The sequence below is a fragment of the Macaca fascicularis genome, chromosome 4 (assembly GCF_037993035.2).
Source record: "Macaca fascicularis isolate 582-1 chromosome 4, T2T-MFA8v1.1".
NCBI classification, from domain to species: Eukaryota; Metazoa; Chordata; class Mammalia; order Primates; family Cercopithecidae; genus Macaca; species Macaca fascicularis.
The window spans coordinates 139440578-139873669 of NC_088378.1; the positions used below are offsets into that span (position 1 = coordinate 139440578).

The window sequence follows — 433092 nt, forward strand, 5'->3', positions numbered from 1 at the left end:
ATCCCAGCACTTTGGGAGGCCGAAACGGGCAGATCACCTGAGGGGGGAGTTCGAGACTAGCCTGACCAACATGGAGAAATCCTGTCTCTACTAAAAATACAACATTAGCCGGGCATAGTGGCGCATGCCTGTAATCCCAGCTACTCAGGAGGCTGAGGCAGGAGAACGGCTTGAACCCAGGAGGCAGAGGTTGTGGTGAGCAGAGATCGCGCCATTGCACTCCAGCCTGGGCAACAAGAGCAAAACTCCATCTTAAAAAAAAAAAAAAAGAAAGAAGGAGTTAGGGCTGAGATCTTTCCCTTATTCTTGGTCTGCACATCAATGAACCTAACTTCCCCCCAATACCATTCTTGAATTAAAACAAGAATCAGTCGTTATGCACATGTACCCTAGAACTTAAAGTATAATAATAATAATAATAATAAAGAAAACAAAGAATCCATAAAAAAAAAAAAAAAGAATCAGTAAACTTTTTCTATAAAGGGCCAAATATTTACTTTGACTTTGTAGGTCCCTATGGGCTCCATCACAACTACTCAGCTCTGCCTTTATAGCACAAAAGCAGTCAGAGACAACACATAAAGGAATGAAGAACATGGCTATGTCCCAATAAAGCTTGATTTATGGACACTTAAATTTGAATTTCATATAATTTTCACATGTCACAAAATATTATGTGACGTTTTACATGAAATGTAAAAATCATTCTTAGATCATGAGCCATAGAAAAAAAAAAAGTGGCAGACTGGATTTGGCTCATTGGGTGGTAGTTTGCCCATCCCTGGCTTAAAGAAAAAAACAATTAATAAACCAGGAATAAGGCTGGGCGTGGTGGCTCACACCTGCAATCCCAGCACTTGGAGAGGCTGGGGTGGGCAGATCACCTGAGGTCAGGAGTTCCAGATTAGCCTGACATGGTGAAACCCCATCTCTACTAAAAATACAAAATTAGCTGGGTGTGGTGATGCCCACCTGTAATCCCAGCTATTTGCGACGCCAGGTTCTCTTGAACCTGGGAGGCGGAGGTTGCAGTGAGCCGAGATCGTGCCATTGCACTCCAGCCTGGGCAAAAACTCCATCTCAAAAAATAAATAAATAAATAAACAAACAAACAAACCAGGAATAGAATGGAACTTCTTTAACCTGATAAAGGGTAGCTACTTTTTTTTATTCGAAAACACATCTTCCAAAAAGAGAAAGTTGGGATGCATTCTCATTAAAATTATGAAGACAAGGAGACTACTGTCATCACTTTTGTTCAACATTGTATTTTGGTCATTACCAGCATAATGAGATAAGAAGAAGAAACCAAAAGATTGGAAAGGAAGACATAAAACTGTCAACATTTACAGAGGACATGATTACACCATAGAATCTAAAGACAAATGAATCTAAAGACAAATTACTATAAATAATACGACAGTTTAATGAAGTAACTGATATAAACTCAGTCCTCTATTTTCACATCTTTTCTTTTCCTATTGCCTATGTTTTTATCTTTTTGTTATACTTGCTGGGATGTTTCTTCTCCTTTACCTTCCCAAACCTTTATTAAGTATTTATTCTGAGTTCTCATATTTTAAGTTTTCAGGAGCTGTTTACTTATTTTTTAATCCTTCCCTTATTTAAGTATCTTGTTCTTTCATAGATGTGATACCTGCTTTTATTTCTTTGAAGACATTGATTATAGTTGTGTTTTAAAGTCTTTTCTGAATTGTCTCTGTTCTTCCAAGTTCTTCCTTGTTTTGAACTCTGCCTTTGTTATTGGATACTTTCTTTGCATTTTAATCAGACTCAGAGGTCCCTTCTGAAACCTTACACACCAGCATCTCACTCTCCAACCAAAACCCAACATCTTTGCAGCTGTAGTGCTCTAGAGTTCCCACTGCCTTTCTTCTTTGACCTCCCTAGTACCTTCGGGCACTTCACCCTTTTGTTTCCAGTCAGTCAGCTTCCTTCCCTTACTGACTGCATTACCTGAAACTTTCTGGCCTAAACCATGATCAGTCAATTCAGTTGTACCCACAAGTCAAACATCCCCTTACTGGATCAAATTAACTCTGCCCTCTCAGTTGTCAGAAGATTAAAATGTCTTCATGTTGGACTCCCAATTCTTCGTCTCCATGTTCCTCTGAGCCTCTAACATGCTTACTTAAGCATGTCCTTCTTCTGTTGACCAAGGCAGCTTTTGCAGACCTTCAGCAGAGGATCATGCCTTACATCCTTATCTCATATCTCAGTGTAAGTGGCAGTCCTGCTTCCATACAAATTTTCCATACAAATTTTCTCTCTTCACCTGTGCTGTAGCCAAGCGATTCTAAACTTGAGCATGCATCAAAATCACCCGGTACATTCCTAAAGCCCCACTCTCACAGATACTGATTCACTGTCTCTGGGATAAAGTCTAACAATTTTGTAGTATGACTCAAGTGCTAAACCCAGCAAACAAGGTGCTTATTTTTCTTGATGCTGTTGGCCTTAATTCTTTCCCTAGTTCTAGAAGACACTACATGTCTTATGACCTGCTGAAATTAGGGCCATCCCCCCACCTCTTGAAAAGACATTATTATTTTGAATATTTCTCACACACACACAGAAAATTAAACTAATCAACTCACAACTCTATTAGTTGCCCCAGAGATCTATCCTCACATCCTTCTCTCGTATCTCAGTGGAAGTGGCATTCCTGCTTCCATACAAAGTTTCTCCCTTCACCTGTGCTCTGGCCAAGTTTTTTTCAAACTTGAGCATGCATGCAAATCACCTGGTGATTGCTAAAGCCCCACTCCCACAGATTTTACTTCACTGTATCTGGGATGAAGTCTAACAATTTTGTATTACTGACAAGCTTTCAGGTAATGACAGTGCCATCCATTTGTGGACCATCCTTTGAGTATCCTGCTCTAGATTCCATCATCTCCTGTCTCCCAGAAGCCCTTGCTTCATCTTCAACCTCTTTCCTATTTCCCATGCCCATACCTTACTCCTCAAACACATATGAACGCAGTCAAGACTCTCCAATCTTAAAAAAAGAAAAAGAAAAAAAAAACCCTTCCAGAATATATTATTCCCACCTTTTTTTTGTTTGAGACAGTCTCACTCTGTCACCCAGGCTAGAGTGCAGTGGCATGATCTCAGCTTAGCTCACTGCAACCTCCACCTCTTGGATTCAAGCAATTCTCCTGCCTCAGCCTACTGAGTAGCTGGGATTATAGGCACACGCTACCACGCCTGGCTAATTTTTTGTATTTTTAGTAGATACAGGATTTCGCCATGTTGGTCAGGCTGGTCTCAAAATCCTGACCTCATTAATCCACCCGCCTCGGCCTCCCAAAGTGCTGGGATTACAGACGTGAGCCACCACACCCAGCCTGTACCTTTTCTTTATAACCAAGCTTTTCAGAGGAATCATGTCCATACTCTTTACTTCCTCACCATCCATTGCATTTTGCAATTTGATTTCTATTCCAACTAAAACATCAAAATGACTTGGGTACTAAACCCAGTAAACAAGGTGCTTATTTTTCTTGATTCTGGTTGGCCTTAATTATTTCCCTGGTTCTAGAAGAGGCTACATGTCTTATGGCCTGCCGAAATTAGGACTATCCCCCTACTTCTTGAAAAGACATTTTTATTTTAATCTTTCTAACCACAGCACAGATGATACAGGACTAACAAGATACAATTTTGTATCTTTTCCATTAAATGGAAAATAAAGGAAAATAAAGATTCCTTTATTTTCCATTAAATGCAGTGCAAAGTAAATCTAAATATTAACTACACTGCTCTTGCCTTTTCCCAGAGGTAAGAAGCCTTTTATGATTCAAACTATTATATGTCTTGAAGCCTCCTGCCTCTCTGTGTAGTGGTCCTCATTGTCCCTGGGAACCTCCTCTTCCTTAAGCGATGACGTCCCCAAGGTTCTGACCCATCGTCCTTCCACTCTCACCCTCTACCTGGGCCATATATTTCACCCCATGGCTTAGGCCCAATAATATAACTGCATCCTTGATGTCTAGCCTTGCAAAACCTTTGACTAATTTAGACCAAATGCATACATTTTGAAGATGTTATGTGATTTTATTAATAATCTTTAAAACCATCTTTATTTACCAAAGATCACTGAAGTCACATGAACTAAAAGGCCTTAAAATTTTAATTTATCAGCCTGGCACAGTGCCTTACACCTATAATCCCAGCACTTTGGGAGGCCGAGGTAGGCGGATCACAAGGTCAAGAGATCAAGACCATCCTGGCCAACGTGGTGAAACCCCAGCTCTACTAAAAATACAAAAATTAGCTGGGCATGGTGGCGTGCCTCTGTAGTCTCAGCTACTTGGGAGGCTGAGGCAGGAGAATCGTTTGAACCCAGGAGGTGGAGGTTGCGGTGAGTTGAGATCACGCCACTGCACTCCAGCCTGATGACAGAGCGAGACTCCATATTTAAAAAGAAACAACAAAACTATTTCTCTGATAAAATGTTTAAGTGCTTGTTTTTCTAAAAGTCATTAATTACAGCTTTTTCATATATTTTGGAAGTAAAATATCACAAACACATGACACCTAGTATAAACACACAGACATACACATACACAGAAGCAGATATTCTAGATTTGTAAGAGTCTTCATGTGCCAGTTTTTAAAGTTTCTCTTCCTCATTTTGGACATTCTCTTGACTACCTGTTCCCTGCCCTAAATAACTGTCAGCTATGCCATTCCAAATCTGTATTTCTAAAGGAACAATTTTTAGGTGAAATGAAATAGAAAGTTCATACTTTACTTAAACCAAGGAAAAATGTTATGAGTAAAAGTTCAGTTAAGATGGCCAGGAAGCTGTGCATGGTGGCTCATGCCTGTAATCCCAGCACTTAGAGAGGTCAAGGCAGGAGGATTACTTGAGCCCAAGAGCTCAAGACCAGCCTGGGCAACATGGCAAGACCCTATCTCTACAAAAACATACAAAAATTAGCTGGACATAGTGGCATAGCCTGTGGTCTCAGCTGCTTGGGAGGCTGAGATGGGAGGATAGCTTGAGCCCAGGAGGTCAAGGCTGCAGTAAGCTATGTTCTTGCCACTGCATTCCAGCCTGGGTGACAGAGCAAGACCCTATCTCAAAAAAAGAAAAAGAAAAAAGATGGTTAGGAAAACAGACACACTTGCCCACTGAAATTTTTTAAAGATGTTAGTTTCTTAATTGAATTACTAGCTTTAGGGTGGAGCCCTTTAAGGAACAGGGCCAGGAAAGTATGCAGTTTCTAGGGCCTAATAAGCAGGCACAGCTGGAAGGCAAAACAGATCTCCGAAGTTAAGGATCCAACTTTTACACTGAATCCTGGGTCCTGAAAAGAGGAGAACACCACAGAAAAAGACAGTGCAATGCTTTTACAGTGCACTTCACTGTAAGGACATTCCCCTGAGGCTGGTGGGCAACCCAATAGCAATCAACCTATTCTGTAATCACCTAATGCTCCATGGGAGTCTTAGGCCTCATTCCACACCTTCTAGGTGCCCCAAAGCATGCTTTTCTTATCTAAATGTGCAAAAAAAAAAGCAGTACCACCCTGTAGTAATAACTACTCACTGTAAACAACTGCCAATAGCCATCTCTAAAAATATATTTCTTTCCTAGCTTTTACATACCAAGGTTAAAATTTAAGCAGACAGAATTCAGTTGATTAAGAAGTTTTTACAGAGAGAGAGCAGAGGCTTTAAAACAATGTATGTACACATACATCCTAAATCAATTTTAATTAAGTTGACTTTTAACTATAGAGCTCTTGAAGAAAATTCTTTCAGATCTCTTATTACCAGTTTTTAGCTGGGAGAAACAGCCAATATTTCTGGCTTTTGAACTCTACCAAGCATAACCTCCCACCTGAAACCAATGAGCCTTCACTAGGGTTATGACTTAACCACAGATGCACAAGGTATCTCCAAAGAGGTGCCAAGCAGTTTTTACAAGATCTAGAATCACCCCAAAGTATCTCAGAGAAAGGAAAATTCAAGACAGGAAACCAGAAGCTGTCCATCAATTAATGGCAAAAAAAAGTCCCACAAATACAGAACCAGAAAGGACTCATTTCCTAAGCTGGGAAGTGATCCCAGGCCACCACGGTAAAAGGGCAGAGACTTAGCTACTGAGCTACAGCATAGGGTGGTTGCCAGTGCTCTTCCCAGAAAGAATCTAGAGCAGTCATTTCCAAGCTTGCAAATAATTTTAACTGCTCAAGAGAATTTTTAAGGCTACCCATGACACTATTATTTAACCTTTCTTCAATTGTTTTAGATAAGAGACCTCTAAAATCCTTTTTCTTTCAATGGTGTACTTAGTTCCAGTAGAGACTCAAACACCTTTGTTAAATTGCAGATGGTAATTTTCCAGGTTTTTGCCGTATAAGCAAGAGGTATTCCTAGAGGAGGCATTCCCCAAGTATTCCTTCTCAGCAATGGGTTTAAGATAGCAAAATACAACAAAAGTCCTGTAGAGATAGGACTATTTTTTTGTCCTAATAAATCCAACCAGCAGAGATGGGACCTTTTAAGACAAAACTCACCTAAGGGCTGGACACATTCAGGACGAAGAGTGTACTAATGTGTCTGAGACTCCCAGGCCTCTCAGACCAGCCACCTGACTTGAACCCAAGAATTCCCACCCTCTAGATGGCAGAGATCAAGAGAGAGAAGTACCCCTACATGGTTACAAAGTCAAGCTCTCAACCACATAAAACATGAGGGAAATCTCATCCAGTTGTTTCAAGGACCTGCAGCAAAGTTTGTAACCGACCAGTCTGCAGGGCTGGCTTGAACAGCAGGCTTACAGGGATCCTAGACCTGTGTTCTATCCTATGGATCCTTCTCCATGACAGAACGACACAAAAAGGCAAAGACAAAGGAAGATGGCAAAAAAAGGTGATTTCTGAGAAGGGGCCAACAATACGAATATTTATAGTTCAAAGTACCAAAAGTACACAAGACTCACTACAACCTAAGACTAGTCACACAAATCTTCTTCCCTATTAATCAAAACTTTGCAGAGGAGACAAACCGTGAGTTTTATTATTTACTCAACTTATTTGCACAGAGAGAGAAAGGCCAGAGGCTAACTGGTAAGAAATTAGATTTTTACCAGCTTGTCAGGTTTCTGGCTTCCCTTTCTCAGCTGCTTCCAGAAGAGCAGAGCGGCTTTTGATGACCCTGCTTGCTGCACCATAGCTGTGGGGGCCAAGCCACATTACAAAAGAAAAATCATTCCTTTTCTTTTCATGGAACCACAGGCAAAAGGCTCCCAGTTTTGCAAGAGGCAGCCCAACAGGTTGTATGGGGGAGCTAAATTAACATTCCCCATTCCAACCGGAGTTATACACACATGTCAAAACACAGACACTAGTCACTGCTCAGTGCCCAAGTATCAACCTGGCAAGGCTCAAACTTGCCCCCATTGGCCCCTATCTGAGTCTCCTCTCGAATATAAGATTCATGGTGGTAGGGCATATTAAGAAAGCCTGGCAGGCCATGTGCAGTGGCTCACGCCTGTAATCCTAGCACTTCGGGAGGCTGAGGTGGGCAGATCACCTGAGGTCAGGAGTTCAAAACCAGCCTGGCCAAATTGGTGAAACTCTGTCTCTACTAAAAATACAAAATTAGCCAGATGTGGTGGCATGCACCTGTAATCCCAGCTACTCAGGGGGCTGAGGCAGGAGAATCGTTTGAACCTGGGAGGCAGAGGTTGCAGTGAGCCGAGATCGCGCCACTACACTCCAGCCTGGGTGATAGAGTGAGACTCCATTCCCCCGCAAAAAAAGTGCCAGAACTAGAATGAAGCTGTTTTCTCTGCTATGTCTTACCGTGTTCCTTCCAGTGTAATTTACTGTCAAAGTCTAACATTGTGCCCAATGGCAAAGAAGAAATGTTTATAGGATCCAGCTCCAGAACCACAAGGCAGGAGAAAGATGGAGTGCATTTGGAACAAAGATGCAATACAATAATATTGGGTACCATTCACACCTTTGGCTGCACAGTTTTCATATTACACATATTTGAAAATTTTTTTTTTTTTTCAGACAGAGTCTTGCCCTGTCACTCAGGTCAGAGTGGCGGGATCTCGGCTCACTGCAACCTCTGCCTCCCAGGTTCAAGCGATTCTCCTGCCTCAGCCTCCCAAGTAGCTGGGATTACAGGCGCCCACCATCACCCCAGCTAATTTTTTGTATTTTTAGTAGAAATGGGGTTTTGCCATGTTGGCCAGGCTGGTCTGGAACTCCTGACCTCAGGTGATCTGCCCGCCTCGGCCTCCCAAGGTTCTGGGATTACAGGCATAAGCCACCATGCCCAGCCTGAACTTTTATACAACAATGAAATAATTCTCTATTTTCACCAATCAAGACAAAGCTACCTTATAAGTGAAGAAGTTCTCACTCTGTCCCCAAAATAATGACAGAGCCCTAGTCATTATATAGTTCAATATAGAACTATATTATTTACTCTTCAAATTCAGTCACAGTATCCTTGACTATATATACTCTTACCAAAAGGACTATATTACAACATAACTTCCAACAATTTGTATATAAAATCGTAAGTGTAAGGAGAAGAGAAAGAAAATTGTTAATACATACAAATAAACACATACACACGAGAAGCAAAGAGAAAATATGGAAAGCTATTACATCCTTTTTTCTGCAGTTGGTCACAAGACTAGAATTGATATTTATGCCTTCCTTCTTGCAGTTCCCATTCCATCCCTTCTCACCTTCAGTTCAGCCAGAACCACAGCTGGTCAGAGTTCCTTACCTGTTAGAGTGAACACTCCTTCATTTCTGAAGGGTCCAGGTCCTCAATAGTCCTGCCTCTTTTCATTTGCTGTGGTTTCCATTAACCCTTACCATTGGACTTGGAAGTACTAGTACATTGATTAACAGAAAGCATGCTTGTGGTCAAAGCTTTCTGCAATTCACCTGTTTATGAAAAGTCTCTACTTCATTTATGTCTTACTCTGGTAGCAGTTCTCTTCTTTTCACGGTTGTAGTGATGACATAAAAAGGGAACTCAGTCCCTTATCCTTAATTCCCTGAGTTAACGCACCTCAGCTTTATCACAGGTAGCAGAAACTTACTGAGGCTTGGAAAGAAGATGTGTTTACTTCGTCCCAGAAGAAGAAACGTATAAAGTACAATATTAGGCTGGGCACGGTGGCTCACACCCGTAATCCCAGGACTGTGGGAAGCCAAGATGGGAGGATCACATGAGCCCAGGGGTTCAAGACCAGCCAGGGCAACATAGTGATACCTTCTCTCTACTAAAAATTTTTTTTTAAAATAGCCAGGCATGGTGACATGTGCCTGTAGTCCCAGCTAGTTGGGAAGTTGAGGCAGGAGGATTGTTTGAGCCCTGCATTCCACCACTGCACTCTGGCCTAAGTGACAAAGTGAGACCTTGTCTCCAAAACAAAGAAAAAGCAAAAAAAAATGTGCAATATTAGATTTAGATTCCTCTCATCTTACAAGTCCATAAGCTACCATTTCCCCAGATATTTTTGGATGACCAACTTTTCTGGTCAGATAGTCCAGACCCCACAGAATAGAGCTGGAGACCATCCTTAATCTCTGGATCCCCCTGAGCAAACTCAAATTGGATAAAGCAAACTCCTTTTTGTTCTGAAGAATAATTCAGCCCTCAGGCCCTTTTCCTATCCAAACACTATAAAAATCTCATGAAATTGTTTTTGAGACAGTGTCTCTGTCGCCAAGGGTGGTGTGCAGTGAGGCAATCTCGGCAGAATGTGCAGCACCATATCTGGCTAATTTTTTTTTCTTTTAATTTTAGTAGAGATGGGGTTTCACCATGTTGGCCAGGCTGGTCTCAAACTCCTGGCCTCAAGTGATCCACCCACCTTGGCCTCCCAAAGTGCTGGGATTATAGGCACGAGCCACCACACCCAGCCCCATTAAATATTTTTTAATACCAAAAGAAAAATGAGTTTCGTGGTTAACTTCAGCCTACCCCAGATCAATTCGAACAACATTCAACTTTTGTCTTCTGCTTTCTGAACACAAGGCATGAGCTGACTATTCTCATAACCACACATCCCGGGAGTCTGTATCCTGAACAGGGGGACAAGCCTCCTACGGCCAGCTAAGACTTACCTCAGAGGCTTTCGCCACAAGAAGTCTGTAGCTCCTAGAAGAGCCACAGTGAAGAGTCGGGGCAGTGATAAGGCCCTGTGGGGGCACAGCCTCAGGTTTCCAGAGGAGTAATGGACATTTGACCCCTGGGGGAGCACCATCAACACCTGAGCTTGAGCTGATCCCCTCCCCTGGGGAGCTCTCTGGCTCCTCCAAAGAAGAATTGTTAGGGGGCACAGGGAGCCCCTCAGGCCCACTTACCACAGAGCAGATGATCAGGGATACATTTCCTGACCTTAACATGAAGTACGGAAAGAGGGTTCCAGAGAAGGAAGTCAGAGGGGAGGAGAAAATGTGGGGCCCATCAATCATGTTATGGAAGGAGACATCCCCTTCACTGGAGTCCAGGAAAACTCCCACCTTATAGGAAATCTGCCTACAGTATAGCAAAGTATCAGGTTCAGTCCTGGCACAATATCCATTGTCATATCACCCCACAACCCAGAACCCTTTATCTGGGGACTCTTTGTACCAATCTGTCCTTTTCATATCTTCCCTACAGATCCCCAGAGTCCACTCACTGCTGTCTCCATGCTTGACCTCCACCTCCTAGTAACATTGTCCTGATGTGATGCCTTCAAGGCCCCACATGCTGTAGGTGCCATCTGAGCCCCTATGGGTGTCCTTCCAAGTCACACTCTTCTTTTCATGAGAGGTGGCAAGGCTGGGATGGGCAGAGCCTGGATCCAGAGTGACAGACCCTGTAGAGAGTTACCAATCACACGAGGCCCTCCCCTGCCCCATAACAAGGGTGCGCAACACCTCCCCCCTTGCCCCCCCCACCCCACTGCCAAGCCACTTAGCTGCCTGGGGGAGGTATAGCCCCCTGAGATAAGAGCTTTGTGACTCAAGCCCATGCTTTCCACACAGAAGAAGAAACCAAAAGGCTGATTTGGGGATTAGATATGTCACAGGCTCCTTGAAGACCAGCCCCAGTTTTATGATTGTCACCTCCACCACCCACCCCATCATTACTGATAGTGCCAGCATCTGTGTCATCACAGAGAACTGAAGGAGGAGCCGGAAGCCAAGGGGGCAGCAGGAGGAGCACCCAGAAAGAACACAAAGTCACTCACAGGCCTGGAACTGTTCTTTCCGCCAGTCTACAAGAGAACCACGCATTTCATATCAGGGATTTGCAGAGACCGTACACACTACAGTCAACACCTAATCTTTTGAAACAGTGATGCAGGAGTTATAGGGGAAAATGTGTTTGAAAATATTCTAGTGACGTATTTTTTTCTTTCTCTCACACACTTGCACACACACACACACACACACACACACACACACACACACATCGATTGTGCTGCAGCCTTCCCATGATGGCTAAGCCATAAAGCTTAACACTCAGTGATTAAGAGTCTGGATACCGACCTGGACAGAAAATTCACAGTCCAGAGTCAACTGTAAAATTATGCTTTTCAAATCCCTAGCCATGCAATCATCCTGAAAGCTAAGTTGTTTGGGTTTTTTGGGTTTGTTTGTTTTTTGTTTTTTTTTTTTTTTGAAAGAACTGGGGAGATTGAAATTTCTAAGACCTTCATTTACTTATGAAGAAGTGACTGAGGTGAACTTGTAGGTGGCCTCTAAGCCATGGCAGAGAGAGAATTACATCTGGCTGAGCTGAACTTGGAGCATGACTGTAAACCATGAATGGAGAGAACACAGGATACAGAATAAGAGAAATCTTGCCCGATTAGAAAGCAATGGAGAGGTTTCTATGATGGGAGAGAGAGAAGTTCAAAGCAGAGAACTCATCCAGTGAGAGGTCATATGGTAGTGATATTTCTCCCCCTTTTCACAGACTGGTGGGAGCAAAATCATTCCTGCAGATACAGGAGAACTCAAAAACATTAGATATAGCCACCTCCCCCTCCAAGAATTGCTCAAAGAGGTAGAAAGCTTCCAGAAGAAATCCCACTGCGATAGGCCTCCAAAAATGTCCAGATCCCAGCCCCAGAATGTGTGAATATGTTACATACATGGCAATGGGGACTTTATAAATGTGATAAAGGTTAAGAACCCTGAGATGGAGAGATTATCCTGGATTATCCAGGTGGGTCCAGCCTAATCACATGAACCCTAGAAAGCAAAGACTTTTCTAGGCTGTGGTCGGAGAAATAGATGTATTCACAGAAGCAGGGCTGCAGACATGCTATGTTGCCGGTTTTGAAAGAGACCTACAAATCAAAGAAAGCAGATGGCCTCTGGAAGCTGGGAAAGACCAGAGGCTCCCGAAAGGAACTCAGCCTTGTCTACATCTTATCGGACTTCTGACCTACAGAGCTGTAAGATAATAAATCTGATGGTTTAAGCCACTAAGTTTGTGGTAACTTGTTATGGCAGCAAACAGAAAACAAATAAACCCACATAGGGCAGGTGCCATCTCCAACAAGGAACAAGGCACCGACAGAGGAAGGTGTCAGGAGAGAGGAGGAACTTCCCCATCATCTGCACATGGAAAGCTGAGGACCCAGAAAATCTCACATGTTCTGCTGGAAAGTGGAGAGGCAGAGGGGTGCCCTGAGAGCCGGTGGACCAGGGAAGGCCTGGGGTCGGTGGAAGAAGCCATATCAATTCTGCATCCAAGGAAAAGTTGCTCAGACCAGGAACTTTGGGTCAAGGGAGGAAGAACTAACAATATCCCCAAACAGCCAGATGGGACCTGCCCATTCTCAGCAGACACCAAGCCAAGGACCTTAAGGATCAGATCATGCCAGCCTCCCCAGGGTGAAGATCTACAATGACTAAGAGTGAAGCACAGGGTCCCTTCTCCCCAACTGTCCTAAGTACATATAATCTCCTCCAACCTCTATACTCCCTTTTGGGAAGAAGAAAGGAAGATCACTGACCAAAGCAAAGCCTATGTATGTCACAAGACCCCAAAATGTCTTTAGTTGCAGAGCTTTTGCCTCCAGTAGGGTGAAGCCTCAGGAACAAGATTAGAACAATTAAAGAAATAAGTAAACAACATTTACCTTGCACATTTGGGTGTATTTTTGTGACTACCATTGCCACTTACACAGGTTCAGTCAGATCAATCGGCATTTATACCTTTGCTTATTTGCTTGATGGAAACAGAATCACATAAAATGGTTGCATGACCCAGGTGACCCTTTGAGAAAAGTGAACTTTAATTTTCTTGTTTCTCACCAAGACATAAGTTGGTACTGAACTGTAAATTTATATAGCATAACTTTAGAGATTACCAAAGAAGAAGAAGAAGGAAGAGGAGAAGGAGGTAGAAGACAAAAAAGAGAAGGAGGAGAAGAGAAAAGAGAACTGGGATTTAATTTTGAGACTCCAGTGTATAAAGTGCTATGCTGCACACTCTAATGCATTCTTCACTTAATTTCCACAGCACATCTTTAGGCTACAAATTATTTTTCTAATTTAATGAATAAGGTGAGATCAGACATTTATCTGCCTCACACTGTGAATCTGTCAGTATGAAAATGTTGACTCCAGTGTAATGGTAAACATAGTAAAATTAAAACATATGCATGCACTCCAGCCTGGGCGACAGGGCAAGACTCGGTCTCAAAAAAAAAAAAATATATATATATATATACACACACACACACACATGCGTATATACATATATAGATGCAATCTAGATGGCGATGCAATCTACAGGCTATGGCTCACGCCTGTATCCAAGCACTTTGAGAGGCAGAGGCGGGTGGATTGCCTGCGCTCAGGAGTTTGAGATCAGGCTCGCCAACATGGCGAAACCCCATTTCTATTAAAAACATAAAAAACTAGCCAGGTGTAGTGGTGGGCACCTGTAATTCCAGCTACTCGGGAGGCTGAGGCAGGAGAATTGTTTGAACCCAGGAGGTGCAGGTTGCAGTGAGCTGAGACCGCACTACTGCACTCCAGCCTGGGTGACAGAGTGAGACTCTGTCTCAAAAAAATAAGATATAATAATAAACATATGCAATATATACATTAAAACACATAGACTTTTATTCAGCATGAAGGGGAGATGGTAAAAGGAAACTATCTGATCCTCATTTTCTTATGAGAGAACCAGTCCAACTCCTTAGGTGTGTTCCTCGTGCATCTGGTCCCCAGCCTCCTTCATCCCATGGTTCACCCCTCTCTGTCTCTCAGTCTCTGTCCCTGACCATAGGCAGAATCATCCAGGGCATGTCATCCAGGGAAGGTCATGTCACACAAGCTCCCAGGCACAGATCCTAAACTCACCCTGTGTTAAAGAGTCCTCCAGGTAACCCTTCATTGCATTAGGACCCCCTCCTCCAATACCCCTGCTCTGACCACTGCTGGAAGGGTGAGATGGTCTCACTATCAAGACAAACTCAATTAAATGTTTACTTCAAAATTACTTAAAAATAGGTATGTCTTTACTGAAATCTCTTAAAGAGGTATCATGGAGGTGGTTACATTTCATGCACCCAGATAACCTGCAAATTCTCTTCACACTTCCTAGTTCAAAGCACCTTGGCTATGATTTTCAGCCACTCTTCCCCCACCCCAGGCCATCCAGAATCTCTACAAGTGTCCTGCATGTCTCCTCTCTCTTCCCCACCTAATCTTCTCCTCCCTGATTTGCCCCCCCACCCTTTCTCAGGTAAACAGTTTTTAACCACTCTAGGTTTCTCTTTTACAGTCTTCACACATTACTCCTAAAAATCCCAACCAAGCACCAAGCCCACAGGGCAAAACAGAATTCTCTTATAAGCAGAGACAATGGTTGTGAATAAATTTTTTTTTTTTTTTTTTTTTTTTTGAGATGGAGTCTCACTCTGTCACCCAGGCTGGAGTGCTATGGCTCCATCTCAGCTCACCACAAAGTCCACCTCCTGGGTTCAAGTGATTCTCCTGCCTCAGCCTCCCAAGTAGCTGGGATTACAGGTGCGTGCCACCATGCCCAGCTAATCTTTGTATTTTTGGTAGAGACAGGATTTCGCCATGTTGACCAGGCTGGTCTTGAACTTCTGACCTCAAGTGATCTGCCTGCCTCAGCCTCCCACAGTGCTGGGATTACAGGCATGAGCACTGCGCCCAAACGGTTGTTAATAATTATAAGTTGCATTTTTATTTCTATAATACAGACATATACACAGAATTCACATGTAATGTCAGGTGGTTCACAGACCCCACCCCAGGACCGTAAACATCCTGGAGGTTCTAGACCCCAGATTCAGAACATTTGTTCTAAAGCAACTAATTTGTCAGCAACCAAGGAAGTTTAGAGGAAGAAACCCAGCTTGGAGCGTGAGTTAGAGCATGAGGAAGCAGAGAGAAAACCAGTATCCTAGAGGCAGAAGACGTGAGAAAACAGGAAAACAAAACTGGACCAGAAAGTGCTGGAACTCTGGGGTAAGAGAGGTACAGAACCAAGGACTCCCAAAGGAAAATCTGATCCCTGAAAGTGCAAGCATAATTTCTAAAATCTTGAGACCATTAATTCCTGATCTACACAGTCATTACACTGCTCCTGATTTCCTCACAGCTGAACTCTCCATTGTCACTACACCAGCGAGAAGCATCAGCGGAACAGGTGTTCTCAGAGGGTTTCGGTAACCGTAACAGTGACCTGCAGTAGAGGAAGGGCCAAAAATTGTGGCTGACCTGTGTTCCCAAGGAGGAGTCCCTGCAGTCTTCCAACAGAGGCCACAAGAGTGACAAAGAGAGCAGGGACACCAACCCCATTCTAGGGTGGGGATCACTGACAGAGAAGAGGACAGGACAGAGGCTGGAGGTAAGACCAAAGGAAACATCAATCACTTACCCACGTACAGCTGGGCCTTCCTCCAGGCTGAAAGGGAACACGGCCTGGTGAGACCTCAGCCAGAGCGAGCCTACTGAGCGTGGTTCTACCGGCCCTTGCCTCCTCTCTGTTTGAATGGTGAGACTGTCCGTAGGAGGAGAGGGGCTGGGTAGCAGGCCGCTGTGGGAAATTCCCTGACACAGGGCAGGAAGCCTGCATTAGGGGCTGAGTTCCACCACTGTCCGGCTACTGAATGACCTTTGACTGTCGAATAGCTGTCTGTGCCTCAGAAACCTCAAAACTTCATAATCTATCTTCATTCAGTTTTGCTTCTAAGAATTAAACTTATACTATATGTGAAAATACTTTAGGGAATAAAATTTTAATTATTCCATGATTGTAAGAAAGCATTATTATGGCTTTTTCTAGCAAAGATATATTTGGGAAATTACTGGAAAGGGAGAGTGATTTAAGGACATGGATGCGAGGTGAGTTCTGGGGTGAAAGTGGCCCCAGCCTTTAGCAAATAAAACATTTCTTTTTTTTTTTTTTTTTTTTTTGAGATGGAGTCTCACTCTGCCGCCCAGGCTGGAGTGCGGTGGCACCATATCGGCTCACTGCAACCTCCGTCTCCTGGGTTCAAGCAATTCTCCCGCCTCAGCCTCCCGAGTAGCTGGGATTACAGGCGCCCACCACCACGCCCGGCTAATTTTTTTATATTTTTAGTAGAGACAGGGTTTCACCATGTTGGCCAGGCTGGTCTTGAACTCCTGACTTCAGGTGAGCTGCCCATCTGGGCCTCCCAAAGTCCTGGGATTACAGGCGTGGGCCACTGCACCCGGCCCAGATGAAACCTTTCTAAAGATAAGCACCACTATCCTGGGGAGCATCAGCTCATCCCACCGCATTCCCACGTGAGGTCAGCAGTCCAGTCCTTTCCCCATCACTTTTTGTTCAGCACCTTCAGGAGGGGGAGAAAAAAGACTCCCTGGATAGCGTTGTGGGGTCGGGAGGGAAGGTCACACTCCAGAACTTATGTGTTTATATAACTCATTTATTTATATATAGCTCAATTTATTTTTTTATATAGCTCATTTAATAAAACATCAGAGCATCTGACTTATAGCTACCAGAAGCAGACCAAGAATCAGATGCATTGAAAGCTAAAAAATGAACAACATGGTGGGCAGGCCAGGGTTGGACCAAGACCCATGATGCATAACAGGCTGCAGGGGTCACCGTCACACCCAGGTCCCAGGCACTGGGTGGGAAACAGCTGCCCAGATGTGGGAAAGCCCATGGAGCGGGGTCTACCTCCCACCAGCTTCCATTTCTGTCCCCAGAGAAGGGGGTCCACATATCTGAACCTAGACAGACATCTGGGCATAGATGGGACAAGAGACCAAGGGACATCTGGAGAGTTACTCACTAGCCACGTGAGCTGCCTTCCTCCAGTCTGAAAGGCAACACACAGGAAACAGGTGAGCTAAGAACCAGAACATCTCCTACAAAGGCGACACGGAGAGCCCAACAGGGAAAGCAGAACTTACAAGATCTGCCTTGAGTTCATCTGAAAGAGAGTGAAAAAGGCATGAACTCCCATCCCTAAGAAAAGGAAAGACTGTGCCTAGAAAACCCACAAAAAAGTACTTTTCTATATCTAAGAGGAATTTCTAATCCCAGACCCAGCAGAGCCTCCACGGCTCCAGCAGTCCTCTCCGGATCCCCTCAGTCACCTGCTCTGGGTCCCGGGCCCTGGGTCTCCCCAGCCAGCTGGCCCCAGAGACTCTCAGTCCCAGCTGCTGTACTTGCCAGGCTTGGCCCTGCCTTGCCGCCAGCCTTCAAAGCCCCCTCCGTTGTCCATCGCTCCTCCTCCTTAGTCCGGTGCAGAGTCTCCTGTTCCTACTACTCCTTTGTGGAACGTTCTCTCATGATAAAATAGCCAGCCCCAAAGAGGAGGAGCCCCAGTATGATCAGACTCGCAGTGAAAGCTGGCTTCCAGGGAGAGGCCTGAGGGCAGCATAGCTCTGTGGCCCAGGCAGACACCCAGTCAGCAGGGAGGGGAACACCCCAGGACAGCCAGCCCAGCACACCCAGGGATACCAGCCCCTCCCTCCGGCCCTGCTGGGAGGGAGGAGCAGTGCTGACCTAGGACGAAAATGGCCATTTCCTTCTCCTGGCTCAGGATAGGGTTGAGGATGGAGCAGGTGACTTTCCTCACAGAGCTGTCTCTCACCAACAGAGCGGCCGCCACACTGAACAGCCCTTCAGCATCTTGGGCACGGGCCTCAGAGAATGCCAGGAACTTCCCTCCGCTGCTGTGTCTCCACTGACATTACTCTACCGCGCCTGGGGCTCCGGGAACCACCTCAAGGCCGTACACACCACATGGATCCCATTCTCTTCTGGCCCTTCAATGCACACTTGAGACACAGAGCCCATCTCTGCAGGAGGGAAGCTGTGGAGCCCAGGAAGGCCCCCTCGGGCCCTGGGACCCCAGCAGTGCCTGCGTGTTGCGCAACTCCCAGGGGAGCCATTCACATGAATTCTGGGGGTCCTATGGGAACACCGGCCCCTGGAGGGGGCAAGGTAGTAGCTCTGCCACGGGCACAGAAGAAAGAAGCACAGGGACCCATAGAGGGGCACAGAGGTCAGGGCTCTTCTCCCCAACCACTAACACGGAAATCTGAGGCCCAGAAGAAACAGGAGGAATTTTGTCCCAGCCTTCCACCTAGCACCTCCACCCTTCTTGCCTCACACACCCTCCTGGGCATCTTTTCTCATGCCCTCTGCCTGTCTTAGTAAACCACTTCCAAAATTATATTGATTGACAACCCTGTCTCCCAAACTTCCCTTCCTTACAACCACGTCTCTGTGGGCTATCTCTCCACCACGATTTCTCACATACACTTCCAACCCAAAATAGACCTGAATTCGTAATTTTGCTCCAGCTGTGGTAAACTGATTATAATAATATCCCCAGTTCTTCACTATTCTTTATGTCTAGCTCACCCTTTGCTGCATATGTTTTTGTGACTTCACACTCTGCCTCCAGGCTCAGTCATGTGACTTGATTTGGCAGATGAAAGTGAATGTGACTGAGCAGAGGTTTGAAAGGCACGTGCAGCATCGCTTTTGCCCTCTGTCGAGTCCACGGGAAGCCTGTTCCTGGGCGAGCCACTGGAGCGTGAGGCCCAAGAAGCGTCACTGGTCACCCCAGCCTTTCCAGCTGAAGTTGTCCTAGGTCAGCCAACAGCCAGTTGATCACCAGAAGTGTGAATATACCCAGCCAAAGTCCACGTGGGACCTTTTCAGCTGACCGAAGATGTATAAGTGAACCCAGTTGAAATTAGCCAAGTCGGCTGGGCGTGGTGGCTCATACCTGTAATCCCAGCACTTTGGGAGGCCAAGGCAGGTAGATCACCTGAGGTCAGGAGTTTGAGATCAGCCTGGCCAACATGGTGAAACCCTGCCTCTACTAAAAATACAAAAATTAGGCAAATGTGGTGGTACACACCTGTAATCCCAGTTACTCGGGAGGCTGAGGCACGAGAATGGCTTGAACCTGGGAGGCGGAGGTTGCAGTGAGCCAAGATTGCCCCACTGCACTCCAGCCTGAGCGACAGAGCAAGACTCCGTCTCAAAAAAAAAAAAAAAGAAAGAAAGAAATTAGCCAAATCTACTCCAGATTAGTTGAACTCCCTTAAATGCCCAAATTAAATACATATTTATCGACATATGCCACTGAGATTTTATAACTGTTCATTACACAGCATCATTACAGCAACAGGTAATAGATGCACAATTAGCAATCCTCCTACACTAAACAAGAAGCCAAAGCAAACCCCTAGGAGTCTCTGCAATCCCCTCTTGCTCCTCCAAGCTCTCTGTATCCCTAGATTTATTTACTAGGTTAAGTCTAGTTTGTAACCTCTCTGATATCTGACCCTCCTCTCCCAGCCCACTGCCCCTGGCCGCTGCCTGAGGTCAGGCAGTCATCCTCTCCACCTCAGAACTGCACCCCATGCCTCCAGTCTCATTGGCCTTACATTCGTCTTTCTCATAGCTGCCAAGAGAGCGTTCCCAGCACTGCTCTCTTTGCAAGTTCCTCAGCCCTGCATCCAAACTCCATTCCACAGTACACAAAGCCTCCACTGATCCAGAGACCGCCCTCCTCTCCAACCCATCTCTCTCTACCTGCCCCACCCCACCAACTCCACCATCTGTGCCCTTCGGGGCCCACAGTCTCCACCCCAAGGACTATCTGGGTAACTGCTAACAGCCCCAATCACCAGGCTGTGTGCTCTCCCTGCCCTTTCGTGTTCTAGTCCATCCAGCTAAAGGACTCTCAGAACCTCATCTGGTGAGCTCATGTGCCGGCTCAGGTGTCCAGTCAGATGGCCTCCGCAGCCTGATGAGTTGAGCAGTAACAACTCTGAATCTGGGTGAGATCTTCTGACCACATGATGTGACCCAGAAATGATGTCAAAGAGACTCCCTCACTGGCCTGTGTTCCTGGCCCCAGGCCCTTCTATGAAAGACTCTCCACCTCTGTGATTCTCAGTCTCCAGCATGCGCCTGAGACACCAGGAGGGCTTGTAAAACAAATTGCTGGGCCCCACTCCAGAGCTTCTGGCTTAGCAACTTCTAAGGAGTTCCCAAGGATGCTGATGCTGTTGGCCCAGGGACCACACATTGAGAACCGCAGCTCTAACCTGGCCTGTCTGGGGACAAGCCTGAAAACTGACCAAAGAGAAAACCAACATGTGGCCTGAATCAGAACTCTAATCATTCAACCACTTCCAGGAAATCTCCCACTCCCACTCCTAAGTTTATTACTTTTTATACCATATTTTTCTCCTCCACTGAATTACATGTGCACTTAAAACCTAGAGCCAAATGCTTCTTCATTTAAAAAACCTGCCCTCATCACTCACAGGAGCCCCCAGTCACGGCAGGGTTGTTGGTTTTTTGTTTGTTTGTTTTCAGTCTCCACAGATACCAGCAAAAATTGTCAATGCAACTATATTTCAAGTCTTGATGGTGGGGTATTGGGAAAAATTTTCAATTAGCAATAATTGTACCTCAGATCAACCTCGTTGGCTATGACACTGCCACTGCACAAAGCTGGTCCAATCACCGCACATTAAAGAGGAAAGTTCGGCCAGGCGTGGTGGCTCACACCTGCAATCCCAGCACTTTGGGAGGCCAAGGCGGGTGGATCATGAGGTCAGGAGATTGAGACCATCCTGGCCAACATGGTGAAACCCCGTCTCTACTAAAATACAAAAAATTAGCCGGGCGTGGTGGCGTCCGCCTGTAGTCCCAGCTACTCGGGAGGCTGAGGCCAGGGGAATCGCTTGAACCTGGGAGGTGGAGGTTGCAGTGAGCCGAGATCACGCCACTGTGCTACAGCCTGACAACAGAGCAAGACTCCATCTCAAAAAAAAGGAGGAAAGTTCACCTCACCCTCTACCCACTCCACGCCCTGGCCCTCTGAGGTGAGGCCTGGCAGATGGACCACAACGTGACTCTCCTGCAGGATGGGGGCAGCAGTGGGCCTCCAAAGAGCAAATTCTCACCTCTTGTGCTGCTCAACCCTGGCCCAAGCCACCATCGTCTCTACCTTTGAGGACATGGGGGGCTAGCCTCTCCTGTCTGCCCTCTCCCCACGCCCATGTCTTGATCCTGTTACCTTGTGAGCTAAACCATATCCCCACTCTGCTCAAAGCCCTTCCATGGCTCCCCTTAGTTCCCAGTGATCCACAAGCCTGACAGGGTTGACCCCACCAGTAACTCTCTGACCCCAACTCCCGCTTCTCTCCCCCTGGCTTGCTCTGCTCCAGCCGATGCTTGCCTCCGCTGTTCCCGAACACCCAGACACAGAGCCAGCTTTGCACCGTCTGCGCCCTCTAAACCATCTTTCCCGAGATCCTCACAGCTCAGCCCCACTCCTCCAAGTCTTTGTTGCCATCTTACCGTCTAAACTGACCACCTCACTGCGCACTCTGCCTGCCCTCACCCCACCTCCCGCACCCCTGACTGCTGTGCCCCACCCGACTTCACTGTCCCATCACACTCATCACCTATGACAGACATGGCCTTACTAGTTTATCACATTTGTTGCTCACTGTCTCCTGCTAGAACGTAAGCTCTGTGAAGACAGGGAGTCTCTGTCTGTTTTGTTATTAGAACAGCACCTGACGTGTAGTTGACACCCCATAATTGTTGAGGGAATAAAATGAGTGAATGAATGATTGCTTAGAGTACCAGTAAAGCAAAAAAACTAAAACTGAAAGGAAAGGGTATTTTCAAAGTTTTGATATTTGGCTTTAAAACATCAAAAAAAGTCAGCCAGGCATGGTGGCTTGTGTATGTAATCTCAGCACTTTGGGAGGCCAAAGCGGGCAGATCACCAGAGGTCAGAAGTTTGGGACCAGCCTGGCCAAATGGCAAAACCTGTCTCTACTAAAAATACAAAAATTAGCCGGGCGTGGTGGTGGGTGCCTATAATCCCAGTTACTCAGGAGGTTGAAGCAGAAGAATCACTTGAACCCAGGAGGTGGAGGTTGCAGTGAGCCAAGATTGCACCACCACACTCCAGCCTGGGTGACAGAGTAAGACTCCACCTCAAAAAAAAAAAAAAAAATCAAAAAAGTCATCATTGTGGAATTGTCAAGATTCCTTATTTTCCCTCTCTATCTGAGCTTTCAAGAAAAAGAAATTAAAATTTTTTAAAATGTATTTTATGGTTTAGTGATGCTTCTTGAATTTTAAATTACAATTAGTGGTCAGGGGACCACCATAATCTTTCTAGAGTTGGGGCCTCCAAAAATCCCCATCCAGTCCAGACAGAGAATGAACAGAGCGCATGGTGAGTCCTGTGCACGCGGTGGGAACACAGGATGGGGAGTGAGGGTGGGACACGCTCACCTGCAGACACCCAGGTGTGCAGCTGGACAAGGAGAAGCAGGGAGGTGAGACGGCAGAGCCAAGGGTGGTCAAAGCAAGTATCCATTTCTTCACAGCCAGGGAGAGGGAGGGAGACAGGGAGACCTGTTCTTTCCAGGACCAGAGACAGGGAGACAGGGAGACAGACCAACAGGGAGCCCTGCAGCCTCATGGGGGAGAAAGTGGCTCAGAGCTGGTGTCCTGAGAGCAAAGCATCTCCTCCTGCTTTATCATGCCAAGGGCGTGGTGGGTCCCACACATCTCTGATACCAACAAACAGCTGACCCCGGCTCCTCCCAGCCTTTCTTGGGAGACTCTGAGGTGTCAGGGAACCAGTAGGTCTGCCTAAGAAGAACCACTTCTTCCCTTCCCGCCCCAGCTGCAACCACGGCAAAGCCTGCTCTTAGAAAACCAGGCCCTTCTCTCTCAGCACCTGGGGCTCCATGGTGGAAACCATTCCTTCATCTCTTTATCATTCACACACCCGGTGGTCACTCCCCCCAGACCCTCCCCAACAGGGCCCAGACTCAGGGCCCCGAGCCATGAAGGATGTGCCAGCTCCTGCTTGTGGTTCTGCTGCCCCCTCCTCGTGACCAGGGCATCACCCAAGAGGAATCAGAGATAGGCTCCATCCTCAAGGCCACAGTGCCCATCCCAGGGGTCCAACATCCTGTCCTGCTTTTTTTGCTTATTTATTTCATCTAAATTTGAATCCTACCCCAGCCCCCTCCTGCTGTGGGCCCAGGACACGGGTTTGCATTCAACAGGTGCCCAGACAACTCCACACTGACAGTTTAATCTTCGCCTTCTCTATCTTCAAGGAAGATTCTACCCAAGAGGTAAAGGATCAGTGAGAGACAGAGCAGCAGAGACTAAGTGAGCCCCGGTCAGACTGAAGATGCCAGAACCACCTCCTGTTTGGGAGAAGGGGCAGGAGGCAGCCTGTGGTCCTGGAAAGGACAGACCCCCAGGGCTGCCTGCCGGGGTCCCCTCCAGGCGTGGCCACTCTGTGGCCACCATGGGCAAGTTTCTTGACCTTCTCTGCCTCAGTTTCATCACCTACAAAATGGGGATAGGAATGGCATCTCCCTCCCAAGGTTGTAATGAATAGAGTTAGAACAGGACTTAGCCCTAGTAAATCCTATAGAAATATCATTAAAATCAATGAATAAAGGTGTAGCCATCACTAAGGTTGTCTGAGTCTTCTTAGAACAAGACTGCCATCCAGCTGCTGCCTTCCCCTCACTCCAAACCCCACCTTCTCAGCCTCCTCATGTAGCCAGCTGCTCCCTGGCCTTCTCTTCTTGGCCCACAGGTGTCTTCAAAGGCAACTTACTTGCTTCACTTTTTCCCAGGTTGAACGGCTGTGACTTCCTGAAGTGTCTCTAAACTCAGCACTTGAGAAAGTTCAAAGCCACAAGGCTTCAGCAGACCCCGAATCTTCCCTCAGAGTCTGCACAGGCTCCTAGCAGCTCTCAGAGCCCCAAGCCTTGCTTCTGGGTCCAATGCTGGGAACCCAGGATTCCTGATCTCTGAGGGGCAGAGCGTTCCCAGGAAAGCAGAGAAGTAGAGTCTGGCACAGGTTACAGAGACCCGGCCCTGGGGCCCCCACTAAGCACTCCCAGCCCAGAAGAATCAATGGCTCCTTCCACCGTCTGAAAGTGAAAGATTGCACAAAGCAGCCTGGCAGGGTCTGCCCTGCCCTCTGGACCCCTATTATAAGAAAGGAAACAAAAAGAGCAGCCAAAAGAGGGTATCCCCAGTCACTCCAAAACACCCTGCGGAGAAACCCCACTGACAGCTGAGCGACCCACACCACCCCACTGCCACCGCCAACCTCTGCCCCACGGGGAGCCTTCCCAAGGCCTAGAGTCATTCAGGAAATGTTATGAAAGGGCAGAAAGAAGAAAATAAAATATTATTGAACATGTATTAAGTGTAAGGAACTGGACTACGCAAATTATATTTGTGCCACTTCGTTGTCACGACTGCAAACAGACAGAGCTGTGAGTCCTGCTGTTTAGTAATACTAATCCGGTAACCTCCTAGGTGAGGGAGCAGCTACAGCTGCCTGGAGACTGTGCCCTCAACACACACACATGCCCCCAGCCCTCAAACCGGCCTGGCGCCCAGCTCCAGAAGACTCAAAGTGAGAAAGGAGCGAGAAGGGACCTTGGACTCTCAGATGCTCCGACGATGACATGGCCAGGACGATTCTCCCACCCTGAATCCCAGCCCCCTATCGGGAGGTCGGATTTTCTTCAAGAACAGGGGCAGAGCACTTGGTGAGCACGGCAGAAGGAGCTCAAAGAGCAGACCTCACTCCCTCCCCAGCTCCTCAAGATCACATTCCAGCTGCTTTAACCATAAACACCATTCACTAGGCTAAGAATGATCTTTCATGCTCAAAATATAAATTATCCTGTGCTAAAGTTAATACTTTCCTTTTTAACAGACATGTAATAACTCTTATCTTTTAGTTTTTTCAAGTGCTTTCAAAATAGTTTCAGATAAATGCCACAGTCATAAAAGAGCAGTGAATGTAAACTACATTAAATATATTGTGAATTGAAAATATGACAGTAAAAAGGATTCAACCCCTTTTCTTCTGGGTACAATCTGGTAAACTTCATTTGCCTTCACACTTTTAAGATGAGCAGTTTACTGGGTTATCTTCTATTGCAGAAAAAAGTTTAAAGAAGAATATTCTGACTTCTCTGGAAAAGAAAAAGAAACACACACACACACACACACAGAGAGAGTGGTGTTTTTGTTTCAACTTTAAAATCTTTCCCTCCAATCACTAATCACCATAACGTGACTGGTGGGCTGAACTCTTAGCTGATTGCCTGTTGAGCAGAGCTCCGGTGGCCTGGCTGTGCCATCCCCTTCCCCTGGGCCTGCCCATCTGCCCCTCTGGCAGGGAAAGCCCATTCCAGGAGAGGATGTCTCTCCATAATAGAAATATCCACCCAAAGATGGCTCCGAGATGTCCTTCTGCCGCCCGCCCTCTCTGAAGAGTCAGGGTCTGCCCCAGCCTTCCCAGCCTACAGCACCATTCCTACCACCCTCTGAATGGGCAACCCACCCTGCTTCCAAACCCCAGATTCCCGGGGAGGGGAGGGAGCATCCCTGCCACCCATCCCCTGAGATATACGAAGATAAAGGAGTGAGGCCAGAGGGAAAAAAAGACGTTATGATAAAAATTTTAATAAATTTTATTAGACTAATATATAAGCAAAAATAAATTAAAAGGAACAAAAGCATAGGAGAGAAAGATGTCATAAGAAAGGAAAGAGCAAAAAAGAAGGAAAGAGAGAGACAGAGAGACAGGGAGGAAGGAAGGGAGGAGGAGTATAGGGGAGGGAAAGTATAGAGAAAGAAAAAAATAACTGATCAGGTCCCCCTGATCTATCTGGGGGTGGGCCGCCGGAGTGGACATGTCTCCCAGGGTGTCTCAAGCACATTCCCCAGCACTGCAGTGTCAGTGGCTGAGTTGCCGAGAGCAGCACATGTACTGCCCAGGTAGGTGACCTGGTCAGTGGCGGGGACGAATTTACTGACCCTCTCAATCCCATGCAGGTCAGGTCCATCCATGGTTAAGGCTGAAACACGCAAGTCCTAGTGGGAGGAATTTGGGAACCAAGTTATGGAAAAAGGCCTAGAGGTCTCCAACCTTGGCCTCCGTCCCTGACAGAATCAGAGGAGAGAGGCCTGGGGTGCTGGAGGCAGAAGAGGCCCTGCCCTGTCCAACCCCGAGAGGCAGATTCTCAGTCCCCAGGATGCCGGACACTTTCTTCTCTCTTGTCACTGAGTCTCCTCTCCACAGGCAGAGCTGTGGGCTTAACCCTGAGGCCGGCGCCTCTGCTCTCTAATGACCACCGCCAAATACTCAGGCCCACTGTTCAGTAGGCGGCATCTTACTCCGAACATTACATGTTTATTTCCGTGAATGTTTTAGCGTAATACCGTGAGATGGTCCTTACTGTCCTCACTTCACAGCTGAGAGACAGAGGCTCGACGATCGAGGAAACCTGCCCAGGGTCACAGGTCGTGTGGCCAAACCCTGACTGGGACTAGGTCTACATCAAAGATCAGTCGAGCTCTAAACAGGCGGCCACCAGATTACGGGCACCCGCCCTAAGGGCCCTCCAGGGATGTGGGGAGATAGGAAAGAAGGTAGAGAACATATTAAAACTATTATAAAATCTTTAATCTCATCCCCTTTTAATGTGATTTGCGTTTGTTCTTTCAACCTGCATAATGTTTGCACACGTTTGTTAGCTGCATGTTCAAAATATATTACTGAATGGAGTGTGTGATCAAAAGAGTTTGGAGATCCTTGCTCCAAATCTCTGCTCCAGAAATCTTCTCTAAAGCAGCGGGTGTCAGAGAAAGAAGCAGGACCAAGAAGCAGCAGCTGCATGGGAGGCGCCCAGACAGAGGGTGCTCCGTGGGCAGGGGGAGTAACTCGTGGGCCCGGGAAAAGACCCCCAAGCTGATCTCACCAGATTTTCCTCAGCCTCTGCTGCCCCCTTGTGGCCACGAGGTGGCAGACAGAAAGAGCAGTTCCCAGCAGGAAGATGCCGAGGGAGGGGTACGGAGGATGCAGAAAACAATCTTAGAACGGTGGAAGGGAGCGAAGGAAACCAGACACAGAAGACCTCACGCTGTAGCATTCCAAACATGCGAAGTTGAAGAATAGCAAAACGAGGACTGGCGCGGTGCCTCACGCCTGTGATCCTAGCACTTTGGGGGGCTGAAGCGGGTGGATCACTTGAGATCAAGAGTTCGAGACCAGCCTGGCCAACATGATGAAACCCCGTCTCTACTAAAAATACAAAAATTAGCTGGAAATCGCTTGAACCTAGGAGGCGGAGGTTGCAGTGAGCCGAGATCATGCCACTGCACTCCAGCCTGGGCAACAGAGCAAGACTCTGTCTAAAAAAAAAAGAAGAAGAAAAGAAAAAAGAAAAGAAATTTCTTTTCTCACAGTTCTAGAGGCCAAGAAACCTGAGATCAAGGCACTGCTGTCTGGTGAGGGCTGTTCTCTGCTTCCAAGATGGCATCTGTTGCTTCATCCTCTGGAGGGGAGGAACACGGTGTCCTCACGTAGCAGGGGGTGGAAGGGCAAAAGGGATGAACTCTTTCCATCAAGTCCTTTTATGACATTAATCCATTCATGCAGGCTCTGCCAAAAGGCCCCACCTCCCAACAGTTGCATGGGAATTAAATTTCCAACACATGAATTTTGGCAGACACATTCACACCATAGTCCAGCCTAAGCAATGCACTGTGCCAGGATTGCGGGGAGGGAGGGAGTAGCTGCAGAAGCAGGGAATAAAGAATTTGGACTGAGACACGTTTCAGTTGACATCCTGGTGGGGAGTGGAGGAGGTGGCTGATGTGAAGAAAACAGTGATTCCACTGAAAACACATCAGACAGTCCTCTGTCCTTACCAGGTGCTCCATATAGTTTGGCGTGAGAGGCAGAAAGGTCTGAGTTTCAAGAGAGGTCAAGGCTGGAGACATCCATTGTGTGGCCACAGCTTCTTCCCAGAGCTTCCAGGAGACATGTTCACACCACTTCCCACCACTCTCACGGTGCTGTTTGTTCTGTATGTCCCTCCCACCTAGACTGGGAGCCTTGGAGGGCAGGGCACTGGGGGCCAGAGAGCCTTGCGGGCAGACAGACTCTTCTAATGCCAGGCTCAGAAGCCCCGTGAGGAAGGTAGGTGAGGAACAGGCAGCTCCTGACCCATGACTGTGCCAGGTTGGGGACCTGGGACCCAGGGAAGCCTTCTCCCGCCTCACCATCAGCACAGGCCAGGGATTGGAGATTTTACCTCCTTTGGTGTTTACCAGACACACAGGGAAGACCAGTTGTGAGTAGACCAGGGCAGCCCAGCCGGGTGATCAGCAAGTCTCACCACCTCAGGCTACCCTCGTCACACACCGCAGCCTGTCCCCTGCCCACCCTGCACGTCTTGAGTGCTCTGACCCCTTCACTACCCCTTCATCCACCCCCCTGGACAGCAGCCCCTAGACAGGTCCTGAAGCCCCAGCCAAGCACCTGCTGCCCGCCCACAGTGCCACACCCAGCCTTACTAGCTCCAACCCACCCTCCCTTCCTAAACCTCAGCCCTCCCACCCCCATGCCCACCTGAGCCCCCGCTTTCAGCTGCCCAAGAACGTCCCCCTGATGTGAAGAAAACAGCGATTCCACTGAAAACACATCCGACAGTCCTCTGTCCTTAGACGGGGCTCCATATAGTTTGGCAAGAGAGGCAGAGAAACAACAACAACAAAAAATAGACACACACACACACACACACACACACACACACACACACACACAGACACACACACATCCACAGATTCACAAACACTTTGGATCCCTGGGGCTTGGAGATATTTTCTAAAGGGCAAGCAGTTGTTTTGCTTATTTAATTTTATTGACAATCATCTTGTCATTCACTCTTGTAATTATAAATTTTTGGATTTACCTTTTTAAATATATTTTAATAGATTCCTTCCTCATACTAGACCCCAGCACACAACTGCTTTCCTTGTCAGGAAAAAAATAAAATAAAAAACTCATTTGTTGTATCTTTAACTTTCGCCTGTAGTTTCTAAATTTAAAATGGAAGATTGTCAATCCATGATTATATGTGTCCAGTAAAAATTTTAAAGACTGCTTCCAGGGTTAATTGTCAATCTCCCCAGGAAAGGGATAACCGGTAATGCCGCCCCAGCCCAGAGTCTCCTAGGACAGCGGCTGACACTGGCCAAGTCCGCCAGGTGCCTCCTGTCCATCTCCTTCCCTCTTCATCCAGCACCCACTCACTCACCCACGCCGGCCCCAACCTCTTTCTCTACAGATGAAGGAACTGAGTGAGGCTCAGAGAGGTCAGCTAGCCTGACCAACATCACACTGTGTCAAACTTCTAAGCTAAGTGTTTTTTCCACTATTATATACTCTTCTTCTCTGCCCACCAAAAAATTTCTTATCATGCCTTTGTTGAGAAAGAAGGAAAGAAAGAAAGAAAGAAAGAGAGAGAGAGAGAGAGAGAAAGAAAGAGAGAAAGAAAGAAAACCTTTTGTCCCCAAAGTTAGAACAAGTGAAAAAGGCCCCACGCTGTCAGCGAGAGCTCCAGACCCGAGGCAGCGCGGCCCTGCCCTTTCCTCCCACCTCACCCCTGCTCTGCTTTCCTCAGCCGCTCCTGACCAACAGGCACGACACTGGGCATGGGCCCCAGACCCGTGTCACCTTAGGCAGGTGGCTTCTCCCCTCTGGGCCTCGTAAAAGAAGAAATGGGACCGAGTGAATGGTTCCAGGCTGTGTTCCCCAGCATCCTACATCCCATGGCAACCTTGCAGGGGCACTCTGGGTAGGGGTGGGGTCTCAGGAGGGGAAAGACTCAGTCAGAGCACTGATCCTATACCTCTTCTCTCTTTTGGGATTCTAGGTGTGAGTTTGATGGACAAAATTCCTCTACATTTGATGTGATGAAAAGAAAAAGTTTGAAAGCTAGAGGCAAGACCATCCCGAAGATTCCTTTCAACTCCAAGGTCCTTCCACTTCCACAGGTGATCTGACATCACCACCTCTCTCACCACGCTGACAGCACTTTCATGTTGACCTCTTGTGATGAGGTCACTGGTATCCACTCAGGATGGGGATTTTTCGTGGAAAATGAAGGATTTCCATATCTGCTAATTTATTACACAAGAGTTTTAATCTGGCTGGGCGCAGTGGCTCATGCCTGTAATCCCAGCACTTTGGGAGGCCGAGGCGGGTGGATCACTTGAGGTCAGGAGTTCGAGACTAGCCTGACTGTCATAGCAAAACCCTGTCTCTACTAAAAATACAAAAATTAGTCAGATGTGGTGGTGTGCACCTATAGTCCCAGCTACTTGGGAGGCTAGGGCAGGAGAATCGCTTGAACCTGGGAGGTAGAGGTTGCAGTGAGCCAAGATCGCACCACTGCACTCCAGCCCGGGCAACACAGCAAGACTCTGTCTCAAAAAATGGGAAAAAAAAAAAAAAAAAAAGAGTTTTAATCCCAGAGGTTTTATTCATTAAAATTCACTGCTAAACAAACAAACAAACAAAAAGTCAGTTAACTAGAAGGATTGATGGGTATCTGATTAACTGGAAGTGTCCTGAAGATGTCCTGACTTCATAAGGACGATTTTCTAATGAATACATGTCCATTCTGTGAGGGGAGGGAGGGTTTTGCTAAGCACAGGGTAGACAGTCAAGTTTGGTTGACTCACTGCTTGAATAAATGAATGAATACATGAACTTTTTCTCTGGTGGTCGAGAGTAATACAGGGCCTTAGCTGGCATGCAGTACATGTGGCCTCCGACGTCACCCTCAGCTGCTCCTGCTGCCAGCATTTAACAGCCTTCCAGTCACTCTTCACTCTTCACAATTCATTACCATTTTCAGTCCCCGGGTCACTGTCTTTCTCTTCATCCCACTCCTGCTACCACTCTTTGTGGCTTCTCTATCAACCCAGCCACTCCACCCAACACCCTGGCCTCTCACCTTTAGCTTTTGACCTTCTCACCTCCAGTGATCTTGTCCTCCCCCTACTGCAGCCACTCACTCCACAGTGATACCTAGACCTTGTCATTACCTGTACCTGTACATGCAACCTCTGCATAATCTCAGGTTTAAGTATCCCCCTTACTGTCCTTGCAGATCACTCCCTCTAGTGTCCAGCTCCAGAGATCAATGTTTTTACTCTCCAGACCTCCAACCCCTTTGAGCCTGACATTATGAGATCCTGTGCCCTTCCAACCTTATCCCACTTAGGTTTCATGACCCATTGTTGTAAGAGCTATCTTGCATCTCAACTCCTATTTCCCTCATTCCCTCCATCATACCTACCTGTTAAAAGTCTAGCTCTGGCTACATCCAACTTCCCACCTACTCCATGCTTGCATCCAAGCAACTGAAGCGCTTTGATAAAAATACTCAACCATGGCCGGGTGTGGTGGCTCACACCTGTAATCCCAGAACTTTGGGAGGCCAAGGCGGGCGGATCACGAGGTCGGGAGATCGAGACCATCCTGGCTACCGTGAAACCCGGTCTCTACTAAAAATACAAAAAATTAGCCAGGCGTGGTGGCGGGCGCCTGTAGTCCCAGCTACTCGGGAGGCTGAGGCAGGAGAATGGCGTGAACCCGGGAGGCGGAGCTTGCAGTGAGCCGAGATCGCGCCACTGCACTCCAGCCTGGGCGACAGAGCGAGACTCCGTCTCAAAAAAAAAAAAAAAAAAAAAAGAAGTACCCAGCAGTTAACCTGTCATGGAATTAAAGAAAAGAAAAATAAGTATACAGCATTTTCCTGGCCACTCACAGAATTTCAAAGCAACTATTTCACACTTTCTTGTATTTCATTACACAGCCTCCATCCTCCTCACTTTTTTTTTTTTTTTTTTTGAGACAGTCTCACTCTATGGCCCAGGGTGGAGCGCAGTGGCGCAATCTCGGCTCACGGCAACCTCTGCCTCCTGGGTTCAAGTGAGTCTCCTGCTTCAGCCTCCCAATTAGCTGGGATTACAGGCATGCATGCACCACCATGCCTGTCTAATTTTGTATTTTTAGTAGAGACGGGGTTTCACCATGTTGCCCAGGCTGGTCTTGAACTCCTGACCTCAGGTGATCCACCCTCCTCAGCCTCCCAAAACGTTGGAATTACAGGCGTGAGCCAATGTGCTCAGCCCATCTTCCTCGCTTTGAACTAACAACCAACTCCTCCACTTGGGCACTAGACCCCACTGCCTCTCACCTACTCAGGGACACTCCTCCAGCAATACCCCCTCTCCTGCACACCCCCTTTCCCTCTGCAGTGGATCACTCCTATCAGCAAGCAAACATGTTATTCCTCCTATCTAAGAAAATAAAAAATGAATAAATACAAACCTTCCTCAGCACCCAAACTGAGGTCTCCTAGTACCATTTCCTCTAAAAAGAAACATATAGCAGCCTATGTACAAGATGAGCATGAACATCTTATCACCAGAAAACAAGAAAGGCATCAAAGATATTAGTATTGTATCAACTTGAGGCTCACACTGCCTAAATATGGCATAAATGGAGCCTCAGTAAAAATAATAATGGCAAGGGATTAAAACACATGGAAATCAATTGACTCATAGTGATACTAAATAAAGAGTCATTGGTTACCTTTGGCAGATGCTAGAGAACAAACTCATTCTGAAAGCTGCTAAATAAAGGGGAAAGAATGGCATCAATCTGCCTTTCCTAAATAAATCGTGTCAAAACAGTAGATGGGACATAATCTGTATAAATGAAATCAGTTTAGACAGAATAATAGAATTAGAATATTTGCATTTTACAATCCCTAAGAAAACAATGGATCTAGCAATGCTCATCATGGTTGCCAACTAGAATTCTATGCCTCCTGATAGAAACACAGCACGATACCACCTATGACGTAGCCTTGCCAGAAAATAGATCATGAATCATATCAAGTCTTTAAATCTAACTACCAGTTTAAGAAAAAAATGGGGGAGGCAGAGCAATATGGTAAATGGTACAGTGATTCAATTAGCAAAATTCAGAATGTGGAAAGTTCTATAGGAAACAAGCCATTTCTTCAACAAATAAATGTCAAGGGGTAAAAAAAGATTTAAAGAGACTTAAGCTCCAAGTCTAACCATGAGAAAATCACCAAACAAATTCCAAAAGAGGGGCAGCCTGCATAACACCTGACTAGTACACCTCAAAACTATCAAGGTCACCAAAAACAAGGAACACTGGCAAAACTGTCACAACCAAGAGGAGCACAAAGAGACGTGACAAATACATGAAATATGGTATCCTGGAAGGCCAGGCGAGGTGGTTCATGCTTGTAATCCCAGCACTTTGGGAGGCCGAGGCCGGTGGATCACTTGAGGCCAGGAGTTCGAGACCAGCCTGGCCAACATGGGGAAACTCCGTCTCTACTCAAAATATTAAAAAACCAGCTGGGCATGGTGGCGGGCACCTGTAATCCCAGGTACTCAGGAGGCTGAAGCAGAAAAATCGCATGAAACCAGGAGGCGGAGTTTGCAGTGAGCCGAGATCACACCATTGCAATCCAGCCTGGGCAACAAGAGTGAAATTTTGTCTCCAAAAAAAAAAGAAAGAAAAGAAATATGGAATCTTGTAACAGACAAAAAGACATCAGGTGAAAACTAAGACAATCTGAATGAATAAAGTATGGTCTTTAATAATAATTTATCTTTTTTTTTTTTTTTTTTTTGAGATGAAGTCTCGCTCTGTTGCCCAGGCTGGAATGCAGTGGCATGATCTCGGCTTTCTGCAGCCTCCACTTCTCGGGTTCAAGTGAGTCTCCTGCCTCAGCCTTCCAAGTAGCTGGGATTACACCACGCTCCACCACACCCGGCTAATTTTTATATTTTTAGTAGAGACAGGGCTTCGCCATGTTGGCCAGGCTGGTCTCAAACTCCTGGCCTCAGGTGATCCGCCCACCTCAGCTTCCCGAAGAGCTGGGATTACAGGCGTGAGCTACCATGCCCAACCAATTTATCAATATTGATTCATTAAGTATGACACATATACCACACTCATGTAAGATGTTATTAATAAGGACACTGAATCCAGGGAGGGCACATGGCAATACTCTGTACTATCCTGTCAGTTTCTCTATAAATCTAAAACTGTTCTAAAATGTGAATTCCACTTCAAAGAAGAGAAAGAGACTTAAGACACATATCAGCTGAATGCAATGCACGGATATTGTTTTGATATTGATTCAAACTGTATATATATTTAACGGAAATTTGGGGAAACTAAACATTGCATATTTGATAATATTGAGAAATTGTGTAAACTTTTCAGAAACAATACTGACATAATGGTTATGTTATTTAAGAGTCCTTATGTTTTAGGATACTGAAATATTTACGATAGAAGGGTTTGTTCTAAAATAATCTGGTGTGGAGGTTGGGAGTAGAGATGGAACTAGAGTGGTCCTGAATTTTTTTTTTTCTTGAGACAGTGTCTCGCTCTGTTGCCCAGACCAGAGTGCAATGATGCCATTTTGACTCACTGCACCCTCCGCCTTTTGGGTTCAAGCAATTCTCCTGCCTCGGCCACCCTAGTAGCTGGAATTACAGGCATGCACCACCATGTCCGGCTAATTTTTGTATTTTTTAGTAGAGACGGGGTTTCACCATGTTGGACAGGCTGATCTTAAACTCCTGACCTCAGGTGATTCACCTGCCTCAGCTTCCCAAAGTGCTGGGATTACAGGCATCAGTGGTCCTGAATTAATGATGATTGCATCTGGGTCACAGGTATATGGGAGTTCTTTTTCATTATCTCTGTTTATGTGTATGAATTTTCTGGAATAATGAGTTTTTAAAAATTTCTCATGACCTCATATGCTGTCTTGTTAGACATATTTTCTCTGCAACTCTTAACAGCAAAATTCCTTAAGAAATTCTACAACAGAAAATGTCTCTACCTCCTCTCCTCTCGCAGATTTATTGAGGCATAATTTACATACCATAAAATTCACTCACTTTGGCAGGACGCAGTGGCTCACAGCTGTAATCCCAGGACTTTGGGAGGCCGAGGTGGACGGATCACTTGAGGTCAGGAGTTCAAGACCAGCCCGGCCAACATGGTGAAACCCCATCTCAACTACAACTACAAAAATTAGCCAGGTGTGGTGGTGGCCCCCTGTAATCCCAGCTACTCGAGAGGCTGAGGCAAGAGAATTGCTTGAACCTGGGAGATGGAGATTACAGTGAGCCAAGATGGCATTACTACACTCTAGCCTGGGCAACAGATCAAGACTCCATCTCAAAAAAAAAAAAATTCACCCATTTTAAGCGCACAATTCAGTGATTTTAGCGTATTTATAGAGTTGTAAAACTATCACCACAATCTAATTTTAGAATGTTTCCATCACACCGAAAAGAAACTTCATTTTTCTTTGCACTTAGCCCCCATTCCAAACCTGAGCCCTAGGCAATCACTAATCTTTCCGTCTCTAGATTTGTCTATTACGGACATTTCATGTGAATGGATTCCTACAGCCTTTTGAGTCTAGCTTCTTTCACTTAGCATAATGTTTTTGAGGTTCATTCATTTTGCAGCATGTATCCATATTTCATTCCTTTTTATTGCTGAATAGTATTCCATTATATGGACACATCTTTTTTTTTTTTTTTGAGATAAATTCTCACTCTGTCGCCCAGACTGGAGTGCAGTGATGTTATCTTGGCTCACTGCAACCTCTGCCTCCCGGGTTCCAGCAATTGTCCTGCCTCAGCCTCCTAAGTAGCTGGGATTACAGGCGTGTGTCACCATGCCCGGCTAATTTTTTTGTATTTTTAGTAGAGACGGAGTTTCACCATGTTGGCCAGCCTGGTTTCAAACTCCTGACCTCCAGTGATCCACCCGCCTCAGCCTCCCAAAGGGACACACCATATTTTGTTCATCAATTCACTGATCAGTGGATATTTGGTTGTTTTTACTTCATAGCTATTGTGAATAACACTGCTATGAATTCTTATACAAGTATTTGTGTGGACACACACTTTCATTTTTCTTTTTTTTTTTTTTTTTTTTGAGATGGAGTTTTGCTCTTGTCACCCAGGCTGGAGTGCAATGGCGCCATCTCTGCTCACTGAAACCTGAGCCTCCTGGGTTCAAATGATTCTCCTGCCTCAGCCTCCCAAGTAGCTGGGATTACAGGCATGCGCCACCACGCCCAGCTAATTTTTGTATTTTTAGTAGAGACAGGGTTTCTCCGTGTTGGTCAGGCTGGTCTTGAACTCCTGACCTCAGGTGATCCACCCACCTCAGCCTCCCAAAGTCCTGGGATTACAGGCGTGAGCCATCACACTCGGCCTGCTTTCATTTTTCTTAGGTAGATACCTAGGAACGGAATTGCTGAGTCATATGGAAAATCTATGTTGAATGTTTTAAGGACTTATCCAGCTGCCTTCAAGCTCCAAGACAAGATGACGTAGATGCACTTCTGATTCCTCCTGCTAAATACAGCTACAATCCTGGATGGTATATATAAAACAAACATAAGAAGATCCTGAAAGATGGAGAGAAGGCAGACTGGCTAGGAATCTCAAGACCCAAAAAAACAATATAGTGGTGAGTTCCCTGGGTTTGGCTTTCGCCTCATTTATATAAGACTGGGTGCTGGAAAAGCCAGCAACCAGGAAACTCCAACAGGAAGATGAAAAAAATCCCGGAAAGTCTCTGGCCAACGGACCAAGAAAGGAACATCCTGGAAAGACAAAACTTCTAGACAATGACTACTCTATTTCAGGAAAAAAAAATAAAAAATAAAAAACACTCTCACCCCCGTATCTGCCAACAAAGGCTGTGTGGGGAGTTTAGCCATCAACTCGCACCCAGCTGAGGTACCCCTCCCCAGCAAGTAGGAAGCTGGGACTTTCGGCGGCGCCTGGTGGTATGAAATCCCCTCCATCACAACCAATATCCCTGGAGACCACATGGGGAACAGGAATGAGGTGCTTCTTACTCTCTCAGCCAGTGTGTGTCAGCAGAGACCTAGTGGGAAGCCTGAAACCCCATCCGCACCTAGTAATCACAAGGAGCACGGCTCCCTCAAGTGTTCAGAGGCCAAGTGAGGAACCTGGGCCTCTCCCGCAACCTGACAGCAGAGAGGCAGCACCTTCTTTGCTCAACTAGTGCGGTGTCAAAGGACGATCACTAAAACAGACTTAAATAAGGTCCAGAGCCTCATAACATACTATCCAAAATGTGCAGGATGCAAGTGAAAATCACTTGTCATACCAAGAATCAGGAAAATCTTGAATAAGAAAAGACAATTAACAGACATCAACACCCAAGATGACTTAAATGTTAAAACACCTGATGCATATTTAAAGCAAGCAAGTATTTTAAAACAAGTATTAAAAATGCTTTACAGGCCGGGCGCGTTGGCTCACATCTGTAATCCCAGCACTTTGGGAGGCCAAGGCGGGTGGATCACTCAAGGTCAGGAGTTCGAGACCAGCCTGACCAACATGGCGAAACCCTGTCTCTACTAAACATACAAAACTTAGCTGGGAGTGGTGGCATGCCTGTAATCCCAGCTACTCAGGACGCTGAGGCAGAAGAATCACTTGAACCTGGAGGCAGAGGTTGCAGTGAGCCAAGAATGCAATACTGCACTCACTCCAGCCTGGGCAACCGAAAAAAAAAAAAAAAAAAAAAAAAAAAAACTTGCTTTACAGCCAAGTGCAGTGGCTCATGCCTGTAATCTCAGCATTTCAGCAGCCAAGGTGGGAGGATCACTTGAGCCCAGGAGTACATGACCAGCAACATAGGGAAATGCTGTCTCTATTAAAAACAACAACAACAATGACAAAATAATAATAATAATAATAATAATAATAATTACCCAGGCATGGTATGTGTACTTGTGGTCCCAGCTCCTTGGAAAAAAAAAAATGTTTTTGATTAGCCAGACATGGTGGTGTGTACTTGTGGTCCCAGCTACTTGAAGGCTGAGGTAGGAGGATCACTTGAGCCTGGGAAGTCGAGGCTGCAGTGAGCCATGATTGCCCCACTACACTTCAGCCTGGGCAACAGAGCGAGACCTTGTCTCAAAAAGAAAAGGAAAAAAAAAAGGTTTAACAAGCAATTACAAACTCTCTTGAAACAAATGAAAACCAGATATTTTGGCAAAGAAATGGAAGATATAAAGAAGAATCAGGCTGGGCGCGGTGGCTCACACCTGTAATCCCAGCACTTTGGGAGGCCGAGGCGGGTGGATCACAAGGTCATGAGATCAAGACCATCCTGGCCAACATGGTGAAACCCTGTCTCTACTAAAAATACAAAAAAATTTGCCAAGCATGGTGGCAGGTGCCTGTAATCCCAGGTACTTGGGAGGCTGAGGCAGGAGAATCACTTGAACCCTGGAGGCAGAGGTTGCAGTGAGCTGAGATCGTACGATTGCACTCCAGCTTGGGCAAAAAGAGAGAAACTCCATCTCCAAAAAAAAAAAAAAAAAGAAGAATCAAATAGAAATTTTAGAACTTAGAAATACAATCATGAAAATTGAAAACTCAATAGATTGGTTTAGCAGATTGGAGAGGACAGATGAAAGATTCAGCAAACTTAAAGGTAGAAGAGAAATTACTCAATCTGGACAATGGAGAAAAATAGACTGAAAAAAATGAACAGAAGTTCATTTATGGGACTGTAACAAAAGAGCTAACTACCATTCATGTCATCAGTGTTTAAGAGGAAGAGAGAGAGAATGGAGCAGGAAAATGTACTCAAAGAAATAATGCCTGAAAAACTCCCAAATTTGGCAAAAGATATTAACTTGTTGATGCAAGAAGTTAAGTGAATCCCAAACAGTATGTTTTCATGTATTTGATGGCCATTTATATATCTTCTTTGGTGAAATGTCTATTCAAATCTCCTGCCCATTTTTTATTATTATTATTGAGTTATAAGAGTTCTTTTTATATTCTAGATACAAGTCCCTTATCTGATAAATGATTTGCAAATATTTGATCTCGTCCTATGGCTTTTGTTTATCTTTTCACTTTCTTATGGTTGCTGTTGTTTTTATGTTTATTTTTTCCTTAATGAAGGCAATTTCCAGATCTTTTCACTTTTTTTTTTTTTTTTTTTTTAAGACAGAGTCTTGCTCTATCACCCAGGCGGGAATGCAGTGGCAAAATCTCGGCTCACCACAACCTCCAACTCCCAGGTTTAAGAAATTCTCCTGCCTCAGCCTCCCAAGTAGCTGGGACTACATGCATGCACCACCATGCCCAGCTAACTTTTGTATTTTTTAGAGACGGGGTTTCACCATGTTGGCCAGGCTGGTCTCAAACTCTTGGCCCCAAATGATCCACCTGCCTTGGCCTCTCGAAGTGCTAGGATTACAGGTGTGAGCCACCACACCCAACCTTCACTTTCTAATGGTGCCTTTTGGAGTATTAAAAGTTTTCAATTTTGATGAAATCCAATTAACAATATTTTATCTGAAGCACGGGCAATTTAGTGAGACCCTGTCTCCACACCAAAAAATAAAAATAAAAAAATTAACAATGAACCAAGTGTGGTTGTGTGCACCTGTAGTCCCAGCTATCCAGGAGGCTGAGGCAGGAGGATCACTTGAGCCCGGGAGTTGAGGCTGCAGTGAGCTATGATTGTACCATGATTGCACTCCAGACTAGGTAACATACCAGGACCCTGTCTCCAAAAAGAAAATACTATTTTATTGCTTGTGTATATGTAAGAAAGTGTCATATATAAGAAATCATTGACTAACCCAACATCATGAATATCTACTTTTAGGCCTTTTTCTAATAGTTTTATAGTTTTGCACTTCCATTTAGGTCTATGATCAATTTTGAGTTGGTTTTTTGTGTATGTGTGAGGTAATATAGAAATTACAAGCTACAAATCCCCTCTAAGCATAGCTTTAGCTACATGTCAAAAATTCTGTTATGTTCTGTTTCAATTTTCATTCAGCTTGAAATATTTTCTAATTTTCCTAGTGATTTCTTCTTCCACCCACTGGCTGTTCAGAAGCATGCTGTTTAATTTTCACACACTTGTAATTTCCTCAAATTTCCTGTTGTTGTTGATTTCTAATTTAATTCTATTGTGATCAGAGAACATCTTTGTATGATTTCAGTCCTTTTAAAATTATTGAGACGTGTTTTATGGCCTAGCATATGGCCTGTCCTGGAGAATGTTCCATGTACACTTGAGAAAAATGGTATATCCTGCTACTGTTTAGCAGAGTGTTTTATAGATGTCCGTTAGATTTAGTTAGTTGACAGTGTTACCCAAGTCTTCTGCTCAAGGACAGCCCTCACCTGTCAGCCCTCTTTGTAGACTGAAGATAACTGCTTCCCCAAGGTCACACTCTTTCTAGGGGCAACCCACCTTCCATGACTGATTAATGTGGGGGGCAAAAACCCAGCCCCCTTGCCCCAGTTAGGGATGGCTCTGAAGGGCCATCCCAGCTCCACGTTAAATCTCAAAGTCTGCTTCCTGGAGACCCAACCTGTGTACCTCTTATTCAATCAAACTATAGCCACTCTAGTTTTAAAATATATTCCAAATCAGACTCACCATGCCCCAATCATCTCTCACTGGTCACCACATCGAGAATGGCCTGGGCCAGGAGTTGGGGGCAAGTTGGAAGCAAGGGAGCCAGGTAGGATGCTATTGCAATATTCCTAATTAGAGATGGTGGGGGTTTGTGATGAGCAGTTTAATTTGGTACTTATTTTGAAACTACAGTTGCCATCTCTTATTGACCTCTCAGTCTTTTTTGTTTGTTTGTTTTTTGTTTTGTTTTTTTTTGTTTGTTTGTTTGTTTTTTGAGACAGAGTCTCACTCTGTCGCCCAGGTTGGAGTACAGTGGCATGATCTCGGCTCACTGCAACCTCCACTTCCCGGGTTCCAGCGATTCTCCTGTCTCAATCTCCCGAGTAGCTGGGACTACAGGTGTGTGCCACTATGCCCAGCTAATTTTTGTATTTTTAGTAGAGACGGGGTTTCACCATATTGGTCAGGCTGGTCTCAAACTCCTGACCTCAGGTGATCCACCCACCTCGGTCTTCCAAAGTGCTGGGATTACAAGTGTGAGCCACCACACCTGGCCTGAGGTGGAGTCTTGCTCTGTCACCCAGGCTGGAGTGCAATGGTACAATCTCAGCTCACTGCAACCTCTACCTCCCAGGTTCAAGTGATTCTCCTGCCTCAGCCTCCGGAGTAGCTGGGACTGCAGGCGTTTGCCACTATGCCTGGCTGATTTTTGCATTTTTGGTAGAGACAGAGTTTCACTATATCGGCTAGGCTAGTCTCGAACTCCTGACCTCAGATGATCCCGCCTCCACCTCCCAAAGTGCTGGGATTACAGGCGTGAGCCACCGCACCCTGCCAACCTCCTAATCTAAAATAGCTCCCAAGTTCTCCTCTCTCTCCTCACCCTGCCTTATATCATCTCATACTCCTTATCACTATCTGATATTATATTTCATATTTACTTGGTATCTATTTTGTTCAAGACCATAAATTCAGGGCCTAAAACATTGCGGGGTATAAACACTGTGTTCAATAAATACTGTGTAAATGAATTGATAAGTAAATAAGCAAATGACATGTATCAGTACTTACTGAATGCTGCACTGAATGTCAGCAAAGGCATAAGAGAATGTCTGGATCTGTAGTTTCTGATGTAATTGAAGCAGAAACTTGTTGCCCAGCTATGCCCACATTATTTTTTAAAATGACAAAAAATAAACCCTACTAAGACAGATGGAGCCTCAGGGTAGAAAGAACATGGGTTTGGATGTGAATAACTCACATCTGAAACACACTTAGTAGCTGTATGACCTTGCACGAGTGACTCAACTTCTCTGAGCTCCACATCTCACTGTGGGTGGAGGTAATGGTATCCTCCTCCTGGGGGTATTTTAAATGAGACAGTGCATGCTGAGTTGAGGTCCTGCTCCACAAACTGAGGCATGATCAAGTCCAAAAACAAGTAAATGAAAAAGACAAAAATCCTTGCCTTTGTGGAATTGGCAGTCGGTAAATAAGAAATATGAATGAAATATGTGTGTGTTAGATGTTGAGAAATAATGAGGAGAAAAGCCAATGGGGATGGGGAACATGGGAGAAGGCTTCCAATTTTGAAATGGGGTAGCCAAGGAAGGCCTTGATTAGGTGCCTTTTGAGATGAGGGACAGAGCCACAAAGATAGCTGGGGAAGGAAGCAGTTCAGGCAGGGAGAAGGGCAAGTACAAGGCCCTAAGGTGTGAATGTGCCTGTTTCAAGAACAGCAGGAAGCCAATGGGGCTGGATGGTGAGAAGAAGTAATCAAAGATGAGGTTAGACAGGGAAGGGCCTTGGCCAGGGGCAGTGGCTCACACCTATAATCCCAGCGCTTTGGGAGGCCGAGGCAGGCAGGTCAGGAGATTGAGACCATCCTGGCTAACATAGTGAAACCCCGTGTCTACTAAAAATACAAAAAATTAGCCTGGCGTGGTGGCACGCACCTGTAGTCCCAGCTACTCAGGAGGCTGAGGCAGGAGAATCGCTTGAACCCGGGAGGTGAAGGTTACAGTGAGCCGAGATTGCACCACTGCACTCCAGCCTGGGCCACAGAGCAAGACTCCATCTCAACAACAAAAAAAAAAAAGAGAGAGAGAGAGAGAGAGAGAGGGAAGGGCCTTGTGTAGAGCCTTGCAGGCCCTGTAAGGAAGTTCGCTTTACTCTGAGTGAGTGGAGAAGTGATTGGAGAGTTTTGAGCAGAGGAATGAGGTGGTCTAACTTGTATATCAACTTACTCACTTTGGCTGCTGTGTAGAGATATGGACAAGGAGAGCAAGGACAGCAGCAGGAAGACAAGTTAGGAGATGCAAGAGATGACACTGGCTTGGACTAGGGTATTGGCAGTGGAGATGAGAAGAGATGAGAAGTGCTCAGATTCCAGATATACATATTTTGAAGGTAGAGTCCATAGGATTTAAGACAGTTTGGATGTGGAGTATGAGAAAAAAAGAGGAGTCAGCAATATCTTCAAGGATTTGGGCCTAAACAATGGAAATAATAGAACTGCAAAACTCAATTGTATCAGGAAGGAAGAGAAGGTTCAGGGAGAAGATCAGGTCAGCTCTGGACATATTAAGTTCGTGGTACTTGTATTGGAAGTACAAGTCTGGAGTTCCAGGAAGTGTATGATCTTGAGAGTCATCAGCACAAAGGTGGTCTTCATAGATGGTATCTGAATCTGGTAGGGAGCCAGGAGACTGGATGAGATCACCTAGGGAGACAGAAAAATAGAAGAGGCCCAGGGAATAACCATGGACACTACAATGGTAAGAGGTTGGGGAGATGAAGAGTAACTAACAGGGAGGCAGAGAGGGAGGGGCCTGGGGCAACGAGGGGCTCCACATCTCCTGAACCATATATTTACAAATAATCTCCAAGAGTGGATTACTCTTGCCGATTTCTCTCTTTTTTTTTTTTTTTTTTTTTTTTTCCTCTCACTCTGGTCTCACCCTGTCACTCTGGCTGGAGTGCAGTGGCATGATTATGGCTCGTTGCAGCCTCAACCTCCTGGGCTCAAGTGATCCTCCCACGTCAGCCTCCTGAGTAGCTGGGGCAACAGGTGTGCATCACCACAGCCTGCTAATTTTTGTATTTTTTTCACAGGGATGGGGTTTCCCTATGTTTCCCAGGCTGGTCTTGAACTCCTGAGATCAAGTAATTCTCCTACCTTGGTCTCCCAAAGTGCTGGGAGTACAGGCATGAGCCACCGCTGCACCCGACACTCTTGCTTATCTCTATGGCTACAGCGACCTGTTGCCTTCTTTGTGTTTGGACACATTATCAGGGCCAACCTCGGATTTAACCTTTTAAGGTCACAAGTCCCTACGACTGAAGTGTGAATGACTGACAGGTTTATCCTTCTCAGGGGGTATACAATGAAAGAAAATCCCTTTAACAAAAAGAATCTCTACTTGATGAAATACTGTAGGAAAAAGGGTCATTTCCCAGAGGGAACTATCTGTGTCCCTGGCATGCTGCAGTTCACCCTGGTCAGTATCAACCCTTGGGAAGCCATTGGGAAGGAGAAACAAGCTCTTGGGGGAGCATCAATACTGCTTTGGGCTATGAGGTTTTAGGGGCCAGGAAAGGTATCTGGGACCCAAGCATAGCTCATAATGCCTGAGCAGGTGCACACTGCCTTACTTAAGCAGGATAAAGCAAGAAGTGGGAAGGCAGCTTCCTGACACTGTCTTTAAACTCAGCTTCTGCCCCACCACACTTCTGGTTCCCCTTCCACCAACCACTTCTTATCTGTCTCCGTTGCAATTTCTTCTTTTTCTCAAGCTCCAGCCTAGTGCCCCAGCCTCCTTTTCCACAAATGGGGTTAGATTGTCAACATTGCAGAAATGGTGAGTTCAGTTCTTTCCACCAAGGTCTTCATGGTTCCACGAGAAACCTGTTGTCTCTTCCTATTTTCCTTTTACTACTCACCAACACCAAATCCCCAGTCAGCAAACCAGAGAGTACAAAAGCAGGGACTTTTACGCTAGGATTACTCTTCCCCACACCCACAGTTGCCTCCTCAACTAAGGAAGGTGATGGGAAAATGACAATGACACCAATAGCACAATGGGACAAAAGCATGGACAGGAAACTCACAAAAGCGTGGACAGGAAACACGAATAGCCATTAAACAGTTAAAAAGAATGTTGACACTTAACAACTAATGTGCAATTTAAAGCAGCAGTAAGAGACCATTTCATCTATCAAAGTGGTGAGGATTCTAATGCGGAGGGTTGGCGAGCGTAAGGACACAGGCAGACACTACTAACTGGAGGAGAAAGGCCTGCACTGCTTTCTGGAGAATGGCTTGGCAACACTTAGAGACCAAGAGCTTTGAAACAAGTCTATGCCTTCACTCTTTCACTCAGTGGTTTCACTTCTAGAATTTAGCCTAAGGAAATAATTAGACAGCCATGCAAATATGTTAAGTTCAAGGATATTTACCAAAGGTCCAGGTGCAGTGGCTCACACCTGTCATCCCAGCACTTTGGGAGGCCGAAAGAGGCGGGCAGATTACCTGAGGTCAGGAGTTCAAGACCAGCCTGGATAACATGGTGAAACCCCGTCTCTACTAAAAATACAAAAATCAGCCAGGCACATGCCTGTAATCCCAGTTACTCAGGAGGCTGAGGCAGGAGTAGCTTGAACCCGGGAGGCAGAGGTTGCCGTGAACTGAGATCACACCACTGCATTCCATCCTGGGCAACAGAGGGAGATTCCATCTAAAAAAAAAAAAAAAAAAAAAAGAATATTTACTGCAGCTCAGTTTATTATATGTTTAAAAGTTGAAGGCTGGGTGTGGTGGTGCACACCTGTAATCTCAGAGCTTTGGGAGGCCGAGGCAGCAGGATACTGTGAGCCCAGGAGTTCAAGGTTATAGTGAGCTACGTGCGTGCCACTGCACTCCAGGCTGAGTGACAGAGCAAGACCCTGTCTCTAAAAAAACAAAAAGCAAATTGAGACCTGCCTAAACATGCTATAATAGGAAATTGGTTTAAATGAACTAGTAGAATACTGGGCGACCATTATAAATGATGCTGGCTCATGAGCTTCCATGAGTGAGGCACTGGTAGAGTACTCGTGCCCAAAAATGCATAAACACCAGACATACTCAAATTTAGGAACAGTCTACAAAACAACTGACCCGTATGCTTAAAAATGCCAATATTGGCCAGGTGCGGTGGCTCACGCCTATAATCCAGCACTTTGGGAGGCCAAGATGGGTGGATTGCCTGAGCTCAGGAGTTTGAGACCAGCCTGGGTACCATGATGAAACCACGTCTCCACTAAAATACAAAAAGTCAGCCGGGTGTGGTGGTGGGCACCTGTAATCCCAGCTACTCCAGAGGTTGAGGCATGAGAATTGCTTGAACCGGGGAAGTGGAGGTTGCAGTGAGCTGAGATCATGCCACTGCAGTCCAGCCTGGAGGACAAAGCAAAACTCTGTCTCAAAAAAAAAAGTCAATGTAATGAAAGGCAAAGTATATTTAAGTTACTGTACTCATATTAAAGGAAACTGAAAGGACTTGACAACTAAATGCAATGCAGGATGCCAAATGAGATCCTGGACCAAGGGAAAAAATTGTCATGAAGGACATTATGGGGCAATGGGCAAGACCTGAATTTGGACCGTCAATTAGTATCACATCAGTCTAAGTTTCCTGATTTGGATAATTGTACTGTATTATGTAAAAGAATGTTTTGTTCTTAGAAAATTCGCACTGATGGATTTAAGGGTAAAGGGGTATCTTGTATGCAACTTACTCTCAAATGGTTCAGAAAAAAATACAAATGTGTATTTATAGAGAAATAATGATAAAGTAAATGTGGTCAAATGATGTTAGTGGATGAATCTGAGTGAAGGGTATCCTGGAATTCTTTTTAGTATTCTTGCCCGTTTCCCATGAGATTTAAAGTATTTCAAAATAAAAAACTAAAAAAAAGGAAGAAAGCGGTGTGAAGTATGTTCCCTGGTAGGGGAAAGTTCTCAGGTACACCAGCGGCAACCATGAGTGCCTCAACACCAGGGAGAGCACAGCTGCCAGTGACACCTTCTGCCACCCTGGACTCTCAGTTCCCTGTGCTACTAGAGGAACTCGGTGTGTGGTTGACCCCAAAGTTGTCCTGGGTTGACTCAAGAAAATAGGATGAGCATTTGGAGGCAAAGAATTCGCTTTTGTGATTTTATTTACTCCAGTTTTGCATTCTGACTGGCATTCCCTACATCCCAAGGACGTCTGCAGTGGAGGGAGGCAGAGATGGAGGAAGTGAAAACTACCCAAATTCAGTGATAAGTTACAGATAATCCAGACTGCAAAATTTAGGGTACACTATGTTCATTTATCACTGATAACGACAGTCTTAACATTCCCCTATACAGGAAGACCAAGATTTCCCCAAACCAGCCAGCATCTTGCCCGTTCCCCAGAAGGAGAAAAATAAGTCCTGGCAAGAGCCAAGATAAGGCCCAGAAGCCCCCTGGGTTCCTTTTGCCAAGGTGAGTGGTTTCAAACTATGACAAGTTGCGGGTTCTCTGATAAGCATCTGTAATAACCTAGCAAATTAAGCATCCTCTCCTGGGAAGGGGAATACAGAACTCTCTAACCACCCAATACCTGTTTCCAGATCCTGCCCCTCCTGGGGCACAGGGGCAGCCACCTTGCAATTCTCATCCCTAGAAAGGAGAGACCAGATCAACAAACAGCAGGGCTGGGACTGCCCCGGGGGTTCCGAGAGTCCTTCTCCCCTCCTATCACCTGCCCTCCAGGCACACTGTCCTACTTCCCCCTACTTCCCCAGGGGTTGTCAGGGACAGAAGGCCCCTCCTTCATCCCCCCTAGTGTTCCTCCACTCTTCCCCCGCCCCCCATTACTAGGGTGTCCAGGACATTGTGTGACTCAGGAAACAGCTCAGACGTGAGGCTTGCAGCAGGCCGAGGAGGAGGAAGAGGGGCAGTGGGAGCAGAGGAGGTGGCTCCTACCTCAGTGAGGGCTCTGAGGGTCCCCGCCTGAAGAGGGACAGGGACCTGGGCTTGGAGAAGGGGCTCTGGAATGCAGCCCCCTTCACTGCTGCTGCTGCTGCTGCTGTTATGTGTCTCAGTGGTCATAACCAGAGGTGAGGCATGGCGTGGGTGAGGTGGGGGACCCATTTCCCATAGGAGGATGTCCAGTGGGGTGGGGGAAGAGGGCCAAGCCCCAGGTTGTGTGAGGGACGCTGGGTGGAAGAGATTCTCACTGCCCAAGTAGAGACGGCCTGCAGGGAAAAACGGCTGTGCCCGTGGACCTGCTTTGGGCCTGGTGCCAGGGGTAGTGACTGCCGGGGGATGGGTGAGAGGGTGCCCACCTCCAGGAAGAACCTCATCAGCATTAGCACTGGAGGACTCTTGCAGCCATAGGGAAGAGGGGAAGAGGGAACACACTGACCACCTGCTTGGGGAAGAGATGAGAGGGAAGCAGGAGATAAGGACATGAAAGGTCAGGCCTACTAAGTCCCTTTCTGAGTCCAGCTGTCCCCACCCCCCGGATGGCTTAATGCTGGGCCTTTCCGGGAGGAAATCTCTTCGAAGTCTCAGCCATTCACCTCCCGGGAGCCACCTCCGCCCCCCCTTCTGACCCCTGTTGTCTTGCTTCCGAGAGATGGAGTCCGAGGCCGGACTCAGGAGGCCAGAGAATAAACAGGAAAGGGGGGTGGGGATTAGTAACTGGGATGGAGGGCACTGGGGCTGGGGCTGGGTACCATGTGGAGAGTGGGGACAGGTGTGAAGAAGAGGTGGTTTAGAGCACCTGTGGGAGCTGCTGCGGGCAGGTCTCTCAGGAGCACCCGGAAGAGGAAAGGTGGAGGCACAGCACCTAGGGCTTCCATCGCGCTTGCCTCTCCACCCTCAGGGCTGCTGTGTGGGACTTTCCCAGAACCCTGTGCCAATGGAGGCACCTGCCTGAGCCTGTCTCTGGGACAAGGGACCTGCCAGTGAGTGTGCCTTGCAGGAGTGGGAGACTGGAGAGAAAGGGGGAGGGAGAGGGCGGGGGGAGAGGTGAGGAAGTGAGACCAAAGAAGAAAGGGAGGAAGTGAAGGAGATGAAGGGAAACGAATGAAGGCAGAGGAGGGAGGTGGGCGAGAATGGGAAGAGGGACCAGTGATGTGAGTTTTCCTCTCCTCCCCTGCCCAGGTGTGCCCCTGGCTTCCTGGGTGAGACGTGCCAGTTTCCTGACCCCTGCCAGAATGCCCAGCTCTGCCAGAATGGAGGCAGCTGCCAAGCCCTGCTTCCCGCTCCCCTAGGGCCCCCCAGCTCTCCCTCTCCACTGGCACCCAGCTTCTCGTGCACTTGCCTCCCTGGCTTCACTGGCGAGAGATGCCAAGCCCAGCTTGAAGATCCTTGTCCTCCCTCCTTCTGTTCCAAAAGGGGCCACTGCCACATCCAGGCCTCAGGCCGCCCACAGTGCTCCTGCATGCCTGGATGGACAGGTAAGCGCTGCTGGGGGCAGCCAGGAGGGGACAGGCAGGAGCAATGGGCTAGGCTGTGGGTGGGGAAAATGGAACTGGAGCCTGAGAAACTGCAAGCCCTTTGAAGACAAGCCATGAGAATCAACATGCCAATTCTCCACGACCCACATTCACCAGCAGGGTTGTACTGATAGCTAAAATGTTAAAATATTTCCAAATTAAGGGTGCCATGAGCCCCCTTTGTGCACCATCCTGATGCCTATCCTAGCCCCCTTAATCTCCCTGCTGCCTAGCAGCTAGAGGGTCATTGCTCGGCATACCAGGGGTCTTCCAGGCTTTTGCATTCTGAGCATCTGAATGGCTCCCATTCTGAGTGGAGGGAGCCATAATATCACCTGGGAAGACTGCAGTGGTGGGAGAGGCACCGGGAAGGGAGGGATGTGACCCAGAGAGAGGAGTGGGGCCACCCCAGGAGGAGGAGTGTAACCCTGGGGCAAGTTTAGTGCTTCAGACTAGGGGCTCTGCGACAGCCCCTGGATCCAAATGCCAGCTCTGCCACTGACCAGCTACATGACCTCGTATAAGATATTTTAGCTTTCTGGTGTTCAGTTGTCAGCTGACAAACAGGGAGAGTAATGGTCACACTTCATAAGGTTGCTGAGAGGACACAAGGGGCCGATGCTCAGGAAGTGCTTGCTCAGCTCAGCACCTGGCACCTCCACGGCGGCCGCCATTACCACTGGTGCGCATGGACTGTGAAGTGAGTCTCCAGGTGCCTAAACCCACTTAAAGATGAGGAAACCAGGATCAGAAAGGCAAAGTGGCTCACCCAAGGGTATACAACCAGTTGTGGCACAGCAAGGTGCCACCTGAGTCTCCTGTCTGCAGACGTGGGGTGCTTTTCACCTCCCCCCAGATCACCCATGTGCCAGATTTTCTCAGGCAAGGACAATTTCCAATACTCTCATCATCACTTTAGAAGATATGGTCGCTCCAGATAAACCCTCCCAAACCATGGCAACACTGAGATCAGGGGTGATGGAACAGAGCAAAGAGAGTATGGTAATAAAGCGAAGGAAATATGAAAATGAGACCCAGAGATAATCCAGAGTGAGCACTGGGTAACCTCAGATGGGCTAGAATTCACACAGTGCTAGAAACGGCTCCCTCTGTCCTCTGCCTCAGGTGAGCAGTGCCAGCTTCGGGACTTCTGCTCAGCCAACCCATGTGTTAATGGAGGGGTGTGTCTGGCCACGTACCCCCAGATCCAGTGCCGCTGCCCACCGGGCTTCGAGGGCCATGCCTGTGAACGTGATGTCAACGAGTGCTTCCAGGACCCAGGACCCTGCCCCAAAGGCACCTCCTGCCATAACACCCTGGGCTCCTTCCAGTGCCTCTGCCCTGTGGGGCGGGAGGGCCCACGTTGTGAGCTCCGGGCAGGACCCTGCCCTCCTAGGGGCTGTTCGAATGGGGGCACCTGCCAGCTGATGCCAGGGAAAGACTCCACCTTTCACCTCTGCCTCTGTCCCCCAGGTGTGTCCTCACAGGGGCTCTCCTGCAGCCCCTCTCTCTGGGCAGGGCAGGATGTCTCCCTTGGAGCCTCCTCCCCCAGTTGATCCCACGACCCTGTCAGGTTTCATAGGCCCAGACTGTGAGGTGAATCCAGACAACTGTGTCAACCACCAATGTCAGAATGGGGGCACTTGCCAGGATGGGCTGGACACCTACACCTGCCTCTGCCCAGAAACCTGGACAGGTGAGTTGTTTAAGCCACATTCATGGCACGCGTAGCCCAGAGAGTTGGCCCCTGGCCTCCCCTACTCATAGGGCTCCCAGCTTCAGCCCCTGTCCCCTCCCCAACCCCCTGCAGGCTGGGACTGCTCCGAAGATGTGGATGAGTGTGAGGCCCAGGGTCCCCCTCGCTGCAGAAACGGTGGCACCTGCCAGAACTCTGCGGGCAGCTTTCACTGCGTGTGTGTGAGTGGCTGGGGGGGCACAAGCTGTGAGGAGAACCTGGATGACTGTATTGCTGCCACCTGTGCCCCAGGATCCACCTGCATTGACCGGGTGGGCTCTTTCTCCTGCCTCTGCCCACCTGGACGCACAGGTATGGGGGTAGAGGGTATCAGGAGGTGGGAGGTAGAGAAGGAGGGCGAGAGAAGCACCAGGATGGCTGCTAGGAGCCTCAAGTGGCCTCTGAGAGCCTCACCTGCTCTTATCCCTCTAGGGCTCCTGTGCCACTTGGAAGACATGTGTCTGAGCCAGCCGTGCCATGGGGATGCCCAGTGCAGCACCAACCCCCTCACAGGCTCCACACTCTGCCTGTGTCAGCCCGGCTATTCAGGGCCCACCTGCCACCAGGACCTGGATGAGTGTCTAATGGGTGAGGCCACTCCCACTTCAGAGCCTCTCTGAGCCTCAGACAGGCCTCTGCACTGAAGACAGAAAAGGGCAGATTGCTTTTCCAATTAAAAAACCAAATATCAGCTGGGCATGGTGGCTCACGCCTGTAATCCCAGCACTTTGGGAGGCCGAGGCGGGCGGATCACAAGGTCAGGAGATCGAGACCACATTGAAACCCCGTCTCTATTAAAAAAATACAAAAAATTAGCTGGGCGCTGTGGTGGGTGCCTGTAGTCCCAGCTACTCAGGAGGCTGAGGCAGGAGAATGGCATGAACCCGGGAGACGGAGATTGCAGTGAGCCGAGATTGCGCCAATGTACTCCAGCCTGGGCGACAGAGCGGACTCCGTCTCAAAAAAAAAAAAAAAAAAAACCAAACATCTTTTTCCTTGAATTTGCCCAGATTTGGCATCTCTTGCCTGCATGACCCTCTCTCCAATGCTCAGCCCCTCAGTTCCCATAAATTTGGTCCCTTATTTCCTCTCCATCTTAAAGACACAAGCCCCTTCACCAATTTGGTCTCTTCTGCCACATGCAGGCCCCCACACCTTCCCTGAGAGTCTGACCTCCTTGCCCTTCCCGCCCTGACCCCTGTGGACTCCCAGCTTTTCTCTCCTCCCAGCCCAGCAAGGCCCAAGTCCCTGTGAACATGGCGGTTCCTGCCTCAACACTCCTGGCTCCTTCAACTGCCTCTGTCCACCTGGCTACACGGGCTCCCGTTGTGAGGCTGATCACAATGAGTGCCTCTCCCAGCCCTGCCACCCAGGGAGCACCTGTCTGGACCTACTTGCCACCTTCCACTGCCTCTGCCCACCAGGTACCAGCTGGATGGGACCTTGGGTGGGGAAAACAGGGAAATAGTCCTGAACCCACTAGGAATGTCCCCTCCAAAGTAAGGACAGCCTCAGGCCAGTTGGGTAAGTTACCACAGATGCTTCTCTCTCTACCCCCAGATAAAAACTCACGGACACCCATGACCCCTAGGATAAAGGTTACCACAGATGGTAGCGAGGTTATGCATTCCTCAACTCTGGAGGGAGCTACCATTCATTTCATAGTCATCATAGAGGCTGCAAAACCTGGTCCACTGTACAGAGCAGCCCAGCAAGAGAGGGTAGAAAAGCAGTTCATAAACTTCCCGTGCTGCAGCCTTTACTCAGGTCACCCCAGAATGCTCCCTCTAATCATAGAAACTCTCCCATGTAGAGATGAAAGGTAATCCCTTAAAATCCCAAAAGCCCTGTGATACAACAGGAAAATGTGGTACAACAAGAAAAAAATTGCTGCAAGACTGCACCCACCTCCAGGTTAGTTTTAATGGGGAAAAGTCACCCCCGGGAGAGAGCAACATCAAGGAGTTGAATGAAATCAGAAAAATAACAGCCGACTTTATGCCAGGTACTGTCTGAGCATCTTACAGGCATTGTCTCGTCTACTTATTACAATAACCCTGTGAGGTCAGCACTGCTACAATGCCCATTTTATAACTGAAGAAACTGAGGCACAGAGAGGTTAAGTGACTTGTCCAAGGTCACCCAGCTAGCAACTGGCAGAGCTGAGATTCAAACCAAGGGCTTCAACAATTATAACCACTACCCCATATCGCCTTTCTAAACTGAGCGGCACCCAAAGATACTGGCTCAGGTCATCCCACAGACAATCATAGAAAAATAAGAGAAAACGGGTCGGTAACCCAAGGGACAACGTTGTAGATATCAAGGAGCTTCAGAAGCAGACTCCTCAGGCCAGAAAAGACAGGAAGACAAGGTCCGGAGGTTGATCCTGCCTCAATTCAGGATGAGACAGTGGAGACTAGGATGCACTCAAAGCAACGGGACAAATATGGGAGCAACAAGCTTCCCAGATGCACTTCAAATTCCTCCACTTTGGGATCTCCGTTCTCCCTGGCATGGAGGCCCGCCCAGGCAGAAAAAGAGGCGGGACTCGTTCTCCAAGCCAATTTGTCCTATTTGTACCTCGAGGTCCTCCAGGCTGATCAGCCTGCCCTGGTGAGCCCCGCCCTCTGTATACACAGGAATGACCACAAAAAAGCCTTGCAGTCCTCCCCCAGGTCCCCAGCAAGCACCCTGTTTCTTAGCCTTTCACACCTCAAGGAGCAGGGCCACACACTGAGGAGCAGCAGGGCCTCAGGGTTCATCTTGTTCAACCCCATGCAGACAGCACCTCAGGGGAGGACCGCCTGAGCGCGTCGGGAGCAGGGCTGATTCTAGAGTACAGGTCTCCCAGGCAGACCTGGCTGAGCCACAGCCCTCATGATCCCCATGTCCCCAGGCTTAGAGGGGCAGCTCTGTGAGGTGGAAACCAATGAGTGTGCCTCAGATCCCTGCCTGAACCATGCGGATTGCCATGACCTGCTCAATGGCTTCCAGTGCATCTGCCTGCCTGGTGAGTACAGATGCCACTCTGGCCACCCTCAGACCCCAGGCCTCTGAACCTGCAGAGTTCAGGCCCAGCAATCACCCAAGGCCCCTTGAAGCTCTCTCTAGACTAGCCAAAGAGTCCTCCAAATCTGTCTTTGCTCCCCAAAATCTCTACTGTTACATCCCCAAATCTTCCCTTGCTTACTTGCCCATTCTCATCTCTGCCCTGCCAAATCACCCAACGATCCCTCCTTTCCAGCCGTCCTGCACAGGCTCTGTGTATGCATGTTGAGGTCCCAGGCTGGTCTTGGCACTCTCATCATAACCCCAGGGAAAGCTGCCCCAAGCCTTTCTTCTCCAGCCTCACCTGACGCCCTTCTGTCCCCTGCTACTATAATAACTACATTCATTCACCACTTACTCCAGACTAGCCATTTGGCTGTGTACTTTTCAGGCGTTATGTCATTTAATCTTTTTAACAATACCGTGACGTAGGTTCCATTATTATTCCCCTTTTACACAGAACAGGAAACTGGGGCCGAGAGGGTGGACCAGCTTTCCCAAAGTCACACAGCTGGCAGGAGGCTGAGCTTCACCTTTTCCGCATCACTCTCCTGTTACCCCACACCCACCTGCCCCAGGTGTCTTCTCTGGGAAGCTCTGCAAGTTCACCTTTCCATGCTGTGCCTCCCTCGATGACCTTGGCCTCCTCTCCCCACCCAATTCCACCCCACTAGGATTCGCCGGCACCCGATGTGAGGAGGATATTGATGAGTGCAGCAGCTCTCCCTGTGCCAATGGTGGGCAGTGCCAGGACCAGCCTGGAGCCTTCCACTGCAAGTGTCTCCCAGGTAAACTGGGGCACACACTGTGGGGGACAGCGGGGCAGGAGGCAGATGTCCGTGCAGGTCCCTGACCTTCCTGCTGTGCCACAGGCTTTGAAGGGCCACGCTGTCAAACAGAGGTGGATGAGTGCCTGAGTGACCCATGTCCCGTTGGAGCCAGCTGCCTTGATCTTCCAGGAGCCTTCTTTTGCCTCTGCCCCTCTGGTTTCACAGGTTAGCAGGGGAGGCATTGGAAAGAACTGGCAGAGTATCTTATTCCATTTGGGTTGGGGCAGAGTTCATTGGCGGGTGTTTGATGGTTGGGATGTGAGAATAGAATGAGAATGGTATCCTTTAAAAGTATTTAGTGTAAAACCTGCACAATTGTACAACCATACAACCATGGGGACAAGGGCAGGGGTTACCGTAGGGCCCACATGGGCCCAATGTAAATGGTGTGATTGGGGCTCAGGAGAAGAGGACTGGGCTCAAAGAAAAGGCATTCACTTGCTTATTTAGTAAGCACTTACTAAGTGCCTACTATGCCAGACACGAGGCAAATCTGAGTAAGACAGTTGCCATCCTCACATGACTTTAAGTCTAATACAGAGAGACCAACAAGTCTCCTGTTGATTATAGCCCACAGAGGTGCTCTAAGAGAAAAATGTGCAGGATGCTACAGGAGCACAGAGGACCAGCCAACCCAGACTAAAAATGGAGGAGGTGATGGCTGAGATGAGTCTTGAAAGATAAGCAGAGACTAGGTGTGGTGGCTCACGCCTGTAGTCTCAGCACTTTCAGAGGCCAAGGCAGGTGGATCACCTGAGATCAGGAGTTCAAGACCAGCCTGGCCAACATAGTGAAACCTCACCTCTATTAAAAATACAAAAATTAGCCAGGCGTGGTGGCAGGCGCCTGTAATCCCAGCTACTGGGGAGGCTGAGGCAGGAGAATCACTTGAACCCAGGAGGCAGGGGTTGCAGTGAGCTGAGATCGAACCACTACACTCTAGCCTGGGCGACAGAGGAAGATTCTGTCTCAAAAAAAAAAAGAAACGAAGGAAGGAAGGAAGGAAGGAAGAACGGAAGGCAGGCAGGGAGGGAGGGGAGGAGGGGAGGGGATGGAAGGGGAGGGAAAGAAAGGGAGAAAGAGAAAGAAGGAAGGAAGGAAGGAAGGAAGGAAGGAAGGAAGGAAGGAAGGAAGGAAGGAAGGAAGGAAGGAAGGAAGGAAGGAAGGAAGGGAAGGAAGGAAGGGGAAGGGAAGGGAAGGGAGGGAGGGAGGGAGGCAAAGAAAGAAAGAAAGAAAGAAAGAAAGAAAGAAAGAAAGAAAGAAAGAAAGAAAGAAAGAAAGAAAGAAAGAAAGAAAGAAAGAAAGGAAGGAAGGAAGGAAGGAAGGAAGGAAGGAAGGAAGGAAGGAAGGAAGGAAGGAAGGAAGGAAGGAAGGAAAAGAAAAGAAAAGAAAGGAAGGAAAGAAAGAAAGGAGTTTGTCTAAATAGAGTGCCAGATAGCGTGTTTTAGCTGGAGATAACTGCATGTGCAAAGACACAGATGGAAGAAAAGCACACCCCATTTAAGGAACTGTAAGAAAGCCAGAGTTAAGGGTGCAGCAAGGCAAAGATGAGAAATGCAGCTGTTGCACAAATGTCATGTCCTGCAGGACTCTGTGTATCATTCTGAGAAAGTTAATATCTTAAAGGCAATAGGGAGCCATTGAAGGACAGGTTCATGGGTTCATGGGGATTAAGGCACGCATAAGAAGTAGCCTTTGGCCCAATGAAGGATGTGGAGGAGCTGTTTTCTTTTTGACCCATCTTCCCACCCCAGGCCAGCTCTGTGAGGTTCCCCTGTGTGCTCCCAACCTGTGCCAGCCCAAGCAGATATGTAAGGACCAGAAAGACAAGGCCAACTGTCTGTGTCCTGATGGAAGCCCTGGCTGTGCCCCACCTGAGGACAACTGCACCTGCCACCATGGGCACTGCCAGAGGTAACATCTTCCAGGCCCTACCCATCTGCCCCCTCCTTTGGGCTCCCTTCACTAGGATGGGAGAAGACAGCCAGTGAGGTGTAGGTCTGTGAGAAATGACCAATGGGGAAAAGGAAGGAGATGGCAAAGTTCTTAGGGTGAGGCAGTGGGAGGGCTCAACTGGTAAGTGTCATCCAAGGAGAAGACAGTCCCCAAAAACTGGTGGAAACAGAGGACCAGGGGATCAGAGCAGAAAGAAGAGCATTAAATCCCAGGGCAAATTAATCATTCATTAGAAAAATATCTGGCACAGTGCTGATTACGGTCTCACGCCAGTAATCCTAGCACTTTGGGAGGCCGAGGTGGGCGGATCAACTGAGATCAGCAGTTCAACACCAGCCTGGCCAACATGGTGAAACCCCGTAGCTACTAAAAATACAAAAATTAGCTGGGCATGGTGGCGCACCTGTAATCCCAGCCACTTGGGAGGCTGAAGCGGAAGGATTGCTTGAACCCAAGAGGCAGAGGTTGCAGTGAGCCAAGATCATGCCACTGCACTCCAGCCTGGGCGACAGCGCAAGACTCTGTCTTAAAAAAAAAAAAAAATCTGCTGAGCACCTACTTTGTGTGGCTACTGTTCCAGGCCTTGGGGGAACAGCACAAAGCAAAAGAGACAAAGCCACTGCTCTCGTGCAGCTTTCATTCTAATGAAGACAGACAGAAAATAAGCAAGTTACAGAAAGAATATATATATATACATACACATATGTATAAACGTATATATGCACATATCTAGTTGGAGAAAATGAGCAGGTGTTGGGGAGGACGGGGGCGGTGCTGAGAGCAAAGTCACTGAAGAAAGAGGCCAGAATCTCAGGGCCAAAAGAAGAGGAAGTCATAGGGGTCCAGGCAGCAGGGAGGGGAGCAGATGCAGTAGGAGAAGAGAAAAACCCTCCCCTTTCTCTTTACAACCAGATCCTCATGTGTGTGTGACGTGGGTTGGACGGGACCAGAGTGTGAGGCAGAGCTAGGGGGCTGCGTCTCTGCACCCTGTGCCCATGGGGGGACCTGCTACCCCCAGCCCTCTGGCTACAACTGCACCTGCCCTATAGGCTACACAGGTGAGACCCTCCCTAAACCATATACACCCTGTGCTGGTCACCTCCTAAGTCAAGGGTAAGGCAGGTGACCATGGGCCCTGTGTCTCAGTCACCACTAAGGAGAACTGGGCTGCAGGGGACACAGGTGATGTGTGGGAGGTGGTGAGAAAGGAGGTTGATGGGAGAGAATAATAGGGTTTGGGATGAGGAAGGGAAGGAAAAGGAAAGAGGAGGAGAGTGGAGGGAGGGAAGGAGGACACCTTTTCTCAGCCCCCACCTGTTTCCTTCAGGGCCTACCTGTAGTGAGGAGATGACAGCTTGTCACTCAGGGCCATGTCTCAATGGTGGCTCCTGCAACCCTAGCCCTGGAGGCTACTACTGCACTTGCCCTCCAAGCCACACAGGTCCCCAGTGCCAAACCATCACTGACTACTGTGTGTCTGGTAAGTGCCCACTGTGTCATGGGGCTGGGGGCCACAGGAGAATGGAGGAACTGGGGAGGGTATGCTTGTGTCATATTTTTTAAAATTTAATTGGACAGACCAACCTGAGAAACATAATGAAACTCCATCTCTAAATTAGCTGGGCACGCAGTGGCTGAGGCCTGTAGTCCCAGATACTCGGGAAGCTGAGGTGGGAGAATGACTTGAGCCCAAGAGGTTGAGGCTACAGTGAGCTGTGATGGCACCACTGCCTGGGTAACAGAGCAAGACCCTATCTAAAAAAAAATAAAGTATTATATAAATAAATAAAAATTAATTGGATGGCCGGGCGCAGTGGCTCACGTCTGTAATCCCAGCACTTTGGGAGGCTGAGGCGGGTGGATCACAAGGTCAGGAGATCGAGACCATCCTGGCTAAAACGGTGAAACCCCGTCTCTACTAAAAATACAAAAAATTAGCCGGGCGCGGAGGCGGGCGCCTGTGGTCCCAGCTACTCGGGAGGCTGAGGCAGGAGAATGGCGTCGGCCCGGGAGGCGGAGCTTGCAGTGAGCCGAGATCGCGCCACTGCATTCCAGCCTGGGCGACAGATCGAGACTCCGTCTCAAAAAAAAAAAAAAAAAAAAAATTTAATTGGATGGCAGTGAGCTGTCATTTTGGGGGGGGTGTGTGTCCTATGTACAGTGTGACTGAGGTCACAGGTCAGGTTACAGGCAAGGAACCCAAACCCTCACAGCCTCCTCTCTCCAGCCCCGTGCTTCAATGGGGGTACCTGCGTGAACAGACCCAGCACCTTCTCCTGCCTCTGTGCCATGGGCTTCCAGGGCCGGCGCTGTGAGGGAAAGATCGGCCCCAGTTGTGCAGACAGGTGAGCAAGGCACAAAGACCCCTAGAAGGGAGAAAGCCCCTCATCCTTCCCACCCCTCCTCTCATCTCCCCTTGGGCTCCAGGCTGCCTCCCACCCCACACCCCTCGTTCCGCCTTCCCTCCTGGCTTGCCACCTCCCAGTGGTTGCCTCCCAACAACATCACACACTACGTTCCCCTTGTTTCCCGAACTTCTTCCTATCATGCCCTGTCTCTGTGTTGTTCAGCCCCTGTAGGAATAGGGCAACCTGCCAGGACAGCCCTCAGGGTCCCCGCTGCCTCTGCCCCACTGGCTACACCGGAGGTAGCTGCCAGGTGAGGGCCATTGAAGCCAGGTGTGCTGAGGAGGGAAGTGGCTGGGAGGGAAACCAGGGAGGGTCACCTGGTCCCAGGCCATTCAGGAGAGAGTTTTTGAAGGAAGGGATTTCGAGGAGCTGGCGTGAGCAGAGGCCCATCTCTGGGCTGGGAATCTAATGCTGTGTCCTGCCTCACACTCCCTCCCACCCCTCAGACTCTGATGGACTTATGTGCCCAGAAGCCCTGTCCACGCAATTCCCACTGCCTCCAGACTGGGCCCTCCTTCCACTGCTTGTGCCTCCAGGGATGGACCGGGCCTCTCTGCAACCTTCCACTGTCCTCCTGCCAGAAGGCTGCACTGAACCAAGGTAACCAACCAACCAACCCCAGCACTGACTGGAGAGCAGATGAAGAAAACATGGGTGTTCTCACCTGCCCCATTCCTGCGGGCATCCACACAGCCTTTGGCCAAAACAACCACCTGAGAATCAAAACCACACACACAAATCAGTTCTTGATTGCACAGGTGTTGAACTGTGCAATCAGAGAAGCCTAACGCAATTCCTGTTACCTCATTTAACACAATTCAAGCAACACCAACGAGCCCATTCCACAGGATTCCAGTTTAACCCAACCATGAGGGACATAACTCAGCGTAGAACAACTCAACTCTGTCCTGATCATCATAACCCAGGCAGAGTGGACCACACTTAATCCAGCTACACTCAACGCATTTCACCCCACCCCATTCACTTCAATGTCACGCCAACCTCTTTGACAAAGAACACTAAAATAAGAAGAGGAGGAAGTCATGGGGTCCAGGCAGCAGGGAGGGGAGCAGATGCAGTAGGAGAAGAGAAAAACCCTCCCCTTTCTCTTTACAACCAGATCCTCATGTGTGTGTGACATGGGTTGGACAGGGCCAGAGTGTGAGGCAGAGCTAGGGGGCTGCGTCTCTGCACCCTGTGCCCATGGGGGGACCTGCTACCCCCAGCCCTCTGGCTACAACTGCACCTGCCCTATAGGCAACTATAATACTGAGAATAAGGTTTGATATGAGAAGACCTCGGGAAAGAGACTATGATGGAGTTAAGGGAGAGCTGATGGGAATCACAGGGAGAGAACATCAAAGGAATGCAGAACTCAGGGGACAGACTTAAGCCACATGTCCTCACCTGAGGCATCCCTTGAATTCTTTCTTGCTCAAGCCTTATTTTAAGCCAAGAACACAGTTACTTTAACACTACGATCAGCTTTAGAGGTATGTCTCCAACATTCTGGCAGAAAGGGTGAGGAGAGAGGTAAAACTCGATGTTCTAATTTCTTCAGTGCCAGGAGTTATTAACTCCTTGGGCCCAGAGTGGCCTCCACCCAGGAATGTTAGATGGTCCCCAAGGTAAAGGCCTCTACACCCAGAGTTTGGGCCCTGAATATACCCTTCATCCTCCCAATTTATCTTTTTCTTTTTGAAATGGAGTCCCACTCTGCCACCCAGGCTGGAGTGCAGTGGCACGTTCTCGGCTCACTGCAACCTCCGCCTCCTAGGTTCAAGTGATTCTCCTGCCTCAGCTTCCCAAGTAGCCGGGATTCATGTGCCACCATGCCCAGCTAATTTTTTTATTTTTATTTTTTTGTATTTTTAAAAGAGACGGGGTTTCATCATATTGGCCAGACTGGTCTCAAACTCCTGACCTCAGTGATACACCTGTCTCAGCCTCCCAAAGTGCTGAGATTACAGGTGTGAGCCACAGCACCTGGCCACATCCCCACTTACCTTTTTTTTTTTTTTTTTTTTTTGAGATGGAGTCTTGCTCTATAGCCCAGGCTGGAGTGCAATGGCACCATTTCGGCTTATTACAAACTCCATCTCCCAGGTTCAAGTGATTCTCTTGCCTCAGCCTCCCAAGTAGCTGGGATTACAGGCGCCCGCCACAATGCCCGACTAATTTTTTGTATTTTTAGTAGAGATGGGGTTTCACCATGTTTGCCAGGCTGGTCTGAAACTCCTGACCTCGTGATCCACCCGCCTCAGCCTCCCAAAGTGCTGGGATTACAGGCGTGAGCCACCGCGCCCGGCCCCCCACTGGTCTTTATATATCCCTGTTTGTCTCTCTCCCTAGGCATAGACGTCTCTTCCCTTTGCCAGAATGGAGGCCTCTGTGTCGACAGTGGCCCCTCCTATTTCTGCCACTGCCCCCCTGGATTCCAAGGCAGCCTGTGCCAAGATCATGTGAACCCATGTGAGTCCAGGCCTTGCCAGCACGGGGCCACCTGCATGGCCCAGCCCAGTGGGTATCTCTGCCAGGTGAGAGGGTCTGCAGGAGAAGGGGGAGGAAAGACAAGGGTGGTCTGGATGGGAGAGACAGTAGTGACTGAGGGAAGACCCAGTGTATCCATTTCTCCTCCCTTTTTTTTAAACCCCACACACCCAACTAACCACAAAGTCATGCCACTTTATCTCCTGAAGTTTTCTCAAGTCTGTGCTTTCACTTTCGCCCTTTGTCCCACTGCCTGAGTCCTGACCTTTGTTGCATTCCAGGTAGATACTTGCATCAGTCTCCTAACTATGGTCCCTGCCTCCACACTTGTCCTTCTACAGGTTCAGCTTTTACCCCATGACCAGGGTACTCTACTGAAAATGTCCAGCTGACCTGTCTGTCCCCTGCTGAACCTTCAGTGGCTGCCCGCCTCATTCAGAATAAAGTCCAAGGCCTGCATGACCCAGCCCTGCCTGCCTCTCAGGCCTCAGCTCTCCCCATCTCACCCTCCTACTCTCTGCTCCAGCAACACAAAACTGCTGCTGACTTTCCCACATACCCCATACTGATTCTTGCCTCTCAGCCTTTATCCCTGCTATTGACACTACCTGGAATGGCCTTCCCAACCCCTCTTCCACGGGCTGGTGTTCAGGGGCACCTTCCTCAGGAAGATGTCCCTAACTTCTCCCCCAGGCTGATTAGAGTCTCTTCTTCGTGGTCCAGGTCACTCAGCTGGGAGAGGCAAAACTGGCATTCAAGTCTAAGCAGCCTGATTCATATGCTTAGAACCACAATCTTTTTTGTGTGTGTGGTTGCCATTTTATTTTCTTTTGTTATTGACACACAATAGTTGTACATATCTATGGGGTACATGTGAGGTTTTTTTGTTTTGTTTTGTCTTTTTGTTTTTGGAGACAGAGTCGCTCTATCCCCCAGGCTGAAGTGCAGTGACACGATCTTGGCTCACTGCAACCCCCGCCTTCCAGGTTCAAGCAATTCTCATGTCTCAACCTCCCGAGTAGCTGGGATTACAGGCGCGCACCACCACGCCAGGCTAATTTTTGTATTTTTAGTAGAGATGGGGTTTTCATCATGTTGGGCAGGCTGGTCTCAGAACTCCTGACCTCAGGCAATCCACCCGCTCAGCCTGCCAAAGTGATAGGATTACAGGCATGAGCCACCACACCTGGCCACATGTGATATTTTGATACATGCATACAATGTGTCATGATCAGATCAGGGTAATTGGGATATCTATCATCTCAAACATTTATCATTTCTTTGTATCGAGAACATTCCAAATCCTCTCTTCTAGTTATTTTGAAATACAAATTGTTAACCATCATCATCCTTCTCTGCTATCTAACATTAGAACTTATTCCTTCTATATGACCATAATTTTGTATCCGTTAACCAACCTCTCTTCATCTCCCCCTCCCTGCCACCCTTTCTAACCTCTGGTAGCCATAATTCTACTCTACTTCCATGAGACTAACTTTTTTAGCTCCCACATGTGAGCGAGGAGCAATATTAGACATGCAATAGGAGGCTGATGCAAGTTTCTATCTGGAATGCAAGAAAGGTCAGGACTAACTAAGGCAGTGGCACAAAGGTGAAAGTGAGAGACGTGCAATATTTGTCTTTCCATGCTTGGCTTATTTCACTTAACATAATGTCCTTCAGTCTCATCCATGTGGCTGAAAATGATAGGATTTCATTCTTTTTCTGGTTGAATAATATTCCATTGTGTATATATGCCACAGTTTCTTTTTTCCATTCATTTGTTGATGGCACTTAGGTTAATTCCATATGTTAGCTATTGGGAACAGTGCTGCAATAAACATGGGGGTGCAGATATCTCTTTAAGATACCGATTTCCTTTGGATATGTAATCAACAGTAGATTGATCATATGGTAGATCTTTTTTTAATTTTTGGGAAACTTCCATGCTTTTCTCCATACTGGCTATGTTAGTTTACATTCCCACCAACAGCATATGAGAGTTGCCCTTTCTCTGCATCCTTGCCAGCATCTGCTATTTTTTGGGTTTTTTTTTTTTTTCCTGTTTTTCGACAGAGTCTTGCTCTGTTGCCCAGGCTGGAGCACAGTGACTTGATCTCAGCTCACTGCAACCTCTGCCTCCCAGATTCAAGCAATTCTTGTGCCTCAGCCTCCCGAGTAGCTGGGATCACAGGTGTGGACCACCACGCTTGGCTAATTTTTTATATTTTTAGTAGAGATGGGATTTCACCATGTTGGCCAGGATGGTCTCGAACTCCTGACCTCAAGTGATCCTCCCGCCTCAACCTCTGAAAGTGCTGGGATTACAGGCGTGAGCCACCACACTTGGCCCTTGTCTTTTCAATAATAGCCACTTTAACTGGTGTGAGATGATATCTCATTGTGGTTTTGATTTACATTTCCCTGATTTCCATCCATATACCTGTTGGCCATTTGTATCTCTTCTTTTGAGAAATGTCTGTTCAGATCAATTGCCCATTTTTTAAACCATATTATTTGTCAGTGGTGGTAGTGGTGGTGTTTGCTGTTGAGTTCCTTATATATTCTGATTATTAATCCCTTGTCAGATAGATAGTTTGCAAATATTTTCTTCTATTCTGTAGGTTCCCCTTCACTCTGTTGATTGTTTCCTCTGCTGCACAGACACTTTTTAGCTTGATGTAATCACATTTGTCTATTTTTGCTTTTGTTGTCTGTGCTGTTGAGGGTTGAGGTCTTACCCAAAAACCTTTTGCCCAGACCAATGTCTTGAAGCATTTTCCAAATGACTTTTTTTTTTTTTGAGACCAAGTCTCGCACCTTTGCCTGGGCTGGAGTGCAGTGGCACGAACTGGGCTCACTGCAACCTCTGCCTCCTGGATTCCAGCGATTCTCCTGCCTCAGCCTCCCAAGTAGTTGAAATTACAGGCGCCCACCACCACGCCCAGCTTTTTTTTTTTTTTTTTTTTGTATTTTTAGTAGAGACAGGGTTTCACCATGTTGGCCAGGCTGGTCTCAAACTCCTGACCTTGTAATCTGCCCGCTTCAGCCTCCCAAAGTACTGGGATTACAGGTGTGACCCACCATGCCCGGCCGAATTTTCTTTTTTTAGTGGCTTCATAGTTTCCAGTTGTACATGTACGGCTTTAATCTATTTTGTATATGATGACAGATAGAGGTTTCGTTTTTTGTGATTTTTTTCTTTTTTTTTTTTTGAGATGGAGTCTCACTCTGTTGCCCAGTCTGGAGTGCAGTGGTATGATCTCAGCTCACTGCAACCTCCGCCTCCCAGGTTCAAGCGATTCTCCTGCCTCAGCCTGCTGAGTAGCTGGGACTACAGGCGCATGCTACTACGCCCAGCTAATTTTTGTAATTTTAGTAGAGATGGGGTTTCACCATATTGGTCAGGCTGGTCTCAAACTCCTGACCTCAGGTGACCCACCCACCTCTGCCTCCCAAAGTGCTGGGATTACAGGCATGAGCCACCACACCCGGCCTAGGTTTAGTTTCTTCTGCATATGGATATCCAGTTTTCCCAGCACCATTTATTGAAGAGAGTGTCCTTTCCCCAATGTGTGTACTTGGTGCCTTTGTTGAAAGTAAGTTGGCTGGCCAGGAGTGGTGGCTTATGCCTATAATCCCAGCACTTTGGGAAGGTGAGACAGGCAGATCATAAGGTCATGAGTTCAAGACCAGCCTGACCAACATGGTGAAACCCTCGTCTCTACTAAAAATACAAAAATTAGCTGGGCGTGGTGGCGTGCACCTGTAATCCCAGCTTCTCAGGAGGCTGAGGCAGGAGAATCGCTTGAACCAAGGAGGTGGAGGTTGCTGTGAGCTGAGATCATGCCATTGCACTCCAGCCTGGGCAACAGAGCGAGACTCCCATCTCAAAAAAAAAAAAGAAAGAAAAAAGAAAGTAAGTTGGCTGTAAATGTTTGGACTTGTTTTTCTGGGCTCTCTATTCCATTCCATTGATCTATGTGTCTGTTTTTTATGCCAGCACCATGCTGTTTTGGTTACTATCGCTTTATAGTATATTTTGAAGACAGGAAGTGTGGTGCCTCTAGCTTTGTTCTTTTTGCTCAAGACTGCTTTGGCTATTTGGGTCTTTTACAGCTCAGATAAATTTTAGGGTTGTTTTTTCTATTTCTGTAAAGAATATCATTGGTATTTTCATAGGGGTTGCATGACTCTGTAGATCACTTTGGTAAGCACAGACATTTTAACAGTATTCATTCTTCCAATCCATGAACACAGGATATCTTTCCATTTTTTTGTGTCCCCTTCAATTTATTTCATCAGTGTTTTATAGCTGTCATTGCAGTACTCTTTCACTTCTTTGGTTAAATGTATTTGTTTGTTTTTATTTTTTGTAACTATTATAAATGGGATTGCTTTCTTGATTTCTTTTTCAGATTGTTTGCTGTTAGTGTATAGAAATGCTACTACTTTTTCTACATTGATTTTGTATCTTACAGCTTTACTGAATTTGTTTCTAAACTGTTTTCTTTAGGTTTTTCTAAATATAGGATTATGTCACCTGTGAACATGGATAATTTGATTTCTTCCTTTGCAATTTTGATGCCCTTTCTTTCTTTCTCCTGCCTAATTGCTCTGGCTGGGACTTCCAGTATTACCTTGAATAAAAATAGTGAAAGTGAGCATCCTTGTCTTGTTCCAGATCTTAGAGGAAAGGCTTTCAACTTTTCCCCATTCAATATGATGTTACCTGTGGGTTTGTCATATATGGCCTTTATTATTTTGAGATATAGAACCACAACTTTTTTTTTTTTTTTTTTTGAGACAGAGTCTTGTTCTGTCGCTCAGGCTGGAGTGTAATGGTACAATCTCGGGTCACTGCAACCTCTACCTCCCTGGTTCAAGCAATTCTCCTGCCTCAGCTTCCCCAGTAGCTGGGATTACAGGTATCTGCCACCATACCTAGCTAATTTTTTTTCTTTGTATTTTTAGTAGAGATGGCATTTCACCATGTTGGTCTCAAACTCCTGACCTCAAGTGATCCACTCGCCTTGACCTCCCAAACTGCTGGGATTACAGGTGTGAGCCACCATGCCCGGCCAGAACCATAACTTTTGAGAGAAGGCTCAAGACAGATCCCCTAACCTACCCTCTTTTCTCACTTTTTTATTTTATTTTTTAACCTTTTATTATGAACATTTTCAAACATAAACAAAAGCAGTATACTGATCAGTAGTAAACCTCTGGGCACCCATTACTCAGTTTTACTTCTTTTATGAAGTTCCCTCCTCCAAAACACCCCCATCACCTGTTCCTTCCAGCTCTCTGACCACTCCTTGGATTCTTTGTGAATTCGCTTCTCCCTCTTTGAAGCCTGCCTTCCTGGTACTCTACTCTTGCACACTCTCCTTCCTCTTGCAAGGAAGCCAGCATGTGGTGCAGATCTTGCCAATGACCCTTCTTTCACTAGCTGAGTGGCATGAAGAAGCAGAAAATGGTTGAGAGCATTGGTTATGGAGTCACAGACCTTCATTGATTCCCAGCTCTGCCACCTATAGCTTTTTGACTTGCACGTCACTTAACCTTTCAGAGACTCAGCTTCCTTACTTGCAAAGTAAAAATCGAATGAGATAAGCCAAATAAAATGTCATTCGGGGGATTTTTAGGTTACGTATATAAATCATGCAATAAATGCTAGCCATTTCTTTCCTCTGGTTGACTGAGAGCTCCCAGGAAATAGGAATGAGTTCTAACTTTCTTCGTATTCCTAGTGCCTAAAACGGTGCCTGACACAAAGTAGGCATTCAGTAGATGCTTATGAATTAATAAAGTATGAGAGAGCCTGGTGGGTATTTAGTAGGAGAGGAAGGTTTTACCAAAAATGGTGCTGTGTTTGGTGGCAGTGTGTCATAGAGATTGTTTGGGACTGGGGAAGGTTGAGTTGTGTGTCACCGTACAACTGTGTCTCATGGGCAGTTGAGGTAGAAGGGTTGTGACGCATGGCCATGATGGATGGTGAGTTGAGTGATGCTGTTGAGCTGGAAGGTGGGGGACTGGACAAACTGTCTTGAGCTGGGTCCCTTGTAGTATTAGGTTGGGCTCATCCACTGGTTCCCTGTCTAACCCTCTTTGTCTGCAGTGCGCCCCAGGCTACAATGGACAGAACTGCTCAAAGGAACTTGATGCTTGTCAGTCCCAACCCTGTCACAACCATGGAACCTGTACCCCCAAACCTGGAGGCTTCCACTGTGCCTGCCCTCCAGGCTTTGTGGGGCTACGCTGTGAGGGAGACGTGGACGAGTGTCTGGACCAGCCCTGCCACCCCACAGGCACTGCAGCCTGCCACTCTCTGGCCAATGCCTTCTACTGCCAGTGTCTTCCTGGACACACAGGTGAGGCCCCAGGACAAGGGGCACAAGCATGTCTGGAGCACAGCCGAGCAGACCATGGAGAGCCAGATAGTCTCCACCCATGTGGCAGCCATCACCTGGTCCATCCCCTGCCACCACGCCCACCCCCACCCAGAAAAGATGCCCCAGGAGCCCTTCACCTGCACATCTAGCACTGGGCCAACATCCAGGAATGGGCTAAGACGGAGGCAGTGACTGATGCAGTGTGTGACGTCTAATCTCCCCCACAATTACAGGCCAATGGTGTGAGGTGGAGATAGACCCCTGCCACAGCCAACCCTGCTTTCATGGAGGGACCTGTGAGGCCACAGCAGGATCACCCCTGGGTTTCATCTGCCACTGCCCCAAGGCAAGTGACCACAAATCTGCCTTCTCTGTTGCCCCCTATACTGACAAAAGGCAAGAATACCTCAGTTGGAATCCCAGAAGGGACTGTCGGGGAGCACAGATGTGGAAATTATTGGAAAAAGCCATGCCAAGTTCACAGTGGCAAGTGTCTCTCAGAAGCAAAGGAAAAGCAGGCAGCTGATAGCATGAATGGAATTTTCAGAAATCACAGGCGTTGCCTAAGGGAAGGTCAGGAGTTCCCCAAGTTCAAGCTGCGTGGTGGGTGGCCTCAGACAGGTTATTTTAACTGTGTGTGTATGTGTATGTATTTATGGGTCTCAGATGCATGGAATTAGACTAATCTTAAGCTTTGGTTCCTGATATACTGACATTGGTTTATGCCTGGTCTTCTTTTATTTTATTATTCTAACAATGTAACACCCATAAACCTAACCCAATAATTTCAATATTAATAATAACTTACATCTACTTATGTCCTCCTCCTGTATCCTGTTCCCTCTCTAGAGGAAGAGGAAGACATATGATCCTATTTCTAAGGAGTAAGATAATAATATAATAACCGGCCGGGCATGGTGGCTCACACCTGTAATCCCAGTACTTTGGGAGGCCGAGGCAGGCGGATCACCTGAGGTCAGGAGTTCAAGACCAGCCTGACAAACATGGTGAAACCCTGTCTCTACAAAAACATAAAATTAGCTGGGCGTGGTGGTGCATGCCTGTAATCCCAGCTATTGGGGAGGCTGAGGCAGGAGAATCGCTTGAACCTGGGAGGCAGAGGTTGTAGTGAGCCGAGATCGCACTATTTTGCACTCCAGCCTGGACAACAAGAGTGAAACTCTGTCTCAAAAAAAAAAAATAATAATAATAATAATAGCATTCTATTAACTGTTTAGTCTTCTAGAACTTGCACTATAATGCCACAGTCCATCAGGTTGTTGCACTCAACTGTGCTTCATCCATTTTCAAAATAATGTAATATGTCATTGTGTGAAATTACCATGGGACATGGTTTCAACATCCACAAAATGATTAACTTGATGCTCTCTGAGGCACCTTTTAGATATGAGACTCTAGGACCCTCTGCACCATCTTAACCCAACAGTTTGCTTGATGGGGAGTGGGAAGAATAATGCAAGTTCCATCTCCAATATCTCCCCTCCCCTCCACAGGGTTTTGAAGGCCCCACCTGCAGCCACAGGGCCCCTTCCTGCGGCCTCCATCACTGCCACCACGGAGGCTTGTGTCTGCCCTCCCCTAAGCCAGGCTTCCCACCACGCTGTGCCTGCCTCAATGGCTATGGGGGTCCTGACTGCCTGACCCCACCAGCTCCTAAAGGCTGTGGCCCTCCCTCCCCATGCCTATACAATGGCAGCTGCTCAGAGACCACGGGCTTGGGGGGCCCAGGCTTTCGATGCTCCTGCCCTCACAGCTCTCCAGGGCCCCGGTGTCAGAAGCCCGGAGCCAAGGGGTGTGAGGGCAGAAGTGGAGATGGGGCGTGCGATGCTGGCTGCAGTGGCCCAGGAGGAAATTGGGATGGAGGGGACTGCTCTCTGGGAGTCCCAGACCCCTGGAAGGGCTGCCCCTCCCACTCTCGGTGCTGGCTTCTCTTCCGGGACGGGCAGTGCCACCCACAGTGTGACTCTGAAGAGTGTCTGTTTGATGGCTACGACTGTGAGACCCCTCCAGCCTGCACGTGAGCCTGAAACCCCCTGGAACCAGGGAAGGAGAGGGGTGGGTGAGAGGAGGAGGAAGGATGTAGATGGCTCTGAGTTACAGCGTGGCCACAGCCGCGGGCTCCAGGGAGTTTCCACCCTAATAACTATCACTAAATAAGGGTCGAAGACTCTGGACTCCAACCTAGGGTAATGGGGTGGCATCAATACTTAATGTGGGGCGTGGCCTTTGGGCTCCTCTCTGAGAGTTGTGGGAACTCAGGCCTCAAGCCTCCCTCCCTAAGCCTTGCTGCCATGGAGTATCTCCCCTAGCAGTCAGCACCTCACAGAGGGAAAAGGGCCTTGGACTCTCCTTCAGAAACAGAGGACAGCTTGGGAGGGTACAGAGAGGGGACAGTCTAGGGAGACAGGGGTGTTAGCAAACATTGGGGTGTCTGGACTACCATCCAGGACTTGACTAAGCTCATTGCTCCACAGCTGCCCTCACTTAGCAACCAAAGCCCTGGAGGGCACAAAATATGGGGAATTCTCTCTAGGGTGAAGAGAAGAGTCAGGTTTTAGGGAGGTCCTGAGTCCCCCTCTCCTCACCCCACAGTCCAGCCTATGACCAGTACTGCCATGATCACTTCCACAACGGGCACTGTGAGAAAGGCTGCAACACTGCAGAGTGTGGCTGGGATGGAGGTGACTGCAGGCCTGAAGATGGGGACCCAGAGTGGGGGCCCTCCCTGGCCCTGCTGGTGGTACTGAGCCCCCCAGCCCTAGACCAGCAGCTGTTTGCCCTGGCCCGGGTGTTGTCCCTGACTCTGAGGGTGGGACTCTGGGTAAGGAAGGATCGTGACGGCAGGGACATGGTGTACCCCTATCCTGGGGCCCGGGCTGAAGAAAAGCTAGGAGGAACTCGGGACCCCTCCTATCAGGAGAGATCAGCCCCTCAAACGCAGCCCCTGGGCAAGGAGACCGACTCCCTCAGTGCTGGGTAAGAAGTTAGGTGGAGGGAAGGGCCAGACACCAGTTTTTTTAAGAGGGCAGAGGGAGGGAAGGGAGCCAAGGACCAACACAGAGGTCTCTGAGGTGCCTCCCCTACAGGTTTGTGGTGGTAATGGGTGTGGATTTGTCCCGCTGTGGCCCTGACCACCCGGCATCCCGCTGTCCCTGGGACCCTGGGCTTCTACTCCGCTTCCTTGCTGCGATGGCTGCAGTGGGAGCCCTGGAGCCCCTGCTGCCTGGACCACTGCTGGCTGTCCACCCTCATGCAGGCACTGGTAGGTGACCCCTTGCCACTTTCTCTGACCTTTGTTCCCAGGCCAGCTCTCATGCTAGCAACAGGCAATGGAGGCTGCATCAAACAGGACAACCGAGACTGAAAATGTTCTTTGTGGCCGGGCGCGGTGGCTCACGCCTGTAATCCCAGCACTTTGGGAGGCCGAGGCGGGCGGATCACAAGGTCAGGAGATTGAGACCACGGTGAAACCCCGTCTCTACTAAAAATACAAAAAATTAGCCGGGCGCGGTTGTGGGCGCCTGTAGTCCCAGCTACTCGGGAGGCTGAGGCAGGAGAATGGCGTGAACCCGGGAGGCGGAGCTTGCAGTGAGCCGAGACTGCGCCACTGCACTCCAGCCTGGGCGACAGAGCGAGACTCCGTCTCAAAAACAAAACAAAACAAAACAAAAAAATAAAATAAAATGAAAATGTTCTTTGTGGGGACTTACTTTCCCTAACCCCGCTTTCTCTAATTGAATCTCCCACTGGCCCATTTGTTCTACAGTCTCCTTCCTTATTTCCCTAAGCACATTATCCTAACCTCTGTCATAGCCCTCCAACAAAGGGATGGTTTATCTTCTCTACCAGACTGAGAATATCTAATTGTCTTCGTATCAGACAACTCAGTACATGAAAGAATAATAGGCCGGGCGCAGTGGCTCACGCCTGTAATCCAAGCACTTTGGGAGACCAAGGCAGGCGGATCACGAGGTCAGGAGATCGAGATCATCCTGGCTAACGCGGTGAAACCCCGTCTCTACTAAAACTAAAAAAAATTAGCTGGGTGTGGTGGCGGGCGCCTGTAGTCCCAGCTAGTCGGGAGGCTGAGGCAGGAGAATGGCGTGAACCCGGGAGATGGAGCTTGCAGTGAGCCGAGATCGTGCCACTGCACTCCATCCAGCCTGGGCGACAGAGTGAGAGTCCATCTCAAAAAAAAAAAAAAAAAAAAAAGAACTGCTATATCATACTCACTCTGTGCCTTACTCCAAGCATTTTACATTGTTACCTCATTTAATCCTCCCCCACAACCCCATGAGGCACATACTGCTGGTTGAGTATCCCTCATCTGAAATGCTTGGGAACAAAAGTGTTTCAGATTTCGGATTTTTTTATTTTGGAATATTTGCATTATACCGGTTCAGCATTCCTAATACAATGTCCAAATGCTACAATGAGCATTTCCTTTAAGCGTCATGTTGGTACTCTGAAAGTTTCAGACTTTGGAACATTTCAGATTTGGGATTGGGATCATGGATACTCGACCTGTTTTTTTATGCGTTTGTTTTCTGAGACAGAATCTCACTCTGTCACCCAGACTGGAGTACAGTGACACCATCTTGGCTCACTGCAACCTCTGCCTCTCGGGTTTAAGCAATTCTCTTGCCTCAGACTCCCGAGTAGCTGGAATTACAATGGCATGCCACCACGCCCTGCTAATTTTTTTTGGTTTTTGGGTTTTGTGTTTTGTTTTGTTTTGAGACAGAGTCTCGCCTTGTCACCCAGGCTGGTGTGCAGTGGCGCGATCTCAGCTAACTGCAAGCTCCACCTCCCAGGTTCACACCATTCTCCTGCCTCAGCCTCCCAAGTAGCTGGGACTATAGGCACCCGCCACCACACCCAGCTAATTTTTTGTATTTTTAGTAGAGACGGGGTTTCACCACGTTAAACAGGATGGTCTCGATCTCCTGACCTCGCGATCCGCCCGCCTCAGCCTCCCAAAGTGCTGAGATTACAGGCGTGAGCCACTGCACTTGGCCGCTAATTTTTGTATTTTCAGTAGAGAGGGGATTTTGCCATGTTGGCCAGGCTGGTCTCAAACTCCTGGCCTCATATGATCCACCTGCCTCAGCCTCCCAAAGTGCTGGGATTACAGGCATGAGCCACTGTGCCCAACCTCAACCTATATTATCATCCCCATTTCGCAGATAAAGAAACCAAGGCAAAGACAGGCTATTAAACTTGTCCAAAGGTCTCCCAATAGTAATCAGTCTCACCAGGAGTGGCCTCTCTTTGTGACTCTGTCTCTCCCACCAGCACCCCCTGCCAACCAGCTTCCCTGGCCTGTGCTGTGCTCCCCAGTGGCTGGGGTGATTCTCCTGGCCCTAGGGGCTCTTCTCGTCCTCCAGCTCATCCGGCGTCGACGCCGAGAGCATGGAGCTCTCTGGCTGCCCCCTGGTTTCACTCGACGGCCTAGGACTCAGTCAGCTCCCCACCGACGCCGGCCCCCACTGGGCGAGGACAGCATTGGCCTCAAGTGAGAATGAGGAGAAACCCAGGCTCAGGAAGGGAAGTCTCTCCTATGGTGATATTTACAATTAGAAAAGATAAGAAATACTATTGCAGAAGTCAAAGATAGGGGAAGGGGGGGGGGAACCCTACTGGAAATCTTGGAGACCCTGATGGTCATAATTCCGTGTAACCTCTACCCACCCATTTCCTTCCAGGGCACTGAAGCCAGAGGCAGAAGTTGATGAGGATGGAGTTGTGATGTGCTCAGGCCCTGAGGAGGGAGAGGAGGTGGGCCAGGTGAACGGGCTGGGGCAAGTATGATCTGGAAGTGACGGAAGGGTTGAAAGAGCAAATCAACCTTCACTGATCCTTGCTTTTACCCAAAGGCTGAAGAAACAGGCCCACCCTCCAAGTGCCAGTTCTGGTCTCTGAGTGGTGGCTGTGGGGAGCTCCCTCAGGCTGCCATGCTAACTCCTCCCCAGGAATCCGAGATGGAAGCCCCTGACCTGGACACCCGTGGGCCTGGTATGTGAGTCAACCCAGACCAAGAAAAAAAAAAAAAAAGTCTTTAGACCCTATTAGAATCAGAGAGTCCTTTAATATCAGAACTAGAGGAACTAATTTTAGACTAGTGCCTTAGAAAAATGATTCTCAAAGTGTGGTCCTCAGACAGCAGAATCAGCATCACCTGGGAATTTGTTAGAAATGCAAATTATTGGGCTCCACTACAGAGCTACTGACTCAGGAATTGAAGATGTTAGGCAATCTGTTTTAATAAGCCCTTCAGGTGAATCTGATCCAGACTCGTTTGAGAAAACCACTGCCCTGGAATGTCAGAGAATTAAGCTGCAGGTTCCTTTTACAGAGGAAGAAACTGAAGTCAGAGAAAAGTAGAAAAGTCACTTGACTAAAGCCACACAGAACCGGAACTTAGCTTCCCAACACCTTATGTTTTGATTCTCTCTGAGCTTACATGTTGTCCCTTCCCCCTTGTTGTGTCATTTAGATTGACCCATTACTCATGTCTTACCAACAGATGGGGTGACACCCCTGATGTCCGCGGTTTGCTGTGGGGAAGCAGAGTCCAGGACCTTCCAAGGGGCATGGTTGGGATGTCCTGGGCCCTGGGAACCTCTGCTGGATGGAGGGGCCTGTCCCCAGGCTCACACCGTGGGCACTGGGGAGACCCCCCTGCACCTGGCTGCCCGATTCTCCCGGCCAACCGCTGCCCGCCGCCTCCTTGAGGCTGGAGCCAACCCCAACCAGCCAGACCGCGCAGGGCGCACACCCCTTCATGCTGCTGTGGCTGCTGATGCTCGCGAGGTCTGCCAGGTTGGCACACACTGAGGTCCCTACAGGGAATGGGGCGAGCTTACAAGTAAAGCTGGACAGAAGCATCCCCTAGAGTTTGACAAAGAGGAAACTGGTGTGATTGGGAACCTGACAGGGAAACTGCGGAGGATGGCTGAATATGGATTGCGAGTGCGGTTAAAACTGTAAGGAACTTGAGTTGGCAGTCCAGGGTACCCCAGGGGTCACTGGCCCTCTGTCTCCCCAGCTTCTGCTCCGTAGCAGACAAACTGCAGTGGACGCTCGCACAGAGGACGGGACCACACCCTTGATGCTGGCTGCCAGACTGGCAGTGGAAGACCTGGTTGAAGAACTGATTGCAGCCCAAGCAGACGTGGGGGCCAGAGATAAATGGGGTATGTAGAGGAAGGAGTGATGTGTGCTGTAGAGAAGTTGAGCAGATGGGGTGGGAGATGGAGTGCAAAATATAGGTGCAGTGGAGGGGCATTCCCTCTCATCCTGCTGTTAAGGCTGTCAATCTGCGATGTGGTGGAAATACGGGCCGTGTGAGTTCCCCCCCGCCCCCCAACTTCTACCGTCAACACCACACTGGCCCTCTGCTCCAGCTTACTGGGGAACTGGCATGGAAGAGAGTGTCTGTGGAAAGTGGGCGGGATCTCGTCGGGGGAGACAGTTTCCCAGTCTCACCGACCCCAGAACAATGCCCCATTGTCCCTCCCGCGCACTGGTGACGTCACCAGGGCAACACTTCCTGCAGGCCGGTAGTCTCCTGGGCAACGCTTCCCGCCTTTGAGGGACCAACCGGCCCAAATAGCCCTTCCCCCAAGGACAGAACCCGTGGGAAACCGGAACCCAGGCGTCTGGCCCCCAACAGCGGTAACAACCTCCCACGTCGTCCCCTAGGGAAAACTGCGCTGCACTGGGCTGCTGCGGTGAACAACGCCCGAGCCGCCCGCTCGCTTCTCCAGGCCGGAGCCGATAAAGACGCCCAGGACAGCAGGGTTAGATGGGACAGAGGGCTTCCCACAAAACAGTCGGGCGCAGGAGAGATGGAAAGTGCGGTAACTCGCAAAGCCTGAAGGGAGAGGGGCCAGTGGTCACGTAAGCGAAGGTAGAAAGGCCCAGTCCTGTGGGCGTGGCCTGCCCTGATATCGCCCCTGGCTCTTTCCTCCTGTGCAGGAGCAGACGCCGCTGTTCCTGGCGGCACGGGAAGGAGCGGTGGAAGTAGCCCAGCTGCTGCTGGGGCTGGGGGCAGCCCGAGAGCTGCGGGACCAAGCTGGGCTAGCGCCCGCGGACGTCGCTCGCCAACGAAACCACTGGGATCTGCTGACGCTGCTGGAAGGGGCGGGGCCACTAGAAGCCCGTCACAAAGCCACGCCGGGCCGCGAGTCCGGGCCCTTCCCGCGCGCACGCACGACGTCTGTAAGCGTGCCCCCGCATGGGGGCGGGGCTCTGCCGCGCTGCCGGACGCTGTCAGCCGGAGCAGGCCCTCGTGGGGGCGGAGCTTGTCGGCAGGCTCGGACTTGGTCCGTAGACTTGGCTGTGCGGGGGGGCAGGGCCTATTCTCATTGCCGGAGCTTCTCGGGAGGAGGAGCAGGAGGAGGCCCGCCCCCTCGCGGCCGTAGGTTTTCTGCAGGCATGCGCGGGCCTCGGCCCAACCCTGCGATAATGCGAGGAAGCTACGGAGTGGCTGCCGGGCGCGGAGGCAGGGGCCCAACGGATGACTGGCCCTGTGATTGGGTGGCCCTGGGAGCTTGCGGTCCTGCCTCTAACATTCCAAACCCGCCTTCTTGTCTTACTCCGTCCCCGGAGCGGGGATCCCCTCAACTTGACTGGGGTCCCCCAGCCCACCAAGAAATGCCCATAAACCAAGGAGGAGAGGGCAAAAAATAGGAGAATACATGGTAGGGAGGAATTCCAAAATGATTACCCATTAAAAGGCAGGCTGGAAGGCCTTCCTGGTTTTAAGATGGAGCCCCAAAAGTGAAGGGCTGTGAGTTTAGTTTCTCTCCTAAAATGAATGTATGCCCACCAGAGCAGGCATCTTCCACATGGAGAAGCTGCAGCTCTGGAAAGAGGGTTTACGATGTTAGGATGAGGCAGGCCCAGTCCTCCTCCAGAAAATAAGACAGGCCACAGGAGGGCAGAGTGGAGTGGAAATACCCCTAAATTGGAACCAAGAACTACAGGCATATGGGATGTAAGATGTTCTTTCCTATATATGGTTTCCAAAGGGAGCTCCCTTCATCCATTGTCCCCACTGCCCACAAATGGCTAACAAATATTTATTGGACACCAACTATGTGCCAGGCACTGTGTAGATGCTGAAAAGTGGCCAAGGGCCGCCCCAGCTGATGACTCCTTGCATTCCCTCCCCTCACAACAAAGAAACTCCACTGCGGGGATGAAGCGCTTCTTCTAGCCATTGCTATCACTATTTAAGAACCCTAAATCTGTCACCCATAATAAAGCTGATTTGAAGTGTTACCTTTTTTTGGAGGAGTTGGGGAGACGAATGGGAAAAAAGATGGGAGTGACTGCATAGTGTCAGCATTTTGTGCTTTCAGCTCAGCATTTGCATTGAATGGAGGATGTAAGTATAGTTTAAAAGCAAGAATAAGTATATTTAGGGGCCCTATGATAATTTAGGGTATTATCTGAAAGCAAGAGTCTAGTAGCCAAGGGAGAACCCACACACACACTAGGTCAGGGGTCCCCAACCCCTGGGCCGCAGACTGGTACTGGTCCATGGCCTCTTAGGAGCTGGGCCACACAGCAGGAGGTGAGCAAGCATTACTGCCCAAGCTCCACCTCCTGTCAGATAAGCATAAGCATTAGATTCTCATAGGAGCTCGAACCCTATTGTGAACTGCGCATGCAAGGGATCTAAGTTTCTTGCTTCTTATGAGAATCTAATGCCTAATGATCTGGGGTGGAACAGTTTCATACTGAAACCAGCCCCCCATCCCCACTGACCATGGAATAATTGTCTTCCATGAAACTCTTCCCTGGTGCCAAAAAGATAGGAGACCACTGCACTAGATGATGCACACACTTTGTCCCTCATCCTAGGGCTTTTAGTTATGGCCACTTAAGAGATTCCTAAGGCCACAAGTCAAGTAGATGGAGAGAGTGTCTTAAAGAAACTGTCCACCTTGCAGCAACAAGTTGCTAGGTTTGAAACATGGAGTCATGAGGCATTTTGAAAGCCAATAATATCTACAGTTTGTTGAGTATCCACTATGCATCAAGTGCTTTATTACATTTAATACATCAACTCTATGAAGTAGGTGCTATTAAAACCCTATTTCACTCTTTCAGAAATTGAGGCACAGAGATCTGCCCAAGATTGCAAAGGAATAAGTGGCAGGACCAGATCTCTTCTTCATCACATTTCACATTCCAAATCACTCAGCTATAAACTCCCTAACATGACAGGCTGCCATTTAGAGGTACCAAATGGTTGTCTGCCCTGCTCCTTCCTTGATGCCAACCAACCTGATTAGCATTGATCAAAGACCAAGCCAGAGAGGTAGTCCTCTCCCTTTTCGATTTCATTTCATTTCTTTCTTTTTCTGAAACAGGGTCTTGCTCTGTTGCCCAGGCTGGAGTGCAGTGGCACAAATGGCTCACTGCAGCCACAACCTCCTGGGCTCAAGCAGTCTTCCCACCTCAGCCTCTCATTTTTCCATATCTACATCTCTTATACCCAAAATAGGTTTTCCCTTGCCCCTTATCTGCACTAAACTATAAGTTTCCAAAATGAAGCCTTCCTGTACTCTCACATTTGGTACACATCTTGTCTCCTGAATAGAGTGTATATTTTATTTTATTTTATTTTATTTTATTTTATTTTATTTTATTTTTGGAGACGGAGTCTCGCTCTGTCACCCAGGCTGGAGTGCAGTGGCACAATCTTGGCTTACTGCAACCTCTGCCTCCCGGGTTCAAGCAATTCTCCTGCCTCAACCTCCTGAGTAGCTGGGACTACAGGCGCATGTGGCCACGCCCGGCTAATTTTTTGTATTTTAGTAGAGACGGGGTTTCACCATGTTGCCCAGCTGGTCTCGAACTTCTGAGCTCAGGCAATCCACCCTCCTCGGCCTCCCAAAGTGCTAGGATTACAGGTGTGAGCCACAGCTGCCAGCCATCTCCTGAATAGACTATAAATACCTGAAGGTCAGGGATTATTCAATACATATATATTGAATACTTAATACGTGTTGGACCCATTGCTAGGGTTTTGTTTTTGTTTTTTTTTTGAGACGGAGTCTTGCTCTGTCACCCAGGCTGGAGTGCAGTGGCCGGATCTCAGCTCACTGCAAGCTCCGCCTCCCGGGTTTACGCCGTTCTCCTGCCTCAGCCTCCCGAGTAGCTGGGACTACAGGCGCCCGCCACCTCGCCCGGCTAGTTTTTTTGTATTTTTTAGTAGAGACGGGGTTTCACCGTGCTAGGGTTTTATGTATATATTTGAGAGCTCCACATCCCTAGGTCTGAATCCTCTACTTCCCACTGGAACCATGCCCCCTCCCAGACCCAGTAAGTAAGAGGGAAGATGGGGAGGGCCAAATCCTACAGCAGGGTCTATCTCAGGGAGGGAAGGGACCTGGTTGGGGGGAGGGGGATTCTGAGGAGTGAAACCACTTCCTGTGTAGCTAGTTCCTGTGTTGACAGAAAGAGCAGAAGAGGAGGTGGGGTGGAGGGAGCAGAGTCAGGGATTAGGGGGCTACTGAGGCTCTGGAGATGAGACTGCCAGGAGTCCTTCCCCACCATCAGCCCCCTCCACTCCTGCAGCTGGAGGAGTTTTTCCCAGTCTCTGTGCTCCCCTGGGGTGACAGAGACTGAACAAGATGTTTGGGTGGGAAAAGAGAATGGAGGAAGTTGACAGGGATGGGCGGGGCCCGTGGGGGGGCTGACCAGGAACTCAGCTTCCTGCTCAGTACCCAGGCATCCAGCCCCCAGCTCACCCCCACCCCTTCCAGCCCCCACTCCCCTCAGGAACCCAAGGTTCCGGCCCTCCTCCCAAATCCCAGCCACCCCTCCCCCACCAGTTTCTCCCCTCCAGGGGATGGAGGCTGAGAGACCCCAGGAAGAAGAGGATGGTGAGCAGGTGAGCTGGGCACGGGGTTGGGGAGGCTGACACTGGGAAAGAAGGGAGGTGAGAGGATCTGGGGCAGAAATGTAGGGACACAGGGGCCTTGAAAGGCTTGGGCAAACTGAGGCAGGAACAGAGACACACAGAGAGGAAACGGGCCACTGACCTAGCCCCTGTCCACTCCACCCACTTCAACCACCACTGCTTGACTGGAATGGACATATTTTGGCATCAGGGCCCCCCTCAGGATGAGCAAGGCTGGCCCCCTCCAAACTCCACCACTCGGCCTTGGCGATCTGCTCCTCCGTCCCCTCCTCCTCCAGGGACCCGCCACACAGGTACCCCTACCCACCCAGGGAGAGCCCTGACCCTGGTGCCCACATCCTGATCCCATTACCAAGGCCCAGTCCATTGTGGGCCCTCTCCCCACCTCCTCCAGACTCCCCTTGGGATTACCCATTGCGCCGCCTCTCCTCTGACCCAAAGTCCCTAATCACATCACCCTATCCACACTCCCCCACGGCTCCTGTCTGCCAACCTCTCTGGGTCTCTGAGCCCTCCACACCCCTCTCCCCAGCACTAGGACCCCGCTCGGCCTCCCTGCTCTCCCTGCAGACTGAGCTCCTTCTGGACCTGGTGGCTGAAGCCCAGTCCCGCCGCCTAGAGGAGCAGAGGGCCACCTTCTTCACCCCACAAAACCCCCCAAGCCAAGCCCCTGCCCCACTCCGTCCTCTTGAGGACAGAGAACAGCTTTACAGCACCATCCTCAGTCACCAGGTAAGACATCCCCCCAGGAGGCAAACCCAGGCCTCCTGGTCTCTTGGCCCTGTTCTCTTTTGGGTTCTACTCCTGCTTCTCCCTAGGCACCCCATCACCTTCACAGGTTTCCTATATGCCTCCCCATACCAACCCTTGATCCTCTCAAGAACCTCCTCCCCTCCGACCCTCACCAAAGCTCTTCCTCTGCCTCCACTCCTCCAGTGCCAGCGGATGGAAGCCCAGCGGTCAGAGCCTCCCCTCCCTCCAGGGGGGCAGGAGCTCCTGGAGTTGCTGCTGAGAGTTCAGGGTGGGGGTCGAATGGAGGAGCAAAGGTCCCGGCCCCCCACACACACCTGCTGAGACTTGAGCCCCCAGCCAGCCCTTCCTCGCCCCTGGTCTGAAAGCTGGGCAGCCTATTGCATGCCCTCAACTCTTGCTTGGCGGGGGTAACACAGACTGAAAGACGCAGCGCAAATCTCAATATTCATCGCCCACATCACCTTCCTTGGGAACTGGACGGGGTGAAAGGCCTCAAACTCTGGGAACAGGCGAGGTGGAACGTGGATTTAACTCCCCCCTGCACAGGTCCATGGGAGCTTGAGGCAGTAAGGGGGATCCCAGGCACCCATCTCAATGAGTGGCTGGGAGTCTTTTCCCTAACTTGTGGGGACACCACCAATTGTCGAGCTACTAGGCACTAGGGTCTGAGGGCTCAGGCCTCCTCCTGAGAGGTTATAACCTGAGAGACAGCTCTACCCTTCCTCCCAGTAAGAAGGGAAGGTGGGTGGGCACCTGAGAGATTAAGACTATTCTCCCAGTCCCACTACCAGCACCCCCCATCCCTGAGACTGAGGGGTTTAGAGGCTGTGAATGGACCTTCAGCCCTGCCCACCCTCCCTCCCCACTGCTGCTGAGTCTGTCCAATGTTTTGGTTGTGTGAATAAATGTAATACCCCTCTGGACTGAAGACTGGTGTCTGGGGGACCAGGGCGGGGTGAAGGGTAGGAAGGTGAGGCCAGAGGCCGCCTCTCTCCCCAGTCTGGCCAGAGGCCAGCTCCCCTCCCTGGCTGGTTAATTACTGGCTCATTAAGCAGCGGCTGGAGACCTCCCTAATTATCTCCCCCAGCCCCCCTCTCCTGGTTTTAATTAAGTAGAACAGGGAGGGGAGTCATTAGAACAAGAAATATGAACTGAGCTGTCGGTGAACCCAGGCATTCCAGCGGCGTGAGTCCACATCGCCTAGATCCCTGATTCAGGACCCAGGTGGCAGACCCCCGCAGCCGCCAACACGCCCCCACTCCCAGGCCGCGGAAGTCCAGCCAGGGGGCTTTCCCATATTTTTCAGATGGCCCGTCTCCTCCCCTCAGCCCCTCTTCCCTCTCCCCTCCTCCACTCGGTCTCAGTTCCTCTGTTTCTGTGTCTCTCTCTCCGCCCCCAGCTCCTCCCTGTTCCTCCTCTCTTCTCCCCTCCTCTTCCTCCCCGGCTCCCCTCCCCCAGCCTCCCTCCCTCGCTCCCCCCCTTCTCCCTCCTCCCTCCTCCCTCTCTCTCACACACACCCCCGCTTGGGCCTCCTCTCTCTCTCCGGCTCCATTTTCTCCGCCGCCGGGGGCCGGGGTCTCCTGTGGGGGGCCCAGCCGGTACCCCAGGTCTCCCTTCAGTGCCAGGGTGAACCCCCGGGGGAGCCGGGAGCCGGGGGCAGACGGGCGGGGGTTGGGGCGGAGGGAGCAGCGGCCCCAGCGAGTTTGGGGGGAGAAGTAACCAGGCGGGGGGGAGGGGCGGAGCAGGGAGGGGGCCTCAGGGCCCCCCCCCAGCTATGGACGAGCGGCTACTGGGGCCGCCCCCTCCAGGCGGGGGCCGGGGGGGCCTGGGATTGGTGGGTGGGGAGCCTGGGGGCCCTGGCGAGCCTCCCGGTGGCGGAGACCCCGGTGGGGGTAGCGGGGGGGTCCCGGGAGGCCGAGGGAAGCAAGACATCGGGGACATTCTGCAGCAGATAATGACCATCACCGACCAGAGCCTGGACGAGGCCCAGGCCAAGTGAGTGCCCCCACCCCGGGACCCCACACAGACCCAGCAAACCCCGTTCACATGCTTTGAATCTACTGGGAGCCCCCCAACTCCAGGGCCCTCTTCCAGGATCCAACAGCTCTCTTCTCTCATTCCTGGGAGCCCCTAGAAAAGTGATCCCTCTCAAACCTCCCTTCACCCCCAGGCCTTGAAACCTTCACAGAGGGAACCCCAGGTGGCCCCGCTCCCCACTCCTAACCTTTTGCTGACCCCCACACTCCCCTGGAACAGCCCCATCTCCGGGAGCCCCCTCTGGCTCCCAGACTCAGAAACTGTTCTTGGGCTATGTTATCTTCTTCCCTAACTCTCCACCCAGCCCCTTCATTCTGTCCAGATGTGGAGACCTCCACACCCTCTCCAGAGCCCCTAAAGCTCCTCTCCACGGCTCAGCCAGACACTAGGTGCATCAAAGCCTCCCACCTGCTCAGCCCCAGGACCCCTTCACACACACAACACTGATGTCCCCAGTTAGCTCGGCACCCCCAGTCCCGCTCTGCCACCTCAAACTCCGACTCTTCTCAACCCCAGCCTCAGTCTCTCTACCTCTGAAACCTACCAAGTCACTTTCCTTTCTCCATCCACTCCCAAATTCCTCCTCATACTTTTCTAGACCATCTCCCAAAGCCCCCGGCCTTTAGCCTGCTGCCTGCATCTTCCCTGTGTCACCCTGAAGCCGAGCAGCTTCCCCATGCTCTGGGAGCTGATCTTTTCCCAAGAACTCCCCTCCCCAACTCCATTCCACCCCCAATCCGCTTCCTCCCTCTGCAGATTGACCCTCCTCCCTCCTTGTTCTCAGGCCCCCTGCTCTGTTTCTCTAGCTCCTCAACTTTTCTCTTTCCCCACTCCCACTCCTCCCAAGGAAACACGCCCTAAACTGCCACCGAATGAAGCCTGCTCTCTTTAGCGTCCTGTGTGAAATCAAGGAGAAAACCGGTATGTGGGCCCTCCTCTGGTTGCTCAACTCTGGGGACACAAATCTGTTCATTATAGGGCTAGAGTGTGACAGCTTGGGGGCCTGAGGAAAGTGAGGAGTCAGGGGCACTGGGGAAGGAACCAAAGCCTGGGAACTTGGCTCTCCAGGAAGCACCAGGAGGACTGAGCACTGGGTATGGGGTCCCTGGGTCCTTAAGTCCACTCGCCTGCATGCTAGGCCTCAGCATTCGGAGCTCCCAGGAGGAGGAGCCGGTGGACCCACAGCTGATGCGCTTGGACAACATGCTTCTGGCAGAGGGTGTGGCTGGGCCCGAGAAAGGGGGCGGCTCAGCAGCAGCAGCTGCAGCCGCTGCAGCCTCTGGGGGCGGCGTGTCCCCTGACAACTCCATCGAACACTCGGACTATCGCAGCAAACTTGCCCAGATCCGTCACATATACCACTCGGAGCTGGAGAAGTATGAGCAGGTAAGGAGAGGAGGGTGGAGGGAAGGGCTCTTGCAGGGGAATCCCATGGCCAAAGGGCTCCTTCTCAGCAGCCCACTGGCCCCCACTACAGGCATGTAATGAGTTCACAACCCATGTCATGAACCTGCTGAGGGAGCAGAGCCGCACCAGGCCCGTGGCCCCCAAAGAGATGGAACGCATGGTGAGCATCATCCATCGAAAGTTCAGCGCCATCCAGATGCAGCTCAAGCAGAGCACCTGTGAGGCTGTCATGATCCTGCGTTCCCGTTTCCTGGACGCCAGGTGGGCCCAGGGACCCGAGCTGGCCCCCAGCACTGGGCTCCTTCCCATTCCTCTCCAAGACCCTTAGCTGCCATGCTGCACAACGTGGTACTCCATGACAATGGTGACTCTGGGGTCATGCCATGTAACAGCCCTGCCAGGACACCAACACCCTCCTCACCGCTCTTCTCCCTTCTCTGTAGACGAAAGCGCCGTAACTTCAGCAAACAGGCCACTGAGGTCCTCAATGAGTATTTCTACTCCCACCTGAGTAACCCATATCCCAGTGAGGAGGCCAAGGAGGAGCTTGCCAAGAAGTGTGGCATCACCGTGTCTCAGGTATTATGGAGGTTTCGGGAGGAGTTGTCAGGCAAAATGCACGCATCTCAGCTAGGTGCAGTGGTGTGTTCCTGTAATCCCAGCTACTAGGGAAGCTGAAGTGGGAGGATCACTTGAGTTGGAGACCAGCCTGGGCAACAGCATAGTGAGACCAGAAGAAAAAAAAATGCTGTCACTCACATCTTATTCAGTGAAGGGCTTCGGAGGCAAATGTTTCTACCCGACCCTCCTTTCTGCCCCACAGGTCTCCAACTGGTTTGGCAACAAGAGGATTCGCTATAAGAAAAACATCGGAAAGTTCCAAGAGGAGGCAAACATCTATGCTGTCAAGACCGCCGTGTCAGTCACCCAGGGGGGCCACAGCCGCACCAGCTCCCCGACACCCCCTTCCTCTGCAGGTGGATCCTACTGTCACCCCGGCTGACTGTTTTGCACACTTCCTGCTTTTGTTCCCACTTCCTACCTAGGCAAGATCATAGCAGAGAGGGGGCCTTTTGGGGTGACAGGGACCAAGCTGAGATAGGCTGGAGATGTCAAGGGACAGAGGCCACTCCAGTGAACTTAGTTCTGCCTTTCTTCCCACGGGTGGCCATGGGAGGCTAAGGAACAGCCTGCTCTTTCTGCGTGTTGCAGTGTTGTTTTGTGGATAATTGGAGTATAGTAGCACGTCCCCACAAGAGCTGAGAGTTGTGGTTCATCCCCTTTCTACCATCACGGGCTCTATTACACTCTTCCCTCTCTGCCCCCCACAAGGCTCTGGCGGCTCTTTCAATCTCTCAGGATCTGGAGACATGTTTCTGGGGATGCCTGGGCTCAACGGAGATTCCTATTCTGCTTCCCAGGTCAGATGCCCATCTCCTCTCCAGTAGGGCTTTCCCCAACTCCATTTCCCCTACTTGAGGATCCAAGACCTCTTTCCTCTGAGTTCTCTTCACTGTCACACCTTCCTCCGCTGCCTGCAGGTGGAGTCACTCCGACACTCGATGGGGCCAGGGGGCTATGGGGAGAACCTCGGGGGAGGCCAGATGTACAGCCCACGGGAAATGAGGGTGAGTGGATCCTGAAGCCCCTCTCCGTCCAGTTCTCGCAGGACAGAGGGGCATTCTCCCTAGTAATGTTGTGCCCACACAGGACTCCCGGGGCCTTGTCTGTTTTCTATACTCTGTCTTTCTCTTCTTCCAGGCAAATGGCAGCTGGCAGGAGGCTGTGACCCCCTCTTCAGTGACATCCCCAACGGAGGGACCAGGGAGCGTTCACTCTGACACCTCCAACTGATCTTGCCCCTCAGGGTCACAGGGGTGGGGGCTCTCACAAGGCGACTCTTGAAGAGGACACAGGCTTCCAGAGGACAAACCCCAAATACAGGAGAAGCACAAGACAGAGAAGGGCCAATGGGGTCATCCCCTCCCTAACTAGACTCTCTGTGCTGGGGGTGCTAATTACATGGCAGGAAGAATGGGGCCTCTAAGGGGAATGTGGGGTCTGTCTCCCCCTTTTTTCCATCTTTTTCCTCTCTCGCTTTCTTTCTTACACAGAAACATACATATACCCAGAAACCTATCTCTCAGACCCCTTTTTCTCCTGTCTTCCCCTCTCTCCCTCTCCCACACCTCACACACATACTCCCACTTGCAACTATTCTGTTTCTGTCTCTGGGCTCCCCCACTTTCCCTTCCCCACCCCACTTATATGTTCTGGAATCTGTGGAGACGCCAGCCCTGCCCAACCAGAGATGCCAAAAATGGGGACATGACTTCTGGACAGAGGACATGGGCCACGCCCCCATGCATCCCCACCCCCGCCCCTCCAGACGGCTTACTTACCTCATACGCAGCTCATCTTAAACCAATAGAATCGCTCGGTGGACGAGAGTGTCTGACTCAGATATCTACCTCGGAGGGAGTTTCTGCTACTTTAGGGAATTATTGACTGGGCTTTGGGGTTGAACTTTTTTTTTTTTTTTTTTAAAGAAAGAAAAAGAAACCCTGGAATCCATCTGTTTTTTTTGTTGTTGTTGTTTTTGGTGGTGGTGGTGGTTCTTAATTTTTAATTTAGTTTGGGGAAGTAGCTTTTTTTTTATAAATATGTTGATTTCTTGTCTTTTTTTTTTTTTAATTTCTTACTTTCCCATATTAGGGGTGATAGCCAAAGGGGTCCTGGTAAGAGAAAGGGGGGACAAACAGAACTGGTGAAGAGGCCCCCCTGGTCCAGGCCTGTCCATCAGGAAGTAAATTTTACAGGGCACCAAGCTTTGCCCCCTAAAATCACTTACGTGTTCTTTGCTCATGCAGGCAGTTTCTGCCGCATTTGGTGTGGAGGCAGTGAAGGGCTTGCCCTGCTGGCCTCTCATCCCCCTTCTTCCCACAAACCTTGGGCAGGGCTGGACTCAGTAATTTTGAGGAAATCGAAGATGCCATCTTCCCCTGTGAGTGACATGTCTTTAATTTTTTTAAAAAAAACTACTATTTGAAAATTGGAGGGGGAAGAATGGGAAGGGAGTTATTGCCAAATATGTTAAATATGGGTTGGGGTGCTTGTATATGTATCTTCCTCAATTTCCCCAGAAATGAGGTATCTTTTTGTCACACCAAAATCAAGTGGTAGGGAGAGGGAGGAGGTTGCAAAAAGCCAGGTGTGGGGGAAAAGTAAAATCAACACTGTCCCATCCTCAGCCCTAAACCCTACCATCTGATCCCCTCAGACATTCTCAGGATTTTGCAAGACTGTCAGAGTGGGGAACCCCTCCCATTAAAGATCTGGGCAGGACTGGGGACAGGTTGGAAGTGTGATGGGTGGGGGGGTGGGAGGCATGGGCTGGGGGCAGTTCTCTCCTCACTTGTAAACTTGTGTAGTTTCACAGAAAAAAAACAAAATGCAGTTTTAAATAAAGAAGTTTCTTTTTTTCCTGGGTTTAGTTGAGAATTTTTTTCAAAAAACATGAGAAACCCCAGAAAAAAAAAATATGTTTTCTTTCACGAAGCTCCAAACAGGTTTCTCTCCTGTCCCCCAGCCTTGCCTTCACGATGCAGTCCCAATTGCACCCTTGCAAACAACAGTCTGGCCTGAACCCTATTGATGCAACCTTGCCCAGTCAACATGGGGCTCCAGTGGGTCACCAGGCAGCCCTGATGGACTGATGGAATAAATAGGATAGGGGGCTCTGAGGGAATGAGACCCTAGAGGGTACACTCCCCATCCCCCAGGGAAATGACTGTGCCCAGAGGCTGGTAGTGCCCAGGGGTGGGGTGATAATTATTTCTCTAGTACCTGAAGGACTCTTGTCCCAAAAGCATGAATTCCTAGCATTCCCTGTGACAAGATGACTGAAAGATGGGGGCTGGAGAGAGGGTACAGGCCCCACCTAGGGCGGAGGCCACAGCGCGGAGAGGGGCAGACAGAGCTATGAGCCTGGAAGGAAGCAGGATGGCAGCCGGAGCAGCAGTTGGAGCCTGGGTGCTGGTCCTCAGTCTGTGGGGTGAGCCACTCCCCCCACCCCACTGACCCTTCCTGCAGAAAGCACTTGAACCCCATACCCCAATTGCCCTAGAACTTTTCCCAGAACCCAGGGAACTGCTTTTCAAGGTCCCTCACGCACCCTGTTCAAATTTTGTTAGCCCTCATTACCTTCCTGCCCCTCTACCACGGTGCTGTCTCCCAGGGGCAGTAGTAGGTGCTCAAAACATCACAGCCCGGATCGGTGAGCCACTGGTGCTGAAGTGTAAGGGGGCCCCCAAGAAACCACCCCAGCAGCTGGAATGGAAACTGGTAAGTGGGGATCCTGTTGCAGCTTCCCAACTTCCAGGGAGACCAGCAATGATTCGGATCCCTGTCACTCTGCCTCACAGTACTTTCCCAAAGGCCTTGCACTGTTTAGGCCCTGCTTCTCTGCTTCTAGAATACAGGCCGGACAGAAGCTTGGAAGGTCCTATCTCCCCAGGGAGGCCCCTGGGATAGTGTGGCTCGTGTCCTTCCCAACGGCTCCCTCTTCCTTCCGGCTGTCGGGATCCAGGATGAGGGGATTTTCCGGTGCCAGGCAATGAACAGGAATGGAAAGGAGACCAAGTCCAACTACCGAGTCCGTGTCTACCGTAAGAATTCCAGGGCCTTCTCCAAGGCCCCCTCTCTTATCTCAGAAAAAGCCTTCAACCCTAGCCTTGGCCCATGAGGGCCTCTGACTTCTACTGGCCCCATTTCCACACACACAGTTTGAGAACCTTCACAATTACAGCCTCTGATTGGATTTTTCCTCCTTCAGAGATTCCTGGGAAGCCGAAAATTATAGATTCTGCCTCTGAACTCACGGCTGGTGTTCCCAATAAGGTAGTGAAAGAAAGGAGAAGTAGAAAATGGTCCTGTGAACAGGAGGCGAGTGTGTGTGGGTGTGTGGCATCTCTCATTTTCAAAGGATTCTGAGGTCACCACTCTTTCCCCAGGTGGGGACATGTGTGTCAGAGGGAAGCTACCCTGCAGGGACTCTTAGCTGGCACTTGGATGGGAAGCCCCTGGTGCCTAATGAGAAGGGTGAGTCCAAAGGTGCCCCCCAAGCTGCCTTCTCCCTGATCTCACTCCCACACCCACCCTGGGATAATTTGTCTTATCCTCCTACCATAGGAGTATCTATGAAGGAAGAGACCAGGAGACACCCTGAGACGGGGCTCTTCACACTGCAGTCGGAGCTAATGGTGACCCCAGCCCGGGGAGGAAATCCCCATCCCACCTTCTCCTGTAGCTTCAGCCCAGGCCTTCCCCGACGCCGGGCCTTGCACACAGCCCCTATCCAGCCCCGTGTCTGGGGTGAGCAGAGGTGGGGAGGGCTCCAAGCTCATGTGAGTGCATTCTGAAAGTCGGACCCTTAGGGAAAGAGGGAGTCAAGCCCATGGCCACTGGGATCACTCACAAGTGTAACTCTCCACCTCATAACCCTTCCAACTCCCAGAGCCTGTGCCTCTGGAGGAGGTCCAATTGGTGGTAGAGCCAGAAGGTGGAGCAGTAGCTCCTGGTGGAACCGTAACCCTGACCTGTGAAGTCCCTGCCCAGCCCTCTCCTCAAATCCACTGGATGAAGGATGTGAGTGACCTGGAGAGAGGGGCTGGGAGGTAGTGTGAACCATAACTAGCAACAGGGAGGGCAGAGGGCTAACGAGGGAAAGGCAGGCTAGGAGCTGAGGAGGAAGAGAGGGTATTTGAAGATGTGGAGACAAAAAGACAAGAGTTTTGAAATAGTCTCCTCTCCCCTTCCCCCACCAGGGTGTGCCCTTACCCCTTTCCCCCAGCCCTGTGCTGATCCTCCCTGAGATAGGGCTTCAGGACCAGGGAACCTACAGGTGTGTGGCCACCCATCCCAGCCACGGGCCCCAGGAAAGCCGTGCTGTCAGCATCAGCATCATCGGTGAGACCTCTCTCCAAGCCCTACAGACCCTGGGGCTAGGGTGCAGGATAGCACAGGCTCTAATTTCCTGCCCCATTCTGGCCTTACCCCCAAGAACCAGCCCACCTCTCCCTCCGTGCACCCACACCCAAACCTCCCCTGCCCCACCCAAATTCTGCCAAGAGAGCAGCCAAGCCTCTCCCTTCTTCCCTCTGAACTAAAAAAAGGGAAAGACGGCTGGGCACAGTGGCTCACGCCTGTAATCCCAACACTTTGGGAGGCTGAGGCCGGTGGATCACCTGAGGTTGGGAGTTCGAGACCAGTCTGACCAACATGGAGAAACCCCATTTCTACTAAAAATACAAAATTAGCCAGTTGTGGTGGCACGCGCCTGTAATCCCAGCTACTCGGGAGGCTGAGACAGGAAAATCACTTGAACCCGGGAGGCGTTAAGTTGCGGTGAGCCAAGATCCTGCCATTGCATGCCAGCCTGGGCAACAAGAGCGAAACTCCATCTCAAAAAAAAAAAAAAGAAAGGGAAAGACTCCACTGGAGCTCCCACTAAATAACCCTCTCTCAACCCGAAGTCTTCCTTTCTGACTGGATCCAACTTTGTCTTCCAGAACCAGGCGAGGAGGGGCCAACTGCAGGTGAGGGGTTCGATAAAGTCAGGGAAGCAGAAGATAGCCCCCAACACATGTGACTGCGGGGATGGTCAACAAGAAAGGAATGGTGGCCGGGCGTGGTGGCTCAAGCCTGTAATCCCAGCACTTTGGGAGGCCGAGATGGGTGGATCACGAGGTCAGGAGATCGAGACCATCCTGGCTAACACAGTGAAACCCCATCTCTACCAAAAAAAAATACAAAAAACTAGCTGGGCGACGTGGCGGGCGCCTGTAGTCCCAGCTACTCGGGAGGCTGAGGCAGGAGAATGGTGTAAACCCGGGAGGCGGAGCTTGCAGTGAGCTGAGATCCGGCCACTGCACTCCAGCCTGGGCAACAGAGCCAGACTCCATCTCAAAAAAAAAAAAAAAAAAAAGAAAGGAATGGTGAGTGGTGGGGGCTGTGCTCTCAATTTTCCCTGTCTCCCTACAGGCTCTGTGGGAGGATCAGGGCCAGGAACTCTAGCCCTGGCCCTGGGGATCCTGGGAGGCCTGGGGACAGCCACTCTGCTCATTGGGGTCATCTTGTGGCAAAGGCGGCGACGCCAAGGAGAGGAGAGGTGAGTGGAGAAAGCCAGACTCCTCAGACCTAGGGCTTCCAGGCAGCAAGTGAAGAGGGGTGGGGGGTGGAACGACAACGTGCAGCATTCTCCACAATCTTCCTCCTCAGGAAGGCCTCAGAAAACCAGGAGGAAGAGGAGGAGCGTGCAGAGCTGAATCAGTCGGAGGAACCTGAGGCAGGCGAGAGTGGTACTGGAGGGCCTTGAGGGGCCCACAGAGAGATCCCATCCACCAGCTCCCTTTTCTTTTTCCCTTAAACTGTTCTGGCCCCAGACCAACTCTCTCCTGTATAACCCCACCTTGCCAAACTTTCTTCTACAACCAGAGCCCCCCACAATGATGAGTAAACACCTGACACATCTTGCTCTCGTGTGTCTGTGTATATGTGTGTGAGACACAACCTCACCCCTACACCCTTGAGGGCCCTGAAGGAAAGGGACTCACCCCCACACTTCCCCCACACTGCACCAAACATCTACTCAAGTTGGGGAGAAGATGCTTCTGTCAAGAGAGGGAGGGAGGAAGGTGGGGGGCAAACTTGGGAAGAGATCCCATCAACACATTTCACCTTTTTTATTGAATTTGTATTAAAGGAGGTAGTAAGGGGGAGGAAGCACTTAAGAATCAGAACCCATATTAGACTCTGGGGAGTGAAAAATTAAATTAAATCAATAAGATGGGAGTGGGGGAAGAGTCAGAGGGAGCTTTGCCCCCCTTTCAAGATCAAATCAAGAAATCAGGGAAAGCAAAGACTTAGAAGAGAAGAAAGACATTCTCTCAATCCATCCTCCTTCCCCAGGGCAGAGAATTATAATGTTACTGAGTGAGCTTCTGAGCAGAAGGCTCTCCCATCTATGCACAGACTTCACTCCTCCTCCCCAAGCTTTCCTGGAGAATGTCCAGGGCTGGCCTTAGCCAACAGAAATAGAGAGGTCAAGGGGATCCATGAGTAAGGAAGGGTCAGCAGGGACCCCCAATACTGATTCTCCTCTGGCTGGAGGTGGGCAGGAAGGAGACATAGCTCAAATACTGAGCAGCCAAAAAAAGAAGAAGATGGCGAGAAACAGGAAGAGGGAATCCTGCCAGCTGGAGGCCGGGTGACCCTGTCCCAGATCCACACCTGTGGGAGAGAGGAAAGCTGTGGAAGCGTATGCTTCTAGGCTGGGAGGGGGCCTGAGGGGATTCACAGGGCTCCCTGATGGGAGCTGAATGTGACTCTTACCTGTACCCCGGCGGAAAGGCTCATGGGCATTGAAGACGGTGGTGAAAAAGCCAAAGGGAAAAGCACCAACACCAAATGAGAAGTGGAAGCCCCCAGTATCACCAAATGGCTGGAATGCCTAGGGAGGTAGAAAAAGTCAGATGGGAAGTCGGAAAACCTGTCAAGGAAGGGACACAACTGGACAGGAAGACTCACCCCTCTGCTCTCTGGAGCTGGTCTCTGGCCCTGGGGGCGGGGTGGAGTTTTTAATCTGAGGAAGAGGAGAGAGAAAGTTAACAGAGAATTTTCTCCTGTCATCTTCCACACCGTTTTCCAAGGGCAGAAGCCTTCAATCTTCCCTGAGCAACACCTCCAGTCTCTCACCTGGGATCCTGGGGCTTTTGGCTCCCTCGCCCATAAAGCGGGACAACCTTCTCTCTGCTGATCCCAGCTTTACATACTGGACACTCTTGCCGCTCTGGCCTTGTCTCCAGCCACTGGGGAGAAAAAAAGTGGTTTCCAGTATACAAGAGGGTCTTCCAGCTCCTCAGACCTCCCCATTTCCCTCTTCATCTCCCGAGTACGCACCTGATGAAGACATGGCCAACTGGATGGGGGAGGAAAAAAAAAAGTCAAACTAGCTACAGAAAAGAGAGACACAGACCCCCAGACTTCACAGAATCCCATCTCACTCCTCTTTCCAGGCAACCTGCTGTTGCTTTTCAGATTTTCTGCAACCTCTACCATGCCAGCCAACTTGGCCTTCCTGCTTGTCTGATCTTCCAACATCTAAAGCTCTGTCCATCCTCAACACACTCAACCCTCTCCTTTCTCCTCTCCCCAACAAACACGTACAAATTTTCGTGCCCTCTCTTTTCTGCCTTTCAAGTTAATTTCTAATTCCCTTTAGCCACCTCTTTCCGGGTTTCCGCTTTTCAACCCCAACCCCATCACTCCAAACCAAACCCCTTTACTAGCACATTCTCCCATTACTCCTTTTCCTCACTTTCAAGCTCAATAATGTCCCTGTCTTTACGACCCTTTAACCTTTCAAGTCTGCCTCTCCACAGTGCCTTCGTACCAGCCCCCTCCCAGATCTCATCTGAATGTGATCCATATTTCCTGGTTCTCCCCGACTCAACTGATGCGTGCCTCCCCTTAACCTCTGTGTCTCATCTGTTTCCACCTGCACAGCTAAGACCCGTCGCTTCTCTGGGGTAAGGTGGCTCGGGTCTCACATTGTCCCGCCACTCCCCGCCCCACCTCCTCTTCTCAGCACATCACATGCCCCCGCTCCTGGTTCCTAAGACCTTTCTTTCCACAGATCTCGACCGTAGAGACATTATACTCCCACCCACACATACCAGCAAAGTCGTATGTCTCCTGTCGGGCCTCACCTATGGGAACGTGCCCTCCGATTATCTGTATGACTGTATGATTATTCGCTCCTAGCCTCCCCAGTATATAAGCGAGACCCACCGCCTTCCGCCCCTCTCCTCGATTCTCACCAGTACAGGTGGCCACACACACTGACCACAGCTTCCCGAGCAGTCTCCAAACATATATTACATTCGAAGGTCGCGCCCGCCCCGCCCCGCTCGCGATTTGGCCCTTCGGGGCCCCCGTCCTCCTCCTCCGCTGCTGCCATGGCCGGTTTTGTTTCGCCCCACGTACCCTTCAGTCCCCCCAAATACACATACACACGCCCCAACAAACCAGAAACCACCTCCTGCCCAGGATCGTTGGGCAGGCGTGAAGGTTTCCTAATCACTATTGGTCTGAATGCCTGCCAATCACAAAGAATTCAAAAGAAAGGATTGGCCCAAAGAGTAGGGGCGGGAAAAGGTTCGTGTGGTCCTGCCTTCGCACAATGGCTATTGGCTGATACGGCCTAAGTCAATGTGCAATGCCAAGGGATTGGTAATAACTCGCTACACCCTGTCGCCTGGCCGCGGAGGGCTTTATTCGTCTGAGTAGTTGTCAGTCATAACCAAAGCCAGAAGCAATTTGCTCGGGACTACCTATAGACCTCGCCCACTATAAGCCCCTTTCTTTCCTTCGCTTCCTCTTTCTGAGAATGTCCGGATTGCTATTGGACTTTGGAGCGTATGGTTCCAAAGCAACTCATTGGCTAGAACTTGACGGAAAATGGTGGTTAGGTAAAACGCGCCTGCGCAGCACGCGGCGGGACGAGGGTGGGCCAATCGCGTGAGGGTTGAACCTTATCTTGTTCCACCTCTTCACCCCTATCTTGTCGCTATGGTGACTGCTCTACAATTGGCGAGGCTTGCAGTTCAAAGTCCTCGGCTCGCTTCATCCGGGTCCTTCAGCTGTGGACTTTCTGCTGATTGGGCCTTTTCCTTTTCCCCTGATTGGCCGACATCGGGAAAGACGGCGAAGAGCTAGGGAAAGAGGGAAAACACTAGGGTCGCAGGGTTCAAAATGGCTCCAACCTCCTGTGGTGACGTAGAGAGCAGAACTTGGGTCTGCCCCTCGCTTTTAGTTAAGGGAGCAGAACTGGGATTAGCCCGACGTTTGGATAGTACGAACATCGATCTGCGGAGCTGGTGTTAACTCATTCGGCTGGACGACTCAGCCCTCCCCACTTTAGGTGATTTACAGAGCAAAACTGAACTAAAGGCCCACTCCTTTCTTAATGTTGTACACAGAGTAGAACAGGATTGACTTAAACTCCGTTTTAAACCTTCAGAGCAGAAAAGCTCTGGGCTCACCCTCTTTGTGACTGGTGCAGAAGGGGCACGGCCCGCCCCTTTTAAGGAGACCCACGGGGGGTCTCCTTAAGACCCGCCCTTTCCTCCTTATAATTTGCCCATCAGAAATAGGGTCTTCCTCCAGGGTTGGACCCCGGAGAGTTTGGGCCTTTCCTACAATCATTGACCCTCACTGTGTCCAAAGGAGCAGAACTAGGTAACAGTCTTCCCACTACCAATCCTCTTCCCGAGGGCATGTAAACTCATGCAGGGTAAAGGTGTGGCTAGAGGCGGGACCTTGATAAAAGATCCCATGTGACTCAAAAGTAAGGAAAGATGAGAAGTTAGCAGTTGCGTAAAGAAGGACTGGGGCAGATGAGGATTCAGGAAACTGGAGGTTTAAGATATTGAGAGGGAAAGGTGGAAATGAAGGAGAGTGAAGTGATGGAATGATCCTAGTAAAGTGATAATGGGAGTGGAGGAAGAGAAGAGGGGGTGGAAAACTAGATACATGGCTACCAAATTAAGGAGGCATCCTCATCCAGAGGAATCGGCATTCTTCCTCACTTTGTCTTTTTCTAGAAAGCACTCCTGACGCCCAATTTCCATTGGAAGAAAAGATGTACCCATATTGTATGTTGTGAGAAGGGGTTGTCTCAGCTTGGGGAAGTAAGGAGACTGATAGGAAGGAAGTAGGAAAGAAAAAGTACAGAAGGAAAAGAGCATGGAAAAGGAAAGGTTCAGGGATGAGGCCAAAGAGATCTCTTTAAAGGTCAGAGAAGGCAGGTGGAGGGGGGAGCTGGACAGCTGGGAGATAGTGAGGGACAAAGGGCAAAGGAAACCAGACCAGAGGACTGGAGAGTGAGATGGGGTGAGATGGAGTCCTGGAGAGAAAAATAAGAGAGGTGAACTTAATGCTTGTCATATGGTAGGTAGGTGTTTGATAAATGCTTAGAATTGAAAGGGGAACGGGAAGAGGGGTCCTTAAGAATAGTTGCGGGGAATAAGCAGCAGATAACCGGAGTTGAGAAAAAAAGAGACCAAGTAAAAGTGGCAGTTAAAAGAGAGCTGATGGAGAATAAAGGAAGGAATGTGCCGAAGGAGAAATATAGCACCAGGGGATCCAGAACTCAAAGGGAGTTAGAGAATAAAAAGATGCAGCTGGAGCCAGAGATGGGAGCAAAGGCAGAGGGAGGGCCCGCCTGAGCCCTCCTGGGGCGGGGCTCCCAAGAGTACACTGGTAGACGTGGGGAGGAGATGCCTGAGTTTCTGGGAGACGATTGGCAAAACAGGCTGCCCATCACCGCCCTCCACTTCCTGGCCGGCCCCGGAAACCAGCAGGCGTTGGGGAGGGGTAGGGGGGGAATAGCGGCAGCAGAAGCCCCAGCCCTCAGAAAGACAGCAGAAAGGGAGGGAGGGAGGGAGGGTGCTGGGGGGACAACCCCCCACCATTCCTACCGCTATGGGCCCAACCTCCCACTCCCACCTCCCCTCCATCGGCCGGGGCTAGGACACCCCCAAATCCCGTCGCCCCCTTGGCACCGACACCCCGACAGAGGCAGAGACACAGCCATCCGCCACCACCGCTGCCGCAGCCTGGCTGGGGAGGGGGCCAGCCCCCCAGGCCCCCCACCCCACTGAGGTGTGGGCGGGAAAGGGATGGGAGGAGGAGGGAAGAGGGTGCTGAAAGCGACTAGGATGAGGGGAAGGGGAGAGATTGGGTCTGGGAGGGCCGACTGGGGGAGATGGTTGCTGGGGAAAGGAGAGGGGCTGACTGGGAAGAGGGTTGCTGGGGATAGGAGAGGGGACCTGAGAGGGAGGAAGGATGGAAGAGACACGGGAGGGGGAGAAATGGAAACCCTTGTGAATTTGGGACTGGGAGTGTGCACAGGGAATCCTGGAGAGGGAATTCCCTACACCTTCCCCAATTCCTTTTCTTGCCCTTTGACCCCACATGACTCTTGCGGGGGTCATGAGGGGAGGCGGCCAGCAGAATTTGCCTCTTAGGAATATACCCTTAGGCCCCTCTGTTTCCATCTAGGCACAGGACCTCTTGTTTCTCAGTGGCCTTCCACACTGCTGGACCCTTACACACAAATGCCTTATGGGAGCCATGTTTTCTACATTGAGTCTGTGTGCCTTTGACATGTTTAATGGCTTGTGTGCAACTAGGTTGTCCCAATGCTCTCCATAGGCTGTGTAGAAATGGTGTGTTATTTTCCATCAGAATTGCCCATTCTCCGTTCTTGTGTCCACGTCTCACATCCAGTTTTGACATGTTCAAGTACCGCATGTGTGTGAGTTTTCTTATATTGCACCTGTTTTATAGTTTCCTGTTACTCGCACGTTTTATGTTTTGGCATGTTTATTTCAGCATGTGAAGGTTATATACCTTATTTTACTTTGGCTGACATGTCTGTGGTCCTACCATTTGCAGTAGTCTTCATGTGTGGGATCCCATGGCTTGGCTGAATAGCCTACACACTCATGTCTGACTCAGTTGGCCCGTTTGCTGTGTTTTCCCAGTCACAGTTCACAGAACACATGTGTATGCCCCTTTGCACAATACACTGATGTAACAGGACCATAGAATGTGTGTTATAAATTTATCATCAGTGTATTTTATGAACCGTACGCTCATTAAATTTGGCCCTCCATTGCATTTCTAAATCCTTGGACTTTTGTTCTCTGAAGAGGGTCACTTAATATCAAGTGTTAGAGAAGAAGGTAACTGGGTCTCCAGGTCTGCAAAGAACCATCCCTGCATGCCTTACCTTGGTGACCTCCCTGGCCCATACCTCTCTACACAAACATTATCTTTCCAGTGACTGTGTACAGTCTGTGTCCATGAGATCAATGCATGTCACAGGGTCAATCCTGCTGTGAACCCCATCGTTGGTATTTATGGACATTATCTTCCATTCTTTTCACTGTTGGCACACATTTGATGAGAGCAGCATCTTTCCCTGTGGCATGTTAATCCCATTCTGTGCATTTCTCTTGTGACATGACCTCTTCTTGATTATTGTTACTCTGCCTTCATTATGGCCATGTATTGCATGTATCTATTCAGAGTCGGTTACCATTAGGCTTCATGTGTTCGTTACTTTCTCAGTGACTTTTCTTTTAGTAGTCAGTACTACTCAAGAGGGTAACTATCTAATTTGTGATCAGAACTGCCATCTCTGTCATTAGTTGTGGCTCTGTGGGTGTGTATATAGCCTTAGAATCTGTTCAGCAAGTGTTTGTTGAGCACCTACTCCATCTCCTATTGTCCTGGTATTGGAGATAAGACAGAGTCCCTGTCCTTAAGCTGCTTACAGCCTAAGGAGGGAAACAAAAATGCCAGTCAACACATAGTGTGTTGTCAAGATCAGTGGTTCTTAAATTCAAGCGCACATCAGACTCACCAGAGGGCTTGTTAAAATACAGATTGCTAACCAGCCATGATGGCTCACACCTGTAATCCCAACAGTTTGGAAGGCTGAGGCAGGAGGATCACCTGAGCCCAGAAGTTCAAAACCAGTCTGAGTGAGAAAAAGAAAAATAGATTGCTGGACCTAATGCCCAGAATTTCTGATTCAGTAGATCTGGGGTGAAGTCTAATAATTTGCATTTCTACACTTCAAGACCCACTGGTCAAGATAAAAGTGTAATGAAAGCACAGGCCTGGAGGGGTTCAGGCAGCCCTCCGAAAGGTGACACTGAGCTGTGTGAGGCAGGAAAAGATCCGGGCATTCCAGTCAAAGGGAACAGCATGTTCAAGGTGCAGAAGCGTGAAAGATCATGGTGTCTGAGGAACTGAAGTGAATCAGTTTGACTGGAACAAAAAGAGTTTTGTGAGGATGTGGTCGAAGATGTAAGCAGAAGTCAACTTGTCAAGAAGAACCTTTAGGCAAGACAGGGAAATGCTCTGCGTTTCAGAAAAATTTGTATTAACAGAAAAATCTCTGTGGTTGCTACGTGGAAGATGGATTGGAGGGGGTTAGGAGCCTACTCCACATAGTTCAGGGGAGAAATGATGCTGTTCTGAACTTGTAGGGGCAGTGGGATGGAGCAGCTCAGAAAGCCTACAGTATTCCAACTGACAGGGTCTCCTGTTTCCTCTATTGCCTGTTACCTTCTTGCTTGGCAATAGGCTTACCTTTGAGCATAGCCCTTCCCGTCATGGGAAGACAGTGCCTGTGGCCTCAGTAGGAATGACAGGTATTTGCCTGTACACCCTTTTTGTGAATTGTTACCCTGCCCCCAACAGTGGGGCAGAGTGGAGGAAGGAGGAAGAACCTAGAACACAGGTTCTGTGTCCTGCCCCTCTTCCTCTTGAGCCCTTTCCTCTCCCAGGGCAAGTGCTGTTATGTCCCCTTTACTCCCTGCCCTCCATTTTTCACTTGGTGAGGCCTTACACACTGTACCTGCCCACGCAGTGTCACTAGAAGGAAGGGAAAGGGTGGTTGGATTCATTTGCCTGTGTGGAGGTAGGATTGGTCTTTGTAACTATTCCAGGTATGTCCATAAGTCTACCTAGGAATGGGGGAGCTGCCTGGGTGGAGAGGGATTTTTCTAGTTACTAGTTACGCATTCACATTATTTTATCTGTCACTGGGTGTAATTATAAATTTGTGTCTGTGTGTGAACATGTTAGTCTTTGTATGACTGTGTGTTGGCATTAGTGACATGAACTTTTAATCTTGCCATTTGGCCCCTGGGTATATGGCTGTGGGTGTTCTGTCACAGTCACCATATATGCTGTGTGCTGTGTTCGTATATGTATATGCAGTACATACCAGTGTCAGCATAACCGAGTGGTTAGGAACACAGGCGGCTTAGATTTAACTCAGGAGCTGTATGATCTCAGGTAAGTTATTTAGCCTTTCTGGGCCTATTTCCTATAAAATGTAAATAATAATAGTACTTTCTAGACTATTGTATGGGTCATTTTAAGAGTTTAACTTAATATATAGACCAGTGCTGTTCTACAGAAATATAATGCAAGCCACATACGTAATTTTTTTATGGTAGCCACATTTTTACAAGGCAAAAAGTGAAATTAATTTTAGTAATATATTTTCTTGAATCTGATACATCTAAAAGATTATAATTTCTTTTCTCTCTCTCTCTTTTTTTTTTTTTTTTTTTTTAGGACAGAGTCTTACTCTGTTGTCCAGGCTGGAGTGCAGTGGTGTGATCTGGGCTCACTGCAACCTCCACCTCCTGGGTTCAAGCAATTCTCCTGCCTCAGCCTCCCAAGTAGCTGGGATTACAGGCATGTGCCAACAGGCCCGGCTAATTTTTGTATTTTTAGTAGAGACGGGGTTTCACCATGTTGTTCAGGCTGGTCCTGAACTCCTGACCTTGTGATCCACCCGCCTCGGCCTCCCAAAGTGCTGGGATTACAGGCGTGAGCCACTGCGCCTGGCCCAAGATTATAATTTCAAAATGTAGTCAGTATAAAAGATTAATAATGGGATATGTTACATTTTGTTTTTTATTCAGTCTTTGAAATATGATGTGTATTTTACATTTCCAGCACACCTCAGTTCAGACTAGCTGCATTTCAAGTGCTCAGTAGCCACATGTAGGTGGTGGCTACTTTCTTGGACGGCACAAGTATAGACCATTATAAGACCCTTACCAGCTACAAGTGTTACTATCATTCTTATTGTCATTTATTGTCAGGTATCTGTGAGGTGTAGATGTCCATGTCTTGTGTCTCTTGTCTGAATATATCTGGAGCCTTCAGGAAGAGGAATGGGAGAGCAGTCTTGAGCTCTATCTCCACCACCCTCATCCTAGAGAGGCTTCCTGGGAAGGTTTCAATGGGAACCCTGCCCCAGCTTGTTTCTCTGGCCCTTGTCCTCATAGCACCAGTCCCCAACCCTGCCTTCTGTGCCTTGCCTACCCCACTGGCCTCCAGAAACCAGGCTGATTGTCTCTTGCCCCATCCCCTGCAGGTGGCCAGAATGGAGTTGTGGCCAGGGGCATGGATGCTGCTGCTGCTGCTCTTCCTGCTGCTGCTCTTCCTGCTGCCCACCCTGTGGTTCTGCAGCCCCAGTGCCAAGTACTTCTTCAAGATGGCCTTCTACAATGGCTGGATCCTCTTCCTGGCTGTGCTCGCCATCCCTGTGTGTGCCGTGCGAGGACGCAACGTTGAGAACATGAAGTGAGGGGCAAGGGGTCTTGGGCAATGAGGGAACCTAAGGGTACAAAGCGAGTAGTGGATTGGGGGAAGGGGGCATGGTGTGTGTAGAAAAGACTGAGAGAGACCAGAGACAGGGAATGGGGAGAGGACTGCAAAGGTGGTCAGAAAGACAATAGGGTTGGGGGGAGCTGAGGCATGCAGATGGACATCAATGGATCCCACTGGGACCCCTTGCCGTGACCCCACAGGATCTTGCGTCTAATGCTGCTCCACATCAAATACCTGTACGGGATCCGAGTGGAGGTGCGAGGGGCTCACCACTTCCCTCCCTCACAGCCCTATGTTGTTGTCTCCAACCACCAGAGCTCCCTCGATCTGCTTGGTGAGACCCCACCACAGGGCACACCTCCCCCAGTCATGCCTCCCCTCCTGGAACCTTCCCTAGAATATCTTCTCCTTGAGATCCTTAATTCTCCTTCCTCTGGGACATTGCCCCCTTGTCTCCCGCTCAGGCCTTCATTCCCTGGGTAGAACTGCCCTCATAAGCTGGGTACATACACCTTTGGTCACCCTTTCCTTCACTTGGGGCTCCCCCTGCCTAGTCTCCTCCTTCACCTCCAGTCCCTACCAGAGTGGGTGATGATCTGGGTGAGGTGGGTTGCTTTCTGTGACACTGCCTCCACCCCAATCCTCACCCACCCCCACCCTGCCCAAGGGATGATGGAAGTGCTGCCAGGCCGCTGTGTGCCCATTGCCAAGCGTGAGCTACTGTGGGCTGGCTCTGCCGGGCTGGCCTGCTGGCTGGCAGGAGTCATCTTCATCGACCGGAAGCGCACGGGGGATGCCATCAGTGTCATGTCTGAGGTCGCCCAGACCCTGCTCACCCAGGACGTGAGTCATCCTGGGGAAATGGGGGATTGGAGGGATAGAAAGTAGAATAGTTGTAAATAAACTGATATGCAGGGCCAATGGGCCTCAGAGGTCCCATTATAACATCACGCCTACTCTGACTCCTCCATATGTGTTTGTCTTCCTTGACTTTCTTTCTCCCCCAGGTGAGGGTCTGGGTGTTTCCTGAGGGAACGAGAAACCACAACGGCTCCATGCTGCCCTTCAAACGTGGCGCCTTCCATCTTGCAGTGCAGGCCCAGGTGACTACTGCTCCCTGTTCTGCTACTCAGCTGCCCACCCCCACCATTCCCTCATCTCTGGGCAGGGGCTTATTGTAGGAGTCTCAGAAGAGAGCTGTGGACTGACCTGCTTTACCCCTTCCCCAGGTTCCCATTGTCCCCATAGTCATGTCCTCCTACCAAGACTTCTACTGCAAGAAGGAGCGCCGCTTCACCTCGGGTGAGGGCTTTGAGCAGTTCTGGGGTCGGGTGTGTCCAGAGAGGCTGGGAGGACATCCCTGTGAGGCAGGGGGATCATTCAGTGTCAGAGCCATGAGATGTCCACACGGTCATCTAGTTTAACCCACAGCAGCCAATAAGTCTTTACCAAGCACCACCATACCCTGCCAGGTGGGTAGCACTTGGTCCCACCAAGAGAGGCTGTTACTAATCTAGCAGGAAAGATAAGGCCTGTGTGCACAAAGCTGTAATGAATAACACTCATTCAGCAGTAAATGCCAAACCCAGAGGAGGGGGGCTGGAGGAGTGCTGAGGAGATGTCTGGACTGGGAATTGGAGAAGGCTTTGTTTAGAAGGGCCTCAGAAGTGGCAGCTGGCAAGCCCAGGGATGGTTGTCCAGGGTTGGGGGAAGAGAACTGAAAGGTTGAGGAAGAGTATCCCTCAGAAGCTGGGCCCCACCTGTGGGCAAAGACCTGGGTGGACAGGCCATGATGGTGCTCCCCTTGCCCCAGGACAATGTCAGGTGCGGGTGCTGCCCCCAGTGCCCACAGAAGGGCTGACACCAGATGACGTCCCAGCTCTGGCTGACAGAGTCCGGCACTCCATGCTCACTGTTTTCCGGGAAATCTCCACCGATGGCCGGGGTGGTGGTGACTATCTGAAGAAGCCTGGCGGGGGTGGGTGAACCCTGGCTCTGAGCTCTCCTCCCATCTGTCCCCATCTTCTTCCCCACACCTACCCACCCAGTGGGCCCTGAAGCAGGGCCAAACCTTCTTCCTTGTCTCCCCTCTCCCCACTTATTCTCCTCTTTGGAATCTTCAACTTCTGAAGTGAATGTGGATACAGCGCCACTCCTGCCCCCTCTTGGCCCCATCCATGGACTCCTGCCTCCGTGCAGTCTCCACTCTTGACTCCCACCTCCTACTGTTTTGTCTGTGGGACAGTTGCCTCCCCCTCATCTCCAGTGACTCAGCCTACACAAGGGTGGGGAACATTCCATCCCCAGTGGAGTCTCTTCCTGTGTGGTCTTCTCTCCCCCTCTACTCCACATTGGCCAGTGGACTCATCCATTCTGTGGAACAATTCTCCCCCACCCCAAAGTCCATGGATTCAATGGACTCATCCATGTGAGGAGGACTTCTCGCCCTGTGGCTGGAAGCTGATACCTGGAGCAGTCCTCCCAGGCTCATCCTGGGAGCTTTCCTCAGCACCTTCACCTTCCCTCCCAGTGTAGCCTCCCGTCAGTGGGGGCTGGACCCTTCTAATTCAGAGGTCTCATGCCTGCCCTTGCCCAGATGCCCAGGGTTGTGTACTCTCTGGGATACCAGTTCAGTCTCCACATTTCTGGTTTTCTTTGTCCCCATGGTACAGTTCTTCAGTGGACCTGACCCCACTCAGCCCCCTGCAGCCCTGCTGCACCATTTCACCAGACACAAGGGGAAGAAGCAGACATCGGGTGCTGCGCTTACTTCTGCCCCCTGGGGAGTTGGGGAAAGGAACAAACCCTGGCTGGAGGGGATAGGAGGGCTTTTAATTTATTTCTTTTTCTGTTGAGGCTTCCCCCTCTCTGAGCCAGTTTTCATTTCTTCCCGGTGGCATTAGCCATTCCCTGCCTCTCGCTCCAGACCTGTTCCCACAACTGGGGAGGTAGGCTGGGAGCAAAAGGAGAGGGTGGGACCCAGTTTTGCGTGGTTGGTTTTTATTAATTATCTGGATAACAGCAAAAAACTGAAAATAAAGAGAGAGAGAGAAAGATCTGGGTGCTTGGTGGTTGCATTTGTTAAGGAATCGAAGAAGCAGTTCTTGCCCAGGCAACCTGCCCCCAGCCAGAAGACTCAGGGGTGGGCCCAGAACACAGGCCTCCCCCTTTCTTCAGCTCTCTGAAGTTTCCATTGTTCATTGCTCTTTGGTGGTTGATAGCCTTATCTGCAGCTCACAGTCGGCCAATCCCAGAGGATTAGTGGGTCTGGCTTCTGTATAAATTAGGGGTGCTGTAGAGGCTTCTTATCGATGACTGAGGCCAGGGCCCAGGCTGTTGTCCTCACAGGAGCCTGGTTAATGACATGGCAGACACAGTGGCTGTGGTCAGCCTGGAGTGGACTACACTGCCACTCTCACCAAACAGTAAGTGAAACTATTGGGCTGGGGACAGGATTTCAGAAGAGAACGATGGTGAAGTGGAGAAGCATGAGGACAGTGAATGTTGGAGAGGGGGCTTGGAGAAAAGAGGGCGTGCTTGAATGGGGAGGGGTCTTGGGGAAGGTTGGGGAATAGAAGTCAAGGTGGGAGGAGCGTGAGGACTCACAGGCACCTAGCCTCTCCTCCAGCAGCAGCACCTGGTCGCTGAGAGATTCGATCCGGTCACCCCGGCCCCACAGCTCAGCCACCTGTTCTGGCTGCAGCTCTTCAGGCGGCATGGGCAGCACCGCTCGGACCCAGGCCCCAGCCTGACTGGCCCACTACAAAGGAAGAGATGCCTCAGGGTATGGATAGTGACGTCTGGCCTCGCCCCACCCAGCAGGCTTAGCTTACCTGCTCCAGCCGCTCCAGGCGCCCTCGCAGCTCACGAATCTCCCGCTTCAGAGCGCGCTCGTCTTTTTCCGCCTCCCGAACTAGGGACAAAGAAGACCAAGAACATAACCACTGCCAAGCCTGGACGCCTGTCCCGGGTTCCCCCGGTGGCCTGTATTCCTGCCCGCTCACCGGCCACGCTGAGTATGCTGGCACTGGTTGGGGGTTCTGGGGACCCCTCCGTGCAGGTGCGCCCGTCCAGGCCTAGCACTAGGTCGTGCGGGCAGCCGCAGGTGAAGCTGCCTGCGGTGTTAAGACAACGGTGCGAGCAGAGGGTGATGCCGGTCCTACATTCATCCACGTCTAGTTACCGAAAAGAGGAAGGGGCTGAGAGAGGGGGCGGGGGAAAGCGCCAGGGTAGGTGGGGAGGACAAGCTGACTCACCCACATGACAGTGCTTCCCTCCCCAGCCGGGGGCGCACTCGCACTGGTCAGGCCTAACGCAGACGCCTCCATTCTGGCACGGCTTGGCGCAGATGGCTGCAGACAGAGAAGTGGGGTTCAGTCTCTAACCGATGACCCAGCTCCCCAGCTCCGTGGGGCGCGCCTCCCCGCAAGGCCTGGAAGACTCAGCCTCACCTTCACAGGTGAGTGCCCCCGGGTGCCGCTTCTTCCAGCCCTGGCAGCACACTGCATGGGTCTGCTGCACCTCCCGCCTCACCTCCCGCCACGTAACGCGGTACGTGGTCCTGGAACACAGCGCCTGGCTCAGGACCCTGAGTACGGGTCCTGGTCGGGGTTCTTGGGGTCCCATCTCCCCATCCCTCACCTGTAAGTGCTGCAGATGCGCCTCCCAGCGCACAAGGTCAGGTAGGGCTTGTACACTGGTTGGCTGTAGGACTCGTTATAGCGGAGCGGGACCACCAGTGTCTGCTTGGAGCAGACTCCCTGACTGCGTCCATGCCAGAGGATGAGGTGGGAGAGATTGAGTAGGCCAGGCCCTGGGGAGCCAGGAGTCCCACTTCCCTCAAGAGGCTACTGAGGCCCCGCTCCCCCTCCAGATGACAGCCTCTCACCCCCATTCTAAACTTTCAGTTAAGTTTTGCCTCCTGTCAAGCCCCATCCCCAACAGAAGGCTCCCGAGAAGAGCTCACCCGGGTCCCACCCCCTCTGTTGTCACCTCTCTCTGAGGAATCCACCCTTGGCCCCCTCGCCTGATATCAGTAGCAGGAGGAAGGAGAATCCGCCTAAGAGAGTCCACAGCTCAGCCCTGGACCCCATGATTCTCTTTGACGCTGGACCCTACAGGCTGCAGGCAAGAAAAGGTTAATGGATGTCCGTCCTCTCTCCTATTAATTTCTCCAGCACTAGTCCCTCCAAGGGCACTCTGCAGGTGCCCTCTAAGGGAGTCAGGACATTCACTGTTACATATTAGCCACCAGAATTGCTTACACCTGTGTGTACAACCCAGTGCTATCCTATCCTTAGCATATCATGATCCATTCAGCATCATAAAAGCTCACATCCCAGCACACTCCCTCCACCTCCCCTCTAACCTACTTCTCATCCCCTCTGCACAACCTGGAGGGACACACAGTCAACCCTCCCCTTATGACCCTCCTTTTTTTTTTTTTTTTTTTAAGGAGTTTCACTCTTAGTGCCCAGGCTGGAGTGCAATGGCACGATCTCAGCTCACCGCAACCTCTGCCTCCCAGGTTCAAGTGATTCACCTGCCTCAGCCTCCCAAGTATCTGGGTTTACAGGCATGCACCACCACGCCTGGCTAATTTTTTGTTTTGTTTTGTTTTGTTTTGTTTTTTGAGACAGGTCTTGCTCTGTCGCCCAGGCTGGAGGGCAGTGGCATGATCTAGGCTCACTGCAAGCTCCACCTCCTGCGTTTATGCCACTCTCCTGCCTCAGCCTCCCGAGTAGCTGGGACTACAGGTGCCTGCCACCGCGCCCGGCTTTTTTTATTATTATTATTTTTAGTAGAGACAGGGTTTCACCATGTTAGCCAGGATGGTTTCAATCTCCTGACCTTGTGATCCGCCCACTTCAGCCTCCCAAAGTGCTGGGATTACAGGCGTGAGCCACCATGCCCGGCCTGTTTTATTTTGTTTTTTTTGTTGTTGTTGTTGTTTTCTTTAGTAGAGACAGGGTTTCTCCATGTTGGTCATGCTGGTCTTGAACTCCCGACCTCAGGTGATCTGCCCGCCTCAGCCTCCCAAAGTGCTGGGATTACAGGTGTGAGCCACCATGCACAGCCGACCCTTCTGTCTTTAACATGCCCTCTTATAACTTCATACCTTCAAAACCCTCGCTGACCGGGCATGGTGGCTCATGCCTGTAATCCCAGCACTTTGGGAGGCAGAGACGGGTGGATCACAAGGTCAGGAGTTCGAGATCAGCCTGGCCAAAATGGTGAAACCCCATCTCTACTAAAAATACAAAAAATTAGCTGGGCGTGGTGTTGGGTGCCTGTAATCCCAGCTACTTGGGAGGCTGAGGCAGGAGAATCACTTGAACCGGGGAGGCAGAGGTTGCAGTGAACCAAGATCGTGCCACTGCACTCTAGCCTGGGTGACAGAGCAAAACTCTGTCTCAAAAAAAAAAAACAAAAAAACAAAAAACCCTACCTATATACCCTCACACCATACACATAAACCAAGCACCTGGAAACTCCACACCTTTCACACACTGCTACTCCCCTCACACACCCACACCATCACGTATGCCCTAAATGCACATCCCTTGCTCCAACAAAACACCCCTCAACTCACGCCCACCCTAAGTCTCTGAGTAAACCCCACTCTCCCCATTGAAATTCTCTCCCCACCTGCCTTCCTCGCTCTCTCCATTCCCACCTGGCTTCTCCTTTCTCCTGGGAGGCTTCAGGCAGACCAGCCTCAGCAGAAGCAGCTCAGACTGGTGGGTGGGCCTGGCAGGCTAAGAAGGAGAGGAGGGGCTGGGCCAGAGAGTCCTCCCATTCCTGCCCCCTCCCACAAGCCTCCTCCTTAGCTCCAGCAGGGTCAGCTCAGTAGGGTCAAGTCCCACCACCCTCATCCCCGCCCCAGCAAAGGGCTCCCTAGAAGTATCTTTCCAACCCTCTGAGGCCCCTATTTCTGGACTCCCCAGATCAGAAGCTACGAGCTCTGTAACACCACCAGTACCCCCTTCAACCCGACACAGACTAGGGGAGAGTTAGGGGGCAGAGAAACAGCTGCAGGGAACAAAGCAGGTCAGGTTATGGGAGAAAAAGCAAGATCAGCTGAGGAAAGCTAGAAGGGCAAGTCGTCACAAAGGGGCAGGGGGGCAGCCCAGGGCACCAAGGGGAAAACTGCCCCCCTCTCTTGAGGACATTTGTTAGGGCTTAGGGGGAGCAGAATTGAGTCAGCCACCACCTCCCATGCCAGAGCAGACAGGGCCCTATTGTCTCAGCCAAAATTCCTTCTTTCAAGGAAGAGGAGGCTCATTGTCCAGCCCTACACCCAGCTCTGGCCCACAAAGCTCAAAAGGGGCACAAAAAATGCCCACACTGACCCTCTGCCCCCTCGTCTAGCCTGGGGGTGGCAGGCGCATTCCACCCATGAGGCTGAGGCCCAAACCACTGGAGCCCTGAGCTTAACCCCCCAGTCTTGGGGACTGGGAGAGGAAAATAATTGTCTTCAGCAGGAAAGAACCCACAGAGAATCAGGAACCCACAAAGAATGGGCATTGAGAGAGAGCGGAAACACCAAGGGGGTCCCCACCCTAGACCAGGCATCTGGGCACCCAGGCCTCAGGCTCCGTCCCCACCCTCCTTGCGGAGCCAGGTCCCCTCCACCTGGAAATGAGCCACATCACACTGAGGAAATGGAACTTTATTTCCATAAATACAGGGGTTACACCCATTCAAGGGTAGTTAAAAGAGGGCCTGGGGCCTCAAAGAAACTGGGCTCTCCCAGGGGGGTACTCCAACACTGATCATAGGGACTGGGGGATCCCCAAACCTGAGATGGGCCTCATAGGCCACAGATATTCCCCAACACTGACACTTCAAAAATGGAACTGTCCCCATAGGGGAGCCTCAGAACCCCACTCTCATGGGTCATCTCTCTTAGGGGTCAGGAGGGCTGATGACAGGGGACTTCAGAGAAAAAAGGGAACATGGGGAGAAGAGAAGCTAAAAATGTCCTGAGTGGCCTGGAAGGAGACCCCTGTGGTGGGCAGGCGTGGGTTCTCCTCCCATACAGCCAGATACGGAGGAGCAGCAGCAGCAAAAGCAGCCACAAGTTAAAAACATGGTTTCTCAATTCCCAACTTCGGCCTTGAGAGAAAGGGAGAGCACGGAGCAATCCCCCAAATGAGAAGACATGAGGTAGGGGAGGCCTGGACTTGTCATTCACGGAGGAGCAGAGGAAGGGGGTTCTGGGAGGCCAGGTTGGTGGGGGATAATATGGGAGCAATGAGGTGGTCACAGGCACACCAAAGCCTGACATCTGCTTTCCAAGGCCACCACTTGGTCTCTGGACTGAGGAGTTCCTGGGGACCCCTGAATATATCCTCAGGAGAGCCAAGGTTCAATGCAGGTCTCATAAAGGGTACGGTTGGAGTGCCAGGCTGTGTGGGAGATCCCGGCCATCGGACACCTCACTATGGCCCCCCGGGCCAATAGAGTCTTCAACCCAAAAGAATCCCGCAGATAAACCTTCAAAGTGGTCGAAGGGGCATGGAAGCATGGAAGAGAGACATAAGGAGAGACAAAGTGAGTTACTGCTGGGATCCTGGACCTCCTCCCCACAGGGTGAACCCTTCAGCTTGGGAGTCACACAGAGGGCTCTGGAATAAGGTGGGACAGTGGATGGAAGGGAAGTAATCCCAGGGGGCTCACCAGTTGCTCCTCCATCTCCAGGACCGTCTCATTTGCATCATAGAAACCAAAGAAGCTACAAAGAGATTTGTGGGGAAGTTATCAGAAGAGCTGGAGAAAATCTGGCTAGGCGCAGTGGCACATGCCTGTAATTGCAGTACTTTGGGAGGCCAAGGCAGGCAAATCACCTGAGGCCAGGAGTTCGAGACCAGCCTGTCCAACATGGTGAAACCCCATCTCTACTAAAAATACAAAAATTAGCTGGGCATGGTGGCAGGTGCCTGTAGTCCCAGCTACCCAAGAGGCTGAGGCAGGATAATTACTTGAACCCAGGAGGTGGAGATCTCAGTAAGTTGAGATCAAGCCACTGCACTCCAGCCTGGGTGACAGAGTGGGACCCCCGTCTCAAAAAGGAAAGGAAAGGAAAAAGGAAAAGAAAAAGGAAAGGAAAAAGGAAAAAAAAAAGGAAGAAATCAAGGTGGGCCAAGGTCCCAAAGGAACCCAAGGCCTACTGGGGAGACAGGCAGCAAGGGAGGACACTCAAAAATATCTCACTGGATATAGGTACCTCATGAGGTGATACACTGAAGATATGACCTCACTTCTGTAGAAACCCCATCAAAAATGCATTACTGGCCAGGCGAGATGGCTCACACCTGTAATCCTAGCACTTTGGGAGGTCAAGGCCGGCGGATCACCTGAGGTCGGGAGTTCAAGACCAGCCTGGCCAACATGGCGAAACCCCATCTCTACTAAAAATACAAAATTAGTTGGGTGTGGTGGTTCAAGCCTGTAATCCCATCACTTAGGGAGGCCGAGGAGGGTGGATCACCTGAGGTCAGGAATTCGAGACCAGCCTGGCCAACGTGGAGAAACCCTGTCTCTACTAAAAATACAGAATTAGCTGAGCCTGGTGGCGGGCGCCTGTAATCCCAGTCACTCGGGAGGCAGAGGCAGGAGAATTGCTTGATTCTGGGAGGCAGAGGTTGCAGTGAGCCGGGATCGCGCCACTGCACTCCTGCCTGGATGACAGAGTGAGACTCCATCTCAAAAAAAAAAAAAAAAAGATTACCTAAGCATGAGGAAATATCCAACCCACACTGAGGGAAATTCTACACAACAGCTGATCAGTATGCTTCAAAAATATCAATGTCATATTAATGTCATGGACAAAGACTAAAAACCATTCCAGATTAAAAGATACTAAAGAGGCCTGGTACAGTGGCTCATGCCTATAATCCCAGCACTTTGGGAGACCGAGGTGGGCAGATCACCTGAGGTCAGCAGTTCGAGACCAGCCTGGCCAACATGGTAAAACCCCATCTCTACTAAAAATACAAAAATTAGCTGGGTGTGGTGGCGTATGCCTGTGATCCCAGCTACTCGGGAGGCTGAGGCACACTTGAACTTGGGAGACAGAGGTTGCAGTGAGCTGAGATCGCGCCACTGCACTCCAGCCTGGGAGACAGAGTGAGACTTTGTCTCAAGACAAAAAAAAAAAAGGCCGGGTGTGGTGGCTCATGCCTGTAATCCCAGCACTTTGGGAGGCCGAGGAGGGTGGATCACCTGAGGTCAGGAGTTTGAGACCAGCCTGGCCAACATGGAGAAATCCTGTCTCTACTAAAAATATAAAATTAGTTGGGCATGGTGGCGGGCACCTGTAATCCCAGCTACTCGGGAGGCTCAGGCAGGAGAATCACTTGAACCTGGGAGGTGGAGGTTGCAGTGGCCCGAGATTGTGCCATTGCACTCCAGCCTGGGCAACAAGAGCAAAACTCAGACTCAATAAAAAAAAAAAAAGATACTAAAGAGACATGACAGGATCATGCAACTCAAGATCCTGATTAGGATCTTCCACTGGATATTTTTTTTTTCTATAAGGACAGTTGGAAAATTTTGAATAATCTGTGAGCGCATATTCAGGCAATTTGAATCTATGTTTATTTTTAAACACAACATTTAAATATATAAATGTATATATATTGAGAAAAAAAGATACTAATGTAAACATGACAAAATGTTAACATTTGAGAAATGTAGGTGAGGAGTATACATGTCTGCTTTTTGCTATTTTGGTAACTTTTTTTTTTTTTTTGAGACAGGGTCTTATTCTTGTCACCCAGGCTGGAGTGCAATGGCAAGATCTCGGCTCACTGCAGCCTTGACCTCCCAGGCTCAAGCGATTCTCGCACCTCAGGCTCCTGAGTAGCTGGGACTACAAAGGCACACCACCACGCCCAGCTAATTTTTGTATTTTAGGTAAAGACAGGGTTTTGCCATGTTGCCCAGGCTGGTCTCAAACCCCTGGGCTCACACCTTGGCCTCCCAAAGTGCTAGGATTACAGGTGCAAACTTCTCAAGTATGAAATTATTTCAAAACAAAAAGGTCTTAAAATCTCTCTTTTTTTTTTTTTTGAGATGGAGTCTTGCTTTGTCCCCCAGGCTGGAGTGCAGTGGCACCCTTTCGGCTCATTGTAACCTTCACCTCCCAGTTTCAAGCAATTCTCCTGCCTCAGCCTCCTGAGTAGCTGGAACTACGGGCATGCGCCACCATGCCCAGCTACTTTTTGTATTTTTAGTAGAGACGGGGCTTCTCCACATTGCCCAGCTGTTCTCAAACTCCTGACCTCAGGTGATCCACCCGCCTCGGCTTCCCAAAGTGCTGGGATTACAGGCGTGAGCCACCGCGCCCAGCCAGATGGAGTTAAAATCTTTTAATTAAAAAATATTGGCCGGGCGCGGTGGCTCACGCCTGTAATCCTAGCACTTTGGGAGGCCGAGGCGGGCGGATCACAAGGTCAGGAGATCGAGACCACGGTGAAACACCGTCTCTACTAAAAATACAAAAAATTAGCCGGGCGCGGTAGTGGGCGCCTGTAGTCCCAGCTACTCAGGAGGCTGAGGCAGGAGAATGGCGTGAATCCGGGAGGCGGAGCTTGCAGTGAGCCGAGATGGTGCCACTGCACTCCAGCCTGGGGGACACAGCGAGACTCCGTCTCAAAAAAAAAAAAAAAAAAAATATTGGCCGGGCAAGGCCGGGCATGGGGGCCATACTTTCTCCCTGGGGGGTTCTTCCACCCAGAGCACAACTCTCTCCTTCACTTCCTTCAGTCTCTAATTGAATGGCAACTCTTCCAGGAGGACTTCGACCACTATTGAAACTAGGCCCCAGTCATCCTCTAATCCTTTCCCCTGCCTTATTACCTGACATATATATTTGTATATATGTATCAGCTGTCTTACAAACTAGAATATAAGCTAGGTAACATTAGGGACTTCTCTTTTATTTACCACTGCATCCCCAGGGCCCAGAACAAGCCTGAGCCCATAATGTTGAATAAATATTTCTTGAGTGATTCAAGTAGCTCAGGTGACATTACAGATCACTCATGGTGACCTATAACACAGGAAAGCACAAAGTACCATGGAGTCATGGGTTTTTTTCTAAGGAATAGGATGGAGGGGACAAAGCTGGAGGCTGTTATAATAATAGTCCAGGTAAATAAAGAGGTGGTAGGAAATGTGATAAAATGGCATAGAACTATACACACACATTGAACCAATGTGAATTTCCTGGTTTTGATATTGTGCTATAATTACATAGGATGCAACCACTGGGGGAAGCTGGGTGAAGGGCCTCTCTATACTATCTTTGCAATTTCCTATGAATCTATAAGAATTTCAAAATTAAAAGCTTTTATAAAATGAGGAAGGGGGTGATAGGGATGGAGAGGAGAAGTGTCAGCAGGACTTAGTGACTGGTTTGATACAAGGGGTTGGGATATGACTCCCAGGTTTTGGTCTTGGGTGACATGATGAAATGGGGGGAGGCGCACTAACTGAACGGTGGAAGGAGCAGGCCAGTTTTAGGCATGAGATAAAGACTGACTGGGGTTGGGGGATGTCTTTAGCCAATCTTCAGGCCACACAATCCCTTATTACCTGGACTGCCAGGGAGTAATAACACCATCATCAGGGCCCCCAATCAGCACCAGGTGGCCCACACGAAGAAAGTTCTTCCGCCATACTGTAGGATGGGAAGAAGAGAGGCTGAATCAGCCACAGGGGTCAGGATAGGTTGGAGAGGGAGACATAGGGAGTCAAAGAAGCAGAAAAAGCAACACAGGTAGGAGCCCGAATTCTCACCTGTGGCATTGGGATGGTCTCTTTCCCCATTGATCAGGGCCAGGAAGCTGCTGGCATTGAGGTACAAGTCATCGTGGTGGGGATCTGGGTACAAAGGGCAGTTAGAAAAAGAAGTACAAAAAGGAAGCAAGACTGGTGGTGAAAAGCCCAATAAGGAAGCTGCAGCAATAGTCAAGGTGGATAGTAATAAAATAGTAGTGATAATATGGGCCAGGTGCAGTGGCTCACGCCTATAATCCCAGCACTTTGGGAGGTCGAGGCAGGTGGATCACTTCTTGAAGTCAGGAGTTCGAGACCAGCCTGCCCAACATGGCAAAACCCTGTCTCTACTAAAAATACAAAAGTTAGCCAGGCATGGTGGTCCATGCCTGTAATCCAAGCTACTCAGGAGGCTGAGGCACAAGAATCACTTGAACCCAGGAGGTGGAGGTTACAATGAGCTGAGATTGCACCACTGCACTCCATCCTGGGCAACACAGTGAGACTCCGTCTCAAAATAATAATAACAGTAGTGATAATAACTCTAAACATAGTAACAAGTACTTTTTTTTTTTTTTTTTTTGAGACAGAGTCTTGCTCTGTCGCCCAGGCTGGAGTGTAGTGGCACGGTCTCAGCTCACTACAAGCTCTGCCTCCTGGGTTCATGCCATTCTCCTGCCTCAGCCACCCAGGTAGCTGGGACTACAGGCGCCCACCACCACGCCCAGCTAATTTTTTGTATTTTGTTAGCCAGGATGGTCTCGATCTCCTGACCTCGTGATCTGCCCGCCTTGGCCTCCCGAAGTGCTGGGATTACAGGCGTGAGCCACCGCGCCCGGTCTCACTTTTCTTTTTTTGAGACGAAATCTCTGTCACCCAGGCTGAAGTGCAGTGGCACAATCTCCGCTCACTGCAACCTCTGCCTTCCAGGTTCAAGCAATTCTCCTAACTCAGCATCCCAAGTAGCTGGGATTACAAGCGTGTGCCCTCACCCAGCTAATTTTTTTGTATTTTTAGTAGAGATGGGGTTTCACCGTGTTGGCCAGGCTAGTCTTGAGCTCCTGACCTCAGGTGATCTGCCCACCTCCGCCTCCCAAGGTGCTGGGATTACAGGTGTGAGCCACCACACCTGGCAATAGCAAGTACTTTTATCTAGCATCTACTATATGAGCCAGGTGCTATTCAAAGTACATTGCATTCATTTATTGATTTAATCCTTACAACCACCTGGTGAAGTACATGCTATAATATTTTACAGATAAGGAAAATTGAGTAAGTAACAGAATGGTTAAGTAACTTGCCCAAAGTCACCCAATAGGGTCAAGATTCAAACCCAAGTATTCTGGTCCCATGGTCTGGTCTAGAGGTTGGCAAACTGTGACCAATGGGCCAAATCCAGCCCGCTACTTGTTTTTGTAAATGAAGTTTTATTGGAACACAGGAACATTCATTCACATATGGTACATGGCTGCTTTCACACTACAACAGCAGAATTGAGGAGTTGTGAAACAGACTCTATGTCCTACAAAGTCAAAAATATTTACTCTCTGGCCCTTTATAGACAAGGTTTGCTGACTCCCACAACAGACTAAACCTTCTAAGGCAATAAGGTGACACACTTAAAACATTCTGGGCCGGGTGCGATGGTTCACACCTGTAATCCCAGCACTCTGGGAGGCCGAGGCGAGTGGATCACCTGAGGTCAGGAGTTTGAGACCAGCCTGGCCAATATGGCAAAACCCCATCTCTACTTAAAATACAAAACTTAGCCGGGCGTGGTGGCGCCTGCCTGTAATCCCAGCAATAGCAAGTTGCTACTAGGGGAACTGAGGCAGGAGGATCGCTTGAACCTGGGAGGCGGAGGTTGCAGTGCGCCAAGATCGGCACTGCACTTCAGCCTGGGCAACACAGCAAGACTCCTTCTCAAAAAAAAAAAAAGAAAAAAGAAATTCTGAACAGATCCTGTTCAAATAGCTCAATAAATGTTATCTTTATTGTTATCACTGCTATTGGTTGTAGCAGAGGTGGAAGCAACTGACCTGATCCATGGAAGCCCCAGTTCAGCATCCCCACTCACCATGCCAGTAGTTGCAGATGGAGAATTCCTGGCCCCAGGGGCTATAGCAGATCCGATAGAGGTTAGACCGCATGGAGGTGGGGAACAGCCACTTCAAGTAGTCCGTGTCTGGCAAGAGAATGGCAGTTAAGTGACCATAAACCTCTGTTCCCCCAAAACTCAGGGCATTCTGTGGGGTCTAGTGCCCACTCACCTCCATACTGTCCCATCTGTGGAGAGGAGAGGGAGATGAAAGAATCCACATTGTGATCATCCATGACAGAAAGCAGAGCCCGGCACACAAGGCCCCCTGTAGGCAGAACACCACATTGGGCAGACACTTAAGGACAGCAAAGCCAGCAGCACCCCCCACCCCCACTGCCACACACACACACACACACATACTGTACATAAAGGAGACTGAGGCTTACGGAAGGCAGGCACACCCTGTGCCAAAATGTCACACATCATATAAGTGACTGAGCCCGAATTAGATGCTGGGCCTCCTGCCTCTCATTCTAAGATGTTTTTACCTGCCCCATTTGCCCTTATGTCCAAGAACCATGGGTAATAGGAAACAAAGGGGTAGCAGTGTAGGGAGCCTCCCTCCCATTCAAGACAGAGATGAGACCCAGGTGCTGAGGGAAGTCAGAAAGGAAGGGCTCAGGTACCAGGGTTGTGCCTGGAGCAATGTGGTTCAGAAAAAGGGACACTAGGAAGTGTCCCTCAGATAAGGATCAAGCCTCAGATAGGGCTTAGGAGTTAGGGGCAGGGGAGTCGCCTACCCTGCGAGTAGCAGATGAGATGCACCCCTTGAGGGGCCTTTGCCATGATGGGGACCACAGCCTCTCGGAACCCTTGCACCTGTTCCCACAGGGGTCGCAAGCTCTCTCTCCCATCGAAGAGATCGAGCACTGTCACCACAGTCCCGGGGTGTGTCTGTGGGAAGGGGGCAATGCAGCCACCGGGGATAGGCTAAGAAGCTCCCACACGCCACCCCTGGCCCGCATCCACAGGTCTATTGTACCCTGCTAGAACCAGGGATCCCGTCCCCCAACTCTCCCCCACGCCAGCACCAGCTCCCTGAGGAACTGGGCAGGCCCAGAGGGGTGGCTTTCAGTTCCCCGCTCTCCCTCCCCTGCCACAGTAGACGCCTCTAACGCCCTGCACCCAGGTGTCCCCTGCCAGACCTCATTGATGTATTCCAGCAGGTGGCGGAAGCTGTACGAGCTGTCGAAGAGCCCATGCACCACGATGACCGGCTTGTAGGACGCGCGGTGGGGCGCGGGGACTGCAAGCAGCAGCAGCGGCGGCAGGAAAGGTAACAGGAGTAGGACCCACGCCGCGGGGAGCCGCTGCCCCCAGAGCCCCAGCATGCTCCCGCCTGAGAAAAGGGTGATAAAGGCCTGTGAGGGAGATGGCAACACCCTCCTCCCTCGGAACAGACGCCTGGCAATCAAGCCACCTCCTCTCGGTCCCACACCAGGTCCCTCACCAGGTCCCTGTCACAAAATAGCCTACTTTTAACTTACTCCAGCCCTCTCCCTACAAACACACCCCCCTACCACGTTGACGCACCAACGCGCACCCGAAGTCCCGCCCCCAACTCAGCGTTCGGGGGACTTGTTCCCTAGGTTCAGGGATGAAAGCATCTTCCCAGCCATGAACAACGCGGAGTTCTGTAATACCCGAGCAGCAGCCCAGGCCCCTTGAAGCGTGCAAACTCCCACCTGGCCTGGGTCCGTAGGCCTCGCTCCACCCGCTGTTTACTTCTCCCAGGACTGGAACCCACGGGGGAGGGGGAAGGGTGAGGAAAGACAGCGCAGGGGAATGACGGATGGGAGGGGGAAGGACGGGCTGCTTGGGGTCGCGCAAATCCGTCACGTCCGGGGCTTTCTCTGGCAACCGCGCGAGCGTTCCCGGCTACACAGACCCAGTACCGGAGGGGCAATGGAATATTCCATTGCGCTCTTGGTGCTGGGGAGGAACTAGGCGGAGCGATCCATTTAGGCTGGTGGGGAGAGGAAAAAGCAGCAAACATATTCTGGGAATGGAAAGAAGGCCTCTCCAGGCTTCGTTGCCCCCAGCGACCCAAAGGTCCGATTTCCCCCGCCTTGATTCTCCCCACTTCCCAATACAGGCGTCTGGCTCGCAGCGGAACACGAAGTTTTCATTCCCCAAGGGGCGGCCGGGGGGTGGACCAGGGAAAGGTAGTCCTCTGCATTTTGCCGTGTGCTGGGTGAGTGGCAGGGTGGCCTGGAGGGCTGATGCCAGCCCGGGCTTGCCCCTCAATACCCACCCCCACCCCACCCTCCAGTCCGCCCCAGGTCAGCGACTTACAACTCTTCATTCTGAAGTGCGTGTAGTGCCCTTGTCTCCAGAGACGCGGAGAGTCCTCGAGGCCCCTTGAGCTAAGTGCAGCCTGGCCCAATTTCTCCTGCCCTACTCTACTCCCCTCCCTATAAGCGACCCACCCCCAAGGGGCGGAGGGCGCATAGGGATGCGCTGACTCATGCCCTTGTAATTTCGACCAGTCTTTCAACCTGAGCGACCCCCACAATGTGGTTCTCTGAGTTATCTCTGGGTGGCTCCCTACCGAGACCCTCAGGCGTCCCACCTCTCCGCCTATAATCCCTACCCGACACCCTAGTGCCTCAGGGCTTTTACTTGTTAGGGTTTTTACTTAGCATTTAAAGACGTTTCTCTAGAGAGAAGGATTTCTCAGCATGTCTGAACCCCTCTCTCTGTTGACAAGGTCATTGCTTGGTCTAAATTTGTCTCAGTCAAACCATTTTGCTCTCGGAGTGGTGTAGAGTGACGATGGGGTGGCGGTAAGGGGTTGAGGGCTCACGCGAACGCCTAGTGACCAGAACGACTGGTGTGAAGCCGTGATCTGACTCTCTGGAGCCTGAGACTGGTTTCAGCGAGAGCCTCTGTACTGCTCTGTAGTCTCCGCTAGGACACGGACGAAAAGGGACGCAGCTGGGAGAGCGACTGCCCCAGGTGGGGGCTGAGGGGGTGTAAAGGAAGAATAATGATTATCTGGCTGTGTTTTTGTTTAAAAAAAAAAAGAAAAAAAAAAACTGGTGTAAATCTCCATAGACTTCCTATCCTTGCTCCCTTCACCCACCCACGCGTTCCCAAGATGCAATAAGCAAATAAAAAGACTAATAACGCTGTACCGCAGGTCGACTCAGGAGGTGGAGATGCGTCTTGGTGGGAGGTGGTTGGTGGGAGTAGGGGGGTTTAGGGAATGGATCTGAACATTGACCGGCCCAGAGACTCTAAGCAGCCTCTTTAAAAGCAAAGGGAAAGTGGGGAAACCAGCACACATTACCAACAGAGCTGCCAGAAATGAGCAGTTAAGTCATACTCCCTACCCCCTCCAAAAGAGCTTCAGCTCCTTAGTCCTGGATGAAGAAGGTATGTATGCACACCGCCCAAACTCTCTCTCCCTTTTCCCCCCAAGGCCCAGCTCCCCCCGAATTACAGACCTGGGCCTCCCTCTTTACTGCTAGGTTGGCAAGTTCACCATATCCTGGGAACTTTTCAGACCATCGCAGTTCTGAACTCTGCACAATTCTCTCTCACACACAAGTATTTATCTCTTCTAAATAGGGGGAAACTGGGGCCAAGGATTTGAGAGAAGACCCTGGCACCTTGCAGGGAGCTAAGACGGGGAGACAACGTGCCCCTGGAGGCACCTGGGTCATTAACTCCACTGAGAACCTGTTCACTTCCTCCCACAAAATAATCACTAAGTGAGTCTTGGAGGGGGAGACTCCAGAGAGTTCTCTCTCCCTCCTTCCTTTCCTTAGTCCCACCCGCCTCGCCTGGTCTAGCCTCCGTGTTTCCATGACAACTCCAAAGGAGCCCAAACTGGGGGCTTGAATGCCAGGGTGAGAGGAGAAGAGAGGTGGTCCGAGAGCAGAGAGACCAAGTGGGAAACGTCTGAAGCGCTCCCCCTCCCTCGCCTCGGTCCCTTTAAGCTCCCCCCCTCCCCGCTCTCCCTCCGCCCGCCCCCCCCCCCGCCCCCCCGCCGCTGCCTTCATCTCTCCATCTCTGCGCTGCTGCCGGCTGCGCCATCCAGCACCCAGACTCCAGCACCGGCCAGGGACCCCCACTCCGGCTGCAGGGACCCTGTCCCAGCGAGACCGCAGGCATGTCATCCGAAAAGTCAGGTAAAAACAATAACAAAACCTCCCACCCCCTCCACTGTCTCCAGACTCTCCTTCCCCCTTGCCCCAACCCCCTCCCTTACCCTCCTTAGCTGTAGTTCTATTTCATTTCCCTTCTCTCCAGCTCTCAACACTCCCCCAGTCCCCCTCCTCTTTCTGTCTCCCCCTTTCTCTTCCTTTCCTCTTTCCAGTCGCAGCCTCTGACCCTTGCCAACAACATGGGCAGGGGGGTAGGTTGAGAGGGTGAAGAAGGTACAGCCAGGTTCTGCAGGGATGGCATCGTTGGGAGTGACAGATGGACAGTCACTGGCTGGCATGGAGACATCCTGTGAAGAAATATGGAGACATGACCAGATGGGGGTTGTCAAGGGAGCAAAATCCAGAGGGCTTTTCTTAATCCTTCCTAAAAGAGGTCCTGAGATTCTCATAGAGGTTGGGGCACTCCTCCCCCCACTGAAGGAATAGCAGAGGGGAACACATGTCATCCCACATGTGTTTATACAACTGTTGAATTGAGCACATATTAACACAGGGTTGCATGTCTACACATACGCACACACAGAACTAGCTCGGATAGGCCAGCCCAAAGGCAGCTATAGCAAAGGAGAGGGGATTGGGTCTCGCAGGTGAGAGCTGGGTGCATGGTGATGAAAAAGACACAAAAGAAGCAGACGAGAGTTGTGACCTCAAAACTAGATTGGAAGGAAGAAGGAGCGGGGGCAGATGGCCTAGATACAGCCCCTCTCTTGCCCCTCAAATTAGAGATGGTTTCTCACCTGTCTCTCTCTATGTGTATCTCCCATTATCTTTCTCCATCCCTGACCGGCTGTGTTTCCCCTTACCCCTTCTCAACTCATCACTGTGTCATCTTTCCCCTTATCCTCTCCTCCACTCACCTCCCCCAGGACTCCCAGACTCAGTCCCTCACACTTCTCCACCGCCCTACAATGCCCCTCAGCCTCCAGCCGAACCCCCAGCCCCACCGCCACAGGCAGCCCCTTCCTCGCACCATCACCACCACCACCACTACCATCAGTCTGGCACCGCCACCCTCCCGCGCTTAGGGGCAGGGGGCCTGGCATCTTCCGCGGCCACCGCTCAGCGCGGTCCCTCCTCCTCCGCCACGCTGCCGAGACCCCCCCACCACGCCCCTCCCGGCCCTGCTGCCGGGGCACCCCCACCCGGCTGCGCTACCTTGCCCCGCATGCCACCCGACCCTTACCTGCAGGAGACTCGCTTCGAGGGCCCACTTCCCCCGCCGCCGCCCGCTGCCGCCGCCCCGCCCCCGCCGGCGCCAGCCCAGACTGCCCAGGCCCCTGGCTTCGTGGTGCCCACGCACGCGGGAACTGTGGGCACGCTGCCGCTGGGGGGCTACGTAGCACCCGGATACCCCCTGCAGCTGCAGCCCTGCACTGCTTACGTGCCGGTCTACCCGGTGGGCACGGTGAGTGCCGGGCAGACAGGGACATGGGAAAGAGGGGGGCGCGCAGGACTTGAAATTGGGGGTACGCAGGGGGCTGGTAGGATAGAGGAACAAGGGCAGGAAATAGGTAATGTTCCCGGCACAAGCCCTAAAAAGAAGGGAGCCTGAGACAGGAGGGACTAGGGAGACATCCGGGAGTAGGAGTCTACTGGGGCCCAAAGTCAGGGCCTGGGAGGGGGATCGGAGCCTAGAGGTTCAGAGGAGGTCTGAAAGTAGGAAACCGCCTGGCGGGGGTAAAATGGAAGCTGGGAACCAAGAGGGATGTGGGAGAAGCGTGGGACTAAGTGGGTAGGGGACGCCTGGTAGGTGTCTGGAGGGAAGAAACAAGGTCTGATGTGAGGCCAGGACAGCCCCAGTGGGACCATACCTTGCGGGAGAGAATGTAGAAAGCCCAAGAATATGGTGATTAATGAAGCAAGGAAGGGAGGAGAGGGGCTTAGGTGGAATTTATGGGTGTTCTGGAAGGGTAGTGGGTGCTTTGAGAAGCCATAGGAAAAATTGTGCTTTTAAAGCCACTTTGCCAGCCGCCCAACGCTGGTAGGCTGGGAGAGGGTCGGAGTGATGCCCCTTACCCCCAACTTTCCTTCCACAGCCATATGCAGGCGGGACCCCAGGGGGGACAGGCGTGACCTCCACTCTCCCCCCGCCGCCCCAGGGCCCAGGGCTGGCCCTGCTGGAGCCGAGGCGCCCGCCACACGACTACATGCCCATCGCGGTGCTGACCACCATCTGTTGCTTCTGGCCTACTGGCATCATTGCCATCTTCAAGGCAGTGCAGGTAAGGGGCAGGGGTATACTCGGTTTGGGGACGGGGGCAGGGAGTTCTGGGCGTTCTGGGGCCATCTCAGAGAAAGGCTGAGACGTTCGAACGAGGCTGCAGCTCTTTGACCTCCTTCCCCCACCCCTCCCCCGTAGGTGCGCACGGCCTTGGCCCGCGGAGACATGGTGTCGGCCGAGATCGCTTCACGCGAGGCCCGGAACTTCTCCTTCATCTCCCTGGCCGTGGGCATCGCGGCTATGGTGCTCTGTACCATCCTCACCGTAGTCATCATCATCGCCGCGCAGCACCACGAGAACTACTGGGATCCCTAAAAACGCCCCCGGTCCGGCCCCACTCTGCGCCCCTCGACCTCCCAGGCTCTTTCTGCAGTCATACCGCGGACCCAATGGGCGCCCTGCACACCTGCTTCTGGGGCCGTCAGACTTGGATACATCGTAAACTCCGCCTCCACGGAACGTCTCGCCTTGCGAGCAAGCTCCGAATCCAGTTCCTCAGGAACCCCTCCAAAACCCACAGTCCCAGGGACGCCGCTTTCCGGGATTCCGGCCAAACGCCGGACCCTCAGTCGCTCCAGGTCCCCTCACCCTCAAAGTGTAGCGCCCCCAGCCGAGCAACCTCGGTTTTGTCCCTAAAACCCAGCCTCCTCTATAAGCTCCGCCCCAACTCAGACAAAACCCCGCCTCCAGGTCGGCAGGCTCCGCCTTCTTTTCTTCTCCGCGGGGTGATTCAGTCCAGTGATTGGGTTTGTGGCTCCAGGCCTCGCTCACAGACGGACAGACTCCTCCCTTTCTTACTGCAAAAGGACCGAGCCCTGGGGTAGTAGCGCCCCCACACTGCGGTTTTTTCCAAGTACATTTTCGTCCCTCCACCCAGGTCTCTGCCTATTTTCTTGCTAATCCCAGAACCTTTCCTTTTGTTTTTTTTTTAAGGACATTTGGGAAGTTCCTGGTGTAGGATCCTTCTCCCTGGGATAAGAAACCTGCCTGTAAACGCTCTGTAAATACTCTCTTCCACCCATCCCAGCCCCTGGGCAGCCGGGCAGAAGGGAATCCAGGCTATGGGACCTCCCAAGTCCCCGCTCCCTGCTCCCCTCGGCGGCCCCCGCCTTGTTCTGATCTGTGTGTGAGTGTGTGTGAACTTCTGAAAGACAATATTAAAGAGACTTAGTTGATTTATTGCCCGCAATTCCAAAGACTGCGGCCCCGCAAAGACCCTCCCCGCTTTTGGTTCCCCCTTTCACTTCCCTTCCTCTCCTCTTCCAGGGGAAAAAAAAAGAAAACCCGACAGAGACTAACGTGAGGGAGACAGATTCCCAGATCGCCAGAGAGACATATGAATATGGGGGATGGAGGGGAGCTCCCTGGGAACCCACCAGGGAAGACCTTAGGGTCCATTCTCAGTAAGGCTTTATTTTCTCAGTGAGGCTTTATTTCCCCAGTACCCCTTTTCCATTCCCTGCTATCCCCAGAACTCCAGGAAGGCAAGATGACAGAGAGGGCAGACCATGGTGAAGAAGATGGTCAAGGATAGAGTGATGGGGGCCAGGAAAAGATGCCAGCTGCCCATAGCTGTTCCTGACTGTGGGCTGGAGGGTGGCAGACAACTTGGATTAGAGCCCCACATGCTGGACTGTAGGGGGTATAGGAAAGGCAAAGAGAGCAGATTGCTGTGGGAGCACAGGGAGGAGGTCAATGGCCTCTCAAGTCTCCCTGGGACTAGTTGCCTTCTCCTACCCTGAGATCAACCAAGAGGCCTCTTTTGTGAGGGGAGTGGTGATTAAGGTATGGCGCCAGCAGTGGGCTTGGGTCTTTGGTTGTACACCCACAGGACAGGGTCCTATCCTGAATTTATGCATGTATGCAACATGCAGACTCCATGCTGGATGCTGATTGAGATGTCCATCCAGACAGCAGGTGTGACCCCTGACCTCATGGAGCTTACAATCTAGAAGGTTAGCTATGCACTGAGATAGGAGACGTGATAGGAGATGTGGGAGGAGGGTAGGGTGAGGCATGAATATCATGGGTTCTCCCTTGGATGTTTTGGATTTAATGTGTGTACCTTACCAAACTTCTTGAAAAACAGAATTCGTGGCTGGGTGCGGTGGCTAACACCTGTAATCCCAGCACTTTGGGAGGCCGAGGCAGGTGGATCACTTGAGGTCAGGAGTTCGAGACCAGCCTGGCCAACATGGTGAAACCCTGTCTCTACTAAAAATAAAAAATTAGCCGGGCGTGGTGACGGGCACCTGCAGTCCCAGCTACTTGGAAGGCTGAGGCAGGAGAATCGTTTGAATTCGGGAGGCAGAGGTTGCAGTGAGCCGAGATTACGCCATTGCACTCCAGTCTGGGCAACAAGAGTGAAATTCCATCCCAAAAAGCTGGGGGCGGGGGGGGCCAGGAATATTGCTATCAGAGATATGTCTGTATATGTCTCTTTTTCATATCCACTATTTCTTGACTTACTGAAATATGCATCCACACCCTATTCTCTTGAAATCTCTCTCTCAAATGGCAACCAATTACCCAGATCCCAAATCAATGGCATTTTCACAGTACTCTGCCTCTCTAAACCCTCCCGTTTGTCCCTTTACCCTGAATTCCCCACACACCCAGGTTCAGAAACATATGACCTCCCTTCACCCCACCTCCACACAGACCTCTAACCATTCCGCCTCTACCTTCCCTCCCTGCTTTTTCTCCTCCCTTCAGCTAAGTGTCCATCTCTGATTTTTTTCCCTTCTCTGAGACTTTCCTTTGAAAAGCTCATTCACTCGACTCAGCTGATCAAATGCTTTTCCAACCTGTATTTTACATGCAGACGTTCTTTCCAGTGCCTGCAGATCATAGCTACATGGACGATGCTTGTTGGTCCTCTAAAATCAACACATTCCAAAACGAACTGATGAAATGCCACAGAAAACCTGCTTCCCTGTCTCTCTTAGTAGACCGTTTTCCCAATCACTCTTCCTTATCTGGAAATTTGCTGCCTCCTCCCTCTCCCTCCTGCCTTATTTTTGGTGTGCTCTCAAGCCCAGTCAGTTATGCCACCACAATGTCTTTTGAATCTGTAATTTTTCCCCAGCCCTTGCTGGAAAAATTACCTCGTTAGGATTATTGCATCAGCTTTCCCAACAGGTCTCTCTACTTCCTACCTCTCCCTACCTCAAGTCTCCCTCCACACTATTGTCAGATCAGCCTCCCTAAACACACTTATGTAACTCCACTGCTCAAAAGCCCTTCAGGGTTCCCTATTGCCTACTCAATTATTTACAAAATTTTAATCTGGCCTTTAACAGCTTCCATAATTTAAAATTGTCCAGCTTCTCTGCTCATTCTAATTTCTAACCATACTGAATTACTCATCATTCCCACCTCCAGGTATTTGCCCAGCTGTTCCCAAATCTTAGACCTCCTTCCCAAAACTCTGCCTATTATAAACCAAATTGTTTGCAGCTTGTCACAAGTTTCAGAGGCTTTAGACCACATCTAGGCTCTTGCTCATGATGTTCTCCACCTCCTCACATCTGCCTGTCTACTTGGTCAAATTTTATCTATAATATATTTCAAGGCCCGGATCAATTCATCCCTCACTGTAGCAAAAAGGCGTCTCTCTTTCCTCTTGGCTAGATTAAAGTAGTGGGTTTCCAAACAGAGCTTCATGCATTCCTTGGAGCAATGGTTCTTACCCCAGGTTACACATTAGAATCCACTGGGCAGCACTGAAATATCTGAAAGCCCATGTCGCATCCTAAAACAATTAAATCAGAATCTCTGGGCCCAGTGCAAGTGGCTCACACCTGTAATCTCAGCACTCTGGGAAGTCGAGGCAGGAGGATCGTTTGAGCCCAGGAGTTCGAGACTAGCCTGGACAATATGGTGAGACCCCATCTCTACAAAAAAGTTTAAAAATTAGCCTAGGCCGGGCGCGGTGGCTCACACGTATAATCTCAGCACTTTGGGAGGCTGAGGTGAGTGGATCAACTGAGGTCAGGCGTTCAAGACCAGCCTGGCCAACATGGTGAAACCCCGTCTCCACTAAAACTACAAAAATCAGCCAGGTGTGGTGGCATGTGCCTGTAATCCCAGCTATTCAGGAGGCTGAGGCAGGAGAATCACTTGAACCTATGAGGCAGAGGTTGCAGTGAGCCCAGATCGCACCACTGCACTCCAGCCTGCGTGACAGAGAGGCACTCGATCTCAAAAAAAAAAAAAAAAAAATTATCCAAGTCCCATGGCTCGCCTGTAGTCTTAGCTACTTGGGAGGGTGAGGCAGGAGGATTGCTTGGGCCTGCGGGGCAGAGGCTGCAGTGATCACACCACTGTGTCTAGCCCGGGCAACAGAGTGAGATCCTATCTCAAAAACAAACAAAAAAGAATCTCTGGGGGTGGAACTCAGGCATCAGTATTTAAGACATGACCAGGTGATTCCAAAGGGCAGCCAAGGTTGGGAATCACAGGTTTACAGGCACTTTAAGGACCACCCAGGGAGAGTGGAAAGGCCAAAAAATGACTTCAATCCAAGCAATTTTCTTTAGGAGAAAAGTATCTAGATCTAAGATTCATGTTATCTGCATATTTTCTCATCTCTTCCCACCTGATATCTGGACCTATACAGTTTACCTTGTGAGCTACTTGAAGGCAGGAGTCAAATCTGGCTTATCTCTGTTTTTCCCATCCTCATCAGATAAAACCTCTTCTACCAATCTTTGAACTCAATTGAATTGAAAGGAATTAGGCAGAGAGAGAGATGAATAAAAAATGACTTAGCTTTCTTTTGCTTTTCCTTAGGAATGTTTGTTTCTTAATCTCAGATCTCTCAACCTCACCCAACTCTTCCCTCAAGAGGAAATAAAATGTTACAGTGTGATCCTCTTCCTACTGACTCACCTCCCTCTGCAGGTGATACCCTTGGCTCTGGCAGCTCTATTGACAGAGACTCCATCCTCTAGGAGAGGCTCTGCCTTCCTATAACATCTGTATGGGTGCTCTCATTCCCCCATGATTAGATTCTGGGTCATCATTCCCCTCAACAATGGAAGATTCAGCACCTGATCACTCTACTTCCACCTCATTTCATTTTCTTATTTTTATTATTTATTTATTTATTTATTTTTGAGACAGAATTTTTGTTCTTGTTGCCCAGGCTGGAGTGCAGTGGCGCAATCTCGGCTCACTGCAAGCTCCGCCTCCTGGGTTCAATTGATTCTCCTGCCTCAGCCTTAGTAGCTAGGATTACAGGCGCCCGCCACCACACCCAGCTCATTTTTGTATTTTGAGGAGAGACATGGTTTCACCACGTTGGCCAGGCGGGTTATGAACTCCTGATCTTTGGCCTCCCAAAGTGCTGGGATTACACGCGTGAGCCATCGAGCCCAGCCTCTTTTTCTTTTTTCTTCTGAGGCAGGGTCTTGCTCTGTCACCCAGGCTGGAGTGCAGCGGCAAGATCATAGCTCACTGAGCTTCGATCTCCCAGGCTCAAGTGATCCTCCCGGCTAATTTTTTTGATTTTTATTTTGTATTTTTTTGAGACGGTGTTTCTCTCTGTCACCCAGACTGGAGTGCAGTGGCACAATCTCAGCTCACTGCAACCTCTGCCTCCTGGATTCAAGCAATTCTCTGCCTCAGCCTCCAAGCAGCTGGGATTACAGGTGCCTGCCACCATGCCCAGATAAATTTTTTTTTTTTGAGACAGAGCGTTGCTCTGTCGCCTAGGCTGGAGTGCAGTGGTGCGATCTCGGCTGACTGCAAGCTCTGCCTCCTGGGTTCATGCCATTCTCCCACCTCCAGCCTCAGCCTCCCAAGTAGCTAGGACTACAAGCTCCCGCCACCACGCCCAGCTAATTTTGTTTTTGTATTTTTAGTAGAGACGGGGTTTCACCGTGTTAGCCAGGATGGTCTCAATATCCTGACCTGGTGATCCGCCTGCCTCAGCCTCCCAAAGTGCTGGGATTATAGGTGTGAGCCACCGCCCTGGCCTGTTTTTTTTGTTTATTTGTTTTTGTTTTTTTTTTGAGACGGAATTTTGCTCTTGTTGCCCAAGCTGGAGTGCAATGGTGCCATCTCAGCTCACTGCAACCTAGGTTCAACCTTGAACCTCCCAGGTTCAAGCAATTCTCCTGCCTCAGCCTCCTTAGTAGCTGGGATTACAGGCGTGTGCCACCATGCCCGGCTAATTTTTTGTATTTTTAGTAGAAATTGGGTTTCACCACGTTGGCCAGGCTGGTCTCGAACTCCTGACCTCATGATCCACCTGCCTCGGCCTCCCAAAGTGCTGGAATTACAGGCATGAGCCACTGGGCCTGGCCTCTGGCCTTTGATTTTTAATAGAGACGAGGTCCCACTATGTTGCCCAGGCCGGTCTCAAACTCCTGAATTCACACAATCGACCTGCTTCAGCCTCGTAAAGTGCTGGGATTATAGGCGTGAGCTACAGTGCCTGGCCCCATTTTATTATTTTTATGTTTTCAATGTTCATGCAGATTCTCTAGTACCCTGCCCTTCTCTTGCAGTGATTTATTTCTCCCTGCTTCCCTCTCTCCCCATGCCATACCTTCAACTTGGTTGCCACCAATACCTGCTGCCCTTCTAAAATCTCATCCCCAGTCTTTTCATGTTGCTCCCCCGTACCCCTATCCCAAAAATTCTTCAACCCGCTCTGGGCCTCCCATCCACTGACTCTATTACTTTTTATTGTTGTTTGATCTCAATTTTTCACTTCCTCATTACCCAGTTTAGATTCCAAGGTTCAACACGGTAATCGCCTCTCAGCCCTCACCCTGCACTCTTGGCCTCCCTTCCTCTGACACATTTTATCCCTGGTCAAATCCCACTCTGCCTGCTCCACACCTGCATTCAGCAGCTGGGGAGAAACACACTGTTATACTGACTGGTCTTGCTTCCTGCGGGCCCTCAGTGTGGCATATCAGCTCGCCTTTCCCTACTCGGTTCACATTCCCCAAATCTGAGACCACAACTTCACAAGATGATGACCTTTCTTCCTATTTCAGTGAGAAAACAGAAACTTTCAGAAAGGAACTTCCTCACGGTCCCATCCCAAATTCACCAGTCTACATGCAACTCTACTGCAGAGAAGCTGGGCTCCCACCTGCCACCTCATCTGTACCCCAGGATCCTGTTCCCTCTCACCTGCTCAGAGATGTTACTCTGAAATTATCCCCTATCTCTCTCTCTCGCTTAATCAGTTTACCCCTCTTTACTGCAACACTCCCATCATTATACAAACATGCTATAATATACTTCATCTCTGAAAAGAAAGAAAAAAACTCTTTCGCTACTCACCTATGTAGTAAAAGCACAATATTCAGAGAATAGTGCTTACCCTTTGGCAGAAAAGAAATCTGGAAAGGGAAATTCAGGGAGCCTCAACTATACTGGGGAAGATTTTACTTCTTGTTTTTTGCTTTTTTTTTTTTTTTTTTTTTGAGATAGAGTCTCGCTTTGTCGCCCAGGCTGGAGTGTAGTGGCACAGTCTCAGCTCACTGCAACCTCCAAGTTCAAGCGATTCTCCTGCCTCAGCCTCCCAAGTAGCTGGGATTATAGGCATGCACCACCACACCTGGCTAATGTTTTAGTAGAGACAGGATTTCGCCATGTTAGACAGGCTGGTCTCCAACTCCTGACCTTAGGTGATCCACCCAACTGGGCCTCCCAAAGTGCTGGGATTACAGGTGTGAGCCACCTCGCCCTGCTGGGAAGATTTTACTTCTTAAGCTGCCTGCTGTTCACATAATTATGCTTTGTAATACATATATATTTGTGCATATAAATTATAATTTTACATGTATAAAATAATGCATTCATTTTTAAATTTAAAAACTCTCCCCTGACCCAGCTCACTCCCTCAGTGTTCCGCTTCTCTCTCCACTTAACAAAACTTCTCACTGCCTCCACTTTCTCACATCTCATTCACTCTTGAATTTCCCTCAATCAGGCTCTCATCCCCACCACTCTACTTAAACCACATGTCAGAGTCACAAATGACCTCCAAGTTTCTAAACCCAATGGTTGAGGGTCAGTTTGTGGCAGGCACAATTCTCCCTGACAGTCACACAGACAGGCCTGCATAGCACCCCAGTTACACAGATAAATTTCCACAGCATTGCCTTAACATTGAGCAAATAGTTAAACCTAGGGAAATCAGTGCCCAAACATCAAAGCTAGAAATGAAACACATGGTCAGTAGGAGGCTTGCTATGGGCTTTTCCCTTGTTAGAGCAAGTCAAAATAGTAGAGACAGTCTTACATTCCTAGTGCCAGGACCTGTCTCGGGTCGATGATATCTGAGACAAGTCAAGGTAACAGAGGCAGCTGTTTGAATAGATTCATTGGAGAATCTAAGGCAGCTCTCCGCACCAAGCTGTAAAGGAGATAAGATAGAAATAATCACTCCAGTACCACAGTAGACAGGCCTTGAAGGTATTGGGACCCTCACACGTTAATCAGACTTAGCAAGAACTTTTTTGCCTCTGATCTTCTAGTTGAAACACAATTAGTTACCATTAGACTTAGGTGAATGCCATACTGCATGTAGGCACATAACCTAAACCTATATAAGCACTAAGAAAATAGTAACACTGGCCGGGTGCAGTGGCTCACACCTGTAATTCCAGTACTTTGGGAGTCCGAGGCGGGTGGATCACAAAGTCAAGAGATCGAGACCATCCTGGCCAACATGGTGAAACCCTGTCTCTAATAAAAATACAAAAATTAGCTGGGTATGGTGGCGGGTGCCTGTAGTCCCAGCTACTCGGGAGCCTGAGGCAGGAGAATCATTTAAACCTGGGAGGCGGAGGTTGTGGTGAGCTGAGATCGTGCCACTACCCTCTAGCCTGGCGACAGAGCAAGACTCCATCTCAAAAAAAAAAAAAAAAAAAAGAAGAAAAAAAGAAAATTCTAACACTTTTAATTGGTCTGGTGGAATTATCTCCGACCTTCTCTGTATCTTCTCCCAGCAATAAATTCCCTTCTCTTCTAGTTTGTCTGCTTCTCATTATTGGGCCACGAGAAAATGCAGCCGAACCTGGCTTGGTTCCAGGAACAAGTTCTCAACTAGAGTCTAAACTAGGGTTTCTCAGTTTCGGGGATTATTGACATTTTGGGTCAGATAGTTCTCTGTCATGGGGGTCTGACCTGTGCATTGTCTTGCCAAGTATCTCCCGTGGGACATCTTGACCAGTGGTTTTCAAGAGTGGGTGATCCTCCCATCCCACTCCCAGGAACATCTGGCAATGTCTAGAGTTGTTTTGGTCAACAAGACTGAGGAGGTGCTCCTAGTGTCTAGTGAGTAGCGGTCAGACGTGCTGTTAAACTCCTTGCAATTGGAGGACACAAGAAAGAATTATTTCACAGTCATAGAAAAGAATGAAATTGGCCAGTCGCGGTAGCTCACGCCTGTTATCCCACCACTTTGGGAGGCCGAGGTGGGCAGATCACCTGAGGTTAGGAGTTTGAGACCAGTCTGGCCAATGTGGTGAAAACCCATCTCTACTAAAAACACAAAAATTAGCCAGGCGTGGTGGCACATGCCTGTAATCCCAACTACTCGGGAGGTTGAGGCAGGAGAATCACTTGAACCCAGGAGGCGGAGGTTGCAGTGAGCCAAGATCGTGCCATTGCACTCCAGCCTGAGCCACAAGAGCAAAACTTCATCTCAAAAAAAAAAAAAAAAAAAGAAATCATGTCCCTTGCACCAACGTGGATGAAGCTGGAGGTCATTATCCTAAGTAAACTAACTCAAACACAGAAAACCAAATACTTGGCTGGGTGTGATGGCTCATGCCATCCCAGCATTTTGGGAGGCCGAGGCAGGCGGATCACTAGAGCTCAGCAGTTCGAGACAAGCCTGGTCTCTACCAAAGATACAAAAAATTAGCTGGGCATGGTGTTATGTACCTGTGGTTCCAGCTACTTGAGAATCTGAAGTGGAAGGATCACTTGAACCAGGGAGGCAGAGGTTGCAGTGAGCTGGGGTCACACCACTGCACTCCAGCCCGGGTTACAGAGTGAGACCCCGTCATGGAAAAAAAAAAAAAAAAAAAAAAAAGGCCTGGCACAGTGACTCATGCCTGTAATCCCAGCACTTTGGGAGGCAGAGGCGGGCAGATCACCTGAGGTCAGGAGTTCGAGACCAGCCTGGCCAACATGGCAAAACCCCCGTCTCTACTAAAAACACGAAAATTAGCCTGACATGGTGGCGTGCACCTGTAGTTGCAGCTACTCAGGAGGCTGAGGCAGGAGAATCACTTTAACCTGGGGTGAGGAGGAGGTTGTGGTGAGCAGAGATAGAGCCACTGCACTCCAGCCTGGGCAATAGAGCAAGGCTCCGTCTCAAAAAATAATAATAATAAATTACCTATTGGGTACCATGTTCACTATTTAGGTAATAGGTACACCACTAGAAGCCCAATCCCCACCAGTATGCAATGTAATCATGTAACAACCAACCAGGTGTACTGCTTGGATTTAAAATTGTCGGGAAAAAAAAAGAAAAGAGAAGAAAAAAAATTATCCTGCCAGGTGCAGTGGTTCACATCTGTAATCCCAGCACTTTGGGAGGCTGAGGCAGAAGGATCACTTGAGTCCAAGAGTTTGAGATCAGCCTGGGCAACATAAGGAGTCCCCGTCTCTACAAAAAATTGAAAAATTATCTGGGCATAATGGCACTCACCTGTGGTCCCAGCTATTTGGGAGGATGAGGTAGGAGGATCACTTGAACCTGGAAAGTCGAGGCTGCAGTGAGCCGTGATAACCCCGCTGCACTCCAGCCTAGGCAACAGAGGGAGACCCTGTCTCAAAAACAAAAAAGAAAAGAAAGAAAGCATTCCCTAGTTCCTTAATTGCTGCTCCTTCTCAGTCTTCACTGACAGCTCCTATTCCTTTTCCAGACCCTTAAATATTAGAGAGCCTCTGGACTCTATTCTTGGCCCTCTCCTCTACCCTAATCCAAGCTCCCACGATTCCATTGTCCCTTCGTTTGTCCCTTAATTGAATTTTCTGCTTCTATTTTTTACTGATGTGGTCTGCCCTCTATGCAGAAACCAGAGTGATCTTTAAAATTACCAGATGATATCATTTACCTGCTCAAAACCCTCTGATGGCTCCTGATCACATGTGGAACAAAATACAAAGACCTTCCCACGGCCTATGAAGCCTACCTGGCCTTGTTTCTCCCCGCCTCTCTGTCTTCATCCCTTACCACTCCTTCCCTTGCTCACTCTGCTCCACCCACTCTGACCTCCTTTCTGAATTTGATATAAAAACCCAATTCCTTTCTACCTCAGGGCCTTTGCACTCTCTTTTCTTTTCCTGGACACTCTCCCTCCCGATATTTGTATGACTGCTCCTTTACATCATTTATATCTGCACAAACATCACCGCCACAAGGAGGCTTTTCCTCATCACTGGATTAAATATAGTACCACAGCCAGGCACAGTGGCTCTTGCCTATAATCCCAGCACTTTGGGAGGCAGAGGCAGGAGGATTGCTTGAGGCCTGGAGATTGAGACCAGCCCAGATAACACAGTGAAACCTCGTCTCTACAAAAAAAAAAAAAATTAGCCAGACATGGTGGCATGAACCTGCAGTCCCAGCTACTCATGAGGCTGCGGTGGGAGGATCACTTAAGCCCAGGAGGTCAAGGCTGCAGTGAGCCATGATCACACTACTGCACTCCAGCCTGGGCAACAGAGCAAGACTCTATAAATAATAATAATAATAATAAATTAATACAGCATCATGCACCCCTGGGAGCACTTTCTATCCCATTCCCTTACCCCTTACCCTGCTTCATGGTGTTCACAGCACTTATTAGTGCCTGACATTGTATTATATTTTATTGATTTTTTTGTCTGTCATCTTCAATTCAATGTAAGTTACCACAGATCCAAGACTTTTTCCACTGCCTTATTCCCAGCATGTAGCTCCGTGCTTGGTACAAAGGAGGTCCTCAGTAAAGATTCCTTGGCTGGGCGCAGTGGTTTACGCCTGTAATCCCAGCACTTTGGGAGGCCGAGGTGGGCGGATAACGAGGTCACAAATTCGAGACCAGCCTGACCAACATGGTGAAACCCTGTCTCTACTAAAAAAAAAAAAAATACAAAAGTTAGCCAGGCATGGTGGTGCGCACCTGTAGTCCCAGATACTCAGGAGACTGAGGCAGGAGAATCGCTTGAACCCGGGAGGTGGAGGTTGCAGTGAGCCGAGATCGCGCTACTGTACTCCAGTGAAGGGGTGGCCTGCCCCTCCACACCTGTGGGTGTTTCTCGTTAGGTGGAACGAGAGACTTGAGAAAAGAAATAAGACACAGAGACAAAGTATAGAGAAAGAAAAGCGGGGGCCCAGGGGACCGGCGCTCAGCTTACAGAGGACCCACGCCGGCACCGGCCTCTGAGTTCCCTTAGTATTTATAGATAATTATCTTTACCATCTTAAAGATAAGGGAGTGGCAGGACAATAGGATCATTTTTAGGGAGGAAATTAGCAGTAAGACATAAGAACAAGGATCTGTGACATGAATAAGTTTAAAGGAAAATCCTGTGCCTTGAGATAAACCTTTTAGCAACATTGTTTCATCCTATCACATGGGGATAAACCTTGGACAATACCTAGCTTTTCTAGGAACAAAGTCACACCCTGCACGCCCAAAATCCATTAAACCTTGAGTTACCACAGCACATGTCTCTTGCAAGGACAAGGTTGGGGGTAGGGTCACAGATTAACAGCATCTCAAATACAGAACAAAATGGAGTCTCTTACGTCTACTTCTTTCTATATAGACACAGTAACAGGCTGATCTCTTTCTTTTCCCCACATTTCCCCCTTTTCTTTTCAACAAAACCACCATTGTCATCATGACACCGAGATTACATACTTCACAAAGTAATAGAATATCACAAAGCAAGTGGAGGCAGGATGAGATCACAGGATGGTGTTAAAATTAAAATTTTTGGGCATGCATAGTCATGGATAACATCTTGTCAGAAAACAGGGTTTGAGAGCAGACAACCTGTCTGACCAAAATTTATTAGGTGGGAATTTCCTCGTCCTAATAAGCCTGGGAGCACTACAGGAGGCCGGGGCTTATTTCATCCCTTCGGCTTCAACCGTAAAAGGCGGCACGCCTCCAAGGGGGTCGTTTATAGGCCTACCCTCAGAGCGCATTCTCTTTCTCAGGGGTGTTCCTTGCTGAGAAAAAGAATTCAGCGATATTTCTCCTATTTGCATAATGAAAAGAGAAGAAATATGGCTCTGTTCCGTCCGGCTCACCGGCGGCCAGTTCAAGGTTGCCTCCCTTGTTCCCTGAACATTGCTGTTATCCTGTTCTTTCTCCAAGATGCCCTGATTTCATATTGTTCAAACACACATGCTCCACAAACAATTTGTGCAGTTAAGGCAATCATCACAGGGTCCTGAGGTGACATATATCCTCCTCAGTTTACAAAGAAGATGATAGAATTAAAAGATTAAAGTAAAGACAGACATAAGAAATTACAAAAGTATTAATTTTGGAGAACTAATAAATGTCCATGAAATCTTCACATTTTATGTTTTTCTGCCGTGGCTTCAGCCAGTCCCTGCGTTCAAGGTCCCTGACTTCCCGCAACGTTCTCCCTCCCTTTTCCTCTATATAAATGTGCCATGGTGATGAAGGCTTGTTCGTTAGTCAATGGTGCTCGATTGCAGTGTTTCCGTCTCCGTGGAGGCGCTTTTCTTTGCATCTCCGATGGGTTCATTGTAGAACTTCAAATGTCTAGTGGGTATCCAAACAGGAAGCTGATTTTCTCCTGGTGAAACACAAGCAAAACCTCTTCCCCAGGTTATCACCTTCCCTATTTCCCATGTCTTATTTTTGTTGTCTTTCCACCAAATCAGTTTTCCTTCCTGTGGACTGTTCTTTTTACCAGTAAGATGTTGTTCTGCAGAAGTAGTAGTCTGATTTCTATAAATGTTTAAAAAATTTAAAGTATAGAGTGCTAGATTAAGCTGCATCTGAGGAGTGGTACACTCCTTACTGTCTCCCCCTTTTTTTTGTTTAACTAACTGAGTTTCGAGTGTTCTATTAGTTCTTTCAACTATGGCCTGTCCTTGGGAATTATAAGGAATTCCTGTTGTATGTGTAATATTCCACTGATTTAAGAATTTTTGGAAAGCTTTACTACAATAACCTGGTCCATTGTCAGTTTTAATTTTTTCTGGAACTCCCATTACAGCAAAACAAGATAATAAATGTTTTTTAACATGGGAAGTACTTTCTTGATTATCTGGTCCTAAACAATGTAAAATCATTGTACTTTCGTACACTTCTGAAGCTGTGCCTGCGCCGACAAGTCTTGTAACAGCCTTTTGTTTAGGCCAATTTTTTGGCCACTGATTTAAAGCAATGACAGAGACATCTGCTCCAGTGTCTACCAACCCTTCAAACTCTTTTCCTTGAATGATGGCCTTACACACAGGTCTGCTCTCAGAGACCAGATTTGCCCAATATGCAGCCTTTCCTGTTGGATCAGTGCTTCCGAACCCTCCTGTTCTTTTTATCTCACTGTTTCCAACTTTAATATAAGGTAGGAGTAATAATTGAGCAATCCTGTCTCCTGGACTGGCACTCCAAGGAATTGAGGAACTAATAACCAATTGAATTTCGCCTTTAAAGTCTGAATCAACCACACCAGTATGAATTTGAACTCCTTTTAGATTTAAACTTGATCTTCCTAAGATTAGTCCTACAGTCCCCTTAGGCAATGGGCCATATACCCCTGTGGGGATTTTTTGTGGAGGCTCCCCTGGAAGCAGAGAGACTGCTTGTATGGTGCATAAATCTACTGCTGCACTGCCGCTTGTGGCGGGGGATAATTGCTGTATTGTGATAACTGGCTTATTCCCTGAGACACTTGTGGCAGTGGGGGTTGTTGTTCCTGAAAACCCTGAGGAACAAAGGGCTGAATTTGGAATGCCCCAGTTTGTTGCGGGGCCTGAGGCTGGCCCCTCCTCTCGTTTCCCGACAGTGGTTGCCCATTTTTATCAAATTTAGAACGACATTGATTAGCCCAATGTTTTCCCTTTTTACATCTTGGACATAGGCCAGGTGGCTCTTTATCTGTTCTTGTAGTAGCTTGAGTAGTTACATTTTGTTTATTTGAGACTAGGCAATTCTTTTTTAGATGACCAATTTGACCACAATTATAACATCTTCCCCCAAATGTTCTAACCTGTCCTCCTAAAGCGACTCCTGTGATTGCTTGAGCCATAAGCATAGCTTTATGTATAGCTCCTCCAATTCCATCGCAGGCTTTAACGTACTCTGAGATTACATCTGATCCTGCGGGAACCCTTCCTTTTAATGGCTTAATGGCTGATTGACAATCAGGATTGGCGTTTTCATATGCCATCAACTCCACTATGACCTTACGGGCATTCTCATCGGTAATTGACTTTTGAGCAGCATCTTGAAGTCTTGCTACAAAATCAGGGTAGGGCTCTTTAGAGCCTTGTCTTATTGTATTAAAGGAGGGGCAGGCGGTTCCTGGGTCTTGGATTTTCTCCCAGGCCCTAAGGCAGATAGCCCTGATTTGCTCAATGGCCTCATTTGGCATTATTACTTGTTGGTCAACAGTGCTCCAATTTTGACCTATTCCTAATAGTTGATCTGCATCTATGTCAATTGGAGGATTGGCAGTCCTATTTTTTCGGACCTGTACTTGTGCCCCATCAATCCACCAAGTCTTAAATTGTAAAAATTGAGAGGGTGAGAGTGAGGATTTTGCCAGAATCTCCCAATCATAAGGAATGAGTCTATGTCCATGAGCAATGGAATCTAATAATGTTCTCATGTAAGGAGAGTTGGGTCCATACTGTTTTACTCCTTCTTTCATTTCTTTTAGCATTTTTATAGAAAAGGACTTATATCTGGCTTCAGCTACGGGAAGCTCTCCCTCTTGGGCCCCTTCTCCAGGTGGTCTTGCTTCTAATATTACTGGGAATTGCCACGCCTCAATATCTCCTTGTTTTCTTGCCTCATCAATAATTTTATGTAACGCACTACCCTGTGTACTAGGCAGTGCTGTAGGATTAAGTCTCATGGTGGGCGCTTGAGGATATGGTACCCTGCCCTGTGGCGCTAGAAATGTTCCTGGCTGTCCACACGGATTTTCTGGGGGCAACCGATACCACAGTTCGGCTGGCAGCCAGTATTGATAGGCTACTGGCGGCTGGGTCTTATCTTCTACCGGCTGATATTGTGGACACTGCATTTGGAATGGCATTGCCATGACAGAAACTCTATCTTTTTCTATTTGATCTTCTTTTGCAGTTTGTACTTGTTTAACCTGCATTTGAGGTTGTAAAGTTACAGGCATTTGAGCTGCTGGAAGAGCAGTTGGCCATCGTGGTTTAGACTCTGATGGCTCTGCTAATTCTGGATTTTTTTCTTCTAATTTTAACGTTTCAGGATATACTACCTCCTGTAATTGATTATCGTCAACATTTTGCGTTGACCGAGCCATAGCCGGCTCTGATACACATTCACAGTGTGAACTTTCCTTTCCTTTCCAGGATTCTATCCTTGCCTCTTTTTCACAATCTACTGCACAGCTTTTAGGGACATCAGAAATTGGAACGCTATCTTCTTCTGTTTGCAACGGTTCTAAAGCTACTTTAATAATGACCCAATCATTCCATACTGTGAGCGGAATGATTTTACCTTCCCTGCTTGCTTGTTTTAATTCTTTGCCAATTTTTTCCCAATCTTTTAGATCTAAAGTTCCCTGTTCCGGAAACCATGGACAAAACTGCTCTATTGTTTGAAACAGCGTAATTAGATTTTTGGTAGAGACTTTAACTCCCCCTCTTTTTAAGAGAATTTTAATAAAGCTGCGATAGGAGGCATATTTACTCTTAGTTTGCCCCATTGTTACCCTAGGTTCTTCCGAGCGCACAAGCTTACCGCAAGGCTGACTGTAGACGTACTCGGGAGTCTCTCGTCGACTTGTCCTCAATGACCACGCTCCAGCGTACCTTCACCTTAGAGAAAAGCTTCCACGTTGGGCACCAGATGAAGGGGTGGCCTGCCCCTCCACACCTGTGGGTGTTTCTCGTTAGGTGGAACGAGAGACTTGAGAAAAGAAATAAGACACAGAGACAAAGTATAGAGAAAGAAAAGCGGGGGCCCAGGGGACCGGCGCTCAGCTTACAGAGGACCCACGCCGGCACCGGCCTCTGAGTTCCCTTAGTATTTATAGATAATTATCTTTACCATCTTAAAGATAAGGGAGTGGCAGGACAATAGGATCATTTTTAGGGAGGAAATTAGCAGTAAGACATAAGAACAAGGATCTGTGACATGAATAAGTTTAAAGGAAAATCCTGTGCCTTGAGATAAACCTTTTAGCAACATTGTTTCATCCTATCACATGGGGATAAACCTTGGACAATACCTAGCTTTTCTAGGAACAAAGTCACACCCTGCACGCCCAAAATCCATTAAACCTTGAGTTACCACAGCACATGTCTCTTGCAAGGACAAGGTTGGGGGTAGGGTCACAGATTAACAGCATCTCAAATACAGAACAAAATGGAGTCTCTTACGTCTACTTCTTTCTATATAGACACAGTAACAGGCTGATCTCTTTCTTTTCCCCACACTCCAGCCTGGGTGACAGAGCAAGATGCCATCTCAAAACAACAACAAGAACAAAAACCAACCAAACAAACAAATTCCTTGAATGACTGAATGGATAAGCAGTTCATAGAGTTGTGTGAGAGGAAAATAAGCTAATATATACAAGACATTTAGAACAATGCTGGGTATTATGATCATAATGCATGGCCAGCGTTTGGTAAAGTGAAGCTGTTATCATTAAACACTTCACTGCCGAAAAGGCTGCCTCCCTCCTGCTTGAAAACCCTGCCTATAAGGGAAGCACAGTAAAATGCTTTGGGGCCAAAAAGGAGGGAGGAACGATTTTGACACAAATCCCAACAAAACTAGAAGCCACAGAAACCACCAAAGCTAAACAGAAGGGGAAATTTATTTAGCTTTTGGAAAGCTAGAATTTTTGTCTCTTGTGCAGATAATAAATGGAAGAGAGTAAGTACAGCATATGGTTCCATGTGGTGAGTATGGAATGCAGGGGAATGTGAGAGTGTAAAAACTTCCAACCAGCTCAATGCCTGGTGACAGGGCAGCACAAAGGAGTATTGGAGTAGCCTGGGAAAACTGAGACTCACAAACTGGAGAGGAATAATCCTGGGTGTTAAGTGGCTTTCCTTACTTCTCCCGCCTTGTGCTGCTTCCTCCACCTGCAATTAATCTCTTCCATTTATTTTTCTTTTTTCTTTTTATTTTTCTGGTTTGTTTGTTTGTTTGTTTTGAGGAGTCTCGCTCTGGCGCCAGGTTGGAGTGCAGTGGCACCATCTCAGCTCACGGTAACCTCCGCCTCCTGGGTTCAAGCGATTCTCCTGCCTCGGCCTCCCGAGTAGCTGGGACTACAGGTGCCCGCCACCATGCCCAGATAATTTTTGTATTTTTAGTAGAGATGGGGTTTCACCATGTTGGCCAGGCTGGTCTCAAACTCCTGACCTAAAGTGATCTGCCTGTCTTGGTGCCGTGGCTCACGCCTGTAATCTCAACACTTTGGGAAGCTGAGGTGGGCGGATCACTTCTGGTTGGGAGTTTGAGACCAGCCTGGTCGACACGGTAAAACCCCATCTTCACTAAAAATACAAAAATTAGCCAGGCATGGTGGCAGGTGCCTGTCATCCCAGCTACTTGGGAAGCTGAGGCAGGAGAATCGCTTGAACCCGGGAGGCAGAGGTTGTAGTGGGCTGAGATCTTGCCATTACACTCCAGCCTGGGCGACAGAGTGGTACTCCGTCTCAAAACAAAACAAAAACAAAAACAAAAACAAAAACAAAAAAACCAGGGAGGGAATTGTTTTGACACCAGTCTTTGGCTAATGATGAAACTGTCTCCCTTCCTGGCTGTCCTGGCATGGTCGTTATAGTCTGAGGCACAATGGTGAGAGCAAACTGAAGAGGGAGCCAAAGTGAGGTACTCAGAGTAGGATCCTTCTTTCCTGGAGAACTGTGGTAGCCCAGGCTGTGTAGGTAGCTGGACAAGCAAGACTGAATCACAATAGGTCTCTAGATCTTCTATTAGGAGGAGTAGCTGCTACACCCAGTGGAGCAGGTTACACCAGTTATATATGCAAAATGTAGGATAAACTAAAAGGGCACAGAGCCAGGGGAGAAACAATGGGATGAGACCATTCTAGAATCTCATCCCATTGGTTCATTGCTGGGTGTGGTAGCTCACACCTATAATCCCAGCACTTTGGGAGGCTGAGATGGGAGGATAGCCTGAGGCCAGGAGTTTGAGACCAGCCTGGTAAACATGGGGAGACCCCATCTCTCTAAAAATAAAAATTAAAAAAGTGTGGTTCATGAACCAGCAGCATCTGCATTAACCAACTTATTGAAATGCAGAATCACATGCCCCACGCCAGACTTCCTAAATCATAATCTGCAATTTAACAAGTTTCCTAGGTGATATGTATGCACACTTATGTTTGAAAAGCACTAAGATTTCTTGATGAAGGAGGGCTTGAAAGGCAATGATGGATGTGAAAGGAAAGGTGAAGAGAAGCCTCAGGCAGTCAAGGAACAAGGTCGGTTGGAGAGAGAGTCCCGAGGGTTTATCTTTGAATACCCTGTACTGAATGAGCTCCGAAACATAAAGATAGTTAACATAGGAGGGCCTGAAGTCTCCAGATAAAAGGCTGCTGCCACTATCACTTACCACCACCTCTGCCATTCTCCACTCTATCATCATCTGCCCCAGTCTCCATTCCAGGACTTCTCTACACTTTGACTTTTTTTTTTTTTTGAGACGGAGTCTCGCGCTGTTGCCCAGGCTGGAGTGCAGTGGCATGATCTTGGCTCACTGCAAGCTCCGCCTTCTGGGTTCCCGCCATTCTCCTGCCTCAGCCTCCCGAGTAGCTGGGACTATAGGCGCCTGCCACCACGCCCCGCTAATTTTTTGTATTTTTAATAGAGACGGGTTTTCACCGTGTTAGCCAGGATGGTGTCGATCTCCTGACCTCGTGATCCGCCCGCCTCGGCCTCCCAAAGTGCTGGGATTACAGGCGTGAGCCACCGCGCCTGGCCTTTTTTTTTTTTTTTTTTTTTTTTTTTTTTAATTTTTTTTTGAGACGGAATCTCACTCTGTCGCCCAGGCTGGAGTTGCCCTGGCGCGATCTGGGCTCACCGCAACCTCCGCTTCCTGGGTTCATGCGATTCTCCTGCCTCAGCCTCCGAGTAGCTGAGATTACAGATGTGCCTTATGCCAGGCAAATTTTTTTTTTTTTTTTGTAATTTTAGTAGAGGCTGGATTTCACCATGTTGTCCAGGCTGGTCTCCAACTCCTGACCTCAAGTGATCCGCTCCCCACCCCCCGCCGCCTGGGATTACCGCCGTGCGCCACAATGCCCGGCTCTTTTTTTTTTTTTTTTTTTTTTTGAGAGGGAGTCTTGCTCTGTCGCCAGGCTGGATTGCAGTGGCAGGATCTTGGCTCACTGCAACCTCCCACTCCCTGGTTCAAGCAATTCTCCCACCCCAGCATAGCTGAGGTTACAGGCACACTTCACTGTCAGGCCTCTGAGCCCAAGCTAAGCCATCATACCCCCTGTGACTACACGTATACCCAGATGGCCTGAAGTAACTGGAAAATCACAAAAGAAGTGAAAATGGCCTGTTTCTGCCTTAACCGATGACATTACCTTGTGAAATTCCTTCTCCTGGCTCAAAAGCTCCCCCACTGAGCACCTTGTGACCCCCACCCCTGCCCGCCAGAGAACAATCCCCTTTGACGGTAATTTTCCTTTACCTACTCAAATCCTATAAAATGGCCCCACCCCATCTCCCTTCGCTGACTCTCTTTTCGGACTCAGTCCGCCTGCACCCAGGTGATTAAAAAGCTTTATTGGTCCCACGAAGCCTGTTTGGTGGTCTCTTCACACGGACGCAAGTGAAAGCCACCACGCCCAGGTAATTTTTTGTGTTTTTAGTTGAGACAAGATTTCACCATGTTGGCCAGGATGGTCTCGATCTCCTGACCTAGTAATCCGCCCACCTCGGCCTCCCAGAGTCTCAGTCGCCCAGGCTGGAGTGCAATGGCGCGATCTCAGCTCACTGCAACCTCTGCCTCCCAGGTAAGCCATTCTCCTGCCTCAGTCACCCGGGTAGCTCGCATACAGGCGCCCGCCACCATGCCCGGCTAATTTTTGTATTTTTAGTAGAGACGGGGTTTCACCATTTTGTCCAGGCTGTTCTTGAACTCCTGACCTCAAGTGATCCGCCCGCCTCGGCCTCCCAAACTGCTGGGATTACAGGCGTGAGCCACCACGCCCGGCCCACTTTTTTTTTTTTTTTTTTTTTTTTTTTTTTTTGAGACGCAGTCTGGAGTCTCCCTCTGTCGCCCAGGCTGGAGTGCAACGGTGTGATCTCGGCTCACTGCAACTTCTGCCTCCCGAGTTCAAGCTATGCTCCTGTCTCAGCCTCCTGAGTAGTTGGGATTACAGGCGCGCGCCACCATGACCTACTAATTTTTGTATTTTTAGTAGAGACAGGGTCTCACCATGTTGGCTCACTTTGATTCTGGCCTGGCCAGCCCGACCTCGCCAAATTCTGTTCGATTCTGCCTAGTTCTGTTGCTCTGGCCTAGTTCAGTTGCTCAGTTGCTAAGGCCTAGAGCTTCATGGTTGCGGAGGAAATGATGTCACGTTCAATAGGCGGGCTAAACAGTTCCTCCCTCCTCCCGATTGGCTGCCAGGAATTTGACTAGATTCGGAGTCTCGCGAACTCCAGGGTTAGTCGTCAGTATCTTTCCCAGTTGTTCCGCCCCCCTCCCCTCTGCGGCTGCCCTCTCCGCGTGGGGCAAGGCTCCGAGGGCAGTATTCAGTAACCATTTAGCTTTGGAAGGAGAGGTGATTCCCGTGGCCCGGCTCCTCCTGCCACCATGCTAGCCACTTTGGCCGCGGAGGTACTTATTGACCCGACCGGGTGTCCGTAGTTGGCGCGGCTACCTTAACCGCAGGGAATTGTGGAATATATAGTTCTAAGTTATATATGGGTGGAACGGGGAAGCTCGAGCAGATTTTTGGAGGAAAGTAATATTGGGGACTTTGAGGACTGGGGGCCTGGGTCTCAGAAGAATAGGAAAGAACGAGAAAGGAGTCTAAATAAGAACCCTGCTATTAGCATTGTTTGGTTTTCTTTACAGGTGCTGACCTGAACCTGATTCATCCCTTTCTGACCAAAACTGTTCACTCATGGTGGAAGGGACCAAGCATTCAAATGGAGACGCCAGCAGTCAGTACAACTGGAGAAAAGGACACCTCTCAGCCGCAACAACAGTGGGAAAAGAACCTTCGGGAGAACTTTGATTCAATTACTCAGATTAGGCAGCAGCCCCGAGACCCTCCTACCGAAACACTTGAGCTGGGAGTAAGCCCAGATCCAGCCAGCCAAATTCTAGAGAATACTCAAGGAACTGAAAAACTGGTTGCTGAACTTGAAGGAGACTCTCATAAGTCTCATGGATCAACCAGTCAGATGTCAGAGGCCCTTCAAGCTTCTGATCTCTGGTACTGTCCCGACGGGAGCTTTGTCAAGAAGATCATAATCCGTGGCCATGGCTTGGACAAACCCAAACTAGGCTCCTGCTGCCGGGTACTGGCTTTGGGGTTTCCTTTCGGATCAGGGCCGCCAGAGGGCTGGACAGAGCTAACAATGGGCGTAGGGCCATGGAGAGAGGAAACTTGGGGGGAGCTCATAGAGAAATGCTTGGAGTCCATGTGTCAAGGTGAAGAAGCAGAGCTTCAGCTGCCTGGGCACTCTGGACCTCCTGTCAGGCTCACACTGGCGTCCTTCACTCAAGGCCGGGACTCCTGGGAGCTGGAGACTAGCGAGAAGGAAGCGCTGGCCAGGGAAGAACGTGCAAGGGGCACAGAACTATTTCGAGCTGGGAACGCTGAAGGAGCTGCCCGATGCTATGGACGGGCTCTTCGGCTGCTGCTGACTTTACCCCCACCTGGCCCTCCAGAACGAACTGTCCTTCATGCCAATCTGGCTGCCTGTCAGTTGTTGCTAGGGCAGCCTCAGTTGGCAGCCCAGAGCTGTGACCGGGTGTTGGAGCGAGAGCCTGGCCATTTAAAGGCCTTATACCGAAGGGGGGTTGCCCAGGCTGCCCTTGGGAACCTGGAAAAAGCAACTGCTGACCTCAAGAAGGTGCTGGCGATAGATCCCAAAAACCGGGCAGCCCAAGAGGAACTGGGGAAGGTGGTCATTCAGGGGAAGAAGCAGGATGCTGGGCTGGCTCAGGGTCTGCGCAAGATGTTTGGCTGATTAAAAGTTAAACCTTAAAAGAGACAGGAACTTGTGAATTGTCGTCTGTGCTGTGAGATTTGGGGTTAGGGGGCCAGAGGGAAGGTTTCAGCCCATATCCCATTCTCAGCTTTTGGCTTCCTAGAGGAGGTAGCAGTGGTCCCACTGCGCCCCTTTTGAGGGACTTAGCTATCTCCGAAGACACACAGAAGCTGTCTAAACTAAACTTAGTGGCTGGGGGAGATGGTGGACCTTAATACTGGGTACTACATCTCCCAGGCTCTTTATCACTGGAGCCTGTTTGGCGCATGCGCTTGGCGGTCTGGCACTGTCTGGAAGTTACTTCCTGCTGCAGTGCTCCCATTGGGCCCGCCTACACAGCCATCCGCGTCTGTTGATTCACGTGCTCAGCATCCAGGTCTCTTACTGGTCGGTAGGGCTTCCGGGACGCCCCCTTTTTTAAAAGAGTCAACTGATTAGTTGGTAATGGGGAGAGGCGGGCCTTGGGAACCGTCTCATGGTTGGGGGGTGGGGGGGAAAGATGGCGGAGCTGATGCTCCTCAGCGAGATTGCCGACCCGACGCGTTTCTTCGCCGACAACCTGCTGAGCCCGGAGGACTGGGGTCTGCAGAGTGAGGCCCCGGGGAGGGGAGGGGGCTATGGCAAACTGTGTCCCTGAGGCACGCGGGAAAGAAGCAGAGGCCTAAAGAGGAAGTCTGGGCAAATACGGAATCCGCCATCTGAAGGAGGGCGGAACAGGGGGATCGTTGTGCATTAAGGGGATACAAAAGTCGGGGAAGAACTGCTCCCTGCTGGAACGTCGAGTTGTTCCGGGGTCGGAGAAGGAGGGGCTGAAGTCCTCTGGTTGTATCACTTTTCAAGTGGGCGGGCGGTGGGTCTGGCCGAGCGGAGCCAATGAGGGATGGGGCGGGGGCTTGTGTGCGATCTGTAGGCTGGGCCCACTAAACGACCCCCCTGACACTCGGTATTCTTTGCAGACAGCACCTTGTATTCTGGCCTAGATGAAGTGGCCGAGGAGCAGACGCAGCTCTTCCGTTGCCCCGAGCAGGATGTCCCGGTATTGTGTCCCCCAGCCTTTCTCTAACCCTTAGTGGGTGGAAAGTGAGCCCAGAACCTGGACTCATTCACAGGCCAGAGCTCATCTGGAGTCACCCCTACTTTCTCACCCTTTCTCACACTCCTGTCCTCTTATATCCTCCGTTATTTAGTTTGACGGCAGCTCCCTGGACATGGGGATGGATGTCAGCCCCCCTGAGCCCCCATGGGAACTCCTGCCGATCTTGCCAGGTAAGGTAGACTTTGTGGTTCCCTCAGCTTTCCAGAAACCCTCATTTCCCACTGTTTCCCAGAAACTACGTAGCTTCCTATATTCTCACACCTCTAGGTAAGTGCCTATCCTCTCTCCTTCAATCCCCAATTTTTGTTTCTTCTCCCTCGCTGTGGTGCGGGAATCCCCACAGACATGTCCTTGGGTACTTTTTGGACTCTTCTCAAACTGCTTCCTGATAATTTCTAACTCCCTTTCCTCCAGATCTTCAGGTGAAGTCTGAGCCGTCTTCCCCCTGCTCTTCCTCCTCCCGCAGCTCCGAGTCATCACATCTCTCCACAGAGCCCTCCAGCGAGGTGAGAGCCATATCCCGCCTACTCTCTGTGGCAGGGACTCTATTTCATTCCCTTCACCCGTGGGTGACAAAGAAGTGATTTAAATGATTTGTGTACTGTGAGTCATGAGGTGTGTGAGGTGTGGGGGGCCTTCTCCACTAACTTTGCCATTTCCTTAATATCCTCATTTTCCACATCCCTTTTGGTTATCTAGCAGTGAAGATGTTTTTTGTTTTTTCTTTTTTTTTTTGAGATAGGGCCTCCCTCTGTCACCCAAACTACAGTGTAGTGACATGGTCACGGCTTACTGTAGCCTTGATCTCCTGAGCTCAGATGATCCTCCTGCCTCAGCCTTTTGAGTAGCTGGGACCATAGACACATGCCACCATGCCTGGCTAATTTTTTTTATTATTGTTTGTAAAAATGGGGTCTTCCTATGTTGCCCAGAGTGGTCTTAAACTCCTAGGCTCAAGTGATCCTCCCACCTTGGCATCCCAAAGTGCTTGGATTACAGGTATAAGCCACCACGCCTGATCTGGGGTCTTTTTAATATAAAGAGTTATGTGGGGCTGGGAAGAAGAGAGTTATTAACTGCTGAGAATTCTGGAACTGTTCTTGCCCAAGTTGTCCACTCTAAGGCCATATTTGAAATCATGAGACTTCATCAGTTCTCCCAGAAATAAAGTAGAAAGAATGAACAGGATAGAAAGATGCTCAGTACCATTCAGACCAGAATGTCAAATAATTGATGGCTTGTAAGCCCTAAACTTCTAAAGCTTTTTGTTCTTGCTCTTACTGTCAACATCTCCCGTGTTTTTTGCCCTTCTTTCTGCCTCCTGCCCCACACCAACTCTCACCCAGGCTCTTGGGGTAGGGGAGGTGCTCCATGTGAAGACAGAGTCCTTGGCACCCCCACTGTGTCTCCTGGGAGATGACCCAACATCCTCATTTGAAACTGTCCAGATCAACGTAGTCCCCACTTCTGATGATTGCTCAGGTAATAACAGCCTGGCCCAAATCCTCGGCTTTACTACAGGAGAATGTGTTTTGTGTGTGTGTGTGTGTGTGTGTGTGTGTGTGTGTGTGTGTGTGTAGATAGAGGGGAAGTGCAGGCAGCAGGACAGGGAGAAAAAGGTCGGGAGGGGAAATGGCAGAAAACCAGGAGGGAAGGCAGGAAGGAAAGGAAACATTTCAGGGAACCGCAGCAAGGGCAGTGCTGAGGAGATGGAGATCATTTTTCTCTCTTTTTTTTGTTCTAGTATTCTGTCATGCCATTCAACTTGCTTTTTAAAAAACGTGAGCAGTTTAGGGCATATCTATCTGTGTGATTCCCCTCCACCCAACATTTTATTATAAACATTTTTGTTGTTGTTGAGACAGGGTCTCACACTGTCGCCTAGGCTAAAGTACAGTGGCGTGATCTAGGCTCACTGCAACCTCCACCTCCCAGGTTCAAGTGATTCTCCTGTCTCAGCCTCCCAAGTACCTGGGATTATAGGCGCCCGCTAATTTTTTGTATTTTTAGTAGAGATGGGGTTTCACCATGTTGGCCAGGCTGGTCTTGAACTCCTGAACTCACGATTCGCCCACCTCAGCCTCCCAAAGTTCTGGCATTACAGGCATGAGCCATCGCGCCCAGCCCATAAACATTTTTAAACATACAGAAAGGCTAGAACACCATATACTAAACTAGATTCTACAATTAACATTATTTGTTCTGTTTTTAAAGTGTTCTCAAGTTTATTTACTCATAGCTGTTTCTTTAGTAAATGTTTATTGATGTGATCATATCTGAGGTATAATCATTTTAAAAAAGAAATATTTATTAAGTACCTACTCCATGCCAGATACTGAGCAGAGTCCTGGGCATGCAAAGACCTGACCACCATGCTGACTTTCTTTTTTTTTTTTTTTTTTTTTTTTTTTTTGAGACGGAGTCTCACGCTGTTGCCCAGGCTGGAGTGCAGTGGCGCGATCTCGGCTCACTGCAAGCTCCGCCTCCCGGGTTCCCGCCATTCTCCTGCCTCAGCCTCCTGAGTAGCTGGGACTACAGGCGCCCGCCACCGCGCCCGGCTAATTTTTTGTATTTTTAGTAGAGACGGGGTTTCACTGTGGTCTCGATCTCCTGACCTTGTGATCCGCCTGCCTCGGCCTCCCAAAGTGCTGGGATTACAGGCTTGAGCCACCGCGCCCGGCCCATGCTGACTTTCAAACCCTGTGATTTAGTAATGGGAGAAAGACAAGTACCAGTCAATACAGGTGTGGTCATTCTAGGATAGAAATCAGTAGAGGTGGGGCCGGCGCAGTAGCTCACGCCTGTGATCCCAGCACTTTGGGAGGCCGAGGCGGGCGGATCGTGAGGTCAGGAGATCGAGACCATCCTGGCTAACACGGTGAAACCCATGTAGAGACAGGGTTTCTCCATGTTAGACTGGTCTTGAATTCCCGACTTCAAGTGATCCGCCCACCTTGGCCTCCCAAAGTGCTGGGATTACAGGCATAAGCCACCATGCCCAGTAGACATGTCGATTGTTGATTTCAAAGTACCTTCTGGATCTCCTGGCACCATCTCTCACCGGCTGAACTCCAACCAGGGAGCCCACTTATGCAGTCCATTCAGGTTCTTCCTGGATCTCAGAGCACAGCAGGGAGAGATGGAGAGTGGATTTGGAAGGACAAGCAGATTATATCCAGCAGATTAATAAATGTCATAAAGAAGACACACAAAATAAGGATTGAAATACTGTGGCCGGGCGCGGTGGCTTATGCCTGTAATCCCAGCACTTTGGGAGGCCGAGGTGGGTGGATCACGAGATCAGGATATTGAGATCATCCTGGCTAACACAGTGAAGCCCCGTCTCTACTAAAAATATAAAAAATTAGCCGGGCGTGGTGGCGGGCACCTGTAGTCTCAGCTACTTGGGAGGGTGAGGCAGGAGAATGGCGTAAACCTGGGAGACAGAGCTTGCAGTGAGCCGAGATCACCCACTGCCGTTAGCAGCAAAAAGATTGTTGGTGGCTTTGCATCACATAGTGTTATTAGAGTCAGATTCTCCTCCATACTTAGGTATTTTTTGAGGGCCTGTACTTTACCCTCAATGGACATGAGATATAGTTCTTACTTTTGGGGAGTTTTATAAGGGTTATAATACATCATGGTTAAATAGTTACCCTTTTTTTTTTTTTCTTGAGACAGAGTCTTGCCCTGTCACCCAGGCCGGAGTGTAGTGGTATGATCTCCACTCACTGCAACCTCCGTTTTCTGGGTTTAAGTGATTTTCCTGCCTCAGCTCCCCTAGTAGCTAGGACTACAGGCACGCGCCACCAGGCCTGGCTATTTTTTTTTGTATTTTTGGTAGAGACGGTTTTGCCATGTTGTTCAGGCTGGTGTCAAATTCCTGGCTTCAAGCGACCCACTTGCGTTGGCTGTCAGCCTCCCAAAGTGCTGGGATTACAGGCGTGAGCCACCTTGCCCAACCATGGTTAGATAGTTCTGATAATGGTTACTTCTGTGCAGGGAATCTGAGTGGCTGGAGGACATGGAAGGGAAGATTTTTTTTTTCCGCTTAATTTTCCTTTATTCCTTTGGATTTGTATCATGACCATATTATCTATTCAAAAATGTACATTGAAGTTTTAAAAAGCAATCTTAGTGGTTATATAATTAAATACCAAAGTGAACAGTATGGACCAGAGGTAGTGGTGGACTGTTGACCTGTGGGCTGAATCTGGCCCTCAGAAGGATTTTATTTCACCAACATGGGGCCTAGCATTTTCTTTCATGGAGTGATCAACAAGTCGTAAAGGCAGATTTAATGGAGGCCATGAAGGCTCGGAGATGACTGAGGCTTTGCTGTTTGGTGCCTAGGAGGAAAACTTGTGTGACAGGGCAATCAGGAAGCCTCGTTTATGGCCGGTTAGATTTGGTTGACTGTTGAGGCATGAGAATGGAAGGGACCAGCAGGCAGCTTGGAAGTCAGAATCTGGTGCAGGTGAGTAGCCAGGGGGAGATGCAGACTTGGCAGTTGTCAGCATGGAGATGCATTGGGCCAGGATAAGGTGGAAATCCACCAAGATCAGAATTTGGGCCACGTAAATGCTGGAGACCCCCTGCACCTTCCCCTGCTCAGGCCTATTCTATGTGAATAGACAAGTTCTGTGAACAAGAAAAAGGGAAAAGCAGAAGGGCAAGAACAGCCTTGAGGAACACGGAGCCAGGTTGAGAAGAATTAGAGGAGCCCCCGAAGGAGAAAGGGAAGCACTAGGCGAAGTGGTGTGGAGAGCCAGCGGGTGAGCAGCTCTGTGACTTCCCCTCCTGGATTGCCTGCAGTCTAGGGCCAGAAGAGTTTTATTTTCAGGTTCAAAGAGAAAGGACCCATTTCCCCATCTTAACCTTCTTTTTTATTTTTTTGAGACGGAGTTTTGCTCTTCTTGCCCAGGCTGGAGTGCAATGGCGCGATCTCAGCCCACCACAACCTCTACCTCCCAGGTTCAAGCGATTCTCCTGCCTCAGTCTCCTGAGTATCTGGGATGACAGGGATGCGCCACCATGCCTGACTAATTTTGTATTTTTAGTAGAGACGGGGTTTCCCCATGTTGGTCAGGCTGGTCTCGAACTCCCGACCTCAGGTGATCTGCCCGCCTTGGCCTCCCAAAGTGCTGGGATTACAGGTGTGAGCCACTGCGCCCAGCTTCTCATCTTAACCCTCTTAACCCTTCAGTGTTTACATGATATCCAGCTTTTGCCTCATCCTGCCTCCCACAGATGTCCAGACCAAGATAGAACCTGTCTCTCCATGTTCTTCCATCAACTCTGAGGCCTCCCTGCTCTCAGCCGACTCCTCCAGCCAGGTGAGCACCAACTTCCTTCCTCCCTCCAGGTGCTCCAGTGAGTTCCTCCTGACCTAGAGGTATGAGAGCTTTCTCTTCTTCAGCTCCTTCTGACTAATGTATCTCTGGAATGCCCCACATAGGCTTTTATAGGAGAGGAGGTCCTGGAAGTGAAGACAGAGTCCCTATCCCCTTCAGGGTGCCTCCTATGGGATGTCCCAGCCCCCTCACTTGGAGCTGTCCAGATCAGCATGGGCCCATCCCCTGATGGCTCCTCAGGTAATGGGGTCTCCTGACACTTGGAATCCCTAGTGAGAGGCCTGTGGTCCTGACATTTCTTGTTTTTTTCTCTCACCTTCCTTCAGGGAAAGCCCTGCCCATCCGGAAGCCGCCACTGCAGCCCAAACCTGTGGTGCTAACCACTGTCCCAATGCCACCCAGAGCTGTGCCTCCCAGCACCACCGTCCTTCTGCAGCCCCTTGTCCAGCCACCCCCAGGTACTGAAAAAGAAGAAAAGGGCTGGGCGCGGTAGCTCACGCCGGTAATCCCAGCACTTTGGGAGGCTGAGGCAGGCGGATCACCTGAGGTCAGAAGTTTAAGACCAGCCTGGCCAACATGGTGAAACCTTGCCTCTACTAAAAATACAAAAATTAGTGGGGAGTGGTAGCAGTCGCCTGTAATCTCAGCTACTCAGGAGGTTGAGGCAGGAGAATCACTTGAACCCAGGAGGTGGAGGTTGCAGTGAGCCAAGATCATGCCACTGCACTCCGGCCTGGGAGACAAAGCGAGACTTCATCTCAAAAAAAAAAAAAAAAAAAAAAGATAAAAGAAAATAAAATAATTAAAGAAGGAGAAAAGGAGGCAGGCTGCATTGACCTTGTCAGGGAGCTTGCAACCATTGAGGCTCCCAATCCTTGGGTGCTCTGGTGTAGGTGTGGACACAAGGACCCCACCTAGCGCACAACCCTCTGACCTCCTCTGCTCACTTGCCCCAGTATCCCCAGTTGTCCTCATCCAGGGTGCTATTCGAGTCCAGCCTGAAGGGCCAGCTGCCTCTCTACCACGGCCTGAGAGGAAGAGCATCGTTCCTGCTCCTATGCCTGGAAACTCCTGCCCGCCTGAAGTGGATGTAAGTGTTGGGGAGGAGAGGAGTAGGGCGAGTGATGGGAAGGGAAGAGGGAAGTCTGTCATGGAGAGAACTGTGGGATGAGGAGGGAGTTGAGACCTAGGAGCAAAAAGTGAGGAAGCAGACCCATTAGATCATTCTGGGGGTCCGAGTGGACTCCTGTTTCTATATGAATATCAACTCCAGGTAGTTTTAGGGTCCTTTAGGTTTGCTGTCACTGCAGATGGAGAAATGGGGTTGGTCTCCATAAATTAAAGGCAAGGAAGTCATACTGTACTATACGACTACGGTCGTGGCCATAGTTGGGGAGGGAGGCTGCCTCCTGGGGGAAAATCAGGTGGACTGTATAAGTGGTATAACAAGGTTAAACTTTGAACCCTACAAATGTGGGTTGACAGGAAGAAAGACTTACCAAGGAAAGAGTTTCCACCAGCATGGAGAAAGTTCTTCCTGCACTGTAACCTTTCCCACCTCTAAGAAGCAGTAGCAGGGCATGTTTGAGAGAAGGGCCCCTTCCCTAGAATGTTTGAGTAGAGAGGAAAAACCTCTCTGGCTGTGTAGGTGGGTCAGGAAGGCAGGGGAGTGGCCGTGTGAGCTTTGGGTAAATCATTCCCTGGGGTTTGGGAGCATAGTCCCCCTCTGCCAACTCATCTGTCATTCTTTTTTGACCTTTCGGGTGCCTAGGCAAAGCTGCTGAAGCGGCAGCAGCGAATGATCAAGAACCGGGAGTCAGCCTGCCAGTCCCGGAGAAAGAAAAAAGAGTATCTGCAGGGGCTGGAGGCTCGGCTGCAGGCAGTGCTGGCTGACAACCAGCAGCTCCGCCGGGAGAATGCTGCCCTCCGGCGGCGGCTGGAGGCCCTGCTGGCTGAAGTAAGACCAGTCTGTCCCTGGGAGACCAACAGGAATACAGCCTCCTTGGAATGAGTCCCCTTTTTGTTGTCTCTTTCTTTGTGCCTTAGAACAGCGAGCTCAAGTTAGGGTCTGGAAACAGGAAGGTGGTCTGCATCATGGTCTTCCTTCTCTTCATTGCCTTCAACTTTGGACCCGTCAGGTAAGACCTTCCTTGCTTCACTAGAACCTTCCATGTGGAGCCCACCTTATAGCCTCCTAGCTGCCTGCTTTGGCCCAGGCCATTTCCTTATGCTTATACACAAATGGTTCTGGTGTCCTTGGCACCGATGATGTGTCTGGTCAGCCCCTTCCTGCTCCATTACTTTTCTTTTCTTTTTTTTGGAGACGGAGCCTCGCTCTGTTGCCCAGGCTGGAGTGCAGTGGTGCGATCTCGGCTCACTGCAACCTCCGCTTCCTGGGTTCTAGCGATTCTCCTGCCTCAGCCTCCCGAGTAGCTGGGACTACAGATGCACACCACCATGCCCAGCTAATTTTTTGTATCTTTTTAGTAGAGACAGGGTTTCACCGTTGTTACCTAGGCTGGTCTCGAACTTCTGAGCTCAGGCAATCCACCCGCCTTGGCCTCCCAAAGTGCTAGGATTATAGGCGTGAGCCACCTTGCCCAGCCTCCTGCTCCATTATTTTTCCAGTGGAGAGTAGATGATGGTGATAATGTTGGTAGAAATAGTGACTATTAAATGCTTACTGAGTTCTAGGCTCTAGGTGATGCACTTTCTTTTTCGTATGTAGGGACCATCCTTATTCCCATCTTACAGAGGCAGACTGAGGCCTGTGTAACAGATTGCAACTCAAGCAGTCCATCTGCGGAGCCCTTATTCTTAACTAGACACTTGATACAGCTGAAATTCTTCATTGTGCTCCATCCCTCTTTATCCACAGCATCAGTGAGCCTCCTTCAGCTCCTGTCTCTCCTCGGATGAACAAGGGGGAGCCTCGACCCCGGAGACACTTGCTGGGGTTCTCAGAGCAAGAGCCAGTTCATGGAGTTGAACCTCTCCAGGGGTCCTCCCAGGGCCCTGAAGAGCCCCAGCCCAGCCCCACAGACCAGCCCAGTTTCAGGTGAGGAGAGAGCGAGAGAACCCCCCTCTCCTTTGAGGGTATGAGTTGGTCTTCTCCCCGCTTTCAGTGAGGGGAACCCAAAACTTTCTCTTGCCATCATCGCCTTCTTTGTTGTGGGAGTGCTGGGCAGTCTCCAAGTGTGGTCTCCTTCCTACTTCACTCCAGGAACCTGACAACCTTCCCTGGGGGCGCCAAGGAGCTACTACTAAGAGACCTAGACCAGCTCTTCCTCTCCTCTGATTGCCGGCACTTCAACCGCACCGAGTCCCTGAGGTGTGGGATTCATTGCTGGGGCATCCTCCCCCGGCCTCCCAAGGCCCTGTGCAATCAGCCTGACTGGCCTGTGTACTAAAGCGCCAGCGCTCCCTGCCCTCTCCTCACTCCTGTGGGTGGGCAAGGAGGGTGGGAATCTTGGCCTGGCATGGAGGTCCTGAGCCTCCTCCATTTGCCCAGGCTTGCTGACGAGCTGAGTGGCTGGGTCCAGCGCCACCAGAGAGGCCGGCGGAAGATCCCTCAGAGGGCCCAGGAGAGACAGGTAGGGCAGGTGGCTGGTTCAAGGAAGGCCACTTGAAGACAAGGGCTGAAGGCCTCGTCTGGGGATTCCTAGTGGGCATCTCGCTGTGGAAGTTTGAGGGATCGTTTGAAGGAAGTGGAGGATTGAGTGGGAGGTGGCATTAGCTTCTAGGGGCCGTTTGTCTCTTTCCCTTTTCCCTTTACCCTCTCCAAATCCTTAGATACTTCTCCTTCCAGAAGTCTCAGCCACGGAAGAAGTCACCTCCAGTTAAGGCAGTCCCCATCCAACCCCCTGGACCCCCGGAAAGGTGAGTGTGGGGTGGGGTGCTTACTTATTAAGTGAAATTCCACTCTCAAGAACTGTACCCCCAGTAGCTGTCCTGTGCCTGTCATTACTGTCACCAGTGGAATTATACCTCCCTCCTCCACTCAGGGTCTCCTGTCTTTTTCTCTCATCCTGCCCCCTTCCCTGGTAGAAACTGAGCATTGGGCTTAGTTCCCCTCAAATCCTATTTCCCCACCTGCCTAGGGATTCTGTGGGCCAGCTGCAGCTATATCGCCACCCAGACCGTTCGCAGCCAGCGTTCTTGGATGCAATTGACCGACGGGAAGACACGTTTTATGTTGTCTCTTTCCGAAGAGTGAGTTTCTCTTGCCCTCACATCTCTGTCACCCCAGGTTCCCAGCAGTCTCTCTTCAGTGGGGGGATGTAGAGTAGAGCTGGGGAGCCTGTTGGCATCTTTGCCTCCACCCTTCCGGCCTGGCCCCTCTGTTCTCCAGGACCACCTGCTGCTCCCAGCCATCAGCCACAACAAGACCTCCCGGCCCAAGATGTCCCTGGTGATGCCGGCCATGGCCCCCAATGGTAACTCTTTCCCTGCTGGGTATGGGGGCAGTTCCAACAGGGAGATCCCGCCTGGGAGCTGAGGGGGAAGGGGGAGAGGAGCAGGGCATCCAGAGAGCTGCTGGATCCACAGGTGAGAAGCAGCAGGAAGTGGGTGGAGGGAAGAGCACCATGCAGGAGACTTTGGGAGGGAGATGAGGGTGAGGGTCCTTCCCTGGTGAAGGTGCTTGGGTAGATGACTGGGCAGAGGCAGGTGGGCAGGGAACCTGCTAGACTCTCACTTCCTTTTTTCTCTTGATGTCCTCTCCTGTGTAACCCCACACTCATCAATGCCCTTTTCTTTTCCTACCCCTCTCCTTGTCCCTGCACCAAACTGTGTCCCTGCCATCCTATTTAACTCCCACTATGGATCTACCTCCTCACTATTGCCCTTTCCTTTCCTCTCTGCACACCTCTACTTTTCCGACCTCCTCCCCTCCTCCCTCCAATCCCTGTTTGCCTCCCCGTCTCCTCTTCCTTAACTCTCCCCTTCTCACAGAGACCCTGTCAGGCCGTGGGGCCCCGGGGGACTATGAGGAGATGATGCAGATCGAGTGTGAGGTCATGGACACCAGGGTGATTCACATCAAGACCTCCACGGTGCCCCCCTCGCTCCGAAAACAGCCATCCCCAACCCCAGGCAATGCCACAGGTGGCCCCTTGCCAGCCTCTGCAGCCAGCCAGGCCCATCAGGCCTCCCACCGGCCCCTCTACCTCAATCATCCCTGACCTCTGCCATTCACACTGACTTAGAACGGGAGGAGGGGGTACCGGGTGGCCAGGTGGGACTGTTTCAAATTTCTCTGATCCCCAGGCTTGGGGCAATCGGTAAAGGAAAGACCAGGTGTGGGGGTTAAGCACTTATTTGAGGTGGGGGTGTTCACCTCTCTTCTCATCCCTTTTCAGAATATAGAGCTCCTCTCATTCCTATGAACCCCCAGTCCCGGCTTCTTTCTTTGAGGGGATTGCGTGAGGTTCAGTTGTGGGATGGGTGGTGGGCTGCTGCATATTCTTTATTTTGTTTCTCTGTTATGGCAGTGGAGGTGGGAATTTAGTCCCCAGGTGGGACAAGGGAAGTTTTTGCATTTTGGAGCTAGTTACTGGGAGTAAGGGAGGGTGGCGGGGGGAGTACAGGTTTATGTGTGTGCATTTCTTTTTTATTATTATTAAATAAACAATTTGGAGGGAGTTGAAGGAGTGGTGGCTGCCTTCCTGGCTCGTGATGGGGAGTCTGGGGAAAAGTGGCTTCTCCAGAGCCAGCATCAAAGGATCAAGCACTGAAGACATAGCTGGCTCTGAGGTGGGGTGGGTGCAGGATCACAGACCGCATGTCATCCCCTTGCCCCACCCCCGCAAGTCTGGGGTATATCTGTGTCTAGCAATGATGTCCTATGGTGGGACAGACTAGAGGATACGCATCCCTGGAATGAGAGTCAACAGGAAAGATGGGCCCCCACACCCTTCAGGGTGAGCAGCCTCTGGGTCTCCTGCTCTCAAGCAGGTTCTCCCCCTCCTCTTGCTGTCCAGGATGAGCAGCTCAAACAAACAATGGGAGCTGGGGCCAGAGGCTCAGAGCCCAGAAAGCGGGGGCCTTGGTGGAGAAGGGGTGATATTTGGAAGGGAAGGGGGATGTGGCAGGATATCCTCTAAGCCCTAAACTGGAGGGGACTGAGACTTGAGAGTCCAGATGAAAGACTGAAAAGAGTGGGGCAGGCAGAAAAAGCTGTGCATTCTTATTTTTTAAATTTTTGTATGTTTGTTTGTTTGTTTGTTTTTGTTTTTTGAGATGGAGTCTCACTCTCTCGCCCAGGCTGGAGTGCAGTGGCATGATCTCGGCTCACTGCAACCTCCGCCTCCCGGGTTCAAGCAATTCTTCTGCCCCAGCCTCTCAAGTAGCTGGGATTACAGGCGCCCACCACCACGCCCAGCTAATTTTCGTATTTTTAGTAGAGATGGGGTTTCACCATATTGGCCAGGCTGACCTCATGATCTGCCTGCTTCGGCATCGCAAAGTGCCCGGCTAGGCTGTGCATTCTAATTAGGAAGAAGGGGAGCAGGACAAAGTGAGGGGTTGAGTCTGAGGCCAACCTGGGAGAATCCCCCTCCAGCTGCTCCTGTCCAGCAGTGCCTCAGGCCTGACCCTGCAGGAGTGTCCTGGGTCAGCTGGAGGGTGTGAGCTGGGACTGGGCTCAATGCCCAGATGACTGGACAGGGGCTGCCTGGCCCATAGCCCAGGCCTGAAGGAGGGAGGAAGAACCTCATGTGTCCAGCCAGGCAACCCTCACACCCCTCCCGCTGCCGTCACCCATTACTGTGTTTGGGGTGAAAACAGACCAAGTAACTATGGCAACCTGGAACCAGGGCTCCCAGGAACTAGACCTTTCCTCCCTCCAGAGGGCAGCCCAGCTTCTCAGCTGTGCTTTCTATCCCAGAGTCCTTGAGCCTTATCCACCCTATCTCTGGAGGGCGTGCAGTGAGAACAAGGATTTTGGAAGCACATCACCTGAGCTGGATTCCCTGCCCTGTCTTTCATTAGTAGGTGTCCTTAAACATTCTGAGCCTTAGTTTCCTTTTCTGTAAGATGGGATGTTCCTACCTCCTAATCAGGGTTGATGACAGGATGAAAGATGGCATCCTCAGTGCCTGGTCCATAATAGAGACACCTTTTCCTCATCCCTTGCCCCTTTCTGTCTCCATCTCTGTTGTGCTTCTCTCTTCCACTTTTATCCAATCTGTGTTCCACTGTTTCATTGTCCAGTTGCTCTTCCTCCTTCTTGCCCCCAGTTCGGGAAAGTACTTGAAGTGCTGGCATCTCAGTGGGGGACCCTGGGGTAGGGCATCCTGCTCCTCTGCTAAGTGGCAAGGGACAGCTGGCACTTTGGTGTGGATGAGACATCAGACCTCTCTTGGCTGAGGGAGTGCGGTGGTGGGAGGGATTGAGAAGGATGGTGGGTGGGTACCTGATGTGGGGTGAAAGCTGGGCAGGCTCTGGGCTGCTGCCCTCTAGGCCCATGTGGATCTCTATTCCTCTGGCCACTCAGCATGCCAGGCTGCTGTCACTCCTGCACCTCTTTGGCCCCTCCTGCCCTATGCCTGCTTTGTCTTTCTGTTCTGCTTTCCTTATGCCACCATCTCCTGCTTTTCTTCCTCAGGATCCCGCCTTTTGTTCTCTCTCATCCCTGACCTCATCATCCCTCCCTTCCTCTTTCTAGACTTCTTTCCTGCCTTTCTTTGCTCTCTACCTCATTAGCAGTTATCACGACCTCTTTTTGACCCATTATTCATCGTTGTTTTTTTCTTCTTGTATATCTTCCCCACCCCATCCACTGCTTCACTGTCTTAATTTTTTTTTTTTTAATTTAAAAATAGAGGTGGGATCTCACTATGTTGCCCAGACTGGTCTTGAACTCCTGGCCTCAAGCAATCCTCCCATCTCGGCCTCCCAAAGTGCTAGGATTGCAGGCATGAGTCACCGTGCCGGCCTTATTTAAAAAAAATTTTTTTTTAATTCACTGTCTTTTTCCTTTGTTCTTCTTGGTCTTTTCACCTGCTGCTGCCGCTGACCCTGTGCTTGTCACCTCCCTTTTTCATACCGCCCCCTTTCTATTTCCCATTCTGCTCCCTTGTCCACATTTCTTGCCCCTTTCCATTATTTCCTCTCTTTTCCCCCACTTTGGTCCTCTCCTCCTCCTTCCTTCCCCCACTCCCTTCACTTCCCACACCAGTTCTCCGTCCTCTTCCCAGCTGTGGGGGCCAGCACTGGGGAGCCTGATGTTTGTCTCATCGTTCTGCTATGGCTTCTGGATACAGCACATCTGGATTCCGGGGCCCAGATGTGTGGTTGCCACAGCGACCTGGGTCCCTGTGGTAAATACAGGCGCCCACCCGCCTCAGAGCAGAGAACAAAACAATTGTGTGACTTTCTTTTGTCACGAGATAGAAATGTCCTTCCTCCTCCCTTCTCCCCACACCCATGTCTCCAGGCAAAGGAAATTTTAAGGGTCCAAACCCTTCTTTCTGAGACTCCCTTGCCCCCTTTTCAGCTGTAGCCTCTTAGTTCTCTCCCATCTTTCATCCTGGGCTCTGTCTTTTCATTCTGTGTTCCCCATCCTCACCCCACCCCCAGTTCTCAATAATGGAGTGTTGACCACCCCCTTCCCCATCTGATGCCATTTCTTCTAACTGAATCTACACAATACCTGGATGCAGAAAGAAGTTTCAGAAATCTGGATTCTCCACCCTTCTTTGTACAAGTGCTTCAAAGAAGCCACTTTGTTTGTTTGTTCCCTAAGTCTTCAATCCTTTCCTTTCCTGGAGTTGTTTGGGGAGGAGAGGGAATACAGGCTTAGGAATCAGAACACCTGGGTGAGGCCCACCTTCACCACTACTAACTTAGTCCCTTGAACAAGACCCTTAATGTCTATGAGCCTCTGTTTCCTCAGCCACAAAGTGGGATTAATGCCCGCACTGTGTAGGAAACTGTTTTGTAAACGGAAGCCCGGCACAAGTGTTTTCTATCTTTCCCCTCTCTGGGACTGCTTTCTTGGACTACCGCCCCTGGCATCTCTTGTTCCCCTGTCTTCATCCTTCAGGTCCTTGCCCTCAATTGCCCTTACTCTTCTGTGTCTGCCTTCTCTCCTCTCTATCTTTCCTTTCCTTTTCTCTGTCTTTCATCTCTTTTCCTCCTGAGGTCAGGACAGAAACTTGGAGGATCATTCAAGGAAGGAGGCTCAGAGCTGAAGACACAGGGACTGAGGCTACAGAGAACAACCGGAGCTTGTGGACGGTTCTCAACAACACTGACCTTTCTACCCACTACCCAGAACACCTCAGTGAAGCCAACCCCAGCTCTGACCACTGGGCTTCCCTGCCTTCACGTCTGGGCTCATTACTCTTTCCCCCTCCTCTCTCCCAGTCCTTTCATATTTCAGTGTTGACTTGCATTTATTGGTCACCTACACTATGCAAGGCTTGGTGCTTTTCTTACAAAATGTGAACATGTAAGACGTGAGCTTCTCCATGAGCCTGGAAACCAAAGGGTGAACCAAATGGTAAACAGTGATAATTCCAGAACCTGAAGCTATATCTGCTAAGCGTCCAGGGGCTTCCCCAGATGCCTTATAAGCTTGTGTACATCTGGAATCCCACATTTCTCTCTGAGACCCCAACAGTGGGCTTCCAGAACATCCCAGCCCCATCCTTCTGGCTGTTGTCTCTGGGGTCCCTGGCCACCCTCTGTGCCAAATGTACTTATGTTGACCATTCTTCCAATAAAGCCAGGATATAGGGCATAGGCACAAAAAAAAAAAAAAAAAAAAAAAAAAGATACGACCATGAAGCAGAAATCTGAAGGGGTCAGAGGAAATTCATACTCTGTTCTGCCCTGTGTGTGCGATGCTGTCTCCAGACCCTTCCTCATCCTTTCACTGCTGTGCTCCCCACCTCCTGCCAGGAGATCCTTGGGAAGCTGCTACCTACTCCTGGCTCTGGGGGCTTCAGGCCAAGGCAGAGGAAGGAAGCTGAGCCTGGCTCTGTCCAAGATGCTGACTTCATCCTCCCCATCAAAGCCAGGAAAAAAACAGCCACACACACCCAGACACACGGACACACACGGGGACACCCACGCGAAAGCCCATGTGTGCCTTTGCCCTTGGCCACATGGAGCTTACCAGGCATCTGGCCACAGCCACATGCAATGCAGGCACGCCCTGACCCAGGAACACCACACACCTGCCACCGTGGGGATCTGACCTGGTGTGCAGACACCTGGGCTGCCACCCATGTGGCAGAATCAAGCACATATAGGTTCCTTCACGTCCCTTTCACTATCACCTGTGACTTGGCCAAGTTACACCTCAGTGGTGAGGTTTGCAGCGGGATGGAGAGACTCAGTCCTCACCGTGAAGCTGGGGGTAGTGGGTTCCCACTCAGCTGGGATATTTCTCCTCTGTAGCAAAAGTCTCTTTTTCAGCTCCTTGTCAGGGCAGCACATGGGGAGATGAAGCCAGGGAAACACCCAACAGACTTATATTGGGTATGTCTGTCTCCCTGTTCCCCATGTCCTCTGGCTGTCAGTTTTCTGCCTGGGACCGGAGACAGAGTGCCCGTTTCCTCCAGCCCCTACCTCTCCCCGCCTCTGCTGCTGCTCCCCTGCAACACCCAGGCACCAGCCCCCCACCCTGCTTTCCACCACTTCACCCTCTATTCAGGTGACCCAACCTAATATTTGCCTCCTGCCTCTAGCCCTTTCTTCAACCCTAAACCTTCTACCTAACCTTCAGGCTTTCCTTCCTTGTCTCCCCTCAACCCCAGCTTCCTCCCCAAGGCTTCTTTGTCCCAGTGTTCACCCAGGCCCTTGCCCTGCCAGTGCTTAAGCCTCACCTGCTCTTTCTCTAGGGACTTGCTGAGGTAGGAGAATGCAAAGGAGGCAATGACAGGAGAGGGACTGAGCAGGCAGACAGGGGTGGCTCAGGGACGGGATAAGCAGAGAAGATAGAAAGAAATGGGACTAGGTCAGGGCGGGGACTTGGGGTCCCAGAGACGGTCCCAGTTGGAGAAAGAGGTTGCCTCCTGCCTCCGGCCCCCTGCCCCTGCTCCCTGCTCCGGACTGCCAAGGGAGAACTGGTGAGAGGATGAGGGCGCCAGCACTGGCTGATAGACTTGGGGTGCGATCCAGAGATCTAAGCTAGAGCAGTAGCTGGGAAGAGATGGGAGGGGAGCATGGGGGAGGGAGGGGAAGGGGGCTGGCCACGAGGAAGGATATAGGCTGAGAGGAAACCACTGGGGTCAGAGGGGGGGTCAGCAGGTGGGGAAATGGTGGGGAAAAAAGAAATGGCAGGAAGGGTGGGGGATGTCAAGTTGGGCAAAAATTAGGGTGAGCGTTAAAAATGGGATAGGGAAAGGACATGGGAGGTAAGACCAGGGCTGGGGGTTGAGATGAGGGTATAGTGAGACAGTGATGCTAGACAGGGAGTGGGGGCTGGGGTGGGGCAGGACAAGAGGAGGGGTGGCATGTGGGAGGGCCTGGGAGGGGTGGGAGGACCTGCCCTATCTCCGCTCCCCTCCCTGACCTCATCCTGGTCCTCCCCTTCTCCTCCCCTGCTCGCTGCAGACTCTCTCCTTCTCACTGTCGCTGCTGAGATCCACAGGCGGTTGTGGCTCAGCCCCTGTTGCAGGGGACAAGTGAGGGCGACTTCCCTGTCCTGCCCTGAGACGCCGCCCTCCCGGGGTTGGGGACAGAGCAGGTGCAGAGGCACTGCAGCTGCCCGGTTGCCCAGGTAAGGAACAGAGTTCTGGGGAGACCCAGAAGGAGAGGCAAAGGATTTCTCGCCTATCCCCACACCCCAGGTGAAGGTGTGGCAGGTGAGCTCTCAGCGGTGCTTCCAGAGCAAGGACTTCTGTTCAGGACAGAGGACATAGGAGCATTCACTGGGAACCAGGCTCCCTGTGAAGGAGTGTCTGGGAGGAGAGGGTTGTATGTGTGTGTTGGGGTGGGCGGTGTATGTCAGGGCTTGGATGGGATGCAGACAACTGAGAGGGGCTGGGAACAAACCGAGGGACTCCGAGAGTCAGATGGTGGAAGCAGGGTAGAGGTGGTTATTGGTGAGGTGAGCCCCTGGGCCCTGGAGGTGCTGGGGCTAGCGGGAAGATAGGACTAGGCTGAACTGGTGACCAGCTGAACCTCGGAAGGAAAGTGCTTGCGGAATCCCAAGTGTCGGGCTGGAGCAACTGAGCCCAGGCTCTGGGCTCCAGGCTCCAGGAGGTGCCAGAGGGTGCTGCTTTGGGCATCCAAATAGGGACTCCCTAGGTGGCAGCGTGAGAGTTGCAGGGAGGGAGGTCTGGGAGATCTCTTGAGGAAATACGGAAATGGGACAGTCAGGACTCTCGGGTCTGGGAAGTGCACAGAGCCTGCAGAGAGGATCCTAAAACTTGTTCTTGGCCAGAGCTCTGCACTCATGACTCACGGTTCAGCAGGGCTGGGATGACTGAGAGATGCCTCTGGGGGCACAGGGGCTCCGTCTTCACTCTGTGCCCCTTCCAGGCTCCCCTTGCCTCTGTCTGTCTGAACCCGAGCTCTCCCTCACCCCGCCCTCCCCACCAGTACACGTGACACGCCCCGGGTGGGGCGGGCGGGCCCCTTATCTCGCCTGGAAAGAATTTAATGGCATAGAAACAACTGGAAGTGGAACTGAGAGGAACTACTGGGAAGGAACTCGGAAACACCACAGCTGCTGCCTGCCCCGCCCCTGCTTCCCGCATCTCCAGCCCCTCCTCTTTTCCCTGATCCTGCCTCCAAGTCCCTGGGGACCCAGCACCTCAATTCTTCAAACTTCCTTCTGCTCACTCCAGACCTGGCCACTAGGTGCAGGACCAGAAACTGCCTTCCTGTCTCTCATTGCACCCCTAACCATTTTCAACTGGAGTCTGGAAATCCTCTCTCTTAATTTTTCCATTCCTAGGCCCATTAGCTCCCCAGAATAAGGGGCATCTGGGTTCCCCAACCCACCCCTCCCTGACACCTCCTTCCCACCTGGTTCCAGCCCAATGTCTGGGACCCCCACATTCCCTTTTAAGTCTCACTCCTGGAATCCTTCTGTCTTCACCTCTCATTGCCAGATTAAACTGGGAGTGTAGCAGGAGGGTCAGAGGGAGACATGGGGGTGGGACCATAACCCCCATCTCTGGAACATCTCTTATGGAAGCCAGCCCCTCTCACCACCCCTTGGGACCTGTGCAGTCCCTAATGAGCAAAGTGTCAAAGTTGGCTACAACACTGAATACCCAGGAAGCTGAGTCACAGTTTGGGATGATGCCCCCATCCCTGCCAGCCCTCCAACTGTGGGGAGGGTGCCAAGAGGGTGAGGCCATATCTCCCCTCAAACACGCACTGCAGAGAACCACTCCAGACATAGTGGCAGGGGGAGTGGTGAAGGGGAGACACAAGAGACACCCAATTCTTTGCTTGCCCAGTACTGAGAGAAGAGCAGAATTCTTGCAGGAGCTGGAATGGGGAGCTGGAGGGGTGGGTGGTGGCAACAGGGCAGGGAGGGAGATCGGGAAGGAGCCTCTGGGTGTGTGGTCAATGGAGGCTGCTGTGCTCTTCTAGACCAATCTCACCAGCTTTCTGGAAAAGCTGCTGAGCTCTCTTCACTCCTTCCTGCTGCAAAGACCCTCTCTGCTTTCCCCACTGTGCAGGGAAAGGTGAGGAATCTAGTTATTTGGGGAGGGGCACTGGACATCTCACAGAGGCCTCCAGGGGTACAGGGAAGGATGGTGGAGGCCATGTGTCCACTGCTCCCCACTGGGGAAGGGCCTCCTATTCGGTTCCTCTCACACCATCCAGGTTCTTTCACTCACAGAGCTGCCCTCGGAGCCAACAAGAAATCAGCCTTCTTAGGCATCAGCCAATGACTAGGTGTGGAGGAAACCTGAAGGGGAGATTGGGTGTGTGTGCACGTGTGCCTGGGCACCCATATGTGTACCTGCAAGGATGCAGGTTTTGTGGGTGGATTTGTGTGTCTGTGCAGGTATGTTTGTATTTGTATTTGTGGATGAGCACACATTAACATATTTGTAAGTGTACATGTGTACACATATTTGTGCAAGCGCTCCCATGGTGTGGGAGTGATTTGCATGGCCTTAGACACAAAGTGATAGGATTTGAGGGTCAGCCAGAGCCCATCTCTTACCCAAGGGTACACTCCAGGCTGAGAGAAGGGCTGGGGGGACAGGAAAGGGCAGTTCTCTGTATGCCAGGCCTCTTGGCCTGGGCTTTCTTGGGTGGGGAACCTCTTGGTGTGGAAACACTCTGTCCCTGTTCAGCTCCCTTTCCGACTCTTGCTGGCTGGTAGTAGAATGTGATGGCTGGTAGCCCTGAAAACTCCTTTTTCTCTGATCCAGGAGAAAAGTCTAAGAGTTGAAAGCCAGAAGATGTGTGCGTGTTGGGCGGAGGTGTGTGTGTGTCACAGTCACCTCCGCCTACCAGTGACATATCCCCCACTCCTCACTGGTCAGCATTTCCACACCCACCCTACCCTCCTCCTTTCCCCAGCCGCTGGTCTGGAAGAACTGGGCACCTTTCAGCATCTCAACTCTTCACCTGAGCTGAATCCTGCCTGGCCCCTCACACTGCTGTTCGCCATAGCCCTCTCTCCTGTCTCATCCTGGGACCCCCCTACTACCTTTCCTCCCACCTCTTGTCTCTGTGTGCTCCCCAATCCCTGCCTCAGTAAACTCCACAAACACACACAACTGGGTAACCATCATGTAGATCAAGAAATAAGACACCTTTAGCCCCCCAGAAGCCCCCCACCATGCCGCTACTAGTCACTGCCCCCTCAAGAGTATCACACTTCTGACTTGGAGCACTACAGATTAATGTTGCCTCTCCTCAAACTTCACATAAATAGCACTATGCAGCATGCTCTTTCCTGTGTCTGGCTTTTGTTCAACCTCAGTAAGATCCATCACACTACTACATATAACTATAGTTCATTCCTGCTTTATTTTATTCCACGGTGTGAATCAACCACAATTTATTCAATCTATTCTACTAATGTGAAATGGTTTAATCTATTCTACTAATGTGAAATAGTCCCAGTTTGGGACTATTATGAGCGGTCCTGCTATGTTGGGTATATTCCTAGGAGTGGAATTGTCGGGTCATAGGGTTTGCATGTGTTCAGCTTTAGTACATTCAGTAGATTCTGTCAAAGAGTTTTCCAAAGTGCTTGTACCATCTGGTCCTGCCAGGATCTCCCCTGTCCTGGCCTCTGATTCTGCCTCTGCCCTGGTGACTGTGTCTAACCAACTTCCAGTCCCAGACACTGTCCGTGGTCCTAGCCCTGACCTTGGTCCTGCCCTTGGTTCCAGCCTTAATGCTAGTCCTGCGTTTATATTGAACTTGTCATTCATTCATATAGTTGGTAAACATTTATGGAGCACCACTTATGTGCCAGATGCAAGGATACGGCAGCCAAGAAAGAAAAATAGGTGCCATGCCTGCCCTCATGGACTTTATAGTCTAGTGGGCAAGAAAGTAATAAAATAATCTCACAGTATATTTATATATTATTTTGGACTTCAAAAATAAAAAATATTTATTTATATATGATTACAAATTGTTATAAATGCTACAAGTGAGAATGGTGTGATGCTGTGATACCACATGGTAGGAGGACCTGACCTAGTCAGGAAAACTTCCCTGTGAAAAAAATGGCGGGCTGAGACCTGAAGGATGAGAAGGCCAAGAGAGAAGGGAACAGTGTTCCACACGGATGGAACAGTGTATACAAAGGTCTGGGGTTGGGGATGGGCACAGAGAATGTGAGGGACTTGAAGGTCAGTGGGGCTGGAATGGAGGGAGGGAGGGAAATGTTATGGGAGGTGAAGTGGGGGCAGGGGACACATGATGGTAGGGCTGTTTGTCAGTGTTCTAAGAGAATTTGAAAGGCACTGAAGCATTTTGAGGAGAGGGACATCCTGATTGCGTTTGTGAGACTGTAGAGGACAAAGGTGGAAGCAAAGGGAAGAGTCAGGGCTGGACACAGTGGCTCACACCTCTAATCCCAGCACATTGGGAGGCTGGGGTGGGAGGATTGCTTGAGCCCAAGAGTTCAAGGCCAGCCCGGGCAACATAGAAAGATCCTGTCTCTACCAAAAAAAAAAAATTAAAAATTAGCTGAGTGTGATGGCACAGACCTGTAGTCCCAACTACTCAGGAGGCTGAGGTGGGAGGATTGCTTGAGCATAGGTCAATGCTGCAGTGAGCTATGATTGAGCCACTGCACTCCAGCCTAGGTGACAGAGTGAGACCCTGCCTCAAAAAAAAAAAAAAAAAAAAGATGCAGCCAGGGAGCAGTTGCAGTTGTCAGGCAAGAGGCGGATGGAAGTTTGGATTAGAAAGAAGGTAAGTGAGAGAGAAGGAAATGAATTAAAGAGATGTTTATGAGAAAATACAGGTAGATACAAGGAAATATGGTGGCACTGAATGGGCTGTTAGGTTTCTGGCTTGTAAAGCTGGATGAATGGCGGGGCCCTGAGTTTCAATGGGGAATTCTGGGAGGGAATGGGATACAGGAAAGTGGCCATGAATTCAGTTACAGGCATGGTGAATTTGAGGTGCCCAAGTGGAGATGCCAAGTAGGCAGGTGGATATATTGCTGTGGAGTGAGAGGAAGATGACGGGAGTGTTTTACAAGTTGGTGTATAGTTTGGAAACTGAAGTCATGAATCTGGATGAAGGTACCACGTGGATGACTAGAGCAGCAGGTCTATTAATTTAGTAGAAATTTGTTGCACATTACAATCATCTGGGGAGCTTTTAAAAATACTGAATAAAATTCAGTTACTTGGTCATTCTAGTCACATCTCAAGTGTTGCAGAGCCTCATATCCCTCCTGGCTACCATATTGGTCAGCATGGATACAGAATGTTTTTTTTTTTTTTTTTTTTTTTTTTTTTTTGAGACTGAGTCTGGCTCTGTCGCCCAGGCTGGAGTGCAGTGGCCGGATCTCAGCTCACTGCAAGCTCCGCCTCCCAGGTTTACGCCATTCTCCTGCCTCAGCCTCCCGAGTAGCTGGGACTACAGGCGCCCGCCACCTCGCCCGGCTAGTTTTTTGTATTTTTTAGTAGAGACGGGGTTTCACCGTGTTAGCCAGGATGGTCTCGATCTCCTGACCTTGTGATCCGCCCGTCTCAGCCTCCCAAAGTGCTGGGATTACAGGCTTGAGCCACCGTGCCCGGCTTACAGAATGTTTTAAAAGAGAAGGCCCAGGCGCAGTGGCTCATGCCTGTAACCCCAGCACTTTGGGAGGCCGAGGCGGGCAGATCATCTGAAGTCAGGAGTTCAAGACCAGCCTGGCCAACATGGTGAAACCCCATCTCTACTAAAAATAAAAAATTAGCCAGGCATGGTGGCGGGCGCCTGTAGTCCCAGCTACTCAGGAGGCTGAGGCAGGAGAATCGCTTGAACTCGGAGGCAGAGGTGGCAGTGAGCAGAGATCGTGTAACTGCACTCTAGCCTGGGCGACAAAGTGAGACTCCATCTCAAAAAAAAAAAAAAAAAAAAGAAGAAGAAGAAGAAGAAGATGCGGTGAACTGTGTCCAGTGATTTTGAGAGAAGTCAAAGGTCAAGCAAGATGAAGACAAATGTCTCTTAGATTTTGTAGCGCCAAAGTCATTGGGAAGCCTTAGAGGGAGCTGTTTGGTGGGTTGGAGGGATTAGAGTGGATTGAGGCATGCATGGGCTATAGGGAAATGGAAACACCAAATACAGATAAATCTTGACAACTGTGGCCATGAAGTAGAGGAGAGAAATATGTGGTGGCTGGAGGGGGTGTGAGATTGGGGAAAGGTTTTTTAAGGTTTAATTTTTTTTTGAAATGGAGTCTCGCTCTGTTGCCCAGGCTGGAGTGCAGCGGCACGATCTCAGTCCACTGCAACCTTTGCCTCCCAGGTTCAAGAGATTCTCCTGCCTCAGCCTCCCAAGTAGCTGGGATTACAGGCACCTGCCACCATGCCCAGCTAATTTTTTTTGTATTTTTAGTAGAGACGGGATTTCACCATGTTCGCCAGGCTGGTTTTGAACCCCTGACCTCAAGTGATCCACCCACCTTGGCCTCCCAAAGTGCTGGGATTACAGGCATGAGCCACCACACCCAGCCATGGTTCAATTTTTATACAGCAAAATTCAAAAGTCTTAAGTGTGCAGCTCAATGAATTTCTGAATATGTATACATCTATGTAACCACCCAGATTAAGATACAAAATATTTCCAGAAATATGACTCCTTCCGGTCAATAATCCCTACAAGTAATGCTATCCTATCTTCTAAAAGTAAAGATTTTTTTTTTTTTTTTTTTGAGACGGAGTCTCGCTCTGTAGCCCAGGCTGGAGTGCAGTAGCCCAGGCCGGATCTCAGCTCACTGCAAGCTCCGCCTCCCGGGTTCACGCCATTCTCCAGCCTCAGCCTCCCGAGTAGCTGGGACTACAGGCGCTGCCACCTCGCCCGGCTATTTTTTGTATTTCTTAGTAGAGACGGGGTTTCACCGTGTTAGCCAGGATGGTATCGATCTCCTGACCTCGTGATCCGCCCATCTCGGCCTCCCAAAGTGCTGGGATTACAGGCTTGAGCCACCGCGCCCGGCCAAAAGTAAAGATTAACTCTGCCTGTTTTTGTTCGTTTGTTTGTTTGTTTTTTGAGATAGAGTCTCGCTTTGTTGCCAGGCTGGAGTGCAGTGGCATGATCTTGGTTCACTGCAACCTCCGCCTCTGGGATTCAAGCAATTCTTCTGCCTCAGCCTCCCAAGTAGCTGGGACTACAGGTGCATGCCACCATGCCCAGCTAATTTTTGTATTTTCAGTAGAGACACGGTTTCACCATGTTGGCCAGGATGGTCTCCATCTCTTGACTTTGTGATCCACCTGCCTCGGCCTCCCAAAGTGCTGGGATTACAGGCTTGAGCCACCGCACCCAGCCTCTGCCTGTTTTTGAACCTCATATAAATGACGTCATTCAGAATGTTTTCTTTTTTCTTTTCTTTTCTTTCTTTCTTTTTCTTTTCTTTGTTTTTTTTTTTTTTTTTTTTTTTTTTTTTTTTTTTTTTTTTTTTTTTTTTTTAGCTCAGGAATGGTATATAAGAGTATAAGAGTGTTCCGTTTCTGTGTGTGGTATTTTTTGCTCAGCACTATGTATGTGAAATTCACCCGTGTTGCATGTAGCAATAGGGTGTTTTTTTTGTTTTTTTTGTTTTTTTTCTGTATAGTATTCCATTGTATGACTCTGGCACAATTTATTTATCCACTTTATGAATGGACACTTGAGTTGCTTTCAGTTTTGGCTAATATAGGAATAAAACTCATGAACATTATTGTCTACATCTTTTGGAAGAACTATGCAGTCATTCCCATTGGATATTTAGTTATAGATATCTGGGTTATAGACTATATGTTTTAGCAGATACTACTAAACAACTTTCCAGTGTTTGCACTAATATATGCTCCCACTTGCAACAGATGAGAATTCCAGTTGCTTCACATTCTTGCCAATATTGAGCAACGACAGCCTCTTTGAAGAGGGACAAGCATTCTGGAGGATATTTAGTGGCATCTCATTGTGGTTTTAATGTACATTTACCCGATGACTACTGATTTTTGTGCATCTTTTAAAATGCTTCTTGGAGCTGGGTGCAGTGGTGCACACCTGTAAGCCCAGCTACTCTGGAGGGTGAGGCAGGAGGATTGCTTGAGGCCAAGAGTTCAAGGCCAGGCTTGGCAACATAGCAAGATCCCATCTCTACAAAAAATTTAAAAATGAGCCACGCATGGTGATGCCCATCTGTAGTTCCAGCTACTCTGGAGGCTGAGGCAGGAGGATCACTTGAGCCCAGGAGTTTGAGGCTGCAGTGAGCTGTGATTGTGCCACTGTGTGCCAGCCTGGGTGACTGAGGTAGAGTTTATCTTAAAATAAAATGAAATAGACTGGGTGTGGTGGCCCACTCCTGTAATCCCAGTAACTTTGGGAGGCCCAGGCGGGTGGATCACAAGGTCAGGAGATAGAGACCATCCTGGCCAACATGGTGAAACCTCATCTCTACTAAAAATACAAAAAAGTGAGCCAGGTGTGGTGGCGGGCGCCTGTAGTCCCAGCTACTCAGGAGGCTGAGGCAGGAGAATGGCTTGAACCTGGCAGGTGGAGCTTACAGTGAGCCGAGATTGCGCCACTGCACTGCAGCCTGGGTGAAAGAGCAAGACTCCATCTCCACAAAAATGAGCTGGGCATGGTGGTGCATCCCTGTAATCCTAGCTACTCCAGTGGCTGAGGCAGGAGACTCACTTGAGCCCAGGTAAAACAAATAAAATGTTTATTGACACTTTGGGTGTATTCTTTTCTGGAGTACCCATTGTCTTTTGCCAATTTAAAAAACTGGGTTTTTGGCCGGGCGCGGTGGCTCAAGCCTATAATCCCAGCACTTTGGGAGGCCGAGACGGGCGGATCACGAGGTCAGGAGATCGAGACCATCTGGCTAACACGGTGAAACCCCGTCTCTACTAAAAATACAAAAAACTAGCCGGGCGAGGTGGCGGGCGCCTGTAGTCCCAGCTACTCGAGAGGCTGAGGCAGGAGAATGGCGTAAACCCGGGAGGCGGAGCTTGCAGTGAGCTGAGATCCGGCTACTGCACTCCAGCCTGGGCGACAGAGCGAGACTCCGTCTCAAAAAACAAAAAAACAAAACAAAACAAAAAAAAACTGGGTTTCCTGATTTTGGCTTGTTGTTTTGTTTTTCAGAGTTTGTTTTTTGAGACAGAGTTTCACTCTTCTGCTCAGGCTGGAGTGCAGTGTGATGATCTCGGCTCACTGCAACCTCTGCCTCCGGTTTCAAGCGATTCTCCTCCTCAGCCTCCTGAGTAGCTGGGATTATAGGCGCCCACTACCACACCTGGCTAATTTTTGGATTTTTAGTGGAGATGGAGTTTCACCATGTTGGCCAGGCTGGTCTCGAACTCTTGACCTCGTGATCCACCTGCTTTGGCCTCCCAAAGTGCTGGGATTACAGGTGTGAACCACCGCACTCAGCTGCTTTCTTAGTCTCTTAATGATGTAATTTGATGACCTGAAATTTTGTTTTGTTTTGTTTTCTTCTTTTTGTTTTTTATTTTTTGAAACAGGGTGTCAGCTCTGTTGCCCAGACTGGAGTGCAGTGGCATGCTCACAGCTCACCATAGCCTCGACCTCCCAGACTCAAGTGATCCTCCCTCCTCAGCCCCTGAGTAGCTGGGACTACAGATGTACCACCACACCCAGCGAATTCTTTTTGTTTTTTGTAGAGACAGAGTCTCACTGTCTTGCCTAGCCTGGTCTTCCAACTCCTGGGGTCATGCAATCCTCCCACTTAAGCCTCCCAAAGTGCTGGGATTACAGATATGAGCCACTGCACCTGGCCTATGGTTAGTTTTGTGTGTGTTTTACTTAAGAAATCTTGCGGCTGGGTGCAGTGACTCAAGCCTGTAATCCTAGCACTTGGGAAGCCGAGGCAGGCAGATTGCCTGAGTTCAGGAGTTTGAGACCAGCTGGGCCAACATGGTGAAACCCCGTCTCTACTAAAAATACAAAAAATAGCCGGGTGTGGGGGCAGATGCCTGTAATCCCCGCTACTAAGGAGTCTGAGGTAGGAGAATCACTTAAACCTGGGAGACAGAGGTTGCAGCGAGCTGAGATAGCACCAGTGCACTCTACTCTGGGCAACAGAGCGAGACTCAGTCTTAAAAAAAAAAAAAGAAAGAAATCTTGCTTACTCCAAGGTCAGAAATTCTTTCTTCTGTAAGATATTGCTATGAAAGATATTGCCTTACTTTTCATATTTAGGTCCTGGGTTCATCTCAAATTATTTCGGTATATCAGACATAAGGTGGAGAATGACTGTTTTTTGTTTTTGTTTTTGTTTTTTTACTTAGGGGTATTGGATTGATCCAGCACCAGTAACTAAAAAGACCATCCTTTCTCCTCTTAACTGCAGGGGCACTTTTGCCATTAATTAGGTGACCACATATGTGTGGGCCTGTTTCTGGGCCCTCTTCTGTTTCATCTGTCTATCCTTGCACCTTTAAAATAAGTCTTGATATTTGATCATGTAAGTCCTGAGGAAGAGGGATTTTTTGGTTTGTTTGTTTTGTTTTCAATCAGAGATATTTGAGCAAGGATCCAGTTGAGAGTGAGGAGTTGAATAAAAAAGAGAGAGAAGTCAGGCGTGGTGGCTCATGCTTTTAATCCCAGCTACCTGGGAGGCTGAGGTGGGAGGATGCTTGAGCCCAGGAGTTCAAGTCCAGCCTTAACCAGGGGGGTTGAGCAAGATCCTGTCTCAATATTAAAAAGAGAACGAGGTCACGTGGCGGCTTATGCCTGTAATCCCAGCACTTTGGGATGTCAAGGCGGGCAGATCACTTGTGGTCGGGAGTTTGAGACCAGCCTGCCCACATAATGAAACCTCATTTCTACTAAAAATACAAAAATTAGTGGGGCATGGTGGCAGGCACCTATAATCCCAGCTACTTGGGAGGCCGAGGCAGGAAAATCACTTGAGCTAGGAGGCAGAGGTTGCAGTGAGCCAAGATCACACCACTGCATTCCAGCCTAGGCAACAGAGTAAGATTCTGTCTAAAAAAAAAAAAAAAAAAAAAAAAAAAGTGAGAGAGAAGATAATCTACATTTTAAGGTTTCTTAGAAGACAGTAGGAGCTGGGATCCAGGTGTTTGGGGAAGGATTGGCCCTAGGTACTCATCCGCTAATTCATTCAACATTAATGTGTCAGAACATTTATGTGCCAGACACAAGTATACAGCAGTTCTGGGATAGATGAGGTCCTTGTTCTCATGGAGCTCCCATTCTAGTATTGAGAGAAAGGTAATAAATAAGTAAACAGATAACTCAGGCAGCAGTAAATGCCATGAAGAGCAGGAACAGGATATTGTGATAGAGAGTAATGGAAGAATGTCCTAATTGGGAGTTAAGATTTGAAGATGGAGCCAGACTTTAAGAGCAGAGTGAAGAGCATCCCAGACATAGGGAACACACGATGCAAAGGCCCTTGGAGTGGTGAGAGCTTGTAGTGCTTGTGGGAAAAACAAAAGACCAGTGTAGGGCCAGGCACGGTGGCTCACGCCTGTAATCCCAGCACTTTGGGAGGCTGAGGTGAGCAGATCACCTGAGGTTAGGAGTTCGAGACCAACCTGACCAACATGAAGAAACCCCGTCTCTACTAAAAGTACAAAATTAGCCGGACATGGTGGGGCATCTCTGTAATCCCAGCTACTCAGGAGGCTGAGGCAGGAGAATCACTCAGACCTGGGAGGCGGAGGTTGCGGTGAGCTGAGATTGCACCATTGCACTCCAGCCTGGGCACAAGAGTGAAACTCCATCTCAAAAACAAAACAAAACAAACAAAAAAAAACAAACAACAACAACAAAAAACCAGTGTAGGGGAACACAGTAGAAAAGGGGGTGAGGAGCAGGGTAACTAAATGATATCAGAGAGGTAGAGAACAGACTTGCCCAGGGAGGGTATCCTTTAGGGTTGGGCTGAATGTGAATTTTTACATGCATGTGAGTTGGGTAGATTACTTGTGGGTGGTGGGACTGTGGGTATGTGCTGGAGGATTCATTTTGTCTCCTTCTTTTTGAAGCTGCTCTCATACCTGCCCTTTCTCTCTGCAGCCTCCTGAATGATGCCAGCCCAGTATGCTCTAACCTCCAGCCTGGCTCTCCTGGTGCTACTGGGCACAGCCAGAGCAGGCCCCTTCTCTTCACGGTCCAATGTGACACTGCCAGCCCCCCGGCCCCCTCCCCAGCCAGGGGGCCGCACGGTGGGGGCAGGAGGGGGAAGGCCCTCTTCTCAGCTTTATGAGCACACAGTGGAAGGAGGGGAGAAGCAGGTGGTATTCACCCACCGCATTAACCTGCCCCCTTCCACTGGCTGTGGTTGTCCCCCAGGCACTGAGCCCCCAGTCCCTGCTTCAGAGGTGCAGGCCCTGAGGGTCCGGCTAGAGATCCTGGAGGAGTTGGTGAAGGGGCTCAAGGAACAGTGCACTGGGGGATGTTGTCCTACTGCTGCCCAGGCTGGCACAGGTGAGCAGGTCATCACAGAAGAGGGTGGAGAGGTGTGTTAGGGTGGGGTGGGCATTGCTAGTCCATAAAGGTCCGTATGAGTTAGAAGAAGGCACTCCTGCCTCACCCTTAGGGGTGTGGATGCAGCCCAGAACACTACTTGGAGAGCAGAGCTGGACTACATGTCAACTAAAGCATATGCGAGGGCCCTGAGAGGCTGCATACATTACACGTATTAGCAACTGGAAGCAGACATGGCCTCATGAGATGAGGCTGGCCTGGCTAGGGGACCTGCACATAGGAGCACTATATAGGTTCAGCCTCTCTCCCAGGAGAGAGACTGAGACCTGCCTCTCCCTCATACTCCAGGTCAGACAGATGTGCGGACCCTCTGCAGTCTCCATGGTGTGTTTGATCTGAGCCGCTGCACCTGTTCCTGTGAGCCAGGCTGGGGTGGGCCCACCTGCTCAGACCCCACAGATGCTGAGATTCCTCCCTCCTCCCCACCCTCAACCTCGGGGTCCTGCCCAGATGACTGCAATGATCAGGGTCGCTGTGTCCGCGGTCGTTGCGTGTGCTTTCCCGGCTACACTGGCCCCAGCTGTGGCTGGCCATCCTGTCCCGGGGACTGCCAAGGCCGTGGGCGCTGCGTGCAGGGCGTGTGCGTGTGCCGGGCAGGTTTCTCAGGCCCCGACTGCAGCCAGCGCTCCTGCCCTCGGGGTTGCAGCCAGAGGGGACGATGTGAGGATGGGCGCTGCGTGTGTGATCCAGGCTACACTGGTGAGGACTGTGGCATGAGGAGCTGCCCTCGCGGTTGCAGTCAGAGGGGGCGCTGTGAGAATGGGCGCTGCGTGTGCAACCCTGGCTACACTGGCGAGGACTGTGGGGTGAGGAGCTGCCCTCGAGGCTGCAGCCAGAGGGGACGCTGCGAGGACGGGCGCTGCGTGTGTGACCCCGGCTACACTGGCGAGGACTGTGGTACGCGGAGCTGCCGCTGGGACTGTGGTGAGGGCGGGCGCTGCGTGGACGGCCGCTGCGTGTGCTGGCCCGGGTACACAGGCGAGGACTGCAGCACGCGGACATGTCCGAGGGACTGCCGGGGCCGCGGGCGCTGCGAGGACGGCGAATGCATTTGCGACACGGGCTACAGCGGGGACGATTGCGGCGTGCGCAGCTGCCCTGGCGACTGCAACCAAAGGGGCCGCTGTGAGGACGGCCGCTGCGTGTGCTGGCCAGGGTACACTGGACTCGACTGCGGCTCGCGCGCCTGCCCACGCGACTGTAGAGGTCGCGGGCGCTGCGAGAACGGCGTATGTGTTTGCAACGCGGGCTACAGCGGCGAGGACTGCGGTGTGCGCAGCTGTCCTGGAGACTGTCGTGGCCGGGGCCGCTGTGAGAGTGGCCGCTGCGTGTGTTGGCCAGGCTACACAGGCCGGGACTGTGGCACGCGCGCCTGTCCTGGCGACTGTCGCGGGCGCGGGCGCTGCGTGGATGGCCGCTGCGTGTGTAACCCGGGCTTCACCGGTGAGGACTGTGGGAGCCGTCGCTGTCCCGGGGACTGCCGTGGGCACGGCAGTTGCGAGGATGGCGTGTGCGTGTGTGACGCAGGCTACTCAGGGGAAGACTGCAGCACGCGCAGCTGCCCCGGGGGCTGCCGAGGCCGCGGCCAGTGCATAGATGGGCGCTGTGTGTGCGAGGACGGCTACTCTGGTGAGGATTGCAGTGTGAGGCGGTGCCCGAATGACTGCAGCCAGCACGGCGTGTGCCAGGACGGTGTGTGCATCTGTTGGGAAGCCTACGTGGGTGAGGACTGCAGCATCCGCACCTGCCCCTCCAACTGCCATGGGCGGGGCCGCTGTGAGGAGGGGCGCTGCCTGTGCGACCCAGGCTACACTGGCCCCACCTGTGCCACCCGCATGTGCCCAGCTGACTGCCGGGGACGTGGGCGCTGTGTGCAGGGAGTGTGCATGTGCCACGTGGGCTATGGCGGTGAGGACTGCGGGCAGGAAGAGCCTCCAGCCAGCGCCTGCCCTGGAGGCTGCGGGCCCCGGGAACTGTGCCAGGCAGGCCAGTGTGTGTGTGTAGAGGGCTTCCGAGGCCCTGACTGTGCCATCCAGACATGCCCAGGGGACTGCCGTGGCCGAGGAGAGTGTCACGATGGCAGCTGTATCTGCAAAGATGGGTATGCTGGCGAAGACTGCGGGGAAGGTGAGCCTTCCCCAGTGTGCTCTGGGACTGTGATTCTGTGAACAGAAGCCATGGGGAAGATCTGAGCCTGAGGAAGAGTGGAGGGAGGGCATGTCATTCCGAGGAGCCAGTGTCCACCAGGGGCAGCAGAACCACAGGGGCGGGGCTCACCAGTGGGCAGGACTGGCCTTCAGATCTCTGAGGAGCAGGTTGGGGCCCATTTAGTTGGATTTAGGGAGATTCTGTGCTCCTGATGAAGAGAAGGTGAAGACGGCCAAGCCCCGTTCAGCCCTCTGTCAGCTATTCTCCACTAGCAGAGAGGAGTGGGAGTTGGGATGGGCCTCTTGGATGTCCCTGAGTAAAAGGGGCTGTGGGTGGGGGTGGTTGCCTTGTGCTAACCAGCTTTTCCTACCCCATTCTCTTGGGCAGAGGTGCCAGCCATTGAGGGCATGAGGATGCATCTCTTGGAGGAGACAACAGTTCGGACAGAGTGGACCCCGGCTCCTGGCCCTGTGGATGCCTATGAAATTCAATTCATCCCCACGGTGAGAAAGATGCCAAGCTCCAGGAGGGGACTGAGTGAGCAGGATGGGCGGGGTGGGGGGCGGGCAGGGCTCACCTCCTGGAGGAAGTTCCAGGTAATCATTGGTTGAGTCCAGATGGCTGGGTTCCTGAAGCTGCTGTAAAGGCTTTCTCAGCCTGCTTGACACTGGGCACTGAGGCCTCTGCAGCATCTCCAGCAAGCATTGGTTCCACACAGTTGGAACACTTGGTAACAGAGAGCTCAATACTTCCTGAGGCTGCCCAGTCCATTGTTGGTCATCACTGTTAGTTGTTGTGGTTGTTGCGGAATCCGTCTGCCCCCATTCTAGCACCTGTCCGTTGGCCCTAGCTGGGTAGTCATCAGCAGCTGGAATGTTTTTTGCTTTCCCTGTGTCCTATACCACAGGCCTTCAGGTATTTGCAGACACCAGCCTGGTGTCTCCATTCCTCAGGCAAAACCTCCCAGTTTCTTCACCCCTTTTCCCTAAGTCTTTGTTCTCTGAATACTTTACCTTCCTGTGACTCTTGCTTTTTTCATGTGCCCCCAAAATGTGGGGGCAGAGAGGGACCCACTAGCTTACTCTGGATTTACGGACACTTTTCTCAGAGTTGGCATATATTAACTTGTAGTCACACAAGCGGGTAGCTGTTTTGGTCATATATGGTTTTTAAAGTAACTTTTAATTATAAAAGTAATACAGGCCCAGTGCAGAAAACTTAGAAAAAACTTAGAAAAAGCAGGGAAAAAAGATGGAAGGAAAGAAGACAACATTCAACTATATACACTTCTTTTTTTTCACCTAAATATAGGCCTTTGCATTTGGCCCTGTTCAATGTTATCTTTTTTGGTTTGGGCCAAGCTGTCTAGGCTGTTGCAACAATTTTGAGTCTGTGAACTTCATCTCCCACCTCCTTGTCATCAGCACATGCAAACCAGTTTTTTCTCTGTCTCCCTCCAACTTGCTCTTTTTTTTTTTTTTTTTTTTTTTTTCCTTGAGACAGAGTCTCGCTCTGTGGCCCAGGCTCGAGTGCAGTGGTGCCATCTCAGCTCACTGCAACCTCTGCATCCCAGGCTTAGGTCATCCTCTTACCTCAGCCTCCCAAGTAGCTGGGACTACACGTGTGCACCACCTTAGCTTACTAATGTTTGTATTTTTAGTAGAGACGGGGTTTCTCCATGTTGCATGCCCAGGCTGGTCCTGAACTCCTGAGCTCAAGTGATCTGCCCGCCTCAGCCTCCCAAAGTGCTGGGATTACAGGCATGAGCCACCACACCCAGCCATCCATCTTGCTCTTAAAACATTAGAGGGAATACCCTAAGGACAAAGCCTTGTAGTCACTCATTTGGGACCTCTGTTTATGCAGATTGGGCTTTTAAGATATGGTCATTTCCCTAGCTCCAAATCTTCTGACATTTCTACCATCCAACTCATGTTTTCCTGCATCATCCCACAAATGCCATGGGGTGTGGGCCATGTCACCCTCATCTTCATCAGCTTAGCCAGGACTCTGTAAAAATAAACAACTCCCGGGGCCTAAGGCCTCAGAAGGCACTAGGACAGAAGGGGACAGCTCAGAGGAACTGTCATCCTCACTCCACTTTGCTTTGTCTTGTCATTATGCTCCTCGGGCCAGCCCCCTACCACGTTCTGCCTGTCCTCACTCTCCAGCCAAAGCGGAAGCAGAAATCTCAAGTTTGTGGCGCAACCAAGATAGCTTGAATTTTTTCTTCTGTTTAAACATCTTTTTTTTTTTGTTGTTATTATAAAAATACTTTAATCACGAGACAAGAATTTGGCAACTAGAGAAAAGAAAAACAATTCCTGGCTGCTCCTCACTAAAACAAGCACTGCTAACATGTTCAAGTGTTTCTCCCACTCTCTTCTTCTCTGTGTATATTATTTACATAGCTCTAATCTTGAAAGGGTGGGACTTTGAAAAGGAAGTTTCCTAAGAAACTTCAGGGAAAGAAGAATTAAAATAAACACTTGAGATAAGAGGAGCTTTTAGGGCAGCAGTTGTCTCCTGCTCTGAGTAAATAAACACAAACCCATCCTTGATGTTGTCAAGGGTGCCGCTTTCCAGTTGAAGCCCTAGGCTTTCTCCCTCACTCAGAGCCAGGGTGGCGGTGCCAAGTTGGCCTGTGCCAGGCTCGGCCATGTTCTTAGTTCATCCATTCTGCTCTCGGTATGGGCGTCTGTCACATTCTGGGTCTTCTCTGAGCCTGGGTGTGGAAGGCACTCCTGTAAAATTGGTCCCCAGACACTCCTCTTGGGCCTGGGCTACCGGCCCTCAGACCATGCTTTCTGCTTTCTGTAGCTGGCCCCTGGTATCGTACCTTCTGCCTTGGCAAGTGCCGTCTGTCTATTTCTTTTTTCTTTTTTTGAGACGGAGTTTCGCTCTTATTGCTCAGGCTGGAGTGCTGTGGAGCAATCTCGGCTCACTGCAGCCTCCGCTTCCCAGGTTCAAACGATTCTCCTGCCTCAGCCTCCTGAGTAGCTGGGATTACAGACACCTGCCACAACGCCCAGCTACCCTCTGTCCATTTCTGTGGGCACAGAGTATATTCAGTAGTTGTCTGTCCTCTGGCTGCTGCTGTCATCCTAGAAGTCTATCTCTACCTCTTCCCTTCCCTCTTCCCAGAAGTACTTCTCTCTCAAAGCCCAAACTCTGCTATTCCAGATCAAGGGACACACCTAGTTATTGAAATTATTTTTCAGAATGCAGAAGGAGGAGGTTTCTCCTCTCCCTGCATATGTGGCATTGTTACTGTGACTCAGTGGTTCTCAAAGTGGGTTCCCTGGACCTGCAGCATCAGCATCACCTGGGAGTATGTTAGGCAGGCAGATTGTCAGACTCCCCTCCCCAGATCTACTGAGTCAAAAAGTCTGGGCACAGAGCCCAGTAACCTGTATTGCAACAAGCCCTCCAGGTGATTCTGATGCCCCTCCAGCCTGAGGCCCACTAAGTGAAGGAATGTTGCTATTTTGCAAAGTGCTAGCCCCACTATGAATGTGAGAGAAAGCATGGGGAAACCGAGAGAGATGAGTTCCTGAATGAGAGAAAGGTTCAGATATTCTTTGTCTGGGTGTGTCCTGCAGCCTGGAAACCAAGGCTAGGCTGAGTGTTCACTGGGACTCAAAACCTTGCAGCCTCAGAGAAGTTTTTGCTTGGGTCTAGTCTAAAAACAGCGATGAGGGTGAGATAAGCTCCAAGGACCAGCCAAGGTAGAGTTCTTCATCTGGAGCCACGAGGTTAATATTGGGATAAGGTCTAAGACATCCCAAGAACAAAATCAGTGAAGCAGGCCAGGTGCAGTGGCTCATGCCTGTAATCCCAGCACTTTGGGAGGCCAAGGTGGGTGGATCACCTGAGGTCAAGAGTTTGAGAACAGCCTGACCAACACAATGAAACCCCATCTCTACTAAAAATACAAAATTAGCCGGGCATGGTGGTACATGCCTGTAATCCAGCTACTTGGGAGGCTGAGGCAAGAGAATCCCTTGAATCTGGGAGGCAGAGGTTGCAGTGAGCTGAGCGCGCGCCATTGCACTCCAGTCTGGGCAACAAGAGCGAAACTCCATCTCAAAAAAAAAAAAAAAAAAATCAGTGAGGCATCCAAGCTTCACCAAGGGGCAGAGCCAGCTGCCAGCATCTGTTTGATGCTGCTTCAGGGCCAGGTGTGGTGACTCATGCCTATAATCCCAGCACTTTGGGAGGCCAAGGTGGGTGGATCACCTGAGGTCAGGAGTTCGAGACCAGCCTGACCAACATGGAGAAACCCCATCTCTACTAAAAATACAAAATTAGCTAGATGTGGTGGTGCATGCCTGTAATCCCACTACTCGGGAGGCTGAGGCAAGAGAATCGCTTGAACCCGGGAGGCAGAACTCGCAATGAGCTGAGATCACACCATTGCACTCCAGCCTGGGCAACAGGAGTGAAACTCCCTGTCAAAAAAAAAAAGAAAGAAAAAAGAAAAGAAAAAAGAAAGCCTGCTTCAGACCAGCAAGATGGTGCTAGGAGATGTGGGAGACATGGGTTAGGTTGATGGGCTTTTAGGGGACTGTTCCCAGATGGATCTCAGGAGGAACCAAGAAGTATCTAAAGGAGATATATATATATGTTGCTCTTGTGAGAGAAGAACTCTGGGGATAGGCTTGCCTCACTGAAAGAACCAGATATCATCAGGGAGCATCCAAGGTGTGTGTGTGTTGCAGCGGCAGGGATGGGGTGGGTGTGGATAAAGAGAAAGAGACACACACACAGAGAGAAAATGAACAAATAAATTCTGGGAACGGTAAGGATTTCATGGGTCTTGAGTTGAGGCCAACCCAAGGCTTCCTAGCTGGGGTATTCTAGGGCAGGATGAATAGGAGAGGGCTGGAGGTCCTGTGTGCCCAGGAAACCTTTTCAGCCCAGAAAACTGACAAAGCTTTACTTCATCCTCAACCCAGAAATCTCTACGTGGCCTTCTCATCTGGTTTTATACTTTGGTATTTACTATGTTGATTTCCCCACAGCTCTCTTGGTTTAGGAGAGTACCTTTTGAAATTTCCAATCCTACTTGGCTGAATGGAGGTGTCCCCATCACGGCCAACATAGCTAGGCAGAACAGAGCGTCCTTAGCGGCTGTCCTAGCTGGACAGCACGGCGAAATGTGGGGCTGTTAGAATGCTCACAGATGTCCAGTTCCTCCTGTTTCCCAGCGGTGGGCACTCCAGGAGACCCTGCCTGGAGCAGGGTCCAGTAGATTTCCTTTGGGGCCACCACACATAATCATAATTCCTTAAATGTACCCTTGTAGGAGTGTTGTTTTCTCACAAGCATTTCCTAAGCATAGAGATTGTTTTAGTATTTCATATAGTCAAGATGTGGCCATACGTTTAGCTACTAGAGTCTGAGCTACCTGAGGACAGGGACCATATATTTTATTTTTGTGTCTCCAATGCCCAGCATGATGCCAGGTACAAAATCAACAATCAGGAAACATATTTGTGGAACTTTGAGCGGGTGGGTCTTGTTTTGAGGAGCCTACAACCCGGGTGAAGAGACAAGAAAAGTCCCTCAAGGGAAAGGTGGTGATGTGAGTCCCACTCCTATTACATAGCCATGAGCAGGCGTCTGCCGGCAGGTTCAGAGGGTGAGGCAGCCCCCTTAAGGAGAAAGTGCAGCTTGAAGGGCATCCTTGATCGACTTCATCTGTTCTGACAGGACTGAGCTTAGGAGAAGCCTCTCATGCCCAGGTAGTCAGAGTTGCCAGGGCAAAGCCGGAGGGAGAGTCCTAGTGCATGCTGGGTGGAATTCTGGCAGATGAGCAGGGGGTGCCCACAAGAGGGATCTCTGGGATCACACTGCCAGGGCCTAAATCCTTGCCGTTTTCTTGGTGTTGGTGACCTTGGCAAGATACTTGTCCTTCTGTGTCTCAGTTTCCTTATCTGTAAAATGGGACTAATAGGACCTGTTTTGTAGGGTTGTTGGGAGAATTAAGTGAGTTCATGTATGTACATCACCTAGAACAGTGGCTCACAAGGAGTTAGCGCACTCGGCATGTTTGCTCCCCAGCTTGTACAGGGTCAAGTTCCACACAGTCCCATGTTGACACTGAGACCTGGAGAAAGAAGAGATAAGGGGGACTGAGCAGCAGAGGCGAGAGTGCCAGCCCCTAAGCCACCTGGTGCTGTCTCTCACAGACAGAGGGGGCGAGCCCCCCATTCACAGCACGGGTTCCAAGCTCTGCCTCAGCCTATGACCAGAGAGGACTGGCCCCTGGACAGGAGTACCAGGTCACTGTCCGAGCCCTTCGAGGGACCAGCTGGGGCCCTCCTGCCTCCAAGACCATCACCACCAGTGAGCGCTGGGGCTGTGGGGAGGGGTGTCCTGAGTGGAGATCTTGACTGGAGAGGGAATCTGCCCCCTGGGAGGGCAGAGGGAAGGGACTGGATGGGGGCTAGGCTCTTGGAAGGAAAGATGATGACTGAAGAACCAGACACCCGCCTGAGCCTTCCTTCTCTTTAACCTGGCTAGTGATCGATGGGCCCCAGGACCTCCGAGTGGTGGCTGTGACGCCGACAACACTGGAGCTTGGCTGGCTGCGTCCCCAGGCCGAGGTAGACCGATTTGTGGTGTCCTACGTCAGTGCCGGCAACCAGAGGGTGCGGCTGGAAGTGCCCCCTGAAGCAGACGGGACGCTGCTGACTGACCTGATGCCAGGCGTGGAATATGTGGTGACTGTCACAGCGGAGCGGGGCCGGGCAGTCAGCTACCCAGCTTCCATCAGGGCCAACACAGGTATGGCTGGCCAGAGATTAGGGAAGGGCCCTGGTTTCCCAGCCTTGGATCCTCCTCCTCAGGAGCCCAGGCTCAGGGCTCACAGGCTCCTCTGAATGCATCTGGCAGGTGTGTGGCAGTCTCGAGGCACCTGCTGGGGGCCTTGCTCTGTCCTGAGGCCACTGGAGAGACAGAGCCCTCAGATGCCTGGAGTCCTGTAAGAAGGTTGCAGGTTAGCCCGTGAAAGGAACCGCCCCAGGGAGAGAAGTGAATAGGAGATGCTGCCTGATCCAGTCAGTTAAGGGAGGTTCTTATTTAAATTTAGTTAGTTACAGGCCTTTTGCTGATAGATCTTGTGGGACTGGAATTAGGCAGATTAGAGATCATCAGTCCTGTTGACTTTAGGATTGGAATTGCTGGGAGGTGGGTCTCACAGCAGTGATTTTCCACTAAACCTCGAGGTTTCTTAACAGATACCTGGATATTTTTCTTTTCCTGTGACAGGGGGACACCCACCTCGCTGTAGCTCACGTTCTCTTCCCGGACTCCCCTTTCTCTCCTTCAGCTACAGGGCCCCACCTACGGGCTTCTCTCTTCTTTCTAGGGCACCAACAGTAGTGGGCTTGGAGGGGAATGGGGGGGGCTCCGGGACACTGACCGATTTCCCTCCGTTCTCTTTCCAGGTGGGGCTGGGGCACAGGGAAGAGGCCTCTGGCTCTGGTGGGAGGGATCGAGGGAGGGGCTGCCGGGGAGGAGTGCCGGAGGGAGCTGCCACTGACCTGTTCTCCTCCCCTTTTTCGCCCCTGGCAGCACCAGGCCACTACAGTTACCCGGAGGTGCGCCCCCCAGCCCCGCCCCCCAAGCCCCGGCCCCGGCCAGCCCCAGCCCCGCGGCCCCCACGGCCCCCTCGGCCCTCGAGGCCCGCAGAGGAAGGGGAGGAGGAGTCCTCGCTCAGGCCAAGCCTGTCCCAGCCCCCACGGCGGCCTTGGGGCAACCTGACGGCCGAGCTGAGCCGTTTCCGCGGCACGGTGCAGGACCTGGAGCGCCACCTGCGGGTTCACGGCTACCCACTGCGGGCCAACCAGACTTACACGTCGGTGGCGCGCCACATCCATGAATACTTGCAGCGGCGTCTGTTGGCCGCCGCCCCCGCCGGCTCCCCCGCACCCCTGACCCGCCACCCCCGGCCCACCGCCAGCCCTGACCCCGGCACCAGGAAACGGGACTCCAACCAGGGAATCTACGGCCTCTCGCCTGAAGGTGTCGACCGGGTGGCTGCGCCCCGCCACCCCAAGCCAGAGGTGCTGGGCAGTTCCGCCGATGGCGCGCTTCTCGTGTCTCTCGACGGGCTCCGCGGGCAGTTCGAGCGCGTGGTGCTGCGCTGGCGGCCTCAACCGCCTGCAGAGGGCCCCGGCGGTGAGCTGACCGTGCCGGGCACCACGCGCACCGTCAGCCTGCCCGACCTCAGGCCCGGCACCACCTACCACGTGGAGGTCCACGGGGTGCGGGCGGGGCAGACCTCCAAGTCCTACGCCTTCATCACCACCACAGGTAGCGTGGGCTGGGGCCACGGGACACCCCATGCCTTGTCCAGCCACACCTGCCGTTGGAGCCTGCATTCATGAGTTCCTCCTGCTGCCACTGGCACCCTTCTACCTTCGGGCGCTACCTGGCCGAGGCTCCAGGGGGCCCCAGGACAAAGCACGAGTCTAGTGTCCCTAGAAGACGTCCCCACCCCCAGGGTCCTGGCATCCATCCTGTGGATGCCTAAGGTCAAGGCAGCCCCTTCTTTGGGGTTCCTGGGACACTTCCAGGATTGCTATTTTAGGCAATAGAAGGGGATGTGGTTGGGGCGCCTGCAAAGGTTCACTGGAGCAGTTTGAGTGGGCTGGGAATTGAAAACAGTGATTCCCGTTCTGACTCACTGTGGTGAGAGTGGTTCAAGACTGTGGTCAGTGGTTACTGTTTTCCACAATTGGGCCTTGACCTTCAAGGGAAACATCAGAACTGCGTGGGGGTGGCCTGGGTGCCATCAGGCAGCAACTGTATGTCGGGGAGGTGAAACCACTGCTTCTTGATCTGGCTTTTCAGACCTTCTGGCTCACTTTATGCTGGTCTCTCCCACAGGAACGATGTCTGGGCTTGGGGAAAGGGCACCCTGTGGCTGCTGTGGGGTGGGTGGTGGACCTCTTCTTCCCCCATAGGGCCCAGATGCCACCTGACCTGGATGTCCACCCCCACGCCCTCTTTCTCTTCCCACTGCCCACTCTCCTCTTGCATCCTCCCTCTCTAACACCACTGTCTTTCTTCCAGGCTTCTCACTGCAGCACTAATGGAAGCCACCTGACCACCACCCAGTGGGGGGGATGTATGTGGGGAGGGACATGGAAGTCTCCAGGGGCTGGAGGTCATGGAAGCCTTGTGGGGTGAGGGACAGCAGGCTTTATTTTATTTATCACCTGCCTGAAGCGCAGGCCCAGCTGCTCAGGAATGTGGTAGATGGGGGTGTTTGGAGGACTGGCTGACCTTTGGGAGGAGGGAGTGGCCCAGGTGATGGAACCAGAAGTAGAAGAGGGTAGGGCCCCACGGCTCTTAAAGGCTAGAGGGCAGAACCTGGGGACTGGGGATTCCTTTCTAATTCTCATACTGGACTCTCCTCTTTTTCTCACCCTGCCCCTTCCCAGGGTCCTCACCCTCGGGCCTCTTGGGGACTACCGATGAGCCTCCTCCCTCAGGCCCCTCAACGACCCAAGGGGCCCAGGCTCCTCTCTTGCAGCAGCGCCCCCAGGAGCTGGGAGAGTTGAGGGTGCTGGGCAGAGATGAGACAGGGCGCCTCCGTGTGGTCTGGACCGCCCAGCCCGACACCTTTGCCCACTTCCAACTGCGCCTGCGGGTGCCCGAGGGGCCAGGGGCACATGAGGAAGTGCTGCCAGGGGACGTCCGCCAGGCTCTGGTGCCTCCACCCGCTCCTGGAGCCCCGTACGAGCTGTCACTTCGTGGGGTCCCTCCTGGGGGCAAGCCCTCTGACCCTGTCATCTACCAAGGCATTATGGGTACATATTTGACTCTGCTCAGATCAATATCCTGAGATTGGGGGAGGAACTGGGGCTATTGGGACTTCAGAGGTAGGATGGATATTGAGGGGCCAGTGAAGGGCAGAGCTGGTGTTTGGGGCTGGATAGAGGAGAAAAGGAGAGAAAAGGAATTGCAGGTTCAGCGGGAAGATGGATCGAGGAGGATCTCAGAACAATGATGAGGATAGGTGGGGAGAGGGGAAAGAGGCAGAGGTAAAAAGGCCAAGAGTGGGACAGAGATTCCAGAAGAGAGGCTGAAGGTCCCTGGCCCTCCACCTGCAGCTTTCCTTGCCCTTTCCCCTGCCCCTACTCTTCGGTTGCTCCTCTGCCCTGCCCTGCCCTGCCCTGTAGATCTTTCAGGGTGGGCATGGTAAGGCCTCTGGACACTGACTCTTAGCTCCCAACACCTCATCCCTGAGAGCCTGGTTTGCAGTGGACAGCAGTCCGTGGTCCCATCAGCCAGTTTCTGCTGGGGGTGAAGGCTCCTTGGGGCAGGGGGCTCCACAGCCATCAGGACTTCAGACATGGATGAGGTTTGCAGGACCAGCGAAAGACAGGTCCTGGAGTACCTGGCTTTCACACCCCCTCTTTGTTCCTCTCTGTGGGACCAGGGTGGCTGACTCATCCCCCAGCTCCAGGTCAAGCTCAGAGAGGGTGGTAAGAGAGAAAGCAGCGCAGGTGGGCAGAGGAGCCTTCAGAATGCTCTGAAGCTGCAGTGGGGAGGCTTGAAACTCTCCTACAGAACCCAGAGGGGACCTGAAACCCCCCCAAAGATCCTGGGGTGCAGAGGGACCAAGACCCTGTGAGGAATGGATAAACTGTCACAAGGGAAGGAGCAGAGATTGAGAGGGAAGTGCCTGTCTGCCAGGAGAGCTGGTCACTGAGTGGGGAGATAGCGTCTTCCAGGGAGGGAGCTATCAAGGATGGAGTGAGGTGGGCAGGGGAGAGGGAAGGAGACACAGAAAAGAGAGCAGTTGAGTCCACTATGCTTTGCTTTTGCCTCCCAAACTCCAGACAAGGATGAGGAGAAGCCTGGGAAGTCCTCAGGCCCACCACGCCTGGGTGAGCTGACGGTGACAGACAGGACCTCCGACTCCTTGCTCTTGCGCTGGACAGTCCCCGAGGGCGAGTTTGACTCCTTCGTGATCCAGTACAAAGACAGGGACGGGCAGCCCCAGGTGGTGCCCGTGGAGGGGCCCCAGCGCTCAGCCGTCATCACCTCCCTGGATCCTGGCCGCAAGTACAAATTTGTCCTGTATGGGTTCGTTGGCAAGAAGAGGCATGGTCCCCTGGTGACTGAAGCCAAGATCTGTGAGTGACAGCAGCAACACCCTGCCCTCTGTACTGCCCTGAAGGAGGTTTCCTCAGTGCTTTGGGAACCTGCTTTGGGAGGGAGCTCCAGGAAGGCTTCCTGGAGGCAGTGGTGCATGAGCTGAATTCTGAAGGGAAAGTAGTGGTGGGGCAGGCACAGAGTTTGAGAAGCTCAGTGCAGCCTGAGGGAGTCATGATGATCGAGGTGGGGAGAGCATGGCCAGTAAGAGAATCACTGTCACAGTTTCCTCTGGCTGGAGAACAGGGCATGTGGGGGTGCCAAAGGGCCTGGTCTCAGGGCTTCCTATGCTGTACTAAGGGGCTTGGGCCTCATTTGAAGGCCCCTAGAGGGCCTCTGAGGGTAAAGTGGGAGAGTGACATGACTAGATATTTATCTTGCAAATAGCACGGTGGCTGCTGAGACTAGCTGGAGAAGTGAGTTAAGAGCTGGTAAGGGCTGGCAGGGTCGATCCTGCCTATAATCCCAGCACCTTGGGAGGCCAAGGCAGGAGGATAGCTTGAGGCTAGGAGTTTGAGACCAACCTGGCAACATAGTGAGACCCCCCATCTCTACTACGACAAAATATATTAGCCAGGTGTGGTGGTGCGTGCCTGTAGTCCCAGCTCCTTGAGAGACTGAGGTGGGAGGATCGCTTGAGCCCAGGAGACCGAGGCTGCAGTGAGCCATGATTGTGCTACTGTACTCCAGCCTGGGTGCTATCCACACTCTGCACAGAGCAACACCCTGTCTCAACAACAACAACAACAAAAAAGACGATGGGTCAGTTGGGATGGTGGCACTGGGGCTGGATGTGGGAGGCAGAAAGCAAGGCGTACCAGGCAGCCCCCAGGGTTCTGGATGAGACAGTCCCATTCCCTGAGGCAGGGAGCAGCAGAGGTGGGGAATAATGCCTTAGATAAACTTAGATCAACATCTAAGGGACACTTACATAAATACCTTTTGTGCATTTATTGAGAGTCGATTGTGATCAAGATGTTCAAAGTGGATCATCGCACTCCATAAAGCACACCTGGGAGGCATACCTACTTTGTAGGTCAGGAGAATTGAGGCGCCAGAGTAGCAGTGTGGGGTTGGGGAAGAGACAGGGCCACTGGAACCCCGGGGACAGTCTATACTCACAGCGGAGGCGGAGGAAGAAGGGCCCACAGGGTAGCTTGAGGAGTGACCTGCAGGGAGGCGCAGAACCAGGGAGGGTGCTGTCCTGGGCTCCAGGAAGGAGGGCGTGGTTGGACTTGTCAGATTCCAGAACAGTGAATCAAGGGCTACGGAGTGTCCACAGGATTTAGCATTGGCAAGGCCACCACTGGCCTCTGTGAGAGCTACTGCCTGGTGGAGGGGTGAAGCTGGATCGTGAGGGTGGTGGAGGTGAGGACGTGGCTACAATCAGTGTAGACATCACTTTCTGGAATCTGGGCTGGGAATGAGAGCAAAGAGGGAAGATGGAGGCTGGAGAGAGATGCACACAGAATGGGGGTGGGGAGGGGTGTGACAGTAGCTTGTTGAAATGCTGATGGCACAGCTGCTGGGGAGTGAAGGGTCAGTGCTGCAGGTGAGGGAGTCCATCCATGGATCAAAGTTCCAAAGGAGGAAGAGGAGAGGCCTGCAGCATAGATGAGGGAGGCTGTCCCACATTAAAATACTTCAAGGATTGTGCTCTCCTCTCTTGGAGAAGAAGCCAGCTAGTAGTTAGGCTTGGAAGCAGTGGAGGTTGTACTGGGAAGATTTCCCTGGCTATGGAGATGTGAAAGGGCCTGGCCGGGCTCCCCTCTTTCTGAAGGTCCCTGCTGCTCCAGTTTGTGGTTGGAGGCAGAGCCACACTAGTCCACGCAGTGCTTCCATGCCGTTTGGAAGAAGGCACCCGTTCCTTTAAGTGGACACCACTCCTCACCAGGGCACACAGCTCAGCAAGCAGAGTGCTGGCTGGATTTCAGTCCCTTTGTACTCCCTCAGCAAATGCACTTTTGTACAGTGAACAACCTGCACAGCCTCACACAGCATTCCCATGTGGGATTTGGCTTCCTCGTTCTCCTTGGACCTAAGCCCCTCCCTTCTCTCTACCCGCTGTTCCTAGTGCCTCAGAGTGACCCACGTCCAGGGACACCACCCCGTCTGGGAAACCTGTGGGTGACAGACCCTACCCCAGACTCACTGCACCTCTCCTGGACTGTCCCTGAGGGCCAGTTCGACACCTTCATGGTCCAGTACAGGGACAAGGATGGACAGCCCCAGGTGGTACCTGTGGAAGGGCCTGAGCGTTCATTTGTTGTCTCCTCACTGAACCCTGACCACAAGTACAGATTCACTCTGTTTGGAATCGCAAATAAGAAGCGGTATGGCCCCCTCACGGCCGATGGCACCACTGGTGAGTAACAGCCACCTCAGCCCCCATGTGACCCCTTTTTAGCCCTCTGCACACTTGCCTTCAGCTCGAAACCAGCTGGGGTCCCCCAGGAAGACGGCTGACTCCAGCTTCCTGGCCCCACTCCTGGCCTGAGGGGCAGCCAGACTCCCCCGCACTGCTGGGCCCCTTCCATCCCAAGCAGCAGCTCCCCGAGGCCCAGAAGGTGTGTCATACCCTGGCTGTGTCAGGCTTCCCAGAAGTTTAGCACTCAAATTAATGGACTAGTGACCCTCCACCCCCCGTAGGTGTGACAGCCCGTCCAAACCCCAAGCCCCAGTCTCCCAGGCTGCCAGTTCAGCACCTGGCTGGATCTTCTTGTTTACAGCTCCAGAGAGGAAAGAGGAGCCCCCCCGCCCCGAGTCCCTGGAGCAGCCCCTCCTGGGGGAACTGACAGTGACCGGTGTGACCCCAGACTCTTTGCGCCTCTCATGGACGGTGGCCCAGGGCCCCTTCGACTCGTTCATGGTCCAGTACAAAGATGCACAGGGGCAGCCCCAGGCAGTGCCTGTTGCGGGGGATGAGAATGAGGTTACCGTCCCCGGCCTGGATCCCGACCGGAAGTATAAGATGAACCTCTACGGGCTTCGTGGCAGGCAGCGTGTGGGGCCCGAGTCTGTGGTGGCCAAGACTGGTGAGTCATGGCTGCCAGGCCTCCCTCCCCTGCTAGCCCCATCCTGTGAGCAGGACTTGGCTGGGGCTCCTTCCAGCCTCCCTCCACCTTCGCCTTCTCAGCTCATTTTGCCAAAGCCTCCACCCACTTCCTCCCCCACTGCTCTCCTGTCCTCTGCATGCCAGGTCCCTGTCATCCAGCCTCCAGATCCTCATCTCTTTCTCAGCCTCACTTCTTCATCTCCAAGGGCAGGTCCTATTTTCCCCCGTTCCAAGCACCTGGACTCATCCTTCCACCTGGGGCTGTCCTCCCCACAGATGTCCTCACCATTCGGTCACTGTGTTCTCACCCCTCAGTTTTTACTGGGCTCCTTCATGGTCTGGTTTGGGCCATGGTCACTTCTGGGCTTCTGTCACCTGCTGCCCACACCCTCCTGCCATTTCTGCTGTATTCAGAGGTGGCAGATCCAAGTGACAAGAGCACCACATTTCTCTAGCCTTTCTCAGCATGAAGAGGACTCCTCCCAGCTCCCGACTCCTTGACTCCCAACCCGCTTGGAACAGGGCAAAGGGATTGCATTCAGCCCAGCATCCCAGCCTGTTCCTCCATGTCCCCAGTCTTTCCCTGTCTGGTGCCATTCCCCTAGCCTGTGAATTATTTGATGAGAGATAGTGTGGATAGTGGTTAGGAGCAAAGACTCCAGAGGCAACTGCCTGAGTCTCACTACCAGCCTTGCAACTTGCTTCCTGGAGGACCTTGTGCAAATTGCTTAACCTCTCTGTGCCTCAGCTTTCCCTTCTGTCAGGTGGGGATAATGGTTACTACTGCACAGAGCTGTTGGACTTACATGAGTTAATATACATATAACACTTAGGCTAGGCACGGGGCACGGTGGCTCATGCCTGTAATCCCAGCACTTTGGGAGGCCGAGGCAGGTGGATCACGAGATCAGGAGATCGAGACCATCCTGGCTAACATGGTGAAACCCTGTCTCCACTAAAAATATAAAAAATTAGCCAAGCATGGTGGCGGGCACCTGTAGTCCCAGCTACTCAGGAGGATGAGGCAGGAGAATGGCGTGAACCCGGGAGGCGGAGCTTGCAGTGAGCCGAGATGGCACCACTGCACTCCAGCCTGGGCAACAGAGCGACTTCATCTCAAAAAACAAAAACAAAAACAAACCACCCTCACACACTTAGAATAGTGCTTGGAGCAGCAAAGCATTTTCAGAGCGAGCTGCAATTTCTCCCTGACTCTCTCACTTCCCAGTCATCTTTTTTCCTCCCCACTTCCCTCCCTTCCTCTGGGTTGTCATTCTTGCCAATTCTTTCCTCAATGTGCTATCCCAAAGTAGTCCCCCATGTAGCGGGTCACAGAAGGGCTGGCTTCCCTTGTGCCACAGTCTTCCCACGCCATGGAGCCTCAGCAGAGACCTAACTGCAGGGGGCGGGTAGGTGCCCACAGGGCTGTGATTCCAGAGCCAGCCAGGGAAGGGCACGGCCCTCCCTGGATCCCACTCACCCAGAATTTTTCTCCCACTCATGCCTGGAGCCCTGCCTTAGCAATTCATTCCTTGGGGTTAAAGGGGAGGGAGGGGCAGGGCTGCCTGGGGAGGCCACAGCAGGAGCACATTCCATAGTCAGATCCTCATATGAGGGGTGGGGCAGCCACAGCGCCCTGGGGAGGGTGCAGGTAGGAAGAGGCCTCACTGCCCTCCTCACTGTCTGAGGTCAGCACTGTCAGTGAACGTGGTTTGGAAGAACCCTCAGTGGCTTCCTCTCTTCCCATCTCAGCTCCTTTCTCAGACACGAAGGGAGACCCCTCACCCCCACAGAACCCACCAGAGCAGGATGGGGCAAGGGCTGCCTCAGCCCTTTCCATCTGTGAGTGACCCAATGGCGAATACAAAGGCTACAGAGCCCCTGAGCCCACAGCGTGAGGGCGTTTCCATGGCTGTCCTCTGTGGGCAGCTGCAAAGCCAGCAGCTCTTCATGCCTCTGCCTCTTCTCTCAGCTCCTCAGGAGGATGTGGACGAGACCCCCAGCCCCACAGAACTGGGCACGGAGGCCCCAGAGTCCTCTGAGGAGCCGCTCCTGGGGGAGCTGACAGTGACAGGATCCTCCCCTGACTCGCTGAGCCTCTCCTGGACCGTCCCCCAGGGCCGCTTCGACTCCTTCACCGTGCAGTACAAAGACAGGGATGGGCGGCCCCAGGCGGTGCGTGTTGGGGGTGAGGAGAGTGAGGTCACCGTGGGGGGCCTGGAGCCCGGGCACAAGTACAAGATGCACCTGTACGGCCTCCACGAGGGACAGCGCGTGGGCCCGGTGTCTGCCGTGGGCGTGACAGGTGAGTAAGGGGCAGGGGCCTGCTTTGGTTCCCTCCCACTGCTGGCTTCCAGCTTCCCTATACCCAGTTGCTCTCCTTGCTCCAGTGGAACCTTGAGGCCACCTGCCAGGGGAAGACCTAGAAAGAGTATATCACTGGGGACTGGGGTACCACCAGCTTTCATGGCCCTGAGCAAGTTTTAAATTTTCTGCGGGCCGGGCGCGGTGGCTCAAGCCTGTAATCCCAGCACTTTGGGAGGCCGAGACGGGCGGATCACGAGGTCAAGAGATCAAGACCATCCTGGCTAACACGGTGAAACCCCGTCTCTACTAAAAAATACAAAAAACTAGCCGGGCGAGGTGGCAGGCGCCTGTAGTCCCAGCTACTCGGGAGGCTGAGGCAGGAGAATGGCGTAAACTCGGGCGGCGGAGCTTGCAGTGAGCTGAGATCCAGCCACTGCACTCTAGCTTGGGCAACAGAGCGAGACTCCGTCTCAAAAAAAAAAAAAAAATTTTCTGCGCCCCTGTTTTCTTGTCCGTAAAATGGAGACATCTACTTCACAGAGCTATTGTGAAGGTTAAGTGAGTTAACAGATGTAAAGCATCAAGAATGGACCTGGCAAAAGTAAATATGCTGCCAGTGTCTGCTGTGAGAATTGTTATAAATATTCTTACTCTGGGGTCTGCTTTGTCCCCTTTGGCTGGTTCAGTTACTCGGTCAGAATGCACATGACTGTAAGGCCATACCACCCTGAAGGTAGCCCGTCATCTCCTCTGATCTCAGAAGCTAAGCAGGGTCAGGTCTGGTTAGTACTTAGATGGGAGAATGTGCATGAGACATTGGCCTCTTCATCAGTGCAGCTTGAAGCAAGCTTTCTCTTCTTTCTAGTCTTTTCCTTTTTTTTTTTTTTTTTTTTTTTTTGAGACAGAGTCTCACTCTGTTGCCCAGCCTGGAATGCAGTGGCATGATCTCAGCCCACTGCAACCTCTGCATCCCAGGTTCAAGCGTTTCTCCTGCCTCGGCCTCCCAAGTAGCTGGGACTACAGATGCGTGCCACCACACCCCATTACTTTTTTGTATTTTTAGTAGAGACGGGGTTCACCATGTTGACCAGACTGGTCTCAAACTCCAGATCCTCAAGTGATCCACCCACCTCAGCCTCCTAAAGTTCTGGTATTACAGGGGTGAGCCACCACACCTGACCACAAAGCTTTCTCTTTCTTCTTTCTTTCTTTCTTTTTTTTTTTTTTTTTTTTTTGAGACTGAGTCTTGCTCTGTTGCCCAGGTTGGAATGCAGTGATGCAGTCTTGGCTCACTGCAACCTCTGCCTCCCAGGTTCAAGTGATTCTCCTGCCTCAGCCTCCCGAGTAGCTGGGATTACAGGCACGCACCACCATGCCTGGTTAATTTTTGTATTTTTAATAGAGATGGGGTTTTACCATGTCAGCCGGGCTCGTCTCAAACTCCTGACCTCAAGTGATCCACCCGCCTTGGCCTCCCGAAGTGTTGGGATTATAGGCGTGAGCCACCGCACCCGGCCACAAGTCTTTCTTTACTACTCATCCAGTGAGTGACTTTACAGCAGAGAAGAACATCCCTTCCACCCTCTCTCTCAGGCCTGGTTACAGGGCCACAGCCACCGCCACGCGGGACCAGCCTGGGCACCTCCTCTCCAGGGCCTCAGCCCAAGAGGCTGAGTGGGCAGCAGTGCCTCTGGGACCCTCGGGCTGACCTGCCCGGTTTGGTAACAGTGAGGGGAATCTCTTTTTTTTTCCCTTTGCTCACAGAAACAAAGACACACCTTTCTCAAAAATAACTTTTACTATAAGGGGAATGATTAAAAAATTAAAAGTAGAGAAATAGATAGTTTTCCAGAACATGGTTTCTGTAATTCCACCAAGCTCAGCCTCATCATGACTTGGTTGATTTCATTTCCAGAACCTTCCACCCTCAATTTATTTTCTTTGCCTCAGTCAGCCCTGAGAAGAGGGAGAGGGCAAAACCACCCTGAGTGACTCTCCTTGGGGCCTGAGGTTATAGGGTAGAGGCTGGTGCCAGACCCAGACATGCTGCCACGGCTGCTCCTGGAGTGACCCTCCCTCTGCCCCTCTGTCCCAGGGACCCACACTGGGCTCTGTGAGGCCCTGTACCTGGTCCCTGGAGTAAGGATGGGCTCCGCCAGGCACTGACTACTGAGGCGGTGCAGTGGAGATAAATGGAGTTTGGGAATCTGACAAACTGAGTCCTTCCTGTCTTCCTCTGTTCTCAGCTGAATGATTTTTTTTTTTTTTTAAGACAGAGTCTTGCTTTATCACCCAGGCTGGCGTGCAGTGGTGTGATCTCGGCTCACTGCAACCTCTGGTTCCCAGATTCAAGCAGTCCTCCTGCCTCAGCCCCCCGAGTAGCTGGGCTTACAGGCATGCGCCACCACACCCGGCTAATTTTTGTATTTTTAGTAGAGACCGTGTTAGCCAGGCTGGTCTCGAACTTCTGACCTCAGGTGATCCACCCACCTCGGCCTCCCAAAGTGCTGGGATTACAGGTGTGAGGCACCGTGCCCGGCCAGCTGTGTGATCTTGAAAAACTTACCTCCTCTCCTGGAACCTCAGCTTCCTCATGTTCAGGAGGGAGTAAGCACCGCCCAGCTTGTTGTCACGGTTAGAGGTGGTGATGTAACATGTCTGGCATCTTCTCAGCTCATTCGTCTTTTGCTCAGACCTTCCCGTGAGGGAATCCCTGTATATCCATGTTCTAATGCTGGATATTTTGAAACGTGTATTTTACACATCCTGGATAAAATAGATGAGGCCCTTTAGGAAAGAAATGGGCGTCAATGCACATTATCAGAGCAGCAAAGGGACGAAGCAGCTGGAGTCCGCCAAGCTGGAGGCTGTGCCTGGCAGCACACACAATGCAGTTGTCAGGGGGAGAGGTGCGTGGAGCTCATTAGACACACTTCTAAATTGGAAAAGGACTGTCCCACATGCAGCATGGGGACTGCCAGAGTCATGAATCGTTCTAATTGCACCTTTCCAATTAGTCCAAACCACCAGCAATAAAACTTGATGGTGAAGGACATTTTCATTCCCTCATGGAAAGAAGTGCAAAGAGGGCAAAAAGGAGCAGGGAATGGGTGCTGCGGGAACAAGTAAGGTTAGAAGGCAAATGAAATGAGAGAAAATACCCAGCCTGGTACCTGTAAATAGCAGATGTTCAATACATGGTGGTCACTCTGCTCCCTCCCACCACCTCAGCTGCCTCCACACCGGCCCTCCCCTGCCTGACTCTTTTCTGTCTTCCTGAGGCCTGGTCACCAGCCTGTTTCAAGCAGGTGTCACTTGCCTGGAGCCTTGTCTTGTCCTCCCAAGGAAGCCAGAGAAACAAGTTCTTAGGAGCCCCACCCATCCAGTCACCTTCTCTGCCATTTTGCCTCTTGGGACTACCCTCTAGTTCACTGGCTAATGAGTGCTTCCTCATGCGGGAGTGGTGGGGATCCGCAGGTCCTGAGCCCAGACCTGCAGACCACTCATTATTTTACAGACATTTGTGGAGTACCTACAGTGTGCCAGGCACTGGGACACAGCAGTGAATTAAGCAAAGCTCCTGCCTGAGGGGCTCACATTCTAGTGGAGGGGGACAGGCAACAAATTGCACAAATATGTCGGTGGCACCGGATGTGACAGTGATCAGTAGTGGAGAAAAGCAGAACCTAGTAGGGGGACAACGAGGGCCTCGCAGAGAGGGCAGTGTGTGAGGAAAGCCCTGAAGGAGGTGAGAGGACGGCCACCTAGGTATTTGGGGAAAAAGCGTCCCAGACAGAAGGAAGAGCAAATGCAGAGACTGGCAGGTGGAAAGCAGCCCCAAATGTCTGCAGACAGTGAGGAATGCAGTGTGTTTTGGGGTGGAGTTGGAGGAGGGCAGGCAATAAGAATGATCTAAGAGATGAATACGGGACCTTAGAGGCCACTGCAGGACTTGGATTTCACCCTGAGTGAGATAGAAGCCACTGCAGGAACCAGCTCTGGCTAATGTGTTAACAGGATTCTTCTGGCTGCAGACCCAACAGACCAAAGGGGGGTGAGGGCAGAAGGCGGTGACCTGGGAGAATGTTGTGATAATCCAGGAGGAGACGGTGGTGCTTGGAGGTGGCAAGGAGGGGTCAGACTCTGAAGGTAGTGACAACAGGACGTACCCACAGGGCAGATATGGAGTGTAAGAGGATTCGGGGATGACTCCGGGGGTTTTGATCTGAGCAGCTGGAAGAATGAAGTTGTAATCTTGGCTGGGTGTGGAGGCTCACGCCTGTAATCCCAGCACTTTGGGAGGCCGAGGCGGGCGGATCATCTGAGGTCGGGAGTTCGAGACCAACCTGACCAACATGGAGAAACCCCATCTCTACTGAAAATATAAAACTAGCTGGACATGGTGGCGCATGCCTGTAATCCCAGCTACTCGGGAGGCTGAGGCAGGAGAATCACTTGAGTCTGGGAGGCGGAGGTTATGGTGACCTACAAGCACGCCATTGCACTCCAGCCTGAGCAACAAGAGTGAAACTCCGTCTCAAAAAAAAAAAAAAAAAGGTTGTAATCTTACTGAGGTGGGGAGGCTGTGGCTGGAGCAGGTGTCGGGAAGCTTGGAGGCTCAGTTTTGCACTTGTTGAGTTTGACACACAAGTAGGCCTCCAAGGAAGACACTGCACAAACACTAGTCTGGGATTCAGGGGAGGTCTGGACAGAGAGTATAAATCTGGAGTCACTGGCATATAGATGGAATTTCAGCACTTTCCTAGGGTGTCAATGACAGCTGACACTCTTCTCCCCCAACAAGTGCAGCCTCAGACACCAGGCAGGGACCTAGTGAAGGATTGTTGACCAGACAGGTGTTCAGATCAATACACTTTTACATCAAAACCATCTTGCAGTTTCCACAAATGCAACAGACATCGCTGGGTGTGGTGACTCACACCTGTAATCCCGGCACTTTAGGGGCTGAGGCAGGTGGATCACCTGAGGTCAGGAGTTTGAGACCAGCCTGACCAACATGGCAAAACCCTGTCTCCACTAAAAATACACACACACACACAAAATTAACCAGGCAGGGTGGCGCACACCTGTAGTCCCAGCTACTTGGGAGGCTGAGGCAGGAGGATCGCTTGAACCGGGGAGGCAGAGGCTGCAGTGAGCTGAGGTTTCCCACTGCTCTGGGTGACAGTAAGACTCCATCTCAAAAAAAATAGCAAAAAATAACTAGACATCATTACTATAAGAAAAGGGGGGTTCTTTACTAACAGCCCCCTACCATCTCTGTCCCAGCCCCACAACAAGAAGAGACCCCTCCAGCCACCAAGCCCCCTCTGGAGCCACGCCTAGGAGAGCTGACAGTGACAGATGTGACCCCCAACTCTGTGGGCCTCTCCTGGACAGTCCCTGAGGGCCAGTTTGACTCCTTCATGGTCCAGTACAAAGACAAGGACGGGCAGCCTCAGGCGGTGCCGGTGGCTGCAGACCAGCAGGAGGTCACAATCTACAACCTGGAGCCTGAGAGAAAATACAAGATGAACATGTATGGACTACATGATGGGCAACGCGTGGGCCCCCTGTCTGTGGTCATCATGACGGGTGAGTAATGGGGGGACTCAGTCCCCATCTCTGGTTATCCAGAGCTCCCCACTCCATGGCCCTTCTCCCAGCCCTGCCTTGGTACCACCGCACCCTCACTGAGGGGCTGGATCCCCTCAGGCCCTGACTCAGTGACCCTGCCAGTCTTTCTGTTCCCTGACCCCTTTACTCCTCCCAGGGCTGGAACCTTCTCAGCCCTCCAGCTCCTTCCCCATCTCCACTCTGCCCCCCGCCTAGGGGAATGTCTTCTTCCCATTTGGCCTAAATCCAGCCACAGACTTTCTCTCCCCCTCTCCAACTGCCCATAGCTGTTTCCACCCCTTCTCTTTACAACCTTGCTGTGACTTGGACACAGCTGCCACCTCCCGCTTCTGGCCTTTTTTGTTGAGGCGAAGTGCTGCATATCCTGAGTCCCTTCTCAGGAGTCCTCTGCCACCTGCCTGCACTGTGTTCCATCCTGGCCCACGCGAGTTTTCGTCTCTCCAGGAGGCCGCCCTTGCTCTTGCTCCAGGCTCCTTCCTGCCCCTCATGGTTTCCTGGGCACAGGTTCTCCACAACTTTTGTGCTGTGGCATCTGGTGAAACCCCTACCCCGCCTCAAGGCAATGTTTTTAAATCTGTAAAATAAAATGTATAGGATTACAAAGGAAACAAATTATATTCATAGACAGTTATCAAAATATTTCTTTTTTATTTTTGAGACGGAGTTTCGCTCTTGTCACCCAGGCTGGAGTGCAATGGCGTGATCTCAACTCATTGCAACCTCCACTTCCCGGGTTCAAGCAATTCTCCTGCCTCAGCCTCCAGAGTAACTGGGATTACAGGCACGCACCACCACACCCAGCTAATTTTTTGTATTTTTAGTAGAGACAGGATTTCACCATGTCGGCCAGGCTGGTCTCAAATTCCTGACCTCAGGTGATCCGCCCACCTCGGCATCCAAAAGTGCCAGGCGTGAGCCACTGCACCTGGCCCAAAATATTTCCTAAAAATCCAAATTTATGATTTAGTAATACTTGAACTTATTGACTAGCTCATTAAATAACAGGACTTGGTGATGTGTTTACTAAACTACAAAATTTAGAAGCAGTGATGGATATAAAAGGTATTTTAAAGTTTCTGCAATAACTCTAAGGTGACGTGAAAACATCCGTGGTTTCTATTGGTAACAAAGTCACAATAATTCTACTCTGGTTGGTTTTCTATATTAGTTTTTGAAAGAAATGCTGCATTTCAGTTAGAGGTCTGGAAATAAATGTGTAACTATTCCCCATCTCAGTTCACAGCCCCCTTGAGGCCCTCAAAACCCATGGGTTCTCCCCTCAGAGATCTCAACCATGTTCTTTGTCTTCCCAAATCCCAGCTCCCCTCCCACCAGCCCCAGCCACGGAGGCCCCCGAACCTCCCCTGGAGCCACGCCTAGGGGAGCTGACAGTGACGGATGTAACCCCTGACTCTGTGGGCCTCTCGTGGACAGTCCCTGAGGGTGAATTCGACTCCTTTGTGGTTCAGTACAAGGACAGGGACGGGCAGCCGCAGGTGGTGCCTGTGGCTGCAGACCAGCGGGAGGTCACCATCCCTGGCTTGGAACCCTCCCGCAAGTACAAGTTCCTGCTCTTTGGGATCCAGGACGGGAAACGACGCAGCCCAGTCTCTGTGGAGGCAAAGACGGGTGAGAGGGGCCCCCACACAGCTGAGCCTGAGGCCACAGCCTTCCCACCCTTCTCTTCCCTCCCTCTACTGAGTCTTGCCTTTGTCCACCTGCTCTGTCTCATTTGAAAAGCCACATGGTGCTAGTATGGTGACTCACGCCTGTAATCCCAGCACTTTGGGAGGTCGAGGCAGGTGGATCACTTGAGGTCAGGAGTTCGAGACCAGCCTGGCCAACATGGCAAAACCCTGTCTCTACTAAAAAGACAAAAATTAGCTGGGTGTGGTGACGGGTGCTAGTAATTCCAGCTACTCGGGAGTCTGAGACACAAGAATCACTTGAACCCGGGAGATGGAGGCTACAGTGAACCAAGATCGTGCCACTGCACTCCAGCCTAGGTGATAGAGCGAGACTCTGTCTCCAAAAAGACCAAGAAAAAAAAAAAAAAAAAAAGAAAGAAAAGCCACAAAGCAGATGAGGACCAGGAGACTGGGTCCAGTTCCTGGGTCTGCTCTCCGCTGCTGACTCTGCCTCTCTTCTTGTATTTTCCACTGTTGTTGGATGAGGGAAGCCCCTGCAGGCCTCTTCCTGCAGGGTGGATGTGGGAGCCTGGGGGTGCTGGGAGAAGGGGCAAGGAGAGCCAGGAGCCCTTCCTGCCTTGCAAATCCATCACCTCCTGAGAGTCTTTGCTGTCTCCCCTACGACTCTCACCCAGGTTCTCAACCTCCTAGTTCAGGCCTGTCTGGGCCCATATGTGCCTCCTACAGAGGCTGTCCTTCCTTCTCTGCCCTCCTTCTGGAGCCTCAGAAATTGGGAACCAGAGGAGCCCAGCCCAGTTGTGCCCCTTTCCGAGGGTTCAGTCCAGGCCCTCCCCTGCCCCTGGGGGCTCCCTGTTGCCAGAAAACTTGCAATAACAATGTCGTCAGCATCCTCACCGTCCAGGAAGGCAGCAGGCCAGCTCCTTCTCAAGCCCTGGGATGGCTCCTCGGGCAGACACTAGATCCCTTCCCTGCCTGAGCTCCCCAGCTTCATCCCCCTCAACATTCTCACAGGCAGCCCACGCTTCTTCACCAGGTCCCATGGGAGCCTTAGTTCTCCCGGGCCAGCCAGTGAGAATAAGAAAGGGAAAGGAGAAGGAGTGAGAGCTACCTGTGTCATATCATCCTGCCTCCCCAACCTGCTGTCTGCCCCCATCAGGGATCCTGTGCTCCTCGGGGCTGGCCAAATCACTCCTTTCCTCAAGGGCCAGCCAAGTCATGTGCTCCTGGGTAAGAGGAGATAGAGACCCAGTCTGCAAGCAGCTGCACCCTGCTGGGTGCTGGGGAAGCAGTCTGTGAGAGGTGGAAAGAGGCTGGACAGAAAGGGGAGTAAGACGAAGCAGGGAGCTAGGGAATCTCTTTTCCCGGAGGTGACTCAGGACAGGTGACCCTCCCAATTTGGGTCAAGGGGAAAGAGGCGTGGACCAGATGGAGATGGTGGTGAGGATGGGAGGTGATGGAAATATTTTGGGGAAGCACTGAGCATTTGGGCAGTTCTGGGTTTTTCCAGCCCCAGAGGGAGGCAGTCACGGAGTCGTTCTGGAAAAAATAAACACAAGAACCTTTCCTCTCCATCAGCTGCCCGAGGTGACGCCAGCCCAGGGGCCCCACCTCGCCTTGGGGAGCTGTGGGTGACAGACCCCACCCCAGACTCACTGCACCTCTCCTGGACGGTCCCTGAGGGCCAGTTCGACTCTTTTGTGGTCCAGTTCAAAGACAAAGACGGGCCCCAGGTGGTGCCCGTGGAGGGCCACGAGCGCTCTGTCACCATCGCCCCTCTGGACGCCGGCCGCAAGTACAGATTCCTCCTCTATGGCCTCCTGGGCAAGAAGCGCCATGGCCCCCTCACTGCCGACGGCACCACGGGTGAGGGGCATTCCCTGCAGGTCCCTGCTCTGCTCCCCTCAGGCCAAGCAGCAGATGATCACTTGTGGTGGCTGCCATTACCATTATTTGGCCCCAGCCACTCGGCTCAGATCCAGCTCCCCACGTCCCTGCACAAGCCCCTAGCACAGCCCAGCAGGACTCAACCACGCAAAGCCCTGTCTCCAGACCTCTCGATCCTGCCCTTCGAGGTCACCCAGGCTTCCAGAAACAGCTCAGCCGTTTCCTCTCCGTGTCTCCATCTCAGAGGCCCGGAGTGCTATGGACGATACTGGAACAAAGCGTCCCCCAAAACCCCGTCTGGGGGAGGAGCTGCAGGTGACCAGCGTGACCCAGAACTCCGTGGGCCTCTCCTGGACAGTCCCTGAGGGCCAATTTGACTCCTTTGTGGTCCAGTACAAGGACAGGGACGGGCAGCCCCAGGTGGTGCCCGTGGAGGGCAGCCTCAGGGAGGTCAGCGTGCCGGGCCTGGACCCCGCCCACAGGTACAAGCTGCTGCTCTACGGCCTGCACAGCGGCAAGCGTGTGGGCCCCATCTCAGCCGTCATCATAACTGGTGAGTGTGCGGCAGCTGGAACACCTGTGCCTCCTTCCCGCCTGGCTCTCCAAGTCTGACTGAGCCATAAGATCTCTGAACTTCCCATTTTATATCATTTCCATTGATCCAGAAAGTTTCCTTGTGCCGCTTTAGAGTCCACTGCCCCAGCCCCAGCCTCCAGCAACCACTGTCTGCTTTCAGTCATTCTGGAGACAGCATTTTGGCTTTCTGTGTAATGGAATCACAATACGCAGTCTCTTGTGTTTCGTTTATTGCACGTAGCACAATGCTTTTGAAATTCACCCACGTGCAGCAAAAGCTGGTCTTTCGATTGTTGATGCTTGCCCTCGCTCCCTCTCCTCCCTCACTTCTCCTGAGAGTCTGGGTACAGCAACAGACCGGCCATCTGTCTCTACCTGTCTCTGTGAACCAGCCCGCAGGGAAGACACGGAAACTGAGACCACGGCCCCGACCCCTCCAGCGCCTGAGCCCCGCCTCGGGGAGCTGACAGTGGAGGAGGCCACGCCGCACACCCTGCATCTCTCCTGGATGGTGACTGAGGGAGAATTTGACTCCTTCGAAATCCAGCACACAGATAGAGAAGGGCAACTCCAAACGGTCCGTACAGGAGGTGACCGGAATGACATCACCCTCTCTGGCCTGGAATCCGACCACAGATACCTGGTGACCCTGTATGGTTTCCGCGATGGGAAGCATGTGGGTCCTGTCCATGTCGAGGCCCTGACAGGTGAGAACTCTGCCCACTGTGCCTCCTTTCAGATGGTGGGAGAGTCCAGAGGAGAGCAGAGTCCCGCAGATACCCTGCCCACCTCAGTCCTCTCTTTCCATGTCTCTGTCCAGTCCCGGAGGAGGAGGAGCCTTCGGAACCTCCCACCGCAACCCCCGAGCCCCCCATCACGCCTCACCTGGGGGAGCTGACCGTGACAGACGCCACCCCCGACTCCCTCAGCCTGTCCTGGACAGTTCCTGAGGGCCAGTTTGACCACTTCCTGGTCCAGTACAGGAACGGAGATGGGCGGCCCAAGGCTGTGCGGGTGCCAGGGCATGAGGACGGGGTCACCATCTCGGGCCTGGAGCCAGACCACAAATACAAGATGAACCTGTACGGCTTCCATGGTGGCCAGCGCGTGGGCCCTGTGTCTGCAATCGGGGTGACGGGTGAGTGAACAGTGGGAGCCACAGGGTGGGTGCTGTGGGAGGGCCACCCTCTTGTTCTTTGGTGATGACTGGTGGGGAATGTGACAGGGGTCTGGTCAGCACCACAGACCTGCTTGTGGCTGGGGCTGGGGCTCCCCTTGGGCCTTCCTGTGAGGTTGACCCCTGGCTCCTCCTGAGCAGGGAGGGGCCGTCGGGAGTTTTGCTGTGCTGGTGGCTGTCCCAGGTCCCCCACAGTTGACCCTGGAACTTGTCATGTGTTAGCTGATCAGGACCACCCAGCCCCAAGAATGGGCTTCTCTGAAATGACCTCAGGTCCCCCAGTCATAACCTTGGGTTCTCCCTCCTTTTCCCCAAGTCCCAAGGACATCCCCCAGGGACCCTGCCTCACTCTCTCTGTGTCCTTTTTTTCTCAGCTGCAGAGGAAGAGACCCCCAGCCCCACAGAACCCAGCACGGAGGCCCCGGAGCCCCCCGAGGAGCCGCTCCTGGGGGAGCTGACAGTGATAGGATCCTCCCCTGACTCGCTGAGCCTCTCCTGGACCGTCCCCCAGGGCCGCTTCGACTCCTTCACCGTGCAGTACAAGGACAGGGACGGGCGGCCCCAGGTGGTGCGTGTCGGGGGCGAGGAGAGCGAGGTCACTGTAGGGGGCCTGGAGCCCGGGAACAAGTACAAGATGCACCTGTACGGCCTCCACGAGGGGCGGCGTGTGGGCCCGGTGTCCGCTGTGGGCGTCACGGGTGAGTGTGCGCTGCAGAGCCCTCTGGGTTGGGTCTTAGGAAAGTGCAGCCTCCAGCATCTCTTCCACTAGGGACCCAGGATCCCAAGACCTCAAACCTATAATGCACCCTGTTCGCTAAAGCCTCAGGATGGGTGTGATCTGGGGACTAAGAGAGCAAATCCAGGAGAAGTGCCAGCCATGTGGGAGAGGCTCCCGGGGACTGAGGCCTCTCAGGAGGTGATTCACTGGCTGGTTTGTGACTCTGCTTTTCCTTGGAGCTCTATAGAGAACTCTTTTTGTGGGATTGGAACACATTTTTGAAATACAAATTAATTAAATTAAAAGTATTTGTTAAATAAAATTTCAAATGTGTAAATAGAAAGAATAGTACAAAGACCTCAGGTACCCATCACCCTGCCACCCTCCTTCAATCAAATATCAACTTCTGGCCAGTCTGACTCATCTCTGCCCCACTCATGTCCTCCACTAGAATCACTAGAATGTTTTTCTTTCTTTCTCTCTCTCTCTCTCTCTCTCTCTCCCCCTCTCCCTCTCCCTCTCTCTCCCTCTCTCCCTCTCCTTCTTTCTTTCTTTCTTCCTTTCTTTTGACAAGGTCTCACTCTGTCACCCAGGCTGGAGTCTACTGGCACAATGACAATTCACTGCACTGCAGCCTCAACCTCCTGGGCTTAAGGGATCCTCCCACTTCAGCCTCCCAAATAGCTGAGACTACAAGCGCACTCCATCATGCCCAGCTAATTTTTTGTGTTTTTTGTAGAGACAGGGTTTAGCCATGTTGCCCAGGCCAGTCTTGAACTCCTGGGCTCAAGTGATCCTCCCACCTCAGCCAAAGTGATGGGATTCCAGGCGTGAGCCGCCACACCCGGCCTGAATGTTTTCTTTATTAACACCTTCATTGAGATATAATTCATGTGGCATAAAATACACTTGTTTTAAGTGTACGGCTTACTGATTTTAGTATCTTTACCTACTTGTGCAGCCATCACCACAATCTAATTTTAGAACTTTTCCATCACCCCCAAAAGAAATCTTGGGTCCAGATCCATTCCTATCTCAGCCCTAGTTTATAACCAATCTAATTTTTTCTCTGTAGATTGCTTTTTCAGGACATTTCGTATAAATGGAATCACACAATATGTATCGTTTTGTGTCTGGCTTCTTTCACTGAGCATGATGTTTTTGAGGTTCATCGATGTAGTATGTAGAAGTACTACATTTACTACATTGCTATTGATTGATTGATTGATTGATTTTTTTTTAGACAAATTCTCACTCTATTGCCAAGGCTACAGTGCAGTGGCATGATCATAGCTCACTGCAGCCCCAAAATCCTGGGCTCAAGCCATCTCAGCCCCCCAAGTAGCTGGGACCACAGGTGCTTGCCACCACACTCAGCTAATTTTTAAAAATTTTGTAGAGATGAGGTCTCACAGTGTTACCCAGGCTGATACCAAACTCCTGGCTTCAAGGAATCCTCCTGCCTGGGCCTTACAAAGTGCTGGGATAACAGGCATGAGCCACCTGCTCTCAGTCACTACATTGCTTTTTATTGCCAAACAGTATTGCATTGTATGGTTATACTACTGCAATATTTTAAAACGAACCACAGACACCCTATCCTTTCATCACTAAATATTTAAAGGTATATCTCTTTTTTGAAAAATTATTTTTAAAAAACCCACAATACAGCCAGGTGAGGTGGTTCACACCTGATCCCAGCACTTTGGGTGGCCAAGGCAGGTGGATCACTTGAGGTAAAGAGTTTGAGACCAGCCTGACCAACATGGTGAAACCCCATCTCTACTAAAAAAGAAAAAAAAAAAAAAAAGGAGAGCGTGGTGGCATGTGCCTATAGTCCCAGCTACTTGGGGGGGTTGAGGCACAAGAAATTGCTTGAACCCAGGAGGTGGAGGTTGCAGTGAGCCAAGATCGTGCCACTGCACTCCGGCCTGGGTGACAGAGCGAGACTCTTTGTCAATAAATAAATAAATAATAAAATTCCACAATACAATTAGCATACCTTGATAAATGAACAATCATGCCTTGATATCATGTATCCAGGTAGTGCTACAGTCTCCCGAGTGTCTCATAACTATTGTTTTCCAATTCGTTGCTGAAATTAGGTCTATAGAAGGAGGATACATTGCAGTTGAGAAAACTGAAATGTTAAGTAGAGCAGTCAAGGAAGGCCCAGAAGAAGGTGGCTTTTGAACAAAGACTTAAAGGAAGGGTGGGGATGAGCCATGAAGATATCTGGGGAAAGAACATTTAGGTGGAGGGAACAGTCACTGCAAAAGTGCTGAGGTAGGAGGCCGCCTGGCATGTTTGAGGGACCATAAGGAAGCCACAAAAGACTGTAACGATTATAATCAGAAATCGATCTTCAGTTAGGCCCAGACTGGGCCCACCTTCTGACCTGAGTTCGAGCAGCTGGGGCCTCAACAGCTCCTTCCAGCAACAGAAAAGGTTCTGTTTCTATCTCTTCCCAGCCCCCAAAGAGGAGTCCCCTGATGCTCCTCTTGTGAAGCCGCGCCTAGGGGAGATGACGGTGAGAGACGCCACCCCTGACTCCCTCAGCCTGTCCTGGACAGTCCCCGAGGGCCAGTTTGACCATTTCTTGGTCCAGTACAAGAATGGGGACGGGCAGCCCAAGGCGGTGCGGGTGCCGGGACACGAGGACGGGGTCACCATCTCGGGCCTGGAGCCAGACCACAAGTATAAGATGAACCTGTATGGCTTCCACGGTGGCCAGCGCGTGGGCCCTGTGTCTGCTGTTGGTTTAACTGGTGAGTGTGCAGTAGGGCACTGGGCCCTGCCCTGAACTAGACTCAGTTTCCCCTTTATTGTCAGTATCTGGTGGCTTTATTTTACTTTCCCTGAGCCTCCCAAGCTCCTGGGAATGGTTCTGCTAGTGCCTTCACTCCAAGCCTTTGGTATTGCCCCAGGTCTTCTACCCTTTACACATGGGCTTTTTGGGTTCTCAAAGAGGTGGGGGACCAGGAAAATAACACAGACTGAGGTACACCTGGGGTTGACCATAGCCTCAGCCCATTTGAGCTGTGTGACCTCAAGAGAATCACATAACCTGTCTGGGCACGGTGACTCACGCCTGTAATCCCAGCACTTTGGGAGGCTGAAGGGGGCAGATCACCTGAGGTCAGGAGTTTGAGACCAGCCTGGCCAACATCGTGAAACCCCCATCTCTACTAAAAATACAAAAATTAGCTGGGTGTGGTGACACATGCCTGTAGTCCCATCTACTTGGGAGGCTAAGGCAGGAGAATGGCTTGAACCCAGGAGGCAGAGGTTGCAGTGAGCTGAGATCGAGCCACTGCACTCCAGCCTGGGTGACAGAGCGAGACTCTATCTCAAAAAAAACAAAACAAACAAACAAACAAAAAACACACACACAACCTCTCTGTACCTCCTTTTCCTCATCTGTAAAGAAGGAATAACCATACCTGTCCTGAAGGATGGGTGGGAGTGTGGTTTGGCTCTCACACTCAACGAGAGATAACTGCAGTCTTTCCCTTCTGAGGAAAGTAGGAAGTTCCTGAAAATCCCTTAGGGCAAATTCTCATAATTATCACTGATTTCCGTGGGAAAAATTGTATGTGTTCTCTAAGCCCCCAGATTAATACCCATTTACTTTTAAAACAACACTGAATCCTGTTAACATGGATACTATTACTTTAATTACAAATATTGGCCGTGTGCACAACTTAACAAGGCATTTTCCCTTCATTACCCTGTAACTCGGCTCTTTGATGCTTTTGGAAGCTCTTTTATAGCTGTTACCCCCTAGATGCTTTTCAGTTCTCGGCCGGGCGCGGTGGCTCAAGCCTGTAATCCCAGCACTTTGGGAGGCCGAGGCGGGTGGATCACGAGGTCAGGAGATCGAGACTATCCTGGCTAACATGGTGAAACCCCGTCTCTACTAAAAATACAAAAAACTAGCCGGGCGTGGTGGCGGGCGCCTGTAGTCTCAGCTACTTGGGAGGCTGAGGCGGGAGAATGGCGTGAACCCGGGAGGCGGAGCTTGCAGTGAGCCGAGATCACGCCACTGCACTCCAGCCTGGGAGACACAGCGAGACTCCGTCTCAAAAAAAAAAAAAAAAAAGATTCAGTTCTCAAAAAGAACAGACCAATGAAATGTGATGATTTTGTAATTCCACTATGAAGGCAGAATAAAACCCTATGAAGAGCAGAAAAGATTAAAGAAATCAATGAAAACAAAGCAATTGATTTCATACGGGCCAAAAGAGCTGGCAAAACTGGAGGTGCACTCTCTGCCATAAGTTAGCAGAGCTACTGCCAGGTCCAGAGACAACTCAGCTGCAAAGATGCCCTCATGTGGTCTCATCTCTCTACCCTCAGCTATAAAATCTAAGTTGGTTTCTAAAAATGCTCAGAATTAGGTGGAATATCCAAGCCCAAGTGGATGAACCTCCTGATACACCTTGCCTGTTATGCTTGGTTGGTGTTCTTTGTTTTCTTTCTTTCTTTCTTTCTTTCTTTCTTTTTCTTTTTTTTTGAGATGGAGTCTCACTCTCACCCAGGCTCTCAGGCTGGAGTGCAGTGCTGTGATCTCAGCTCATTGCAATCTCTGCCTCCCGGATCCAAGCAATTCTCCTGCCTCAGCCTTCCGAGTAGCTGGGATTACAGGCATGTGCCAGCACACCTGACTAATTTTTGTATTTTTAGTAGAGACAGGATTTCGCCATGTTGGCCAGGCTGGTCTCTAGCTCCTGACCTCAGGTGATCCGCCCGCCTCGGCCTCCCAAAGTGCTGGGATTATGGGCCTGAGCCACCTCGCCCAGCCCTGGTTGCTGTTATGTTTTCTTTTTTTTTTTTTAATTATTATTTTTTGAGACGGAGTCTTGCTATCTCCAGGCTGGAGTGCAGTGGAGCGATCTCAGCTCACTGTAAGCTCCGCCTCCCAGGTTCACACCATTCTCCTGCCTCAGCCTCTCAAGTAGCTGAGACTACAGGTGCCCGCCACCACGCCTGGCTAATTTTTTGTATTTTTAGTAGAGACGGGGTTTCACCGTGTTAGCCAGAACGGTCTCGATCTCCTGACCTCGTGATCCGCCCGTCTTGGCCTCCCAAAATGCTGGGATTACAGGCCTGAGCTACCGCGCCCAGCCCTGGTTGGTATTCTTATAAAACATCAATTCTGTCCTGCAAAACAAATTTGCTTGGCAGCTCCTGAGGGTTCCAGGCATCCACACTGAGCGTCACGGGGATGCCACCTGAGCATCATGACTTCACCAGAGGTGTGGTGTTAACTGAGCATTCAAAGCAGAAGAATGATATCCTAAGCTGGGGGCACCAGCATCCAGGCTGTGGGCCCCTGGTGTGTCTAAGAGAATCCCAGAGTCTCTTGGCTAAAAGGAGGCCCACCAGGCATGTCCACCCATTCTCTCTATTTTCTGATGCAGCCCCAGGAAAGGATGAAGAAATGGCCCCAGCCCCGACAGAACCTCCCGCCCCCGAACCCCCCATCAAGCCTCGCCTGGGGGAGCTGACCATGACAGATGCCACCCCTGACTCCCTCAGCCTCTCCTGGACGGTTCCTGAGGGACAGTTTGACCACTTCCTGGTCCAGTACAAGAATGGGGATGGGCAGCCCAAGACAACGCGGGTGCCAGGACATGAGGACAGGGTCACCATCTCCGGCCTGGAGCCATACCATAAATACAAAATGAACCTGTATGGGTTCCACGGTGGCCAGCGTGTGGGCCCCGTGTCTGCCATCGGGGTGACGGGTGAGTGAACAATGGGAGCCCCAGGGTGGGAGCCGTGGGAGGGTCACCCTCTTGCTCTTTGGTGATGACTGGTGGGGAATGGTGGCAGGGGTCTGGTCAGTACCACAGACCTGCTTGTCGCTGGGGCTGGGGCTCCCGTTGTACCTTTTTGTGAGGTTGACCCCTGGCTCCTGAGCAGGGAGGAGCCGTCGGGAGTTTTGCTGTGCTGGTGGCTGTGCCAGGTCCCTCACAGCTGACCCTGGAATTTGTCATGTGTGTTAGCTGTCAGCTGAGCAGGACCACCAGCCCCAAGAATGGGCCTCCCTGAACTGACCTCATGCCCCCCAGTCATAGCCCTGGCTTCTCCCTCCTTTTCCCCACGATGTGAGCACATCCCCCAGAGACCTTGCCATCCTCTCTGTGTCCCTTTTTCTCAGCTGCAGAGGAAGAGACCCCCAGCCCCACAGAACCCAGCACGGAGGCCCCGGAGCCCCCTGAGGAGCCGCTCCTGGGGGAGCTGACAGTGACAGGATCCTCCCCTGACTCGCTGAGCCTCTCCTGGACCGTCCCCCAGGGCCGCTTCGACTCCTTCACCGTGCAGTACAAGGACAGGGACGGGCGGCCCCAGGTGGTGCGTGTTGGGGGCGAGGAGAGCGAGGTCACCGTGGGGAGCCTGGAGCCCGGGAACAAGTACAAGATGCACCTGTACGGCCTCCACGAGGGGCGGCGCGTGGGCCCAGTGTCCGCCGTCGGCGTGACTGGTGAGTAGTGCTTGGGGTCTCAGGGGAGAACTACCTTTCCCTGATAGGTACCTCATTTACTGCTGTGCCCTTTCACCAAGCCCTGGGGGTCCAGGCCTTGTCTCCTGTGTCCTGCCCTTGCTCTGTGCCCCGTGGCTGTGTCCTGCCCTCGCTCTGTGCCCCGTGGCTGTGGCCCATGCTAGTGGTTTGCTTGTTCACTTTGGCGTGGCCTCCCTCTAATGGTCAAACACTGATAACCTCCAAAGGTGAAATATGTCAGGCGCACACCAAGCCTGACTTACAAGAATTTTCCTTTCTTTCCATCTTAATCACAGCATTCTTATAACCACATACACAAATGCACACAAGAGAAACAATCCAATGTCAAACCACGTTGGGATGACTAAATAATTTAGGCAACATCTATAAAAAGAGTTATTATGCCACCACTGAAATGTTTTAACATAAGACCCTTACTTTATAATGTTACATTGAAAAAAGAGAGCCTAGGCTGGGCACGGTGGCTCACGCCTGTTATCCCAGCACTTTGGGAGGCCGAGGCGGGCTGATCGCCTGCGGTCAGGAGTTCCAGACCAGCCTAGCCAACATGGTGAAACCCCATCTCTACTAAAACTACAAAAATCAGCCAAGCATGGTGGCACATGCCTGTAATCCCAGTTGCTTGGGAGTTGGAGGCACGAGAATCACTTGAACCTGGGAGGCAGAGGTTGTAGTGAGCCGAGATCACCACTGCACTCCAGCCTGGCTGATAGAGCCAAACTCAGTCTCAAAAAAGAAGAAAAAGGAGCCCAAATGTTTGTAAGATGCTGATCACAACCATTTGAAAGTAACAGGTGTGGCAAGAAGACTGGAAAGAAATACATCCCACCGGTTGCATGATTTGTTAGAATAGAATGTTCCAGCACATTTTTTTCCTGTATTATTCTATTCTGCATAGTCCAACTTTTCTTAAATGGCAAACATTTCTTGTATAATCAGGGGAAGGGAAAAGAGAAAGTATATAATGTCTTCTTCTTTACACTCCATCTGTCCTACTCCCCTATCACTCTCGCGGCTTATTTCATTTCTTTCCTTCGTTTTTTTTCTTTGAGATGAAGTTTCGCTCTTGTCACCCAGGCTGGAGTGCAATGGCTCGATCTCGGCTCACTGCAACCTCTGCCTCCTGGGTTCAAGCGATTCTCCTGTCTCAGCCTCCCGAGTAGCTGGGATTACAGGCATGTGCCCCCACGTCCGTCTAATTTTGGATTTTCAGTAGAGACGGCGTTTCTCCATGTTGTTCAGGCTGGTCTCAAACTCCCAACCTCAGGTGATCTGCCCGCCTTGGTCTCCCAAAGTGCTGGGATTACAGGCGTGAGCCACCGCACCTGGCCAGACTTATTTCATTTCTAATTCTGAGAAAGTTCAAAATGTCTAGTCCATAAGAAATTGGAGGGGTGGGGATCATGAAGTGAATTGAATTCCAAAGGTGCAGTCAGGCTGCCTTGTCTAAGTCATCCTCAGCCAGGATGTTATGCCTGGTTTAGAGTATTTTTCGAGAATTCCTACTGATGGGGAAGAATCAGCCCTGCTGAGAAGCGGTCTCTTGCAGGGCAGGTCGCCACCTCTGTGATACCAAGTGAGGAGCGAGCTCATCTCCCAAAGACCATCCAGACAAAGGAAGCAGCCTCACTCAGCATCCCCAATTCCCGGGGGAGAAGCCTCATTTCCATATGCGTGTTCAGAGGACCATCTGAGTTTTGGGAAACGGGGAATAGGGAAATTATTGGAAAATGAACGTTAGAAAAATTCACAATCTAGGGGTAAGCCGTTCTGGTCCACGTTCAGTTTTATGTTCCTACCCCCACCGTGGGGAACCACAGAACTGACCGAGGACAGGCTGAGGGACCCACCCCTGCCCCTCCTGTTCCATCTGCATTGCTACCCCACCCCCACCCCACACTCGATTATTAATTGTTGTAGCCCAGAATTTCTTTCTTTCTTTCTTTCTTTCTTTCTTTGTTTCTTTCTTTCTTTCTTTTTTAAGACCAAGTCTCACTGTATTGCCCAGGCTGGAGTGTAGTGGTGTGATCTCAGCTCACTGCAACCTCTGCCTCCCGGGTTCAAGCAATTCTCCTGCCTCAGCCTCCTGAGTAGCTGGGACTACAGGTGCATGCCACCACGCCTGGCTAATTTTTGTATGTTTAGTAGAGACAGGGTTTCATGACGTTGGCCAGGCTGGGCTCGAATTCCCGACCTCAGGTGATCCACCCGCCTCGGCCTCCCAAAATGCTAGGATTACAAGCATGAACCACCGCTCCTGGCCCAGAATTTCTTTTTTGGCCCACATTTTTCTAGTGAAAATAATATAGCAACACTATGTGGAAAGCCTGAAAAACAGAAAAACAGAATCTCATAGTCCTGCTTTCTCCCCCAGCTGGCGGCATTAATAACAATGTGTGTAGTGCACATTTCCTTTCTGCATTTTGCATGCAGAGCGTGTTTTAAAGTTGCCATCAGTGTTCATAAAACTCTTGGCTCTTCCTTTTTTGTACACAAGTACATTGTAATCATTCACCTTGCGGCGACACAACCAGCATTAATCATCGTTTCAATGGTTGTTTGATGTGTGGTGGTGAAAACTCTAACAGAATTAATCCTCTTCTATGGGTCATTTGTGTTCCTGACACATTTGCAGTCATGAATAATCCCATCATGAATTCTTCCATGCTATAACTTTTTCCTGCTTTAATAATTTTCTTAGGATAGATGCCCAGAACTGGGATTATTGGGTCAAAGGAAATGAGAATTACTTTGGCTCCTGACACTATGTCTCAGTTGCCTTCTGGAGGTTTGTAACAGTGCAGCTCTGCCAGCAGTACAGGCCCGGGGCTCGGGGATACCTCACCGGCTCTTGTTCCAAGAGTCGCTAAATGACCAACACAAAGCTGCCCCAGCCCTCAGCCTGCTCTGGAGGGGTGCATTTGATGTATGACCTCTGTTGACAGCACTGGCAAAGCAAGTCGCCCTTAAACCCTTAAACCCTTAAACCCTGTATCCCCCTATATTATCTTTCAGCCCCACGAGAGGATGTGGATGAGACCTCCAGCCCCACAGAACCAGGCACAGAGGCCCCAGAGCCCCCCGAGGAGCCGCTCCTGGGGGAGCTGACAGTGACAGGATCCTCCCCTGACTCGCTGAGCCTCTCCTGGACCGTCCCCCAGGGCCGCTTCGACTCCTTCACCGTGCAGTACAAGGACAGGGACGGGCGGCCCCAGGTGGTGCGTGTCGGGGGCGAGGAGAGTGAGGTCACCGTGGGGGGCCTGGAGCCTGGACGCAAGTACAAGATGCACCTGTACGGCCTCCACGAGGGGCAGCGCCTGGGCCCGGTGTCTGCCGTGGGTGTCACAGGTGAGTGAGTGTGGGTGGGGCAGGGTCGGAAGACAGCCCTAGAAAATGTGCCCTTCTCTACTATTTTCCTATACATATTTCTGTCTTGATGGGGCTCACATTGAAAGGAATATATCAACATTATGGAAAGGCATGCCATGGAGAGAGAGGCTGCGATCCAGCAAATGAGCAAAGGCCGGTGAGCATGTGATAGGGAGGCCCAGGGCTCAGGTCAGGACCAGAGAGGGACGCCTAAGCCACCCTGTCCATGGGTACCCAGGGGACAGCCATGACCTGAGGCCAGGCAGGCCTTAGCTTGGTGACAGCTTTTTTTTTTTTTTTTTTTTTTTTGAGACTGAGTCTGGCTCTGTCGCCCAGGCTGGAGTGCAGTGGCCGGATCTCAGCTCACTGCAAGCTCTGCCTCCCGGGTTTACGCCATTCTCCTGCCTCAGCCTCCGGAGTAGCTGGGACCACAGGCGCCCGCCACCTCGCCCGGCTAGTTTTTTGTATTTTTTAGTAGAGACGGGGTTTCACCGTGTTAGCCAGGATGGTCTCGATCTCCTGACCTTGTGATCCGCCCATCTCAGCCTCCCAAAGTGCTGGGATTACAGGCTTGAGCCACCGTGCCCGGCATGGTGACAGCTTTAGAGAGGAGGTGAAGTGTGCCAGATCATCACAGCTGGTGCAAAGGCCGGGAGGCTAGAAAGAGCATGGTGTGTGAGAAGCACTGAGGATTGAGTGGGGTGTCCTTTGCGGTGAGTAGATCATCCTGAAGTGTGGGAGCAGAGGAGAGGGCAGCTCACCACGCCTGGGGTCTCTCAGGGATGAGGTTGCTCAGGTCTGTGCTGAGATGGCCCCAGCAGCTGTGCCTGTGTGAAGCTCATCCATGGGGGCTGAAGATGGGGATGAGGTGACAGGGAGCCTGGAGGCAGGGAGGCCAGTAGGCAGTTGGTGGCCTTGGTGAGAGGTGACAGTGGCCCAAACCAGGACCGGGGACTGGAGGTGGGGGAAGAAGGTATCCAGGGGAATTCAGGGTAAAGATGCTCTGAGGCTGCTGGCAGCTGGTGAGGGGCCAGGTCCAGGAACACGCCCCGAGCTCTGGCCTCGGGAGGGGTGTGCTGAGCTTGTTGAGGAGCAAAGACAGAAGCCCAGTGAACAAAAGATGGCGAGGAGACCCCAGTGCAGGGAGGCCGAGGGTGCAGAGGCCGAGTGGGGCTGTGCTCAGAAGAGAGGCGGTGCTGGAGGGACAGGGAGAGGTGGCCTGGGTGTTGGGAGGTGGGGGTGAGGTGGGGGCTGAGGGCAGGGGTTCAGGGTGAGGGATAGGAAAGGCCACAGGAGAGGAGAGCAAGAAGAGCTTTGCTAGAGGCACTGTGGGCAGCATCGTCCTGCTCTCGGGCACTTTGTGTTTTGTGACACATCCTTTCTATGCTGAACTGAGGACCCAGGGACCTCACTGTCCCCATACCTGTCTGTCCAGCTCCAGAGGATGAAGCCGAGGCCACCCAAGCAGTGCCCACCACGACCCCTGAGCCCCCCATCAAGCTTCGCCTGGGGGAGCTGACCGTGACTGACGCCACCCCCGATTCCCTCAGCCTGTCCTGGACGGTCCCCGAGGGCCAGTTTGACCACTTCCTGGTCCAGTACAGGAATGGGGACGGGCAGCCCAAGGCGGTGAGGGTGCCGGGGCATGAGGACGGGGTCACCATCTCAGGCCTGGAGCCAGACCACAAGTACAAGATGAACCTGTACGGCTTCCACGGTGGCCAGCGCGTGGGTCCCATGTCTGTCATCGGGGTGACGGGTGAGTGAACGGTGGGAGCCACAGGGTGGGTGCTGTGGGAGGGCCACCCTCTTGCTCTTTGGTGATGACTGGTGGGGAATGTGATAGGGGTCTGGTCAGCACCACAGACCTGCTTGTGGCTGGGGCTGGGGCTCCCCTTGGACCTTCCTGTGAGGTTGACCCCTGGCTCCTCCTGAGCAGGGAGGAGCCATCGGGAGTTTTGCTGTGCTGGTGGCTGTCCCAGGTCCCCCACAGCTGACCCTGGAACTTGTCATGTGTGTTAGCTGTCAGCTGAGCAGGACCCCCCAGCCCCAAGAATGGCCTGTTCTGAAATGACCTCACGTACCCAGTTGTGGCCGTGGTTTCTCCCTCCTTCCCCTGAAGACCTGAGCATATCACCCAAGGACCTGGCATCCTCTCTATATCTCCTTTTCTCAGCTGCAGAGGAAGAGACCCCCAGCCCCACAGAACCCAGCACAGAGGCCCCAGAGCCCCCCGAGGAGCCGCTCCTGGGGGAGCTGACAGTGACAGGATCCTCCCCTGACTCGCTGAGCCTCTCCTGGACCGTCCCCCAGGGCCACTTCGACTCCTTCACCGTGCAGTACAAGGACAGGGATGGGCGGCCCCAGGTGGTGCGTGTCGGGGGCGAGGAGAGCGAGGTCACTGTGGGGGGCCTGGAGCCGGGGCGCAAGTACAAGATGCACCTGTACGGCCTCCACGAGGGGCGGCGCGTGGGCCCGGTGTCTGCTGTGGGTGTGACAGGTGAGTGTTTGTGAGTGAGGCAGGGTGGGGAATATGGCCTTAGAAGATGTTGCTTTCTCTGCAACTTCATGAAAACAAAAATATTCTCACCAGTCGGGCTTCTTTTGCACGTTTCTATGCTTGGGGATCTTGCTAAGAGGCAGATTGGGATTCAACAGGTTTAGGCTAGGGCCAGAGATTCTGCGTTTCCAACAAGAAATGATGCAGATGCTGCTGGCCCGTGATCACGCCCCTTGAGTAGCAAAGTTCCTCACGACCAAGGAATTGGACCCTCTTTTGAAATCTGTTGAAGAGAATTTTTCTGCGTCCCTGATTCCTGGTAGGGTGCTTTCTCTGTGGAGTTGACTGGGGGCCGTGAAGGAAGACAGAAGGCAGTGAGGGGCAGCGTGTTGACTATGCACTCTGAAAGCCCACCATTGGAAGAGGAATAGGAACAGACCTTTCCCTCCAATGGGCCAATTTGTTCATTCAACAAAGAATTCCATGCCCTGATCCAGGCACTGTAATTTTAGGGTATCAATGTCCTCTGGCCAACGACCTCCAGAAACTCACCAAAAATTGAACGGATGGAGTTATGCTCCGTGCAGTGCAGGACGACTGTGGGGTGACTCAGGAAGAGGCTTTAGAAAGAGATTGTTAAGGAACTGGGCTTGTGGTGGTATTTTGGGAAAGCGTTTAAGGAAGCAAGGTTTTGCTCTGTATTAGACGCTGTCAGGAAGAAGGGATAGCCCCGTTACCAGGCGTCTCACTAAGTCTTATCTTTGCGGGGGTCAACCTAGAGCAAGGCCAAAGCTGCCATTGGTAAAGAAGCAACTGTCACTCAGATTAGCTGGATGGGTGATGTTTGGTTATTTTTGTGCTTTGGAAAGTGTTAGAGTTTGTCTATATTGAGACATGATCACAGACTGGCCTTGTTCTTGCCTTGATCCATCCTACTGACTAATGGCCTAGTCTGATGTTGATGTTCCATGAAATTGTCTGTGTTCAACTGGACCACGCCAAGATCAGACTGTGCCAGGCCAGTCCCAAGCAATCGCGGCCTGGCTGAGGGAAAGGGCAGCTCACGGGTGTCAGGGCTGCTTTTTTCTTTCATAGGCAGAAGCTGGAAAGTGACACACACAAGTTCATGTTTTCATGGGCCTCACAGTTGTGGGCACAAGCGGAAAACCAGAAAGTAAGCAAAGAAGGATGAGCATGTGGAGCCCAGGGGCCAAGCCAGGATTGGGAAGGGACAATGAGGTCACCCTGACCACAAGTACCCGGGGGACAGCTAGGACCTGAGGCCAGGCAGGCCTTAGCTTGGTGACAGCTTTAGAGAGGAGGTGAAGCGTGTCAGATCATCACAGCCGGTGCAAAGGCCGGGAAGCTAGAAAGCACGGCACGTGAGAGGCACTGAGGATTGAGTGGGGTGTCCTTTGCAGTGGGTGGATCGTCCTGAAGTGTGGGAGCAGAGGAGGGGACCGCTCACCACGCCTGGGGTCTCTCAGGGATGAGGAGGTAGTTGCTCAGGTCTGTGCTGAGATGGCCCCAGCAGCTGTGCCTGTGTGAAGCTCATCCATGGGGGCTGAAGATGGGGATGAGGTGACAGGGAGCCTGGAGGCAGGGAGGCCAGTAGGCAGTTGGTGGCCTTGGTGAGAGGTGACAGTGGCCCAAACCAGGACCGGGGACTGGAGGTGGGGGAGGAAGATATCCAGGGGAATTCAGGGTAAAGATGCTCTGAGGCTGCTGGAAGCTGGTGAGGGGCCAGGTCCAGGAACACACCCCAAGCTCTGGCCTCGGGAGGGGTGTGCTGAGCTTGTTGAGGAGCAAAGACAGAAGCCCAGTGAACAAAAGATGGCGAGGAGACCCCAGTGCAGGGAGGCCGAGGGTGCAGAGGCCGAGTGGGGCTGTGCTCAGAAGAGAGGCGGTGCTGGAGGGACAGGGAGAGGTGGCCTGGGTGTTGGGAGGTGGGGGTGAGGTGGGGGCTGAGGGCAGGGGTTCAGGGTGAGGGATAGGAAAGGCCACAGGAGAGGAGAGCAAGAAGAGCTTTGCTAGAGGCACTGTGGGCAGCATCGTCCTGCTCTCGGGCACTTTGTGTTTTGTGACACATCCTTTCTGTGCTGAACTGAGGACCCAGGGACCTCACTGTCCCCATGCCTGTCTGTCCAGCTCCAGAGGATGAAGCCGAGACCACCCAAGCAGCACCCACCACGACCCCTGAGCCCCCCATCAAGCCTCGCCTGGGGGAGCTGACCGTGACTGACGCCACCCCCGATTCCCTCAGCCTGTCCTGGACGGTCCCCGAGGGCCAGTTTGACCACTTCCTGGTCCAGTACAGGAATGGGGACGGGCAACCCAAGGCGGTGAGGGTGCCGGGGCACGAGGACGGGGTCACCATCTCAGGCCTGGAGCCAGACCACAAGTACAAGATGAACCTGTACGGCTTTCACGGTGGCCAGCGCGTGGGTCCCATGTCTGTCATTGGGGTGACGGGTGAGTGGACGGTGGGAGCCCACGGTGGGGCCTGTGGGAGGGTCCCCCTTTCTCTGGTGATGGGTGAACTAGCCCAGGAAGCCCCTCTGCTCTTGGCTGAGCCTTGGTACCTTTGTGCTTTTCCCCACTTCCCTGAGGACTGACAGGTCTTCCTGGGTGGAGAAGGGCCCTGTGAGCTCTATTGGTGGCTGTCCCAAGTTCCCCAGCACTGACCTCAGAGCTTGTCATGTGTGTTGACTGCAAGCTGAGCAAGACCGCCCAGCTCCAAAGATGGGCCTCTCCAAGCTGACCTCCGGGCCCCCATTCATGGCCACGACTTCGCTCTCCTTCCCCGCAAGCCTCAAGGACATCCCCCCGGGAAGCTGGCTCACTTTCTCTGTCCCCTCTTCTCAGCTGCAGAGGAAGAAACTCCCGCCCCCACAGAACCCAGCACGGAGGCCCCAGAGCCCCCTGAGGAGCCGCTCCTGGGGGAGCTGACGGTGACAGGATCCTCCCCTGACTCGCTGAGCCTCTCCTGGACCGTCCCCCAGGGCCGCTTCGACTCCTTCACCGTGCAGTACAAGGACAGGGACGGGCGGCCCCAGGTGGTGCGCGTTGGGGGCGAGGAGAGCGAGGTCACCGTGGGGGGTCTGGAGCCCGGACGCAAATACAAGATGCACCTGTACGGCCTCCACGAGGGGCGGCGCGTGGGCCCGGTGTCTGCCGTGGGTGTGACAGGTGAGTGAGTGTGAGTGAGGCAGGCTGGGGAAGATGGCCCTGGAAGACACTGCTGTTTCTCCAGTCTTCGTGAAAACATACTCTCAAGAGTATTCCTTCCTCTGAGTATCCAAATGCCTGCTGATTTTTGTTAAAAGGCAGATTTGGATTCAGCAGGTTTGGCGTAGGGTCAGAGACTCTCCTTTTCTCTTCTTTTCTTTCCCTTTTTTTTTTTTTTTTTGGAGTCTCACTTTGTCACCCAGGCTGGAGTACAGTGTCTCAATCTTGGTTCACTGCAACCTCCACCTCCCAGGCTCAAGTGATTCTCCTGCCTCAGCCTCCTGAGTAACTGGGACTACCGGCGTGCGCCACCACGCCCAGCTAATTTTTTGTATTTTTAGTAGAGATGGGTTTCAGCAGGTTGGCCAGGATGGTCTCGATCTCCTGACCTCGTGATCTGTCCACCTCGGCCTCCCAAAGTGCTGGGATTACAGGCGTGAGCCACCGTGCCCGGCCGGCCATCCATTTTTAATAAGATTCTCCTTGATCTTGATGCCACTGGTCCAAGGAACACACTTTTTTTGTTGTTTTTTTATTGTAGTAAAGTACTCATGATATAATTCACCATTCTAATCACTTTCCAGTATACAGTCCAGCATGAAGTCCACTCACATTGCTATGGACCACCACCCTCCACTTCCAGAGCTCCTCTTCCCACACGGGAACTTCCTGCCCACTAGACACGAACCCCATTCTCCCCTTGCCCCAGCCCCTGGCAACACCATTCTATTCCCTGTCTCTATCAATTTGACTTCAGATACCTCATATAAGTGCAATCATAAAATATTTGTCTTTTTCGAATGGTTCATTTTGTTAAATACAATATCTTTAAGGTTCATCTATGTCGTAGCATCCGTCAGAATTTCTTTTATATTTTATTTTCATTTTTATTTTTTGTGGTGATGGGGTCCTGTTACGTTGCCCAGGCTAGTCTCAAACTCCTGGCCTCAAGCGATTCTCCCACCTCGACCTCCCAAAGTGCTGGGATTACAGGCAAGCGCCACTGCACCTGGCCAGAACTTCCTTCCTTTTCAGGTTGAATAATGTTTCATTTTATACATACTCATCCTTTCATCCATTGATGGACATCTGGGTTGCCTCCACCTCTTAGCTATCATGAATAATGCTGCCATGAATATTTATGTGCAAATCACAGAACACCTTTGTAGTAAAGCTCCTCCCAATAACAGATTTGGAAACTCTCCTAGAATTTGTTGAAGCAAATTTTTCTTGCATTCATGAATCCTCACAGAGGTTAGGCTCAGAATTAGGGTTCATATCCTAATGGGATAAGTTCCTGTCCTAATGGGACTGACGTCGTGGGGGACAGGCTGTGGACCAGTAAGAAAGCAAACGTGGGTGAGCATGTGACAGGAAACCCAGGGTCAGGCAGGAATATCTAAGCCACCCTGCCTGTGGATACTCAGGGGACAGCCAGGACCTGAGGCCAGGCAGGCCTTAGCCTGGTGACAGCTTTAGAGAGGAGGTGAAGCGTGCCAGATCATCACAGCTGGTGCAAAGGCCGGGAGGCTAGAAAGAGCATGGTGTGTGAGAGGAGGTGAAGCGTGCCAGATCATCACAGCTGGTGCAAAGGCCGGGAGGCTAGAAAGAGCATGGTGTGTGAGAAGCACTGAGGATTGAGTGGGGTGTCCTTTGCGGTGAGTAGATCATCCTGAAGTGTGGGAGCAGAGGAGAGGGCAGCTCACCAGGCTTGGGGTCTCTCAGGGATGAGGTTGCTCAGGTCTGTGCTGAGATGGCCCCAGCAGCTGTGCCTGTGTGAAGCTCATCCATGGGGGCTGAAGATGGGGATGGGATGACACGGAACCTGGAGGCAGGGAGGCCAGTAGGCAGTTGGTGGCCTTGGTGAGAGGTGACAGTGGCCCAAACCAGGACCGGGGACTGGAGGTGGGGGAAGAAGGTATCCAGGGGGATTCAGGGTAAAGATGCCCTGAGGCTGCTGGCAGCTGGTGAGGGGCCAGGTCCAGGAACATGCCCCGAGCTCTGGCCTCGGGAGGGATGTACTGAGTTTGTTGGGGAGCAAAGACAGAAGCCCAGTGAACAAAAGATGGCGAGGAGACCCCAGTGCAGGGAGGCCGAGGGTGCAGAGGCCAAGTGGGGCTGTGCTCAGAAGAGAGGCGGTGCTGGAGGGACAGGGAGAGGTGGCCTGGGTGTTGGGAGGTGGGGGTGAGGTGGGGGCTGAGGGCAGGGGTTCAGGGTGAGGGATAGGAAAGGCCACAGGAGAGGAGAGCAAGAAGAGCTTTGCTAGAGGCACTGTGGGCAGCATCGTCCTGCTCTCGGGCACTTTGTGTTTTGTGACACATCCTTTCTGTGCTGAACTGAGGACCCAGGGACCTCACTGTCCCCATACCTGTCTGTCCAGCTCCAGAGGATGAAGCCGAGACCACCCAAGCAGCACCCACCACGACCCCTGAGCCCCCCATCAAGCCTCGCCTGGGGGAGCTGACCGTGACTGACGCCACCCCCGATTCCCTCAGCCTGTCCTGGACGGTCCCCGAGGGCCAGTTTGACCACTTCCTGGTCCAGTACAGGAATGGGGACGGGCAGCCCAAGGCGGTGAGGGTGCCGGGGCACGAGGACGGGGTCACCATCTCAGGCCTGGAGCCAGACCACAAGTACAAGATGAACCTGTACGGCTTCCACGGTGGCCAGCGCGTGGGCCCTGTGTCTGTCATCGGGGTGACGGGTGAGTGAACAGTGGGAGCCACAGGGTGGGTGCTGTGGGAGGGCCACCCTCTTGCTCTTTGGTGATGACTGGTGGGGAATGTGACAGGGGTCTGGTCAGCACCACAGACCTGCTTGTGGCTGGGGCTGGGGCTCCCCTTGGGCCTTCCTGTGAGGTTGACCCCTGGCTCCTCCTGAGCAGGGAGGCGCCGTCGGGAGCTTTGCTGTGCGGTGGCTGTCCCAGGTCCCCCACAGCTGACCCTGGAACTTGTCATGGTGTTAGCTGTCAGCTGAGCAGGACCCCCCAGCCCCAAGAATGGGCCTCTCTGAACTGACCTCAGGTCCCCCAGTCATAGCCTTGGCGTCTCCCTCATTTTCCCCAGGACCCAAGGACATTCCCCTCACTCTCTCTCTCCCCTTTTCAGTTGCAGAGGAAGAGACCCCCAGCCCCACAGAACCCAGCACGGAGGCCCCGGAGCCCCCCGAGGAGCCGCTCCTGGGGGAGCTGACAGTGACAGGATCCTCCCCTGACTCGCTGAGCCTCTCCTGGACCGTCCCCCAGGGGCGCTTCGACTCCTTCACCGTGCAGTACAAGGACAGGGACGGGCAACCCCAGGCGGTGCGTGTCGGGGGCGAGGAGAGCGAGGTCACTGTGAGGGGCCTGGAGCCTGGGCGCAAGTACAAGATGCACCTGTACGGCCTCTATGAGGGGAGGCGCGTGGGCCCAGTGTCCGCTGTGGGCGTCACGGGTGAGTTGGGGGACAGGCCCTCGTCCCCAGGTTTACCTCTGTAGCCCCCTTGTGTTTCTCCTTTGGATCTTGGCACCTCTTATGACTGGGCCTCTAGGTTTCTGTCTTTTCTCCCATGTTGCTAATGATCCTGCCTCATCCTTGGATTCATGGAGACTGTGTGGAGTCAGATGGGCAGGTAGTCCATGCCCTCTTTGTTGTAGCTTCCTTCCTCCCATCGTGATCTGGAACCTCCAGGTTGCTCGTGCTCATTTGTTAGTCTTCAGGCTCCCTTAAGGAGTATTTCAGTGGCTCAGAAAGTGCTTCAGATTCAGTTGCCCAGATCTGCATGTGCCTTCGAATGTAGTGATTGTGCGACTTTGCAGGCGTTTCCTAACCTTCAGATCCCTGCAGAGTTGGGGTGATGATAATAATGGCATCTACTTCATATGTTTTGCAAAGGGTTAAGTGCACCGCTGTTTGTGAGCTGCTTACAGCAATGCAGGGCACAGATTCTAAAGCAAGCGCGCTTTAGAGAAGGCCGCTGTGCTCATTCCAGTCCCGGGAGAGCACTGCCTCCCTCGGGCAGGGTGCTGCCTTCTCACCCATGGGCCTGCTCTGCTCTTTTCAGTGCCCCTGCCCACACCGCCGCCCGTGGAGCCCCGCCTGGGGGAGTTGACGGTGGCAGCCGTGACCTCGGACTCAGTGGGCCTCTCGTGGACCGTAGCCCAGGGGCCCTTTGACTCCTTCCTGGTGCAGTACAGGGACACGCAGGGGCAGCCCCAGGCAGTGCCTGTGAGCGGAGACCTCCGAGCAGTCACCGTCTCAGGGCTGGACCCGGCCCGCAAGTACAAGTTCCTGCTCTTTGGACTCCAGAATGGGAAACGCCACGGCCCAGTCCCTGTGGAGGCCAGGACCGGTGAGTGAGGGCTGGAGGCCTCCCGCGGCCAGAGCGTTCGCCCCCTTGTGGCACCAGTTGGAATTTCACGTTTCTGTGCCCCACACTCCAGTCCTCAGCACCCAATGATTTATTGGGTCGGGGAAAACCCAGGCCCTGAGCTCTCCTCTCCCTCTGACCCTCATCCTTCTCCCTACTTTCCCTGCACCCCAGGGGACACTTGCTTTCTTGTCTGGCTCCTCTTTTATCGCTACTCCTGGCCCAGTCACCCTCCCGTTCCTGGGACCGGCTCACAGAGCCATAGCAGCCCAGGAAGCTCCGTGGCCCCTTTGCGTCCATCCCGCTCTCCATGCACCTCACTGTCTTTTCCAGCCCCAGACACGAAACTGTCTCCCCGCCTGGGGGAGCTGACTGTGACAGATGCGACCCCTGACTCCGTGGGCCTCTCGTGGACGGTCCCTGAGGGGGAATTCGACTCCTTCGTGGTCCAGTACAAAGATAAGGATGGTCGGCTCCAGGTTGTGCCAGTGGCAGCCGACCAGCGGGAGGTCACAGTCCCAGGCCTGGAGCCCAGTAGGAAATACAAGTTCCTGCTGTATGGTCTGGCAGGCAGGAAGCGAATGGGCCCCATCTCTGCTGACGGCACCACAGGTGAGTCCCAGTCCAGCCTCCAGCTTTTCCAGAGCTGCCTCTCATTCAGGCCCTCAGCGCTGGCCCTACGGCCTTCCCGTGAGATTCCCTCTATCAGCCCTGACACAACCATCTTAACTCCGAAAGTGAGTCTCTGTGTGTGTCAGGCACAGTTCTGAAGAAGATGCATTACTTCCTTCATTCGCTGACTGCCGAGGAAATAAAAGGGACACGGGCTTTGGGGCCAGCAGATCTGTGTTCCAGTTCCAGTCCCAGCCCTTGCCAGGGTGACCATGGACAATCCGCTTTATCCCCGGAACCTTGGTGTCCTCACCTGCATAATGGCCGGGAATGGCGCTGGACTCAGTAGTGGTTCCCATCCTCCTCCCTCCTCCCTAACTCGGAGGCGAGCGGTGGAAAAAAGGGAGAGCTTGGCTACTGAAAGACAATGGAAAAACCTGGTGTCACTGTGCCCGTGACTCAGCCCCCCAAGGAAGGGGTGTGGTGGGTCATTGACCCTCGCCCTACTCCCAGGACCATGAGTCACTATGCCCAGAGGAGGACAGAGCAGCCGGCCAGTCGGGGCCTGGTCCCTGGGACTCCAGAATTCTCTTCCCAAACTCTCACTGCGGGGACGGGGTACAGACTCTCTCCACCCCCACCCATCGGCGCCAGCCCCGCCCCGGGCAAGCCTCTGCTCCACCCTCTGTTCGGCCCCATGGGGGGGTCAGTGTGGGGCTGGGGAAGCAGGAGGCACGGATGTTCAGGCTGATGGCCACAAGGGGACAAGGGAGAGGTCACAGCCTGGCACTGATGGGAGCCATGCGTTGGCCAGCTGCCCAGACCAGCTCTCGATGTTTCCCTGACAACCCAAGACCTCCCGGGAGTCTCTCTCAGCTCTGGCCTCATTCCTGCTCAGGGGCGGGGGTCACGGTAAACACAGGCCCTCTCTGCACCCCCAGCCACCCCTCCCTCGGGAGATGATCTTTAATGTATTTACCGCACCCTCCATCACAGTAGGGAAGGAGCAGGGCAGGATGGAGTTTGGGCAGCGGCCTCCAGAGGAGGAGGGGGCTGTTCTCCCTCATTGCTGTGGGGCATGGCGGGAGCAAGCCTGTGTGTCTCCTCAAGGAGCTGTCCCTGGGGCTACACTGGAGGGACGCTGTCCCAGAACCTCACACCTGCAGGAAGCTGCCAGGGCTTAGGCACAGGCAGCATGTGACTAAGAGCTTTCCCTCCTCCCTCTGCACAGCTTCCCTGGAGAAGGAGCCACCTCCCCGCCTGGGGGAACTGACCGTGACCGAGGAGACCTCCAGCTCCCTGCACCTGTCCTGGACGGTAGCCCAGGGCCCCTTTGAATCCTTCGTGGTCCAGTACAGGGACACGGATGGGCAGCCCAGGGCAGTGCCTGTGGCCGCAGACCAGCACACGGTCACCATAGAGGACCTGGAGCCTGGCAAGAAGTACAAGTTTCTGCTCTACGGGCTCGTTGGGGGAAAGCGCCTGGGCCCGGTCTCCGCCCTGGGAATGACAGGTGAGGCTGCTGTGCTTGGCTATAGCAAGCCACCTTGTGTGGGTTTCCTTGTGCATTTGGGCGGAAGACAAAGATGACTGCAGGAGTGGGCAGGTGGGAGTGGGGCACCCTGGCCTGTCCCCAGGAAGGAGGAGGAGTCTGCAGGCTTGTGGGCTTCAATATCCATCAAGGAGTCCAGAGCAGGAGCCAGGCCAGGTGAGAGGGAAAGGCCCTGGCAGGGGCTCCCTCATCTCCCAGCTCCAACTCTGCCCCATCACTGCCACTGGTCCTCGTTACTCACTGGGGCAGCTGTCACCTCCCCGAAGGTGGCCTTGTCCAGAGAGCGGCAAACCTCCCTGCCATGGATGAGTCAGGAGCATTTTCTCAAGAGGAAAATCACTGGAAAACAAAATGAGCGGGGACACAGAAACCAACAGAAGTGGCTGCATTTGTGCTACAGGCTCCGCTTCCAGTGCTCACTGATGCCCACCTCAGACAGGCCTGACCAAGGCACGGCTGGCGGGATTTGCCAGTCACCTTTACCAGCCAGATCCACCCTCAGCTTCTCTCAGAAGGGAGCACCACACTCCCCAAGCTCAGTGAATGTGTCCCGGCGTGGGTGGGGGCGGAGCCTGTGATAGCTCAGGGTGGGCTCGGGAGGACACTGGGGTGTGGAAGGGGGAAGCGAGCACCTGACTCCTACAGCCAGGGAGCTCGCGGGAGTCACGAGGCCACAGCGACTTCATGGTCTGACTGGGCCTGGACCTCTAAACTTCCCACCGCAGCCTTGGGCCAAGCCTGAAAGATAAAAACGGAGGGCCCCACGGCACCCCTCACTCAGATTCTGCCCTGGGCTTTTCCCACGCAGCCCCAGAAGAGGACACGCCAGCCCCAGAGTTAGCCCCAGAGGCCCCTGAGCCTCCTGAAGAGCCCCGCCTAGGGGTGCTGGCCGTGACCGACACAGCCCCAGACTCCATGCGCCTCTCGTGGAGCGTGGCCCAGGGCCCCTTTGATTCCTTCGTGGTCCAGTATGAGGACACGAACGGGCAGCCCCAGGCCTTGCTCGTGGACGGTGACCAGAGCAAGATCCTCATCTCAGGCCTGGAGCCCAGCACCCCCTACAGGTTCCTCCTCTATGGCCTCCATGAAGGGAAGCGCCTGGGGCCCCTCTCAGCTGAGGGCACCACAGGTACCACCAGGCATCTCTGACCTCTAGTCTGGGACTCGGAAGGGGGAAAGGGGGGCTCAGAAGTGGTGGTCGCAGGGAAAGAGCGTGAAGCGGGTACCAGGGAGAGAGGACGGGTGGGCTGGACGTGAGTGGCCTTTAGCTCTGCCCCATAGGGCCCCCCTGTGGCTGCAAGTCCCTGGTTACAGATAGAGAAACAGGGGCAGGGAGGGGGGTGGAAGGGATGTGCTCTGGGTCACTAAGCTGGTGTGCTTCTGTCTCCAATCCCTTCTCTCCCACCCACTCCATGCAGGGCCGGCCCCTGCTGGTCAGACCTCAGGGGAGCCAGGACCCCGCCTGTCCCAGCTGTCTGTGACTGATGTGACCACCAGTTCACTGAGGCTCAACTGGGAGGCCCCACCTGGGGCCTTCGACTCCTTCCTGCTCCGCTTTGGGGTTCCATCACCAAGCACTCTGGAGCCGCATCCCCGTCCTCTGCTGCAGCGCGAGCTGATGGTGCCGGGGACGCGGCACTCAGCCGTGCTTCGGGACCTGCGTCCGGGGACGCTGTACAGCCTGACACTGTATGGGCTGCGAGGACCCCACAAGGCCGATAGCATCCAGGGCACTGCTCGCACCCTCAGCCCAGGTAAGGATCCACATGCACTCTGCCCCAAAGTGGGGGTCTTTGTACTAACGGGGGGGACCTGGTGCCTCAGTCAGCAGTGGGGTGGGCGAGTTGGTGGTGAGCCTGGAGGAATCTGCAGAGCGACTTCCATTCCGGGGACTAGAGGAAAAGGGGTGCTGAGCCTGTGCTGGAGCAGAGGCGAGGGGTGGGACTCGTAGGGAGGAGCGTCCCTGCCCCTGCCCGCATCATTGTTCCTTGCCCCCTCTGCAGTTCTGGAGAGCCCCCGTGACCTCCAATTCAGTGAAATCAGGGAGACCTCAGCCAAGGTCAACTGGATGCCCCCGCCGTCCCGGGCGGACAGCTTCAAAGTCTCCTACCAGCTGGCGGACGGAGGTGGTGCCTTTGCCATGGGCTCATTGCCTCGCGTTTCCCCTCCCCCCTGCACTCTGCCCACCCTCCAGCCCTCCTGGGGTTCGCTGGGTAACCCTCGATCCCCAATGTTTTCAGGGGAGCCACAGAGCGTGCAGGTGGACGGCCGGGCCCGGACCCAGAAACTCCAGGGGCTGATCCCAGGCGCTCGCTACGAGGTGACCGTGGTCTCCGTCCGAGGCTTTGAGGAGAGTGAGCCTCTCACAGGCTTCCTCACCACGGGTGAGATGGACTGGGACCTGGGGCAAGAGGCGGGAGCCAAGAAAATGGCGTGGGTGGGAGTTGAGAGAGAAGGAGGAGGGTGAAAGGGAGGTGGTGGAGGCTCCGATTGCGGACAGGAGGCCGGTGGAGTCTGGGGAGTCAGGGACTAGAGAGACCAGCGGGGACCCCTCTGAGCCCCTCCCCTTCCCCCAGTTCCTGACGGCCCCACCCAGTTGCGTGCACTGAACTTGACCGAGGGGTTCGCCGTGCTGCACTGGAAGCCCCCCCAGAATCCCGTGGACACCTATGACGTCCAGGTCACAGCCCCTGGGGGTGAGCAGGGCTGAGGCCTCTGGAGGGGACTTGTTCCGGGTGGGGATTGCAGGGGGGAGACTGGACTCTGGCCGGGGATGGAGGGGGAGGCGTTGACGCCCCTCTTCGCACTCCCAGCCCCGCCTCTGCAGGCCGAGGCCCCGGGCAGCGCGGTGGACTACCCCCTGCATGACCTCGTCCTGCACACCAACTACACCGCCACCGTGCGCGGCCTGCGGGGCCCCAACCTCACTTCCCCAGCCAGCATCACCTTCACCACAGGTAGGGTCTGTGGGGTGTGTGGGATGGAGGAGAGGAGGTAGAGGGAGCCAGGATGGGCCTCATCCCCATCTCCTCTTCCTGCTTTCCCTCCTAGGGCTAGAGGCCCCTCGGGACTTGGAGGCCAAGGAAGTGACCCCCCGCACGGCCCTGCTCACTTGGACTGAGCCCCAAGTCCGGCCCACAGGCTACCTGCTCAGCTTCGACACCCCTGGTGGCCGGACCCAGGTGCCCCGGCCCCACTGACCAACTCCCCTCCCTGGGTGATTCCAGGAGGTGCTGCCTCTGTCCCTCCCTGAGGGACTCCACCTCCCTCTCCCCTGACCTCCCCTTGTCTGTTCCACAGGAGATCCTGCTCCCGGGAGGGGTCACATCTCACCAGCTCCTCGGCCTCTTTCCCTCCACCCTCTACAATGCACGGCTCCAGGCCATGTGGGGCGAGAGCCTCCTGCCGCCCGTGTCCACCTCTTTCACCACCGGTACCTGGACACACGGGCCGGGGCGGGGGACTGGGTGGGCAGCCACGGTCCAAGGCTTGGAAAAGGACTGGCCCCTGCTCTCCTCTCCCCAGGTGGGCTGCGGATCCCCTTCCCCAGGGACTGCGGGGAGGAGATGCAGAACGGAGCCGGTGCTTCCAGGACCACCACCATCTTCCTCAACGGCAACCGCGAGCGGCCCCTGAACGTGTTTTGTGACATGGAGACTGACGGGGGCGGCTGGCTGGTGGGTGGCATTGGGAAACCCAGGGATCCGTGCAGGGCAGGGGCTGTTGCCCCAGGAGCCAGAGGCTGATGGTGCCCCCACTTGCTTCCCAGGTGTTCCAGCGCCGCATGGATGGACAGACAGACTTCTGGAGGGACTGGGAGGACTATGCCCATGGTTTTGGGAACATCTCTGGGGAGTTCTGGCTGGGTCAGTACCTCACAGGGGTTGGGGAACTACGGATGGGATGGGGGCCCTGTGGACACCAGGACCCTGATGAGGTCATGTCTCCCACCCCCAGGCAACGAGGCCCTGCACAGCCTGACGCAGGCAGGTGACTACTCCATGCGCGTGGACCTGCGGGCTGGGGACGAGGCTGTGTTCGCCCAGTACGACTCCTTCCGCGTAGACTCGGCTGCGGAGTACTACCGCCTCCACCTGGAGGGCTACCACGGCACCGCAGGTAAGCACAGGCTGCGAGGCTGGGAGGGTGAGGCTGGGAGGGGAGGCCCTCATGGCTCCTTCCTCCACCCTGCCCAGGGGACTCCATGAGCTACCACAGCGGCAGTGTCTTCTCTGCCCGTGATCGGGACCCCAACAACTTGCTCATCTCCTGCGCCGTCTCCTACCGAGGGGCCTGGTGGTACAGGAACTGCCACTACGCCAACCTCAACGGGCTCTACGGGAGCACAGTGGACCATCAGGTGAGGGGTGTGGAGGGGGCACAGAGCCGGGGTGGCTGGGGCTCGGCCTGCCTAGGTTTCAGCCCCACAGTGTAACAGCAAGGGACTGAGCGGCTGGGTGAAACGGAACAATCGTGCCAGCCTCACAGAGGGAGCTGGAGGTGATTTATTGGGTGGAAAGGGCCAGCTCAGGATTAAGCCTCAGTCCTCTGTGGTGGAGGGTCAGGAGGGGAGCTGTGTGGGGAGGTTGGTTGAGTGCTCGGAGCCACCTCCTTAAGGGAAATGGGAGGAGCAGATGGGACATCCGGCTTTGACTCTATCTTGACAACCCCTTTCCCAGGGAGTGAGCTGGTACTACTGGAAGGGCTTCGAGTTCTCGGTGCCCTTCACGGAAATGAAGCTGAGACCAAGAAACTTTCGCTCCCCAGCCGGGGGAGGCTGAGCTGCTGCCCACCTCTCTTGCACCCCAGTATGACTGCCGAGCACTGAGGGGTCGCCCCGAGAGAAGAGCCAGGGCCCCTCACCACCCAGCCACTGGAGGAAGCCTTCTCCGCCAGCGATCTCGCAGCACTATGTTTACAGTGGGGGGAGGGGATCGTACGGGAGCAATAAAGGAGAAACTGAGGCACCCGGCTGGCATCCGTCCTGCCCCGTCACTGGCTCTGGCCCAGGCTGTGGACCCCCAACCCCCGGGGCTGCAGCCACACTTGGAAAGGCTGCATCTTGAGGATGACACTGCAGTGGGGCAGGGGCTGCAGGGAGGGCAGGGCGTCCCCCGGGGGCAGCAGCGTGAAGGCCTGCAGCAGTCGGGTCAGCACCACGAAGAGCTCCAGGCGCGCCAAGGGCTCTCCCAGGCACACACGCGCCCCGCAGCCGAAGGCCAGCGCTCTGGAGTTCTTGCCTGGCTCCAGGAAGCGATCTGCGGGCGGGTGGACAGGTGGGTGGGGAGGCGCTCAGCGGCTGCGGGGACCAACCCCTGCCACCTTTTCACAGCAGGCCCCTGGCCCCCCACATACCAGGCCAGAACTCATGTGGCCTCTCCCAGACCATCTCATCCAGGTGGGCGCCTTGGAGGTTCGGGATGATGACTGTGCCCTCAGGGATGTCATAGCCGGAGATGCTGAAGGGGGCTGGAGTTAGCGGCTGGCCAGGACCTGGCTGGGATCGGGCTTTCCTCACTTATCCCAACCCTTGGGAGTCACCTGCTGGGCCGTGTGGTGCGGTGGGGCAGGGCCAGGGGCACAACGGGCCGCAGGCGCAGCACCTCGGCGATGGTGGCATTGAGCAAGGGCAGCCGTGCACGGTCCTTGTAGGGGACCCGGGAGCTGGAGGCACTGGGGCCTAGTTCGTGGTCTAGCTCCTCCTGCAGTCGCTGCTGAATCTGGGGAATGATCGGGTGGAGTCCTGTCACAGCAGCCCACAGCTGCCCAGCCTCCAGCCATTTCCTCAGCGACCCAGTGAGCCTGAGTGAGGAGACCGCGGCCCCTCTGGGCAAGCACAGCCCCAGCCGCACAGTTCTCAGAGCTGAGTGAGGGTGCCCACCACCCTGGCCAGGCTGCTGGGAAGGAGCCTTTTCTTGTCACCAGGGCGCACCTCAGGGTGGTGAAGTAAAAAAACCACGGCCCAGGAGAGAGTGTTTGCGGTGGTCTCAGTGCCACCGATGAGGAGGTCCACTGCAGCCATGTGCACGTGCCCTTCCAGGAGCTGTCCAGAGCCCTCTTCCATGCTCGGCTGTGCCACCACCTGGAGCATGTAGTCCATCATGTCCCTCCACTGGCCTGCCACCAAGCTCTCCTGCAGAGGGTGAAAGGAGCAGGCTGAGCGGCTGGCCTGGGGAGAGGAGTACAGAGTGGCAACAGGCCCATAACTGGGGCATGCAAAAGAACCCTCCTAGTAGCAATGCTGAGTCCGGTAGCATCACTGGCTGTGGGCTGAGGGGAGGCCGTCCACGCACAGTCCCCACCTTGTGCTGCCTCAGCTGCTTCTCCACGATGTGGTCCCTCTTCTCAATGGCCTGCTTCAGTCTCCGGAGACCTGGATTGGGGAAGAACTGTGGCGGGAAGCATGAGAATGCAGCTATGGGAAGAAGCTTCTCCCTCCACCCCAGCCTCTCCCAACGACCCAGGGGTGTCTAGGCTCCAGGTCCTTACCCTGAGAAAGGGAATCACGTCCACAATTTGGATGGACCAGTGGCTCCAGGTTTTTAACACCTCCTGGATACATTTGTAATAGGCAGGCACTAAGTTGTCCTCCTGCCAGAAAAGGAGGGCGTGCTTTCAGTTCAGGACAAGGAGAGGCTCAGGGAGGGGCTGGGGGTGGCCGGAGGGGCTGTGAGCCACCTTGATCTTGTCTCCGAAGGTGAGGTGACAGATGATGCTGCAGGTGAGGAGAGAGAATTCCTCCTCAATGGCCACAGGGGTGCCGGCCTGGGCTCTCATGCGCTGTGGAGAAGGAATGGGAGTTCAGCAGGCCGGTGTGCAGCGGGCAGGGCGGGAGCTACTTCGAGAGGTGAGGCTGACCTGAGGTGGCCTCGGGAGCCCAGCCTTACCTCGCAGAACTCCTGGGTCAGCTGCTCCACCACGGGCTCCATGGAGTCACGCATGCCCAGCAGCAGGGCTGAGCGGGTGAGCTTCTTGTGGGCTTTCCAGAGCAGAGAGTAGTCTCCCAAGGACAGATCCGGGTAGTTCTTAGACACCAGCTTGTCTGCAGGAGGAGTTGGGGGCTGGAGGGTGGGAACCGGCCAAGGAGGCCAAGGGCCTGACCTTCTTCTGCCTCCGCAACGCCTGCTTCCTCCCCCCAAGATATGCCCCCCAACAGCCTCCAGGGACCTGGATTGGGGGAGCCCCCAAAGGTGGCTCCCACTTGAGGCTGAGGTAGGAGGATCACTTGAGACCAGGAATTCAAGACCAGCCTGGGCAACATAGCAAGACCCCATTTCTAAAAAAAAAAAAAAAATAAGAAAGATAAATTCCCCCAGCCCTTACAGGTAAGTGGCTCAGGTCTGCCAGCAAAGTCTGCCCACTTTTTGACCATGGCTTCCTCAATGGTCCTCTTGGAGTTCAGCACCACCACATCTGGGGGACAGCCAAAGCAGCGTCAGCGGAGGGAGAGGACCCTCCCCGCCCCCTCCGCCCTCCTATGGTGAGGGCCAGAGCGAGAACAGGCTCTCACCTTGCAGCCCAAGGTGGAGCCTATAGATGGGCCCGAATTTCTGAGTCAGACCAAGCAGATAGATGGGGAGGTCGGGCTGCAGCAGGTGCAGGAAGCCCGGGACAAGAGGCGGGAGGTGGAGGCTCCTGAGCTTCCAGTGGTTCCACAGCAGGCGGGCGCCAGCCAGCAGGGGCAGCAGCAGCAGCAGCCCCAGGAACAGCATGGCGAGACGCCCGTCAGGGCCCCGAGGGGCCACTTATAGCTCTAGAGCCCCGGCCATCCCTCCTGCTGTGTAGACTGTTTTGGGGCTTCCCTTGACCCCACCTTCGGGTCCCTTCCCACCGTCCCGCCCACAGAGTGGCCCTTTACTGGAATGGCACCAGTCTCATTGGCCTTGGGACATCCGTATTTCAAAAAATGGATCATCCATCAAGAAGCAAGGAAGGGAAATGCAACCCTGACCTTTCTCCTGCAGCCAGAGTCAGCTTTCTGGCTCCACATCAACTGTGGGTGTCCGCCCCCACCTGGGCCCTCTCCCTCTGCCTCCCCACTGTGGACCAGTTTACTGGCATGATGTTTGTCTCAGCGAGAAAATGGCAATCCCTGCCTAATATGCCTTCCTGAAGAACGAAATGTGATTTGTGTGGGTTTTTTGTTAGTTTAACCTACAGATAGAGGAATACCGCTAAAACCTGGTTTGCCTGGGGCATTCCAGTGTATACAGTGTGATTGCTATTAGTGCCTCGTTTCACTCTCAAAAGTGCCCAGAAGACCAAGAAGGAGGTGGTTTCCCGCTGTGGGGTACTCGCATGTACCAGACGCTGTTCTAAGCACTTTGCGGGCACTAACTCAATTCTCACAGACATGCTCTATATGCAACACGGGTGTCGTTCGCATGTTGTGGAGGGCAGGATTCCAGCCTGGAAATCTAGCTGTAGAATATGTACCTTTAGCCACAAGGAGCACCTTTCTTTGGTTGAAAGGAAAACAGACCACCTTGAGCTGGTTTGAGATCAAAAGTAAGGATTGGGGAATTTCACAGAACTCGGGAATAAGAAAGCAGGGGAGGGGACCCCACTGGCCTTAGAAAGCCAAGGAACAGAAAAAGCCCCGGAGACGGGCAGTTTCCTCACGCTGTTTCTCTCTCCTCTTTCTTCTCTCTGCAGTCAAGTTTCTTGTGTTTCCAGGCACAGGCAGAACACGACTGCCCTCGGGACTAGAGTCCACAGGTTCTAGGTCCAGCCAGGGAGAGTGTGGATTCCCAGCACACCTGGGCATGCCCCCCTCAAAGTCCAAAGTCCCCAGGAAGGGGCTGGATAGCCACAGCTGGATCAGGATCAGGGGTCCAGCCCTATTTGGGGAACTGAAGCCATAAGGGGTGGGGGTCACACTGAACTGTGACACTCAGAGACCACTTTTGTGGGTAAGGAGGCAGTTTGGGGGTTTGGGAAGAGGCCATGCCAAAGAGGAGGGGCAGGGTTCAGTGAGAGGCCAGGGCCTCCTGGATGGTACGTGAGTGGTCAGAGGCGACCCAGGCCCATGCCTTCCCCCCCATTTCTGGCTCTGTAGCCAGACCCAGGGAACAGTGGGGATCTCTCTCCCCTCAGAGTTTTCCAGACTGTGCTGCTGCAGAGCCGGAGTCAAGATCCTGGCTGTGCCACCCACTACATTGGTGAGCTCACTGCTGCTGAATCCACAATCAGGACGGAGACGGAGGAAACAGGATTGGGATTTCTGGGGTTGGACAATGACAGCCACTGCCTTCTTCATGTTGACCTCCCAGACAGGGCCATGTCTTGCTGCAACTGAATCCCTGGCTCTGGAAAACGCGCTTATGCCACCACCATGCTGACCAGCTATTGGCAGAAAGATTCAATGGGCAAACATAGGGCCACGTATGCGAGAGCCTCAGGAAACCTCTGCCACAGTGGGAAAGGTCCAAAATTCTCAACATTCCATGGGATAAGAGAGCGCTCATCGGAAAGGAGCTCACCTGGAAGGCTGGCGTGCTTACTACTTGTCTCACCATCTCCATCTCTTCCACCACTTTCAAATCCAAACTCCAAATGTGGTCAATTACATGCAACGTCCCCAAAGGTACCCTGTTCTGCCCCCGGCCTCCGGGCCTTTGTACATTCTCCTTCTGCGCCACATGCCCTCACCTACCCCTGCTCTTTGCCTGGCTCCTTCTCAGTCTTCAGAGCCCCATTTGGAGGCCACCTGCTCCAGGAAGCCTTCCCTGTCCCTGCCCGGCAATGCCCCTGACTTGGTTAGATGCCGCACAGGCCCGCACTGCTCCCTGACATCACATCTTTCACAGAGGTTGGGGACTGCCCGTCCTCTTATCTGTCTCCCCAGCGATGAGCCCTGCAGTGAGTAAGTAGCTGTCTCTGTGGCACCTGGCACAGGGCGTGAAGTGAAAGTTTCCCAAATTTCTGTTGAATGACCTGATGGCAGGCTGCTCAACTGTTGTGACCTCTACGGAAACTGACTCAGCAATCTTCTTTGGACACATTTCGGAGCCATCTCTGAAGACCCCAGGTGTGCCACTAAATGGGGGAAAGCTAGGCAGGCAGCATGGGAAGGGAGACCCCAGGAGAACAGCCGCTTCCTCAGAGGATTCACAAACAGCACAGTCAGACTTTTGGCTTGTTTGAAACCAGTAACTGGAAGAAGACACTACCGGACCTGAGGATTGCACAACTCCGGGAACGTCACCTCACGCCACTGATAATAGAACGAAGCGTCACGAGGCTTTCAACAGCCCAGAACTCAGCAAAAATCCACAGACCTCTGAACCACCAGCACCATGAGGACAGATTCGGGGAGGTGTGGCTGGACAACAGCTCATGAGGCAGAAGAGCTGTGTCAGAGGTGTCAGCTGAGCACAAGCCCTGTCTGAGGCCGTGGTGACTGGCGACAGCCAGGCAGTGGAGGGCCTTGGAAGCTGAAGGGTGGCCTTGGCATGGACTCTGGTCCTTGGGGGGCAGGCTCTTGGGTCCCAGTTCTGCTCGGGGTGGTCCTGTGAAGCACTAGACTCCTAGCGGGTGGTCATCAGGGAGGGTCTGACAGAGCTAGACAGCCCAAGGGTCATCAGGGCTCAGAGGGTCTGAGGTTATGTCAACCTGGCCTGCCCCAGAACTGCAATGCGGAGGGGCACTGCTCTCGGCCCTAGCGACACACACTGACGCTTTGCTGCCAAAAACCTTTAATATGCCCTGGTCCCAGGCTGTGTTCAGGAAAGCGGAGACAGCAGTGCTTCCAGTTTCATGGTTCCCAGGCTCAGGTTCCTCCCAGGGGAGGCGGGAGGGCAGCCCTCACACCTGGCACCCCTGAGTGCCATACTCCTGGAGGAAGTCGTGGAGCTGTGTGCAGGCTGCCCGCTGGCGGGTGCTCCGGCACAGGCGTTCAGAAGGCATCTCCTCGATCCAGCTATTCGAGTCCAGCAGGTACTGGGGGCTGCAGGGGGCAAAGGGGCAGTCAGCAGGGCTCGGGAGGATGGCAGTTGGGAACAGAGAGCACAGGCATCTGGCTTCTGAAGGGCAAGGCCTAGGTGGCGAGGCATGGGGAGCACAAGAGACTGAGGGGATCAGATGACTCACTGTCCCTCGAGGTCATAGGTGGCCCCATCCAGACCCATGATCAAATATTCTCTCCCAGGTTCCAAGCGAAGGCGGCAAGACGCTCGAACCAGGAAGTTGCGCGTCTGATTAACAGTGGCCTTGACATCCTTGGCTGTGGGGATGACGTGCACAAAAGTGGTCAGAGAGGAAGAGAAGGTGCAGGGCGAGCCCAGTCCAGCAGCTCTGTGTAGCTCCTCTCATTCCACCTTCGCCACCCCCACGGAGAGGTGCCACTGCCTCCCTATTCATGGCCAAGCCCAGGGCTTCTGACACGCTGAGGGGATTTTCACACTTCCAGATGGTCAGGTCCTCAGCCAGACCTCAGCCTCCCTGTCTCCCCACAGCCCTGCCCGCCTCTCGATTCGCTTCATACTGAAGTGCAGGACTTGGGTGATCTTGGTCTCAAAGAGGCGGAAAGCCGCTCTGCTGTCTTCTCGGAGAACCTTCACCTGGAAGCCTAAGAGGGGGTTAGGAGAAGGGAGAAAGGTGAGTTACTTTCAGGCTGAGAGGGCAGGAAGTTGGTGTCAGAGCAAAGAGGCTGCATGCATGACCTGTAAGAGGGGCAGGCTACACCCAGAGAGACCAAAACAGCCAGTCCCCGAGGGAGGGTCAGGCCAGGGCCTCGGTGGGAAGACTGACCATACTCCACACGGGGGTAGTAGCAGGCAAACTTCATCCTGTAGCCATCCTCGTCCTGCAGACCCCGCTCCAGGGCGCGACGCTGGCGAGGGCACTTCCCTGAAGTCGGGGGCCCCATCAGACAGTGTGGGGGGTCCCCGGCCATCTCGCCTCCACTGCCCCGCCCCAGGCCCTCAGTCTCACCCTCAGCACACTGGCAGACTTCAGCAGAACACAAGGTGGCCAGGAGTCTGCTCTTACTTGGTGCCCCGTAAAACACAGAACATCTGCGCTCTGGAGAACACAGAGGAGTCAGGGCACGGGTCCCTCTGTTCTGCCTCCTCAGTCCCAGGGAGCCCCAGCACTTTCTGCCCCCCACACTACCCCAGTGTCCACTGTCCCACAAGAGGGCACCTATGCCACAGCTCTCCCGAACTCCAGGGTGTCCCGCAGTGCTCACCCGGGTTGTAGTAGTCGTACAGGGCTGCGCTGGCCGGCTGCACCAGCCCCACGGGAACTTCCTGCACAGCCTCAAAGCCCACGCACTCCCGGGAGGTGGGGACCTGGCCCAGCGTGGGGAGGAGAGATGAGGGACCCACTCCCTGGGCCCTGCAGCCCCCTATACTGGATTTCCTTGGCCTGGTTTTGTTTGGTTCCTGTTGGCCTTCTCTCCAGTGTCCTTCACATTCTGTCACCCTCCTACTCAGAGAACTCTCCAAGCTGCTCCGCAAGGTCTCTCGTGACTTCACTTCCCAGAGGGTGACCTTGCGCCAGTCTTCACTGCCCCAGGCCCTCAGCAGAGTCTTGCATCATGGACATGTTCTCTGTGACACTGTCCCTAAGCTAAGGCTTAGCTTCTGGAACACCCTTGGTTCTGAGCTGGTCATTTCTTACGTTCCCTCCTTCGAACTTGCTTCCTCAGTGCTCCCCTGTGGGGGCCTCAACCACTCCCTGCCTTCCACTAAACCGCTCCAGGCTGATGATTCTCAAACTGCACTTGCAGCTCCATCTCTGCATTAGGGTTTTGGCAGGACCTGTGAGTTCTCCAAGGCACTCTGCCTGCCCCCAAACCCACTCACCCTCCTGACAGCCTCAACTTTGTCATGGATACAACTGGGTCCTCCTTTATTGGCCATAACCTAACTGCAGGTTCTGTCATCCTGCCTGACCCCCCCGACTCAGGTCCCAGGCCTGACCCCTCCTCACGCCCACGCGCGTCCAGTCCACACGGTGCCATGCCAGTGTCTCTCCTGAGCTGGGCTGCCGCGCCGTCAGCTCCCTCTCCGGGAATCTTGCTGGCTGTGTTTTCCATTGTGTTCAGCCCAGATGTGTCAGCCAGGCTTCCCCAGCTGATGGGGGCTGGCCCCTCTGCACACACTGGGTAAGGGTCTCCCTGACCGACAAACAGCTGGCTAATGAAAGCCACCACACCTTTCTCACATTTTCTCCCAGAGGTTACAGTAAATGTTCAAAAAACATTTTGAAGGTCGGGCTCAAAATGTTTGGTGGCTCTGGCCTGTAAACCCGGTACTTTGAAAGGCCTACGCCAGAGAATTGCTTGTGGCCAGGAGTTCAAGTCCAGCCTGGGCGACAGAGCGAGACCCTGTCTTTAATAACTAACTAAATAAAAATGTTTTGAAGGCCATAAGAGGGTTGATAACTATTTTAGTCAAATAAGGCCGTGAAAAGACAAATACAGCTGTCATCTATGGCCACCATCACTTTATAAAAGAAAAAACGCTTTAATATTAAAAAAAAAAAAAAAGGAAGTTCAACAAAAAAACAAAGGCAGCCCCTCAAGCTGAATAAAACCGGCTTTACGAAGCATCCCTCTCAAGCCCCGAGGGTCCCCGCTGACTGGCACCGGCCCCTGCCACCTGCAGGTCTGCCCCTCACTCTGCTGTGTCTCACAGGCTCACATCCTCGTCCTTCTCGCTGATGACATCAAGTCCCCAAGAGCACCGGCGGCTGACACAGCTGTCTCCTGAGAAACCTCCTAACGCACACTCAGTACACCCAGTGCCATCGAGTCCCTTCCTGCGTCACTTCTCCCCACTCACCGAGTCAAAATACAGCAGGACGTGGGGCCCCTCGGTCTCAAAGTGACTCACGTAACGGTCAGAGAGGGAGGTCAGCTGTGGAAAAGGGGAGGTGGTCACAGGTCACAGGCCCTGCACATGACAGGGCTCAGCACCGGGGCAGAGGGGGTTGCCCTGGGGTCTGACCACACCTTCTCTAGGTCAGCACGCAGGGCGTGGAATCCACTCAGGAGGGTGATGTCCGCGATGGCCATGCCAGACAGCCCCACCTTGCCGTTCCGCCTGTGGAGAGATGTGACCTGTCGTCCAGGTTCTGCCTGCGCAGGCTCCAGAAGCCCAGCCCCAGCCTGGGTCCTGCCCTCCCTCCCCTGGCCCAGGACAGCTCCCGGCGCCCACCAGATGCACACGGTGTAGTGCACCCTGGACTCCTGCTCCTCCACCACCTTGGGTGCCTCCCTCCTGCGGCGGTTCCTCCGACCCTCAAACAGCTGCAGGGGTGTCACGGGCTGCAGAGGGACACCTGGGTCGTCCCTGGCTGGAAGCTCATCGTACTCATAGTCCTCATAGTCCTCGTTTGCTTCCACTGCACAGGGAAGCATTGTGAGGAGGGCTGGGATGGCCACCTGGCTCCCTGCACCAGCCCCTGCCAGGCCCCGAGGCCTCCCAACCCCCACACTCACTCGTGTACTCGACGTGGCCTTTGACTGTCACTTCTATCTGCAGGTCCTGGCAGGTCGTGTTCTTCATGTCCAGGACATTGTAGATACGAAGGACCTGGCTCAGCAAGGGGCAGTGAGAGGACGCAGGACATTTGAGGCCACAGACCTCTCTGGTGCCATACCTAAGGGCATCTCCCCGGGCTACGGGATTTGAGGCCTTCAGCCCGTTTTCATTCCCATCACTGCACAGGCCACACTCATGAGTGGCACCAGATTTGCCACAGGTGCCGGGTGAGACAGAAAGGTAAAGAAGCAGGCCCCTGCCCCCAGAGGCCAACACTCCAGACTGTGCTGGGAAGAGGCTGGACTGAAAAGCTCAGGAAAGGCTTCTGGCCAAGGCTTGAAGGAGGAGAAAGAGTTTGTCCTGTGGGCCAAGAAGGAGGGAAGGACGGGAAAGGCACGGGGATCTGTGTAGGCAAGATCTGTCTGGCCGGAGAGGTGGGCAGAGGCCCAGCCATGTGAGCCATGGGCAGGGGGTGTGACTTTTCCCCAAGGCTGATCTGGCTGGGGCTTGTGGAAGGTCAGTGTCACTGCCGTGTGGACAGTGGATCAGACAGGGGAGTTAAAGAGAAGTTCCAGGTAGGGAGAAGGTCGTCTTAGCACAGAATCTCGGATGCAAGCAGCAAGGGCCACAGGCAGCAGGGGAGCAGAGGAGGAGTCACTAGGGACATAAGGACAGGCTTGGGAGAGGGGCCACTAACACGGCCTCTGGAGTAGTGGCCGGGCTCCTGGCTGGCAGGGGTTCCCATCAGCCAGACAAGAGACACACAATGAAGAAGGGCTTTGGGACACGTCTCGTCTGAGGTGCTGTGGGAGTGGGACGAGTGGGGCCCGTGGTCGAGGGAAGAGGCCTGGGCTGAGGAGTGGGATCCGGGGCCATCAGCACTTAGGCAGGTAAAGGAAACAACAGGTACCCAGAGACGGGGAGAGCAAGCAGGGGGAAAAACACCCAGGACGGAAGCACGGGACGCCAACCTTGAGGTGTCTGCCTCCTTCCCCGGACCATGCACCTCTGCCCACAGGCCTCTCACTTCACACCCGTCTCCTCCGCCAGTGCCCGGCCCTGCCCCTTCCCGGGCCCTCACCTTCAGGGTTCCTTTGCTGTTTCCTCCCACCTTCACGTTGATCTTGCTGCCCAAGGAAAACTTTCAGCAACAGGAAAGGGAAGGCGATGTTAGAAGGGCATAAGCAAACCTATTTTTGCGGCTCCAATAACTTGTCTCCTTCCTCAAAACAGCCCCACCTCCTCTCCCCACCTCACATTTCCACAAAGTCTACACCAGCACGTGAATTATCTCACTTCAGCCTTCTAACAACCCTGTAGGGTAAACTCTGCATATGTTACTCTCCAAGTGAGAAAACTGAAGCTCAGAGCTCCAGGTCACACAGGCAGGAAGTCAGTCTTCCCCCAGGGACCCCAGGAAGAAGTGCTGCGGGGATTCCACAGATGGGAGGGTGGGGACGGCTTCTGACCTGGCCACGAGGCCCAGGTGTCCTGGCTACCCCGCGAGGGAGAGGTTCACCGGGGAGTGGTTCACCTGCAGCTCCTCCTCCAGGCCGCGAATCTGGCGGTTGTTCAGCTGTAGCGCGTGGGACCTGAACCCACTGCGGCCTGTGGAGCTGAGAGTCACATTGAGTCTCCTCTCCTCGGTGGTGTGGGAGGCAATCCAGTAGGCAGACAGGGCATCCAGGGCAATCACCGTGTCCTAGGGAGGTTGGGTCAGGACTCAAGCGCTTGTTCTCAGTACTACCCACCCCCAGAGCCCGGGGGCGGCCCCTACTTGGGTACTGCGGAATCCCCCTTGGAAGCTGCCCTGACGGGTGAGCCAGGCTGCAGTCTGGTCTGCCATCTCCGCTTTGCCCTCGTGAAGCAGGAGGTGCAGCAGGGCGTAGGCTGTGGTTTCAATCCACAGGGCTGGGGCCTGGGGCATGGGGTCGGCTGGGTTGCGAGGAGCCGGCGTGGGCGACACTGCATTGCTCTGAGAACTAGTGACTAAGCCCCAGTACAGGTTATCTGGAAGTGAAGGGAAACCACAAGTAAACAGGAGGGCAGGGAGAAGAGCCTGGGCCCTTGGCCCTTAGTCACTCCCTGCTGGGTTCTCCTGATTCTCCCCCAACACACCCCTGCTTACACCTTCATTCGTCCTCTGAGTCTTCATCCAGCCTCTCCCTCTGGGCACACTCAGGGATCCTAAGGTCCCTTGGGCCTCAGATTCACTGCCAGGAGCCCCTCGTCCCTCACCTCCAGTCTCCTGGGCCATTGCCATGAGGTTGTTGTGGGCAACACCCCGCAGGTCCCCGGAAGCCTTGGTCAGTGTCAGGGCATAGGCCGTGATGGCAGCTGCGTGGGCACCCAGGAGCCCGGCACTCGCTTTCTCCCCCAAAAATGAGTTTGCCTTTGAGATGGAGGCTTCCTGGAAGAAAACAGGATGAAGGTCTGGGGCCTGGACTCCTGGGTTCCTGCAGAAAAAGGGGGAGAGCTGGGGGCCAGCGGACAGCAGAAACACCACTGTCCTTACCACTCTCTGCTTCAATTCCTCTGCACCCTCGTCCTGGAAGACGGCCAGCCCATGATGAAGGGCGATGGTCACAAAGGCTGTGAGTGCCACAGTCTCATCACTGCCCACCAAACCCCCCTAGTGAGGGGAGAAAAGAAGATGTGAAACAGGAGGGGGAAGAAGCAAAGAGACTCCTCCTACAGGTGCCCCTCGGGCCACCCCAGCATGCCCGCACCTGCATGTTCCTGTGTATCACTGGACAGGGGTCTTGGAACGAGCCATCAGCCTGCTGCTGGGACAGAAGCCACTTAGACGTCTCCTGCAGTTTCTCAGGAGAGCCTCCTACCTGCTCCTGGGCCAAACTCAGGACCTTCAGCACAAAGGCTGTGAGCCTGGAGGGGAGGAAGGAGGGTTGGGGATAAGGACTTGCTTATGGCTACGCCCACGCCCCAGGTGCCTGGTCATTCACCCTCCCATTGTACCAGCTCTGTCCCGCCCCTGCCCAGGACCTGACCCCTCATAGCCCTGGAACCCCTCTCCCAACCTCACCAGGTGCTGCTGCCCCGTGACAACCAAGCCGCATAGGAACCATCCGCCTTCCGAAACTGCTGGATCCGCATGTAGCCTTGGAGAGGAGAGGTGGCCGCTCAGGTGACACTCACCCTTCTGCTGTTTGAACCCAAGGCCATGCTCCCCATCCCCATCAGGGGCCCCTTTTCTTTCCCCCTGTAGCCTCCTGGGCTGTCCATCTTCCAGTAACTGTCCTTTCCTGGCCCCCCTCCTGCTTGCCCCCACACCCAGAACCTTTCTGGATCAGATCCACAGCGTGGTCCTTGGTCTCGGGGGGCAGTGCGCTCCACTGCTCTGTCTTGTCCAGGTAGCGGGAAGCAGCCAGTGTCGGAGCCAAGTAGATCATGGTTTGCTCCCCACAGCCTTGAGGAAGCCTCAAGAGGGAGGCCACGCCTCCTGGGGACAAGGCCCCCTCAGAGCCCAAAGTGTCCAATGGATCTGAGGCTACATGGGAGGGAGAGGGTGGACATCTGAGGCTCTGCGTCAGAGGCTCACGGGGAGTGGGACCGAGCAGGGATCCACAGGTCTCACATGAATCTGAAGGTGGCCACTGGGAAGGGTCTAAAGGGCACTCCCACCTGTAACCCTCACGTAGCTGTTAAAGTCCCCATCAGGGATCATATTGGGATCAGAGTTGCCAGGAATTTCCAAGGTCCGGCCTCGGTGGTCTGGGGAAATGGGGGAAGTTGGCAGCCTGTCCTGCTGTCCACATCCCCCACCACCTGTACCCACTTAGGAAACCGATGGCTGGAGGTAGAGGGCCACTCACCCAGGGGGTTGAGTTCATAGACCAGCTCCTCTGTATGGATGGCCCCTTCCTTCTGTCTCAGGGAAAACATGGTTGTGGGGTCACACAGGACTACAGCCTGCCCTGCCAGTGCAGACTCCCCCAGGACTTTGAGTTTCAACTCCAGGGACAGAGTTGGATCAGAATTGTAGAAGATGTGACTATATCAAGGCACTGATTTGGGTGTTGGGCCCCTGGCCTGGCCAGCAGAGACAGTGCTGAGGGTGGAGGACAAAGCTGGGGGGCCGGGGACTTGTATTCAGGGGTGCTCCATTCACCTCAATCTGCAGAACCTTAGACACGGCATCTCCCACAGGGAAGTCGAAGGACCCTCGAGCCACCACCTTCAGGGACACAGCGGCGGCTGCTGTGGGCACCACAGAGAAGGCGACAGGCCGGGCAGAGCCCGCAGGCACCAACACCTGCTGGGCCAGCCCTCCGCCCCCAGCCAGGCACAGCCCCTCCACTGGGGACACGTGGACGCTCACCTGAGGGCAGGAAAACGAGGACGGCCAGAGTCCCGGCCCGGTTAGGCTCCCCACCCCTCACTGGACCCTGGCTCCCCCAACCCCGGTATGCTCAGGCTCCCTCGGGACCTCACAGTCAGGTTTCTAGCCAGGTAGTTATAGAGGACAGGCCGCAGCTCCAGCTGCTCAAAGCGGCGGACAGACATGGGCAGGCGGAGGTGCAGGTGGAACTCGCGGAACACCCGCAGCTGGACTGGGGCGGCCACACATAGGCCTGAGGGAAGGGAAGTGTGGGTGGAAGGGCAGAGATCAGAGGGGCCATCAAAGCTTCAGGGCCGCATAAGGGAGGGGCGGGGTGACCCAGCTCTGTCTCAGTCTGCCTCTGCCCTCTGGCCCACGCCAGCTGCACCGGACCCTCTTCCTACACTAAGAGCAAAGGGAACAGGGAGCTGGGGTAGAGGGAAATGGAAGCGGGGTCACCTGAGGCCCAGACAGGGTCACCTCACCTTTGGTTTTGGACAGGCTCAGGCCGTGGATCTCCCACGTGGTCAGAGAGTCGGGGAGCCACAGTGTCAATCTGTGTAGGGAAAGGCAGAGAAGCTCCGTCACATCCTGGGCTGGTCCCCAGACACAGCGCAGAGACAAGGCTGGGCCGGCAAACACTCTCACATTTGAAAGCGGTCCACTGTTTCCACTCTCCAGAGCCAGTTCTCTGGGAAGAAGCTGCGCACGGGAATGTCATCCTCATCAATCAGGTCCTCCTCCTGCAGGATCTCCAGGGCTGGGGGACCACAGTGGACAGGAGTGAGGAGGGGGCCGTTCTGCCTTTCCAAGCAGCGCCACCTGTGCCCTAGCCCCACCCAGCCCCTCACCTCGTTGGAGGCCCACCTGGCCCCTGGTCCTGTTCTTCTTGCGCAGACTCTCAGCAAATTGGCAGCAGGACAGGAAGGGCTCCCGGCAGTCCGGCTGCTGCACTCGGGCTGCCCGCTGCTCGCAGGAACGCCTCATGGGCAGACGTGTCACCCCATCCTGGCAGCAGCGCTTGGCTGTTGGGGAAGTATACTGACCCACTGCAGGGCCAGGTAGGGGTGAGCATGAGAGGACAAAAGGGACATACACCTCAGCCCCCGCCCAGACCCCTTGAGACCAGCAACATAAGAGAGGCTGGTGGAGAGAGCTGCCCACCTTTCCACTTGTAATCCCGGAATTCGGATCTCTGGCCCCAAATACCACACATTGGTTCAGCAAGGAGGCGAGGGGCAGAGAGGCAGATACCCAACCTTGATCCCACGTGGAGAGCCCAAGCTGCTGCCTAGGCACCCACAACTCACATTTCTCATTAATCGCCTTTTGGAAGTTTACGTTTCTCTTTCTCCGGGTTGTCTTCTCCTTGGGACAGCCCAGTCCTGGTAGAGAGCAAGGCTGCAGTCCAGCCGTCAGGCACTCGGCCTCCTCGCCTCCCCGCCTTCCCCTGCCCAGCCCTTCCCGCCGGACTCTTCCTACCTGGCTCCCTCAGGCCCTTCCTCCTTCCTTATCTTCCTGCCACCCACTCCCCTTCCTTCTCTGTTCTCACTCTTTCTGGAGAAGGTCCATTGTTCTCCATCAGAAAAGGCCAGGCCCGCTGCCTGGAACACCTGAAGGGCACTGTCCCCACCCCCAGGACCACAGCCGAGATCATAGCTGTTCATAACTTCAAAGACCTGCAAGAAGAGGCAGGAATGCTAGGAGCCAAGCATGGCTGATGGGGCAGGACTGAGCACTTGGCACAGGTGAGAGGGCAGCGCATGGAGGGATAGGAAAGGATACAGAGCGAGAAGATGGAGACCACAGGGACAAGTGGGGAAGAGCCTGTGGGAGCCCCAGTGGGATCCAGGGGCTGCGCCCAGGGCTCAGGGCAGCAGGGGGATGAGCCACGGAGGGGTGGGAGGGCTGGGGAGAGGATCTGGACAAACCTTGCCCATATTGAGGGGCTTGTGGGACTTGCTGCCTGCAGCATACAGAGCTGTGTCCAAGGCTCCCAGCGCCACCAGGGCTGGGGAGTCAGTTTCTAAGTGGAGCTTCACGGACTCCCCGTTCCGGTATTCCTTGGCACCATCCACGCTGAGCTCCAGCTGGCAGGGGCCGAAGGTGGGCGTGGTCAGAGAGAGAGAGCTTCCTTCAGTCCCAGTATCGTCACTGCCCCCCAAGCTAAATCCATGCCCTGTTGGCAATCACCCTGTCCTCAATCCCCTCAGCACAAGTGCCATCTCGCCTCATCCCAGTCACCTTGCCCTCGCAGGCCCCAGCCTGGACATCCACTCGCAGGGAGTTGGCCACTGGGCGGTCTCCATGGTAGTAGAAGGCCACAAAGTAGAAGGAGGGTGCCAGGTGATGGTCCACAAACACGGAGACCGAGGTCACGGTCCTCTTCGGCTCTCGATTCATGAACACGATCTGCCCTCGGGATAGGATCTGGGCCAGGAAGGGGAGGGACAAGAGTGGTTGCCTCTTCATGGGACAGCCCCAGCCTTGAACCCCCCAGCCCCACACAGAGGGCTCTTCCCTGCACCCCAGTCCTCCTCCACTCCCCAGCTCATGCACACCATGTAGTAGTAATGAGAAAAGGTGGCCCCACTGCCCACGGCTCGCAAGTTCAGGTTCAGAGTGTCCCCAACACGAGGAGGTCGAGAATCCGGCCGCTCAATAGACAGAAACCCGGGGCCTCCTGAAGGTGGGGCTGCCACAGTGAGCCTGGCTATGGCTGGATAGGGGGAGCCTGCAGATACCTGGAGAGAGGGGCAGGTGCAAATAGGGTAGTAGCTCAGAGCCAGGTACCCCACTTTCCCCCCAAATCAAGCCATGGATCCTCGGGACCCCAGCTCACCCTCCTCCCCTTCCCCCACCATCTCCCAGGGGTCCGAGGAGTCCTACCGAGAGCTGCAGCTCTGAGATGGTCTGAGGGATAATGATTGGAATGCTGACTTGGCCGCTCCCATCTGTGTTCTGTTGAATGTCACGGACTTCAGGAACAGACCCAGGAGAAGACACTGTGGCAGAAACTTTGACAGGAATGCCAGAAGCTGGGGAGCCTGACATCTCACGGACCAAGGCCTAGGCAGGTAAAGGAGGGCAGGCAAAAGAGAGTTGTCAGACCCTGAGCCCTCCTAAGTACCACCCCCTCCCTACTCATCCTTCCCCTCTGGAAGAAACCTGCAGCAGGAAGGGGGCCCCAGGCACAAGGTGTCGCTTGGTCTTGCTAAGATCCAAGGAGAAGGGAGATGACACAAAAGACCAGGATGTGAGCTCTGCCTCCTCCATCTCCCCACCTGCAAAACAAAGGACAGAGAGAGGTGCGGGACAGAGCCCAAGAAGAGAGGGACAGGAGGATAAATGGTGAGTGGCTTGAGTGGTTCCCTCCCACAAAACAGTGAGCTCCCAGGGCACAGGCCGCCGTATTCCTGTCTGTGCATGCTGAGGCCCAGCACAGGACATTGAACAACACATGTCCACTGGAGGAGTGAATGAATGAGCAGAACAAGCAAATAAATAAATAAACTGAGCCAGAGAAAAGGGCCGAGTCACAGAGACAGGGTTGGAGAGAGACGAGGTCTCCTGGGTGTTTCCTGGTTTTGAGTCTGAGACGAGGTGGGAGAAGTGGCGTGCTGTTGGTGCTGGAGGACAGAGGGTTAGCTCAGAGGTCAGAGGCGAGGTCTGGGGTTACAATAAGGGAAAGTCACCCACCTGGAGACTCAATGATGGCTGCAGCAACGTAGAGGCGCAGCCCCAGGAGGTCAGTAATGCCCATATTCAGCTTCCCCAGGGCATCCTGGAACTCTGCCTTTGAGAGGGAAATGTGGCTCTGTCCATTCACCAGCTGGGGCATAGAAAGAAACAGGACATATGATGGTGACTGAGTCTCACCTCCCTTGCCCCTTCCCCTCCCCAGTCCCTATTCTCCTTCCTACCTTGGTCTGACTCTCCAGCCCCCGAAGGAAAGTCTTCTTACCATCTTCATCTAGAAGCCCAAAGCGCACATACGCCACCCCCTGCACTGGCTTCCCATAGATGTACCTGTCGTGACAGAGAGGAGAGGGTGGGCCAAGGGCTGGGGGGAATAATGGCCTGAGGGCGGGGAAGCAGGAGCCCATTCATATTGAGTAGGGAGCAGGACCCAGTGCTGGCGGGCAGAGGTGGGGAGGGAGGTATTACCTGGCCTGGATGTCTAACTGAATTTCATCAAGAAGGCCTGGCACCGTCAGGATGTAGGGCTTTCCAGGGGTGATCTTCACCTCAAAGTTGGGAAGGACTGACCCAGGGTGAAGGGATAGGCAGGTCAGACTCTAGCTCAAAGAATCCCCTCCACCCAGGGCTGTGGCACCCACCTCTCCCTGCCCTGAGCTGCACCCACTATGTTTCCTCCCACCCTTATTTCCTTCAGGAAAGCAGTTGCCTGTCCCTCCAGTTTCCAGCTCTCACCATATTTCTTCACCTCAAACTGGGTGCTGCTATTGGATTCCAGGCCATCTGAGAATCGGGCTGAGATCTTCCAGGTCCCTGGCCTGAGAATGGACAAGGAAGGGACTCAGCCCATCTGTGCAGTGGGGCACGGAGAGCCAGAGGCCTGCTTCCCTGGGCAGAGGACTGTGGGGGTTAACCAGAGGCTCAGGAGGCTGAGGGCCAGGGCATCCCGGGACGTGCCTCTGTGTGGGAGGTGGAGAGCCTAACAGGAATTGGGGTGGTGTAGCTTGGGGACAGCCCCCACATTGGGAGAGCTCACTCTGAGATGTCTGGGATCACAAAGTCATCCTGGAAGATGGACGAGGGCAGGTACACGTCCTTCTTCCGCACGCGGAGGCCGTGAGAGTTCTGCAAGGGGAGAAGTGGTCACAGGCAGGAGGTCACATCAGTGGCCAGGATCAGGAAGGCCAGAGGTCGGGGACTCACCTCCACCGTGACTGTGATGGTGTCAGTGCTCGGGCGCATCTTTTGATCCAGAGCAAAGACCCGGTACCGAACTGGGAGAGGAGGGGGAGAGAGGTGAGCAGGGATCCATGTGCAAGGGGAGAGTGGGTCCAACTCCACAGAGGGAGTGGGGGACAAATATTTCCTAAGCAGCCCTCCCATGTGGCACTTTCTTTCCGGTTATCTCACTTAGGGGGCACCAAACTCATCCTGACAGGGCTTGGAGGGGGTTCAATGTTGAGGACCTGGGGCTGAGACTCACCCCGCTGGCCAGGGTTGTAAATGGGCTGGTCCGTCTGCAAAAAGAGGTGCCCCCGGCGAGAGGAGAAGAGCAGGTTGACGCCCTGGATGTTCGTCTTTCTGGACAGAGAGTCCTTTAGCCATGGCGACTGGGCCACCAGCTGGACCTCAGGGCCTCTGAGGAGTTGATGGAGGCCACAGCTCTTCACATCTTTTAAGGGCACCTGTCAGGAGAGGGAGACGGAGCGGGTCACAGAGCAAGAGAGAGCTGGCCAAAAAGGACAGAGACCAAGGGAGAAACACAGAAGGAGAATGCGAGGCTGGGAAGACAGGAGGAGAGGAGGCCGGTGGGAAGATGAAGACACTTACAGGACAGAGGGGAACAGGGCGGGAGCCCCACAAGCAGCAGGAGGGCGTGGGGTCTAGTTACCTGGAGACTGAGGAGTGCGAAGTCTCTGTCTGAGCTAAGGGTGAAGTCCACCTTTGGGGAGCAGGGGACATTATTATGAGATGGGTTTCGCAGGAACACTGATCCTTTCACTACCTGTCCTCGGGGCACATCCTGGAGCTGCACCCCCACCGATAGGGGGACCCCCAGATGAACCACAGAAGGAGAGAACAAGAGCAACCTGGGGAGAACAGACAGGATCAGCAGTCAGACTTGGCTCTGACCCTCCAACCCTGCTCTCCCTCACTCCTGAATCGGGTCCTGTTGCCAGCCCTGCCCCAATCCAAGCACCCAGCATCCCGCCTCCAGGACCTGGGCTTCTGCAGAGACAAGGTGAAGAAGCTGGATGCCCAGATCAGCCCCCAGAGGAGCCTCATGGCTGGAGGATGCAAGAGGGGTTAGATCCGTCTGTCTGTCTGCTACCTTCTGGCCAAGCTAGGGCTTGGGGCAGAGTTGACTCTGGACCTTGCTCCTCCCCCAGCCCAGCTAAGCTGGGAAACCACGTGACAGCCAAGAACTGCAGCTGGCCTCAGGCCCAGTGTTGTGGGGGCGCCCCGGACACCTGGGTCTCCAGGGGAATCTCTGAATCTTGGCCCAGAAATAACCTTGTCCTTCCCTGTTAACCCCTCATTCCAGTGCCTGAGCACCTCCCCTACCGGGTATATCTGTATCAGGGTATAGGTGCACACAAGCTCCTGTGTACATGGGCGTCCAAAGGCCCAACATGGCCCACGAGTGCAGGATATTTAAAGGCCCTCACAAAACAGCGACAGGTTTCTAAGACACTTGTCTCTTACTTTCATTCCAACACAAATTGAACAATACTAGGCTTTTGCTTTTTCAGGCCCTAACAGAAATTCCATGGTTTAGGAGATGAGGTACACCCATAACACTCCACAGGGAGAGTGGTCTGGTGAACCCCTAACCCCTTTCCTCTCTGAACGAGGCAAAGCTCAGACTTCACCTCTACCCCTAAACAAGGCACCCAAGCGCACGTCTCAGTAAATAAAGGACATCCAGAAAATACCACAGGCAGAAGTACTTTATTTGGCAATTTTAACATGACACGTAGGGAAAAGAACCCTGCCCTCCTTCACCAGCCTCCCCAGAAATCCCACCTTCCTATTTCAAGACAGAGTAATAACAGCACCATTTTACACGAAAGGGAACAGCCACAGCCTTGGCACCATTTCTGGTTCCACTTTCCGTGGAAGGGCAGAGAAGCACTGCTCAAACCCCACCACCGGGTCAGAGCCCAGGCAAATAGCAGCAGCCACATCTGACCCTTTGCATACACGAGAGCCCAACACTCATCCTGGCTCCCAAGCCTTCCCAAGGTGACCCTGTTTCAGCCACCATCATGCAGCAATTCCAGTCCCCTCCAGGCCCACTCTGGGGAGCTGAGCAATGATGAGCAGAATCTTCATGTCTCTGGCAGGCGGAGGAGGGTTCCAGAAGTGGTAGAGATGCTGTGCAGGAGAAAGACAAGGCTGGAGCCAGACGCCTAGGCTCAAGTTGTGAGGAGAGCTTAGAACTTGGGAAGGGGTGTTCCCGGGTTCCAGAGAAGAATGAGATCCACTGGCCTTCACTAGGGAACTAAGCATGAGCTGGGAGGAAATCCGACCTTGGGTCATTGCTCCGTCATCTGCCAGAGCCCCGGGCAAGACTCACCAGTCCATTAGCTGGGCCCCAATGAGGTCGTGCACATGGTAGGTGAGACCAAGCCGTACAACGGCAGGAGCCCGCCGGCCCAGGAGCTCTGAAAGGAGCAGCTCCTGGTATTTGGCCTTCCGGACCATACCAAGGACAGCCTCGCGCCCTGGAGGAGAAGTGGCATAGGAGAGGGGAAAGGTGAATAAGGCGTAGACGCCTGAGGAGCCACCAAAAGGTGAGGGGCTGCAGGCCTGAGCTGCAGATGGGATACTTTTAACAAAGTACTTGTGCATTTGGTCCGAAGACAAAGATGACTGTAGGAGTGGGCAGGTGGGAGTGGGGCACCCTGGCCTGTCCCCAGGAAGGAGGAGGGGTCTGCAGGCTTGTGGGCTTCAACATCCATCAAGGAGTCCAGAGCAGGAGCCAGGCCAGGTGAGAGGGAAAGGCCCTGGCAGGGGCTCCCTCATCTCCCAGCCCCAACTCTGCCCCATCACTGCCCATCTCTGCCCATCACTGCCGCTGCTCCTCATTACTCACTGGGGCAGCTGTCGCCTCCCCGAAGGTGGCCTTGTCCAGAGAGCGGCAAACCTCCCTGCCATGGATGAGTCAGGAGCATTTTCTTAAGAGGAAAATCACTGGAAAACAAAATGAGCGGGGACACAGAAACCAACAGAAGTGGCTGCATTTGTGCTACAGGCTCTGCTTCCAGTGCTCACTGATGCCCACCTCAGACAGGTCTGACCAAGGCACGGCTGGCGGGATTTGCCAGTCACTTTTACCAGCCAGTTCTACCCTCAGCTTCTCTCAGAAGGGAGCACCACACTCCCCAAGCTCAGTGAATGTGTCCCGGCGTGGGTGGGGGCGGAGCCTGTGATAGCTCAGGGTGGGCTCGGGAGGACACTGGGGTGTGGAAGGGGGAAGCGAGCACCTGACTCCGACAGCCGGGGAGCTCGCGGGAGTCACGAGGCCACAGCGACTTCATGGTCTGACTGGGCCTGGACCTGTAAACTTCCCACCACAGCCTTGGGCCAAGCCTGAAAGATAAAAACGGAGGGCCCCATGGCACCCCTCACTCAGATTCTGCCCTGGGCTTTTCCCACGCAGCCCCAGAAGAGGACACGCCAGCCCCAGAGTTAGCCCCAGAGGCCCCTGAGCCTCCTGAAGAGCCCCGCCTAGGGGTGCTGGCCGTGACCGACACAGCCCCAGACTCCATGCGCCTCTCGTGGAGCGTGGCCCAGGGCCCCTTTGATTCCTTCGTGGTCCAGTATGAGGACACGAACGGGCAGCCCCAGGCCTTGCTCGTGGACGGTGACCAGAGCAAGATCCTCATCTCAGGCCTGGAGCCCAGCACCCCCTACAGGTTCCTCCTCTATGGCCTCCATGAAGGGAAGCGCCTGGGGCCCCTCTCAGCTGAGGGCACCACAGGTACCACCAGGCATCTCTGACCTCTAGTCTGGGACTCGGAAGGGGGAAAGGGGGGCTCAGAAGTGGTGGTCGCAGGGAAAGAGCGTGAAGCGGGTACCAGGGAGAGAGGACGGGTGGGCTGGACGTGAGTGGCCTTTAGCTCTGCCCCATAGGGCCCCCCTGTGGCTGCAAGTCCCTGGTTACAGATAGAGAAACAGGGGCAGGGAGGGGGGTGGAAGGGATGTGCTCTGGGTCACTAAGCTGGTGTGCTTCTGTCTCCATCCCTTCTCTCCCACCCACTCCATGCAGGGCCGGCCCCTGCTGGTCAGACCTCAGGGGGAGCCAGGACCCCGCCTGTCCCAGCTGTCTGTGACTGATGTGACCACCAGTTCACTGAGGCTCAACTGGGAGGCCCCACCTGGGGCCTTCGACTCCTTCCTGCTCCGCTTTGGGGTTCCATCACCAAGCACTCTGGAGCCGCATCCCCGTCCTCTGCTGCAGCGCGAGCTGATGGTGCCGGGGACGCGGCACTCAGCCGTGCTTCGGGACCTGCGTCCGGGGACGCTGTACAGCCTGACACTGTATGGGCTGCGAGGACCCCACAAGGCCGATAGCATCCAGGGCACTGCTCGCACCCTCAGCTCAGGTAAGGATCCACATCTGCCCCAAAGTGGGGGTCTTTGTACTAACGGGGGGGACCTGGTGCCTCAGCCAGCAGTGGAGTGGGCGAGTTGGTGGTGGGCCTGGAGGAATCTGCAGAGCGACTTCCATTCCTGGAGACTAGAGGAAAAGGGGTGCTGAGCCTGTGCTGGAGCAGAGGCGAGGGGTGGGACTCGTAGGGAGGAGCCTCCCTGCCCCTGCATCATTGTTCCTTGCCCCCTCTGCAGTTCTGGAGAGCCCCCGTGACCTCCAATTCAGTGAAATCAGGGAGACCTCAGCCAAGGTCAACTGGATGCCCCCGCCGTCCCGGGCGGACAGCTTCAAAGTCTCCTACCAGCTGGCGGACGGAGGTGGTGCCTTTGCCATGGGCTCATTGCCTCGCGTTTCCTCTCCCCCCTGCACTCTGCCCACCCTCCAGCCCTCCTGGGGTTCGCTGGGTAACCCTCGATCCCCAATGTTTTCAGGGGAGCCACAGAGCGTGCAGGTGGACGGCCGGGCCCGGACCCAGAAACTCCAGGGGCTGATCCCAGGCGCTCGCTACGAGGTGACCGTGGTCTCCGTCCGAGGCTTTGAGGAGAGTGAGCCTCTCACAGGCTTCCTCAACACGGGTGAGATGGACTGGGACCTGGGGCAAGAGGCGGGAGCCAAGAAAATGGCGTGGGTGGGAGTTGAGAGAGAAGGAGGAGGGTGAAAGGGAGGTGGTGGAGGCTCCAATTGCGGACAGGAGGCCGGTGGAGTCTGGGGAGGCAGGGACTAGACAGACCAGCGGGGACCCCTCTGAGCCCCTCCCCTTCCCCCAGTTCCTGACGGCCCCACCCAGTTGCGTGCACTGAACTTGACCGAGGGGTTCACCGTGCTGCACTGGAAGCCCCCCCAGAATCCCGTGGACACCTATGACGTCCAGGTCACAGCCCCTGGGGTGAGCAGGGCTGAGGCCTCTGGAGGGGACTTGTTCCGGGTGGGGATTGCAGGGGGGAGACTGGACTCTGGCCGGGGATGGAGGGGGAGGCGTTGACGCCCCTCTTCGCACTCCCAGCCCCGCCTCTGCAGGCCGAGGCCCCGGGCAGCGCGGTGGACTACCCCCTGCATGATCTCGTCCTGCACACCAACTACACCGCCACCGTGCGCGGCCTGCGGGGCCCCAACCTCACTTCCCCAGCCAGCATCACCTTCACCACAGGTAGGGTCTGTGGGGTGTGTGGGATGGGGGAGAGGAGGTAGAGGGAGCCAGGATGGGCCTCATCCCCATCTCCTCTTCCTGCTTTCCCTCCTAGGGCTAGAGGCCCCTCGGGACTTGGAGGCCAAGGAAGTGACCCCCCGCACCGCCCTGCTCACTTGGACTGAGCCCCAAGTCCGGCCCACAGGCTACCTGCTCAGCTTCGACACCCCTGGTGGCCGGACCCAGGTGCCCCGGCCCCACTGACCAACTCCCCTCCTTGGGTGACTCCAGGAGGTGCTGCCTCTGTCCCTCCCTGAGGGACTCCACCTCCCTCTCCCCTGACCCCGCCTTGTCTGTCCCACAGGAGATCCTGCTCCCGGGAGGGGTCACATCTCACCAGCTCCTCGGCCTCTTTCCCTCCACCCTCTACAATGCACGGCTCCAGGCCATGTGGGGCGAGAGCCTCCTGCCACCCGTGTCCACCTCTTTCACCACCGGTACCTGGACGCACCGGCCGGGGCCGGGGACTGGGTGGGCAGCCACGGTCCAAGGCTTGGAAAAGGACTGGCCCCTGCTCTCCTCTCCCCAGGTGGGCTGCGGATCCCCTTCCCCAGGGACTGCGGGGAGGAGATGCAGAACGGAGCCGGTGCCTCCAGGACCACCACCATCTTCCTCAACGGCAACCGCGAGCGGCCCCTGAACGTGTTTTGTGACATGGAGACTGACGGGGGCGGCTGGCTGGTGGGTGGCATTGGGAAACCCAGGGGTCCGTGCAGGGCAGGGGCTGTTGCCCCAGGAGCCAGAGGCTGATGGTGCCCCCACTTGCTTCCCAGGTGTTCCAGCGCCGCATGGATGGACAGACAGACTTCTGGAGGGACTGGGAGGACTATGCCCATGGTTTTGGGAACATCTCTGGGGAGTTCTGGCTGGGTCAGTACCTCACAGGGGTTGGGGAACTACGGATGGGATGGGGGCCCTGTGGACACCAGGACCCTGATGAGGTCATGTCTCCCACCCCCAGGCAACGAGGCCCTGCACAGCCTGACGCAGGCAGGTGACTACTCCATGCGCGTGGACCTGCGGGCTGGGGACGAGGCTGTGTTCGCCCAGTACGACTCCTTCCGCGTAGACTCGGCTGCGGAGTACTACCGCCTCCACCTGGAGGGCTACCACGGCACCGCAGGTAAGCACAGGCTGCGAGGCTGGGAGGGTGAGGCTGGGAGGGGAGGCCCTCATGGCTCCTTCCTCCACCCTGCCCAGGGGACTCCATGAGCTACCACAGCGGCAGTGTCTTCTCTGCCCGTGATCGGGACCCCAACAACTTGCTCATCTCCTGCGCCGTCTCCTACCGAGGGGCCTGGTGGTACAGGAACTGCCACTACGCCAACCTCAACGGGCTCTACGGGAGCACAGTGGACCATCAGGTGAGGGGTGTGGAGGGGGCACAGAGCCGGGGTGGCTGGGGCTCGGCCTGCCTAGGTTTCAGCCCCACAGTGTAACAGCAAGGGACTGAGCGGCTGGGTGAAACGGAACAATCGTGCCAGCCTCACAGAGGGAGCTGGAGATGATTTATTGGGTGGAAAGGGCCAGCTCAGGATTAAGCCTCAATCCTCTGTGGCGGAGGGTCAGGAGGGGAGCTGTGTGGGGAGGCTGGTTGAGTGCTCGGAGCCGCCTCCTTAAGGGAAATGGGAGGAGCAGATGGGACATCCGGCTTTGACTCTATCTTGACAACCCCTTTCCCAGGGAGTGAGCTGGTACTACTGGAAGGGCTTCGAGTTCTCGGTGCCCTTCACGGAAATGAAGCTGAGACCAAGAAACTTTCGCTCCCCAGCCGGGGGAGGCTGAGCTGCTGCCCACCTCTCTCGCACCCCAGTATGACTGCCGAGCACTGAGGGGTCGCCCCGAGAGAAGAGCCAGGGCCTTCACCACCCGGCTGCTGGAGGAAGCCTTCTCCGCCAGCGATCTCGCAGCACTATGTTTACAGTGGGGGGAGGGGTTCGTACAGGAGCAATAAAGGAGAAACTGAGGCATGCGGCTGGCGTCCGTCCTGCTCCGTCACTGGCTCTGGCCCAGGCTGTGGACCCCCAACCCCCGGGGCTGCAGCCACACTTGGAAAGGCTGCATCTTGAGGATGACACTGCAGTGGGGCAGGGGCTGCAGGGAGGGCAGGGCGTCCCCCGGGGGCAGCAGCGTGAAGGCCTGCAGCAGTCGGGTCAACACCACGAAGAGCTCCAGTCGTGCCAAGGGCTCTCCCAGGCACACACGCGCCCCGCAGCCGAAGGCCAGCGCTCTGGAGTTCTTGCCTGGCTCCAGGAAGCGATCTGCGGGCGGGTGGACAGGTGGGTGGGGAGGCGCTCAGCGGCTGCGGGGACCAGCCTCCACCACCTTTTCACAGCAGGCCCCTGGCCCCCCACATACCAGGCCAGAACTCATGTGGCCTCTCCCAGACCATCTCATCCAGGTGGGCGCCTTGGAGGTTCGGGATGATGACTGTGCCCTCAGGGATGTCATAGCCGGAGATGCTGAAGGGGGCTGGAGTTAGCGGCTGGCCAGGACCTCACTGGGATCGGGCTTTCCTCACTCATCCCAACCCTCGGGAGTCACCTGCTGGGCCTGGATACATTTGTAATAGGCAGGCACTAAGTTGTCCTCCTGCCAGAAAAGGAGGGCGTGCTTTCAGTTCAGGACAAGGAGAGGCTCAGGGAGGGGCTGGGGGTGGCCGGAGGGGCTGTGAGCCACCTTGATCTTGTCTCCGAAGGTGAGGTGACAGATGATGCTGCAGGTGAGGAGAGAGAATTCCTCCTCAATGGCCACAGGGGTGCCGGCCTGGGCTCTCATGCGCTGTGGAGAAGGAACGGGAGCTCAGCAGGCTGGTGTGCAGCGGGCAGGGCGGGAGCTACTTCGAGAGGCGAGGCTGACCCGAGGTGGCCTCGGGAGCCCAGCCTTACCTTGCAGAACTCCTGGGTCAGCTGCTCCACCAGGGGCTCCATGGAGTCACGCATGCCCAGCAGCAGGGCTGAGCGGGTGAGCTTCTTGTGGGCTTTCCAGAGCAGAGAGTAGTCTCCCAAGGACAGACCCGGGTAGTTCTTAGACACCAGCTTGTCTGCAGGAGGAGTTGGGGGCTGGAGGATGGGAACTGGCCAAGGAGGCCAAGGGCCTGACCTTCTTCTGCCTCCCCAACCCCTGCTTCCTCCCCCCAAGATATGCCCCCCAACAGCCTCCAGGGACCTGGATTGGGGGAGCCCCCAAAGGTGGCTGCCACTTGAGGCTGAGGTAGGAGGATCACTTGAGACCAGGAATTCAAGACCAGCCTGGGCAACATAGCAAGACCCCATTTCTAAAAAAAAAAAAATTAAGAAAGAAAAATTCCCCCAGCCCTTACAGGTAAGTGGCTCAGGTCTGCCAGCAAAGTCTGCCCACTTTTTGACCATGGCTTCCTCAATGGTCCTCTTGGAGTTCAGCACCACCACATCTGCGGGACAGCCAAAGCAGCGTCAGCGGAGGGAGAGGACCCTCCCCGCCCCCTCCGCCCCCTCCTATGGTGAGGGCCAGAGCGAGAACAGGCTCTCACCTTGCAGCCCAAGGTGGAGCCTATAGATGGGCCCGAATTTCTGAGTCAGGCCAAGCAGATAGATGGGGAGGTCGGGCTGCAGCACGTGCAGGAAGCCCGGGACAAGAGGCGGGAGGTGAAGGCTCCTGAGCTTCCAGCGGTTCCACAGCAGGCGGGCGCCAGCCAGCAGGGGCAGCAGCAGCAGCAGCCCCAGGAACAGCATGGCGAGACGCCCGTCAGGGCCCCGAGGGGCCACTTATAGCTCTAGAGCCCCGGCCATCCCTCCTGCTGTGTAGGCTGTTTTGGGGCCTCCCTTGACCCCACCTTCGGGTCCCTTCCCACCATCCCGCCCACAGAGTGGCCCTTTACTGGAATGGCACCAGTCTCATTGGCCTTGGGACATCCGTATTTCAAAAAATGGATCATCTATCAAGAAGCGAGGAAGGGATATGCAACCCTGAGCTTTCTCCTGCAGCCAGAGTCAGCTTTCTGGCTCCACATCAACTGTGCAGGCAACGGTGTCCGCCCCCACCTGGGCCCTCTCCCTCTGCCGCCCCACCGTGGGCCAGTTTACTGGCATGATGTTTGTCTCAGCGAGAAAATGGCAGTCCCTGCCTAATATGCCTTCCTGAAGAACAAAATGTGATTTGTGTGGGTTTTTTGTTAGTTTAACCTACAGATAGAGGAATACCGCTAAAGCCTGGTTTGCCTGCGGCATTCCAGTGTACACAGTATGTTCGCTATTAGTGCCTCCTTTCACTCTCAAAAGTGCCCAGAAGACCAAGAAGGAGGTGGTTTCCTGCTGCGGGGTACTCGCATGTACCAGACACTGCTCTAAGCACTTTGCAGGCACTAACTCAATTCTTCACAGACATGCTCTATATGCAACACGGGTGTCGTTCGCATGTTGTGGAGGGCAGGATTCCGGCCTGGAAATCTAGCTGTAGAATATGTACCTTTAGCCACCAGGAGCACCTTTCTTTGGTTGAAAGGAAAACAGACCACCTTGAGCTGGTTTGAGATAAAAAGTAAGGATTGGGGAATTTCTTTTTCTTTTTTTTTTTTTTGAGACGGAGTCTCGCTCTGTCGCCCAGGCTGGAGTGCAGTGGCGCGATCTCGGCTCACTGCAAGCTCCACCTCCTGGGCTCACGCCATTCTCCTGCCTCAGCCTCCCGAGTAGCTGGGACTACAGGAGCCCGCCGCCACACCCGGCTAATTTTTTGCATTTTTTAGTAGAGATGGGGTTTCACCGTGTTAGCCAGGATGGTCTCGATCTCCTGACCTCGTGATCCGCCCGCCTCGGCCTCCCAAAGTGCTGGGATTACAGGCGTGAGCCACCACGCCCGGCCGGATTGGGGAATTTCACAGAACTCGGGAATAAGAAAGCAGGGGAGGGGACCCCACTGGCCTTAGAAAGCCAAGGAACAGAAAAAGCCCCGGAGATGGGCAGTTTCCTCACGCTGTTTCTCTCTCCTCTTTCTTCTCTCTGCAGTCAAGTTTCTTGTGTTTCCAGGCACAGGCAGAACACGACTGCCCTCGGGACTAGAGTCCACAGGTTCTAGGTCCAGCCAGGGAGAGTGTGGATTCCCAGCACACCTGGGCATGCCCCCCTTAAAGTCCAAAGTCCCCAGGAAGGGGCTGGATAGCCACAGCTGGATCAGGATCAGGGGTCCAGCCCTATTTGGGGAACTGAAGCCATAAGGGGTGGGGGTCACACTGAACTGTGACACTCAGAGACCACTTTTGTGGGTAAGGAGGCAGTTTGGGGGTTTGGGAAGAGGCCATGCCAAAGAGGAGGGGCAGGGTTCAGCGAGAGGCCAGGGCCTCCTGGATGGTACGTGAGCGATCAGAGGCGACCCAGGCCCATGCCTTCCCCCCCATTTCTGGCTCTGTAGCCAGACCCAGGGAACAGTGGGGATCTCTCTCCCCTCAGAGTTTTCCAGACTGTGCTGCTGCAGAGCCGGAGTCAAGATCCTGGCTGTGCCACCCACTACATTGGTGAGCTCACTGCTGCTGAATCCACAATCAGGACGGAGATGGAGGAAACAGGATTGGGATTTCTGGGGTTGGACAATGACAGCCACTGCCTTCTTCATGTTGACCTCCCAGACAGGGCCATGTCTTGCTGCAACTGAATCCCTGGCTCTGGAAAATGCGCTTATGCCACCACCATGCTGACCAGTTATTGGCAGAAAGATTCAATGGGCAACCATAGGGCCATGTATGCGAGAGCCTCAGGAAACCTCTGCCACAGTGGGAAAGGTCCAAACTTCTCAACGTTTCATGGGATAAGAGAGCGCTCATCGGAAAGGAGCTCACCTGGAAGGCTGGCGTGCTTACTACTTGTCTCACCATCTCCATCTCTTCCACCACTTTCAAATCCAAACTCCAAATGTGGTCAATTACATGCAATGTCCCCAAAGGTACCCTGTTCTGCCCCCGGCCTCCGGGCCTTTGTACATTCTCCTTCTGCGCCACATGCCCTCACCTACCCCTGCTCTTTGCCTGGCTCCTTCTCAGTCTTCAGAGCCCCATTTGGAGGCCACCTGCTCCAGGAAGCCTTCCCTGTCCCTGCCCGGCAATGCCCCTGACTTGGTTAGATGCCGCACAGGCCCGCACTGCTCCCTGACATCACATCTTTCACAGAGGTTGGGGACTGCCCGTCCTCTTATCTGTCTCCCCAGCGATGAGCCCTGCAGTGAGTAAGTAGCTGTCTCTGTGGCACCTGGCACAGGGCGTGAAGTGAAAGTTTCCCAAATTTCTGTTGAATGACCTGATGGCAGGCTGCTCAACTGTTGTGACCTCTACGGAAACTGACTCAGCAATCTTCTTTGGACACATTTCGGAGCCATCTCTGAAGACCCCAAGTGTGCCACTAAATGGGGGAAAGCTAGGCAGGCAGCATGGGGAAGGCAGACCCCAGGAGAACTGTTAGAGGAAGTCAGGGACCCCGAACAGAGGGACCGGCTGAAGCCACGGCAGAAGAACATAAATTGTGAAGATTTCATGGACATTTATTGGTTCCCCAAATTAATACTTTTATAATTTCTTACACCTGTCTTTACTGCAGTCTCTAAACATAAATTGTGAAGATTTCATGGACACTTACCACTTCCCCAATCAATACTCTTGTGATTTTCTATGCCTGTATTTACTTTAATCTCTTAATGCCGTCATCTTCTTCGTAAGCTGAGGAGGATATATGCCGCCTCAGGACCCTGTGATGATTGTGTTAACTGCACAAACTGTTTGTAGAGCATGTGTGTTTGAACAATATGAAATCTGGGCACCTTGAAAAAAGAACAGGATGACACTGACGTTCAGGGAACAAGGGAGGTAACTTTAAACTGACTGCTGGTGAGCAGGACAGAACAGAGCCATATTTCTCTTCTTTCAAATGCACATAGGAGATATATCGCTGAATTCTTTTTCTCAGCAAGGAACATCCCTGAGAAAGAGAATGCACCCTGAGAGTAGGTCTATAGATGGCCCCCCTAAGGTGACCACCTTTTATGGTCGAAGCTGAAGGGATGAAATAAGCCTCAGTCTCCTGTAGCAATCCCAGACTTATTTAGGACAAGGAAATTCCCGCCTAATAAATTTTGGTCAGACAGGTTGTCCGCTCTCAAACCCTGCCTCCTGATAAGATGTTATCAATGACAATGCCTGTGGAAACTTCATTAGCAACTTTAATTTTGCCACATCCTGTGGTCCTGTGATCTCGCCCTGACTCTACTTGCTTTGTGATATTTTACTACCTTGTGAAGCATGTGATCTCTGTGACCCACACGCTGTTCGTGCACTCCTGCCCCTTTTGAAATTGCTAATAAAAACTTGCTGGTTTTACGGCTCAGGGAACATCACGGATCCTGCCGACATGTGATGTCTTCCCTGGACACCCAGCTTTAAATTTCTCTCTCTTGTACTCTTTCCCTTTATTTCTCAAACCAGCTGAGACACCTAGGAAATAGAAAAGAACCTACATTAACCATCGGGAGCGGGTTGTCCCGAGAGAGAACAGCAGCTTCCTCAGAGGATTCACAAACAGCACAGTCAGACTTTTGGCTTGTTTGAAACCAGTAACTGGAAGAAGACACTACCGGACCTGAAGATCGCACAACTCTGGGAAAGTCACCTCACGCCACTGATAACAACCAAGCGTCACGAGGCTTTCAATGGCCCGGAACTCAGCCAAAATTCACAGACCTCTGAACCACCAGCAGCATGAGGACAGAGTCGGGGAGGTGTGGCTGGACAACAGCTCATGAGGCAGAAGAGCTGTATCAGAGGTGTCAGTTGAGCACAAGCCCTGTCTGAGGCCATGGTGACTGGCGACAGCCAGGCAGTGGAGGGCCTTGGAAGCTGAAGGGTGGCCTTGGCATGGACTCTGGTCCTTGGGGGGCAGGCTCTTGGGTCCCAGTTCTGCTCGGGGTGGTCCTGTGAAGCACTAGACTCCTAGCGGGTGGTCATCAGGGAGGGTCTGACGGAGCTGGACAGCCCAAGGGTCATCAGGGCTCAGAGGGTCTGAGGTTATGTCAAGCTGGCCTGCCCCAGAACTGCAATGCGGAGGGGCACTGCTCTCGGCCCTAGCAACACACACTGACGCTTTGCTGCCAAAAACCTTTAATATGCCCTGGTCCCAGGCTGTGTTCAGGAAAGCTGAGACAGCAGTGCTTCCAGCTTCATGGTTCCCAGGCTCAGGTTCCTCCCGGGGGAGGCGGGAGGACAGCCCTCACACCTGGCACCCCTGAGTGCCATACTCCTGGAGGAAGTCGTGGAGCTGTGCGCAGGCTGCCCGCTGGCGGGTGCTCCGGCACTGGCGTTCAGAAGGCATCTCCTCGATCCAGCTATTCGAGTCCAGCAGGTACTGGGGGCTGCAGAGGGGAAAGGGACAATCAGCAGGGCTCAGGAGGATGGCAGTTGGGAACGGAGAGCACAGGCATCTGGCTTCTGAAGGGCAAGGCCTAGGTGGCGAGGCATGGGGAGCATAAGAGACTGAGGGGATCAGACGACTCACTGTCCCTCGAGGTCATAGGTGGCCCCATCCAGACCCATGATCAAATATTCTCTCCCAGGTTCCAAGCGAAGGCGGCAAGAGGCTCGAACCAGGAAGTTGCGTGTCTGATTAACAGTGGCCTTGACATCCTTGGCTGCGGGGATGACGTGCACAAAAGTGGTCAGAGGGGAAGAGAAGGTGCAGGGCGAGCCCAGGCCAGCAGCTCTGTGTAGCTCCTCTCATTCCACCTTCGCCGCCCCGCCGGAGAGGTGCCACTGCCTCCCTATTTATGGCCAAGCCCAGGGCTTCTGACACGCTGAGGGGATTTTCACACTTCCAGATGGTCAGGTCCTCAGCCAGACCTCAGCCTCCCTGTCTCCCCACAGCCCTGCCCGCCTCTCGATTCGCTTCATACTGAAGTGCAGGACTTGGGTGATCTTGGTCTCAAAGAGGCGGAAAGCCGCTCTGCTGTCTTCTCGGAGAACCTTCACCTGGAAGCCTAAGAGGGGGTTAGGAGAAGGAATACAGGTGAGTTACTTTCAGCTAAGAGGGCAGGAAGTTGGTGTCAGAGCAAAGAGGCTGCATGCATGACCTGTAAGAGGGGCAGGCTACACCACAGAGGCCAAAACAGCCAGTCCCCGAGGGAGGGTCAGGCCAGGGCCTCGGTGGGAAGACTGACCGTACTCCACACGGGGGTAGTAGCAGGCAAACTTCATCCTGTAGCCATCCTCGTCCTGCAGACCCCGCTCCAGGGCGCGACGCTGGCGAGGGCACTTCCCTGAAGTCGGGGGCCCCATCAGACAGTGTGGGGGGTCCCCAGCCATCTCGCCTCCACTGCCCCGCCCCAGGCCCTCAGTCTCACCCTCAGCACACTGGCAGACTTCAGCAGAACACAAGGTGGCCAGGAGTCTGCTCTTACTTGGTGCCCCGTAAAACACAGAACATCTGCGCTCTGGAGAACACAGAGGAGTCAGGGCACGGGTCCCTCTGTTCTGCCTCCTCAGTCCCAGGGAGCCCCAGCACTTTCTGCCCCCCACACTACCCCAGTGTCCACTGTCCCACAGGAGGGCACCTATGCCACAGCTCTCCCGAACTCCAGGGTGCCCCGCAGTGCTCACCCGGGTTGTAGTAGTCGTACAGGGCTGCGCTGGCCGGCTGCACCAGCCCCACGGGAACTTCCTGCACAGCCTCAAAGCCCACGCACTCCCGGGAGGTGGGAACCTGGCCCAGCGTGGGGAGGAGAGATGAGGGACCCACTCCCTGGGCCCTGCAGTCCCCTATACTGGATTTCCTTGGCCTGGTTTTGTTTGGTTCCTGTTGGCCTTCTCTCCAGTGTCCTTCACATTCTGTTACCTTCCTACTCAGAGAACTCTCCAAGCTGCTCCGCAAGGTCTCTGGTGACTTCACTTCCCAGAGGGTGACCTTGCGCCAGTCTTCACTGCCCCAGGCCCTCAGCAGAGTCTTGCATCATGGACATGTTCTCTGTGACACTGTCCCTAAGCTAAGGGTTAGCTTCTGGAACACCCTTGGTTCTGAGCTGGTCATTTCTTACGTTCCCTCCTTCGGAACTTGCTTCCTCAGTGCTCCCCTGTGGGGGCCTCAACCACTCCCTGCCTTCCACTAAACCGCTCCAGGCTGATGATTCTCAAACTGCATTTGCAGCTCCATCTCTGCATTAGGGTTTTGGCAGGACCTGTGAGTTCTCCAAGGCACTCTGCCTGCCCCCAAACCCACTCACCCTCCTGACAGCCTCAACTTTGTCATGGATACAACTGGGTCCTCCTTTATTGGCCATAACCTAACTGCAGGTTCTGTCATCCTGCCTGACCCCCCGACTCAGGTCCCAGGCCTGACCCCTCCTCACGCCCACGGGCGCCCAGTCCACACGGTGCCGTGCCAGTGTCTCTCCTGAGCTGGGCTGCCGCGCCGTCAGCTCCCTCTCCGGGAATCTTGCTGGCTGTGTTTTCCATTGTGTTCAACCCAGATGTGTCAGCCAGGCTTCCCCAGCTGATGGGGGCTGGCCCCTCTGCACACACTGGGTAGGGGTCTCCCTGACCGACAAACAGCTGGCTAATGAAAGCCACCACACCTTTCTCACATTTTCTCCCAGAGGTTACAGTAAATGTTCAAAAAACATTTTGAAGGTCAGGCATGGTGGCTCTGGCCTGTAAACCCGGTACTTTGAAAGGCCTACGCCAGAGGATCGCTTGTGGCCAGGAGTTCAAGTCCAGCCTGGGCAACAGAGCGAGACCCTGTCTTTAATAACTAACTAAATAAAAATGTTTTGAAGGCTATAAGAGGGCTGATAACTATTTTAGCCAAATAAGGCCGTGAAAAGACAAATACAACTGTCATCTATGGCCACCATCACGTTGTAAAAGAAAATATACTTTAATATTAAAAAAAAAAAAATAGGAAGTTCAACAAAAAAACAAAGGCAAAATAAAACCGGCTGAATAAAACCGGCTTTACGAAGCATCCCTCTCAAGCCCCGAGAGTCCCCGCTGACTGGCACCGGCCCCTGCCACCTGCAGGTCTGCCCCTTACTCTGCTGTGTCTCACAGGCTCACATCCTCGTCCTTCTCGCTGATGACATCAAGTCCCCAAGAGCACCGGCGGCTGACACAGCTGTCTCCTGAGAAACCTCCTAACGCACACTCAGTACACCCAGTGCCATCGAGTCCCTTCCTGCATCACCTCTCCCCACTCACCGAGTCAAAATACAGCAGGACGTGGGGCCCCTCGGTCTCAAAGTGACTCACGTAACGGTCAGAGAGGGAGGTCAGCTGTGGAAAAGGGGAGGTGGTCACAGGTCACAGGCCCTGCACATGACAGGGCTCAGCACCGGGGCAGAGGGGGTTGCCCTGGGGTCTGACCACACCTTCTCTAGGTCAGCACGCAGGGCGTGGAATCCACTCAGGAGGGTGATGTCCGCGATGGCCATGCCAGACAGCCCCACCTTGCCGTTCCGCCTGTGGAGAGACGTGACCTGTCGTCCAGGTTCTGCCTGCGCGGGCTCCAGAAGCCCAGCCCCAGCCTGGGTCCTGCCCTCCCTCCCCTGGCCCAGGACAGCTCCCGGCGCCCACCAGATGCACACGGTGTAGTGCACCCTGGACTCCTGCTCCTCCACCACCTTGGGCGCCTCCCTCCTGCGGCGGTTCCTCCGACCCTCAAACAGCTGCAGGGGTGTCACGGGCTGCAGAGGGACACCTGGGTCGTCCCTGGCTGGAAGCTCATCGTACTCATAGTCCTCATAGTCCTCGTTTGCTTCCACTGCACAGGGAAGCATTGTGAGGAGGGCTGGGATGGCCACCTGGCTCCCTGCACCAGCCCCTGCCAGGCCCCGAGGCCTCCCAACCCCCACACTCACTCGTGTACTCGACGTGGCCTTTGACTGTCACTTCTATCTGCAGGTCCTGGCAGGTCGTGTTCTTCATGTCCAGGACATTGTAGATACGAAGGACCTGGCTCAGCAAGGGGCAGGGAGAGGACGCAGGACATTTGAGGCCACAGACCTCTCTGGTGCCATACCTAAGGGCGTCTCCCCGGGCTACGGGATTTGAGGCCTTCAGCCCCTTATCATTCCCATCACTGCACAGGCCACACTCACGAGTGGCACCAGATTTGCCACAGGTGCCGGGTGAGACAGAAAGGTAAAGAAGCAGGCCCCTGCCCCCAGAGGCCAACACTCCAGACTGTGCTGGGAAGAGGCTGGACTGAAAAGCTCAGGAAAGGCTTCTGGCCAAGGCTTGAAGGAGGAGAAAGAGTTTGTCCTGTGGGCCAAGAAGCAGGGAAGGACGGGAAAGGCACGGGGATCTGTGTAGGCAGGATCTGTCTGGCCCGAGAGGTGGGCAGAGGCCCAGCCATGTGAGCCATGGGCAGGGGGTGTGACTTTTCCCCAAGGCTGATCTGGCTGGGGCTTGTGGAAGGTCAGTGTCACTGCCGTGTGGACAGTGGATCAGACAGGGGAGTTAAAGAGAAGTTCCAGGTAGGGAGAAGGTCGTCTTAGCACAGAATCTCGGATGCAAGCAGCAAGGGCCACAGGCAGCAGGGGAGCAGAGGAGGAGTCACTAGGGACATAAGGACAGGCTTGGGAGAGGGGCCACTAACACGGCCTCTGGAGTAGGAGCCGGGCTCCTGGCTGGCAGGGGTTCCCATCAGCCAGACAAGAGACACACAATGAAGAAGGGCTTTGGGACACGCCTCGTCTGAGATGCTGTGGGAGTGGGACGAGTGGGGCCCGTGGTCGAGGGAAGAGGCCTGGGCTGAGGAGTGGGATCCGGGGCCATCAGCACTTAGGCAGGTAAAGGAAACAACAGGTACCCAGAGACGGGGAGAGCAAGCAGGGGGAAAAACACCCAGGACGGAAGCACGGGACGCCAACCCTGAGGTGTCTGCCTCCTTCCCCGGACCATGCGCCTCTGCCCACAGGCCTCTCACTTCACACCCGTCTCCTCCGCCAGTGCCCGGCCCTGCCCCTTCCCGGGCCCTCACCTTCAGGGTTCCTTTGCTGTTTCCTCCCACCTTCACATTGATCTTGCTGCCCAAGGAAAACTTTCAGCAACAGGAAAGGGAAGGCGATGTTAGAAGGGCATAAGCAAACCTATTTTTGCGGCTCCAATAACTTGTCTCCTTCCTCAAAACAGCCCCACCTCCTCTCCCCACCTCACATTTCCACAAAGTCTACACCAGCACGTGAATTATCTCACTTCAGCCTTCTAACAACCCTGTAGGGTAAACTCTGCATATGTTACTCTCCAAGTGAGCAAACTGAAGCTCAGAGCTCCAGGTCACACAGGCAGGAAGTCAGTCTTCCCCCAGGGACCCCAAGAAGAAGTGCTGCGGGGATTCCCCGGATGGGAGGGTGGGGACGGCTTCTGACCTGGCCACGAGGCCCAGGTGTCCTGGCTACCCCGCGAGGGAGAGGTTCACCGGGGAGTGGTTCACCTGCAGCTCCTCCTCCAGGCCGCGAATCTGGCGGTTGTTCAGCTGTAGCGCGTGGGACGTGAACCCACTGCGGCCTGTGGAGCTGAGAGTCACATTGAGTCTCCTCTCCTCGGTGGTGTGGGAGGCAATCCAGTAGGCAGACAGGGCATCCAAGGCAATCACCGTGTCCTAGGGAGGTTGGGTCAGGACTCAAGCGCTTGTTCTCAGGACTACCCACCCCCAGAGCCCGGGGGCGGCCCCTACTTGGGTACTGCGGAATCCCCCTTGGAAGCTGCCCTGACGGGTGAGCCAGGCTGCAGTCTGGTCTGCCATCTCCGCTTTGCCCTCGTGAAGCAGGAGGTGCAGCAGGGCGTAGGCTGTGGTTTCAATCCACAGGGCTGGGGCCTGGGGCACGGGGTCGGCTGGGTTGCGAGGAGCCGGCGTGGGCGACACGGCATTGTTCTGAGAACTAGTGACTAAGCCCCAGTACAGGTTATCTGGAAGTGAAGGGAAACCACAAGTAAACAGGAGGGCAGGGAGAAGAGCCTGGGCCCTTGGCCCTTAGTCACTCCCTGCTGGGTTCTCCTGATTCTCCCCCAACACACCCCTGCTTACACCTTCATTCGTCCTCTGAGTCTTCATCCAGCCTCTCCCTCTGGGCACACTCAGGGATCCTAAGGTCCCGTGGGCCTCAGATTCACTGCCAGGAGCCCCTCGTCCCTCACCTCCAGTCTCCTGGGCCATTGCCATGAGGTTGTTGTGGGCAACACCCCGCAGGTCCCCGGAAGCCTTGGTCAGTGTCAGGGCATAGGCCGTGATGGCAGCTGCGTGGGCACCCAGGAGCCCGGCACTCGCTTTCTCCCCCAAAAATGAGTTTGCCTTTGAGATGGAGGCTTCCTGGAAGAAAACAGGATGAAGGTCTGGGGCCTGGACTCCTGGGTTCCTGCGGAAAAAGGGGGAGAACTGGGGGCCAGCGGAGGGCAGAAACGCCACTGTCCTTACCACTCTCTGCTTCAATTCCTCTGCACCCTCGTCCTGGAAGACGGCCAGCCCATGATGAAGGGCGATGGTCACAAAGGCTGTGAGTGCCACAGTCTCATCACTGCCCACCAAACCCCCCTAGTGAGGGGAGAAAAGAAGATGTCAAACAGGAGGGGGAAGAGGCAAAGAGACTCCTCCTACAGGTGCCCCTCGGGCCACCCCAGCATGCCCGCACCTGCATGTTCCTGTCTAACACTGGACAGGGGTCTTGGAACGAGCCATCAGCCTGTTGCTGGGACAGAAGCCACTTAGACGTCTCCTGCAGTTTCTCAGGCGAGCCTCCTACCTGCTCCTGGGCCAAACTCAGGACCTTCAGCACAAAGGCTGTGAGCCTGGAGGGGAGGAAGGAGGGTTGGGGATAAGGACTTGCTATGGCTACGGCCACGCCCCAGGTGCCTGGTTATTCCCCCTCCCATTGTACCAGCTCTGTCCTGCCCCTGCCCAGGACCTGACCCCCTCAGAGCCCGGGAACCCCTCCCCAAACCTCACCAGGTGCTGCTGTCCCGTGACAACCAAGCCGCATAGGAACCATCCGCCTTCCGAAACTGCTGGATCCGCATGTAGCCTGGGAGAGGAGAGGCGGCCGCTCAGGTGACACTCACCCTTCTGCTGTTTGAACCCAAGGCCATGCTCCCCATCCCCATAAGGGTTCCCTTTCTTTCCCTCTGTAGCCTCCTGGGCTGTCCATCTTCCAGTAACTGTCCTTTCCTGGCCCCCCTCCTGCTTGCCCCCACACCCAGAACCTTTCTGGATCAGATCCACAGCGTGGTCCTTGGTCTCGGGGGGCAGTGCACTCCACTGCTCTGTCTTATCCAGGTAGCGGGAAGCAGCCAGTGTCGGAGCCAAGTAGATCATGGTTTGCTCCCCACAGCCTTGAGGAAGCTTCAAGAGGGAGGCCACGCCTCCTGGGGACAAGGCCCCCTCAGAGCCCAAAGTGTCCAATGGATCTGAGGCTACATGGGAGGGAGAGGGTGGACGTCTGAGGCTCTGCGTCAGAGGCTTACGGGGAGTGGGACCAAGCAGGGATCCACAGGTCTCACATGAATCTGAAGGTGGCCACTGGGAAGGGTCTAAAGGGCACTCCCACCTGTAACCCTCACGTAGCTGTTAAAGTCCCCATCAGGGATCATATTGGGATCAGAGTTGCCAGGAATTTCCAAGGTCCGGCCTCGGTGGTCTGGGGAAATGGGGGAAGTTGGCAGCCTGTCCTGCTGTCCACATCCCCCACCACCTGTACCCACTTAGGAAACCGATGGCTGGAGGTAGAGGGCCACTCACCCAGGGGGTTGAGTTCATAGACCAGCTCCTCTGTATGGACGGCCCCTTCCTTCTGTCTCAGGGAAAACATGGTTGTGGGGTCACACAGGACTACAGCCTGCCCTGCCAGTGCAGACTCCCCCAGGACTTTGAGTTTCAACTCCAGGGACAGAGTTGGATCAGAATTGTAGAAGACATGAGTAGACCAAGGCATTGATTTGGGTGTTGGGCCCCTGGCCTGGCCAGCAGAGACAGTGCTGAGGGTGGAGGACAAAGCTGGGGGGCCGGGGACTTGTATTCAGGGGTGCTCCATTCACCTCAATCTGCAGAACCTTAGACACGGCATCTCCCACAGGGAAGTCGAAGGACCCTCGAGCCACCACCTTCAGGGACACAGCGGCGGCTGCTGTGGGCACCACAGAGAAGGCGACAGGCCGGGCAGAGCCCGCAGGCACCAACACCTGCTGGGCCAGCCCTCCGCCCCCAGCCAGGCACAGCCCCTCCACTGGGGACACGTGGACGCTCACCTGAGGGCAGGAAAACGAGGACGGCCAGAGTCCCGGCCCGGTTAGGCTCCCCACCCCTCACTGGACCCTGGCTCCCCCAACCCCTGTATGCTCAGGCTCCCTCGGGACCTCACAGTCAGGTTTCTAGCCAGGTAGTTATAGAGGACAGGCCGCAGCTCCAGCTGCTCAAAGCGGCGGACAGACATGGGCAGGCGGAGGTGCAGGTGGAACTCGCGGAACACCCGCAGCTGGACTGGGGCGGCCACACATAGGCCTGAGGGAAGGGAAGTGTGGGTGGAAGGGCAGAGATCAGAGGGGCCATCAAAGCTTCAGGGCCACAGAAGGGAGGGGCGGGGTGACCCAGCTCTGTCTCAGTCTGCCTCTGCCCTCTGGCCCACGCCAGCTGCACCGGACCCTCTTCCTACACTAAGAGCAAAGGGAACAGGGAGCTGGGGTAGAGGGAAATGGAAGCGGGGTCACCTGAGGCCCAGACAGGGTCACCTCACCTTTGGTTTTGGACAGGCTCAGGCCGTGGATCTCCCACGTGGTCAGAGAGTCGGGGAGCCACAATGTCAATCTGTGTAGGGAAAGGCAGAGAAGCTCCGTCACACCCTGGGCTGGCCCCCACACACAGCGCAGAGACAAGGCTGGGCCGGCAAACACTCTCACATTTGAAAGCGGTCCACTGTTTCCACTTTCCAGAGCCAGTTCTCTGGGAAGAAGCTGCGCACGGGAATGTCATCCTCATCAATCAGGTCCTCCTCCTGCAGGATCTCCAGGGCTGGGGGACCACAGTGGACGGGAGTGAGGAGGGGGCCGTTCTGCCTTTCCAAGCAGCGCCACCTGTGCCCTAGCCCCACCCAGCCCCTCACCTCGTTGGAGGCCCACCTGGCCCCTGGTCCTGTTCTTCTTGCGCAGACTCTCAGCAAATTGGCAGCAGGACAGGAAGGGCTCCAGGCAGTCCGGCTGCTGCACTCGGGCTGCCCGCTGCTCGCAGGAACGCCTCATGGGCAGACGTGTCACCCCATCCTGGCAGCAGCGCTTGGCTGTTGGGGAAGCATACTGACCCACTGCAGGGCCAGGTGGGGGTGAGCACGAGGGGACAAAAGGGACATACACCTCAGCCCCCGCCCAGACCCCTTGAGACCAGCAACATAAGAGAGGCTGGTGGAGAGAGCTGCCCACCTTTCCACTTGTAATCCCGGAATTCGGATCTCTGGCCCCAAATACCACACATTGGTTCAGCAAGGAGGCGAGGGGCAGAGAGGCAGACCCCCAACCTTGATCCCACGTGGAGAGCCCAAGCTGCTGCCTAGGCACCCACAACTCACATTTCTCATTAATCGCCTTTTGGAAGTTTACGTTTCTCTTTCTCCGGGTTGTCTTCTCCTTGGGACAGCCCAGTCCTGGTAGAGAGCAAGGCTGCAGTCCAGCCGTCAGGCACTCGGCCTCTTCCCCTCCCCGCCTTCCCCTGCCTAGCCCTTCCCGCCCGACTCTTCCTACCTGGCTCCCTCGGGCCCTTCCTCCTTCCTTATCCTCCTGCCACCCACTCCCCTTCCTTCTCTGTTCTCACTCTTTCTGGAGAAGGTCCATTGTTCTCCATCAGAAAAGGCCAGGCCCGCTGCCTGGAACACCTGAAGGGCACTGTCCCCACCCCCAGGACCACAGCCGAGATCATAGCTGTTCATAACTTCAAAGACCTGCAAGAAGAGGCAGGAATGCTAGGAGCCAAGCATGGCTGATGGGGCAGGACCGAGCACTTGGCACAGGTGAGAGGGCAGCGCATGGAGGGATAGGAAAGGATACAGAGCGAGAAGATGGAGACCACAGGGACAAGTGGGGAAGAGCCTGTGGGAGCCCCAGTGGGATCCAGGGGCTGCGCCCAGGGCTCAGGGCAGCAGGGGGATGAGCCACGGAGGGGTGGGAGGGCTGGGGAGAGGATCTGGACAAACCTTGCCCATATTGAGGGGCTTGTGGGACTTGCTGCCTGCAGCATACAGAGCTGTGTCCAAGGCTCCCAGCGCCACCAGGGCTGGGGAGTCAGTTTCTAAGTGGAGCTTCACGGACTCCCCGTTCCGGTATTCCTTGGCACCATCCACACTGAGCTCCAGCTGGCAGGGGCCGAAGGTGGGCGTGGTCAGAGAGAGAGAGCTTCCTTCAGTTCCAGTATCGTCACTGCCCCCCAAGCTAAATCCATGCCCTGTTGGCAATCACCCTGTCCTCAATCCCCTCAGCACAAGTGCCATCTCGCCTGATCCCAGTCACCTTGCCCTCGCAGGCCCCAGCCTGGACATCCACTCGCAGGGAGTTGGCCACTGGGCGGTCTCCATGGTAGTAGAAGGCCACAAAGTAGAAGGAGGGTGCCAGGTGATGGTCCACAAACACGGAGACCGAGGTCACGGTCCTCTTCGGCTCTCGATTCATGAACACGATCTGCCCTCGGGATAGGATCTGGGCCAAGAAGGGGAGGGACAAGAGTGGTTGCCTCTTCATGGGACAGCCCCAGCCTTGAACCCCCCAGCCCCACACAGAGGGCTCTTCCCTGCACCCCAGTCCTCCTCCACTCCCCAGCTCATGCACACCATGTAGTAGTAATGAGAAAAGGTGGCCCCACTGCCCACGGCTCGCAAGTTCAGGTTCAGAGTGTCCCCAACACGAGGAGGTCGAGAATCCGGCCGCTCAATAGACAGAAACCCGGGGCCTCCTGAAGGTGGGGCTGCCACAGTGAGCCTGGCTATGGCTGGATAGGGGGAGCCTGCAGATACCTGGAGAGAGGGGCAGGTGCAAATAGGGTAGTAGCTCAGAGCCAGGCACCCCACTTTCCCCCCAAATCAAGCCATGGATCCTCGGGACCCCAGCTCACCCTCCTCCCCTTCCCCCACCATCTCCCAGGGGTCCGAGGAGTCCTACCGAGAGCTGCAGCTCTGAGATGGTCTGAGGGATAATGATTGGAATGCTGACTTGGCCGCTGCCATCTGTGTTTTGTTGAATGTTCTGGACTTCAGGAACAGACCCTGGAGAAGACACTGTGGCAGAAACTTTGACAGGAATGCCAGAAGCTGGGGAGCCTGACATCTCACGGACCAAGGCCTAGGCAAGTAAAAGACGGCAGGCAAAAGAGAGTTGTCAGACCCTGAGCCCTCCTAACTACCACCCCCTCCCTACTCATCCTTCCCCTCTAGAAGAAACCTGCAGCAGGAAGGGGGCCCCAGGCACAAGGTGTCGCTTGGTCTTGCTAAGATCCAAGGAGAAGGGAGATGACACAAAAGACCAGGATGTGAGCTCTGCCTCCTCCATCTCCCCACCTGCAAAACAAAGGACAGAGAGAGGTGGGGGACAGAGTCCAAGAAGAGAGGGACAGGAGGATAAATGGCGAGTGGCCTGTGGGTTCCCTCCCACAAAATAATGAGCTCCCAGGGCGCAAGCCGCCATATTCCTGTCTGTGTTGGGAAAAGGACTTGTCGGGTATCTGTATAAACTGGCCATAAGAATATGGGAGAATAAGTTGTGGAAAGCCACAAGAGGCCTCTGAGGAGAAATGTTTTCTAATTGCCATGCTCAGAGCAAGACCCGCTCTCTTATCTGTAAATACTGTGTTCAAGGAGAAAGACCCTCCTTTGAAGCATTGGAATATGGACAGATGTGCAGGCTCCTAATTAGGCCTGCTGCCACTAGCTACTCTCTGATGAGTTAAAGATATGCTGTTTGAGCACAAAGGAGATTCATTTAAACTGCTATTGCCATAGATTATGCCTGTGAGGCACTGCTATCTTTTCACTGTTGTGCCCTGAACATCTTCTTCTTAGATCTAAATGATTGTACTCAATAAATAGTGTGGAGACCAGAGCTCTGAGCCTTTTGCAGTCTCCATTTTGCAATTGGCCCCCTGGCCCCTACTCTTTATGAACTCTTAACCTGTCTCTTCTCATTCCTTTGTCACCACTGGACTTCCGGTACCCTATGGGTGGTGTTGAGGCTGGTCCCCAACATTGTGCCGCCCAACGTGGGGCCCAAAAGAATTCAGTGAAGAAACGCTCAAGCGTATAAAACAGAGGACCAACGAACAAAGGACTCCTAAGGACATAAAAGTTTTAACCTCTACAGGTAAGCAGGACAACCAGAGAAAGCTAGGGACACAATGCGAAAAACTGCAAGTAAGTACATCACGTATTTGAGCTTGCTACGGCAGCTCTTGAAGCGTGGTGGGGTAAAAGTTGATACAGAAAATCTTATGGATTTGTTTCATGCTATGGAACAATTTTGCCCTTGGTTCCCGAAACAGAAAATTTTGAAATTAAAAAAGTAAAAAAGAATTGGAAAGGACCTTAAAAGAGCATATAGTGAAGGAAAGGAAATTCCTTTGTCTGTTTAGTCAGTTTGGTCATTGGTGTGTGCAGCACTGTAGCCTTTTCAGAAAGAAAATTAGGCTGAGTCAGAGGAGGAGAGAGAGGAGTTTGATAATCAGAACTCTGAACCACCTCTACCTAGTACTAACAAAAAGGAGAGTCTGAAGGTGATTTATGCCAATTTCCCCAGTCTCCCTAAACCTGCTCAAAAAATTGTTCAGTCCATGGTTCCTCTAAAGGAATGTCCAGAATGGCCACCTCCTCCTCAGCCAAGTGAGTGCACGGGGAGGGAACCCGAGACTCAGCTCACCAAGACTCAGCTCACCTCTCCCTTTATTGCCCGACCCCACAGTTCATTATGGAGACAGGGCAATTCAGGTCTGCCCTGCAGTTCATTACGGTGAAGGAGCAATTTCCCTTAAAATGGATGACCCAGCGCCCGTTTGGGTCGAACAGTGGCCTCTTCCTAAGGAAAAGTTGGGGGTGCTTTATAAAATAGTTAAACTACTTTTAAAAAGGATATATTTCACCCACTTTCTCTCCTTGGAATTCCCCAGTATTTGTAATTAAGAAAAAGTCCGGTAGATGGCCCATGCTGACCGACTTGCCAGCAGTCAACGCTGTAATTGAACCGATGGGAGCTTTACAACCCTGGCTCCCATCCCCCACTATGCTCCCTAAAGACTGGCCACTTGTTATTATAGATTTAAAAGACTGCTTTTTAACAATTCCTTTAGCAGAGGCAGATTTCAAAAAATTTGCCTTTACCATCCCTGCCATTAATAACAAAAAACCTGCATCCAAATATCGTTGGAAAGTTTTGCCCCAGGGTATGTTAAACAGTCCCAAAATTTGTCAAACTTTTGTAGGCAGAACTATCCAGCCTGTTAGAGATCAATTTCCAGATTTGTGCAGCAAAAAATAGAGACCAACTTATTCAATGTTATTCATGTTTGTAAAAAATTACAAATGCTGAATTACTTACAGCACCTGACAAAATTCAAATAACCACTCCTTTTCAGTATTTGAAAATACAAGTACAGGATAGAGCTATGAAGCCTCAAAAGGTTCAAATTAGAAGGGATCCTTTCAAAACCTTAAATAATTTTCAAAAATTATTAGAAGATATTAATTGGATTTGGCCCACTTTAACAATTCCTACTTATGCTATGTCTAATCTTTTCTCAATATTGAGGGGAGATTCCAACTTACACAGTAAAAGAGAACTAACACCCAAGGCCATGAAAGAGTTATGAGTAATTGAAAAAAAAATTCAGCAAGCCCAGGTCTGTAGGATTGTCTCAGACTTGCCTTTACAATTCATTGTGTTCCCTACTTCACACTCCCCAATGGGGGTTATTGTTCAAAATGATGATTTAGTTAAATGGTCCTTTTTGCCACATAATACCATAAAAGCACTTACAGTATACTTAAATCAGATGGCAATTCTAATTGGACAGGCTCATATACGAATTATTAAACTTTGTGGCACTGAGCCCAATAAAATTATAGTTCCAATAAATAAAAATCAGGTTAAACAGGCATTTATTAACTCAGTTACATGACAATTTAACAAAATTTGTTGGATGTATTAATAATCATTATCACAAAAATAACACTTTCCAGTTCTTAAAATTAACTACATGGATTCTTCCAAAAATTACTTGTGATGCCCCTTTGGAAGGAGCCATAGCTGTTTTTACTGGTGGGTCTGGTAGACATGAAAAAGCAACAGTATGGTGGAGACCACATAATCCAATCACTTGATCTGAATTTACTAACATTCAGAGAACTAAGGTTATTCTGTTTATTTATTTAAAAACTTTTACAGCCTTAAGTTTGCTCTGGAGCCCACTGTGTGTGCTCTTTTTCTTCAACTTCAGCAATTACTAGACCAAGGTACACATCCTATTTTTATTACACACATTCGAGTCCACACTTCTCTGCCTGGCCCATTGGCTTATGGCAATAATCAAGCAGACCTTCAGGTTATGACATCACTGATTGACCAAGCCACCCAATCACATCAATTTTTCAGCAAAATTGGAGAAACTTATCTAAATAATTTCAACTTACACAGAGGCTGGCTAAACAAATTATCCTACAATGCCCAGATTACCAGCTCACAGTCACATCCCCTCCTCCAACAGGTATTAACACTAAAGAATTTGAACCTAATCAGTTGTGGCAAACAGATGTTAAACACATCCCTAAATTTTAAAAACTAAAATACGTACATATATCAATTGTTACCAACACTCATCTAATTATTACACATTTTAAAAAATAATAATAAAGTTAAAAAAAACTAAAAAAGACAAAAATCAAAAAATAAATAAATAAATAAATAAAAGTAAAAAATTTTTAAAAGTTATAAAAATGTATCTTTAGTAAAAAAATTATAAAACATGCAAGCCAGGCGCAGTGGCTCACGCCTGTAATCCTAGCACTTTGGGAGGCCGAGGCAGGCAGATTACAAGGTCAGGAGACCGAGACCATCCTGGCTAACACGGTGAAACCCCGTCTCTACTAAAAACACCAAAAATTATCCAGGCGTGGTGGCAGGCACCTGTAGTCCTAGTTACTCGGGAGGCTGAGGCAGGAGAATTGCGTGAACTCAGGAGGCGGAGCTTGCAGTGAGCGAGATCGTGTCACTGCACTCCGGCCTGGGTGACAGAGCGAGACTCCGTCCCCCCTCCCCCAAAAAAAAAACCATAAAAAGACATGTTAAAAATTGTCTGTAAAAGTCATAAAAAATTTTATAAAAATTTATACAAAAACGGTTGTATAATTTATATTTTAAAGGTCTAAACAAGTTTTAAAATGATAATTGTAAAAAATTCTGGTGTTAACATGTTTACTAAAGTTAGAAAGGTATCCAGTTTTTCTATAAACTAAACATTAACAAAAACACAAGTTTTTCTTAAAATAGTAACCTGCTCTTTAAAAATTGTAAAGAGTCTCTTAACACAGACACCACCCCTAAAATTTCCAGTACCAGCCTAAAGACTACGTCCTCATCAAAGGATAAAAAAGTTTAAAATTAAAAAAAATTTGAGCCAGCCTAAAAAAGACCCTACAGGAACTACAGCCTCAACAATACGACTTCCACAAACAACACAGGCCCCAGACATTATACTAAAATAAAGAAAGTCTAAGCCAAATAATTTATTCATTTTTAATTCTCTCACTTTGCCTACTACCTATACCTGCTACACTCTATTAAGTTCATACCTTAAATCCACCTTTCTTCTGCCCTGCTACTTTAACGAACACCCCCTTCTCAGTTTCTAAGAACTGCTTAGCTGAAATAAATTAACATACCCCAGTGGCATTCCTCATTAATAACATATAGTAAACTAAGATGCCAAGTAACACTACAGGTCACTCTTTAACTAAAAAAAAATGTTACTAATTATACTCATGTTTGTCTTCTGTTATTTACTAATCCTAGAACACCAAGCCAAAATAAAAACAGTGACCTCCTCACCTAACAAACCTGTGGCTACAACTGCCCAAAATTATACCTATTGGGCATATGTCTCATTCCTCCCTTTAATTAGGCCTGTCACATGGTTAAAACCCCCAGTTGAGGTTTATGTTAATAATAGTGTTTGGATGCCTAAGCCTACAAATACTCATGGGCCCTCTCACCCAAAGAAAAAAAATGTTAATAAATGTGTCCATAGGTTATTAGTTTCCCCCTCTTTACATAAGGCCAACTATCGGTTGCCTAAAAGGCTACCGACAACATTGACTAGTTAAAATTCCAGGTCATAATCAAAGACCAGTATCCTATCATTTATTTTCTGGATGGAGCCCGGATCATTCACAGAGTTCAATTCAATTAAAACAGTTTAAGCCCCCAAAAAAGAGGTGCTGACAACCTCAACAATGGACAAGGAATTTTAAAATATTAATTTTTAAAAATTACATATCTGATCACACTATGGTACTACAAAATAATTCCTATGAAATTATCATTATTTGGTCCCCTAAGGGGACCTTTACAGTTAATTGTACCAATCAAAATAATAAATACAAGACAAAACTAAAACAGAAACTATACTATCAAAAAGATAACACTACTTACACTGAAAAATGTGCTCATTTTCCCATAATTTGGATCAATTTTAGTACGGCCAGCCCACATCCTAAAATAATTAATCCAATAATAGGCCCTAAACACTCCAAATTATGAAAGTTAATAATGGCCCAATTTCATATTTAAGTTTAGAAAAAACTATATTATCTTTAAAAAAAGGTTAAAAACTTCAATTTGTGTATCAGTTTTCTTCCAACCAAACGGTGACTATTCGGAGTTGTATCAACCCTCCTTTTCTGTTAATGGTCAAAAATATTGATATTCGACCTAATTCGCAAACTATGACTTGTCAAAACTGTCACCTTTTCACCTGTATTAGTTCCACATTCAGTGTAAAAACATCTGTGTTACTGATAAAAACTAAAAAAGGAGTTTTGATACTGGTTTCCTTCAATAGACCTTAGAAAGCCTCTCCTTCCATTCATATCGTCACAAATATGTTTTTTTAAAAAAAAGTATTTACCAAAACAAAGAGATTTATTTTTACCCTTATAACAGTCATTATGGGCCTTCTTGCAGTCACAGCTACTGCTGTGGCTGCTGGAATTGCTTTACACTCCTCTGTTCAAACTACAAAATATGTAAATAGTTAACAAAAAAATTCCTCAAAATTGTGGAATTCTCAGACCCAAACAGACCAACAACTTACAAATCAAATAAATGATCTCAGACAGTTTTTTTGTTTTTGTTTTTGTTTTTTCAGATGGAGTCTGGCTCTGTTGCCCAGGCTGGAGTGCAGTGGCCGGATCTCAGCTCACTGCAAGCTCCGCCTCCCAGGTTTACGCCATTCTCCTGCCTCAGCCTCCCGAGTAGCTGGGACTACAGGCGCCCGCCACCTCGCCTGGCTTGTTTTTTGTATTTTTTTAGTAGATACGGGGTTTCACTGTGTTAGCCAGGATAGTCTCTATCTCCTGACCTCGTGATCCGCCCGTCTCGGCCTCCCAAAGTGCTGGGATTACAGGCTTGAGCCACCGCGCCTGGCCCAGACTGTTATTTAAATGGAAGATTGTACAATAAACTTGAAACATCAATTACAAATACAATGTAATTGAAATACTTCTAATTTCTACATAACTCCTCATTTGTATACTACTACTAAACATCATTTAAAAATAGTTAGACATAATCTAAAAGAAAGAAATAAAACTTCAACATTAAATATATCCAAATTTTCAAAAAGCAGGTTTTTAAAGCATCTCAGGCTCATGTAACTCTCCTGCCTGAAACTGACATTCTCACTGGACCTACTGATAGACTTTCAAATGGAAATCCTCTTAAATGGATTAAGACCATTAAAGGATCAACTACTGCAAATTTTACTTCAATGTGTATCTGTTTATACTGTTTACTTTTAGTCTACAGATGCAAAAGATGCTTCTGAAAACAGACCAAATACCACAAATAAGCCATAATAGCAATAGCAGTTTAAAAAATAAAAAGGGGGGGTGCATTTGGGAAAAGGACTTGTGAGGTGCCTGTATAAACTGGCCATAAAAATATAGGACAATAAGTTGTGGAAAGCCACAAGAGGCCTCTCAGGAGAAAAGTCTCCTAATTGCCATCATGTTCCCATGCTCTGAGTGAGACACGCTCTCTTATCTGTAAACACTGTGTTCAAGGAGAAAGACCCTCCTTTGAAGCATTGGAATGTGGACAGAAGTGCAGGTTCCTAGTTAAGCCCACGTCCACTAGCTACTCTCCAATAAGTTAAAGACATGCTGTTTGAGCACAAAAGAGATTCATTTAAACCTCTATTGCTATACATTACGCCTATGATGCACTGCCACCCTTTCACTGTTTCGCCCTGAACATCTGCTTCTTAGATCTAAGTGATTGTACTCAATAAATAGTGTGGAGACCAGAGCTCTGGGCCTTTTGCAGCCTCCATTTTGCAACTGGCCCCCTGGCCCCCACTCTTTGTGAACTCTTAACCTGTATCTTCTCATTCCTTTGTCACCACCAGACCTCAGGTACCCTACAGGTGGTGTTGAGGCTCATCTCCAACCTGTCTGTGCATGCTGGGGCCCAGCACAGGACATTGAACAACACATGTCCACTGGAGGAGTGAATGAATAGCAGAACAAGGAAATAAATACACAAACTGAGCCAGGGAAAAGGGCCGAGTCACAGAGACAGAGTGGGAGAGAGACCAGGTCTCCTGGGTGTTTCCTGGTTTTGAGTCTGAGACGAGGTGGGAGAAGTGGCATGGTGTTGGTGCTGGAGGACAGAGGGTTAGCTCAGAGGTCAGAGGCGAGGTCTGGGGTTACAATAAGGGAAAGTCACCCACCTGGAGACTCAATGATGGCTGCAGCAACGTAGAGGCGTAGCCCCAGGAGGTCAGTAATGCCCATATTCAGCTTCCCCAGGGCATCCTGGAACTCTGCCTTTGAGAAGGAAATGTGGCTCTGTCCATTCACCAGCTGGGGCATAGAAAGAAACAGGACATATGATGGTGACTGAGTCTCACCTCCCTTGCCCCTTCCCCTCCCCAGCCCCTATTCTCCTTCCTACCTTGGTCTGACTCTCCAGCCCCCGAAGGAAAGTCTTCTTACTATCCTCATCTAGGAGCCCAAAGCGCACATATGCCACCCCCTGCACTGGCTTCCCATAGATGTACCTGTCGTGACAGAGAGAAGAGGGTGGGCCAAGGGCTGGGGGGAATAATGGCCTGAGGGCAGGGAAGCAGGAGCCCATTCATATTGAGTAGGGAGCAGGACACAGTGCTGGCGGGCAGAGGTGGGGAGGGAGGTATTACCTGGCCTGGATGTCTAACTGGATTTCATCAAGATGGCCTGGCACCATCAGGATGTAGGGCTTTCCAGGGGTGATCTTCACCTCAAAGTTTGGAAGGACTGACCCAGGGTGAAGGGATAGGCAGGTCAGACTCTAGTTCAAAGAATCCCCTCCACCCAGGGCTGTGGCACCCATCTCTCCCTGCCCTGAGCTGCACCCACTATGTTTCCTCCCACCCTTATTTCCTTCAGGAAAGCAGTTGCCTGTCCCTCCAGTTTCCAGCTCTCACCATATTTCTTCACCTCAAACTGGGTGCTGCTATTGGATTCCAGGCCATCTGAGAATCGGGCTGAGATCTTCCAGGTCCCTGGCCTGAGAATGGACAAGGAAGGGACTCAGCCCATCTGTGCAGTGGGGCACGGAGAGCCAGAGGCCTGCTTCCCTGGGCAGAGGACTGTGGGGGTTAACCAGAGGCTCAGGAGGCTGAGGGCCAGGGCATCCCGGGACGTGCCTCTGTGTGGGAGGTGGAGAGCCTAACAGGAATTGGGGTGGTGTAGCTTGGGGACAGCCCCCACATTGGGAGAGCTCACTCTGAGATGTCTGGGATCACAAAGTCATCCTGGAAGATGGACGAGGGCAGGTACACGTCCTTCTTCCGCACGCGGAGGCCGTGAGAGTTCTGCAAGGGGAGAAGTGGTCACAGGCAGGAGGTCACATCAGTGGCCAGGATCAGGAAGGCCAGAGGTCGGGGACTCACCTCCACCGTGACTGTGATGGTGTCAGTGCTCGGGCGCATCTTTTGATCCAGAGCAAAGACCCGGTACCGAACTGGGAGAGGAGGGGGAGAGAGGTGAGCAGGGATCCATGTGCAAGGGGAGAGTGGGTCCAACTCCACAGAGGGAGTGGGGGACAAATATTTCCTAAGCAGCCCTCCCATGTGGCACTTTCTTTCCGGTTATCTCACTTAGGGGGCACCAAACTCATCCTGACAGGGCTTGGAGGGGGTTCAATGTTGAGGACCTGGGGCTGAGACTCACCCCGCTGGCCAGGGTTGTAAATGGGCTGGTCCGTCTGCAAAAAGAGGTGCCCCCGGCGAGAGGAGAAGAGCAGGTTGACGCCCTGGATGTTCGTCTTTCTGGACAGAGAGTCCTTTAGCCATGGCGACTGGGCCACCAGCTGGACCTCAGGGCCTCTGAGGAGTTGATGGAGGCCACAGCTCTTCACATCTTTTAAGGGCACCTGTCAGGAGAGGGAGACGGAGCGGGTCACAGAGCAAGAGAGAGCTGGCCAAAAAGGACAGAGACCAAGGGAGAAACACAGAAGGAGAATGCGAGGCTGGGAAGACAGGAGGAGAGGAGGCCGGTGGGAAGATGAAGACACTTACAGGACAGAGGGGAACAGGGCGGGAGCCCCACAAGCAGCAGGAGGGCGTGGGGTCTAGTTACCTGGAGACTGAGGAGTGCGAAGTCTGTGTCTGAGCTAAGGGTGAAGTCCACCTTTGGGGAGCAGGGGACATTATTATGAGATGGGTTTCGCAGGAACACTGATCCTTTCACTACCTGTCCTCGGGGCACATCCTGGAGCTGCACCCCCACCGATAGGGGGACCCCCAGATGAACCACAGAAGGAGAGAACAAGAGCAACCTGGGGAGAACAGACAGGATCAGCAGTCAGACTTGGCTCTGACCCTCCAACCCTGCTCTCCCTCACTCCTGAATCGGGTCCTGTTGCCAGCCTTGCCCCAATCCAAGCACCCAGCATCCCGCCTCCAGGACCTGGGCTTCTGCAGAGACAAGGTGAAGAAGCTGGATGCCCAGATCAGCCCCCAGAGGAGCCTCATGGCTGGAGGATGCAAGAGGGGTTAGATCCGTCTGTCTGTCTGCTACCTTCTGGCCAAGCTAGGGCTTGGGGCAGAGTTGACTCTGGACCTTGCTCCTCCCCCAGCCCAGCTAAGCTGGGAAACCACGTGACAGCCAAGAACTGCAGCTGGCCTCAGGCCCAGTGTTGTGGGGGCGCCCCGGACACCTGGGTCTCCAGGGGAATCTCTGAATCTTGGCCCAGAAATAACCTTGTCCTTCCCTGTTAACCCCTCATTCCAGTGCCTGAGCACCTCCCCTACCGGGTATATCTGTATCAGGGTATAGGTGCACACAAGCTCCTGTGTACATGGGCGTCCAAAGGCTCAACATGGCCCACGAGTGCAGGATATTTAAAGGCCCTCACAAAACAGCGACAGGTTTCTAAGACACTTGTCTCTTACTTTCATTCCAACACAAATTGAACAATACTAGGCTTTTGCTTTTTCAGGCCCTAACAGAAATTCCATGGTTTAGGAGATGAGGTACACCCATAACACTCCACAGGGAGAGTGGTCTGGTGAACCCCTAACCCCTTTCCTCTCTGAACGAGGCAAAGCTCAGACTTCACCTCTACCCCTAAACAAGGCACCCAAGCGCACGTCTCAGTAAATAAAGGACGTCCAGAAAATACCACAGGCAGAAGTACTTTATTTGGCAATTTTAACATGACATGTAGGGAAAAGAACCCTGCCCTCCTTCACCAGCCTCCCCAGAAATCCCACCTTCCTATTTCAAGACAGAGTAATAACAGCACCATTTTACACGAAAGGGAACAGCCACAGCCTTGGCACCATTTCTGGTTCCACTTTCCGTGGAAGGGCAGAGAAGCACTGCTCAAACCCCACCACCGGGTCAGAGCCCAGGCAAACAGCAGCAGCCACATCTGACCCTTTGCATACACGAGAGCCCAATACTCTTCCTGGCTCCCAAGCCTTCCCAAGGTGACCCTGTTTCAGCCACCATCATGCAGCAATTCCAGTCCCCTCCAGGCCCACTCTGGGGAGCTGAGCAATGATGAGCAGAATCTTCATGTCTCTGGCAGGCGGAGGAGGGTTCCAGAAGTGGTAGAGATGCTGTGCAGGAGAAAGACAAGGCTGGAGCCAGACGCCTAGGCTCAAGTTGTGAGGAGAGCTTAGAACTTGGGAAGGGGTGTTCCCGGGTTCCAGAGAAGAATGAGATCCACTGGCCTTCACTAGGGAACTAAGCATGAGCTGGGAGGAAATCCGACCTTGGGTCATTGCTCCGTCATCTGCCAGAGGCCCGGGCAAGACTCACCAGTCCACTAGCTGGGCCCCAATGAGGTCGTGCACATGGTAGGTGAGACCAAGCCGTACAACAGCAGGAGCCCGCCGGCCCAGGAGCTCTGATAGGAGCAGCTCCCGATACTTGGACTTCCGGACCATGCCAAGGACAGCCTGGCGCCCTGGAGAAGTGGCAAAGGAGAGGGGAAAGGTGAATAAGGCGTAGAGGCCTGAGGAGTCACCAAAAGGTGAGGGGCTGCAGGCCTGAGCTGCAGGCCTGAGCTGCAGATGGGATACCTTTAACAAAGTACTTGATGAATCTCCCAGCTCCAGGCACAGCTAGCCACCAGCTCCCAGCATCTCGGACGGTGAGGACTCCGGCGTTCACCAGATGCCTGAGGGCAGTGGGAAGCCAGCAGAGATGAGGTCTGGGCTCTGAGAACAACCTCTCCTCCTCATCCATTAATATTTACACAAGTCTCGAGAAACATGGGCAACCACGCAAGAGAAAGTGGTAACAACACCCCAACCTGGGGTGGTTGTGTGCTTGCACCAACTGCCTCTGTTGGTGCAGTTGCTTGTTCCAGGACCCCTACGTGGACTGCCCTCCCTCCACTCTCTTTTCCTGCTACTATTACTCATTCATTTAAATAGTTTCTCTTCCCTGACTACACGTCCTGACACACATTCAGTCTCAGGAGTGAGGAGAGGAATCAGGGTCTTCTGCGCTCCTGCCACCACCTAGGTAGACCACGCCAAGGCTCCCACCACATCTCTCTGAGAGTGTGTCTGCCCATGTGAGACCGGTGCTACAGCTCTTCAAATACTTTCACATATTCCGTGCGTTACAAAGTAGGAGGCCTGAGCCAGATAGAGCCTCTCAAAATTATATTTTTCTTTAGCGCCTGCCCAGTTGTTTTTTAGCTTTGGGGTTTTTTTGTTTTAATGTGAATGTTTAGGGGTATCCCAACTCCTATCATTCTCTATCCTCTTAGTCCTAGTATAATTAACATCAAGCTTTTACGGTTCCTGCCAGGCCCCTGCATACTTTTGATAAGCCACCAAGGACTGAATTCTATTCCAGGGCTCTTTCTAAGGCCCCAGGTAAGATAGGTCTCCTCTCTTGTGGGGAGGAATAAAAACTTGGGTCATTTTATTAAAAAGAAGAGTCAGCCTTTTGGCAGCTTTTCTGGCAGGTTCACCAAAAAAGCAAAAGGACAGGCTGCATGGAACTGGAGGGAGCCAGGGAGGCGTCAGATGCCTGACTTTGTTGGTTCCACAAGTCTCACGTGATTTCTGAGTCCCTGAAGCCAAAGGTCTGTGTCATTTGTTCCTGCTGGAAACTAAGGTCCCCACAGGCTGGAAGTACTGAAGCTAGAAATTTCTGCACTGCCCCAGCATACGGTCGGCCATCACAGGCCTTGAGGACCTAGAAGCAGAGATGAGAAGCATGGTCCGTCCCCACCCTCACTCTCCACCAACCTCTCCACCCCTAGGACAGCATTTCTCTTCCTGTCTTACCTCTTGCTCAGATCCTTCCACCTCTCATACCCTTCCTCCTCCTCCTCCTCTCCCTCCTCTCCCCACTCTTTACCCTCTCGCTCCTCCCTCTTTCCCTCCTGTCTCTCTCCCTCATATTACTACTTACCAGGGCCTGTGCCCTCTCCATGGGATGTGGGGGCAGAGAAATTCTTTCTTTTGTTTTTATTTCTGTTTCCCAACTTCCCTATCTCCCCCAACCTGTTCTCTGCCCCTGGCACCCCTGACACACACAGTCACATACTCTGGTCCTGTAGTCCTCAGTGAAGATAATTCCATGGGCATCCAAGTCGAAGCCCAGCTGGACGATTCTGATCTCCCCCTGCTCTTGAAGCTCCTTCTGTCTCCACAGAGAAGAGAGTGAAAAGAGGGGTATCAGGGTAAGATGCTCTGCTATACTCTGGGCACTCTCAGGCAGGGAGATTTTGCCAATATTGGGGCAAATTTCTCTTAGTAAAGAAAAAACTGTGTGAGAAGATAAATGACCAAGCAGCCTTTTCCAACTAGCTACCCACTATCTCATCCACCTGCCTTATCTATGGTCTGTCAAACAGTCAATATAATTTTCTAAGACCAAGCACTAAGATAAAACAATGATTAAGATGCAGGCTCTGGCTTCAAAACATTAACAGGAAAATTCTGGGTGGGGTAAGGTGGGGAGGAGTATGGGATTCAATGTTTAAAACAAACAAAAATGAACCAGGACTTCTGTTTATGAGAATACAGCAAGAACTAATACACCTGTTGAAAATTAACTAAAATGCTGGATAAAATGTTATTTAAAAATTGTTTAAGACCAGGTACAGTGGCTCATGCCTGTAATCCAGCATTTTGGGAGGCTGAGGTAGCAGGATCAATTGAGGACAGGAGTTCAAGATCAGTCTGGGCAACACAGTGAGACCCCCATCTCTACAAAAAATGTAAAAACTTAGCCAGGCGTGGTGGCAGAGACCTGTAGTCCTAGCTACTTGGCAGATTGAGGCAAGAGGATCACCTAACCCAGGAGTTTGAGGCTGCAGTAAGCTAGGATTGCAACTGGGCAACACAGTGAGACTCCGTCTCTTAAAAAAAATTGTTTAGACACTAAAGACCTCACAAGATAACAGGAATTACCACTAATATAACATCTAAGTAGGCCGGGTGAGATGGCTCACACCTGTAATCCCAGCACTTTGGGAGGCTGAGGGGGGGTGGATCACCTGAGGTCAGGAGTTCAGTATCAGCCTGACCAATATGGTAAAACCCTACTAAAAATACAAAAATTAGCTGGGCGTGGTGGTGTGCACGTGTAGTCCCAGCTACTCGGGAGGCTGAGACAGGAGAATTGCTTGAACCCAGAAAGTTGCTGTGAGCCAAGATCATGCCACTGCACTCCAGCCTGGATGACACAATGAGACTCCATCTCAAAAAATAAAAATAAAAATAACTGGGGCCGGGCACAGTAGCTCATGCCTGTAATCCCAGCACTTTGGGAGGCTAAGGGTGATCACTTGAGGTCAGAAGTTCAAGACCAGCCTGGCCAACATGACGAAACCCAGTCTCCATGAAAAATACAAAACTTAGCTGGGTGTGGTGTCAGATGCCTGTAACGCCAGCTACTTGGGAGGCTGAGGCAGGAGAATCACTTGCACTCAGGAGGCGGAGGTTGCAGTGAGCCAAGATCGTGCCACTGTACTCCAACTTGGGTGCCAGGGTGAGACACTGTCTCAAAAAAAAAAAGTAATTGGAACATGGAGTGCATTTATTAATCTAGGCAAATCTGCCCAGAACATTTTCAAAAGTAACTGGGTGCATAAGGAAACAAAACGCAAAGAGACAATAAAAACAAACCCCAAAAGACAAATAATAGTGGATTTATCGAAAAGACAAAAAAAACAAAACAAACAAACAAAAAAAAAATGGCATTTTGGGAGGCCGAGGCAGGCAGATCATTTGAGGTCAGGAGTTTGAGACCAGCCTGGCCAACATGGTGAAATCCCATACCTATTAAAAATACAAAATGTGGCCGGGCGCAGTGGCTTAGGCCTGTAATCCCAGCACTTTGGGAGGCCAAGGGGGGCAGATCAAGAGGTCAGGAGATCGAGACCATCATGGCCATCATGATGAAACCCTGTCTCTACTAAAAATACCAAAATTAGCTGGGCGTGGTGACATGTGCCTGTAGTCCCAGCTACTCGGGAGGGTGAGGCAGGAGAATTGCTTGAACCTGGAAGGCAGAGGTTGCAGTGAGTTGAGATCGTGCCACTGCACTTCAGCCTGGGCAACAGAATGAGACTCCACCTCAAAAAAAAAAAAAAGGAAAACCAAGGGAACAATGACCATAGCAGTCACCTCCCAGGGACACTCTGATCAGAGACATTTTGATCAGAGAGGAATATATGTGGGATACTGGCCATGTTCTATAGTTTGACCTAGGGAGTAGCTAGATGGGTATCTGCTTTATAAACATCATTTAAATTATATGTTTATATTTTCATTCGGCAACTTTTAAAGGTTTTTAAAATAAAAGCTAACACTAATATATTAAAGACAACAAATACTTCTTAAGGAGTGGTTCCATCTGGCATGCTTCCTCACAGGAGACGTAGTGAGGGAGACTAGCTCACCTCAAGGGACAGCCAGACTGCCTTCCTTTTCTTCCCTCTTTTCTTGAAAGATCACTATTAACCTTCTACCTGCTAAATCCAATGAACAGATTTCAGTTCTGGGTTTTTTTTGTTGTTTTCATTTTTTTTTAGAGACAGGGTCTCACTCTGTCACCCAGGCTAAAGTGCAGTCGTGCAATCATAGCTCACTGCAGCCTCAAATTCTTGGGCTCAAGCAATCCTTCTGCCTCAACTTTCTAAACAGCTAGAACAACAGGTGCATACCACCATGCCCAGCTAAGAATTTTTGTGTTTCAATTTATTTTATTTATTTAGTAGAGATGGGGTCTCAGTTATTTAGTAAAGACGGGGTCTCACTTTGTTGCCCAGACTGGTCTCAAACTTTTGGTTTCAAGCTATACTCCTGCCTCAGTCTCCCAAAGTGGTGGGATTACAGGCATGAGCCACCACACTCAGCCTAGATTTCAGTTTATATTTTACTTTACCTCTTCCCTCTTCTTAGACCACTGTCTTGAATCACAGGTTCTAATACTGCCAACTACTTCACTTTCTCAAAAATCTCTTTACTTTTACAATAGGCCTCTTCCTGGGTTACCTTTTTTTTTTTTTTTTTTTTTTTTGAGACAAGGTCTAGCTCTATCACCCAGGCTGGGGTGCAGTGGTGCTATCTCAGCTCACCTCCCCAGCTGAAGCAATCCTCCCACCTCAGCCTCCCCAGGTGCGTACCACCATGCCTGGCTAATTTTTGTATTTTTTTTGTAGAGATGGGGTTTTGTCATGTTGCCTATGCTGGTCTCAAACTCATGAGCTCAAGAGATCCACTCACCTCGGCCTCCCAAAGTGCTGGGATTACGGGCGTGAGCCACCGCCCCGGCCTCTGGGTTCCTCTTAACTCAGGCAATTCCTTCTCTGCCTCTGCCACAGATTCCTCTTCTTCTGCTTTCCCTTTATGTCAGTGGATCTCAAATTTTAAGGCACACTTAAAAAGGACTTGAGGCAGTTCAAAAGTGTAGAGTCCCAAATCCCACCCCAAGAGATTGTAACTCATTAACTTTGGATGAGTCCCAGGAACCTGTATTTTTTAAATAAACAGCCCATGTAATTTTGACACAGGCATAACTCAGCTCATACATTCAGTAACACTGCCTTAAATGACAGTGTTTCCCAGCATTGTGGATTTGACCCTATCAACTTCCACTCTAAACTTGGAGTCCTTAACCATGGACCTCAGAAGATTAGTGAAGTATTTCCCCCCAACTGTACATACATCCTATGTATATGTGGCATACGTGCATTTTTCTGGAGAGAAATAGCCATAACTTTTATCACCTTCTAAAGATTATAAAAAGGTTAGAAATCACTCCTCTACCCACTCTTCCTACTGGATCTCACCACATCCACAGAATTAACCACTTGCTATTCACACCTCCATGACTTGTAATTCTATTATCACTGGCCAGAATTCTCTCCAACTCTAATATCCACTTGTCTAATACGTTTGTCTTTGGATGCTCCACATGCACCATCAACTCAACTTGTACAAAATTAAACACATTATCCGTAGTCCAACAACTAAATGTGCTCCTAATACCACCAGCCACGCAGTCATCCGGAAAGTCTGAGTTTTCCTGGACTCCTCCCTTTCTCACTCTCCTCTCCCTCCGTACTGCACTGACCTAATTTAGGCCTTCACCACTTCTCAGATGCAGTGTCTTCTTAGCTGACCTCCCTGCCTCATCCACTACCTCCAATACACCATTCCCTCTCTCTATGACATTCTCTACCAGCCCATCGCCTCAGTGTAAGATGGAAACAACACTGATGTACAAGGCCTGTCATGATCTGACGTCTGTCTGCACTCCCAGTGCTCTATGTTCGAACCATGCCCCATGACTCGGTTTCCCCAAAAGCCTCGTTCTTCTCCCTCCATGGTTGAAATGCCCTGTACTGCCTGCGACCCATTTAACAGGGTCTCTGTGGCACCCCAGTGCCCGGAACAGTGCCCTCCCCTGAAAGGCCTAATGCTTGCTGAACAGCTGGCGGAGTGACTGAGGGACAGGAAATTTTAGGAGTCAGGAAAGGGGCCTCCGGCGGTCGCACCGACGCCCCTCACCAGCTGCCGGTCGGCCACGGTCCTGTCAGGCACGAGGCTGTACACCTGGCTCCTCAGCACGATGGGCGGCAGAGCGTCCTCAAACAGACCTCGCGGGAACAGCTGCATGAGCTCTGAGACAGCCGCGCGCGCCGACCCTGGACCGAGAAACCGGGTCAGAGACAGGGAACTGGGGCGGGGACGCGGTTCCAACAAAACTCTCGGCTACCGGAAGCGAGGCCCCACCCAGCTGGGGTCTTTAGCCCCGCCCCGGGGTTGCCATGGTTACCTGGCTCGCCACGAGGAGGATCCGACTCCACAAGCCCTCGCTTCCGCCGCCTCTTAACTCCAAAGGTCTCCGGGACCAGGTGATGCCTTTTTCGGCTCATATCCCGGGATTTTATGGTACCGGGGAAGAGGTAGGAATGGAGGGAAGAGAACCTGAAAATAGGGTCTTCCGGCGCAGAACAGTGACGTACGGTCTCCCCGGGCGTCCCTCCTAGACCAGGTGATGACGAAAAGGGCGTCAACTTGTCATCCCTCAGGCCAGTCAGTGTTGGGAAGGGCGGTGGCGACGCAGATACCCGCACCACGTCCGCCGGGCCGGGCCTCACGCCGACCGCGGATTGGCTCCCTCCAAGGGCACGCACGCCTGGGGACTCGTGGGCGGCGTGGAGGGGCGCCGGTGGCCACGTTGGGATCAGCCTCCTTCGTAAAGCTCACACCTCCCCGGCCCCGGGAGGGGTTTGCCCGCCACTGTCGCTGAATGATTGCATCATCGAAAGCAGAAAAACCACTTTTGCATCCTTCGGCCTCTGGTGTGCCTGCCATGACGTCATAGCCCTGCGGAGGTGGAAGTTGGGGAGCTTTGAGGTAACTGGATTCTTGATCTGAGCGCAGGCGTCCCTCCTAACCTCACTGCATTTGGAGGACCTGGAGGGAGGGTGGGTGAAGGGCAAGCAAAAAGGCAGGATGAGAGCTTGGCCGCGGTGGCGTCTGAGGGGCCTGAATGTTTCAAGGCCAGAACCTGGCGATCAGGTGGCTCGCTTAGTCCTAAACCAGTCATCCTTCTCCAGGCCTCCTCTGTAAAATGGAAACTCTGTCCGCCTGCTTCCCTTAGGACCTCATGGATCCCAGGGGGACCAAGAGAGGAGCTGAGAAGACAGAGGTAGCTGAGCCTCGGAACAAACTACCCCGTCCAGCACCTTCTCTGCCCACAGACCCTGCCCTCTACTCTGGGCCCTTTCCTTTCTACCGGCGCCCTTCGGAACTGGGCTGCTTCTCCCTGGATGCTCAACGCCAGTACCATGGAGATGCCCGAGCCCTGCGCTACTATAGCCCACCCCCCACTAACGGTCCAGGCCCCAACTTTGACCTCAGAGACGGATACCCGGATCGATACCAGCCCCGGGACGAGGAGGTCCAAGAAAGGCTGGACCACCTGCTATGCTGGCTCCTGGAACACCGAGGCCGATTGGAGGGGTGAGCAAAGCGTGGCAGGCAGTGTATCTGGAGACCCGTACCTACCCTCTAAAATTAGGAGAGCCACAGCCGGGGTGAGAATCAGTCCTTAGAAGAAAGACTATTCTTCGAGGGGAGCATCTCACTAATGCTTGTGTCAGACCTTCAGCCTGTAACTCCTGCCTCTCAGGGGTCCAGGCTGGCTGGCAGAGGCCATAGTGACATGGCGGGGGCACCTGACAAAATTGCTGACGACACCGTATGAGCGGCAGGAGGGTTGGCAGCTGGCAGCCTCTCGGTTCCAGGGAACACTATACCTGAGTGAGGTGGAGACGCCAAAAGCCCGGGCCCAGAGGCTTGCTCGGCCACCGCTCCTCCGGGAGCTTATGTACATGGGATACAAATTTGAGCAGTATATGTGTGCAGGTGAGTTACCCCTGCTTCATAGCCCCCTTCCCCTTCCCAGAGATTGAGAGCCCCCCACCCCTGCTGCTGCTTCTCTCCTTGTGCAGACAAACCTGGAAGCTCCCCAGACCCCTCTGGGGAGGTTAACACCAACGTGGCCTTCTGCTCTGTGCTACGCAGCCGCCTGGGAAGCCACCCTCTGCTCTTCTCAGGGGAGGTAGACTGCACAGACCCCCAGACCCCATCCACACAGCCCCCCACCTGCTATGTGGAGCTCAAGACCTCCAAGGAGATGCACAGCCCTGGCCAATGGAGGAGCTTCTACAGGTTCAGGATAGGGGTGGGCAGGGCGAGAGCTTAGACTTGAAGGCTGGGAAAGGGACTTGGGGAGGAGGGTGAAGGCAGAATGGAGGGTGGACGAGGGGTCCCACTGACCCCTTGCTTTTCCTGACAGACACAAGCTCCTGAAATGGTGGGCTCAGTCATTCCTCCCAGGTGTCCCGAATGTTGTTGCTGGCTTCCGTAACCCAGAGGGTTTTGTCTCTTCCCTCAAGACCTTTCCTACCATGAAGATGTTTGACTATGTCAGGGTAAGGGAATGATGCTGCAGCTCCCACCCGCATCCCCAAACACCAAGACCACAGGTCTAGCGTCCAGGGCAACAGCCTGCCTTCCCCTCGTCCCACCACCCCCACTGCCAATCTTCTGCCTCCTCTGCCTGCTCCAGAATGACCGTGACGGCTGGAATCCCTCTGTGTGCATGAACTTCTGTGCCGCCTTCCTTAGCTTTGCCCAGAGCACGGTTGTCCAGGATGACCCCAGGTGAGGCATTCGGCTCTGTCCATCCTCTCTGGATCCCAGGATCCAGCCTCTGGTCCTCAACTGATTCCTCCATCTGCCCCCCAGGCTTGTTCACCTCTTCTCTTGGGAGCCTGGCGGCCCAGTCACTGTGTCTGTACACCGAGATGCACCCTATGCCTTCCTGCCTATATGGTACGTGGAAGCCATGACTCAGGACTTCCCATCACCCCCTAAGACTCCCTCCCCCAAATAGTGATGTTTAGAGGGGGGCAGTCATATCTCTGTGTGCAGATAATAAAAGCGTATTTCTAAGAGGTTCTGCTATCTTCTTAGCTGAGTCATCCCTGCCCAACAACTCAAGCACACGCAGTGGTTTGCTGTTTTATCATCGCATTTTTACATGGGGCATTCACTGGGTGTAGAGGCTGGCCGCAAATACGATGTCCCGCCGTAGCAAAGTAGCCGCTGTCTCCATCTTGGCGCCCAGCACAGGCTCTCCTACTAGGCGGGCTGCCCCCCGCAGTGAGCGACACATCTCAGCCAGGCGCTGAATGCAGCGGACCACCAGGCCCTCGGGGGTCCCTGAGAGCCCTGCCAACTCGGAGAAGGGCTGTGGGGAAAGTAGGGTGAGAATTGGATGTGCTCACCCTGGGCAGGCTCACCTCAGTCAGCCGTCTGCAAAATCCCAAACCTCAGGTACTCACCATGCCCCGGGCCCACTCATACACAACCTCGACCAGCCCAAAATTCAGCTCGCCCACAAATTCCTCCACCGTCTGGTTCAGGCCACAAGCCACCTGGACCTCACCAATCCGCTTGGCCACAGCCCGAACACGTTCTATTCCCTGCAGGGAAGAAGGAGAGATTAAGGCCTGCCTTCCTGCTCCAGGAGAGGGAAGGACCAGATCAAGGAGGCAGCCATTCCCATCCTCGGGGCACTTACAGGGCAGCAGGGGGTCACCTGGGGGACTACCTGAGGGTAGAGGTCAGGAATGCCACAGCCCTGGCAGGGAGAAAGGAGTGATATCCCCTACCTGCTTGAGGGTGTTTGGGAGCTGATCTCCAGTGTCCCCAGGGCTCTGGCAGACCAGGCCAGAGAGCAAGGCAGCAATCTCCTCAGGCCGCAGGGTGCTGAGTGCATTGTCAAACATGAGCTCAGTGAGGAGCAACTCATGGCTGCTCATGGCACAAGCCACCCGCCCTGCCAGCTTCACGGTGCCTGCCTCGTCCACGTAACCCAGGGTTCGGAGCACCTGTAAGAAAAAGAGTGGGCATTGGACACCCTGCTATCCCCTAGCCTCCCGCCCCAACCACTGCCCCGCCCACCTCTACTCGCTGGTGGTACTCAGGAAGCAGCAGCAGTGACTGATCTGACAGTAGGAAGTGCAGCCGCTCCATCTCCTTCTGTATCTGCATTCGCTCCCGCAGCTTCAGGTACTGCAGAGAGCCACCCGTCAGCCTTCTCCTTGCCCCTTAGCAGGGGTAGACTGAAGACAAGGGCTGAGATGGGGGTGGTCAGTCTACAGGGAACCACAGAGGAAAAGCCCCTACTCCCAGCTCAGGAGTTAGCACCCAGGGTCCTACCTGGGCAGGAAAACGCGGGCTGTGTACACACTGAGCCCCCCGGATCAGCTCCTCCAGCTTCCGGGCCCGGAGCCCACCCTCTACAACCGACACGTCTTTGAGCTGCAGGTCATTGACAGGGTCGAGGGTGGGGGGTCCGGCTGGGTGAGCCTGAGCCAGACGCAGTAGTTCCTGGACAGCAGTGGTCACAGCCGCAAGGGGAGGATCCTTCCTGAAGAGGGAGGAGATCTTAAGATCTGGGGTGAGATCTTCTCTCCCACAGAAGCCCCCCTCAGGCTGTGGGAGCCCTCTTACTACAACCCCCACTTCACAGTCTCCCTTAGGCTGGAGGAGCCCCCTCACTACAACTCCACCACTTCATAGTCTCCCTCAGGCTGGGGAAAACTCCCAGACCACTGCCCCTCCCCGCTTCTACATGCCCCTCTGGAGGAAAAGGGCCTCCCTAGCATCTCTGACTTGAATTTTGGCTGCTGCCTCTTGCTGAAGTCCTCCAAGATCTTCTCCCCATTCACCCGGAGCACTTTGGTGGTGATGGCAGCCATATCTGCTGGCTGGAGCTTGACTACGGTGTGCTCACAAGGCCCTGTGAAAAAGGGAGAGCAGGGCAGACCTTGCCGTGGACCCAGGCATCCTGCTCATACTGCTGGCAGAAAACAGGCATCTGCCGCACTCTCACCTTCAGGCAGGAACAGCTTGAATCCCACGAGGTCATCTGGATAGGGCACCTCTGGAGTGGCCGGCCCCCTGTCCTGTGGGTCCTGGGACAAGGGCTTATCACACAAGACCAGGGTTGTGAATACTCTGCTGGTGGAGTTCGAGGAGACCTGGGGGTGGTCAGAGAGGCCAGGAGAGCGGGGTGTGAGGAGTAGACATCAAAGGTAGGAACCAGATACCTACCCTTGGGCAGGAATCAGGAAGCAACCATGCAGAGCTCACCAGTAGAGAGGGGCGACCAAGTCAAGCGATCAGAGCAGACTTCTTGGGGTGGTGGGAGGAAGGAGTGAGCATGATGTGGTGATGGGAAGGGAGAGGGTGAAAAGGAGGGCAAGAGGGGAAAATGAGGACCCTGTGGTAATGCAACCTGCCCTGGCCAAGTGGGGAAAATGGAGAGAGGGCTTGCTCCCTCCCACCCTCTGGAGTCCAAATTCCCATCGCCCTCACCTGTAGGATCACTCCCAGTGCGTTGTGATGCTCCTGATTCTTCACAACCACCACCCTTCCTGCTGAGAGAGACTTCAACCCGTTCACAGACTCCATGATGCGTCGCTGAAGAGCAGGGACGCACACAAAGCACAGATGGGAGGAGGCATCACAGGGACAGACACTTGGACTAAGTTTAATAGCACCTAGAGTGACACGATCTCCTCCTCCCTTCTCCTGTCACCCCCTCAGCACTCACACTTGCTCACCTGAATCATGTGCTGGGTCTCTGTCAGTTCCTCCCCCCAGCCGTAATATTCAGGCAGGTCGACCAGTTGGCCAGTCATGTCAGGCTCCTCCAAAGCCCCCAGCCTCTTGGTCAGTTCGGCCAGGGCTTGTTCATGGGCCTTGGGTGGAAGCAGGGGGAAGCTGTGAAAGGGGAGTCTCCAGGCCCAGTCTGCCACACCCCCGACCCTCAACACACTGGCCTCTGGATGCCTACCTATTCCCAGCCTGGCTTTGTACAACCTCCTGCTCCACATACTGGTTACCCAGGCTCCTCACCTTGCTGTCCTTGCGGGAGGGAAACTCAGAGAAGCTCCTCTTCATCATGTCCTCCACCCTGAGGGCATCCACCCGCAGCAAGTTGAGGATCATAGTGTACGTGAGGCGGAACTGGGACTGCAGCTGGGATGGCTTCCCCTGGAATCAGGTCAGAGAAGTCAGTGAGATCAGGGTGGGACCTACTGCACCCCAGCCAGTCTTCTGGACTGGGCCTACTCCCATCAGACCTGGTCCCAGCTCTGCAACCATGGGGCCTTTGACAAACCACTTGCTCACCTCTTCTGTAACATAAGGGAGCAAACTGAAATAAATAGACTCAAAGGCCCCATCTAGCTCCGTATTCATGGGAGAGAAAACTGGAAGAGATAGGCTTCAATCTCATCCTTGGATTCGCTCACTCCTACCTTGGCTTCTCCCAGACAAAACAAAAAAGTCAGAGGAAGCTGGGCGCTGTGGCTCACACCTACAGTCCCAGCACTTTGGGAAGCTGAGGCAGACAGATTGCTTGAGCCCAGGAGTTCAAGACCAACCTGGGCAACATAGCAAAACCTCATCTCTACAAAAAATAGAAAAAAAAAAAGTTAGCCAGGCATAGTGCATATGCCTGGAATCCCAGCTACTTGGGAGGCTGAGATGGGAGGATCACTTGAGCCTGGGAGGCAGAGGTTGCAGTGATCCAAGATTGTGCCACTGCACTACAGCCTAGGTGACTCTGCCTCCAAAAAAAAAAGAAGAAGAAAAAGAACAAGTCAGAAGAGAGGAGAATGGAAGAATCCAGCAAGGTCCTGGAGCTGGGGCCCTGCCCAGGATGCTGGGTCACTCACCATCATCATGCGGTGCAGGTCTGCCATCTCGGGCACTCGGCCCTTGCAGAGCAGGATAACGGTGCCTGTGGGGTCCAGGCCCCTCCGCCCTGCCCGGCCTGCCATCTGCACATACTCCCCAGGGAGCAGGTCCCGGAAGGTGGAGCCATCGTGCTTGCGCATGGAGTCAAACACTACTGTACGAGCCGGCATGTTTACTCCCATGGCAAAGGTCTCTGTGGCAAACAAGACCTGGGACAGAGGAGAACGGAAAGGATCAGCAAAGGCTCTACATATACACGCCCCCAGCCCTGGCCAAGCCCACCTTACTTTGTAGGCACAAGGCACCATCCCAGTTGTTACTTATGGGATCTCATCGAACTCTCCAGGCAAATCTATGGGATTGGTACTATTGTTTTCCTCATTTTACTTATGTAGCTACTTATTTCTATTTCCTTCCTTTTACCCCCATATCCCATTCCCATCCCTGACTGCAATCATTCGAATGTATCCAACAAATATTTTTATATAAATATCTTATAGAACATGTCTTCTTTTGTGAGCTTGTAGTTTATAATTCATATAAAAAGTGGTTATATATCTGATTTTTTGTTTCTTCTTTTTCTCCACCTAGTGTTTCAACATCTGTCCATGTTCCTGTGGTCAGTGCTTCCAACTGCTGCAGAACACTCTGAGTGCACCCCCCACACTAACTTTCCCTCTCTCCCAGGGAAGGGCACCCTGGTACTAGCAACACCCTGCCACCACAAACAAAGGAAGGGTGGAAATGTTCTCTCAGACCACGGTGAGAATTTCTTGGTGATACATACCCAGGAATGAAATATAGACTCAGAGTACGATATACCTTTTGTTTGTTTCTTTGTTTGTTTTTGTTTTAAGATGGAGTCTCACTCTGTCACCAGGCTGGAGTGCAACGGCATGATCTTGGCTCACTGCAACCTCCACCTCCTGGGTTCAAGCAATTCTCCCGCCTCAGCCTCCCGAGTAGCTGGGACTACAGGCACGCGTCACCGTGCCCAGCTAATTTTTGTATTTTTAGTAGAGACAGGGTTTCACCACGGTGGCCAGGATGGTCTCAATCTCTTGACCTCGTGATCCACCCACCTCAGCCTCCCAAAGTGCTGGGATTACAGGTGTGAGCCACCATGCCTGGCCAATATAGTTATTTTGTCTAAATAGTGCCAGGGTGCATTCCAAACTGGCTAGGCATCCTGTACAAGGATTCCCAGAACCCTGCAACTTCCTACAACTCTGGCAACACTCGGCATTAACTAGTTTCCTAAATTTTACCAGTCTAATAGCTATAAAGTCGTATCTTGTGAGTACTTCCATTTCTATATTTCTGATTACTAATAACTTTTCAAATTATTAGCTAGCTTGCTAGCTTCCTGGGTTTCTTTTCTGAGACCTACGTGTTCATATCTTATGCATCCCCATTTTAAGATAAGAAACCTGAAATTCAGGAAGGTTAAGTAATTTGTCCAGGATGATACTATGAATACACGGTGGACCTGGGATTCAAACCCAGGTAGTCTGGATCCAGAGCCCAGGTTCTTAACCACAGCACTGGCCTGCCTAAACCTCTGCCCCTCTGCCCTCTGGGCAGCCCCTAAGCAGGTAACAAGCACCGAGGAGTCCCTTTCCCACCACCACATGCACCTTGACCAGGCCACGGCTGAAGAGCATCTCCACGATCTCCTTGAGGATGGGCAGGATGCCGCTATGGTGCACACCCAGGCCACGATTCAGGAGCTCTGACATGTGCAGGACCTTTGGTGGGAGGAGGCCCATGGTCAGGGATGGAGTCTCAGAACACCCTATCCTTACCAGTCTGCTAAATGTGTACATGCATACACACATACACACATAGATGCACCTGGGGCAGCTGGCGGTCAGAGCCACGGAGGCGAGCAAGGCAGCGCTGCAGGAAGAGGTGGATCTCACTCTTCTCTGAACTGGTGGTGAGGTCAAGGGAGGTGAGGCCTGAGGCCTGCTCATCACAGCGGCCCCGGGAGAAGGTGAACACCACCACAGGCAACTGGGCCCGTGTGCGGAGGGAGGCCAGGAGGGACAGGTACACTCCGCGGTCCTGGAGAAGGAAGGGGAAGGGGCAGAGGTTGAGTTCCTGAACCAACGAGAGGTGAGCTAGTGTTAACTGGGGCAGTGCTCAAAGTTCAAGTCAAAACCCCTGGGGAACAACGAAAAAAAAAGATGGGAGGAAAAATGGGTGCTGGCAGGTACAAAACCCTCCCAGTTCTCACCTGTGCAGGGCCCCCCTGATGTGTGGGCTGCTTGGCCCCAAAGGTCTGGGCATGTTTGCTCATTCTCTCCTTCTTGGCCTCCACAGCTGCATAGTACCTGGGGCACAGGGAGGGGTAGCCGTCATGTCCAGCTAGGGGCCCAGCCCTAACTCTTTCCCCCATCTCGGGGCTCACCCTTTTGTATGGAAGGCTCCTCGAGAGTCCAGCAACAAAAAGAGCTCCCCCTGGGTCTTGGAGCTGTTCCCTGTGAAAAGATAGTGCTCCAGGGGCACGGGGCGGGTTACAGTGCTAATCACATAGATCTGACGACGCTTCAGTCGCCTGAAGGAAGGAGAGGGTAGCAAGTCAGGGATGGGAGTGTGGGAAGGAACCCACATCCCCACCCCCTTCCCTACCCCTCCAACTTTACCCAGTCTTTCCTGAGACCCAAAATGGAAGGCTATCCCCCAACATCCCATTCCATTTCAACATGCAAAGTAATCTGGACCCAAAGGGGATCCCACAGCCACCAGGTGGGACATGTTCCCCAGCATCACCCCTAAGGCCTGACCACTCTCCTTGCTGTGGTAGACTTAGTCCCCCCACTCCAATCAAGGAGTACTGTAGCCCCCATCAACCAGGCAACCCAGGACACACGTCTCACCCAATCCAGTCAGCAAACTCAAGGGCGTTGGGGACGGTGGCACTCAGAAGGATGATAGAAACGTGGTCAGGGAGCATGATGAGCACCTCCTCCCACACGACCCCACGCTGGGCACAGAGAGGGAAGAGAGGTCACAGGAGGGCAGGGGCTGCCCTTCTGCCCCTAAAGAGGCATGGGATTCCGTATGGGGGTAAAGAAAGCAGGAAGGTGCCCTGAGTGTGTAGAATAAGGGAGCCGTTCAACTGGTCCCAAAGGAAAGGACTGCCGGCATCTGCGGAGCCCAAGGCCCTTACCTCGGCATCGTTGATATAGTGAACCTCATCAAAGATGACCCACTCCAGGTCCCGAATAACATCTGAGCCACTGTACAGCATGGAGCTGGGGAGAAGAGGCCAAGGATTGACTCCCCAGTGGCTCGTCTCCATCGCCTCTTCAGACAGCACACTCTCCACAACAGCCACATCTTCCCAGCCAAAATTCCCCTGTATTGAGTGTCCATCTCTCACCGAAGGATCTCTGTGGTCATGATGAGGCAGGAGGCCTCCGGGTGCAGCTGCACATCCCCAGTGAGCAACCCCACATCCCCAAACGTGTTTCGGAAGTCCCGGAACTTCTGGTTGCTCAGGGCCTTGATGGGCGAAGTGTAGATGGTGCTGAGGAAAGAACATGAAGTTAGCCAGTCCCTCTGCAGACTCATGGCCCACGCCTCCTCTCCCACATGGAGCTCTCGCAGAAGCATGCCCCAGAAGCTTAGTTGCTCTACTTCTTCACCCAAACTGCCCTACATTCTCTTTCATGATATAACCTCAGAAAAATTCTGTCCCCAACCCCTTCCTAAACTAACCCAGGTCATTCTTCTAACCTTTCTCCCCACCATGCCTTTTTGTTTCTCTCTGAGCTCTTGTCTCAGTCTCACCCCTGAACCTCTCACTTAAAGGATGAGCTAGAGAGGTGGGGGAAGAGATGGGATTTTCAAAGGCTGCAGGAGAAAATGGGGCTGGCTGGTGAAGGGGGAGGTTGGCGAAGCAACTCGTACCGTGTCATGTGTTTCTGGGCCAGGGCAATGGCATATTCAGCCACAACTGTTTTTCCTGCAGATGTGTGAGCTGCAACAAAGACAGAGTCATGCCGCTCCAAGTGCAGGATGGCCTGTTTCTGAAACACATCTGGCTCAAATGCCCACTATGGGAGAGAGAAATAGATAGGAGCTGAAGAAAGGAGCAGGGCCTTCCTGCCTCCTGCTCATGGAGCACACAGGGCAGGGGGATGAAGGCCAGAGCCAGCCGAGGCTAGGACTAAGGACCAAGACTGGCCTGGGATGGATATGACCTCTGGCGGACAGAGGAGACAAGGGGTCAGCTGGGAGTGTGACCCAGCAAGAGGTAGAGGAGCATGTGAAGATGGGGCCAAAGTACCTGGAAGGCTGGCTGGGGAATGAGGCGATAGAAATCACCAACGGGGGAGGTGGCATCCACAGGTATGGCCCACTGCTCCTGAGGTGGAGGCTCTGGGGCTTCTGGGGCGGATACAGCTGTGGACGCTTCCTGGAAGAGTCAGGGGTAGGGGTGACAAAGATACAACCAGAGGGCTCTCGATTACCACTCCTCCCAAAAGATGTCCCTTTCTTCCCCTCAGACCCATCCTAGCCAGCCCACATCCTGGTGGCAAGGCTCTTTCTTGCCTCCACTATGCAGAACCACCAACCTTCAACACTAGGTCCTCCAAACTGCTTGCTCGGGCCAGGGGAGTACTGCAGGGAGAGGCTGAAACAGCGTCCCTTCTGGAACCTCCTGGCTGTCCCACTGCCTCATTCTCATCCTCGTCACCCCCACCCAAATCCAGAGGCTCCAACAGATAGCTAAGGCTTAGTAGTCCAGGAGCTGGAGTTGGACGATCTGAGAAGCAACGCAACAAGGTCAACCTCGTCATGCTGACATCTCTGTTCCTTAGGAGAAAGACATGATTTCTCCTACACCCCACTCAAAAACCAAAACGAACCTTTTGGTGCAAAGTCCATGCCTTTCTTGAAACCAGGTGGAACAGTAAGAAGATCTGTAGGACAGGGACATGGAATCAGGGTCACTGCACACTGGTGAACAAATTGTGTACATTATATAAACCTAAAAGATATCATTTACAGGACAGATGCTATAGATGGGGATGTTTGCTATGACACTTTCCCAACAGATGACAGTAAAGGTTGTTATGGACAGGATATCTTTTTCTAATTTTCTCAGAGGCATGGGAGGGCTAGTAGTAGCCCAGTGATAGCGTGGGCTCTTCCTCCTCAGGGCTCAGACTCAGAGCCCTACCTTACCTTTCTCAAAGTCTATCTCCTCCTCAGCCTCCTCCCATGTGTTCAGATCTGTTATGGTGGGTTCATCCATCCCCCCTGGGAAGAGACAGGACAGACAGGGATTCATGGGATGAGGATAATACGAGATAGGTGGGGAACCCTTCCCTGGAGATTAAGGACACCCTCTTCTACCAACCCATCTCCACAAGAGTCACCTGGCCAGAAGGGATACTGAGTTGGATTTCCCCATAAGGACTGGGAGGCTGGCCCTGGAGGCCGGCGAAGAGACAAGGAGGTTGTGGCCGAGAGATTTGTGTTCTCCAGCAAGACCTAAAGCAAGAGATCAGAGCCCCAATGAGGCTGAGCTTGTCTCTGATCACCTCCCCTTCTCCCCAACTCTGTTTCTTATGACCCCTGACCTCCTACCTCTTTGTAACCCAGTATCTGGCCTGTGGTTGGGTGTCTTTGGGCCTGTAGGTCAGATGGGACTGGAGCTCCCAGGACAGCCAAAAGAGACCAGGGATCCATCTTCCTTTGCCATTTTCTGGAGAGAAAAAAAAGTAACTTTTGGGTCTTTTTTCTTCCTCTGCCCCAGCTTCCTTCAGGAACCCATCACCCTAGTCTAAGCCCCTCCAGACTCCTCACTGGGCTGAGTGCTCCACACCATGCAGAGGCAGCCAGGCTGGGGATGACAGAAACAACTGTTCTGCTTCTTGCTGCAGATCTGGGGCACAGGGAGGGAGGCCATGGGGAAGCTGAAACAAGGGCAAGATGAGAGGCATTAGGTAAGGAAAAAGAGTAAAATGCAGACAAAAGAGGTGATGGGATTTGTGTTCAGATCAGAAATGGTAGATGTGTCAAACAGACTAGGACAATCAGGCTTGGCCAAAAACTACCCGCTACTGAATTACCTGGGGCAGATTTTGGATTTCAGAAACATGGAGGCTGGACCTAGGAATCTGCATTTTTAAAAAGCTCCCTTGCTAGTCATGAAGCACATGAAATTTGAGACTCACTGATTTCAGAAAAAGGGGTCACAGACCTAAGGATGAAGAGTTGGAGGCTCAAAGCCTAGCATCTCAGTCACCAAGTGCCCTGGTGCTTGGAGACAGAAGGGAGCTCCATGGAGAAAGCGCAGCTCTGAAAGCAAAAATATCCCCAGGACTCTCTGCTGTCTTCACATGGACTGCAGGTACACTGGGCTGGAAGCTGTCCAACACCCGTTCAGGCTGGGATGGACAGCAGTACAAGCACAGATGAACAAGGTTAAGCTAGATCCTACTGTGAGGAGGGTGAAGGAGGTTTGGACTCAATGAGGGTCAAAGGTTAGGGTCAAAAGTCACTCACGCTGCTCTCCGGAGCTCCAGGCAAGTTAAGCAGCTCCCAGCGACCTGTGCATCCGAGCTCCACGGCCCGAAGGGGTAGGTCCAGGGGATCTGGAGGAGGTAGCACTACGGGGTAAAGTCAAAAGTAAGGGGTCAAAGGTCATTCCATGTCTGCTACTCCGTGCCATTTCACTCCCCTCCCCCTCACCGAGTCGCTCTGTCTCCATCATTCTGGAGCCACAGCGGCTGCCGAGCAGCCCGGAAATGCTGCAAGCAGTCCCTGCGAGGTAAGCCCCGCCCCGCAACGGGCGGAAGTAGAGACAACTTCCGGCACGGCCCCGCCGAGAGCGTGAACTATCGCTGCGGAGGGGCAGACCTGGACCGGTGGAAGGCCGGGCGGAAGTGCGTGCCTGGGGCCGCCTTGGTTACCGCGTTTTCCGCCCTTCGCTACGTCATCGTTGTGAGCCCGCTATCAGCGGCCAGCGCGGGCGCGGCCGGAGACCGTGGGGCCCGCGGTTGCCGCCCCCTCAGGTAAGGCCCTCTGCTTCTCACTCTTCGGCCCCTTTTTTCATAGCGCTTTCTCTCTTCTTCCTCTTTGAGTTGCTCTGAGGGCGCTACGCTGGCTCCACCGCCTTCTCTGCCGTTCGAACCCCGCGGCTGTCCTTACCCCAGCGAGGGTAGGGGGGTCGGGTGCCATCGTCTTGCCGACGGAGTGGGTGTTTGTCCCTCCCTGAGCCACATGGTTCCTCGAGGTGCTGGTGTCTGTGATCCCTGGAGACAGGAGGGAATGCTGGATGATCCCGACCAGCGGGAGCTTGGACAGCATCCTGGTTTAAGCAAGGAGTAGGGAAAGCCAAAGGCAAGAGTAGGCAGACCTGAAGGGGTGGAGTTGGGTACAGTGTGGACGGCGTGTGAACCCCGGGTGGTAACAGGGGAGAAAGATGTCTTGGGCCCTGCCCCTGAACCAGGAGCCACCATGTTGGTGATACCCCCCGGACTGAGCGAGGAAGAGGAGGCTCTGCAGAAGAAATTCAACAAACTCAAGAAAAAGGTGAGGGACTGTGTGTGGACATGGCCTAACCTTTCACAGACTGTGCACTCTGAGAAGATCTGGGGTGAATGTGAGCGAATGGGAAAGTTTTTCTGGCCCGTATCTAGAGATATATCACCCACCTCACAGTGTAGCTTCGAGAGGTGGGCTTTCCCAAGCCCTGGTGTGGACCTTCTGTCTTTTCTATGCAATCGGCCATGGGATTGTCTTCCTTTCCAATGGCTTTTAGTACCACCTAAGGGCTGATGATCCCCAAGTTTGTTTTTCCAGTTCTATCCAGTGTCATACTGATAAACTTCAGATACCCAAAGTTGGAGCTATCATCTTTCTATTCTTGATCTTCCAAGTAAGATTGACTACACCAATTCTGCCACGCGTTTGGACTCAAAATCTCATCTCTGACTTCTCCGCTATTTGCATAGTCAAGCGTTTGCCAAGTCTTCTTGTTTTTTCTTTTGAAGCAATTTTTCCTGTTTATTCTTCATTGTGTATTCCCCCGAGCAGGGCTTTATTGACATTTACATGAGCGATTGTAATGGTCTCTCAACAAATTTCTCAGTCTTTTTTTTTTTTTTAACAGACTTCTTCACTCTTGGTCAAACGATCCATTGAAAACACAAAATTCTGCTCCCTCTGTTTCTCAAAAACCATAAATGGCTTCACATTGTCTATATAACAAAGCCCCAAAACCTTAGTTTGGCAGCCTTGTCTAGTAAAGTAGAACTATTCACTACTCCCAAAACATGCATTCCCAAAGCGTTCTTACCTCTGCATGTTTGCCATCCTGTCTTCTTTTTCTAAAATACCCTTCTTCTCTCTGTGTCGTGCAGAGATACGGGGGAGGGCCTAGTTTAATAGCCATTAAACATCAGAAAATCTTACTAGCTTTCAGCTATGAATAATCTGCACCTCTTACCGCGTTGCTAACTCACTCAGTTTATTTTTATTTCTCAGACTATAAGCTTCTTGAGGGTAGAAACAATGCTTTATCCTCCTGGATATCCCTGTTACAAAGTCATGTCTGGACCTTATTCAATATGCAGGAAATAGATGGATGAAGCCTCCAGGAAAGGCACATAGACTTATACTTACTTGCAGCTTATATCCTAGGATTCTAGTCCATGATCAAATTCTTTGTCTTCAACCTCAAAAATGTAACACTCTGGAAAACCTCTGGGTTCCGTGGTTTGGTTAGATTAGGAATTTCCGGCATCATTCATGATCTAGGGGACCAGAGGCAAGAGGCAGAGCACATCAATGCACCACTCTAAAGACATCAAGAAAGATGGTCCCTGGAGTGATGTGCCCAGGGGTCTTGGGAGAGGAACCGGCTAGGGGCTGGCCCTCACTGACCTCTCTCCTCTCACCCTTGTTCCCAGAAAAAGGCATTGCTGGCTCTGAAGAAGCAAAGTAGCAGCAGCACAACCAGCCAAGGCGGTGTCAAACGCTGTGAGTGACAGGGGAAATGGGGATGGACTGGAAGTGGGCAGCATGGGGCTGACCTTCATCATGGCCTGGTCAACATAATGCCTCTTCCCCTTATCACTCCAGCACTATCAGAGCAGCCTGTCGTGGACACAGCCACAGCAACAGAGCAGGCAAAGCAGCTGGTGAAATCAGGAGCCATCAGTGCCATCAAGGCTGAGACCAAGAACTCAGGCTTCAAGCGTTCTCGAACCCTTGAGGGGAAGTTAAAGGTGAGCACAAACAGAAGGATTGTTTAGAGGGCATCCCTCCAAGTTGGAATGTAGATGGGTTTGGGGAAAAATATGCATACTCGAGCACTGGCAAATTGCTGTACCATTCTGAGTTTTGCCTCTCAAATATTAAATGAAAAAACTAGATGACTCCTGAATTCTCCATTTTACAAATTTTGTAGTTCTAATCCACTTTGGATTGGAGCTCTTGGAATATGTCGCTCTAAGGGATGGAAAGGGCAGAAAATGTTATCAGATTCAAGAGAGGTTGAAATAAACTGAATATATAACATATCAAGTCACTTATAAAAAGTATCAACCAGGCGTGGTGGCTCATGCCTATAATCCCAGCACTTTGGGAGGCCAAGGTGGGCAGATCACTTGAGGTTAGGAGTTTGAGACCAACCTGGCCAACATGGTGAAACCCGTCTCTACTAAACATAACAAAAATTCACAGGGCATGGTGATGCACGCCTATAGTCCCAGTTACTGAGGAGTCTGAGGCCAGAGAATTGCTTGAACCCAGGAGGCACAGGTTGCAGTGAGTGGAGATCGCACCACTGTACTCCACCCTGGGCGACAGAGCAAGACTCTATCTCAAAACAAAACCAAAAAGCTGCAATGGCAGGTGTGGCAGTGGCTCATTCCTATAATTAGAGCACTTTAGGAGGCCAAGGTAGGAGGATTGCTTGAGCCCAGGAATTTGAGACCAGCCCTGGCAACATAGTGAAACCCTATCTCTACAAAAAAAAAAAAAAAAAAAAAAAAAAAACAGAAATTAGCCAAGCATGGTAGAGCGCATCTCTAGTCTCAGCTACTAGGGAGGCTAAGGTAGGAGGATTGCTTGAGCCTGGGAGGTCAAGGCTGCAGCAAGCTATGATTGCACCATTGCACTCCAACCTGGACAACAGAGCAAGACCCTGTCTCAAAAAATAAAAACAAATAAATAAAACCACATAGTCAAATAAGAAATGTATATAGTGTTAAAAGGAAAGAAGAGATCAGAGGAGATCTAGAAGAGGGTGAGGGAAGAGGAACATCTCTGTTCCATGGTTGGGCAGCCTCCTGCTCCACACTGAGGTAGGTCTCTCCCCTCTCCAGGACCCCGAGAAGGGACCAGTCCCCACTTTCCAGCCGTTCCAGAGGAGCATATCTGCTGATGATGACCTGCAAGAGGTAAAGGCTTCTAATTTCTGTCCCTGAGGGGTTGGGGATGGAGGAACATGAGAAACTAACTTATTTTGGACTACATGTTAGCAACTGGGAATCATCTTAACTGTTCTTGGTCTCTTTTACAGTCATCTAGACGTCCCCAGAGGAAATCTCTGTATGAGAGGTTAGAGAGTAGAGATAAGACTGGGCCCACTTGGCGGGGTTGATTGCCTGAGTCCTTGGGAGGTTTGGGCTGTAGAAGCTGTGCTATTGAGGGAATATTGAGTCTCCACAGGGTCCAAGGGGAGAAGGTAAAACCCCCCTTTGATCTTCAGTCTGCATCTCCCCAGCTTTGTGTCTTCTAGTGATCGACTTCGAGAACTAGGGCCAGATGGAGAAGAGGCAGAGGGCCCAGGGGCTGGTGATGGTCCCCCTCGAAGCTTTGACTGGGGCTATGAAGAACGCAGTGGTGCCCACTCCTCAGCCTCCCCTCCCCGAAGCCGCAGCCGGGACCGCAGCCATGAGAGGAACCGGGACAGAGACCGAGATCGGGAGCGAGATCGAGACAGAGACCGAGAGCGGGACAGGGATCGGGATCGGGATCGGGATCGAGATCGAGATCGAGATCGAGACCGGGAACGGGACAGGGATCGGGAGCGGGATCGAGACCGAGACCGAGAGGGTCCTTTCCGCAGTGAGTGATCTTGGCTGGAGGTCAAGGTGACCTTAACTGAGGTTTATGTGGGTCCTACTAAGTGAAGTGTGGGATGGACCATGTCTTGTGACTGTGATTCCTGCTCCCAAAGGGTCGGACTCCTTCCCTGAACGGCGAGCCCCTAGGAAAGGGAATACTCTCTATGTATACGGAGAAGACATGACGCCTACCCTTCTCCGTGGGGCCTTCTCTCCTTTTGGAAACATCATTGACCTCTCCATGGACCCACCCAGAAAGTAAGGATGACGACAGGGCATGATGAGAAGTCCTGGGCGAATCCTGGGGTGTGAGACTTGAGGGAGGAAGCTGCCCTCCCGGCAGCCGCCTGTGATCGCTGGGTTTGGTTGGGTCCAGAAGAGCCCCTTGGCTCTCCACTGACCCTGTTTTTTCTTATCCCAGCTGTGCCTTCGTCACCTATGAAAAGATGGAGTCAGCAGATCAGGCCGTTGCTGAGGTTGGAACTTCGCAAATCTGTTCTTCCCATCGCCTCTGCTGTTCTCATGTGTTCTCATCAAAATACTAGATGCCAGGAAGAAGTTGGTTCCTCTTGATAAAGTCTCTCCCTATTCACACAGAAAAACTTACATTCTCAGATTCCTTATTCAGTCTACTCCTAGGATAGCAACTCCTGGAATAGCTTCTTTGGTGTATCTGTAATGTTTTCCTCCCCATCCTCTGCCTCCCCTCTTCTGCTTTAGCTCAACGGGACCCAGGTGGAGTCTGTACAGCTCAAAGTCAACATAGCCCGGAAACAGCCCATGCTGGATGCCGCTACTGGCAAGTCTGTCTGGGGCTCCCTCGGTAAGAATGGGATTTTCTTTCCCGTCCTCTCCCCTACAGCACACTCCTTTTGGTTCCCCCACACATCCTTGGGTTTCCTAGAGATTATCGAGGTCAGAGTGTGTGCAGAGGCTGTGGGAATGGGAAGGAAAATTTCAGATCATCTGTTAGTTAGAGGTAAAGAAAGGAGAGAAAAGGATTGAGAACAGCTTCCAAAGCAGCGACTGGAACAGGGAAGAAAATGGGAGCTGGAGTGAGATTGGTGAGAAAGATGAGTGTCTCATGGGGCTTGTTCATTTTGAGATGGAGTAGAGTGAATTTCGTAAGTATTTGAAATTAGGGGTCTGGAACTCAGGTGTGAGGTAAGGAATGAAAACATAGATTAAGTCATCTGCATCACAGGGTGGCTCCCCGATCATGAGGGAGACTGATTTCGGAGAAAAAAAACGACCCAGGACTAGACTTGAGGAATACTCAGGGACTATGTTAGGAAACAGGACTGTCCACCTTACGCCCCACGTGTCTCCAGCTCTCCTGACACGTTAGGCTAACGTTGAGCCTAACGTTAGCAAAGGAGACAGGAGGAGGGGTCAGAGGGCTGGGAGCAGCACCAGAGGGGCCTGGGCCACTGAAGCGAAAGGACACATGCTTTGAGAAAGAGGGAGTAGCCAGCAGTGTCAAGGTACAGAGATCACAGGATGAGAAGTGGGTGGGAGAGATTCTCTCTAGGTCAAGGGTGGTGGGGATGGAATCTTTGGATGGGGTGAAGAGAGTAACATGTCTGGTGGAGGGAGGAAAAGAGGAAGGGGAAGAAACAGCTAGAGGCTTGAGAGAGAATGGTGAGGGCCAAAGCTACATGCTGGATGAGTTCTGGTGGAGCTAGTAGCATTCCTTAGTATGAGTAACCCATTTACCTGAAAGTAGATTTTCCTGGGAAAGGAGTGAGCAGAAAGAAGGACTCAGAGCAACAGTGGCCTTTCAGGCAAAAGAAAGGAACTAGAGTTGACCAGCATGTCAATAAAGGGCTACAGAGGTTTTCTAGTTTTTAGCTTCTGACATACTGACTATAAGTAGTGGGTTAATATCATTCATATATCTCAACAATGACATTTGGGATTTTTCTAAGAACAAAACATTCATCAAAATGTCCACTTACACTCTCCTTGGCCATGGGTTGGCACAAAGGAGCTAAGGAAGACAGGCCATCCTGGCCACCAGAGGGCAGCGTGGAAACTGGGTTTCCAGGGGCCAGCAGCCAGGACTGAGGTGGTCAGGAGTCAGCCTCAGGGTCTGATCTATGATCTCCTTTAGACCTTAACTGTTCCTCTCCTCCCTCCCTAGCTGTCCAGAACAGCCCTAAGGGTTGCCACCGGGACAAGAGGACCCAGATTGTCTACAGTGATGACGTCTACAAGGAAAACCTTGTGGATGGCTTCTAGGGAACAGAGCTGGATTCCTTGTGCCTCAAATGCCCCAATGCTGGTCTCAGTAAAACACTGAGGTGGAAGCTTACATATCTCCCTCAGCCTCTGGTTTTTCAGCACTTGGGATTGGGGTTAAGCCTTTAAAAATGGGTGTCAGGTTTGATCTCAGTGTAACAACATGGCCAGTGCCCGTTCCCCACTCCCTTGCCCCAAAAGGATCTGGAACACAAGTGTTGTCGCAGCTGTTTTAATTCAATCCCGCGCCCCTGTCCAGCAGGAAACCCCTTATAGAAAACCCAAATCCTCATCTTGGAGTTTCTCCTTCAGCCAGGGCAGCACTTGGAAGAGGTTGACGTGAAAGTCTCGGGCGTGAGCAGGTACCTGCTTTTGCCGCTTCTGGTTTTTGCAGACATCCACTACTCCCCAGCTGATGACACCAACCTGCAGAGGCAGTGGGGTGCCATGGATCATTCATAGAATTCCTAATCCTGGAAGCATGACTGTTCCTGATTGTGTCTTAGCTGACCTAAAGGAATCAGGCTAGGGACCCAGCTCAGCCTCATTCTTGACACACACAGGCCAGACATGCAGTCCTAAAGTGAGGCAGGCTCTGCCCACCTCGAATTACTAGCCACATGCATTGTGCTTTCCTGCTTTGGGGCCCATGCTGACCACTTGGCATCTCCCCAGATAGGAAAGGGAGGACTCACTTGAATAAAACGACTTCTCTTGTGAACTATCAAGGGGCCGCCAGAATCACCTGCAAGGAGAGGAGAAGCTGTAGGGAAAAGGACTCTTGGCCCTCGGGCACTTGGAGCACAACCAGAGAGCGTTCTCTCACCTCTGCAAGTATTGGGGTCAGCATAGGGACTCACTCCTCCAGTACAAAGGAACCGAGGGGTGACCACCTCGGAGATGTCCTTGACTTTGTCATAGCCTGGGGCATATTGAGCATCTCTCTCACAGCTGCCTTTCTGTAGGGGAGGTGGGAAGCATGGAGAAAGGTAATGAACAGAGGTGGCTTAGGAAGGATTAGGGCCTAGAGTGCCTCCTTAGGATGCCCATTTCTCACCTTATCCCCATTCTTGATGTAGACCTCCTTCCGAGTCAGCTTCTTCTCCTCCTCAGACACAAACAGAGCTTTGATATCCTGTGCAGGGAGCAGCTCTTCCTCTGGACAAATAGACTGCATCACTTCAGCTGCTCCCACCACTGTCATCTCCCTATTGACTTTGTCACTCAGCAGATGTCCCCTAAGCCCTTCCTAGTGCTAGGTTCTGGGCCAGGCATCGTCTCTTCCTATTGCATCTCCCTCTCATGCCTCACTTGTCTCGGGATCTCATCCTTATCCTCCCCCCTAGTATGTCTTACTCTGTTGCTGGCAAGTGGTAGTTGGAGGAAGCCTCAAAGCTCGAGTTGTTCCCTCGGTGCAGGGGAGACAAATGGGCCTATAAAGGATGGAGAAAGAACAGCAAACTAGGCCTGCTCCTCACCCCAGTCCTCCAGCCTTTCCCAGCCTTTCCTCAGGGATCTGGATGCTCTCACCTGATAGTCGGGTCATAATTCAACTTATTCTTGAGCTTGATCAGGGCAACGTCATAGTCATAAAATTCAGGAATTCCTGCTTCTTTTTTCCCGCTAATGTTGTAGTCGGGGTGAAATAGGACTTTTTCTATCTCCAGGTCCCGCTTCTTCCCTTGAAGTAGGAGAATAGGTACCACCTCTTTGTGGGCAGCTTCTTGCCTCTGGCCCCATGTCATTCCTAACTTCAAGTCTTCCCCATCCCTGACTGGTCTGGGGTGCAAGGGATGGGGCTGCATTGCAGATGAGTGGAGTGTGGGATCTGTAGAAAGTGGGAGGTGTTGCCTGGAGGGCGTAGGTGCAGCCCGGGACCTTCAGTTGCATCCTTACCCACGCTGACCTTGATCGAGTGTTCCTTGTCGTCCACAGTAAAACAATGTGCTGCTGTCAGCACAAAGTACTCAGACACCACAGCCCCCATACAGCTCTCATGTCCCTTCGAAGGGCGCTGGGAACAGAACAGTAGAAAGGGAAAACTCAACTTTCACAAACCACCATCTCTTACGGCCATTTTGCCCTTCCCCTACTCCCATTTCACCTTGACCTCACCTCCCCCAAGTCCTCACTACTGGGATTCTGTGCTTACAGTGACTGAGATCTTGGCCTGCCATGGTTGCTTGTGGTAATCGGTACCCTCGCTGTGTTCCCAAACCATGCCACAGAGACTCAGAGACTGGCTTTCATCTGGCAGAGAAGGAGAATGTGCTGAAAACTTGGAACACTTCATTCCCAAACGGCAGCAGCCTTTGGGTAGAAGTCTGTGGGGGGCAGAGGCCCAAAAGGAGAAAGGGAAAGGCCACAGGTATTTGTTTCCTCGTGTTAGGAGAAAACTGCTGTGGTGGAGTGAAAAGGGAAAGAACTTGGGATCAAGCTATCAGAGGCCTGGCTGTTTTCAAGCCCAGCCCTGTTGCTAGCTTGCTGCCCCTTGACCTCCTTTGGCCTTTGTTTCCACATGTGTCAAATGTAGGACAATAGAAAGATCTCTGAAGTGCCTAGAGCTCTGTGATTCTAAGGTTAAGAAGCAAACAGTGCCAGGAAACAAGAATAGTGATACTGAGGTAGAGAAGGAGGAATGAAGAAGGCTTTCCAGGCAACTAGAGCTTCAGGGGTAGAGGAAGAATGAATTATTTCAGGGGAAGCTGAGGAGAGTTGCGTTCTTGATTCCCTTGTGTCTGCCTACCAATCATTTGGAAGAAAACGTCTTCCAGGTTTTCCATATCCTTGACTTTGAACACATGTTGCTCATTGTCTTTCTTGGAAGCCAAAGCATTGATGTTCACTTGGTCCACCAAAGGTCCAACCCCAAACACATAGACATCTGAGGGAGAAAAAGGAAGGATGACGGTCCAAGCCCTGAGGAAGTAGGGTGCTGGGTCCTAGGCAGGTTACTCACCCAGATAATCCTCCCTCGGGTTTTTACGATCCTTGCCGATGTATAACAAGTCCCGGATCTCATCAATGACAGTAATTGGGTCCCCGCCCATGTTGTGCAATCCTGCAGAAGAGACGGGACCATGAGGGTAGGAGATAAGATAAATTGGCTAGAGGCAGTGATACACGTGGCAGGGTGAGTAAGTTGAGGAAGGGTTAGAGGTAGTTGATCACAGGGCTTTAGGAATAATTCTTTATGAAGGGTCACAGGAGAGATGAACAGCCAGTTACGAGTCACATTCAGGGCCCCAACCATGGGTATAGTGTTACAAGTGGACTTAAGGGCCACATGCTGGTCTGAGAAGGTGGGGAGGCTGGGACAGGAGAGAGGTCCCTTCTGACCATCGGTCATGAGGATGATGACATGGCGGGTGCGGTTCCAGCCTTCAGGAGGGATGTCCTCTGGCCAACTCATCATGCTGTACACTGCCTGGAGGGCCCTCTTGGTGTTAGTCCCTGACTTCAACTTGTGGTCTGTGGGGAGGGAAGAGAGCATCGCCTCACCTGGTCTTCCAAGCCATCTTTTAACCCCAGAGACCAATCTGCAACTGAAATCTCACATCTTCAACTTTTTAAGTTAATCATCATATGGACTTCCCTTTGACCACAAAGTGGCCCTTCCAGCCCTCAGCAGGTTCCCACTAACCTCCATTGCCCAATGACCCTGCTGTTCAACCTTTGACTACAAAGTGGTCCCCCTGTTGCCCTCAAGGTAGTCTCATGACCCCCTCCACACAACACTCCTGAACCTCCTGACCCCAAAGTGAACCTCCCACCATTCCCTAACCTCTGACCTTCATAATTGATTTCACTGAGCTTCTTCGTGACCCAGTCTGCATTGCTGCTCTCTTGGTCAGACACTTTGACCCAAATTCTGGGGTATGTGGCATATGTCACTAGAGCATATCTTGGCTTCACACCATAACTTGCCACCTGTGGGTGAGGAGAACAAGGCGCCATGGCATTGAAAGTAGAATACTGTGATTGGGAGACTTCAGCAACGTTGCTGGGACAGGGAGGCTCTTAGGAAGAGGCTCAAGCACAGGTTCATGGAGGAATCAAGTACAAGGGAAGGAGGACAGAATAGGACCTGGAGACTTTCCTGGGGCCCTGCGGTTCAGAGGGGCTGGAATGATCAGGGAGCTAGTCCTGGAAGATCAGCAAGATTCCATTCCCCCAAGTTCAGGGATAGGAGGACTCCACCTTCTCAATTAAGTTGACTAGACACTTTTTGGCTCCTGTGAAGTTGCCGGCCCCAATGCTGTCTGATCCATCTAGCACCAGGTAGATGTTCATGGAGCCTGAAGGGTCTAGGATGATCCTCCGCTTCTGTTGTTCCCCTGGGTGCCAGGAGAGTGACTCAGGCTCCAGCATGAATGATTATCTTGTCCCTTCTCCATTTTCCCCCAGTTCCCTGCCTTGCCTCCCCTCTCTGCCTTCAAACCTGGGCTGTGCCCATCCTCGGCATCGACTCCTTCTATGGTCTCCGTCAGGGAAGACAGGAAAGCTTCGGCCACCTCTTGAGGGGTGTCGTACATGAAGGAGTCTGGGAGAGTCAGAAATGAGGTCAAATGTCTGGGAGTGTCAGGGACACAGTGACCAAAGAGACGGGGGATTGTGGGTTTCCAGGGTAGAAAAGGCTCAGAAGTGAGACAGTTCTAGAGGAAGGTTTAAAAGAAGTGAGGAAAGAGCAGGGTTGAGGTGGGGAGAGAAGACAGTAGGATGCAAGATCAGGATCTGACCTGGGGGTACAGGTCAAGGGTCACCTTGGCAGGAAGGCTCCGTCCCGCTCCAAGAGCCACCTTCCTGACATGTTCGCCGCTGGGAGCCACGCAGGGTAAGCCCCCGGCTGCAGTGGTAGGTGACGCTGTCTTCAAGGCGGTACCGGCTGCCCACCTTCCTTGTGCCAATGGGGATGCCTGGGTTGGAGCAGTACCCCGCTGCAGAGGCATGAGACATGGAGGTAAGCGCTGAAGCCTGAGGCCCCGAGGGCAAGGTAGAGAGCAAGAGTTACAGTGTCCAGGGGCAAATGCCCACTCCTCAGACTAGGCGCTGTCAGGGAGACAGCAATGTAGGGGGAGAGGATGCTTCTCACCTCCGTTGTCACAGATCGCTGTCTGCCCACTCCACCGGCCATTCACTTGGCAGGTGCGATTGGCAGAGCCCCGGAGAGTGTAACCGTCATAGCAGTGGAAAGAGATCTCATCACTCACATTGTAGTAGGGAGACCGGGGCCGGTATTCCCCGTTCTCGAAGTCCTGTGGTCGTGGACAGCGGATTGCTTTGAGAAGAGGGGAGAAGTAGAAGTCATCAAGAGGGAAAGGCTGCCTTAGGTGTTTCCCTCCTGGTCTCAGAGACCAGGTCACTGAGAAACAGAGCATTCCCAGTCCTGCAGAAGCTGCATCTTACCTACCCTTCAACCCATAGGGGTTTCCGCTGCTCCTCCCTCCCCATTGCTGAGTGTTCTCTTGACTTCCAGGGCTGCGTGGAAGCCCAGGGTAAATGCTTACTAAAGGTTAACTCCCCTTTTTTTTCCCTTCCTTTCCCTCTACAACCCTAAAACTGCTCCTACTCCTGGTCAGCCCACCTTGTCACCCTGCCTAGTCTCATCCTAGTCCTGACCTTGCTGCCACCTGCCCTGTTTCTCCCTTAGGCCACTGCCCACACTCATTGCCCTCAAACCTCTGCACTCTGCCTTCTTGACAGTTTTTCGATCTTGAGTCTGCAGGGTGCTCCAGGACCCCGTGGATCTGCAGGTACGTGTCTGCACAGGGTACGGGTAGAAGCCAGAAGGACACACGTATTCCAGTGCCTGGCCCTCTTGGAGAAGTCGGAAGGAGCCACCTTTGATCTCTACCCCCTCCAGAGAGCAGGATCCTTGAGGCTGGGCCGAAGACAATGGAGTGGTGGTCACACCTGAAGAGAAAGGCTGATGAAGCCTGGCCCCAAAAGGCCAAGGAGGGATGCTGGGGACAGCAGGAAGGGAAGGTTACCCTCACTTACCTGCAGATAAGAGGCCCAAGATGAAGGGCATCAGGTAGAGCTGGGGGCTGAGACTGCTCCCCATGGCGTTAGAAGGCAGGAGAGAAGCTGGGCCTGGGGCAGGATGGCGTGTCCTGGCTTGTTTTGCTTGTCTACTTAGCTCAGTGTCCAAGCTGAAACTCCAGACCTAGACCTGGTCACATTCCCTTCCCCTGCCCCCCACCAGCTCCCGGCCTTTTATGCAATCTGTGTTCTGGCACCTGCAGCTTGCCCCGCCTGTCCTACCCTCATCACTTTCCCGGAACATCCAAGCGGGAGGGCCCCGCTGAGCTGCCAGTCAAGGAAGCAGAAACTGCAGAAGTCCCACCCTTTGCTGCCCAAGGTCCAGGACTCTCCCCTTCAGTACCTCCTTCTGGCCTCAGCTCCTCCCCAGCAAGCCCAGACCACCCACTTAGGGACCAGAAATAAGGATCCAGCTCACTCCCCTGTTGCTTGTGTGTTATGGTACAGAGTCCAGCCACTGTTTGTCCAGTGGGGTCTCTGACCTGCCTTCCTGTGGCTCTTGGAGTCATTCTGGCCTCCCCTTCCCCCCAGGCCAGCCCTACCTGGCCTCCAGATAGAGTCACAGACAGATGTGGAAACCACTGATTTTTATTAATTTCATAACTGGGAAATTCCATATGAAAGTGAAATGAGCATGAGTCAAGTCAACCAGGGGAGGAATTTGGGGACAGGCCAAGGAGCGGGAGGTGGGGCAGCGAGGCAGTCCCGCTGGTAGGAGCCCTGAGGATTTCCCAGCTTGTGTGCGCTGCCCCTGGCATCCTAGAGACCCAGATTTACTCAACTAGGAGACGGCATGGGTCACAGAGTCTAAGGGTGGGCATTCAGAGGTAGAAGATGGAGGGGGGGCGGATTCTAACAGGACAGCAGAGGGCTCAGTGGCCATGACTAAAGGGGTAAAAAATTCAGGACATCCCCCAGGTGCTGCCTCAGCCAGGGCTGCATGCGGAAGAGATTGATGTGAAAGTCTCGTGGCGGCGGGACCTTGCTACGAGGGGCCCTTTTGCGGGAGTTTTTGTCAGCAGAGCCAAGGCAGGGGTTGTAAAGACCCCAGCTCACCAGACCCACCTGGAGAAAAGGAGAGAACTGGCTGGGAGGCTGCCACAGCTCCAGCTGTAAGCCCCAACCTCCCTAGATCCCTCAAAGGCCTCCCTCATCCCCCCAACAAGGCTGACATCCTGTAACCCCTGGGTCCTGCAAGCTTCCACCTTCTCACCTGAAAAAACCTGAATCTCCGCTCAAGGAAAACTGCTCCCCCAGATTCTCCTGCCAGCAAAGGGTGACAGGAGACAGCGTCATACAGGGCAGTGGACTGGTGTTCTGGCATGCACCCTGGCCACAGAGACACAGGTGGCCTTCCCCTTTGGGAATCCAGGCATGGTGAGGGACTCACCCTTGCAGGGACTCTCATCCTCCTGGGTCCCACTGCATAGAAACTGGTCTGTCACCACCTCCCTGACATCTGTCAAGTTGGGGAACATGGTTTTTTCTTGGGAGACGACCTCGGCACAGCTTGTCCACTGCCGTAGGGGTGGAACCAGAGAGAAGGGAAGAATAAGCAGACCTGACTGGGTGCAATGGCTCAGGCCTGTAATCCCAGCACTTTGGGAGGCTGAGGTGGGCGAATCACTTGAGGTCAGGAGTTCAAGACCATCCTGGCCAACTTGGCGGAATCCTGTCTCTACTAAAAATACAAAAATTAGCTGCATGTGGTGGCAAGCACCTATAATCCCAGCTACTTGGGAGGCCGAGGTAGGAGAATCACTTAAATCTGGGAGGCAGAAGTCGCAGTGAGCCAAGATCGTGCCACTGCACTTCAGTGTGGGAGACAGAGCAAGATTCCATCTCAACAACATCAAAAGAATAAGCAGACTCAGGGACACCTAGCAGGTTTGTGAGACTTGGGAGGAGAGGTGACCCACGTCAGAGAGAGAAAGCAGCCAGAGCTGGAGAAGGAAGAGAGAGATTCTGCGAGCTGTCACAGGGGGATCCCAGCATCCCCAACCTGAGACCCTCACCTCCACTCCCATCTTAAGGTTAATGTTCAGTTTGCTCCCATTCAAGGCGACAAAATGAGCAGGAACACTCTGTTTGTTCAGCAGTTCATTCTCTATAGTCAAGAGAAGAGGATATTGGTGCTGGTCCTTTTACCCAGAATCCAGATTCCTGGCTTGGGGACTGCAGCCTAGTCCTTGTTATCACCCCTAAACCCCGGCCCCAGCTCTCAAGCACCATAAGTCCCAGCACTCACCATGGTCCCTACAGGTGCTGCCTTGAGGTCTCCGCAGAGCCAGATTGGCCTCCATGGTGCAGGGAAGGCAGATGGGCCTGGGGAGAAGAGCAAGAGTCACACCAGCCTGTCCCCAGTATCTCTTCCAGGGCTCTCCAGAGCACTCTCCCCTGGAGGGCACCCTCCCATCCCAGACTCCAGGCACCTGGCATGGGTGGACATCTTTACTTTCTGGGCCAGCTTCAGCAGGGCGATGTCATCACCATAGAACTCCAGGATTCCCTGGTTCTTTTTGGCAAAGACATCAAATCCTGGGGAAATCACTGCCTTCTCAATAAGGAATTCTTTGCCCCACTGGGATTTGGGGTCTCCTGGAAATGATATGCCAGATTAGGCTAGACCAGGGCTCCTGCAGGGGCCAGAGGCTGGGTCAGGTGGTGGGATCTGTGGCTTCAGGATCGGGAGCCTGGTGCATCCCCTGCCTTACCCACATTGACCCTCCATAGGGAGTGGTCGTTGCCATCGCGGAAGCAGTGAGCCGCTGTCAGGACCCATTGGTCGGAGATGAGGGCTCCCCGGCAGGTCTCTTGGCTCTTGGGCTACAGGGGGAACAGGTGATCTTCAGGGATTGCAGTATCTCTGGCCCATGGCCACTTTCACCTCTGGAATCCAAGCCCCGCCCCTCCTTCCTGGTACCTTAATAGTGACATGCCAGGGTGTCCTCTCTTGGTCAGAGGCGTTTGCTGACATGTTCCCCACCCCGCAGATGGTGTCTGTGAGCTTGGAGACATCTGTGGGTGTGAGGATCAGATGGGGAAGGAAGCAAATGAAGGGCACTGTGTCTAGCTTCCCAACGTGGGCTTCTGACGGGCTCCTCACCATCCTCCCTACACCAGGGAGGGCAACGCTCACTCACCCAGCATATGTTCAAAGACCTGGTGCAGAGCCTTTGTGTCCTGCAGAATGAAGGCATGCCTCTCGCCATCCTTCTTGGACCCCAGCTCATTCAGTTCTCTCCAGTCCACATCCAGCTTGCCCACCCCGATGGCATAGATGTCTGTTGGGGAAGAAGGAAATCACCAGACTCCTGTGGCTTTGGGGCTACCCCATGAGACAGGAGGCTGTCATCTGAAACTCACTGTGTCCAACCAAGACCTACATAAGCTGGACCCCTGCGTCCTCCCCACTGCTACCTGTCTGCCCTCATTTCCTGCCATTGCCTGCCCTTCACTCTCCTGTAGCACACAGCCTCTCTGAAGTTTATCAAATCCTTAGGCGTAGTCACACCTCAGGCCCTTGGCCCCAGCTATGCCTCTGCCTAGTTCACTCCTCCCCCAGACTTCCACATAGCTCACTTTCGTACCTTTTTAAGTCTTGGCTCAAATGTCACCTTCTCAGTGAGGCCTTCCCTGGTCTTCCTGTCTAAAACTGCAATGCCCCAGACACTTTCATCCCCACTTTGGGAGGTAAAGTGGGAGGATCCCTTGAAGCCAGAAGTTTGAGACCAGCCTGGGCAACATGACAAGACCTCTTAGCTTGTGTCACCTACCACCTGCTGGGTTCTATGGTTTTCTTATCCTGTTTATTGCCTATAATGGTAGAATTGTGTCCCCCAGAAAGATGTGTTCAAATCCTAACCCTTAGTATCTGTGACCTTATTTGGAAAAAGGGTATTTGCAGATGTAATCAAGTTAAGATTGAGTCATACTGGATTAGGGTGAGCTCTAGTCCAATGACTGGGGTCCTTATAAGAAGAGGTAAGCCAGGCCAGGCGCAGTGGCTCATGCCTGTAATCCCAGCACTTTAGGAGGCTGAGGTGGGCAGATCATGAGGTCAGGAGATCGAGACCATCCTGGATAACTGGGTGAAACCCTATCTCCACTAAAAATAATAATAATAAAAACAAGAAGAAGTAAGCCGGGGCCAGGCATGGTGGCTCACACCTGCAATCACCAGGAGGCGGTGGTTGCTGTGAGCCGAGATCAATCGTGCCATTGCACTTCAGCCTGGGCAACAAGAGCGAAACTTCATTTCAAAAAAAGAAGAAGAAGAAGTGAGCCAGGCACGGTGGCTCACGCCTGTAATCCCAGCACTTTGGGAGGCTGAGGCAGGCAGATCACGAGGTCAGGAGTTCGAGACCAGCCTGATCAACATAGTGAAATCCCGTCTCTACTAAAAATACAAAGATTAGCTGGGCATGCTGGCACATGCCTGTAATCCCAGCTACTCAGGAGGCTGAGGCAGGAGAATCACTTGAACCTGGGAGGCAGAGGTTGCAGTGAGCCGAGATTGCACCACTGCACTCCAGGCTGGGCAACAGAGCAAGACACCATCTCAAAAAAAAAAAAAAAAAAAGTGAATTGGCTGGCCATGGTGGTGACTCATGCCTGTAATCCCAGCAGCTTTTGAGGCTAAGGCAGGCAGATCGCTTTGAGGCCAGGAGTTCAAGACCAGTCTAGCCAACATGGCGAGACCATGTCTCTACTAAAAATACAAAAATTAGCTGGGCATGGTGGCACATGCCTGTAATCCCAGCTTCTCGGGAGACTGAGGCATAAGAATCTCTTGAACCGGCCGGGCGTGGTGGCTCAAGCCTGTAATCCCAGCACTTTGGGAGGCCGAGACAGGCGGATCACGAGGTCAGGAGATCGAGACCATCCTGGCGAACACGGTGAAACCCCGTCTCTACTAAAAAATACAAAAAAACTAGCCGGGCGAGGTGGCGGGCGCCTGTAGTCCCAGCTACTCGGGAGGCTGAGGCAGGAGAATGGCGTAAACCCGGGAGGCGGAGCTTGCAGTGAGCTGAGATCCGGCCACTGCACTCCAGCCTGGGTGACAGAGCCAGACTCCATCTCAAAAAAAAAAAAAAAAAAAAAAGAATCTCTTGAACCCAGGATGCAGAGGTTACAGTGAGCTGGGATCTCGCCACTGCACTGCAGCCTGGGCTCCTGGGTGACAGAGCGAGACTCTGTCTCAAACAAATGAACAAAAGAAGAAGAAGGGAATTTGGACACAAAGACACAGGCAGTGGGTCTCCTATCTATATAAGAGAACAGCATGTAACGACACAGAGGTGCACACAGAAAAGAAGGCGAGTTGAAGACAGAGGCAGAGAATGGGTTTATGCTGCCACAAGCCAAGGCACGGTTGGAGCCAACGGCAGCCAGAAAAGACAGGAAAGAATTCTTCCCAAGAGCCTTCCAAGGAAGCACGGCCCTGCAACACCTCGATCTCAGACTTCTAACCTCCAGAACTGTAAGAAAAAGAAATTCTGTGTTCTAAGCCACCCAGGTTTGTAGTACTTTGGTAAGTATTTTTAAATGACTGAATGAATAGAAAGAACTCAGAACATAACATGGAAACAAAACCTCAGATGTGGTCTTCCTCTGTAAAAGGTAGCATCTGGGAGAAGGGCCTAAAGCCACGTCCTCCCACTGGAGGCCCTGGACCCACGCAGCAGGCCGCGCCTGTTCTCTGACTGCGGTGCCAGTCGGAACTGCCCTCAGGCAGATCACGGAGTCTGCTCCTCTCTCAGCCTTTGCAACCCTTGTGGCGCATTTTTGCTCTCAGAGAGCCCTGCGTTGTGTGTAAAAGCAAGGTGCTTAGGTAGACCAAGAGAGCTTCATCCAGGAGGCAATCTGGCAATGGCCCAGAGAGAAACAGTTACAGTTGGAGCTAGACAATGATCATGCCTTGTGCGTTTTCTTTGACTATTTTCATTTGGTTTCCTACTTATTTTCAATAAAATGTTTTTGTAGCATTTGGCCCAGTGACGTAACCTTGGCCCAGTGATGCTAAGGAGGAAGGGAGTGGGCTTTAAATTTTGTCTTCCTTGGGCCAGAGTTTTAAAGAGGAATCAGCTTACCCCCAGGGCCAGGTGAGCTGGGAGGGAGCAGTGTGAATGGAAAGGAGAGGAGCTAAGGGGAAGACGAAATGTTGGGGCTCAAAACCGGTTGCCCTCCCTGTCTGAGCATCTCTCTCTGAAATTACTTTCTGATCAAAAGTCAGTGCAATTTGTGTTTAGTCTGAACCTGAAGAATTGTTCCTTTAGAGGCTGCAACTGCCAAAGCCTTAGTTAGCCAGCTGTGCTGCTGAAAGAGAAACCACCAGGGACATTCCCTAGAGGTAATCGAGGTCTCTTCTTCCTGGAAAGTTTCCTGAAACATGAGATACTGATGATGATGATGATGATGATGATAACGATGACAGTCGTAGTCATGGCTAACATATGCTGGGCATTTTTCTGTGCCAGGCAGGCAGTGTTTCTCTGAGCATCTTCCCCTGTCAGCTTGTGAGCTGGGTCCTAGTACTATTCCCCTTTTGCAGATGAAGAAACTGCCCATGGCCACAGCCCACTGAAGATGAAACCAAGATTCTCTGTCTAAAGCTGTTGATTAAAAATAATAGGCCGGGCACGGTGGCTCAAGCCTGTAATCCCAGCACTTTGGGAGGCCGAGACGGGCGGATCACGAGGTCAGGAGATCGAGACCATCCTGGCTAACCCGGTGAAACCCCGTCTCTAGTAAAAAAAAAAATACAAAAAAATAGCCGGGCGAGGTGGCGAGCGTCTGTAGTCCCAGCTACTCGGGAGGCTGAGGCAGGAGAATGGCGTAAACCCGGGAGGCGGAGCTTGCAGTGAGCCGAGATCTGGCCACTGCACTCCAGGCTGGGTGACAGAGCGAGACTCCGTCTCAAAAAACAAAAACAAAAACAAAAACAAAACAAAAAATAATAATAATAATAATAATAATAAAGGCCGGGCGCAGTGGCTCACACCTGTAATCCTAGCACTTTGGGAGGCCGAAGCGGGCGGATCACGAGGTCAGGAGATCCAGACCATCCTGGCTGACACGGTGAAACCCCATCTCTACTAAAAATACAAAAAAAAAATTAGCCGGGCACGGTGGCAGGCGCCTGTAGTCCCAGCTACTCGGGAGGCTGAGGCAGGAGAATGGCGTGAACCCGGGAGGCAGAGCTTGCAGTGAGCCAAGATTGCGCCACTGCACTCCAGCCTGGGCCACAGAGCGAGACTCCGTCTCAAAATAAATAAATAAATAAAAATAATAATAATTTAAAAATTAAAAATTGGCTGGGCACAGTGGCTCACGTCTGTCTATAATCCCAGCATCTTGGGAGGCCAAGGCAGGCAGATCACTTGAGGCCAGGGGTTTGAGACCAGACTGGCCAATATGGTGAAACTCCACCTCTACTAAAAATACAAAAATGAGCCGGGCATGGTGGCACACACCTGTAATCCCAGCTACTCTAGAGGCTGAGGCAGTAGAATCACTTGAAGCCAGGAGGTGGAGGTTGCAGTGAGTTGAGATCCAGTTACTGCACTCCAGCCTGGGCAACACAGCAAGATTCTGTCTCAAAACAAAAAATTAAAAATTAATTTTAAACAATTCGTAAAGATGGGCTGAGCATAGTGGCTCATACCTGTAATCCTAGCACTTTGGGAGGCTGAGTTGAGAGGATCGCTTGAGCCCAGGAGTTTGAGGTTGCAGTGAGCTATGATTGCACCACTGCACTCCATGGGTGGACATCTTTACTTTCTGGACCAGCTTCTGGGCCAGCATGGGTGGACATCTTTCCAGGGATATACCCTGAGTGACAGTGAGACACTGTCTAAAAAAAAAAGAAGAAGAAGAAGAAGAAAAGGTTGAGACCATGGGCAGTCGTTTGACTCCAGACTCTTCAACATGATACTCAGTTGCCTTTGTACAGAACGACGCAGAAATAAAACCGTGTGGCTCTGGACCAGAGCTAAGATGCTGGGATCCCTGGCTGAAGATATCGTGACCTCTGCAGGAGCAGCACAAATGTGGTGGCAGTGGCGGGGGCTCACCCAGATAGTCATTCCTCTTCTGGTTGATATTCAGGATCTCTCTGATTTGGTCAACAGCTGTTTTGGGAGAGCCACCCATATTGGACTTTCCTAGAACAAAGAGAATAAAGACTTCTTCTAGGTAATATCAGGATTTCCCAGGGCCCTGGAAGAGTAGGAAAACATTTAGCCTGGGAACCTCAACACTTACACTGCCTATAAGAGATTCAAAGTATACTTTTAGACTGGGCATGGTGACTCACGCCTGTAATCCTAGCACTTTGGGAGACCGAAACAGGTGGATTGCCTGAGCTCAGGAGTTCAAGAGCAGCCTGGGCAACATGGCAACACCCTGTCTCTACTAAAACTGCAAAAAATTAGCGAGGTGTGGCCGGGCACGGTGACTCATTCGTGTAATCCCATCGCTTTGGGAGGCCGAGGCAGGCGGTCACCTGAGGTCGGGAGTTTGAGACCAGCTTGACCAACATGGAGAAACCGTGCTTATACTAAAAATACAAAATTAGCCGGGTGTGGTGGCACATGCCTGTAACCCCAGCTACTCCAGAGACTGAGGCAGGAGAATCGCTTGAAACCGGGAGGTGGAGGTTGCAGTGAGCCAAGATCACGCCATTGCACTCCAGCCTGGGCAACAAGAGTGAAACTCTGTCTCAAAAAAAAAAAAAAAAAATTAGCCAGGTGTGTGACAAACACCTGTAGTCCCAGCTACTCTGGAGGCTCAGGCATGATAATTGCTTGAGCCCGGGAGGCAGAGGTTGCAGTGAGCCAAGATCACACCACTGTAGTCCAGCCTGGGTAACAGAGTGAAACCCTGTCTCAAAAAAAAAAAAAAAAAAAAAAAGTATATATATATATACTTTTTTTTTTTTTTTTTTTTTACTGAAATTTTCTACATTCCAGGCACTGGACGAGGTGCTTCCTATACTTTATCTCATTTAATTCTCATGAAACCCCAGGAAGAGTCGGTATCCTCATCTTATAAACTAAGTCCTGGAGGAACTGTGTAATTTGGATAATATCAAGAGGCAAATGACAAGGCCAGATCCACTACAGACTGTTCCTTGCATCTGTGCCCCTCGACATTCCTGCTCGAGAGCCACGTTTCCTCACCTATCTCCAAGTTATCTCCCAGAGGGTAACAAGAGCTAACACAAAGCACTTTCACACAGGCAATTTAAATAGCTTTCCATAAAAATTGTGTAAGGAAAGGAGGACAGCTATCATGATCATCGTTGCTGTCGTTGTGGTTACAGTCATCATCATCAACACTAATTCTATTTTTTTAATTTAATTTTATTTTATTTTGAGACAATGGAGGGTCTCGGTCTGTTGTCCAGGCTGGAGTGCAGTGGCATGATCTTGGCTCACTGCAACCTCTGCCTCCTGGGTTCAAGCGATTCTCCTGCCTCAGCCTCCCAAGTAACTGGGATTACAGGCATGTGCCACCACACCCAGCTAATGGTTTTGTATTGTTAGTACAGACGGGGTTTCACCATGTTGACCCCTCTGATCTCAAACTCCTGACCTCAAGTGATCCACCCACTTTGGTCTCCCAAAGTGCTGACCACACTCGGCCCTATTTTATAAATAAGAAACTAGGCCAGGTGTGGTGGCTTATACCTGTAATCTCAGCACTTTGGGAGGCTGAGGCAGGAGAATTGCTTGAAGCCAGGAGTTTGAGACCAGCTGGGCAACAGAGCAAGGCCCCATCTCTAAAAACAAAAAACCAGGGCCCAAAGTGTCAGGCAGAGGGAGAATCAGAACTCAGGGCTTCTGACCCCATATTGTTGCCCCTTCCACTATTCCAGACACACTCAGAGACCATGATACCCACCATCTGTCAGAAGGATGATGGCATGTCGGATTTCCTGCCAGGCCATCGTTTTCATGCCAAGGAGTTGCATTTGATTGTTCATCATGAGATAGACACTGTTTAGGGCTGCATAGGTGTTAGTCCCAGTTCCATTTTCATGATCTGGAATATGCCAAAAGGAAGGACTCTCTTAGAAACTTCCTGCCTACCACTAAGGGATAGGGGATCATTCTATTCCCCCAATTATTGGAAATGCAATTTTTTTCTTTTGTTTTTTTTTGAGACAGAGTCTCACTCTGCCACCCAGGCTGGAGTGTAGTGGCGTGATCTTGGCTCACTGCAACCTCCGCCTCCCCAGTTCAAGCGATTCGTGCCTCAGCCTCCCAAGTAGCTGGGATTATAGGCACTGGCCACCATGCCCAGCTAATTGTTTGTATTTTTAGTAGAGATGGGGTTTCACCATGTTGGCCAAGCTGGTTTCCTGACCTCAAGTGATCTGCCCATCTCAGCCTCCCAAAGTGCTGGGATTACGGGCATGAGCCACCACACCCGGCCTGGAAATGCAATTTATCAATTGCTTTGATAAACTCAGACATTTGCCATTCAGATAGAGATTTGGCATCTTTGCTTGTTCAAACATTAAAAGCCTTTCCACCTTAGAGATGTTCATTGCATAGGGCTGGGCAAGGTGGCTCACACCTGTAATCTCAGCACTTTGGAAGGCTGAGGCAGGCGGATCACGAAGTCAGGATCATAAGACCAGCCTGACCAACACAGTGAAACCCCGTCTCTACTAAAAATACAAAAAATTAGCCAGGCGTGGTGGCAGGTGCCTGAAATCTCAGCTGCTTGGGAGGCTGAGGCAGGAGAATCACTTGAACCCAGGAGGCGGAGGTTGCAGTGAGCCGAGATCGTGCCACTGCACTCAAGCCTGGGTGACAGTGCGAGACTCCATCTCAAAAAAAAAAAAGAAATGTTCATTGCATAACCCCAATTCAAGACCACACTAAAGTCCCAAGATTCAAAGATGAGGTTTCCAAAATCTTGAGAGGCTTCAGCCATTTGCTAAGTGCCAGCAGGCAGCTTTACATGGCGTATGGGTGGCTAATGACATGGGGAGATGGCAATGTGCAGCCATGCAAACCAGACAGTGTGGTTTTGGCAACTGGAAGGAACTGAAGACCTGCACAGTGTCTTTGGACCTGCAGCACCTTAGAATGAGCTATGAGCGGGGGACAGCTGGGCTCCCCCATCATAACCCTGGACGTTGAAACTACCCCAGACTTGTGGGACTCAGGTGCCACCAAGAGGCCTCACTCTCTAACTCATCCAGAATTTGTTTGCAGGCCCTGAGAGGGTCCATCTTCTCCTCTCCCATCGCTATCATGTGATGACACCAGTACCTTTGTATTTGGCATTTTCCAGGCTGCTGATCACCTCAGTTATATCCCGGGAGTTGACGTTCAGGACAGACATGAGGACTTTGGGCTCTGAGGCAAAGGTGATAATGGCAACACTCACATTGATCTCAAAGCTGAAGATCTGTGTGGGGCAAGTGAGAGGCAGTGTAAAGGGCCCTGAAGTCAAAGGGGAGATGGTAAGAGAGCAAGCAAAGAGCTCTGGAGGAAGCAGAGAAACTGGAATGAGACCGACAGAGGCTAGGACCAGTGGAGACACTAGGAAATGGCTGTTAGGAAGAAGCTGTGGGCCAGGCGCGGTAGCTCATGCCTGAATCCCAACACTTTAGGCAGGTGGATCACCTGAGGTCAGGAGTTCGAGACCAGCCTGACCAACATGGCAAAACCCCATCTCTACTAAAAATACAAAAATTAGCCTGGTATGGTGGCAGGCACCTATAGTCCCAGCTACTCAGGAGGCTGAGGCAGGAGAATCACTTGAACTCGGAGGCAGAGGTTGCAGTGAGCCAAGATCACGCCACTGTACTCCAACCTGGGTGACAGAGAAAAACTATCTCAGGGAAAAAAAAAAAAACAAAAAGTAATCTCTGTTGAGCATCTTTCTCTTTGACAGACTCTCTCCTCATTTAATCTTCACTCAACCCTGTGAGGGGGCATGATGGCCCCTATTTTATGGATAAGGAAATTGAAGCATGGTGCCTCGTCCCCCTCCCCCCATCACATCATGAGGAGGAGGTGGAAGTGGGATCTGAACCTGTCACATGACTCTCAGTCACTGCTGGAACTTGTGTGTGTTGCTGCCTCACAGTGCAACAAGTTACTTAATTTTGAGTCCCAAGAGAGCACAGAAACTGCCCTCTTTAAAATGTAGGTGGGAGGGAAAACCATTTATAATATTACATGAAATATTGTGAAAAGCATAATTACAAAACAAAGTTCTGGTGAGGAACTTAAACCAGTGGCTTCCAAACTTCTATCACACATATTTTATTTTATTTATTTTTTTTGAGACGGAGTTTCGCTCTAGTTGCCCAGGCTGGAGTGCAATGGCACAATTTCAGTTCACTGCAACTCCACCTCCCAGATCCAAGCGATTCTCCTGCCTCAGCCTCCCAAGTAGCTGGGTTACAGGCGTGCACCATCACATGTGGCTAATTTTGTATTTTTAGTATAGACGGGGTTTCACCATGTTGGTCAGGCTGATCTCAAACTCCTGACCTCAAGTGATCCACCTGCCTCGGCCTCCCAAAGTGTTGGGATTACAGGCACTAGCCACCACACCTGGTCTATCACACACATTTTAAAGCCTGCACAAAATGTTGAAGTTTTTTTTTTTTTTTTTTTTTTTTTGAGACAGAGTCTCGCTCTGTCGCCCAGGCTGGAGTGCAGTGGCCGGATCTCAGCTCACTGCAAGCTCCGCCTCCCGGGTTTACGCCATTCTCCTGCCTCAGCCTCCCGAGTAGCTGGGACTACAGGCGCCCGCCACCTCGCCCGGCTAGTTTTTTGTATTTTTTAGTAGAGATGGGGTTTCACCGTGTTAGCCAGGATGGTCTCGATCTCCTGACCTCGTGATCTGCCCATCTCGGCCTCCCACAGTGCTGGGATTACAGGCTTGAGCCACCGCCCCCGGCCATAATGCTGAAGTTTTAAGAGGAAATTATTAAATGTTAAATTATTAATCTGATTTAAATTATTCCACAGGGGCATCAGTATTTTTCTCTTCACTCCTGTGTGTTATCTCGCTACCTTTCTGTGGAGACCACTGTTCTAGATGATGAATTCCTGGAAAGCAAGACCTCAGGCTTTCCATCTTTGCTGTTCCCCAGCCCCCAGCACAGGGTCCTAACAGTGCTTGTGGAATAAAAATTATGGTTGTATAAATTGAATTCATGATTCCTACATGGCATGAGTAGAATCTGAGAAGATTTCTAGGAGGAGGTGGGCTGTGAGTGGGGCTCTGAGGAGGAGAAAGAGACAGAGAGAGTGAGCGCAGGAAGGCCTCTGCTGCAGGCGGGCTCCTGATTCCTGACCCGGTCCACCATGAGGGAGGCGCTCTCCTTGAAGATGAGAAAGTCATTTTCCGACACACTCTGCGAAGAGTCCAGGAGCAGGTAGAGGTTCAGGTGCCCAGAGCGCTGGATTTGGATTTTACGGCCCAGGCTTTCTGGAGAAATGTGGAAGGGGAGCATTGAGATCCCCACCTCCTTCCTGCGCTCTTGCCAAGCAGGTCCAGCTTCTCTGCCTCCCTCCCTTCCAGTGGCTGAGCCCACCAAGGCTCCTGGCCTCCAGGAAGCTCGCACCCTCCCTTGCTCCAACCCAGATCTAGCACCCTGCTCAACCAGAAACCCCACCTCAAACACTCACCCTTTGTCCTCTGGGTGGGATTGGTGGCCCCAAGCATGTGGGAGAAGGAGGTGCCCAGGGCAGGGGCCACGTCCTCAGGGAAGTCATAAGAGTAGGGCTCTGTGGGGGGAGCCACACAGGGGTCAGCCAGGGCAGCGGCCGGGTGTGCTGGGGAGTCTCAGGAGGGTAGGGCAGCTACTCACGGCGGCAGATGGGCTCCGTTCCACTCCAGACCCCGTTGCCCTGGCACTCCCGCTCCGCAGACCCCGTGAGCACAAGATTCGAGGAGCAGCGATAGCGGACCTTGTCCCCATGACCAAAGCGGGAGCCTGTCCGCACCGCGCCCAGCGAAATGCCGGGGTTGGGGCAGTGGCCAGCTGTGAGTGAACAAAGGAAGGCAGAGGTGAGCAGCCCCTCCCATCAGGCTCTGCCTCCTCAGCCGCCTCAGTTGCCAGCAGAAGCTTCCCAGTTCCAACCCAGGGATGCACCCGTGTCTGTCCCAGAGCCCCCAGAGACCCAGGGAAGACGTCAGCTGATGGTCCCTCCACTCCCTCAGAGAACATTTGTATTTCATAAACCATAGTGAGGCATCCCTACACACCCATCAAAACGGCTAACACTGAAACGACCCGTAATTCCAAGTGTTGGCGAGGATGCGGAGCGACTGGAACTCTGTTACCTTGCTGGCATGTACGTGGGAGAAACTTTCTCAGCCTCTACTACAACTAAACATATGCCAGCCTCTGATGTGACAATTCCACATTTAGATCATTTACTCAAGAGAAGCAAGTGCATACATGTACCAAAATCACATGCAAGAATGGTCCTGGAGCTTTACTTCTAACAGCCCCAAACTGAAAATAACCCAAATGTCCACCAAGAGGGGAATGGATAAATTGTAATATATCCATATAATGGAATACTACACAGCAATAAAAAAGAACAAAGTACTGATACACACAACAGCATGGATAAATCTCACAGGCAGAATGTAGAACAAGGGATGCCAGAAGCAACAGACCACATCCTGCATGATTCCATTTACAGGAAATGTGAGCACAAGGTAACTAGTCCATGGAGACAGAGGTCGGAAGAACCATTACCTTGTGGGAGGGGACAAGAGGGAACCTCATTCTCTGTCTTGGGTGATGATTAGATGAGTGGGTGCTTGTGTAACAAATCGTTGAGCCTAATATTTAAGATTTGTACATTTTGGCCAGGCGCGGTGGCTCAAGCCTGTAATCCCAGCACTTTGGGAGGCCGAGACGGGCGGATCATGAGGTCAGGAGATCGAGACCATCCTGGCTAACACGGTGAAACCCCGTCTCTACTAAAAAATACAAAAAATTAGCCGGGCGAGGTGGCGGGCGCCTGTAGTCCCAGCTACTCGGGAGGCTGAGGCAGGAGAATGGCGCAAATCTGGGAGGCGGAGCTTGCAGTGAGCTGAGATCCGACCACTGCACTCCAGCCTGGGCGACAGTGCGAGACTCCGTCTCAAAAAAAAAAAAAAAAAAAAAAAAAGATTTGTACGTTTTACAATAAGTAAATTATGCCTCCATTTTAAAATAAGTTAGAGTCACGTCTGAATAAATGGCCATTTGGCAAAGAGCCAAGGGCATGAGCGGGGAGCCACGGTCTGGACCACTAGATGAAGGTGGTCCTGCCATCTTGTGGACTCCGTGTCTTCTGTATGATGTGCTGAGAACCATGATCCAAGAAGCTCCCAAACCCACAGGCAAATGCGGCTCCAGGAAATCCTAGGAGCCCTACTTCTGCCAAGCAGAGCCCCTCACCATTCACAGCGGCAGCAATAACCATGATAAAAGTGCTTATGGGCCAGGTGAAGTGGCTCATGCCTATAATTCTAGCACTTTGGGAGGTTGAGGTGGGAGGATCACCTGAGGTCGGGAGTTCAAGACTAGCCTGACCAACATGGAGAAACCTCATCTCTACTAAAAATACAAAATTAGCTGGGCGTGGTGGCGCATGCCTGCAGTCCCAGCTACTGGAGAGGCTGAGGCAGGAGAATTGCTTGAACCCAGAGGCAGAGTTTGCAGTGAGTCGAGATTGCGCCTTTGCACTCCAGTCTGAGCAATAGGAGCAAAACTCTGTCTAAAAGAAAAAAATGATTATGGCCAGGTGTGGTGCCACATGCCTGCATTCCCAGCTACTCAGGAGGCTGAGGTAGGAAGATCACTTGAGCTCAAGAGTTTGAAGCCAGCCTGGGCAACACAGCAAGATCCAATCTCTTTTTTTTTTTTTTTTTTTTTGAGACAAAGTCTCACTCTATCGCCCAGGCTGGAGTGCAGTGACGCGATCTCTGCTCACTGCAAGCTCTGCCTCCCGGGTTCACGCCATTCTCCTGCCTCAGCCTCCCAAGAAGCTGGGAGTACAGGCGCCCACCACCACGCCCGGCCAATTTTTTTGTATTTTTAGTAGAGACAGGGTTTCACCGTGTCAGCCAGGATGATCCCGATCTCCTGACCTCGTGATCCGCCCACCTCGGCCTCCCAAAATGCTGGGATTACAGGCGTGAGCCCGGCCAAGATCCTGTCTCTTAAAGAAATAAAATATATCCATATAAGGCCGGGTGCCATGGCTCACGCCTATAATCCCAGCACTTTGGGAGGCCAAGGTGGGTGGAATCCCCTGAGGTCAAGAGTTTGAGACCAGCCTGGCCAACATGGAGAAACCCTGTCTCTACTAAAAATACACAATTACTGAGGCGTGTTGACACATGCCTATAATCCCAGCTACTTGGGAGGCTGAGGCAGGAGAATCACTTGAACCTGGGAGGCAGATGTTGCAGTGAGCTGAGATTGCACCACTGCACTCCAGCCTGGGCAACAAGAGCGAGACTCCATCTCAAAAAAAAAAGAAAAAAAAAAGGACATGGCGTGTATCAGATTCCAGGGCTGTTTTTCTTGGTTTTGTTTGTTTGCTTGCTTGTTTGTTTGTTTTGAGACAGAGTCTCACTCTGTCACCCAGGCTGGAGTGCAGTGGCACGATCTAGGCTCACTGCAACCTCCGCCTCCCAAGTTCAAGTGACTCTCCTGCCTCAGCTTCCCAAGTAGCTGGGATTAACCACGCCCAGCTAATTTTTTGTATTTTTAGTATAGACGTGGTTTCACCATGTTGACCAGGCTGGTCTCAAACTCCTGACCTCAGGTGATCCACTCACCTCAGCCTCCCAAAGTGCTGGGATTACAGACATACAGACATGAGGCTCCGCACCCAGCACTTTTTTTTTTTTTTTTTTTTTGGGAAACAGAGTCTTACTCTGACACCCAGGCTGGAGTGCAATGATGTGATCTCGGCTCACTGCAACCTCCACCTCCTGGTTCAAATGATTCTCCTGCCTCAGCCTCCTGAGTAGCTAGCATTACAGGCGTGCGCCACCACACCTGGCTAATTTTTGTATTTTCAGTAGAGATGGGGTTTCACAATGTTGGCCAGGCTGGTCTCGAACTCCTGACCTTGTGATCCACCCACCTTGGCCTCCCAAAGTGCTGGGATTACAGGCGTGAGCCACCGCACTCCAGGGGCTGTTGTATATGCTTACTAATGTTAACTCATTTAATCCAGATGGCAACCCCATGAGGTCAGCACTCACTATCCTTATTTTACAGATGGGAAAACTGAGGCTTAGAAAAGTTAAATAACCTTCTCAAAGTCTGTCAAAGTCAGAGCAGGGCTTGGAACCCAAACCTGGCTTTAAAGGCAAGGCATTAAAGCACAGTACTTGACTCTCTCCCAGCATATCTTTCCTCCAATAATTTGTGGGGCCTGAATATGAAGTGTTGCTTTGAGGCATTTAGAAAAGCCGGGCAGAGTGTGTGGAGGTTTTATGCTACATCTGAAGCTTAGCACCAGCTGCCTGGGGCCTGGCCCTTGCAGACTTCTGATGTGTGACCTGTAGACCTCAATTTACCAAAATCCAGGAATATTATTATGGCACACTGAACAACAGACCCCTATCCCCATAGAGGCTTCCTGGATGCACATTGGGCCCCAGGGTTCCCCAGGAGACCCCAGCCCCCGTGTAGCCTATCAGCCAGAGCACTCACCCCCATTATCACACACAGCTGTTTCTCCATCCCACATGCCGTTGGGGCGACACTGACGCACAGGCGAGCCCCGCAATATGAAGCCATCCTCACACTCGAAGCTCACATTGCCACCCACGGGGTAGGACCCCAGCCGTGGGGTATAAATGCCATTCTCAAAGGAGACAGGGGCTGGACAGCGCACAGCTGGAGAGAGAGGAAGTGGGTGGGGAAAATAGGGCTGGATGGATAACACCTGGGCTGGGGATTAAGCAGGTGATTTTATACCGCAATGCATGGGAATGGCCAACTGGCTGTCAAAACACTGATATATTAGGTTGCAGCATGTGAAATTACTGTTTTTGGCAACTCATTGAATATTGCCAATTTCACAGAGTCTAAGTGAATTGATTGATAAATAACCACTTCCCTCAGCCCCCTGAGGGCCATGGCCTCCCCAGACACTCCCCTTGGGATCCTCAGATGTCTAGAGGACTCCAGGACCATTCAGCCTCCATTCAGAATGGTCACTACTAGACAGTCAGTTGTACATAAAAAGTCATCCCTGGCTTTAGCACCCCACAGTCTCCATCAAAACCTGTTCCCAATTCCTTGCTACTGGCCATTGATGTTTTCTGGATATTTTGAAAAGCCCTCTGCAAAAGCAACTTTGCCATCTAGTCAGGTTAAGTCCCACCCTGAGCAACTCCGAAACAAAAGTTCTGGGGTGGCGCCTGGTGCAGCACCCTGAGCAAAGCCCACAGGGAGCCTCACGTTTGCAGACCGCCTTAGTCAGAGACCGGGTGGCTCTTGGGGTCTGCCACTGTCCGCTGCTCTTGCACAGCCGTGACGCTGGGGATGGGTACAGGCCCTGGGGACAGGAGTAGATGAGAAGGCTCCCAGGGGCCCAGCCATGGCTGAGGGTGAAGGTGCCACCAGAGATATTCACGTTCTGAGGGCAGGAGGTAGCCGAGTCTGCCGGACCTGGAGGCGTGGGAACAAGGAGACAGCAATGGAGAAAGAAGGAAGACACAGATGAGAAAAGGAAAGCAAAAGAGACTCTGTTTCGCACGTGGGAACTCAAGCTGGGAGCACCAGCCTCACACACAGGACCCTGAGGCTCCCCCTTCCCTGCCTCCTACCTGGGTACAGGAACAGCAGGCAAAAAAGAACCATCAGTGGGTCCATGGTGTCCTCCCTAGGGACAGCGAGAGGCAGAGAGCCGCGGGAGGGAAAAGGTCATCTGACTTCCCGAAAACCAGAGCTGGCTCAGCAGCTGCTTCATTGCTGCCAGAGAAGAAAACCCAGGGAGTGGCAAGGGGGATGGTCTTCTGTTAGGGAAATAATAAGCAGGGACTGGGGACTGAGCTGAAGGGTGGAACCTTTGCCCTGTCTCCCTGATGCTAATATATCTATAGAGTCAATAGATCTCCCCCACAGGCTTTGTGTACTGCCCCCATGCTCCACCCACCCATGTGTGCACATGTGCACCAGACACGCATGCTCACAAACACGCAGGCAAACACATATTTGCGCTCGTGTGTGCACACATGCACCTTGCTCTTGTGTGAATAGTCTAAAGCACACAATCCCACAAACCATCCAAAATGTTGCAAAATACTTTATTTAAGTAAAGTTTTAGTGTTATTTTGGGTTTTACCAAGTGGGTTTTACTTTCTGAGAGCCTAGAACAGTTCTGTCTTCTTGAACACAAATGTCCAAGGGGGGGGTGAAACTAATTTTTTTAGAACTTCTTGATAAATAGGAAGATTGACAATACTTTTATTCCCTACAATCCTTCCCCAGAGAGAACCTGGGCGGGGGGGAATGTAATCAACACTTAGTTTTGGAGACAGGAAAAATGTTTACAACATTGTTACGGAAAGTCTAGTAGATGAAATTCCCAACTGGCAAAGTAAATACATTTGGGGTTGGTTACTCAAAGGAATGAAAGTTTTGGGGGTGCTGGGATGTGCCTTTACATCATAACCTACACTTGTATGAAATGCAGGAAGCAAAGAAACTTGAGGCTAGTGTGTTAGTCTCCCTGACCCACAGAAGTCTTTTCAGTACCTTTTGAACAATGTAGGGTAAAAATAAATAAGATCAATTTAAAAAATGAAGATGAAACCTCTCTGAAGTGATCATTAAGTTCGTAAAAACCCTTTTGATTTACAAGTGAGTCCTTAGAGAACTGATTGAACCCAGAAGGTGGAGGTTGCAGTGAGCCAAGATTGTGCCACTGCACTCCAGCCTGGGCAACAGAGCAAGACTACATCTCAAAAAGAAAAATAAATAAATAAATAAGACCAGGCACGGTGACTCACGCCTGTAATCCCAGCACTTTGGGAGGCTGAGGTGGGTGGATCATGAGGTCAGGAGTTTGAGACCAGCATGGCCAACATGGCAAAACCCTGTCTCTACTAAAAATACAAAAAAATTAGCTGGGTGTGGTGGCAGGCACCTGTAATCCCAGCTACTTGGGAGGCTGAGGCAGGAGAATCACTTGAACCCGGGAGGCAGAGGTTGCAGTGAGCTGAGATCATGCCACTGCACTCCAGTCTGGGTGACAAGAGCAAGACTCTGTATCAAAAAACAAAAACAGCCGGGCGCGGTGGCTCAAGCCTGTAATCCCAGCACTTTGGGAGGCCGAGACGGGCAGATCACGAGGTCAGGAGATCGAGACCATCCTGGCTAACACAGTGAAACCCCGTCTCTACTAAAAAATACAAAAAAAGAAACTAGCCGGGCGAGGTGGCGGGCGTCTGTGTTCCCAGCTACTAGAGAGGCTGAGGCAGGAGAATGGCGTAAACCCGGAAGGCAGAGCTTGCAGTGAGCTGAGATCTGGCCACTGCACTCCAGCCCGGGCGATAGAGCCAGACTCCTTCTCAAAAAAAAAAAAAAACAAAAAACAAAAAAAAAAAAACAAAGAGTCCTCAGAAACACATGTATACAAAGTGGGACTCCCCTTGGACAGGGCTGAGTGCATGAAGATCAGGACCCCCTGGTGTTAGGGACTCCAAAGTGGCTGCTGTGGCAGGGCTGCTGTGGCAGAGCTGCTGGTGCCTCCCCTGCCTCTTAAATATCTTTTCTCCCTCCTTCCACAGGAAGAGATGGTTAGGGGGGACACACAGTCACCCAGCTAAAGACCATATTTCCTAGCTTCCCTTGCAGCTAGGTAACCAGGTGACTTGGCTCCAGCCAATGGAATGTTAGTAGAACTTATGTATGTAATTTCCAAGTTATGTCCCTAAAATAAAAAGGCAGTGTGCCTTTTCTTTTCATGGAATATAACCTAGTGGAGATCCGTCTTCCACCAGGAGGATGAGGGCAACATGCTGGAGATGACAGAGCAAACAGACAGAGGAGCCTGGGTATCTGACACAGCGTTGATGTCATACCAGCCCTGCACAGCCACTTAGATTGTTACAAGAGAGAAATAAACTATCTTAAAGGTGGGGGGTACTTAAGGATGTTCACAAATATTGTGGCCTTGTCTTCTTTCAGTCACATGGTAGGATAGAATTTCCCCCAGCCACTTGTTTTAGCCAATAAGATGTGAGTACAAGTAATATGTATCACTTCCTGATGGAAGCTCAATGCAGTCTTCACCCTGCTCTTCCCCTCTGTATAGTAATGTTTGAGATGGTGGCTGCTCCACCAGCCAAGATCCCTGGGTGATATCAAAAGCACAGTACCAGCCGGGCGCAGTGGCTCACACCTGTAATCCCAGCACTTTGGGAGGCCAAGGCAGGCAGATCACCTGAGTTCAGGAGTTGGGGACCAGCCTGACCAACATGGTAAAACCCCATCTCTACTAAAAATACAAAAATTAGCTGGGTGTGGTGGCATACACCTGTAATCCCAGCTGCTCAGGAGGCTGAGGCAGGAGAATCGCTTGAACCCAGGAGGCAGAGGTTGCAATGAACTGAGATCATGCCACTGCACTTCAGCCTGGGCGACACACGGAGACTCTGTCTCAAAAAAAAAAAAAAAAGAAAGGCAATAACCAGCTGACTCTCAGTGGATAAGTAATATGACCAAAAAGTAAACCTTTGTTATTTTAATTCATTGCATTTCTACTAATGCAGGAAAAAAAGTACCACCCAATGTGTAGGAAATTTAAAAATGATTTATTCTTTCTCATCTTGGCCAGACGGTTCTTCTGCTGGTCTTCCATGCAGCGGCAGTCAGCTAGGGGCTGAGTTCAGTGGAGAGCAGGACAGCCGGCACTTCCTCCTCAGGGTCTTTTATCCCTAGCCATCATAGCATGGCAGTCTCAGGGCAATTTCTGAGGAATCCAAAACATAAACTGCAAGGTCTCTTGAGGCCTAGCCCCAAAAGTCACATAACATCACTTCTGCCACATTCTATTTGTCAAAGCAAATCACAAAGTCAGCCCAGATTTAAGGCTGGGAGCCTAGAATTTACCTCTTGATAGGAGGAATGGCAAAGTCACACTGCAAAGGGGCAGGCACATCAGAATAGGAGAGATTGATGGCTATATTTCGTAAGCCCTCCTAGGGCAACAAATATTTCTAGGTTGTTGGTTACCAGAACGTAATGAAGCCTAACCTGACTGAACATTCAAATCACTAAACTTTGGGTGCCTTTTAGAGCCATCAAACTAATATGTAACAGCTGCCTTCAAAAGAAAAGTCCTTTCTTTCAAGAGTTTCTCCCAGTATTTGTTGAGTTAAATCAATTTGGCACAGTGTAGCAGAATTCATTTTCTCTTCCTGCTTAAGTAATAAAACTCCCAAGTTTTCTGGGCCCACGGAGTATGTTCTTAAGGAGAAGTGTTTACTCCTCAATCTGTCTTCTCCCTTCCCACCAGCTGGAATGTGGACGGAATGGTGGACTTTGGAACAGCCACCTAGATCACAAAATGGAAGTCACATGTGGATGATGATAAAGAAACAAATTAAAAAGGCCCTGCTCTCCAATCCTCTAGAGCTAATACGATTGACCTGGACCACTTATGCTCAGACCATTTAAGCTGCTGTTATTCTAGCTTGGTTATAACAAAGCCAGACCATGTCTTACTGATATACCTAGTGAGAAATAAATGTGAGAGCCACAGGCAACACTCAGAGAAGTGTGTTTATTAGGATACAAGTTAAACTTCTGTAATAAAGAGACCCTAAAATACAGTAACTCAAATAAGATAGAATTTTGCAGCACTTTCAAATAAGAGCCTCAGGGTAAGCAGACAAGGCTGAGATGGCGTGTGTGACCCTGGCTGGCAGAGCTGCTCATCAGCCTCCTTCAGGCCTCCAGGTTCCTTCCATCTGTGGTTCATGCCTTTGGAAACTGTCCTTGGCTGCATGGTTGAAACAGGGTCTCCATCAAGTCTGCCTCCCACCCCACTCTTCCACTCATATTCCACTGGCAAAAACTCAGTTACCGTCCCCTGTCAGCTCTCCAGGAGGCCCAGTCGAATGTGGAAGGACCATGACCTGACCTGCAGGGCTAAAGACACAGACCTTTATTCCCCTCGGCGCTCCCGATTAGCTTTTCAGTAGACCCCACCAGATGAGGGCGATCTTGGCTTCTCTATTTCTTGTACCATTCAAAAGCCCAGCAAACGTAACCGTGTTTTCACTCCAGGTAGAGGGAAGGAGACGAATAATATCTGAAAAAACAGACGTGCCTCTCCTGCCAGCTTCTTCCATCTTGTCCAAATTTCTTCTTATCAATTCTAGGTTCTAATATCTGCTTCCTGGGGTACAATTCCAAAGAGAAAAAACCAATACCCCAATTCTGTACTTCATCCCCTAGTCAGAGTTGGGTTTTTTTTTTTTTTTTTTTTTTGAGACGGAGTCTTGCTCTGTCGCCCAGGCTGGGGTGCAGTGGCCGGATCTCAGCTCACTGCAAGCTCCGCCTCCCAGGTTTACGCCATTCTCCTACCTCAGCCTCCCGAGTAGCTGGGACTACAGGCGCCCGCCAACCCGCCCGGCTAGTTTTTTTGCATTTTTTAGTAGAGACGGGGTTTCACCGTATTAGCCAGGATGGTCTCGATCTCCTGACCTTGTGATCCGCCCGTCTCGGCCTCCCAAAGTGCTGGGATTACAGGCTTGAGCCACCGCGCCCGGCCAGAGTTGGGTTTTTATGTTTGTTTGTTTTGAGACGGAGTCTTGCTTTGTTGCCCAGGCTGGAGTGAAGCAGTACGATCTCGGCTCACTGCAACCTCCACCTCCTGGGTTCAAGGGATTCTCCTGCCTCAGCCTCCCGAGTAGCTGGGATTACAGGCATGTGCTACCATGCCCAGCTAATTTTTGCATTTTTAGTAGAGATGGGGTTTCACCATGTTGGCCAGGCTGGTCTCAAACTCCTGACCTCAGGTGATCCACCTGCCTCGGCCTCCCAAAGTGCTGGAATTACAGGTGTGAGCCACTGTGCCAGGCCCCCTAATCAGAGTTTAAAAATCAGAAATGATGTTGTGATGGCCTCTCAGGATGCCTTCTTCTCCCCTGGAGAGCTCAGCACCTTGCAGCTGAAAATTTCTGAGGAAACGTGGCAGATAGCACAGGCCGATCCCACTCTAGTGGCCAGTCTACTCCTTATCCAGTCTGGCCACTTGGACATGGACTTTACTGTCATCCTAGGATCTGCCACCCCCTCAACCTTCTATGGCAACTGCAGGTCAACACCCAGATTGGAAAACTAGGCTGACTTGGCCTGGTTCACAGCCTGAACGTGTGACTTTAGCTGAGGATTCAATAGTGCTCTGCAAGCCTCTTGGTGGTTGTAGTGGATCTGTCCTTACCCCCCATATCCCTTGGGCCTTATCACTGGGGTGCTTCACTGACTTGCAGCTGCAGCATCTCTGTCTCTGCCCAAGGACTGTTTTTGGTGTCCTGCACCATCTGTGCACAGAAAGCTGGAAATGACAGAGAATTAAAGTCTTCGACCAATGACTGACTGGTACAAATACCAGGCTCCCTCACCCTGGACCATGGGATAACTCTGCACCACTCCAGGGTTCCTGAGTGGGATTGGCCTCCACTCACCCACAATGGTAAATTTGCCCGATAACACACCCTCATGGACTGCCTTCCTTCTCTATCACACTCCACTACTCATGTTTCCTGCGATCACCTCCAGAATGCACTCTGTGCACTGGAACCCTCATTTCCAGGTCTGCTTCTGGGGGAGGAAGACTTCGTATTAACAGGACATAGTGCCAGACACTATTTTTAAGTCTTAAATGTAGGTGCTCACTTAATCCTCACAACAAGCTTATGACACAGGTTCTGTTGTTACTCCCACTTTACAGATGAGGGAACTGAGGCACAGAAAGGTTGAGTGAGCTGTCCCAGGTTCATACAGGTACGAAGCAGCAGAGCCAGGATTCAAACCCAGGCAGCATGGCTCCTGGGTCCACACTCGTAGCCAAGTGGTAGTGCCTCTTCCTCACATCTTCTCTTTAGTGACTGCTGGGAGCTCCTTGAGCATCCCTGAAGCCCTCTCTCCCCTAGGCTCTTTTCCTCTTGGCACCCCCTCTCCCACAACACCTTCTTCTCCATCCTTCTCAAATCCCTCATCTTCCAGACTTCTACAAGACCTGTCCACGCCACTTCCCACCTTCTAGTTACTTGTGCTCTTGTCTCAAGCTCCCCAGAGGAAGGATCCAGGAGGTTTTTTTTGAAACAATGAGCTATACAAGTAAGGTCAAAGCCAACGCCCTCACCCATCCTATTTCCACTCCAAGTAAATGGCATCTTTCAGGTCAGCAACAGAATTGGCTTTGGTTTCTCATCCATTTCTTTTTTAATAAAAATATTTACATTGGGTCAGACCCCACCCACTTCCACACAAAGGCCTCTGCTAGGTTCCTCCGTACACACACCATCCCCCATCCTAGCAGGCACTGCCTACTAACTTTGAAGTGGTTGCCCAATTGTGATCTTGAGGAATCTCCACATATATCACCCTTAGAGCCTCAGAAAGGGTTATGCCCTGCCCCATGGGGCTCCTCCTTATGCCCAGGCTCTTGCAGGGCCCTGGGCCTCAGAGGCCATCGTGCAGGCCCAGACACTGGGTGAGACACTGAACCTCCTGTCCTTGTCCATCCATTGCACAAACAATTCATGAGAATGGAACGAGGAACTAAGGGGTGGGGTAGGGCCTCCCAAGAAACAGAAGACCTGTCCCTGACCTTCGGTAGGTGCCGTATCTCTTTCAGACAAAAACTCAGCCTCTAAAGACTCACAGGCCTGGGGTGTACCAGGGTGTCTGTCTGCCCACACCACAGCTCTTACCTCATCCCTCTGAGGTCTCCACTATCCTTGGGCTGATGCGGGGTGTGGTGCATGTTATCACCCATTTCTTGCTACCCATTGGGGAGGCTGCCCTGGGTAACCCAGGTGAGAGGGTGGTAAACACAACTCGGGTGCTCAAGGTTCAGCTGGGGATGGGCCGGGGGGAGGGGTGGCCTATGGCTGAACTGCCCTGGCTTCTGTCCTCACCACCCCAACCCCAGCTCTGAGCTTAGCATTGGCGGAAGTGGGGACCTCACTAGCCTCCTCTGCCCTTTCATTGAAAATTCCTCTGTAATGTTTTCCTATATACTGGGGAGTGGGGAGATATTCATCCCCTTCCCAGTTCTGGGTACCAGTCCCCTCTTGCCAAAAGGCTAGCCCGGGGCTCACGTGGGAGAAGCCTCCTGCCCTCACTCCTCCAGTGCTGCCAAGGGGTGAAGAGGGAACTTGCCAGGTAGAAAGACATACGTTCATGCCTTGCTTTCCTGCCCAACACAAATGAAAGGTTATACCCAAGAAGAGCTCCTCCTGCCTCATCTCTGGCCCCAGCCCCAGTGTGGTATGAGGAATTCAGCCTTTCACTTAAGACAGCCTGGAACCTCAGGTTTGGCTTGGCAAATTCACTAGCTATTTCACAGCCTTACTCACCCTGTTTTGTCACCTGTCATCCATAGAACCAACAGCAAAATACACTCCCCTTAAGGTTACCTCCGAGAATTAGGACCATCGAAAGGAGAAGATCAGCTACCCTACAGGTGTAAAAGGTGCCAGGATATTTGCTTTAGCATTCACTGTTACCAAGAGCAAATGTTTGGAAACAACCCACGTCCATTAATAGGGGACAGACACAGCACATTGTGGTATGGGGACAACTGAATACTATGCAGGCTCTGCAAGCTTAAAGGCTTATCTGTGTGTACAGAGCTGAATGTCTCCAGATATATATGTAATATAATATACACTTTTAAACTAGATAGACATTCAGAACTGTATGGATGGGATGCCACCATTTATGCAAAAAAAGGGGGAAAAGAGGATAGTAGCCACATATGCTCTCTCTGTGTATATAATTTCTCTGGAAAAGTTTACAGAAAACTGGATAGGAAAGTTGCCTCTAGGGAGAAATGGGGGATGGAAAATGGGGTGGGAGGTAAAGAAGGCAACTTAATTTTCACCAAATCCCCTTTATTACTGCTTGTACTTTTCATTGGGTATATATGATACCTATTCAAGGCCAGGCCAGGCTCAGTGGCTCACACCTGTAATCCCAGCACTTTGGGAGGCCGAGGCAGGTGGATCACCTGAGGTCAGGAGTTCGAGACCAGCCTGACCAACATGGTGAAACCCCCGTTTCTACTAAAAATACAAAAATTAGCCAGGCGTGTTGGTAGGTGCCTGTAATCCCAGCTACTCAGGAGGCTGAGGCAGAAGAATTGCTTGAACCAGGGAGGCAGAGGTTGCGGTGAGCCAAGATTGTGCCACTGCACTCCAACCTCAGCAACAAGAGCAAAACTCCGTCTCCAAAAAAAAAAAAAGAAAGAAAGAAACACCCTACTGGACTATTAATAAGAGACCCTAATACAATCTCTCTGCAGATTAGGTTTTATTTTGTAAAATTTCTTTTTTTTTTTTTTTTTTTTTTTTTTTTTTTTTTTGAGACAGAGTCTCACTCTGTCGCCCAGGCTGGAGTGCAGTGGCCGGATCTCAGCTCACTGCAAGCTCTGCCTCCCGGGTTCACGCCATTCTCCTGCCTCAACCTCCCGAGTAGCTGGGACTACAGGCGCCCGCCACCTCGCCCGGCTAGTTTTTTGTATTTTTTAGTAGAGACGGGGTTTCACCGGGTTGGCCAGGATGGTCTCGATCTCCTGACCTCGTGATCTGCCCGTCTCGGCCTCCCAAAGTGCTGGGATTACAGGCTTGAGCCACCGCGCCCGGCTATTTTGTAAAATTTCAAACATATTGTAAAGTAGAGAGAATAGTAAAATGAACCTTCATGTATGTATCCATCGTCTGGCTTCAGTTCATAGATGGTCTAGGTTGATGTCTATATACCACCCATTCCTTTAAGGATTTTTTTTTTTTTGAGATGAAATCTTGCTCTGTCGCCCAGGCTGGAGGGCAGTGGCGTGATCTCGGCCCACTGCAACCTCTGCCTCCCGGGTTCAAGTCTCCAGAGTAGCTGGCATTACAGGCGCCTGCCACCATGCCCAGCTAATTTTTTTTGTATTTTTAGTAGACACAGGGTTTCAACATCTTGGCCAGGCTGGTCTTGAACTCTTGACCTCGTGATCCACCCGCCTCGGAATCCCAAAGTGCTGGAATTACAAGCATGAGCCACTGCTCCCGGCCAGGAATTTTTTTTTTTTTTTTTTTTTTTTTTAAGTTAAAGACAGGGTCTGACTCTGTCATCCAGGCTGGAGTTTAGTGGTGCAATCACTGCTCACTGTAACCACAAACTCCCGGGCTCACATGATCCTCCCACCTCAGCCTTCCAAGAAGCTGGGACAACAGGCATGCATCACCATGCCCAGCTAATTTATTCATTCATTTATTTTTGTAAAGACAGGGTCTCAGTGTGTTGCCCAGGCTGGCCTCAAACTCCTAGCTTCAAGTGCTCCTCCTACCTCAGTCTCCCAAAGTGTTAGGATTACAAGTATGAGCCACTGTGCCCGGCCTCCAGGAATTTTTTTTTTCTGAGATGGGGTCTTGTTTTGTTGCCCAGGCTGGAGTGCAGTGACCTGATCATAGCTCACGGCAGCCTCAAAATCCTGGGCTTTCACAGTCCTCCCACCTCAGCCTCCTGAGTAGCTGAGATTACAGGCATGTGCCACCATGCCAGGCTAAGTTTTTTTTAATTGTTTAGCTTAATTAGAGATGAGGTCTTGCTATGTTGTCCAGGCTGGTCTTGAACTCCTAGCCTCAAGCAACCCCCCAACCTAGGCCTCCCAAAGTGCTGGGAATTCATTAAAAATTTTTTTACGGAAAAGCCCAAATTTTTCATTTAAAATATTTCTCTTTTTTTCTTTTTTCAGAACATTTCTCACTTGCATAAGAGTGCATTTTCTTTCCCTTTTTTTTAGATGGAGTCTTTCTGTGTCACGCAGGCTGGAGTGCAATGGCACCGTCTCGGCTCACTGCAACCTCTGCCTCCCGGGCTCAAGCAATTCTCCTGCCTCAGCCTCCCAAGTACCTGGGATTACAGACGGCTGACATCACACCCGGCTAATTTTTGCAATTTTAGTAGAGATGGGGTTTCACCACGTTGGCCAGGCTGGTCTCCAACTCCTGGCCTCAGGGGATCCGCCTACCTCAGCCTCCCAAAGTACTGGGATTAGAAGCATGAACCACCGCACCAGGCCTTTTTTTCTTTTTTAAAAATTTCAACTTTTAGTTTAGATACGGGGGTACAGGTGCAGGTTTGTTACACGGGTATATTGCACCTAGGTAGTCATAGAACCCATTAGGTAATTTTTTAACCCACACTCCCTCCCTCTCTCCCCCTTCTAGTAGTCTTCAGTGTCTATTGTTCCTATATTTATGTCCATATGTGCTCAATATTTAGCTCGCACCTAAAAGTGAGAACATTAGGCATTTGGTTTTCTGTTCCTATGTTAATTCATTTAGGATTTGGTCCTCCTGCTCCATCCATGCTGCTGCAAAGGACATGATTTAATTTTTTATGGCTGCAAAACTATTTATCTTTCACTTCTTGGCTTTTACCAAAATAAAATGTTTCTTTTGAACTACACATTTATAAAACATCTCATTGTTCTCTGTATCATAATTTTTTTCTTTTCTTTTCTTTTTTTTTCTGAGACAGTCTCACTCTGTCACCCAGGCTGGAGTGCAGTGGTGCGATCTTGGCTCACCGCAACCTCCGCCTCCTGGGTTCAAGCAATTCTCCTGCCTTAGCCTCCCAAGTAGCTGGGATTACAGGCACCCACCAGCGCACCGGCTGATTTTTGTATTTTTAGTAGAGACGAGGTTTCGAGGTTTCACCATGTTTGCCAGGCTAGTCTTGAACTCATGACCTTAGGTAATCCACCTGCCTTGGCCTCCCAAAGTGCTGGGATTACAGACGTGAGCCACCGCACCGAGACTTTCTTTTTTTTTCTTTTTGAGATGGAGTATCGCCCTGTCACCCAGGCTGGAGTACAGCGGCGCCATCTCTGCTCACTACAACCTCCACCGCCCGGGTCCAAGCGATTCTCATGCCTCAGCCCCCTGAGTAGCTGGGATTACAGGCACCCGCCACCACGCCCGGCTAATTTTTGTATTTTTAGTAGAGACAGGGTTTCACCATGTTAGCCAGGGTGGTCTCAAACTCCTGACCTCAAGTGATCTGCCCACCTCGGCTTCCCAAAGTGCTGGGATTACAGGCACAAGCCACCGCACCCAGCCTGTTTCCATTTTTAAAGTATGTGGAATAACAAAAGATCTGACTTCTACCACAAATAATTGTCACGCAAAAATGGAAGAGGAATTGTAATGGATTGAACAACTCTGGAGTCATGTTAACCAAATGCAATGTGTGACCCTTGCTTACCTGAGTCTAACAAACAAAAAAAGGTATTTCTGAGACAATCAGGGAAATATGAACATAAACAGCATTGCAGATATCATGGAATGTGGTTAATTTTGTTAGATGTGATCATGGTATTATGGTGATATTGTTTTAAAATTCTTCTTTTGGCTGGGTGCAGTGGCTCATGGCCTGTAAACCCAGCACTTTGGGAGGCCAAGGTGGGTGGATTACCTGAGGTCAGGAGTTCAAGACTAGCCTGGCCAACATGTTGAAACCCTGTCTCTACTAAAAATACAAAAATTAGCTGGGCATGGTGGCAGGCACCTGTAATCCCTGCTACTCAGGAGGCTGAGGCACCAGAATCGCTTGAACCTGGGAGGTGGAGGTTGCAGTGAGCCGAGATCGTGCCATTGCACTCCAGCCTGGGCAAAAAGAGCAGAACTCCATCTCAGGAAAAAAAAAAAAAAAAAAAAAAAAAAAGGCAGGGAACTAATGCCCCAGCGTCAACCTGCAACATTACAGAGTGGGAAGCAGTAGACAGATGCTCCTGCCTTCTGTCCTTCGAGTGGAAAACGTCTGGAGACATTCAGCTCTCTCCTCAGGAGGGCTGGTGGAATCGAACCACACTGTACACAACAGTGACATCACTCTTTTTTTTGAGATGGAGTCTCGCTCTGTTTCCCAGGCTGGAGTGCAATGATGCAATCTCTGCTCACTACAACCTCCGCCTCCCAGGTTCAAGCAATTCTCCTGCCTCAGCCTCCCAAATAGCTGGGATTACAGGCACACGCCACCATGCCAGGTTAATTTTTGTATTTTTAGTAGAGACAGGGTTTCATCATGTTCGCCAGGCTCGTCTCGAACTCCTGACCACAGGTGATCCACCCACTCAGCCTCCCAAAGTGCTAGGATTACAGGCATGAGCCACCGCACCTGGCCAACATCATTCTCTTAAACTGGCCTTTCCTTCTTCAGGATCTCACACTCCCTATAGCCTGGCTTCTGCTTTCTGGGATCACCTAAATTAACTACTTATGCCCAAGTCCTGTCTCCAGCTCTGCTCTCAAGGTCACCAAAATTAAGATCATCCCTTTCCATCCTCCTCTCCCTATAAACTACTGCCCTTCTTCCACAAACTCCTTCCATGCCAGCAAACCCAGACTGTAACATTAACACAGAGTTATAATCCATCGATATACTGGTCTCTCCACATCCCTGGATCACAAACTGCCGAAGGGCAGGGACCCTGTGACACGTTTGGTTCCCCCACTGTCCAGTGGGAAAGAGAGATGTGAGCCAGTCAGCGCTACACCGAGTTGAGGCAGCCGTTGAGGCTCTTCACGAATTTTCCCATTTTCTGCCTTCCAGGCACATGATAGGATGGAATTTCTCAGCCCTCTTGAAGTTAGGCCACTGCAAGAGGCCTAACTGGCTTGCTTTGGCCAGTGAAATAAGAGCAGAAGTCACATGTGTTGTTACTGTCAGGCACAAGTATTTAACTGCCAATGTAACACAAGACACTCCAGCAGCCTCTTTTGATGGAGCTTCCTGTGATCTGGATGCCTGAGTGACTATGATGATCAGAGACTCCAACACCACTCCTACTGACCCACCAGACAGCAATAGTGAGAAATAAAACTGTTGTGTAAAGCTACTGAGATTCCAGGGTTATTACTGCAGCATGACGTAGCCATCCTGACTGATACAAGCTGAGATAGGAGTCCATATAAAGTTCACAGGGACACAAACAGGGGAATATTAGGTCTCTCTAGAGGCTCAGAAAAGTTTCATCAAGGAACTTGAGATAGCCTTAAAAGATGAGTGTTTACCTGACAAGGAAGAGAGGCAAGCATCCAGGTGAGCAATGAAACCCCAGAGCACATTAAAGGAACTGCGAGGAGTTCAGGACCTTTCAGGGCTTGGGGAGGGAAGGGAGGCCACAATGACACTAGACCAGGGAGGAAGGAGAGAATGCCCGATGGAGGAAACAGCATTTACAGTGTATATGGCGATTTGCTATATGGAATTTTGGACAAGGAAGTGATATGATTTGATTTGCATTTCAGAAATATTATTCTGGAATCAGTACGTAGGGGCTGGAAGACCAGTTAAGAGACATTTAGAGTCCTGGCAAGACACCAGGGGCTAAAAGCAAGCACAGAAATGGGGAAGGGAAAGCCAGCACCAATGTTGAGGCATAGACTGCGGGGCCCCTGAGCCCTCCTCTGGACTCTCAGAACACCCGGGTGTCTTATCACATTGCACCATGATTGCTTGTTAATTTTTTTTTTTTTTTTTTTGAGACAGAGGCTCGCTCAGTTGCCCAGGCTGGAGTGCAGTGGCGTGATCTCGGCTCATTGCAAGCTCTACCTCCTGGGTTCACACCATTCTTCTTCCTCAGCCTCTCAAGTAACTGGGACTACAGGTGCCCGCCACCATGCCCGGCTAATTTTTTTGTATTTTTAGTAGAGACAGGGTTGCACCATGTTAGCCAGGATGGTCTCAATCTCCTGAACTTGTGATCCGCCCGTCTCAGCCTCCCATAGTGCTGGAATTACAGGCATGAGCCACTGCGCCTGGCCGATTGCTTGTTCATTAACTGTAGTCTTCTTCTTCTTTTTTTTCTTTTTGAGACGGAGTCTTGCTTTGTTGCCCAGGCTGGAGTGCAGTGGCACGATCTCAGCTCACTGCAACCTCTGCCTCCTAGGTTCAAGCAATTCTTCTGCCTCAGCCTCCCGAGTAGCTGGGACTATAGGAATATGCCACCACGCCCAGCTAATTTTTGTATTTTTAGTAGAGACGGGGTTTCACCATATTGGCCAGGCTGGTCTCGAACTCCTGACCTCATGATCCACCCGCCTCGGCCTCCCAAAGTGCTGGGATTACAGGCATGAGCCACCGTGACCAGCGAACTATAGTCTTCTTGAGGGGAGGAAATGTGTCTTACTCTCCTTTTGCCATCAGCACTAGCTCGCTGTTGGAACATAATAGGTACTCATATGTTTATTAAATTGATGGGCAAAGGATTTGCTGGCCAAGTATATAGGAGGGATGAAGGGGGAAGGGAGCCTATGTTGAATCTCAAGTGTTAGCTTAGGTGATAGGATTGATGGTGGCACCACTACTTGTGACTGTAGGAAGAGAAACAAGTTTGGGGAGAAAAAGAACAAATTCCGTCCAGGACATACTGCGTCTTAAGTACCTTTAGCACACCTGGAGAAGATGGAAATTCCAGACTGGAAACAGGGGCACAGCTCTGGCTGGGCATAGAATATGGGAGTCTGCATCAGTCAGGATTGTCCAGAGAAACAGAACCAACAGGATATACACACACAACGAGATGCATTTTAAGGAATTGGCTCATGCCGTGGCAGGAGCCAACCTAGTCCAAAATTCAAACAGCAGGCCAGCAGGCTGGAAACTCAGCAGGATTTCTATGTGACAGCCTTGAGGCAGAATTCCTTCTCTGGGAAACCTTAGTCTTTGCTCTTTAGGCCACATTATTGAGTAATATCCTGGCTGGGCACAGTGGCTCATGTCTGTAATCCCAGCACTTTGAGAGGCTGAGGAGGGCAGATCACAAGGTCAGGAGATCAAGACCTTCCTGGCCAACATGGTGAAACACAGTGAATACAAAACTTAGCTGGGCGCGGTGGCACATGCCTGTATAATTGCAGCTACTTGGGAGGCTGAGGCAGGAGAATCACTTGAACCAGGGAGCTGGATCGGAGGTTGCAGTGAGCCGAGATCGTGCCACTGCACTCCAGCCTGGGTGACAAAGCGAGATTCCATCAAAAAAAAAAAAAAAAAAAAAAAAAGGGCCAGGCACAGTGGCTCATGCCTGTAATTCCAGCACTTTGGGAGGCCAAGGTGGGTGGATCATCTGAGGTCACGAGTTCAAGACCAGCCTGGCCAACATAGTGAAACCCTGTCTCTACTAAAAATACAAAAATTAGCTGGGTGCGGTGACACGTGCCTGTAGTCCCAGCTACACGGGAGCCTGAGGCAAGAGAATCACTTACACCCAGGAGGCGGAGGTTGCAGTGAGCCAAGATCACACCACTACACTCCAGCGTGGGTGATAGAATGAGACTCTGTCTCAAAAAAAAAAAAAAAAAGTAACCTCCTTTACTTAACGTCAAGTGAGTATAGATGTCAATGCCTTTGTTTCATTTTGTTTTATTTTTTTGAGACGGAGTTTTGCTCTTGTTGCCCTGACTTGCCCAGACGAGAGTGCAATGGCGCAATCTCGGCTCACTGTAACCTCTGCCTTTCAGGTTCAAATGATTCTTGTGCCTCAGCCTCCCAAGCAGCTGGGATTACAGGCGCCCGCCACCATGCCCGGCTAATTTTTGTATTTTTAGTAGAGATAGCGGTTCACCATGTTGGCCAGGCTGGTCGCAAACTCCTGACATCAGATGATCCGCCCACCTTGGCCTCTCAAAGTGCTGCAATTACAGGCGTGAGCCACTGTGCCCAGCCAAGATGTTAATGTTACCTACAAAATGCCTTCATCGAAGTAGCCAGACTTCAGTCAGGCATGGTGGCATGCTCGTAGTCCCAGATACCCAGGAGGCTGAGGCAGTAGGATCACTTGAGCCTGAGAGTTCGAGCCCAGCCTGGAGAACATAGTGAGCGTCTATCTCATTAAGATAATATATATAGTGCCCAAGGGCACCATAGCCTTGAAAAATGACACCTTTTTTTTTTTTTTTTTTTTGTAGAAATAGGGTTTCACCATCTTACCCAGAGTGGTCTTGAAGTCCTGGGCTCAAGTAATCCTCCCACCTTGCCCTCCTAAACTGCTGGGATTACAGGTGTGAGCCACCGCCCTTGGCCTCACACATAAAATTAACCATCAGGCCGGGCGCGGTGGCTCATGCCTGTAATCCCAGAACTTTGGGAGGCCGAGGCGGGTGGATCACGAGGTCAGGAGATCGAGACCATCCTGGCTAACACAGTGAAACCCCGTCTCTACTAAAAATACAAAAAATTAGCCGGGCGTGGTGGTGAGCACCTGCAGTCCCGGCAGGCTGAGGCAGGAGAACGGAATGAACCCGGCAGGCGGAGCTAGCAGTGAGCCCAGATTGCGCCACTGCACTCCAGCCTGGGCGACAGAGCGAGACTCCGTCTCAAAAAAAAAAAAAAATTAACCATCACAGAGTCATCAATGTGGTAACCAATCTCTCTCTTTTTTTTTTTTTCTTTTTTGAAATGGAGTCTCACTCCATCACTCAGGTTGGAGTGTAGTGACACTATCTCAGCTCACTGCAGCCTCTGCCTCCCAGGTTCAGGCGATTCTCCTGCCTCAGCCTCCTGAGTAGCTGGGATTACAGGCACACACCATCACACCTGGTTAAGTTTTTGTATTTTTAGTAGAGACAGGATTTCACCATGTTGGCCACACTGGTCTCGAACCCTCCCAAAGGTGATCCACCTGCCTCAGCCTCCCAAAGTGCCGGAATTACAGGCATGAGCCACTGCGCCCAGCCTGGTAACCAATCTCTAAAGAACACATGGTACCACCCAGAGAGAATGAGATAAAGGCCAAGAAGGCCAAAGGCATCAACAGAGGAAAAGGTCAAGACAGGAAAGGACTGAGGGTTTATAGAACAGACTGAAATTATAGAAGGAAGGGAGCCTGGATACAGGAGTGTCATGGAAACCAGGAAAAAGTAGTGGATCAAACAGTGTGGTCAAGTATGTCACAGACTGCAGAAAGCTCAAGTGAGATGAGCACTGAATAATATCCATTAGATTTGAAGCCGTTAAATCTTTTTTCCCAAGAAGCAACAGTCTCATGGCTGGTGTACAACTGCTTCAGAAAATAGTTTGGCATTATCAGGGAAGCTGAACAGGTGCAGACCTCAACATCCAGCAACTCCACTCTTAGGAATATGTGGATACTTGCTACTCAGACTGTGGTCCACAGACCGACAGCATCAGCATCAGCAGGAGCTTGTAGAAATGCAGAATCTGGCCGGGCACAGTGGCTCACGCCTGTAATCCCAGCACTTTGAGAGACTGCAGCGGGTGGATCGCTTGAGCCCAGGAGTTCAAGACCAGTCTCGGCAACGTAGCGAGACCTGGTCTCAAATTGAAAAAATAAAAAGGGGCCGGGCATGGTGGCTCATGCCTGTAATCTCAGCACGTTGGGAGGCTGAGGTGGGCAGATCACCTGAGGTCAGGAGTTCGAGACCAGCCTGGGTAACATGGTGAAACCTCATCTCTACTAAAAATACAAAAATTAGCCAGGCGTGGTGGCACGTGCCTGTAGTCCCAGCTACTTGGGAGACTGTGGCAAGAGAATTGCTTGAACCGGGGAGGCGGAGGCTGCAGTGTGCCACTGCACTCCAGCCTGGGCAACAGAGCGAGACTCTCTCAAAAAAAAAAAGAAAGAAAGAAAGAAACGTAGAATCTCAGGCCCCACCCAGACCTACTGACTCAGACTCCAAATTAAAACTCCAGATGACTCATGTTCATGCTGATTTCGAGAAGCATTTAATCTTCAAACCCTCTTGCTCACATTAAAAGAATTTTGCAAATTATGTACCCTTTGCATGTTTTTATGCTGCTATCTAAAACCTTCCCCAAATGTTTAGTTGCAAAAGAATGCCATTTCCAGTGCGTTGTAAACATGGATCTTTTTTAAAATGTGTTATTTCACTTTTTAACCATTCCCTTCATGACTCATTTTATTTTATTTTATTTATTTGTTTATTTTTTGAGACACCAGTCTCACTCCGTCTCCCAGGCTGGAATGCAGTTACGCCATCTTAGCTCACTGCAAGCTCTGCCTCCCAGGTTCAAGCGATTCTCCTGCCTCAGCCTCCCAAGTAGCTGGCATTACAGGCACCCGCGACCACATCTGGCTAATTTTTGTATTTTTAGTAGAGACAGGGTTTCACCTTGTTGCTCAGGCTGGTCTTGAACTCCTGACTTCAGGTGATCCACCCGCTTCAGCCTCCCAAAGTGCTGGGATTGCAGGCATGAGCCACCACACCCAGCCCAATTCATTTTATTTATTTATTTTTTATTTTATTTTTAAGACAGAATCTTGCTCTGTCGCCCAGGCTGGAGTGCAGTGGCACGATTTCGGCTCACTGCAACTTCTGCCTCCCAGGTTCAAGAGATTCTCCTGCCTCAGCCTCCCGAGTAGCTGGGATTACAGGCACAAGCCACCACGCCCCGCTAATTTTTGTATTTTTAGTAGAGACAGGGTTGCCCCATGTTGGCCAGGCTGGTCTTGAATTCCTGACCTCAAATGATTCACCTGCCTCGGCCTCCCAAAGTGCTGGGATTATAGATGTGAGCCACCATGCTGGGCCCATGATTCACTTTTAAAGTATGTTATTGTAATCTTCTTTAACAGTCAGAAATTTCACATTGTTCTATTTCTTCTAAATTCTTATTTTCACACTTCTATTTCTACCCCCAAGATATTATCCTAATGTAATTAATTTTGTGCTTTAAAGCCTGAGCAACATGGCAAAACCCTGTCTCTACAAAAAGTAACAAAAATTAGCTGGGCGTGATGGCATGTGCCTGTAGTCCTAGCTACTCTAGAGGCAGAGGTGGGAGGATTGCCTGTGCCCGGGGAGGTCAAGGCTGCAGTGAGTCATGATTGTGCATTCCAGCCTGGGCAACAGAGTGAGACCCTGTCAAAAAAAAAAAAATGAGCAAAGAACTTGAATAGATATTTCTTCAGAGAAGACACACAAATGGTCAACAAGGACATGAAAAAATGCTCAACATCATTAGTCATTAAGTCAATGAAAATAAAACTATAATGAGTACGACTTCATATCAACTAGAATGTCTATTTAAAAAAAAAAACAGAAAATAACAACTGTTGCCAAGGATATGGAGAAATTGAAGCTTATGTACAATGTCCTGGTGGGAACATAAAATGGTGCAGCTGCTGTGGACAACAGTTTGGCAGTTCCTCGAAAGGTTTAACATATAGGGTGGACACAGTGGCTCATGTCTGTGATCCCAGGCTGAGAGGAATTTGGGAAGCTAAGGGTGGAGGATCGCTTGAGCCTAGGAGTTGGAGACCAGCCTGGGAAACACAGCAAGACTTCATCTCTACGAAAAAAAAAAAAGGTCGGGGGCAGGTGCCGTTGCTAACGCCTATAATCTCAACACTTTGGGAAGCCAAGGGAGGCGGATCCCTTGAGCTCAGGAGTTTCAAACCAACCTGGGCAACATGGTGAAACCCTGTTTCTACAAAAATACAAAAATTAGCCAGGCGTGGCGGTGCACACTTGTAGTCCTAGCTACTCAGGAGGCTAAGGCTGAAGGATTGCTTGAGCCTGGGAGACGGAGGTTGCAGTGAGCCAAGATCACACTACCGCATTCCAGTCTGGTCAACAGAGACCCTGTCTAAAAAATAATAATAAAAAAAATTTAAAATTTAACATATAATTGCCACATAATCCAGCAGTTCCACTCCTAGGTATATACCCAAAAGAACTGAAAATAGGTATACAAACAAATTCTAGTATTATAAGCATCAATTAAAAAACAATGAATGAATTACAGCTACACAAGTCAATAAAACCATAATGTTGAGTGAAAAGGCCAGCCCCAGAACATGTACAGTATGATGCATCTGTGTGATGGTCAAACAGACAAAACTAAACTGTCTGGGAACACCTACAACTGCACAGATACTGAAACTATTACAATAAGCAAGTGAAGTATACACGGTCATACCTCAGAGATATTTTGGGCTTGGTTCCAGATCACCTCAATAAAGTCAGTCATATCAACGACTTTTTGCACACAAGTTATGTTTACACTGTACTGTAGTCTATTCAGTGTGCAATAGCATATGTCTAAAAACAATGTATGTAATCTTAATTTTAAAATACTTTATTGGTAAAAAATGCTAACAGTCATCTGAGTCTTCAGTGAGTTGTAATATTTTTGCTCGTGGAGGATTTTATTTTGATATCGATAGCTGCTGACTGATTAGGGTAGTGGTTGCTGAAGGTTGGGATGTCTGTGACAATTTTTTTTTTTTTTTTTTTTTTTTTTTGAGATGAAATCTCACTCTGTCGCCCAGGCTGGAATGCAGTGGTGCAATCTCGGCTCATTACAACCTCCATCTCCCGGGTTCAAGCGATTCTTCTGCCTCAGCCTCCCGAGTAGCTGGGATTACAGGCATCCCTACCACATCCAGCTAATTTTTGTGTTTTTGTGGAGATCAGGTTTCACCATGTTGGCCCAGGCTAGCCTCGAACTCCTGACCTCAGGTGATCCGCCCACCTCAGCCTCCCAAAGTGCTGGGATTACAGGAGTGAGTCACTGCGCCCGGCCAACAAATAAGACAACAATGAAATTTGCTGTATCCATTGACTCTAACTTTTATAAAAGATTTATCTGGGCCAAGCACGGTGGCTCATACCTGTAGTCTCAACACTTTTGGAGGCCAAGGCGGGAGTATCACTTAAACCCAAGAATTCAAGATCAACCTGGGCAACATAGAAAGACCCAGTCTTGCCACTTTTAATTAAAAAAAAAAAAAAAAAAGTCTGGTTGCGCTGGCTCACGCCTGTAATCCCAGCACTTTGGGAGGCCGAGGTGGGCGGATCACGAGGTCAGGAGTTCGAGACCAGCCTGGCCAACATGATGAAACCCCATCTCTACTAAAAATACAAAAAATTAGCTGGGCGTGGTGGCAGACGCCTATAATCCTAGCTACTCAGGAGGCTGAGGCAGGAGAATTGCTTGAACCCGGAAGGCAAAGGTTGCAGTGAGCTGAGATCACACCACTGCACTCCAGCCTGGGCAACAGGAGCAAAAAAAAAATTAGCCAGGAGTGGTAGCGTGCGCCTGTAGTCCCAGCTACTCCGGAGGCTGAGGCAGGAGAATCGGTTGAACCTCGGAGATGGAGGTTGCAGTGAGCCGAGATTGTGCCACCGTACCCCAGCCTGGCAACAGAGCAAGACTCCGTCTAAAAAAAAAAAAAAATAGCCCAGGGAAGTCGAGGCTGCAGTGAGCCTGGCTTGCACCACTGTACTCCAGCCTGAGCAATAGAAACCACATTTTTTTTTTAACAGGGTCTTGCACTGTCACCCAAGCTGGAGTGCAGCAGTACAAACAAGGCTCAATGCAGCCTTCTCCTCCCCGGGCTGAAGCAGTCCTCCCACCTCAGCCTCGTGAATAGCTGTGACCACAGGCTGCACCACTTCCCGCAGCTTTTTTTTTTTTTTTTTTTTTTTTTTGCTGAGACTGGGTTTTGCCTTGTTGCCCAGGCTGGTTTCAAGTGATCCTCTTCCCTTGGCTTCCCAAAAGTGCTGAGTTTACCGGCATGAGCCACCATACCCACCCTTGTACCCTCTTATACATTTTAAATTTTGAACAAAACTTTATAATTTGAATTTCGAATTGTACTTATACTTTTTGAATTTTGAACAAAACTACATTTTGAATTTTGAACTTTGAATTTTGAGTTTGTAAACAAAATTTTACAAACTCTATTTCTTTCCTTTTTTTTTTTTTTTTTTAAGACGGAGTTTCACTCTTGTTGCCCAGGCTGGAGTGCAGTGGCGTGATCTCAACTCACTACAACCTCCGCCTCCCAGGTTCAAGCGATTCTCCTGCCTCAGCCTCCTGAGTAGCTGGGATTACAAGTATGCACCACCACGCCCAGGTAATTTTTGTTTTGTTTTGTTTTGTTTTGTATTTTTAGTAGAGACCGGGTTTCACCATGTTGGCCAGGCTGTTCTCCAACTTCTGACCTCAAATGATCCGGCCACCTCAGCCTCCCAAAGTGCTGCGATTACAGGTGTGAACCACTGCACCCGGTCCTACAAACTCTAATTCCTAACTTGACAGCTTTTTGTATTTCTGCTCTCACGAATGACTCTATGAAAAAAAAAAAATAAAATGAACAATTTTTTTAGAAACTTGGGATACGGATTAGGTCATTTGCAGGGACACAGGCAGGCCTGGGGAGGACAACCTGATCCAGGTATCACAGGCCTGAAAATCAGTTGCTCAAGCAGCAAGGATGACAGAGGGTAGCAGAGCAGACTTGGTGAGGCTCAGAGGATACAATGTTTGGCGAGAAGTGGAAGAGTCTTTTTCTGTCTGGAATTCACAAGGTGCTGGGAGAATCTGCCTCCATTTCCCCAGAGAGACCTGGAGCTGGGCAGAGTCAGCAAGGGTGTGTGGAGGACTTGGACGATGGCAAAGGTGGTGGGCTGCAGGGAGTAAATTCCCTCTGAGGTAGGAGAGGGAGGGAAGAGCTTGTCTGGAGGCAGGTTGAGGCTGGGAGAGGGCTCGGAAGAGCTAGGGATAATGAGCTCCGAGGAAGGAGGAGCCAGCATTGAGGAGCAGTCAAGGGGATGGATGGGAGTTCAGAAAAAGTGGTTTTGCAGATGGATGGGAGTGGTGCAGGCACTTTGTTTTCATATGGCTTCTTTCCCCAAGCAGTGAGCCCCTTCCAACATTGCCAAAACTTCCTGCAGTTTTCACCAGGGTTCCTGCACTGAGGGCAGAGCTGAGTGCAGATCAAAGGAGAAAGAGAAAGAAGTTGGAGGTTTTGTTGTAATGCAAGACGGTTTCATCAGCCTATGGATTTAAAAGTCCAGACTGACTTACCTCTTCCTTTTCTATAGGTTGCTCAGGGAATATGGTTATTCTAGTGTGTGTAAGCATCGTTGTAAAAACTAAGCCCACAGCCTAAAATACTTTGAATGTCTCAGAGAAATGTCTGATGTTTGCTACAGTTTTGGATTACCAAGGCCACTCCTTACCTCTATGAGTAGCCAAGGGCAGTGCTCTAAGCTGTAAGCTAGTTTCTCTCAGACACGCCGACAAACATACACACCCCTTTTCAAAGTAAGCTGTTATGGACTCATAGGACTGGCAAATACTTCAGAGAGTAATCCCTCCATTTTGTTAAAGAGAATACTGAAACCTGGGGAGCCTTGATGACTTGAAGATGGACTGCAACCTGGACCTTCTGTCTCCTAGTTGTTCCTTGCATCCCTAGTTAAATTTTGTTTCCTTTTAAAAATATATTTACTTTTATTTGTTATTTTATTATTTTCGAGACAGGTGTCTTGCTTTGTTGCCCAGGCTGGTCTCAAACTCCTGGCCTCAAGTGATCCTCCCACCTCAGCCTCCCAAAGTGCTGGGATTACAGGCATGAGCCACAGTGCCCAGCCCAGATTTTATTTCTAAAGCTCACTAAGAATCCTAATTTTTTTTTTTTTAAAAGACAGGGTCTTACTCTGTTGCCCAGGCTGGAGTACAGTGGCACTATCATGGGTCACTGCAGCCTCAACTGCCTGGGCTTAAGCAGTCCTCCCACCTCAGCCTCTCGTGTAGCTGGGATCACAAGCACATGCACACCATCATGCCCTCCTAATTTTCTTATTATTTGTAGAGATGGGGTCTTGCTATGTTGCCCAGACTGGTCTCAAACTCCTGGGCTCAAGGGATCCTCCTGCCTTGGCCTCCCAAAGTGCTGGGATTATAGGAATGAGCCTGACCCAAGAATCCTACATGTATCTCCTAAATGTATCTGTTCTTGACACCACACCAAGGCATTTGCACTGCAAGCTAAGGACAGGAGAGCCCCTGGTTTTATACTGGCAGAAGTTGGTGAAGAAGGGACAAGGATCTAAATGACAGCTTGTGCACCTCTGCTTGTCTTTATGCAGAGCTGTAACTGGGTGGGCTGGACACTTGAAGGATTCATTGGCTCTCAACTTCACCTGCCACCAAGGACTACCTGTCTTAAGCCATGGACTGAGATTAGGCCCCCTGTCCCATCCACATTCCCAGAAAGGAAAAGTAGCAAGAAAGGGATAGGAAACAAAATTTTACCAACTCTAATTCTTAACTTGACAGCTTTATGTATTTCTGCTCTCAATGAAATGTGAACTGTTCTTCTGAGAAGTTTGGCAATGAGGAAAAGAAGAGATGAGAGAGAGAAAAACAGAAGTTTTAAAGTTATTTTTGGTCAGGCGCAGTGGCTCATGCCTATAATCCCAACACTTTGGGAGGCTGAGCCAGGCAGATCACCTGAGGTCAGGAGATCGAGACCAGTCTGGCCAACATGGTGAAACCCCATCTCTACTAAAAATACAAAAATTAGCTGGGTATGGTGGTGGGCGCCTGTAATCCCAGCTACTTGGGAGGCTGAAGCAGGAGAATCGCTTGAACCTGGGAGGCAGAGGTTGCAGTGAGCCAAGATCATGCCATTGCACTCCAGCCTAGGTGACAAGAGCAAAACTCCAGCTAAATAAATACTTAATTAAAATTCTTTTGAAAATTTCACAGTACATCTCCCAAATTAGGAAAAGGGAAACAGAGCCATTGTTTACTCAGCATCTACTGCATGCCAGGCTCATTTAAACCTCACACTAGCCCTGTGAGGGATCAGGGCCTTCAAGATAAAAATGCTTTCAGATGAACTAAGGATGGGCGGGGGAGACAGAGATAAGGACACTGTGATTCAGAGAATTAAGTAACTTGCCCAAAGGGCCTCAGTTAGTACAGGAATATGGCTTTTATTTTTTAAAAATGATTTGTGAATCTGGCAGCCTTCTGAGCCAGAGTAGGCTCAGAAACTCCTAGGAATGTGGCTTTAAGCCTAGGTGCGTCTGACACAAAATCATGTGTTCTTCCTCAAATCTACATGGCCTAACTACAAAGAGAGCAGTTTAGAACAGACTTTTAGATTCCACAGAAGGAACTGGGTGCAAGCATAAAAATCAGATAATTTAAAAGAAAAAGGCAAAGAGTCAAGGTACCACCTAAACGCTGTCTACGCTGCCTCCGCCCTCCTGCCAAACAGCATCCCTTGAGTTCAAGAATTCAGTTTCAGCTCAAGCACAAACTTTTTATGGGTGGATGCTGGCTGAGCCAAAGAGGAATTACTTCAACAATCATTTGTTGCATGACCTTTTTTGGTTTTTTGTTTTGTTTTGTTTCAAGGAGTCTTGCTCTGTCTCCCAGGCTGGAGTGCAATGGCGCAATCTAGGCTCACTGAAATCTCCACCTCCCAGGTTCAAGCGATTCTCCTGCCTCAGTCTCCCCAGTAGCTGGGATTACAGGCACCTGCCACCGCGTCCGGCTAATTTTTGTATATTTAGTAGAGACAGGGTTTCACCATGTTGGCCAGGCTGGTCTCGAACTCCCGACCTCAAATGATCCACCTGCCTTGGCCTCCCACAGTGCTGGGATTACAGGCGTGAGCCACCACACCCGCCCTATTGCATGATTTTTTTGTTGTTGTAGTTGTTTTGCAAAACATAACCCACAACATAATTCCTGCAACCAAGAAGTTTATAGTCTCATGGGGAAACCAGATATTGAACACATTATAAGAAACTTCATCAGAATTGAAACGTAAGGAAAACGCACTATTCTCCTGAAGGACGTAAAAAAGAAATCCAATTGGCAGGAAACAGTGGCATCTTCACACAGACTTGGATAGGTGGGGAAGTGAGTGTAAGTATCAGGTGAGAAGAAGGGAAAGAGAAGGGAACAGCCTTCAAGATGCTCCTAAATGCTGTCGCTGAAGCTGTGGAGACCGTAACTTAGTCTGAAAGAGACAAGAGAAAGAGAAGGCCCGGGCGCAGTGTTGAAGGGAAGTTTTGTTTAGAGCTGGACATTTTCAGTCTGGAGGAGAGGTGAGGAATAAGGGGGATGGTGCAGTGGAAGATTAGAGTAGAATCATACTAACATAAATCACATCATTAAAATTAGTCCTAGGGTTAATTATATACTAAAGGTGAAACGGGCAAGGTCACAGATAGCACAAGTGGAGGGCGACTGTCTTGGCAAGAAGTTAGGATTAATCCTGAGAATGGAGGGGAGTGCGGGTGTGATTTTAAAGGACTGACATGGAGTGGAGGAGAGCTGAGGGCACTGGATCGTCTGGTTTTGTGGCAAGTGAAATCATATTTCAGGCCTGAAGGGCTGAGGCGGTTACTAGCTTTACAAGAGTTGAAAAGCCTGGAAATGCGGCTGGAGCCACTGTGAACACACTCAGCAGCGGAGGCAGGCGTGGGCAATACCTACCAACAGCTCTGTTAGCCACAGGTCGGTTGGGCCCCTGAGAGGTGCCGCTGATGCACCCAGGGCAGCGCTCTGCACAGCTGGACCGGAGAGGCACCACCCCTGGAAGCAGGTGACAGCGCCGGCAGCCTAGAGAACGGGTGCGCGCGCGCGCGCTGCGGGATGCGGCGCAGGCGGGGCGCGCGGGGACGCGGAGCGGGTAGCGCCACGGGCAGCCGGGATTGGGGGGCGGGCCCGAGTGAGCGGGCCTCCGCGCGGCACTTGGCACGCACGCGCAGACTGGCCGCGGGGCCTGGAGGCACAGAGGAGGGGGAGCGAGAAAGAGGGGGGTGTGGAACGTATTTCCGCTCTGGCGGACAAATAATCCCGGCCAAAGAGGAGGCAAGGCCGTCCGGCCCTTTAACCGCGTGGGGGTGCTGGTGAAGAAAGGGGGGTCGGGAAGGGGGGATCCTGCTCCTTTAATTCCCTCCCCTCTTCCTCCTCCCCGAGTCCTAGCCGACGCCGCCGCCGCGCGCGCGGGGCCTGGAACACACGGCGCGAGCCGCCCCCGCCCCTCCCCCCTTACGCCCACGCGGAGCCGGCCCCGCGCGCGCGCCCCGTGCACCCCCGCGCCTGCGCGCTGCCCAGGCCCTGCCCGTGTGTGGGGGGCGCTGCAGGCCCCGGGGGGGTGGGGAAAATAGGGGATAAAAAAAACAGCGCGCGGAACCGGGCCAGGTGAGAGGAGCGTGCACTCAGGGTCGTGGGGCTGGGGGGGCGTGCCACGGAGCTCTGAGCGTGGGGGCAGGGCGTGCACGGTGCGTGCAGGCGGCGGGGGGAGGACGTGAAAAGCGCGTGCAAACGTGTAAGGGGGGGCGGAGGAATGAGGCAGCCGGTAAAGGGGGCGGGGTGAGAAGAGTCTGCAACCGGGGCCACCTCGGCGTCCAGAGCCCCAGGCCTCTGCCCCCCCTTTTCTCCGTCCTTCCACCGTGGGCGCGCGGGCTCGCCCCATCCTAGCGGGCTGCTGGGCTGGGGGGTGTGGACGCCGCTGCCCCGCCCCCGAGAACCACGCCTCCCTCCTCTCAGAGGGACAGCGCCTCCCCAGGGTTGGGGAAACTGAGGAAGAGATCTGAAGACCGGGAGATCGGATGCCGGGGGGCTGGGCAAGAATGGGGGCGAGGGTCCTGGAGCCTTGGCTTCGGAGAGCCAGAGACCTTTGTCTCTGACCGGTTTCCTTCCCAACCAGGGTTGCCCACCCCCGCCACAATGGCCTCTGGGGTGGAAGTCCTGCGCTTCCAGCTGCCTGGCCACGAGGCCGCTACGCTACGGAACATGAACCAGCTCCGAGCAGAGGAGCGGTTCTGCGACGTGACTATTGTGGCTGACAGCCTCAAGTTTCGAGGCCACAAGGTCATCTTGGCCGCCTGCTCACCGTTCCTGCGGGACCAGTTCCTGCTGAACCCCAGCTCAGAGCTGCAGGTCTCCCTGATGCACAGTGCACGCATCGTGGCCGACCTGCTCCTCTCCTGCTACACGGGCGCCCTGGAATTCGCTGTTAGGGACATCGTCAACTACCTGACAGCCGCCTCCTACCTGCAGATGGAGCACGTGGTGGAGAAATGCCGGAATGCTCTCAGCCAGTTCATTGAGCCCAAAATAGGCCTCAAAGAGGATGGGGTCAGTGAGGCTAGCCTTGTGAGCAGCGTAAGCGCCACCAAGTCCCTCCTCCCTCCAGCCAGGACCCCAAAGCCAGCCCCGAAGCCCCCACCCCCACCTCCTCTACCCCCTCCACTCCTGCGGCCAGTGAAGCTGGAGTTCCCACTGGATGAGGACTTGGAGCTGAAAGCGGAGGAAGAGGATGAGGATGAGGATGAGGACGTGTCTGACATCTGCATCGTCAAGGTGGAGTCGGCCCTGGAGGTGGCACACCGGCTCAAACCCCCTGGAGGCCTGGGAGGGGGTCTGGGCATTGGAGGCTCCGTGGGTGGCCACCTTGGGGAGCTGGCCCAGAGCAGCGTGCCCCCCAGCACTGTAGCCCCACCACAGGGTGTGGTGAAGGCCTGCTATAGCCTGTCTGAGGACGCAGAAGGGGAGGGCCTGCTGTTGATTCCTGGAGGCCGGGCCAGCGTGGGGGCCACCTCGGGCCTGGTGGAAGCAGCAGCGGTGGCCATGGCTGCCCGGGGGGCGGGGGGCAGCCTGGGGGCGGGGGGCAGCCGGGGACCCCTGCCTGGGGGATTCTCGGGTGGAAACCCCTTAAAGAACATCAAATGCACCAAGTGCCCGGAAGTGTTCCAGGGCGTGGAGAAGCTGGTCTTCCACATGCGGGCGCAGCACTTCATCTTCATGTGCCCTCGCTGTGGCAAGCAGTTCAACCACAGCAGCAACCTCAACCGCCACATGAACGTGCATCGTGGTGTCAAGTCACACTCGTGCGGCATCTGCGGCAAGTGCTTCACACAGAAGTCCACCCTGCACGACCACCTCAACCTGCACTCGGGAGCGCGGCCCTACCGCTGCTCCTACTGCGACGTGCGCTTCGCCCACAAGCCTGCCATTAGGCGGCACCTCAAGGAGCAACACGGCAAGACCACGGCCGAGAACGTGCTGGAGGCCAGTGTGGCCGAGATCAACGTCCTCATCCGCTAGCCGCGCAGGCGTGGAGGCCAGGAGGCTGGGGTCCCTGGGCTGGGTGGGAAAAGGGCTCTTTGGCCCAGGAGAATTGGGGGGTGGGGGGGTCTGGGGCAGAAAGGTAAGAGTAGGAGGCTGAGCAGATGCACACATCCTGAAAAAAGGGAAGATGATTCCTTGGAGAGAAGACTGTTGCTCTTCACAGTGCAAGAAGCTGGAGCTGGGGACAGGGTTCTTGGAGTAGGCCAGGGAAATACGGGGTCCCAGAGAAAGATTTCCTTCTCTTAGAGGTGCATGTGTATGTGGAGGGAGGGAAAAGGGTCCTATAGAACAAGGGAAGACAAAAATGTTTTATTCCTGGCTAAGGCTGCCCAGGGAAAGGTTCTGACATTTCTCCAGATAAGAAGGGTGGGTGGGTGGGTGGGTACAGGGAGGGAATTTGGCAGGAGGACATGCTCCTGCTTAGAATAGACCTGGGGTGAGGGAGTGGTAAGGGGAAAAGATTATTGAGTCCCAGAAAAGGAAGGGGGAGACAGTTCTTGCATGCTGGGGAAATGGGACTGCGAGTATGAGGCTTGCTGAAATTTGAGGGAGAACAAAGTAAGACGCCAGGTAAGAGAACATGGGGTGCGCATCCTGGGTAGATATTGGGAAGTGGGGGTACAATAGCAAGAACAATGGATAGTCATGGGGGTGGGGGGGTAGGGCACTTAGAAAAGAAAGAACACAAGAAGGGCTCTTGGGAGGGAGGGAGAGGAGTAGAGACATACAGTATTTTTTAAGAAAAAACATATTTTTTAGGATTTTTTCTGGAGTTTGGGGTTTTAGTTTTTCTGCTTTTGTTTTCCACAAAATAAAAAAACAAAAAAAAAAAACAACTTTTTTTTTCTTTACACTCTGGCAACTGCCTGTACATGACTATCCTGCCCTAGACAGCCTCTCCCTGTGATGCTGCATTAATACCTGGAGGTCACAACTCATGCATGTCCCTTGCCTGAAGGAGCCCAGCCCTAAACATAGGAGAGGAGTGTGACAAGTGAGCTCCTCTGGTCAGGGACTCCCCCAAGTCCCCGCCCCCAGCCTTCCATCAGTTCTGCTATCTCAACACTTAGCCAGGTACTTCACGGTACAAGTGATGGCAGTCGTGGGGATGCACATGAACTCTATTTGAGGGACTTAGATCAGTGCTAGGGATGAGCTACAGGTGGCCAACCTGCCCACGGAAATTGTAAGCAGGAATCTGTGTTGGTCATATTTTGTCTGGGGTAAATGGTTCATGTCTTCAGGAAAGCTAGAAAAAAAAAAAAAAAAAAAAAAAAAAAAAAAAGCTAAGTTTGGATTAAGGTGCAGGGAAAAACTACAATTCCCAGAAAGCTCTGGAATAGTTAACCAAAGAGAACTACAGTTCCCAGAAGGCCTTGAATTGGCCTCAGGTGCCCCACCTGCCTGTGTCAAATACTGCGTGTGAAATCATACAGATATTTTCTAACTCGACCAAAACGTAATACCTAAAAGGATGGTACCCTAAATACAGCTATCGAGGTTGTCTATCTTGGTGTACATCATTTATACTTAAAGTGTCCGCTGGGCTATGACCCACGGAGTACCTGACTGTGCTTATGAAGTGTTCGGCAAAAAAGGTTTACTTACTGCAGTGTCACCAGTCAGTAATGACGTTCGGGCCGCTGGGCTTACCTGGATCCCTAATGCGTGTGGAGGTGTAACACGCCTGATATAAACAGAAGAGACATTTTGCCACAGGTTTTCAAAAGGGCACGCTGCTCCAGGGGACATGAAGCAATATGCTAGAAGCAGCCAAGAACAAAGGTGTCCTCCGCGTCCCTATCGCCCTCTTCTTGCTCGTTAGAAAGGCGAGGCCAAAACTGAGGCCGAGCCTTCTATCTGGTAACCCAAAAACTAGAAAGGCAGAAAAGCAACCAGAGGCGGGAAAAGCCCAAGCAGGCCAGAGGAAATACAGCCGCTGCCGAGAGCCGGGAGGTTCAGAAGCTCCGCTTGTTACCTAAAACCAGATGGGGACAGAGACGCCACACCTAGGCCCAGGCGTGCCTCGCCCTCGGTCCCTGCAGAGCTGAGGCCAGGAATGACAGGAATTCTCCCTTGCAGCTCCCAGCTTAGGACAGTCACAGCCATCTCCGAAGCCGCTGTCAGGGGAAAATGGCCAGAAAGCGTGTAGCGGCTCCTTTAAGGCTCCTCCTCGCCCTCCCTCCCTCGCCCACGTGACCCGGGGCGGCCGCGCGCCGGCTCGGCCCCCCGCGCAAGCGGCGATGGCGGCGGCGGCGGGAGCTGCAGCGGCGGCGGCCGCCGAGGTGCGGAAGGGGAGGGGGAGAGGCGGGTGCATGCCCGCGCGCGCGCCCGGGGGAAGCGCGCGCCCGTGCAATGCTCCGGGGGTGCAACGGGGCCGGGGGGCCCGGGCGGGACTTCCAGCAATCCGGGGGGCCAGCACCGGGGGCGGATGAGGGGACCAGGGGGTGGGAGGTGGGGGGAGTGGGCACGGAGGCGCGCGTGCAGCCGCCGGCTGCCCCTGAGTGGGCGGCGGGCGCCGGGGCCCCAGGAGCACGCGTGAGGGGCACGAGGGGCCGTCCACCGGGCTGGGGGGCAGCGGGTGCTGGAGGGGTTGGTGCCCGGGGTCCCCGCGGCCTGGGGGACAAAGGGGGAGCGGCGCGTGCAGCCGGGAGGAGGGGGCGGGGCCGGGGCACGGAGGCCCCGCCCCCGCCCCCTCCTCTTTTCTCGGCCCCAGAGATGCGGGGTCTACCGAGAGGGAGGGGGTTGATGCGGGCCCGGGGGAGGGGTCGTGCGGCCCCTCCGGGCAGCCGAGGCCGCGGAAGAGGGGGGCCCCATAGAGGAAGAGGTAGGCCCCGGAGCCTACTCTCTCTTCCCAGGGCCCAGGCATCCTGGACCCCCCAACTCTCTACTGGGCTGACCAGCCCTCCTGTCCCTTGTCTCCCCTCCCAGGGGGAGGCCCCCGCTGAGATGGGGGCGCTGCTGCTGGAGAAGGAAACCAGAGGAGCCACCGAGAGAGGTGAGTGCAGTTAAAACGGGCCCCAATTGGACCGTCACCTTCCCTAGACACAGGATCTCCGGAGCCCTTAGCTCTGAACTTTTTCTCTTCCTCTACAGTTCATGGCTCTTTGGGGGACACCCCTCGTAGTGAAGAGACCCTGCCCAAGGCCACCCCCGACTCCCTGGAGCCTGCTGGCCCCTCATCTCCAGCCTCTGTCACTGTCACTGTTGGCGATGAGGGGGCTGACACCCCTGTAGGGGCTACACCACTCATTGGGGATGAATCCGAGAATCTTGAGGGAGATGGGGACCTCCATGGGGGCCGGATCCTGCTGGGTGAGAGGCTGGGTAGCCTGGGGGGTGGGTGGGAAGTTTCTGACTCTGCTTTCCTTCTTATCTTGCCTTCTACTTGCCTGTTTTTTAGGCCATGCCACAAAGTCATTCCCCTCTTCCCCCAGCAAGGGGGGTTCGTGTCCTAGCCGGGCCAAGATGTCAATGACAGGGGCGGGAAAATCACCTCCATCTGTCCAGAGTTTGGCTATGAGGCTGCTGAGTATGCCGGGAGCCCAGGGAGCTGCAGCAGCAGGGCCTGAACCCCCTCCAGCCACCACTAGCCCAGAGGGACAGCCCAAGGTCCACCGAGCCCGCAAAACCATGTCCAAACCAGGAAATGGACAGGTGAGTGGGATGGGAGAGATAGGATAATCAACCATAAACCTTTGGTGAGAGCTCTTTTACAGTTTCATGTAAGGCTTCTACTCCATTTACTCATTCACATGTTTAAACGAGGGGCTACTGTGTATCAAATATTAGGCTGTGCTTAATCTGTGAACCAACAGACAGGTTCTTCTCTTTCTGCAGTTTACATTCTTGGGTGGTGAGAGTTTGATGTTAAAGAGTCAATTATACAGTTAATGTCTTAATTACTCTTATGATAATGACAAGGTAAGGGAATTTCAAACCACTCTTCCTTTCTACCTCAAAGCAAGCCCTTGGGGAACTCAACTGTCACTGCTCTATTTGTAAAGTTTTTCATGGGAATCCCAGTGGGAAAGGAGATGAGGGCCACAGAAATAATAGAGGAGGGAAGTGGCAAGGGCCCCAGAGGCCCAGAAGCTTTATGACCAAGTTCTAGGGTTACTGGGTCATACCAATTGTTGACCTAAAGAAAAAAACTGAGGAAACTTAACATTAAGTAGAATATATTTGGGCAGGTTTTGAGGACAGCCTTCAGGAGCAAAGATTCAAGTTGCCCTGAAAATACACTCTGATTAGCAGCGGTTACAAATAGGGTTGTTTGTTTGTTTGTTTGTTGTGTTTTGGTTTTGAAGACAGTTTCACTAAGTTACCTGGGCTGGTCTCAAACTGCTGGGCTTCCGCAGTCTTCCTGCTTTGGCCTCGCAAAGTGCTGGGATTACAGGTGCAAGCCACCACAACCAGCCCACAAGTAGGTTTTTAAAGGAAAAGAAGATTGGATGACATGAAGATATTGAAAAAAAACAGGCTGACTCTGGGCACACTGCCTAGGAGTTAGCCCTGCTCTGGAAGGAGCCACAAAAAGAAAAAAAAGAAAAAAGATAAAAATTTTTTAAAATATTGAAAAAATAAAACATAAAGGAAAAGAAGAGGCAGTTCCTAAATTGTTTACCAGAAGTTTACATTAGAATAACAAGCTATTGATCTGCTATACATTGTTCTTTGTCTCACAGATACTATGCACATGAAGATAATGGGTAAAGCAGCACCCTAGTCAGATACAAAATGCCTTTAAGCAGTTGCCTCCAGGCATGGGCCCTAATTAGGTTCCATACTCACTTCTCTCTGAGCCTGATAAATTTTGCCTGCTTCGCATAGCACAGATTGCTATGAGCTACTTTTCCTTTCTCACTATGATAAACGTTAATTTTTATAGTTGCAGTTCATTTTGTAAAAAATAGGGAAGAAAAGAAAAATTGAATTTATAAATTAGATACAGTGAGAGATTAACAACAATAACATAATAGCATGATTATAACAATAGGCTGGGCGTGACTTGCCTATAATCTCAACACTTTCAGAGGCCAAGGCCAGCAATCACTTGAGGTCAGGAGTTCGAGACCAGCCTGGTCAACATGGCCAAACCCTGTCTCTAACTAAAATAATAATGATAATAATAAATTGGCCAGGCATGGTGGCGTGTGCCTGTAATCCCAGCTACTCGAGAGGCTGAAGCAGGAGAATCACTTGCAGTGAGCCAAGATTGTGCCACTGCAGTTCAACCTGGGCAACAGAGCGAGACTCAAAATAAAATAGCACAATTCTAACAATATGCCACCATCACTGCTGATAAACTGGATAAGAGGGGACTGGTGTCACATAAAATTTACCATCTAAAAAACATTTTTAGGCCGTGCACAGTGGCTCACGCCTGTAATCCCAGCACTTTGGAGGCCGAGGTGGGAGGATTACCTGAAGTCAGGAGTTCGAGATCAGCCTGGCCAACATAGTGAAGCCCTGTCTCTACTAAAAATACAAAAATTAGGCCAGGCCGGGTGGCTCACGCCTGTAATTCCAGCACTTTGGGAGGCCGAGGCAGGTGTATCACCTGAGGGCAGGAGTTTGAGACCAGCCTGACAAACATGGTGAAACCCCATCTCTATTAAAAATACAAAATTATGGCCGGGTGGGGTGGCTCACGCCTGTAATCCCAGCACTTTGGGAGGCCGAGACGGGTGGATCACGAGGTCAGAAGATCGAGACCATCCTGGCTAACATGGTGAAACCCCATCTCTACTAAAAAATACAAAAAAAAACTAGCCAAGCGAGGTGGCAGGCGCCTGTAGTCCCAGCTGCTCGGGAGGCTGAGGCAGGAGAATGGCGTGAACCCGGGAGGCGGAGCTTGCAGTGAGCTGAGATCCGGCCACTGCACTCCAGCCTGGGCGACAGAGCGAGACTCCATCTCAAAAAAAAAAAAAACAAAATGAACCGAGCATGGTGGTATATGACTATAACCCCCCGCTACTTGGGAGGCTGAGGCAGGAGAATGGGTTGAACCCAGGAGGCGGAGGTTGTAGTTAGCCGAGATCCTGCCATTGCACTCCAGCCTGGACAACAAGAGCAAAACTCCATCTAAAAAAAAATACAAAAATTAGCAGGGCATGGTGGCGTGTTCCTGTAGTTCCAGCTACTCGGGAGGCAGAGGTGAGAGAAATGCTTAAACCTGGGAGGTGGAGGCTGCAGTGAGCTGAGATCACGCCACTGCACTCCAGCATTGGCGACAGAGTAAGACTCCATCTAAAAATTAAAAAATAAAATAAAAAACATTTTTAAGTGTATAATTTAATGGTAAATACTTCCATCATGTGCAGTCATCAGTCACCATAACTCATCTTGTAAAACTGAAACTTTGTATCCATTAAAAAGTAGTTCTCCATTCCCTCCACCCCCTAGCCCTTGGCAAGGACCATTGTCCTTTCTTTCTCTATAAATTTGACTAAGTACCTCATCTAAGTATAATCATACAGTATTTATCCTTTTGTGACTGGCTTATTTCACTTAGCATAATGTCCTTAAGGTTCATCTATGTTGTAGCATGTCAGAATTTCTTTCCTTTCACCTGGGCAGCGTACCAAGACCCCATCTCTAAAAGCAGTTTAAAAGAATTTTTCAAAGGCCAGGCCCAGTGACTCACACCTGTAATCCTGTACTTTCTGGGGAGGATCGCTTGACACCAGGAGTTCAAGACCAGCCTGGGCAAAATGGCAAGACCTCTTTTCTACCAAAAAAAAATTAAGAAAACATTAGTTGGGCATTGTGACATGTGCCTGTAATCCCAGCTTCCCAGGAAGCAGAGGCAGGAGGATGGCTCGAGCCCAGTTCAAGGCCGAAGTGAGCCATGGTCATGCCACTGCACTCCAGCCTGGGTAACATAATGAGACCTTATCTCTTAAAAAAAGTATATCTTTCCTTTTAATGGCTGAATGTCATTCCATTGCGTATAAATGCCACATTTTGCTTATCCATTCATCTGTCAGTGGCACTTGCGTTGCTTCGCACTCAGCTGTTGTGAATGGTCCTGCTGTGTACATGGCCACATATAAAAGGACTTTTAACTTTGTTCAGCTTTGTTTTCTCATCTGTAAAATGGAAAAGGGCCTGCTCTGCATAGTTGCAGAGATAAGTGAGTGTTAGTGTGCTTGACACTCTTCCTCTGAGGAAATAGCACCCATGGTTGCCACTTTGTGGCTACTGGAGCCTCACATGGCATTTGGAGGTGTGGCTCACTATCCCACCCCCGCCTGGGGCTCCAGGCTAACCCAGGCAAAACTGTAGGTGCTCTCTGACCCTCAGTGTGCTCCCTCTCGGCCCGCAGCCCCCGGTCCCTGAGAAGCGGCCCCCTGAAGTACAGCATTTCCGCATGAGTGACGATGTCCACTCACTGGGAAAGGTGACCTCAGGTCAGTCCTATACCCCACCCCCGGTGGCTTGATGTGGCCTGTTCTGAAGGTTTCAGTGATAGACCCCACACCATTCTCTCTCTTCTTCCAGATGTGGCCAAAAGGAGGAAGCTGAACTCAGGAGGTGGCCTGGTGAGCAGCAGAGGCAGAGCCTCTACCCCGGGGGGCTGCTCTGAGGGAGGCTCAGAAGTGGGTCTGCATCCCATCCTCAATAGAAATGGGCAGGGTGTCAGTGGCCTCAATTTTTCTGATCTTTTTCTAGTCGGAGGAGTTAGGTTCTGCCCGGCGTTCAGAAGTGACCCTGGCGAAAGGGGACTCCGGGTCCCTGGAGGAGTGGGAGACGGTGGTGGGTGATGACTTCAGTCTCTACTATGATTCCTACTCTGTGGATGAGCGCGTGGACTCCGACAGCAAGGTGAGGCAGAGCTGGTCCGCCCTCCCCGCCAGTGCTCCCCCAGGGCTGGGGTTTACTGTCCAGTCTTCCTTGTTCCCTGTTTTTCTCCTTTCTGTCCTTTTTACCTCTGAACATCCACTAAGTCATTGCCCCATGCTGTCTGTAACTCCTTTTTTTGGGAGGGGGAGACAGAGTCTTGCTCTGTCTCCCAGGCTGGAGTGCAATATCACAATCTGGGCTCACTGCAACCTCTGCCTCCAGGGTTAAAGCAATTCTCCTGCCTCAGCCTCCCAAGTCGCTGGGATTACAGGCGCCCACCACCACGCCCGGATAATTTTTGTATTTTTAGTAGAGACGGGGTTTCCCCTTGTGGGCCAGGCTGGTCTCTAACTCCTGACTTTAGTTGATCCACCCATCTCGGCCTCCCAAAGGGTTGGGATTACAGGCGTGAGCCACCGCACCCAACTGCAACTCATTTTCAATGTACGCTCTGCCCATTTCATCCACAAAGGTGGCCACCACCCTGCACATTGGATTTACGATTTTTTTTTTATCAGCTAATGAAATGATCATTAAACAAACATGTACTGTTTAAAAAAAGAAAACAAAAAAGGAAATGACCAGAGAGCACTTTTTTTAAACATACATTATACTGTTTATATAAAATTCAAAAGCATTCCATTGTCATTTATTTGCTTATTCGTTGCTCTTTGTCTGGTTTTATCTTATGTTTGCCTACACAGTAGAATGTTTAGTCTGTCTAGTTTTGCCTTTTATTTAACGTTTTATCATGAAAACTTGCAAGCATTATCAAAAGAGTAGAATAGGAAATCCCCGTGTACCCATCACACAGCTCCAGCCATTATCAGTACACAGCCCATCTTGACCCATCTGTACTTCTCCCAACACACACACGTACTAGGTTATTTTAAAGCAAGTCCCAGACCTTGTATCATTTTACGTAAATGTATTTCCATATATATATATAAAAATATAAGGCCTCTTTTTGTCGTTCAACATCACTACACTACTGTTTTCACACCTAAAAAAAATTACTGATTTCTTTTTTTTTTTTTTTTTTTTTTTTTGAGACGGAGTCTTGCTCTGTTGCCCAGGCTGGAGTGCAGGGGCCGGATCTCAGCTCACTGCAAGCTCCGCCTCCCGGGTTCAAGCCATTCTCCTGCCTCAGCCTCCCGAGTAGCTGGGACTACAGGCGCCTGCCACCTCGCCCGGCTAGTTTTTTGTATTTTTTAGTAGAGACGGGGTTTCACCGTTTTAGCCAGGATGGTCTCGATCTCCTGACCTCGTCATCTGCCCGTCTCGGCCTCCCAAAGTGCTGGGATTACAGGCTTGAGCCACCGCGCCTGGCCTACTGATTTCTTAATACCATCAAATATCCTGTCAGTCTTCACATTTCCTCAGCTCTCATAAATGGGTTTTTGTCAAGATCCAAATGAGGCCCGCACCTTGATTTGATTAACATTTGTCTTAGGTCGGCCGGGCGTGGTGACTCACGCCTGTAATCCCAGCACTTTGGGAGGCCGAGGCGGGCGGATCACATGAGGTCAGGAGTTCGAGACCAGCCTGACCAACATGGAGAAACCCCGTCTCTACTAAAAAAATACAAAATTAGCTGGGCGTGGTGGTGCATGCCTGTAATCCCAGCTACTCAGGAGGCTGAGGCAGGAGAATCACTTGAACCTGGAAGGCGGAGGTTGCAGTGAGCCAAGATCGTGCCATTGCACTCCAGCCTGGGCAACAAGAGCAAAATACCATCTCAAAAAAAAAAAAAATTTGTCTTAGGTCTCTCTTGGTATTTAGGTTTCCCCATCTTCTTTTTGTTTGTTTGTTTGTTTGTTTGTTTTTGTGTTTTGAGATGGAGTCTCACACTGTGGCCCAGGCTGGAGTGCAGTGGCACGATCTTGGCTCACTGCAAGCTCCGCCTCCTGAGTTCAAGCAATTCTCCTGTCTCAGTCTCCCAAGTAGCTGGAATTATAGGCACCCGCCACCACACCCAGCTCATTTTTCGTATTTTTAGTAGAGACAGGATTTCACTATGTTGGCCAGGCTGGTCTCAAACTCCTGATCTTGTGATCTGCCCACCTCAGCCTCCCAAAGCACTGGAATTACAAGCATGAGCCACCACACCTGCCTGGTTTCCCCATCTTCTAAAAAAAAAATTTCTGGCCAGGCGTGGTGGCTCACGCTTGTAATCCCAGCACTTTGGGAGGCAGGTGGGTCACCTGAGGTCAGGAGACCAGCCTGGCCAACATGGTGAAAACCCATCCCTAATAAAAATACAAAACTTAGCTGGGTGTGGTCGCAGGCACCTGTAATCCCAGCTACTTGGGAGGCTGAGGCAGGAGAATTGCTTGAACCCAGAGGTGGAGGTTGCAGTGAGCTGAGATCACACTATTGCACTGCAGCCTGGGCAACAAGAGCGAAACTCAATAAATAAATAAGAAAGACATTTTTTTCTTGCCATTTATTTGTCAAACCAGGTCAGTTGTATAGAATTTTTCACATTCTGTATGACGTTGGCTGTTTGGGTAGAGATTGACACATCCTCTCTGCCCATATTTCTTGTAAACTGGTAGATCTAGAGGCGTAATCGACTTCAGGTGCCAAGAAGACTTGACAGTGGGTGCAAGTGCTTCTGGCCACATCACATCAGGATGCATGGAACATCTCATATGGTCATTTTTCTTAGTGATAAGATTGACCAGTGGGTTCAGGTGATGGCAGCCTGAACATTTCATATAAAATTTCTCATGAGCTTCATGTCTAGTGTTTTTAGCAACCATTGGTGGTCTTGCCTGTTTATGAACATCATAAAAGGGGGATCAAACTATGTTTATCTTCTGGTACTTGTTTTTTGTTTTTTAATTTAATGTCACATTACCAAGATCTGTGTACATTGCTGTCTATAACTGTGGCACCTTTTTCACTACTGTGTAATAGTCCATGCACCCTCTCTTTATGTGGCCCTTTTTCTCCTCTCCTACCCACACTCATCTTCCCCAGCAGCCATCTGTGGGTAGTGGCGGGGGGCAATGGTGGTGGTGGTTTTTTTAATCTATCTCATTGTCTGAGTCCTGGGGATTGGATATGTCCTGTTCTGCCTCTCTCCCAGTCTGAAGTTGAAGCTCTAACTGAACAACTAAGTGAAGAGGAGGAGGAAGAAGAGGAGGAAGAAGAAGAGGAGGAAGAGGAGGAGGAAGAGGAAGAAGAAGAGGAAGATGAGGAGTCAGGGAATCAGTCAGATAGGGTAAGAGACGGAGGCTGATATCTCCAGAGGAGTGGGAGACTGTGGGGCTGGTGGTCTGGTCCTGAAGGTGTTGGGGGGCCCCCTTGGGGTGAGGGTTCGTAACTCCTCCTCCTCCCCCTTCCCAGAGTGGTTCCAGTGGCCGGCGCAAGGCCAAGAAGAAGTGGCGAAAAGACAGCCCATGGGTGAAGCCATCTCGGAAACGGCGCAAGCGGGAGCCTCCGCGGGCCAAGGAGCCACGAGGTAAGGAGGCTCTGCTGCTTTTGGGTGCCCTCCTCCAGCCCCCGCCCAGCCCCCAGAGTGTGTGCACGCACACACACGCTCTCGCATGTCCACCTGCATGTACCCACGCGTCCAGGCACCTGTGAGCTCGCACTCTCACTCTCTCTGTCTCTGTGTCAGGAGTGAATGGTGTGGGCTCCTCAGGCCCCAGTGAGTACATGGAGGTCCCTCTGGGGTCCCTGGAGCTGCCCAGCGAGGGGACCCTCTCCCCCAACCACGCTGGTAATTGCCAATTGCCGGGACAGGGAGCCACTAGGGGGCAACCTCAGGGCAGGAGGGAAAGGGAAGGAGGGGAACCACGCCAGAGCCGGGGTGTCCATGGCCAGGCTTTAGGGGTTCTGGGGCATGGGGGTGAGGTAGGGAGGGAGTGACAGGACCCGCCAGGGGTCCCAATGGGTGAAGTTCAGGGCCTCCCTCAGCTCCTCTTTTTCTCCGTCCAAGGGGTGTCCAATGACACATCTTCGCTGGAGACAGAGCGAGGGTTTGAGGAGTTGCCCCTGTGCAGCTGCCGCATGGAGGCACCCAAAATCGACCGTATCAGCGAGAGGGCGGGGCACAAGTGCATGGCCACCGAGAGTGTGGACGGAGAGGTGGGGCCGTGGGCTGGTGGGAGAGGTGCCAGGGCGTCCAGTCCCGGGCCCCAGCCTCACCCTTTCTTCTCACCCATCCTCACCACGCACAGCTGTCAGGCTGCAATGCCGCCATCCTCAAGCGGGAGACCATGAGGCCATCCAGCCGCGTGGCCCTGATGGTGCTCTGTGAGACCCACCGCGCCCGCATGGTCAAACACCACTGCTGCCCGGGCTGCGGCTACTTCTGCACGGCGGTGAGTGACCAGTGGGGCAGACAGGTAGAATGCCCCATGGCAGACGGGGCCCCGGCAACCTGACCATGTCGTTTCCCTGCTCCCAGGGCACCTTCCTGGAATGCCACCCTGACTTCCGTGTGGCCCACCGCTTCCACAAGGCCTGTGTGTCTCAGCTGAATGGGATGGTCTTCTGTCCCCACTGTGGGGAGGATGCTTCTGAAGCTCAAGAAGTGACCATCCCCCGGGGTGATGGGGTGACCCCACCGGCTGGTGCTGCAGCTCCTGCACCCCCACCCCTGTCCCAGGATGCCCCCGGGAGAGCAGACACTTCTCAGCCCAGGTACTGGCCTCCCCCTTCTCTACTGTCTGTTCCCTGCCCCATCACTATTGTTCCTGGACATGAGCTCCTTCTTCCACAGCGCCCGGATGCGAGGGCATGGGGAGCCCCGGCGCCCACCCTGCGATCCCCTGGCTGACACCATCGACAGCTCAGGGCCCTCCCTGACCCTGCCCAATGGGGGCTGCCTTTCAGCCGTGGGGCTGCCACTGGGGCCAGGCCGGGAGGCCTTGGAAAAGGCCCTGGTCATCCAGGAGTCAGAGAGGTGAGTGGGGAGTTGTTCAGGCACAGTAACTGGGGCTGAGGCCAGAGGAGCAGTGTCAAGACTGATGCTGGAATCTGAGGAGCTCCCCTTCTCTCCCCACTCCCGTGCTCCCTTGGCAGGCGGAAGAAGCTCCGTTTCCACCCTCGGCAGTTGTACCTGTCCGTGAAGCAGGGCGAGCTGCAGAAGGTGATCCTGATGCTGTGTGAGTGCCACCTATTCCTTCAGCAGACCTTGACCAAGTTCCATGTATATACCAGGCACTGGGCACAGGGCCAGGAGTAGTCATGAAGGATATAGTCCTTGCCCTGAAGGACTTAGTGTGGTGGGGAAAAGACACACATAACCCGTGACGATGGGAACGGTGGTGACTCATAGGTGCTGGGTCCTGTTCTGAGTGCTTATACTTGTTAGCCTTGGCTTGCACAGGGAGGTTAGGGACGTTGCACAGTGCACAGCGGTACTGAGAAGCAAGGCAGGGTTTGAATTCAGGCAGAGCTGATGCCTTTGACTCCTTATTCTGATAAATGCCGTGGTGGAGGCAAGCCCAGAGAATGCCAGGAGGGGCCCTGACCCAACTTGGGGCTCTGAGAAGCCTTCCTGAAAGAAGTGCCACCTGCCCCCTAGCTTGCTTACCACTTGTCCCTCCCTCTCCCGGTGTGGCGGGCTCTCCCCGCAGTGGACAACCTGGACCCCAACTTCCAGAGCGACCAGCAGAGCAAGCGCACGCCCCTGCATGCAGCCGCCCAGAAGGGCTCCGTGGAGATCTGCCATGTGCTGCTGCAGGTCAGCACGGGCCCGGCCCCATGCCTCATTCACCAGGCCCTTAGGCCCCTCCCCTGCCCCATGCCTCCCTGGTGCCAGCCCTCCTGCCCCCTCACAGGCTGGAGCCAACATAAACGCAGTGGACAAACAGCAGCGGACGCCACTGATGGAGGCCGTGGTGAACAACCACCTGGAGGTGGCCCGTTACATGGTGCAGCGTGGTGGCTGTGTCTATAGCAAGGTGTGCATGCAGGCAGCAGGGCGTGGCCCCGGAGTCAGGGACCAGGTTTGGGGTGCCAGCCGGAGACTCATTTGCCCATGTCTCCCTCAGGAGGAGGACGGCTCCACCTGCCTCCACCACGCAGCCAAAATCGGGAACTTGGAGATGGTCAGTCTGCTGCTGAGCACAGGACAGGTGGACGTCAACGCCCAGGTCAGTGGCCCACCCAGCGCAGCTCCTCCGGCTCCCTGGTGCCTGGGTTCCTTGGCTCGGCCTCAGACTTTGGGCCCCCTTTCTACATCTGACCTCTGGCCCTTTCACTCTGCCTCAGGCCGCTTGTGTCTGTCCCCCTTGCTTTCTTCCTCATTTGTATTTCTCTTCATTCTTTTCTTTTTCTTGTTTCTTTCTCTTGATCAAGCTTCAGAATAATCAGTTCCTGCCTTCATCTCTGAAAGTGTCCAGTGAGGCTTTTTTAACTCTCAGGTTGTCATACATTGGATGTGTTTTCGTCATTTATTGGGATTCTTCTCAGTCTTTGAATTATTCCATCATTATCTAGGAGAAGCCCCTTCAAGAGGCCTCTGTGGCCGTGACATGACCCAGTGGCCTTTGAGAGCGTCCTGACCTTTCAGCACATTTCCTGCCCCTGACTCAGCATCCACCATTTCTCTAAGAAACTCTGCTTCCTTTATGGGAAACTTTTTTTTTCTTTTCTTTTTTTTTTTTTTTGAGATGGAGTCTTGCTCTGTTGCCCAGGCTGGAGTGCAATTGCGTGATCTTGGCTCACTGCAACCTCCACCTCCTGGGTTCAAGTGATTCTCTTGCCTCAGCCTCCTGAGTAGCTGGGATTATAGGCACCAGCCACCGTGCCCAGCTAATTTTTGTATTTTTAGTAGAGATGGATTTTCACCATATTGGCCAGGCTGATCTTGAACTCCTGACCTCATGATCCACCCACCTCGGCCTCCCAGCGTGCTGGGATTACAGGCGTGATCTGGCCACTGCGCCGGCCAGAAACATGTTTTAGAGAATAGTCTATGGACCTCGGAGTGTTTATTATTACTGGGTGGTCACTGCTTCTAGGACTTGTGAATGGGCAGACTGAGGAAATTTTTGTTTGTTTTTTGTTTTAAGAGACAGAGTCTTGCTGTGTCACCCAGGCTGAAGTACAGTAGCAATTCACAGACAGTCATAGTTCACTGCATTCTCGAAATCCTGGGCTCAAGCGACACTCCCATCTCAGTCACATGAGTAGCTGGGACTACAGGCACGCGCCTCCATGACCAGCTCCTGGCTGTATTTTTTGGAAAGAGAACAATTACTCACTTTACTTTCTCTCCGGCATCAGGCAGTAGGCACTACTAGTCCCATTTTTTAGATGAAGAAACTATGACCCAGAGACGTTAAGTGACTTACCCCGGGTCCCACAGCTCGTGAATGGTGGAGCTGGGATTCACACACACAGCCAATCTTGACCATTTGCAGCTTTGGTGAGCAGGCCCAGCCGCCCCCACCCTCACTCCCTTCCCACCCACAGGACAGTGGGGGGTGGACGCCCATCATCTGGGCTGCAGAGCACAAGCACATCGAGGTGATCCGCATGCTACTGACGCGGGGCGCCGACGTCACCCTCACTGACAACGTGAGTGAGAGTTTGGTTGAGGTAGGGCAGCCCCAGGCCCCTGAGCAAGGTGGAGGCTGGATTCAAGGGCCCAGCTGCCTGCACCTCATCTGTTCCCCTCCTATCTCCACAGGAGGAGAACATCTGCCTGCACTGGGCCTCCTTCACGGGCAGCGCCGCCATCGCCGAAGTCCTTCTGAATGCGCGCTGCGACCTCCATGCTGTCAACTACCATGGGGACACCCCCCTGCACATCGCAGCCCGGGAGAGCTACCATGACTGCGTGCTGTGAGCCCCTGCCCCGCCCTTGATGCCCCTGCCCCCACTTCTTGCAGCCTCAGACCCCACATTGGGCACCTTGTCCCCTCTTCAGGTTATTCCTGTCACGTGGGGCCAACCCTGAGCTGCGGAACAAGGAGGGGGACACAGCATGGGACCTGACTCCCGAGCGCTCCGACGTGTGGTTTGCGCTTCAGCTCAACCGCAAGCTCCGACTCGGGGTGGGAAATCGGGCCATCCGCACGGAGAAGATCATCTGCCGGTGAGCCCTGGGCCCCTCTCTGCACCCAAGGCCACCTCCCCACCCACCCTCCCCAGGCTCCGTTGCATCCTCACAACATTCCCCAACCCCTCCCCATGTACCACTGAATCCCCAGAACCACCCACAGGCCCCCTCCCCACTGGGGTTGCCAGATACAGCAAGTAAAAATAGAAGATATCCCGTTAAACTGGAATTTCAGATGCACAGATGCATACTTTTTTAGTGCGAGAATGTCCTGTGTAATTTTTGGGACATAGTGTACTAAAAAGCTATTTCTTGTTTATCAAAAATTCCACGTTAACTGGCTGTCCTGCATCTTACCTGCCAACCTTACTCCCCTGCCCCCAGCCCCAGGAACCTCCCCAACTGTCTCCCTGTACCTGGAGTAGCTCCTCACCCAGTTCCAGCCTGCCATCACCTTCTCCCCGTCTTCTGCAGGGACGTGGCTCGGGGCTATGAGAACGTGCCCATTCCCTGTGTCAATGGCGTGGACGGGGAGTCCTGCCCCGAGGATTACAAGTATATCTCAGAGAACTGTGAGACGTCCACCATGAACATTGACCGCAACATCACCCACCTGCAGGTGAGTACGGGGCCGGGGCCTCCCCAAAAGGACACCGAGAGCTGCCGAGTACAGTTAGACAAGCTTCAAACCAACAAAGGCACCTGGCCTAGGAAGGGTTGGCTGAAAGGGAGCCCTGGTGTGGGGTCGCATCCACCCCAGGGGAGGGAACCTTTTCCTGGGTCACAGAAAGGTGTCATATGAACTCCCAGTAGCCGTGGGGACATCACCATGAGCAACATACTGATTCCCCATCACCCTCGGACCATCGCCACCCACTGTTGTAACACATGGACCCCAAAGAGAGGACAGTGGTTAGGGGGTCGGGGCACCGAGAGTAGAGGAACCCAGACCTATCGTGGGGTTGAGCTGACCCCTGCCTCCTCGCCCCAGCACTGCACGTGTGTGGACGACTGCTCCAGCTCCAACTGCCTGTGCGGCCAGCTCAGCATCCGGTGCTGGTATGACAAGGTGCGTGCCCCTTGCCTTGGCCACAGACACCCGGCCCCTCCTTCAGAGGAGCCAGCCTCCAACAGGCCAGCTCCCTGGGACCTTGTCCTTCACCTACCCTGTGGGGGAAGTGACTGAGAGGACGGGGCAAGGCCTGGGAATCCTGGGACATGGCTGTGTGCCCAGGTCTATGCAAATCAGGGATGATGCTCCTGCATTTCCTGCTCTTGGATCTCAGAGCCTGTGTGACCTCCCCAACCCCATCTTCTCTGTCTCTGGGTTGGGTTCAGCAGTGGATTTTTCTGTAGAGTCTTGGGGTTCCTGGGCGGGCAGCTGAGGTGGCCCCCAAGGTGAAACCACTGTGTTCCCCTCCGCACCCTAGGATGGGCGATTGCTCCAGGAATTTAACAAGATTGAGCCCCCGCTGATTTTCGAGTGTAACCAGGCGTGCTCCTGCTGGAGAAACTGCAAGAACCGGGTCGTACAGAGTGGTATCAAGTGAGGCCCTGCTCCACAGCCCACCCTCTCCCCACCTCACCCTTTCCTCCCTGCCCCTGGGGCTTTTCCAGGGCCTCCACCCAACAGCGCCCTCTCTCCTACTCCCAGGGTGCGACTACAGCTCTACCGAACAGCCAAAATGGGCTGGGGGGTCCGCGCCCTGCAGACCATCCCACAGGGGACCTTCATCTGCGAGTAAGTCACCAGGAGCACCTTGACACCTGGTGGGAAGAAGATACATGGCCACTGCTGACTGCTAGGCCTCCCTCTCATCCCCCTGCCCTGAGGAGTCACATGTCTCCATCTGGCCACTCTCTAGCCAGCCTCCTCTGACCCCTATTCCTGCAGTTGAGCAGCCAGCCTCCTCTGACCCCCATCCCCGCAGCTGAGAATGGCACCTGCCTCCACTCTGCCCAGACCACAGGTCTTCCCTCCCTCCACCTCCACCCTCTACCTTCCCCTCTACCCCCTCCTCGCCCTTCCTAGCTGGAGAAAGTGCCAGTTTGGGAGACAAACAGACTTGGGTTTGAGCCCCTTTCTGCTTCTGGATGTCCTTGGCCAAGTTTCTCAACTTCTGTGAGCCTTATTTTTCTTGTCTGTAGAGTGGAGGTGGTAACAGCTACCTTTCTGTCCACCTCCTCAGGGGCCTGTCCCTTTCCATCAGTTAGCTGCCCAGCATCTGTAATCCCCCCCTTTCTCTTGGCTCCCATCTCATGACCCTCAGTCTTACCTTGGTCTCCTTTGGCCTTTATTTTTTATTTTATTTTATTTATTTATTTATTTTTTTTTTTATTTATTTTTTTTTTTTTGAGACGGAGTCTCACGCTGTTGCCCAGGCTGGAGTGCAATGGCGCGATCTCGGCTCACTGCAAGCTCCGCCTCCCGGGTTCCCGCCATTCTCCTGCCTCAGCCTCCTGAGTAGCTGGGACTACAGGCGCCCGCCACCGCGCCCGGCTAATTTTTTGTATTTTTAGTAGAGACGGGGTTTCACTGTGGTCTCGATCTCCTGACCTTGTGATCCGCCCGCCTCGGCCTCCCAAAGTGCTGGGATTACAGGCTTGAGCCACCGCGCCCGGCCTATTTTATTTATTTTTTGAGACGGAGTTTCACTCTTGTTGCCCAAGCTGGAGTGCAGTGGCACAATCTTGACTCACTGCAGTCTCCACCTCCCCAGTTTCCAGCGATTCTTCTGCCTCAGCCTCCCAAGTAGCTGGGATTACAGGCACGTGCCACCACACCTGGCTAATTTTTTGTATTTTTAGTAGAAACGGGGTTTCACCATGTTAGTCAGGCTGGTCTCGAACTCCTGACCTCAGATGGTCCGCCTGCCTCAGACTCCCAAAATGCTGGAATTACAGGCTTGAGCCACCACGCCCAACTGTCCTCTGGCCTTTAAAAAAGATAGTCCTCTAAGCATACTTGCCTGTTCAAGAGACCATCCAGTTTCTCTCCATCATGTCATCTCTCAACTTCTCTAGCAAGCAGCCCTTTCCTGCTGGGCCTCAGTTTCCCCACCATCCACTCACTGCCTGTCCCTGGCAAAACCGGCCTTTGCCCTCCTGCTCTGCTGAAGCTGTCTCTTGACAGTGACTCCCCGCCCCACGTCCTCTCCATGTGTCTTAATCTCCCAGTGTCTGCTCGCCCCTCCTTAGCTAGCTGGCTCCTCTCCTCCCTCTGGTGTCCAGATATGGGTGCTCTTGCCCTGACTCATGCCTTGAGTTCCTTGCCGCTCCTGTACCTCTGGCTCTTCCTGCAGTCCTGGCCCCTCTTCTGTCCCATATCGCCCATTCCTGCCGGGTGGCTCCTAGTACACAAACCTCTCTGTATCCAAACCTGAACATCCCCACCCAGGCCAACTGCCCCTACACACTAATCCCCTTAACCACAGAGCCTGTGATCTCTCTGTGCTGACTGAAGGCTTCCTCTGTTGAGGCTGGAATGCTGCCCTTTCACTTGCCCACCACTGCTACTCCAGGCCTTCCCTTCCCCACACCTGCCAGCCCTGCCTATTCCAGATTCCACAGGCTTGTGAGGAGAGATGGGGCCTAAGCTGCCTCCTAATAGCCCACACTCACCTTCAGAACCATGGATTCCTGTCCCACAGGTATGTCGGGGAGCTGATCTCTGATGCTGAGGCTGATGTGAGAGAGGATGATTCTTACCTCTTCGACTTGGACAACAAGGTGAGCAGGAGACCCCCCTTATCCTGCTGCTCCCCAGGGCTGGCTTTCAGGAGCTCCTGGGAAGTCAGTAAATGGAAACCTGGGGATGAGGGACTGGGGAGTCAGTGGGTGGGGAGGGCGATCAGGGAAGCAGGGCGGGGGGAGATGTGAAGAGTGCCGTCCCCCCACCCCAGGATGGAGAGGTGTATTGCATTGATGCCCGTTACTATGGCAACATCAGCCGCTTCATCAACCACCTGTGTGACCCCAACATCATTCCCGTCCGGGTCTTCATGCTGCACCAAGACCTGCGATTTCCACGCATCGCCTTCTTCAGTTCCCGAGACATCCGGACTGGGGAGGAGCTAGGGTGAGACTCTAGGGGTCTCTAGGGGCTCTGCCAGAGGGTGGGAGATGCAGCAAACCTGGGACCTGAAGGCTGGCGTGTACCTGGTGTCCAGGCTTGGAGCAGTGCAGAGCTTCTCAGACTTCAGTGTACATAAGTATCTGGTGAGACTTGGTGAAACAGTCCTGCGCCTCCCAGCGAGATTCTGAATCAGGAGGCCTGGAATGGGACCCAGGATTCTGCCTTTCTAACAAGTCCCCAGGCAGCACTGATGCTGCACGTCCATAGAACAGACAAGGGCTCAGATCCCATCTGGGGAAGATAGGTTGGATGCGGGGTCCCTCTTAGGGAGTAGGATCCAGAGGGTCTTCCGGGTGGGCTCTTGGTGGCTGGGTCCAGCTCCCACAAGTTCCTGTTTTCCTCTGACAGGTTTGACTATGGCGACCGCTTCTGGGACATCAAAAGCAAATATTTCACTTGCCAGTGTGGCTCTGAGAAGTGCAAGCACTCAGCCGAAGCCATTGCCCTGGAGCAGAGCCGTCTGGCCCGCCTGGACCCACACCCTGAGCTGCTGCCCGAGCTCGGCTCCTTGCCCCCTGTCAACACATGAGAACGGACCACACCCTCCCTCCCCAGCATGGACGGCCACAGCTCAGCCGCCTCCTCTGCCACCAGCTGCTCGCAGCCCTTGCCTGGGGGTGCTGCCATCTTTTCTCTCTACCACCCCTTCACACATTCCTGACCAGAGATCCCAGCCAGGCCCTGGAGGTCTGACAGCCCCTCCCTCCCAGAGCTGGTTCCTCCCTGGGAGGGCAACTTCAGGGCTGGCCACCCCCCTGTTCCCATCCTCAGTTGAAGTTTGATGAATTGAAGTCGGGCCTCTATGCCAACTGGTTCCTTTTGTTCTCAATAAATGTTGGGTTTGGTAATAAACTGCTATTTTTGTGTTGGGGTGGGGAGAAAGCACACTCTGCTGGAGGGAATGTGGGTCCAACGGCCAGAAGAGGATGGGAAACAGGCTGGATGGGTGTGGCTGCTGTGACGGCTGCCCAGTGTGGGGCGGGGAGGTGGGGGGTTGTGGGGGCCCACTATGAAGATCCCATTTCCCAGGCGCAGTGGCGCACGCCTATAATCCCAGCACTTTGGGAGGCTGAGGCAGGAGAAACCTGAGGTCAGGAGTTCAAGACCAGCCTGGCCAACATGGTGAAACCCCATCTATACTCAAAATACAAAAAAACTTGCTGGGCGTGGTGACGGGCACCTGTAATCCCAGCTACTCGAGAGGCTGAGGCAGAAACGCTGAACCCAGGAGGCAGAGGTTGCGGTGAGCCAAGATCAAGCCACTGCACTCCAGCCTGGGCAACAAGAGTGAAACTCCATCTCAAAAAAAAAAAAAATACAGGTCCAATTTCCACACTTTAATCTTTGGCGGGAGCGTGTTGTGAGTGTACGGCAGTTAAGGTAGCTTGTGAGATTATAAAGTGTTTTCTTATCAGACCATGCCAGGTCGTTCACTGTGGTCCGTAGTGCCCCCGGGAAATAGCCCTGAGCCCCAGTCCCAGGCTCCAGCTCCCCAACCCACTGGGCAAAAGTTGAGAAGAAGGAACTAGAGTGTGTCGGGGACCACAGGCGGGGGTGGGGCTGTGACGTGTAGGAGGGCGGGACAGGCAGCAGGTGAGTCGCCAGGTCTCCAGGGCTCCAATCACTCTGGAGACTGAACCATGGGGGGAAAACAGCGGGACAAGGATGATGAAGCCTATGGTGAGACCCGGGCAAGGCCCAGGACCCTGTGGAGGGAGGGGAGGATGGGTGCTACGGGAATGGTGGCTGGGGCTGGCTCCAGGTAGAGGAACTAAGGAGAGTCCTGTGTCCCTGAGGGGAGGGCCCGGGAACCGGGAGCCATGGAGGGAGGGAGTCAGGATCCTGGGAGGAGGATGGGGCTTGGGGGCTGGGGCTGTTGCTGGAGAGCCCGTGGGGAGTGAAGCTAGGTGCTTCTGAGGAGTTGGGGCTGAGGTCCTTGGGAGGAGGGAGAGATTTCAGGCTTGGACTCTGGGTCCCTAAGGGCAGGGCCGTAGGAAACAAAGCCGAGATGAAAGGTGGCAGGTTGGGGCCCTGAGCAGAATGGGGCTGGAGGCTGGGAGTGTACTGTGCTGCAGAGCCTGGGTGAGGCTAGGGTCCCTGTAAGGAGGAAGAGGTTCAGCCTGGAGTCTGGGTCCCTGATGGGGAAAGCTGCTTGTAGCCTGCCGGCTCCCTTAAGGAGTCAGGGGACCCTGAGTGGGCTGGCCTCCACCTGCCAGGCTCTCCGGGAGAAGTGGCAGAGGGAGTGGGTTCTGCTGGGCGTCCCTGTGAGGAGTTGGGGTGAAGGTCTTTGTGGAAAGGGGGCTGGGGTCCTGCCTAGGGGTCTCTGTGAGGAGCTAGGAGCAGGAGCTGGTCTTGGAGTACTTTGAGGAATAGGGACAGGGCCCCTGGGGTTCCCGTGAAGGGTGAGGCCTGAGGGGAGAAACGGCAGGGAGCCTGTTTCCAGAATCTGCGAGGAAAAGGGGCTGGGGTTCTGAGGAGAGAAGGAGCTAGGGGCCGGCGTCCAGATCCCCATGGGCAGCGAGGCTGGGGACTCACCTGCAGAGTTTCTGCTCTGAAGGGGAAGGAACCCACAGGAGGGACCTTCTCAAGGAGAGGCTCGAATCCCTTAGGGCCATAGGGGAGTGGGCAGTGAGGACTCCCGAGTAGACTTCCTGGAGCGGCTTCAGGTCAATCATTGTCCATAAGTCATGGAGGGACAGAGTCCAGGGCACCTGGGGAGAGCAGACCCCACCCGCCCCTTCCCAGACTCCTGCCCAACCCTCGGCCCTCCCTCCTCAGTGCCCATAAGGAACCCTGACTGCCCGGCCCTCCTCCTCCGTGTGTGTGTACTCAGGGAGGACCAGGAACTCGACGTGCCTGCAATCTCTGTAGCCGGGCTCAGGTGTCACTCTGACTGCTGGCCCAGAGCCCGGAGCATACTGTGGCCAGAGGACTGAGGTCCCACTGGAGTGAGGATGTACAAGGCTGCTTCCCTCCCCAGGCCCTGCTGGGGTTGACACCTTTGTCTCCAGTTTCTTTCCCCATAGCCTTGAGCCAGAGTGTAAGGCAGGGCCTGGGACAGATGTGGGAAGAAACTATGACCTCCCTGAGGGGACTGTGGGTCTGTGTGGTCCCCGGGAAGGGATTAGGGAGGAGAGAGGGATGAGAATGAGGGTGTGAGAGCCACTGGGAGTCCCACATCCCAGCTAAAGGGAGACTCAGGAGAACCATGCAAGGGTAGGGCAGGGGACCAAGGCCATTTCCCAGACTGACTGCCTTGAGATGTGAGCCGGAAACTATAAAGGCCTTCCTTCCCCTCCCCGTGGCCGCCTGGGTGGAGTTCCCAGGGAGCTGCTGAGCTGCTGACCAGGCCTGGATCCTACCTTTCCTACTCCCCAGTTTTCCCCTCCTGCAAGTCCTGCTCTAGCCCATCTCCCTCCAAACACCTGAGGCCTGGGTAGGATCCTGGGGCTAGGAGGACTCAGCAGGACAAGATATGCAGAGAGAGACTCACTCTCCACACCTCTTCCCATGTCCCTCAGGGAAGCCAGTCAAATACGACCCCTCCTTTCGAGGCCCCATCAAGAACAGGTGAGCTCGGGGTACTGCTCTGGGGGCTGGCAGGGGTGGTGGGTGCGGTGTGGAATCCAATATCTGCTTTGTATTTGCTAAAATATTAGTAAGAAACTTGTGAAAAAGACGAACTCCTGCCCCAGGCGGGTGGTGCCCTGGGGGGATCGTTGTGTCTGGAGCAGGCATCCAGGGCTTCCCAGTCCCGGGGGATGTTCTGTTTCTTAGTGCGGGCTTCACAGGTGGGAGGACTCACCCTGCTGAGCCCTTGAGAGCTGTGTACTTTCCTGTCTTTTGCTTCAGAAGAAAGTTTACCCACCCAGAAAAAAGTTTTCTTTCTTTTTGTGTTTTGGAGATGGGGGTTCACTGCAGCCTCAAACTCCTGTGCTCAAGTGATCCTCCCGCCCTAGCCTTCTGAGTAGCTGGGACTATAGGCACGCACCATCACACCAGGCTAATTTCTCTGAGATGGGAATCTCATTATGTTGCCCAGGCTGGTCTCAAACTCCTGGCCTCAAGTGATTCCCCTGCCTTAGCCTCCTAAGTAGCTGGGATTACAGTCATGAGCCAATGTGCCTGGCTAGGTTTTCTAAATAAAATAATATATTTTTTAAAACTTAGCTGGGCAGTAGTGGCACATACCTGTAATCCCAGCTACTTGGGAGGCTAAGGCAGGAGAATCGCTTGAACCCAGGAGGCAGAGGTTGCAGTGAGTCAAGATCGTGCCACTGCACTCCAGTCTGTGTAACAGAGTGAGACCCTGTCTCAAAATAAAAAAATAAAAGCAATAAAAAATAAAAATAAAGTCTACTGATGCCCACGCTGCAGCATCCCCCAACTCTCTAACCCTTGACCCCTCCAGACCATAAGCCCTACCTCCCCAAGTCTCCTTAGCTCAGCCTCCCATTTCTCTCTCAGAAGCTGTACAGATGTCATCTGCTGCGTCCTCTTCCTGCTCTTCATTCTAGGTTACATCGTGGTGGGGATTGTGGGTGAGTTTCCAGCTGCTCAGAGCCGGGGCAGTGGGCAAGGGACAGTAACCCAGGGAGGGACCACTCTTATAATTGCCCCACTAAGTCCCTGCCCTCCAATGACTCATCCGTGCCTCTGTCTGCAGCCTGGTTGTATGGAGACCCGCGGCAAGTCCTCTACCCCAGGAACTCTACCGGGGCCTACTGTGGCATGGGGGAAAACAAGTGAGTACAAAGGCGAGAAGAGGAGGGCAGGAGCGAGGTCAGGTGGAGTGGGCAGGAGACACCCCCCCCCGCCAACTCAGGCTCCAGACCTGTCCGTGCTCTTCCACAGCCATTCCCTGCTGTCCCCACCCCACCTCGGTCTCCCTGAATCTGACCACTCCAGGTCACGTTGAGAACCACTGCTGGACAGTTAGCTTCTTGAGTCCCCCCAGAATGGGAGGCAGTGGAGAGTCGTGTTAAGTGTATGAGTTTTACCGTTCAGAGACTGGTGTCTGGATCTCCAACTGGACCAACTTTTGGTTGCGTGGCCTTGGGCAAGTTACTCAAGCTTTGATTTCCTTATCTGAAATTCAAGGAGAATTCCATAAACAATGCCAAGAGTCCTCACCTGCAGATGTCCAATAAGTAATAAAACCTCTAATATGTGTATAGCATTTACTATGTTCCAGGAAGGCAGTAAACTTTACACACACACGCTCATTGAAATCTCATGAGGTAGGCACTATTCTTTTCTTTCTTTTTTTTTTTTTTTTTTTTGAGACGTAGTCTCACTCTGTCGCTCAGGCTGGAGTGCAGTGGCATGATCTCGGCTCACTGCAAGCTCTGCCTCACGGGTTCACACCCTTCTCCTGCCTCAGCCTCCCAAGTAGCTGGGACTACCAGCGCCCACCACCATGCCTGGCTAATTTTTTTGTATTTTTAGTAGAGACGGGGTTTCACCGTGTCAGCCAGGACAGGATGGTCTCGATCTCCTGACCTCGTGATCTGCCCACCTCGGCCTCCCAAAGTGCTGGGATTACAAGCGTGAGCCACTGTGCCTGGCCCACTATTCTTTTAGATGGAGTAGAACCAAGACCGAGAACAAGTGACTTGCTCAAGATCATAAAGATGATATGAAGTCATGGAGCTCCAAGTTCATGCTCTGAGCCATTGTCAGCTGCTGCAATGCTGACTTACCCTGAGAGATCTTCTAGGCGTCTCCCTACCTCCCCAGCTGAGCTAGGGCCAGGAGCTGGGGGGTGACTGGTCTGGGCCACGCTGGACTGGGCCCACTGTATTCTTTAGAAATCACCCTAGTGGTCCCTCCCCTCCCCCAACACCTGACCAGGCCCTGATGCACACGGTCCCTCCCCTCCCACAGAGATAAGCCGTATCTCCTGTACTTCAACATCTTCAGCTGCATCCTGTCCACCAACATCATCTCAGTGGCTGAGAATGGCTTACAGTGCCCCACGCCCCAGGTCAGAGCCTGGGACCTGCCTCTGCCCCAGATCTCACCCAGGGTCTCAGGTTCCAGCCCCTTAGCATTCTCTCTGTGCCCAGGTGTGTGTGTCCTCCTGCCCAGAGGCCCCATGGACTGTGGGAAAAAACCAGTTCTCGCAGACTGTTGGGGAAGTCTTCTATACAAAAAACAGGAACTTCTGTCTGCCAGGGGTACCCTGGAATATGGTGAATATTGCCCCTAACCTCATCACTGTCGCCCAGGAGGGCTCAGGGTGGGTGCAAGTGGGAGGGGGAGTTGGGTAGATGATCACCAGGTTGGCTCTCCTGGGGCGTGTGGGACAAGCTGAGCCCCATGGTGGTGGTGAGGGGACCCGCTTCTTCATCCTGCTCTGTGTCTGTGTGTCTGTCCTTTCACTCCTGACACAGATGGTGATCACAAGCCTGCAACAGGAACTCTGCCCCAGTTTCCTCCTCCCCTCTGCTCCAGGTGAGAAGCACAAATTCCTTCCTCAGACATCATCTAGTCCAATGTTTTCTTTTTTTTTTTTTTTTTGAGACGGAGTCTTGGTCTGTCGCCCAGGCTGGAGTGCAGTGGCATGATCTCAGCTCACTGCAACCTCTGGCTCACTGCAAGCTCTTCCTCCCGGGTTCACACCATTCTCCTGCCTCAGCCTCCTGAGTAGCTGGAACTACAGGCGCCCGCCACCACGCCCGGCTAATTTTTTTGTATTTTTAGTAGAGACAGGGTTTCACCATGTTAGCCAGGATGGTCTCAATCTCCTGACCTCATGATCCACCTGCATCGGCCTCCCAAAGTGCTGGGATTACAGGTGTGAGCCACCATGCCCAGCCTAGCCCAATGTTTTCTTTTTTTTTTTTTTTTTTTTTTTTTTTTGAGACGGAGTCTCACGCTGTTGCCCAGGCTGGAGTGCAGTGGCGCGATCTCGGCTCACTGCAAGCTCCGCCTCCTGGGTTCACGCCATTCTCCTGCCTCAGCCTCCTGAGTAGCTAGGACTACAGGCGCCCGCCACCGCGCCCGGCTAATTTTTGTATTTTTAGTAGAGACGGGGTTTCACTGTGGTCTCGATCTCCTGACCTTGTGATCCGCCCGCCTCGGCCTCCCAAAGTGCTGGGATTACAGGCTTGAGCCACCGCGCCCGGCCTAGCCCAATGTTTTCATTGCTTGAATAAAGAAACCAGGCCCAGAGAGAATGAAGTCACATAGCTTGTTGGTGGTAAAATTGGAATTAGCATCAGGTCTTCATTTTTATCTGTTATGTGGCCTTGCAGTCAGACCATCAGTGTTTTGGGGAACTACTATGTGCCAGGTGCTGGGGACAGAGGCAGGGATAACAACTGGTCCCTGCTTCAGCTACATTCTAGGTGAAGAGGTCAGAGTTATTCACAAAGAGACTGTATGAAAATCTCATGAAAATATACATAGGTGAATCTACACACTTATTTTTTTTTTTAGACAGAGTCTTCCTCTGTCGCCCAGGCTGGAGTGCAGTGGTGTGATCTCGGCTCACTGCAACCCCCGCCTCCCAGGTTCAAGCAATTTTCCTGCCTCGGCCTCCCGACTAGCTGGGATTACAGCACAAGGTGCCTGCCACCACGGCCGGCTAATTTTTATTTTTATTTTTATTTTATTTATTAAATTTATTTATTAAATTTGTATTTTTAGTGGAGACAAGGTTTCACTATCTTGGCTAAGCTGGTCTTGAACTCCTGACCTGGTGATCCACCCACCTTGGCCTCCCAAAGTGCTAAGATTACAGGCACAAGCCACCATGCCCGGCCTGCACGATTATTATTTTTATATATGCACAGGGAAAAGGCTAGAAGGATATTTGTTCAAATGTTATAAGTGAACGTGGCTGGGTGGTAGGATCACAGTTGAACTTTTTTTCTTTTACAGTATGCTCTTCCTTCCAATAGCAAATGTCTTTTTTTCTTTTTTTAAGAGATGAGGTCTTGCTATGTTGCCCAGGCTGGTCTTGAACTCCTGGACTCAAGCAATCCTCCCACCTCAGCCTCCCAAAGTGCTGGGATTACAGACATGAGCCCTGACACACAGTTGCAAATGTCATTTTTAATATAAAACATTTTTTTAGGCCAGGCATGGTGGCTCACGCCTGTAATCCTAACACTTTGGGAGGCTGAGGCAGGCAGATCACCTGAGGTCAGGAGTTTGAGACCAGCCTGGCCAACATGGCAAAACCCCATCTCTACCAAAAATACAAAAATTGGCTAGGCATGGTGGCATGCACCTATTATCCCAGCTACTTGGGAGGCTGAGGCAGGAGAATTGCTTGAAACCAGGAAGCAGAGGTTGCAGTGAGCCGAGATTACACCACTGCACTCTAGCCTTGGTGACAGAGTGAGACTCCGTTTCAAAAAAAAAAAAATTTTTAGGCCGGGAGTGGTGGCTCACACCTGTAATCCCAGCACTTTGGGAGGCCAAGGCAGGCAGATCACAAGGTCAGGAGTTCGAGACTAGCCTGGCCAACATGATGAAACCCTGTCTCTACTAAAAATACAAAAATTAGCCAGGCATGATGGTGGGCACCTGAAATCCCAGCTACTCGGGAGGTTGAGGCAGGAGAATCGTTTGAACCCAGAGGTGGAGGTTACAGTGAGCCAAGATGGTACAACTGAACTCCAGCCTGGGCAACAGTGAGACTCCATCTCAAAAAAAAAACCATTTTTTAAAACAATTTATAGCATAAGATAAGATATCCAGTTATCAATTTAAGTACAATAAGGAGTATCTCAAGTGAATGCTTCAAAGTCACGTAGATCTGAATATAAATTCTAGCACTTTCCAGCACTATGGTCTTGACCCAACTAGGCAACCTCTCTGAACCTTGTTTCCTCATCTTTAGAATGTAAATGACAGTGAGGTGCGGTGGCTCACGCCTGTAGTCCCAACTGTTTAGGAGGCTAAGGCAGGAGGATCACTTGAGTCCTGGAGTTTGAGGTCACAGTGAGCTATGATTATGCCACTGCACTCCAGCCTGGGCAATAGAGTGAGAGACCCTGTCTCTAAAAAAATAAATAGGCTAAATGAGGTGACTCACACCTGTAATCCCAACACTTTGGGGGGCTGAGGTGGGAGGATTGCTTGAGCCCAGGAGTTCAAGGCCAGCCTGAGCAACATAGCAAAACCCCATCTGTAGAAAAAACTTTAAAAGTAGCCAAGTGTGGTGGTGTGCATCTGCAGTCCCAGTTGCTTGGGAGGCTACGTGGGGAGGATCGCTTGAGCCCAGGAGTTTGATGTTGCAGTAAACTATGATCGTGCACCTGCACTCTAGCCTGGGTGACAGAGCCAGACCCTGACAAATAAATAAATAAATAACAAAGCAAGCCTGCCTGGCAAAGTTGTTGCAAGGATGGCAGTAAGTGGCTCCATAGGCACATAACAGGTGCCAAAGGAGGTAGGGATAAGGTCAGAAGGCTTCCTGGAGGAGGTGAGATGCAGCTGGATTTGAACAGGGAGTCATGGATGGGATTTCTGGTGGAAAGAGAGCCCTGAGAGAGAGGCACAGTAAGAGCAAAGGTATAGAGTAGAAGGGAACATGGGCTGGATTTGGACAGCAGAGCCTGGAAGGCTGGCCAGGGAGTGCGGACGCTGTCTCTGGGGCAGAGCCTCTGGAGATGTCTGAGTCACAAAGGGACCCAGAGCCCTGGAGTGACGAAGTCCAGGCTGTGCCACGGTCTCCCTGGCACTCCACTCGAGTGGAGGGCGGATGGAAGGCTGACAGGGTGTTCTAAGAGCTGAGGCCAGCGGAGAGGAGGGTCCAAACCAAGGCAGCGACAGGGAGGGGAGGCAGGGGATGGACTGGGCTCCACAGGGCAGAAGCCCATTTGTGAAGTCAAAAGCAGCCCACTGAGGGACGAAAAGCCCATCACCCTTCCCTCCCCTAAGGGCACTGTGGACTGGGAGGGGGCCAGAGACCTTCCAGGCAGAGCTCCTGGCCCCCCACCCAGCAGCCCGGCTCTCCCTTCTAGCTCTGGGGCGCTGCTTCCCATGGACCAATGTCACTCTACCGGAGCTCCCAGGGATCACCAATGACACCACCATAGCGCAGGGGATCAGGTAGGCACCTCCCTCCCCCACATCCTGGCCACACCCCTTCCACCCACAGCCCTGTCTGACTCTGTCTCCCCAACAGTGGTCTTATTGACAGCCTCAATGCCCGAGACATCAGTGTTAAGATCTTTGAAGATTTTGCCCACTCCTGGTATTGGATTCTTGTGTGAGTCACCAGATTCCCCTTCTCTCGTGTCCTTGCCTTCTCCCTCCCTGATCCTCTATCCCCTCGCCCAATGTCTGAAACACAGGCTTTGGACAGAGGAGGAGGAGCCAGAGCTCAGAATGGATTCCAAAACCAACAGGATTTATAAGGGAAAGAGGCCTAATCTGGGGACGTTGGGTGGTGTGTGGAAAGGCAGGGGGAGTCTCTGGAAGGGGAAAGATTTGAGGGACTAGGGCCGAACCTCACTGTCCTCACCCTGCCTACAGAGCCCTGGGAGTGGCTCTGCTCTTGAGCCTACTGTTTATCTTGCTTCTGCGCCTGGTGGCTGGGCCCCTGGTGCTGGTGCTGATCCTGGGGGTCCTGGGCGTGCTGGCATACGGCATCTACTACTGCTGGGAGGAGTACCGAGTGCTGCGGGACAAGGGCGCCTCCATCTCCCAGCTGGGTTTCACCACCAACCTCAGTGCCTACCAGAGCGTGCAGGAGACCTGGCTGGCCGCCCGTGAGTGTCCTGCCCACCCCCAAGCCACCAGCTGCCCAAGGACTGCCCTGGGCCATGCCCGGCCCCAGCCCTGCCCCTGACCTAGGTCTGTCTGCCCGTCCCCTGCAGTGATCGTGCTGGCGGTGCTTGAAGCCATCCTGCTGCTGGTGCTCATCTTCCTGCGGCAGCGGATTCGTATTGCCATCGCCCTCCTGAAGGAGGCCAGCAAGTTAGGGCCTGCCTGGGAGGGACATGGGGCTGAGGACAGCATGGACCCAGGACGGGGGGTGCTAGAGAGGTGGCAGGGAGCCTCAGAGGAGAAGGGAGGAATAGCACAGTGGTGAACACTGCTGTGGCTTTGCCTCTCTAAGCCTCTGCTTCCCCATCTGTAAAATGGGGGTAACAATAGTTCCTGCCTTCCAGGGTTGTCGGGAGGATTAAATGAGTGCCTGGAACATGACATAGGCCTTCTAGAGGGGTTGGTGGGAGTGGTGGTGGCTGAGTGGAATGGCAGGAATCCAGGCCAGGAGGGGCAGCAGCTTGCTCCTGAGCAGGAACTGCCACACATACCTGCCAAGGGATCACACTTGGGGGTGATCTTCCCTTACTCCACCTGAAGCTGCCCCAGATGGTTTCTCTGTGACTCTAGTTTCCTCTAAGGGTCCTGTGAGCCTGATTTATTCAGTTCTGTTTATCCAGTGAGCACCTACAGTGTGCCTAGCCCTGCACCAGGCCCTGAGGACACAGATATGAAAGACAATGTCACTGCCCCTGTTGGTCCCACCCTGGGGGAGTGGGGCAGGCCCCAGCGAGGGCAGAGATGGGGTCAGCCCCTTGAGAAGATGGACAGCTGGGGCAGTGACAGTGAACAGCTCTTGTTTCCCTGCAGGGCTGTGGGACAGATGATGTCTACCATGTTCTACCCGCTGGTCACCTTTGTCCTCCTCCTCATCTGCATTGCCTACTGGGCCATGACTGCTCTGTATCCTCTGCCCACGCAGCCAGCCACTCTTGGAGTCCTGGGGGGTGATGGAAAACAAAGCAATACTTGCCCCTTACAGTGCCTTGGTGTCACTGGAAGAGGTGCCCCTTTCTCTGGGCAGACACAGCAGCACTGTGCCTGAACAGAGTTGAAAGGGTACACACAGGCTGAATTTCAGTCCTCTCTGTGCAGCAAAAGATCTGCACAAGCACCTAGGAACAGGTCCCTAAGGAGTGAGTGGTCTGTGGAGACCTCGTGTGACCAGGCTTTCCTTGACTCCCCTCTGGGTACCTGGCTACATCAGGGCAACCCCAGTATGTGCTCTGGGCATCCAACATCAGCTCCCCCGGCTGTGAGAAAGTGTCAATAAATACATCATGCAACCCCATGGTAAGAGAAAGCGGGGGACATGGAGGCAGGACTGGTAGGGCTGAGGGGCCGTAGGGATCACATTCCTCATTGTACAGAGAAGACTGAGACCACAGAGGGCAATAAACTCATTCAAGGTCACACACCCAACTCCCAGCAGCACTAGAAGAAACCAGTTCCCAGAATACCTGGTATTCCTATTGAGCCGTCCATCATGTGGGGAGGGAAACTGAGGCTGGGAGAGACAGCCCTGGATACCAGGACTTACTCCACCCCTCCCCAGGACATTCCTCTGACTTAAGGACCATCAACCCACTTCACCCTCTGAGTCTCAGCCTACTCCTGTCTGTTTGTTTGTTTGTTTTAAGACAGGGTCTCGCTCTGTTGCCCAGGCTGGAGTACAGCAGTGCAATCTCAGCTCACTGCAACCTCCATCCCCCAGGCTCAAGCAATCCTCCCACCTCAGTCTCCTGAGTAGCTGGGACTACTAGCGTGTGACACCACGCCAGGCTAATTTTTTTTTTTTTTTTTTGAGATGGAGTCTCGCTCTGTCGCCCAGGCTGGAGTGCAGTGGCGCAATCTCAGCTCACTGCAAGCTCCGCCTCCCGGGTTCCCGCCATTCTCCTGCCTCCGCCTCCCGAGTAGCTGGGACTGCAGGTACCCGCCACCACGCCTGGCTAATTTTTGAATTTTTTAGTAGAGACAGGGTTTCACCGTATTAGCCAGGATGGTCTCGATCTCCTGACCTCATGATCCACCCACCTCGGCCTCCCAAAGTGCTGGGATTACAGGCGTGACCACTGTGCCCAGCCACGCCAGGCTAATTTTAAGCTTTTTGTAGAGGCAAGGTCTTGCTGTGTTGCCCAGGCTGGTCTTGATCTCCTGGGGTTGCCCCGATGTAGTCAGGTACCCAAGCGATATTCTGGCTTAACCTCCCAAAGTACTGGGATTATAAGAGTGAGCCGCCACATGCCCCACTGCTCTGTAAGATAGGGACAATTATAATAGCCATCCCTGGGGTGGCTGAGAAGATGAAATTACTTTGGGCACATAAAGTGCTTAGTACTACGCCTGGCACCTGATAAGAGCTCAATAACAGGTTGGAGTGTATTGTATTGTTAAGTCTTCCTCCCTTGGAACACAGAGCCCTAGGTAGTAGCTAGGTGGGACTCCCTGGGGGGGAACCCGGGAGAGAAGCTGCTTCCAAAACTCTCTCCGAGGTTTCCCGGGAGTGGCGCTGGGTTGCTGGGAATTTACTCTTCTCAAACCTGCCATGTCTTCACCTCGTCTGAACTGGAAACATGAGCTGTGCTGCAGGCATTAGCCTCACTCCTATTAAAAAGGGGAGGTTTGGCCGGGCGCGATGGCTCACGCCTGTATTCCCAGCACTTTGGGAGGCCGAGGCAGGCGGATCGCCTGAGATCAGGAGCTTGAGACCAGTCTGGCCAACATGGCGAAACCCTGCCTCTACTAAAAGTACAAAAATTAGAAGGGCGTGGTAGCAGGCACCTGTAACCCCAGCTACTTAGGAGGCTGAGGCAGAAGAATTGCTTGAACCCGGGAAGCGGAGGTTGCAGTGAGCTGAGATCACGCCATTGCACTCCAGGCTGGGCAGTGAGACTCTCCATCTCAAAAAAAAAAAAAAAAAAGGGGGGGGAGGTTTATTTACATGTACAGAGGACCCACTATGTGCCAGGCCACTGGGTAGACAAAGCCCAAAATGATGTGGTTCTTTTTCTTTTTTAACGAAAAAAAAGGCTGTTACCCAGGCTGAAGTGCAGTTATGCGATCATGGCTCACTGCAGCCTTGTCTCCCAGGCTCAAGTGATCTTCTCACCTCAGTCTCCCAAGTAGCCGGGACTACAAACGAGTGCCACCATGCCCGGCTAATTTTTTTTTTTTTAAGAGATGGGGTTTCACTATGTTGCCCAGGCTGGTCTCGAACAACTGGGCTCAAGCAATTTGCCTGCTTCAGCCTCCAGAAGTGTTGGGATTACAGGCGTGCGCAACTGTGCTGGGTATGACATGAGTGTTGTTTTCAACTTGCTTGTGATCTAGCAGTAAAGACTGACAGAAGGCCGGGCACGGTGGCTCACGCTTGTAATCCCAGCACTTTGGGAGGCTGAGGCAGGTGGATCATGAGGTCCGGAGTTCGAGACCAGCCTGGCCAATATGGTGATAGAGTGAGACTCCATCTCAAAAAAGAAAAAAAAAAAAAGATTTTTTGATTAGCCAGGCATGGTGGCGCACACCTGCAGTCCCAGCTACTCGGGAGGTTGAGGCAGGAGCATTGCTTGAACGGGAGAGGCAGAGGTTGCAGTGAGCTGAGATTGAGCCACTGCACTCCATTCTGGGCAACAGACTGAGACCCTGTCTCAAAAAAAATTTTTATTGGTTATATTTGCTATAAAAGGTTGTTTTTTAATTTGTGACTTTTTACTTTTTATTATGGGAATTTTGAAATATATGCAAAAGTAGAGATGATAGCAGAGTCAGCCCCTGTACTGAGATTCCACAACCCTCAACTTTCTACTATTCTTATTTCATCTATATCCTCACCCATATATATATATTATAGATATATATATATATTTTTTGAGACAGAGTTTTTCTCGTCTCCCAGGCTGGAATGCAGTGGCGTGATCTCGGCTCACTGCAACCTTTGCCACCTAGGTTCAAGCGATTCTCCTGCCTCAGCCTCCTGAATAGGTGGGATTATAGGCGTCTGCCACCATGCCCGGCTAATTTTTTGTATTTTCAGTAGAGATGCGGTTTCACCATGTTGGCGAAGCTAGTCTTGAACTCCTGACCTCAGGTGATACGCCCGCTTTGGCCTCCCAAAGTGCTGAGATTACAGTCTTGAGCCACCATGCCCACCTTGTTAATTTTTTTTTCTGGAGACTTTTAAGGCAAATTCTGGACATCATGCCATTTCACCTGTACATACATCGGGATGGATCTCAACAGATAAGAACTGTTTAAAAGCATAGCCACTATATCATTATCACATCTCACAAAATTAACAATAATTCCTTAATATCATCAAATACCCAGCCTGCTCTATCTGCTGGAAAGGGTTTTGGTAGACGTTGCAGAGGCTGCTCTGGAAGAGGAATGCTGAGTGAGTGCCTTCCCCTGTGATTGAGACTGAGGGAGCTGATTATGCTTATGCTATAGGCAGACCAAACTGAGTTTGAGCCTAGAGATGGAACCCTCAGACAGAACTTGACTCCCGCAGTTCAGAGAAGCTGCTACTTCCCACCTGTCAACTTTGGGAGGGACAGAAGCTACTGGGAATGGGACGCCCAGGCTCCATACTGAGGTGCCCGAAGCCTGAGCCTACTCTATCTCCGTCTACCCTCCCAGGACCAGCCTGTGAACTCCTCGTGCCCAGGGCTGATGTGCGTCTTCCAGGGCTACTCATCCAAAGGCCTAGTCCAACGTTCTCTCTTCAACCTGCAAATCTATGGGGTCCTGGGGCTCTTCTGGACCCTTAACTGGGTACTGGCCCTGGGCCAGTGCGTCCTGGCCGGAGCCTTTGCCTCTTTCTACTGGGCCTTCCACAAGCCCCAGGATATCCCTACCTTCCCCCTAATCTCTGCCTTCATCCGCACACTCCGGTAAGGATGGGGCAGGGGCCTGGTCATTGTAAGCACGGGGACCCCAGGGGTCCTGGAGCCGTCTCTGACTGCATGACACCCTCTGCAGTTACCACACTGGGTCGTTGGCATTTGGAGCCCTCATCCTGACCCTTGTGCAGATAGCCCGGGTCATCTTGGAGTATATTGACCACAAGCTGAGAGGTGAGCCTGGAGTCAGAGTAGGAGTCAGGAGCTGGGGAAGGCCATTAGGGAGGGGCTATAAGAGGCCAGTTACCAAACATGAGCTTTCCTCGCTCCCAGGAGTGCAGAACCCTGTAGCCCGCTGCATCATGTGCTGTTTCAAGTGCTGCCTCTGGTGTCTGGAAAAATTTATCAAGTTCCTAAACCGCAATGCATACATCATGGTGAGCCACACTGCAAGCAACCCTTTGTCCTGGTGCCCTTTGGTCTAGACACCCCTATCCTGGTCCAGGCAGCTCACCTTGGTAACTCTGACCTTTCCACCTCGCTCAGATCGCCATCTACGGGAAGAATTTCTGTGTCTCAGCCAAAAATGCCTTCACACTACTCATGCGAAACATTGTCAGGTTAGGCTGTTCCCCACTCCCTTTGTGGCTCCCTCGTCTGATCTCCCACGCAAGGCTGGCTTCATGGGCATGCTGTGCTCATCCGGGCCCTAGACTTGGTTTAGTGCTCTGCTCTTGCCATCTTGAAATGTGAACAAATTTCGTTTTGCACCAGTCCCCACAAATTACGAAGCCAGTTTTACTCTCAGCATTGCCAGGCTTCTCACCCTCAACCTCCCCTAACTTCTGGCACAGGGTGGTCGTCCTGGATAAAGTCACAGACCTGCTGCTGTTCTTTGGGAAGCTGCTGGTGGTCGGAGGCGTTGGTAAGGGACCAGGAGCTGTGGGGACAGAGGGTAGGTGTGCTGGGCAGCTGAAGAGGTGGCCTCAGAGGAGCAGCACTAACCCCCAGAATTATTCCACAGGGGTCCTGTCCTTCTTTTTTTTCTCCGGTCGCATCCAGGGACTGGGTAGAGACTTTAAGAGCCCCCATCTCAACTATTACTGGCTGCCCATCATGGTGAGTGACTCCCCTCTCTGCCGCTCCACCCCCAACTCCCCAAAGGAACCCTATAACCCCAACGGGTCGTGTGTCTTCCAGACCTCCATCATGGGGGCCTACGTCATCGCCAGCGGCTTCTTCAGCGTTTTCGGCATGTGTGTGGATACGCTCTTCCTCTGCTTCCGTGAGTGACACCCCCAGCCACCTGTCCCCAACCTCAAAGTACTGAGCCATTCAAGCATTTTTTTGGAGATGTGGTGCTTCTAGAAACAGTTCCTTCGTGAGCTAAACGAACCAGAGGGAGCTTCTTGTGACATCCTGAGGCCAGGAGTTTAGGGAAGAAGGGAGAGAGTGAGCCCCCAGGCCAGTAGGCTCTCCAAAGAAGGAGTATTCTGATGGAGAGGTCTCTGCTGTCTTCCCTAGGAAATCTCGGGTAGAAGTTAGCCATTAGAGGCCGGGCGCGGTGGCTCACTCCTGTAATCCCAGCACTTTGGGAGGCCGAGGTGTGCAGATCACTCTGAGGTCAGGAGTTCGAGACCAGCCTGGCCAACATGGTGAAACCCCTCTCTACTAAAAATACAAAAAATTAGCTGGGCGTGGTGGCGGGCGCCTGTAATCCCAGCCACCTGGGAGGCTGAAGCAGGAGAATCGCTTGAACTCAGGAGGCGGCGGTTGCAGCGAGCCGAGATTGTGCCACTGCACTCCAGCCTGGGCGACAGGGCAAGGCTCCATCTCAAAAAAAAAAAAAAAAAAGGTTAAAAAAAAAGAAAAAAAAAGCCATTAGAGAGACTTCCCAGCAGGTGGCTGTAGCGGCAGGGGATTTTCTTAATCTACAGCATGCATCCATTCAGGGTTTGCCAGGCTCCTCCTTAGCGACTGACACGCATTTTCCTGCTAATTCTTATCATCACTCTATGCAATATAATATTCCCGACCCCAGTTCACATGAGGAAACTGAGATTACATAACCTGCCCGGGGGTAGGGGTGGTAGTGCAGCTTGGATTCCAAACCCGGCAGGCCTCTTGCCTCCCAGTCCCCGATTTCCCGGCCCCAGGGTCCGCTCTAACCCGTCTCTGTTGCGGCTTAGTTGAAGACCTGGAGCGGAACGACGGCTCCCTGGACCGGCCCTACTACATGTCCAAGAGCCTTCTAAAGATTCTGGGCAAGAAGAACGAGGCTCCCCCGGACAACAAGAAGAGGAAGAAGTGAGAGTTCCGGCCCAGATCCAAGACTGCACCCCACCCCCACCGTCCAGCAGTGCAGCCTCACTTTGCCTTACAGGTCTCCATTTTGTAGTAAAAAAAGGTTTTACGCCAGGCGCGGTGGCTCACGCCTGTAATCCAACACTTTGGGATGCCGAGGCGGGCGGATCACCTGAGTCAGGAGTTCGAGACCAGCCTGGCCAACATGTTGAAACCCCCGTCTCTACTAAAAATGCAAAAATTAGCCAAGCGTGGCGGCATGCACCTGTCATCCCAGCTACTCAGGAGGTTGAGGCAGGAGAATCGCTTGAACCCGGGAGGCAGAGGTTGCAGTGAGCCGAGATCGCGCCACTGCACTCCAACCTGGGTGACAGACCCCGTCTCCAAAACAAAACAAACAAACAAAAAATTTTATTAAAGATATTTTGTTTTCTCTGTAAATCTATACTGGCGGCCTTTTTTTTTCCGCGCCCGGCTCTTTAAAATCGGCCCGCCCCTGTGACGCGTCCTGGTGCCGCGGCCAATGAAAAAGCCCAATACGGATGGTGCAGGTCCCTTCTTCGCTCCAGCCAGTCCGCTTCCCGTTCGAGTCACGCGCTCCGGGCCTCCAAGAGGGCCAATCGGAAGGGCAAGCTTCGAGGCGCTGCGTGATCACGTGGGAGAAGATGTGCTGCTTGAAGGCCAATTAGAGTCCTGGAAGCGCGGTGGGGCCTCCAGACGGGGGCGGGCTTAAGGGTGACATCTGCGCTTTAAAGGGTCCGGGTCAGCTGACTCTCGACCCTGTGGCGTCTAGCTGCTGGAGTCACGGCAGTTGCGGGGAGAGATGACTGGGGAGCGACCCGGCACGGCGCTCCGGGGCAGACGCTGGGGGCCGCGGATTCTGGGCTTCTGGGGAAGCTGTAGGGTTCGGGTGTTTGCCACGATCTTCCTGCTGCTGTTGTCTCTGGCAGACTCCTGGTCCAGGGCTGAGAACGACTTCGGTCTGGTGAGTCACCCGTCACATAGCCGTATCCCCGACCCGATCACCACGCAGGTGATCGACACCTAGTGTCCCCCGGGACGCGGGCGGCTGAACCGCCTTTCCGCGACAGGACCCTTTTCTTTCTCCCAGACCCCGTTTCCTCCGACCGCTCCCTCTCCGGGTCCCCGTCTTCCTCCTCATTCGAGCCCCTTCCTCTTTTGGGGTCCCCATCCCTCCCTGAAGGCTCCTTCTCCTCTCGTATACCCTCCCCTGCTCCGAACCGCTAGCTTCGCTCCAAATTCTCCTTCGTGTTCCTCTTTCTTATTCTGGGACCCCAGCCCCTACTCGGGATCCCCATTAGATCCTCCCTCTCCCATCGGAACCTGAGTTCCTAAAACCCCCAAGACAAGGTTGTATTTGTTGACCCTTCCTTCTCCCATGACAGGTGCAGCCGCTGGTGACCATGGAGCAACTGCTGTGGGTGAGCGGGAGACAGATCGGCTCAGTGGACACTTTCCGCATCCCACTTATCACAGCCACTCCGCGGGGCACTCTCCTCGCCTTTGCTGAGGCAAGGAAAATGTCCTCATCCGATGAGGGGGCCAAGTTCATCGCCCTGAGGAGGTCCATGGACCAGGGTATAAAGATGCCTGGGTGAAAGAGCCGGTGCTAGGTCGGATGAGTAGGCAGCCCAATGGGCCCAAGGGCCCTGAGGATAGGGGAACTTAGAGGGTTGGTTGCCTGGGTCCCTGAGGGGTAGGGAGAAACTAACAAGGGCAAGTGTCTAGGACAGTGATCTGGAAATTGGGATCACCAAGGAGTTGGACATTCACTCAGCAAACATTTATTGGGTACCTACTATATACCTATACCAGGCACTATTTTAGGTTTAATGAATATAGCCACGAACAAAACAAAAACCTCTGCCCTCACAGGACTTAAATTCTGTTGGAAGGAGACAGACAAGCATAATAAACGAGTAAACTTTTTTGTGTGTTGCAAGGTGATAAATGCAATGGAGAAAAATAAAACAGGATAAGAGTTATAGATAGTGCAAGTGTTGGATTGCACCCTGGGGCTGTCAGAAGGCCTGGGGTCCCTAGCAGGAGGTGGGAAATTAATGGGAAGTAGTAGAAAGGGTACCTGTGGAGTGCTCACTCTGGGTTTCTTCCTCCACTTTTTTCAGGCAGCACATGGTCTCCTACAGCATTCATTGTCAATGACGGGGATGTCCCCGATGGGCTGAACCTTGGGGCGGTGGTGAGCGATGTTGAGACAGGAGTGGTATTTCTTTTCTACTCCCTTTGTGCTCACAAGGCCGGCTGCCAGGTGGCCTCTACCATGTTGGTTTGGAGCAAGGATGATGGTGTTTCCTGGAGCACACCCCGGAATCTCTCCCTGGATATTGGCACTGAAGTGTTTGCCCCTGGACCGGGCTCTGGTATTCAGGTCTCTGTCCTAGGAGATAGGTGGAGGGGGCTGCCTTGTGGAGAGTCTGAGGGATACCCCCAAGTGGACTCCTTTCCAAGGGGAAGATTCTCTGAAGTCAGATTTTCTGGCTTGGGTGGGATTCCTTGAAAGACAGGGCAGCCTGAAAGGAACACACCATCAGGAGTAGAAGGAACTTTGCCATTGGCTTCCCATTTGGCATTGTCAACAGGACTGTGCTAGTCCATGCAATACCCTCATGCAAAGTGGAAAAAGGCACAGCCTCTTTGGACAGACACAAGCCTGTGCCGGGGTGCACAGCTTGGCAGGTGAGCACAGGTTGGGCTTAAGCTCTCGTGCACCCTGTGGCCGGGCCCCGGTGCACATGTCCAGCTGTACACCCTGGGAGAGCTTCTTAATTCAAACAGGGTGTGTGTTTATGGGATCCAACTGGAACCCTCAGTGAACAAGGGCCAAACTGAAGGGGACCATACATGTGATTGCATTTGGGAAGTGGGGGGTTTCCTGTCCCTGCCTCTGAGCCTCGAGTCTCCTTCTGTGACACCCAGATCCCTTTCCCACAGAAACAGCGGGAGCCACGGAAGGGACGCCTCATTGTGTGTGGCCATGGGACGCTGGAGCGGGACGGAGTCTTCTGTCTCCTCAGCGATGATCATGGTGCCTCCTGGCGCTATGGGAGTGGGGTCAGCGGCATCCCCTACGGTCAGCCCAAGCGGGAAAATGATTTCAATCCTGATGAATGCCAGGTCAGGAGTCCATGAGATGTTCCCTACCCATTTGACCCTCCCTGCCCTCCAGAGCATCATTTCGCACACAGACCCAGGGTCTGACTGCTCAGCTCAGTGCCACACACCCTTGCTCCCCTCAGGGACAGGGCATTTTGCCTGTTCCCTCCCTGAGGTCCTGTCCTCTCCCCTCAGCCCTATGAGCTCCCAGATGGCTCAGTCGTCATCAATGCCCGAAACCAGAACAACTACCACTGCCACTGCCGGATTGTCCTCCGTAGCTATGATGCGTGTGATACACTGAGGCCCCGTGATGTGACCTTCGACCCTGAGCTCGTGGACCCCGTGGTAGCTGCAGGAGCTGTAGTCACCAGCTCCGGCATTGTCTTCTTCTCCAACCCAGCACATCCAGAGTTCCGTGAGTGCCTCATGGGTGGGGTCAGCAGGGAGAGCCCTGTGTCTAGATAAGGCCTGGGTGGAGACCCTCCCTCCCTGACTCTCCTGCTCTCCCCAGGAGTGAACCTGACCCTGCGCTGGAGCTTCAGCAATGGTACCTCATGGCGGAAAGAGACAGTCCAGCTATGGCCAGGCCCCAGCGGCTACTCATCCCTGGCAACCCTGGAGGGCACCATGGATGGAGAAGAGCAGGCCCCTCAGCTCTATGTCCTGTATGAGAAAGGGCGGAACCACTACACAGAGAGCATCTCCATGGCCAAAATCAGTGTCTATGGGACGCTCTGAGCTGTGCCACTGCCACAGGGGTATTAGGCCCAGGACTCTGCCTTCAGGACCACGGGTCTGTAGAAGGTCTGCTGGAGATGTCTGAAAGACAGTTCCATCTTCATTTAGACTCCAGTCTTGGCAAAATCACCTTCCCTTTACCAGGGAAATCACTTCCTTTAGGACTAAAAGCCAGGCGTCCTCTACCACAAAAAAGTCCTGCCCACATCCTTCCCATGTGGCCAAGTGTGGCCCCACCACCCTCTCTGCCCTCCCTCCCAGGACATAGATTGGTCCTGTCTTGGACAGGGCTAGTGAGCTGTAGAATTGAATCAATGTGAACTCAGGGAACTGGGGAAGGTTGAGCCTCCTCTTTGGTGTTGGGGTAGGATAACCGCTTTCAAGAGGGCTGGTGAAAGTCCCCAGATGGCAGGATATTTGGTTTCAGAGTAAGGACTAGGTGCACCACCCCCATTGATTATTTATCAATCAAAATGTTTGTAACTTAAAATTTTTAATGAAGGATAATGAATATTTGTAGAGTCTCTGGTTCTGTCAATGTACATCTTCATGTCTGTTTTCCTCATGTATCCTTGTGAGCCTGGGTGAGTTCTGGGGAGAGAGCTGATGTGCATATTGCCTGTGAAAATCTGACTTTGGCAAATCAAATCCTCTTTTCCTTTTGACATTCCCTCTTTTTTTGTTGTTGCTTTTTTTGAGACAGGGCTCGTCGTCACCCAGGCTGGAGTGCAGTTGCACAATCACGGCTCACTGAAGCCTCGACCTCCTGGGCTCAAGTGATCCTCACATCTCAGCCTCTGGATTAGTTGGGACTACAGGTGGGTGACATCATGCCTGGTTAATTTTTTTTATGTTTACTTTTAGTAGAGACAAGGTTGTGCTATGTTGCCCAGGCTGGTATGGAACTCCTGTGCTTAAGCAATCCTCATGCCTCAGCTTCCCAAAGTGCTGAGGTTACAGCTATGAGCCACCGCACCCAGCCTACATTTCTTCTTATCACTGAGAAACAGGTTGATCTTCACAGGTGTAATGAGTATGAAGGGAGCGCCATAAGATATTATTATTATTTTTTTTTTTTTGAGATGGAGTCTCACTCTGTCACCCAGGCTGGAGTGCAGTGGCGCAATCTTGGCTCACTGCAACCTCCACCTCCCGGGTTAAAGCGATTCTCCTGCCTCAGCCTCCTAAGTAGATGAGATTACAGGCACCTACCACCATGCCCAGCTAATTTTTGTATTTTTAGTAGAGACAGCGTTTCACCATGTTGGTCAGGCTGGTCTCGAACTCCTGACCTTGTGATCCACCCGCCTCAGCCTCCCAAAGTGTTGGGATTACAGGCGTGAGCCACCGCGCCTGGCAATATTTTTTATTTTTGAGATAAGATCTCTCTGTCACCCCGGCTGGAGTGCAGTGGCACTATCAGAGCTCACTGTAGCTTCGATCTCCTGGGCTCAAGTGATCCTCCCACCTCAGCCCACCAAGTAGGAAGTAGGGACTACAGGTATGTGCCACCATGCCCAGCTGATTTTTTTTTTTTTTTTTTTTTTTTTTTTGAGACGGAGTCTCGCTCTGTCGCCCAGGCTGGAGTGCAGTGGCCAGATCTCAGCTCACTGCAAACTCTGCCTCCCAGGTTTACGCCATTGTCCTGCCTCAGCCTCCTGAGTAGCTGGGACTACAGACGCCCGCCACCTCGCCTGGCTAGTTTTTTGTATTTTTTAGTAGAGACGGGGTTTCACCGTGTTAGCCAGGATGGTCTGGATCTCCTGACCTCGTGATCTGCCCGTCTCGGCCTCCCAAAGTGCTGGGATTACAGGCTTGAGCCACCGCGCCCGGCCCCAGCTGATTTTTTTTTTGAGACAAGACTCATTCTTGTCCCCCAGGCTGGAGTACAATGGCGCAGTCTCAGCTCACTGCACCCTCTGCCCCCCAGGTTCAAACGATTCTCCTGCCTCAGCCACCCAAGTAGCTGGGATTACAGGTGCCCGCCACCATGGCCGGCTAATTTTTGTATTTTTAGTAGAGACGGGGTTTCACCATGATGGCCAGGCTGGTCTTGAACTCCTGGCCTCAGGCGATCCGCCCGCCTCAACCTCCCAAAGTGTTGGGATTACAAGTGTGAGCCATGGTGCCGGCCGGCTGATGTTTTTAATTTTTAGTAGAGACAAAGTCTCACTATGTTGCCTAGGTTGGTCTCAAACTGCTGAGCTCAAGCAATCCGCCGGCCATGTTCTCTCAAAGTGCTGGGATTACAGGCTTGAGCCACCGCATTCAGCCTATAAGATGTCTTAAAATCCACACTCGGCCAAGCGCGGTGGCTCACACCCATAATCCCAGCACTTTGGGAGGCCGAGGTGGGTGGATCACAAGGACAGGAGTTCAAGACCAGTCTGGCCAATATGGTGAAATCCCATCTCTACTAAAAATACAAAAATTGCTGGGCGTGTTGGCATGCACCTATCATCCCAGCTACTCAGGTGACTGAGGCAGGAGAATCGCTTGAACCAGGAGGCAGAGGTTGCAGTGAGCTGAGATGACACCACTGCACACCAGCCTTGGTGACAGAGTGAGACTCCGTCTAAAAAAAAAAAAAAATCCATGTTGTTTTATATTTCTAACATGGGGTAGGATACTATCCTCCATGAAATAGGGTGCAAGTGTGTGAAATACAGATGGGAATCCAGTCCCGGCTAGCCTGAAAGGGAAGTGAGCACTTCCTATGGCAAATTATGTAAGAAAATGTTCCCCAGGCAGATGCTTATGAAAAGAATCTGGGCAGCCTGCAGGTGAGTGGGAGAGCCCTTGCTTTCCTCCATGTGGAAGGAAAATGCAGTGCCTAGATGAGATGTTAAGAAAGTTAAAAGGCTGGGCGTGGTGGCTCACGCCTGTAATCCCATCAGTTTGGGAGGCCAAGGCGGGCGGATCATGAGGTCAGGAGTTCCAGACCAGCCTGGCCATCATCGTGAAACCCCGTCTCTACTAAAAATACAAAAACTAGCCAGGCATGGTGGCAGGTGCCTGTAATCCCAGCTACTTGGGAGGCTGAGGCAGGAGAATCGCTTGAACCCAAGAGATGGAGGTTGCAGTGAGTTGAGACCACACCACTGCACTCCAGCCAGCACTGCACTCCAGCCTGGGTGCAAAGCAAGACTCCGTCTCAAAAAAAAAAAAAAAAAGACAGTTAAAGACTGTGGGCTGAGGGCCACATTCATTTGCAGTTAGAGGTTTGTTTTACTTTAAACTGTTTCTCTAAGAAATGTTGGGATAATTTATTCTATCTGATGGAAGCAGTAGAGTAATCCCAGTATATGTCAAGGCATGGTATAATTTTGTAATATTTTATCCAGAATTTGTGATCAGTAACATAATATTTATTTTTTTTGTTGAGACATTTGTAAAAACACACAAAAGTAGAGAAAATAGTTCAATGAACCCCATGTACCCAACGTCCAGTTCCAACAGTTACCAAGATGTTGCCACATTGGCTTCTGTTCCTTTTTTCTTTTCCTTTTTTTTGCTGAAGTATTTTAAAGCAAATCCCAGACCTCATGACATTCTCCCTTACATTATTAAGTATGCATCTCATTCTTTAAAATGAAGTTTTGACCGGGCGCCTGACTCATGCCTGTAATCCCAGTACTTTGGGAGGCTGAGGCAGGTGGATCACCTGAGGTCAGGAGTTCAAGACCAGCCTAGCCAACATGGCAAAACCCTGTCTCTACTAAAAAATAAAAATTAAAAAAAAATTGCAGAAACCCCGTCTCTACTAAAAATATAAAAATTAGTTGGGCATGGTGGCGGGTACCTGTATTCCCAGCTACTCAGGAGGATGAGGCAGGAGAATTGCATGAATCCAGGAGGCAGAGGTTGCAGTGAGCCGAGATGGTGCCCCTGCACTCTAGCCTGGACGCAGAGTGAGACTCCATCTCAAAATAAATAAATAAATAAATAAAAATAATAAAATGAATGTTTGGTTATATAACCATAATGCCAATGCAGACCCAAAAAACTCTGTGTCATCATCTAATACCGTCATTATCCAAATTACATCAAATGTCTCAAAAGTATTTATAGATGATTTGTTTGAATCAGGATCCAAAAAGAATCTACACATTGGCTTTACTTTTTCTTTTTGTGCAGACAGGGTCTCACTGTTGTCCATGCTGGTCTCTAACTCCTGGACTCATGCATTCTCTCCTGCCTTAGCCAAGTAGCTAGGATTACAGGCATGTGCCACCACATTTGACTCACATTGCATTTCGATGTCTCTTAAATCGCTTAATCTACAATAGTCTACCTCCTCTTCCCTTTTTTGATCTTTTTTTAAATGCCATCTATGCAGAAACAGGGTTATTTGTCCTGTAGAATGTCCCACTTTCTGGATTTGTCACTCTGCTTTGTCAGTGTCATTTAATTTCTTCCTCCATCCCTTGTATTTTAGTTATCAAACCTCTGAAGGTTTGATTGGATTCACATTCCATTTTGGAGGAGCAAGAGTCCTTCCTAAGTGCTTCCTATTGTACCTGCACTGTCTGCTTGTCCCTCTCTGACTCAAGCTGTGATTGAGCAGTGGGTTCAGATAGCCATAGCCTGACCTCTCTCTTGTAAGTTTCCCCATCAACCTTTCAACTGACAGTTTGATCCACAGATGTTTTGTCTGATTCAGTTATTCTATGAGGGGTTGCAAAAAGGTGATTTTAAAATTCTCTTATTTCTTCTTCATTTATTAGTTGGAATTCCTCAGTAAAAAGTTCATTGGCTGGGCGCGGTGGCTCATACCTGTAATCCTAGCACTTTCGGAGGCCGAGGTGGGCAGATCATCTGAGCTCAGGAGTTCGAGACCAGCCTGGCCAACATAGCAAAACCTCATCTCTACTAAAAAATACAAAAATTAGGCCGGGTGTAGTGGCTCATGCCTGTAATCCCGGCACTTTGGAAGGCTGAAATGGGTGGATCACCTGAGGTCAGGGGTTTGACACCAGCCTGGCCAACATGGTGAAACCCTGTCTCTACTAAAAATACAAAAAATTAGCCAGGCGTGGTGGCGGACACCTGTAATCCCAGCTACTAGGAAGGCTGTGGCAGAAGAACCGCTTGAACCCAGGAGGCGGAAGGTTGCAGTGAGCCAAGATGGCGCCATTACACTCCAGCCTGGGAGACAGAGCAAGACTCAGTCTCAAAAAACAGACAAACACAAAAATTAACCAGGCATGGTGGCACATGCCTGTAGTTCCAGCTACCCGGGAGGCTGAGGCACAAGAATCACTTGAGCCAGGAAGGTGGAGGTTTTCAGGGAGCTGAGATCACACCACTGCACTCCAGCTGTGACAGAGCAAGACTTTGTCTCAAAAAAAAAAAAGGCTCATCAAGATTATTTGGTTACCCTGATTACCCTGAAACATGGTTTATATAGGAAAGGTAAGATAAATGCTTAATTTTCCCCTTTAATTAGTGGTTTTGAGAGTAAACTGATGTAATACTTTGGTCAGTAAACCACATTGTTACTTCATGGGACACACACACAGAGGGCCTGTCGGAAGCAGGGGTAGAGCAAGATAGGTAATGTGGTTGTGGGGTTCGCCTTTGTAATGCAGATCACTAAACAGAGGTGAAGCAAGGAAGAATGGAGTGCAGCATCTGCAGCAATTGGGATGTCAGCTGCATGTCTAATACCACTACAAACCGACCAGGCACAGTGGCTCATGCCTGTAATCTCAGTACTTTGGGAGGCTGAGGTGGGAGGACCGCCTGAGGCCAGGAGTTTGAGATCAGCCTGGGCAACATAGTGAGACCCCATCTCCACAAAAAATAAAACTAAATGGCCATGGTGGTGCATGCCTGTAGTCCAAACTACTCAGGAGGCTGAGGCAGGAGGACCACTTGAGCCCAGGAGTTCAAGGCTGCATAAACAATGATTGTGCCCCAGTCTGGGTAACAGAGTGGGACTCTGTCTCTAAATAAATAAAGCAAGCACATTTTACAAAGTTTTGCTGACAATTTTATTTATCGGAAATAGTGGAAGACAGAGAGGAAAGGACACTATGAGTGTCTGATCCATGAACTACTGCCTGATAGAAACAGAAGTGCTGGGAGGCTTGAGAGAGAGACACGACCTTCCTGGCTAGGTGTGGTGGCTCAGATCTGTGATGCTAGCACTTCGGGAGACCAAGGCAGGATGACCAAATTCAAGGGCAGCCTGGGCGACGTGGTGATGCCCCATGTCTAAAGAACTTAAAAATTAGCCAGGCATGGTAACACACACCTATAGTCCTACCTTCGTGGGAGGATGGCTTGATCTCTTTGACCCCAGGAGTTCAAGGCAGTAGTGAGCTATGATTGCACCACTGCACACCAACCTAGGTGACGGAGTGAGACCTCATCTCCAAAAAACCAAACCAAAACAAAAAACCTTCAAAAAAGAAAAAAAGCTTGACCTTCCCTCCCTCACCCTTCACAGACCCATGGAATCTGAAACTCTGGCGTTGGGGCCACCTGGCATTAACAAGCCTTCTGGGTGATTTCTAATATGTTCAAGTTTGAAAACCAGGGTCAGAACTTTTAAACAAGTACAAGTTTCCAGCTAAAATGAATTATATGTACGTCAAGGTTGCAGAAATAGTTGAAGAAATTTTTTTTCTCCAGCTTATTTTTTTCTTTTAAAACACAGGGAAGGGCCAGGCACAGTGGCTCACGCCTGTAATCGCAGCACTCTGGGAGGCCGAGGCGGGGGGATCATGAGGTCAGGGGTTCTAGACCAGCCTGGCCAACATGGTAAAACCCCAACTCTACTAAAAATACAAATATTAGCCGGGTGTGGTGGCAGGTGCCTGTAATCCCAGCTACTCAGGAACCTGAGGCAGGAGAATCACTTGAACGTGGGAGGCGGAGGTTGCAGTGAGCCGAGATTGTGCCACTGCACTCCAGCCTGGGCGACAGAGCAAGACATTTCAAAAACAAACACACACACACACACATACACAGGAAAGACTGGGAGAAGTGGCAGAAGACTGAAAGGGGAAAGAGCTTGTTTGTACCAATGGGACAAAGTGGGTCGACTGTGGGCACACTGCTTATGAGTTAGCTCTACTCTGTGAGGAAACTTTTTTTTTTTTTTTTTTTTTTTTTGAGACGGAGTCTCGCTCTGTCACCCAGGCTGGAGTGCGGTGGCGGGATCTCAGCTCACTGCAAGCTCCGCCTCCCGGGTTCACGCCATTCTCCTGCCTCAGCCTCCCGAGTAGCTGGGACTATAGGCGCCCGCCACCTCGCCAGGCTAGTTTTTTTTTTTGTATTTTTTAGTAGAGACGGGGTTTCACCGTGTTAGCCAGGATGGTCTCGATCTCCTGACCTCGTGATCCGCCCGTCTCGGCCTCCCAAAGTGCTGGGATTACAGGCGTGAGCCACCGCGCCCGGCCTTATTTATTTTTTTATTTTTTTTTTGAGATGGAGTCTCCCTCTGTTGCCCAGGCTGGAGTGCAGTGGTGCAATCTTGGCTCACTGCAACCTCCACCTCTCTGGTTCAAGCAATTCCCCTACCTCAGCCTCCTAAGTAGCTGGGATTACAGTTGCCTACCACCATGCCCAGCTAATTTTTTGGTATTTTTAGTAGAGATGGAGTTTCACCATGTTGGCCAGACTGGTCTCGAACTCCTGACCTCAGGCAATCCGCCCGCCTTGCCCTCCCAAAGTGCTGGGATTACAGGAGTGAGCCATCCCACCCAGCCAAGGAAATTTTTTTTTTTAATAATAAGTTATTTTAAAATTGGGGCAAGTCGACTGGGCATGGTGGCTCACGCCTGTAATCCTAGCACTTTGGGAGGCTGAGGCAGGGGATCACTTGAGGTCAGGAGTTCGAGACCTGTCTGGCCAACATGGTGAAACAGTGTCTCTACTAAAAATACAAAAAAATTAGCCAGGTGTGGTGGCAGGCACCTATAATCCCAGCTACTCAGGAGGCTGAGGCAGGAGAATCGCTTGAACCTGGGAGGCAGAGGTTGCAGTGAGCTGAGATCGTGCCACTGCACTCTAGCCTGGGCTACAGAGTGTGACTCTGCCTCAAAAAAAAAAAAAAAAAAAAAAAAATCGGGGTAAGTGGTATCAATCTAAAATATAATAATTAAAAAGGTCAGAATCTAGGCCAGGCACTGTGGCTTACAGTGTCTCACACCTGTAATTCCAGCACTTTGGGAGGCCAAGGCAGGCGGATCACCTGAGGTCAGGAGTTCAGGACTATCCTGGCCAACATGATGAAACCCCGTCTCTACTAAAAATACAAAAATTAGCTGGGCGTGGTGGGTCATACCTGTAGTCCCAGCTATTCAGGAGACTGAGGAAGGAGAATCGCTTGAACCCGGGAGGCAGAGGTTGCAGTGAGCCGAGATCATACCACTGCACTCCAACCTGGGAGATAGAGCAAGACTCTGTCTTAAACAAACAAACAAACAAAAAAGGTGAGAATCTAGTGTTGTTGTCTTTGTTTTAGAGATGGAGTCTTGCTATGTTGCACCAGGTTAGATTCAGACTCCGAGGTTCAAGGAATCCTCCTGCCTCAGCCTCCTAGAGTAGCTGGGGCTGCAGGCATGTACCACTGTGCCAGGCTTAGAATCTAGTTTAAAGAGTTTATCCAAGTGCAAATGTTGAGGAAGTGGTCCACTTAGAGGCGCAGATTCCAAAGAATAGAAGTCCATGTTCGAAAGTGTAGAAGTTTGAGATCATTTATATAGACATAAAGTTTATGGAAGCTTAGCAGAATTTCAACATCATTTTATAGTAAGGTTTATTGCATAGTTACAATGATCTGATTAGTCAAAATTTTTTTTCTTTTTTTGGTGGGGGAGGGAAAGGTGTTTTTTGCATTCCACACTGAAGATGCAATAGTCGTGGGATCTTGGGTGCCATCTGGTCTGAGTCAGTTATGGGACAATAAAGGAGGTAGTTAATCTACAACAAAGCTCAGTGATTGGAAAGGAGGTTTCATTAAAGAACAAGAGCAATGAGGAAGAGAGTTTATTTATTTATTTTTTTTTTTTTTTTTTGAGACAGAGTCTCGCTCTGCCGCCCAGGCTGGAGTGCAGTGGCGTGATCTTGGCTCACTGCAAGCTCTGCCTCCCGGGTTCACGCCATTCTCCTGCCTCAGCCTCCCGAGTAGCTGGGACTACAGGCGCCCGCCGCCTCGCCCGGCTAGTTTTTTTGTATTTTTTAGTAGAGACGGGGTTTCACTGTGTCAGCCAGGATGGTCTCGATCTCCTGACCTCGTGATCCGCCCGTCTCGGCCTCCCAAAGTGCTGGGATTACAGGCTTGAGCCACCGCGCCCGGCCGAGGAAGAGAGTTTATAAGAAGCAGAATTGCAAACATGCTACATGACTCAGGCTCCAAGGCTTAACTTCCCCCTTGGCATAAACTTAGAGACCTGAAGTTTTGTTTTCTTTTTACAGTGGACTTTGCAAATCATAGCCTGGTGAGTACCCACTGGATCAGCAGCCAAAATCTAGCATGAAACCCCTTCCCCAACATCCCCTTACACCTTGCACGGCCCTCCTTCCCTTCACACATCCATCCCCACTCCCAGCCCCTTTCCTTAAGATCAAACTAGCTCAGGCTGTTTCTGTCTTCTCAGCTGTCCCTTAAGTAAGGGAAAGAGACAGTAACAATGAACACTGACCTGAACAGCAAATACCAGCGACCAGGGACCATGGATACTTTTTGCTAATGTAATCCTTCCAACCAAAAGTCATGACAAGGAAGGAATAGGAAAAAATCAATGACTTTTTTTTATTATTTTTTTGAGACAGGGTCTTACTCTGGCACCCAGGCTGGAGTGCAGTAGCATGATCACAGCTCACTGCAACCTTGACCATCTGGGTTCAAGCAATCCTCCCACCTCAGCCTCCTGAGTAGCTGGGACTACAGGCACGTGCCACCAAGCCCAGCTAATATTTTTATTTTTGTAGAGACAGGGTCCCACTATGTTGCCCAGGCTGGTCTTAAACTCCTGGGCTCAAGTGATCCTCAACCACCCCACCCACTCGGCCTCCCAAAGTGCTAGAGTTAGAGGCCTGCCCACCCATAGCCATCTAATAATTTTTGCCCAAGAAAGGATTGGGAAGGAAGATCAAAGCAAAGCCTTGGACATCTTTTCAACAACAACAAAAAAAACACAACAGACTCAAATTATCACAGTAGAAGAAGTATAGGTCTTCCTTTTCCTAATATTTTAGGATTTTTTTTTTTTTTTTTTTTTTGAGACAGAATCTTGCTCTGTTGCCCAGGCAGGCTGGAGTGCAGTGGCATGATCTCGACTCACTGCAGCCTCCACATCACGGGTTCAAGTGGTTCTCCTGCCTCAGCCTCCTGAGTCTTTGGAATTATAGGTGCCCATCACCACACCTGGCCAATTTTTTGTGTTTTTAGTAGAGATGGGTTTTCACCATGTTGACCAGGCTGGTCTCTACTAAAAATACAAAAATTAGCTGGGTGTGGTGGCATGCACCTGTAGTCTCAACTACTCGGGAGGCTGAGGCAGGAGAATCGCTTGAACCCAGGAGACAGAGGTTGCTGTAAGCCAAGATCGCGCCACTGCACTCCAGCCTGGTGACACAGCAAGACTCTGTCTCAAAAAGAAAAAAAAGAAAAAACAGAGGCCAGCCACGGTGGCTCATGCCTGTAATCCCAGCATTTTGGGAGGCCGAGGCGGGTGGATCACCTGAGGTCAGGAGTTCAAGACCAGCCTAGCCAACACAGTGAAACCCCTGTCTCTACGAAAAATACAAAAATTAGCCAGGCATGGTGGTACGTGCCTGTAATCCCAGCTACTCAGGAGGCTGAGGTAGGAGAATCACTTGAACCCAAGAGGGGAAGGCTGAAGTGAGCTGAGATCACGCCACTGCACCCCAGCCTGGACAACGGAGAGAAACTCTGTCTCAAAAAAAAAAAAATTCTGTTTAAAAATACAAAATTAGCTGGGCATGGTGGCACATACCTGTAATCCCATCTACTTGGGAGGCTGAGGCAGGAGAATCACTTGAATCCAGGAGGTGGAGGTTGCAGAGAGCCGAGATCGCACCATTGCATTCCAGCCTGGGCAACAAGAGCAAAACTCCATCTCAAAAAAAAGGTGGCTAGAGGCAGTGGCTCATGCCTGTAATCCCAGTACCAGTACTTTGGAAGGCCAAGATGGGCAGATCACTTGAGCCCAGGAGTTTGAGACCAGCCTGGAAACAACATGGCAAGACCTCAGCTCTACAAAAAATTTAAAAATTAGCTGGGGCAGTGGCCCACACCTGTCGTTTCAGCTACATGGGAGACTGAGGTGGGAGGATCACTTGAGCTCAGGAGGTAGAGGCTGTAGTGAACCAAGACCACACCACCAGCCTCAAACCTGGGCGACAGAGCAAGACCTTGTCTCAAAAACAAACAAACAAGAAACCCACAGCACATTAGGTCAGATACTTTTATAAAAAATTTTTTTAGGCCTGGCACAGTGGCTCACACCTGTAATCCCAGCACTTTGGGAGGCCAAGGCGGGTGGATCACAAGGTCAGGAGATCCAGACCATCCTGGCTAACACAGTGAAACCCTGTCTCTACTAAAAATACAAAAAATTAGCTGGACGTGGTGGCGGGTGCCTGTAGTCCCAGCTACTCGGGAAGCTGAGGCAGGAGAATGGAGCGAACCCAGGAGGCGGACCTTGCAGTGAGCCGAGATGGTACCACTGTACTCCAGCCTGGGCAAGAGAGCAAGACTCTGTCTAAAAAAAAATTAGAGTGAAAAAATAAAAAGACTGATGAGTCTGTGTTTCAAAAAAACTCTCCAAACCCCCAAACTGTTTTAAACTTTTTCCTCTACTCTCTCACTCTCTCCCCTCAGCCCCATTCACACACACACTTTTTTTTTTTTTTAAGACGGAGTCTTGCTCTGTCGCCCAGGCTGGAGTGCAGTGGCGCAATCTCGGCTCACTGCAAGCTCTGCCTCCCAGGTTCACGCCATTCTCCTGCCTCAGCCTCCTGAGTAGCTGGTACTACAGGTGCATGCCACCACACCTGGCTAATTTTTGTATTATTAGTAGAGATGGGGTTTCACCATGTTGGTCAGGCTGGTCTCAAACTCCTGACCTCGTGATCTGCCTACCTCGGCCTCCCAAAGTGCTGGGATTACAGGTGTGAGCCACTGTACCCGGCCTAAACTTTTTTTTTTTTTTTGAGACAGAGCCTCGCTCTGTCACCCAGGCTAGAGTACAGTGGCACGATCTCAGCTCACTGCAACCTCCGACTCCCGGGTTCAAGTAATTGTCCCACCTCAGACTCTCAAGAGTAGCTGGGATTACAGGTGTTCACCACCACACCCGCCTAATTTTTGTATTTTTAGTAGAGATGGAGTTTCTCCATGTTGGCCAGACAGGTCTCGAACTCCTGACCTCACATGATTCACCCGCCTTGGCCTCCCAAAGTGCTGGGATTACAGGCATGAGCCACCGTGCTAAACAACACACTTCTTGTAAAGACAGGGTCTCACTCTGTCACCCAGCCTGGAGTGCAGTGGTGCAATCATGGCTCACTTCAGCCTTGACCTCCCAGGCTCAAGCAAACCTCCCACCTCAGCCTCGCGAGTATTTGGAACCACAGGCGCGTGCCACCACACCTGCTAATTTTTGTATTTTTTTGAAGACATGAGGTCTCGCCATGTTGCCCAGGCTGGTCTTGAACTCCTGGGCTCAAGCAATCCACCAACCTCGGCCTTCCAAAGTGCTGGGACTACAGGTGTGAGCCATGGTATCTGGTCTGAATATTAAGTGATATTAGGGAATTAAATTTACTTTTCTCAGGTATAATGGTATTGTGAATATGCAGATAAACATCCTATTTTTTGGAGATGCATGCTCACATACAAAGGGATAAAATGTCATAATCTCTTTAACATACTTCGAAATGATCCTACCAAATATAAGTACATACACATGCTAATATCATTGTTTGCCAATTTTCTTTTTTCTTCCTTTTAGAGACAGGGTCTTGGTCTGTCGCACAGGCTGGAGAGCAGTGAGTGGCACAATCATGGCTCTCTGTAGCCTCAACCTTCTGGGCTCAAGCCATCCTTCCATCTCAGCCTCCCAAGTAGCTGGGACTACAGGTGCTTGGGACTACAGCTAATTTTTTAACTTTGTAGAGAAGCAGTCTCCACCCAGGCTGGCCTCAAACTCCTGCACTCAAGCACTCCTTCTGCCTTGGCCTCCCAAAGTGCTGGGATTACAGACATTAGCCACCACGCCTGACTAAAACTTTTAAAAGTTTTTTTTGTTTTGTGACAGTTCCTCTGCCTCTTTTAGAGGAAATCAACCCAGTGTGGAGCACAGGTATTCCCTGTGTGGCACCAGGAGATGGGACTTGCTCCCTGTTTCAAGGTGGTACCAGCTAATGCTGCAAGGCCCTTTGAAGAAGGCTCCCCCTTCCAGTTTATTATCTGCCATCAGTAAATAACTGGGGATTATCAGCTGACATCTTTATCTTCACTACATTCTTTAGAGTTTAAGACAGGCAACAGCCAGCCTAGAATGTGACCCACTTCCACCTGAGGTTCACCTGACTGGGGGCAATAAAGTTTAACATTTCAAGAGTCAGCAGGTACTTTAACCCTTAGGATAATTTGTTTCTTTATATAGTCTTTGGAAAATGACACAACAATTAAAAAAAAAGAAAAAAGGAAAAAGAAAAAAGAAAAAAAAAACCCGCCAGGCATGGTGGCTCAGAAGGCAAAGGCTGCAGTGAGCCAAGATGATGCCAGTGCACTCCAGCCTGGGCAACACAGCGAGACCCCGTCCCCCACAAAAACAAAATCATGGGAAAGTAGAATGCTAATGAAAAGAAAGTACTACAATAAACAAACTAACAGATGGACCTGAGATGCCAAAAGCCAGGTACCCCTGTATGCCATTGGGCAGCAGAGCTCATGATGGCTCTGTGGCTGTTCTGACTGCAGGTAACAAATCCACGTAACAAAGTAGGACGGGCACAGTGGCTCACGCCTGTAACCCCAGCACTTTGGGAGGCTGAGGCAGGCAAATCACAAGCTCAAGACCAACCTGATCAACATGGTGAAACCTCATCTCTACTAAAAATACAAAAATCAGCCAGACATGGTGACGCATGCACACCTGTAATCCCAGCTACTCAGGAGGCTGAGTCAGGAGCATCGCTTGAACCTGGGAGGCGTAGGTTGCAGTGAGCTGGTATCATGCTACTGCACTCCAGCCTGGGCAACAGAGCAAGACTCCGTCTCAAAAACAAAACAAACAAACAAACAAAAAAAGCAACTCTGGAGTTGGAGCATCTCATTCCATCCTTCATGTTTCAAAACTTCCTTTTCATGTCACCTCTGATTTCTCTGCTCCACATTATGGATTATTTCTCCCTCCAACTCACTAATTCTGTAGTTGGTCTGCTGTTTATCTTGTTTATTGTGTATCTTTTTTTTTTTTAAGAGATGGGGTCTTGCAATATTTCTTTTTAGAGATGGGGGTCTCGAACTTCTGGGTTCAGGTGATCCTCCCACCTTGGCCTCCCAAAGTGCTGGGATTACAGGCATGAGTCACCACACCCAGCCCCCAAGCTACGTTCTTAAGATACTAAGAAATATTTCAGATGTCCAAAAATAAGAAACGAGAGGCCAGGCACATTACATATGTATACATACTAGTATGTAATGTTTACATACTACCAGTATGTAAACATATGTTAATTTTACATACTACTAATATGTAAACATTACGTATTACTAGTTGTTGGTTTGTTTTTTTTTGAGACAGTCTCACGCTGTTCCTCAGGCTGGAGTGCAATCTCAGCTCCCTGCAACCTCCAGCTCCTGGGTTCAAGCAATTTTCATGCCTCAGCCATCAGAGTAGCTGAGATTACAGGCGTGCACCACCACACTTGGATAATTTTTGTATTTTTAGTAGAGACGGGGTTTCGCCATATTGGCCAGGTTGGTGTCAAACTCCTGGCCTCAAGTGATCCACCTGCTTCGGCCTCCCAAAGTGTTGTAATTACAGCCATGAGACACCGCACCCGGCCCCAAAAGCTTTTAAGGTTATTTCTGGGCTCTAGAATCTCCTCACAACCCAAATGATGCAAATTCCATCCATAAGTTGCTGGTGCAGGTTTGGGTGTACCCCACAAAGCCCGCAGCTCTGACTCTGGCCAATGGATAGAAATTTTACTCCTTGAACACTGACAAAAGAGCTCCAAGCAGCTCCTGGGTTTCTGTAGTGTGGCCGAAGCAGAGTAGAGATGGGGTTTCACCACGTTGGCCAGGCTGGTCCCGAACCGGACTTCGGGTGTAGAAGATGAGGTCAGAAAGTTGATGGAGCTAGACTGGGAGGGCCTTGTTGGGTGGCCCTTGTAAGATGGAGTCTTTTACTCTGAGTGAAATGGCAGCTATTACAGGATCTTCAGAAGAGGGGAGACATGACATGACTCCTGATTTGGAAGGAACCTTCCGGCTGCTGTGCGGAGAGAGCCTGTAACAGGGCAAAAGTGGAAGCCAGGAGACCAGGTAGGAGACGGCTGCGGTTGTCTAGGTAAAAGCCAATGGTGGCTCCCACCAGGATGGAGCAGCAGTAAAGGTGGGAGACACAGATCCTGCTATCATTTCTAAGGTAGAGACAGTATGATTTACTGACAAATTAGATGTAGCATGTGAGAACAGGACAGGAGTCAGGCAGATTCCCAGGGTCTAGCCTAAGCAGCTGGCAGGTAGAGGTGTCACCTCGAGGGCCAGCACACTGGCCAGTGGGTAAGGATTCCAAGGATTCCTGTCTCCCATTTCTGTGGGGAGACAGGCTGAGGCCAAGCCTTAGGAGGCTCACTGCCTACAGCAGCTGAAGTAGCAGGCCAGTCTCTATTAGAGTAACTGCAAGCTGGGGAGTTCAGCCTGGGGGGCTGGGAAGGAGGACTGTTTATTACTGAAGTTGCCCCACTCCTGGTATGGAAATGGGGCCTAAAGAAATGAGGAAAATAGCATTTTGGGGTTGAGGTCTTTCAGCATCACCACTGCAAGGGAAAAGAAGTTCACATGACCATGGGGTTGAGGTCTTTCAGTATCACCACTGCGAGGGAAAAGAAGTTCACATGACCATCTTCACCATGGCTGTAGCTCAGTCTTACACCCTAAACCTGGAATGGCACCCACCACACAGGGGAGGACTTGGACCATACAAAGGGCAGGGGAATGCAGAAGAGACCCTTGGGGACAAGAAATGAAACCAACGGCCGGGCGCGGTGGCTCAAGCCTGTAATCCCAGCACTTTGGGAGGCCGAGACGGGCGGATCACGAGGTCAGGAGATCGAGACCATCCTGGCTAATATGGTGAAACCCCGTCTCTACTAAAAAAAATACAAAAAACTAGCCGGGCGAGGTGGTGGGCGCCTGTAGTCCCAGCTACTCGGGAGGCTGAGGCAGGAGAAGGGCGTAAACCCGGGAGGCGGAGCTTGCAGTGAGCTGAGATCCGGCCACTGCACTCCAGCCTGGGCGACAAAGCGAGACTCCGTCTCAAAAAAAAAAAAAAAAAAGAAATGAAACCAACAAAGCTGAGTGTGGTGGCATATGCCTGTTGCCCCAGCTGCTGAGGAAGCTGAGGTGGGAGGATCACTTGAGCCCAGGAATTCAAGTCAGGCCTGGGCATCAGAGCATGACTCTATCTCTTCATTTATTTAGAGACAAGGCTCACTCTGTTGCCCAGATGGCAGTGCAGTGGCACAATCATGGCTCACTGCAGCCTCAACTTCCAGGGCTCAAGCAATTCTCCCACCTCAGTCTCCCAAGTAGTGGAACCACAGGCATGCCAGCACACCTGGCTAATTTTTAAATTTTTTTGTAGGAACTAGATTTCACCGTGTTGCCCAGGCAGACTGGTCTCAAGCTCCTGGGTTCAAGAGATCTGCCCACCGCTGCCTCCCAAAGTGCTGGGATTGCAGGCGTGAGCCACCGCACTAGGCATCTTTTTTGTTACAGACAGGATAGGCCGGGCTTGGTGGCTCAAGCCTGTAATCTCAGCATTTGGGGAGGCCAAAGCAGGTAGATCATTTGAGTTCAGGAGTTAGACACCAGTCAGGCAATATAGTGAAACCTTCATTGTATAAAAAAATTTAAAAATTGGCCGGGCGCGGTGGCTCAAGCCTGTAATCCCAGCACTTTGGGAGGCCGAGACGGGCGGATCACGAGGTCAGGAGTTCGAGACCATCCTGGCTAACACGGTGAAACCCTGTCTCTACTAAAAAATACAAAAAACTAGCCGGGCGAAGTGGCGGGCGCCTGTAGTTCCAGCTACTCGGGAGGCTGAGGCAGGAGAATGGCGTAAAAACCCGGGAGGCGGAGCTTGCAGTGAGCTGAGATCTGGCCACTGCACTCCACCCTGGGCGACACAGCGGGACTCCGTCTCAAAAAAAAAAAAAAAAAAAATTAGCTGGGCATGGCCAGGCACAGTGACTCACCTGTAATCCCAGCACTTTGGGAGGCTGAGGCAGGCAGATCACAAGGTCAGGAGATTGAGACCATCCTGGCTAACATGGTGAAACCCCATCTCTACTTAAAATACAAAAAAATTAGGCGGGCATGGTGGCTGGCGCCTGTAGTTCCAGTTACTCGGGAGGCTGAGGCAGAAGAATGGCGTGAACCTGAGAGGTGGAGCTTGCAGCGAGCTGAGATTGTGCCAGTGCACTCCAGCCTGGGTGACAGAGCAAGACTCCGTCTCAAAAAAAAAAAAAAAAATTAGCTGGGCATGGTGGAGCACCTGGAGTTCCAGCTACTTGGGAGGCTGAGGTGGGAGGATCACTTGAGCCCAGGAGATCAAGGCTGCAGTGAGCTGTAATCTTGCCACTGTACTCAAGCCTGAGCAACAGAGTGACACGCTGTCTCAAAAAGAAGAGAGGGTACGCCGGGTGCAGTGGCTCACATCTATAATCCCAACACTTTGGGAGGTGGGTGGATCACTTGGAGTCAGGAGTTTGAAACCAGCCTGGCCAACATAGTGAAACCCTATCTCTACTACTCAAAAAATAAATAAAAATAAAAAAGAGGTTATCTATTTACAAACGAGGAAATTGTTATGGGAATGACTGAGGAACTTAGCCAAAGTTAACCTAGCAGTAAGTGTTCAGTCTGGCTCCTGAATCTTTTTGAAACAATCTCACTCTGTCACCCAGGCTAGAGTGCAGTGGTACCATCTTGGTTCACTGCAGCCTCCACCTCTCAGGTTCAAGCGATTCTCACGCCTCAGCCTCCTGAGTAGCTGGGATTACAGGTGCATGCCACCATGCCTGGTTAACTGTATGTATGTATGTATATATTTTGAGATGTAGTTTCATTCTTGTTGCCCAGGCTGGAGTGTAATGGCACGATCTCAGCTCACTGCAACCTCTGCCTGCCAGCTTCAGGTGATTCTCCTGCCATCAGCCTCCCGAGTAGTTGGGATTACAGGCGCATGCCACCACACCTGGCTAATTTTTTTTTTTTTTTTTTTTTTTTGGTATTTTTAGTAGAGACAGGGTTTCACCATGTTGGCCAGGCTGGTCTTGAACTCCTGACCTTAGGTGATCCACCCGCCTTGGCCTCCCAAAGTGCTGGGATTACAGGCGTGAGCCACCACACCCGGCCCTAGTTGTATTTTCTGTACAGGCAGGGTTTCGTCATGTTGGCCAGGCTGGTCTCAAACTCCCGGCCTCAAGTCATCCACCTGCCTCAGCCTCCCAAAGTGCTGGGATATAGGTGTGAGGCACCACGCCAGGCTAGGCTCCTGAATCTTGACCAGTCCCTTATACTTCCTCTGTGATACTGTCATTTTAAACAGTCAAGTGTCATACAAATAGAACTCCTGATATATACTACCCAGACATACCCATCAGCTTATAAAAATACATTCCGAAGGTTTTTTTTCCTTTTTGAGACGGAGTCTCGCTTTGTCACCCAGGCTGGAGTGCAGTGGCACAACCTTGGCTCACTGCAACCTCTGCCTCCTGGGTTCAAGCAATTCTCCTGCCTCAGCCTCTGTAGCTCAGCAGCTGAGATTAGACACATGCTACCATGCTTTGCTAGATTTTTGTATTTTTAGGGCAGACGGAGTTTCACCATGTTGGCCAGGCTGATCTTGAACTCCTGACCTCATGTGATTTGCTCACCTCAGCTTCCCAAAGTGCTAGGATTACAGGCATGAGCCATCTCACCCAGCCGGAAGTCTTTTTTTTTTTTTTTTTTTAGGATGAAGTCTCCCCCTCTTGCTGCCCAGGCTGGAGTGCAGTGGCATGATATCGGCTCACTGCTACCTCCACCCCCCAGGTTCAAGCAATTCTCCTGCCTCAGCCTCCCCAGTACCTGGGACTACAGACACACGCCACCACGGCTGGCTAATTTTCACATTTTTATTAGATACGGGGTTTCACCATATTGGCCTGGATTGTCTCCAACTCCTGACCTCGTGATCCACCCACCTTGGCCTCCCAAAGTGCTGGGATTACAGGCGGGAGCCCGGCCCCTTTTTTGTATTTTTTTTTTTTTTTTTTTTGAGACGGAGTCTCGCTCTGCCGCCCAGGCTGGAGTGCAGTGGCCAGATCTCAGCTCACTGCAAGCTCCGCCTCCCGGGTTCACGCCATTCTCCTGCCTCAGCCTCCCGAGTAGCTGGGACTACAGGCGCCCGCCACCGCGCCCGGCTAGTTTTTTGTATTTTTTTTTTTTTGTAGAGACGGGGTTTCACCGTGTTAGCCAGGATGGTCTCGATCTCCTGACCTCGTGATCCGCCCGTCTCGGCCTCCCAAAGTGCTGGGATTACAGGCTTGAGCCACCGCGCCCGGCCTGTATTTTTTTTTTTTTTAATAGAGATGGGGTTTCACCATGTTGGCCATGTTGGTCCCAAACCCCTGACCTCAGGTGATCAGTCTGCCTCAGCTGCGATTACAGGCATGAGCCACCATGCCAGACCCTGAAGTTTTTTAATGGCCACAGATGTGTCTGGATGGGTGGACTCCAAATGAACTATAGGAAAATACATGAACAACAAAAAAAGTTGCAGGCCAGGCATGGTGGCTCTGGCCTAGAATCCTAGCACTCACTTTCAGACACCAAGGCTGGCGGATCACCTGAGTTCGGGAGACCAGCCTAACCAACATGGAGAAACCCTGTCTCTACTAAAAATTAGCTGGGCATGGTGGCACATAATCCCAGCTGCTCGGGAGGCTGAGGCAGGAGAATTGCTTGAACCCAGGAGGCAGAGGTTGCGGTGAGCCGAGATCGTGCCATCACACTCCAGCCTGGGCAACAAGAACAAAACTACGTCTCAAAAATAAATACATAAAGCCAAGCGTGGTGGCTCACACCTGTAATCCCAGCATTTTGGAAGGCCAAGGCAGGCGGATGGTGAGGTCAGGAGATGGAGACCATCCTGGCCAACATGGTGAAACCGCATCTCTAGTAAAAATACAAAAATTAGCTGGGTGTGGTCGTGCACACCTGTGTTCCCAGCTACTCGGGAAGCTGAGGCAGGGTAATCGCTTGAACCTGGGAGGTGGAGGTTGCAGTGAGCTGAGATCACGCCACTGCACTCCAGCCTGGCAACAGAGCAAGACTCTGTCCCCTCCACCAAAAAAAAAAAAGTCACGGTAGAACACATGAAGAACTATTCTTTTTGAAAAATAAAAAATAAGCCAGGCACGGTGGCTCATGCTTGTAATGCCAGCACTTTGGGAGTCTGAGGTGGACAAATCACAAGGTAAGGAGTTCGAGACCAGTCTGGCCAACATGGTGAAACCCCCATCTCTACTAAAAATACAAAAAGTTAGCTGGGCGCGGTGGCGGGTGCCTGTAGTCCCAGCTACTCAGGAGGCTGAGGCAGAAGAATGGCATGAACCTGGGAGGCAGAGGTTGCAGTGAGTCGAGATCGCGCCACTGCACTCCAGCCTGGGCAACAGAGCGAGACACCATCCCAAAAAAACAAAAAAGAAAAATGTTGTCTCCTGTGTCTGGTGGATCATTCAATTTTTATAAAGTTCAAAAGATACACAAAATTAAAATGATACATTGTTTAGGAATGCACTCAGTAAAACTAAGAAAAGCCAGAAGATGATATACCCAGTTAATTCTCCAAGTAGGAAGAAGAAAAAGTGAAACTGAATCACACAGGTTTGCTTCAAAGTTATTGGTAATGTTCTGGCTGGGCACATTACTTGAGGTCAGGAGTTCAAAACCACCCTGGTCAATATGGTGAA

At 51.8% G+C, this 433092-nt stretch overlaps 27 protein-coding genes, 9 long non-coding RNA genes and 1 other non-coding gene across 158 annotated transcripts; 17 read left to right on the top strand and 20 right to left on the bottom strand.

Moving 5' to 3' along the window:
• Window positions 1–20910: 20910 nt before the first annotated feature.
• Window positions 20911–21050, bottom strand: LOC123573305 (U4 spliceosomal RNA). Its single transcript, XR_006698009.1, has one exon. It is a non-coding gene; the product is annotated as a U4 spliceosomal RNA (small nuclear RNA).
• Window positions 21051–47921: 26871 nt separating this feature from the next.
• NOTCH4 (notch receptor 4) lies at window positions 47922–77684 on the top strand. 20 transcript variants are annotated; one of them, XR_012433963.1, is made up of 30 exons: window positions 47922–48124; window positions 48895–48976; window positions 49176–49471; window positions 50636–50983; window positions 51084–51206; window positions 51321–51557; window positions 51678–51833; window positions 52475–52669; window positions 54145–54258; window positions 54971–55084; window positions 55169–55291; window positions 56881–57040; window positions 57995–58140; window positions 58410–58562; window positions 59310–59427; window positions 59653–59740; window positions 59937–60090; window positions 61843–62027; window positions 68102–68354; window positions 68609–68978; window positions 69890–70413; window positions 70989–71372; window positions 71483–71658; window positions 73692–73911; window positions 74102–74174; window positions 74273–74411; window positions 74923–75218; window positions 75445–75592; window positions 76101–76198; window positions 76377–77684. XR_012433963.1 is itself a non-coding variant. In XM_045390633.2 (30 exons), the coding sequence occupies exons 1-30, from the start codon at window positions 48061–48063 to the stop codon at window positions 77088–77090; spliced, it is 6063 nt and encodes a 2020-aa protein (XP_045246568.2). In that variant the 5' UTR covers window positions 47922–48060; the 3' UTR covers window positions 77091–77684. The 20 variants fall into 20 exon arrangements, 12 of the variants coding, with proteins under 12 accessions (XP_045246568.2, XP_045246571.2, XP_015305064.3 ...); XR_012433964.1 differs by having other exon boundaries at window positions 68609–68948; XR_012433960.1 differs by having other exon boundaries at window positions 68609–68721; window positions 70989–71077; window positions 74102–74183.
• Window positions 77685–79861: 2177 nt separating this feature from the next.
• GPSM3 (G protein signaling modulator 3) lies at window positions 79862–82013 on the top strand. The gene is made up of 4 exons (XM_005553395.4): window positions 79862–80307; window positions 80528–80630; window positions 80870–81069; window positions 81274–82013. The coding sequence occupies exons 1-4, from the start codon at window positions 80266–80268 to the stop codon at window positions 81409–81411; spliced, it is 483 nt and encodes a 160-aa protein (XP_005553452.1). The 5' UTR covers window positions 79862–80265; the 3' UTR covers window positions 81412–82013.
• A 586-nt stretch (window positions 82014–82599) lies between these two features.
• Window positions 82600–88023, top strand: PBX2 (PBX homeobox 2). Of its 2 annotated transcripts, XM_005553407.5 has the most exons (9): window positions 82600–83085; window positions 83975–84048; window positions 84266–84513; window positions 84605–84795; window positions 84978–85113; window positions 85358–85511; window positions 85867–85955; window positions 86076–86162; window positions 86296–88023. In XM_005553407.5, the coding sequence occupies exons 1-9, from the start codon at window positions 82865–82867 to the stop codon at window positions 86386–86388; spliced, it is 1293 nt and encodes a 430-aa protein (XP_005553464.1). In that variant the 5' UTR covers window positions 82600–82864; the 3' UTR covers window positions 86389–88023. The 2 variants fall into 2 exon arrangements, with proteins under 2 accessions (XP_005553464.1, XP_015305066.1); XM_015449580.4 differs by lacking the exon at window positions 85867–85955 and having other exon boundaries at window positions 82783–83085.
• A 482-nt stretch (window positions 88024–88505) lies between these two features.
• On the top strand, window positions 88506–92067 carry AGER (advanced glycosylation end-product specific receptor). Its single transcript, XM_005553399.4, has 11 exons — window positions 88506–88588; window positions 88772–88878; window positions 89009–89201; window positions 89369–89433; window positions 89547–89634; window positions 89725–89907; window positions 90050–90180; window positions 90360–90501; window positions 91104–91130; window positions 91576–91702; window positions 91813–92067. Exons 1-11 carry the CDS (start codon window positions 88516–88518, stop codon window positions 91907–91909), a joined length of 1233 nt encoding a protein of 410 aa, XP_005553456.3. The 5' UTR covers window positions 88506–88515; the 3' UTR covers window positions 91910–92067.
• A 194-nt stretch (window positions 92068–92261) lies between these two features.
• RNF5 (ring finger protein 5) lies at window positions 92262–94628 on the bottom strand. Its single transcript, XM_005553397.4, has 6 exons — window positions 94413–94628; window positions 93493–93511; window positions 93289–93401; window positions 93121–93175; window positions 92926–93043; window positions 92262–92823 (listed from the first exon to the last, which is right to left on the bottom strand). The coding sequence occupies exons 1-6, from the start codon at window positions 94550–94552 to the stop codon at window positions 92726–92728; spliced, it is 543 nt and encodes a 180-aa protein (XP_005553454.1). The 5' UTR covers window positions 94553–94628; the 3' UTR covers window positions 92262–92725.
• Window positions 94629–94955: 327 nt separating this feature from the next.
• On the top strand, window positions 94956–104858 carry AGPAT1 (1-acylglycerol-3-phosphate O-acyltransferase 1). 4 transcript variants are annotated; one of them, XM_005553423.4, is made up of 7 exons: window positions 94956–95063; window positions 101567–101775; window positions 102003–102136; window positions 102470–102645; window positions 102810–102905; window positions 103032–103104; window positions 103616–104858. In XM_005553423.4, the coding sequence occupies exons 2-7, from the start codon at window positions 101576–101578 to the stop codon at window positions 103786–103788; spliced, it is 852 nt and encodes a 283-aa protein (XP_005553480.1). In that variant the 5' UTR covers window positions 94956–95063; window positions 101567–101575; the 3' UTR covers window positions 103789–104858. The 4 variants fall into 4 exon arrangements, with proteins under 4 accessions (XP_005553480.1, XP_065400278.1, XP_005553477.1 ...); XM_065544206.2 differs by lacking the exon at window positions 94956–95063 and adding an exon at window positions 96459–96547; XM_005553420.5 differs by lacking the exon at window positions 94956–95063 and adding an exon at window positions 96459–96543.
• On the bottom strand, window positions 104786–108541 carry EGFL8 (EGF like domain multiple 8). 5 transcript variants are annotated; one of them, XR_012433973.1, is made up of 9 exons: window positions 108479–108541; window positions 106795–106923; window positions 106444–106566; window positions 106254–106363; window positions 106059–106154; window positions 105807–105961; window positions 105636–105715; window positions 105409–105562; window positions 104786–105154 (listed from the first exon to the last, which is right to left on the bottom strand). XR_012433973.1 is itself a non-coding variant. In XM_045390632.2 (9 exons), the coding sequence occupies exons 2-9, from the start codon at window positions 106893–106895 to the stop codon at window positions 105108–105110; spliced, it is 822 nt and encodes a 273-aa protein (XP_045246567.1). In that variant the 5' UTR covers window positions 106896–106923; window positions 108479–108541; the 3' UTR covers window positions 104786–105107. The 5 variants fall into 5 exon arrangements, 4 of the variants coding, with proteins under 4 accessions (XP_045246567.1, XP_005553470.2, XP_045246566.1 ...); XM_045390632.2 differs by having other exon boundaries at window positions 105807–105917; XM_005553413.4 differs by having other exon boundaries at window positions 105807–105977.
• Window positions 108253–119093, bottom strand: PPT2 (palmitoyl-protein thioesterase 2). 21 transcript variants are annotated; one of them, XM_005553409.5, is made up of 9 exons: window positions 118985–119093; window positions 117835–118028; window positions 117430–117583; window positions 116859–116954; window positions 116666–116773; window positions 114610–114693; window positions 114406–114490; window positions 110485–110539; window positions 108259–108560 (listed from the first exon to the last, which is right to left on the bottom strand). In XM_005553409.5, the coding sequence occupies exons 1-9, from the start codon at window positions 118992–118994 to the stop codon at window positions 108402–108404; spliced, it is 945 nt and encodes a 314-aa protein (XP_005553466.2). In that variant the 5' UTR covers window positions 118995–119093; the 3' UTR covers window positions 108259–108401. The 21 variants fall into 21 exon arrangements, 19 of the variants coding, with proteins under 19 accessions (XP_073894509.1, XP_073894508.1, XP_073894510.1 ...); XM_065544203.2 differs by lacking the exon at window positions 118985–119093 and adding an exon at window positions 118223–118601; XM_045390630.3 differs by lacking the exon at window positions 118985–119093 and adding an exon at window positions 118333–118479.
• LOC141410129 (uncharacterized) lies at window positions 118644–119825 on the top strand. The gene is made up of 2 exons (XR_012433974.1): window positions 118644–118854; window positions 118962–119825. It is a non-coding gene; the product is annotated as an uncharacterized lncRNA (long non-coding RNA).
• An 869-nt stretch (window positions 119826–120694) lies between these two features.
• PRRT1 (proline rich transmembrane protein 1) lies at window positions 120695–124257 on the top strand. The gene is made up of 4 exons (XM_005553408.4): window positions 120695–120825; window positions 121728–122266; window positions 122898–123083; window positions 123221–124257. Exons 1-4 carry the CDS (start codon window positions 120807–120809, stop codon window positions 123395–123397), a joined length of 921 nt encoding a protein of 306 aa, XP_005553465.1. The 5' UTR covers window positions 120695–120806; the 3' UTR covers window positions 123398–124257.
• A 7040-nt stretch (window positions 124258–131297) lies between these two features.
• On the bottom strand, window positions 131298–132419 carry LOC135970656 (uncharacterized). Its single transcript, XR_010586454.2, has 2 exons — window positions 132239–132419; window positions 131298–131465 (listed from the first exon to the last, which is right to left on the bottom strand). It is a non-coding gene; the product is annotated as an uncharacterized lncRNA (long non-coding RNA).
• Window positions 132420–135424: 3005 nt separating this feature from the next.
• Window positions 135425–140172, bottom strand: LOC123567119 (uncharacterized). Its single transcript, XR_010586455.1, has 2 exons — window positions 140047–140172; window positions 135425–137046 (listed from the first exon to the last, which is right to left on the bottom strand). It is a non-coding gene; the product is annotated as an uncharacterized lncRNA (long non-coding RNA).
• Window positions 140173–144291: 4119 nt separating this feature from the next.
• FKBPL (FKBP prolyl isomerase like) lies at window positions 144292–146524 on the top strand. Of its 3 annotated transcripts, none has more exons than XM_065542964.2 (2): window positions 144292–144310; window positions 145381–146524. In XM_065542964.2, the coding sequence occupies exon 2, from the start codon at window positions 145455–145457 to the stop codon at window positions 146502–146504; it is 1050 nt and encodes a 349-aa protein (XP_065399036.1). In that variant the 5' UTR covers window positions 144292–144310; window positions 145381–145454; the 3' UTR covers window positions 146505–146524. The 3 variants fall into 3 exon arrangements, with proteins under 3 accessions (XP_065399036.1, XP_005553483.3, XP_045246137.2); XM_005553426.5 differs by lacking the exon at window positions 144292–144310 and adding an exon at window positions 144922–144966; XM_045390202.3 differs by lacking the exon at window positions 144292–144310 and adding an exon at window positions 144966–145140.
• A 471-nt stretch (window positions 146525–146995) lies between these two features.
• ATF6B (activating transcription factor 6 beta) lies at window positions 146996–158617 on the top strand. 8 transcript variants are annotated; one of them, XM_005553427.4, is made up of 18 exons: window positions 146996–147115; window positions 147482–147561; window positions 147713–147791; window positions 148036–148127; window positions 148968–149103; window positions 152872–152957; window positions 153080–153215; window positions 153302–153433; window positions 153932–154065; window positions 154747–154932; window positions 155022–155113; window positions 155854–156033; window positions 156199–156306; window positions 156487–156568; window positions 156784–156854; window positions 157076–157187; window positions 157327–157411; window positions 157929–158617. In XM_005553427.4, the coding sequence occupies exons 1-18, from the start codon at window positions 147001–147003 to the stop codon at window positions 158156–158158; spliced, it is 2136 nt and encodes a 711-aa protein (XP_005553484.2). In that variant the 5' UTR covers window positions 146996–147000; the 3' UTR covers window positions 158159–158617. The 8 variants fall into 8 exon arrangements, with proteins under 8 accessions (XP_005553484.2, XP_005553485.2, XP_005553487.2 ...); XM_005553428.4 differs by having other exon boundaries at window positions 156787–156854; XM_005553430.4 differs by having other exon boundaries at window positions 153941–154065.
• A 5931-nt stretch (window positions 158618–164548) lies between these two features.
• On the top strand, window positions 164549–234540 carry TNXB (tenascin XB). 13 transcript variants are annotated; one of them, XM_045390171.3, is made up of 45 exons: window positions 164549–164706; window positions 176640–177050; window positions 177399–179237; window positions 179646–179761; window positions 185453–185609; window positions 185787–186050; window positions 186840–187580; window positions 188714–189082; window positions 190118–190414; window positions 192508–192798; window positions 193163–193468; window positions 195461–195793; window positions 201085–201390; window positions 202753–203061; window positions 204657–204944; window positions 205210–205518; window positions 205934–206248; window positions 206362–206679; window positions 207093–207416; window positions 209908–210204; window positions 212860–213186; window positions 213603–213926; window positions 216981–217313; window positions 218770–219093; window positions 219511–219834; window positions 221983–222306; window positions 222700–223023; window positions 225443–225766; window positions 226170–226493; window positions 227104–227391; window positions 227743–228021; window positions 229253–229534; window positions 230382–230702; window positions 230992–231327; window positions 231577–231699; window positions 231814–231957; window positions 232150–232269; window positions 232387–232530; window positions 232625–232755; window positions 232874–233006; window positions 233099–233250; window positions 233343–233439; window positions 233531–233692; window positions 233770–233933; window positions 234253–234540. In XM_045390171.3, the coding sequence occupies exons 2-45, from the start codon at window positions 176648–176650 to the stop codon at window positions 234352–234354; spliced, it is 13488 nt and encodes a 4495-aa protein (XP_045246106.2). In that variant the 5' UTR covers window positions 164549–164706; window positions 176640–176647; the 3' UTR covers window positions 234355–234540. The 13 variants fall into 13 exon arrangements, with proteins under 13 accessions (XP_045246106.2, XP_045246107.2, XP_065399033.1 ...); XM_045390172.3 differs by lacking the exon at window positions 232150–232269; XM_065542961.2 differs by lacking the exon at window positions 230382–230702.
• LOC135970320 (uncharacterized) lies at window positions 184674–186244 on the bottom strand. The gene is made up of 2 exons (XR_010586022.2): window positions 185963–186244; window positions 184674–185370 (listed from the first exon to the last, which is right to left on the bottom strand). It is a non-coding gene; the product is annotated as an uncharacterized lncRNA (long non-coding RNA).
• On the bottom strand, window positions 227486–228617 carry LOC141410130 (uncharacterized). Its single transcript, XR_012434003.1, has 2 exons — window positions 228335–228617; window positions 227486–228209 (listed from the first exon to the last, which is right to left on the bottom strand). It is a non-coding gene; the product is annotated as an uncharacterized lncRNA (long non-coding RNA).
• On the bottom strand, window positions 234061–238268 carry CYP21A2 (cytochrome P450 family 21 subfamily A member 2). 2 transcript variants are annotated; one of them, XM_065542963.1, is made up of 10 exons: window positions 238196–238268; window positions 236897–236986; window positions 236461–236615; window positions 236252–236353; window positions 236063–236164; window positions 235876–235962; window positions 235506–235706; window positions 235115–235293; window positions 234929–235032; window positions 234061–234831 (listed from the first exon to the last, which is right to left on the bottom strand). In XM_065542963.1, the coding sequence occupies exons 2-10, from the start codon at window positions 236943–236945 to the stop codon at window positions 234566–234568; spliced, it is 1245 nt and encodes a 414-aa protein (XP_065399035.1). In that variant the 5' UTR covers window positions 236946–236986; window positions 238196–238268; the 3' UTR covers window positions 234061–234565. The 2 variants fall into 2 exon arrangements, with proteins under 2 accessions (XP_065399035.1, XP_005553488.2); XM_005553431.5 differs by lacking the exon at window positions 238196–238268 and adding an exon at window positions 237084–237293.
• Window positions 238269–240253: 1985 nt separating this feature from the next.
• C4B (complement C4B (Chido/Rodgers blood group)) lies at window positions 240254–254440 on the bottom strand. The gene is made up of 41 exons (XM_065542962.1): window positions 254325–254440; window positions 253995–254193; window positions 253587–253788; window positions 253307–253377; window positions 253140–253228; window positions 252839–252921; window positions 252572–252668; window positions 252328–252433; window positions 252104–252236; window positions 251573–251688; window positions 251294–251473; window positions 250966–251148; window positions 250649–250834; window positions 250336–250494; window positions 249957–250083; window positions 249715–249789; window positions 249256–249453; window positions 249053–249164; window positions 248890–248960; window positions 248513–248657; window positions 248195–248399; window positions 247899–247950; window positions 247708–247797; window positions 247364–247573; window positions 247109–247184; window positions 246795–246951; window positions 246581–246697; window positions 246304–246475; window positions 245843–246075; window positions 245600–245767; window positions 245147–245206; window positions 244023–244116; window positions 243739–243925; window positions 243534–243624; window positions 243364–243438; window positions 241764–241866; window positions 241508–241597; window positions 241325–241423; window positions 241059–241142; window positions 240665–240797; window positions 240254–240521 (listed from the first exon to the last, which is right to left on the bottom strand). The coding sequence occupies exons 1-41, from the start codon at window positions 254387–254389 to the stop codon at window positions 240380–240382; spliced, it is 5235 nt and encodes a 1744-aa protein (XP_065399034.1). The 5' UTR covers window positions 254390–254440; the 3' UTR covers window positions 240254–240379.
• A 596-nt stretch (window positions 254441–255036) lies between these two features.
• On the bottom strand, window positions 255037–262669 carry LOC123572797 (steroid 21-hydroxylase-like). Its single transcript, XM_074039114.1, has 9 exons — window positions 262460–262669; window positions 262271–262360; window positions 261837–261991; window positions 261628–261729; window positions 261480–261540; window positions 261307–261444; window positions 256203–261209; window positions 255684–255831; window positions 255037–255481 (listed from the first exon to the last, which is right to left on the bottom strand). The coding sequence occupies exons 1-7, from the start codon at window positions 262659–262661 to the stop codon at window positions 260944–260946; spliced, it is 1014 nt and encodes a 337-aa protein (XP_073895215.1). The 5' UTR covers window positions 262662–262669; the 3' UTR covers window positions 255037–255481; window positions 255684–255831; window positions 256203–260943.
• On the top strand, window positions 256737–260918 carry LOC123572796 (tenascin-X-like). The gene is given in 14 exon segments (XM_065543009.2): window positions 256737–257090; window positions 257379–257416; window positions 257418–257715; window positions 257957–258079; window positions 258194–258337; window positions 258530–258648; window positions 258738–258909; window positions 259004–259134; window positions 259253–259385; window positions 259478–259629; window positions 259722–259818; window positions 259910–260071; window positions 260149–260312; window positions 260632–260918. Coding segments are annotated over 14 exon segments (2049 nt in total). The 5' UTR covers window positions 256737–256876; the 3' UTR covers window positions 260734–260918.
• A 4375-nt stretch (window positions 262670–267044) lies between the features above and the next one.
• On the bottom strand, window positions 267045–288239 carry LOC102123546 (complement C4A (Chido/Rodgers blood group)). The gene is made up of 41 exons (XM_065542965.1): window positions 288124–288239; window positions 287794–287992; window positions 287386–287587; window positions 287106–287176; window positions 286939–287027; window positions 286638–286720; window positions 286371–286467; window positions 286127–286232; window positions 285903–286035; window positions 278354–278469; window positions 278075–278254; window positions 277747–277929; window positions 277430–277615; window positions 277117–277275; window positions 276738–276864; window positions 276496–276570; window positions 276037–276234; window positions 275834–275945; window positions 275671–275741; window positions 275294–275438; window positions 274976–275180; window positions 274680–274731; window positions 274489–274578; window positions 274145–274354; window positions 273891–273966; window positions 273577–273733; window positions 273363–273479; window positions 273086–273257; window positions 272625–272857; window positions 272382–272549; window positions 271929–271988; window positions 270805–270898; window positions 270521–270707; window positions 270316–270406; window positions 270146–270220; window positions 268553–268655; window positions 268297–268386; window positions 268114–268212; window positions 267850–267933; window positions 267456–267588; window positions 267045–267312 (listed from the first exon to the last, which is right to left on the bottom strand). The coding sequence occupies exons 1-41, from the start codon at window positions 288186–288188 to the stop codon at window positions 267171–267173; spliced, it is 5235 nt and encodes a 1744-aa protein (XP_065399037.1). The 5' UTR covers window positions 288189–288239; the 3' UTR covers window positions 267045–267170.
• A 596-nt stretch (window positions 288240–288835) lies between these two features.
• On the bottom strand, window positions 288836–296516 carry WHR1 (winged helix repair factor 1). 4 transcript variants are annotated; one of them, XM_045390201.2, is made up of 8 exons: window positions 296270–296516; window positions 295975–296184; window positions 295707–295843; window positions 291232–291327; window positions 290738–290877; window positions 289746–289843; window positions 289483–289630; window positions 288836–289280 (listed from the first exon to the last, which is right to left on the bottom strand). In XM_045390201.2, exons 1-8 carry the CDS (start codon window positions 296514–296516, stop codon window positions 289235–289237), a joined length of 1122 nt encoding a protein of 373 aa, XP_045246136.2. In that variant the 3' UTR covers window positions 288836–289234. The 4 variants fall into 4 exon arrangements, 3 of the variants coding, with proteins under 3 accessions (XP_045246136.2, XP_065399068.1, XP_073894611.1); XM_065542996.1 differs by lacking the exon at window positions 296270–296516 and having other exon boundaries at window positions 295975–296144; XR_012433997.1 differs by lacking the exons at window positions 290738–290877; window positions 296270–296516 and having other exon boundaries at window positions 295975–296144.
• On the top strand, window positions 296238–303303 carry DXO (decapping exoribonuclease). 6 transcript variants are annotated; one of them, XR_012433995.1, is made up of 7 exons: window positions 296238–296558; window positions 296806–297167; window positions 297337–297572; window positions 297732–297878; window positions 298006–298141; window positions 298279–298373; window positions 298458–298666. XR_012433995.1 is itself a non-coding variant. In XM_065542993.2 (7 exons), exons 2-7 carry the CDS (start codon window positions 297132–297134, stop codon window positions 298603–298605), a joined length of 945 nt encoding a protein of 314 aa, XP_065399065.1. In that variant the 5' UTR covers window positions 296238–296558; window positions 296806–297131; the 3' UTR covers window positions 298606–298666. The 6 variants fall into 6 exon arrangements, 5 of the variants coding, with proteins under 5 accessions (XP_065399065.1, XP_005553494.3, XP_073894594.1 ...); XM_065542993.2 differs by having other exon boundaries at window positions 296806–297241; window positions 297659–297878; XM_005553437.3 differs by having other exon boundaries at window positions 297659–297878.
• Window positions 298726–309285, bottom strand: SKIC2 (SKI2 subunit of superkiller complex). 13 transcript variants are annotated; one of them, XM_074038456.1, is made up of 29 exons: window positions 309198–309285; window positions 309012–309115; window positions 308707–308804; window positions 308310–308419; window positions 308091–308208; window positions 307880–307994; window positions 307686–307760; window positions 307367–307420; window positions 307073–307263; window positions 306784–306912; window positions 306405–306550; window positions 305875–306021; window positions 305662–305746; window positions 305369–305475; window positions 304900–305046; window positions 304726–304822; window positions 304341–304553; window positions 304124–304234; window positions 302465–302695; window positions 301641–301778; window positions 301346–301483; window positions 301098–301202; window positions 300613–300760; window positions 300393–300519; window positions 299937–300147; window positions 299679–299789; window positions 299387–299605; window positions 299057–299197; window positions 298726–298962 (listed from the first exon to the last, which is right to left on the bottom strand). In XM_074038456.1, the coding sequence occupies exons 5-29, from the start codon at window positions 308190–308192 to the stop codon at window positions 298762–298764; spliced, it is 3489 nt and encodes a 1162-aa protein (XP_073894557.1). In that variant the 5' UTR covers window positions 308193–308208; window positions 308310–308419; window positions 308707–308804; window positions 309012–309115; window positions 309198–309285; the 3' UTR covers window positions 298726–298761. The 13 variants fall into 13 exon arrangements, 11 of the variants coding, with proteins under 11 accessions (XP_073894557.1, XP_073894556.1, XP_073894559.1 ...); XM_074038455.1 differs by having other exon boundaries at window positions 308707–308893; XR_012433982.1 differs by lacking the exon at window positions 308707–308804 and having other exon boundaries at window positions 299679–299852.
• A 164-nt stretch (window positions 309286–309449) lies between these two features.
• On the top strand, window positions 309450–316038 carry NELFE (negative elongation factor complex member E). Of its 6 annotated transcripts, none has more exons than XM_005553444.5 (11): window positions 309450–309848; window positions 309958–310040; window positions 311420–311489; window positions 311592–311737; window positions 312839–312913; window positions 313036–313073; window positions 313240–313583; window positions 313696–313840; window positions 314004–314058; window positions 314303–314405; window positions 315726–316038. In XM_005553444.5, the coding sequence occupies exons 2-11, from the start codon at window positions 309966–309968 to the stop codon at window positions 315821–315823; spliced, it is 1149 nt and encodes a 382-aa protein (XP_005553501.2). In that variant the 5' UTR covers window positions 309450–309848; window positions 309958–309965; the 3' UTR covers window positions 315824–316038. The 6 variants fall into 6 exon arrangements, with proteins under 6 accessions (XP_005553501.2, XP_045246133.1, XP_005553500.2 ...); XM_045390198.3 differs by having other exon boundaries at window positions 309450–309520; window positions 309922–310040; XM_005553443.5 differs by having other exon boundaries at window positions 309450–309520.
• A 1-nt stretch (window position 316039) lies between these two features.
• Window positions 316040–322016, bottom strand: CFB (complement factor B). The gene is made up of 18 exons (XM_005553440.4): window positions 321824–322016; window positions 321503–321736; window positions 320916–321101; window positions 320587–320760; window positions 320265–320366; window positions 320024–320160; window positions 319615–319753; window positions 319163–319294; window positions 318783–318884; window positions 318570–318707; window positions 317976–318073; window positions 317720–317837; window positions 317354–317504; window positions 317180–317256; window positions 316881–316981; window positions 316650–316782; window positions 316519–316568; window positions 316040–316249 (listed from the first exon to the last, which is right to left on the bottom strand). Exons 1-18 carry the CDS (start codon window positions 321885–321887, stop codon window positions 316094–316096), a joined length of 2292 nt encoding a protein of 763 aa, XP_005553497.3. The 5' UTR covers window positions 321888–322016; the 3' UTR covers window positions 316040–316093.
• A 421-nt stretch (window positions 322017–322437) lies between these two features.
• Window positions 322438–340781, bottom strand: C2 (complement C2). Its single transcript, XM_005553451.4, has 18 exons — window positions 340700–340781; window positions 340332–340541; window positions 339579–339764; window positions 335715–335888; window positions 335533–335631; window positions 335199–335332; window positions 333154–333292; window positions 331772–331912; window positions 329941–330030; window positions 325009–325149; window positions 324789–324883; window positions 324580–324691; window positions 324298–324463; window positions 324114–324190; window positions 323881–323972; window positions 323256–323382; window positions 323079–323128; window positions 322438–322930 (listed from the first exon to the last, which is right to left on the bottom strand). Exons 1-18 carry the CDS (start codon window positions 340743–340745, stop codon window positions 322751–322753), a joined length of 2259 nt encoding a protein of 752 aa, XP_005553508.1. The 5' UTR covers window positions 340746–340781; the 3' UTR covers window positions 322438–322750.
• A 25857-nt stretch (window positions 340782–366638) lies between these two features.
• LOC107129569 (uncharacterized) lies at window positions 366639–367631 on the bottom strand. The gene is made up of 2 exons (XR_001490319.3): window positions 367395–367631; window positions 366639–366915 (listed from the first exon to the last, which is right to left on the bottom strand). It is a non-coding gene; the product is annotated as an uncharacterized lncRNA (long non-coding RNA).
• Window positions 367632–367877: 246 nt separating this feature from the next.
• ZBTB12 (zinc finger and BTB domain containing 12) lies at window positions 367878–370873 on the top strand. The gene is made up of 2 exons (XM_005553450.5): window positions 367878–368105; window positions 368614–370873. The coding sequence occupies exon 2, from the start codon at window positions 368634–368636 to the stop codon at window positions 370011–370013; it is 1380 nt and encodes a 459-aa protein (XP_005553507.1). The 5' UTR covers window positions 367878–368105; window positions 368614–368633; the 3' UTR covers window positions 370014–370873.
• Window positions 370874–371140: 267 nt separating this feature from the next.
• LOC123572799 (uncharacterized) lies at window positions 371141–372190 on the bottom strand. 2 transcript variants are annotated; one of them, XR_006697321.3, is made up of 3 exons: window positions 372016–372190; window positions 371691–371724; window positions 371141–371286 (listed from the first exon to the last, which is right to left on the bottom strand). It is a non-coding gene; the product is annotated as an uncharacterized lncRNA (long non-coding RNA). The 2 variants fall into 2 exon arrangements; XR_012434002.1 differs by having other exon boundaries at window positions 371646–371724.
• Window positions 372191–372260: 70 nt separating this feature from the next.
• EHMT2 (euchromatic histone lysine methyltransferase 2) lies at window positions 372261–390898 on the top strand. Of its 23 annotated transcripts, none has more exons than XM_045390186.2 (28): window positions 372261–372322; window positions 372969–373035; window positions 373134–373352; window positions 373441–373694; window positions 377368–377452; window positions 377544–377584; window positions 377715–377867; window positions 380980–381114; window positions 381240–381354; window positions 381514–381615; window positions 381835–381983; window positions 382076–382219; window positions 382306–382541; window positions 382621–382803; window positions 382923–383005; window positions 383480–383586; window positions 383684–383806; window positions 383897–383998; window positions 385323–385448; window positions 385540–385694; window positions 385780–385947; window positions 386386–386530; window positions 386903–386980; window positions 387342–387457; window positions 387566–387652; window positions 389562–389640; window positions 389814–389989; window positions 390395–390898. In XM_045390186.2, exons 1-28 carry the CDS (start codon window positions 372281–372283, stop codon window positions 390573–390575), a joined length of 3651 nt encoding a protein of 1216 aa, XP_045246121.2. In that variant the 5' UTR covers window positions 372261–372280; the 3' UTR covers window positions 390576–390898. The 23 variants fall into 23 exon arrangements, with proteins under 23 accessions (XP_045246121.2, XP_045246122.2, XP_005553513.3 ...); XM_045390187.2 differs by having other exon boundaries at window positions 385323–385427; XM_005553456.4 differs by having other exon boundaries at window positions 372261–373035.
• Window positions 384822–385425, bottom strand: LOC123572800 (uncharacterized). Its single transcript, XR_006697322.3, has 2 exons — window positions 385202–385425; window positions 384822–385079 (listed from the first exon to the last, which is right to left on the bottom strand). It is a non-coding gene; the product is annotated as an uncharacterized lncRNA (long non-coding RNA).
• LOC135970327 (uncharacterized) lies at window positions 389569–392669 on the bottom strand. The gene is made up of 3 exons (XR_010586029.2): window positions 392582–392669; window positions 390070–390184; window positions 389569–389696 (listed from the first exon to the last, which is right to left on the bottom strand). It is a non-coding gene; the product is annotated as an uncharacterized lncRNA (long non-coding RNA).
• SLC44A4 (solute carrier family 44 member 4) lies at window positions 391670–408420 on the top strand. 2 transcript variants are annotated; one of them, XR_012433990.1, is made up of 21 exons: window positions 391670–391726; window positions 393568–393616; window positions 394514–394587; window positions 394713–394791; window positions 395933–396032; window positions 396115–396240; window positions 396442–396502; window positions 400027–400114; window positions 400191–400274; window positions 400541–400776; window positions 400885–400984; window positions 401645–401737; window positions 405161–405227; window positions 405473–405726; window positions 405815–405909; window positions 406009–406112; window positions 406222–406295; window positions 406530–406600; window positions 406700–406794; window positions 406876–406960; window positions 407865–408420. XR_012433990.1 is itself a non-coding variant. In XM_005553454.4 (21 exons), the coding sequence occupies exons 1-21, from the start codon at window positions 391687–391689 to the stop codon at window positions 407984–407986; spliced, it is 2133 nt and encodes a 710-aa protein (XP_005553511.3). In that variant the 5' UTR covers window positions 391670–391686; the 3' UTR covers window positions 407987–408420. The 2 variants fall into 2 exon arrangements, 1 of the variants encoding a protein (XP_005553511.3); XM_005553454.4 differs by lacking the exon at window positions 405161–405227 and adding an exon at window positions 402025–402127.
• Window positions 408421–408755: 335 nt separating this feature from the next.
• Window positions 408756–412366, top strand: NEU1 (neuraminidase 1). Of its 4 annotated transcripts, none has more exons than XM_005553453.5 (6): window positions 408756–408964; window positions 409386–409578; window positions 410127–410389; window positions 410953–411135; window positions 411310–411532; window positions 411629–412366. In XM_005553453.5, the coding sequence occupies exons 1-6, from the start codon at window positions 408803–408805 to the stop codon at window positions 411853–411855; spliced, it is 1251 nt and encodes a 416-aa protein (XP_005553510.1). In that variant the 5' UTR covers window positions 408756–408802; the 3' UTR covers window positions 411856–412366. The 4 variants fall into 4 exon arrangements, with proteins under 4 accessions (XP_005553510.1, XP_073894589.1, XP_045246131.1 ...); XM_074038488.1 differs by having other exon boundaries at window positions 409386–409511; XM_045390196.3 differs by lacking the exon at window positions 410953–411135.
• Window positions 412367–433092: the final 20726 nt, after the last annotated feature.

Excerpts from the sequence above, each read along its gene's own strand:
- NOTCH4 (XM_045390633.2), top strand. The coding sequence starts at position 48,061 with ATGCAGCCCCCTTCACTGCTGCTGCTGCTGCTGCTGTTATGTGTCTCA. Across the intron at positions 57,041-57,994 it reads CACCATGGGCACTGCCAGAG|ATCCTCATGTGTGTGTGACG; the intron begins GTAACATCTTCC and ends CTTTACAACCAG. Across the intron at positions 74,412-74,922 it reads CCTGGACACCCGTGGGCCTG|ATGGGGTGACACCCCTGATG; the intron begins GTATGTGAGTCA and ends TCTTACCAACAG.
- GPSM3 (XM_005553395.4), top strand. The coding sequence starts at position 80,266 with ATGGAGGCTGAGAGACCCCAGGAAGAAGAGGATGGTGAGCAG. Across the intron at positions 80,308-80,527 it reads AAGAAGAGGATGGTGAGCAG|GGCCCCCCTCAGGATGAGCA; the intron begins GTGAGCTGGGCA and ends TTTTGGCATCAG. Across the intron at positions 80,631-80,869 it reads TCCAGGGACCCGCCACACAG|CACTAGGACCCCGCTCGGCC; the intron begins GTACCCCTACCC and ends CCCTCTCCCCAG.
- PBX2 (XM_005553407.5), top strand. The coding sequence starts at position 82,865 with ATGGACGAGCGGCTACTGGGGCCGCCCCCTCCAGGCGGGGGCCGGGGG. Across the intron at positions 84,514-84,604 it reads AGCTGGAGAAGTATGAGCAG|GCATGTAATGAGTTCACAAC; the intron begins GTAAGGAGAGGA and ends CCCCCACTACAG. Across the intron at positions 85,956-86,075 it reads ATTCCTATTCTGCTTCCCAG|GTGGAGTCACTCCGACACTC; the intron begins GTCAGATGCCCA and ends CGCTGCCTGCAG.
- AGER (XM_005553399.4), top strand. The coding sequence starts at position 88,516 with ATGAGCCTGGAAGGAAGCAGGATGGCAGCCGGAGCAGCAGTTGGAGCC. Across the intron at positions 88,879-89,008 it reads AGCAGCTGGAATGGAAACTG|AATACAGGCCGGACAGAAGC; the intron begins GTAAGTGGGGAT and ends CTCTGCTTCTAG. Across the intron at positions 91,131-91,575 it reads CGAGGAGGGGCCAACTGCAG|GCTCTGTGGGAGGATCAGGG; the intron begins GTGAGGGGTTCG and ends GTCTCCCTACAG.
- RNF5 (XM_005553397.4), bottom strand. The coding sequence starts at position 94,552 with ATGGCAGCAGCGGAGGAGGAGGACGGGGGCCCCGAAGGGCCAAATCGC. Across the intron at positions 93,044-93,120 it reads CAGCTCCAGAGAGCAGAGGG|GCATTCCAGCCATTTGGTGA; the intron begins GTGAGTCTTCCT and ends CTACCTCCCTAG. Across the intron at positions 92,824-92,925 it reads GCCTTTCCGCCGGGGTACAG|GTGTGGATCTGGGACAGGGT; the intron begins GTAAGAGTCACA and ends TCTCTCCCACAG.
- AGPAT1 (XM_005553420.5), top strand. Across the intron at positions 102,646-102,809 it reads AGACCCTGCTCACCCAGGAC|GTGAGGGTCTGGGTGTTTCC; the intron begins GTGAGTCATCCT and ends TTTCTCCCCCAG. Across the intron at positions 103,105-103,615 it reads GGAGCGCCGCTTCACCTCGG|GACAATGTCAGGTGCGGGTG; the intron begins GTGAGGGCTTTG and ends CCCTTGCCCCAG.
- EGFL8 (XM_005553413.4), bottom strand. The coding sequence starts at position 106,895 with ATGGGGTCCAGGGCTGAGCTGTGGACTCTCTTAGGCGGATTCTCCTTC. Across the intron at positions 105,978-106,058 it reads AGGGAAGCACTGTCATGTGG|ACGTGGATGAATGTAGGACC; the intron begins GTGAGTCAGCTT and ends TTCGGTAACTAG. Across the intron at positions 105,155-105,408 it reads GGAGGAGAGGCTAGGTGCCT|GCTCCTGTGAGGACAACAGC; the intron begins GTGAGTCCTCAC and ends GTCATTAACCAG.
- PPT2 (XM_005553409.5), bottom strand. Across the intron at positions 117,584-117,834 it reads TGCTGGAATACATCAATGAG|ACACACCCCGGGACTGTGGT; the intron begins GTCTGGCAGGGG and ends CCCTTCCCACAG. Across the intron at positions 116,955-117,429 it reads TCTCATCTGCTACTCGCAGG|GGGGCCTTGTGTGCCGGGCT; the intron begins GTAGGCGACTCC and ends TTCTGCCTACAG.
- PRRT1 (XM_005553408.4), top strand. Across the intron at positions 122,267-122,897 it reads CGGTCTACCCGGTGGGCACG|CCATATGCAGGCGGGACCCC; the intron begins GTGAGTGCCGGG and ends TTCCTTCCACAG. Across the intron at positions 123,084-123,220 it reads CCATCTTCAAGGCAGTGCAG|GTGCGCACGGCCTTGGCCCG; the intron begins GTAAGGGGCAGG and ends CCTCCCCCGTAG.
- FKBPL (XM_065542964.2), top strand. The coding sequence starts at position 145,455 with ATGGAGACGCCAGCAGTCAGTACAACTGGAGAAAAGGACACCTCTCAG.
- ATF6B (XM_005553427.4), top strand. The coding sequence starts at position 147,001 with ATGGTTGGGGGGTGGGGGGGAAAGATGGCGGAGCTGATGCTCCTCAGC. Across the intron at positions 153,216-153,301 it reads ATCCCCTGATGGCTCCTCAG|GGAAAGCCCTGCCCATCCGG; the intron begins GTAATGGGGTCT and ends ACCTTCCTTCAG. Across the intron at positions 156,855-157,075 it reads CCCCCTGGACCCCCGGAAAG|GGATTCTGTGGGCCAGCTGC; the intron begins GTGAGTGTGGGG and ends CCACCTGCCTAG.
- TNXB (XM_045390171.3), top strand. The coding sequence starts at position 176,648 with ATGATGCCAGCCCAGTATGCTCTAACCTCCAGCCTGGCTCTCCTGGTG. Across the intron at positions 205,519-205,933 it reads CTCAGCCGTCATCATAACTG|CCCGCAGGGAAGACACGGAA; the intron begins GTGAGTGTGCGG and ends TCTGTGAACCAG. Across the intron at positions 206,249-206,361 it reads CCATGTCGAGGCCCTGACAG|TCCCGGAGGAGGAGGAGCCT; the intron begins GTGAGAACTCTG and ends GTCTCTGTCCAG.
- CYP21A2 (XM_005553431.5), bottom strand. The coding sequence starts at position 237,285 with ATGCTGTTCCTGGGGCTGCTGCTGCTGCTGCCCCTGCTGGCTGGCGCC. Across the intron at positions 236,616-236,896 it reads CAGACCTGAGCCACTTACCT|ACAAGCTGGTGTCTAAGAAC; the intron begins GTAAGGGCTGGG and ends CTCCTCCTGCAG. Across the intron at positions 235,707-235,875 it reads AGCAGCTGAGGCAGCACAAG|GAGAGCTTGGTGGCAGGCCA; the intron begins GTGGGGACTGTG and ends CACCCTCTGCAG.
- C4B (XM_065542962.1), bottom strand. The coding sequence starts at position 254,389 with ATGAGGCTCCTCTGGGGGCTGATCTGGGCATCCAGCTTCTTCACCTTG. Across the intron at positions 254,194-254,324 it reads TTGTCTCTGCAGAAGCCCAG|GTTGCTCTTGTTCTCTCCTT; the intron begins GTCCTGGAGGCG and ends TGTTCTCCCCAG. Across the intron at positions 247,574-247,707 it reads CAGCTACGTGAGGGTTACAG|CCTCAGATCCATTGGACACT; the intron begins GTGGGAGTGCCC and ends CCTCCCATGTAG.
- LOC123572797 (XM_074039114.1), bottom strand. The coding sequence starts at position 262,661 with ATGCTGTTCCTGGGGCTGCTGCTGCTGCTGCCCCTGCTGGCTGGCGCC. Across the intron at positions 261,992-262,270 it reads CAGACCTGAGCCACTTACCT|ACAAGCTGGTGTCTAAGAAC; the intron begins GTAAGGGCTGGG and ends CTCCTCCTGCAG. Across the intron at positions 261,541-261,627 it reads CCTTCGGAGACAAGATCAAG|GAGGACAACTTAGTGCCTGC; the intron begins GTGGCTCACAGC and ends CTTTTCTGGCAG.
- LOC102123546 (XM_065542965.1), bottom strand. The coding sequence starts at position 288,188 with ATGAGGCTCCTCTGGGGGCTGATCTGGGCATCCAGCTTCTTCACCTTG. Across the intron at positions 278,255-278,353 it reads GGGCCCCCTTCCTGCTGCAG|GCCTTGGTCCGTGAGATGTC; the intron begins GTTTCTTCTAGA and ends TTACTTGCCTAG. Across the intron at positions 267,934-268,113 it reads CTACCCCCGTGTGGAGTACG|GCTTCCAGGTGAAGGTTCTC; the intron begins GTCAGTCTTCCC and ends ACCCCCTCTTAG.
- WHR1 (XM_045390201.2), bottom strand. The coding sequence starts at position 296,516 with ATGGCAGGCACACCAGAGGCCGAAGGATGCAAAAGTGGTTTTTCTGCT. Across the intron at positions 291,328-295,706 it reads CCGTGGCCGACCGGCAGCTG|AAGGAGCTTCAAGAGCAGGG; the intron begins GTGAGGGGCGTC and ends CTGTGGAGACAG. Across the intron at positions 289,844-290,737 it reads TTCAGGGACTCAGAAATCAC|GCATCTGGTGAACGCCGGAG; the intron begins GTGAGACTTGTG and ends CACTGCCCTCAG.
- DXO (XM_005553437.3), top strand. The coding sequence starts at position 296,812 with ATGGATCCCAGGGGGACCAAGAGAGGAGCTGAGAAGACAGAGGTAGCT. Across the intron at positions 297,168-297,336 it reads CACCGAGGCCGATTGGAGGG|GGGTCCAGGCTGGCTGGCAG; the intron begins GTGAGCAAAGCG and ends CCTGCCTCTCAG. Across the intron at positions 298,374-298,457 it reads GTTGTCCAGGATGACCCCAG|GCTTGTTCACCTCTTCTCTT; the intron begins GTGAGGCATTCG and ends TCTGCCCCCCAG.
- SKIC2 (XM_005553446.4), bottom strand. The coding sequence starts at position 309,219 with ATGATGGAGACAGAGCGACTCG. Across the intron at positions 306,551-306,783 it reads TTCCCCAGCCAGCCTTCCAG|TGGGCATTTGAGCCAGATGT; the intron begins GTACTTTGGCCC and ends TCTCTCCCATAG. Across the intron at positions 299,606-299,678 it reads AGTACCACCAGCGAGTAGAG|GTGCTCCGAACCCTGGGTTA; the intron begins GTGGGCGGGGCA and ends TTTTTCTTACAG.
- NELFE (XM_005553444.5), top strand. The coding sequence starts at position 309,966 with ATGTTGGTGATACCCCCCGGACTGAGCGAGGAAGAGGAGGCTCTGCAG. Across the intron at positions 313,074-313,239 it reads AGGAAATCTCTGTATGAGAG|CTTTGTGTCTTCTAGTGATC; the intron begins GTTAGAGAGTAG and ends GCATCTCCCCAG. Across the intron at positions 313,841-314,003 it reads TCCATGGACCCACCCAGAAA|CTGTGCCTTCGTCACCTATG; the intron begins GTAAGGATGACG and ends TTCTTATCCCAG.
- CFB (XM_005553440.4), bottom strand. The coding sequence starts at position 321,887 with ATGGGGAGCAGTCTCAGCCCCCAGCTCTACCTGATGCCCTTCATCTTG. Across the intron at positions 320,761-320,915 it reads AGCGATCTGTGACAACGGAG|CGGGGTACTGCTCCAACCCA; the intron begins GTGAGAAGCATC and ends ATGCCTCTGCAG. Across the intron at positions 317,257-317,353 it reads AATTATGACCCGACTATCAG|GCCCATTTGTCTCCCCTGCA; the intron begins GTGAGAGCATCC and ends CATCCTTTATAG.
- C2 (XM_005553451.4), bottom strand. The coding sequence starts at position 340,745 with ATGGACCCACTGATGGTTCTTTTTTGCCTGCTGTTCCTGTACCCAG. Across the intron at positions 331,913-333,153 it reads GGAAAATGCCAAATACAAAG|ATCATGAAAATGGAACTGGG; the intron begins GTACTGGTGTCA and ends GGCATATTCCAG. Across the intron at positions 330,031-331,771 it reads CATCATCCTTCTGACAGATG|GAAAGTCCAATATGGGTGGC; the intron begins GTGGGTATCATG and ends TCTTTGTTCTAG.
- ZBTB12 (XM_005553450.5), top strand. The coding sequence starts at position 368,634 with ATGGCCTCTGGGGTGGAAGTCCTGCGCTTCCAGCTGCCTGGCCACGAG.
- EHMT2 (XM_005553456.4), top strand. The coding sequence starts at position 372,393 with ATGCTCCGGGGGTGCAACGGGGCCGGGGGGCCCGGGCGGGACTTCCAG. Across the intron at positions 377,453-377,543 it reads ACTGGGAAAGGTGACCTCAG|ATGTGGCCAAAAGGAGGAAG; the intron begins GTCAGTCCTATA and ends CTCTTCTTCCAG. Across the intron at positions 383,807-383,896 it reads GTGGCTGTGTCTATAGCAAG|GAGGAGGACGGCTCCACCTG; the intron begins GTGTGCATGCAG and ends TGTCTCCCTCAG.
- SLC44A4 (XM_005553454.4), top strand. The coding sequence starts at position 391,687 with ATGGGGGGAAAACAGCGGGACAAGGATGATGAAGCCTATG. Across the intron at positions 396,033-396,114 it reads TACAGTGCCCCACGCCCCAG|GTGTGTGTGTCCTCCTGCCC; the intron begins GTCAGAGCCTGG and ends CTCTGTGCCCAG. Across the intron at positions 400,115-400,190 it reads ACCATAGCGCAGGGGATCAG|TGGTCTTATTGACAGCCTCA; the intron begins GTAGGCACCTCC and ends TCTCCCCAACAG.
- NEU1 (XM_005553453.5), top strand. The coding sequence starts at position 408,803 with ATGACTGGGGAGCGACCCGGCACGGCGCTCCGGGGCAGACGCTGGGGG. Across the intron at positions 408,965-409,385 it reads CTGAGAACGACTTCGGTCTG|GTGCAGCCGCTGGTGACCAT; the intron begins GTGAGTCACCCG and ends CTCCCATGACAG. Across the intron at positions 410,390-410,952 it reads GACCGGGCTCTGGTATTCAG|AAACAGCGGGAGCCACGGAA; the intron begins GTCTCTGTCCTA and ends CCTTTCCCACAG.